The sequence below is a fragment of the Mustelus asterias genome, chromosome 13 (assembly GCF_964213995.1).
Source record: "Mustelus asterias chromosome 13, sMusAst1.hap1.1, whole genome shotgun sequence".
Classification (NCBI taxonomy): Eukaryota; Metazoa; Chordata; class Chondrichthyes; order Carcharhiniformes; family Triakidae; genus Mustelus; species Mustelus asterias.
The window spans coordinates 80103505-80603500 of record NC_135813.1 but is presented as its reverse complement, the minus strand read 5'-3'; the positions used below and the strand labels follow the sequence as shown (position 1 = coordinate 80603500).

The 499996-nt window shown below is 45.7% G+C and overlaps 3 protein-coding genes and 1 pseudogene across 4 annotated transcripts; 2 read left to right on the top strand and 2 right to left on the bottom strand.

Annotated features, from left to right (window-relative positions):
* The first annotated feature begins 325 nt into the window (after nucleotides 1-325).
* LOC144502802 (V-type proton ATPase 116 kDa subunit a 2-like) lies at nucleotides 326-29160 on the top strand. Its single transcript, XM_078227087.1, has 12 exons — nucleotides 326-535; nucleotides 3368-3518; nucleotides 5399-5538; nucleotides 5814-5971; nucleotides 6890-6980; nucleotides 10590-10708; nucleotides 12290-12500; nucleotides 15862-15981; nucleotides 18173-18295; nucleotides 22478-22595; nucleotides 23285-23456; nucleotides 25335-29160. Exons 1-12 carry the CDS (start codon nucleotides 410-412, stop codon nucleotides 25429-25431), a joined length of 1626 nt encoding a protein of 541 aa, XP_078083213.1. The 5' UTR covers nucleotides 326-409; the 3' UTR covers nucleotides 25432-29160.
* A 7291-nt stretch (nucleotides 29161-36451) lies between these two features.
* Nucleotides 36452-305397, top strand: dnah10 (dynein axonemal heavy chain 10). Its single transcript, XM_078226101.1, has 79 exons — nucleotides 36452-36677; nucleotides 39747-39839; nucleotides 41583-41656; nucleotides 43443-43551; nucleotides 56507-56622; nucleotides 69749-69971; nucleotides 72641-72798; nucleotides 76949-77179; nucleotides 78565-78755; nucleotides 86109-86307; nucleotides 92126-92320; nucleotides 104151-104321; nucleotides 105593-105769; nucleotides 108364-108517; nucleotides 109994-110123; nucleotides 110812-110963; nucleotides 114305-114469; nucleotides 114583-114790; nucleotides 117402-117558; nucleotides 120507-120986; nucleotides 132774-132932; nucleotides 142426-142542; nucleotides 145392-145494; nucleotides 152297-152475; nucleotides 155701-155912; nucleotides 156204-156360; nucleotides 157945-158178; nucleotides 159575-159697; nucleotides 163987-164220; nucleotides 164849-165072; nucleotides 165794-166063; nucleotides 166497-166680; nucleotides 166793-166927; nucleotides 171362-171514; nucleotides 175303-175491; nucleotides 177938-178084; nucleotides 181423-181614; nucleotides 184129-184247; nucleotides 185162-185320; nucleotides 189419-189554; nucleotides 191813-191935; nucleotides 192923-193057; nucleotides 194424-194640; nucleotides 198487-198606; nucleotides 200425-200570; nucleotides 202753-202905; nucleotides 206696-206956; nucleotides 207791-207963; nucleotides 211976-212069; nucleotides 212718-212885; nucleotides 215778-215966; nucleotides 216594-216765; nucleotides 217116-217319; nucleotides 218824-218904; nucleotides 219766-219963; nucleotides 222616-222777; nucleotides 224320-224494; nucleotides 227522-227703; nucleotides 229027-229163; nucleotides 229560-229777; nucleotides 233083-233304; nucleotides 238648-238795; nucleotides 238972-239251; nucleotides 244153-244382; nucleotides 246600-246873; nucleotides 249569-249673; nucleotides 255336-255490; nucleotides 265174-265328; nucleotides 266275-266458; nucleotides 270207-270407; nucleotides 274143-274352; nucleotides 278160-278255; nucleotides 280932-281103; nucleotides 288094-288225; nucleotides 291664-291875; nucleotides 294547-294720; nucleotides 296329-296503; nucleotides 297967-298112; nucleotides 305251-305397. The coding sequence occupies exons 1-79, from the start codon at nucleotides 36452-36454 to the stop codon at nucleotides 305395-305397; spliced, it is 13761 nt and encodes a 4586-aa protein (XP_078082227.1).
* On the bottom strand, nucleotides 243447-243840 carry LOC144502801 (large ribosomal subunit protein eL36 pseudogene; annotated as a pseudogene).
* A 4303-nt stretch (nucleotides 305398-309700) lies between the features above and the next one.
* Nucleotides 309701-346693, bottom strand: ccdc92 (coiled-coil domain containing 92). 2 transcript variants are annotated; one of them, XM_078227085.1, is made up of 5 exons: nucleotides 346591-346693; nucleotides 333145-333302; nucleotides 322723-322868; nucleotides 322481-322525; nucleotides 309701-311091 (listed from the first exon to the last, which is right to left on the bottom strand). In XM_078227085.1, exons 3-5 carry the CDS (start codon nucleotides 322850-322852, stop codon nucleotides 310313-310315), a joined length of 954 nt encoding a protein of 317 aa, XP_078083211.1. In that variant the 5' UTR covers nucleotides 322853-322868; nucleotides 333145-333302; nucleotides 346591-346693; the 3' UTR covers nucleotides 309701-310312. The 2 variants fall into 2 exon arrangements, with proteins under 2 accessions (XP_078083211.1, XP_078083212.1); XM_078227086.1 differs by lacking the exon at nucleotides 333145-333302 and having other exon boundaries at nucleotides 346591-346673.
* Between the last annotated feature and the right edge of the window lie 153303 nt (nucleotides 346694-499996).

Genomic DNA, 499996 nt, shown 5'->3' with positions numbered 1-499996 from the left:
ATTTGAGGGATGTGGGGATTGGCTGCGGAGGTGTACCTGAGACAAGGAGGTCAGCCATGATTTTATTGAATGGTGGAGCAGGGTGGACAAGTCATTCTTGTTCCAGCTTCTTATACTCTTCAGACTGAGATGAGTGTGATGCCCAGCCAGTTCATTAATTTATGGAAAGTCAGTGTTTATTATCTGATTCATTATTTACAAGGGGTCGGGGGGGGGGGGGGGGGGGCGGGGGGGGGGGGGGGGGGGGGGGGGCGGGAGGGGGGGCGGGGGGGGGGGGGGAAATTCAGAAGCATTGTTTTAGTTTTTTTACTTGTTTCCCCAGGTATTGTACAGAACTGAGGAATACCTTCAGCAAGTTCTGTCCAAGGCATCAGAATCCATCCACACATGGCTAATTCAGGTGAAGAAAATGAAGGCCATTTACCATATCCTCAACCTCTGCAGTTTTGATGTCACCAATAAGTGTCTGATTGCTGAGGTGTGGTGTCCAGTGGCTGACCTGTGTAAAGTTCGGCAAGCATTGGAAGAAGGATCTGTGAGTGCTGCTTAATATTTCATAGAATCATTTGACATTGGTTGCATTGGTTGGTATCAAAGGCTTGGCTCTGATATCAATGGGAGTGTGTTTGCTCTCAATTTCTTCAACTTGGGTGTCTATTGTCAAGTATTCACTAGCACAGACTTTGTTTCCTCAACCCTCTTCCCTGTTCCTCCAATGTGACTTAGAACCATAGAAAATTACAGCTCAGAAACGGGCCTTTTGGCCCTTCTTGTCTGTGCTGAACCATTTTTTGCCTAGTCCCACTGACCTGCACTTGGACCATATACCTCCACACCCCTCTCATCCATGAACCCGTCCAAGTTTTTCTTAAATGTTAAAAGTGACCCCGCATTTACCACTTTGTCCGGCAGCTCATTCCACACTCCCACCACTCTCTGCGTGAAGAAGCCCCCCCTAATATTCCCTTTAAACTTTTCTCCTTTCACCCTTAGCCCATGCCCTCTGGTTTTTTTCTCCCCTAGCCTCAGCGGAAAAAGCCTGCTTGCATTCACTCTATCTATACCCATCAAAATCTTATACACCTCTATCAAATCTCCCCTCAATCTTCTACGCTCCAGGGAATAAAGTCCCAACCTATTCAATCTCTCTCTGTAACTCAAGATTAGAAGTGGCAATGACCCTTCCTGTTAAACCGTGTGTGACTTTTTGCAATCGCCGCACCAGCTATCCTTCATTCAATGTTCATTTGGTGGCAGGCTTCGGAGAGTTTTGTTTGTTCCCACTCTCTGCTTTTTGTCTTGAAGCCAGCTAGCAATCCAGTGCAGACAACGGCAGATTGTTCAAGATGAATTTGGTTATATTATCACAGGGAGGCAGTGGCGTAGTGGTATTATCGCTGGACGAGTAATCCAGAAACTCAGGGTAATATTCTGCTTATGGCAGATGGAACAATTTGAATTCAATAAAAATCTGGAATTAAAAGGCTAATGAGGGCTGTGAAATCATTGTCGATTATCGTAAAAACCCCTCTGATTCACTAATGTCCTTCAGGGAAGGAAATCTGCCGTCCTTACCTACATGTGACTCCAGACCCGCAGCAATGTGGTTGACTCTTAAATGCCTCAGGGATGGGCAATAAATGCTGGCCCAGCCAGCGATGCTCACATCCCGTGAACGAATAAAAAAAAGTCATATGTGTCAGGGGCAGGGAATTTCCAGGCGAAGAAATAATGAATTTATTACATATGGGAATGTTGCGGTACACTGAAAGAAAAATGCTCGGCCAGTTTTAGAAGAATGAGGGGTGATCTCATTCAAAATTGTTACAGGGTTTGACGGGGTAAATATTTTCCCTGGCTGGGTTGGGGTGGGGGGTGTCTCCATCCAGAGAGACAGTCTCAGAATAAGGACTGAGATGAGGAGGAATTTCTTCACTCAGAGTGGTAAATCTTCTGAACCCTCTGTCCCAGAGGGCTGTGCAGGCTCAGTGATCGAGTATTTTCAAGATTGACATTGACAGATCTCTAAATATTGGCAATATCAAGAGCTATGGGGATAGTGCAGGAAAATTAAAGTAGATGATCAGCCAAGATATTGAATGGTGGAGCAGGCTCGAAGGGCTGAATGGCCTACTGCTGGCCCTATTTCTTCAAGTTGACCATGGAGCTCCGTACCCCAGAAGATTGTGGATACTTCAGCGTCGAATATATTTAACACTGAGATCGGCAGACTTTTGGTGTCTCGGAATTTAGGGATATGGGAGCAGGCAGGAAATTGGAGATGAAAGCCACGATGGTTTTGAATGGAGAATCAGGCTGGATGAGCCGAATGGCCGGCTCCTATTGTGTTCTTGTATTCTAATGTGTGGATATAGAAGCAGGTGACACCGTAAGGATTTGTAGGAAGGATCCTTTTCTTTATTAATGGGAAGCTGGAAATGAATATTTGAACATGGTTGTACTCAGCACATCGTCTCCAGTTATTTGAATTTTTAAATTTCAAATCTGAGTGTGTCCTGGTGGATAATGTTGTCCATCACAGTGTGGGTGCCCACAGGGAGAGAGTACAGACATCTTCCCTCCTCCCTTCTCTCCCGCATCTCCTAAAGCTGCTTTGCATGCTGGGGCACAATCCCAGAGGCTCGCTTAACCAAATGGAATTGTTACCCACGAGTCTGGACACTGAGGGAGGCTGAATATCCAACTGTGGGGAGTCGTTCTCCAGGAATGCTGTCTTTCTGCTTCCTTTTTACTCTCTGTGCAGTCTTTAGTGTGCTCTGTCTTGGTCTAGGACAGGTCTTCAGCCCTCGCCTGCCACCTGCTCATGGTCCTGCCACTGTTCCAGTCTGCCCCGGATTATGACTGAACGCCTCTAAATCAGAATCCCACCTAAAAGTAAAATGGTGCTAATTTAAAGCCCTTTCTTTCAAGAGAGTAATAAAGATAGATTCTGCTGTATGTTGTCTGAACTTACTTTCCTTTCCCTGTATTCGGGACCAAACTAGAACAATATAGCAAATACAAAGTATGCACATTTTCTGATTCCTAAATGCAACTATTGAACCTGTAAAGAGCAGATAGAGCCATATAGTAACTATTGATGTTAGTTTCATGGTTGTCATTTTTATTGTAATTTTTAATACTCTTTGAGATTTATAACCGTAAACTAGTTTGTATTGTAACTTATTAAGCTCCCCCCACCGCTCCCATTCCACCATCTCTCCTGCTTGCCCCTCAATCCTGGCCACCAAATAACCCCCCAGCACCGGTGTTTAGTGTTCTTACTATTTCAGGGTGCTGTTGCTGTGTGCCGCTGTATATTTTACATCGTGAAAGAATATAAACATTTTTGGATGTATATTTTCAGAGGAAGAGCAGTGCCACGGTTCCATCGTTTGTGAACCGAATACCAACAACGGACACTCCCCCAACACTCCTCCGAACAAACAAATTCACGTCTGGATTTCAAAATATTGTGGATGCTTATGGAGTTGGGAACTATCGGGAAGTTAATCCAGGTACGTGAAGCTTGGAGTATTGCTCACAGTTCCGGTCTCCATATTACAAAGCGAAAAACTGGAAAAATATTCAAGGATGATACCAGAACTGAGAGGTTGTAACTCTCTGGAAAGGTTGAACAGGCTTGGGACTCTTTTCATTAGAAGAGAGAAGGTTGAGGAGCGACCTGATGGAGGTCCTAAGATTTTGGAAGTGTTTGATAGGGTAAATGTAGAGGAGATGTTTCCAGTTGTGGAGAGTCCAGATCCAGGGGCCATCAATATAAGATAATCACTAATAAATCCAGTCAAGAGTTCAGGAGCAATGTTGTTACCTAGAGAGTGGGGAGAATGGGGAGTTCCACTTGTGCCTGGGTAATTGAGGCAAACACCATAGATACATTTCAGGGGAAGGTGGATAAATACATGAAGGAAAAAGGAATAGAATGGTATGCTTTTATTCTTTTATTTAGCGAATGCAAATCTCTGAAGCCAGGTTATAGTCTCCTCATTTGCTGAGTTTCATGTGATTAGTCTGTCATTTAGTTTCATAGAATCATAGAATCCCTACAGTGCAGAAGGAGGCCATTCGGCCCATCGAGTCTTCACCGACCACAATCCCATCCAGGCCCTACCCCCATATCCCTACACATTTACCCACTAATCCCTCTAACCTACGCATCTCAGGACACTAAGGGCAATTTTAGCATGGCCAATCAACCTAACCTGCACATCTTTGGACTGTGGGAGGAAACCGGAGCACCCGGAGGAAACCCATGCAGACACGAGGAGAATGTGCAAACTCCACACAGACAGTGACCCAAGCCGGGAATCGAACCCAGGTCCCTGGAGCTGTGAAGCAGCAGTGCTAACCACTGTGCTACCGTGCCGCCCAGAGAGGACACTCCTCCGTAATGTGCACTGTTGTTTGTGTCTTTCATCAAGTGCATAAGGAGCTTGTACTGAGGCTCCAGTGATGGAGGCTGGTTGTACAGGGGCCCTGGCCTGTCCTGAACCCGTTTAGCAAAGACCACTTGCGCTGGGATAGTCCAAAGCCATTTAACAGCTGTGGTTTGTCACAAGGAACTTGTTAGCGACTTCCTGTGTTTGAAATTCCTGATCCAAAGGGTGTCAGCTGGGAGATCTTGCTCAGGAATGGTGCTCCATATGGGACACTGAGCTGGAAGGTGGGCAGTGGGTGAGCTGAACAGGTCATCATGGAGTGGGTAAGTGAGACGCAGCATGGATTTTTTTCAACCAGCTTGTGGGTTTTTGACGGTTGGTGGATGTGTGTGAGTGTGACATTTGTAAGGACAGGAAGCCAGGGGAGAGGTGTTGAGCAGAGAGTTCCGGGTATGATGTGCATTGTTGCATTCAATTGAGAGCGTATGTGCGCGCACGTGTGGTGAGCTTTGACAGTTGCATAGTACTCTGCTGGGAAGAATGATAGGGTGTATGTGCCGAGGTTTGAATGTTGAGGCAGCAGCGCCCCACATAAATCCAGCAAATTTGGTTAGTTTTTTTTCTGGTGCTGTTTTCTTCCAATGTTCCCAGAAGGACAGAGTCCCATCTCAAGTTAATTCCAAGTTTGTTGGGTTGAGGTCATGTTTTAGTCTCTGGCCCATCCATGTAGATGTGCAATTCTTTATTGATATACTGATAAGGTGAGGTGAAGAGGCTCCTAGGGCATTAACACCTATTGGGTTGAATGATCTGTTTCTATGCTGTAAAATACTTTATGTTCTGCATAATGGAGTGTGGGGATATCTGATTGGTGAGGGTGTGGGGCAATTTATCTTCATCTTTACATCCTGTGTTTTTTTGGCTGTTTCTCTGAATGGACTGGAACCGTAAACAGTTTTGACAAAAGTAGTAATATTTTCTGCTTTGCTTTCCAACAGGCCCTTACACTATCGTCACCTTCCCTTTCCTCTTTGCTGTGATGTTTGGAGACTTTGGCCATGGCTTGATCATGTCTCTATTTGCATTGTGGATGGTGCTATCTGAAAACAACCCAAAACTAAAGCACACGAGAAACGAGGTGAGGCTGAGGGGGCTACGGAATAATGGAGCACAGAGATTGAGATAGATTAACAACCCCAACAATGTCAAATGTTTAAAGCCTTTTGTAAATAGTGTCAGCGAGAATCTAACTGCTCAATTGCTCGCTGGAATATCCTTTGCCTCCTCCCCACTCTCTCATTTTTCTCTCACCGTCTCGCCCCCAACTTTTGACATTGTCACTATAACTGAGACTAAAGTGAGTTTGTCACTAAGCAAGACTGATAATTATTTTTTTGTTCCTATTGCTAACAGATCTGGAACACCTTTTTTGATGGCCGCTATATCATCCTGATGATGGGAATATTTTCCTTGTACACTGGTCTTATCTACAACGACTGCTTTTCAAAATCCTTAAATATATTTGGGTCAGGGTGGAGTGTCAAAAGTATGTATGACAGCAACGTTTGGAAGTAAGTATCTGGGTCCGCTAATTTCCAGTTATAAACTAGCAAGTATGCTTTCTAATAACGTGTGTAAGGGCAGCTGGATAAAACAGCCACGAGATAATGGGCTCCACAAACAAAAATTCAGAGATGGAGTATCCACCACCCTCTGAGGTAGAGAATTCCAAAGATTCACAACTCTTTGAGTGAAGAAAATTTTCCTCATCTCAGTCCTAAGTGAGTGACCTCTTGTCCTGAAACTGTGCCCTTAATCATAGAATCCCGACAGTGCAGAAGGAGGCCATTCGGCCCATTGAGTCTGCACCCACTTTCTCCAACAGAGCATTTGACCCAGGTCCGCCCCAGCCCAGAAATCTTTTTCCTTTTCAAATATTTATTAAAAATTTCAAGTTATTGTCAACATATAAATTAGGAGTAGGCCATTTGGCCTTTTGAGTCTGCTTCTGCCATTCAATCATGGCTGCTCTGATCATGGTCGGTATTTAACCCGGCCAAGATAGGACAGTCCACTCACCGTTCCAGTGAACCAGTTGGGCCTGCTGGAAGGGGGAAGGTATGCAGGGTGTGACGGGTACATCGGAGTGAACAGAACAACTGGTGCAATATATGGTCTGTTAGCAAGATTCAGACTGTGTCTTATTTCTTGCGCTTACCTCTTTGCAAGTTGCAGATCTGTATTTGTACAATCAAAGATCTCTTTCTGGGCAGTGTGTAAATAAATAGTTGATTTTATAAATTGTGTGAATGATTTGTCTGAGCAATTATATCGTAAAACATCAAGTGGTCAAATAAGTTCTCCTACTCTGTACAGTTTAGCTACGCTTTAGAAATTGTCTCAGTAAAAAGTTGACGTGAAGATGTGGAGGATGGTTTTTAATCTTCAGAATTCTGTCAGAGTTCCAGATTTGCTGCTTGTTTTTTTAGGAATGCTGATGTTCAGCATAATCAGTACCTAACCCTGGATCCCAACGTAACTGGCGTTTTCAGAGGGCCGTACCCATTTGGCATCGATCCGGTGAGTGTTCACGTTCTAAGTTCTGTTGTCATAAAGTGATAAAGCACAGAAAGAGGCCATTCAGCCCCTCATAGCTGTGCTGGCTCTTTGTCCAGTCCCTGCTCTTTCCTCACAGCCCAGAAATCTTTTTCCTTTTCAAATATATTTATTAAAAATTTCAGGTTATTGTTAACATGTAAATTAGGAGTAGGCCATTTTGAGTCTGCTTCTGCCCTTCAATCATGGCTGCTCTGGTCATGGTCTTAACTCCATATTCTGCTTACCCCTGATGACCTTTGACTCCCTTGTTAGTCAGTGTTGTCAGTGCTGTGACATTGTAGATTTGATTATGGAAAATGTTTGCCAAACTTGTCTACAGTGTTGGTTCCACTGTATCTACCTCTGCACAAAGAAACCAAATGGAAGTAGAAGTCTGCACAGAAGGCAGCTTTCAAAGGTATACCTTCATACCAATTTCCCTATAAACTAACTGTAGTTTTCTGCTTTGTGTCTTTCTCCTTTCTTGAATATCGGAATCACATTTGCTATTTTCCAATCTGAGATCTTTCCAAAATCTAGGGAATTCTGGAAAACTAAAACAAATGTGGAAACTATCCCAGTAGTTACTTCATTTAAGACTCTAGGATGAAGACCATCAGGACTTGGAGCTTTTAATTCTAAGAACTTCCTTAGGACCCTTTCCCTGGAAATTGTAATTATTTAAGTTCCTCCCTTCCTTGGCTCCTGATTCACAATTATTTCTAGAACATTATTTGTGTCTTCTGCAGTGAAGACAGATACAAAATATCTGTTCAATTCACCAGATATTTCCTTATTTCCCATTATTAATCTTCCATTTTCTCTCTCGCTCTCACTCTCTCTCACAGATCAATGCTAACTTTACCATTTTTCCTTTTTAAATACAAAGAACAAAGAACAAAGAACAAAGAACAATACAGCACAGGAACAGGCCCTTCGGCCCTCCAAGCCCGCGCCGCTCCCCGGTCCAGGATTGAATCCTGAATCCAGGATCCCCGCCCAATTTTCCAGCCTATCTACATACCAATATCCTATCCACCGAGCTGTCCCTCACAGCTACGATGCTTTGTTCATTACAACCTATTAACTCACCCCCACCCCCCTATTCCAGACCATGTGATCCCCAGGGAGAGGCGAAAACCCAGAGTGAAAAACCCCAGGGCCAATATGGGGAAAAAAAAAAATCTGGGAAATTCCTCTCCGACCCCCTGAGGCGATCGAAACGAGTCCAGGAGATCACAATGGCCCTGATCGGAAAATGCTTCCCAACCCTAGTCATTTCCACTTCCATGAACACCATATGAATTCCCTGCCCCCGAGACAGGTTCCCAACTATCCGCAGTCTCGCTCTGTACTGGAAATACCTTAGAAACTTTTGCAGTCTGTTTTTATATTTCTAGCTAACTTTCTTTTGTTCTCTAATTTCTCTCTCATTAATCTTCTTGTCAGTTTTTGTTCTTTATATTCTGTCCAATCTTCTTGCCTGCCACTCATTTTCATGGAATTATACCCTTTTTCTTTCGATTTGTCTTTAATTTCCCTAGTTAATCAGGATAGAGGTCCTTTGGAGTCTTTCTCTCTCACTGGTGTGTATCTTTTCTGAGTATTCTGAAATATCTCCTTAAATGTCTACTACAGCATCTTGACAGACCTATCTATCCCTTAACCTAATTTCCCAATTCACTTTTGCTAGCTCTATCTTCATGCCCTCATAATGATCCTTATTTAGATTTAAAGCACTAGTCTTAGATCCACTCCTCTCTCCTTCAAGCTGAATGTGAAATTCAATCATATTATGATTGCTGCTACGCAGGGGACTCCTCACTCTGAGGTCATTAATTAATCCTGTCTCATTGCACATTAGTAGATCTAGTATAGCCTGTTCTCTGGTTAATGCTAACATGTGCTGCTCCAAGAAACTGTCCCGAAAACATTCTATGAATTCACCATCCAGGCTACCCTTGCCAATCTGATTTGTCCGATCTATATATGGAATAAAATTAACCATGATTGCTCTTGTACCTTTCTCACCAGTCCTCATTATTTTTTCCTGTATACACCATCCTGCGGTGTGGTTGGGAGGCCCATAAACCACTCCCACAAGTGACTTCTTACCTTTATTATATCTCATCTCCACCCAAACTGATTCTGCACCTTGATGTCCAAAACTAAGGTCATCTCTCTCTATTGCACCAATGTTATCCTTAGTTAACAGAGCTACCCCACCACCTTTTCCTCGCTTCCTGTCTTTCCTAAAGGGTATATGACATTGAATATTGAGATCTCGGTCTTTGTCATCCTGCAGCCATGTCTCTATAATGGCTAGGACATCATACAGATGTATTTCTATTTGTTCTGTCAATTTATCTGTTTTGTCGTAGATGCTACAAGCAATCAGATACCAAACCTTTATTTCTGTCTTTGTGCTATTTTGTAACCTCTGGCCTGGTGCACTGTTAGGTGTGTAGACCCTGGTGCACTGTTAGGTGTGTAGACCCTGCCCTTTGGCCTGGTGCACTGTTAGGTGTGTAGACCCTGGTGCACTGTTAGGTGTGTAGACCCTGGTGCACTGTTAGGTGTGTAGCCCCTGGTGCACTGTTAGTTGTGTAGCCCCTGGTGCACTGTTAGGTGTGTAGCCCCTGGTGCACTGTTAGTTGTGTAGCCCCTGGTGCACTGTTAGGTGTGTAGCCCCTGGTGCACTGTTAGGTGTGTAGATCCTGGTGCACTGTTAGGTGTGTAGCCCCTGGTGCACTGTTAGTTGTGTAGATCCTGCCCCTTACTGCCACATCCTGATCAACGATTTCTGACTCCTAACTTGCTCTTTTCCCTGGTCTTCTCTATTTAATTTATCACACCTTCCCAAGTTTGATCCCTTGCCCCTACTATTTAATTTAAAGCCCTCTCTACTGCCCTAGCTATGGGGAGGTGATGGCCTTGTGGTACTATCGCTAGACTGTTCATCTAGAAACACAGCTAATGTTCTGGGGACCTGGGTTCGAATCCCACCACGATGGCTGATGGAATTTGAATTCAGTAAAAAATATCTGGAATTAAGAATCTGCTGATGACCGTGAAACCATTGTTGATTGTCGGAATGTCCAGTCCACTAATGTCCTTTAGGGGAGGAAATCTGCTGTCCTTACCTGGTCTGGTCTACATGTGACTCCAGAGTCGCAGCAATGTGGTTGACTCTCAACTGCCCTCCAAGGACAACTAGGGATGGGCAATAAGTGCTGACCAGCCAGCGACGGCCATGTCCCGCGCATGAATAAAAAAAAGACTCACCAGTTTCCACTGTCCTTTGAGACACTGCATTTGAGATCAGTATAACTCATTGCAGAAAAATATTTTCCTTGTCTGCCCTCTGGCCTTTTGCCATTTACTTTAAATCTGTCTGGCTTGGGTTACTAGCCTTCTGCTAGTAAAAACGATGTATAAACACTCCTATCAAATCATTCCTTAACCACCTTCTGCGTTCTAAGGAATACAGTGTCAGCTTCTCAAAGTATTTTACCCCATGTGCTATGATTTGGTCCATAACTTCTAACAGACAAAAATCTGGATTTGTATAATTTTTGTCTTGTCTTTCAGATTTGGAATCTAGCAAGTAATCGTCTCAGTTTTTTAAATTCATTTAAAATGAAAATGTCAGTCATCCTGGGAATTACTCACATGACTTTTGGAGTCATTCTTGGAGTCTTCAATCACTTGTAAGTCTTTCTCGAGCTAACACACAACAACAGCAAAACATACCAACACTTTACTGCCCCTCTTCTTAGCATTTTCAAAACTTCCATTGGTAAAGTGATTGTAATTAATATTCAGGCTTAAAGCTCGTTGTGAAATTCCATGTCTTTTGCTAGATTCATTGACCTTTACTCCTTGGGTTGGCAGGGGCAAAGTCAGCCAGATTGCCAAACAGAACTGCTGCCCAGTAATCTGTGCTGGGAATTATACAGCAGATGTCACTGCAGATTTAGCTGCAATGTCTTCAAATTCCTCCCGACCTCATCCCTCCCTATTCTGCAACCTCTTCCAGCTCCATAATCCTCCCAGTAAACTGCGTTCTTTCAATCCTGGCCTCTTGAACATCCCTGGTTTTAAAAGCTCCACCGCTGGTGGGTCTGAAGCTTTGGAATTCCTTCCCTAAACCTCCCTCTCTCTTTTCTCCTTCAAAATGCTCCTTAAAACCGACCACTTTGACCACGCTTTTGGTCACTTGTCCGAATATCTCCTTCTGTGGCTCAGTGTCCGATTTTGCCTGGTTAGTGCTCCTGTGAAATGACTTAGACGGGTGTTCCACTACATTAAAGAGGCTATATAAATGCAAGTTGTTAACGTGCTAGGAAGGAGCTGGCAGGATAAGGAAAGTGGCCAAGAAAACATCTCTTCTTAAAATGTGTGGCCAATGTTTAAATTACACGCAAGATCGTTAAGGAGACAAATATCATCACACCTGGGCTAGGTTAGTAATTTAAATAATGCGGTAAAGATTCTCAGAGCTGTTAACTGGGGTGAGGGAGGATGGGGTGGCGAGGGTTATGCAGAGAGAGTTAGGAAGTTGGGGCTTTTTTCAGTCGGGTTGACTTGTGATCAGTCAGTTATAACATGATGGATGATGCTGGGTTCCGAATGACCTCTGGTTCAATGATCTAAATATTTGAAGGGTGGTCCTAGATGCGTCTGTGGTCCTGCATTTTTTAAATGATAGTACTTACCATTTTCACAATGTATCCTGAGAGATGTGAAGCTTTTGAACACAAGAAACAGAAGCAGGAGTGGCCACTTCTTCAAGCCTGCCCCGCTATTCAATACGATCATGGCTGATCTATGTTGGCCTCAGCTCCTTTTCTGTGCCATTTCCCCACAGCCCTCTATTCCTCGATCTATCAAATATTTATCCACCTCCACTTTAAATACTTCCAATGATCCAGCCTCCAGCACCCTTTGGGGCAGAGAATTCCAGAGATTCACCACCCTCTGAGAGAAGAAATTTCTATGCACCTCGGTTTTAAATGACTGGCCCTTTATCTTGTAGCTCTGTCCCCTTGTTCGAGACTCACCCACTGGTGAAAATATCTCACCATCTACCCTGTCAAGCCCCCGCAGCATCTTGTATTTTTGAACGGTAATGTGTCTGCTCTTTATAATTACATTAAATGATCACATTAAGATAATGGTGTATAAATTATGAGGTTCCCTGCTAGAAAATTAGGATTTTGACTGCGCTTCTGACGCACATGTTTATACTGTTGTTTGATTAATTTTATTTTCATTTTTGTACAAACCAGGCACTTTAAGAAGCAATTTAACATCTACCTGGTATTTATCCCTGAAATGCTCTTCATGATGTGCCTCTTTGGGTACCTGGTGTTTATGATCATTTATAAATGGCTGGCGTATTCTGCTGCGAGCTCTGATGTGGCTCCGAGTATCTTGATCCATTTTATAAACATGTTCGTCATGCAAAAGAGTGAAGATACTAAACTTTACCCTGGACAGGTAGGCATCAAGGGTGCACAGTAAGTTTGACACGTACTTTGTGAAATTGTGTGTCATAATATTCACCGATTTTAAAAAGACCATCTTGTAGCAATCACTTGTAAATTTTCTTCAGCAAGTTTGCTACTTGAATGGAAAAGGTCACATTCTTTGAAGAATATAGGACCAAGAGACCATTCAGCCCCTCAAGTCTATTCTGCCACCATTCACATCGATCTTGGCTGATCTGTGTCTTAACTTCATTCATCTTTGAATGAAGTTAAGACACAGATGAAGTTAAGACACAGGGGCGACACGGTGGCACAGTGGTTAGCACTGCTGCTTCACAGCTCCAGGGACCTGGGTTCGATTCCCGGCTCGGGTCACTGTCTGTGTGGAGTTTGCACATTCTCCCTGTGTCTGTGTGGGTTTCCTCCGGGTGCTCCGATTTCCTCCCACAGTCCAAAGATGTGCGGGCTAGGTTGATTGGCCATTCTAAATTGCCCCTTAGTGTCCCGGGATGCATAGGTTGGAGGGATTAGCGGATAAATATGTAGGGATATGGGGATAGGGCCTGGGTGGGATTGTGGTCGGTGCAGACCCGATGGGCCGAATGGCCTCTTTCTGCACTGTAGGAGTCTATGATTTCTATGATCTGCCTTGACTCCATATCCTTTTATATTCTTGTCTGGCGAAAATGTATCAACACCAGATTTGAAACTAGTACGAGGGCACATAGCACGAAAAAGTGTTTTCCTATTTCTCTGCTTAATGGTTTGGCTCTGATTTGAAGGTTCTGCCCACAAGTTCTAGACTCTTCCACCAATGGAAATGTTTGTCTCTCTCAACTCCATCATTGCTTTTCAAATTCCTAAAATTTTCAATCAAAGCATCCATTAACTTTTTATATTTCGGAGACTATAAACCTATCTTACAAAATTTCTCCCCATAATCTAACCTTGGAACTTTGATAACATTCTGGTGAAACTGTGTTCCACTCCACCCAAAGCCAATCTATCCTTTCTCAGGTGCCGTGTCCAGGACTGTACCCATGCTGCAGATGTGGTGTAGCAAGCGTTTGTAGAGCTGAAGGAAAAATTCCTCCCCTTTATATTCTAATCCTTTCGTTACAAAAGCTCACATCCCATTAGCCTTTCTGATCTTTGTTTTAATCTGACTAATATATTTTAATGATTTATGTACACGGGTCCCCAAATCTCTCAGATGTCGGGTGTTTCTAGCTGTTCACCATTTGAAAAAACATTTTTTTGGTCTGAAGTAGCTGACCTCACAATTTCTTAACTTGCTGCCAATGATGTTATAATCTTGTGTTGCTGACTCTGAAAATGGGTGAGCTTTGATCCCCGGCTTACATTTCTGGGCTTTACTCCAAATGCCCCTTGGAATCTGAGAATAACCCGAGAACACTTCTGTAACTGAGCCTCTGTTCACTACAAACTGGGTGGCACGGTGGCACAATGGTTAGCACTGCTGCCTCACAGCACCAGCGACCCGGGCTCGATTCCCAGCTTGGGTCACTGTCTGTGTGGAGTCTGCACTTTCTCCCCATGTCTGCGTGGGTTTGCTCCTGGTGCTCTGGTTTCCTCCCACAGTCCAAAAGACATGCATTGACCATGCTAAATTCTCCCTCGGTGTACCCGAACCGGTGCCGGAGTGTGGTGACTAGGGGATTTTCATAGAAGTACAAAGTAAATGGTAGAGCCCTTAGAAATATTAGCACCAGAGGGACCTAGGTGTGCAGATCTAGAGTTCCCTGAAGGTGACAACTCAGGTGGACAAGGTGGTCAAGAAGGCGTGTGGTATGCTGGCCTTCATCGGTCGGAGTGTTGAGTATAGGAATTGGAAAATCATATTGCAGCTGTGGTTAGGCCACATTTGGAATATTGTGTACAATTCTGTTTGTCACACTGTCGGAAGGATGTTGATGCATTGGAAAGGGTGCAGGAGAGATTTACCAGGATGTTGCCTGGTTTGGAGGATATGGACTATGAAGAAAGGTTGAACGAACTTGGATTGTTTTCATCAGAGGATGAGGGGGGGACTTGATAGAGGTTTACAAGATGATAGGCTCGGATAGAGTGGATAGTCAGAGGCTTTGTCCCAGGGTCGAAGGGTCAATTACTCAGGGCATAAGTTGAAATTGAGAGGGGGAAAGTTTAAGAGATGTAAGAGGCAAGTTTTTCACAGAGGGTGGTGAATGCCTGGAACACGCTGCCAGAGGAGGTGGTGGAAGCAGATTCTATAACAACGTTCAAGAGGCATTTGGATAGATACATGAATAGGCAGGGAATAGAGGGATGTGGACCACGTTGAGGTGAGAAAATATTAGATTAGAGAGGCATCTGTGTTGGCATGTACTTGATGGGCCGAAGGGCCTGTTCCTGCGCTATTCTGTTCTTGGTTCTTTGTTAATCATGGCTGATAAGTTTCTCAATCCCATTCTCCCGCTTTTCCCCCTTTATCCTTGATCCCTTTACCAATCAGGAACCTATCTGTCTTCATTGCACTCAGTGACCTGGCTGCCACAGTCTTCTGTGGCAATGAGTTCCATAGATTCACCACCCCCTTGCTGAAGAAATTCCTCCTCATCTCAGTTCTAAATGTTCGTCACTTTACCCTGAGGCTGTGCCCTCGGGGTCTCTCCTACATCTTCCCCACGTCCACTCTATTTAAACCCACTTTTAAAAAGGATACAAGGTACATAAATGTACAACCAGTCCAAGTCGGTAAGATGGCACCCGTGACAATGCAGACATCCTCAGTACTAACCCTCTGACAGTGCGGCACTCCCTCAGTACTAACCCTCTGACAGTGCGGCACTCCCTCAGTACTAACCCTCTGACAGTGCGGCACTCCCTCAGTACTAACCCTCTGACAGTGCAGCGCTCCCTCAGCACTGACCCACTGACAGTGTAACGCTCCCTCAGTACTGCACTAGAGTGTCAGTGTATAATAATGGGCATGAGTGATTGTATTTGGGCTTGAATCCATGTTCACTGACTCTGGCAGGAGGCTTCACATCTTTGAACATTTCGTTAACTAGCTTTCAAAAATGTTTCTGAACTTCTTATGTTCTCCTCTCTGGAAAATCTTTTTAGAATCCTGTCTCCCACTTCTGTTTTATGGGTCATTACTTAATATATGAACAAATATACCTGTTACAGCACAGTCATTCTTCAAACTGTTCAGAGTATGTTTCCTGTAATGAATACTTCTCCAAAAGTAAGAACTAAAGTTACTCAGAGTTGATTTATTTGTAAATTTGTACAAAAGAGCAGACTGTAAAAGTGATTAAATTCAGCAAAAGATATGTTTTTGTAATGATACAAACACGTAATAATTTGTATTCATTTATGAACAGACTGGAGTCCAAATATTCCTGGTTGTGATTTCTATATTATCTGTTCCCGTTTTGCTGTTTGGGAAACCAGGATACCTATACTGGAAGCACCACGGAGGAAGAAACTTTGGGACATACAGAGTAGGTCTTTGAATCAAATCAATGTTTGAGTAATCTGCCTACTTTCATCTTCATAACATTGCATATCTCCATCCCTACCTTATTTCATCCTTCGCTGATATCCTCACCAAATCCTTTGTTAACCCCTGGATCTGATTACTGCAGTATTGTCCTGGCTAATCCTCCATCCTGCAAAAACTTCAGTTCATCCAAAACTCCTTGTTGATCTAGGTTGCGTTGAGGTCTTCAGTTAAAAATTCTCCTCCTCCTGTTTAATTCTATTCATGGTGTTACCTCTCTCTAGCTCTCTAAACTTTCACTGCCCTGAAAGACCTCCCACCCAATCACCCTATCACTGCACTGCTCTGCCCTCAGCTGCCTATAGCACACTTTCTCTCTGCCTTTAGATCTCTCTAAGGCATCCAGTCTATCCAAGCTTTGGTTCAATAACCTCATACCTCTTCCTTTGGCTGGAGCCTACTTTTCCTTGTAGCTTTGTGTCACTGGGGCTATTAAAAATGCAAGTTCTTCAACATAAGGTTGAGTATTGATCGTACCAATCATGTTGTTGAAACGCATGCTTGTAACGTACCAAAATACCAACCGTTGCAGCTTTTACACAAGAGCAGAGGCGGCCATTGAGCCCCTTGGACCTGTTCACCATTCAATTTGATCATGACAGAGCAATCTCTGAACTCCATTTATTTAATTTTTCCTTATTCTTCATCCCCCTTATCTAACAAAAATCTTAATTGACTATCTTTGAAAATTACAGTGACCCCCAGTATCTGCAGCTGCCTTTGGGGAAGAGTTCCAGATTTCCAGTGCCTGTTGTGTGAAAAAGATTTTCCTGATTTCCCTCCGATCTCTAATTTGAAGATTGAACCCCATGTTTTGGGAAAAAGTTTCTGTATATTTGCCCCATTGAATTATTTTGTCCTTTTTATATGGCTGTGGGATGTCTAAATACTTGTGAAAATTTAACCCTTTAATCCCCAAGCATGCAGTATTCCAGTTAGGGTCTGACCAATGTTCGATGTAACTGAAGCATCCCTCCTCGTTCTATATTGCACTCTTCCTTGAGACATAGACCATCTTCTACTTGCCTTTTTGTTTCCTTTTTCAACCTGATCATTAGGTTTCAGTGATTTGTCCGTGTGGACTGCCAAAAAAATCCTATTGTTCTTCCACAGTTCTTGATCTCTCGCCATTAAGAAAATAATCTGGGTTCAAAGTGGATGACCTTGCACTGTCCCACATTCAACTCTGTTTGCAATGGTTTTACCTACTCACTTAATTAGTCTGTCACTCTAACTTCCTACACCAACCCAAAAAACTTACTATGATTCCTGTTGTGGCATCAATAACTTTTCCATTCCTTCATCCATTGTTAGTAAGTATGGTGAAAAGCTGATCCCTCAGGAAAACCACTGTCACATCCCATCGATGGGAGCATGTTTCCTTACTCCCTCTTCTCTGTCACCTACTGACCCATGGCACAAGGTCCACTGGCAGCTGGATTCATGTGTTAAATCGTACAATAAGTGGATAGAATATTTAAATGTGAGAGTTTGTGTTCTGGTTTGAGACAATGGAAAACGTTAAACAGGTTGGAAACTACTAATTTGCTTAGTCTTTTATTCGAATTATTATAAAATGTTGCAGTACCAGCAGGAGGACATTTAGCCTGTTGTGCTTGGACTAGCTCTTTGAATGAGCTATTCACTTCGCCCTACTGCCTCTTCTCTTTCTGTGTAGCTTTCCTAAAAGTATTTATCCAATTCCCCTTTGGATGTTACAATTGAATCTGCCTCCACCACCCTTTCAGACAGACCACAACTCCAGGTCACAACTCACTACATAAAAATGTTTGCTCATATTACCTGTGATACTTTTGCCAATAACCTTAAATCTGTGACCTGTGGTTCCCCTTCTCTCAGTGAAAACAATCTCTCCTTGTTTACTCGATCACGACCCCTCATGATTTTAAACAACTTTTATCAATTCCCCCCTTGACTCTTCTAAAGAAAACAGTCCCAGCTTCTCTGGTCTCTTTTGTGTGACTAAAGCCCCTATTCCTGATACCATTCGAATAAACCACCTCTGCACTCTCTCTCTCAGATCTTGACATCCTTCTTGGAATAAAATCTAAAATGTGTCCAGTTTGTTTTGAATAACTGCACTGAATTAATCACTGCTGTTTTATATTTAGAAAGGTTACACACTTGTACGAAGAGGGAGTGAAGAGGACGTGTCACTGCTGAGAGCTCATGAAATGGAGCAGGGAGATATACATTCAAGCCACACCAACCAGTCAGATGGAGCTGAGCAGGAAGTAAGACAGGGATTTGCTTTATGATCAGTTATATGTAGAAGGAAAATTTCTTGTTGAGGAGGCTGCGATTGTGTGTTACAATTAGTTTGCTTCATTAACTGTATTCAAGATGTATTCAACCTAGTGGCCTGACATAATCCCCCACTCTATCGTTACCACCAAGCCAGGGGATCAACCGTGGGTCAATGAAGGGTGCAGGAGGGCATGCCAGGAGCAGCACCAGACGTACCTAAAAATGAGGTGTCAACCTGGTGAAACTACAACACAGGACTACTTGCGTGCCAAACAGCAGAAGCAGCGAGTGATAAACAGAGCTAAGTGATACCACAACCAACAGCTCTGCAGTCCTGCCGCATCCAGTTGTGAATACTGGTGGACAATTAATTCAGTGGAAGACGAAGCTGCACAAATATCTCCATTCTCAATGGTGGAGGAGCCCAGCATATCAGTGCAAAAGACAAGGCTGAAGCATTCACAATAGTGTTCAGCCAGAAGTGCCGAGTAGATGATCCACCTTTGCCTCCTCCTGAGGTTCCCAGCATCACAGATGTCGGTCTTCAGCCAATTCGATTCATTCCTCGTAATATCAAGGAATGGCTGAAGGCACGGGATATAGCAAAGGTCCTAACAATGTTCTGACAGTACTGAAGACTTGGGCTCCATAAATTGTCATGCCCCTAGTCAAGCTATTCCAGTACAGCTATAACACTGGCATCTACTTGGCAAAATGGAAAATTGCCCAAGAGTGTCCTGTACACACAACGCAGGACAAATCCAACACGGCCAGTTATCACCCTGTCAATCTACTGTCGATCATTCGTAAAGTGTGGTCATCAACAGTGCTATCAAGCAGCACCTGCTCAGCAATAACATGCTCACACACTCAATTTGGGTTCCACCGAGGCACCCAGCTCCTGACCTCATTACAGCCTTGGTTCAAACATGGACAAAAGAACTGAACTCCAAGAGGTGAGATTGACAGTCCTTGGTTTCAAGGCAGCATTTGACCGAAGATGGCATTAAGGAGTCCTAGAAAAACTGGAGTCAGTGGAAATCGGGGAAAATCCTTCGGCTGGTTGGAGTCATACCTGGAACAAAGGAAGATTGCTGCGGTTGTTCGAGGTCTATCATCTCCTCCCAAGGTAGTGTCCTAGGCCCAACCACCTTCAGCTGCTTCATCAATGACTCCTTCCATCATGAGGTCAGAAGTAGGGATGTTCGTTGATGTTCAGCACCATTTGCAACTCCTTAGACACTGGAAGCAGTTCATATCCAAAAACCTGGGCAATATCCAGGGTTGGTCTGACAAGTGGCAAGTAATGTTCACTTCACACAAGTGCCAGGCAATGACTATCTCCAGCAAGAGAGAACCTAACCATCGTCCTGTTTCATTCGATGACATTATCATTATTGAATATCCCACTATCAACATCCAGATGGTTACCATTGACCAGAAACTAAACTGGACTAGCCATATAAATACAGTGGCTACAAGTCAAAGTCTAGGAATCCTGCAGCGAGTAACTCACCACCTTACTCCTCAAAGTCTGTTCACAATTTACAAGGCACAAATCGGGAGTGTAATAGAATACTGTCCCCTTGCCTGGATGAGTGCAGTTCCAACAACACTCAAAAGGCTTGACACATTCTACCACAAAGCAGCCTGCTTCATTGGTACCCCTTCCACAAACACTAATTCCTGAGACAGCACCTTCCAAACCCATGACCACTACAAGGACAGCAGACACCTGGGAACACCACCACCTGGAAGTTTCCCCCCAGGCCACTCACCATCTTGACTAGGATATATCGCAGTTCCTCCACGGTCGCTGGGTCAAAATCTTGGAACTCCCTCTTGAACAACCCTGTGTGGGTGTACCTACACCACACACGGGCACTGCACAGCTCAAGAAGGCGGCTCACCACCACCTTCTTGGGCCATAAATGCTGGCCTAACCAATGACACCCACATGCCATGAATTAATTGAAGAAAAACCTCACATTTAGTCAATAAAAATGATTCCGCAAGCATATTTGATCATTAGTCAGAATGAGGAGCTCTAACCTTTCATTGAACAGCATTTTTGGAATTTTAACTGCAGTTTTAAACACCTCAAAGAGACAGTGATGCTTTGTTATGGATTCAAGGAAGATTGACGGTATTGAAGGAAGATGGGCTGCTTATGTGAAGAGAGTTGCATTGAGCAAATGACTGAGATGGGAATGATCATGTTGTTTAATTTAGACACACACCGAATGAGCCAGAGCGAGACTCAAGCTGATCTGATTTTTCTGCAGTAAAGCAGACGTGGAACAGATGTGGATCAAGCCCAGGTCAGGCTGTGTTGCCTTGTTCCTTCATGAATAGAGCTGAACAAATCCTTAGAGAGGGAATTGAATTTTCTGGGGGCTGTTGTGGAGTGAAGTTATAAGGAAGGTAGTCATTCCATTACTGTTGGGAAGTGTTAATTCCCAGCGGGTTTTTTGCAGAATGGACCGGTGAAGGTAGGTGTGCAGGAATCTTTCCAACTTGCATAACCTCACTGAAGCCCTTTGAGGGTGAAGTTTATAATGGGCTGGATGGAATGGGTTTATTTAACCAATCAGTCCCTCATTTGTCTGTGTGATTTCAATAAGTTGAATTGGTTTATGGTTTGTTTTTAAATACAGACCTAAGAACATAAGCATATAAATTAAGAGCAGGGGAGGCCACTCGGCCCCTCGAGCCTGCTCCACCATTCAATAAGATCATGGTTGATCTGATTGTAACCTTTACCCAACATTCCTGCCTATCCTCCCCCTCCCCCACCCCGCTGATAACCTTTCCTCGTTAATCAATAATCTATCTAATTCTGCCTTAAAAATAATCAAGGACTCTGCCTACCAAAGACTCTCAACCTCTTGAGAGGAAAACATTCTCCTCATCTCTCTCCTAAATGAGCGACCCCTCATTTTAAAACAGTGGCGCACCTAATGTAGGTTCTCCCACAAGAGGAAACATCCTCTCCACATCCACCCTGTTAAGATACTTCAGGATTTTAAAGCTTTCAATCAAGTTGCCGCTCACTGTTTTAAACTCCAGCAGATACAAGCCCAGCCTGTCCAACCTTTCCTCATAAGACAACCTACCCATTCCAGGTCTAGTAAACTCTGAACTACTTTGTATGTGTTTACATTCTTCCTTGGGTAAAGAGACCAGTAATTTAAACAATACTCCAGACGTGGTCTCACCAATGACTTGTACAACTGAAGCATAACCTCCCTAGTTTTCTGTTCAATTCCCCTTGCAATAAACAATAGCATTTTATTAGCTTTCTTAACTACTTGCTGAATTCTTTTGCAAAATTCATGCATTAGGACACCCGGATCCCCCTGTATCTCAGCACACTCACTATTTAAATAACATGCTTCTTTTTTATTTTTCCTGCTAAAATGGGCAATGTAACATTTTTTCACATTATACTCCATTTGCAAGATTTTTGCCCACTCATTGCTTTTTGTTGCCTCTTTAAGTCCTCTTCACAATTTACTTCCCTACCGATCTTTGTGTAATCTGCAAATTTTTGTCCCTTCATCCAAGTGATTCATATAAATTGTAAACCGTTGAGGCCCCAGCACTGATCCCTGTGCCACACCGCTCATCAGATCCTGCCAACCAGAAAAAGACCCATTTATGCCAACTCTCTGTTTCCCGTTAGCTAGCTAATCTTCAATCCATGCCAATATGTTAGCTCCTACGGCACAAGCTTTTATTTTCCACAATAACCTTTGATGTGATCCCTTATCAAATGCCTTCTGGAAATCTAAGTGCAGCACATCCACAAATTTCCCTTTATCCACAGCACAGGTTACTGCAAGAGAAAAGATTGGTCAAACATGATTTCCTTCTCAAAATCACGTTGGCTCTGCCTAATTACCTTGAATTCAAAGTCAATTAATTAAAATTACTGGATGTATTTTGTTTATTTCTAAAGGCTTTTAATCACAGGACTACACTCTATATTTATTTTCCTCCTCCAAGATGGAGCATTTTTCAGTCATCTGTCACTTTCTTTGAGTGACTGACCCAGACTCCTCCCGTATTTGATCCACAATCGAGTCTGTGCGACAGAAGCAGGGACACAAAGTATTCATCAAAAATGGGTTTGATGTGGAAGTGACTCTTTGTTCTTTTTCTCCTAGTTCAATTTTGGGGACATTTTCATGCATCAAGCTATTCACACCATTGAGTATTGCCTGGGCTGTGTGTCTAATACTGCCTCATACCTGAGGCTTTGGGCCCTCAGTCTGGCTCATGCTCGTAAGTAGATATATTTATTTATTCTTTAATAATATCAATAGTTTTTAATTCCAGTGGATTTCATCAGTGTTATTATGACCATCAATAAATGCTATATGCGCAAAGCATAATTATTCCAGTTGAGTAGAATAGAGAAGCAGAGGAGACTGAGAGGCAACCTGATCGAGGTGGACAAGATTATGAGAGACATGGACAGAATGGATAAGGAGCAGCTGTTCCCCTCACTTGAAGGGTTAGTCACAAGGGGACATAGGTTCAAGGTGAGGGGCAGGAGGTTTAGGGGGGATGTGAGGAAAAACCTTTTTACCCAGAGGGTGGTGACGGTCTGGAATGCGCTGCCTGAGAGGGTGGTGGAAGCGGGATGCCTCACATCCTTTAAAAAGTATCTGGATGAGCACTTGGCACAATCATAACATTCAGGGCTATGGGCCAAGTGCTGGCAAGTGGGATCAGGTTGGAGTTCAGGTGTTTCTACTGTGTCAATGTGGACTCAATGGGCCAAAGAGCCTCTTCTGCGCTGTATGATTCTATGATTAAGTGTCAGAACTGTATGGATAATGGACACGTGCTGAATTTATTGATGGTTAAACACCTGGTTTAGCAGCATACATATAGCTTATTAATGGTTAGATGAATAACATTAATGATTATACATTCTTAATTTGTGTGTTTTCCCTTGTTTTTAACAGAGCTTTCTGAGGTTCTGTGGGGGATGGTGTTGCACATGGGTCTTCGTATGGATAACGATTACGGTTCCTTATTATTGTTCCCTGCCTTTGGCTTCTTTGCAGTTCTAACTGTGGTCATTCTATTGGTCATGGAGGGGCTTTCAGCATTCCTACATGCTCTCCGATTGCATTGGTAAATTTGTGTTCTAAATAGTCCCTGTATTATTTTCATTTTTCTTGACAGACTTTTAACCTTAGATGGGTTTAGTAGTGAAACAAATGAAAATATGTTGAAGATAATCCCATATCTAAAAAATATGGTGACTGACTGCAACATTCCAATATAACTACAGCAATAGTCGATGCTCTGTGCAATAACGTTCTATGTGCAGGTATGATTTTCATTGAAAGGTCCTCGCCACCGGAGGAATGTTTAAATAGTTGTATTATTACAAAGACAACACTGTAATCAAAGACCTCAAAGTAAAGACTTAAAGTTTATTTATTAGTGTCACAAATAGGCTTACATTAACACTGCAATGCAGTTCCTGTGAAAATCCCCTAGTCACCATAGTCCGGCGCCTGTTCCGGTACACTGAGGGCTAATTTAGCATGACCAGTGCACCTAACCAGCACGTCTTTTGGACTGTGGGAGGAAACTGGAGCACCCGGAGGAAACGCACGCAGACACAGGGAGAATATGCACACTCTGCACAGACAGTGACCCAAGCAGGGAATTGAACCCGGGTCCCTGGCACTGTGAGGCAGCTGTGCTAACCACTGTGCCACCGAAGACTTCTGATTCTCTATTCTTAAATGATCTTGTTCCTACTCCAACCACTCTCCCATCCTCTACGTGGTACCAACTTTCATTTCATTTCTCTTTTAGGTTGTCTACAATGTAGGAGGTCATTCGGCCCATCGAGTCTGCACCGACACTCTGACAGAGTATTTTACCCATTTTGCATCCTATTCCTGTACCCACACTCATTTACCATGGTTAATCCACCTAACTCGCACATCTTTGTACTGTGGGAGGAAACCGGAACAAGCCGAGGAAACTCATGCAGACACGGGGATAATATGCACACTCCGCACAGACAGTGACCCAAGGCCAGAATTGAGCCTGGGTCCTTGGAGTTGTGAGGCAGCAATGCTAACCATTGGCTGTTTTGTGTCCTTGCATTCCTCTCCCCTTCCCACACATAAAATGTGGCTCTGCCCCCCCCCCCCCCCCGCCCCAACTCCCCACACACTAAAGAAAATGGATTCTGGACATTCCCACTCCCCAGGAAGAAAATCAGCCCTCACCCAGTGCCACTTGCCCCTTCTCATTTCCCCTCCACAAGTTTCTGTCTTTTTACCTGCTCCCCATCTACCCCATTCCACCTCTTCAGTCCTCTTTCAGTTTCCCTCCTTTCTATTTGACACCCAAATTGATGCGCAAGTAGACTTTTTACTCATTCTGTGGCTGTGTGCATCTCTGGCAAGGTTGGCATTAAATGGCTCATTTAATTGCTCGGCCACTTCAGAGAGCAGTCAGTGACTAACCATGTCAGTGTGGGACTGGAGTCTCCATCTCCCTCCTCCTCCAAAACACTGTTTAGAACCTACCTTTGTCCAAGCTCGTGGCTGTCTGCTCTGATACGTCCTTTTGTGGCCTGAAGTCACATTTTGTTTTATAATGCTGCTGTGAAGCACCCTGGGATGTTTTATGACTTTGTAGGTGCTATATAAATAAAGGTTGTTATCTTCTAGGTGAAGAAAGAGGTGTTGAGGTTTAGGGAGGGAATTCCAGAGCTAAGGACTTAGGCAGCTGAAGGCACTGTTGCCAATGGTGCAACGATGGAGTTGGAGGAGTGCTGGGATTCTGCTGGGTTGTAGGGCTGGAGAAGGTCACGGAGATATTGAGGCTTTAGAACAATTGAAAACAAGGATGAGAATATCAAAATCAATGTGTTGCTGGAGTGTGAACACAGGGGTTGGGTGAATGGGTGCTGTTCCACATACATTATCTACAAATGAGAAGAGAGGTGGAATACTAATGTAAACATTTTTTCTCAATGAACAGGGTGGAATTTCAAAACAAGTTCTACACGGGCACTGGATACAAGTTTTCTCCATTCTCCTTTGAGCTGCTCACTCACAAGTGTGACGACTTTGCCTAGAAAATTGCCTTGTGCATGTGAGTGTCAGTGGCATGATCATGTGATGCAGCTTCTCACGAACGTTTTGCACTGGATGCCTTACCAAATACACACGCTACTTTCTCTGCTAAAGATCAATCATTACTTTTATTGCAATCTCAGGTACTTACAAGTTTCAAGATGTATATTGTACATTAATGTACAGGCTTTTTCACTGTGACACAAAATATGAACTGTAGCGTTATTGATAAATGCATACATTGACAGGGATTGGCAATTTGCTGTTGGATGGAGGGACCACGCCCCTGCCCCCCACTGCCCCAGTCCTCACCTCTCTGTAAGACTGAATTCCAAGCTTCATGTCAAAGCCACAAATGAATTTAACTCGAGGTATTAATCTGTGGTTCATACTTGTAACTGTGAGTGCCAAATAAAGATAGGTTACTTCCCAAAGCCAGGCATCTTGGACTACCTGGGGAGCTCCTGCAGCGTAGCTAACCTTCTTGATGGAGCCCAGTTCTCACCACATTGCTGTCTGCTCCAGTGACTGCACGGTTTCATGCCACTTGGTGATCCGGAAGGTTTGGCTTAGCTGCCAAACCCCCACGGCTTGCTGCGCAGAGTGTGCATGTGCTCCAGAAACCACAGTGTGTAGCAGGTTTCCCAGAATCTGTGGTTGGCGACTCTGCATTTCAGCATTCTTCAGATAGCAACTGACCAGAGAAACAGTAACAAAGTGGCACGGATAGTATTTTGATTCGGCCACGGATGTGCTTTTGATCAGAGTCCTGCTTCTTGCAAAAGTTAAAAGTAGGATTAGTGTGAAATATAAGACATTCCTTTTTAATGATTGCTGTGAATGTGTTGGAGTGTTTTATAGAATGTTTCTGTAAGGATTGGGAAAATGCAAACTGATGTTTTCCAAACATGAAAGATGCTTTGTGAGTTAACGGTTTGTAAAGAAAACTGAATATCTGGGAGAAAAGGGTTTTCTGATCCCTCTTCGACTTTGCTTCGAATATCCATTTGAATAAAAACAGAGTATTTGGATTATTTTTCTGAAACCACATCTTATCAAAATTCTGCCATACAACTAAAGTTAAGATTGCATGGCTGCCAAGCTAAACATTTTAAGATGTTGAAGGTACGGCTAGGTTCATTTTAATAAAAAGACTTGATTTCAGAGTTTCAATACAATATTTCACTCAAAAGTCGTCAGGTCCGTTCTGAGCTTGTCCTGCTGGGTCAGTCAGTAAATGCACCTTCTGATTTGGAACTCGACCAGGAGGCCTCCAGACACGGTCCCCGGACAGTGGTCAGTCAGCTGATAACATAGGCAGTAGAGTTGAGGGTGCAGCTGGAATTGCTTTGATTGATGCTGAGCTGGGGATGGGAGGGAATCGACACTCGGAACATCCACTTGCGATTTCTGTACTGCAGCAGGTTTCACACTTTGCCTGGATTAGAAACACAACCGTTGACATATTCTGGGGGAAACTTCTTCCAGATGTAAACACGTTCCAGGGACTGCCAGCACCAATTCTGACGCGTTGTTTGAGCTCTGCACAGAGAAACAATGCTGTCACTACAGGAGGCATTTGTGTTTTACAGAGCAACAGAGAGAATAGGTTTGCAAATCAGATATTCAGAAAATCAGATGACATAAAAATATGCAATCTTCCTAGCTTCTCATCCCAGATCCAGTGATCCCGGTTTGTATCTTTGCTTGGCTGGAAATTGTTCTTGCAAGGATATGGAGAGGGAAGAATTGGATTCCACAATGACCGTTCCTCTCTCTACACAGTTGGATAGCTTGCCAACGTTCAGGGAAAGCTTGACTGTAAGGACCTGAGTTCTGGGTAGCTGTACAGTGAGAGTTATGCACACCTTTAGCAGAGAGGGTAAAAGGATTGTATTCTAATTAGATAATGGCGTACGACAGATTTCAGAGCCTATTGGAGTAATTCAACGTTGTTCCACAAGTTTAGGATGTTAGAGATATTTGTAAAATTTGTATGATGTGATTGTCACATTTTATGAATCCCCGCTTAATTTAGGAAAGTGGACAAAATGGCTCCTGAAATTTAAGGAAATGCGGCTGCGTGACGTTCACTGAAGATTCCTAAACTGACATTGCTACAATATTTAACAAATATTTCTCCAGTTTAATGGATACACTATTTTTAAAATAAGTGAACTGTATCTACTAACTAGCTGCTCTTACTTTGGTTTTGTATATCTGTGGCATACATGGCATGTCTCCGTTATATTTTATGTATATTATATATTGCTTGCAGTATTCGCCACAGGTCCTCTGTCTGAGGAAGTCACTGAATTTAAATGGAATTTATGCTGGCAGGGAAGTGAATTAAGCTTGAATTTACCATGTACATATGTACGTACATCTCCATTTCATTCCCCATTAACAGGAGCACATTAATCTGCTTTGATAATGTTTATTTTGTTTAGTTTTGATTTTCACTAAGTAGCCTCTCAACACCAGGTTAAAGTCCAACAGGTTTATTTGGTAGCACGAGCTCTCGGAGTGCTGCTGCCCCTTCATCAGGTGAGTGACACTCACCTGATGAAGGAGCAGCACTCCAAAAGCTCGTGCTACCAAATAAACCTATTGGACTTTAACCTGGTGTTGTGAGACTTCTTACTGTGTTTACCCCAGTCCAACGCCGGCAACTCCACAAAATGATTTTCACTGTGGTATTGTTCTATTGCCGGGAAGGGCAGGTTGGTGAGATGAGGTAGAAAAAAGAGAGAGGAGCTGGGGAGCCACAGGACATACTATGACTGCTGTCACCGTCCCTCTGTATGCACTAATCACCATTGGAACTGTGCCTTTCATTGCCTCTTAAAGTAGTCTCTGCTAGTGCGGCCCAGTAGTGACCTTTAACAGTCCTTAGCATTTTGAACTATTTATCCTACACCAATACAATTAACCCACATCACAGTAGGAACTGCACTCCGAAACTGCTTCACTGACTGTAAAAGGCTTTGAGACTTTTGGTGATTGGGAATGTGCTATTTAAATGCAAGTCTTTTTCTTTTTTTAATTATTAGCTGATATTAGAAAGCGGCAAAGTTACTGGGAGCTTATTTGCTTAAAATAATAACCTGATGCAATATAATTAAATTTCAGATAAATGTAAAGTTATTTTGTAATGTTTCTGAAAACTAAATGCTGAATGGCTCGGCAACTTGTCCTGATTTCTGTCAAGTTATTATGTGCTTGGATCTCCTTATTTTTGATATGTAGCATTGAGATCGTAATGTTGATCAGGCTAACCGATTAAAAAGATAATTTATTGAAAAGAGGGTTGTAAAATTCCCAGCTTCCTGCTACAGGTGCAAGTCTGAAAACAACAACATTTCATTCTGTGTAAATAATATTTTATTAATGCGGCTGTATAATTTGTAAATGTCTCTGGGCCGGGCTGGACATTAATGATTCAATATTCCAAACTCCTGCGACAAAATCTAGAAAGTTTAATTTTTTTAATAGAAGGAAAACTCTAAATATTTCTACCATTAAATATCTTTAAGGTATATTTTCTCTTTGGCTATTTTGCATCCCTAACCTAATCTGATGTTCACTGTCTGCAGATACACAAGTGGTTAAACTTGCTGTTGAAATATTTTATGTAAGTGATAAATAATGTTTCTGTTTAAACTGCAGTGTCGCTGTCGCTGCCTGAATGGGTTTTTAGTTTCGTAACTGAAAATAAAAGGTTTATAGATTCTGGACTCGCGTTATTTATTTGATGAATGTAACTGATATTAGTTAATAACTTGTGATGATTGAATGCGACCAGTTAGATATATACATACCCCCAGTATGACTTTGCTGTAAAGCTTAACTGATTCCCTCAGTAATCAGAGTCAGCATTGAAGTTATTAAAGCAAATTACTGCGGATGCTGGAATCTGAAACCAAAAGAGAAAATGCTGGAAAATCTCAGCAGGTCTGGCAGCATCTGTAAGGAGAGAAAAGAGCTGACGTTTCGAGTCCAGATGACCCTTTGTCAAAGCTGTCAAATCATCCCACTCTAACCTGTATCAAAGAATCTCCTTAAAATCTACCACTGCCCAAGCTTTCAGTCATTCGACATGATATGTGTTTTAATTTTTGTCTGATGTGCCAAAGCAGTTCACAGGAATGTTTTACTATATACATTAAAGGCACTGCATAGAAGTTAATGTTCAGAGTCAGTAGTTTGAAGACTAAAAATGATGAATACCAAGGTTTTTAACTACTCTCTACCCCTTGTTGCTGTCATCCTCTCTGGTGCCCATTCAAAAGAACAAAGAATAGTATAGCACAGGAACAGGCCCTTCGGCCCACCAAGTCTGTGCCGACACAGATGTCTCTCTACTCTAATCTTTTCTTGCCTCTACGTGGTCCATATCCTTCTATTCCCTGCCTATTCATGTATCTATCCAGATGCCTCTTGAATGTTGTTATAGAATCTGCTTCCATCACCTCTTCTGGCAGCGTGTTCCATGCATTCACCACCTTCTGTGTGAAAAACTTGCCTCTTACATCTCTTTTAAACTTTTCCCCCCTCACTTTCAACCTCTGCCCCCGAGTAATTGACCCTAGGACCCTAGGAAAAACACTTTGACTATCCACTCTGCCCAAGCCTATCATAATCTTGTAAACCTCTATCAGGTCCCCCCTCATCTGCCGATGTGCCAATGAAAACAATCCGGTTTGTTTAACCTTTCTCCATAGTCCATATCCTCCAAACCAGGCAACATCCTGGTAAATGTCTTCTGCATCCTTTCCAGTAGAGTGGCGACCAGAATTGTACACAATACTCCAAATGCAGCCGCACCAAAGTCTTATACAGCTGCAACATGATTTTCCAATTACTATACTCAACGCCCTGACCGATGAAGGCCAGCCTGCCATACGCCTTCTTGACCACCTTGTCCACCTGAGTTGCCACCTTCAGGGAACTGTGGATCTGCATACCTAGAGCCCTCTGTATGCTAATATTTCTAATGGTGCTACCATTTACTGTATGCCTTTCCTTCTGCAGTAAACCTTCCAAGTTGCATCACCTCACATTTGTCCGGGTTAAATTTCATCTGCCACCTTTTGGCCCGCGTCTCCAGCTGATTTATATCCTGTTGTATCCTCTGACAATCTTCACTATCCGCTACTCCTCAATTTTTGTATCGCCTGCAAATTTATTAATCAGACCACCTATATTTTCCTCCAGATTATTTATATATTACAAACAACAGAGACCCCAGCACTGATCCTTATGGAACGCCGCTTGTCACAGACCTCCAGTTAGAAAAGTACTTTTCCACTGCTACTCTCTGCTTTCTATGCCCAAGCCAGTTTTGTATCCATCTTACCAGCTCACCTTGGATCCCATATGACTGCACCTTCTGTATCAGCCTGCCATGAGGAACCTTATCGAAGGTTTTACTAAAGTCCATGTATATCTGATGCCCTGTCCTGGTCAATTTCTCTTGTCACTTCCTCAAAGAACTTGATCATGTTTGTGAGACACGACCTCCCCTTCACAAAACCATGCTGCCTATCGCTAATAAGTCTATTCCAGATGTGAGTACATCCTGTCCCTAAAATCTTCTCCAATAATTTCCCACCACTGATGTGAGGCTCACAGACCTGTAATTTTTCAGATTATCTCTTCTGTCCTTCTTAAACAGAAGAACAATGTTAGCTATTCTCCAATCCTCTGGTACCTCGCCTGTGGCTAAAGAGGGTATAAAGATTTTGGCCAAGGCCTCAGCAATTTCTTCCCTCGCCTCTCTGAGTATTCCGGGATAGACCCTATCTGGCCCTGGGGACTTGTCCACCTTGGTGTTTTTCAAAACCTTCAATACCTCATCCCTTTTTATCTCAACATGTCCTAAAATGTCAACATCCTCCTTTCTGCATAGATTCAAGGGGTTAGACATGCAAGGTTTTTATCTTGCAACTCTCGTAACAATCTGCTATGCCACCCATCTCGAATTCTAAGCTCCAATCAACTAAACTTTCCAAAAGAGCCATCAGTTTTGATATTCAACAATTGAATAAAAAACAGAGACAGAATATTTGAATGAAAAAAGTGTCTGGTTTGGATCTGTGGCCCTGCTTCACCTGAAAGCATAATGCAGTTAGATATTCACTGATTATTCAATTCCCCAACTTCTAAACAGAACTTTAAACATATCAGACCAGGTTTGCAAACAGCATTCTGATGCCAAGAGTGACATATTGTCTACAAAATACATTACAGTATGTTCCCCTAATGTTACCACTAATCTGTTTTAAACTACAATATATTTTCCAATATAATTGTTTAACTAGCCCATAATGAAATAGAATCATTGAAATGTCTTGAAGAAGTTTTCAAATTGTAATTTACAGAACAGTAAAAGAGGGAAGATTGGATAGGTTGGGGTTATTTTCCTTGGAAGGGAACAAAGAAGGTTGGGGGTGTCTTAGAGGTGTACAAAATTATGAGGGGAAGAGATAGAGTGGACAGGATAAAATTGTTTCCTTTGGTGGAGAATTCTAGAACTTGGGGACATAGATTCAAGTTAAGTGGCTGTAGGTGTGGAAGGGGTATGAGGAAGAAGTATTTTTACGCAAAGGGTGGTGGGTGTGATGTTAGTGTACCTTTTTTTTATATCATGCTCTCTGCTGCTCACAGCCTCAGCTGATGAGGTTGATGCTGGGTTGTCTACTCAGAGCCCTTTTATTGCTCCTTAAGTGGTTTAAATGGGGGTTGTTTAAATTTACTTTGGGAACTAGTTTTATCACCCTGCATTGTCAGGAAAAAGAATGGTTGCAGGTCAGGTGACAGGAGAACTTTCATTTTCAGTTCTGAGCTGCAGGTTTTAGTTTTAGAAGTGACATCAAGCTGGAAAGAAGTGTGTCTCTCTCTCTCCCTGGTTTTGGAAATTCTGCTGGCTAGCTGAAAGCCTTCCTGGAGTAGAAGGTCTGCTGTTGGTTTGACTAGAGTGTCTCCCTAATATTCTGGGAGGCTGTTCTGAGTGTATCAGGAGAATTGCAGCATTCATCCAAAGGACTCAGTTCCAGTATCACGTGAGCATTAGCCTTTGCTGTTTTAAACCTGTGGAAGGGTTTTTGGTTTATGGGATTGGTTTGATTGGAACATCTTGGATATCTTTGTTAAGGGTTATACATTATTGTGGTTGTTTTGTTTTTGTTTGTAATTGGTGAAGGTTATTGTTAATTTTCTTTCCGTACATGTTAACTATATTCTTAAACTTTGTTTGATAAAAGCTCCCTAGTGGGTCATTTGAATCATACCTGAGGTGAAACATATCATGCTTATCCTAGCCAAATTCAAGATGCAAAACCTATGATCCAGGTGGGTTTCATAAAACACTTCGGAGTTTCTGACCCGAACCATAACAGTGGGTGTCTGAAATTCGCTGCCCGAGTTGGTGCTGGAGGCAGAGACCCTAAACTCTTTTAAAATGTACCTCGATCTACCTGAAATGCTGTAAGCTACAGGGTTAAGGGCTGGCTGCAGGAAGGTGGGATTAGAAAGGGCACCTGGGTGTCCTCGGGCTGGCATGGACAAGATGGGCTGAATGGCTTTTTTCAGTGCTGTAACTTTTCTATAGTTCTATGGAATTCTATAGTTCTATGGAAATGCAGATTTGCTTTTTACTGCAAGAGTGCTGGAAAAATTCAACAGGCCTAGCAGCATGTACAGGGAGAGAAAACAGAGTCAAATTTCAAGTCCTTTTGACTCTTCATCAGAAGTAAAAGGAGGGAAGATGTGTTGGATATTTGTTATGTATTTAAAGTGGATGCACCTCTTCTTGGTATAACATCACGTGATCTGTGGCGATGTAAGCAGAGGGATTTGGGGATTTTTGGGTCTCTTCCATCTTGGATGGACTTGGAACGAGCAACATTTCCTTAATAAAACCTGCATCGAGTTGAACTTTAACCCACTGGTGTGGCACCTCATTACTTTTCTTTTGTGACAGCTACTGATCGATATGTAGCAAAGAAGAAATTGGCGACAAGAGTCAAACCCAGCTCCAGATTGTAAAGTCAAATGAAGGGAAGGAAAAGAAACTCTGATGCTCTACAAAAAGCTTTAGAAAGAAACAAGAACAGTAAGTAAGAAACAAGGGTTAAACTTGCTTACCATTCAATAAAGTGGGTAAAATTCCAAGCTGCAGAGACTGCACACATGGCAAAGCACAACGAGCTGCGGGGACAGAGACTGACAGATACAAAATGTCTGTGGGATCTTATAAGAGAAGTTACTACTGGAAAAAATGGAAAAGTTTCAGGACAAGGGAAACTGGCAGTGTTAGCTAAGGTACTCTTGCATTGTATGAGGAAGAGGAGGAAACTGAAGGAAGTATAAAACCTAGAAGCTGATAACCAAAAATGGAGGGAAAGGTAGCGCCATGGATTTATTTGATGAGGTTTGAGAGACTTGGAGTTCATACGGAGAAAGATTCCAATATTATCTCCAAGCAAATCAAGTACTGGATGACCTAAAGATTGTAATATTTTTCCATTAAATAGGAGGCAAAATGTTTACATTATTACAAAGTTTAGCCCATCCAGCAAAGCCCTGAGTTAAAAACTGAGGTGAACTGACGATGGTCTAAAAAGAGTAGTTTTCACCTAAACAGCTCATTATTGCAGAAAGTTAGGTTCTACCGCTGAAGTCAAAAGCATTTCAGGTTTGTGGCGACCTTATGAAGTCTGGCTAAATATTGTGAATTTGGTGTGATGCTGATACTCTTTGCGATGGCCTGGTGTGTGGACCTTGGAATGAAGCTGTTTAGAGAAAGCTACTTATGGAAAGAACATTGACCCTGAAATCAGCAGTGGATATTTCAATGTCAATGTAACTGAGACGGGGCGAAGATTCACAAAATGGACTCCACGAAAAATAAGTCTTCAAAATAAAGTAAAGTTTATTTATTAGTGTCACAAGTAGGCTTACATTAACACTGCAATGAGGTTACTGTGAAAATCCCCTAGTTGCCACACTCCGGCACCTGTTCAGGTACACTGAGGGAGAATTTAGTACGGCCAATTCACCTAACCTGCACATCTTTGGACTATGGGAGGAAACCGGAGCACCCGGAAGAACACACGCAGACACAGGGAGAACGTGCAGACTTCACACACACAGTGACCCAAGCCGGGAATTGAACCTGGGTCTCTGGCACTGTGAGGCAGCAGTGCTAACCACTGTGCCACCGTGCCGTCAGAATAATAGGCATGTCACCGATATGTACAAGTTGGACACTCGGCAGAGGAAATGCTGGAGGAGGGACAACAAGTGCTAGAATTGTGGCTAAGGGGGCCATGGACACAAGCTTCCTCTACACCTAAAATGTGTAAGAAAAAGAAAACACCCAAATCTGCAGGAAGAATCTACCAAATGTCAGGTGAAGATGAAACCACCTCAGAGCCTTCAACATGTCATTGATGAAGACGAACATCTCGCCAAGGCCATCCCCACACCCCCACTTCTTGCCTTCAAACAACCGCACAACCTCAAACAGACCATTGTCCGCAGCAAACTACCCAGCCTTCAGGAGAACAGTGATCATGACACCACACAACCCTGCCGCAGCAACCTCTGGAAGATGTGCCGGATCATCGACACTAATGCCATCATCTCACGTGAGAACACCATCCACCAGGTACACAGTACATACTCTTGCAACTCGGCCAACGTTGTCTACCTGATATGCTGCAGGAAAGGATGTCCCGAGGCATGGTACATTGGGGTGACCATGCAGACGCTACGACAACGGATGAATGAACACTGCTTGACAATCACCAGGCAAGAGTGTTCTCTTCCTGTTGAGGAACACTTCAGCGGTCACGGGCATTCGGTCTCTGATCTTCGGGTAAGCGTTCTCCAAGGTGGCCTTCACGACAATGCAGAATCGCTGAGCAGAGACTGATAGCCAAGTTCCGCACACATGAGGACGGCCTCAACTGGGATCTTGGGTTCATGTCGCATTATCTGTAACCCCCACGACTTGCCTGGGCTTGCAAAATCTCACTTACTGTCTTGTCTGGAGACAATACACATCTCTTTAACCTGTGCTTAACCCTCTCTCCACTCACATTGTATCTTTAAGACTTGATTACCTGTAAAGACTCTCATTCCAACCATTATCGTATAAATTGAGTTTGTGTCTGTATATGCCCTGTTTGTGAACACAACTCCCACTCACCTGAAGAAGGAGCAACACTCCGAAAGCTCGTGATTCCAAATGAACCTGTTGGACTTTAACCTGGTGTTGTGAAACTTGTTACAAAAGAGCCATGGCAGGGTGCACTTACACTATACTGGCCAGCAGAGGACTAACGGTCATGGCCCCGCCCCCTCCACTCAAGCTCCGCCCCCGGGCTCCAGCCCCACCCCCTCTGCTCAACTCCGCCCCCTCTCCAGCCCCACCCCCGGGCTCCAGCCCCGTCCCCTTTGCTCCAGCCCCGCCCCCTTTGCTCCAGCTCCGCCCCCTCTGCTCCGCGCCCCATAAGCGAGCGGTACCTGCGGCCCGGTCAGTTAATATCAGCGTTAAACATCCCCTCAGATATTGACCGAGATTTATTGATTGATTTATTGACTGATTGGGTCTCCGGGTTGGAAATATTTATAACGCTGCGGAGCGGTTTCCATGGGAACGGGCGAAGCATCGGAAGTAGTGCGTTTGGCGTCTCCATGGAAACGCGACTCTGCGCGCGCCCTGCCGGTTAGTGCGCGTTCCCGAGTCAGCGCTCCGCGGTGCCGGTGATTGCGGGCTGTCAGCGCGCCTCCTGCTCCCGGTAACTCCCTGTTTGTGCGCGCCCCCGGCTCGGTAAGTCCCGGTTTGTGCGCGCCCCCGGCTCGGTAAGTCCCGGTTTGTGCGCGCCCCCCGGCTCGGTAAGCCCCGGGTTGTGCGCGTCCCCGCCCCGGTAAGTCCCGGTTTGTGCGCGTTCCCGCCCCGGTAAGCCCCGGGTTGTGCGCGCCCCCGCCCCGGTGCGCGCCCCCGGCAGCATGATGTCTCTGGATGACCCGCGCCTGGAGTGGATCCGGGACCGGGTGTATGAGGCGTTCGGCATCACCGAGCCCGACTGCTTTGAGGAACTGGTGAACCGGGAGGACGGCATGCAGGAGCTGGTCATCCTCAAATTCATCAACGACACCCACGGCGAGGACAGCTTCTCCGCCCTGCTCTTCTTCAGAGGCACCCGCATCGAGGAGCAGGAGGTGGAGGTGGAGGAAGGTGAGAGGGCAGGCTCTCTAACCCCTCATCCTAACCCCTAAACCCTAATCCTGACCCTTACCCTAATCCTGACCCCTAAACCCTGGCCCTTAAACCCTGACCCTCACCCCTAAACCCTTACCCTAATCCTGACCCCTCACCCCTAAACCCTCACCCCTAAACCCTCACCCCTAAACCCTCACCCCTAAACCCTGACCCTTACCCTAATCCTGACCCCTAAACCCTGACACTTAAACCCTGACCCTCACCCCTAAACCCTGACCCTTACCCTGATCCTGACCCCTAAACCCTGACCCCTCACCCCTAAACCCTAACCCTCACCCCTAAACTCTGACCCCTACCCTCATCCTGACCCTTACCCTCATCCTGTCCCCTACCCTCATCTTGACCCCTAAACCCTGACCCTTACCCTAACCCTCACCCATAAACCCTGACCCTTCAACCATCACCCTTAAACATTGAACATTGAATACAGGAGTTGGGACATCTTGTTGAAGTTGTACAAGACATTGGTAAGGCCACACTTGGAATACTGTGTACAGTTCTGGTCACCCTACTATAGAAAGGATATTATTAAACTAGAAAGAGTGCAGAAAAGATTTACTAGGATGCTACCGGGTCTTGATGGATTGAGTTATAAGGAGAGGCTGGATAGACTATGACTTTTTTCTCTGGAGCGTAGGAGGTGATCTTATAGGGGTCTATAAAATAATGAGGGGCATAGATCAGATAGATAGTCAATATATTTTCCCAAAAGTAGGGGAGTCTAAAACTAGAGGGCATTGCTTTAAGGTGAGAGATACAAAAGTGTCCAGAGGGACAACTTTTTCACACAGAGGGTGGTGAGTGTCTGGAACAAGCTGCCAGAGGTAGTCGTAGAGGCGGGTACAATTTTATCTTTTCAGACTGGAGACCAGTTACCAGCGGTGTACCACAAGGATCAGTGCTGGGTCCTCTGCTATTTGTGATTTTTATCAATGACTTGGAGGAGGGGGCTGAACGGTGGGTCAGTAAGTTTGCTGATGACACCAAGATTGGTGGAGCAGTGGATGAGGTGGAGGGCTGTTGTAGGCTGCAAAGAGACATAGATAGGATGCAAAGCTGGGCCGAAAAATGGCAGATGGAGTTTAACCCTGATAAGTGCGAGGTGATTCATTTTGGTAGGACAAATTTGAATGCGGATTACAGGGTCAACGGCAGGAATGTGGAGGAACAGAGAGATCTTGGGGTTCATATCCACAGATCTCTGAAGGTTGCCACTCAAGTGGATAGAGCCGTGAAGAAGGCCTATAGTGTGTTAGTGTTTATTAACAGGGGGTTTGAGTTTAAGAGCTGTGGGGTTATGCTGCAACTGTACAGGACCTTGGTGAGACCACATATGGAATATTGTGTGCAGTTCTGGTCACCTCACTATAAGAAGGATGTGGAAGCATTGGAGAGAGTGCAGAGGAGATTTACCAGGATGCTGCCTGGTTTGGAGCGTAGGTCTTATGAGGAAAAGGTTGAGGGAGCTGGGGCTTTTCTGTTTAGAGCGGAGGAGGATGAGAGGTGACTTAATGGAGGTTTATAAGATGATGAAGGGATAGACAGAGTGGACGTTCAGAGACTATTTCCTTGGGTGGATGTAGCTGTTACTAGGGGGCATAACTATAAGGTTCATGGTGAGAGATATAGGAGGGATGTCCGAGGTAGGTTCTTTACTCAGAGAGTGGTTGGGGTGTGGAATGGACTGCCTGCTGTGATAGTGGAGTCGGACACTTTAGGAACTTTCAAGCGGTTATTGGATAGGCACATGGAGCACACCAGAATGATAGGGAGTGGGATAGCTTGATCTTGCTTTCGGACAAAGCTTGGCAAAACATCGAGGTCCGAAGGGCCTGTACTTGCTGTACTGTTGTATGTTCACCCTCGCCCCTCAGCCCTAACCCTTACTAGAAACCCTCCTCCCTAACCCTAATCCCTCACCCTAACCCTCACCCTTAAACCCTCCTCCCAAACTCTCACCCTTGAGCCCTGACCCCAAACTCTCACCCTTAAGCCTGACCCCAAGCCCTCATCCCTAAAACTGTGACATCCAAATGCTGACCCCTAACCCCCCCACCCTTAAATCTTTACCCCAGATTCCTGACCCCAGAACCATAACCCTAAACCCCTTGCCCAGCTCCAAACCCTATAATCCAATCCTGATCCAAAACCTTCAACACCCTAACCCTAATGTATCCATACCAAGGAACAGGAGGTAGGGGTTAAGATGGAACAGGATCCCTGATTTCCTAACCCCAACTTGCATGCATTCTCTGCTAACAGTCTCTTATGTGGAACCTCAGTGAATACCTTCTGGAAGTCCAGATGAATAACATCCATAGACATTCCTTCACTTACCTGAACGCTTGAAGAAATTTGGTGAGGTTTGTTAGACATAACTTGCCTTGTGCTGTCTCTCTCTGATTGGCTGATAGTCGAGTGGCTGCATACATGTTGGAGTGAGATGCATCAGAATGCCCAGTCGTCCCTGACCGATGGCCCAGACAGCATTGATGTCTGGATCTCCACTCACACTGCAAGAAAGGCTTGGCAAATGCTTTTCCATGACTTTCCTGTTAATTCGTCCCTGGCATATACGCCTGCTATATAACTGCTACATCAAAGTAACAAAATCACAGGATAGTATTGGACAATGATTGTGATTATCTACACAACTGTCCTAGTGGCATCAACAGAGCAAACACATTCCAAAAGAGAAAATGCTGGAAAATCTCAGCAGGCCTGGCAGCATCTGTAAGGAGAGAAAAGAGCTGACATTTCGAGTCCAGGTGACCCTTTGTCAAGGGGATGCGGTTGGCAGCGGACAGTTTGTGTGTGCCTGTTTTACGGCTCCAGAGTGCCTGAGAGGGGCACGTTGGAGCACTGTGATTTTCTGTTCCTCTCTACCTTGGGACATGCATTTCCTTTTGTCATAACACTTACCCTTCACTGTGTACCTACACCAGACATTAGAAGATAATTTACAAATCTTGTATGTTAATTCATTCTACGACACGATAACTATTTCTGTTATTCTCCACAAAGAGTCCAGTGAGGCAGCAAGTGACACTGAAATCACAGAAGTTGCTGATGGAACAAAAACTGATTTGCCAAATGCAGGAGAAGCAGAAAAGACTGGTGAGTTTTAGAAAGAGTTATGGTTGTATATAGTCTATGGGCTGTAGTTTTATGCCCTGCAAAACGGAGTCAGTGGAAACTCAGTGTAAAAAATTAAATTTCCTGCAACATCTGCACGTTCTTTGAATAGAGCTGCCCCTGATCCTTTCTGAGGTGTACTCGCATGAGGACAGCCCCAACCGGGATCTTGGGTTCATGTCACACTATCTGTAACCCCCACCACTTGCCTGAGCTTGCAAAATCTCACTAACTGTCCTGTCTGGAGACAATACACATCTCTTTAACCTGTGCTTAACCCTCTCTCCACTCACATTGTCTGTACCTTTAAGACTTGATTACCTGTAAAGACTCGCATTCCAACCATTATTTTGTAAATTGAGTTTGTGTCTTTATATGCCCTGTTTGTGAACAGAACTCCTCACCTGATGAAGGGGCAGCGCTCCAAAAGCTAGTGGCTTGTGCTGCCAAATAAACCTGTTGGACTTTAACCTGATGTTGTGAGACTTCTTACTGTCCTGATCCTCTCACCAGTACATGACAAGAACTTGTTTGATATCTTGGCTTCTGTTTTTGGTTTTGTTTCTTTCATGGGATGTGGACCCCAGTTCTTGTTACCCATCCCTAATTGCCCTTGCGCTCAGTGTCTCGCTCAGCCATTTCAGAGGGGCAGTTAATAGTCAACCACATTGCTGTGGGCCTGGAGTCATGTGTAGGTCAGACCAGGTAAGGATGGCAGATTTCCTTCCCTAAAGGACATCAGTGACAGGGATGGGTTTTTACAACAATCAGCAATGGTTTCATGGCCACCATTATTGCAAGTAGCTTTCAATTCCAGATTTATGAAGTAGTTGAATTTAAATTTCATTAGCTGCCCCAGGGGTTTTGAACCCATATTCTCATGGCGTTATGTTGTGCTTTGGCACTGTTCTTCAGAGAGGAGTAAATTGGGAATGAGCTGGTTAGAGCAGATGAAGAATCTGTAAATGGGTAGAACAATAAGGATTTGAAAATGTGTAGTTAAATATTCCTGTTCTTTTGTGATCAGTGGACAGTGATCTGGATAATTAATAGGGGGGTGGGGGGCAGATGTTAGGGGAGGTGGGGAGGACTCCAACGTGTAAATTCATGCAGGGTGAAGCAGGAAAATATCTCTCAGACTTCCTGCTGTTGCTGCTTGGGTAATATTAAACTGCTAAATATGGCCAGAGCAGCCCAGCATGACAGCAGAGAGCTCCTGGCATCCAGTCAGATCCTGCACCAGTTGGCATTGGCTGGAATGAGAAACTTGTTGTGCAAGGCTTCACACTCTCTTATTTAGGAGCACTTGGTGACAGTGTGTGTTGGTGTTCTCACACTCACTCCCACACCAACCTTTCTCAAAGTGAAAGGCATTGAGGAGAAACTAAAACGAATTCCTGTTTTGAGTCACGAACATGTTTGATTGTGAAATTAGCACGAGTTTGATTTTAGGTTTAGATATGTTTTCGTGTTTTTATGATTTTAGATTTTTCCTACAACTTTCATGCACTGTTTACATATTTGGAGAAGGAACAAAACAAGAACGGTCAATAATCTATTCTTTTACCTGCAGATTCGTCAGTCGCTCCAGAGGGTACGTTAACTGAAAGTTTAGGGGAAGATACAAAGCAAAGAATTCCCAAAACGGTAGGTACTGAATCCTGTTTGAATTGCCAACACTGTTTAATGATTGAAGCTTTGCCACTGCAATCTGTGTGCTTTCAGGCCAGGAGCGAAACATGGACAATTTTACCATTCCAGCATTTGCTGAACTTGAACACTTTGCATCATCCACTGAAGTAGGTCAGTGTGGATCCAGTATGAATACTGTGACTAACAGTGTAAAGCCCCAAAAGAAAATGCCGCAATTACTCAGGAGTGAATAACACAAATCAATTAGTGACATTTCAGGTGAAGACTCTTTCTCAGATCACAATATCTCAACTGACTGACATCTGATTCTCTACAGATGCCATCCGATTACTGAATATTTTATTACACTCAGAACATTGATTATGGAGTCGACTCACCATCCTGACTTGGAAATACATCAACGTTCCTTCAGTGTCGCTGGGTCAAAATCCTGGAACTCCCTAACAGCATTGTGGGCGTACCTACACCACAGGGACTGCAGCGATTCAAGAAGGCAGTTCACCATCACCTTCTCAAAGGCAGTTAGGGATGGGCAATAAATACTGGTCTCGTCTGCAACGCCCACATCCTGTAAAATGTATTTTTAAAAGATTACCTGTTCTTAGCCTGCTGGTATGTAAATACTGTGCAGCTGGGACCAATAGGAAAAGTGTAATTGCAATGTTATTTCTTTTTGTTGGTAATTTTATTTCCAGCTAATTGGATCCTAATTCTTCACTGTAATGGGCCTCATGCCTACATTGTCGCTAGCTTAGTTCTCTTTGGTAGCCACGTGAAAGCACGGATTAACTGGGTGGCATCTTCAATTCTTCTTCAACCTACTGCTGATTTCTCCAGCTGAGTGCGGCTCAGACTGACAATTGACTATAACGGGGATTAAACCTAGATGAAGGATACCAGTTTGATTCCCAGCCCACAGACCAATGCCTGAACTATCGCGAGGATGAGTGGCTTCATCCACACCCACTTTGCCCAGCGACTAGGATACTGAAGATGGATTCCACTCACCTGATGAAGGAGCAGCGCTCCGAAAGCTCGTGATGCCAAATAAACCTGTTGGACTTTAACTGGTATTGTGAGACTTCTTACTGGGATACTGAAGATAACACCAAGTCAGGAGATCCGATTTGGTTTTCTCTTAGTCACCCAGGCAGATGCTGCAACCTCTAAACCCTGGTTTCCCTACATAGCTCAAACTGGAACTGAATGGAATGAGCAACAGAGTTTGTGTTTCCCCGATACCAATGTTCTCCCACTTTTGGCATGGTGCATAGTGGTTAACCCTGCTGCCTCACAGCGCCAGGGTTTGATTCCAGACTTGAGTTCCTATCTGTGTGGAGTTTGTACATTCTCCCCGTGTCTGCGTGGGTTTCCTCTGGGTGCTCCGATTTCCTCCCACAGTCCAAAGATGTGCGGGTTAGGTGGATTGACTGGCCATGCTAAATTGTCCCTTAGTCCCAAGATGTATAAATTAGGGGGATTAGTGGGGTAAATGCGTGGGGTTATGGGAATGGGGAGGGGGTGTGGGCCTGGGTAAGATGCTCTGTTGGAGAGTTGGTACAGACTCGATGGGCCGAATGGCCTCCTTCTGCACTGTAGGGATTCTATGATTCTTGAACTAGGAACAATGTGGCTTAATGTAACACTTTCCCCTAACACCAGCTGAGGTTAGTTAACTCACTGAACGTGGATGTTCCTGATCTGTATGGGTCAGTAGCACGTCAATCAGTTTACTGATCCACTGAGCCAGTGGGATCAATGCTTCATTATCATTGGAATTGAAATGCTGATACAAGTGTATGAAGTATATCTCGGAGACTGATGCTCATTGTCATGGACACTTTATTAAAATACACTGAACTTTGCGCGTGTAAACTGTGTCCTTTTAATGTATTAATAATAAATAAATCCATTTCTTTCCCTTCATTTCAGAAAATCATAACACAGTTAGTAACACGCACAATGCTCCATGTTTCTCTCGAGAAAGTTCCTCTGCAGTTTATGAATTATGATGCATTCTATTTTCTCCGGAACAGGAGAGGTAGGTATATATTTTTATAAAATCATCGTCATGGCTCATGTGCACTGAAACACTCTTTCGCGCAGAAATGTGGGTCTCCTGTCACAGAATTGTTACTTTATGTTATTAACAATTATAAAGCAAAATAATGCAGGCACTGGACACACTTCAACTAGGAACAGGAAATGCTGGAGACAGGTCAGGCAGTATCTGTGGAGAGAAACAGTTAATGTTGAAGAGTCATCAGAGCATAGGGAAGATAAATTGAGTCCTAGAATTTCACAGCACAGAAGAGGCCATTCAGCCCATCGTGTCTGTGCCGGCCATCACGCACCTATCTACTTAGCACTTAGTCTGTAACCCAGTATGCTGCGGTGTTTCAAGTGCTTATCTAAATGATTCTTAAATGTTGTGAGGATTCCTGTCGCTACCGTTCTTTCAGGCAGTGAGTTCCAGATTCCTACCAACCTTTGGGTGAAAGAGATTTTCCTCAAATATAATAGATTTTGAGCAAGTGAAAGGGGGTGGCGTATATTGGGGGAGGGGGAAAGAAAAACAAAAGTGAAGGACAGGAGAGATTAAATGACAAAATGGTACAAAGCAAAAAAGAGTGAGAATGAGTAAAGTAAAGAAACAATGTCTAGACGATATGTCTTGGAGACCAACTGCCTGAATGTAAAGTGAAAGTGTAAGGAAAGAAAGAAGCAAGAAAAAACACAAAACAAAATGAAGGCAGAGGTTCAGATCTAAAATTGTTGCACTCAGTGTAAGTTGGAATGCTGTTAGTAGAATGTCCTGTCCACAGATGAAGTGCTGTTCCTTGAGCTTGTGTTGAGCTTCATTGGAACATTGCAGCAAGCCAGGAACACAAAGGTCAGGAAAAGAGTATCTAAAGTGAACACTGGCCCCTTAGAGCAAGGTTTTCCAAACTCTTCCAGCCACAGACTCTTTTGACCTCCAAAGAATACTGTAGGAACCCCCTGAGCAACATTCTTATTGTGTTGGAGGCAAAACACAGAAAAATGATTGTTTTCCCACAATAGGTACAAACAGACAAAAACCTAATTTATTGAAGTGTTTTCTATTTATTATGTATATTTTTTTGTATTCATTTATGTTGTGTATGTGGTGTCTGTCTCCTTAAGTCAGTACAGCAGAAGAAAGTCACCTGACTTGAGTACCGAATGGGAAACTGAGAGTCAGTGACCACACCTCCAGGGTGAAGTCCTCTCTCGGGTAGAATCATCTGGAAGCCACGTAGTAAGCATGTGTGGACTGGAGCTCTGCTGCCGGGCAGCCTCGAGCTACAGCTCCTGTGCCAAGTTTCTCTCAATAAATACCTTTTGTTCCAAACAAAGCTGGAAATCTCTGGACGCTGCCTGGAATGCCACAACACGATGAGATGGAATCGATTGAACGACACAGCCTACCTTTGAGTGTCCGGTGGTTTAGTTGACATTGGAAAAGAGGGATAGCTACCTGGTTTTTGGGTGAATAGACTCAGCGAGAGGTGTTAAGCTCGTGCCAGACTCTCGGGCAGTCGACGCCACGAACATGGTGTGGCCAATGAGTCTAGAAATTGGAAAAGATTTAAGAAAAATTAAAATGAAAAGAGTTAAAACCTTTTAAAGAATATTATGGTCTTTAAAGGACAGTGCTGATCTCACTGAGTGAAATTAACAAAGAGGACGGCACACTTCGAGAAAAGAAATGGATTTTCCAGCAAAAATGATAAAACTGCAGAAATCAAAATAAAAGACTTGTGACAGCAAAATTATAAGTGAATAAACCAAAATAAAGTTCCAAGAAAGAGGAGCTGTAGTTTCCCGCTAAAATTGCAGAAGCGCAGGAGTAGCATGCAGATAGAGAGAGAGAGAAACAGCAGCTGTGAGCCATTAAAAAAAGTTGACAGTCTTAAAGCTTAAGTCTTAAAGTCTTCATTTAAAGTTGTACAACATTTAATGAAACAAACACAAGAAGGGACAAAGGACAAGGGACAGAAAAATCGGAGAAGACCCCGGATAGAGGGCAACTCTAAAAATGGGGGTCCATAAGCAACGCAGGACCTCAAAGGGGGGAATTAAGACCGGGGAGGTAGTGGAAGCAGATATAATAGTGACTTTTGAGGGGCGTCGTGACAAGTACATGAATAGGATGGGAATAGAGAGATATGGTCCCCGGAAGGGTAGGGGGTTTTAGTTCAGTTGGGCAGCATGGTCGGTGCAGGCTTGGAGAGCCGAAGGGCCTGTTCTTGTGCTGTAATTTTCTTTGTTCTTTGGGTCACCATGCTGTTGAAGCAGAATTTAGACCAGAGTCATTATTGGGAATTGTCCAGAGATCCAACTGAATGATTGAACTACCAGCCCTGTAGAATACACCAATGAGCTGGAGAAATTGGCATTCTGCAGAGAGGCAGAAAGTGTCCGGTGTGAGCATGCTGAGAAGGACTTAGCAATGGCCAAACCCAAAGAGAGAACACAACTGCTGGACTAGTTAGCAATTCAGGAGAATTGTCGAATAAATTATAAAAGAAGAAAGAAACAATATTGAACTCAGAAGAGTTTGATGCAACTGCAGCAAAAGGAATGTGGCAGTTGTCTGAAAACATGTAAAGCAAGAGAAGGGAAAAGTTTGTTTATTAGTCACAAGTAAGGCTTACATTAACACTGAAATGAAGTTACTGTGAAATTTCCTTAATCACCACAGTCCGGCGCCTGTTCGGGTCAATGCACCCTAACCAGTATGTCTTTCAGAATGTGGGAGGAAACCGGAGCACCACGCAGACACGGGGAGAATGTGCAAACTCCACACAGACAGTGACCCAAGCTGGGAATCGAACTCGGGTCCCTGGCATTGTGAGGCAGCAGTGCTAACCACCACTGCCGTGCCGAAGAGAATGTTATCAAACGTTCTTAGAAGCGAATGATGGTTTTTTCCTTGGAAGAAACTCAGAGAACATGCCCTGTCTACACCAACGGGGACGAAGTAGAAAGGGTCGAGAGCTTCAAGTTTCTAGGTGTCCAGATCAACGACAACCTGTCCTGGCCCCCCCATGCCGACACGATAGTTAAGAAAACCCACCAACGCCGCTACTTTCTCAGAAGACTAAGGAAATTTGGCATGTCAGCTACGACTCTCTCCAGCATTTACAGATGCACCATAGAAAGCATTCTTTCAGGTTGTATCACAGCTTGGTATGGCTCCTGCTCTGCCCAAGACCGCAAGGAACTAGAAAAGGTCATGAATGTAGCCCAATCCCTCATGCAAACCAGCCTCCCATCCATTGACTCTGTCTACACTTCCCGCTGCCTCGGCAAAGCAGCCAACATAATTAAGGACCCCTTGCACCCCGGACATTCTCTCTTCCATCTTCTTCCTTCAGGAAAAAGATACAAAAGTTTGAGGCCACGTACCAACCGACTCAAGAACTGCTTCTTCCCTGCTGCTGTCAGACTACTGAATGGACCTACCTCACACTAAGTTGATCTTTCTCGACACCCTAGCTATGACTGTAACACTACATTCTGCACTCTCTTGCTTCCTTCTCTATGAATGGTATGCTTTGTCTGTATAGCGCGCAAGAAACAATACTTTTCACTATGTTAATACATGTGACAATAATAAATCAAATCAAATCAGAAACAGATAAACTGAATGGATTGTAAAAGGGATACAAGCAAAATAGAATTACTCAGGTCCAAGCAGAAGATTGGTTGATGCAGAAGACGAAAGGATGCAGAAGACGTCAGTGATGGGCAAAGACTTGTTAATGGGTTAAATTAGGGGGGTGAGCAGGGTGGTGACACAGCTCAGTGGTAGAGCATGTGCTTTGGCAGCATGAGGACCCAGGTTCAAATCCCAGTACCACCCCAACATCTTTGGAGCGGCACGGGTAGCACAGTGGTTAGCACTGCTGCTTCACAGCTCCAGGGACCTGGGTTCGATTCCCGGCTTGGGTCACTGTCTGTGTGGAGTTTGCACATTCTCCTCGTGTCTGCGTGGGTTTCCTTCGGGTGCTCCGGTTTCCTCCCACAGTCTAAAGATATGCGGGTTAGGGTTGATTGGCCATGCTAAAATTGCCCCTTAGTGTCCTGAGGTGCGTAGGTTAGAGGGATTAGTGGGTAAAATATGTGGGGGATATGGGGGTAGGGCCTGGGTGGGATTGTGGTCGGTGTAGACTCGATGAGCCAAATGGCCTCTTTCTGCACTGTAGGGTTTTTTTCTCTGAAGAGATTGGAAAATAAAGCCACTGAGTTGAAGGGGATGTGATGGAGAAAACTAGACAAAGCGGCAATTCAGGCAGAGAAGGAAACTGAGATTACATACCAGCACAAGATTGCTGTAATGGTCACACTAATAAAACCAATACGACAACATGGTCGATAGAAAAGCTGCCAAATTGAAGCACTAGAAAGAGGAAGATACTTTATCACACGATTCCTTCACAAGTGACGAACCGAGATTGTGCAAGAACTGTCAAGACGGAGATGGAGCAATGCCTGGAGCAGTGCTCCCTCTGCCGCGAATAACACATATTGCAGCAATGAATTGAGAACCCGGGGGAAGGAACTGGCTCACTCAGTGTTACCTTGTTTGGGAAAAAAAAAGCAAGGCAGTGCTAAAAACTTTGTGGCACATTTGTGCTCACACAAACCTTCCCATAGTAAAAATGGTGGGAGTTTTTGGCTGTGGGACAGTGCGATGAAAATTCTGAATGATGGAACTCCTACACTGAAAGATTTGAAAACTTTGTCCGGATGAACAACATTCCGGCTAAAAGCTTTCAACCTCCTGTGAAATCTGGTGCAACCAGAAAAATCAGACTCAAAAACTTATGGTGAGATTGAGGAGAGGATGCAGGGCCGCTTCTCACCTAAACCTTTGGTCATCACCGATAGGTTCAGGTTCCATAAACGTAAGCAGCAAGAAGGTGAATCAATCACACACTTTGTAATGACTAAAGAAATTAGCTGAATTCTGTGAATTTGGAGATGTCTTGAACAACACCATTAGAGACAGACTTGTGCTCTGGTAACAAAGCGGCTATCCAAAAAGGCTCTTAATCAAAAGCATCTTAGACCTAAAGAAGGCTTTAGAAGATGCGATCTCCATGTAATTAGCAGCTAAGGAAGCCCAACAGTTAAGCTCAAGCACTAAAGTCCATAAGATATTGGCTGAAGCCGGAACACAGACACAGGTTTGAAATTGCCATCAATGTGCAAAAACTGGGCACACAGCAGCAGATCGCTGGAGTAAAGATGCAAATTGCAGGCATTATGGTAAAAGGAATGTATAGAATGGGGGCTCTCTCTTTCTCTGGAGAAAAATAAGATTCCAACAAGAATTATAAAAATCATGGAGCAAATGAATCAAGTGGAAAAGCAAATAGAGGGAGGAGTATCCACAGGATACAAAAAGGATGCGAGAAAGGACCAGAGTCACAGATAACGAGCTGTCACTGCACCTACTGGCAATTGCTGGCACAAACAACTGCTATGGGTCACACATTTTAATAAAAAGCAAATTACTGTGGATGCTGGAATCTGAACAAAAAGTCTGAACAAATCTTTGACAAAGGGTCATCTGGACTCGAAACGTCAGTTCTTTTCTCTCCTTACAGATGCTGCCAGACCTGCTGAGATTTTTCAGCATTTTCTCTTTTGGGTCACACAATTATTGGATGGACAATCATTACAAATTGAGGTAGACACCTGAGCCACTGTGTCATTGGCACTGGAAACTGTTTACCAAGAGAAACGATAACCAGACTTTATTGCTAGAGGGATGGAGTTTAAAAACAGTGAGGTTATGTTGCAACTGTATAATGTGCTGGTGAGGCCACACCTGAAGTATTGTGTACAGTTTTGGCCTCCTTACTTGAGAAAGGATACACTGGCACTGGAGGGAGTGCAGAGGAGATTCACGAGGTTGATTCTGAAGTTGAGGGGGGTTGGCTTATGAGGAGAGACTGAGTAGACTGGGGCTATACTCATTGGAATTCAGAAGTATGAGGGGAGATCTTATAGAAACATATAAGATTATGAAGGGAATAGATAAGATAGAAGGAGGGAAGTTGTTTCCACTGGCGGGTGAAACTAGAACTAGGGGGCATAGCCTCAAAATAAGGGGAAGCAGATTTAGGACTGAGTTGAGGAGGAACTTCTTCACACAAAGGGTTGTGAATCTGGGGAATTCCCTGCCCAGTGAAGCAGTTGAGGCTACCTCATTGAATGTTTTTAAGGCAAGGATAGATACATTTTTGAACAGTAAAGGAATTAAGGGTTATGATGAGTGGGCGGGTAAGTGGAGCTGAGTCCACAAAAAGATCAGTCATGATCTTATTGATTGGCGGAGCAGGTTGAAGGAGCCAGATGGCCTACTCCTCCTAGTTCTTATGTTCTTATAACATATTGGCTTGAAACCCTCTAAGATAATACTCAAAACCTATACTGGGGAAGTAATTCCATTGAAAAGCCATAATGATGTAAAGGTGCAGCTAAACAGACAAACTGCAGACTGGTCCCTACATGTCGTTAAAGTTAACTATCCATCCCTAATGAGGAGAACCTGGATGGAGAGAATCAAAGTAAACTGGATTGAGATAAACCTCATGTCAGAGTCCAAAACTGGTCAACTGAAAACTTTAAAGAACTCTGCCATTGTCTTTAATAGAGAGCTGGGAAGCATGAACAGGATCTCAGTCAAACTAAAGACTAAGGATGAAAGCCAAGCAAGGTGCTTAAATGCCAAGTGAGTGCTGTATACCATCAGGCCAGAGGTTGAGGAAGAATCTGAGAGAGTAGTCCAGACAGTGGTCCACAAACCTGTTAATGTGAGTGATTGGGCCATGCTGGTAGTACCCATGATCAAACTGCATATGTGGTGATTTTTGAAGCACTATTAATCTGGTGCAGTGTGCAGAGCAGTATCCTCTGTCTTTTATCAATGATTTGTTTGCTGGGTCGGCTGCAGGTCAGCATTTCAGTAAAGTTGATCTTAGTCAAGCTTATCTTCAGATAAATGTGGATCCAGATTCACACCAATATTTGACCACTGTTGTTCCAATGTGCCATGAATCAAGTTTTTAGTGGACTAGAAGAAGTCCAGTGCTACTTAGATGATATCTTAGTTACTGGAAAGAATGTAGAAGAGCATCTTCAAAATTTAGATGCAACACTCCAGGGATTAGAAGCTTACAGACAATGAGTATGGAAGGATAAATGTGAATTCTTCAAATCTTCTATAGAATATCTGGGGCATGTATAGATGCAAACGGACTGCACAAATCACCTGCCCAAGTAAAAGCCATAACTGTGGCACCAGCACCTCCAAAACGTTAATCAACTTCGGTCATTTTTGGGTTTATTAAATTATTATGGAAAGTTTGTCCCAACTATTAGCAAGCCTTTACACAACTTATGTTAAAACAGGAACTGGAAATGGGCAGATCAGTGTGAGAAGGCCTTCGCATATGCAAAAGTGGTATTATTAAAATCAGAAGTACTAACTTTGACTTGAAGTTAATTTTACGACTGGCTTACGACGTATCACCTTACGGGGTGGGAGCAGTGGTTTCTTACATAAGGCCCAATGGTGAAGGAAAGCAATAGAGTTTGCATCAAGATCTTTGAACAACGCAGAATTGAACTATGTACAGATAGAGAAGGAAGCTCTAGGCATCGTTTTTGGGAATGTTTATAGCATGTAACAGTCGATAGAGGGGAACCCGTAGATGTAGTGTATTTAGATTCCTAAAAGGCATTTGATAAGGAGCTGTATAAAAAGCTAGTCTATAAAGTAAAACCCATGGAATTGGAGGGTGTGTGTTAGCATGGATTGAAAACTGGCTGTCACAGAAAACAGAGAGTTGGAATAAATGGGTTCTTTTCAGAGTGGAGTACTGCAGGGGTCAGTTCTTGGCCCACAGTTGTTCACTATTTACATTAATGACCTGGAGGAAGAAACAGAATTTGCCGATGATAAGAAGACAGGTGGCAGGGCAGGTTGTGATGAGGATATTGTGATTCTGCAGTGGGATAGAGATAGATTGGGTGACTGGGCGAAACCTGGCAAATAGAGTTTAATGAGTCATAGTGGTTTACAGCATGGAAACAGACCCTTTGGCCCAACTTGTCCATGCCGCCCTTTTTTTAAACCCCTAAGCTAATCCCAATTGCCTGCATTTGGCCCATATCCCTCTATACTCATCTTGCCCATGTAACTATCTAAATGCTTTTAAAAAGACAACATTGTACCCACCTCTACTACTACCTCTGGCAGCTTGTTCCAGACCCTCACCACCCTCTGTGTGAAAAAAGTGCCCTTCTGGACACTTTTGTGTATCTCCCCTCTCACCTTAAACTTATGCCCTCTAGTTTTAGACTCCCCTACCTTTGGGAAAATATATTGACTATCTACCTTGTCTATGCCCCTCTTTTTTTTAATAGACCTCTATAAGGTCACCCCTCAGCCTCCTACGCGCCAGAGAAAAAACTCCCAGTCTATTCAGCCTCTCCTTATAACTCAATCCATCAAGTCCCGGTAGCATCCTAGTAAATCTTTTCTGCACCCTTTCTAGTTTAATAATATCCTTTCTATAATGGGGAGACCAGAACTGCACACAGTATTCCAAGTGTGGCCGTACCAATGTCTTGTACAACTTCAACAAGACATCCCAACTCCTGTATTCAATGTTCTGACCGATGAAACCAAGCATGCCGAATGCCTTCTTCACCACTCTGTCTACCTGTGACTCCACTTTCAAGGAGTTATGAACATGTACCCCTAGATCTCTTTGTTCTGTAACTCTCCCCAACGCCCTACCATTAACTGAGTGAGTCCTGCCCTGGTTCAATTTAACAAAATGCATCACCTCGCATTTGTCTAAATTAAACTCCATCTGACATTCATCAGCCCACTGGCCCAATTGATCAAGATCCTGTTGCAATCGAAGATAACTTTCTTCACTGTCCACTATGCCACCAATCTTGGTGTCATCTGCAAACTTACTAACCATGCCTCCTATATTCTCATCCAAATCATTAATATAAATGACAAGCAACAGTGGACCCAGCACTGATCCCTGAGGCACACCGCTGGTCACAGGCCTCCAGTTTGAAAAGCAACTCTCTACAACCACACAGAAGCCAATTTTGTATCCATTTAGATACCTCACCCTGGATCCCGTGAGATTTAACTTTATGTAACAACCTACCATGCGGTCCCTTGCCAAATGAGGGGAAGTGTGAAGTCATGCACTTTGGTCGGAGGAATCAAAAGGCAAATTATTACCTAAGTATTGAGAGACTGCAGGTGAGTGAAGTACAGAGGGACCCAGGTGTTCCAGTGCATTAATCACAAAAAGCTAGTAAACAAGTCCACGAAGTAGTTAAGAAGCCAAATGGCATTTTGGCCTTTATTGAAAGGGGTTGGAGTTTAATAGGGAGGTTTTGTTGCAATTGTATAGGGTGTTGGTGAAGCCTCACCTGGAATACTGCGTACAGTTTTGGTCCCCTTATCTAAAAAGGATAGAGCAACATTGGAAGCAGTCCAAAGCAGATTCACCAGGCTAATTCCCAGGATGAGAGGGCTGTCCTATCAAGAGAGACTAAATAGTCTGGGTCTGTATTCCTTGGCGTTTAGGAGAGTGAGGGGGTGACCTTATTCAAACATATCAGATCCTGAGGGGGTTTGACAGGGTAGATGGTGAGATGTTTTCACTAGTGGGAGACTCTCTAAAAACGGGACACAGCTACAAGATAAAGAGCCGGTCATTTAAAACTGAGGTGTGTAGAAATTTCTTCTCGGAGGGTGTTGAATCTCTGGAATTCTCTGTCCCAAAGGGTAATGGAGGCTGGATCATTGGAAGTATTCAAAGTGGGGGTGGATAAATATTTGATAGATTGAGGAATAGAGGGCTGTGGGGAAATGGCACAGAAAAGGAGTTGAGGCCGGTATAGATCAGCCATGATTGTATTGAATAGCGGGGCAGGCTTGGAGGGCCGAGTGGCCACTCCTGCTTCTACTTCTTATGTGTTCTTTACCAATACCTATATGGAAGGAAATTTACTAATGGATGAATGACCACTGACAGCAATATTTGGGCTGTATATCGGTGTTCCATCTCTAGCAATGAGCTGGATATGGACATGGGCATTGCTGTTGTCAGTGCACACTTACAGGATGAAATATCGGCAATCTATTCTCCATGGGAATGCTGATGGACTCTCCAAATAACCTTTACCGAACAAGTCATCAGCACACAGTTTGACTAGTAACAATAGTTTATTTTGAAGAAGCCTGTAACATTCCTGTAACCACAGGACAAGTTAAGAAGAATACCAGAAAGTTATGGACATGGTACTTTGTGGCAACACCGTGGGAGCCATCCTGGAGTTGAAGCCTTATGTTACCTGAAGACTTGAACTATTCACACAGGCTGATTGTCTCCTCTGGGGAATGAGGGTCATCATTTTACCACCATTAAGGAAACCTGTATTAAACCTACTTCATGAAGCAATACTAAAACAGGAGAATCCATCAAAGAAAGTCGTGCAGTGTTGGTCTGAGGAATCGGAAGATCTCCTATGGGACTACTTAGAGTCAGTAGACTGGTCAATATTTAAAATTTCTGCGACCAACCTGAACGAGTACACCACTACAGTAACTGACTTCATTAGTAAGTGTGTAGAAGACTGTGCCAAAGAAGCAAATCTATGTGATTCCCAACTGGAAACCATGGATGAACAGGGATATCCAGGGAAGTCCAGGTCTGAGGCATTCAAGTCAGGTGACCCTGACCTATACAAGAAATCCAGATATGACCTACAGAGATCCATCAAAGGTACCAAAAGATTGTACCGGACCAAGCTAGTGTCCCAGGCTAGCCACACAGATTCCCACTGACTATGGCAAGGTCTGCAAGACACAACAGGCTACAAGGTGAAGGCAGGTAAAATAACCGGCACCAAAGCAACTCTCCCTGATGAGCTCAATGCATTCTATGCTCGTTTTGAGCAAGAGGTCAGCGAGAGCACGCCCTCCACCCCAGACGCCTCGGACGAATCTGTATCAGAGGTCACCATTGCAGACGTAAGAACAGCCTTCTCGAAAGTCAACCCACGGAAAGCAACTGGCCCAAATGGGGTTCCCAGACGAGCACTCAGATCCTACGTAGACCAGCTGGCGTCTTCAACCTCTCTTTACAACAATCTGAGGTCCCTATCTGCTTCAAGAAGACGACCATCATCCCGGAACCAAAGAAAAGCCAAGCAGCGTGCCTTAATGACTATCGTTTGGTGGCTCTGACATCCATCATTATGAAGTGCTTTGAAAGGTTAGTCAATGCACAAATCAATTCCGGCCTCCTGGACTGCCTGGATCCACCACAGTTCATCTACCACCGCAACAGGTCCACAGCGGACGCCATCTCCCTGGCCCTGCACTCAACCCTGGAACACTGAAATAACAAAGACACCTATGTCAGACTCCTATTTATTGGCTACAGCTCAGCATTAAACACAATTATTCCTATAAAACTCATTTCCAAACTCCTGGGCGTGGCCTGGGCCTCGGCTCCTCCCTCTGTGACTAGATTCTAGACTTTCTAACCCACAGACCGCAATTAGTAAGGAAAGGCAACAACACCTCCTCCACAATCATCCTCAACACCGGTGTCCCACAAGACTGTGCCCTCAGCCTCTTACTATACTCCTTATACACCTACGATTGTGTGGTCAAATTCCCCTCCAATTCGATTTTCAAGTTTGCCGATGACACCACTGTAGTGGGTCAGATCTCAGACAATGATGAGACAGAGTACAGGAATGAGATAGAGAATTTGGTGCACTAGTGCGAAGACAATAATCTCTCCCTCAATGTCAACAAAACGAAGGAGATAGTCATCGACTTCAAGAAGTACGGTGAAGGACATGCCCCTGTGTACATCAATGGGGATGAAGTGGAAATGGTCAAGAGCTTCAAGTTTTTTAGGTGCCCAGATCACCAACAACCTGTCCTGGTCCCTCCATGCCAATGCTATAGTTAAGAAAGCCTCTACTTTCTCAGGAGGCTAAGGAAATTTGACATGTCTGCTTCGACTCTCACCAACTTTTACAGATGCACCATCAAAAGCATTCTTTCTGGTTGTATCACAGCTTGGTATGGCTCCTGCTCTGTCCAAGACCGCAATAAACTACAAAGTGTTGTGAACGAAGCTCAGTCCATCACGCAAACCAGCCTCCCATCCATTGACTCTGTCTACACTTCCCGCTGCCTCGGAAAAGCAGCCAGCATAATCAAGGACCCCATGCACCCTAGACATTCCCTCTTCCATCTTCCTCCTTGAGGGAAAAGATACAAAAGTATCACAGTCCAAAGATGTGCGGGTTAGGTTGATTGGCCAGGTTAAAAATTGCCCCTTAGAGTCCTGGGATGCGTAGGTTAGAGGGATTAGTGGGTAAATATGTGGGGGCCTGGGTGGGATTGTGGTCGGTGCAGATTCGATGGGCCGAATGGCCTCCTTCTGCACTGTAGGGTTTCTATGATGATTTCTTCTATGAAAAGTCTGAGGTCACGTACCAACTGACTCAAGAGCAGCTTCTTCTCTGCTGCCAAGAGAATTTTGAATAGACCTACCTCGCATTAAGTTGACCTTTCTTTATACCCTAGCCATGACTGTAACATTACATTCTGCACCCTCTCCTTTCCTTCTCTATGAACGGTATGCTTTGTCTCTATAGTGCCCATACCCCTGTAAACCTTTCCTATCGATGTTCTGTCTTCCACAGTTGTTTGTTTCAGATATTGTCAGATTCTCAGGAATGTCCAGGTCTTCACAGTTTGTTTTAACCTTGATAGTACTATAACAAAAATGATAAAAGGAACAAAATATCACAGTTATAGAGAAACCCATACTGTTAAATCGGCAATAATTATAGCTAATGAAATCTAATATTGGATATAAATCTTTCCACAGAAACCATTACTGAACCCAATGACATGAAGGAGACTAATTTACTAATGCCTAAAATGTTGGAGTATGGCATGCTGAATGGACACTCTTTGTTGATGTTACATCAAATGTTAACACAGGTAAGAAAATGAAATCCATAAACAAGATACTGGTACAATATTGTTACAAAAAGGTGGCAGTGAACTGCCTTCTAATGTGCATTTGGCCCACATTCCTCTAAACCTTTCCTATCCATGTATCTGTCCAAATGCCTTTTAAATGTTGTCAATGTCCCTGCCTCAACCACTTCCTCCGACAGCTCATTCCACACACGTACCACCCTCTGTGTGAAAAAGCTGCTCTTCAAGTTCCCATTAATTCTTTCCCTTCTTAACTCAAACCTATGCCCTCTAGTTCTCGATTCCCCAACCCTGGGAAAAAGACTGAGTGCATTCACCCTATCCATGCCTCTCATGATCTTATACACCTCTATAAGATTACCCCTCAGTCTCCTACGCTCCAAAGAAAAAAATCCTAGCCTATCCAATCTCTCCCTATAACTCAGTCCCTTGAGTCCTGGCAACATCTTTGAAAATCACTTTTGCACTTCCTCCAGTTTAATGACGTCTTTCCTATAGCAAGGCGACCAAGGTGCAGTGCGTATTGTAGATGGTACACACCTATATATGCCACTGTGCTGGTGGTGGAGGGAGTGAATGTTTGTGGATGTGCTGCCAATCAAGTGGGCTGCTTCATCCTGGATGGTGTTGAGCTTCTTAGGTGTTGTTGGAACTGCACTTATCCAAGCAAATGGAGAGTACTCCATCACACTCCTGACTTGTCACTTTTAGATGGTGAACAGGTTTTGAGGAGTCAGGAGGTGAGGATTCCCAGCCTCTGACCTGCTCTTAGAACATACGAACTAGGAGCAGGAGTTGGCCATCTGGCCCTTCGAGCCTGCTTTGCCATTCAATAAGATCATGGCTGATCTTTTTGTGGACTCAGCTCCACTTACCCGCCCGCTCACCATAACCCTTAATTTCTTTACTGTTCAAAAATTAATCTATCCTTTCTTTAAAAACATTCAATGAGGTAGCCTCAACTGCTTCACTGGGCAGGGAATTCCACAGATTCACAACGCTTTGTGTGAAGAAGTTCCTCCTCAACTCAGTCCTAAATCTGCTCCCCCTTATTTTGAGGCCATGCCCCCTAGTTCTAGTTTCTTGTAGCCACAATATTTATATGGCGAGTCCAGTTCAGTTTCTGGTCAATGGTAACTCCCAGGGTATTGATAGTAGGCGATTCAGCAATTGTATTGCTGTTGACTATCAAGAGGCAATGGTTAGATTCTCTTTGTTGGAGACAGTCATTGCCTGACACTTGTGTGGCATGAATGTTACTTGCCACTTGTCAGCCCAAGCCTGAATATTGTCCAAGCCTTGCTGCATTTGGACATGATGCTGAACATTGTGTAATCATAAGAACATAAGAAATAGGAGCAGGAGTAGGCCATCTAGCCCCTCGAGCCTGCCCTGCCATTCAATAAGATCATGGCTGATCTGAAGTGAATCAGTTCCACTTACCCGCCTGATCCCTATAACCCCTAATTCCCTTACCGATCAGGAATCCATCTATCCGTGATTTAAACATATTCAACGAGGTAGCCTCCACCACGTCAGTGGGCAGAGAATTCCAGAGATTCACCACCCTCTGAGAGAAGAAGTTCCTCCTCAACTCTGTCCTAAACTGACCCCTCTTTATTTTGAGGCTGTGCCCTCTAGTTCTAGCTTCCTTTCTCAGTGGAAAGAATCTCTCCACCTCTACCCTATCCAGCCCCTTCATTATCTTATAGGTCTCTATAAGATCCCCCCTCAGCCTTCTAAATTCCAATGAGTACAAACCCAATCTGCTCAGTCTCTCCTCATAATCAACACCCCTCATCTCTGGTATCAACCTGGTGAACCTTCTCTGCACTCCCTCCAAGGCCAATACATCCTTCCGCAAATAAGGGGACCAATACTGCACACAGTATTCCAGCTGCGGCCTCACCAATGCCCTGTACAGATGCAGCAAGACATCTCTGCTTCTATATTCTATCCCCCTTGCGATATAGGCCAACATCCCATTTGCCTTCTTGATCACCTGTTGCACCTGCAGACTGGGTTTTTGCGTCTCATGCACAAGGACCCCTAGGTCCTTTTGCACAGTAGCAGGTTGTAATTTTTTTCCATTTAGATAATCAATTTACTATTATTTCTTCCAAAGTGAATAACCTCGCATTTGTCAACGTTATACTCCATCTGCCAGATCCTCGCCCACTCACTCAGCCTGTCCAAATCACTCTGCAGACCTTCTACGCCCTCCACACGATTCACTTTTCCACTTATCTTTGTGTCGTCTGCAAACTTTGTTACCCTACACTCAGTCCCCTCCTCCAGATCGTCTATATAAATGGTAAATAGTTGAAGCCCCAGTACTGATCCCTGCGGCACGCCACTAGTTACCATCTGCCAACCAGAAAAGCACCCATTTATTCCGACTCTCTGCTTCCTGTCGGATAGCCAATCCCCAATCCACGCTAACACCCTACCCCCAACTCCGTGTGACCCAATCTTCTTCAGCAACCTTTTGTGAGGCACCTTATCAAACGCCTTTTGGAAATCCAAAAACACCGCATCCACCGATTCCCCTCCGTCAACCGCACTAGTCACATCTTCATAAAAATCCAACAAGTTCATCAAGCACGACTTTCCCCTCATGAATCATTGGCGAACATCCCCACTTCTGACCCTATGATGGAGGGAAGGTCATTGATGAAGCAGTTGAAGATTGTTGGGCCTCGGACACTTGTTTATGTAACAATTGAATTGCTAAAAAATTATGTTGAAAGAAAATTTGTCGACCAATTCTTTCTCAATAAGTGAAATTTCTAATGTTCAAAGAGAAATATAATAAAAACAAAGAAAAATATATTTCACAATGACATTTTAAAATATACTCGGTATTTTTCATATCGTTAAGAATCTATTTTATGGTTTTTATTTCCTGGCCTCAGCCTATCAAAATCCTGAACTTACTGGATATTTAAAAAATCTCATCTGCACCTCTGCATTCCATTGATGGACCACTGTTGACGTCCCACTGTCAACAAGTTGATGATTTAATGATGCCTTTAAGAAATGTATTCATATAATGTTTCTTGTGAGGCATATGTTTAAAATTCAGCTCTGGTTTCTATGGTGCTGATTTGTCTGCACCAGGCAGCTCCCATGCTGAGAATGCAGGATAATGATTGATTTTAGCTAGGGATGCGTTTGTTTTAATCTGAGTTAGTGCATTTTTGTTTATTTGGTTTTCCCTCTGGGGTTTCAGAGTAGGGTTTCGATTAGGTTGATTGTTAAAAGCAATCATATGCTTATGGGGAGGAACTAAACTTACAGGGAAAAGCAAGGTTCTAAAAGAAGCAAAAGGTGTCTCTCACTCGCTCGCTGGAGGCTGCTGCTTGGGACCTGCTCGGAGAAATAGATCTCGCTCTATCTGTCTCTCTCTCTCTCCTGAGGTGTTCTGGAAGCTCGAGGACTGGCAGCCCAAGTACAAGCACATAAACCTGTTTGTAGCTAACTGATTTTGAAGAGCACTTTAAGTCTATAAGAGGAATATTGCTTGAATTGAAACTAATAGAGATAGATTAGCAGTTAAGAATTGTACCTTGTCATGTTTAAGTATTTCAATTGGTAAAAGTTAAGCTAATCCATTTTTATAGTTAAACTGTATTGTTAAATAAAGTTTGTTTTGATAAAAACTTTCCTGTTTTTTAGTTGAATCACGTCTGGACTAGAAAACCTTATCCTTACACTAATGTCAAAATGGAAAAGCTGTTGAGGCCTAGTTGGGCTTCATAATGTACTTTGGGGTTTCTGATTCGTATCTTAACAACCTATTATCGACGTCCCACTATCAACGTCCAGCTACAGACATCCCACTGTCGATGTCTGACTTTCGACTTCCTGGGAGTTACCATTGACCAGAAATGGAATTAGGCTAGCCATATAAATACTCTGGCTACAAGAATAGCTGGGAATCCTGTGGTGTCCTTCTGACTCCCCAAAGTCTGTCCACCATCTACAAGGCACAAATCATAGAATCCATACAGTGCAGAAGGAGGCCATTTGGCCCATCAAGTCTACCAACTACAATCCCATCCAGGCCCTATCCCTGTAACCCCATACATTTGCCCTGGCTAGTCCCCCTGATACTAAGGGGCAATTTAACTGCCCTCTGAAATGGCCTAGCAAGCCATTCACTTCAAGAGTGATGAGGGATGGGCAATAAATGCTGGCCAGCCAGTGACACTCAAGTCCCACGAATAAAAACAGAGGACCCAGCTGAGACCATCTCCAAAGTTCCTCACGTGAAGCAGATCGCCGGATTTGAACATTCTTTCTGTTTTTGCAGAATCATAGTTCTTCTGGTTCTCTTGTTGGGTCTCTACCCTCCCCGCCAGGTTTGGGAACAGTGTGCTGAGTCTCGTCCTCCGTCCCATTAACACGCCCCTGTTGTTGTGTGAGGGGTAGTCCTGTAGTCGAATATAAGCCTTGCCGGTTTGGTCTCTGTGGATGCTATGGGTTGTTTCTTCATGCTGGGCTTAAAAGTCTGCACCGCCCGTTCAGCCAACCCTTCCGATGTCGGGTGATCGGATGCTGTCCTAATGTGTATGATTCCACTGGAAAGCGTGAAGGTCTGAATCTTGGTGCCAGTAAAGGGAATGCCATTGATAGAAACCAGGACTTCTGGTATCCCGTGCATGCAGAAACTCTGTAGTATTTTCCCAATCAGAGCATGGGAGCTGGTGGAGCTCATGCAATGTATCTCCAGCCGTTTGGAGTGTACATCCATCATGATCAAAAATATAGAACTCATAAAAGGCCCGGCAAAGTCCACATGCACTCTCACCCAAGGCCTGCCAGGTCACTCCATGGATGTCGAGAGGCTGGGGATGGGCAGGAGGTGCTTTTGGTTTTCCTGGCATGAATCACACTATCTGATCAAGTTTGTAATGTCTGCATTAAAGCTGGGTCACCATATGTAGCTCCTGGCTAGCATTTTCATTTTTGATTCTGCAAAGTGGCCATAGTGCGATTCCATGAGTATCGGACATTGCCCTGGATGAAGGACAATTTTCCCAGCACCATTTCTCTACTAATATTGACCTCCCTCAGTTCTTCTCTCTCACTAAACCTTGCATTCTCCAACATTTCTGGCATCTGATTTGTGTCCCCTTTTGTGAAGACAGAACTTAAGTATGTATTCAGTTGCTCGGCCATTTCTTTGTCCTCTACTATACATTCCCCCGTTTCTGTCTGTAGGGGACTTACATTTGCCTTCATAACCTCTTTTTCTTCAAGTATCTATAGAAACTCTTAGTGTCAGTCTTTACGTTCCCTGCAAGCTTACTTTCGTACTGTATTTTCCCCTTCTTAATCAATCCCTTGGTCCTTCTTTGCTGAATTCCAAACTAATCCCAATCCTCAGACCTATTATTTTTCTTGGCCAATCTGTACACTTCTTCCTTGGATCAGATACTCTCTCTAATTTCCATTGTAAGCCGTGTTGTGCCAGACAGGAATAAAGAGTTCATCTAAGAGTTGTCCTCTGAATCTGCCATTCAGAATCATGTATTTTGATTTAGATAGGATTGGGTCCTTTCTCTTCCAGGCCTTGATTTGTCTTGTAGATGTCAGCAAAGTGTCCAAATAATTTAGGGTCAACACGACCTTTTCCAATGCTGGTTTAAGAAGCTGGGCTTGTGGGCGACGGTAGATCACTCAGTGCATCAGCGTTAGTAATCTGGATTCCGGGGCAGTTTTCCTGGAGGTAATGATAAGACGCCAGTTACAGGGCCCGATGTTGTATCCGGCTGGAGGCAATAGGGTATTGCCTTGTCCTCTTTAGAAAGTCCCAACAAGGGTTTGTGGTCGGTTACTAATATGAAGCGTATTCTCTAGACGTATTTATGGAAATTTTTAACACTGAATACAATAGCCAACCCCTCTTTCTCAATTTGGGAATAACTCGGTTCAGCATTGGAAAGGGTCCTGGATACATATGCAAGAACCGTTTGCGTTCCATCTTTCCAACAGTGTGCCAGTACTATCCCAACCCCATAAGGGGAAGCATCACATGTCAGGACAAGTTCTTTTTGGGGTCAAAATGGCCAATAAGTTAGATGACAGAAGCTGTTGTTTAACGTTATTGGTCAAGGGCTTCAAGTTTCTAGGTCTCCAGATGACCACAAACCTGTTCTGTTTCCCTTCAGGCCGACACTATAGTTAAGAAAGCCCACCAACGTCTCTACTTAGACAGCACCTTCCAAACCCACGACCACTTCCATCTCGAAGGACAAGGGCAGTAGATACGTGGGAAACCTGCTAGCTCCCCTCCAAGTCACTCACCATTCTTACTTGGAAATATATCGCCGTTACTTCGTAGTCGCTGGGTCAAAATCCTGGAATTCCCTCCCTTTATGGCACTGTGGGTCAATCCACAGAACGTGGACTGCAGCAGTTCAGGAAGGCAGCTCACCACCACCTTCTCAAGGGCAACTAGGGATGGGCAATAAATGCTGGCCAGCCAGCGACACCAATATCCCACGAATGAATAAAGAAAAACTTTCTCAGAAGACTAAGGAAATTTGGCATGTCAGGTATGACTCTCACTAACCTTTACAGCACCATAGAAAGCATTCTTTCTGGTTGTATCACTTGCTCTGCCCAAGACCGCAAGAAACTCAAAGGGTCGTGAAAGTAACTCAGTCCATCACGGAAACCTGTCTCCCATCCACTGACTCTGTCTACGCTTCCCGCTGCCGCGGCAAAGCAGCCAGCATAATTAAGGACCCCATGCACCTCGGACATTCTCTATTCCACCTTCTTCCTTCAGGAAAAAGATACAAAAGTCTGAGGTCACGTACCAACTGACTCAAGAACAGCTTCTTCCCTGCTGCCATCAGACTTTTGAATGGACTTATCTTGCACTAAGTTGATCTTTCTCTATATCCTAGGTATGACTGTAACACCACATTCTGCACTCTCTCCTTTCCTTCTCTATGAACGGTATGCTCTGTCTGTATAGCGCGCAAGAGACAATACTTCTCACTGTATGTTAATACATGTGACAATAAATCAAATAAAAAAATCAATTGCAGCGCCCCTAAGACCACCTTTGGCGTTTCCATCACAGGATATTGTGGGGGTGGGGGGGTTGTGAGGAGGTATGCAAGGGGGCAAGTAAGCCAAATTCAGAATAAATTTCCCGTAACAATTTACTAACCTCTGGAAGGATTTCAGCTCTTTGGGGTTGTTTGGAATTGGCGCCTCCTTAATGGCCCTCACCTTTCCCTCCACTGGATATAGGGCCTTTGCAACCACCCAATAGCATAAGTAGCTCACGGCATTTGCTTCAAAGACACATTTTTCCATATTTATGCAAACCGCAACTTCCAGCAATCTCTGCAGAGACCTCTTCTAAGTTTTTCAGGTGTTCTCATTCCGAAGTCCCCGTTACGAGGACATTGCCCAGGTACACCGCCACGTTTCACAGTAACTTCATTGCAGTGTTAATGTAAGCCTATGTGTGGCATTAATAAATAAACTTTAAACTTGGGGTAATCCTTGGAGTATATTTTCCATGAGCTGTTGGAAATGGTGTATGTGGATGAGACCCTGAAGGGCAGGCGAGTGTACTCGAATAGGCCTTTATGCGTATTAATTGTGTTCTGGTTCAGGTTAGAAACTCCAAAGTGTTTTATGAAGCCCGCCTGGATCATAAGTTTTGCATCTTGAATTTGGCCAGGATCAGCTTGACATATTTCACTTCAGGTGTGATTCAAAAGACCCACTGGGGAGAGTTTATCAAACAAAATTTATTTAAGAATATAATTAACATGTATAGTAAGAAAATTAGCAAGAACTCTTATCAATTACAAACAAGAAACAAAACCACCACTATAATGTATAACTCTTAATTAATATCTCTGATGTGTTCGAATTAAAACCAAATCTCATAGACAACAAAAAACCCTTTTCACAGGTTTATAAGCACAGGCTGTCGCTCACCTGATAATGGACATTTGAGGCTGTTAGTTGAATTCCGCAGTCAAATGCTCTTGAAACTCAGAATAGTTTGAAGACAAGGCAGCTTCCCAAAACACCAAAGAGACTCTGGCCCAACCCCCAACAACAGGTTTTCTACTCCAGGAAGGCTTTCAGCTTAACAGCAGAATTTCCCAAAACCAGGGAGCGAGAGAAGAGACACTGCTTTCAGTCTGATGTCCACTCCCTTCAGGAAAACAAGATCTTGTTCTCACCAAACCAACAGAATTTTCAAAACAACAGGGAGAGAGGGAAAACAGTTCTTTTTAGCTTGCTGTCCCTTCTATAACTCAACTCAAAACCTGCAGCTCAAAACTGAAACTGAAAATGAAATCCCTGTCACCCGAGTGGCTACAGTTCTTTTCTCCTCCCAACAATGACATCACCGAAGGCTGTGAGCATGAGACACACTGACTGTGAAAGCTGCAGAGATCATGATTAAAAAATAACACTTATTTAAGGTACATTAACATCACAATTATCACATACTTTCAGGAAAGCTCGTCTTATTCAAGTTGGAGATACACAATTTAGGGAATGCTTGGCCACTTGTTAATCTGGTGTCCAGGTCTTTGATTCGGGGCATAGGGTATCTATCAAGTTCAGAAACCCGATTGACTGTGAGCTTATAGTCTCCACAAAGTCGGTCCGACTTATCCAGCTAAAGGGAATGACAGGCACAACCCAAACCATGAATTGTGCAGACCTTATTATGCCCAGGATTTCCTGGAGCTCAAGTTCTATCACCACTTGTTCCAAGAGAGTATGGAACCCATCTTGCTCTTACATAGAACAAAGAACAGTACAGCACAGGAACAGGCCCTTCAGTCCTCCAAGCCTGCGCCAATCATGATGTGTGCCTAAAATAAAAAGTATACACTTACAGAGTCCGTATCCTTCCATTCCCATCCTATTCATGTATTCGTCTATTTGCCCCTGAAATGCCGCTATCATACCTGCTCCCACCACCTCCCCGACCAGCATGTTCCAGGCATTCACCACTCTCTGTGTAAAAAAACTTGACTCGCACATCTCCTCTAAACTTTTCCCCACGCACCTTAAAGCTATGTCCCCTAGTACTTGACTTTTCTACCCTAGAAAAGAGCATCTGACTATCCACTCTGTCCGTGCCACTCATAATCTTGTAGACCTTTTATCAGATCACCCCTTAATCTCCGTCGTTCCAATGAGAACAAATCGAGTTTATCCAACCTCTCCTCATAGCCAATACCCTCCAGACCAGGCAACATCCTGGTGAACCTCTTCTGTACTCTCTCCAAAGCCTCCATATCCTTCTGGTAATGTGGTGACCAGAATTGTAGACAATATTCTAAACGAGGCCTAACTAAGTTCTGTACTGCTGCAGCATGACCTGCCAATTTTATTCTCAATGCCCCGATGAAGGCAAACATCCCGTATGCCCTTCTTGACTACCTTATCCACCTGTGTTGCCACTTTCAGTGATTGGTAGACATGTATGCCCAGATCTCTCTGCCTGTCAATACTCCTAAGGATTCTACCATTTACTGTATAATTCCGACATGCATTGGACCTTCCAAAATGCATTACCTCACATTTGTCCGGATTAAACTCCATTTGCCATTTCTCCACCCAAGTCTCCAACCGGTCTATATCTTGCTGTATCCTCTGATAATCTACTTCATTATCCACAACTCCACCGATTTTTGTGTTGTCTGCGAACTTACTAATCAGACCAGCTACATTTTCCTCCAAATCATTTTCTATACTATGAACAACAAGTTCCCAGAACTTATCCCTGTGCAAAACCGCTAGTCATGATGTGGAGATGCCGGCTAGTCACAGCCTTCCATTCAGAAAAACATTCCTCTACTGCTACCCTCTGTCTTCTATGGCCAAGCCAGTTCTGTATCCATCTTGCCAGCTCTCCTCTGTTCCCATGTGACTTCACCTTTCGTACCAGTCTACCATGAGGTACCTTGTCAAAGACTTTCCTGAAGTCCATGTATACAACATCCACTGCCTTTCCCTCATCTAATCTTCGTCACTGCCTCGAAAAATTCGATCAAGTTAGTGAGGCATGACCTCCCCTTCACAAAACCATGCTGTCTATCACTAATAAGTCCATTTGTTTCCAAATGTGAGTAAATCCTGTCTCTAAGAATCTTTTCCAATAGCTTCCCTACCACTGACGTAAGACTCACCGGCCTATAATTACCTAGATTATCCCTGCTGTCCTTCTTAAACAATGGAACAACATTGGCTATCCTCCAGTCCTCTGGAACTTCACCTGTAGCCAATGAGGATAACAAGGATTTCTGTCAAGGCCCCAGCAATTTCCACCCTTGCCTCCCTCAGTATTCTGGGATAGATCCCATCAGGCCCTGGGGACTTATCTACTATAATGCTTCTTAAGACATTACATCTTTTTGATATCGACATGACCCAGAATATCTCCACACCCTACCCTCGGCTCCTCAGGTGTAGCATTGGGGTCGACGTAGATCTTGGCTTTGGATCCCCTTATTCTTCCAAGTCCTTTCTGGGGACATCGGGGTGTAAAGTTGATAACATCGTACAGTTCCCATGCCCAGCCTGAGGATGCCCAGCCTGAGGATCTCCAGCCAGTTCAGTCTGATATGCTGGAGCCAACCTTTCCCCATAGGCTAGGTCTTTGTCCCCGTACAATGATGAATGGGATTCGAGCTGTTTGCTGCCGATAAGACACTAGGGTCACCATGGTGCCCTTTGTCTGCAATGGTTCCCCTGTGTAGGTGACCAGCCTGTCTTTTGTGTCTTCTAAGGAGCTGAATACAGGTTCAGAGGTGATCATAGGTCTCCTCACTGATAATGGAGATCGCAGCCCCTGTGTCCACCTCCATTTTTAATGGGTGCCCATTTACTAACAGTGCCACCATTATGGGGGCGGCCTTTGTCGTGGAGATGCGGTTTAGTTGCATCATTCCTGTTTCTGGCAGTGGGCATACCTGCAAAGTACAGTCTGCTACTGACCTTGGCCTTTTTCCTAAACAGCACATTCTTTGCCTGTCCCTATAACTTTGCCTTGGCTGTGATTTTTTGCAGTGCTTGCAATGGTCCATTGCCTGGCATCTACAACCTTCTGGAACTTGTTCCCTAGTAGTCTTAAGGCTGTCTCTGCCTTTCCTTTTCTGCCTGATGAAGCAACTTGGGCTCCAACATTGTAATAGATTCTCTAATGTTTTACTGACACAAATGCTCTCAGTTGAGGAATGAACATTGCATGGAGTCCCTTCCACTAATCGGAGAACATTGCCGACTGACGCCCCCTGTACTTCCTGAGCTCCTTCCTCTGCATTCTCCAGTAATAGATCTATCTCAGTGGCATTTTATAGATCCAGGTTGGCTCTTGCCAATAATATTTTTTGAGCTGTTCCCATACCAATCTGTCTTGCAACGTGTCATTCAGAGACAGCCTGAACTTACAGTGCTCTGCCAATTTTCATAACCTGTTCAAGAATTCAGTGACAGATTTCCCAGGGGTTCCTTCACCCTGCTATGTCATTACAGTATCGCTGGAGTAAAGTAGAGGGCTTCGGGTCTCCGCAAGTCTACTTACTAGTTAAAGGTTTTTGAGTCATGTGACTCAGGATAGGTCAGAGTTTTTATCATGCTGAATGTCAGACCCCACATGTTGCCAACATGATGACCTTCTGTTTTCATCTCTCTCAATGTTATTGGTCCGGATGAAGTAACAAATGCGCTCTGCGTATTGGGCCCAGTCTTCTATGCTTGCATCATAGGTTTCAAGTTTACCAAAGAGAAGTTTTTTTTGAACTAAGGAGAATTACTTGGCTTGATGATGAAGGTTATCACATAGTGAATAAAGCGCTCCTCCTGCGCAAGTCAAAGCCCCAAGACCAACAGTGCCTGGTATAGGCGGAGAGAGTTGGTTTTAAATTCCCGCTACTCCTTTCCTATTGGGCGAGCCTCCTTTCACTCAATAGGAGAATTCATATTCCACAAGGTCCACAGGGAGATTTATTGATGATTCACTGTAGCCATCATAACAATAACTGTCCAGTAGCTTTTCGTAGTTCGTGTATCTCGACGCCCAAAAGCCCCTCAACACTTCCTGGTCTCTGGATAAAAGCAAATTACTGCGGATGCTGGAATTTGAAACTAAAAGAGAAAATGCTGGAAAATCTCAGCAGGTCTGGCAGCACCTGTAAGGAGAGGAAAGAGCTGACGTTTCGAGTCCAGATGACCCTTTGTCAAAGCTAAAAGGCATAGAAAGTGGGAATATTTATACTGCAGGGTGAGGGAATGAAAGATGAGTCACAGCCACAGAAACAAAAGGAAAGGCTGCTAATGGCAGCCCATAGAGAGAATAGAAGGTGTGAATGGCCAAACAGCAGAGAAACTGAAATCAGAGGGTAAACTGTGACAGATGAAGATGTGGGAGGAGGGGGGGTGATGGGTGGGAGAGAGGTAAAATTGAGAAAAAAGGGAAGCAAAGGGGAAGAAAAGGTAAGAAAAAGGGGGATAAAATAGGGGGAAAGAGTGGGGGGGGGGGGAAAGAAAAATCAAGAAAAACACGAAATAAAATAAATTTTACCTCCTAGTCTCTCACTATTAAGAAAATACTTAAATTTCTGGTGGATGACCTCACATTTCCCTACTTGAACTCCATCTGATTACATGATTTGATGGTGATGTCATTAGGATGTTTGCAGGGGTCGCTGTTTTGCTTTCACTTTGTACTCTGTGCATGAATCTCTTTCAATAAAACCTGTTGTGTGTTAGTTTGAATCTACGTGTGCAAACCATGTTCTTTTTCTTTTAAAACCCACAACCCCTAACACAGGACATTAAAATCTGCTGCAGTTTTACCCACTCACTTAGTCTACCGATCATGCAACTCACTGACTCTCCTAAATTTGTGTCTCCTGCTTGAATATACAGCTTACTGTTCCTTCATCCAAGTCATTGATACATATTCTGAGAAGCTGAAGCTTATTAGGTTATTGGGATATCAGCACTTTCCATGACTTCTATATATGTAACATTTGAAGTGAAGATCTTTTGCGTGGTGACATTGCTGCTGCTAAATGCAGGATTTGAAATGATACAGATGTTATATTTTATGTTTTTCCAGGTCTTCATACCACTTTTGTCACATCAGCATCATAGAAATGTCGATATGAAACAAGGTTCATCCCGTTTTCTGAGTACAATGACGTTCCAGTATGACAAGCTCAGTGTGCCTGACTCAAGAGCAACAGGGGATTCACGAAATATTCAGTTTGTCAGGGATGAATTCTTAATAACTGTGCTAAAATTCTCCAATCAGGTTCTCAGAACCATTCAACAAGTTGAGGGTCAGTATTTATGATAACTGCCGCTCCATTTGTGTATTCATGCTCAGAACATGTGCATTAAGGCTGCTGTTATACATGTGCAATTCAAATAAGTTGCTTTTGTAAAGATAAGTATTATCACCAAATCAAACCTGTTAGGAGTGATGAGAATAAAAAGGCTCCTGTCTGGGATGGAACATTTAAGTTATAAAGAGAGGTTGGATAGACTTGGGTTGTTTTCTCTGGAGCAGAGAAGGCTGAGCGAGTGACGCAATTGAGGTGTTCAAGATTATGAGGGGCATGGACAGGGTGGATAGGGAGCAGCTGTTCCCCTTAGTTGAAGGGTCAGTTACGAGGGGACACAAGTTAAAAGTGAGGAGTGGGAGGTTTAGGGGGGTTTGAGGAAAAACCTTTTTACCCAGAGGGTGGTGACGGTTTGGAATGCGCTGCCTGGGAGGGTGGTGGAGGCGGGATGCCTCGCATCTTTTAAAAAGTACCTGGATGAGTACTTGGCACATCGCAACATTCAAGACTATGGGCCACGTGCTGGCAAGTGGGATTAGGTGGGCAGGTCAGAGCCTTTCATGCGTCGGTGCATGAATCAATTGACTCCCATTATTCCTGTAAAACCACTATTAAATGGGAACCACACTGCTCCCCCATTCCTCCTGAAGGCTGCCTAACACACCCTGTTAACTATGCCAGCAGACTCCAGGGTGGGCCCCTAGTTACCAGGCACTCTATGAGCTGTTTATTTCATATGAACTAAGATTTATGGACATGTTTGTGATAACGCCCCCCCCAGTTGTAAATCACACCAGATTCCAGAGACTTACCCATACGGCAAGACAGAGCATCTTTAAGATGAAATCAAAAAGCTTATTAACCATTAAAAAGGTAAGCCAGAAAAAAAAGCAAAGTGTCGATTAACAGCAGTTAGCAGTAATTAACAGTAAGAGGAGATAGCATAACTTTAACAGTTGAGCAGACGTCTTCTCACCAACCTTTTCAGACCACCTCGTGACTAGACAACTCCAAAAACATCCATGGCAGCTCTCAGTATCTCTCCATGAACATCACTCTCTTCCCACCTCTCCTCTTCTCTGCCTCTCGTAAACATCTCTCTCTCCCTCTTGCTACCTACATCTTTTTCTCTCCATCTCTCTTCACATCGCTCTCTGCCTTTCTCTGTCTCTCTACCTCTACCCCTTTCTCTCTTCCTGTCCTTAACCAAAAAGACTTCTCAAGACTTTTTTATACCTTAGAAATTGAAAGCCCAGCTTAGCCAATGGGAAAATAGCCTATTTGTCTATAAGCTGTCAGTAATGAAATAAGATTTAGCCTGTTTGTTTTTATACTAATTATGCACATTGGCCAAAAGTCTCCTATCTCGCCCGCCACGGGAATCGTGGTGGGTGAGACAGGAAATTTGGCGGACCATTGAAAGGTCCGTTGAGCTTGGGCAGGAATCTCCGGTCTTGGGGCGCACGCGACCGGAGAATCCCGTCCATTGTCTCAACTTTAAAACAAGGCTTCTTTTCAAACTATATCTCTTATCTTGAGGTAGGCTAAATGTCAACCAATAATTGGTTAACATAGCTGTCTGTCATTTGGAGTTGAGACCTCTTGGACAGGAACCTACTCAGTTCTCCTGGTCAAGATTAACGTTCATGTCATCCCTTTATTTTGTGGCCTGAGAAAGTCACAAAATTCTAATTCCCACAGCAATTTAAGAGTCTGTATTAATAATCAAGCATTAATAATATGCCTATAATTAAAAAGATTTGTGTTCTAAATGACATTTCCAGCCTTGCTAACACATCTATTAATGAATTGCGTATTCTTTAATTGTTTCACAATTATGCTGTCTACTTAACTAATCTGGCTGGTTTCCAAGAATGCTAGTTTAGTTTTTATTAAAATGGCTTCCATCGCTTTTAGCAGAAAATGCTTAAGAACATATTAATTCAAACTGTAAAATATGTTAAGGATGACTATTCCAGGCCCTTTGTTGGGTTTAAAGATATGTATATCAGGTTGGTCTTGACACTTCGCAATACTACCAGACATTCACTTTGCTTGTGAAATCAGCCAAGATATTCAGAATCTTGCAATATGTGTGTACCAGATCAGCTGGACACGTTTTCCCAGATTCAGTATCTTCAGTGGACACTGGTTTGTGGCAGAGTAGCTGGGGAGTCAAAGAGCTTCGACATAAGGGGATCAGGGGTTATGGGGAAAAGGCAAGAGAATAGGGATGAGAAAAATATCAGCCATGATTGAATGGCGGAGCAGACTCGATGGGCTGAATGGCCTAATTCTGCTCCTATGTCTTATGGACACCATGTCTCTTATTATCAGCAATTTATATAGTGTTTGAACGTTACAAAGACTTTCTTACCTGCTTCAGGCAGGTGCTTTCTGCACTCATCCCCTAATCCCACTGACAAAGGGCAAAAACTCAGTATTACGGCTGGTAGGGGGCTTGTCTAAACCCGTTCTTCTGGTGCCGTCTACATGAGATGCAAATAATGCCCATGTCCCTCCAATTTGCCCTTGTGCTGTGAGTCTGAGTCTCAGCAAAACTACACAAAGGGAGGGAATACTACTTATTCAGTTTTGAGGGGAAGTTTGGATATTTAAGTGTTGTTATTACTCCAAAGTTAAGGTTTTCTTTTCTCTCTAACCAGGTGAGATCAAGCTCGACATGCCATCAATCGATCTTCATGCAGACTTGAACCAATTTGCTTTTGACCCAGTTATAATGGAAAAACTAGAACAGAGCATAATGAACTGGCAGGTGCAAATCACTACTGCTATTGAAGAGCAACTGACAAAGATGCCCCAGGTGCCACTTACATTCTGTTACCTCCAAATAGGCCACTCTGTACCTGAATTTTCTACTAAAGGTTTTATCCTATTCTTAAAGGATCTGTTCTGGAAATTCAAAACTCAAGCAGATTTTCACAGGGCTTCCATGAGATATTTATTCATCTACCGCCCTTTGTATGTCTATTCTTGTCAGCCATTTAATATGCTTTCTGATCAAGCTATTGATCATTCTGTGCCATCAGCCTGAGACACTAAGGTGTTGATATTAATGTTATTATTTGATTTATTATTGTCACACGTATTGGGATACAGTGAAAAGTATTGTTTCTTGCGCGCTATACAGACAAAGCATACCGTTCATAGAGTACAGAGGGGAGAAGGGAAGGAGAGAGTACAGAATGTAGTGTTACAGTCATAGCTAGGGTGTAGAGAAAGATCAACTTAATGCAAGGTAAGTCCATTCAAAAGTCTGATGGCAGCAGGGAAGAAGCTGTTCTTGAGTCGGTTGTACGTGATCTCAGACTTTTGTATCTTTTTCCCAACGGAAGAAAGTGGAAGAGAGAATGTCCGGGGGTGCGTGGGGTCCTTAATTATACTGGCTGCTTTGCCGAGGCAGCGGGAAGTGTAGACAGAGTCAATGGATAGGAGGCTGGTTTGCGTCATGGACGGGGCTACATGGCACAAACATAGTGAACTTCAGTGTTTTATACCAGAAGCCATTTGCATTTGTATAAACCTCTTCCTCATTCCCTTTGGTACTTTAACCTTTGGGTATTGATGTCATCTTTTTATTTAGCCTATTTTTGTTGTCCCTCCAGCACCTGACATTTTAAAATCTTCAACAACCTGTTTACCTCCCTGCAATCACACTGGTACCAGTTCTGTTAAGGTATGCATGACCTCTAGAACAGATTTCCCGCGCTCCACTGTCCTACAAAATTGAAACCCTTGTTTTCTCTACTATTTGCCGGGCCAGGGTGACATGGTGGCACAGTGGTTAGCACTGCTGCCTCAAAGTGCCAGGGACCCGGGTTTGATTTCCGGCTTGGGTCACTGTCTGTGTGGAGTCTGAACGTTCTCCCTGTGTCTGCATGGGTTTCCTCCGGGTGTTCTGGTTTCCTCCCGCAGCCCAAAGATGTGTGTGTTAGGTGTATTGGCCGTGCTAAATTCTCCCTCAGTGTACCCGAACAGGCGCCGGAGTGTGGTGACTAGAGGATTTTCACAGTAACTTCATTGCAGTGTTAATGTAAGCCTAATAAATAAACTTAAACTTAAGCTGAAATATTTCTACCATTGGTATATTGAACCAATTTTCTATTGTGAGTACTGATGGAATTTCCAGCCTAATATCTCAACTCGTCCCCATCACCCCAACGCCTCCAACTCACTCAGCCAGATGGTAGAGGTTTCTGTCTGAGTCTTGATTTCTAGTTGGTTTATTTTTCTTTCCATACTTTGTTCCCATGCTCCTTTCTTTCCTGTAACCTGGCTTCCTAAAACAACAGACCATTCTGAGTCATGACTGCAAATCAGATCTCCTGCCTGTGGTAGACAGTGAGGAAGGGTGTCGTAGTTTGCAGGAAGACTTAGACAGGTTGCAAAGTTGGGCCGAGAGGTGGCGGATGGAGTTTAATGCGGAGAAGTGTGAGGTAATTCACTTTGGTAGGAATAACAGATGTGTTGAGTATAGGGCTAACGGGAGGACTTTGAATAGTGTGGAGGAGCAGAGGGATCTAGGTGTATGTGTGCATAGATCCCTGAAAGTTGGGAATCAAGTAGATAAGGTTGTTAAGAAGGCATATGGTGTCTTGGCGTTTATTGGTAGGGGGATTGAATTTAGGAGTCGTAGCGTTATGTTGCAACTGTACACAACTCTGGTGCGGCCGCACTTGGAGTACTGTGTGCAGTTCTGGTCCCCACATTACAGGAAGGATGTGGAGGCTTTGGAGAGGGTGCAGAGGAGGTTTACCAGGATGTTGCCTGGTATGGAGGGGAGATCCTATGAGGAGAGGCTGAGGGATTTGGGATTGTTTTCGCTGGAAAGGCGGCGGCTAAGAGGGGATCTTATTGAAACATATAAGATGATTAGAGGTTTAGATAGGGTGGATAGTGATAGCCTTTTTCCTCTGATGGAGAAATCCAGCACGAGGGGGCATGGCTTTAAATTGAGGGGGGGTAGTTATAGAACCGATGTCAGGGGTAGGTTCTTTACCCAGAGGGTGGTGAGGGATTGGAATGCCCTGCCAGCATCAGTAGTAAATGCGCCTAGTTTGGGGGCGTTTAAGAGATCCGTAGATAGGTTCATGGACGAAAAGAAATTGGTTTAGGTTGGAGGGTCACAGTTTTTTTTTTTAACTGGTCGGTGCAACATCGTGGGCCGAAGGGCCTGTTCTGCGCTGTAATGTTCTATGTTCTATGTTCTATGCCTCATTATGGAATGCCTACACCACTACTAACAAATCCTGCTCTCTTGGATAATGTTACTCTCTTACCTATGGGTAACCCCTTGATCTATGGTGATGTGAAATTACTCTTGATTAGCCTCCCAGAGTACTTGTATCATTATCCCCATTGTTGATATCAAGTGTTGTAAACTGTTGGACATTTCCAAGATTTTCCAGTACTGGTTCCCTCTGTCTATTACCTCTCTCCATCAGTGATAACCCACTTCTTCCATTTTGCTTCAGTCTTTTTCACTAACCATGAGGTTACAAACTTGCACAGTGTACCTTAAAGGAATCTTTCCAACCTCAGTATGTTATGGCTCTCTACTTGAAGATCAAAGTCCTTTTGGTTCTTTATGTCTACTCCCCTGGGTACTTTATAAATTCAGGCCATCCTACATCATCCATATAAACATGGATAAGAATAGGCTCCTCGAGACTATTTTGCTGTTCTGTTTGATGATTGCTGATTTGCACTTCCATTTACCTACCTTTCTGTCACAGCTTTGCTATCCTTACTCAACAGAAACCTAATGATACAAAAGCAGAGCATTGCAAATGCTGGAAATCTAAAATGGAAACAGAAAATGCAGGAAATGCTCAGCATATCAGGGAATATCTGTGGGAGGAGAAACATTCTGAAAGAGGTGCTGGTTAGGGTGCATTGAGCCGAACAGGCACCGGGCTGTGACAACTAGGGGAATTTCACAGTAACTTCATTGCAGTGTTAATGTAAGCTTTATTTGTGACTAATAAATAAAGTTTAGCTTTAAGTGATTCAACAGTTTTGATGCATTGAGACATTGAGAAACATTTTAGATCATTGGCCTTTTGTCAGAACTCTGTAATTTATTAATATCAGTTCTGAATATTTCAGCTGAGCTCCAGTATAACAGGCTTTGAGTAACTTTCAGATTTCTGCCCCTTTATGTGGATGGAGTAATTCCTGGTTTAACTCATTAATGGTGTGGCTCAGCTTTAGGATTGCGCCCCTTTGTCCTGGCCTTCTCTCCAGAGGAAATTGTCTCAATGCATCAAAACTGTTGAATCACTTAAAATTAAAGTAAAGTTTATTTATTCGTCCCAAATAAGGCTTACATTAACACTGCAATGAAGTTACTGTGAAATTTCCCTAGTCATCACACTCCGGCGCCTGTTTGGCTCAATGCACCCTAACCAGCATGTCTTTCAGAATGTGGGAGAAAACCGGAGCACCCGGAGGAAACCCACGCAGACACGGGGAGAACGTGCAGAATCCACATTGACCCAAGCCAGGAATCGGACCCGCTTCCCTGGCGCTGTGAAGCAGCAGTGCTAACCACTGTGCCACCGTGTTGCCCCGTTTTAAAAGCTGTTTTAAAACCTAATCGGACCACTCCTCAATCCTATAAATTCAGGCTGGGTATATGCCATATGCTCTTATAACTTAACTCTAAGCCCTGCTAGATCCTGGTGAATCCCCAAAACATCCCTCCAAGACCAATATACCCTTCCTGAGGTGCAGTGTCCAGAACCGAACAGTTATTTCAGGTGAAGATTGACCAAGGCTCTGTACAACTGAAGCATAACTTCCTCATTTGTGAATATGTGGCAATTCAATGAAATGTTAAGGCTACTTGAGTCCATTCTTGGTGTAATGAATACTAAAACTCTCCACTAAATCAAAGTGGTGTCTTCTTTTATTATTAAGTGTTTGAAGACAAGAATGCATTTTCTTTTTAGGGCAATGGTCCATTAGCGGAGATTGATTTCTGGCGGGAACGTAATGCTACTCTCTGTGCCCTCAACGAACAGCTGAAACTGCCCGTGGTGAAGAGGATTGTTGACTTTGTGAGCAAAGTTGATCAGGGTTTAATCCAGAACCTCAATTTAATCATTACTGACCTCACCAAGTACCATGTAGAAGCTGCAGACAATGTCAGATTCCTTTCAACGCTTGAAAGGCATTTTAAGGTAAGGAAAAATTGAACTCTTTGTGTAATACAGGAGGCAAAGTAATGAATATTGTAGCTGAAGAATATTGTGGCTTTTGAAATATTCTTCTGCCTGAAACTCAGTTGATAAATAATGTTAAGAATAGTAGTGCACCCTTGCTTCCATTATAGTGAACAATACAGAGTGGCAAGATTCTGTTCCAAAGACCATTAAAGAAACTTCACCTGCAGTTACTGATGATTACATTGTTACTGTTACGAATTGCTCATCATTAAACTGCTGCTCTTGTTCCAGTTGACCCGTCTGTTGTTTTGGTGATGGTTGGATTGCACTGGTTCCAGCTGTCCAGTTCTGCAGAACTCCCCAATTCTCAAGCAGCTTGTAAAAGTACCCAGTGAAAATGACCAAGACATTGAACTTGTGTTAAGTGGTTGCGCATAAAAGTTTCTGGGCACAATGTTAGATATTTTGTAATGATGGTCATTTTGACAAAAGGAGGTAGAAAGGGCTTGCATTTGTCACACCTTGAGAATGTCCCAAATAGTACCAAGAGGTACCAATGAAATGTAGCCAGTACTGTAATATAGGAAATCACAACAGCCAATTAGCACCCTCCAAAATCCCACAAAGAGCAATCTGATAATGATTTGATTATCTATCTTTAAGTAATGTTGGTTGAGGGATAAATACTCGGGAGGAAACTAGGGAAAACTTCCCTGCTCTTTATATAATGCTATGATATCTTTTATGTATCCCTGGAAGGGCTGAAGTCCTTTGGTTTAACACCTCATTGGCAAACACCACTTTTGACAGTGCAGCATTCCCTCAGCCCAAGGAAAATAATGTGATTTTACTGTCTGGTGATGGTTATTTTAAATATTTACTGGCTGTCTCCTCAATATTCCTATTGTTTATTTTCCATCTTGTACCCCTCTGCGGAGATCTGAGTAGCTGAATGCCTTTTCCTGATGCAGAACCAACTTGTTTCCAGGTTCAGACAAAGCCTCTTCTAGTCAGCATTTCGGTCACTGCTCCTTCTTCATTATTTGCACACTTGGACAAAATGTGGTGTGAGCTTGAACAGCAAGCCTCAAACTGGTCCAGGCGAATCAAAGTTGATAATTTTCTATGGAAAGATTTCTAAGTCGTTATACCTTGATTCTTCACATTGTGAGAGATGTTTGTGCAATTCTGGCATTTTGGTGCTGCCTCACTAGTTTGTTTGGTTGTAAAAAAATACCTTTTTCTGAATGATATTCCTGCTGTTCTTTGATTCACGGACATCCTCTTGTCCTGTGTTATATACCTTGGTTCAATTTGCTGTGCAGGCCTCAGTCAATAATGTTCATGTTTACATAGGAATGTGCAGTATGCCATTAAAAAAAATTATTGATGTTTATTAGAACCTGTCACAAGGAACAAGATTTCAAATCATCATAGATACAATTCCTTCAATGATGAATGCCTTGAGGATGGTTTGGATAATTTCTCGTCACTACAACAAAGATGAGCGAATGGTTCCCCTGATGGAGCGGATTGCGTGGGAGATTTCACAAAGAGTTCGCAAAGTAATCAATGTACGGACAATATTCAGGTATGCACTGTCCAAAGGAGATTCATAAAAATGATCCCTGGAATGAAGAGCTTGTTGTATGAGGAACGGTTGAGGACTCTGAGTCTGTACTCGTTGGAGTTTAGAAGGATGAGGGGGGATATTATTGAAACTTACAGGATACTGCGAGGCCTGGATAGAGTGGACGTGGAGAGGATGTTTCCACTAGTAGGAAAACGTAGAACCAGAGGGCACAACCTCAGGCTAAAGGGATGGTCCTTTAGAACAGAGATGAAGAGGAATTTCTTCAGCCAGAAAGTGGTGAATCTGTGGAACTTTTTACCGCAGAAAGCTGTGGAGATCAGGTCAATGAGTGTCTTTAAGACAGAGATAGGTAGGTTCATGATTAATAAGGGGATCAGGGGTTATGGGGAAAAGGCAGGAGAATGGGGAAGAGAAAAATGTCAGCTATGATTGAATGGTGGAGCAGACTCGATGGGCCGAGTGGCCTAATTCTGCTCCTATGTCTTATGGTCAATGACACTCGAGTGTTCTACTGATGTGTGTATATGTTAGTATTTAATATACATATTGCTGTTAGGGGTGACTGCTTTTACTTGGATTATAGTAATGCTTTCACTAGACCCTTCTATACCATAACAACAGCAAATTGCATTTATACAACATCGTTAAGATAGGTAAATATTCCAGAATCAAAAGAGAAAATGCTGGAAAATCTCAGCTGGTCTGGCAGCATCTGTAAGGAAAGAAAAGAGCTAACGTTTCGAGTCCAGGTGACCCTTTGTCAAAGCTGAGATATTCCAGAGGCTTAAATCAGAAAAAAGTAGGTGGCTAGCCAAAAAAGGGAGATATTAAGAAGGATGAACAGAAGTTTGTCCATAACAGTGGGTTTTAATGAGGTTTTAAAAGTCACGGAGTAAGAGACAGAGGAGTTTAGAGAAGGAAACCCCGAGCATGGGGTTAGATGGTCAAGTACACAGCCACCCATGCTGAGCAGAGAACATCGTGATATCAGAATTGCTGCACTGTTTGTGCTTTCAATTAGCTTGCACTGTGATTTTTAAGTTGTGGACTGGGTTGCAGCATTTTTCCTGGTTGCTACTGGGGGGGGATTCTGGATTCTCAGAAATGTCAATGGTCCATTTAGAAGCTTATATAAAACTATAAAATTAATGAGAATAGATGAGTTTCCAAGCAGAATAAGGCTAGGATTTCACCTTTGTCATTAAATGCTACAGTAAAAAAAAACAGGTAACCAAATAAGAATGATATCCACTTGCCAACACTGGCAAATGATTCCTATCAGTGACCTTGTATTAACTAACCAACTGGTGGGAATAGGATGTCAAGAATTACATCTTTCTGTTTAAGCAGGAGAGCAGTTGAGTTTCTTCCACTGTCTGATTGGGGAGTGTGTGGATTAAATTGTTAGATGAACGTGACTGTTCAGTTAATCTTTTAGCATTTTCCCAGGTCACAGAATGCCTCAGTGTTCCTGCCTCTGAATCAGAAAATTGAGTTCAGACCCTACTCCCGAGACTCAAACACTGAATTTAGTCTGATATTCTGGTTTTCAATGGAGTTGTTTTGCTGATGGACCTTTTGCCTTTTTCATCCCTTCATATCTGCCCAAAACGTTCCCTGTATTGAAGGATACCTGGATATTCTGGCAGAGTTGTAGCTAGCAGTCAGCGGTGCACCATCAAGTCATCTGTTGGACTTTACGTTTGACGGTTCTTAATGCATTCAGAGTTTTCTTGTGTTGATCTCTCTCTCTTTCTTGTAATTAATGAGAATGGACTGTTTGAATTCAATGACAGCTTCCATCACAGTGATGTTAGCCTCGAACCAGTCAGCATTTTCCACACTTGCATCCCATATGTTGACATTGTGATATTGTAGATGGTGCCCTGAAGTATGTGGGACTGCTGGAGAACACCTGTTCAACTGAGTCATGGAACAGTTGGTTTTTATAAGAACTAGGAGCAGGGGTAGGCCATCTGGCCCCTCGAGCCTGCTCCGCCATTCAATAAGATCATGGTTGATCTTACATGATCTTATCTTGAGAGGCAATATGGCTGATGTTGATACAAGGAAGGCATTTTTACTTGGAATGAACAATTTCAAGGGTTTCAACCTAACCCTGTGGAAACCAGGGAGTGATCTGTATCACAGTCGGCGTTCTGCTTGTGTTGAGAATGCTGATCAGTTCCAGCTGGTACTAATGCCCTGATCTTGGATGTGTCCAGGACATCGACTGACATCGATATTTCTGAAAGAAGGTGTGAGTTACACAAAGCTTGTGGTAGCAGCAAAGCTTAGGCGCTCTCTATCTGTTCTCATATATCTTTTCCAGGTCATGATGCCTGAAGCAACAGGGCAGTCCGTGCCTCATGTTCTGTACCCCTCTTGTGTTGAAATCCTCCAGTAGGCATAGATGTTCTGACTTAAGGATTCTGTTTAAAGCATTGTCAAGTTCCTGATAGAACTGACCTCTCGCTTCTGTAGTGGATCACTGCATTGGAATACAGACACTAATGAGGTTAACTGGCCGTATTTGAGTTGAAAGGCAAATGGAGAGAACACATTCTGAACCGTTATGATAGTTCTTTCATCAAGAGTAAGGAGTTCCTTCCAGCTAAACCTATACCATGTTCACACATTTCCTCTGGATTCTTCCCTGGGTTATGAAGGCTACGGGGGATCATCAATAGATCTCCTCGTGGGCTTTGTGGAGTACGAACTGCCTTATTGAGTGAGTGGAGGCTCACCCAGTGGGAAGCGGTCAGCAAGCGTTTTTAAACCTGTGACTCTACCTGGACCGGTGTTGTAGTTCCCGAGGTGAAATTGACCTGAGTGTAAGCCACAGCTGCGGCCCTTTCCTTTGGTGCACAATAAAGGGTGTTGGTGACGGGAAACTGGCATTGGGCTGAATTACTACATTGGCCACGAGGAGATTTTTTTCTCCATCTCTCCCTTCGGACAACCTCTGTAAGTCAAGAATCTTCTCCAGTGAGAAAAAGCCATTATGCCTTTTCTCGGGAAACTCAAGGCCTATGACACCAATGGGGCGGCTGGGCCCAGTGCACTGACACCAATGGGGCGGCTGGGCCCAGTGCACTGACACCAATGGGGCGGCTGGGTCCAGTATACTGACACCAATGGGGCGGCTGGGTCCAGTATACTGACACCAATGGGGCGGCTGGGCCCAGTATACTGACACCAATGGGGCGGCTGGGCCCAGTATACTGACACCAATGGGGCGGCTGGGTCCAGTATACTGACACCAATGGGGCGGCTGGGCCCAGTATACTGACACCAATGGGGCGGCTGGGCCCAGTATACTGACACCAATGGGGAAGGCTGGGTCCAGTATACTGACACCAATGGGGAAGGCTGGGCCCAATGCACTGACACCAATGGGGCGGCTGGGCCCAGTATACTGACACCAATGGGGAAGGCTGGGCCCAGTGCACTGACACCAATGGGGCGGCTGGGCCCAGTATACTGACACCAATGGGGCGGCTGGGCCCAGTATACTGACACCAATGGGGCGGCTGGGTCCAGTATACTGACACCAATGGGGAAGGCTGGGCCCAGTGCACTGACACCAATGGGGCGGCTGGGCCCAGTATACTGACACCAATGGGGCGGCTGGGTCCAGTACACTGACACCAATGGGGCGGCTGGGCCCAGTATACTGACACCAATGGGGCGGCTGGGTCCAGTACACTGACACCAATGGGGAAGGCTGGGCCCAGTGCACTGACACCAATGGGGCGGCTGGGCCCAGTATACTGACACCAATGGGGCGGCTGGGCCCAGTATACTGACACCAATGGGGCGGCTGGGTCCAGTACACTGACACCAATGGGGCGGCTGGGCCCAGTATACTGACACCAATGGGGAGGCTGGGTCCAGTACACTGACACCAATGGGGAGGCTGGGTCCAGTACACTGACACCAATGGGGAGGCTGGGTCCAGTACACTGACACCAATGGGGAGGCTGGGTCCAGTACACTGACACCAATGGGGAGGCTGGGTCCAGTACACTGACACCAATGGGGAGGCTGGGTCCAGTACACTGACACCAATGGGGAGGCTGGGTCCAGTACACTGACACCAATGGGGAGGCTGGGTCCAGTACACTGACACCAATGGGGAGGCTGGGCCCAGTACACTGAGCCCATGCATTACTTCTTCTGTGCTAGCAACATTGAAGGAGACGAAAAACAACGACTCCCTGAGAGAAAACAAATTCTCAGAATCTTTGTTTAAAAGGGAGACGTCCTATTCTTAAACTGTGTATCTAGATCTAGACCCACAAGGGGAACATCCTCCCCATGTCCACTGTATCAATAAGATTCTCATTCTCCGAATCTTCAATGGATATCTGCCCATCCTGTTCAATAATTCACAATTATAATTACAATAGTTCATAACCCCAGGATATGCATAAAGCAAAGATTGTGATGTTACGAGAACAACGGCCATTCTAACAATTATCGAGGCATATCCCTGTTGGTCATCATCCCAAAAGTTTTTGCCCGTGTTGCGCTTGTCAGAGTGCAGATCCTGGCTGAACTCATCTGCCCCCAACTCCAGTGTGCCTTCGAACTGGAAGATTTACAACTGACACACTCTTCTCAGTCTGGCAGCTCCAAGCCAAATGCTGTGAATACAGGAGACCGTTATATTGTACATGCATCAGTTACACCGAAGCACTTGACCGTGTGAACGGACGGAGTCTGTTTATGCTGCTGGACAAAATCTGCTGCCCACCAAAGCTGCTCACAGAATCAAAGATTTTCTATGCTGTAAACAAAGAGGCCTTTTGGCCCATAATGTCTGCACTAGCCAAAGAAGAAACAAACCGAATCCCACTTTCCAGCATTTGGTCCATGGCCCTGCAGCTTACTGCACTTCAGGTGCACATGCAGGCATCTTTTAAATGAGATCAGGTTTCCAGCCTTTCAGAGAACCTGAACTGTGGTCATTCCATTGGCTTACACTCATTGCTCAACTAATGATGATGTACACAAACACCTCTGTACGGTGACCCGGCCTCTGGATCACAACCTCCTGGGCGCCCATTCCTCTGCTACAAAGCCACCTGCAAGTGAAACAGAAAGATGGTGGCTTTGACACTGACAATGGGAGACAGTCACCGATGGCCGTGACCTCTGGAGGCTGACTGTTTGGAAGGGTGTTGGGATAGATGAGCAGTAATGAAAATTCATACGAATTAGGAGCAGGACTAGACACCCCTGTCCCTCTAGCCTGCTCCACCATTCAGTAAGATCATAGCTAGTTAGATTGTAAACACCAGCCTATCCTCCTTGCTTATCAAAAAATCTATGTACCTTTGCCTTAAGAATAAAAGACTCTGCTTCCAGCGCTCTGCTTCCTTTGAAGAAGTGAGTTCCAGCGTCTCACGGCCCCTGAGAGAAAGAATTTTTCTTCATCCCTGTCTTAAATGAGTGACCCCCCTTATGTTTAATTGTTGACCCCTAGTTCTAGATTCTCCCATGAAAAGAAACATCCTCTCCATATCCACCCTGCCAAGACCCCTCTGGATCTTTTATCTTTCTAACTCCAGCGGATACAAGCATAGCCTGTCCAACCTTTCCTCACAGGACAACCTGCCCATTTCAGGTATTAGTCTAGTAACGCTTCTCTAAACTTCCTCTAACACATTTACATCCTTCCTTACTTAAGGAGACCAATACTGTACACAGTACACAGATGTGCTCTCACTAGTGGTCTGTATAACTGAAGCATAACCTCCGTCCCTGCTGTGATCCCAGCTGATGTTCCTGTTGGACAGTCAGATCCCAGAGTGGAACCCAGGCTCAATGGATTATAACTTTTTATTTTTTGTTTAAGATGTGAACACACAGTGAGAGGCGTGCCAATTAACTTTAAATAAAAGAATAAAACATTTGTTAATCAAGAAAGAATATGATCTATAGTTTCTTCACTCCCACTATACCTTCATAGATACATACAGATTTATAGGGATGTTCTGAGTAAGTATACAATCCTTGCAACCAATAGGTGAAATGTGATCAGAAACACCACTCTCTGAAACCATGTGACAGATGTCATCCAATACAATTTCCGCGGATTTCTCACTAAACCCACCTCCAGCTGCTTGTTGTGAGCTGCCTGGTCTCACTGGAACATTTTGAAATCTTCTCCCACACAAGGCTTTCTCTCAGTGTCTTCACCAAGGCTAACCTACTAGACAGTTTAGCCATTCTCAGACTTGGAAGTGAAACACATACACCTATTGAACATGCTCCTGTTAGTTCAAGATATTCTCATTTCTACATGGGATTGTTGTTTCCGGTGCTTATGAAGTTAAATTCCTTCACGGGATGTGAGTATCGCTGCCAAGGCCAACATTTATTGCCCATCCCTAATTGCCCTTGAGAATGTTGTGGTGAGATGCCTTCTCGAACCCCTGCGGTCCATGTGGTGTAGGTACACCCACAGGGCTGTTAGGAAAGGAATTACAAAATGTTGATCCAATGATAGTGAAGGAACGGTGATGTAGTTTCAAGTGTGTGACTTAGGGGGAAACTTGCAAGTGGTGGTGTTCCATGTGTCTGCTGCACTTCTGCTTCTAGGTAGTAAAAGTGACAGGTTTGGAAAATACTGTCGAAGGAGCCTTGGTGAGTCTTTTGGTTGTTGCTGTCCGGACGTTGCAAAGGACTAGGTTCAAAGAAGTGGAGCTGGTTGCATAATATGACTGACCAAGTTGTGTGTAATTGTCAGATAAAACAGTAGCATGCTGAAACCTGAGCACTTTGGGCTTTACAAATAGATGGTAGTCATGATGTGGAAATGCCGGCGTGGGACTGGGGTAAACACAGTAAGGAGTCTAACAACACCAGGTTAAAGTCCAACAGGTTTCCACTCCATCTGACGAAGGAGCAGCACTCCGAAAGCTAGTGGCATTTGCTACCAAATAAACCTGTTGGACTTTAACCTGGTGTTGTTAGACTCCTTACTGTTTTTACAAGTAGAGCCAGAGAGTACAAAAGCCAAAAAATGTTCCTAAACCTGTATGAAGCAGTTTATCCCCAGTGTGACTATGGTTCCCTATTATCCATGAAGGATGCGAGTGGGAATGCTATTGTGGGAGTGGGGAATGGGGTGGAAGGAGATAAGGGGCCCAGAAACAGGAGAGACATGATTGTTCTTCCTAGGGCAGGAGCCTAGTGGGTATAACAGTCTCATCAGTCCCTGGTGGATGTAACTTCCAAACATGTAAAAGCCAACAGGGTTAAACTACTCCTCCCTTTCCTTTTTGTTCTGCTAAAGAACTTTACTAACTCGCCAAATATCTTGCTTTATTTATCTGTAAGGACTAACTCAACAATATCGAAACAAAATGTTTTAGAAGCCATACGTACCCTCCAAGTATGGAAAGACGCTTACTTCGATATCCGCGCTAAAATCGAAGCTTCAGGAAGAGATCAACGCTGGGAATTTGATAGGAAAAGACTGTTTGAGAACACTGATTACATGATTACCACCTGTCAAAACATTCATGAGATCTTACAGGTATGGCAAATGAAAGGAAATAATATTCTGAGCATTTTCTTTTTTAGATGAACTTGTTTTGAACTTTTAAGAAATATCCTTTTTGAAAAAAATAATGATCTTTATTGATCTTTTTCTTCAGTAGACGATTGTAGTAGATCCCATGTGATGCTACACTTGGAGTCTAGATAAAGTGCAGTTTTCAGGTACAATGAGACTAGCGGGTTGGGGATGCTGGGACTGGGTTGCGCAGACATAATTCAGCCCCCATTTCAAATCGTACATTCTGTCCATATTTTCATTATAAATCTCTGTGATTATCATTTATAATGATGATTATATATCATAGAATCCTACAGTGCAGAAGGAGGCCATTCGGCCCATCGAGTCTGCACCGATCACAGTCCCACCCAGGCCCTATCCTCATAACCCCATGCATTTACCCTGGTAGTCCCCCTGACACTAAGGGGCAATTTAACATGGCCAATCTACCTAACCCGTACATCTTTGGACTGTGGGAGGAAACCGGAGCACCCGGAGGAAACCCATGCAGACAGGGGGAGAATGTGCAAACTCCACACAGTTGCCCAAGGCCAGAATTGAACCCGGGTTCCTGGCACTGTGAGGCAGCAGTGCTAACCACTGTGCCACATCCTTCCACTGTTGCTGCTGCTGCAGTATCTTCACTGGTAGGAGAGTGTAATGTGACAGGTTCCCAAAGATAGTCTCCTATCCTAAATGTGGACATAGGAATTTATAATCGAAATGTTAACTGGATGCCGCCCACTTACGCGGGATTTGTGATGCATTACTCATCAATCTCAGGAGAGGCGGTGGTGTAGTGGTATCGTCACTGGACTGGTAATCCAGAGACCCAGGGTAATGTCAAACACAAAGAACAGTACAGTAACAGGCCCTTCGGCCCACCAAGTTTTTGTCGAATGTTCTGGGGATCTGGTTTGAAACCTACCACAGCCGATGATGAAATTTGAATTCAATAAAAAATCTGGCATTGAAAGTCTAATGATGACCATGAAACCATTGTCGTAAAAACCCATCTGTTCACTAATTTCCTTTCGGGAAGGAAATTTACTATCCTCACCTGGTCTGTCCTACATGTGACTCCAGAGCCACAGCAACATGGTTGACTCTTAACTGCCCCCTCGAGGTCAATTAGAGATGGGCCCAGCCAGTGATGCTCACCTCCCATAAAATAATATTTAAAATAAATCTCTTTCAGTGTTACTCATATTTTATAAGGACAAGAAGATGATGACATGTAATGAGTGACATATTATCAACCTACTCACTTAATGTTGCAAAGTTCAGAAGAATCAAATAGGCACAACCTGAGATCAATTAGAGTCTAATTATTGTACAAGTTTCTGTTTAGATTCTCAGATATTTATACTGTCACGAGCTGTAAGTTTCTTTCCTTTTTCAATACTTCCTTACTCAGATAGGCTGCAAATTCTACACTTGCTGTTCTAAGCTGTCCGGGAGTTATACAGCTTTAATTTAAACATCGTCCAAGCATTCCAGTTTGATGAGATAAACAGAGACACTAATTCAATTATTATTTTTTTAAACACTTCTAGTACCAACTCAAACATAAACACTTGCAACTCATTAACTCTTTACTGAAATTTAACTCTAACCGAACTTTAACTCTTAAACTGCACTTTAACTTTAACTGAACATCAACTTTAACTATTTAATTGAAAATAGATACTATCGAGTTTAGGAAAACCTTGGCCAAGAAATATTCTCGATATAGAATCTATCTTCTTCTTCTATGAAGCATCCTTTAGGGCACACATCTTCTTGCGATGGTTGGTCTCTTCGAGTTATCACTGGCAATCAAAAGCTCACATGTCTCTTTGTCCACAATTCTCCACTTGCTTCTGGAAGATTCTTTGTCCTCCAGCCAATGAATTGATCAGAAACCCCAATTGCATCGTTCAATTAGGCCAGGCAGAATAATGGAATTGGCCATTTCAGGCCTCATCATACCTCGGCCCCTTAAGTGCATATTGTTTACATTCCAATGCCCAGATAAGGAACACTGACTCCCGAAAGTCTGAAAAGATCTCTTCCCTGTCAAGGTTCTTGCTCCGTCCACAGGAGTGTGAGAGATTGATGGGCACTGCCATTTCTCCAGACCTGTAATTAGCCTAATTCTATAATAGCTATCAGCAGGTGAGGGTTCATGGGAGCGATCTTACCTGCCATTTACCTCCCCGCTCCCACTGCAGCGAAGTTGGAGAATTTGGCGGCCAGCCAAATATCCGTTCACTGGAGCAGGATGGGAAAATCCCACTGGCATGAACAGTGGTAACGTTCCTGCCTATGTACTTACGTGAAGGAACAATATTTTCAATTAAAATTGATGAAAGTACCTAAATTTGGATAAAGCTTTCTCACTAAGAGGAAATTTGACTCAAATGGCATTGAATCCCTTAAACTTACTTTGGGAGTCCCAGGTTCTTCAAGAATCATAAGAACATAAGAACTAGGAGCAGGAGGAGGCCATCTACCCCTCGAGCCTGCTCCGTCATTCAATAAAATCATGGCTGATATTTTTGCGGACTCAGCTCCACTCATCCGCCTGCTCACCATAACCCTTAATTCCTTTACTGTTCAAAAATTTATCCTTGCCTTAAAAACATTCAATGAGGTAGCCTCAACTGCTTCATTGGGCAGGAAATTCCACAGATTCACAACCCTTTGTGTGAAGACGTTTATCCTCAACTCAGTCCTAGAAGCAGGGAAGTTGTTTCTACTGGCGGGTGAAACTAGAACTAGGGGGCATAGCCTCAAAGTAAGGGGAAGCAGATTTAGGACTGAGTTGAGGAGGAACTTCTTCACAAAAAAGGGTTGTGAATCTGTGGAATTCCCTGCCCAGTGAAGCAGTTGAGGCTACCTCATTAAATGTTTTTTAAGGCAAGGATAGATAAATGTTTGAACAGTAAAAGATAAATGTTTGAACAGTAAAGGAATTAAGGGTTATGGTGAGCAGGCGGGTGAGTGGAGCTGAGTCCACGAAAAGATCAGCCATGATCTTATTGAATGACGGAGCAGGCTTGAGGGGCCAGATGGCCTACTCCTGCTCCTAGTTTTTATGTTCTTATTATCCACATGTTTCAACTGGGGGTGGGTTGGCCCATTTCAGTAGGGTGGACAACTTGTGTTGAGCGCTGCAGCAGCGGGAACCACTCCTGTTTTCACCCCGCTGGGAGCACTAAGAATGAAAATGGAGAATTCTGCCCCACACCTTTATGTTGCTATCAGCACCTTCCCTAGCCCTTCACACTGCCATTAACAGTGCCATCTGTCTCGTGATCTACACACCTTTGTGGCAACCTCTCCTATCACTGACCTATTCTCCTCCACCCCCTCTTATGCAGTGTATAATCCATCACATATCTCCCTCTCTCTAACTCTGGAGAAGAGTCAGACAGACGCGAAACATTCACTATCTTTCTGTCTCTATAGATGCTGTAAGAGTTTTAACAACACCAGGTTAAGGTCCAACAGGTTTATTTGGTAGTAAATACCATTAGCTTTTGGAGCGCTGCTCTTTCGTCAGATGGAGTGGAAATCTGCTCTCAAACAGGAGAGCAGTTTGAGAGCAGATTTCCACTCCATCTGACGAAGGAGCAGCGCTCCGAAAGCTAATGGTATTTGCTACCAAATAAACCTGTTGGACCTTAACCTGGTGTTGTTAAAACTCTTACTGTGTTTACCCCAGTCCAACGCTAGCATCTCCACATCTATAGATGCTGTCAGACCTGCTGAGCTTTTCCAGCATTTTCTCTTTTTATTCCAAATTCCCAGCCCCTTCAGTATTTTGTTTTTATTTTAAGGGTTCTGGAGGGGGTTGTTGCACTAGGTAAGGTTATTTAGATAATGTTGTGTCCTTTCCTTTATTGAGTGAGCATCAGAATATGAATAGTTTCTGTTTTTGCCTCTCCAGCGCTCTCTGATTCACTGCCTCCAACTTCTTGTGCATCTCCCCACCCATGATTCTTTTCATTCCAACATAGTTGTCCAGGCCTTCAGAATCCTAAATTTCCCATGCTGTAAAATTTCAAGCCTCCTCTTTTAATATCGTACTTCAGTGTCTCAAGTAAGGCTTACATTAACACTGCAATGAAGTTACTGTGAAAATCCTCTAGTCGCCACATTCTGGCGCCTGCTCGGGTACACTGACGGAAAATTTACATGGCCAATGCACCTAACCAGCACCTCTTTCAGACTGTGAGAGGAAACCCACGCAGACATGGGGGAACGTGCAGACTCCGCACAGACAGTGACCCAAGCCGGGAATCGAAACCGGGTCCCTGGAGCTGTGAGGCAGCAGTGCTAACCCTGGAGTTGTTCTTGCAAAGAGTTAGCACAGACAGCATAATGGGCCAAATGGTCTCCTTCTGTGCTGTAGATTTCTATGATAACCTTGGCTTATTCTTCAGTGCTGCTTCTGTGGTCATGTCATCATCTACTAAAAACATAAAATGTCTTACAGAACATTTGCCTCACTTGTAAACCTAGGAACATCAATCCATGGTGTTCCACTACCACCATCTCAGACCTCTTATCTTACTGAACTGACTTTATTTATAAACAGCAAAGTGTTGCAACAATTTATTAGAGTGGATAAACAACTGTTGCAGTTGTAGTTGCCGTGAGTTTGACAGATTTTCAATGCTCTCAGGATGGGTTGGTGCTTTAAAAGCTGAAATTCGAGATGAGTTAATGGCCGAGAACAGCCTACAGGTAAAACAGAAAAAATACACAATGGGAGTCTGGGCAGTTGGGTGAAACTTAGTCAGAGGCCAGTGAATTGCTGCAGTCTTGCCAGAATAAACAGGAGATGGGAAACTCTGGAGAGCAACAATAAAACAAATTTAGTTTACATATATATAAGAAAAATTATAAAATTTAAAAGTTAAAATCAGTGTAAAAAATAAGTTTTAAATTTAATTATGAATGTCACAAGTAGGCTTACATTAACTCTGCAATGAAGTTACTGTGAAAATCCCCCAGTTGCCACATTCCGGTGCCTGTTCAGGTATACTGAGAGAGAATTTTGCATGGCCCATGCACCTAGCCAGTACGTCTTTTGCACTGTGGATGGAAACCGGAGCACCTGGAGGAAATCCATGCAGACACGGGGAGAATGTGCAGTCTCCGCACAGACAGTGACCCAAGTCAGGAATTGTACCCGGGTCCCTGGCTCTGTGAAGCAGCATTGCTAACCACTGTGCCACCGTGCTGTGCAGGCATAGTGCATGTAGTCCCTCAACCCTATTTGCTATTTAATAAGATCATGGCTGATCGTCAACCTTAACTTCATTGCCCTGATCTATTGCCAGATCACTGATTCTCTTAGTGCCCAGAAATTAATATTCCAAGAATTATAATGCAAAGAAGTTAACACAAAAAGCATGACTTAAGTACGACAAGAATTCAAGTTGAACAGACATGAAATGTGTGCAGGTTTATTATCGATACAAGATGGTAAATAGGTCTGCCCTAAGGAGGTTAAAAATATAATGCACAAACTTTGTACATTTATTAAACTCAGTTGCAAATGTCAATGTTCCAACCTCCTACGCCGCAGAGTGATAAGCTGTAGGTTCAGCCCAGAATTTCCAGTGCCCCTTTGTACATCTTTTTACATTCGGAATGTTTAATGGTCATTCTCATTGACTAAGTAATAAGTGAATGTTTTGATTGATTGTTATGAAGAAATGCATTTTTTTGTTAATTATTGTAACCATCAGAGCAACACAAACTAAACAAAGAAAATCCTGTTTTGGTCTTGTGAATTCACCAGATACGAGAAGAATTTTACAACATCTTTGGGCCAGAACTGAAGGCTGTAACTGGAGACCCTAAGAGAATTGATGATGTAGTTAAAAGGGTTAATGATTTGGTTCTGCCGATTATGGAATTATCCTTCGATTTGTTTAACATTCGTCACTCCCAAATGTGGAAGGTCATTATGGAGGATTTTGATACTCAGGTTCAGGTATGGTAACATTAGAAATTCCTTTAATGGTTGAATCTCCTGATATATTTATGGTAAAATCTGTTTCCTATTAAGGCATTGATATTTCAGCTTTCTCAAAAAGAGGATTGTGAATCTTTTGAACTCTCTCAAAACATGATAGAAGCAGAGTCTTTTAATATTTTAAATTCAGAACGAGATAGGTTCTTGATAAAGAAAGGGGGTGAAAGATTATCGGGGAGGCAGGAATCTGGGATTGAGGTTACAGTCAGATCAGCTATGATCTTATTAAAAGATGGAGCAGGCTTGAGGGGCTAAGTGGCCTACTCCTGCTTTTAATTTGTTTGTTCATATGTAAAAAATTGTCTTCAAAAACATGTAATCTCCCTGCTTTTTTTGCACCCCTTGTCAAGAAGCAAGAATTGGGATCAGGAGTAAACTGCATGGCCTGTTGTTGAACCTGCCGTACCATTCAATTTGATCATGGCTAATCTTGAGTGCCAACTCCACTTTCTCATCTGCTCCCCAATTCCCTGGCCAGAAACTCCAAGGTGTTTTATGAAATTAGCCTAAACCCTAAATTTTACATTTGATTTTGACACAGGTGAGCATACGTTGTTTCACTCCAGGTATGATTCAAGTGACCCACGAGGGAACTTTTATCAAACAAAGTTTATTTAAGAACACAGTTAAAATGTAACAAAAAAATTAGCATAACCTTTATCAATTACAAAAATTAAAGATGACACAGTATAATCATTAACAGCTAGCTATCCCTGTTGTTCCAAGTTAAACACCATCCCACAGACATGCACCTGCCTTCAGACATAGCACAAAAAGTAAGTATGCTCACGTGATGCTGGATTTTCAGCTTTTTAACACCTGTTGTGAATTGGTCCTTTAAATGTTGGATCAAATTTCTGAGGCTCTCCAATCTTGGGACTTTCAGAAAGAAAGGGTAGAACTAAGAAATAAGAAGGGGGAAATCACTTTGATAGGGTTGTACTATAGGCCCCCAAATAGTCAGCGGGAAATTGAGGAGCAAATATGTAAGGAGATTACAGATAGCTCCAAGAAAAATAGGGTAGTAATAGTCGGAGATTTTAATTTGCCCAACATTGACTGGGACAGCCACAGTATTCGAGGGTTGGATGGAGAGAAATTTGTTGAGTGTATTCAGTAGGAATTTCTCATTCAGTCTGTGGATGGCCTGATGAGAGAAGGGGCAAAACTTGACCTCCTCTTGGGAAATAAGGAAGGGCAGGTGACAGAAGTGTTAGTGAGGGATCACTTTGGGACCATTATTCTATTAGTTTTAAGATAGCTATGGAGAATGATAGGTCTGTCCCAAAAGTTAATATTCTAAATTGGGGCAAGGCCAATTTTGATGGTATCAGGCAGGAACTTTCAAAAGTTAATTGGGGGAGTCTGTGGGAAGGAAAAGGGATATCTGGTAAGTGGCATGCTTTCAAAAGTGTGTTAACCAGGGTTCAGGGTAAACACATTCCTCTTAGGGTGAAGGGCAAGGCTGGCAGAAGTCGGGAACCCTGGATGACTCGAGATATTGAGGCCCTGGTCAAGAAGAAGAAAGAGGCACATGACGTGCATAGGCAGCTGGGATCAAGTGAATCTCTTGAAGAGTATAGGGGGTGTAGGAGTAGAGTTAAGAGAGAAATCAGGAGGGCAAAAAGGGGACACGAAATTGTTTTGGCAGATAAGGCAAAGGAGAATCCAAAGAGCTTCTTCAAATACAGAAAGGGCAAAAGAGTAACAAGGAGAGAGTAGGGCCTCTTAAGGATCAACAAGGTAATCTATGTGCGGATCCACAAGAGATGGGTGAGATCCTAAATTAATATTTCTCATCAGTATTTACTGTTGAGAAAAGCATGGATGTTAGGGAACTTGGGGAAATAAATATTGATGTCTTGAGGAGTGTACATATTACAGAGAAGGAGGTGCTGGAAGTCTTAAAGCGCATCAAGCTAGATAAATCTGCGGGACCTGATGAGGTATATCCCAGGACGTTGTGGGAGGCTAGGGAGGAAATTGCGGGTCCCCTGGTCGAGATATTTGAATCATCGATAGTCACGGGTGAAGATTGGAGTGTGGCAAATGTTGTGCCTTTGTTTAAAAAGGGCTGCAGGGAAAAGCCTGGGAACTACAGGCCAGTTAGCCTCACATCTGTGGTGGGTAAATTGTTGGAAGGTATTTTGAGAGACAGGATCTACAGGCATTTAGAGACGCAAGGACTGATTAGGGACAGTCAGCATGGCTTTGTGAGTGGAAAATCATGTCTCTCAAATTTAATTGAGTTTTTTGAAGGGGTCACCAAGAAGGTAGATGAGGGCAGTGCAGTTGATGTTGTCTACATGGGCTTTAGCAAGGCCTTTGACAAGGTAGGTTGTTGCATAAAGTTGAATCTCACGGGATCCAGGGTGAGGTATCTAATTGGATACAAAATTGGCTTCTTGACAGAAGCCAGAGGGTGGTTGTAGAGAGTTGTTTTTCAAATTGGAGGCCTGTGACCAGCGGTGTGCCTCAGGGATCAGTGCTGGGCCCACTGTTATTTGTCATTTATATTAATGATTTGGATGAGAATATTGGGGGCATGGTTAGTAAGTTTGCAGATGACACCAAGATTGGTGGCATGGTGGACAGTGAGAAAGGTTATCTCCAATTGCAGCGGGATTTTGATCAATTGGGCCAGTGGGCTGACGAATGGCAGACGGAGTTTAATTTAGACAAATGCGAGGTAATGCATTTTGGTAGATTGAACCAGGGCAGGACTTACTCGTTAATGGTAGGGCATTGGGGAGAGTTACAGAACAAAGAGATCGAGGGGTACATGTTCATAGCTTCTTGAAAGTGGAGTCACAGGTGGACAGAGTGGTGAAGAAGGCATTCGGCATGCTTGGTTTCATCGGTCAGAACATTGAATACAGGAGCTGGAATGTCTTGTTGAAGTTGTACAAGACATTGGTAAGGCCACACTTGGAATACTGTGTGCAATTCTGGTCACCCTATTATAGAAAGGATATTATTAAACTAGAAAGAGTGCAGAAAAGATTTACTAGGATGCTACCGGGACTTGATGGATTGAGTTATAAGGAGAGGCCGAATAGACTGGGAGTTTTTTCTCTGGAGCGTAGGAGGCTGAGGGGTGACCTTATAGAGGTCTATAAAATAATGAGGGGCATAGACAAGGTAGATAGTCAATATCTTTTCCCAAAGGTAGGGGAGTCTAAAACTAGAGGGCATAAATTTAAGGTGAGAGGGGAGAGATACAAAAGTGTCCAGAGGGGCAATTCTTTCACACAGAGGGTGGTGAGTGTCTGGAACAAGCTGCCAGAGGTAGTAGTGGAGGCGGGTACAATTTTATCTTTTAAAAAGCATTTAGATAGTTACATGGGTACGATGGGTATAGGGGGATATGGGCCAAATGTGGGCAATTGGGATTAGCTTAGGGGTTTTTTAAAAAAAAGGGCGGCATGGACAGGTTGGGCTGAAGGGCCTGTTTCCATGCTGTAAACCTCTATGACTCTATGACTCTGGGGAGATGCATGGGTGTATTGAGATGGATTGAGAACTGGTTGGCAGAGAGGAAACAAAGAGTGGGAATTAATGGGTCTTTTTCAAATTGGCAGGCAGTAACCAGTGGGGTGCCACAGGGATCGGTGGTGGGACCCCAGCTATTCACAATATATATTAATGATTTGGACAAGGGAACAAAATGTAACATCTCAAAGTTTGCAGATGATCCCAAGTTGGGTGGGAGGGTGAACTGTGACGAGGATGCAGAGATCCTTCAGCATGATCTGGACAGGTTGGGTGAGTGGGCTAATCAATGGCAGACGCTGTATAATTTGGGTAAATGTGAGGTTATTCACTTTAGAAGCAAAAGCAAGAAGGCAGATTACTACCTGAATGGCTGTAAATTGGGAGAGGGGAGTGTGCAGTGGGACCTGGGTGTCATTGTGTACCAGTCGCTGAATTTAAGCATATAGGTGCAGCAGGCGGTAAAGAAGGCAAATGGTATGTTGGCCTTCATTGCGAGAGGTTTTGAGTACAGGAGCCGGGATGTGTTGTTGCAATTATACAGAGCCTTGGTGAGGCCATACCTAGAGTATTGTGTGCAGTTTTGGTCTCCTTTTCTGAGGAAGGATGTTCTTGCTCTCGAGGGAGTGCACTGAAGGTTTAGCAGGTTGATTCCGGGGATGGCGGACTGATGTATGAGGAGAGATTGACTAGGTTAGGATTGTTTTAGCTGGAGTTCAGACGAATGAGGGGAGATCTAATAGAGAATTATAAAATTCTAACAGGACTAGACAGGGTAGATGCAGGGAGGATGTTCCTGATGGTGGGGGAGTCCAGAACCAGGAGTCACAGTCTGAGGATTCAGGGTAGACCATTTAGAACGGAGATGAGGAGACATTTTTTCATCCAAAGAGTGGTGAGCCTGTGGAATTCATTACCACAGGAAGTAGTTGATGCCAAAACATTGAATGTATTCAAGAGGCAGCTGGATATAGCACTTGGGGCGAATGGGATCAAAGGTTATGGGGAGAAAGCAGGATTAGGCTATTGAGTTGGATGGTCAGCCGTGATCCTGATGAATGGTGGAGCAGGCTCGAAGGGCCAAATGGCCTCCTCCTGCTCCTATCTTCTATGTTTCTATGAGAGTCTTTCTGGAGAGAGACAGGTGGTTGAGGTGATGGTCGGGGGGGGGAAGTTTTAATGATAGCAATCACAGCATGGTACAATTTCAGCTTGTTATGGACAAGCTGCAACAAAAAGTTTTGGATTGGGGCAGAGCGGATTTTAATAAAATAAGACAGGATCTGGCCAAGGTAGACTGGGAACAGCTTCTAATGGGAAAATCTACAGAAGAGCAGTGGGGTGAGGGGGGCATTCAAAAAGGAAATGGGAAGGCTGCAAGCCTGGCATGTTCCCTCTAGGATAATAGGTAAGAGTAACAAGCCCAGAGAACCATGGATGATCAGAGATATTCTGGATACAATGAGAAGAAAAAGAAAGGCTTTTAAAAAGTACAAGGAGAGCAAATCTGTGGAGGCATTTGTGAGGTTTAGAAAGTGCAGGATGGAGCTTAAGAAAGCAATGAGGAATGCAAAGACAGGATATGAGAAAGCTCTGGCTGATAAACATAGGGAAAATCCCAAGATATTCTATAAGTATACCAATGGGAAGAGGATAACCGGGGAAAGAGTGGGGCCCATTAAGGACCAAGGGGGCAATCTGTGGGTGGAGCCAGAGGACATTGGTAGAGTGTTGAATGAATATTTCACATCCGTCTTCACCCACGAGAATGAGGACGATGGTATGGAATTCAGGGAGAGAAACTGTGAGGTTCTTGAGCAAATTGACCTAGGGAAGGACAAGGTATTAGAAGTGTTGGCAGCCTTAAAAGTGGATAAATCTCCAGATCCAGATGAATTATGCCCCAGGCTGCTATGGGAGGCAAGGGAGGCGATTGCAGGGGCTCTGACCCAAATTTTCAATTCCTCCATGACCGCGGGGGGAGGTACTAGACGATTGGAGATCAGCTAATGTGGTTCCGCTATTTAAGAAGGGTTGTAGAGATAAACCAGAGAACTACAGACCAGTGAGTCTCACGTCAGTGGTAGGGAAACTATTGGAGAAAATTCTGAAGGGGAGCATCTATCTCCACTTGGAGAGGCAAAGCTTGATCAGAGATAGTCAGCATGGCTTCGTCAGAGGGAGATCATGCCTAACAAATTTGATTGAATTTTTTGAGGAGGTGACCAGAGTGTAGTGCAGTCGATGTAGTTTATATGGATTTCAGCAAAGCCCTTGACAAGGTCCCACATGGGAGACTTATAAAGAAGGTAAATTCACATGGGATACAGGGTAATTTGATAAAGTGGATTCAAAATTGGCTCAGTTGTAGGCGACAGAGGGTGATGACAGAAGGCTGCTTTAGTGACTGGAAGTCATGACGTGGAGATGCCGGCGTTGGACTGAGGTAAACACAGTAAGAAGTCTCACAACACCAGGTTAAAGTCCAACAGGTTTATTTGGTAGCAAAAGCCACTAGCTTTCGGAGCACTGCTCCTTTGTCAGGTAAGTGGGAGTTCTGTTCACAAACAGGGCATATAAAGGCACAAACTCAATTTACAAAATAATGGTTGGAATGCGAGTCTTTATAGGTAATCAAGTCTTAAAGGTACAGACAATGTGAGTGGAGAGAGTGTTAAGCACAGGTTAAAGAGATGTGTATTGTCTCCAGACAGGGCAGTTAGTGAGATTTTGCAAGTCCAGGCAAGTGGTGGGGGTTACAGATAGTGTGACATGAACCCAAGAGGGTTCATGTCACACTATCTGTAACCCCCACGACTTCATGGAGTTGGGGGTGAGACTTCTTACTTAGTGACTGGAAGCCAATGTCCAGTGGCGTACCACTGGGATCTGTGTTGGGTCGCCTATTATTCATCATTTATATAAATGACATTGATGACTATGTGGGGGTTAGGATTAGTTTGCGGATGACACAAAGATTGGCCGGGTAGTTAATAGTGAGGCGGAGTGTCTTGGGCTACAAGAAGATATAGACGGAATGGTCAAATGGGCAGATAAGTGGCAGATGGAATTTAACCCTGAGAAGTGTGAGGAGATACACTTTGGAAGGAATAATTTGACAAGAAAGTACTCAATGAATGGTAGGACACTTGGAAGGTCTGTGGAACAAGAGGACCTTGGCGTATTTTTCCACAGATCTCTGAAGGCGGAAGGGCATGTTGGTAAGGTGGTGAAAAAGACATATGGGACACTTGCCTTTATCAATCGAGTCATGCTGGAGTTGTATAGAATTTTGGTGAGGCCTCAGCTGGAGTACTGTGTGCAATTCTGGTCACCACATTATCGGAAGGATGTGATTGCACTGGAGGAGGTGCAGAGAAGATTCACCAGGATGCTGCCTGGGATGGAACATTTAAATTATGAGGAGATTGTGTAGGCTTGGGCTGTTTTCGCTGGAGCAGAGGAGACTGAGGGGTGACCTGATCGAGGTGTTCAAGATTATGAGAGACATGGAGTAGATAAGGTGCAGCTGCTCCCCTTAGTTGAGGGGTCAGTCACGAGAGGACATAGGTTCAAGGTGAGGAGCAAGAGGTTTAGGGGGATGTGAGGAAAAACTTTTTACCCAGAGGGTGGTGATGGTCTGGAATGCGCTGCCTGGGAGCATGGTAGAGTCGGGTTATCTCATATTCTTTAAAAAGTATCTGGATGAGCACTTGGCACGTAACATTCAGGGCTATGGGCCAAGTGCTGGCAGATGGGATTAGGTGGGAGTTCAAGTGTTTCTAATGTGTTGGTGCAGACTCGATGGGCCGAAGGGCCTCTTCTGCACTGTATGGTTCTATAATCCTATGAGAGAAAAGAGAGAGAGACACTGCCTTCTTCTGCCAGCTTCTGGCAGTAACTGAGAAATGAAACTAAAAACTTGGAATGCTCTGTAAAAGAATTGCTGTCCCCAGTCATATCACCTGACCTGTCATTCATCCCCAAATCAATCTCCACTCCGCAATCCTCAAAGGACCATTAAAACCATAGAATACTGCATTAGTCCAGATTAAAATCAACATGATATCAATTATACTCCCTTAGTAACAATACAGGACACGGGCTACAGACAATACGGTGCCTTCAAATTGCCAAGGAGTGCAGAAACATCCTGAGAATAAAATATATTTCTTAATGATATAGTATCATCACACCTGAGGGACAGAAAATTCACAACCCTCAGGTGTAGACAATTCCTAAGATCCACAATCCTTTGAATGTTCCTGTGTTCCTGTGTCTCTTTATCTGAGCCATTAATATAGACTATAAATAGCTGAAGCCCCAACACTGGTCTTTGTAGCAGTCCAGTATTCATAGTCTGCCAACTTGAAAAAAGCCCCATTTATGCCCATATTCTGCATTCTGTCTGTTAACCAATCCTCTATCCATGCCCCCCCAACATTGCCCCCAACTCCATGAGCCATTACCTTGCCTATTAACTTTTTGATTTGCAAGTTCCAGTCTGCCCAGCTGTGCACACAAACCCAAAGTATGCACACAGCTTTGATTTGAAGCTGCTGAGGATTCTGAGAAAGCTGAATCTTTTAAGCCCTCTCCATTGCACTTGAAACCTTTGATCTGTAACAAATTCCATGTGCCGCGCCTCGTAAAAGATTCAGCTGCCAGCTCAGTGGATTTCTATTATCCTCTAGCCACTTGTGTTTATTTTTATTTCCCTTCATGGTTGAATGCGCCTCAAGTACCCCATTGATCCTGACCACAATGTTGACCGAGTCTAAACCTGATTGACAGATTGTAGTTTCATTTCCTCTTTTGCAAATCACTTCAAGGTGGTTCCCAGAGACTCCAGGTCACCTCTGAAGGTCTTGAAACCCTAGTCAGCTCATGCACAGAAATCCAACTAATGGGATGAATAGCCTGTTTCTGGAATAATTTAAATTGTATCTTTTTCATAAAGTTTAAATGATGAATTCTGCAAAACTTTAATGGAAACACTTTACGTCAGACAAGGAACATCTGGTTTACAACAAAGAACAAAGAAAATTACAGCACAGGAACAGGCCCTTCGGCCCTCCAAGCCTGCACCGACCATGCTGTCCGACTCAACTAAAACCCCCTACCCTTCCGGGGACCATTTCCCTCCATTCCCATCCTATTCATGTATTTGTCAAGACGCCCCTTAAAAGTCACCACAGTATCCGCTTCCACTACTTCCCCCGGCAACGGGTTCCAGGCATCCACCACGTTCTGTGTAAAAAATCTGCCTCGTACATCTTGTCCCTCGCACCTTAAACCTGTGCCCCCAAGTAATAGACCCTGGGAAAAAGCTTCTGACTATCCATTTTGTCCATGCCTCTCATAATCTTGTGGACTTCTATCAGGTCGTCCCCTCAACCTCTGTCGTTCTAGTGAGAACAAACCAACTTCTCCTCCATATGGAGCTAATGCCCTCCATACCAGGCAACATCCTGGTAAATCTTTTCTGTACCCTCTCCAAAACCTCCACATCCTTCTGGTAGTATGGCGGCCAGAATTGGAACACTATATTCCAAGTACGGCCTAACTCAGGTTCTATAAAGCTGCAACATGACTTGCCAATTTTTAAACTCACATTGCACATGGAGCACACCAGGATGATAGGGAGTGGGATAGCTTGATCTTGGTTTCAGATAAAGCTCGGCACAACATTGTGGGCCGAAGGGCCTGTTCTGTGCTGTACTGTTCTATGTTCTAAACTCAATGCCCCGGCTGATGAAGACAAGCATGCCGTATGCCTTCTTGACTACCTTCTCCTCCTGCATTGCCACTTTCAGTGACCTGTGTACCTGTACACCCAGGTCCCTTTGCCTATCAGTACTTTTAAGGGTTCTGCCATTTACTGGATATTTCCTATCTGTATTAGACCTTCTAAAATGCATTACCTCACATTTGTCCGGATTAAACTCCATCTGCCATCTCTCTACCCAAGTCTCCAACTGATCTATATCCTGCTGTATCCTCTGATGGTCCTCATCGCTATCTGCAAATCCACCAACCTTTGTGTCGTCTGCAAACTTACTAATCAAACCAGTTACATTTTCCTCCAAATCATTTATATATATTACAAACAGCAAAGGTCTCAGCACTGATCCCTGAGGAACACCACTTGTCGCAGCCCTCCATTCAGAAACACACCCTTCCACTGCTACCCTCAGTCTTCTTTGACCGAGCCAGTTCTGTATCCAACTTGTCAGCTCACCTCTGATCCCATGCGACTTCACCTTCTGCACCAGTCTGCCATGAGGGACTTTGTCAAAGGCCTTACTGAAGTCCATGTAGACAACATCCACTGCCCTACCCTCATCAATCATCTTCGTTACTTCCTCAAAAAACTCGATCAAGTTCGTGAGACACGACCTCCCCTTCACAAAACCATGTTGCCTCTCACTAATACGTCCACTTATTTCCAAGTGGGAATAAATCCTGTCTCGAAGAATCCTCTGCAATAATTTCCCTACCACCGATGTAAGGCTCACCTGGATTATTCTTGCTATCCTTCTTAAACAAAGGAACAACATTGGCTATTCTCCAATCCTCTGGGACCTTCCCTGTAGTCATGATGTGGAGATGCCGGTGTTGGACTGGGGTAAACACAGTAAGAAGTCTAACAACCCCAGGTTAAAGTCCAACAGGTTTATTTGGTAGCCACTATGTGGCATTTGCTACCAAATAAACCTGTTGGACTTGAACCTGGTGTTGTTAGATTTCTTACTACCTTCCCTGTAGCCAGTGAATTAATTCTGGTTTTGTGGACTGTGCGGAAATTAATTATTTTGAGAGCTGGACAGTATCTTTGCCACTTTAGAATGATAAGTGCTCAGTTAGGGTTAATTTGATGATATATAACCCTGTGAATTGAAGTGTAGCAGATGCCATGAATGATTTTTGATGCCAGTTTTCCAGAATGGATCTAGAAGGATATTCCCTTATGTCCAATGTTAACATTGGTTGCTAATGTTCCAGAATCGTCCTGGTGTCTCCTGGAGGGCACAACTTGAGAGAGAGGCCATAGGGGAACTGAAGGAAAACAATGGTGTTTTCTTTCTCTGAAGGGGGTTATTTAGCAGTTATTAAAGTGTTGGAGCTGTGAGTAAAGGCTGTTTTAGTGAGATCATCCATCCAATTGGATAGTGAGAAAATGTATGGCTTTCCAATTATTTGTGGGAAGACTGGGATGGAAATTAGATTTCATTTATTATTGTCATGTATTGGGATGCAGTGAAAAGTATTGTTTCTTGCGCGCTATACAGACAAAACATACCGTTCATAGAGTACACAGGGGAGAAGGAAAGGAGAGGGTGCAGAATGCAGTGTTGCAGTCACAGATAGGATGTAGAGAAAGAAGAGCATAATATAAGGTAGGTCCATTCAAAAGTCTGATGGCAGCAGGGAAGAAGCTGTTCTTGAGTCGTTTGGTATGTGATCTGAGACTTTTGTATCTTTTTCCTGATGGAAGAAGCTGGAAGAGAGTATGGATAGCCAATGGGGATGCACTTGTAGGTGGGAAGTTGAAGTCATGAATCTTCCTGGATTATGGAATATGGGATCGTGGACTTTACAAATAGGGATATAGCAAGGGAATTATTATAAACCTCTACCAAATACTGGTTCCTCCTCAACTGGAATCTGGGGTCCAGTTCTGGGCACCACACTTTAGGAAGGATGTGAAGGTTGATGTTCCTTGGAAGGTGTGGCAACTGAATCTGATCCTATTCCTCATCTGATAAACATGTGCGGACTGTCCAATATGGCCATTGAAGAGCAATCAGAAGTGAACATCCTGGATGGATTTCCCCCCTCCTCCTTGGGGTAACGAGGCCAGTTATAGTGGCATTGCTACTCAACCTGAGATTAATGAAGTCAATAGAGATCGAACTTGGAACATGGTTTGTATACCTCAGAATGACTTCGAATATGGGGAATCCCATTGCGGAAATTTCATGACAATTTGATATGTGGTATAAAATTACTGGGATGGTTGTTAGGAGTGCAAAACCTTCCTACTCCCTCGGGGACCAAAACCAATTATTGCAACCCGCTGAGTGTAGCCAACCCGACACAGACTGAGATTGAACTTGAACTTTCAGGTCTATGTGGTTCAGACTCATGCAGGCTTCATTTACTGGCTAGACCACCTGGAGGCAATGTTGCACCTCCCTAGATGCTCACCCATTGACTAGTGCAGTACAGTTTCATTTCAGTTAATTCTAATTATTTGGACAGTGTAAGTAAAATTGCTTCATTGTTTTTGCAGTTAATTGAAGGGGAAGCAAAGAACTTTATTGATGAGTCCTTCAAGACCCTCCGTTCAGCAGAAGCAGCGTTTGACATGCTGTTGAGGTTTAAACATATCCGTTCACGTGAAGCCATCAACAAACAGATGATGCGAAAGTTCAATGACATTCTGACACAATATTGTAAAGAGGTATGCAGGATTCAGTGTGGCTTTTGGCGACTGACTATCTACCTCACCTCAGTAACATTGCCCAACTCAACTCAGCTGCTGCCTCAGCTTATCTGCCACTGAAATCCTCATTCACACCTTTGTTACCTCCAGGCTTCCAGTACTCTCCAGCTGGTCTCCCATCTTCCTGCCTCTGCAACTTGAGGTCATTGAAAACTTTGTTACTGGTACCGTAACTTGGGTAAAGTTTTGTTTACCCATCACCAAAGTGCTTGCTGGCCAATATTGGCTCTCAGCCCATCAATGCCTCAATTTTAAAATCCTTCTTTTCAAATTGTCCCATGGCCTTGTCCCTCTCGAAGCAGGATTTTCGGGCTCCAATGGGGCAAGTGGATGAAGGATGGCTATTGAAATTTGCTGTCCAGTGTTTGGCTTTGCTGATTCCATCCCACCCCAGGCTGTTTCCATGGGAGTGGGATAGGAATCAGCAGAGCTTCTTGCCCACAAGCAGCAGGCAGTTAGTTAACAAAAGTTAAAGGATAAAATTTCCCAGTTGGCATGCAGGCCACTGAGGTGTCAGAGACGAGACCGGTTGGTGCTTCTGGCAGGCTTCAAAGCCGCCCCCCCCCCCCCTTCTCAGCCAGCTCCAGATATTGAAGACATTCTTAAATTTAATAATTTAAAGAAATGGAGGGAGGGTGCCCCAAGCTCTGTCTTTCTCCTACCTGAAATGTAGCCTGTTGGAGGGTTGGAGAGCCTCCGATTTGTTCTCCACCTTTGAGAGCCCATTTGCCACCCTCGATTGGATGTGAATCTTCTCTCTGCCTTAACTGGCCAAATCACTGCTGGGTGACTGCTCCCATACAGTGTAACCCCAATTTGACCCCGATGCCAGGAGTTTTGATTCAAACAGTAAAATCCAGTCTCTGATACTTCCCACAACCTATGAAGTATGAAGACCCATGTGCTCCTCCATGCAGCATCGATTAGCATGGCCTGGGCCCTAAATCCTTCCATTTCTCTTTCCTCCTTAAGGTACCCCTTAAAATCTATCCCTGGATATTCTAGGGGAATTTCGCAGTAACTTCATTGCAGTGTTAATGTAAGCCTTAATTGTGACTCATAAATAAACTTTATTCAAACTTTTAGTCACCTGTTGTAATATCTCTTCATGTGGCACAGTGTCATATTTGATTTGATTATGCTGCAATGAAACACTTTGGAGCTTTTACAATGTGAAAGGTGCTTTATAAATACAACTTGTTGTTCTAACGTGGTGCCTATTTTTACAGGTAGATATTATAAACAGCCTTTTCACTAATGGTGCTAATAATCCTCCGGTGACCAAGAATCAACCTCCTGTTGCTGGGGCCATCAACTGGGAACGTTCTCTCTTCCACCGGATTAAACACACCATCGTTCACTTCCAGGAAATGCCTGAGATGTTGGCGAGTGATCAGGGGAAAATAGTAAGCCCATATTTTCTCTTTAGAATTGGACATGGAAAAATTAATAGTTTATTACACAGACCAATAAGCACTGTTACGAACTGGATTGCAATAGTTTGTTCAAGTTACATTTGATACAGATTTATTTCAGTTAAATATGCAACATTAGCATGGTGCAGGTATTATTGGGTCAGTTCTCATGCACAGAATGCACCCAAACATGGAAACATTTTTATCTGCTGCACTGGTTAATAATCGCGCACTAAAGATCTTTCAAGGCATTATTATTATCAACCTAGACATTTTGCTTCATAATGTTCATGTACAAATGTTTGACAAGTTCATCCTACTGAATAAATTGTTGGAGTTGCAGGTTGTCAGGAACCTGGGTTCTGGTGGGCTTCATCCGAGTGTCTCAATGGTACAGCCCCCACTTTCCCCAGTCCTTCCCCAGTGTCCCACTGGAGAAACCCACCCCTCCCACACCAGTCCTTGAGCTAAGTGTTCATCTTTCTAATTTTATGCACCACTCAGAAATTATTACCTTTGAAGTTCTGCTTCTTAATTTAGTGCCGAGCTCCTCATACTTTTTTGGGAGAATTCCACCCTATATATAGGCTCAGTATGAAGGCTCAGTTCGGGCACTTAAGAGTTACAAGTTAGCCGGGAAGGACCTAAAGAAAGATTTAAGAAGAGCCAGGAGGGGACATGAGAAGTCTTTGGCAGGTAGGATCAAGGAAAACCCTAAAGTTTTCTATAGGTATGTCAGGAGTAAAAGAATGACTAGGGTAAGATTAGGGCCAGTCAAGGACAGTAGTGGGAAGTTGTGCTTGGAGTCTGAAGAGATAGGAGAGGCACTAAATGAATATTTTTTGTCGGTATTCACACTGGAGAGGGACAGTGTTGTCGAGGGGTGTACTGAGATGCAGGCTGTTGGACTGGATGGGATTGAGGTTCATAAGGAGGAGATGTTAGCAATTCTGGAAAGGGTAAAAATAGATAAGTCCCCTGGGCCGGATGGGATTTATCCTAGGATTCTCTGGGAGGCTAGAGAGGAGATTGCAGAGCCTTTGGCTTTGATCTTTGTGTCGTCATTGTCTACAGGAACAGTGCCAGAAGACTGGAGGATAGCAAATGTTGTCCCCTTGTTCAAGAAGGGGAGTAGGGACAACCCTGGTAATTATAGACCGGTGAGCCTTACTTCTGTTGTGGGCAAAGTATTGGAAAGGATTATAAGAGATAGGATTTATAATCACCTAGAAAGGAATAATTTGATTAGGGATAGTCAGCACGGTTTTGTGAAGGGTAGGTCGTGCCTCACAAACCTTATTGAGTCCTTTGAGAAGGTGACCAAAGAGGTGGATGAGGATAAAGCGGTTGATGTGGTGTATATGGATTTCAGCAAAGCGTTTGATAAGGTTCCCCGTGGTGAGCTTTTGCAGAAAATACGGACACATGGGATTGAGGGTGATTTAGTGGTTTGGATCAGGAATTGGCTAGCTGTAAGAAAACAGAGGGTGGTGGTTGATGGGAAATATTCATCCTGGAGTTCAGTTACTAGTGGTGTACCGCAAGGATCTGTTTTGGGGCCACTGCTATTTGTCATTTTTATTAACGACCTGGATGAGGGCGTGGAAGGATGGATTAGTAAATTTGCGGATGACACTAAAGTCGGTGGAGTTGTAGACAGTGCGGAGGGAAGTGGCAGGTTACAGAGGGACATAGATAAGCTGCAGAGCTGGGCTGAGAGGTGGCAAATGGAGTTTAATGCGGAAAAGTGTGAGGTGATTCACTTTGGAAGGAGTAACAGGAATACAGAGTACTGGGCTAATGGTAAGATACTTGGTAGTGTGGATGAACAGGGGGATCTGGGTGTCCATGTGCATAGATCCCTGAAAGTTGGCACCCAGGTTGATAGGGTTGTTAAGAAGGCGTACGGTGTGTTAGCTTTTATTGGTAGAGGGATTGAGTTTCGGAGCCAGGAGGTCATGCTGCAACTGTACAAAACTCTGGTGCGGCCGCACTTGGAGTATTGCGTACAGTTCTGGTTGCCACATTATAGGAAAGATGTGGAAGTGTTGGAAAGGGTGCAGAGGAGATTTACTAGGATGTTGCCTGGTATGGTGGGAAAATCGTATGAGGAAAGGCTGAGGGGCTTGAGGTTGTTTTCGTTAGAGAGAAGAAGGTTAAGAGGTGACTTAATAGAGGCATACAAGATGATCAGAGGATTAGATAGGGTGGATAGTGAGAGCCTTTTTCCTTGGATGGTGATGGCTAGCATGAGGGGACATAGCTTTAAATTGAGGGGTGAGAGATATAGGACAGATGTTAGAGGTAGGTTCTTTACTCAGAGAGTAGTAAGGGCGTGGAATGCCCTGCCTGCCGCAGAAGTGGACTCGTCAACATTAAGAGCATTCAAATGGTTATTGGATAAACATATGGATGATATTGGAATAGTGTAGATTAGAGGGGCTTTAGATTGGTTTCACTGGTCGGCGCAACATCGAGGGCCGAAGGGCCTGTACTGCGCTGTAATGTTCTATGTTCTATGTTCTATATTTGGTTTGTGTTTGTAAAACAGCTGATATCTAACTGAGACTTCTGTTGCTCCACAGACCAAAGCAAAATATCTTGAAGTGGCAAAGAGGATGAAAGCGTATGAAGACAAGTTGTATGACCACTGGCAAAGCGAGACTAACATGAAACTGCACATTCTGTTAAAACAAAGTTTACTTAAAAAGATTAGTCCATCTTCTACTAGTTTGGGAGGTTCTGTTGCTGTTGAACTAGTAAGGATAGAATGTTATTTGCCTTGTTTTTAATAAGATTACTAGTTGAAACAAGTAAACATACAAAATATGTCCACACATTTTAAAAACTGATTGTGGGAACTGAGTACAGTGGGTTAACACAATTTGATTTGACCATTACTACTTTCGTTCAAATGAACCAGGTAATTGCATATCGGTCCTCCTTCTTCTTTAGAAGCAAGATGTAATGGTCCTAAGTTCCTATAGAATACAGCTCTCAGTGAAAGCCGAGCACTGAACTGAAATCTTTGTACTGGAGAGGTCTGTGCCTTTTGGGCATTGGGAATCTCACACTGCAGGTTACTCTTCCAAGGTTATCGCTAAGAATTATTGCTGGAACAGAGAAAAATAGATACATGTTGGGGATTGGATTTACAGGAAAATGCCACATTGAACCGACTTATGTAATTTGTGAGTGGGGAGGTTGTGGTGTAGTGTTATTGTCACTGGATTAGTAATCTAGTGTCCTGGGCTCAAAGCCCACTATGGCAAATTCAAATTCAATAAAAATCTGGAATCTCTAATGATGACTATGAAATCATTGTCATTTTTTTGTGAAAACCCATCTGGTTCACTAACATCCTCCCTTTAGGAAAGGAAATCTGCCATCCTTACCTGATCTGGCCTACATGTGACCACAGACCCACAACAATGGTGTTGACTCTGAAATGACCACTCAATTCAAGGGCAATTAGGATATTGGCCCAGCCAGCGATGCCCATATCCTGTGAAAGAATTAAACATTTCCTGCTCAGCTTAATTTAGCATCAAATAGAGAAACTTTATAATAGTAATTGTTTTCTTTTGTCATAAATGTGGAATTGATTCTGTCCCTAGTGACAGAGTCATTTGTAAATACTTCACATTCTCCCTGAGTAAGATCTTCCATTTTGAGGTCTTTAAGATAATAAATCCATGTTTGAATAGATGCAGAGAAGGTGTTTCCACTTCAATATAAGATAGTCACGAATAAATCCATCGGGAATTCAGGAGAAATGCCTTTACCCAAAAAGTGATAAGACGGCAAAACTTGCTACCACATGGAGTAGTTGAGGCGAATAACATCGGCATATTTAAGAAGAAGTTCGAAAAGGACATGAGGGGGGAAGGAAGAGAGAGTTATGCCAACAACATGAGATGAGGAGGGTTGGGAGGAGACTCAGATGAAGCATAAATATTTCATGGAACATTTGTGCTGAATGACCTTTCCCTGTGTTATAGCCTCGATGTAACATGACTGTTGTTCAATCCTATTTTGCTGCTTTGTTATCGCGGCCATATCATTCATATAAACAAATGATTCTCATGTGTAAAATAACATTGTAAAGTATCACTATTGTTATTCTGCATCTTTCAGTCTGCTGTTTTTCACTGTTAGATTTTGCTTTTCTAATACAGACTGTGTCTGCTCATGAGGACTGGTATGATATTAATTCCACATATGATGTGAACTTTGCCCCGGAACTGCAAGAAATTATCATGGAGTCCAAGTATATGGAGCAACTAGGATTTCAGATCCCGCAGCTAGCCAGAAATGTAGCTCTGCAAGATCAGAAATTTCTCCGGTATGATGTTAGTTGAAGAAAGGTTGATGTACAGATGGATAATGAAAATAAATAATTTGTTCATAGCCTCATTCCACTGACCAGCGACACCCTCCCCCCTCCCCGTCATCATTACCCTCAATCATGAGAACTGTTTGATCCACAGAAACCTCTGTGCACGCGCTCTGTGTCACTTGGTCATTGACTGATTATGAGGCAGTCAACATATTGGGATAGGAACGCCTTTCCACATACAGTGTGGTGTGTTTAGAGTTCAGTGTGAAGCAATATTATTTCATGTATTTCATACATGTACAGATCCAGAACATTTGAAATTGCTTTAGAGCCAATCAAGTACTGCTTCAAGTGTAGTCACACTAAGGCAAAATGTTTGAAGGGTAAATATCAACCAGCGTGCATCTTTGAAATATTGCCTTGGGATCAAGCCCTGACAGACCAGACTAGGCCTTAGTCTACGTCTGACAGTGCAACATTCCCTCAATAATGTATCACACTGGATTATTTGTCTAGATTTAGTGCTCAGGTCTTTGGATTAGGGATTGAACACACAACTTTTGACTTGGAGACAACTGAACCTATTTGATTCTAGTTTGGAGTGGGGAAGATGGGTAATCTTGAGTACAGCGTGCTATTCACTTTCTATGGTGCTGGAATGATGCAAAATATGCTTTATCACTTGGCTCTTTAGGTACACCACTGGACTAAAGAACATGCTAAATCGATATGAAAAACTGATGGATTCCCTAAGCTCAGCAGAAACTAAACTCATGACAGAACATATCCGTGAGCTTCAGCGAGTTATTCGATCAGGTTATAGAAGACTAAACTGGAATTCATTGGGTAATCATATCACTAATTTTATGCTCTTCCTATCAGTGTCTGGATAGTCTGGTAGCAGTTGCAATTGTCAGTCATCTCTTTCTAAATGATTTCCAGTAGGAAAGTATATGTTATAATAACCATTAAATTTCAGAACTCAGAACTTCTGAAATAACATATATTAGAGTTTAGATTATTTGACATTATTGCCATTGCTTGCATTCTTGATTATCCAAAAGAGTACTGGTGGGAGTTGAGCCAACATTTGAGTACAAAAGACAATGCTGAAGTTTACACCTTCAGCTAGATCTCCAAACTACGGCCCGCGGGCCACATCCGGCTGGAAGTTTGGAGACCGCTGAGCTAGATGATCCATCTCGATCTCCAAAGATCCTCAGCATCACAGATGCCAGTCTTCAGCTAATTCGATTCACCCGACATGATAAGACAACATGGCTGAAGACACTGGATATTGCAAAGGCAATGGGCCCCAGCAACATCTTGTAGTGCGAAATAAGAATATGGAGAGAGAAACAGAGTTAACGGTCAGAATTTTCTATTTATGAGACTAAGTCTGGTGGTTTCTGCAGCGTCCATCCCTCTGACCAGAATAGTGGGAACTCGCATCCGATTGTGCTCTCGGAAGCTCACTAGTTATGCACATGTGAGTATTGGCCTGAATCACCCGGCAGGTCAGGATCTGCCTGCCATCAGCCGGCAGGATTGAAGGTCCAGGCACCATATTTAAATGCCAGTCCAACACATTCATCATGCTCTCTCCAGTGCACTTGTCTTCAGGACGCTTGCAGAGATGTCTTCCAGCCACCAGAAAAAAGCTGAAAGCCTCAAGTAGAAGGCAGCATCCCGCTTCACCCACCGGGTCCTTGAAGCCTTGATCAGAGGAATGCAGACGCACTGACATGTCCTGTACCCCAGGAATGGCTCGAGGAAGCACAGAAACCTCATTTCTCTGGCCTGGGAGGCCATTGCCCAGGAGGTGTATGTAGCTGGCAACTCTGCCCAAAGCACAGTTCAGTGCAGCTTTATCCCTGCTTCCGTTCTTGAATAATGAAATCACATTCGCTGTTCTCCAGTCCTCTGGCATCTCTCCTGCGGCCAGAGAGGATGTCATCTGGGCCTGGGGATTTATCCAGTTTTAAGCCCGCTAAAACTACTTATTCATCCACGTGTTGCATGTGGACTGAGAGATGTGGGACAGGCCTCCTGTTGATTCCTGGAAAGACCCAGAGTCACTGGCAGGGGATGACCTCCAGATGAAATCAGGCCTTCACGAAGAATGTGGCAAATGTGATCTACCAGAGCTCAGGACAAGTGCAGAGGTGTTGTTCTCCAGCCTCTCTCAACAATACTGGATCCCTTCATTGTTATGGTGGACCTTCCTATGTCTGTATGTGTCCCATTCAGTCAGATATGTGATATCCTTTTGACCCCCTTGTTTGTCAGCATTTCATGGACCCTTGTTGGAGTCCAGCTTCCCACCCCTCCCCTCAGCATTCCATTGTTCCTCAGCCTCATCCCCCTCCGTGGCTTTCTGCCTTCCATTGTAACTCCTTGCCCCCCTTACCCCTTCCCATACCCCCCACTACCCCAGAGCTTTTCATCCTCATTGCCCCCCCACTTGTGTTTGTCCTCTACCCACACAGCCCCCACAAAACCCTCCTTTCCTGTTGCTTCCCACCCTCCCTCAGACCTGCATCCAGTTGCAGTGCGCATTTGTGAAGGTGGAGTTGTGTCTGGGGGGTACTGAAATACAGTGGTGTCCCTGTGATAACAGTATCAGCCAGCGGGAGCAGAGGACCCCTGCACTCCCCAACACTGGGCACAGAGCTGGTCAGCGTCTGAAAGTGGAGGCTGCATGAATACTGCAGGATAGGGGTGTCCCTGTGGACAATTTCAGAAAAAAGGCAGCAGCAGACCAACCTATACCCTACACCAGTGTGGCATTGAACACAGTGAGAGTAGTAAAGGGCCATGCACTCACCTCAAAGTCACGAGGAGCTGAGGTCCGACTTGGTCCAAATGGATTTGAGACCGATGGCATGATGCAAGATTGGAAGGCGTGAGGAGATTTCGGCGAGTATCCGATTTAACGAGCATTCGTGAGACATAAATGAATTTGTGAGCAGCACTCGGCAGTGGGACAACTGATCTGTCATTAACCCAGCATCGGGAGAACTACTGACTGTTTTTACACTGGCAGCTTTCTCCCTTCTTGAGTGCTGCGGGATTCTCCACTTCTACCTACCACAGATCCCACCGCCAAGGAGGTGGGAAAATTCTGCCCACGTTTCAAGTCAAATGTGACTCCAGAGTTCTGAGGAAGAATCATATTTGCTCAAAGGATTGACCCTGCTTTTCTCTCCACAGATGCTGCCTGACCTGCTGAGTATTCCCAACACTTCCTGTTACCATTTCAGATTTCCAGCAGCTGCAGTGTTTTGTTTTTATTCCAGCTATGATAGCAGTAGTCTTGGACCAGTGATCCAGAGAAGACGAGCTCAAATCCCACCACGGCAGAATTTGAGTTTTATTTGGATTGTTGTCAAAGCCCAATTAGTTCATTAATGCTCTGTGGGGATGGAAGCCTGTTTTCCTTTCCCGTCCTGGATGTATAGGTTATTCAACTCCCACACCAACGCGCTTCTCCTTTACTAGGCCTCGAGGTGGTGTAGCAAGACACCGTTACAGACAATTCAAGAACGTTGCCCATTGCTATGTTCTCAGGGCAATCAGGGATGGGTAATAAATTCCTTGCCAGTAAAAGCCCCCATGCTAAAAATGAATACATTTGTAAAACATGCTGGAAGTCAGGATGAAGTGGGGTCGGCAATGTTTCCTCCAAGTCAGACTGCCATTGTGCTCCCATGGTATCTGTTGCTCAGTGCAAATGAAAATTGTCATGAAGAGCATTGTTGCCCCACATGGGTTTATAAATCATAAATGATTTGATTTGATTTGATTTATTATTGTCAGATGTATTAACATACAGTGAAAAGTATTGTTTCTTGCGCGCTATCCAGACAAAACCTACCGTTCATGGAGAAGGAAAGGAGAGAGTGCAGAATGTAGTGTTACAGTCATAGCTAGGGTGTAGAGAAAGATTAACTTAGTGCGAGGTAGGTCCATTCAAAAGTCTGACAGCAGCAGGTAAGAAGCTGTTCTTGAGTCGGTTGGTACGTGATACCCACAAATGATATAACTAATAATACAATGGCTGCTGCTGTTGAAAATAATTTAATGTAAGATGAGACTTGGAGGAAAAAAGATGCTTTTTTTCATGAATGTGTGATTTTTTCAGGTAGTGTGATTAAAGCAGAAAGTTTGATTGTCTTTTATGATAGGTATTAACGATTACCTTGGCCGCTGTGAGCAAGCCATTGGGAAATTTGAATCTCTTGTAAACCAAATCCACAAAAATGTCAGAGACATTGCAACTAAACTTGCAGCAATAGAATCGGCAGATCTCTTTAAAAGGCCACCACCCGTATCAAAGGAGGATCTTGCAGGTATTGTCGAATTATTTCAGATTTTGGAAAGCAGTGAAGAAAGCCATTGTGTGATACAGCAGAGGTGTAAATTTGCCACGAACCAACTGAAACGTTCTGCTTGCTTTTGTAAGGTGTAAAGGAGTTTTACGAGTTTGTAGAGCAGGAGCGAACAAAGGATATTTTGAATTTAGTCAGTAAGTATAAAGCAATTGGACCACTGCTGACAAAAATGGAAGGTCTTGTTTTCCACACTAATACTGGGAAGGCTTCAAAGATGGCTCTCTACTACAAATTCTGGGAGCACAGAGTTTACGACTGTCTCATCAAAATGATTTTGAAGTAAGTATAATTTTGTTTTTGGAATGGAGCTGAAGGTAAATGATGTGAGGCTGCACTCCTGAGTGCAGACACTCTTGACAGAGCAGAGAACTGGGCACAGTGGGTGGTCCACTCTGTCCCTCTCCTCTGTCACTTAAATTTCATCACTGCAAAATGTACCTAAATTTAAAGTTTATTTATTAGTGTCACAAGTAGGCTGACATTAACACTGCAATGAAGTTACTGTGAAAATCCCCTAGTCACCACACTCCGGCACCTGTTCGGGTACACTGAGGGAGAATTTAGCATGGCCAATGCACCTAACCAGCACGTCTTTCGAATTGTGGGTGGAAACCGGAGCACCCGGAGTAAACCCATGCAGACACGGGGAGAACATGCAGACTCTGCACAGACAATAACCTAAGCCGGGAATCAAATCTGGGTCCCTGCCGCTGTGAGGCAGCAGTGCTAGCCACCGTGCCGCCCACACTTAATGTGTATATTCTATTAAATTGCAATTTTATTCCTCTTTCTCTGGTCTGTAGGTTGAGCACCATCTATGGTTGATGGGGGTGTGGGTGATCTGTTACTAGTATACTAATTATAGTTTCTGCCATAATATTAAGGGAAAGGTAACATAGTCATTGGTTACTAGATTAATGACCCAGAGACCTGAACTAAATGTTCACAGACGCATGTTCAAACCTCACCATGGCAGCTGAGGAATTTAAATTAAATAAATCTATAATGAAATGTCTCAGCAACAGTGCTTATGAAACTACTGGATTGTCACTTAGCTCCAACCTGCCAAAGTCTCTTCACCATTTATAAGGCACTTTGCCAGGACTATGATGGAATATTCTCTATGTGCTTAGATAAGTGTAACTCCAAAAAGACTCAAGAAGCTTGATCAGAATCTTATCCAGAATATATCAGCCTGCTTGACTGGCACCTCATCCACACTTTAAACATTAATTCCACCTCCCATCAATGCACAATGACTGCAGTATGTACCCTCTGTGTGCAAGATGCATTGTGGCAACTTCCAAAGGAATTTTCCGGCCCTTCCTGCTGGCGGGATTTTTACAGCAGCGGGACCATAAGATCCCACCGCCAGCCAATGGAAACATGCCGCAAGAGTGCGCAGAAAATCCCACCCTAGGCCCCTGCCACCTGGAAGGACAAGGGCAGCAGTCACATGTGAACACCACCACCTTCAGGTGCCCTCCAAGTTACACACCACCCTGATTATACTGTCATTCCTTCATTAGCACTGATTCAAAATCCTTGAACTTCATTCCTAACACCGTGGATATCCCTATCCCATATGGACTGCAGTGGTTCAAGAAAGTTGCTCATCACCACCTTTTCAAGGGCAATTAGGGATGAATAATAAACACTGGCCTAAGCACTGACTGCTAAATCCCACAGATGAATCACTCCCTAACTCCAGCGTGGGAGCAGCAGCTGTGCAAGGACTGCTGCAGTTCAACAGGTCATCACCCATAACCTCTCAGGGTAACTAGGAATGGTGAATAAAAATGTAACTTTATTAGTGTTGCCTATATTCTGAGAACAAATGAAAAGTTAGGTTTAACCTGTATAAGGGCATGATTTGGATGAGAATATAGGGGGCATGGTTAGTAAGTTTGCAGATGACACCAAGATTGGTGGCATTGTGGACAGTGAAGAAAGTTATCTCCGATTGCAACGGGATCTTGATCAATTGGGCCAGTGGGCTGACGAATGGCAGATGGAGTTTTGTTTAGACAAATGCGAGGTGATTCATTTTGGTAGATCGAACCAGGGCAGGACTTACTCAGTTAATGGTTGGGCATTGGGGAGAGTTACAGAACAAAGAGATCTAGGGGTACGTGTTCATAGCTCCTTGAAAGTGGAGTCACACGTGGACAGAGTGGTGAAGAAGACATTCAGCATGCTTGGTTTCATCGGTCAGAACATTGAATACATGAGCTGGGACGTCTTGTTAAAGTTGTACAAGACATTGGTAAGGCCACACTTGGAACACTGTGTGCAGTTCTGGCCACTATTATAGAAAGGATATTATTAAACTAGAAAGAGTGCAGAAAAGATTTACTAGGATGCTACCGGGACTTGATGGATTGAGTTATAAGGAGAGGCTGGGTAGACTGGGACTTTTTTCTCTGGAGCGTAGGAGGCTGAGAGGTGACCTTATAGAGGTCTATAAAATAATGAGGGGCATAGATCAGGTAGATAGTCAATATCTTTTCCAAAAGCAGGGGAGTCTAAAACTAGACGCCATAGGTTTAAAGTGAGAGGGGAGATACACAAAAGTGTCCAGAGGGGCAATATTTTTCACACAGAGGGTGGTGAGTGTCTGGAACAAGCTGCCATAGGTAGTAGTAGAGGCGGGTACAATTTTGGTTTTTAAAAAGCATTTAGATAGTTACATGGGTACGATGGGAATAGAGGGATATGGGCCAAATGCGGGCAATTGGGATTAGCTTAGGGGTTTAAAAAAAAAGGGCGGCATGGACAAGTTGGGCCGAAGGGCCTGTTTCCATGCTGTAAACCTCTTTGACTCTATTGTAGACGTTTTATTACATTTGCTCATGCTAGATCTAAAAACGTATTATATTTTTCTCCACAGAAATCTTCAGCAGATTAATTTTTCCATTCTTGGAATCAACCCCCTATTCCAAGTTGAAGTCCACCTCTCTGCCCCCGAGATTGTCTTGAAACCCACTGCCTCTGAAGTTTATCAGTTGACTCTTCAGAATATAAAAGACTGTGTGGAAACAACTAAGGTTAGTTAAAATTATTTACAGAATTATATGCAGTTTATTATTTCTAAGAATTGACTGTTATTTAATAGAGTCAGATAGTGCAAAAAAGGCTCATCGAGTCTGCACTGACTATCTACCACTAATGGACTGTGTTATTTTTTGGGTGCATTCCAGATACTTCTACTTGAGTCGAACACAATGGTCCAGGTCTCATACTCTATAAACTGGACTCCCTTTAATGTGGAGTTGTCTGGGATAGTGGACTAGAGTGAACAGTACCTTTTGCTAAGGTAGATGTACAGAGATAATGTGGGATATCACTATGATTGGCAACAACTTCTCTGACAGACCGTATGTGGGCTGTGGATACAGTTAAACTGGAGCAACAGACACACCCACTTCGTTCCTTTCTGCATTTGGCTGACTGCAACTATAATTTGCAAAAACACATATGGGTCTTCTTTAAATGTGCAAATAGGGCTGGCTCTCAGGACGATATCTGCACTTAATCTGCTAATTTAACCTGAGGCCTGATTGGGAAGAGGCAGAGTGATCTGCCAATTGGAAGGAGAGAGATCTGCTGGAAACGGGATCCATCAGTGCAAGGGGCTCAGCAAGGGAAGTTTTTGGGTTTTAGTTTCATCTTAGTTGGTGTTCGTGGAGGGGAAGGAAGGGGAGTGGGGGGCAATTCTTCTGTGTGTATGGGCTCACCACTCTGGAGGCTGCAGCGTCAGGGTCCTTGTGGACAACCTGCAGATTGTAAATCACATGACACAATTTGTAAGACTGGAAGCATGAAAAGATGCATAAAACCCAATTGCTCTGAACCTCAAAGTTCTCTTTACACGGGATAAGTTGAGGCATAACAGGAGAGAGAGAGAGAAGATGAGAGGAGGCTGGCCTAACCTCAAGAACTTTACTGAGTTTGAGGAATGGGCCGCCCAGCAGACAGGAGAGGAACCAGACCGAGACTGTGGAGTTGGAGAGGACTGTGGACGGCATGTCATATAGAAACCTAAGGGTCATGCACTCCTCCATGTTGGAGGCAGCTTGTGCAGTGACTCCGCTCTTCTCTCCTCTATCAGGTGCCAGCAGGAAGAGAGCGAGGGAACAAGAAGAAAGCCTGTCCAGCAGTTCCTCCATTGGCTACATGAGACAGGGACTAGGCACCTCGACCTCTCCCCCAGGCACCCTTTCTCCTCGAGGAGTCAGGCAGGGGTCCTTGGGCACCCAAAGGGAGGAGGAGCAGCTGATGGGCACGCCTAGGGCTCCCACTCAGGAATCTGAGGGTCACCCAAGACAACAGGGCAGACTGGCTAGCAGATGTCCTCCACCCCTGCAGCAGATGTTGGAGAAACAACTAGAAGAAGTGATAGGGAACATAAGATTAAGACGTTATGATTTCACATGTGGTTGCACGAGTGCAGTGTGATAGTTAATGTTATGACACTTTTGTAAACAAAGTACACTTGCATTTTAGTGAGATTTCCTTTGCAATTCTTAGTCCATAAGCCTGTGTGCACCCACCCCATTGCAAGTGGCCATGGTTCTTGTAATGTTGGATGTGCAGTCCAATATCTTTATCCCTCTCCCATGACCTACACCCTCCCCCATATGTAACATTTGACCTTCATATGGTTGCCATTCAAGCCATTCCCATCATCCTCTGTCCTGTGCAGGTGAAAACCCACATCTCTTACCATCCCCCATCGAGCCCACCCCCGTGACTGTTTCCCTCATTCTGCCGATCCCAGAATCTGTCACCTCATCCGTATCACCCTCCAATACCATCAGCCCCCATTCACCTATCATTGTTGAACACTCACCATCCCACTCTACTGGTCCCCACTGCCCCTTTACCCCTCACCATCCCTGTCTGTCACCAGTTCTCTGTGTGCCCCCCAGGATCCACCACAGAACTTCCCTGAATCCTTCTCTTCCTGCCTCCATGCCCATTCACACCTGCACAGCACCAATTCCAGTTCAAAACTGCACAACAACCTTCACCATGGCCCTTCCCTACCCCATGCTACCTCACTCATTCCATGACTCCTGCAAATTCTATCTCTTTCCTCTACCAACTCCAACCTCTTTCACCCGCCCCCCCCCCCCCCCCGCACTCTAGCCCTCCACACCCACTCCACCTCTCCATTCCTCCCCTCCCCATCTAATCCCCACCACGGCAATCATTTCCCAAATGTACCTCATGCAGCTGTCCAACTGCAGTGTGAAGATCCATGTGGTTGATGCTCCACCTACTGCTGCATGTGCTGTTCCAGGGTGCATGGTTGCTGGAGGCCTTTGTTTTTCAACCTCTGCAAGCGACCCCAGACCTTCATCCAGATTGCGCTGGTGTGACATCCCGCTGGCAGTGCGGATGATTGCACAGGGAGGACAGATCTGGTTGGGGTTTCATCTGCATCCCATTAATGGGATGGAAAACAGTTTCACGCTGGTCTTTAGTGGGAATGCTGATTTGCCATGACCGGTGGGAGTGCATGTTCCCCTCGTCATTTCCCCATCTCTGCCGCACTGCGTTCTGCTGTTAAACCCACTGCTCTTGGGACTGGAAAATTCTTCTCTCTGGTTTGTTTTTTTTTCTTGTGTACATTCCTGAACAAGTTTACTCCCACTTAGATAAAAAAGCAAATCACTGCGGATGCTGGAATCTGAATCAAAAACAGAAAATGCTGGAAAATCTCAGCAGGTCTGACAGCATCTGTGGAGAGAGAATAGAGTTAATGAAGGGTCATCTGGACTCGAAACGTTGGCTCTATTCTCTTTCCACAGATGCTGTCAGACCTGCTGAGATTTTCCAACATTTTCTGTTTTTGTTACTCCCACTTAATGCGTAGAATTGAATAAATCAACCTCCCCACTCAAATGCACATTTTGTAAGCTACAAAGGCCAGAATTGCTGATTTTCTTTTGTCTATTTTCACTGTACATCTGTATTTCACACCCTACAGCTGTTCGTACGGTGGATGCACGGATCCTGCATTGAATGTTCAGCACATTATGTTGATGGAGATGATGAACCAATCATCTTCAGTTTTTACAGTGACATTTCTCAGTGTCCTCAGATTATAGAGCAAGCTATTTCTACCAGCCAAAATCTCCAAAAACTTCTTGGGTCTTTGACCAAGTATCTGAGTCGTTGGAAGAAGTACAGATCCTTGTGGAAGATGGACAAGTCTATTGTTGTGGAGAAGTTTGCAGCGAGGAATCCTTCTTGTGTTAGTTATGATGAGAAGTTGCAATTCTACACCAGAATCTGTGAGGAGGTGACTGAGCAGCCAATGGTGAAAGATGAACAGTGTATTCGACTTCAGCTGAGACCCCTGGCATTTAGTGTCCAGGAAAATGCAAACTCCTGGGTCCAGTCCCTGGGATCCTGTCTGAACGAATCCGCCAAACGGGAACTCTACAACCTGAAAAGTGAACTGGAGGTAACTTCTCAATTTCAGTTATTAAAATTTAGATTTTAGGTGAAAATGCACTTGTATTAAAAATAATGCATTGGTTCAAGCCTAAGTATTTGGAAGGGAAGAAATTGTGGCCTTGATTGATTAAAAATTGTATTAAGATACCGCCAGAACATTTCTATTTCTACAAGCAGTGACAATGTGCATAGATACTGGGCCCGAATTTACCATTGCGTTGCGCCTGTTTTCGGGCGCGGAAACATGGTAAAGTTGGGTGTGAGGCCATTAACACGATCTGCGCCCGCGTCCGCGCAGATGGCCATTTTACCGAGGCCCGGGAATGGCTGTGATCCGATTCACGCCCAAAGCGGGCGCAACGGCGATTTAAATGTATTTCCATGCATCTAAATTGAATTAATGAACTGCCCGCCCAACTTTATCAGCATTTCCCCCTTTAGCACTGCGTTCGCCAATCCGGAATCGCGCTGAAATGGACATGCTGAATAAAAGTTTGTTTCGGGCGCTCCAGCTGCTGAAGAGGCGAGTTCAGAGCATCCAGCGGCTCTCTGACTCAGACCGGTGGTGGTGGGGGGAAGGGGTGGGTTGAGGAGGGGGTCAGATCATTCTCTGATGGGGGGGAGGGAGGAGGGAGGCCCAATTGTTGCCTGGTTGGGAGGGGGGAGGGAGGAGGTGGGTCAGATGTACCTCTGGGCGGGGGAAGGTGGGGGTTTAGGGGTAGTGAGGCCAGATCATTCTCTGGGGGTGGGAGGAGTGAGGCCAGATCATTCTGTGGTTTGGAGGGGGGGGGAGGAGGGAGGCGGGTAAGATGTATCTCTGCATTAGGGTGGGGGGGGGTGGTGGGGGGAGGCCCTATCGCTCGCTGGTGGCGTGTGTGGGGGGAAGTCAGATGGATCTCTGGTGGGGTGGGGCAGGGGGGTCCGCTGCCACTCTGCAGGCGATCGGTGGGGGGGGAGGGGGCAGGGGGCCGTGATCGGTCTGGGTAACGGGGAGAGGGTGGATAAGGGGGACAGTGATGTATTTGGGGGCTATCGTTCCCCTTTTCGTTCCCGGGCCACTTTCTCCGTTTTCTGCGGCTCAGGAGTGATGTGACAGCGGCACGCTTTTTCAAATTTTTTTCTAACTGCGCATGAGCGTTTTGGGCGTGCTAAGCCCCGCCCACAGTGCAATTCAGACCTGCAATTTTTTTTTTTAGGCTAAGTGCTAATGGGGACGCCTGAAAGCAGGTTTCCAGGTCGGATCTGAATTGCGCCCAGATTCAGCACTTAGAATAGAAATGGTAAAATCAGGCCCACTGTGTAAGTTCCTCTATGTTAAACAAAAAGGATTTGGCTCGTGGGAGGGGAGAGTAGTTCTCTGACAAGGAAAGACACAGTTCAAGAAGAAAATTGGTACAGGTTTCTTCTGGGAGGAAACCAGAGCACCTGGAGGAAGCCCATGCAAACACAGGGGGAACGTTCAAACTCCACACAGACAGTTATCCGAGGCCGGAATTGAACCCGGGTCCCTGGTGTTGTGAGGCAGCAGTGCTAACCCACTGTGCCATCATGCCGCCTGAATGCCTACTCCTACCAATGTCTTCTTTCCCTTGCTGTTTTTTTACCTCCACCTAAATAAGCTCTACATCATCCGAGCCAAGGTCATCTCTCACAACTGTCCTCATTTCACCTCTTATTAACAGAGCTACCCCACCACCTATTCCTTCCTTCCTGTCTTTCCGAAAGGTTAAATATCCCAGGATATTAAGTTCCCAGTTTTGATTTCCATTTAACCATGAGATCATTTCCATTTTCCTCGATTTGCAGCGTCAGTTTGTTTACCTTATTCCAAATGTTTTGTGCATTAAGATACAAAGGCCGGGATTCTCCCCACAAAATTCGAAGCGCCGAATTCACGTAAAAACTGGAGTAACTCCCGCTGTTTTTTTTAGCGAGATTTTCAAAGTGAGCAGTGCAGAGAGCCCCAGCGAGATTCACATTGAAAATCAGTGGATGGGGCCGATTCCCGCTGGAGAGGCCGGCAGCATAGCGCTGAGTTTTTCTACAAATTTTCTATAAATGTATAAAACGAAAAAGAGTGGCTAAAGTAAACATTGGTCCTTTAGAGGATGAGAAGAGGGATGTAATAACTGGAAATGAGAAAATGGCTGATGCATTGAACAGGTATTTTGTGTCGGTCTTCACAGTGGAAGACACAAATAAATGCCAAAAATTGATGACAGGAAGGTTATGGCAGGTGAGGACCTAGAAACTATCATTATCACTAAAGAGGTAGTGTTGGGCAAGTTAATGGGGCTAAAGGTAGACAAGTCTCCTGGCCCTGATGGAATGCATCCCAGGGTACTAAAAGTGATGGCGGGAGAAATAGCAAATGCACTGGTGGTAATTTACCAAAATTCGCTGGACTTTGGGGTGGTTCCCGCAGATTGGAAAACAACAAATTTGACGCCATTGTTTAAAAAAGGAGGTAGACAAAAGGCAGGTAACTATAGGCCAGTTAGCTTAACTTTTGTAGTAGGGAAAATGTTTGAATCTATCATCAAGGAAGAAATAGCGAGACATCTGGATATAAGTTGTCCCATTGGTAAGACGCAGCATGGGTTCATGAAGGGCAGGTCATGTTTGACTAATTTGGTGGAATTCTTTGAGAACATTACATGTGCAGTGGACAATGGGGAACCTGTGGATGTGGTGTATCTGGATTTCCAGAAGGCATTTGGCAAGGTGCCGCACCAAAGACTGCTACATAAGATAAAGGTGCACAGTGTTATGGGTAATGTATTAGCATGGATAGAGGATTGGTTAACTAACAGAAAGCAAAGAGTGGGGGTAAATGGGTGATTTTCTGGTTGGCGATCAGTGACTCGTGGTGTGCCTCAGGAATCAGTGTTGGGACCGCAATTGTTTACAATTTACATAGATGATTTGGTGTTGGGGACCAAGTGTAGTGTGTCAAAATTCGCAGATGACACTAAGGTGGGTGGAAGAGCAAAGTGTGCAGAGGACGCTGAAAGTGCAAAGGGATATAGATAGTCTAAGTGAGTGGGCGATGGTCTGGCAGATGGAGTACAATGTTGGTAAATGTGAGGTCATCCATTTTGGTAGGAATAACAGCAAAATGGACTATTATTTAAATGGTAAAAAATTGCAGCATTCTGCAGTGCAGAAGGACCTGGGTGTCCTTGTGCAGGAATCTCAAGGAGTTGGTTTGCAGGTGCAGCAGGTAATTAAGAAGGCAAATAGAATTTTGTCCTTCATTGCTAGAGGGATGGAGTTTAAAAACAGCAAGATTATGTTGCAGCTGTATCAGGTGCTGGTGAGGCCACACCTGGAGTACTGTGTACAGTTTTGGTCTCCTTACTTGAGAAAGGATATACTGGCACTGGAGGGGGTGCAGAGGAGATTCACTCGGTTGATTCTGGAGTTACATAGAAACCCTACAGTGCAGAAGGAGGCCATTCGGCCCATCGAGTCTGCACCAACCACAGGCCCTCCCCCCACATATTTTACCCGCTAATCCCTCTAACCTACGCATCCCAGGACTCGAAGGGACAATTTTTAACCTGGCCAATCAACCTAACCCGCACATCTTTGGACTGTGGGAGGAAACCGGAGCACCCGGAGGAAACCCACGCAGACACGAGGAGAATGTGCAAACTCCACACAGACAGTGACCCGAGCCGGGAATCGAACCCGGGACCCTGGAGCTGTGAAGCAGCAGTGCTAACCACTGTGCTACCGTGCCGCCCGAGAGGGTTGGCTTATGAGGAGAGATTGAGTGGACTGGGGCTATACTCATTGGAATTCAGAAGAATGAGGGGAGATCTTATGGAAACATCTAAGATTATGAAGGGAATAGATAAGATAGAAGCAGGGAAGTTGTTTCCACTGGCGGGTGAAACTAGAACTAGGGGGCTTAGCCTCAAAATAAGGGGAAGCAGATTGAGGACTGAGTTGAGGAGGAACTTCTTCACACAAAGGGTTGTGAATCTGTGGAATTCCCTGCCCAGTGAAGCAGTTGAAGCTACCTCAAAGAACAAGAACAAAGAAAATTACAGCACAGGAACAGGCCCTTCGGCCCTCCAAGCCTGCACCGACCATGCTGCCCGACTTAACTAAAACCTCCTACGCTTCCAGGGACCCTCTGTTCCCATCTCATTCTTGTACTTGTCAAGACGCCCCTTAAAAGTCACTACAGTATCCGCTTCCACTATCTCCCCCGGCAACGAGTTCCAGGCACCCACCACTCTCTGTGTAGAAAATCTGCCTCGTACATCTCTTTTAAACCTTGCTCCTCGCACCTTAAACCTGTGCCCCCTAATAATTGACTCTTCCACCCTGGGAAAAAGCTTCTGACTATCCACTCTGTCCATGCCTCTCATAATCTTGTAGACTTCTATCAGGTCTCCCCTCAACCTCCGTCGCTCCAGTGAGAACAAACCAAGTTTCTCCAACTTTTCCTCATAGCTAATGCCCTCCATACCATTCAACATCCTGGTAAATATTTTCTGTACCCTCTCCAAAGCCTCCACATCCTTCTGGTAGTGTGGCGACCAGAATTGAACACTATATTCCAAGTGCGGCCTAACTAAGGTTCTATAAAGCTGCAACATGACTTGCCAATTTTTAAACTCAATGCCCCGGCCGATGAAGGCAAGCATGCCATATGCTTCCTTGACTACCTTCTCCACCCGCATCGCCACTTTCAGTGACCTGTGTACCTGTACACCGAGATCCCTTTGCCTATCAACATTCTTAAGGGTCCTGCCATTTACTGTATATTTCCTATCTGTATTAGACCTTCATAAATGCATGACCTCACATTTGTCCGGATTAAACTCCATCTGCCATCTCTCCGCCCAAGTCTCCAACTGATCTATATCCTGCTGTATCCACTGATGGTCCTCATCGCTATCTGCAAATCCAGCAACCTTTGTGTCGTCCGCAAACTTACTAATCAATCCAGTTACATTTTCCTCCAAATCATTTATATATATTACAAACAGCAAAGGTCTCAGCACTGATCCCTGAGGAACACCACTTGTCACAGCCCTCCATTCAGAAACACACCCTTCCACTGCTACCCTCTGCCTTCTTTGACCAAGCCAGTTTTGTATTCACCTTGCCAGCTCACCTCTGATCCCATGCGACTTCACCTTCTGCACCAGTCTGCCATGAGGAACCTTGTCAAAGGCCTTACTGAAGTCCATGTAGACAACATCTACTGCCCTACCCTCATCAATCATCTTCGTCACTTCCTCGAAAAACTTGATTAAGTTCGTGAGACACGACCTCCCCTTCACAAAACCATGTTGCCTCTCACTAATACGTCCACTTATTTCCAAGTGGGAATAAATCCTGTCTCGAAGAATCCTCTCCAATAATTTCCCTACCACTGATGTAAGGCTCACTGGCCTGTAATTACCTGGATTATTCTTGCTACCCTTCTTAAACAAAGGAACAACATTGGCTATTCTCCAATCCTCTGGGACCTCCCCTGTAGCCAGTGAGGATACAAAGATTTCTCTCAAGGCCCCAGCAATTTCCTCTTTTGCCTCTCTCAATATTCTGGGATATATCCCATCAGGCCCTGGAGACTTGTCTCCCTTGATGTTTCTCAAGAACCCCAATACCACCACCTTTTTGATCCCAACATGACTCAAACTATCTGCACATCCTTTCCCAGACTCATCATCCACCAAATCCTTCTCTTTGGTGAATACTGACGCAAAGTACTCATTTAATACCTCGCCCATTTCCTCTGGCTCCACGCATAGATTCCCTCCCTTGTCCTTGAGTGGGCTAACCCTCTCCCTGGCTACCCTCTTGCTCTTTTTGTATGTATAAAAAGCCTTGGGATTTTCCTTAATCCTGCTGGCCAATGCTTTTTCGTGACCCCTTTTAGCTCTTCTTACTCCTTGCTTAAGTTTCTTTCTACTTTCCTTGTATTCTACACTTGCTTCGTGTGTTCCCAGCCTCCTAGCTTTGACAAATGCTTCCTTTTTCTCTTTGACTAGGCTCACAATATCTCTCGTTATCCAAGGTTCCCAAAACTTGCCATACTTATCCTTCATCCTTACAGGAAGGTGCCGGTCCTGAATCCCTGTCAACTTACACTTGAAAACCTCCCACGTGCCAGATGTTGATTTGCCCTCAAACATCTGCCCCCAATCTACATTCTTCAGTTCCTGCCTAATATTGTTGCAATTAGCTTTCCCCCAATTTAGCACCTTAACTTGAGGACTACACTTATCTTTATCCATCAGTACCTTAAAGCATACTGAATTGTGGTCACTGTTCCCGAACTACTCCCCAACTGAAACATCGAACACCTGGTCGGGCTCATTCCCCAATACCAGGTCCAGAATGGCCCCTTCCCTAGTTGGACTATCTACATACTGTTTCAGGAAGCCCTCCTGGATGCTCCTTATAAACTCTCCCCATCCACGCCCCTAGCACTAAGTGAGTCCCAGTCAATATAGGGGAAATTAAAATCCCCCACCTCAACAACCCTGTTACTTTTACACCTTGCCAAAATCTGCCTACATATCTGTTTGTCAATCTCCTGCTGGCAGTTGGGTGGCCTATAGTAAACCCCCAACATTGTGACTACACCTTCTCTATTCCTGAGCTCTATCCATATTGCCTCGCTGCATGAGCCCTCCGAGGTGTCCTCCCGGTACAGCTGTGATATTCTCCTTAACCAGTAGTGCAACTCCCCCACCCCTTTTACATCCCCCTCTATCACGCCTGAAACATCTGTATCCTGGAATGTTAAGCTGCCAATCCTGTCCTTCCCTTCACCAAGTCTCTGTAATGGCAACTACATCATAGTTCCAAGTATTGATCCAAGCTCTAAATTCATCTGCCTTACCTGTTACACTTATCGCATTGAAACAAATGCACTTCAGTCCACCAGACCCTCTCTGATTTGCAATCCCACCCTGCCTGCTGTTTCTCTGAGTATTACTGGCCCTACTCTCTCGTTCCCCTTCAGCTAATTCACCTTTGTTTTGGGTCCCATCCCCTGCCAAGCTAGTTTAAATCCTCTCGTGTGACACTAGCAAACCTCCTGGCCAGAATATTTGTGCCCCTCCAGTTTACATGCAACCCGTCCTTCTTGTACAGGTCCCATCTGTCCCGGAAGAGACCCCAATGGTCCAGATATCTGAAACCCTCCCTCCTACACCAGCTGGTTAGCCACGTGTTGAGCTGCACTATCTGCCTATTCCTAGCCTCACTGGCACTTGGCATAGGGAGTAATCCTGAGATTACAACCCTAGAAGTCCTGCTTTTTAACTTTCTCCCTAAACTGCTGCTGCAGGACCTCATCACTCTTCCTGCCTATGTCGTTAGTATCGATATGTATCACGACCTCTGGCTGTTCACCCTCTCCTTTCAGAATGCTTTCTGTCCGTTCAGAGACATCCTGGACCCTGGCACCAGGGAGGCAACATACCATCCTGGAGTCTCTTTCACGTCCACAGAAATGTCTATCTGCACCCCTAATTATAGAGTCCCCTATAACTATTGCTCTAGTCTTCTTTGTCTCTCCCTGCTTAACAACAGAGCCAGCCGTGGTATCACTGCTTTGGCTGCTGCTTCTGGTATCCCCTGATAGCCCATCTCCCCCAACAGTATCCAAAATGGTACTTGTTTGAGAGGGGGATGACCACAGGTCACAGGACTGCCTGCCCCTTCTGGCGGCCACCCATCTATCTGCCTGCACCTTCGGTGTGACCACATCTCTAAAGCTCCTATCTATGACACTTTCTGCCTCCTTCATGCTCCTAAGTGCATCCAACTGCTGCTCCAACCTATCCATGTGTTCTGTAAGGAGCTGTAATTGGGTGCACTTCCTGCAGACATAGTCGTCCGAGACGCTGGAAGCGTCATGGATCTCCCACATCTCACAAGTGCAACACCTAACCCCACTGACCAACATTTAGAGCACCAATTAAATTATTTGAAAAAATTTATAAAACTCTTTCCTTCACTTTTATCTTCTCACAGTGGCCTTTTTTTTGGTTAGAGGAGGAGGGAGGAAAACACTAATTTTAAAAAAATACTTTTCCAATTCAATCAAATCAAGTCCAATTCAGAGTCTCAACAAGTTGAGACATTTCCAATCCAGGCTGACAAGACAAGGCATGCAATCCTCTACCCGGTCTTGGGCCTGATCTGCATGAGTGAAGCTGATTGGAGTAGGCGGTGAATTCCTCCTCCAAGGCTTGATCTCATTTGCATCTTAGCCAAAAGGCCGAGATACCGCTTTTAAAAATTGCCTCATATGAAACATATGAAGCTTAAATACAACCCAATGACCTCAACCAAGTGCAGCATCCGCACAACTACACCCGATCCTAGCCAAAAGACCGAGAAGCGGAGGAAAACACTAATGTAGTGTTTCAGCTTACCGCTCCTTGATACCAGATCTAGGATGCTCTAACTCCTGTTTATCACTGGAGGTGATCTTTCGCTTCCCACTTCTTGGTAAATGCTGCTGGTCCGACTTCTCCCAGAATGCACCAGTGAAGTCCCTCAGCCGCCTCTACCTCATTGCATGTTTTTAAGGCAAGGATAGATAAATTTTTGAACAGTAAAGGAATTAAGGGTTATGGTGAGGCAACATACCATCTTGGAGTCTTGTTTGTGGCCACAGAAACACCGATGTATTCCCCTGACAATTGAATCCCCTATAACTTATTGCATTCCCACACTTTTTTCTCCTCTCCCATGCAGTCGAGCCAACTGTGATGCAATGAATTGGGCTGTTGCTGCTTTCCCCTGAGAGACCATTCACCTCAACAGTATCCAAAGCAGTATATCAGTTTTGCAGTGGAATGGCCACAGGAGATTCCTGTGCTGCGTGCCTAGTCCTCTTACTCTGCCAGGTGCTCACCCACTTCCATTTTGCCTGTGGAGTCTGGTGTGACCACCTTTCTGTGTGTGCTATCCATGATACTCTCAGCCTTACAGATGCTTCTCAATGTCCCCAGCCACCCCTTCAGCTCCAAAGTCCAGGCTTCCAGGAGCTACAGCTGGAGATGCTTCCTGAGTTCTCCTCCCATTATGTAGCTCTTTGGATTAAACTCTTAAAGATTCTGAAAATCAAATTATCAGTTACTTTAGAGCCAGTCTTCCTTTGACTTTATTAATACAGAACATTGCTCTTTCAAACTATAAACCACAAGATAAAGACTTTGCAAACTATAAGTGATAATAGTAGTATAAATACTTGGTGTCTGTGCTCACTCAATCTGCAGCTCCCACTAATCCTGACATTATGTCAGGAGCTCTCCCTCTGGAGAGAGTGGAATTTGCTGGGCTGCTCCTTTCGAAGTTATCAGAGTTTTCCTCAGCTGCTCCTGGCCAGATCTGCATTCTCTCTGACCTCCGGGGCTCTGTACAGTAAACATCAGTTAAAATCTTTCTTTCCCCTTATGCTCCAAATCCCCCAAGACCTTACTTTTATCTTAAAGAGCAGTAGTACTTGCCAATCAGAGAAAGAAAGGGATTAATCATCATCTTCCTCTTTTATCAGCTCCATGTTCCACCAGACTCCAGCTGGACTCTAATGCAACAAGGCAGCTCTCCAGTGCAGACAAGGACTGGCTAACAGGCAGAAACCAGAGAGCAGGAACAAATGGGTCATTCTCACATTGGCAGGCTGTGACTAGTGGGGTACCAACCACAAGGGCCATTGCTTGGATCCCAGCTATTTACAACATACATCATTGATTTGGATGTGGGGACCAAATGTCCCCTTATCTTAGAAAGGATAATATATCCAAAGTTGTGGAGAATAGAAAGCTAGGTGGGGAATGCGTATTGTGAGGAAGATGCAAAATGGTTTCAAGGGGATTTGGACAGATTTAGTGGGGTGGATTTTACCATCCCGCCCGCCATGGGAATCGGAGTGGGTGAGGGGTGGACCATGGAAAGGTCTGTTGACCTCGGCTGGGATTTTCCGGTTTCGGGGCGAGTGCAGCCGGAAAATCCCGCCCAATGAGTGGGCAAGAACATGGCAGATGGAATATAATGTGGCCGGATGTAATGGACGGTAGAGGAACGGATGTGCAGAGCATTTCTTAAATGGTAGAGATTAATAAGTATCGATGTCCAAAGAAACCTGGGTGTCCTCGTCAGTAAGTCATTGAAAGCTGACATGTAGGTGCAGCAAGCGATTAGGAAGCTAATGGCCTTTATCACAAGAGGATTTGAGTGCAGGAGTGGTGAAGTCTTGCTTCAATTGTAAAGAACCTTGCTTAGACTGTATCTGGAGGATTGAGTGCAGTTTTGGTTCCCTTCCCTTTGGAAGGATGTTATTACCATAGATGGAATGCAGAGAAGGCTCACCAGGCTTGTTCTGGGGATGACGGGACAGTCTTACAAAGACCGATTGGGCAAACTGGGCCTGTATTTCCTAGTTTCAAAGAATGAGAAGTGATCTAATTGAAACCTACTGAATACTTAAAGGAATAGACAGGTGGATGCAGGTAAGATGCTTCCCTTGGTTGGGAAGTCTAGAACCAGTGGCACAATTTCAAAAAAGGGGGAAGCCACTTAGGACCTTGATGAGGAGAATCTTCTTAACTCAGAGGATTGTGAATTGGTGGAATTCTCTACCTCAGAGGATCGTGGAGGCTGACTTTGAGTATGTTTAAAGCAGATATTGACTGATTTCTAAATATCCATGACATTAAGGGATATGGGGATAGTGTGGGGAAAAGGCATGGGTGGATTTTCCAGTCCCACCTGCCATGGGAATCACCATGGATGGGACAGGAAAAAGATTAACCAGCAAGAGGTCCACTGACTTTAGGTGGAAATTTCACAGACCAGAAAATCTCACCTATTGAAGTGGATGATCTGCTCTGATCACATTGATCGATGGAGTAGGTCTGGTGGGCTGAATGGTCCACTCCTGCTCCTATGTTTCTCTGTTCATCCAAGTAATTTATATAAATTGCAAAAGGTTGAGGCCCCAGCACTGATCCCTGTTGCATACCACTCATTACAACCTACCAACCAAAAAAAGACCCATTTATGCCAACTCTGTGTCCTGTTAGCTAGCTAATCTTCAGTCCATGCCAATACGTTATCTCCAACAGCATGAGCTTTCATTTTCTGCAATAACCATTGATTTGGCTCCATATCAAATACATTTTGGAAATCTGAGTCTCGTAACTTGGTTAAGATGATTTGCTTTTCACAAAACCAGGTTGACTCTCCCTGATCGCCTTGATTTTACCAAGTGCTTCACTATAACACCTTTAATAATGGCTTCTGACATTTTCCCTGATGTTAAGCTAACCGGTCTGGAGTTTCCTACTGCCTGTATCCTTCTCTTTTTTTTTAAAAAAAAGGAATTGCATTCACTATTTTCCAATCTAATTGGACCTTCCCAGAATCTAGGTAGATTTGAAAATCTAAAATCAATGTATCATCTATCTCACTGGCCAGTTATTTTAAGACCCTTAGATGAAGTACATCAGGACGGCACTTGTCAGCCTGCAGTTCCAGCAGTTTGCTCAGTACCACTCCCCTGGTCAATTCCTTGAGTTCCTCCCTCCATTCCATTTGCTGATTTATAGCTTGAAATGCAGTTATGTCAAAAAACTAGCCTAAATTGAGCAGTTTCCAGTTAATGATGATTTAATGAATTGTAATTGGATTATTTTAATATATTTCTACCTATTTACCCTGTTTGTTGTTAAGAATTGCACGGTGTCAGGAAGCCGCTATTTGTATATGTCTTAAGTTTTTCACAATTTTCTTTTACCTTTGACAGGAACTCGCAATTGCCTTGACGAGAGCTCCAGACTCATTGGAGGATCTGAAGTATGTACTGAGTACAATCGCCAAAATTCGATCCATGTCCTTAACTGTAGAACTGCGGTTAAAAGATACCCAGGAACGGTATCGGACCCTCACAATGTATGATATCCACGTGAGTTTATCTCTCACCTTGCTCTTTGATAAAGCCTTTGCTTTATTTTTCTCCATCGTTCCGCTATCCATGTTAATTACATTGAGGTGGATTTTTCCACATCTGGACTGCCTTAAACACATTTTTAAAAAACCTCCAGTGACCTGCAGGTATTTGCATTGCTGATTATAGCAAATGCAGGGATCTCTGAAAGAAGCTCTCATTCAGAGCAGAACTCTGGCATTTGTTTAATTTTACTTGTTGCTGCTACATTTGCAGTTTGCCATTGGGAGGTGCTGCATTGAACATTGGAAAGCAAATTAAAATAATGCAGCCAGCAAGAATTCTCCTCTGTCACTATCTGTACGATGTCTTAATGATTGGCAGCAAGTGACCAACAAGACTCAAAGCATTGATTTCAATTCCGTAAGACAGAATGATTTATGAAGCGGCCGAAGAATTGAATCTGATGGATACTCTGTGTTTCTTGTGATACCCTGTGTTTCTGGTGGTTGTACTCTGTGTTTCTGGTTATACCCTAGCATGTCAGCATGTGTGCAGGAAGTGTCTCCAGCTACAGCTCCTGGAAGCTCGAGCGGCGGCTGGAGACACTGTGGAGCATCCGCGAGTCAGAGAGTATCGTGGATCGCACGTATAGAGAGGTGGTCACGTCGCAGGCTCAGACTCCTCAGGCACGAAGAGAATGGGTGACCACCAGACAGAGCAAGAGAGATAGGCAGGAATCTCCAGTGACCATTCCCCTGCAAAACTCGGCAAATACGGCTTTGGATACTGTTGAAGGGAATGATCTCTCAGGGGAAAGCAGCAGCAGCCAAACTCGTTGCACCACGGTTCGTTCTGCTGCAGAGGGGAGGGGTACAAAGTGTGTCAGTGCAACAGTTATAGGGGATTCAATTGTAAGGGGAATAGACAGGCGTTTCTGTGGCCGCAAACAAGACTTCCGGATGGTTTGTTGCCTCCCTGGTGCCAGGATCAAGGATGTCTCAGAGCGGCTGCAGGACATCCTGAAAGGGGGAGGGTGAACAGCCACTGGTCGTAATACACGTTGGTACAAACGACATAGGTAAAAAAAGGGATGAGGTCCTAAAAGCAGAATACAGGGAGCTAGGAAGAAAGTTAAGGAATCGGACCTCAAAAGTAGAGGCAGCTGAGGGACTTCACTGGTGCATTATGGGAGAAGTCAGCCCATCAACCTCTACTAAGAAGTGGGAAGCAGAAGATCTGGTATCAAGGAGCGGTAAGCTCAAAACACTACATTAGTGTTTCCCTCCCTCCCTCCTCCTCTAACCAAAGAAAAAGGCCACTGTGAGAAAGTAAAAGTGGAAGTAAGAGTTTTATAAATTTTCTTAAGTAATTTAATTGGTGATAGAAATGTGGGTCAGTGGAGTTAAGTGTTGCACTTGTGAAATGTGGGAGATCCATGACACTTCCAGCATCTCGAACGACTACGTCTGCAGAAAGTGCACCCAATTGCAGCTCCTTACAGAACGCATGGATAGGTTGGAGCAGCAGTTGGATGCACTTAGGAGCATGAAGGTGGCGGAAAGCGTCACAGATAGGAGCTTTAGAGACGTGGTCACACCGAAGGTGCAGGCAGATAGATGGGTGACCGCCAGAAGGGGCAGGCAGTCAGTGCAGGAATCCCCTGAGGTCGTCCCCTTCTCTAACAAGCATACCGTTTTGGATACTGTTGGGGAGATGGCCAATAGGGGATAACAGCAGCAGCCAAAGCAGTGGCACCACGGCTGACTCTGTTGTTAAGCAGGGAGGGACAAAGAAGACTAGAGCAATAGTTATAGGGGACTCTATAGTGAGGGGTACAGATAGCGCTTCTGTGGACGTGAAAGAGACTCCAGGATGGGATGTTGCCTCCCTGATGCCAGGGTCCAGGATATCTCTGAACGGCCAGAAAGCATTCTGAAGGGAGAGGGTGAACAGCCAGAGATTCTGGTATATATTGATACTAATGATATAGATAGGAAGAGTGACAGTGTCCTGCAGCAGCAGTTTAGGGAGTTAGGTAGAAAGTTAAAAAGCAGGACCTCTAGGGTTGTAATCTCAGGATTACTGCCTGTGCCAAGTGCCAGTGAGGCTAGAAATAGGAAGATAGTGCAGCTCAACACGTGGCTAAACAGCTGGTGTAGGAGGGAGGGTTTCAGATATCTGGACCATTGGGTCTCTTCTGGAGCAGGTGGGATCTGGACAAGAAGGGCGGGTTGCATCTAAACTGGAGGGGCATATATATTCTGGCCGGGAGGTTTGCTAGTGTCACACGGGAGGATTTAAACTAGTTTGGCAGGGGGATGGGAACCAAAGCAAAGGTGAATTAACTGAAGGGGAACTCGAGAGTAGGGCCAGTAAGACTCAGAGGAAGAGCAGGCAGGGTGTGGTTGCGAATCAAAGAGGGTCTGGTGGACTGAAGTGCATTTGTTTCAATGCGAGAAGTGTGACAGGTAAGGCAGATGAACTTAGAGCCTGGATTAGTACTTGGAACTATGATGTTGTTGCTATTACAGAGACTTAGTTAAGGGAAGGACAGGATTGGCAGCTTAACATTCCAGGGATACAGATGTTTCAGACAGGATAGAGGGGACGTAAAAGGGGTGGGGAGTTGCACCACTGGTTAAGGAGAATATCACAGCTGTACTGCGGGAGGACACCCGGAGGGCTCATACAGCGAGGCAATATGGATAGAGCTCAGGAATAGGAAGGGTGTGGTCACAATGTTGGGGGTTTACTATGGGCCTCCCAACTGCCAGCGGGAGATAGAGGGATAGGTATGTAGGCAGATGTTGGCAAGGTGTAAAAGTAACAGGGTTGTTGTGGTGGGAGATTTTAACTTGCCGAATATTGACTGGAACTCACTTGGTGCTGGGGGGTGGATTGGGCAGAGTTTGTAAGGAGCATCCAGGAGGGCTTTTTGAAACAGTATGTAGAAAGTCCAACTAGGGAAGGGGCCATACTGGACCTGGTATTAGGGAATGAGCCCGGCCAGGTGGCCGATGTTTCAGTAGGGGAGCAGTTCGGGAACAGTGACCACAATTCAATAAGCTTTAAGGTACTGATGGATAAAGATAAGTTATGACGACACAAAGATTGATGAAATTGTGAATAGTGATGAGGATCGTCAGTGGATACAGCAGGATATAGATCGGTTGGAGACTTCGGCGGAGAGATGGCAGATGGAGTTTAATCCGGACAAATGTGAGGTAATGCATTTTGGAAGATCTAATACAGATGAGAAATATACAGTACAAAGAACAAAGAACAGTACAGCACAGGAAACAGGCCCTTCGGCCCTCCAAGCCTCTGCCGCTCCTTGGTCCAACTAGACCAATCGTTTGTATCCCTCCATTCCCAGGCTGCTCATGTGACTTTCCAGGTACGTCTTAAACGATGTCAGCGTGCCTGCCTCCACCACCCTACTTGGCAGTAAGTGGCAGAGTATTGATAGGCAGAGGGATCTGGGTGTACAGGTACACAGGTCACTGAAAGTGGCAACACAGGTGGAGAAGGTAGTCAAGAAGACATACAGCATACTTGTCTACATTGGCCAGGGCATTGAGTTTAAAAATTGGCAAGTCATGTTGCAGCTTTTTAGAACCTTGGTTAGACCGCACTTGGAATATAGTGTTCAATTCTGGTCGCCACACTACCAGATGGATGTGGAGGTACAGAAAAGATTTACCAGGATGCTTCCTGGTATGGAGGAGAGGTTGGAGAAACTTGGTTTGTTCCCACTGGAACGACGGAGGTTGAGGGGCAACTTGTTAGAAGTCCACAAGATTATGAGGGGCATGGAGAGAGTGGATAGTCAGAAGCTTTTTCCCAGGGTTGAAGAGTCAATTACTAGGGAGCATAGGTTTAAGGTGCGAGGGGCAAGGTTTAAAGGAGATGTACGAGGCAAGCTTTTTACACAGAGGGTGGTGGGTGCCTGGAACTCGCTGCCGGGGGAGGTAGTGGAAGCAGATATGATACTGACTTTTCAGGGGCATCTTGACAAATACATGAATAGGAAGGAATAGAGGGATATGGTTCCCGGAAGGTTAAGGGATTTTAGTTCAGATGGGGGCAGCATGGTCGGTGCAGGCTTGGAGGGCCGAAAGGCCTGTTCCTGTACAGTAACTTTCTTTGTTCTTTGTAGCAATCTCAGGATTACTACCGGTGCCACGTGCTAGTCAGAGTAGAAATGACAGGTTATATCAGATGTATACGTGGCTGAAGAGTGTCAGGGAGAAGGTTTCAGATTCCTGGGGCACTGGGACCGGTTCTGGGGGAGGTGGGACCTGTACAAATTGGACGGGTTACATCCGGGCAGGACTGGGACTGATGTCCTCGGGGACTGTTTGCTAGAGCAGTTGGGGAGGGTTTAAACTAATATGCCAGGGGGATGGGAACCTATATAAGGAGTCAGAGAGGGAGGGAGCAAGGACAAAAACAAAAGATAGAAAAGGGAATAAGAAAAGTGACATGCAGAGAAACCAAAGACAAAGTTCAATCATGGCTATAGAGAAAAATATTGGGAGCAAGGCAAACAATGTTAAAAAGACAAGCTTAAAGGCTCTGTGCCTTAATGCATGGAGCATTTGCAATAAAATCGATCAACTAATCGCGCAGATAGCTGTTTAGCGGGTATGATATAATTGGGATTACGGAGACATGGTTGCAGGGTGACCAGGGGTGGGAATTGAATGTCCCAGGGTATTCAGTGTTTCGGAAGGACAGGCATAAAGGACAAGTTGGTGGAGCGGCACTGCTGGTTAAAGAGGAAATTAACACAATAGTGAGAAAGGATATTGGCTCTGACAACGTGGAGTCGGTATGGGTAGAATTGAGAAATACCAAGGGGCAAAAAACATTAGTGGGTGTCATATATAGACCCCCAAACTGCAGTGGTGATGTTGGGAATGGAATTAAACACAACATTAGAGATGCATGTGATAAGGGAATATCGGTGATCATGGGTGATTTAAATCTGCACATTGATTGGACAAATCAAATTAGCCACATGCCGTAGAGGGGGAATTCCTGGAGAGTATACGGGATGGTTTTCTTGACCAATATGTGGAGGAACCAACTAGAGAGCAGGCCATCTTAGACTGGGTACTGTGTAATGAGAAGCGAATCTTGCCAATCTAGCTGTACGAGACCCCTTGGGATGAATGACCATTTTGATCAAGATGGAGAGTGAAGTAGTTGATTCGGAGACTCGGGTGCTGAATCTTAATAAAGGAAACCATGAGGATGTGAGGCGTGAGTTGTCCTTTATAGATTGGGGAGAGTTACTTAAAGGGATGAAAGTGGATGGGCAATGGCAAACATTGAAGGAATGCATGGGGAAACTGCAGCAATTGTGTATTCCTGTCTGGCACAAACGCAGAATGGGTAAGAGGGCCAATCCATGGCTTACAAAGGAAATTAGAGTATCCAATCCAAGGAAGAAGCCTACAGATTGGCCAAGAAAAATAATAGGTCTGAGGATTGGGAGCAGTTTAGAATTCAGCAAAGAAGGACCAAGGGATTGATTAAGAAGGGGAAAATACAGTACGAAAGTAAGCTTGCAGGGAACATAAAGACTGACCCAGAGTTTCTATAGATACGTGAAGAGAAAGAGGTTGGTGAAGGCAAGTGCATGTCCCCTACAGACAGAAACGGGGGAATGTATAGTAGGGGACAAAGAAATGGCCGAGCAACTGAATACATACTTTGGTTCTGTCTTCACAAAAGAGGACACAAATCAAATGCCAGAAATGTTGGAGAATGCAAAATTTAGTGAGAGGGAAGAATTGAGGGAGATCAATATTAGTAGAGAAATGGTGCTGGGAAAATTGATGGGATTGAAGGCGGATAAATCTCCAGGGCCTGATAATCTACAGCCCAGAGTACTTAAGGAAGTGGCTCTAGAAATAGTGGATGCATTGGTCGTCATCTTCCAGGATTCTATAGACTTTGGAACAGTCCCTGCAGATTGGAGGGTAGTGAATGTCACTCCAATATTCAAAAAGGGAGTTAGAGAGAAAACAGGGAATTATAAACCAGTAAGCTTAGCATTAGTAGTGGAGGAAATTCTCGAATCCGTTATCAAGGACTTTATAGCGGAGCATTTAGAAAGCAGTGGCAGGATCAGACAGAGTCAGCATGGATTTATGAAGGGGAAATCATGCTTGACAAATCTGTTGGAATTCTTTGAAGATGTAACTCGTAGAGTTGACAAGGGGGAGCCAGTCGATGTGGTAAATTTGGACTTTCAGAAAGTGTTTGACAAAGTCCCGCATAAGAGATTATCGTGCAAGATTAAAGCGCATGGGATTGGGGGAAGTGTATTGAGATGGATAGAAAACTGGTTGGCAGAGAGGAAACAGAGTAGGAATTAATGGGTGCTTTTCTAATAGGCAGGCAGTAACTAGTGGGGGTGCCACAGGGATTGGTGCTGAGATCCCAGCTATTCACAACATATATTAATGATTTGGATAAGGGAACAAAATGTAACATCTCAAAGTTTGCAGATGATAGCAAGTTGGGTGGGAGGGTGAACTGTGACGAGGATGCAGAGATCTTTCAGAATGATCTGGACAGGTCGGGTGAGCGGGCTAATCAATGGCAGATGCAGTATAATTTTGATAAATGTGAGGTTATTCACTTTGGAAGCAAAAACAAGGTGGCAGATTACTACCTGAATGGCTGTAAATTGGGAAAGGAGAGTGTGCAATGGGACCTGGGTGTCCTTGTGCACCAGTTGCTGAAGGTAAGCATGCAGGTGCAGCAGGCGGTAAAGAAGGCAAATGGTATGTTGGCCTTCATTGCGAGAGGATTCGAGTACAGGAGCAGGGATGTGTTGTTGCAATTATACAGGGCCTTGGTGGGGCCACACCTAGAGTATTGTGTGCAGTTTGGTCTCCTTTTCTGAGGTAGGATGTTCTTGCTCTTGAGAGAGTGCAGCGAAAGTTTACCAGGCTGATTCCGGGGATGGTGGGACTGATATATGAGGAGAGATTGGCTGGGTTAGGATTGTTTTCGCTGGAGTTCAGACGAATGAGGGGGGATCTCATAGAGACTTATAAAATTCTAACAGGACTGGACATGGTAGATGCAGGGAAGATGTTCCTGATGGTGGTTGAGTCCAGAACCAGGAGACACAGTCTGAGGATTCAGGGTCGACCATTTAGAACGGAGGTGAGGAGTCATTTTTTCACCCAAAGAGTGGTGAGCCTGTGGAATTCATTACCACAGGAAGTAGTTGATGCCAAAACATTGAATGTATTCAAGAGGCGGCTGGATATAGCACTTGGGGTGAACGGGATCAAAGGTTATGAGGAGAAAGCAGGATTAGGCTATTGAGTTGGATGATCTGCCATGATCGTAATGAATGGTGGAGTAGGCTCAAAGGGCCGAATGGCCTCTTCGTGCTCCTATCTTCTATATTTCTATGTTTACCCTGTGTTTCTGGCTCTACTCTGTGGTTTTGATGGTTATACAAAGAACAAAGCAAAGTAGAATACAGGAACAGGCCCTTCGGCCCTCCAAGCCCATCCTGATCATGATGCCCTAACTAAACTAAAAAAGAACGTCTGCCTTTACTCGGTCTGTATTCCTCTATTCCCTCCCTATTCATGTACCCATCCAGATCCTTCTTAAATGTTGCTAATGTGCCTGCTTCCCCCACCTCCTCTGGCAGCGCATTCCAGCACCCACCACTCTCTGTGTGAAAAACTTCCCGCACATCTCCCTTAAACTTTCCCCTCTCACCTTGAACCTGTGCCCCCTTTTAATTGACACTTCCAACCTGGGTAAAAGCCTCTGACTATCCACCCTGTCTATGCCTGTCATAATTTTGTAGACCTCTATCAGGCCTCCCCTCAGCCTCTGTCTTTCCAGTGAAAACAATCCTAGTTTATTCAACCTCTCCTCATAGCCAACACCCTCGAGACTAGGCAACATCCTGGTGAACCTTCTTTGCACTCTCTCCAAAGCTTCCACGACCTTCTGGTAGTGCGGTGACCAGAACTGCACGCAATTCTCTAAATGTGACCCAACAAAGGTTTTATATAGCTACAACATGATTTCCCAACTCTTTACTCAATGCCCCAGCTGATGAAGGCACCATATGCCTTCTTAATCACCTTGGCCACCGGTGTTCCCACTTTTAGTCCTTCCCTCATCAATTATCTTTATCTTACTCTGTGTTTCTGGTTAATTTCTGTGTTATTAGTGGTTATACTCTGTGTTTCTAGTTGTTGTACCCAGTGCATCTTATCATAAGTATTGCTGTGCCAGAACAGGGCAGGGGTGCACGCAAACTCACCCGGGGCCAGGAGAGCGGGATGGGAGGTGGGTTTTGGGGTTTAGGGACGGGGGACAGTTTAGTTTTTAGTGGTCAGGGGAATGAGCAACAATGTGAAAGTCAAAGCCTCTGGCCTGGGACTTGCAATCATGAGTCACGTGCTTTTCTAACGGCGAAATCATGTTTAAATAAGTTGTTGGAGGTTTTTGAGGAGGTAACAGAGAGGGTTGTTGAGGATATAGTGTTCATGGACTTTCAGAAGGCATTTGATACAGTGCCACTCAACAGACCACTGGGAAAAGTAATGGCTTGTAGAATAAAATGGACTGTAGCAATGTTGATACAAAATTGGCTGAATAATAGAACGTAGAGAGTAATTATCAATGGATACTTTTCAGGCTGGAGAAAGGTTTGTTGCGGTGTTCCCCAGAGGTTGGTATTGACACCCTCAATTGTGATGGTCTGTGCTCTCCAGCATATTGGAGGACAAGGAGCTGGAAGAGGAGGAGGAAGATATAGAATCGTCAAATACCTGGCTGCCCAGGGAGGCTGTCAGGCCTGTTGCAGCACTCAAGGGCCTCATGGGTATTCTGTAAACATCAAAGATCATCACTTCAACTGAACGCCTTAAACCCGGAAGGATAGCATTCTCTGGAAGTCACTTTGAGCTGCCTGTAAAAACATTTCCATTGTAGACACAGCCTGCAATAGGTCCGCTCTTACTGCCAATGAAGGATGCACATTTGTGTAGAAGATTGATTGTCTCCATTCAAGAACCCTTTCTCCACTTCACCGCTTCATCTTTCTTCTCCTGCACTGCCATGAATAAAAGAAAGCTCACATTAAGCTTCATATTTACCGAGTGTTCTAAAAGAGAAAATGTACACTCTTTTAGTTGAAACAAACCCAAGTGAGCCATTGTGCAATGTGGGGGGTTTCCATGCTTGACTTGTCTCGTTTCTCTCCTTGTGACCTCGGGTGAGATGGAGACGGCCTTCTCACCTGCTGTGGCTCAGATGCTCATTATGGAGGTGCCAACTGGGCCCCCAGACAGAAACTCTGACATGTGGGAAGATGCATTACTGCTGGTCTAAGGAGAGACCCTACCTTTATGTCTACCTGTGCAGGGCCTTGACTGTCCGCCATCTTTCAAGGGGTATTGCCCTGCATGCTTCTAACATTTCAAATATGTATTTACATTTTTCTCATCAGACAACCGAAGAAGAGAAGGAGTTGCAAAAGAAAATTATAATAATCTGGGAAAATCTCTTTGATGAAGCACGTAGGATTGACCGTAAACTAGGCACTGTAAAGAAGAAGTTCACTAAGGTAATAGATATTACTCTTCATTCATTTCCTGTACTTTGTTATTCTTTCTTTTGTTACTTCTGAACTTGTAATGCTCTCCTGTCCAGTCTCCCACCTTCCACCCTCTATCAGCTTGGACTGATCCAAAACTCAGCTGCCTGTGTCTTACCTTACACTAAATCCTCTTCACCCACCTCTGTGCTCACTGACCTACACTGGCCTAGCCACACCTCAACTTTAAAATTCCCACCTTTTTAAAAAAATCCGTCTATAGCCTCAACCCTCTCTGGCTCTGTAATCTCCTCCAGCACTACAATGTTAAAAGTAAAGTTTGTCTATTAGTCACAAGTAAGCTTAGATTACACTGCAATGAAGTTACTGTGAAATTCCCCTAGTCGCCACACTCCGGCGCCTGTTCGGTCAATGCACCTAACCAGCACGTCTTTCAGACGGCGGGAGGTAACCGGAGCATCCGGAGGAAACCCACACAGACACGGGGAGAATGTGCAAACTCCACACAGACAGTGACCCAAACCGGGAATTGAACCCTGGTCCCTGGTGCTGTGAGGAACAGTGCTAACCACTGTGCCACTGTGCTGCCCGGCATGGTGGCACAATTCTCTAAGATATCTGCATTCCTTCAATTCTACTCTCCATCATTTTGCCATGGCTCTAGCCTCAGAAATTCCTTCCCTAATATTCTCCTCTCTTCCTTCATGATGATCTTTAAACCTATCTCCTTGAACAAGCTCTTGTTCACCTTTAGTGATATCTCTTTATTTTCTCTGTGTCAACTCCTATGAGATGCCTTGTGACATGCACTTGAAGGCAGTATATAAGTACAAGATGCTTGAACTTGTGCATCAAGTGTCCTTACTTCCTCAGGATTTTCTTGTTGTGAATCAGTAATTAAAATGATTGGGAATACAAGTTTTGAACTTATAAAAGTGAAGGAGGAACTGTAAGATAAAAGCAAATAACTGCCAATGCTGGCATGGAAGTTAAAATGCTCAGATTGAAAAAAATCATACCGTTGCTATAAAAGTTTGTGAGAATGTTATCAGTTGCAGACCTTCAAGGGAGCCCGGCTGCTTTCAGGATAATCCTTCACTTGCGTAGGCCTCATAACATTCTGCTTTTTGACCTTCACCGGAGGGTGAGCAAAACCGGATTTTTCCATAACAAATACCAAAGGCGAGATATGGGGAAATGCTATGCAAATGTAGGATTAGCAAAAGTCGATTTTTCATTGACTGAGAAAGGGCGAAAAGCCAGGATTTAATTGGCAAATATGTATGTCAGTGAAAGATGTGAAAAATCTCTTGTTCCTGATTTGTTCCTGCTCTAACTGACTATAATTGCTGAGTTGTTTCTCTGTAACGTCAGAACTACTCCAGCCATTTTGATGGAGGGAGGGGAGTTCTCCCTGTGTACAAGTAATTACAGACCTTGCACTGAATGCATGGTGTCCAGCGCTGTTTGTATTGGGAGTCGAATAAGTGTGCCTAAGGTTGCTGGTAACCAAGGATCTCTGACACTGGAGTTTGAAACAAAAACAGAAAATGCTGGAAAATCTCAGCAGGTCTGATAACATCTGTGGAGAGAGAATAAAGTGAAAGTTTTGAGTCTGGGCATCCATTCTCTATTCTTTCTCCAAAGATGCTAGCAGACCAGGTGAAATTTTCCAGCATGCTCTGTTATTGTTGTGAAGAAGGAATTATGTTGCATTTGTATAGCTGCAAGGCATCCCAATGTTTTAAGACAGTGTTTCATTAATACCGAGGACTTGGTTGTGAGCAATATCCCATTAAAATATCCGCGTTTGATTCATTTTCTTTGAACTCCTTTATTTATTAATGTTAATGATTTTGGAGCTCAGATAAAGCAGTTTGATGATGTTTGGAAACAGAAGGTCATGCGATGATTCCTTCAGGAATCCAAAAAGTCCAACAAGAATTGGTCACCCTACCTTGACCCACTCACTCTCCCAAACACCCTCACTTCCCAAGATCTTTGCCAGTCCTTTCATTAGTCAGAAGTCTACACAGTCTCTGCCATAATCCAAGTTCCAAATATTGAGAACATTTACAGAAATGAACTCTATATATTCTCTTTGTGATCAAACTCTCTGGGTGTGACCTTACCGGCCGTTCATGCCATGCTCCCGCTGCAGTGAGCTCGGAGAATTTGGCACCCAGGCAAATCTCTCTTCTCGGCAGCGGGATGGGAAAGTCCTACCAGTGTGAACAGCCGTAACATTCCCGCCTTTATTTTAGTAGCTACATTCATATAAAAAGCAAATAAAATTCCTTCTTGTTTTTTATAACTATAACAATCTGACTTCTCTTTCTCAACATACTTCCTTAACTCTAGTTTCTAATCTGTCACTTATCGGTGCTCCCTCAGTAAACTGGATTATATAGAATTAAATAGAAATGACAATATATGGTTGACTTATTGAGGCAGTGTTGGTATATAACCACCCTCCTCAGTGCCATGCCTCTGCCCTTTTCCAAACGTTTATTTAAAGATCTTACTTGAACGGGTGTTTAGTTTATGTTTTGTTTTGTGGTGTTGGTGATAGTAGCAAAGCTGGCATTTACTACCCAGCCCTGATTGCACTGTGAAGCGGGTGGTGGAGATGTTCTGTGAATCACTAAATCTTTAAGGTAACAGAGCTCCCATAACATTGTTAGCCCTGGAATTCCAGGATATTGATCCAGCAAAACAAGGAGTAGATTTTACTTCAGGTTTCATTGAATTTATATGATGGTGGAGAAATACTTCTGTTAAAGTTTACACTTAGTGAACCTTTGTATCAACTTGAACAAGGAAAAAATTCTAAAATATTTCTCATGGTTGGATTTCAGACCACCAAGCAGGAAATTCAACGATTTGCATCAAATCTTGCTGCTTTTGCTTCAAGATTCCGACTGCAAGGCCCAGGTTCTGTGGGAGAAGACTTGGAATCAGGTTAGAGAATGGTTCAGGCAAATAACTAGCCATATGTGAACAAAATATAAGTGTCGTTTAAACATTCTTACATAATTAACTATCCAAAATTCTTAATTGTAAACACTGGGAAGGCAATGGCCTAGTGGTATTATCAGTAGACTATTAATCCGGAAACTCAGCTTATGTTCTGGGGACCCAGGTTCGAATCCCGCCATGGCAGATGGTGGAATTTGAATTCAATAAAAAAAATCTGGAATTAAGAATCTACTGATGACCATGAAACTATTGCCGATTGTCAGAAAAACCCATCTGGTTCACTTCCTGTAGGGAAGGAAATCTGCCATCTTTACCTGGTCTGGCCTACATGTGACTCCAGAGCCACAGCAATGTGGTTGACTTTCAACTGCCTTCAGAACAATAGGAATGGGCAATAAATGCTGACCAGCCAGCGACGCCTGTGTCCCACAAATGAATTAGCTTGAGAGTATTCACAATCTTTTCACTTAAGGTGATTTTCAGACAATTTCATGTATGCAGCTTTTTACCAACTCATAGAATGGTTATAGCCCAGAAGGAGGCTACTTGGCCCTTCATGTCCATATTGATTCTCTGCAAAAACAATTTAGCTCGTCGCGCTCCTGTTTCCTGACACACCTTAACACTGTTTCCCTGCAAAACTTTTCTGCAGATAATTATTGAATTTGCTTTTGAATTCCCCGATTGAATCTACCTCCACCACACTCTTACGTAGTGCATTCCAGATCCTAACCACTTGTCACGTGAAGAAACATGTCTTGTGTCAGCCTTTGGTTCTTTTGCTGCATTCACTATAAACTGGTGTCCTCTGGCTCTCAACGTTTCCATCAATAGGAACAATTTCTTCCTATCTACCATGTTCAGACACCTCATGACTTTGATTGTCACTATCAAATCTCACAATCTTCTCCTTTCTAAGGAGAACACTGTCAGCTGCTCCAACCTATCCATGTAATCAAAGTCCCTCATTTCTGGAACTATTCTTGTGAATCTTTTATACAACCTGTCTAATGCCCCCCCATCTTTTCTGAAGTGTGGAATTGGTTGAAACCAAACCAGTGTTTTAAAAAGGTTCATGATAACTTCCTTGCTTCAGTGCAGTTACGACTAGGATGAGAGGTGGGCACAGTATATCTAGTCCCACTGCTCTGCAGGTCACACCACTAGTCAGGAGTTTAATTCATTTATCAAAATGGCCAATTATTTACCTTTGCAAGTGTTAAACCCAGAAAAAAAAGAGACTTTAACCAGACTTCTTTCAATATACTCAGAATGATTGATTTATTATAAAACAAAACTTTTTTTGAAAAACAAGTTGCAAGAACAGGAATGCACCCAATTGTACTCTAGAAATATAACTATTTGTCTCTTTTTAAAAATGCTTCAGCACATACGGATAAGCACCCACGAAAAGATAAAGTTTGCAGGGTTTTGATGCTGTTGATCTGATGCTCCCTCATGTGAAGACAGACCACTAGTCCCAGTAGATGACTGGGTTCTCACCAAAGGTGCTTTGGTGTAGAGGAGAATATCGAGCTGGGTCAATTTATTTTTGTCTCAGTTTTGCAGGTTTCCAAATGCTGATAGATTATATTCAGACAAGATTCTCTGGTTGCAGGTTGATAACCACACATGGAATTTCAGGCAATGTAGGTAGAAAATGTGTTAGGGCAGCTTTCTTTCTCAGCTTATTCCCTAAAATTGAGTTCAAAACAACAGGTTCAAAACTTAAAGCTCCTCTGCCAGATGATTTCAAGTGAATCATTAGCCTTTGCCTTTAAGCTAGTTTTTTTCCTGAAATAAAATAATTGCAGTTCAGACAAGTAAATAGCTCTCCGCAGAGCAGGCTCAAAGTGCTGAATTTGATTACTTCTGCTCTTAGTTCCTGTCTTCTCCCTCCTAAAGTACCGTGTTGACCAGGTAGCTGAAGTTCTGTGATTTGCTCAAAAAGACAGACCAAAGTGAACTTATGAGCTTCTTTAAAAAAAATCCAAGTGTCCATTAATACCGTCTCCTATCATATTTTAAAAGAAAAAGACAGTTCGTGGAGATATAGTTTCTAACAGTACAAAATGCCTTTTTAAAGCCCAGGATCCAGGATTACTTATTTAACCACTTCTCAATCTGCCTTACAACCTTCAACAATTTGTGCACTACATCCTCGGATCCTTCTGTTCCTGCACCTCCTCTTGGACTTATATCATTTAGTTTTTAATACTCTGTCTTGTATCACTGCACACTTCTCGACATTAAATTTATCTGCCATGTATCCACCTATTTCATCATCCGGGTGTTCTCATGAAATCTATCATTTTCCTCCTCACAATTCACAATACCTTCAAGTTTTGGGTCATCTGCAAGTTTTGAAATTATGCCCTATTAACCCCAAGATTGGGTAATTAATTTAATCAAGAAAAACAGTGGCCCAATATCAACCCCATGTGGAACCTCACTATATATGTTAGACCGCTTGATGGCTCTGGAACTGTGGGTGGATTCACTTTGGAGCAACCATGATGCTGAGGAAGTCGTGGATAGCATGTTCAGTGAGTTGGCCACACTGCAGATAAAAATTATTGAAGGAGATAGGGAATGGGTGACCACCAGACAGAGGAAGAGTAGGAAGGCAGTGCAGGGGTCCACTGTGGTTATCTCCCTCCAAAACAGATAAAACTTTTTGGATACTGTTCGGGGAGATGGCTCACCTGGGGAAGGTGGCAGCAGCCAGGTTCATGGCACCGTGACTGGCTCTGCTGCACAAGAGGGCAGGAAAAAGAGTGGCAAAGCTATAGTGAGAGGGGACTCAATTGTAAGGGGAATAGACAGGTGTTTCTGCGGACACAAACGAGACTCCAGGATGGTATGTTGCCTCCTGGGTGTAAATGTCAAGGATGTCTCGGAGCGGCTGCAGGGCACTCTGGAGGGGGGAAGGGGAACAGCCAGCTGTCGTGGTGCATATAGACCCCAACGATATAGATAAAAAACGGGATGAGGTCCTACAAGCTGAATTTAGAGAGTTGTGAGTTAAGCTAAAAAGTAGGACCTCAAAGGTAGTAATCTCAGGATTGCTGCCAGTGCCACGTGCTAGTCAGAGTAAGAATGCCAGGATAGCTAAGATGAATACGTGGCTTGAGGATGGCGCAAAAGAGAGGGATTCAAGTTCCTGGGACATTGGAACCGGTTCTGGGGGAGGTGGGACCAGTACAAATCGGACGGTCTGCACCTGGGCAGGACTGGAACCAATGTCCTAGGGGGAGTGTTTGCGAGTGTTGTTGGGGAGAGTTTAAACTAATGTGGCAGGGGGATGGGAACCGATGCAGGAAGTCAGAGGGAAGTAAAGTGGGGACAGAAACAAAAGGCAGTGAGAGGAAAAGTGAAAGGTAGAGAAACCAAAGAAAAAATTCAAAAAGGGCCACATTAAAGAGAACAGAGACTGTGGAGAACTCAGTGAATGGGTCCAGTAAGGCTAAGAGAAATAAAACACAAGGAGAGTGCACAAAACATGATGGGACAGATGGTCTGAGAAAGCAAGGCAGAGAGCAAGTGCATTTATTTCAATGCAAGAGGCCTGACGGGCAAGGCAGATGAACTCAGGGCATGGATGGGTACATGGGACTGTGATATTATAGCAATTATTGAAACATGGCTAAGGGAGGGGCAGGACTGGCAGCTCAATGTTCCAGGGTACAGATGCTATAGGAAAGATAGAACAGGAGGTAAGAAAGGAGGGGGAGTTGCACTTTTGATTAGGGAAAACATCACAGCAGTACTGAGAGGAGATATATTCGGCCACTGAGTCTATGTGGGTAGAACTGAGAAATACGAAGGGGGAGATCACTTTGATAGGATGTACTACAGCCCCCCAAATAGTCAGCGGGAAATTGAGGAGCAAATATATAAGGAGATTACAGATAGCTCTGAGAAAAATAGGGTGTTAATAGTCGGGGACTTTAACTTTCCCAGCATTGACTAGGACAGCCATTGTATTAGGGGCTTGGATGGAGAGAAATTTGTTGAGTGTATTCAGGAGGAATTTCTCAGTCAATATGTGGATGACCCGACTAGAGAGGGGGCAAAACGTGACCTCCTCTTGGGAAATAAGGAAGGGCAGGTGACAGAAGTGTTAGTGAGGGATCACTTTGGGACCAGTGACCATATTTCCATTAGTTTTAAGATAACTATGGAGAATGATAGATCTGGCCCAGAAGTTAAAATTCTAAATTGGGGCAAGGCCAATTTTAATAGTATCGGGCAGGAACTTTCAAAAGTTGATTGGGGGAGTCACAGGTGGACAGGGTGGTGAAGAAGGCATTTGGCATACTTGGTTCCATTGGTCACAACATTGAATACAGGAGTTGGGAGTCTTGTTGAAGTTGTACAAGACACTTGGAATACTGTCTACAGTTCTGGTCACCCTATTATAGAAAGGATATTATTAAACTAGAAAGAGTACAGAAAAGATTTACTAGGATGCTACTGGGACTTGATGGTTTGAGTAATAAGGGGAGGCTGGATAGACTGGGACTTTTTTCCCTGGAGCGTCAGAAGCTTAGGGGTGATCTTATAAAGGTCTATAAAATAATGAGGGGCATAGATCAGTTAGATAGTCAATATCTTTTCCCAAAGGTAGGGGAGTCTAAAACTAGAGGGCATAGGTTTAAGGTGAGAGGGGAGAGATACAAAAGGGTCCAGAGTGGCAATTGTTTTAACTCAGAGGCTGGTGAGTGTCTGGAACAACCTGCCAGAGGTAGTAGTAGAGGCGGGTACAATTTTGTCTTTAAAAAGCATTTAGACAGTTACATGGGTAAGATGGGTATAGAGGGATATGGGCCAAATGCCGGCAATTGGGAATAGCTTAATGGTGAAAACTGGGCGGCATGGACAAGTTGGGCCGAAGAGTCTGTTTCCATGCTGTAAACCTCCATGACTCTATATACCTTTTTCCAATCCAAAATATAACCCTTCATAGCTTCACACTGTTTCCTGTCACTCTGCCAACTTGGTATCCATACTACCACTGTCCCTTTTCTTCCATAGGCTTTAACATTTCTGACAAGCCTTTTATGTGGCACTTTATGAATGCCTTTTGAAAGCCCATATGCATCATCCAAAAATCCTCATGTTAACGCATCAAAATTTAGCATGTCCACTATGACTCTCACCAGTTTCTACAGATGCGCCATAGAAAGCATCCTTCCTGGTTGCATCACAGCTTAGTATGGCTCCTGCTCTGACCAAGACCGCAAGAAACTACAAAGGATCATGAACGAAGCTCAGTCCATCACGCAAACCAGCCTCCCATCCATTGACTCTGTCTACACTTCCCATTGCCTCGAAAAAGCAGCCAGCATAATCAAGGACCCCTCACTCTCCAGACATTCTCTCTTCCACCTTCTTCCGTTGGGAAAAAGATACAGAAGTCTGAGGTCACGTACCAACCGACCCACGAACAGCTTCTCTGCTGCCATCAGACTTTTGAATGGTCCTATCATACTTTAAGTCGATCTTTCTCTACACCCTATTGGTAACTGTAACACTATATTCTGCAGCCTCTCCTTTCCTTCTCCCCAATGTACTCTATGAACAGTATGCTTTGTCTGTATAGCGCGCAAGAAACAATACTTTTTACTGTATACTAATACATGTGAAAATAATAAATCAATTCAATTCACTTAAAAAAAACTCAGCCAAGTTAGTTCATCCGTGCTGGGTTTCTTTAATCCACATTTGTCCTAGTGAGTGTTAATTTTGTCCTGGATTATTGTTTCTCTAAACTTTTCCACCACTGAGGCTAATCTGACAGACCTGTGGTTGCTAGTTTTATCCTTGCATCCTTTTTGTGTGAAAGTGTAAAAAGGAATTTCTTCTCTCAGAGAATCGTGAATCTGTGATTCTTTACTGTAGAGGCTGGGTTGTTAGGTATGTTAAAGTCTGAGATGGACAGATTTAGTCAGGGAATCAAGGGTTAAGGTGATAAAGTAGGCAAATGGAGTTGAGGATTACCATATCAGCTCGGTCACAATCTCATTGAATGGTGGAACAGACTGGATGGGCTGAACGGCCAACTTCTGCTCCCACGGCTTACGGTAACAATTGCAATTCACTCGTCCTTTGACACCACCCGTATATCTCAGAAGGATTTGAAGATCACGAATACAAGAAATACACCGCACATCGTCTTCTTTTGGAGTGTATGGATGATTCATTTAAGTTCATTAAATTATTTTACCTGCATGCACAATAACTTAAAAGTCTCAACTTGTGCATGGCCACGCAGCTTAGAGGGAACTTTGGACACAAATGTTGTTGGACACAAATGTTCACCTCACTCTGCCAGCGAGTGGAAGGTATGAAAATGGTAGGATCTTCTGCTTCTGCAGTGACCATTTTTGAACCGTACATAGCTAAACCAGCGTTTATTGCCTGTCTCCTAATTGCCCTTGAGAAGATAGTGGTGAATCACTTTCATAAACCACTGCAGTCCATGCGGTGTAGGTACACTCACAATGCTGTTAGGGAGGGAGTTCCAGGATTTTGACCCAGCGACAGTGAAGAAACAGCCGATATATTTCTAAGTCAGAATGGTGAGTGACTCGGCGGGGAATCTCCCAGGTGGTAGAAGCTCAGCCATGAACTCACTGAATGATGGCGCAGGTTCAAAGGGCTGAATGACCTAGACCTGCTCCTATTTTTATGTTCTTGTATATTTACCTGACCTTTCCTTTATACGCTCGAAAAGCTGTAAATATGTCCCGGCTCTTTGTGCTTTCAATGTTGAATGCAGGGCTTGAGATCTTGGGCAAATTTGAAAATGAGGTGGAAGAATTTGAACGAAACCGGCAAGAACTGGCCAATGCTGAGAAGCTTTTTGATCTGTCGATTACAATGCACCCTGAGCTGCTGTCACTTCAGAAGGAAATAAAAGGCTTGCGACAGATCTATGATATTTACAAGGCACAGCGGGTATGTTTGTATAGTCTCCTTAATGTAGCCATGCTTTAAGACATGGGCTTTATTAAAGAACTGTGGACATGCAGTGTGTACAAGCCTCGTCGATTGGGACAACTTGTTGTGCTTGAAAGCCCAATCGTTTCAAACAGTCTTTACTTCAATGTAGCATGGTGCTGCCTGTCTGCACCATCACCCACGTACAAACACTATCTTGCACTATAGCAATTGAATAGAGGTTCACTGGTGACACAGCATAGTGAGGTTTTAGTGGATGGAATCATAGAAGAATTGCACAGTGGTTCTTGGATCTGGTCAGCTGACCTGCTCAGTAATTCATCCATGGCGATTTGGGGAGGTGAAGTGATTGTGGGTAAAGTGGATGTGGGGGTGGGGAGCTATCACTTAACGAGATTGATGCAACTCCTGTCACTGGGTCAAGAACAGCACTGAATATGTGTTATAACTGCTAGACTGTCGGTTAATGTTTAAGCCATATCTTTAATTAAAAATAAAATGGAGTAAGGAAAAGGAACAAGTGAGCTGTTACTAGTTCTCCCTAACAATAAGCCTGAATGGCCTAGTTACCGTAGCGACAGGGGCCCAGGACAAGTGCTATTGAAATTCACCTGCCATTTTAACACCTAAAAAGAATGGACAGAGTAGCTAGCTTTGCCATGGGTAGACTAACAGGCCACCTAACTCATCCAAACTGCTGGACACAGAGAGGCTGGGAAATAACAGCTGTAGCAAAATGCCGGTGGGAGCTTGTCGTCTGGTCGAAGAGATGGAATTCACATTAATTTAAGGGCACCGGAAGATTTTCCCTGGTGCGGCCGGGAGGAGGAATCACTGCAGTGGGTCTTGCTGGTGAAAGCTGATTTGGGTTTAGATGACCACAGGATGTTATGACTCAGTGAAATGGGGAGAAGTGAGCCCTTTGAAATCTCAGAGTAATTTTGGATTAGTTCCTGTAAACCGCACTCGCCCCGAAACTGGAAAATCCCACCCGAGATGGATGGACCTTTCCATGGTCCGCCCTTCACCCACACAATTCCAGTGGCGGGCAGAATGGGAAAATTTGCTCCTGAACAAGGCAAAGTGTGGTACTGGACCTAAAAGAACGGAATTCAACCTGCTGGCCTCAATGACTGTAGTTTGGATATCATTGACTATTCATCCACGGGGATCATGGCATTTAACTGACAGGTGGCCTCTGATTCACCCACCCCACTGTGACCTCAGATCTCGTAAACTCCAGGTGCAATGTTTAAAGGTCACCACCGCAGAGTGTTCACACTCAGCTTAGCTTAGCAAAGCGCCACATCCAATGCGAGGAAGCATGCATTGCCCAAATGTCGAACAGTCTCTCTGTTCTGTGTACATTTGTACAGTACACTGAGAGATCTGCACATGCACAGTGGTGCACTCTAGCTGACTTTCCGGTGAGAATAGGTTGCAAGTGAGAGGGGAAAGTTTAAAAGAGATGTAAGGTGCAAGTTTTTCACACAGAGGGTGGTGAATGCCTGGAACGTGCTGTCGGAGGGGATGGTGGAAGCAGATTCTATAACAGTGTTCAAGAGGCATCTGGATAGGTACATGAATAGGCAGAGTAAGTAGTTTCACAACACCAAGTTTAGGTCCAAGAGGTTTATTTGGTAGCACGAGCTTTCAGAGCATTACCCCTTCATCAGGTGAGTGAAGAGTTCAGTTCACAAACAGGACATATATAGACACAAACTCAATTACAAGATAATGGTTGGAATGCGAGTTTTAACAGGTAATCAAGTCTTTACAGATGCAGACAATGTGAGTGGAGAGAGGGTTAAGCACAGGTTAAAGAGGTGTGAATTGTCTCCAGCCAGGACAGTTAGTGAGATTTTGCAAACCCAGGCAAGTTGTGGGGGTTACAGAATGTTCTCCAAGGCGGCCTTCACAACGCACGACAATGCAGAATCGCTGAGCAGAAACTGAAAGCCAAGTTCCGCACACATGAGGATGGCTTCAACTAGGATCTTGGGTTCATGTCAAGCTATCTGTAACCCCCATGACTTGCCTGGGCTTGCAAAATCTCTGTGCTTAACCCTCTCTCCACTCACATTGTCTGCATCTGTAAAGATGTAAAGACTTGATTACCTGTTAAAACTCGCATTCCAACCATTATCTTGTAATTGAGTTTGTGTCTATATATGCCCTGTTTATGAACTGAACTCTTCACTCACCTGATGAAGGGGTAACGCTCCGAAAGCTCGTGCTGCCAAATAAACCTGTTGGACTTTAACTTGGTGTTGTGAGACTACTTATTGTGCCTATCCCAGTCCAAAGCCAGCAACTCCACATCATGAATAGGCAGAGAATAGAGGGATATGGACCACGTAGAGACAAGAAAATATCAGATTGGAGAGGCATCTGTGTCGGCACAGATGATGGGCCGAAGAGCCTGTTCCTGTGCTGTACTGTTCTTTATTCTTTGTAATAGACTCCGTCCACTCCCCCTGTTGGTGTGAATCACACTTTGCCTCTTTTAGAAACATAGAAAACTACAGCACAAAACAGGCCCTTCGGCCCCACAAGTTGTGCCGAACATATCCCTACCTTTTAGGCCTACCTATAACCCTCCATCCTATTAAGTCCCATGTACTCATCCAGGAGTCTCTTAAAAGACCCTATTGAGTTCGCCTCCACCACCACTGATGGCAGCCGATTCCACTCGCCCACCACCCTCTGTGTGAAAAACTTCCCCCTAACATCTCTCCTGTACCTACCCCCCAGCACCTTAAACCTGTGTCCTCTCGTAGCAGCCATTTCCACCCTGGGAAAAAGCCTCTGAGAGTCCACCCGATCTATGCCTCTCAACATCTTATACACCTCTATTGGGTCTCCTCTCATCCTTTGTCTCTCCAAGGAGAAAAGACCGAGCTCCCTCAGCCTATCCTCATAAGGCATGCCACTCAATCCAGGCAACATCCTTGTAAATCTCCTCTGCACCCTTTCAATCTTTTCCACATCCATTGCTAAGATTATGCACTAAGTGGCATAAGATCGTGTCTGAAAGTTTACTGAAAAAGTGGGTGCAATTCTCTCCTGTCTTCACGCTCATTCAGCACTTAGAGTTTGTTTGATAAGATTGCCCCCACTTCTCCCTCCACAGATGCCTGACCTGCTGATTAGTTCCAGCATTTGCTGTTTTCACTTCCGATTTCATTTTGCTTTTTCATTATCCTGTTACCGTTTTTCTAGATTGCGAAAGGCGAGTGGTCTGAGACGTTATGGGCAGATCTAAACGTACAGCTGCTTCAAGAAGGAATCGATGGGTTCTTGAAGGCTTTCAGAAAGCTACCAAAAGATGTTCGAAGCCTCTCAGTTGGTTTCTATCTGGAATCTCAGATGAAAGAATTTAAGGAATCCATTCCTTTGTTATTGGACTTGAAAAATGAGGCATTAAGAGAGAGGTTAGTTTCATTTGTACTTTTAGTTCCAATTGTTTTGACCAAAATGGAAAGAGTTGTAGGTAAACTTGAGTGCCCAACGTTAACTGAGTAATCCACATTAACACGAGTACTGCACACTATTTCGAGAAATCCGCATGAACTGGAGTACTTGACATTAACTCAAATACTCCACTTTATCACAAATACTCCATATTAGTTTGGGTATCGCACTGTGCCTTGGGTATTCCACTGTAACTCGAGTACTAGGGTAAGCAGTTGTTCAGTCTCTCACAATTATAATTTATTTTGTAGGCACTGGAGAACATTAATGCAAAGAACAGAGACCGAGTTTGAGATGCGAGCTGAAACATTCACACTCGCAAATATGTTTGCTATGCAACTTCATAAATACAGTGAGGTCATTGGTGACATTGTTACTGCTGCCATCAAAGAACTTGGCATTGAGAAGGTGAGCCATACTTTCCAAACTAGCGGCTTAAATCTCACCTTCTGAGCAGACCACCTGTATAGACATGGAATGTGGGTCAAGGCGAGGGAGGATCTTGGAAATAGGGAGAGAGGCCGGGGAGAGGGAAACCAGGGAGAGGGGCTGGGATACAGGGATTGGGGGAAGGGGATCGGGAGGGAGTTGGGGAGAGGGGCCGGGCAGAGGGAAATCGGCAGTTAGGAAGGCAAATGCAATGTTAGCGTTCATGTTGAGAGGGCTAGAATACAAGAGCAGGATGTATTTCTGAGGCTGTATAAGGCTCTGGTCAGACCCCATTTGGGCTATTGTGAGCAGTTCTGGGCCCCATGTCTAGGGAAGGATGTGCTGGCCTTGGAAAGGGTCCAGAGGAGGTTCACAAGAATGATCCCTGGAATGACGAGCTTGTCGTATGAGGAACGGTTGAGGACTCTGGGTCTGTACCCGTTGGAGTTTAGAAGGATGAGGGGGGATCTGATTGAAACTTACAGGATACTGCGAGGCCTAGATAGAGTGGACGTGGAGAGGTTGTTTCCACTAGTAGGAAAAATTAGAACCAGAGGGCACAACCTCAGGCTAAAGGGACGATCCTTTAAAACAGAGACGAGGAGGAATTTCTTCAACCAGAGAGTAGTGAATCTGTGGAACACTTTGCCGCAGAAGGTTGTGGAGGCCAGGTCATTGAGTGTCTTTAAGACAGAGATAGGTAGGTTTTTGATTAATAAGGGGATCAGGGTTATGGGGAAAAGGCAAGAGAATAGGGATGAAAAAAATATCAGCCATGATTGAATGGTGGAGTAGACTCGATGGGCTGAGTGACCTAATTCTGCTCCTATGTCTTATGGTCTTATGGTCTAAATCAAGCAGAGGGCTGGGATGCAGGGATTGGGGAGGGGGGGGTCGGGAAGAGGGGCACGGGAGGGTTGTTGGGGAGGGGTTGTCGGGGGAGAGGGTTGGGGAGAGGGTGTCGGGGAGAGGGGGTCGCGAAGGTTGTTGGGGAAGGGTTGTCGGGGAGGGGGTCGGGAGGGGTTGTTGGGGAGGGGTTGTTGGGGAGGGGGTCGGGAGGGTTGTTGGGGAGGAGTTGTCGGGGGAGGGGGGTCAGGGAGAGGTGGTCAGGGAGGGGTTGTCGGGGGAGGAGTTGTTGGGGGAGGGGAGTCGGGGAGAGGGGCCTGGATGAGGATATTGGGCAGGGCCATGCTAATCTGAAATATAATCCCTCCTTCCTGTCCTGCTTTTAGCACAGCTGCTTACAGGGAGCGTGGGAATACAGAATTAATCCTTAAAATGATGTTAACTAGACTCATTTCCACAATTGCCTGTTCATAAATATTGTACAAAAAAGATTTATCCAGTACTAAAAAGTTTAAAATACTGGATTATTATGAAATTGCTTTCATTTACAGAATCCATACTTTGCTCGAGTTTATTAGTGCCTATGTGTATTTTAAAGTGCAGAAGTGTAGCCACGTTACTAATGATTTGCTAGCTGAGGGTAAAAGCTGCTTTGGGAGGTTTGTGGTTAAGAGCAGGACTTTCTCAGTGCCGGGTATGGATGCTCTCTGTACACAGGGTGTCAAGGAGGTTGTGGATACCTGGGAGAATATGAAATTCACCGTGCAGAAGTACTACAAAGGGACTCAGGATCGAGGCTACATTCTGGGATCGGTGGACGACATACTTCAGATACTTGATGACAATGCCATGAACCTGCAGAGCATGGCTGGAAGCAGATTCGTGGGACCTTTTCTGAGCACAGTGCAGGAGTGGGAGAGAAACCTATCCCTAATTGGTGAAGTGATTGCGGTAAGGAACCTGTAAACTACTGCAATGTTTTAACTCCAACCTTGCAAGATGCCACTGTCTCCAAAATCAGATACATGTGATGCATATATTATAATCCAACAATGCTTTTGGAAGCATGTACACATAAAAACTAGAAGCAGGAGGAGGCCATTCGGCCCTTCCAGCCTGCTCCGCCATTCCTTTTAATCATGGCTGATCATCAAATTCAATATCCTGATTCCCCCCTTCCCCACCCCCCATATCCCTTAATCCCTTTAGCCCCAAGAGCTATGTCTAATTTCTTCTTGAGATCACACAATGTTTTGGCCTCAACTACTTTCTGTAGTCGTGAATTCCACACAGTCACCACCCTTTATATCTTCAGTTACATTTATAAATTATTCATGCTAATTTTTAGTTTTGGGGTTAATTTTAGACTAGTGCCTCTCCAGCTCTGATATAGGCCGGAATTCCCTGGGCGTTGCCACTGTCAGGATTATCTGGTCCTGTTGACACTGCCCCCCGCCCCACCCACCCCTGCTCGCTGTGGGATCCCCGGGGGCTGAGGGTGCGAACAATGGGAAAACCCATTGACAGCAGTGAGACCAGAAGATGCTGCCACTGGCCAATGGCAGGCCATCTTAACCTCCACAAAACATACCGCCGGGGGTAGGGGGAGCCCTGCCCATTGAGTCCCCACCTGGAAGAATAAATGGCCTTTTCTCTGCCAGTCTGTAATATTTCCAGCATTTTTTTGGTTTTGTTTGAGACGTTAATTATTTACCTTAGTTCCAGCTCTGCTAAGTTGTGTTTATGGAAACATCGGAACAGACAGAAGAAGATTATTCAGTCCCTTGAGCATTGGAACATTATTAAAACTATTTGAGTAGCCAGCTACTGACACAGGTATCCTGTGGTGGTACAGCTCCTTCCTTTTACCTGAAGGAACTTAACATGTGGATGTGTTTCATAGAATCCTACAGTGCAGAAGGAGGCCATTCGGCCCAGCAAGTCTGCACCGGCCGCAATCCCACCCAGGCCCTATCCTCATAACCCCGTGCATTTACCCTAGCAAGTCCCCTGAATGGACAATTTATCTTGGCCAATCCACCTAACCCGCACACCTTTGGACTGTGGGAAGAAACCGGAGCACCTGAAGGAAACCCACGCAGATATGGGGAGAACATGCAAACTCCACACAGTGACCCAAGCCGGGAATCGAACCTGGGTCCCTGGTGCTGTGAGGCAGCAGTGCTAACCACTGTGCCACCGTGCCGCCCAATGATACCATGATATCGTGGTCTATCATTAAATAATGAAATGATAACGCTACAAAATATTAATGAAGAAGTGACAATTTTGCAGGGATTGTAACTGGATTTTTCAGCAGGGATTCACTGAGAATTGTCCTCTGTAGGTCTGGTTGGTGGTACAAAGAAAATGGATGTATCTGGAAAGCATCTTCATTGGTGGCGACATCCGATCACAACTGCCAGAGGAAGCAAAGAAGTTTGATAACATTGACAGAATATTTAAGAAGGTAGTTACTTACAATTAAATGGATGCTAAGTTGAAACTAAATAAATGATTTTTCATATTTAAAAACTGCGATTTTGCTCCCAGCATCTTTTTCAGTCACTGATAGCAGCTACACTGTTCGCTGTTAACTAGCTCCAAGAGACTGAATGAACCCAATCTCCTCCTGCCTCGCTTTTCTGACACCTTCCACCACTTCCAACTACTTCCAGTTTCCTGATCTTAACTGTCTCCTTTGCATCTGCTATGATCATAGACTAAGCCCCCTCCCTGCTTTATGGTAAGATCTGGTTCAGGGTGATTTACAATACCTATCTGAAACTCCAATATTAAGGGTTAATATCATGTACATGTGAATTAACAGGCAAACACAGAGCACTGCACAATAAATGGCAGATGCGACCAAGGCAGATCCCATGGATTTCTCAATAACCCACCCAGATGTCAGTAAACACGGTGGGCAGGATTTTCCACCCTTCCCTGAGACGTGTTTTGCAGCAGTGGAGGTGGTTTGCTGTTGGTTGGCAGCAGGATTTTCCGGTCCTGCTGCTGTCCATGTGTTTTTCCATTCTTTGCATTCTTTGCCACCAGGATCAAAACAGTGGGGAGTTGCTGCTAGCGGGAACTGGAAGATCTTGCTGGCTAGAACAGCTGCAAAATGTTAGCCCATGAGTCAACTAATCTCGCTGAAACTCTTTCATTAAGGATTCCAGTCGTTACCTTCAAAGAGCTCACCTTGCAACTTTCTCAAAACGTCACTCCAACTCGGACAGCCTCAACGATGGCCCACATCTTAGGGTTTCAATCTCATTTCTCAAGACTTTGCCCTGGATTTCCGATTCTACATTCTAGCACCAACTCTCAAACACAAATCAGGTCTTTGGCCATGCTGAGCAGAACCCAACAGCTCCAAAGAGTTGGCTTTGGCTCCCCAAATGGCCACAGCACAAAGTCAACAATCTTCTGCTGCCTTCTTAGGACTTCTAGGCTTCTCCTGAGTCCTCTTCACTTAAAGTCTGGTGACCACAGCCCTTGTTCTGCTTGGAGCCTCTTACTCCTTCTTAACGTAACTGGGACATCTCCCTGCCTGCGATTCTTCTCAACTATAGTGCTCTACTCCTGGGTTATATGACCCAGTTTTTGCAGTGTTTCTTTTATTCATCCTTTTATGCTGATTCCCCGCTGTGTGTCTTGACGAGTCCTTTCACTGCTGGATTGTGCATGTGCTGCCCACTGCCGAGGACTTATGGGATTTGAAGTTTCTCGGCACCGCTCTCCGAGAAGGTAAGTTGGGTCTCATCACACACTGGGAGAGGCGGCAGAGGGACTTCCCTGGAGCATTCTGGGAGAAGTCGGCATAGCAACATTTACTAAGAAGTGGGAAGCGGAAGATCTGGTGTCAAGGAGTGGTAAGCGAACTGTAGTGGATCCAGGCAATCTGGGAGGCCGGAATTGATTCGTGCCATAACTAAACTTTCAAAGCACTTCAAAATGTTGGATGTCAGAGCCACCGGATAATAGTCATTAAGGCACGCTGCTTGCCGTTTTCTTTGGTACCGGGATGATGGTCATCTTCTTGAAGCAGATAGGGACCTCAGATTGTTGTAAAAAGAGATTGAAAATGTCTGCGAATACCCCCGCCAGCTGATCCATGCAGGATCTGAGTGCTCATCCGGGTACCCCATCCGGGCCAGTCACTTTCTGTGGGTTGACCTTCGAGGAGGCTGCTCTGACATCTGCAATAGTGACCCCAGATATAGGTTCATTTGAGGCTTCCGGGATGGAGGGCATGCTCTCGCTGACCTCTTGCTGAAAATGGACATAGAATACATTGAGCTCATCAGGGAGGGGTGCGTTGGAGCCGGCGATTTTACATGCTTTCATCTTGTAGTCTGTTATATCTTTTAGACCATGCCATAGTCGGCGGGGGTCGGTGTGGCTAGCCTGGGACTCTAGCTTGATCCGGTACTGTCTTTTGGCATCAGTGGGGTTTAATGGAGAATGAAAAGGATGATGGCATTGCTGAGGAAGAGCAGGAAGGTCATGTTTCCCAACAGCCGAGAGTCAAATTGATTTGAGACACCTTCACAGGTGCTCAGGCCAATAACGTTCTGAGGCCTTAGCCTTTAAAGATTAACCTCCTCAACTATGGTGATATCATTACCACAGTGGCTGCTCCACCCTGCCTTGTAAGATAATTGGATGCTACAGTAATGATTCCAGGATTATTGTTAAAGAAACGTCCCTGCTTTGTTCCCACCCTTGTGATCTTTCCACCCTTCCTCCCCCAGTATCTAACCTCTTGCCTTTGGGACTTACAACCTTCTTCTATCCAATGTTGTGTATAGTAGCTGCCCCTGAAACCTCCGGCAGGGTCACCACCCTTGGATATTGTGGGGAAAAGCTTCGCTGGTGCATTAGGAACCCAGGGGGTCCGGGACTGTACGATGCCATTGTTACAATCAAATAGAATTCTGTCCACAAATCTTTTCGGAATGGTTTTAATACAAATGATCAACTTGTTACTCGCTGGGCCTCTGACGCAAATCTTTGTCTCGTCACTGGACACAGATGAGTTCCCAGAGGATTGGAGGATAGCTAATGTGGTCCCGTTATTTAAGAAGGGTAGGAAGGATAACCCGGGAAATTAGAAGCTGGTGAGCTTGACGTCCGTGGTAGGGAAGTTGTTGGAGAGGATTCTTAGAGATAGGATGTATGCGCATTTAGAAAGGAATAAACTCATTAATGATAGTCAGCATGGTTTTGTGAGAGGGACGTCATGCCTCACTAACCTGGTGGAGTTTTTTGAAGAAGTGACTAGAATGGTTGATGAGGGAAGGGCTGTGGATGTCGTCTATATGGACTTTAGTAAAGCGTTTGACAAAGTCCCTCATGGTAGGTTGGTGCAAAAGGTTGGATCTCATGGGATAGAGGGGGAGGTGGCTAGATGGGCGGAGAACTGGCTTGGTCACAGAAGACAGAGGGTGGTAGTGGAAGGGTCTTTTTCCGGCTGGATGCCTGTGACTAGTGGTGTTCACAGTAAGAAGTCTCACAACACCAGGTTAAAGTCCAACAGGTTTATTTGGTAGCAAATACCATAAGCTTTCAGAGCGCTGCTCCTTCGTCAGATGGAGTGGAAATGTGCTCTCAAACAGTGCACAAAATCAAGTTACAGAATACTGATTAGAATGCGAATCCCTACAACCAGCCAGGTCTTAAAGGTACAGACAGCACTAGTGGTGTTCCGCAGGGCTCTGTATTGGGACCTCTGCTGTTTGTGATTTATATAAACGATCTGGAAGAAGGTGTAACTGGGGTGATCAGTAAGTTTGCGGACGACACGAAAATGGCTGGACTTGCAGATAGTGAGGAACATTGTCAGAGGCTACAGAAGGATATAGATAGGCTGGAAATTTGGGCAAAGAAATGGCAGATGGAGTTCAATCCAGATAAATGCGAAATGATGCATTTTAGTAGAACTAACGTAGGGGGGAGCTATACGATAAATGGCAGAACCATAAAGGGTGTAGATATGCAGAGGGACCTGGGTGTGCAACTCCACAGATCCTTGAAGGTGACGTCACAGGTGGAGAAGGTAGTGAATAAGGCATATGGCATGCTGGCCTTTATAGGACGGGGCATAGAGTATAAAAGTTGGGGTCTGATGTTGCAGTTGTATAGAACGTTGGTTCGGCCGCATTTGGAATACTGCGCCCAGTTCTGGTCGCCACACTACCAGAAGGACGTGGAGGCTTTAGAGAGAGTACAGAGGAGGTTTACCAGGATGTTGCCTGGCATGGAAGGGCTTAGTTATGAGGAGAGATTGGGTAAACTGGGGTTGTTCTCACTGGAAAGACGGAGGATGAGGGGTGACCTAATAGAGGTGTATAAAATTATGAAAGGCATAGATAGGGTGAACGGTGGGAAGCTTTTTCCCAGATCGGTGGTGACGTTCACGAGGGGTCATAGGGTCAAGGTGAGGGGGGGGGGGAGGTTTAACACGGATATCAGAAGGACATATTTTACACAGAGGGTGGTGGGGGCATGGAATGCACTGCCGGGCAAGGTGGTGGAGGCAGACACACTGGGAACGTTTAAGACTTATCGAGATAGCCACATGAATGGAGTGGGAATGGAGGGATACAAAAGAATGGTCTAGTTTGGACCAGGGAGTGGCCCGGGCTTGGAGGGCCGAAGGGCCTGTTCCTGTGCTGTTTTGTTCTTTGTTCTTGTTCTGAAAGAGTTAATAATTCACCACTTATCCCACTCCATGTGTGTTTTTCCTACTGCTAGATAATGGCAGAAACTGTGAAGGAACCAGGAATAAACAAATGTTGCCAAGCTGATAATCGTCTCACAAATCTCAAGAACCTGAGTGAGGGGCTGGAGAAATGCCAGAAGAGCCTCAATGACTATCTGGATTCCAAGCGAAATGCTTTCCCAAGGTTTTTCTTCATTTCTGATGATGAATTACTGAGCATACTGGGGAGCAGTGACCCTGAGGCTGTCCAGGAGCATATGATCAAGGTAATTTTGTTTTATGATTCCTTCCCCTATCTCTTCTCCTCGTGGACTACTTGCCAGCTGAATTTATCTCCGAGACGATAGCTTGTGTCAGTGGCCGACTATGACAGTTTTAAATCATAGAAAAGAAAGTGCTGAGGGGTCACCTCAAAGAGGTCTTTATTATATAACGATTTGATAAGATAAACGTAGAGAAGATGTTTCCACTTGCAGGCCAGACCAAAATTTCCTGCCCAGTGAAGCAGTTGAGGCTACCTCATTGAATGTTTTTAAGGCAAGGATTGATAAATTTTTGAACAGTAAAGGAATTAAGGGTTATGGTGAGCAGGCGGGTAAGTGGAGCTGAGTCCACAAAAACATCAGCCATGATCTTATTGAATGGCGGAGCAGGCTCGAGGGGCCAGATGGCCTACTCCTGCTCCTAGTTCTTATGTTCTTATTTTCTTCGAATTAGGGACAATAAATGATAAGATAGTCACTAATAAGTCCAAGAGGAAAATTGGAAAAAAAAGCCTTTCTCCACGTAGTGGTGAGAAAAGTTGGCACCTGTAAAATAATTGGTGAGTTTTATAATTATTATTGTGATAATTTATTAAAATGGGGTTCTGTGATTGGCTGTTTAATGTTTCAGATGTTTGATAACATTGCATCACTGCGGTTCCAAGTGGGTAATGAGAATGAAGTGTTGGCAACAGCGATGATATCTGCTGAAGGGGAAGTGATGGAATTTAGACAGGCTACCCCCGCTGAGGGGCGGGTGGAAGACTGGATGACCACAGTGCTGGCTGAAATGAGAAAAACAAACCGGCTAATTACTAAAGAGGCAATATTTCGATACTGTGAAACCCTGACCAGGTCAGCACCATTCAAACACTGCTTCTGACTGTGATTTTAACTGGTTAGCACTATAGAAACGCAATGTTCTTGGACTTGGACTCGGTAACAATAGTTCTGGTTTGGGAATTGGATGGGTGAAAATTCTGAGCTGTGATTCTTGATCAGTTAAATTCTCATTGTTGGGGTATTTTGAGTTCTACACGTGCAATCTTTACTTATGCTTTTTTAACTTATAGGGTGGGATTCTCCCAAAATATTTCGAAGTGTCAGAATGACGAGAGTAATGGAGCAATCTACACTGGCCTCTCAGGCGCTGTGCACCGCAATCCTCCCTTACTAACTCAGTTCTTTGGAGAATTTGGCTGAGGGGTCAAGGCCTAAACATGTCAGTGAGCCTGGCTTCAGAACGCTTGGGTGCCGTTTCGCAAGGGTACCCTGATCTTACAATGCACTGGGAGACCCCCTCCCTCCCCTTACGGACATCAGGACCCCTCCTCATTAGTGGCATGTTCCCCCACCCTCTCCCCGACATGGGTCGCCAGCATCAGGGCCCTCCCGATTGGTCTACCTGCCTGACCCCCCAACATGCACCCCATCATGCCCGACATGCCCTCACCCACCCCCCAATCGTGATTGCCTTCATGATCCACCCCTCCAATCCCTGCAAATTCTGGCTGCCTGAACATTGAGGTTGACCAACTCCTTTGATGAGTAATATCTTTTTCCTTTGATCCTCCAGAAATGACTGGATGCTGGTGTATGAGGGCATGGTTGTCCTTGCTGCTACCCAAGTCTGGTGGACATGGGAGGTTGAAGATGTTTTTCAAAGGGTTAAGAAAGGAGATAAGCAAGCCATGAAGAACTATGCCAAGAAGATGCACCAGCAGATTGATGACCTGGTTACCCGTATCACAAAACCACTGAGCAGGAATGATCGCAAAAAGTATAACACAGTGCTTATTATTGATGTACATGCCAGAGACATTGTGGATACATTTGTCAGAGACAGGTAGGTGAATGGTGTTTGATGTGAGATTAAATACCAATAATTACACGTATCCTTTAGCATTGTGAAAGTGAAGACTGTGGTGTTGAGTTTCCATTGCTGCCAGAGCAGATTCTCCCTTTTCATTTTTCATAAACTTAGTCCTCCCACACTAATTGGAGCAAGGTCACAGCGCGGAGTCTTGGCGCGGAGTCTCTGCTGCAACACACACTGAATCATTGAGAGTGGGATCAGGAGCTGCTGTATGGCTCCTAACCCACCCCCACTCCATGGACAGTCGCTCAGCGTCGTCGACTGCCTTTGGAACTCTACCCCAACAGGGCCTTCAGGACAGGAGAAAGAGATCGAAAAAACCCACAAACTGATGGTTAAAGCTATTGTTTTTATTTTTCCCGTGACTGTTGGTTCTTTTAATTTTAATTTTACTATTAATCAGTATAATGGATGCTCGCGAGTTTGAATGGGAGAGCCAACTTCGCTTCTACTGGGAACGGGTGCCGGATGAGCTGAAGGTGCATCAGTGTACGGGTACCTTTGACTATGGCTACGAATACATGGGTTTGAATGGTCGCTTGGTGATCACTCCTCTTACAGACCGAATATATCTGACACTGACACAGGTACCAAATCGAAACCATAGAATAAACTTAACGATGCCATGACAATATGAAAAGATGAATTCTGTTCAGGGCCAATTGTTGATCTCAGCACAACCTTCTTATTTTCACCCAGGCATTGTCCATGTACCTCGGTGGGGCACCCGCGGGACCAGCTGGCACTGGCAAAACAGAGACAACTAAAGACTTGGCCAAGGCTCTTGGATTGCTTTGTGTTGTAACAAATTGTGGGGAAGGCATGGATTTCAAAGTAAGGATTAATAATTGCTCTTTCTTATAGAACCATAGAACCATAGAAAATTACAGCTCAGAAACAGGCCTTTTGGCCCTTCTTGTCTGTGCCGAACCATTTTATGCCTAGTCCCACTGACCTGCACTTGGACCATATCCCTCCACACCCCTCTCATCCATGAACCCGTCCAAGTTTTTCTTAAATGTTAAAAGTGACCCCGCATTTACCACTTTATCCGGCAGCTCATTCCACACTCCCACCACTCTCTGCGTGAAGAAGCCCCCCCTAATATTCCCTTTAAACTTTTCTCCTTTCACCCTTAACCCATGCCCTCTGGTTTTTTTCTCCCCTATCCTTATGTTTCAGGTTTGACAAAGAACCTCAGTGATTAATTTCTGTACATAATGGATTTTAACTGGAGGCTTCAGACTCTTTGACTGGAGTTTTCCGGCTGTTCTTGCCGGTGGCAGGAGGCAGGACTCTGTGCACCAATGGCGGGATCTTGTGGTCCCGCTGCGGGTTTCCTGGCAACTTGGGGTAGATTCATTAGCAAATCCCATTGGCAGTAGTGGGACCAGAACATCCCGCCATCTGCGGACAAAGTGCCGCCTCCCGCCACCGAGGAACATGCTGTGGAAAGATCAGAAAATCCCCCCCTTCGGCTAGGACATGAAAACATTGGAGAGAGTGCAGGAAATATTTACAAAAATGGTTCCAGGGAAAAGGAACTTCACTTCTGAAGATAGATCGGAGAGGTTAGAACTACTTTCCTTGGAGAAAAAGGCTGAGAGGAGATTTGATAGAGGATCTGGACAGAGGAGAGAGAAACTGTTCTCACTCAGGAAAGGATCAACAATGAGAGAGGATAGACCATAAGACCATAAGACATAGGAGCAGAATGAGGCCACTCGGCCCATCGAGCCTGCTCCACCATTCAATCATGGCTGATATTTTTCTCATCCCCATTCTCCTGCCTTTTCCCCATAACCCCTGATCCCCTAATTAATCAAGAACCTATCTATCTCTGTCTTAAAAACACTCAATGACCTGGCCTCCACAGCCTTTTGCGAGAAAGAGTTCCACAGATTCACCACTCTCCAGCTGAAGAAATTCATTCTCATTTCTGTTTTAAAGGATCGTCCCTTTAGCCTGAGGTTGTGCCCTCTGGTTCTAGTTTTTCCTACTAGTGGAAACATCCTCTCCACGTCCAATCCATCCAGGCCTTGCAGTATCCTGTAAGTTTCAATAATATCCCCCCCTCATTCTTCTAAACTCCAACGAGCAGACCCAGAGTCCTCAACCGTTCCTCATACGGCAAGCTCTTCATTCCAGGGATCATTCTTGTGAACCTCCTCTGGACCCTTTCCAAGGCCAGCACATCCTTCCTTAGATGTGGGGCCCAAACTGCTCACAATACTCCAAATGGAGTCTGACCAGAACCTTATACAGCCTCAGAAGTACATCCCTGCTCTTGTATTCTAGCCCTCTCGACATGAATGCTAACATTGCATTTGCCTTCCTAACTGCTGACTGAACTTGCACGTTAACCTGAGGAGAATCTTGAACAATGACTCCCAAGTTCCTTTGTGTTTCTGATTTCCGAAACATTTCCCCTTTTAGAAAATAGTCTATGCCTCCATTCCTCCTTCCAAAATGCATAACCTCTCACTTTTCCACATAGGTTTAAAATAATTGGAAAAAGAAGTAAAGATGACAAGAGGAAAAGCTTTTGCAGCGAGTGGTTAATGTGTGGAATGCTCTGCCTGAGAGTGTGGTGGAGGCAGGTTCAATTGAAGAGGAAATGAGGCTATTACCTGAAACAGAAGAATGTGCAGGGTTATGGCGAGAATGGCACAAATTGTTCGTTCAGAGAGCTGGTGCAAACACAATGGATCAAATGGCCTCATAAACTTGTGATTCTATTAAGTGACTGTTCATCTCACATCTTGCCAAATTACTCTCAGAATTTTACTATTTTTCTATTTCTTTCCAGTAATTTATTGGATTTTTCTCCCTGTCCTCCATCTCGTTGCTACATCCGTTAGCTGAGCAAGCAGGCTAGATATTGGCTGACAGCTTGTTAGTGACAGGGTTCTCATTGCTACCCAGGGCAATCAAGTTGTTGAAATTCCCTCCATTTGTGGAAATAGCTTAACGCTTCCCCAGTCTGTCACAGTTCAAATGGAATTCTTGTCCTTTGGCTGACATTGGCAGTGAGCTCACATGTGTGTTGCAGCTTCAATGGACACAGTATTGAGCCACCATTGATTAGTTCCTGTATGCTAACTGGAAAGGCAAGGGACAGTCCAAGCTAAGAGTAGTTCATGGGAAAAGAATCCGTTTCGAGGTGAAAAGGGAACTAGTCTAGGGGAAGGACATTTATCATGTGACACAGTGGACATTTATCCTGTGAAACAGTGGACATTTGTCATGTGACACAGTGGACATTTGTCATGTGACACAGTGACAAAACAACAAGAAAAGGTAGGAGAAAATGGAACACATTTTCATAAATTGTAAAATTGGTGCAGAAAAATCTGAATTTCCTTGGACAAAATGAGAAACCAAATGAAATGAGGATGAACATTGCATTCTAACATCAGAAATGCACCATTGGGGAAGATTTCACATGATATGTTAATAAAATATGCACGTTTTATAAATTACAGTTTATGATTTTGTTGTACTTGGTGTCCAGAGAAAATCTCTCCCTTTGAAAAAAACAAGCTTGGGCCCGTGTTCTTCTCTGTGTATTTTTGTTAATAAACAGTTATCTAACAAAGCTAAGGTTTGTATTATTGCTACACTTTGCTCCAACAAATATACATGGTCAATATGTGACTCCAGTCCCAATCTGGTTGACCTTTAGCTGCCTCTGAATTGACCCCTAGATAAGGTAGTATCAAAAGAAAGGCAACTGCCACCTTCTCAGGGGATCCAGGGATGGCCAATGAGTCTGATTCTTTCCAGTATCATAGAAACATAGTAGATAGGAGCAGGAGAAGGCCATTTGGCCCTTGAGCCTGCTCTGCCATTCATTAAGATCATGGCTGATCATCCAACTCAATAGCCTAATCCTGCTTTTTCCCCATAACCTTTGATCCCATTCACCCCAAGTGCTATATCCAGCCTTCACTTGAATACATTCAATGTTTTGGCATCAACTACCTCAATAATGAATTCCACAAGCTCACCACTCTTCGAGTGAAGAAATTTCTCCTCACCTCCGTCCTAAATGGTCTACCCTGAATCCTCAGACTGTTACCCCTGGTTCTGGACTCCCCCACCATCGGAAATATCCTCCCTGCATCCACCCTGTTTAGACCTGTTAGAATTTTATAAGTCTCTATGAGATCCACCCTCATTCATCTGAACTCCAGCGAAAACAATCCTAACCTAGTCAATCTCTCCCCATAAATCAGTCCTGCCATCCCTGGAATCAGCCTGGTAAACCTTCGCTGTACTCCCTCGAGAGCAAGAACATCCTCAGAAAAGGAGACCACAACTGCACACAATACTCTAGGTGTGGCCTCACCAAGGCCCTGTATAATTGCAACAACACATCCCTGCTCCTGTACTCGAAACCTCTCGCAATGAAAGCCAGCATGCCATTTGCCTTCTTTACCGCCTGCTGCACCTGCATGCTTACCTTCAGCGACTGATGCGCAAGGACACCCAGGTTCTGCTGCACACTCCCCTCTTCCAATTTACAGCCATTCAGGTAGTAATCTGCCGCCTTGTTTTTGCTTCCAAAATGAATAACCTCACATTTATCCAAATTATACTGCATCTGCCATTGATTTGCCCACTCACCCAACCTGTCCAGATAATTCTGAAGGATCTCTGCATCCTCGTCACAGTTCACCCTCCCACCCACTTTGGTATCATCTGCAAATTTGAGATGTTACCTTTTGTTCCTTCATCCAGATCATTAATATATATTGTGAATAGCTGGGGTCCCAGCACCGATCCCTGTGGCACCCTACTAGTTACTGCCTGCCAATTAGATAAGCACCCATTAATTCCTACTCTTTGTTTCCTCTCTGCCATTTCAATACACTTCCCCCAATCCCGTGCACTTTAATCTTACACGCTAATCCCTTGTGCGGGATTTTGTGACAAACGCTTTCTAAAGTCCAAACATACCACATCTACTGGTTGCCCCTTGTCAACTCTACGAGTTACAACCTCAAAAAATTCCAACAGATTTGTCAAGCATGACTTCCCCTTCATAAATCCATGCTGACTCTGTCTGATCCTGCCACTGCTTTCTAAATGCTTTGCTATAAAGTCATTGATAATGGATTCGAGAATTTTCCCCACTACCGACATTAAGTTTACTGGTCTATAATTCCCTGTTTTCTCTCGACTCCCTTTTTGAATATTGGAGTGACATTATTGTCTAATCTGAGATTGAATAGTGAAAAAAAATCAATGCATCTTTTCTTGTAGGCAATGGGGAAGATCCTCTCAGGATTGGCTCAGTGCGGTGCCTGGGGCTGTTTTGACGAGTTTAATCGTATAGATGCTGCTGTCCTGTCAGTTGTGTCTTCACAAATCCAGACAATCCGGAATGCACTCATGTATCATCTGACCAGATTCCAGGTAAGAATTATGCTTTACCCTTTCTGTAAATTAACTTTTCTGGAGGTTCCTCCCTCCCATGTGTGTACCAATCCACATAAATCACTCCTGTGTTGCTATATATAGATGATCTATTGTAGAGCAGAAATCACATGTTCCTGGGAATAATTAGATAATTTATTTCTGTAGAACATTCTGTTCCACCGTGCAGCATTCTACCTCACTGCAGTTTGTATAACCGAACACTTGCTTGTCTTATGGACAGAGATCAGCTATAGGGGCACCATAAATGCAGAGCAATTGTCTGTGAGCTCAGCCTGATTATAACTAGTCTTTGTGAGCTTTTTCATAGAGGACGTGACAAGGTCAATCCAGAGACTTCAGACCCATGTCCATGATAAGAACCGCTGCCCTCCATATCTTCATGTCTGGGAATCAGGCCCCGTGGAGCTGGGCCTGTCACATTCAGCAGTAGGCCTGAGGTGACATCAGAGATCGGAGATGCCCTCTCGTACTCACCATGCCCTTTTCGTCCCCCAGGCTACCACTGTGCCTCCCATGTTTCTCCTTTCCACTCAGCAAGTATCCCCTATGGGAAGATCTCAGGATATCTTTGAAATTGACATTAAAAACTAAACTAACTAAAGGCTTCCAATAATCTAATCGCATTCAAACACACCTACTAAATAAAAAAAACCTCCTTCAGGAAAAGCCATTCCAAAAATCTCCTCAGTGGTAATTCTGTTATAAAAGCAAGCAAACATCTATGTTATTGAGCACATCAAAGACAGCTAACCCTTTAACAACCTCTTAAAGCTGTCAAAAAAAAAATGTACAGCCCTCTGTTGAGATAAGTGCTTCTGGTTCTTTTGAAACTCAGCTAAGCATTCATAATAGACACAACTATTATGATAAATTGTTCTAACTCACAGGACTTTTAACATATTGAAATTCCAAAAACAGGTGACTAAGGTTTTTGTTAAAGCTACAGGCGATGGCCTGTTAATCACAAAAAAAGAACATAAGGAATAAGAGCAGGGTTGGGCCATTCAGCCCTTTGTGCCAGCACTACCTTGCAATGATACCATGTCTGATCTTCAGAGAATCAAAAAAATCCAGGAGCAGGTTTTCTTCCTAAACGATAGATGCTGAAGGTTTCTTTCATTTTACATGGACTCAATCACTTCAGATTATTAAACTAGAGAACCCAATCACTGCCATAAAAGCATATCTAACTTACAATACAACATCTAACAATCGAAACTGAGAGAGCAAGTTTTTGTTTCTCAAGGTCTGCCAAAGAAAGAATTATAGGAGCAGGTGACTATGTATTTTACGGTTCCCCAATTGGGACTGGAGCCGCGTGCGCCACCCCTCCCTCCCCCCCAAGCACAGGTTCATAGTTCCTTGAAAGTGGAGTCACAGGTGGACAGGGTGGTGAAGAAGGCATGTTTGGTTTCATTGGTCAGAACATTGAATACAGGAGTTGGGACATCTTGTTGAAGTTGTACAAGACATTGGTAAGGTCACACTTGGAGTACTGTGTACAGTTCTGGTCACCCTATTATAGAAAGGATATTATTAAACTAGAAAGAGTGCAGAAAAGATTTACTAGGATGCTACCGGGGCTTGATGGTTTGAGTTATAAGGAGAGGCTGGATAGACTGGGACTTTTTTCTCTGGAGCGTAGGAGGCTTAGGGGTGATTTTATAGAGATCTATAAAATAATGAGGGGCTTAGATAAGCTAGATAGTCAATATCTTTTCCCAAATGTAGGGAAGTCTAAAACTAGAGGGCATAGGTTTAAGGAGAGAGGGGAGAGATACAAAAGAGTCCAGAGGGGCAATTCTTTCACACAGAGGGTGGTGAGTGACTGGGACAAGCTGCCAGAGGCAGTAGTAGAGGCGGGTACAATTTTGTCTTTTAAAAAGCGTTTAGACAGTTACATGGGTAAGATGGGTATAAAGGGATATGGGCCAAACGCTGGCAATTGGGAATAGCTTAATGGTAAAAAATGGACAAGTTGGGCCAAAGGGCCTGTTCCCACGCTGTAAACCTCTATGACTCTGACTCTAAGCCTGCTCCACCATTTAGTAAGATCATGGCTGATCAACAGTAACCTCAAATCTGCATCTTACCCGATATCCTTTCACCCCGATAACCTTTCGCCCCCATAACCTTTCACCCCCTTACTTATAAAGAATCTATCCATCTCTGCCTTAAAAATATACAAAGGTTCTGCTTCTACAACTTTTTCAGGAAAAGAGTTCCAAACACTGATGATCCTTTGAGAGAAATATTTTTGCTTTCCCTCCGTTTTAAATGGGTCATCCCTTATTTTTACTCAGTGACCCGTTGTTCTAGATTCTCCCACAAGGAAACATCCTCTCCATACCCACCCTGTCAATACCCCCCCGGAAAGCAACCAGCATAATTAAGGCCTCATACGCCCCAGACATTCTCTCTTCCACCTTCTTCCGTCAGGAAAAAGATACAAAAGCCTGAGGTCACGTACCAACCGACTCAAGAACAGCTTCTTCCCTGCTGCTGTCAGACTTTTGAATGGACCTACCTTGCATGAAGTTGATCTTTCTCTACACCCTAGCTATGACTGTAACACTACAATTCTGCACTCTCTCCTTTCCTTCTCTATAAACGGTATGCTTTGTATAGCATGCAAGAAACAATACTTTTCACTGTATAGGAAATATACAGTAAATGGCAGAACCCTTAAGAGTATTGATAGGCAAAGGGATCTGGGTGTATAGGTACACAGGTCCCTGAAAGTGGCAATACAGGTGGAGAAGTTAGTCAAGAAGGCATACGGCATGCTTGCCTTCATTGGGGTATTGAGTTTAAAAATTGGCAAGTCATGTTGTAGCTTTATAGAACCTTAGTTAGGCCGCACTTGGAATATAGTGTTCAATTCTGGTCGCCACACTACCAGAAGGATGTGGAGACTTTGGAGAGGGTACAGAAAAGATTTACCAGGATGTTGCCTGGTATGGAGGGCATCAGCTATGAGGAGAGGTTGGAGAAACTTGGTTTTTTCTCACTGGAACGACAGACGTTGAGGGGAGACCTGATAGAAGTCTACAAGATTATGAGAGGCGTGGATAGTCAGAAGCTTTTTCCCAGTAATTGGAAGAGTCAATTACTAGGGGCATAGGTTTAAGGTGCGAGGGGCAAGGTTTAAAGGAGATGTACGAGGCAGATTTTTCACACAGAGAGTAGTGGAAGCGGATACGGTAGTGACTTTTAAGGGGCATCTTGACAAGTAAATGAATAGGATGGGAATAGAGGGATATGGTCCCCGGAAGGGTAGGGGGTTTTAGTTCAGTCGGGCAGCATGGTCGGTGCAGGCTTGGAGGGCCGAAGGGCCTGTTCCTGTGCTGTAATTTTCTTTGTTCTTCGTTTGTTTATGTGACAATAATAAATCAAATCAAAATCAAATCAATGAGGTATTTCACACCTTCTCTCCGAGGCCGCGTCCTTAGCAAAGGTGCATTTCTCCAATAAAATTGTGGTGGGACAGGGGTTGTTTTAAACTGTTCACCTTTGCAATGGAGCCAGCAAGGGTGGGATTCTGTGCCAACAGAATTGCCAGAAAACTAGGTTTTGGAGCGGGAATCCAGTTCTGCCCGTCACTTTTGATAAACTAACCCGGCTTGGCAAAAATCTGGGCCCATGTGCTGTCTTCGGAGAGATTGTCCAGTTTTATTTGTGTAGCCATGATGTAACAGCCTGTTATGCAGGCACTCTTACTGACACCTTGTCCATTTTTGCTGCATTCTCTCTGGTTTATGTAGTTTGAAGGGCAGGAGATTACTTTGGATGGTCGAATTGGTATTTTTATCACCATGAATCCTGGTTACGCTGGGCGTACAGAACTTCCCGAGTCAGTGAAAGCTCTCTTCAGACCCGTGGTTGTGATTGTTCCAGACCTTCAGCAAATCTGCGAAATCATGCTGTTCTCAGAGGGATTTCTAATGGCTAAGGTAGGAGGACCACGAGTTTGTAATTCAAAATGATGCCAGTGACTTTTAAATAGACATTTGTTACTTGAATGCTGTTTTTAAAAGGTCGGAAGTGGAAAATCACATTATGGAGTGGCACAGTGGTTAGCACCACTGCCTCACAGCGCCAGGGACCGGGGTTTGATTCCAGCCTCGGGTCACTGTCTGTGTGGAGTTTGCACATTCTCCCCATGTCTGCGTGGGTTTCCTCCGGGTGCTCCGGTTTCCTCCCACGCTCCAAAGATGTGTGGGTTAGGTTGATTGGCCGTGCTAAATTGACCCTTAGTATCAGGGGATTAGTAGGGTAAATAAGTAGGCTTATGGGGATAGGGCCTGGGTGGGATTGTGGTTGGTGCAGATTCGATGGGCCGAATGGTCTCCTTCTGCACTGTGGGGATTCTATGATTATGAAAAGAAAAGGCCAGAGCCTTCCGACTGTTTACACCGGTGGGATAGTTCCGGTCCTGCTAATGGCACACTCCCCCTGCCGGTTTCACAGTGGCAAGGGATGCATTCCACAGGAAACCCCATTGATAACATAGAATCCCTACAGTGCAGAAGGAGGCCATTCGGCCCATTGAGTCTGCCCTGACCACAATCTCACCCAGGCCGTATCCCCATAACCCATGCATTTACCCTAGCTAGTTCCCCTGACACTAAGGGTCAATCTAGCATGGTCAATCCACCTAACCCGCACATCTTTGGAGGGTGGGAGGAAAGCGGAGCACCCGGAGGAAACCACGCAGACACGGGGAGAACGTGCAGACACCGCACAGACAGTGACCCAAGCTGGGAATCGAATCCGAGTCCCTGGAGCTTGAGGCAGCATTGCTAACCACTGTGCCACCGTGCCACCGGCCAAAGGTGGGCTGCCTCCGGCAGGTTGCATGGTAAATCCTGCCCGAAGTCTCTCCTTCTGTCCCTCGGAGTCGAGGATGATTTGCTTCTACGTGAAAAATAATTTCTCAGGTGCCCGAGGAGTCCAGTGAGTGACCTGCAGTCACAGGTGGGCAGACAGTGTCAGAGGAAGCGGTGGGTGGGGTGCCTGGGTTGCCACGCGTTCCTTTGTTAATGCTTGGCTTCTGTTTGCTCTTGGCATCGAAACACAGGATGTTCAGCTCCTTCCCAGGTGTTTTCCTCCACTTTGGGCGGTTTGGGAATGGTGTTGGGAATGTTGTGCTTTTTCAAGGAGGAATCCTGGGTGTCCTTGAAGCTTTCCCTCTGCCCTGCTGGGGCTCACTTGCCGTGTCTGAGTTTCAGGTAGAGCACTTGTTTCGGGAGTTTTGTGTCAGGCATATGGCTGATGTGGACTCATCTGGGGATGTTGACCTGAGTCCAAAGATGTGCAGATTAGGTGCATTGGCCATGCTAAATTGCCCCTTAGTGTCCCGGGATGCGTGGGTTAGCGGGATTAGCGGGGTAAATATGTGAGGTTATGGGGATAGGGCCTAGGTGGGATTGTTGTCTGTGCAGACTCGATGGGACGAATGGTCTCCTTCTGCACTGTAGGGATTCTATGAGTGGGAACACAGATGTTGGTATATCAATCCTGCCAATTGATTTGCAGGGTCTTGGGGAGGCAGTGCTGGTGGAACTTCTCCAGGGTTCTGAGGTGTCGGCTGCACCTGGTCCATGTATCTGAGCCATGTAGAAAAGCGGGTATCACTACTCCTCTGTAGGCCCTGAGCTTGGTGCCAGCTTTGAGGTCCTGGTCTTCAGACACTCTCTTCCTCGGGTGTCCAAAGGCTGCACTGGCACACTGCACTGGCACAATTCACTGACACACTGAAGGTGGTGTTAAAGCTTATCATTAGTGCCTACCCTTGTTGAAACAAAAGTAAATATTACATGTGTGATGATAGTAGTTGCTATGGATATATATTATATTTATGTTTAAGGGGAATGTTTTAAAATTCAGTTTTTTTTACAGGCAGTTGATATGTCTATATTTTAAGTTAAAGTTTAAAGTTAAAGTTTATTTATTAGTCACAAGTAAGGCTTACATTAACACTGCAATGATGTTACTGTGAAATTCCCCTAGTTGCCACACTCCGGCGCCTGTTTGGGTCAATGCACCTAACCAGCACGTCTTTCAGACTGTAGGAGGAAACCCACACAGACACGGGGAGAACGTGCAGACTCCGCACAGACAGTGACCCAAGCCGGGAATCGAATCCGGGTCCCTGGCACTGTGAGGCAGCAGTGCTAACCACTGAGCCACCGTGCCGCCCTATTCGGCAGTTATTCGTCAGAAGCCTGGCCATATAAATAGAATGCTGATTAAAGTTGACATTGATGTAAAAAGGCATGAAAAATAATGAATTGTGGAAAACAAGCATTTAATCTTGTGCATTATTCATTTTAACTGGAAATAATCTGGTCAATTTAGGTTTTAAATACTTCACATTGTTTCCTTTGAATCCTGTAGATCCTTGCAAAGAAGATGACAGTTCTTTACAAACTAGGAAAGGAGCAGCTTTCTAAACAACATCATTATGACTTTGGACTTCGAGCTCTCAAGTCTGTACTTGTTATGGCTGGTGAATTGAAGAGAGGCTCCCCTGATATCAGTGAGGTTAGGACAATGTTAAGCCTTATGGTATTGGTGGCTAATTTGTTAGTTGGATTAGAAACTAGCTTTACAACAGGATGCAGGTCGAAGATTGAGGAAATGGTTCTGTCTGAGGGAAGTAATGAGTGTTGCTGAAAAAAGTTTAAACAAAAATCTTGGCAGTTTGCTGTTCCCTGCCACCGTCTCCATGGCAACACCTCTACCAATCAGAGTCCACTTGCCAACCAATCCGCACTTCCTTATGCAACATAAATTGTTCCTCCCCTTACAATTGGTATTTTTCCAAATTGCTCTGATGAGTGGAAGGTGAAAAGCTTTGACAGCCGGTCGCTTTTTTCAGCAATACTTCAGTTCTGTATTACCAAACAACCAGAAGTATCTAGTAGAATTCCATTGGGGTATGGCTGGACCTCAATAATTAGCTTTAAGGGGATTATCTCTTGTAAAAAATAACATTTACAAATGATAAGTGCATAGGAGAGAAATATAATTAAAACAAACCTGAATGAAGTAATTAGTTAGGTTAAGGGGCTGCAAATGGCTTTTATCGCAGAGACCTATAGATGACGGGCATCCCATAACAAACCTGGAGAGTCAGCACAGAGCCAGTCTAATTTAAGATCCATCTTGTAGTTGAAATACATTATTCTGTGGCCTGGTATATACACTGCTAGAGCTACATTTTTTTGGGTACATACAGACATGTGAACAAAGACCTACTCAGCTTTTCCAATGAATTTCAAAAACCCATCTGGTTCACTACTACTGTCCTTTATGGAAGGAAATCTGCCATCCTTACCTGGTCTGGCCCACATGTGACTCCAGAGCCACAGCAATGTGGTTGACTCTTAAATGTCCTCTGAAATGGCCTAGCACTCTGTTCAAGGGCAATTAGGGATGGGCAGTAACGTGCCATATTCCCTGAGTGAATATAAAAGAATTATCTAAGAGGGCGGTGAATCTTTGGAATTCTCTACCCAGAGGGCTGCGGAAGCTCAATCACTGAACATGTTGTGGACAGACATTGATCGATTTCTGGAGACGAATGACATTACGGGATGTGAGGATAGTGGGAAAAACTGTTGTAGAAGGAGATGATCAGCCATGATCTGTTTGAATGATGGAGCAGACTTGATGGGCCGAATGGCTGACTCCTATGTTCTTGTGTTCCTAACAAACACACAACCCCATCCCCACTGCAAAAGCACGTCAAAAGAAAAACATGCAAATGGAGAAATAAAACCCTGCAGGGTTTCAGATGTTAAAACTTGGTTAAGTAGAAAGCAAATACTGGAAAAGAAAATCACAGATTGTTTGGAGACTTATTTTCAGCTGAAGGGTCACTTTCCACAATAGCTACTGGCACTCCTGTTTCTCACCTGAGCAGTCACTCTGTGTACGTGGCTCTCGGAGACACTGGTATAGATGTGGAATCCTCCTTTATGAACTCTTGGTTTGCAACAATGTGGTGTTCTGGTGGGTTTTCAGGTCATCAACAGTCCAGCTTTGATTAGTGAGGTTTCAGAGGAAGAGAGAGGGGTGTAAGACTGCCCCTTCTATTCCTGTGGCAGTATATATTAGACAGTAAGAAGTTTAACAACACCAGGTTAAAGTCCAACAGGATTACTTGGCAGCAAAAGCCACACAAGCTTTCGGAGCTGCAAGCCCCTTCTTCAGGTGAGTGGGAATTCTGCTCACAAACAGAGCATATAAAGACACAAACTCAATTTACATGAATAATGGTTGGAATGCGAATACTTACAACTAATCAAGTCTTTAAGAAACAAAACAACATGAGTGGAGAGAGCATCAAGACAGGCTAAAAAGATGTGTATTGTCTCCAGACAAGACAGCCAGTGAAACTCTGTGGGGGTTACAAATAGTGTGACATGAACCCAATATCCCGGTTGAGGCCGTCCTCGTGTGTGCGGAACTTGGCTATCAGTTTCTGCTCAGCGACTCTGCGCCGTCGTGTGTCGCGAAGGCCGCCTTGGAGAACGCTTACCCGAATATCAGAGGCCGAATGCCCGTGACTGTCAGTATATATTAGACCCAGGAGCTGGGTCACATGACCTCTCTGTCAGGGCTTATTTTAACCACACTCTCTGAGAACTCCGTAGATTCTGTGGGTGGGATTTTCCGACCTCACTCACCCCAAAGCTGGAAAATCTCTCCCGAGGTCAACGGACCTTTGCGTGATCCGTGTCCCGCCCACTACAATTCCCATGGCGGGTGGGACAAGAAAATTCTGCCCCGTGCCTCCGTAAAGCAGCTGTGTCCTTGCAAATGCAGCACAGTAGCTGCTGTAGGTCTGTATCTTTTACTGAACTGTAGGATGGCCCAGTGTGAGAGGGGGAGGGTCAGTGGTTTTAGTCACTAGGATGGCCCAATGTGGGAGGGGGGCCACTGGTTTTAGTCACTAGGATGGCCCAGTTTGGGAGGGGGGAGGGTCACTGGTTTTGCTTCCACTCAGCACTGACCTTTGTTCTCCCAAATGTGTTACTTTGAATAAATTCCAGCCAGTTAGAGGCATTAGCGGGGGTTACGGGGATAGGGCCTGTGTGGAATTGTCGGTGAGCACTTGGTGGGCCAAATGGCCTGCTTCTGCACTGTACGGTTTCTATGATTTCAATTGCATGAGAAAGTAATATATGTCCAGCCAGTTGCAAGCTAATATTCAATATGACAAATCTTCATAATAATTCTGAGTCAATAACTACAATACAAATAAACTGGCCATTTATCTCTGAGAATTGGACTGATGGATATTGCCCCTTCCCCACCTGCACCATCCTCTCCAGTGTAAGCTCAGAGCTCTTTGTTCACAGATGATATTAAGGATGAGTGACCCCTGATCAGCTTGCTACTCGTCAGCTTTCTCCAAGGAGCATCTGATTGAAGCCCTTTTGTTTCATGTCAAACTTCCACACACTGACTGCAGGATGTTCATCTTTCTTCACTGGAGTAGGGAATTGATGTTGGACCCACGGTTTACAGGACAGTCGCTGTCAATTCACTCTGTTACTAATTATGCAATTTTCCCAACACTTGAATCAGGGACCGGGGACCACTTCATTCTGACTCAGTCTTGTGAATGAAGGGATTGAGAAAACAATTACAATAGGGCTGGATCTGGATTTTCCATTCGAGAAACCAGAAATCACAGCCCATCTCAACGTGTTTACAACTTGAAACTGTCTTAGACGCAAACTGAACTTTGTTAACATTTAATTCTTCTCCAGCTTTTCTCAGCTCCGCAGTATATAGTTTCACAATTTGTGTCAAGCATGCCTGAAATAATGTCAAAGAAATCAAAATATTCACTTCACTTGGTTTGCTAGGATGTGGTATTGATGAGAGCACTGAGAGACATGAATCTTCCAAAGTTTGTCTTTGAGGATGTTCCCCTCTTCTTGGGCCTCATCTCTGATTTATTTCCTGGCCTGGACTGTCCTCGTGTTCGTTACCCAGATTTCAATGATGCAGTAGAACAGGTGCTTGCGGACAACCATTACGTTATGCTGCCAGTACAGGTAAAGGCTCTTACCGCTCTTTTCCTTTAGATCATGTGTTTTTTAAAAATGTGTCGGCAATTAAAAAATGACATCATGCTCTTATTATTGAAGACATTGTGATTAACATTGTTCACAAACTCACTCACTGAGCCTGTGTTAAGATTGCATAAAGCAAGCTTGGTATAAGTGTGTTAAATAATTCTAAAAGTTTGGTGGGAGAGGTGCCCGAAACCACGATGAGCTAGATTGAATAAATAGAAAGAAACTGTTTCTGCTTATAGGGGGATCAGTATTAGATTCAAAGAAGAAACATACAAATTAGCAAGAAAAAGCAATAGGCCTGAGGATTGGGAGCCGTTTAAAATTCAGCAAAGGAGGACCAAGGGATTGATTAAGAAGGAGAAAATAGAATATGAAAGTAAGCTAGTGGGGAACATAAAAACTGACTGTAAAAGTTTATCTAGGTATGTAAAGAGAAAAAGATTGACAGAAATGAATGTCGGCCCCTTGCAGCCAGAAACGGGAGAATTCATAACAGAGAGCAAAGAAATGGCTGAGAAACTAAATTTGAACTTTGCTTCTGTCTTCACAAAGGAAGACAGAATTATGTGCCAGAAGTTCTGAGAGAAACAAGTTTTAGTGAGGAGCTGAAGGAAATTAGTATTAGTAGAGAAATGGTTTTGGGGAAATTGATGAGATTGAAGATGGATAAATCTCCAGGTCCTGATAATCTTCACCCCAGAGTACTTAAGGAAGTGGCCCCAGAAATAGTAGATTCATTGGTGGTCATTTTCCAAAATTCTTTGGACTTTGGACTGGTTCCTACAGATTGGAGGGTAGCTAATGTAAGCTCGCTATTCAAAAAGAGAGGTAGAGAGAAAACAGGGAACTACAGACCAGAGAGCCTAACGTCAGTACTGGGGAAGTTGCTATAATTCATTATCAAGGATTTCTTAGCTCAGCATTTGGAAAGCAGTGATATAATCAGTCAAAGTCAGCACAGATTTACAAAGGGGAAATCATGCTTGATGAATCTATTGGAATTCTTTGAGGATGTAAATAGTAGAGTTGACCAAGGAGAATCGGTGAATGTGATTGATTTACTTAGACTTTCAGATGGCATTTGACAAGGTCTTTACATAGCAGACTACTGTGTAAAATTGAAGCACATGGGATTGCAAATAATGTTTTGAGATGGATAGAAAGCTGGTCAGCAGATAGGAAGCAAAGAGCTAGAGGGGAGATGAAATAACCTTTTTTTATGAAATGATTTTTATGATCTGAATCACATTGCCTAAAAGGGCGGTGAAAGTAGATTCAAAAGCAATCTTCACATGACAATTGAATAAATTCATGAGAGGAAACATTTTTAGGGATATGGGGCACAATTAATTGGACAACTCTTTCAAAGAATTGGCACATACCTGATGGATCAGATGGCCTCAATGAGTGCTGTAGCACTCTAGAGTGGCCCTTTGGGGGAAGGGGGAGGGAGACAGTGGAGTGGGGGGGGCGGGGGAGCACATAGACAGATGGCCACTGGGCCACCTGTCACTTGTTCACTAGTTTTGCTTTCACTGAGCACTGATCTTTGTGCTCCCATTAAAATATCTTTATATCATTCTCAGCACCTTTTATAGCCCTTCACACTGCCATTAACACCTCCTCTGTCCTGTGACCTACACCCCTTTGTAGCAATCTCTCCTAGCTCCCAACTATCACTGACCTACTCTGCTTCACCCCCTCTTATACAGAGTATAATTCTTCACCTTTCTCCCTCTCTTTAACTTTGGAGAAGAGTCATATGGGCTCAAGATATTCACTGTGTTTTTCTCTCTACAGAGGCTGTCAGACCTGCTGAGTCTTTGTTTTAGATTTCCAGTATCTGCAGTATTTTGCTTTTATTCCACTCATCCTGTGCTTTTCAGGACTCAGTGGGGGATCTACATGGTTAGAGAAGTTGGGGTGCTCTCCTTGGAGAAGAGAAGATTGAGAAGAGATTTGATAGAGATGTTCAAAATCATGAGGGGACTGGTCAGAGTGGATAGGGAGAAACTGTTCCCACTCATAATATGATTGAGACTGAGAGGCACAGATTTAAAGTAATTAGAAAGAAAGCATATACGATATGAGGTAAACCTTTTTCATGTAGCAAATAGCTAAGGTGTGGAATACACTGCCTAAGAGTGTGATTCAGACAGGTTCAATCGAAGCATTCAAAATGAAGAATGTGCAGGATTATGGGGAGAAAACGGAGAAATGGAGTTAGGTTTAAGACCGGATGATTCACCAGCTGAACTGCGATCTCTCATAGCTTTACCATGTACCCATCGGTGAGCACCCAAAAAACAAAATGATTCACCACAAGGACCAATGGATCGATTACCACAGAGTTCTCGGCCCACCCAGCTGCTGGTGAATTCGCAAAACCACATGTGTCCCTGTACTTTCCATGGGATTGCAGATAGCCAATGATATTTAACTGTCCACATGTACCTGATGATATCTGAAAGTGAGAATGTGTGTGTGCAGGTGGATAAAGTGGTGCAGATGTATGAGACAATGATGACTCGACACACAACAATGGTAGTCGGACCGACTGGAGGTGGGAAGACAGTGGTCATTAACACACTTTGCCAGGCTCAAACGAGGTGAGACACTTTCAACACAATATTTAATATGTTTCGTACAATGTTGTGTGTGGATGAGGAGATACAACAGTAAAGCATCCCGAATTCTGACTGCCAGGAATATGAAACTCCAACTTTTCAGTACTTCAACATGTAACACAGAACGACGGGGTTTGAATATTTCCTGTTGAAAATACTCCATTGCATGGTTTGAAAACATTGGGGGTGATCTTGATTTTCTGTCTGTGTGAATGGCAGCGGGAGGCCAAGTTCAAGGTCCTGCGAAAGCCAGAAATCGCGAATCTCGCCGACAAGATTGTGATTCCCGATTTTTGCCACCCTTCGCTGGCGATGTAATCAGGTTCTTACATTTTAATAGCATTAAAGACACCCCTCATCATATGTTCCCCCCAGCTGTATTTTCACACCTTGCTGACTTGACGTAAAGGTGAGTATAGCCCCGGGGTGGCTGAGGGATATGGCCAGGCTGTACCCTGACACCATGCTCATACTACCCTGGCAGTGCCAACCTGTGCTGGGGGCAGTGTCAGGGGCAGATCCTTGTGGGAGCCTCATGGCGGGGAGGGGCTCATTTATTTGCGTTGGTGGGGGTGATGCTGGCTCTGATCATGGGGTGGGGGAGAGCTCCTGAGACCTCCATGGTGGGGTGAGGGGAGGTTATTTTTTCTTCGGATCAGGGCACCCTTTCGGGCTTAGCCAGCATATTTAGTCCCGCCCCCCTCTACGCGATGGCCTGAAACGCACCCACCTGTTTTTTTGGATAAAATGCCATAAAGTCTGGAGAGAAAACTGGCCTGTTTTTTCTGGAGAGAATCACGCCAGCCTTCAGTCAGACCCCGACACTTTGCCATTTTTTGGTAAGATTCTGTTTAAAGTTACTTGTTTTTTAGTTTTCATTTCCCTTTGTCTTACAGATTGTCATTGGTGACTAAACTGTACACACTGAATTCGAAAGCGGTCAGTGTGATTGAGTTATATGGAATCTTGGACCCCGTGACTCGTGATTGGACTGATGGAATTCTGTCCAAGATCTTTAGAGATATCAATAAACCGACTGACAAGAAAGAGAGGAGGTAAAGTCAGAATTGTTGGAGTAGCCAACATTCGGCCCATTGTGTCTGCACTGCCTCTCCAAATGATTCGTTGACCTAATTCCATTTCTCTGCATTGAATTTCATCTCCACCAACTTGTCTATGTCCTTTTGAAGTTCTACACTATCCTCCTCGCAGTTCGCAATGTCTCAAAGTTTCACGTCATCTCCAGATTTTGAAATTGTGCTCTGTGCACCAATGTCTACAGGCTATTAGTATATCAGGAAAAGCAAAGATCCCAAAACTGCAAACCTTCCTCCAACCAGAAAAACATCCAGTAATCACCTACTCTCGGTATCCTGTCAATCAGCCAATTTTGTATCCATGTTCTGCCTTTAATTCCATGAGCTCTCGGTTTGTTCACAGGTCTGATGTGCAGCACTGTATCACAGGCCTTCTGGAACCGCAGCATTTGTCCTCATCAACCCTTTCTGTTAAAAATCTTAAACTAGTTAAACACGATTTTCCCTTAACAGACTGTCTCCAAAACCAAAATACAGGGGAGAATGTGTTTTGGGTAATTTGTTGTGGCGGTAGCAAATCATTTACACCAGAACTGTAATAAGTTTACAAGACAATGATCCAGTAGGGTCTAGCTCTGAAGAGGACTCGAAACATTGGCCTGAGCTCTACCACTTCGCTCGCCACAGGATCGGAACGGGCAAGGGTTCGAGAATCATAGAATCCTACAGTGCAGAAGGAGGCCATTCAGCCCATCGAGTCAGTACCAACCACAATCCCACTCAGGCCCTATCCCCATTAACACATAACCCAATGCATTTACCTTAGCTAGTCCCCCTGAGACTAAGGGTCAATTTAACCACCTAACCTGCACATGGGGACGGTGGGAGCAAACCGGAGCACCCAGAGGAAACCCACGCAGACACGGGGAGAACGTGCAAACTCCTCACAGACAGTGACCCAAGCCGGAATCCAACCTGGGTCCCTGGCACTGTGAGGCAGCAGTGCTAACCGCTGTGCCACCATGCCGCCCCGACAACGGAAATCTCTGTTGACCTCGGGCGGGAATTTCCAGCCTTGCTCGAGCGAGGCTGTGAAATCCCGCCCATAAACTCTTTCACTTTCCACAGATGCTGCCAGACCTGTTGAGTTTTTCCAGCATTTTCTGTTTTTGTTCTGTATTGGATCTGTATTGGATAGAGGACAGGGAACTAAAGCACAAATCTAGATCCAAACAGCATAGTTTTCTCAAGGTTCCTACATCAACAGAGAATCTAGCAGAGTTTCCACTGCAGCTATCACTGAGGGTTGCGTCACTGATTCCATGCTCTTTATTAGTTAATGTTGTGGCTGATGCTGTCAAATCCACACTCATACCTAATCTCAAGTTGTCCTGAGAGATGGCATTGATTATTGTTGAATATGCACTCAAGGGCTACAATAGAGTATTGAGAATTCCAGGAAATTGATTTAGCAAGGTTGATGGAACAACAATATGGCTAGAATTTTCTGGCTCTTTCTGCCAGCGGGATCTTCCGGTCCTACCGACGGCAAACTCCTGCCGCTGGTTTCCCAGCAGCGGGACGGGGGGAATCCCATTGGCAGCGGCAGGACCAGAAGATCCCACCGCCAGCTAATGGCAGGCCGCGTCCCACCATTGAGAAACACGCAATGGGCGGGGGGGCAAGGGGGCAGAAAATTGCCATTCTGTGTCTCCCTTTGAGTGTGGCTCCTGATGCAGACTAAAAATGTCTAAGCTCTTCTATCTGGTGGTGTGGCAGGCGCTAGTTTCTGGTAGTTAGCAGTGTGAATGAACAACATCTCAGTTGCAGAAATTATTTCAAAGAGTAATATTATACTGGCTAATCCTTTGTGTTAATATGTGACACTGTTCATATATAAAATATAGAATGTTAACATTCTGCATCATTTTCAGTATGTTGTTGAACTTTTCACCTGAGGCACTCAATTTCTAAATGTGTCCTTCTCCGAGCTCTGACTTTCCATTGTGTAAAATTTATGGGCCAGGGTTAAGTAAGTTCAAGGAATATTTAAACAGAAGAAAGAGAATTGCCACTTAAGGAAATTGATTTTTAAATTATTTGATGGGAATAAGATTATAAAGTGTAGTATCATGCACAGTAGCATCTCCCTAATGTCAATTCACGAGCTAAGCAAAATGTGTTCCATCAGAATGGTTCACTGCTTCATCCTCTGCCTTGAACTCTCATCTCTTGCTGCTGAATCTGATTGTTGCGAACATGACTTTGTTGTCCTGCCAATGCCCTGGTCCTGAAGTATAACCAAGACCCACTTACTTTCACCTCCACCAAGCTTTCTTACCACTGAAACCACAAACCTCTGTCAATGTTATCTCTGGACACAGTGACCTTGGAATTAAATGATTCCATATCTGTTTTACTGGGGTAAATGTCTACCCTGTCAAACTCCTTCAGAATCTTGTAACCTTGTAAACTACAAATTAGTTCATCTCTAATTTTCCTAATCTCCAGAGAATATGGACTCAATTTACTTACCTTCTCATCATTGGACATCCCTCATTACAAGGAACCAATCTAGCGTGGGAATGCATTGTCCACCATATTAGTAAAGGATGGCCTGTTTTTGAGACCCCCCCCCCTCCTTTAGTGACTGACTGCAGCATTCACTGTGCATGCCGTGGTCAATATTCTCAGGTGATTGGCAATCAGCAGTTCTTAAAGAACAAAGAACAATACAGGAACAGGCCCTTCGGCCCACCAAGCCTGCACCAATATGCGGTCCCTATCCTTCTGTTCACCTCCCATCCATGTGTCTATCAAGTTACTCCTTGAACATTGCTAATATGCCTGTCTCCACCACCTCTACAGGCAATGTGTTAAAGGCACCCACCACACTCTCTGTGAAAAACTTTCCCACACATCTCCCCTAAATTTATCCCACTTCACCTTAAACCTATTCCCTCTTGTAATCAACCAGCAGAACCCACTATTTACTGCTATCTTCATTGCTGCTCCCCCAGCTCCAGTTTAAGACTGTAGGTCAGCACCTGCATGTCCTAGACTTTGTTTACCACTTTGGCTGAATTGCCTTTGGGGCTGAGACTAGTGTCTGCAGCCTGTGGTAATAGGCTCATGAGAGCTGAGGACCTATGTGTTGTGCCTGTTAAGGGCCTCACTGGACAAGTGCAGCTTGTGCAGTTACTGACTGGTGAGGTACTTTGTAAGGTGGCTATGAGGTGGCTTTTGCTACCAAATAAACCTGTTGGACTTTAACCTGGTGTTGTTAGACATCTTACTGTGTTTACCCCAGTCCAACGCCAGCATCTCCACATCATGAGGTACTTTATGCCAGCCAATTTCCAGGTCAGTTTCACCAGTCTCCTCCTCAATGCAATTCAATCCTGCAGCTTCCATAAACTTATCCAAAATTCAACCACCCCTTGCCCTGTCCAGCACTAAATCTTTAGATTGCTCTAGATTCCTGACATCTAACAAATAGAAGTTAAAATCATTGTCCATGTCTCTAGATCCCTCCAGTCTTGTCTCTACAACTTCCTCCAATCTCATATCCTGCCCCACACTCTTTGGTGCTTTGACTCTGACCTGCTGTTATGTCTCAGCCCTTTCTTTGCTCTCTAAAATTGGTGCCACTTCAGTTGTGTTCACTGGACCTCCCTCCCTTACCCCATGATGCTCTCTGCACCTCATCCCTCTTGTCGACTAAGCTTTTAGTCATTTCTCTTACACCTTGGCATCTGTTTCATATCTTTTTTTCTATTTGCGACAGTTTGTAGGTTACAATGCAATATAATTACAATCAGAGAATGATACAGTACAGAGTGAGGCCATTTGGACCTTTGTACCTGTGCTAGCCCTTTGAAAGAGTTATCCAATTAGTCCCACTCCCTCTGCTCTTCCCCCGTACGCCTCCATTTTTATCCTATTTCTCTTTGAAAGTTATGCCCTTTCAGGCAGTGAATTCAGAGTTGGTTAAAACGTACCTCTTTCAGTAGATCTGTAAATCTCTATGACTCTATAACCTCTATCTTTTGCCATTTCATTTGGCCACAAGTTTAAAATGGTTGTATTTGAAATGTGTATTTTTGTATCTCGCAGATATATTTTATTTGATGGGGATGTGGATGCACTCTGGGTTGAGAACATGAACTCTGTCATGGATGACAACAAGTTGCTGACCCTGGCTAATGGTGAACGAATCAGGCTACAGGCGCACTGTGCACTGCTGTTTGAGGTACCGCTCTGGCAATATTTCGTTTTCGAATTGTCCGTGTGTCTGTCTGCAGACTTGGGAAATCAGTGCTGGTCAGGACGATGTTCCTCACTTCAGGCTCCTGAAAGCAGAAACTGTATTGGCATTGCACAGAATCAGGGTTATATATATATTGTACCTCAGCCTGTTCTCCCAGTGGGAAGCAGAGTGATTCTATTCCTGTCCTGCACTGTCTGCAGCAAGCAGCTGAAGCTCTGGTACAATGCAGATTAGATCCACACCAAAACCTCTTTTATTCTTTGCAAGTTAAATAGAGCCTTTACTACAGCATCAATTTGAATATGATATATAATCTCTCTTGCAACCTTTCCACACCCTGACAATGCATAGGCCAGACTTTCATCTGTTTCTGTAGCTAATTATTCCTGGAACAAGTCACTAGTCTGTCACCAGGGGCCTTTAGTTGGAGGGGCATTACACTACAAGCATATCCACACTCACACAAACAGACAAACTAAAGGGCAATTCAGCATGGCCAATCCACCTAACCCGCACATCTTCAGACTGTGGGAGGAAACCGGAGCACCCGGAGGAAACCCATGCAGACACGGGGAGAATGTGCAGACTCTGCACAGACAGTGATCCGAGGCTGGAATTGAACCCGGGTCCCTGGCGCTGTGAGGTAGCAGTGCTAACCACTGTACCACCCTTATATATAATATATAATATAAAATAAAAAAAGGTTGGTAGACCCAAAATGTGTTTCTCTCTTCACAGATGCTGCCAAACCTGCTGAATTAATCCAATACTTTCTGTTTTATTTTAGATTTCCAGCATCCGCGGTATTTTGCTTTTATTTAGACATAAATATTATCGTGCCCCACTTACAAGTTGGTGCCATCTTGCAGTCAGTTTTATCATTTGGAATTTTCTGTACTATGTCAGGAACTAGATTGAGTTCAACCAAACTCAATTCACCAAGGATGCTTGCAACTGGTAGAGAAGGGAGACACTTAACATCCCAGGCTGGGTCTGAGCTGAGTTCCCAGGCTGGGTGTGAGCTGAACTCCAAGGCTGGGTGTGAGCTGAGCTCCCAGGCTGGGTGTGAGCTGAGCTCCCAGGCTGGGTGTGAGCTGACCCCCCCAGGCTGGGTGTGAGCTGAACTCCAAGGCTGGGTGTGAGCTGAGCTCCCAGGCTGGGTGTGAGCTGAGCTCCCAGGCTGGGTGTGAGCTGAGCTCCCAGGCTGGGTGTGAGCTGACCCCCCAGGCTGGGTGTGAGCTGAACTCCAAGGCTGGGTCTGAGCTGAGTTCCCAGGCTGGGTGTGAGCTGAGCTCCCAGGTATGGAAGGCAGTTGATTTTGCTGATCAGTTCTCTGATCGTACTAGTTTCTGGTCAGGTAATAGACAACATCATTGGACTGCATACATTTGAACTTTAATGGTTTGTAATAATGCTATAATGACATTGCTCACAATAACTTACCTGAACAAGTTTCAATCTCTAACTGTGTTCCTCAAATGTTGTATTTCAGTGCTGTGAAATAGTTTATCTACGATTTTAATGTTGCTTCCCCTCATGGTACCATTGTGCGTATTAATTGCTGAGAGTGAGGAGCGGGAGTGTGAGAGTTGCAAAGTCTGAACAGCCTCATGACCTCCGCTAGTCTCACTCCACAAATGAAGCAAGTTCGGAATGTTCCAGCACTTTTTCCTCTTGTTGTCTGGCTGGGAAAGTTCAGTTAAACAGAAACTTGACATGGAATATTTTTAACTCTGAATTTCGCTCTCCTTTGCAGTACTGGTAAAACGTACAAGTTGCTCAAATACAAAATAATTAATTGTGAGGTGGAAAAAGGTATTCTAACAGCTGATTCTTGTTTTATTATATTCTGTGTGACCAAAGATGGAACCTTCCTAGCTGTGAGCATATATCTGAAAACTGGGTTAGGGTGTTGTAGCTACATCTCTGTGACATTCTTGCCCTCAAACTGGCTTTGTGCAGAGCCTGAAAATCAATGCCTTGAATGCATACAAACAGACGGAGGAGAAGTAGGCCATTCGGCCCTTTGAGCCTAGTTTATTTTACTTCTGGAAATGCTGCCAGCAGTTTGGGATGATCAGGGTGGCATGCTACACTTCTGGAGCAGAATCACTCTGAGAATTACAGCGTGGATCAAAGTGGGAGTATAAAAGTGAACCGATGGGCAGTTATTATTTATGTAGCTCTTGTCGGCTTTTTCTGTGTTGAGCCTGACCCTTATTTCTCTCTGGGTAATGTAGGTTGGGGATTTACAGTATGCCTCTCCAGCCACAGTGTCTCGCTGTGGGATGGTGTACGTGGATCCCAAGAACCTGCGGTATAGACCCTTCTGGGAAAAGTGGACCAACGAAAGAACAAGTAAGGTATGAACAGATTTTAAAATCAGATTCACATTGAAAGACCTACGATAAAATATGGCCTTTATTTAACTGCAGTTTGTACTTTTTGGAATTTATTTTGTTGCATAGATTTTGTTATTTCCACATTTTTGGATTTGTGAAGTGGTTGATTACAATTTTTAAAAACTAACAATAATGCTATTTTAATTCGGAAATTAAATTGCAATCTTTTTAGAAACCTTGCTACGTTTTAATGTAAACTTGAACAAACTCTGCAGTTCTTTATGAATTGAAGTTTAATTTAATGGTACAAAGTGGCAGCTTGACTGGATGGTGTTCTCGCCTGACTCAAAAAGTTATAAATTCAGAGGGGTATGGCCTCGCTCATCCCAAAACCAGAAAATCCTGTCTGAAGTCAGTGGATCTTTCCATTGTCCACCCCTCGCCTGTTCTGATTCCTGTGGTGGGCGGGGCGGTAAAATTCCAGCCAGAGACTCGAGCACAGAATCTATGCTGACATTCCAAGTGTTGCACCATGGATCAGGAGTGCTACACTGTCAGAGGTACCTTCTTTCTAATGCAATGTTAAACCAAGACCCTCTTCTTCCTCAAATGGATGTAAAAGATCCCTTGTCACCATTCTGAAAAAGAGTGGGGGAGTTCTCCCAGGTGTCCTGGCCAATATTTATCCCTCAACCCACCTCACATAAACAGATTATCTGGTCAGTGTCACATTGCTGCTGTAGGAACTTGCTGTGTGTAAACTGGCTGCCATGTTTCCTACATAACAAGATTGACAAATACTTCATGGGTTGTGAAGCATGTTGGGTGCCCGAGGGCGTGAGCACCCGATGTGAATGCAAGTGCTTATTTCTCAAAACGCGTTAATACTCACAGCCTTTCTTTGAGAAATCTTCAGATGTACAGTGAGTGAAAAGTTAAAGATTAAAAATGAGATGTGGCAGTTAAAATCTCACTATTTAAAAAAAAAATCCTTTCTGCTTGCTTCAGCAAGAACAGGCTGATCTTCACAAACTGTTCAATAAGTACGTGCCTTATATCATTGAGATGATTGTGGAGGGGATGTTGGATGGCAGACAAGTGGAGAAGTTAAAAACAATTGTACCCCAAACTGAGCTGAATATGGTAAGCAGACAAAATGTCAAACTCTTCAAAGGAAAATCTTTATAGTTAGGATGAATAAAAAGGTTAATCTTTTAAAAATGTGGTTGGAGGAGTCAGCTATTATTTGAGATGGTTTTGTAATAAGTAATGTAAAGATTTCATTCTATTAAATATATTTCCTCTACCTAGTTCAGTAAAGCAGAAAATAACAAACGATTATTGTCAAAATATTCTTGTCTCCATCTCCTTGCTCCAAACCAGCAGTAATCTGTTTGCATGTTCAGGCTGAACTTGGCGAATGGAGCTCCCCAGAAAGTTGTAGAAGAAGGGATGGTAATGAATTTCCATGGGGCATTCCCTGCTCAGTCACTGTGTGTTTGCCAGAATCTTGTTTATATATGTGTTTGGGGCTCCTGTTGAACTTTTGCCAAAGACACCACTGCAAAGTGGATGGAGCAAATTCCAACCACACTATTTGGTGTTTGGCACACTTGCCTTCATCGGTCAGAGCATAGAGTACAGGAGTTGGGATGTTAACGGGCGGCACGGTAGCACAGTGGTTAGCACTGCTGCTTCACAGCTCCAGGGACCTGGGTTCGATTCCCGGCTTGGGTCACTGTCTGTGTGGAGTTTGCACATTTTCCTCGTGTCTGCGTGGGTTTCCTCCGGGTGCTCCGGTTTCCTCCCACAGCCCAAAGATGTGTGGGTTAGGTTGATTGGCCATGCTAAAAATTGCCCTTAGTGTCCTGAGATGTGTAAGTTAGAGGGATTAGTGGGTAAATATGTAGGGATATGGGTGTAGGGCCTGGGTGGGATTGTGGTCGGTGCAGACTCGATGGGCAAAATGGCCTCTTTCTGCACTGTAGGGTATCTATGATCTATCTATGATAAGGAGGGGTGACCTTATAGAGGTTTATAAAATCATGAGGGGCATGGATAAAGTAAATAGCCAAAGTCTTTTCCCCAGGGTGTGGGAGTCCAAAACTAGAGGGCATAGGTTTAAGGTGAGAGGGGAAAGATTTAAAAGGGACCCTAACTTTTTCACATAGAGGGTGGTGCATGTATGCAATGAGCTGTCAGAGGAGGTGGGAGAGGCGGGTACAATTACAACATTTGAAAGACATTTGGACAGAGACTAGTTCAGTTTAGGAAACCTAGTCGGCATGGGCGAGTTGGGTCGAAGGGCCTGTTTCCGTGCTGTATATCTCTATGACTCTATTACTCTATTTACCATCTCAGGTTGTAGACAATTTAAGTGATGTAGAAAAACAAGGCAGAAGGGGAGAGCATTGTTGCTCTATACTGGTTTCCCTCTTTCATTAAAATGGTGAGGTTCCCGAATGCGGTTCCCGAAAGTTAGATCATGTTTTGAATAATTGCTCTCCAGGTCACCCAGCTTGCTAGGATGTTGGATTCTTTTCTGGAAAAAGAGGTGGATAACTTTGACATCCTGGAGTGTTTTTTTATTGAGGCCCTATACTGCTCTCTGGGTGCGTGCCTTCTGGAAGATGGAAGGGCAAAATTTGATGACTACGTTAAACGTCTTGCCAGCATGTCAACAGTTGATGCTGCGAATACCCTGGCAGGCCCGGGGCAACTGCCTGGTAAGTTTCTGATCTAATATTTTACATTTTGTGATCATGTGATGAGGAATTTAATGAGAAAAGTAGGAGCTTGCTCTGCATTCAGTGAGGAAAGATTGATATAAATCCAGAATCTGGTCAGAAGTGAAGTGTCATTCCTCACTTTGTGCTGTTAGAAAAATTTGAGGGACTGAAAGATGACATATCCTGAGAGCCAGATGGCCGACTGGACAAGCAACTATGTTCCCTTAGAGTGTGGGCAATGGCACACTGCGCGAGGGGTGAGCATGAAATCCTTGGCTGTGTGCTGAGTTTTGACCAGTGCCCCCATAGACCAGGATGAGTGCAAGGCCTTGGAATGAAGCTTTGGACAATGCCTGCGCCTGAGCTGAGAGTTGAGGATGCAGTAGAGTGGCCAAAGCTGAGGACACGACCCACCGGCGAGATGAAGATGTGTGTGGGAGAGCGAGCAGTGGTATCCCTTAGCTGGGAGTGAGTGAGATCCCTGTGGATGTGTGATGGGTGAGTGAGTGTAATGGGAGGGAGATGAGAAGAGTGTCTTATTCTGGCAGATTGGGAATCATTCATCCTCTTGCGGCACTGTTCTCCTCTGCAACCCATGCTGGGCTGGTTTGGTGGACCTTGCTGGCTGGTTTTTGCCCTGAGTGTGGGTACAGCACATCACAGCGTGCCTCGCCTGCTTTGAGCCGTCTCTCCGGGGAGGTGTCTGAAAACTTGGAACTGGATTTTTTGGCAGCCATCATTTACTGGTGACCTACAAAGTTGAGCTACTCTGCGCTGGGGCAGCCTTTACATACGGTGTCCCAATGATTTCGGCACTAAGGATGGACAAATCAGAGGCCAGCGATACGGCATCTGTGGATGAAAATATTTGACACTCAGTGCCACGCTAAAGCTGCCATTTCCATTGGCAGGCTCAATGCCTCTTTTCCCACCCGCCATCAGCTTTTGCCGATTTCTGGGAAAATCTCACACTCTGTCTTTAACACAAGTGTAGTTAACTCCATCCCACAGCACGCTACCGGCCACCAACTCAACACAACTCCAATCTGGCATGTGGGAGGAAAGGCCACCCGACAGCTAAAGAACAACAAGGCATCAGGAGCAGATGCAATCCTCGCTGAAGCACTAAGATGTGGCAGAGAAACACTATTGTTTCCCATATCTAGAAGGGAAGAACATGCCAGGAGATCTCAGAGATGTCGTAATCGTGAGCATCTTCGAGAAAGGTGACATGTCTGACTACAGAGGAATTTCCCTGTCACCACAGGTCAGCGCAAGAATCTTTCTTAATCACCTTTTCCCTGTGACTGAAGAACTCCTCCCAGAGACGCAATGTGGATTCCGCCCACTAAGGGCACAATCGCCACGATCTTCACTGTGTGACATCTACAAGAGGAATGCAAGAACACCACCAACCCTCGCACATGACCTTCTTTGACCTCACAAAGAACCTTTGACCCTGTGAACTGCGAGGGATTATGGAGTGTCCTCCGTTCCGGTTGCTCTGAAAAGTTTGTCACCGTCAACCGCCTGCTCCATATGCAAACCTGATTAATGGATCCACCACAGATCCAATTCGCTTTCAGACTGGGGAAAGGAAAGCTGTGTCATTGCACTGATTCTCTTCTCGATTTTCCTTGCTGCAATGCTCCATCGCACTCTCAGCAAGCTCCCCACTGGAGTGGAGCTAAACTACGGGATAAACAGGAATTTGTACAACCTTCCTCGCCAGCAGACCAGTCCCAAGGTCACCCCATTCTTGGTTTCTGAATGACAGAATGCAGACGATGCTTGTGTCTGCGCACACTCCGTGGCCAAGCTCCAAACCATTGTCAACAGCTTAACCGAGATGTACGAGAGTATGGGCCTTGCACTAAACATCAGTGAGACAAATGTCCCGTAGCAGCATTCTGGCACCACACAGCACTGTCATCCTTCAGTGTGCTGCCCCCGGCACACAGCACTGCCCCCGGCACACAGCACTGCCCCCGGCACACAGCACTGTCACCCTTCAGTGTGCAAATACAACCTTTGCCCGCCTGAGTAAGAGAGGGTTTGATGGCCAGGGCCTCAGACCTGGCACAAAGCTCATGGTCTACAGAGCAGTAGTGACACTCTCCCTCCTGTATGGCTCAGAGATGTGGACTATGTACAGCATGCACCTCAAAACTCTGGAGAAACACCATTAGCACTGCACATCTTTGTTGCAAACTCTCCTGGGTCCCATCTATCACTGACCTTCTTTCCTCCAACTGCTGCACCTCCCCAATAAAATCTATGACATTCGCCCTCTCTTTATCTCTGAAGAAGAGTTATACGGACTCAATAAATTAACTGTTTCTCTCTCCACAGATGCTGCCAGACCTGATGAGCTTTTCCAGCTTTTCCTGTTTTGGTTTGAGAATGTTTTGAGCTGGGACAGACAGATTTTTGATCTTTTAGGGAATAAAGGGATCCGGGAAGCAGGAGGGAAGCAGATGTTTGGCAGATGATCTGCCTTGATGGTATTGAATGGTGGGCTAGAGTCCTGTTCCTATTTCTAATGTTCCTATTGTCTTGCCACATAGTTTTTCTTCATACTCATAATGCATGAGTATGAAGTATACTGTATGAGTATGAGTGCGAGTTTCACATTGCTATGATCTCTGGCATATCTTTTAACGTGTACTGTGAATGTTTGGGGAATGGGAGTGGCCCAGGATAAACAGTCACACATATTATTGAGTGGATTTACACTGGAAATTGCTTAGGCTGCTCTCAGGTTCGCTGCAGAAGTGGAAAACACCATCCTATTTCCGGACAAAACTTGTAATCAGATTTATTTGCATTATTTAATTGCAGAAGGTACATTGAAACTAGCAGGCTCAGCAAATGCAATGGGCCAAATGGCCTCCTTCTCATAGGATCATAGACCAACACAGCTCAGAAGGAGGTCGTTCGGCCCATTGTCTTGTCTCTTTGGAAGAGTTATTCAGTTATCCTCACTTGCCTGCTCTTCCCCTAGCCCTGTAAATGTATTTCCCTTCAAGAATGTATCTAACACACTTTTGAATGTTATTATTGAATCTGCTTCCATTGCCCTTTCAGGAACAGTAGTTCTAATCACAACAACTCATTGCATAGATAATGGTTCTTCATGTTGCCTCTGGTTCTCAGCCAATCACTTTAAATTTGCGCCCTCTGGTTACTGACTCCCCATAGAACCACTTTAGTCTTGTTTATTCTATCAAACCCCTCGTTGTTTTAAACACCTCTATCAGATCTTCTCTTTACCTTCTCTGCTCTAAAGTAAACAACCCCAGCTTATCCATTCTCTTTGCTGTACTTCATTGGCTGAAAAGCACACTGAGACATTGTGTGCTCTATATTTCGCAGTTCTTAATTTCCAGTGCCATTTTATAACATCGCCTCGGCAGCATTCTCCAAGGTCTTGACATCCTTTTTAAAGTCTGGGTCCAGAAATGAAAATATTTTAGAAGGATTTACCCTCTGCTTCTCTGTTTCTAAAGCTCAGGATCCTGTCTACTTCTTTAACCACTTTCTCCACCTGCCTTACCACCTTCAAAGACCTATTTACACACTCACGCCTGGGGCTGGAGTTTACAGGTTGCTGCAGCTCCTGCCTCCCGCCCAGTTACAAGGAGCTTGTCCATAATCCCGATGGCTGCCCCACAGCAATTTAACACTGAGAACATTTTAATTTCTTTGCCCATGTTCTGCTGAAAATTCCATGTTCATTTTTATGGTTGACTTTGAAAGTGGACCCCCAGGAATCTGAGAGTTTTGATATCAATTACTCATCCATGTTACATTCTTGAAATTGAACTTTTGTGTCTGTTGTAGGCCACTTACCAACTCTTTATGATTTCCACTTTGATGATGTGAAACTGAAATGGGTTCCCTGGAACAAACTTGTGTCGAAATATGTGCATGACCCTCAAGTCAAATTCATCGATATTCTTGGTGAGTTTTATCTTCTTTAAACAGGGTACAGGTGTGCAACATGTTTGATACTGGATCCAGAATGCTAGGATTGAAGTCTATTCTCTTTGTTATTGTCAGGGTCCTATATGGAACAGGTTTACGTGGGATGAAATTCAATTCCTAATGGGCATCAACTGAAAATACAAATCTAGTGCATCACTGGAATCATAGTGGGCAGAAGAGACCCTTCAGCCCATCGGGTCCGCACCAACACGCAAGAAACACCTGAAATCCCACCTAATCCCATTTACCAGCTGAAGGGGGAGGGTTCTCTCAGTGAAAGACAGTATGCTGGTTGAATATTGGCTAACACGTGCTGGGAGAGAGGCAGCTGGACCCACCAGCTCCTTTGTGTAGTCTAAAATGCAATGGCAAAATGGTTATACATTTTCGACTGTCCATTTCTCCCGTCTACCTTGTCATCCTAACTGGATGCTCCAATTGCATCAGTACACATTATTTACCTTGGCCAACTGCATTCTACCTCCTAGCAGAATTTGGAATTCATTAGTCTATAAAACCCGGAGGTTCCTAACCACTGTTGCTCATAACCTGCTCACCAATGCTTGAATTGGGTTCCACCAAGATCACTCAGCATTAAACCTCATTACAGCCTTGGTCCAAGAATGGACAAAAAAAGCTGAATTCTAGAGTTGAGCTGAGGTGAGAGTGACTGTCTTTGACATCAAGGCAGCATTTGACCGAGTGTGGCATCAAGGAGCCCGACCAAAACTGGAGTCAATGGGAATTGGTGGAAACTCTCCACTGTTTGGAGTTATGCTGGCACAAAGAAACATGGTGGTGTTGATGGAGACCTATGATCTCAGTTCCAAGACATCAATGCAGGTGTTCCTCAAGATGATATCTTAGGTCCAACCATCTTCAGATGCTTCATTGATGACTTTCTTTCCATCACAAGATTAGAAAAGGGGATGTTTGCTATTGATTGCAGTGTGTTCAGAAATTAGCAGTAGCTCAAATTGTCTATGAAGCAGCCCATGTCGATGTGCAGCAAGAGCTGACGAAATCCAGGCTCGGGCTGAGTGGCAAGTTACAATCACACCACACAAGTGCAGGGCAATGACCATCTCTGACAAAAGATTATTTAACCATCTCTCTTTGACTTTCAATGACATTGTATCACTATCAACAAACTGGGAGCTACCATTGACCACAAACGTAACTGGTGGCAACACCACCACTTGCAAATTCCCTTCCAAATCACACATGATGCTGACTTGGAACTATTTCACCATCCCTTCACTGTTGCTGGGTCAAGATCCAGGAACTTCTTCCCTACACCACATGGGATGCAGTGATTCAAGAAAGTAGCTCACAATTACCACCTTCTCAAGGGCTATTAGGAATGGGCAATAAATGCTGGCCTTGCCAGCAACGCCCACATCACATTAATGAATTAAATGAACAGCAGTGAAGTGAGCTTTAGTCAAGCTATATCCTACCGGTCCTAGGACTATTTGATGGACACAAGCAAGATTTATAAATAAATGCTATAAAGAAACTTTCCAATTTGCATTATAGAGGGCGAGTAAAATAATGTAATTTAGGATAAATCTATTTCACATGAACTAACAAATTTGCTTTAGACTTGCTGATCTTGTGACATTGTCAAGTGTAGTCTTCAAGTGAAGTGGACTTGGACATAAGGATTTATAATAGGATTTATAATAGGAAAAATTGACAGAAGTGTTCTCAGATGTAAGATTTTTAGCATATGTAAATATCGAAGTAAATCAGCAAGCTTTGCACCTTTAAACTTTGCGCAATCATTTCTAGTTCCTACTGTCGATACGACACGCATCAGTTGGCTGCTTGAGCAGATGGTGAAAATTAAACATCCTGTACTGCTTGTGGGAGAATCTGGTACTTCCAAGACAGCTACAACACAGAACTTCCTTAAGAATCTGAACACAGAAGTTAATGTACGTACCACTCTGTTCCTGTTGCACCCTGTCACTGTTCCTTCCTGGAGAGAGTTTTGCAGTGAGCTCTTCCAGGGGTTAGTACAAGACCATTCCTTTTGTTAAATAAAGCAACTTATTATTGATGCTGGAAATCTGAAATAAAACAAAAAATGCTGGATGAACTCAGCAGGTCTGGCAGCATCTGTGGAGAGATAAACACAGTTAATATTTCGGGTCCAATGATCCTTCTATAAAGCTGAAAAGGGATAGAAATGTGATGAATTATAAACGTGAAAAGGGGTGGGGCAGAATAGAAGGTCAGTGATGGGTTGGAGTTAAGGGGAGATTGACGAAGATATCGTGGACAGAGGGGTTACTAATTGTGCCATTCGGGACTGAAGAGTGTTAATAGTGACATAAAGGTAGGATAGCAGAATGTGTTAATGGGAAAACCAAGGCCAGTGCTCAGTGGGAGAGAAACTGAACAACAAGGAGCATTGGCCTTGTGAGGAAGGTTGTGTTGGGACAAGCCAGGGAAACCAAAGAAAAGAAACAGCTGGGAGTGTTCTCCTTAGAACAGAGAGAAGTTGAAAGAAATATTTGATAGTGGCATTCAAAATAATTAGGAGTTTTGATGGAACAAGTAGAGAGGAACTGTTTCTTTTGGCACGTGGGATGGTAACCAGAGGACATCGATTTAGCACTGCCGGTTAGTGGTTAGCACTGATGCCTCACAGCGCCAGGAACCCGAGTTCAATTCCGGCCTCGGGCCAGTGTGGAGTTTGCACATTCTCCCCGTGTCTGCATGGGCTTCCTCCGGGTGCTCCGGTTTTCTCCCACAGTCCAAAGATAGAAACATAGGAGCAGGAGGAGGCTATTTGACCCTTCGAGCCTACTCCACCATTCATTACGATAATGGCTGATCATCCAACTCAATAGCCTAATCCTGCTTTTTCCCCATAATCTTTGATCCCATTTGCCCGAAGTACTATATACTGCCGCCTCTTGAATACATTCAAAGATGTGAGAGTTATAGAGTCATAGGGGTTTACAGCATGGAAACAGACCCTTTGGCCCAACTTGTCCATGCCGCCCTTTTTTTTAAACCCCGAAGCTAATCCCAATTGCCTGCATTTGGCCCACATCCCTCTATACCCATCTTACCCATGTAACTATCTAAATGCTTTTTAAAAAGACAAAATTGTACCCGCCTCTACTACTACCTCTGGCAGCTTGTTCCAGACGCCACCCTCTGTGTGAAAAAATTGCCCCTCTAGTCACTTTTGTATCTCTCCCCTCTCACCTTAAACCTATGCCCTCTAGTTTCAGACTCCCCTACCTTTGGGGAAATATATTGACTATCTCGCTGATCTGTGCCCCTCATTATTTTATAGATCTCTATAAGATCACCCCTCAGCCTTCTACGCTCCGGAGAAAAAAGTCCCAGTCTATCCAGCCTCTCCTTATAACTCAAACCATCAAGTCCTAGTAAATCTCTTCTGCACTCTTTCTAGTTTAATAATATCCTTTCCATAATAGGGTGACCAGAATTGCACACAGTATTCCAAGTGTGGCCTTACCAATGTCTTGTACAACTTCAACAAGAGGTCCCAACTCCTGTATTCAATGTTCTTTCCAATGAAACCACTCTGTCCACCTGTGACTCCACTTTCAAGGAACTATGAACATGTACCCCTAGATCTCTTAGTTACTGTTAGGTGGATTGGCCATGCTAAATTGACCCTAGTGTCAGGGGATTAAATATGGGGGGTAAATATGTGGGGTTACGGGAATATGGCCTGGGTGGGATTGTGGTCAGTGCAGACTCGATGGGCAGAATGGCCACCTCCTGCACTGTAGGGAATCTATGATTTAAAATAATTGGCAAAATAACTGAAGGAGAGGTAAGGAGACATTTCCCCACACAGGGGCTTGTTTAGATTTAAGTACGCTACCTGAAAGAGTGGTGGGATCAGATTCCAATAACAGTGAAAAAGGCAGTTAGATATGTAGGATTGTGGGGCAAAAGCTGTGTGGGACTAAATGGGAGAGCTCTTTCACAGAGGTGACACAAGCATGATGGGCTGAATGGCCATCTTTTGTGCTGCAAGATTCTATGATTGCTCCAATTTTTCTCTAGCTACCACTCATTGTGGTTTGACAGTGTGAGGAGTTTTATTAAGTTTTTTTGATCACTCAGCTATTGTTGACAATCAACTTCTCATCTCGCACCACCTCGATGGATGTACAAAGAAACCTAGAGGCAAATGTAGAGAAACGAACCAAAGTTACCTATGGACCTCCGATGGGAAAACGCCTCTTAGTCTTCATTGATGACATGAACATGCCACGGGTAGGCAGGATACTTGTGCATTTATCATAAATTAGACAATGAAGAGATTTTTCTTATACAATAGAACACTGATCATTCCATGTTATGACCTAGAACACAGGAAGAAATAATATTGAAAGTAAGCTGATGGGGAAAGAACTGAATGTATAAAATATTTGACAAGTGATCCCATGTTTATCCTTTAGTGTTTTGATCTTGTTATTTCAGTGCGGTCAGCAATATTCTGATTCTTTAGCAACAACCATAAAAAAAAACTATTACTACAAGAGAGAGGGGGATAAAATCAGCTCATTTGAATGAGATGGTCTGTTAGGAACACACAAGGAACAAGGGCAAGAGTAGACCAGGAGGCTCCTTGAGTCTGCTCCGCTATTCAGTATGATGATGGCTGATCTTTGTCTCATCTCCACGTTCACACTTGCTCTCCATCTTGTCGAACTTGGCACTATTATTCAATGAGGATGATCAACAACTGACAGGAACACAATTCCCCACAGCGAAAGAAGATTACAAGAGTAAAGTTTAGATTAAAGTTTATTCGTTATTAGTCACAAGTAAGGCTTACATTAACACTGCAATGAAGTTACTGTGAGATTCCCCTAGTCGCCACATTCCAGGGCCTGTTCGGGTCAATGCATCTAATCAGCACGTCTTTCAGACTGTGGGAGGCACCCGGAGGAAACCCACGCAGACATGGGGAGAACGTGCAAACTCCGCACAGACAGTGACCCAAACCAGGAATCAAACCTGGGTCCCTGGTGCTATGAAGCAGCAGTGCTAACCACTGTGCCACCGTGCCGTCCAATAGCTAAAATTCAGAGAGTTTCTTCCTATTGCTGCGTTAGCTCAGTGTCTGAGTGACAGTCTCCTGATCCTAAATGAATACTTTGCATCGGTGTTCACGAAGGAGAGGGGCATGTTAACCGGGAGTGTCTCGGAGGGAGGTGTTGACCCGTTAGAGAAAATTTCCATTACAAGAGAGGAAGTGTTAGGTTTTTTAGGGAACATTAAAACTGACAAAGCCCCAGGGCTTGATGGCATCTATCCTCGACTGCTCAGGGAGACGAGAGATGAAATTGCTGGGCCTCTGACGGAAATCTTTGTCGCTTCTTTGGACACGGGTGAGGTCCTTGAGGATTGGAGGATAGCGAATGTGGTCCCGTTGTTTAAGAAGGATAGCAGGGATAACCCAGGAAATTATAGGCCGGTGAGCTTGACGTCCGTGGTAGGGAAGTTGTTGGAGAGGATTCTTAGAGACAGGATGTATGTGCATTTAGAACGGAACAATCTCATTAGTGACAGACAGCATGGTTTTGTAAGAGGGAGGTCGTGCCTTACAAATTTGGTGGAGTTTTTTGAGGAAGTGACAAAAACGGTTGACGAAGGAAGGGCCGTGGATGTCGTCTATATGGATTTCAGTAAGGCATTTGACAAAGTCCCGCATGGCAGGTTGGTTAAGAAGGTTAAGGCTCATGGGATACAAGGAGAAGTGGCTAGATGGATGGAGAACTGGCTTGGCCATAGGAGACAGAGGGTAGTGGTCGAAGGGTCTTTTTCCGGCTGGAGGTCTGTGACCAGTGGTGTTCCGCAGGGCTCTGTACTGGGACCTCTGCTATTTGTGATATATATAAATGATTTGGAAGAAGGTGTAACTGGTGTAATCAGCAAGTTTGCGGATGACACGAAGATGGCTGGACTTGCGGATAGCGAAGAGCATTGTCGGGCAATACAGCAGGATATAGATAGGCTGGAAAATTGGGCGGATTATACAATAAATGGCAGAGTCATCAGGAGTATAGAAACACAGAGGGACCTAGGTGTGCAAGTCCACAAATTCTTGAAGGTGGCAACACAGGTGGAGAAGGTGGTGAAGAAGGCATATGGCATGCTTGCCTTTATAGGACGGGGTATAGAGTATAAAAGCTGGAGTCTGATGATGCAGCTGTATAGAGCGCTGGTTAGGCCACATTTGGAGTACTGCGTCCAGTTCTGGTCGCCGCACTACCAGAAGGACGTGGAGGCGTTAGAGAGAGTGCAGAGAAGGTTTACCAGGATGTTGCCTGGTATGGAGGGTCTTGGCTATGAGGAGAGATTGGGTAGACTGGGGTTGTTCTCCTTGGAAAGACGGAGAATGAGGGGAGATCTAATAGAGGTGTACAAGATTATGAAGGGTATAGATAGGGTGAACAGTGGGAAGCTTTTTCCCAGGTCGGAGGTGACGATCACGAGAGGTCACGGGCTCAAGCTGAGAGGGGCGAAGTATAACTCAGATATCAGAGGGACGTTTTTTACACAGAGGGTGGTGGGGGCCTGGAATGCGCTGCCAAGTAGGGTGGTGGAGGCAGGCACGCTGACATCGTTTAAGACTTACCTGGATAGTCACATGAGCAGCCTGGGAATGGAAGGATACAAACGATTGGTCTAGTTGGACCAAGGAGCGGCACAGGCTTGGAGGGCCGAAGGGCCTGTTTCCTGTGCTGTACTGTTCTTTGTTCTTTGTTCTCAAGAACAGTAGAACATCCAAGCTAGCCAACAAATGAATGGAGTCTCAAAGCACATGGAACAAAACGTCACAGCTGGGTAGCCAGCTGAGCCCCACTGTACCAATGCAGCAAGGGCAACAAGGAAAGGGTATCATGGTTAACACAAAATGTTCTTTCCATTTCCAGACAAAAGATTACTTCTGTAAACTGTAGGACCAACAATTATGAAAACAGAAATAGCGATTCTTAAAAAATTATTCTTTGATGGTATGCGAACGTTGCTGACAAGGCCAGCCTATCCCGACTTGCTTTCTAGAAGGTGGTGATGAGCCGCCACCTTGAACCATCCACCTGGTGTAGGTACACCCGCAATACTGTTAGGAAGAGAGTTCCAGGATTTTGAGAGTTTCAGCAATGGTGGAAACACATATGGGAAATAACAACATGAAGCAGGTCCCTAAAGATGAACATTCACCTGAATGAAACATCAGCTGGTCATTTCTCTTTCTGCATGTGGACATAGTGGCTTTACTAGGTCATTTCAGAGGCAGTTATGAGTCAACCACATTGCTGTGGAACTGGAGTGACATGTAGGCCAGGCATGGCTGGTTTCCTAACTGTAATAACCTCACCGAGACCAGTCTTCCATCACCAACACCCTCTATTGACAAAGTACCGCTCAACAGCTACGGTGTACATGTCAAACCACAAAGTCCTTCGACTGCTGGCCTGAGTGGAACCAGCTGGTTTTAAACACCCCCACTGTTCCTTCCTTATCGGGCAAACCTGCACTTAGTTAATAGGGGAGCTCATATTCTGAGCCCCATGGGGAGATCTATAGATGATCCCCGGCGGCCATCATAACACTACACATTAGTGAGCTAGAGGGATTAATATGACCATTGATGATGGTTTCATGGTAACCATTAATGCAACAACTAGTCTTCAATTCCAGATTTTATCCGTTAAATTTAAGTTCCACCAGCCATCGTGGTGGGATTTGAACCCCTGTCTATAGAGCCTTTGGGTTACTAGTGACATTACCGCTACCCCGCCATCTCCCCCAAAAGTTAGTGGATTGTGAATTGGATGCACTGACCATGCCCACATTGCAAAATTGTGACTGGGAACATTGAATTTACCCCTTTACAGCAAGAGTTCTATTGGAATGTGACAGAGTGAAACTATCTTAACTTCTTCATGCATTTCAGTAATTCAGCACTTCCTGTCTAATTTAGATGATTTATTCTGAAAATCATTTATTTTGTTTCAAAATTCAGTTAGCTTTGTTGATTGTTGAAAACTAGGTGGATGAATATGGCACCCAGCAGCCCATAGCCCTGCTGAAACTTCTGCTGGAGAAAGGCGGAATGTATGATCGTGCTAAAGAGCTGAACTATAAGATCCTGAAAGACCTGGGCTTTGTTGCCGCAATGGGAAAAGCAGGAGGTGGACGGAATGAAGTGGATCCAAGATTTATCTCGCTCTTTTGTGTCTTCAACGTTACATTCCCAGCGGAGGAATCACTGTTTTCAATTTATGCTTCAATTCTGAAAGGCCATACATTGGTAAGTATCTGAAAAAGAAACCAATTCATATATGGTTCATTTTGGCGGAAGACCTTCAATTTAGGTGTAATGTTTATCTGTCTTTTGAAGCTTAATGATTAAGATTGTTTGCAGGAATTCAGTGCATAAAGTCAGATAAGCTCTGGTTGTAGGAACCTCTCCTGATTGTTCCCCAGGGAAACTGAATCATAGAATTAGAAAATCCCAATAGATGATCCCTGATTTATCCTGAGTTAGCTGAGCAAAGGCTGGACAGTGATGGGAATGCTCACAGCAACCTCTGTGACCAAGTTTGGCTGCTTAAGTAAATAAGATATGAGTGCGGAATTTGGTGGGGGAGGTGAGGGGGTGGGTTGTGTCTCATGGCATACTGGCATACTCGGTTCTAGTTGTTTTTGGACCCTGCAGTCCAAAATTTTATTTTACTGGAATTACAAGCTGCTAATGGAAAGAGAACTAGGGTGTTTGGTAATCACTGGGACATCAGCTTCAACAATGAAATCCAAGGACTGAGAAATAAGTAGAGGAAGGACTGAGAGGGTGGGTGGATCAGAGTGGGTGAATTCAATGTCAAATCAGAGAACTAAAGAGAAGGAAAGAAAGATCAGATTTTGAGAGAGAAAAAAGACAAAGAAAAAGGAAAACTAAAAATTTTTTAAAATACATTTTTAAAAATCTTCTACAATGATTGATTATCTGAATGAATTTGACTCCAGAGATGGTAGATATGTGATTCCTATTTGATCATTTTTTTCCCCAACTGAAAGAGAAAGTAGGACAAAAAGAAGGGGCAGCTGTGTGGTGTTTCTAAAGTGTTCACTCTTTGTTACTCAGACTTTCACAGAAGAACTTCAAGCCATTTGCATTAAGATGACATCTGCTACTCTCCAGTTGTACAATTTGATTGTACAGGAGCTGCCTCCAACCCCTTCGAAATTTCACTACATCTTCAATCTGAGAGACCTATCCAGGGTGTACAATGGACTCGTCCTTGCAACCCCTGAGCGGTGAGATTAAAGGGCTGTGTTTGTTGGATTTTATTTTAATTGAACTATTATTTTATCTTACCATACGTCATTGATGATTCAATTAGAAACGTATTTGCTTCTGAATCACAAGGCTCTGAGATTTGAGCATAAAACTCAGGCTGACACTCTAGTGTGGTACTGACGGCATGCTGCACTGTTGGAGGTTTTGGATGAAATATTAATCTGCCCTTTCAGCTGGATGTAAAAAATGCCGTGGCACTGTTTCAGAGATGTGGAGATGCCGGCGTTGGACTGGGGTAAACACAGTAAGAAGTCTCACAACACCAAGCTAAAGTCCAGCAGGTTTATTTGGTAGCAAAAGCCACTAGCTTTCGGAGCGCTGCTCCTTCGTCAGGTAAGTGGGAGTTCTGTTCACAAACAGGGCATATAAAGACACAAACTCAATTTACAAAATAATGGTTGGAATGCGAGTCTTTACAGGTAATCAAGTCTTAAAGGTACAGACAATGTCAGTGGAGAGAGTGTTAAGCACAGGTTAAAGAGATGTGTATTGTCTCCAGACAGGACAGTTAGTGAGAATTTGCAAGCCCAGGCAAGTCGTGGGGGTTACAGATAGTGTGACATGAACCCAAGATCCAGGTTGAGGCCGTCCTCATGTGTGCGGAACTTGGCTATCAGTCTCTGCTCAGCGACTCTGCGTTGTTGTGTGTCATGAAGGCCGCCTTGGAGAACGCTTACCCGAAGATCAGAGGCCGAATGCCCGTAACCGCTGAAGTGTTCCACAACAGGAAGAGAACACTCTTGCCTGGTGATTGTCGAGCGGTGTTTGTTCATCCGTTGTTGTAGCGTCTGCATGGTCTCCCCAATGTACCATGCCTCGGGACATCCTTTCCTGCAGGGTATCAGGAAGACAACGCTGCCCGAGTTGCAAGAGTATGTACCGCGTACCTGGTGGATGGTGTTCTCACGTGAGATGATGGCATCCGTGTCGACAGGGTGGAAGTGTCAATTACAAGGGGGCACAGATTCAAGGTGAGAGGGGGGGAGTTTAAGGGAGATGTGCGGATGAAGTTTTTCACGCAGAGAGTGGTGGGTGCCTGGAACGCGCTGCCAGAGGAGGTGGTGGAAGCAGGCACATTAGCAACATTTAAGAGGAATCTGGATGGGTACATGAATGGAGAAGGAAGAGAGGGATACAGACTGAGTAATGGCAGAAGGTTTTTTTCTTAGTTAGGACATCATGATCGGCACAGGCTTGGAGGGCCGAAGGACTTGTTCCTGTGCTGTACTTTTCATTGTTCTTTGTTTACACAAAAGAGGAAATGAAAGGACTTAGCTGATTTGAATTTGCCTGCAGCTGTGACCCTCTGCAGCCTGGCAGCCGCAGAGGGCACACGTGAACTGGACTTACCTCCTTGACCCCCCCCTCAGAACTCTAGGTGACAGGTCAAGGTGTCAGTGCCAGGAGGCAGTGCATTGTTGGCACCGCCAAGGTGTGGGGCCTGAAGGGGGGGGTCTGAGTGGCGGCCTGAAGGGGAAAGAGTCTGAGTGGAGGTCTGGGGAGAGGGGATTGCTGAATTGGTGTCTGTGGAGGAAGGGGGCTGAGTGGGGGACCTGAGGAGGGGATGGGTTGGATCACCCTTGTGCCTGCGTGTTGTGGGGGGTGGGATACCCATTATTGGAGTGCTGGGACGGAGGGTTTGGTGGTGCTCCCCTGGTCAGCTGGGGGAGGGTCACCATTTTGGTTTTTGGATGGAGGGGGACCTGTGTCTGATCACAGAGATTGGGGCAAAGGGGCGCCCTGATTTCTGAAAAGCCTGGCTGGCCGATGTGATTTGCGGGATGCATTAATTTGCATTGCTCAGATGGGAGAATCCCACCCGACAGACGCTGCCAGCGCCAGTGAGAAACACTCTGGTTTTCCCGCTGGCATGTGTACTTCAGGAGAGTTGGCCCCAATATCACGGAATCAGCAGCATAATCACAAGGGTTAATGATGAACTGCAGGGTAATATAACCATCCGCAGAGGCTTGAAAAGGCCAAAGCCATGACAGAATCATTGAGCAACATCCAGGATCTCTGCAGAGTTTCACTGAAACCTTTGCACCTTCACCATGCCATTGTCCTGAAACCCTGGTTAAACCTGTCACGTCAAGCTGCCTCCAGCTCCTCTTGATGAACACCAAGGACAACGCAATGTAAGACCGGTGGTCTGAGTCTTTGCCTGACACCAGGCCTTGAAGACCGGATACAATGTTTTCCATCAAACTCAAAACACCCAGTCTTCAAACCGAGATTGTGAAAATATGGCAGCCAGTTCCCAAATTCAGCTGGGAAATCACCCCCAGCTCCCCTCGGGAGACTGGGCGCACAGATATTCCTTCTCTGACCCCATCTCCCTAGATCAACTAGGATGTTCGTCATACCATGTAGCAAGATTTCCAAGGAGTGGGGATGAGACGCCGCTGAGGAAATTGCCCTCTTGACTGACAGGATTCCCTTCTCCACTTCATCCATTTTCTTTAGGGTATCTTGCAGTTCACAATGTGAGCACCAATATTCTGTGCCGGGGAGCCGAGACTGTCGTCCACAATTTCATCCACAATGGTAGCCATTGGCATTGCCAGAGTGTGAACCCCCTCACCAGCCAAACCACCACCGTGAACTGGGCCTAACGCTGACCTGGGCCCCACCACGGCCTAGGTCCCACTCCGGCCGAGGTCCCACCCTGGCCCGGGCCCCACCCCGGCCCGGGCCCCACCCCGGTCTGGGCCCCCAACCCCGGCCTGGACCCCCAACCCCGGCCTGGACCCCCAACCCCGGCCTGGACCCCATCCCGGATAAAAACAAGGATTAAAAGATGAGTAGTGCCAGAGCTCGCGTGAAGGGAACTGCTCCCTCGAGATGTATCGTGTTAACATTGTGCCTCCTTGTTCAGGGTTCCCCACAAGAAGAAATAGTTTCTTTGCATATACCCTTTAAATCCCGTTATCATTTTAAACACCTCAATCAGATCACCGATTCATCTTCTAAACTCAAGTTTCTGCCAGGTTTATGCAATTTTCCCTCATCAATTAAGTTTAGACTGTGGTATAATTCTGGTGAATCAGCCCTGTATCTATTCCCAGGCCATTTCCTGAATGCCCAGACTTCAGCTGTTATATGAATATAACTTGTAGCTTTTTAATTTCTATTATGTGTTACCAAACATATTGCACAACTTCTTCCTCCCTTTCCAATTCTCTTCCAATCATTGTGGTTCCCTGCTGATATTAGTTGGCCCTTGGGATCTAATCTGGCATCTTCCTGGTTTGTGCAGTTCAGTCCCACCCCAGTCTGTTGATTTCTGTGGCAGTACAAAGCAATATTCTTGAAGTGTCAGTTGGTCCAAGGCTGTGTATCCCTGAGTAGCCTTTGTGTACGGCTATAGCATTAGGAATGTAGCAGCAGGAGGATGTCTTTGAGCTTCTCGAGCTTGCTTCAGTGCTCACAAGAACACACAACACAAAAAGCAGAAGCAGGAGTACGTCATCAGACTCTTCAATCCTGCCCGTCATTCAATACGATCAGGGCTGATCTATACCAGGCCCAACTCCTTTTCTGTGCCATTTCCCCACAGCCCCCAAACTATCAAATATTTATCCACCTCCACTTTAAATATTCCTTCCTCCAGCACCTTTGGGGCAGAGAATTCCAGAGATTCACCACCCTCTGCGAGAAGAAATTTCTACACACCTCAGTTTTAAATGACCGGCCCTTTACATTGTAGCGATGTCCCCTTGTTCGAGACTCACTCGTGAAAACTCAGTTAGATCATGGGTGATGTGCAGGGCAACTCCCTTTACCTGCTCCTAGCTCTATATCCCCTGATATTCTTACCTAACTAAAACGTATTGACCTTTCATTTGGAAAGTTCCAATTGTCTCTGCATTCATCAGAGGAGAGAGAGTTCCAGATTTCTACTTCAAAAGAGATTTGTTCATTTATTAATTTGTGTCCACAATTATTCTCATCCTAATATTTGCCAAGGTTTCAGACAGTTGGACAGATGGTCAGGCTGTGGAGGAATGAATGTCTTCGCGTGTTCCATGACAGGCTCATTAATGAAGAAGACAAAAAGCTGGTTAGTATAAAAATAAACTGAGGGATCTCCGAGTGACCATTGGACTCAAATTTTCTCAGCCCCATGGCGATGGGCTGGCAATGTGACAGAGGAAAGTGTCAGAGGGCGATCAGCCTGATGCCTCCCCACTGCCACGGCATATTGCCAACAGGACAGCCAATTGGACCAATTAATGACCCAATTAAGCCACTTCCCCACACTCTGCAGGCATTTTGGGAGGTCCCACCATCATGTGGGGTGACGATTAGATAAGCCCTAGCGCTCTCTTCCTGGGTTCCCTGAGTGGATCTTCCTTACTGAGTGCTCTGTGGCTCACGGAGAGGTGCCTGCAGCAGGTCTCTCCTCCTGTGTGGAAAGCGCTGCCCATTGGCTCCCACTTTTATTCAGCCCAGAGGCAGCGGCCAGTCTGCATCCTTCTCTGAAAAATTCAGACTCTTATTTCAGATGATACAAATTTCTGCTAATACAAGATCATACAGTTGTAGGGCAGCAATATATTAAGAACAAAAGTACATTTTCATTTGTCTCATTTAAACTTACAGAAGTATGATTTGTTAAGGTGATTTTTTGTCAACTATGTCAAAGATTACTCACCCAATATCCTTTCCTTTAATGTTTTTTTCTTTTGCATTATTTTTGTATTTTAAGGTTCAGGGTCACATTGCAAACTTAATAGAAGAACATTTCCCAAGTGTGATTGAGCAAGCCTTAAGGGACCCAATACTGTTTGGGGACTACCGAACGTTTATGAATGAGGGGGAGCCTCGTATATATGAAGATATTCAGGATTACGAGGCGGCTAAAGCTCTGTTTCAGGTATACAGCAAAAGCCGATTGCAAGATAAAGCCTAATGAGCACCAGTGTATAAGGAGTCAGTCACAATTTTCGTCCAGCTCAAAGTCCCTTAGCAGAGATGTTTGAATCATCGATAGTCACGGGTGAGGTGCCTGAAGATTGGAGAGTGGCAAAAGTTGTGCCTTTGTTTAAAAAGGGTTGTAGGGAAAAGCCTGGGAACTACAGGCCAGTGAACCTCACATTTGTGGTGGGTAAATTGTTGGAAGGTATTTTGAGAGACAGGATCTACAGGCATTTAGAGACGCAAGGACTGATTAGGGACAGTCAGCATGGCTTTGTGAGTGGAAAATCATGTCTCACAAACTTGATTGAGTTTTTTGAAGGGGTAACCAAGAAGATAGATGAGGGCAGTGCAGTTGATGTTGTCTACATGGACTTTAGCAAGGCCTTTGACAAGGTACCGCATGGTAGGTTTGTTGCATAAGGTTAAATCTCACGGGATTCAGGGCGCGGTATCTAAATGGATACAAAATTGGCTTCTTGACAGAACACCTCAGATTTCCACTCCATCTGACGAAGGAGCAGTGCTCCGAAAGCTTATGGTATTTGCTACCAAATAAACCTGTTGGACTTTAACCTGGTGTTGTGAAACTTCTACTTCTTGACAGAAGCCAGAGGGTGGTTGTAGAGAGTTGTTTTTCAAACTGGAGGCCTGTGACCAGTGGTGTGCCTCAGGACAGTGAAGAAAGTTATCTCCAATTGCAATGGGATCTTGATCAATTGGGCCAGTGGGCTGATAAATGGCAGATGGAGTTTAATTTAGATAAATGCGAGGTGATGCATTTTGGTAGATTGAACCAGGACAGGACTTACTCAGTTAATGGTAGAGCGTTGGGGAGAGTTACAGAACAAAGACATCTAGGGGTACATGTTCATAGCTCCTTGAAAGTGGAGTCACAGGTAGACAGAGTGGTGAAGAAGTTATTTGGCAGGCTTGGTTTCATCGGTCAGAACATTGAATACAGGAGTTGGAATGTCTTGTTGAAGTTGTACAAGACCTTGGTAAGGCCACACTTGGAATACTGTGTGCAATTCTGGTCACCCTATTATAGAAAGGATATTATTAAACTAGAAAGAGTGCAGAAAAGATTTACTAGGATGCTACCGGGACTTGATGGATTGAGTTATAAGGAGAGGCTGGATAGACTGGGACTTTTTTCTCTGGAGCGTAGGAGGCTGAGGGGTGATCTAATAGAGGTCTATAAAATAATGAGGGGCACAGATCAGCTAGATAGTCAATATCCTTTCCCAAAGGTAGGGGAGTCTAAAACTAGAGGGCATAGGATTAAGGTGAGAGGGGAGAGATACAAAAGTGTCCAGAGGGTCAGTCTTTTCACACAAAGGATGGTAAGTGTCCGGAACTAGCTGCCAGAGGTAGTAGTAGAGGCGGGTACAATTTTGTCTTTTAAAAAGCATTTAGATAGTTACATGGGTACGATGGGTATAGAGGGATACGGGCCAAATGCGGGCAATTGGGATTAGTTTATGGGTTTTTTAAAAAAAAGGGTGGCATGGACAAGTTGGGCTGAAGGGCCTGTTTCCATGCTGTTAACCTCTATGACTCTATTTCAAACTGAGATGAGGAGGAACTACTTCTCACAGAGGGTGGTGAATTTGTGGAACTCGCTGCTCCACAGCGCGGTGGAGCCTCAATCGTTGAATGGTTTCAAGAGGGAGATAGATATATGTCTAATAAAAAAAAGAAAAGAGGGGTATGGGGAACAGGTGGGAAGGAGGATTTGAGACCAGGGAGAGATCAGCCATGATCTGATTGAATGGCGGAGCAGGCTCAAAGCGTTGAATTTGCCGACTTCTGCTCCTTGTTCCTATGCCATGCTGACGGAGGAAGCTACTGTTTCACTTCCTGGGGTGTTGATGAACCCATGGCATGATCTCTCAGTGTCATGACAAATATTCCCGTTCCACCAGAAACAGGGTTACTGGTCATTGCTGTTTGAGATTTTACCATATACACAATGGCAGCTGCATTTGTATCTGTAACAGTAGCAACTGTACACATCAGGCTGGAAATTGGCAATGGCCAATAGCGGTGGGAAAAGCAGTGTTGAAGCTGCCAGTGGCCTTCTCTACCGTATTGTCTCACACGGAGAGAAGGAAAACAGCAAAGGGCAGATCCCAACGATGTGCTGCTGGAGGGGCGGCTTCTGATCCACCTACCCCACCAGCAACTTAGTCCTTCGAGGAGCGGGGCGACATTTTTAAAGGCTGCCCCAGTGCTAAGAGTTCATCCTGGTAACCCCCCACCACTGCCATCATACCCCCTTCCCTGGCACTGCCACCTGGCACTGCCCCGACTCTGCTCTTTGTAGTGCCTGGGCATGACCCTCTACCCCCGGAGTGGTGCACTCACCTGAACTCCCCTGGGAGGTCTGCTTGCCAGGTGCAAGTTGTGGGCGATCAGTCGGGTTTTATGATGTTCTGCCCTCATGCTGATGTGAATGGAGTTTCTGACGGGGGGTGGGGGGCGTTGATTCAGGCGTAGAGGCACTCGCACTGACAGGGAGAGGGGGGTGGGGAGGCACTCTCACTGATGGGGAGAGGGTGGGGGGGACAGTCTCCTGACGGGGAGAGTGGGGTGGGGGGGGGGACAGTCTAACTGATGGGGAGAGGGGGTTGGGGGGGACAGTCTCACTGACAGAGAGAGGGGGTGGGGGACTAATGTGTTCATGTTGACAGGAAAGGCAATGTGGCTGAAGATGAGAGAATGTGAATGCGAGTATATTTTATTTGAAACTGTAAACAATCCAGTCTTAATTTTGCTCTGATTGCACTGACAGTGCTGCACTCAAGTATAAGAAGTCAATCGTTAAATTAAGTTTATCCTTCAATAGGAAATTTTGGAAGAGTACAATGAAACCAAGACTCACATGAAGCTGGTGTTGTTTGATGACGCTCTGGAGCATTTGACACGTGTTCATCGCATCATCAGAATGGACCGGGGTCATGCCCTTCTTGTTGGTGTCGGTGGATCAGGCAAACAGTCTTTGACTAAACTGGCAGCATTCACAGCTAATTGCGAGGTAAGTAGCTGTATTCCCAGCATGATGTGGAGATCATAGAAATCATAGAAACCCTACAGTGCAGAAGGAGGCCATTCAGCCCATCGAGTCTGCACCGACCACAATCCCACCCGGCCCTACCCCCACATATTTACCCGCTAATCCCGCTAACCTACGCATCTCAGGACTCTAAGGGGCAATTTTTAACCTGGCCAATCAACCTAACCCGCACATCTTTGGACTGTGGGAGGAAACCGGAGCACCCAGAGGAAACCTACGCAGACACGAGGAGAATGTGCAAACTCCGCACAGACAGTGACCCGAGCCGGGAATCGAACCCGGGACCCTGAAGCTGTGAAGCAGCAGTGCTAACCACTGTGCTACTGATGCCGGCGTTGGACTGGGGTGGGCACAGTAAGAAGTCTCACAACACAAGGTTAAAGTCCAACAGGTTTATTTGGTAGCACGAGCTTTCAGAGCGCGGCTCCTTCTTCAGGTGAGTCTATAATAACACAATAACACCGCTCGCATTGCGATAAATGTTTAAGATTGTAATTTATACAAAATGTTACTATATAAAGAGTGAGCATTTTTGTACGGGATACAGCACTGACAAACACTCCACTGTTTCTGTTTGGTCCGTATCAGATTTTTGAGATCGTTCTGAGCCGTGGTTATGGGGAAACTAATTTGCGAGATGATTTAAAGGCCCTGTATCTGAAACTAGGCATCGAGAACAAGCCAACAGTTTTCCTCTTCACGGATGCCCATGTGGCAGAGGAAGGATTTCTGGAGCTGCTGAATAACATGTTAACCTCAGGTACACTAACACTGACCGCACGCCCAAAGATGCAACGGTGAAACCTCCCCCAAATGGTTTTCTGGATTCAAATAGTTGGTCTCACAGCGACATTCCTGTTCACTCAATGGGGCTATCCACTATAATGCGGATTTCCTGGAGGACAAGAATATGGACACTGGGACACCCCATATGCAGCGGCAGCACTGGAGGATCCTGCCTCTGGACAAGGCGACCTGCCTCTATCACCACAAAACACACCGTAGGAGGAATGGGAAATCCCACCCATGTGTTTGTTGAACTGTTCTGAGCTGGAACTGAGACTACAATGTGAAAGCAAACTTACGGGATATATTTTTAATATTTTGCAGGAATTGTCCCAGCACTTTTTCCGGATGAGGAGAAGGAGCCCATTTTAGGACAGATAAGGGATGAAGCTATGAAAGCTGGTACCAGTCCAGCGAAAGAGAGTATTTGGCAGTATTTTGTTAATAAGAGTGCCAGTAATCTGCACATTATACTGGGCATGTCGCCTGTTGGTGAAACGCTGCGAAGGAGATGTAGAAACTTCCCAGGTCTCTGAAACTTGTTTTGTTGCTTGGTCTTGAATGTGCATTTTAATATTTATTTCAGGAACAGCTTTTATATTTTCATAAATTAAAATGCTGTGTGACAGTTACATTTAATCTGTAATCGCAGTAGGCTTGTGAGGACAATCTTTAAACAACTGCTTTTACTTAAGAGGAACGAATAATATGAAACATGGATTCTTCCCTGCCAGGGTATTGTGTCATTTAACAAATGGGCGAGTGTGGGTGGGGCGAGTGTGGGCGGGGCGAGTGTGGGTGAGGCGCATGTGGGCGGGGCACGTGTGGGCGGGGCGAGTGTGGGCGGGGTGAGTGTGGGCGGGGCAAGTGTGGGTTGTTGTTAAAAATCAGAAACTGTCCAATCGCAACTCCTGTCAATCCAGTTGGTGGAAAATATCATATCATTGGACCCCTTGATACAAGTTAACATCATCAATGAACCCCTGTCATATTGTTTCCACCTCTCGGTCTGGAAACATCTCCCCAAAACTGATCCAGTTTACTCCAGCAAAGTATAAAGAAAATAAAAACTGAAAATGCTGGAAAACCTCAGCAATCTGGCAGTGTTTTTGGAGCGAGAAACAGGAGGCTGGATTTTCCTGTCATGTCAATGGTCTTTTGGCTGCCTTGCCTGGTTTTCCACACCGGCTGCGCGAAGGTTCTGGTGAAGGTGGCACTGCTGGCCTCTGAATGGCGGGAAGCTCTTGGAGGGTGTGACTTGCCCATTGGGGTCACAAGATGCTGTGGGGCTTTCCCTTAAAGAGGCAACACAGGGGTCTTGCCGCTCCCCATCCCATCCACAAGATTCAACCCAAAATCTCATTGCTGTGGATAATTTATTAACTTATAAACACAAAGCTGTGGTAGTGTTGTGGTTATGTTACAGGAACAATGAAGAGACTCAGACTATTAACTCAGAGAACCTGAAATTTTAAATTCTTTTTAAAAATAAAAAGCACAGTTATTTGTGAAGCCTCAAATGGTCATAAAAACCCAAATGGTGATTAGTGTCTCTTCAGTGAAGGAAACCTGCGGGTGTATCCAGTCTGGCCCACTATGTGACTCTAGTCCCACACCAGCCTTTTAACAGCAAATCATTGAGTGCAGTTGTAACAAACTGGCCAGAGTTCCAAAAGAACATTAAATAGCGACCACACCGCATCTCGAGGATGGATTAGAGAGCTAACAAATATTTCGGGCCCTTTTGAAGTATGGAAACACTGTTTGCTGCATGTCCAAATTCGAGAACACCATCTTTTTCTCTCGATGGTTTTTTTTCCCGATTACATCGAGATGTTTTTGTAATCTTGCTGCCATTCCATTCCATCTTTGTTAAATGGTTCAAAAACTTTAACAGCTGAATATTCAGGTTGATAACACTCAGAGGTTTTACTTTGATTTGTGTACATTCTTGCAAACTGTCTGAACAATCTGACCTGTTGTTTGATGCAGATGCCCATCTCTCTGACTGAAGGAGATTTCTCTGTTTCAGGTCTGGTGAATAACACTGGCATTGATTGGTTTTTACCGTGGCCTCGCCAGGCTCTGCTTGCTGTTGCACAGTCATTCTTAGGTGAGGAAGAAACAATTTGCTCATTGACTATTGATGCACACCGGACAGGATTTTCAAAGTGAGGTCAGGAACATGGCAGCCAGATCAATTCTAGGTCTCGACCTCATGCCTGAATGGCATTGTTCTTGGAACATTGTTTTTAAATGTAAATGGGCTGATTGGGTGGGTGGTGAGCAGGACACCCGGCTAAAGGCAACAAGCATCTTCAGGAAGTGGGAGTTGTCTGTGTTGGCACCAGCAGCAAAGGCATGCAGCGGCCATTATGGTGGCTGCCACCTTGCCAAGGAGAGCAGGCAGCTCAGGAAAGGACCAGGGGGATAAAGATGGTGTCAAGTGGCCACGGGTACCAAGTTGAGCTTTATGTGCTTGATTCTGTGCCAATTAATCCTTCAAATGTCGCAGAAAACCCCCAGATTTTAATGAACTTTCATTTACCCCAAGTTGTGCATGAGACTGATTTGCTGTATCTGGAATAAAGATTGGAAACCTCTTTCTTTTCTTCACAAGCTCCTTGAGGAGTTTGAGGAACCAGTAATTGGTGGCCTACCCTTCTCTTAAAGTTGCAGAGGTGTCCAAGAGGCAGTGGGATCCAGCACCACCCTCTGGGGAAGGAACTTTAAATTGCAGCTGCACCTGTTCCTGCCTCAACTGGCAATTGAAAATCCACCTCACTGTTTATTCTGAGTAAAACCAGAGGTTTGTCAAGTCAACGTGACATTCAGGAAGGATATCACCCGTGTGTGTAATGTTAACTAAAGGAATTGAACACTGGAAGATTCATACAAGAGTGTTTTGTATCGTTATCTTTTGCAACGTGAAAGAACTGCATGGGATGGATTTAATTGTCACTTTTCATTTCAGGAAAGAATCCAATGATTCCTATGGAACACTTTGAGAATGTGATTGACCACGTGGTTATGGTGCATGGCTCTGTCGAAAACTACAGTTTGCTGTTCCTGCAGAAACTGAGACGCAGCAACTATGTCACCCCCAAAAATTACCTGGACTTCATCCATACCTACGCCCGATTACTGGATGAGAAAGATCAATTCATTTTGGGTAGGAGCACATCAAAATAAATACTGAAACTAAAAGGCATGTTCACAGAGAAAACTATTAATTATTATTAAATCATTATTATTATTACAATTATTATTAAATCGAATACAAGAGCAGGGATGTACTTCTGAGGCTGTGTAAGGCTCTGGTCAGACCCCATTTGGAGTATTGTGAGCAGTTTTGGGCCCCATATCTAAGGAAGGATGTGCTGGGCTTGGAAAGGATACAGAGGAGGTTCACAAGAATGATCCCTGGAATGAAGAGCTTGTCATACGAGGAACGATTGAGGACTCTGGGTCTGTACTCGTTGGAGTTTAGAAGGATGAGGGAGGATCTTATTGAAACTTACAGGACACTGCGAGGCCTGGATAGAGTGGACGTGGAGAGGATGTTTCCACTAGTTGGAAAAACTAGAACCAAAGGGCACAACTTCAGGCTAAAGGGACGAACCTTCAGAACAGATGAGGAGGGATTTCTTCAGCCAGAGAGTGGTGAATCTGTGGAACTCATTGCTGCAGAAGGCTGTGGAGACCAGGTCATTGAGTGTCTTTAAGACAGAGATAGATAGGTTCTTGATTAATAACGGGATCGGGGTTATGAGGAAAAGGCAGGAGAATAGGGATGAGAAAAATATCAGCCATGATTGGCGGAGCAGACTCGATGGGCTGAGTGGCCTAATTCTGCTCCTATGTCTTATAGAACATAGAACATAGAACATTACAGCGCAGAACAGGCCCTTCGGCCCACGATGTTGCACCGACCAGTTAAAAAAAACTGTGACCCTCCAACCTAAACCAATTTCTTTTCGTCCATGAACCTATCTACGGATCTCTTAAACGCCCCCAAACTAGGCGCATTTACTACTGATGCTGGCAGGGCATTCCAATCCCTCACCACCCTCTGGGTAAAGAACCTACCCCTGACATCGGTTCTATAACTACCCCCCCTCAATTTAAAGCCATGCCCCCTCGTGCTGGATTTCTCCATCAGAGGAAAAAGGCTATCACTATCCACCCTATCTAAACCTCTAATCATCTTATATGTTTCAATAAGATCCCCTCTTAGCCGCCGCCTTTCCAGCGAAAACAATCCCAAATCCCTCAGCCTCTCCTCATAGGATCTCCCCTCCATACCAGGCAACATCCTGGTAAACCTCCTCTGCACCCTCTCCAAAGCCTCCACATCCTTCCTGTAATGTGGGGACCAGAACTGCACACAGTACTCCAAGTGCGGCCGCACCAGAGTTGTGTACAGTTGCAACATAACGCTACGACTCCTAAATTCAATCCCCCTACCAATAAACGCCAAGACACCATATGCCTTCTTAACAACCTTATCTACTTGATTCCCAACTTTCAGGGATCTATGCACACATACACCTAGATCCCTCTGCTCCTCCACACTATTCAAAGTCCTCCCGTTAGCCCTATACTCAACACATCTGTTATTCCTACCAAAGTGAATTACCTCACACTTCTCCGCATTAAACTCCATCCGCCACCTCTCGGCCCAACTTTGCAACCTGTCTAAGTCTTCCTGCAAACTACGACACCCTTCCTCACTGTCTACCACACCACCGACTTTGGTGTCATCAGCAAATTTGCTAATCCACCCAACTATACCCTCATCCAGATCATTAATAAATATTACAAACAGCAGTGGCCCCAAAACAGATCCCTGAGGTACACCACTTGTAACCGCACTCCATGATGAATATTTACTATCAACCACCACCCTCTGTTTCCTATCCGCTAGCCAATTCCTGATCCAATTTCCTAGATCACCCCCAATCCCATACATCTGCATTTTCTGCAGAAGCCTACCATGGTGAACCTTATCAAACGCCTTACTAAAATCCATATATACCATGGTCTTTCAAATATATACTCTTAACTGTAAACGTGTTAAATTGTGCTGATATTGAATCAAGAAATGGGGAAACATAAGGAATTCCAGATGGTGCTTTCCCCAGCAATCGATTATCTTGAAGTAGCGTTGTTAATGCAGAAACATCTCCAGGTGTTTCACAGAGACACAATCAGACACAAAAATCACACTGAACCAAGAAAGGTGCGATCAGGCAGTGACCCAAAAATTGTTCAAAGAGGCGGTTCTTAAGGGAAACCTTAAAACAGAAGGGGAGGCTGTGAACCCAAAAGCTGGATAATTCCTGGTCTTCAACGTGCTGCATTGTGACACCTGGGTGGCACTATGGTGAAATGTAAATACAGAAACTAGGTCAGAGACGGCCTGTCCGGGAACTGGGAGTTGGCTGCAGAGTGTGAGTGGCAAAGGCAGTTATGAATGGGTTACCATCACTTTGCTGAAGAGAGCAGGCAGCACCTCGGAGGCCAGCAGCAAAAATCCCTCACAAAAGTAGTGAAGTGAAGGTAACGCGCACAATCCCCTGGGACCCGGTACGTTTCATCCAAAAAACTTCACTTCTTCCCACTCTGATAGCTTGTGTGCTAACGTACAGCTGACTGTAAGTGTTTGCGATATTCATATTTAAATATTGCAATCCCCTCCACCCCAGAATGTGACTTTTAAATTGCGCACGCACCCATTTCTGATCCCACCAATAGCTGAGAGGTGTGTGAGCGATTAACACTAACCAATTAAACTCTGTTCTCCTTTGCTCTCTCCCTGCAGCTCAGTGTAAACGTTTGGAGGGTGGATTGGATAAATTGAAGGAAGCCAGTATTCAGCTAGCGGAATTAAACTTGAAGCTTGCAGAACAGAAGGTTATACTGGCAGAGAAAACAGAAGCTTGTGAAGCTCTACTGGCAGAGATTGCCATCAACACTGCTGTGGGTAAGACCAGCCTCACTAGGAAATGTCGGGCACATTCTCAGCCTGACATTACTAACTGTTAATATCTCCAAGACCTACCGGTAGTATTGCCACCCTTTATCAGCACAAATCTGTGATCATTTACAAACACAACATTGCTGAGCAGGAAAAGACCCAACTGATCCACCAAGCCTGCCCCACAAAATCTTCACAACACACCACAGCTCTCTCATTTTCCCTCGTAGGCGCTCTGCTTCCTCTTCCAGTTAAAAAGTTGTACTATGAGTCTGGAGCTTTATTATCACATCCAGTTTGGGTGACAGGTTGGGCGGGGGAAACAAACCTTTGAAAAGGTATATCGGTTTTACACATGTACTGTAAGGTCAGAGAGAACAAAGGACAAAGAAAATTACAGCACAGGAACAGGCGCTTCGGCCCTCCAAGCCTGCACCGACCATGCTGCCCAACTTAATTAAAACCCCCTACCCTTCCGGGACCATATCCCTCTATTCCCATCCTATTCATGTACTTGTCAAGATGCCCCTTAAAAGTCACTACCGTATCCGCTTCCACTACCTCCCCTGGCAGTGAGTTCCAGGCACCCACTACTCTCTGTTAAAAAATCTGCCTCGTACATCTCCTTTAAACATTGTCCCTCGCACCTTAAACCTATGCCCCCTAGTAATTGACTCTTCCACCCTGAAGAAGTTGGAATCCGCCGGCTGTCTCTCCCAGTGCGTGTTGGTTAAATAAAGAGCGTCTTTAACTACATACTGTCTTTCGCGAGTCTTTGTATTAACTGGGTTCAGCTCAATACATGGCACCAGAGGAAAGCCCCCAGAGGAAAACCCCCTTACATTTAGCCACCGAGACTTGCACAAATAGAGGATTATATATTGAAAAAAGTTAGGCAATAAAAGGTTAATGTTACATGGGCTGTTTGACCCTCATTTTCTATGTAAAGAATGCTTGTGATTTCAGTCTGGGCTCTGGAGATTTTCAGTTTGAAACAGTGAGATGCTTATTTCAGAAATTGTTCCACTTTTAAGTTCAGGCACCTCGAAATCCCTCAGTGCTACAGTCCAGCTCTAAGTGTACAGGAATGGGATAGTGGGGTGCCAGCAACACACACATGCACACACACACACGTGCACACACACACACACACACATGCACGTGCACACACATGCACACACACACGTGCGTACACACACACGTGCATACACACACATATGTATGCACACACATATGCATGCATGCACACGCACGCACACACACACACACACATCCCTACTTAGAACCATTGGAACAGGAGGAGGCCATTCAGCCCCTCAAGCATTTACCACCATTCAATCAGGTCATGGCTGATTTGTGTCTTGACTCCATCCACCTGCCTCCCCTATGCATCTGCTGACATCAATAGTAAAGGGTTAGTTTTACTGACGGAGTGAATTCACTTATCACAGTATTTTGTAAGCTACCTTTGATTTTTGCACTAACCGCATTACTGTTGGAAGTGTAAATAAATGCAGAATTACAGATGCTCCTATGTAACTTTTTCAGCCGAGGAGAAGAGGCAGTTGGCAGAAGAGAAAGCTTCAGAGATAGAGGAGCAGAATAAGGTGATAGCAGTGGAAAAGCAGGATGCAGAAAATTCCTTGGCTGAAGCTTTGCCTGCTCTGGAGGCTGCCAGAATAGCTTTGCAGAGTTTGGATAAGTCTGATGTCACTGAGATCAGGTAATTCTGGAAAAGCAACGCTTCTGATTTTAAAATTCTCACCCTTGTTTTTCAAATCCCCCATTCTCTTCCCTTTCTCTGTAATCATCTCCAGCTCTGTAATTTTCTAAATTAATTACGGGGCCTCCATTATAGCCTCTTGCACATCCCCTATTTTAATCCCTCCACTATTGGTGACTGTGCCCTAACTCTGGAATTCCCTCCACCACATCTCTGCTTCTCCATCCTCCTTCAAGAAGCTCCTGAAAGCCGAACTCTGACCAAGCTTTAGGGCATCAGGTTAATATTTCCTAATGTGGCTCAGTGACAATATGTGTTTTGTAATGTTTCTGTGGAGTGCAATCTAGAAAAATACAAGTGATTGTTGTCCTATCAGCAGCCAGCTTCATTATTACAGTTCCAATATTCTTCGTCCACACTGCATCCTCACTGTAAACCAAGGTTTCATTGCTGAGAATCACCACTTTAAGTGAAACAGCGGGCCCAATTCTCCCATCCCGAAGCACACGTTTTTTGGCGGGTCGGGTTGGGAGATGCGCGTGTCGGCCATTTTGCGGGATTCGCGCATGCGTTCCCGATGCATGCGCGTCTCCCAGAGCTGGAGAGCAGGCACAGTTGGGACCAGGCTGGAAACCGGCGGGAAGACCAGGTAAGTGATTTTAATCTATTTGTAATGTAATTTAAATATCATTATCGGGCCCGGGACTGAATTCTCCAGGCCCGATAGCATCTCCCACCCTGGCAGGAGTATTTCAGTCCGGCGGGGTTTAAGGTAGCTCCCCATTTATGGGGAACTAGCTGGAGAACTTGCTGCAATGAAGGGGGGGGAAATCGGGGCCCCTCAGGGGGTTGGGCGGCGGGGATTGGTGCCCCCTGGGCATGGACACCCTGGCAGTGCCAGCCTGTGCCCCCATGCCCAGGGGGCACCTTGGCACTACCCACTAGGCATCGGGTGAGGCAAAGGGGGTGGGGCCTAGGGAGCAGGGCCAAGGGAGCTGAGGGGCAGCAGTGCGGATGTCCTGGGCTGGGCAGCAAACTACAGGCTGTCACTTCAGGGTCACTGCACCTGTGCAGAGTTCCGGAACTGTCCGACTCCAACGTGAATAGGCCCCAAACCCCCCCCCCCCCCCCCCCCCATCCTGAGCTTTTAATGAGATTCATGATTGTGACCTCTGCATTGCACAGAGTGTCGGAGATTCAAGCTTGAACTCCCACTGAAAAAAACAAGGTGATTTACACCAGTTTTCCCGCCAATTCAGCATTTCGAATTTTTTTGGGTGCAACATGTGCAGCACTGTGTTCCTGGCTGGAATAAACTGCAAAACAAAATACCTCATGGAATATAACAGGAATACTGTATAAACTCAAATTAGATAAAACTAAATCACCTCCTGGAACTCAGTTCAACTTGTTGCTTGCTTTCCTTTCCTATTCTGTCTCTCTCTTTCCTTTCCCACTGTCTCTCTTGCTTATCTTTCCCATTCTTGCTGTCTTGCTCACACACTCCTTTCCCACACTATCTGTCTCTCGCTCCTTTCCCACTCTGTCTCTATCTCTCTCTCGCTCTCCTTTCCCACAGTCTTTGTCTTTCTGTCTCCAGAACCTGGACTTTCTGGCCAGGGTCCAAGTCTGTAATCCAGGAGAAGCCAGGGTTGGGGGAAAAGGCTGGGGGAGGCTGTGAGTGAAACCAGGTAGTGAGAGAAGACAGGGATGGGGTGGTGGTGGCATGGGAAACAGGGGGGACAGTGCAGGAGAATCTAGGGGACCAGGGGGAAGATGTGGAGGTTGTGGGAGAAGCTGTGGGATGAAAGACAAGCTGGCCCTGTGCTGTTGGGGGCACAGTAAGAAGTCTCACAACACCAGGTTAAAGTCCAACAGGTTTATTTGGCAGCACGAGCTTTCGGAATCTCAGGCTCCTTTATCACCTGTTGGGGCACGGCAATGACTGGGGCGGGGACACGGCATGGGTGCAGGGGAGGCTCAGAGCACCCCCACCTTGGAACGGTACCAGCTCAGAGTGTTCCCACCTTGGAGCGTTATCAGTTCAGAGCAGCACCAGCTCAGAGTATCCCCAGTGTGGAATGGTCCCAGCATGGAGCTGTACCATCTGAGAGTATCCACCACATGGGGTGGTCCCAGCATGGAGCTGAACCATCTGAGAGTATCCACAGCGTGGGGTAGTCCCAGCATGGAGCTGCACCAGCTGAAAGTATCCCCAGCGTGGAGTGGTTTACTATTTACTATTTTAACATGCTAATCATGTTCCGATGCTCCCGTTTATGAAACAGGTACATGTCTTGATTCTCAGTTCATACGGAGCTGGACCATTCCCCCAGTGAGTGAAAAAGGAGGATCCAGGGATTAAGACAGTTGTTTCACTATAGATTTAAAAAATCTCATTGTAGCTATTTGCAATGAGAGTGTGCAGTGAGTTCAGGATTGTAAAATCAGTGAAGACTCGAATACCGTGCATCTGAAATTGGGGCCATACGATAGTGTGCAGGACGAGTTACTTGCCTGTGAAAAGGCCGGTGAAATATTCAATGACCCATCGGTTGTGTCAGGAGCGGAGGGGGAATGGGAGACTGGTGTTGGTGGAAAGGGGGTGGGGGGGGTGTGTTGGTGTAAGGGGGGGCGTTGGTGGAATGGTGGTGGCCCAAAACCAAAGCTGAGCAAAAGGCCCCCACTAACTGTAAATCTGCCACTGGGAGTCCCTCTGGTCAACATGTTGATCGTAATTGGAGTCAGACATCCGCAGTGGCTGATAGATAATGAATGTTTCGCTGTATAACTCTATGTGATGTGGAGGATGAGATATCAGTAAGGTGTGCTTTTCCCCCACAGTAAGCAGGGAAGCAAGGCACTGACTTTAATTTTATTTTAAATGATAAACCTGTACTTCTCAATCCGGAAGACAAATTAAAATGTGAAGAATTAGCAGATAACGTGCTTTGAGCAATTGATTAGAACCTGTTGGTATTATTTTGTTGCAGAACTTACTAATGTTTCTGTTCTTGGTATGTAAAGGTCATTTGCAAAACCACCAAGGCAAGTCCAGACTGTTTGTGAATGTATCCTTGTCATGAGAGGCTATAAAGAGATTAACTGGAAATCAGCTAAAGGCATGATGTCAGAGGCAAACTTCCTAAAGACCCTGATGGAAATGGACTGCGATGCTATTGGGCAGAATCAAGTCAAAACCGTAAAAGGTAAATGCTTGAACTAGAAGAGAAACTGTCTTCATTATTGACAGAGGATTCAGTAACTTTAATAATCAGATATTGAGATATTGCTGGTTAATTACGTTTATTTGTTACTGTCACAAGTAGGCTTATACAGAGGGTGGTGAATGTCTGGAACGCGCTGCCCTGGGAGGTGATGGGAGCAGGTACGATAGCGGCATTTAAGGGGCAACGAGACGAATATGTAAATGGGATGGGGATGGAAGGGTACGGACTCCGTGAGTACATATGGTTTTAGATTAGGCAGGCAACATGGTCGGTGCAGGCTTGGAGTGCCAAAGGGCCTGCTCCTGTGCTGTACTGTTCTTTGTAAATAGCACTGCAATGAAGTCACTGTGAAAATCCCTGAGTTGCCACACTCTGGTGCCTGTTCGGGTACACTGAGGGAGTATTTAGCATGGCCAATGCACCCTAACCCAGCACGTCTTTCAGACTGTGGGAGGAAACCGGAGCACCCGGAGGAAAGCCACGCAGACACGGGGAGAACGTGCAGACTCCGCACAGACAGTGACCCGAGCCGGGAATCGAACCTGGGTCCCTGGCGCTGTGAGGGAACAGAGGTAATTTCATGAAATGTGCAGTTTGTACTCGTGTGGCAGTTGCGCGGATTTCTCCCTTTGCTGACATTGCCAGTGACTGTGGGTTCCATCTCATCTGTACATGGTCAGTGGGGCCTGTCAGTAACTGCAACACCTGCTGAGATTTTTGCAGCATTTTCTGTTTCAGTCCTGGGGTGTGACTGGGAGATAGTTATTTGAAGTTTGCTCCATGTGCCTTCCTCCAGTGAGCTTTGATGTTTCAGCCAGGCTGCCTTTTTAACCCTGTCTGTCCCTTCCAATCTTGTTGCAGCCTAAATTCCCTTTTAACCCTTCTACACAATTATATTCTGAAACTGCTATGATAGAATTTGAGCTCATATTCTCTAGATTACTAACACAGGCTTCTGGGATATTAATCCAGGAAAATAATGCTTACATTGTTATCCTTCTGATAGCCGTGATGGCTTCTTACAATTGGGACACCCTAATGCAGGGTCCCAATGGGAAGCCACCAGGTTCCCCTCACCACCTCCAGCAGAGGACCAGATCCAGGATAGCCAATTCCAGGTTCTACCTCTGCATTGCCAGGGGGAGGAATGCACCAAAAGACCCCTGCAAATTCAGGGCCTATATGTCCTATCATGTGACCAGCTCTTCAGTGCAAAAGACAAATGTGCCGTAGCAATATCACAGTTCAGCAATTAAAAAGGAAATATGTCAGGTTGTAAATTAATAGTGTTTGTATTTCTAGGTTTTCTCAAGAGTCTGAACACCTCATTTGATGAAATGCAGGCCATCAGCAGAGCAGGATCTGGGATGTTAAAGTTTGTGGAAGCTGTCATGGGCTACTGTGATGTGGCTAGAGAGATCAAACCCAAACGGGAAAAGGTATGTATTACCCTCAGCAAAGGCAGTGGCATTGTGTTTTCTGCACTCTTACATTACTTTTATATTTATCAAAGAGTGACCTTTATGGCCATCAGATTTAATATTTCTCCCATAGAATCATAAAATCATCGAATCCTTACAGTGCAGAAAGAGGCTATTCGGCCCACCGAGTCTGCACCAACTTTCTGACAGAGTATCTTACCCAGGCCCTCTCCCTACCCTATCCCTGAAACCCCACACATTTCCCATGGCCTAACCTACACATCTTGGGACCCTAAGGGGCAAATTAGCATGGCTATTCCACCTAGCCTGCACATCTTTAGACTATTTGGACCTTGATTGTTGGTCTGTTGCATGTGGAATAAAAGCCAATGAACACGTTCATTCTTTTGGTAGGTTGCCAGGTTAGAACGTAATTACTTTCAAAGCAAACGTGATCTGGAGAAGATCCAAGCAGAGCTGGCAGCTATACAGGGGGAGCTTCAAGCCTTGAGTGACCGGTACGAGGCTGCAATGAGAGAAAAGCAACAGCTTCAAGAAGAAGCCGAAATTATGGAACGGCGATTGGTGGCTGCGGACAAATTGATTTCTGGTTTGGGATCTGAAAATATTCGGTGAGTCCTGTCAACATCAAAAATATGGAGTGCCAGTTATCCTTGGTATGGAAATGGGTGATAGTGAATTGGATTTGTTACTGTGATGGTAGTGTGCTCTTGCTCTAGATATAAAAGTTGCTTTTTTTGTTTAAGGGGATTATTTACAGATTCAGCTCTATTCTGCAGGCAGTCAGTGTGTCTGGAAAACTCATGCTGGGAGAGCAGGATAATTGCTCATTTGAGCCATGTAGCATTTACTTAGAATAGAGCTAATGGATTTTTTAATAGATGGAGATTTCTCCTGGGGCTTTGATTAAAGGAATGGAAGATGGGTTTAGGTATACAGGGTCATGTGATGATGTGGTTACTGAGAGAAAGTAAATCTGTAGCAGAGAATCAACTTTTCAGTTCGGGCTGGGAATTGCTTGAAAACAGAGCTTTTCTGCAAGCTAATGAAGCTCATTCTCTCTGAAAGCTTCAAGACTGTCTATACTCATTATAGCAAGTATATTTACAGTTGCTAACTATTTATAGTGGCTTTTGGTTCTGTAAGAGGAATGTTGCTTATTTGGAATTGAAACAGACTTAAGTTAGAAATAAAAGTTGTTTCATTTTTAAATATTGTTCAACTATTAACAGTAAAGCTGATTCATTTGTTAGTTATATTACCGCTGTGTTATTAAATAAAATTTGTTTTACGATACAAGATTCTTAATTTGTCAGCAGAATAACTCCAGAAGTGAAGCATCCTATCTTCACATTTATGACAAAATGGTAAAATTGTTGGGGTGTAGTCTGGCTTCCTAATGTAATTTGGGATACCGGTCCAGGACCCTAGCTGAATTTATTACTGGGCAGTCAGGTGCCCAGGCTCAGTAGACAGTAACTTTTAATTTTTAGTTACAGACATGGATGAACAGAGTCACAGGATGCCAATTAACTTTTAACAAAAGAATAAACGTTTATTAAACATGAAAAGATTTAACTATAATATACTACTCCTTCACCCCACCTATATCTTCACAGATGTACACAAATTTTCAAGGATAACGCAAGTTACAAAATATATTTTGTACTATAATCTTCTCGGTAAGTACACAATCCATGTTAACCAACGGGCCAACTGTGGTCAGACACACCACACTCTGAAACCTAATGGCAGACGCCATCCAACATAATTTCTGTTAGTTTCTCATCAGATCCCCCCAGATGCTTGTCACATTGTGAGTCAACTAGTCTCACTGGAACCCTGACTTCCACATGAGTGTTTCCAAACTCTATTCTCAGACAAAACACACCTTGAAATCTTCTCCCAAAGAATGCTTTCTCCTAGATGCCTTCACCAAGGATCCACATCCAGGATTTCAATCTCTCCATTTAGTATTCCTCTGTCTTTGGATTGCCAGGTGGTTGTGGGTAGTCAGGTGTTTAGGGACGTGGTCAGGTGGTGGGGGTTATTCGGTAATGGGGGTGGTCAGGTCATGGGTAGGCAGGTGTTTGAATGGCAGCCGGGTGGTCAGGGGCAGTCGCATCAGGTTGGAGGGTCTTTGGGCAGTTGGAGCTATAGTCCAGTGGTACTGGGGTGATTAATCAGGTGGTTAGATGTTTAGTCGAGTTGGCAGGATTGTTGGGTGGGGGTGGTGGGGAGGTAGCCAGTTGGAGGGGATGATTGGGTTGTCAGTGTGGAATTATCTGTTACTCAGCTGTTCGTTTAAAGTTTTTTAAAAAGTTTATTTATTAGTGTCACAGGTAGGCTTACATTAACACTGCAATGAAGTTACTGTGAAAATCCCCTAGTCGCCACACTCCGGTGCCTGTTCGGGTACACTGAGGGAGAATTTAGCATGGCCAATTCACCTAACCAGCACATCTTTCGGACTGTGGGAGGAAACCGGAGCACTCGGAGGAAACCTACGCAAACACGGGCAGAACGAGCGGACTCCTCACCGACAGTGACCCAAGCTGGGAATTGAACCTGCTAACTACTGTGCCGCCCTCTTTAACATTTCCAGTGTCAGTGCACAGATAATTCCTGCTTATCTTGTCCAAGATTCCACCCTGAACTTAGGGTCAGCGACGCTCACGGGAGCTCACAGGCAGCAGAGAATTAGTTTGGACATTTTGGGCAATTCTCACCCATGTCTATGCCTCAGGATCTCCTGAGGGCCCTGATACACATCATGGGATGAACAGACCATCCCTGACGTTTGGAGATGGAAAATCTGGGACACTATCTCTTTGCAAAGGGAAAGATTCTCTGACTAGCACAGACTGATATTGAAACGGTGCCAATTATTGGAAGCAGTTGACTTTGTAAAATTCATGGGCATGTGATTCTCCTGGTATGAGTGTGCTTTCCTCTGTCACATGGCTCACCATCATTTACATGGTAAACAGAGAAACTGTCTTGGACATTCGGCTCTGGTGAGGTTTGTCCAAAATCGGATTGACCAATATCTTTAAGCAGGATCCTTAAGCTTGCCATATCTACTCTGGTTGGCCCACATGTGATTCACTATCCGCATCAACCATTCATTATTAGTGCCCTCTGATATAGCAAGTCAACCGGCTGTAAATAATAATAAGACCATAAGATATAGGAGCAGGAGTAGGACATTCAGCCCCTCGAGCCTGCTTCGCTGTTCAATAGGATCATGGCTGGTCTGACGACAACATTCCTCACTATGAAATTCATTGATATGAAGGAAATTGGATAGACCTATTGGCAGTGACCCAGGCATCATCTGAGGATTAGACCATCACAAACCCTGAAACCTGCAGAGTTCCTCACACCAACATTTAGGTTTGGCCCAGACATTGGATTTTCAATGCCTCATGTGGTGATAGCACATTAAACCTTCTTCACTGTGCCTTGTAATGTATTTGTTTAATTTCAAAAGTCATAGCAATGATAATCAAGGAAACCTATTTAAAGAAAGAAATAATTTGCATTTTGTTAGCATCTTGCACGGTCTTGAACCATCTCAAACTGTGCAATGACCAATAAATACATTTGGTGCAGTCACTGGTGTTTATGTAAGTAAATAATGCAGCCAGTTTGTTACAAGCGAGCAATGTTTCTATTTATGGTGGTACTGGTTAAAGAATGAAGAGCTATATTAATTCATAAAGTGGAAAGTAGTTCAGTTGTTACGCCAAAATTAGCAAATATTACTCTCCAATTTAAATTTAAATTCCAATATCAAAGTTAGTATTAAATCTGGATCATAATCCCTTCAGACTGAGTTAAAATATTTCATTAAAGTTAGAAATGTTGCTGAACCTAATGAGAAAGATATTCATCTTCCATTTCTCACAAACAGATGGACAAAGGACTTGGAGGATCTAAAGATTCGCCGTGTGAGGTTACTAGGAGATTGCTTGATTTGTGCTGCTTTTCTGAGTTATGAAGGAGCTTTCAGTTCTGAGTTCCGCAACGAAATGATTTACCATGAATGGCAGAATGATGTACTGAAGCGTGAAATTCCACTGAGTCAACCATTTCGTTTGGAAAACTTGCTCACAGATGAAGTTGAAATCAGCAGGTCTGTTGCATCATTGTACAAATCTAGTTATATTCCAGCTTTTAAATGATGATTCTCTGCCTGAAAATCATAGATTTACAGATAATGTAATTATTGGAGTCAATTTTCCTCATTCAGCTTTCGTTTCATAATACAGATAGAAAGACTTGCCTTTAAATAATGTCTTTCTCAATCTCAGAAGATTTCAAGGCACGCTACTGCAATGAACACGTCATCTATATCTTCCCTAATCTTTCTTCCTCATTGATAACCACACCGCCAATTTTTGTATCGCCTGAAAATTTGTTTATCATATCCTCTACATTTGAGTCTAAATCATTAACATAAACTTCAAAAAGCAAATGTCCAAGTACTGAGCCTTGTGAAACCCCAAAGGTAACAGTCCTCCAGTCCCAAAAATACCCGTCAACTATAACCCTTAACATCTTGCCAATCAACCTATTTTGGATTCAATTTGCCACTCTCTCTTAGATCCCATGAGCTTTTATTCATTGACCAACCAGCTTGGCACATGGGACCTTGTTCAAACCTTTCCTAAGATCCATGTAGACACATCCACTGCACTGCTGTCATCAACCCTGCTTGTCACCTCCTCAAAAGTATTCAATCAGATTAGCTAGACATGACCTTCCCTTCACAAATATACATTGACTTTCCTTGATTAATCCAGGCCTCATAGAGGGTGTACGAGTTAAGAGAGAAATCGGGAGGGCAAAAAGAGGGCACAAGATTGCTTTGGCAAATAAGGCAAAGGAGAATCCAAAGAGTGTCTACAAATACATAAAGAGCAAAAGAGTAACAAGGGAGAGAATAGGGCCTCTTAATGATCAACAAGGTCATTTATATGCAGATCCACAAGAGATGGATGAGATCCTAAATGAATATTTCTCATCAGTATTTACTATTGAGAAAAGCATGGATGTTAGGGAACTTGGGGAAATAAATAGTGATGTCTTGAGGAATGTACATATTACAGAGAAGGAGGTGTTGGAAGTCTTAAAGTGCATCAAGGTAGATAAATCCACGGGATCTGATGAAATGTATCCCAGGACATTGTGGGAGGCTAGGGAGGAAATTGCGGGTCCCTTAGCAGAGATGTTTGAATCATCGATAGTCACAGGTGAGGTGCCTGAAGATTGGAGGGTGGCAAATGTTGTGCCCTTGTTTAAGAAGGGCTGCAGGGAAAAGCCTGGGAACTACAGGCCAGTGAGCCTCACAAGTGTGGTGGGTAAGTTTCTAGAAGATATTCTGAGAGGATCTACAGGCATTTAGAGATGCAAGGACTGATTAGGGACAGTCAGCATGGCTTTGTGAGTGAAAAATCATGTCTCACAAATTTGATTGAGTTTTTTGAAGGGGTAACCAAGAAGGTAGATGAGGGCAGTGCAGTCGACGTTGTCTACATGACTTTAGCAAGGCCTTTGACAAGGTACCGCATGGTAGGTTGTTGCATAAAGTTAAATCTCACGTGATCCAGGGTGAGGTAGCCAATTGAATACAAAATTGGCTGGATGACAGAAGATAGAGGGTGGTTGTAAAGGGTTGTTTTTCAAACTGGAGGCCTGTGACCAGCAGTGTGCCTCAGGGATCGGGTTTGGGTCCAATGTTTTTGTAATTTATATTAATGATTTGGATGAGAATTTAGGAGGTATGTTAGCAAGTTTGCAGATGACACCAAGATTGGTGGCATAGTGGACAGTGAAAAAGGTTATCTAGGATTGCAGCAGGATCTTGATCAATTGGGCCAGTGGGCTGATGAATGGCAGATGGAATTTAATTTAGATAAATGCGAGGTGATGCATTTTGGTAGATCGAACCAGGGCAGGACTTAGTTAATGATAGGGCATTGGGGAGAGTTATAGAACAAAGAGATCTCAGGGTACAGGTTCATATCTCCTTGATAGTGGAGTCACAGGTGGACAGGGTGGTGAAGCAGGCATTCGGCATACTTGGTTTCATTGGTCAGAACATTGAATACAGGAGTTCGAATATCTTGTTGAAGTTGTACAAGACATTGGTAAGGCCATACTTGAATACTGTGTACAGTTCTGATCATCCTATTATAAAAAGAATATTATTAAACTAGAAAGAGTACAGAAAAGATTTAGTAGGATGCTACTGGGACTTGATGGTTTGAGTTATAAGGAGAGGCTGGACAGACTGGGACTTTTTTTTCCTAGAACGTAGGAGGCTTAGGGGTGAACTTATGGAGGTCTATAAAATAATGAGGGGCATAGATCAGCTAAATATCTTTTTAATATCTTTTCCCAAAGATAGGGGATTCTAAAACTAGAGGGCATAGGTTTAAGGTGAGAGTGGAGAGATACAAAAGCGTCCAGAGGGGCAATTTTTCACAGAGAGAGTGTTGAGTGTCTGGAACAAGCTGCCAGAGGCAGTAGTAGAGGTGGGTACAATTTTGTCTTTTAAAAAGCATTTAGACAGTTACATGGGTAAGATTGGTATAGAGGGATATGGGCCAAATGCAGGCAATTGGCACTAGCTTAAAGACAAAAAAAGGGCGACTTTGAAAAGTTGGGCCGAAGGGCCTGTTTCCTTGCTGTAAACCACTCTGACTCTATTTGAAGGTTTATGCTGTCCCTCAGCATTGATTCCAATAATTTGCTTATAAGTCAAATGAAGCTAACTGACCTATAATTGTTCAGATTATTCATTCCTCCCTTTATAAACAACTGCACAGTTGGCAGTTCCCCAATCTTCTGTCAGCACTCAGGGGGAATTGAAATATGATGGCCAAAACCTTCACAATTTCCACCCTTGCTTCTTTTCACAACCTTGGATATATTTCACCCAGGCTTGCCAATTTATCTACTCCCAACAATGTCAAAGCCTTTGATATTTCCTCTCTTACAATGTCTAACCCATTCAACATTTCACACTTTTCCTCCTTAACTACAGTGTCACCATCAATCCCTCGCTTGTGAATACAACGGCAAAGAATTCATGAAGAACCTTACCCACATTGTTGGCCTCCATACATAGGTCATCTTTTTAGTCCCCAATAGTTCCTACTCTTTCTTTAGTTATCCTCTTCATCTTTATGTATTTATGAAATATGTTTGGATTTTCCTTGACTACTTGCCAGAATGTTTTCATGCCCTTTCTTTGTTTTCCAAATTTCCCTTTTAATTTCACCTCTACACTTCCAATACTGTTCTCGGCTTTCTGTGGCAAGTTCTCAGTGTCTGGCATAAGCTTCCTTTTTTGCTTTAACGTATACTCTATACTCCTTGCCACGGAGGGGACTCTAGATTTGGCTGTCTAACCCTTTTTCTTTGTGGGCACATTGTTATGGTTCCGGTCAGAAACTCCAAAGTGTGTTATGGAGTCCACCTGGATCATAAGTTTTGCATCTTGAATTTGGCCAGGATAAGCATGATAGGTTTCACTTCAGGTGTGATTCAAATAACCTACTAGGGAGCTTTCATCAAACCAAGTTTATTTAAGAATATAGTTCACATGTATGGAAAAAAAATTAACAATAACTTTTATCAATTACAAACAAAAACAAAACAACCACGATAATGTATAACCCTTAACCCTTAAAATGTTCCAATCAAACCAAAACCTTCCATAGACAAAACCCTTTAAACAAGTTCAACACAGCAAAGTCTAATACTCACGTGATATTGGAATTGAGTCCTTTGGTTGGAGAAATGAAATCTCTCAATCTTGTAAGTCCTAGAAGTCCTCTTGACACACGCAGAACAGTTTGAAATCGGAACAGTTTCCCAGAACCCCAGGTAGACTCTGATCAAACCACTAACAGCAGATTCTCCCCTTCAGAAAGGCAAGACCTTGCTTTCAGATTTTTAAAAATTCGTTTGTGGGACATGGGCGTCACTGGCTGGCCAGCATTTATTGCCCAGATAACCAGCAGAATTTCCAAATAAAACAGGGAGAGAAACACTTTTCAGCTTGCTGTCCCTTCTAAAACTCAAACCTGCAGCTCAGAACTGAAAATGAAAGTGCTCCTATCAGCTGCAGAGCCATAAACATCCCAGTGACAATAAACAAACCCACTTTAAGCAGCAATGAAAGGATATCTCCAGACAAGCCGGCAACAAGTAACATTAGCTCGGGCTGTGAGAGGTACAGAAATCATGATTTTAAAAAAACATCTCTTAAAGATACAGCAATGTCGCAATATGTTTACCTTGAACACCTTGACTTTGAAAGAAATGATGTGACGTATATGGACAAACTTTCTACAATATAGAATATGTTTATATTATAGTGGGGTGCCACAGGGATCAGTGCTGGGACCCCAGCTATTCACAATATATGTTAATGATTTGGATGAGGGAACAAAATGTAACATCTCAAAGTTTGTAGATGATACCAAGTTGAGTGGGAGGGTGAACTATGACGAGGATGCAGAGATCATTCAGCATGATCTGGACAGGTTAGGTGAGTGAGCAAATCAGTGGCAGATGAGTATAATTTGGATAAGTGTGAGGTTATTTCGAAGCAAAAACAAGAATGCAGATTACTACCTGAATGGCTGTAAATTGGGAGAGGGGAGTGTGCAGCAGGACCTGGGTATCCTTGTGCACCAGTCGCTGAAGGTAAGCATGCAGGTGCAGTAGGCGGTAAACAAGGCAAATGGCATGTTGGCCTTCATTGCGAGAGGATTTGAGTACAGGAGCAGGGATGTGTTGTTGCAACTATACAGGGCCTTGGTGAGGCCATACCTAGAGTATTGTGTGCTGTTTTGGTCTCCTTTTCTGAGGAAGGATGTTCTTGCTCTCGAGGGAGTGCAGTGAAGGTTTACCAGGTTGATTTCGAGGCTGGCGGAACTGATGTATGAGGTGAGATTGACTAGGTTAGGATTGTTTTCGCTGGAGTTCAGACGAATGAGGGGGATCTCATAGAGACTTATAAAATTCTAACAGGACTTGACAGGATAGATGCAGGGAGGATATTCCCGATGGTGAGGAGTCCAGAACCAGGGGTCACAGTCTGAGGATTCAGGATAAGTATTTAGGATAGAGGTGAGGAGATATTTTTTCATCCAACGAGTGGTGAACCTGTGGAATTCATCACCACAGGAAGTAGTTGATGCCAACACATTGAATGTATTCAAGAAGTGTCTGGATAAAGCACTTGGGCGAATGGGATCAAAGGTTATGGGGAGAAAGCAGGATTAGGCTATTGAGTTGGATGATCAGCCATGATCGTAATGAATGGCAGAGCAGACTCGAAGAGCCAAATGACCCCCTTCTGCTCCTCTCTTCTATGTTTCTATGTTTAGTATAGCGGAATTGGGCAGATTATCCTGTATTTTGCAATATGAAGATTTACATTTCATTCTTGTGGATTCAGGTGGGGCTCAGAAGGTTTGCCACCTGATGAACTCTCAGTTCAGAATGGAATCCTGACAACACAAGCGAGCCGATTCCCACTGTGTATTGACCCTCAGCAGCAAGCCTTAAACTGGGTGAAGAGAAAGGAAGCAAAGACCAATCTGAAGGTAAAGTTCAGGTTCCTGTCCAAACGCACTTAGTAATTCAACAGCCTTGTGTTGTATTACTGATATCGTGTTCATCTTTGATCTGTTGTGATACCTTTCACTCTGTTACACATTTCTTCACTGAATTAATGCACTAGGAATGGTGACAAATGGTAATTGTGTCTGAACTCTTCCAGATCTCTTCATTTAATGATCCTGATTTCCTGAAACAATTGGAGATGGCCATTAAGTATGGATTTCCCTTCTTGTTCCAAGATGTGGATGAATACATTGATCCAGTGATTGATAATGTCCTGGAAAAGAACATTGAAGGACAGCAAGGGCGTTATTTTATTAGGCTCGGTGACAAGGAGGTTGACTATGATCCTAACTTCAAAATGTACCTGAACACAAAGCTGTCAAACCCCAAGTACCAACCTTCAGTATTTGGGAAATCCATGGTGATAAATTATACTGGTAAGTCTTACAGCAGTCTGTATTGCCTCATCAAAAATCTGCATCATGTATCCACAAGAGCAAATTTAACCTAGTATAGAAATTCTTTCTAGCTGGAGTGAATGAATCATTTGCTACTTGATCAAAGTTTTATTTGTGTCCAGTAATTTAAGAGATTGATATAAGAAGGAATACTGGCACTTACAACATTGTTGTTCGGTATGGCAGCAAAGCTGGTGAGGCCACATTTATTTCTCATCCCTAGTTCTTCCTTGAGAAAATGGTGGTGAGCCATCTTCTTGTACTATTGCATCATTGTGGTGAAGTTGTTCCCACAGTAATGTTTGTTAGGGAGTTTCAGGACATTGACTGAGTGTGTATCCAGGAACAGCAACATACATCCCAAATTGAACTGCATGACTTAGAAGTGATGATATTCCCCATGATGCTGCTGTTTTTATCCTTCTTTGTGATAACATATGTTATGAACAAAGAACAAAGAAAATTACAGCACAAGAACAGGCCCTTCAGCCCTCCAAGCCTGCACTGACCATGTTGCCCGACTCAAGTAAAACCCCCTACCCTTCCGGGGACCATATCCCTCCATTCCCATTCTATTCATGTATTTGTCAAAACGCCCCTTAAAAGTCACTATTTTATCCGCTTCCACTACCTCCCCTGGCAGCGAGTTCCAGGCACCCACCACCCTCAGTGTAAAAAGCCTGCCTCGTACATCTCCTTTAAACCTTGCCCCTCGCACCTTAGACCTATGACCCCTAGTAATTGACTCTTTCACCCTGGGAAAAAGCTCCTGACTATCCACTCTGTCCATGCCCCTCATAATCTTGTAGACTTCTATCAGGTCTCCCCTCAACCTCCGTCGTTCCAGTGAGAACAAACCAAGTTTCTCCAACCTCTCCTCATAGCTAATGCCCTCCATACCAGGCAACATCCGGGTAAATCTTTTCTGTACCCTCTCCAAAGCCTCCACATCCTTCTGGTAGTGTGGCGACCAGAATTGAACACTATATTCCAAGTGTGGCCTAACTAAGGTTCTATAAAGCTGCAACATGACTTGCCAATTTTTAAACTCAATACCCCGGCCGATGAAGGCTAGCATGCCGTATGCCTTCTTGACTACTTTCTCCACCTGCGTTGTCACTTTCAGTGACCTTGTACCTGTACACCCAGATCCCTCTGCCTATCAATACTCTTAAGGTTCTGCCATTTACTGTATATTTCCTATTTGTATTAGACCTTCCAAAATGCATTACCTCACATTTGTCCAGATTAAACTCCATCTGCCATCTCTCCGCCCAAGTCTCCAACCGATCTATATCCTGCTGTATCCTCTGATGGTCCTCATCGCTGTCTGCAATTCCACCAACCTTTGTGTCATCTGCAAACTTACTAATCAAACCAGTTACGTTTTCCTCCAAATCATTTATATATATTACAAACAGCAAAGGTCCCATCACTGATCCCTGAGGAACACCACTTGTCACAGCCCTCCATTCAGAAACGCACCCTTCCACTGCTACCCTCTGTCTTCTATGACCAAGCCAGTTCTGTATCCACCTTGCCAGCTCACCTCTGATCCCATGCGACTTCACCTTCTGCACCAGTCTGCCCTGAGGGACCTTGTCAAAGGCCTTACTGAAGTCCATGTAGAGAACATCCACTGCTCTACCCTCATAGAGTCATAAAGTCATAGTCATAGAGGTTTGCAGCATGGAAACAGACCCTTCGGCCCAACATGTCCATGCCGCCCTTTTTGTTTAAACGCCTAAGCTAATCCCAATTGCCCGCATTTGGCCCATATTGCTCTATACCCATCTTACCCATGTAACTGTCTAAATGCTTTTTAAAAGACAAAATTGTACCCGCCTCTACTACTTCCTCTGGCAGCTTGTTCCAGACACTCACCACCCTCTGTGTGAAAAAAGTGCCCCTCTGGACACTTTTGTATCTCTCCCCTCTCACCTTAAACCTATGCCCTCTAGTTTTAGACTCCCCTACCTTTGGGAAAAGTTATTGACTATCTAGCTGATCTATGCCCCTCATTATTTTACAGACCTCTATAAGATCATCCCTCAGCCTCCTACGTTCCAAAGAAAAAAATCCCAGTATATCCAGCCTCTCCTTATAACTCAAACCATCAAGTCCTGGTAGCATCCTAGTAAATCTTTTCTGCACTCTTTCTAGTTTAATAATAGCCTTTCTATAATAAGATGACCAGAACTGTACACAGTATTCCAAGTGTGGCCTTACCAATGTCTTGTACAACTTCAACAAGACGTCCCAAATCCTGTATTCAATGTTCTGACCGATGAAACCAAGTATGCCGAATGCCTTCTTCACCACTCTGTCCACCTGTGACTCCACTTTCAAGGAGCTATCAACATGTACCCCTGGATCTCTTTGTTCTGTAACTCTCCCCAATGCCCTACCATTAACTGAGTAAGTCCTGCTCTGGATCAATCTACCAAAATGCATCACCTGGCATTTATCTAAATTAAACTCCATCTGCCATTCGTCAGCCCACTGGCCCAATTGATCAAGATCCCGTTACAATTGGAGATAACTTTCTTCACTGTCCACTATGCCACCAAGCTTGGTGTCATCTGCAAACTTACTAACCATGCCTCCTATATGCTCATCCAAATCATTAATATAAATGACAAATAACAGTGGGCCCAGCACTGATCCCTGAGGCACACCGCTGGTCACAGGTCTCCAATTTGAAAAACAACTCCCTACAACCACTCATCAACCATCTTCATCGCTTCCTCGAAAAACTCGATTCCGTTAGTGAGACACGACCTCCCCTTCATGAAACCATGTTGCCTCTCGCTAATACGTCCACTTATTTCCAAGTAGGAATAAATCCTGTCTCGAAGAATCCTCTCCAATAATTTCCCTAGCACTGATGTAAGGTTCACCGGCCTATAATTATCTGGATTATTCTTGCTACCCTTCTTATGGTAGATGCTGAAGCGCTGAAACCATTTAGATTTATTTGTGGGTGGCACGGTGGCACAATGGTTAGCACTGCTGGAGTTATTATAGTCGTCCTCTGGTAGAGTTCAGCTACCTTGCATACCAGGCAACCTGCCAAACAGTCGCAAATCAACAATTCCCAAAAGGGTCAGAAAACTGCAGGACACTGCGTTAGACCCAGATTGCCCATTATATTGCTTCAGCATCAATTAGAGACACTGGCACAGACATCACGGCAACAATATATTTTAAAAAACAGGCCTGCTTAAAAAAACTGCAGAGAAACAGGATAAAATAAAATACATTTCTTAAAGGCACAGTAGCGTCACAGCAGTCCCAAAGTCTTTCCTGGCTTTTTTTTTGTAATAACCCCTCAGGCTTGCATGGGTAATCACTGACCTCCATGTATGATTCATAGAATATGAGCTCCCTGGTGATTGGTAATTACCTTAGCAGGTGGAGCCCGTATACCGAGCCCTTTATAAAGCAGGCTTCTGAGTGGGTCCATTATTGCGTTGTCCCAGTTGGGAGCTGTTTGCATTCACAGTCTTGTGGTTTTGCTTTGCTGTATTTTATGCAATAAAACACTGTTCCCTTACAGCTAATTCCTGGAGTTATTATAGTCGTCCTCCGGTAGAGTTCAGCTACCTTGCATCATGCTGCTTTTGATCATCATGTGGCCTCAGACCAGCAGCTTTATTCGAGTTGCATGGAGACAGTGATCACCAACAAGGCACAATTGTGCGGAATCTTCTTTACTCAGTCCTGATGCTGTAATTTTTCCAGAAACACCTTCATCCGATCACTCAATAACACTCTGATACATGGCATGGTTGTCTCTGGTAATGACTAACCAGCTGTCCATCAGGCCTCACTGTTCATGCAGCTTGTTAGATTTCAGCCAGTTGATGTACATACTGCCACAGCCACTGCCCTGATCTGACCACCAGTTCCAGTCCAGTCTCCCAGGCTTCATCATTCTTCCCAATTAGCTTCTGTTTGCCTAGCAACCTATCAGAGGCTGATTTCTCAGATGTCTGATGTCAGCCAGGAAATCCAATTAACAAACACCTCCCAGAAATCGACTTGTTTTTGTTTCAGTTAGGGACAACCCCAAAAATCACAGGCTTTAAAATTCCATGATGTGGAGATGCTGGCGTTGGACTGAGGTAAGCACAGTAAGAAGTTTCACAACACCAGGTTAAAGTCCAACAGGTTTATTTTTTTTTAAATTTTGAAATAACTTTAATAGTAGGAACTTTGTACAGATTAATCTTTCTTCGCAGGTGCCTTTCTCATTGCTGCCAGCACATTGCTGAGTTCTTCTCTCTTCCTCTTTGCACGGATGTGAGTGCCAACTCTCTTTTTGATAAACTTGAGTGCACGCTTGTCTTTAGAAACCTTCAACAATTCCATTGCACGCCTTTCGTAGGGAGCAAAACCACAGACCTCACGGATCAGATCTCTGACAAACTTGGTGTGCTTGGTTAGACGCCCTCTTCTACGGCACTGCCTTGGGCTGGTTTCATTCTTGGTTACAGGGTGACCTTTGCGCAGGCCAACTGCCATGGGATACCTGATCGCCATTTCCGCTTCTCTGTTAAGTCACGTAAACCAGGTTTTGGTAGCACGAGCTTTCAGAGTGTTACTCCTTCTTCAGGTGAGTGAAGAGTTGTGTTCACAAACAGGGCATATATAGACACAAACTCAATTTGCAAGATAATGGTTGGAATGCGAGTCTTTACAGGTAATCAAGTCTTTACAGGTACAGACAATGTGAGTGGAGAGATTCCAGTCAGAGCAGACCACACTTTGTAAACACCTGGTTTTATCACACAAACGTCAGTTATATTTATTTCATTGAAGTAATATAGATTAAACTTAAAATTGGGGTTTCTTGCTGAGTTTCATTCTTTCTGCAGTGACGTTAAGTGGTCTGGAAGATCAGTTACTGAGTGTAATTGTGGCCTTTGAGCGGAAAGAACTTGAGGAACAGAGGGAGCGTTTGATCAAGGAGACCAGTGAAAACAAGAAGCTATTGAAGGATCTCGAGGATTCTCTTCTACGTGAACTGGCAACTTCCACTGGCAACATGCTGGACAATGTCGAACTTGTCGAAACTCTGGAAGAGACCAAGACTAAAGCCACTGAGGTAGATGGATTATAATGGAACTAATCTTTGTTATCTCACTGGCAATGCAGTGTTTTGGTGCCATCCCACCATGCCCTTCTCTGTTAGATGAGTGTGGGTTATCCAGAATCCACCTCCTGCAGTGTTCCTAAACACAGGGAGGGAAGGATGACAATTACAAATGCTTCAGCCTTGTCTCTTGTCCTGATGTGCTGGACTCCTCTATTATTGAGGATGGGGATGTTTGTGGAGTCTCCTCCTCCAGTCAGTTGTTTAATTGCCCACCACCATTCGCAGTTGGAATTGGCAGGACTGCAGAGCTTAGATTCGATCTGTTCTGAAACTATTCCATTTAGCAGAGTGGTCACGTCGCATAACACATTGGATGGCATCCTTATTGTGCAGATGGGACTTTGTCTCTACAAGTTATTGTCATGTACAGATGCATCAGCGACGTATAGATTGTTGAGGACAAGGTCAAGTAGGTTTTCCCTCTTGTCCATTCTTTCACCGCCTGCTGCAGGCCGAGACTTGGACAACTCACTTATTAGTGAAGGTATTGAGCCACTCTTGGCGATAGACATTGTGGATATCCACTCCATCTGACGAAGGAGCTGTGCTCCGAAAGCTTATGGTATTTGCTACCAAATAAACCTGTTGGACTTTAACCTGGTGTTGTGAGACTTCTTACTGTGCTTACCCCAGTCCAACGCCGGCATCTCCACATCTTGGTCAAAGAAGACAGAGGGTAGCAGTGGAAGGGTGTGTTTCTGAATGGAGGGCTGTGACAAGTGATATTCCTCAGAGATCAGTGCTAGGACCTTTGCTGTTTGTAATATATATATAAATGATTTGAAGGAAAATGTAACTGGATTAATTAGTAAGTTTGCGAAAGACACAAAGGTTGGTGGATTTACAGATAGCGATGAGGACCATCAGAGGATACAGCAAGATATAGATCAGTTGGAGACTTGGGCGGAGAAGTGGCAGATAGAATTTAATCCCGACAAATGTGAGGTAATGCATTTTGGAAGGTCTAATACAGGCAGTAAATGGCAGAACCCTTAAGAGTATTGATAGGCAAAAAGACCTGGGTGTACAGGTACACAGGTCACTGAAAGTGGCAATGCAGGTGGAGAAGATAGTCAAGAGGGCATACGGCATGCCAGCCTTCATCGGCCGGGGTATTGAGTTTAAAAATTGGCAAGTCACGTTGCAGCTTTATAGAACCTTAGTTAGGCCGCACTTGGAATACAGTGTTCAATTCTGGTCGCCACACTACCAGAAGGATGTGGAGTCTTTGGAGAGGGTACAGAAAAGATTTACCAGGATGTTGTCTGGTATGGAGGGCATCAGCTATGAGGAGAGGTTGGAGAAACTTGGTTTGTTCTCACTGGAACGATGGAGGTTGCGGGGTGATCTGATAGAAATCTACAAGATTATGAGAGGCATGGACAGAGTGGATAGTCAGAAGCTTTTTCCCAGGGTGGAAGAGTCAATTACTAGAGGGTACAGGTTTAAGGTGCGAGGGGCAAGGTTTAAAGGGAATGTACGAGGCAGATTTTTTACACTGAGGGTGGTGGGTGCCTGGAACTCGTTGCCGGGGGAGGTAGTGGAAGCAGATACAATCGTGACTTTTAAGGGGCATCTTGACAAATACATGAATAGGATGGAAATAGAGGGATATGGTCCCCGGAAAGATAGGGGTTTTTAGTTAAGTCGGGTAGCATGGTCGGTGCAGGCTTGGAGGGCCGAAGGGCCTGTTCCTGTGCTGTAATTTTCTTTGTTCTTTGGAGAAAAGAATACAGTAGAAGCAGCTACCATTATAGCCACACCCAGCAGCAGAAAGCAGCGTCTTCCCAAGACAAGTTATTGCTAAAGGGCTGCTGTTTAAAATCCAAAACTCAAACTGAACAGATTATTCCTTCGGTGAAACGGAAAACAGCTTTAGGCGGTATTCCACGTCTGGGTTTTGGGGTAAGCTGATGTTTAGCATCAGCGTGGTTTGTAACACTCGTGCCTCTGTCCAATTTTTCCAATTATTTCCGTGCTCTCAAATTCATGATATATTTGCCCCCTTTTTGCTGTTGATTCTCACTGTATCACTTTGTATATTATAAAGAAGACACTGTGAACATGTAATACAGTCAACTTAGACCAGTAACAGATCATGTCGGGTCAGTCTAATCTAATGATTTGATATCTATAAACTCAGTGTGAACTATTGCCTTTTGACAGGTGATGGAGAAACTAATACTAGCTGAAAAGACCGCCGTGGATATTGACAAATTACGCGATGGATATCGCCCAGCGGCCAAAAGGGGCGCAATTTTGTTTTTTGTCCTAGCTGAGATGGCACTGGTTAATAGCATGTATCAGTATTCTTTGGCATCATTCCTCGACGTCTTTGATTTATCTCTCCGCAAATCTTTACCTGACTCTATACTTCAGAAGCGACTGAGGAACATCATGAAAGCATTAACCCTTAATATGTACAACTATGGCTGCACAGGTCAGTGTTGCGATGCTACAATCTTACTGCAGCGTTGTTTTAAATACTAACTGTATCGAGCAAAACTGATTAAGTGTTAAGTTACATTGTGCTATTTGTTGCATAAGTGACACATCTTCCCACCTTCTTTAAAGTTCAGCTCATCCCAAACTCTGTGCATGTATCCTTTCTCGCACCCTGTTCCACCGGTCACTCCCTTGATGCTGAGAACCTACATTAGCTTCCAGTTGCCCAGAATTAAAATTCTCATTTGTGTATTTAAATCCTCCACAGTTTCACTCTTCGCTATCTCTGTCATTAAGCACTGTCCCTGACCCCTCCCAGCACTTTGCTGATGATCGCGAATAGGCTGATGGGGCAGCAATTGGCCGGGTTGGGTTGTTCTGCTTTTTGTCCATCGCTGGGAATAGGTGCCAGTGTTGTAAAGTAAAGTTTATTAGTCACAAGTAAGGCTTACATTAACACTGCAATGAAGTCACTGAAATTCCCCTAGTCGCCGCAGTCCGGCGCCTGTTCAGGTCAATGCACCTAATCAGCACGTCTTTCAGGATGTGGGAGGAAACCAGAGCACCCGGAGGAAAACCACGCAGTCACAGAGAGAACATGCAAACTCCACACAGACAGTGACCCAAGATGAGAATCGAACCCGGGTCCCTGGCGCTGTGAAGCAGCAGTGCTAACCACGGAGCCACCGTGCCACCCCAGTTGTGCAGCTAGAGGTCCAGTGCAGCTACTGGCACAGCTTGGCAGGAGGTGTGGCTAATTCTGGAGCACAAGTCTTCAGTACATTGCTGGAATATTGTCAGGGTCCATTGCTTTTGCAGTATCCAGTGCCTTCAGCTGTTTCTTTATCTCACTTGGAGTGAATCGAATTGGCTGAAGACTGACATCTGTCAATCTTTGGGGGACTCAGGAGGAGGCCAAGATGGATCATCCACTTGGCACCTCAGGCTCAAGGTTGTTGCGAATGTTTCAGCCTTATCTTTTGCACTGATGTGCTGGGCTCCTCCACCATTGAGGATGGGGATATTTGTGAAACTCCCTTCTCCAGTGAGTTGTTTACTTGTTCATCACCTTTCATGACTGGATGTGGCAGGACTGCAGAGCTAGGATCTGATCCATTGGTTATGTGGAATTGCTTAGATCTGTCTATTAAATGCTGCTCATGCTGTTTGACATACAAGTAGTCCTGTGTTGTAGCGTCACCTGGTTGACACCTCATTTTTAGGTATGCCTGGTGCTTCTGGCATTCCCTCCTGCACTCTTCATTGAACCAGGGTTGATCACCTGGCTTGGTGGTAATGGTAGAGTGGGGGATATGCTGGGCCATGAGGTTGCAGATTGTGGTTGAACACAATTCTCTGCTGATGGCCCACAGCACTTAATGGATGCCCAGTTTTGAGTTGCATGATCTATTCATAAGTTCATAAGATATAGGAGCAGAATTAGGCCATTTGGCCCATTGAGTCCACTCCACCATTCGATCATGGTTGATATGCTCCTCAACCCCATTTTCCTGCCTTCTCCCCATAACCATTCAATCCATTACCAATTAAAAATCTGTCTAACTCCTCCTTAAATTTACTCACTGTCCCAGCATCCACCACACTTTGGGGTAGCGAATTCCACAGATTCATAACCCTTTGGGCGAAGTAGTTTCTCCTCAACTCTGTTTTAAATTTGCTTCCCCTTATCCTAAAACTATGACCTCTCGTCCTAGAATGCCCCACAAGAGGAAACATCCGCTCGTGTCTACTCTATCCATACCTTTTATCACCTTGAATACCCCAATTTGATCTCCCCTCATTCTTCCAAATTCCAGAGAGTATAGGCCTAACCTGTTCAATCTCTCTTCATACGACAAACCCCTCATCTCTGGAATCAATCCAGTGAACCTCCTCTGAACTGCCTCCAATGCCACTACGTCTTTCCTCAAGGAAGCTGAAAGGTCTGAAGGTGGATAAATCAGCTGAACCAGATGGACTACAGCCCAGAGTTCTGAAGAAGATAGTTGAAGAGGTTGTGGAGGCATTAGTGGTGATCTTCTAGGAATCACTGGAGTCAGGGAGGACCGGAAAATGATGAATGTAACACCCCTGTTTAAGAAGGGAGGGAGGCAAAAGACAGGAAATTACAGGCCAGTTAGTCTGACCTCGGTCAGTGAGTATATTGAAGACATAGGTTCTTGATTGGTAAGGCAATCAAAGTTTACGGGCACAAGGTGGGAGAATAGGGTTGAGAAATATATCAGCCATGATCGAGTGGTAGGGTAGACTCGATGAGCCGACTGGTCGAATTCTGCTCCTGTATCTTTGGTCTTATGGTTAGTAAGGAGGACTTTGCAGGGTGGACAGGGCTGGGTTTGCCATTGTCGTTTCTGCTGCTTACGTTGATGCTGGGGATCATCACCAGGGGAATATATTTTCTGCAAAATTACATTTAAAACACTGCCTGACTGCACTGGTTCATGGGTGCAAATGTGTGAGCAAAAACGGGGGGAGATTAACATTTTTCCAGACAGGCACAATTGGGTGAACTTGCATTGAAAGTGGAAAGTTTAACACTGATCCCCATGTCTGTTGACCCTGGTGTTTTTGATGTTGGCAAAGGTTAATATGGAAATCCTTCACATTGCTGCTTGCAGAAATGAACCTTTCAACTTATTTTTAAGGTTAACATCTCCTTGTCCTTCCAGGTCTGTTTGAGCGACACAAGTTGCTTTTCTCATTCAACATGACAATAAAGATTGAGCAGGCGGAACAGCGGATTCCTCAGGAAGAACTGGAATTCTTTTTGAAAGGTACATTTCCAAACAGAAGTTATTTCTATGCCTGGGTGTCAGTTATATAGCATCCTGTTTTCAATTGTAAATCCATAATAATCCAGCACTCCCTCAGTACTGACCCTCTGACAGTGCGGCACTCCCTCAGTACTGACCCTCTGACAGTGCAGCACTCCCTCAGCACTGACCCTCTGACAGTGCGGCACTCCCTCAGTACTGACCCGCTGACAGTGCAGCACTCCCTCAGTACTGAGCCTCTGACAGTACGGCACTCCCTCAGTACTGACCCTCTGACAGTGCGGCACTCCCTCAGTACTGACCCTCTGACGGTGCGGCACTCCCTCATTACTGACCCTCTAATAGTGCGGCACTTCCTCATTACTGACCCTCTGACAGTGCAGCATTCCCTCAGTACTGACCCTCTGACCGTGCGGCACTCCCTCAGTACTGACCTTCTAATAGTGCGGCACTTCCTCAGTACTGACCCTCTGACAGTGCGGCACTCCCTCAGCACTGACCCTCTGACAGTGCAGCACTCCCTCAGCATTGACCCTCTGACAGTGCAGCACTCCCTCAGCATTGACCCTCTGACAGTGCAGCACTCCCTCAGTACTGACCCTCTGACAGTGCGGTACTCCCTCAGCACTGACCCTCTGACAGTGCAGCACTCCCTCAGTACTGACCCTCTGACAGTGCAGTACTCCCTCAGCACTAGCCCTCTGACACTGCAGCACTCCCTCAGCACTGCCCCTCTGACAGTGCAGCACTCCCTCAGTACTGACCCTCTGACAGTGCAGTACTCCCTCAGCACTAGCCCTCTGACACTGCAGCACTCCCTCAGCACTGACCCTCTGACAGTGCAGCATTCCCTCAGTACTGACCCTCTGACAGTGCAGCACTCCCTCAGCACTGACCCTCTGACAGTGCAGCACTCACTCAGTACTGACCCGCTGACAGTGCAGCACTCCCTCAGTACTGAGCCTCTGACAGTGCGGCACTCCCTCAGCACTGACCCTCTGACAGTGCAGCACTCCCTCAGCACTGACCCTCTGACAGTGCAGCACTCTCTCAGTACTGACCCTCTGACAGTGCGGCACTCCCTCAGTACTGACCCTCTGACAGTGCGGCACTCCCTCAGTACTGACCCTCTGACAGTGCGGCACTCCCTCAGTACTGACCCTCTGACAGTGCGGCACTCCCTCAGTACTGACCCTCTGACAGTGCGGCACTCCCTCAGTACTGACCCTCTGACAGTGCGGCACTCCCTCAGTACTGACCCTCTGACAGTGCGGCACTCTCTCAGTACTGACCCTCTGACAGTGCGGCACTCCCTCAGTACTGACCCTCTGACAGTGCGGCACTGCCTCAATACTGACCCTCTGACAGTGCGGCACTCCCTCAGTACTGACCCTCTGACAGTGCGGCACTCTCTCAGTACTGACCCTCTGACAGTGCGGCACTCCCTCAGTACTGACCCTCTGACAGTGCGGCACTCCCTCAGTACTGACCCTCTGACAGTGCGGCACTCCCTCAGTACTGACCCTTTGACAGTGCGGCACTCCCTCAGTCCCCGCATAATGTGGGGTTTGAATCCATGCTCAGCTGAAGCATGTTTCTGGAACAGCGATTCTGACACTGGGTGCCTCAAAAACTTTGATGATTTCACATTTTAATATTTGAAATCCGTTGTTCATGTTTAGATTTACTTAAATTGTCTACATAGAAATGTGATTTATTTCTGCAAGAAATGATGTCATATACTCTTGTTAATGGATGATTTTAATTGCCATGAAACATAGATGTGAATCTGTGACTTGAGTGGTTAGCACACAGTGGCAAACCTGCAATTACCTCCATTCATTCGGCTCCTGTAGAAATGCTGCAAGACCTTCGAAAAGCATGCATTATTAATGTTTTCTCCTTCCAGTAATCTGTGAGCGTAAGTGAGGGATCCATCCTCCACACGCTGATAATCAGTGTTCGGTATTGATTACCCTGAATATTTCAGGGCATGATTTAGATTTCTCTGATACTCTCTGACATCGTTCTCTTTCGCATTTCTGTACAACCACCTTCTCCAGCTATCGGAACCTGCAAAACATTTTCTCACCAAACCCTGATTCTGAGACACTGAAATCCCAACTCAGATCAACCTGGCGATGAGGAAAAACCTCAAGCCCACCTTCCAAGCAGTTTTGGGGAGTCAAACTCAGCATTAGATCAGTGAAATGTTATTCAGCTGAGTGTTCCTCAGTAACAATGAGTGAAGGATTATTGGGAAGATGCTAAATCTTGAATTAGTTAAAAGCAAGAACGAAATGCATAACAGTAAATCTGGGGAAACACTGGAGCGGTTTGGTAAGCTGAAGGAGGTAGAATTACTCAGAAAAATGGGCAGAGAAAAATCAGAGGCCCTGGAGATGCTGGGCTGATGATTTAATCTTGGGAGGTGGGGGAGTGGGGGGGTGGTGACAGTAAAGTAGCCCCTCACCTGTCTGGGCTGGCGGCCTCCTGTGCCTATTTTGAATGAAGTCACACTGACTGTGGGGCTGAACATGTTGGGAAGACAACATGCATGCACTGAACCGGGCCAACCCATCCCATCAACCAACATTTTAGTGGCTCATCTGCCTTTCTACCTTGGGCAGAAAACTGGTTGGCAGAGAGGAAACAAAGAGTATGAATTAATGGGTGCTTTTCAAATTGGCAGGCAGTAACTAGTGCGGTGCCACAGGGATCGGTGCTGGGACCCCAGCTATTCACAATATATATTAATGATTTGGATGAGGGAACAAAATGTAACATCTCAAAGTTTGCAGACGATACCAAGTTGGGTGGGAGGGTGAACTGTGATGAGGATGCAGAGATCCTCCAGAATGATCTGGACAGGTTGAGTGAGTGGTCAAATCAATGGCAGATGCAGTATAATTTAGTTAAGTGTGAGGTTATTCACTTTGGAAGCAAAAACAAGAAGACAGATTACTACTTGAATGGCTGTAAATTGGGAGAGGGGAGTGTGCAGCGGGACCTGGGTGTCTTGTGCACAGTTGCTGAAGGTAAGCATGCAGGTGCACCAGGCGGTAAGGAAGGCAAATGGTATGTTGGCCTTCAATGCGAGAGGTTTTGAGTACAGGAGCAGGGATGTGTTGTTGCAATTATACAGGGCGTTGGTGAGGCCACACCTAGAGTATTGTGTACAGTTTTGGTCTCCTTTTCTGAGGAAGGATGTTCTTGCTCTCGAGGGAGTGCAGCGAAGGTTTACCAGGCTGATTCCGGGGATGGCAGGACTGATGTATGAGGAGTGATTGACTAGGTTAGGATTGTTTTCACTGGAGTTCAGACGAATGAGGGGGGATCTCACAGAGACTTATAAAATTCTAACAAGTCTAGACAGGATAAGTGCAGGGAGGATATTCCCAATGGTGGGGGAGTCCAGAACCAGGGGTCACAGTCTGAGGATTCAGGGTAGACCATTTAGTCAGAGGTGAGGAGACATTTCTTCACCCAAAGTGTGGTGAGCCTGTGGAATTCATTACCACAGGAAGTAGTTGATGCCAAAACATTGAATGTATTCAAGAGGCGGCTGGATATAGCACTTGGGGCGAATGGGATCAAAGGTTATGGGGAGAAAGCAGGATTAGGCTATTGAGTTGGATGATCAGCCATGATCATAATGAATGGCGGAGCAGGCTCGATGGGCCAAATGGCCTCCTCCTGCTCTTATCTTCTATGTTTCTATGTTACATCACATTGAACAGGCTGGGTTAGAACCTGCCTTAGTCTATTGAGAATGAGCAAGAGCCATAGAACTGCAGAGAGGCCAGTGTAAAAGCCGGTTTTTGCAAGTGGGTGGTGATAATCCTGATAATCACAAGAGACTTAGTTTTACATCTGCGGTAGGAACATAGTTTTAGAATCTTAAATAAAATAAAACTATGAAATATCCGGATCAAGAGGAACTAATGAGGAACAGCCAATATGGATTTGGGAAAGCAAGTTTGTGTTTGACATGGGATTGTTTGAGGAGGTGACAGATCTGAAGAATGGGGAATGAAGTGAAACAGTGTACATGGTCTTAATGAGTCACACGGGCAGAAGGGTTAATGAGTTTGGAACCATGAGGATGGTAGAAAATTGTTACAAAACTTCTTGTGGAGAGAGAAACAGAGTCGGAGCTCAGGGCAATTTCTAAGCGTGATGAGAAATAGCTAATACAGTTTAGATTAACTGGTCATTTATCTTGGCACTATTTGTGGGATCTTGCTATGTGTGAATTTGCTGCTCTGTTTAATTACAAAATAACTAGCTGCACTTTAAGAGGAATTCATTAACTGTGAAGCATGTGAAATGTAACGTTATCCTTTCAAGCACAGATGTTTTTAATTACGGCTTAATTTCTCAGGTTTGTATTTTACCTTGCTGACGGCTATTTGACGATGGATAATCCACGGGAAATGCTTAATTTTTGCTAAGTGATTTTTGTTTTCTCTAATGGTGAGTAGCTGGCGCTTCCAGCATTTCACCTCCCATCAGGATTCTGATGCCACTGACAGTCCTGCAATGATTAAATGGAGTCCTTGGCACAAGGCTGTTTGATGAAATTAACATAAGAACATAAGAACTAGGAGCAGGAGTAGGCCATCTGGCCCCTCGAGCCTGCTCCGCCATTCAATAAGATCATGGCTGATCTTTTCGTGGACTCAGCTCCACTTATCCATTCACTCACCATAACCCTTAATTCCTTTACTGTTCAAAAATTTATCTATCCTTGCCTTAAAAACATCCAATGAGGTAGCCTCAACTGCTTCACTGGGCAGGGAATTCCACAGATTCACAACCCTTTGTGTGAAGAAGTTCCTCCTCAACTCAGTCCTAAATCTGCTTCCCCTTATTTTGAGGCTATGCCCCCTAGTTCTAGTTTCACCCGCCAGTGGAAACAACTTCCCTGCTTTTATCTTATCTATTCCCTTCATAATCTTATATGTTTCTATAAGATCTCCCCTCATTCTTCTGAATTCCAATGAGTATAGCCCCAGTCTACTCAGTCTCTCCTCATAAGCCAACCCTCTCAACTCCAGAATCAACCTAGTGAATCTCCTCTGCACCCCCTCCAGTGCCAGTATATCCTTTCTCAAGTAAGAAGGCTAAAACTGTACACAGTACTCCAGATGTGGCCTCACCAGCACCTTATACAGCTGCAACATAACCTCGCTGTTTTTAAACTCCATCCCTCTAGCAATGAAGGACAAAATTCCATTTGCCTTCTTAATTACCTGCTGCACCTGCAAACCAACTCCTTGAGATTCCTGCACAAGGACACACAGGTCCCTCTGCACGGCAGCATGCTGCAATTTTTTACCATTTAAATAATAGTCCATTTTGCTGTTATTCCTACCAAAATGGATGACCTCATATTTACCAACATTGTACTCCATCTGCCAGACCCTTGCCCACTCACTTAGACTATCTATACCCCTTTGCAGACTTTCAGCGTCCTCTGCACACTTTGCTCTTCCACCCATCTTAGTATCATCTGCGAATTTTGACACACTACACTTGGTTCCCAAATTGTCCCCATTCAGCCCAGTACATTTGGTCAAAGTAGCAATATTTCATTGATGGTGTCAGGGATGGAGTGCTGTGTGACATTAGCTTACAGTTAGCTCTGCATTTTTCATAGGAAATATATCACTGGAGAAAAGCAAGCGAACGAAGCCATGCCATTGGCTCCCAGATCAAGGTTGGGAGGATATTATCCGTTTGGCAGAAGCTTTCCCGGAAAAGTTTGGAACACTTCCAGACGACATGCAAATGCATCATGCAGAGTGGCAAGCGGTAAGTAATAAACTCATTGCCATTTCAGTGATGGAGACTATTGAACAAATGTTAATATCAAAGGCTAATGGAGCAAAGGCAGGCAACTGTAATTGAGATACAGATAAGCAATGATCTAATTTACTGATATCACAGACTCGAGGTGCTGAATGGCCTCCTTCTATTCCTGTGTAATGAGAAACACTTCAGAATTATGTAATCAACACAGTTGGGAATGGGAAACTGAGGTCATTGTAGTACCAGCAACAGTTGCATCATCATCGCTTTTGTGTGTCACATAGTGAGATGAAACAGAGAAAATAGGAGCAGGAGGAGGCCATTTGGCCCTTCGAACCTACTCCACTATTAATTACGATCATGGCTCATCATCCAACTCAATAGCCTAATCCTGCTTTCTCCCCATAACCTTTGATCCCATTCGCCCCAAGTGCTATATCCAGCTGCCTCTCGAATACATTCAATGTTTTGGCATCAACTACTTTCTGTGGTAATGAATTCCACAGGCTCACCACTCTTTGAGTGAAGAAATGTTTCCTCACCTCCGTCCTAAATGGTCTACCCTGAGTCCTCAGACTGTGACCCCTGGTTTTGGATACCCCCACCATTGGGAATATCCTCCCTGCATCTACCCTGTCTAGTCCTGTTAGAATTTTATAATTCTCTATGAGATCCCCCCCTCATTCGTCTGAACTCCAGTGAAAACAATCCTAACCTAGTCAATCTCTCCTCATTTGTCAGTCCGGACATCCCCGGAATCAGTCTGGTAAACCTTCGCTGCACTCCCTTGAGAGCAAGAACATCCTTCCTCAGAAAAGGAGACCAAAACTGCACACAATACTCTCGGTGTGGCCTCACCAAGGCCCTGTATAATTGCAACAACACATCCCTGTTCCTGTATTCGAAACCTCGCGCTATGAAGTCCGACATACCATTTACTTTCTTTATCGCCTGCTGCACCTGCATGCTTGCCTTCAGTGACTGGGGCACAAAGACAGCCAGGTCCCGCTGCACACTCCCCTCTCCCAATTTACAGCCATTCAGGTAGTAATCTGCCTTCTTGTTTTTGCTTCCAAAGTGAATAACCTCACATTTACCCAAATTATACTGCATCTGCCATCGATTTGCACACTCACCCAACCTGTCCAGATCATTCTGAAGGATCTCTGCATCCTCGTCATAGTTCACCCTCCCACCCAACTTGGGATCATCTGCAAACTTTGAGATGTTACATTTTGTTCCCTTGTCCAGATCATTAATATATATTTTGTGAATAGCTGGGGTCCCAGCACAGATCCCTGTGGCATCCCACTAGTTACTTCCTGCTAATTTGAAAAGGACCCATTAATTCCTACTCTTTGTTTCCTCTCTGCCAACCAGTTTTCTATCCATCTCAATACACTTCCCCCAAATCCCATGCGCTTTAATCTTGCACGATAATCTTTTATGCAGGACTTTGTCAAATCCTTTCTGAAAGTCCAAAAAAAACACATCGACTGGTTCCCCCTTGTCAACTCTACCATGTGTTTTCATTTTGCATGTTAACCTCTAATGGGGGACTTTACCAAAAGCTTTCTAAAAATCCACTGGTTCACCCGTATCTATTTTACTAGTTATGTCCTCAAACTCCAGTAGGTTTGTCAAACACGATTTCCCTTTAATAAATCCATGTTGACTTGGTCTAATCCCATTGACATTTTCTAAGTGTTATCACATTTTAAAAAATAGATTCCAGCATTTTCCCTACTGCTGATGTTAGACTAACTGGCCTATCATTCGCTGTTGTCTCCCTCTGTTTTAAGTAGCAGGGTTACATTTGCCATTCTGTTGGAAGATGCCATCCAACACATCCACTATTTCCATGACTACTCATTCGCAGATGGATTGGGATCAGCTTTGGTTCCAGTTTTCTCCCAACACTGGAGAGTGGTTCTGTAGGATCAGCTGTGGATTGGTGTACCAGTGCATGATGCAGCACCGTGCTGAGTCAAAGCTTTATTCCCCTCCCAACCTAACCCTTGAGACTGAGAAAATCCTGAGGACCACTCATTTGATGATACTGTGATATCTTTAGGATGAATGAAGTGTGACATTTTTCATTTTGATCCAGCATACTTCAAGGAATCTGTTAAAAGTGAAAAACACGGTAAGCAATCGACCTGGAATTGTGCATTTAAAATTACAGGTGCTGGTGGCTTTGAGTTAAAACCATTGGTAAAGACTGTAGGGGTGGTGATGGCCTATTGGAATTATCACTAGATTATTAATCCAGAAACTCAGCTAATGTTCTGGGGACCTGGGTTTGAATCCCGCCACGGCAGATGGTGAAATTTGACGTCAATGAAAAGAATACCTGGAATTAAGAATCTATTGGTGACCATGAAACCATTGTCGATTGTCAGAAAAAACCCATCCAGTTCACTCATGTCCTTTAGGAAGGAAATCTGCCATCCTTACCTGGTCTGGCCTACATGTGATTCCAGAACCACAACAATGTGGTTGACTCTTGATTTCCCTCAGGCAACTAGGGATGGGCAATAAATGCTGGCCAGCCAGTGATGCCCATGTCCCACGGATGAATAAAAAAAAATTGGTTGAGTGGATGAGATGTGAGTTGTAGCTTGAATTCATGGCCAGTTGGTGGCAGCAGTAGGACATCAAGCCAAGAGCAGTTCAGAAGGATGGTTCCAGACTCCGAGGGCAGGGTCTTACCCCGAGGGTCCAGACCTTGATGTCAGGAGCAAGTGGAGTTTTTTGTGGTCAAACATGCGCTGCCGTAATTTGTAGAGGACTGTTCTGGCTCAGATGATCCAGGGTTGACCTCCTTAACGATGGTGACCTCACTCTTCACCCCACTGTGATTTTCCAGGCTTTGCCAATTAGCGGCCGGGGATAGAGTCACCACCTGGGCTGGCTCTCGGAGGGCCAATAGGGGGCCTCTAGACATAGAACATAGAACATAGAACATTACAGCGCAGAACAGGCCCTTCGGCCCACGATGTTGCACCGACCAGTTAAAAAAAAACAAACTGTGACCCTCCAACCTAAACCAATTTCTTTTCGTCCATGAACCTATCTACGGATCTCTTAAACGCCCCCAAACTAGGCGCATTTACTACTGATGCTGGCAGGGCATTCCAATCCCTCACCACCCTCTGGGTAAAGAACCTACCCCTGACATCGGTTCTATAACTACCCCCCCTCAATTTAAAGCCATGCCCCCTCGTGCTGGATTTCTCCATCAGAGGAAAAAGGCTATCACTATCCACCCTATCTAAACCTCTAATCATCTTATATGTTTCAATAAGATCCCCTCTTAGCCGCCATAAGGGAATGGAGTCGATAGTTCAGGTGAGAGAGAGAGAGAGAATACGTCTCCATTCTATCCAACTTCTTGAACTTTTAAATTTAAAAATAAACTCAACGGCCACAGCTAAGGCCAGGCAGATGGAGAAGGCCTCAAAAGCTGCCTGGAGGCCACCTTGAGGCAGCTTTCCTAGTCCTCAGCGTGTCCATAGAAAGTGGAAACATCCATTAAGCCTCTGATAATGGACCTTACTAGGTCCTTAACAATCTCAGTTACTCACTGTCTACAGGCAAGCAGCCCTGTCAACCCCCATCCCACCTTCGGGAAAATGGTGTGCCAATTTTTGCATTTGTCTGCTGCCATGCTCGCCTCCATTAGGAGGGCTTCTTGAAGCAGTGTGTAGATAGTCCAACGAGGGAAGGGGCCATACTGGACCTGTATTGGTGAATGAGCCCGGCCAGGTGGTCAATGTTTCAGTAGGGAAGCAGTTTGGGAATAGTGACCACAATTCAGTAAGCTTTAAGGTACTGATGGATAAAGATAAGTGTAGTCCCCAAATGAAGGTGCTACATTGGGGGAAGACTAATTACAACAATATTAGGTAGTAACTGAAGAATGTAGATTGGGGGCAGATGTTTGAGGGCAAATCAACATCTGGCAAGTGGGAGGCTTTCAGGTGTAAGTTGATAGGGATTCAGGACTGGCACATTCCTGTAAGGATGTAGGATAAGTATGGCATGTTTTGGGAACCTTGGATAATGAGAGATATTGTGAGCCTAGTCAAAGAGAAAAAAGAAGCAATTGTCAAAGCTAGGAGGCTGGGAACACACGAAGCAAGTGTGGAATACAAGGAAAGTAGAAAGAAACTTAAGCAAGGAGTAAGGAGGGCTAAAAGGTGTCACCAAAAGTCATTGGCCAGCAGGATTAAGGAAAATCCCAAGGCTTTTTATACATATATAAAGAGCAAGAGGGTAGCCAGGGAGAGGATTGGCCACTCAAGGACAGGGGAGGGAATCTATGCGTGGAGTCAGAGGAAATGGGCGCGGTATTAAATGAGTACTTTGTGTCATTATTCACCAAAGAGAAGGACTTGGTGGATGATGAGTCTGGGAAAGGGTGTGTAGATAGTTTGCCTCATGTTGAGATCAAAAAGGAGAAGGTATTGGGGTTCTTGAGAAACACCAAGGTAGACAAGTCCCCAGGGCCTGATGGGATATACCCCAGAATACTGAGAGAGGCAAGGGAGGAAATTGCTGGGGCCTGGAGGGAAATATTTGTATCCTCACTGGCTACAGGGGAGGTACAGTAAGAAGTCTCACAACATCAGGTTAAGTCCAACAGGCTTATTTGGCAGCACAAGCTTTCGGAGTGCTGCTCCTTCATCAGATGAGTGAGGATTTGTGTTCACAAATAGGGCATATACAGAGTTAAGTTTGTGTCTGTACATGCCCTGTTTGTGAACACAAGTTCTCACTCACCTCTTGAAGGAGCAGAGCTCCGAAAGCTTATGCTGCCAAATAAACCTGTCGGACTTTAACCTGGTGTTGTGAGACTTCTTACTGTGCTTACTCCATTCCAACGCCAGCATCTCCACATACAGGGGAGGTCCCAGAGGATTGGAGAATAGCCAATGTTGTTCCTTTGTTTAAGAAGGGTAGCAAGGATAATCCAGGTAATTACAGGCCGGTGAGCCTTACATCAGTGGTAGGGAAGTTATTGGAGAGGATTCTTCGAGACAGGATTTACTCCCACTTGGAAATACGTTGATGTATTAGCGAGAGGCAACATGGTTTTGTGAAGGGGAGGTCGTGTCTCACTAACTTGATCGAGTTTTTCGAGGAAGTGATGAAGATGATTGATGAGGGTAGGGCAGTGGATGTTGTCTACATGGACTTCAGTAAGGCCTTTGACAAGGTTCCCTCATGGCAGACTGGTGCAGAAGATGAAGTTGCATGGGGTCAGAGGTGAGCTGGCAAGATGGATAGAGAACTGGCTCGGTCAAAGAAGACAGAGGGTAGCAGTGGAAGGGTGCGTTTCTGAATGGAGGGCTGTGACAAGTGACGTTCCTCAGGGGTCAGAGCTGGGACCTTTGTTGTTTGTAATATATATAAATGATTTGGAGGAAGTTGTAACTGGTTTGATTAGTAAGTTTGCGGATGACACAAAGGTTGGTGGAATTGCGGATAGCAATGAGGACCATCAGAGGATACAACCGGATACAGATCTTGGAGACTTGGGCAGAGAGATGGCAGATGGAGTTTAATCCGGACAAATGTAAGGTAATGCATTTTGGAAGGCCTAATACAGATAGGGAATAATACAGTAAATGGCAGAGCCCTCAAGAGCATTAATAGATAGAGGGATTTGGGTGTACAGGTACACGGGTCACTGAAAGTGGCAATGCAGGTGGAGAAGGTAGTCAAGAAGGCATACGACATGCTTGCCTTCATCGGCCGGGGCATTGAGTTTAAAAATTGGCGAGTCATGTTACAGCTTTATAGAACCTTAGTTAGGCCACACTTGGAATATAGTGTTCAATTCTGCTCGCCACACTACCAGAAGGATGTGGAAGCTTTGGAGAGGGTACAGAAAAGATTTACCAGGATGTTGCCTGGTATGGAGGGCATTAGCTATGAGGAGAGGTTGGAGAAACTTGGTTTGTTCTCACTGGAGTGACAGAGGTTGAGGGGTGACCTGATAGAAGTCTACAACATTATGAGGGGCATGGACAGAGTGGATAGTCAGAAGCTTTTTCCCAGGGTGGAAGAGTCAATTACTAGGGGGGATAGGTTTAAGGTGCGAGTGGCAAGGTTTAAAGGAGATGTATGAGGCAAGTTTTTTACACAGAGGGTGGTGGGTGCCTGGAACTCACTGTCGATGGAGCTAGTGGAAGTGGATACGATAGTGAGTTTGAAGGGGCGTCTGGACAAATACATGAATAGGATGGGAATAGAGGGATATGGCCCCCGGAAGAGTAGGGGGTTTTAGTTAAGTCGGGCAGCATGGTCGGTGCAGGCTTGGAGGACCGAAGGGCCTGTTCCTGTGCTGTAATTTTCTTTGTTCTTTGTCAAAGTTTCTACCCTGTGTGAAAGTTATATAAATCCTGAGAACATTGCCATCACCATTATCAGCTTATAGGCAACACGGTGGCACAATGGTTAGCACTGCTGCCTCACAGTGCCAGGGACCCGGGTTCAATTCTGGCCTCAGGTGATTGTCTGTGCGGAGTACGTATGTTCTCCCCGTGTCTGCATGGGTTTTCTCCTGGTGCTCCGGTTTCCTCCCACATTCTGAAAGGCGCGCTGGTTAGGTGCATTGGCCTTACGAAGTGTGCAGGAGTATGGGATAGGGTGGGGGTGGAAGGGCCTGGGTAAGATGTCGGTGTGGTACTGATGGGCTGAATTGCCTCCCCCTGCACTGGAGGGATTCTATGATGACCAGACGTTCCGGTTTTGCCGGGACTGTTCCAGTTTTTCATTAAATCTCTTGGTGTCCCGACAATTTGCTCAAAATTGCCCAAATATTCTGGTTGCATCTTTTCTCTCTTTACATGTCAAAGATTTCCATCAGCGTCTCTCTCCCCCTAACCCTCATCCTTCATTTACAGTTGGCAAGCCCTAAAATAGAGGGAGTACAACGAAGGTTTACCAGGCTGATTCCTGGGATGGCAGGTCTGTCATATGAGGAGAGACTATGTCAGTTAGGATTATATTCACTGGAGTTTAGAAGAGTGAGAGAGGATCTCATAGAAAATTATAAAATTCTAACAGGGTTAGACAGGGTAGATTCAGAAAGAATGTTCCCGATGGTGGGGGAGTCCAGAACTAGGGGTCATAGTTTCAGGGTAAGGGGTAAACCTTTTAAAACTGAGGTGAGGAGAAATTTCTTCACCCAGAGGGTGGTGAATGTGTGGAATTCACTACCGCAAAAAATAGCTGAGGCCAAAACTGTCTGATTTCAAGAAGCTCTTGGGGCTAAAGGGATCGAGGGATATGGGAGGAAGCGGGGATCAGGATATTGAATTCGATGATCAGCCATGATGAAAATGAATGGTGGAGCAGGCTCGAAGGGCCGAATGGCCTGACCTGCTTCTAGATTCTATGTTTCTCTATCCCTCTTGGCTGCACCCTGCAAATTGGAAATCTCCGACTCACTTATCAGTGAGCGAAATACTTTGTGCAAAAATCCATCTCACAGTCATCCAGAGCTGGAACTGAGGCGATTCCCCTGCAAACACAATTACTGCGGGTAGTTAGGGGTTACTGGGTGTAATTAGGGTTACTGGGGCAATTAGGAGTTACTGGAGTAATTAGGAGTTCTTGGGGGTAATTAGGGGTCTCTGCGGTAATTAGGGGTTACTGGGGATAATTATGAGTTGCTGAAGTAATTAGGGGTTACTGGGGGTAATTAGGGGTTACTGGGGTAATTAGGGGTCACTGGGGTAATTGGGGGGGTTACTGGGGGTAATTAGGAGTTATTAGGGTAAGTGGGGGTTACAGGTGTAATTTGGGGTTACTTGGGGTAATTAGGGGTTGCTGGGCTAATTAGGAGTTATTGGGGTAATTAAGAGTTACAGGGTAATTGGGGTTACAGGGTAATTGGGGTTACTGGGGGTAATTGGGGGTTACTAGGGTAATTAGGGATTACAGGGTAATTGGGGTTACTGGGGGTAACTGGGGTTACTGGGGTAATTGGGAGTTACTAGGGTAATTAGGGATTACAGGGTAATTAGGGGTTACTGGAGGTAATTAGGAGTTACTGGGGGTAATTATTGGTTACAGGGTAATTAGGGGTTACTGGGGGTAATTAGGGGTTACTGGGGGTAATTAGGGGTTACTGGGGATAATAAGGAGTTACTGGTGGTAATTAGGGGTTACTGGGGTCTTTCAGAGTTATTGGGGAAAATTAGGGGTTATTGGGGTAGTTAGGGGTTACTGGGTAGCACAAAATGTAACAAAATAATACAGTATCATCACAAATATTTGATGGAATCGGTGTGGGTTAGTGTACAAGTTTTATTCTGGCTGAATCTCTTGTATGAACTGATGGGATGAAGAGTGGTTTTTAAATCTGGAGCAGAGTTGGTAACAACACTGCAGTAATCTACACACTGTGGATCGGGTGTGAGTATGGTGGGCAGTTTAGTTTTAGCATGGAGGTGACTGAGGTTAAAGAGTTTTCCACCTCGGCAGTGTTTAATACTAAGATCGGAGGGAAGTCGATTGTTGATGAGGTGAGTAGCCGCTGTGGGACAGATTGTAAATAGCATGGCGACTATCTCTGCTTTACTTGACCCTGGTCCAGATTCTGAATGTGAACTGTCTCTGATGTCTCACTGAAGACTGCTGCAGCCTATCATCGTGAAGCAATTGCAGGATTGTAATGAAGATTTTTGGACATCCAAATCTCTGGGGCAGAATCCACAGAGCCTCCCCATTTATTGAGTCAAATGCTTTGGCGAGGTCAGTGAATGCAGTGAAGTGTTCCTGTGTTGTCCTCAACATCTTGGATTTCTCTGGCAACAAAGACCATGTCAGAGGTTCCTCTGGAAGGACTAAAGCCGCACCGTGTCTTTGAGGGACTTTCCTCAGCCACAGGAGGAGGGTGATTCAGGAGAATGATGTCAAGATTCTCCCAGCTACAGACAACAGGGAAACACCTCAATAGTTTCCACAGTATCACTTACCTCCCACCCTGAAGACATTAACAAATGCCCAATTCCTGAAGTTGCAGGGGTTTGTCTTCCTCACCAATTCACATGGATGAGTGCACGGAGTCTTGATGTGAGCAATGGTCCACTGACTTTCAGGACCTCAGAATAGCATCAGCGCCACAAGGGCATGGATGTGAAGGTATGTGAAGAGATACACACAAGAACACTGTAACTGACATGGAAAATTGTTCACTGCAATATTTATATACATTTTATCTTCTTCTCAGCTTATATTTTTCAATTTCAACAATACCCATGTATGTTTGATTTCTTAGGAAGGAGAGAAGGGGGAATTGGAATGGATTTAGAAGGGAGGAGCCCAAAGGGTTTGAGTCCAGGGAAGTGACTGAGGTGCCAGGGGAGCAGGTCACCACCTGCGATGAGATGAGCTTGGGACAAGTGGACACAGACCGCCCCCAGTGGAGAGGCTGAGCTCAGGCACTCAGAAGCATTACTACTTACCATTGGAGAACTGCGGACTGCACCTCTGCATTCCAACAATTTGAAAATGCTAACAATGTCATGAATATATTACATTTCTATTAATTTTAATGCTAAAACGGTTTAGATCGCTATTAAATCCAAGAAAACTGTTTGAATCCTGACATTTTACACCTCCTTACACACAGATGCAATGGTGATGTGTTGTGTATTTTGTTCTTTCAGTGGTATGACCTTGATGCACCAGAACAAACTGGATTCCCTCTCCAGTACAAGAAGAGTTTGGATAATTTCCAGAAGCTGCTTCTGTTGCGGTGTTTCCGGGTTGATCGTGTTTACCGTGCTGTGATGGACTATATCACTGTCACAATGGGAGAAACGTAAGTGATTGAATTACCTGGGCAAGGAATCAGCCATGGCAGCTGCAGAAACATTAAATATCAATTACCTGACCATAAAAATGGATCAGGTTTCAGCATAGGCAGAGCCTCAGACATTTCTGCGCAATATTTATCCTATTTTAGCCACTGAGATCTTTGCAGCTTTACAAATACACATTTATTAACAACCTAAAGGATACTTTTATTCAATTTCTGTATATGAGAAAGTTCAAAGTGTGAGGAGTCCTTCCTCAGTTTTCTGGTTTTTAATGTTAGGGTGATTGGTTATAGGTTCCCTTTTACTGTGGAAATGATACTGGGCTCATTTCAGACTGAGAGCTTCTTGTCCTCTCAGAGTTTATTGGGAGAAATGGGTCAGATTAAGCCTATTACAACTGTCTTCACTTACCCTTTTTTGGAATTGCTGAGTACTTTCCACTTACTGATACATTTGTATGCTGGGAGGCAGAATTTATTTTGCTGGAATGAATAAATCTGGCTAGCTGTTACTGTGCTCCAGTGTTGCTTCAGGTGTATCAGATAGCAGCCAGTAATCTGAGTGAGTTTCTTAATACAATTAGAATCCACTCTAAATAATAGATACAGGAAAACTGCAGCTGTGTGTCCGTCCCTTCAACAAATTAGAAAGGGTTTCTCCAGAACAGGCCATCCTGTGTTTATCTCATTAAACAGCTCGAATCCATGGATCTTTATTTTATGCTAAAAATGACTTTTTGGCAAAATCACCGTGTACCAAAAAGCTAATTCAATAGTCTGTTACCGTCTTGTCAGCCTCACCAGATATACAGTATTTTTATTACAACACAGAACTGCCAAGTACCAATAGATTTAGAAAAACAATATTAAATGCTGTTGACCGGAAAATGTTCATTCAGTTTGATAACACCGGCACGCGTGCTGATTTAATCCTTTCCATTTTCACCAGGTTTGTTCAACCTCCCGTCATTAGTTTTGAGGCCATCTTTGAACAAAGCACAGCAAATTCTCCCATTGTCTTCATCCTGAGCCCTGGCTCCGATCCAGCATCTGATCTCTTAAAGCTGGCTGAGAGGTCGGGTTTTGGAACAAGTAGACTTAAATTCCTCGCTATGGGACAAGGGCAAGAAAAGGTATATAAACCGTGTCTGTTGGAGTATAATGGAAAAACCCATTGAATTTGCATTGTCAATGCTGTCTCTTAGCTCTGCCATCAGAGCCGCAGCTAATATATGTTCATTCAACCATTCCTGGAGTATCAGTACTGTGGCTTTGCCTACACGTCACAGACCACGGTTATATGTCATATGTCCACACTGGCAGTATGATTATTCCAGACAGCCTGAGATCTGGAGCAAGTGGAAGCTTGAGTAAGGTGGGGCGGAGTAACACATTTACACCATGCAATGTGAAACAATTCCCTTACTCCCAGCTTTTTTTCCAATAAGATGCTGGTGTCTGCTGGGAATTGACTCCACAAAGTTCCAGAAGCTTGCTTCCACACTCATTCTTGATGCATGAACCGAGATGAGTTACTTCTGCCCAGAGAGAGCCTCACAGCACAGTCTGATCCATTCGTGCCTGCCATGCATCTAGGTCCGCTTTCTGGCAAATGATACTGAGGCGTGATCTGGAAGTAGGAGCCTTGGTCGATTGATTGTCTAATGCCAGTGTGTCCCTACACCCACCCAGCCTGGGATAGACACCAACTCAGCCTCCCGCCCAGGATCAACAAGAACCACGGCTGTAGCCTGGAATCTTGGTCTGTTATAAGGAGAGGCTTGATAGACTGGGACTTTTTTCTCTGGAATGTAGAAGGCTGAGGGGTGATTTTATAGAGGTCTATAAAATAATGAGGGGCATAAATCAGCTAGATAGTCAATATCTTTTCCCATTCGTCAGCCCACTGGCCCAAAACCTCACCAAAATCTGGACATTAGTGTTGGTGGAATTAGCAGATGGATGTTTAATGTGTTTTTGTAGCATTCTTCGGTCCATTACTTTAACCCATTTAAAATAAATTTAAATCAATACTGCATCCACATTGAAGTGGAGATAGAAGAATATCAAATTAAAGATGTATTTGGATTAATTCAGCCCATCGAGTCCGCTCCGACACACATCAAAAACACCTGAACTCCCACCTAATCCCATCTGCCAGCACTAGGCCCATAGCCCTGAATGTGATGATGTGCCAAGTGCTCATCCGGATACTTTTTAAAGGATGTGAGGCAACCCGCCTCCACCACCCTCCCAGGCAGCGCATTCCCGACCGTCACCACCCTCTGGGTAAAAAATGGTTTTCCTCACATTCCCCCCTAAACCTCCTGCCCCTCACCTTGAGCCTATGTCCCCTCGTGACTGACCCTTCAACGAAGAGGAACAGCTGCTCCTTATCCACTCTGTCCATGTCTCTCATAACCTTGTACACCTCGATCTGGTCGTCCCTCAGTCTTCTCTGCTCTTTTCATAACTTAAATGTTCCATCCCAAGCAGCATCCTGGTGAATCTCCTCTGCACCCCCTCCAGTGCAATCACATCCTTCTGATAATGTGGTGACCAGAACTGCACACAGTACTCTAGCTGTGGCCTCACCAAAGTTCCATACAACTCGAACATGACTTCCCTGCTTTTGCAATCTATGCCTCGATTGGTAAAGACAATGTCGCATATGCCTTTTTCACAACCCTACTAACATGCTCTTCCACTTTCAGAGATCTGTGGACAAACACACCAAGGTCTCTTTGTTCCACAGAACTTCCTAGTGTCCTACCATTCATTGAGTACTTTCTTGTCAAATTACTCCTTCCTTACACTTCTCAGGGTTAAATTCCATCTGTCACTTATCTGCCCATTTGACCATTCCATATATATCTTCTTGTAGCCCAAACCACTTCATCTCACTGTTAACCACTCGTCCAATCTTTGTGTCATCCGCAAATTTACTAATCCTACCCCCCACATAGTCATCAATGTCATTTATATAAATGACGAATAATTGGGGGCCCAACACAGACCCCTGTGGTACGCCACAGGACATTGGCTTCCAGTCAGTAATGATGTGGAGATGCCGGCGTTGGACTGGGGTAAACACAGTAAGAAGTTTAACAACACCAGGTTAAAGTCCAACAGGTTTATTTGGTAGCAAAAGCCACACAAGCTTTCGAGGCTCTGAGCCCCTTCTTCAGGTGAGTGGGAATTCTGTTCACAAACAGAACTTATAAGACACAGACTCAATTTACATGAATAATGGTTGGAATGCGAATACTTACAACTAATCCAGTCTTTAAGAAACAAAACAATGGGAGTGGAGAGAGCATCAAGACAGGCTAAAAAGATGTGTATTGTCTCCAGACAAGACAGCCAGTGAAACTCTGCAGGTCCACGCAACTGTGGGAGTTACAAATAGTGTGACATAAATTCTGATTCTAGGATCGCATGATAAAGACTCAGGAGGAAAAAAGCAGAAATATTTATGTGAAATAGTGTGACATAAACCCAATATCCCGGTTGAGGCCGTCCTTGTGTGTGCGGAACCTGGCTATCAGTTTCTGCTCCGCGACTCTGCGCTGTCGTGTGTCGCGAAGGCCGCCTTGGAGAACGCTTACCCGAATATCAGAGGCCGAATGCCCGTGACCGCTGAAGTGCTCCCCAACAGGAAGAGAACAGTCTTGCCTGGTGATTGTCGAGCGGTGTTCATTCATCCGTTGTCGCAGCGTCTGCATAGTTTCCCCAATGTACCATGCCTCGGGACATCCTTTCTTGCAGCGTATCAGGTAGACAACGTTGGCCGAGTTGCAAGAGTATGTACCGTGTACCTGGTGGATGGTGTTCTCACGTGAGATGATGGCATCTGTGTCGATGATCCGGCACGTCTTGCAGAGGTATTGGGATATTGGGTTTATGTCACACTATTTCACATAAATATTTCTGCTTTTTTCCTCCTGAGTCTTTATCATGCGATCCTAGAATCAGAATTTATGTCACACTATTTGTAACTCCCACAGTTGCGTGGACCTGCAGAGTTTCACTGGCTGTCTTGTCTGGAGACAATACACATCTTTTTAGCCTGTCTTGATGCTCTCTCCACTCCCATTGTTTTGTTTCTTAAAGACTGGATTAGTTGTAAGTATTCGCATTCCAACCATTATTCATGTAAATTGAGTCTGTGTCTTATAAGTTCTGTTTGTGAACAGAATTCCCACTCACCTGAAGAAGGGGCTCAGAGCCTCGAAAGCTTGTGTGGCTTTTGCTACCAAATAAACCTGTTGGACTTTAACCTGGTGTTGTTAAACTTCTTCCAGTCAGTAAAGCAGCCTTCTGTCATCACCCTCTGTCTCCTACAACTGAGCCAATTTTGAATCCACTTTATCAAATTACCCTGTATCCTGTGTGAATTTACCTCCTTTATAAGTCTCCCATGTGGGACCTTGTCAAAGGTTTTGCTGAAATCCATATAAAGTACATCGACTGCACTACCCTCATCTACACACCTGGGTTACCTCCTCAAAAAATTCAATCAAATTTGTTAGGCATGATCTCCCTCTGACAAAGCCATGCTGACTATCCCTGATCAAGCTTTGCCTCTCCAAGTGGAGATAGATGCCCTCCTTCAGAAATTTCTCTAATGGTTTCCCTACCACTGATGTGAGACTCACTGATCTGTAGTTCCCTGGTTTATCTCTACAACCCTTTTTAAATAGCGGAACCACATTAGCTGTTCTTCAGCCGTCTCCAGACGGAATTAACTCCAAAAGATATTCACGTTATTACTGTCTTCCTTCATTGCCAAAATAAGCACTGCAATCCAATAACCAACAGACAATTGTGTGACCACACTGTGTTAATATGTGAGGTGCTCCTTTCCCCTCTCTTTGCTAGGTAGCACTGCAATTGCTGGAGACAGCTGTCGCTCGTGGACAGTGGCTTATGTTGCAGAACTGTCACCTTCTGGTGAAATGGCTGAAGGAACTGGAGAAAGCTCTGGAAATGATTCACAAGCCCCATCCCGACTTCCGCTTATGGCTGACCACTGACCCAATCCAAGACTTCCCAATAGGAATACTTCAGAACTCACTGAAGGTACATCTAGAAACTTTAACATGCTCTATTCAGACATGCAGAAAGGAAAACGATGAAGCCATGTATTTACAGCATTCGTTTTTCTCCACCTCTGTTAAAGGCAATGTCTAAAACTGGCCTTGGTGCTGGCAACCTCTAGTGCCTTGACCAAGTGAAAGGCTGGATAGACTGGAACTTTTTTCCCTGGTGCGTAGGAGGCTGAGGGGTGATCTTATAGAGGTCTATAAAATAATGAGGGGCATAGATCAGTTAGATAGTCAATATCTTTTCCCAAAGAGAGGGGAGTCTAAAACTAGAGGGCATAGGTTTAAGGTGAGGGGGAAAGATACAAAAGGGTCCAGAGGGGCAATTTCTTCACACAGAGGGTGGTGAGTGTCTGGAACAAGCTGCCAGAGGTAGTAGTAGAGGCGAATACAATTTTGTCTTTTAAAAAGCATTTAGATAGTTACATGGGTAAGATGGGTATAGTGGGATATGGGCCAAATGCGGGCAATTGGGACTAGCTTCGGGGTTTAAAAAAAAAAGGACAGCATGGACAAGTTGGACCAAAGGGCCTGTTTCCATGCTGTAAACCTCTATGACTCTATGAAGTGCCTACTTCTTCTGTTATTGGTCTAACCTTGCAATACAGGACAAAATTTCAGCATCCGTGGGCAACACAAAACCTGGAAGTATTGTGTAGAACTTCAAAAGGAAATAGACAGGTTGGTAGACAAACAAGGTGAGACATTTCAAGTAGAGAAGAGTGAAAAGTGTAATCCACTTTGGAAGGAAGAATGTGGAACAAGAATATAAAATAAAAGGCACAGGGGCAGCAGAAGGACCTGTGTGTAAATGTGCATGAGTCATTGAAGATGGCAGGACTGGTTGAAGAATAGTTAATAAAGTATATAGTATCCTGAGCTTGAAAGATAGGGACATTGAATACAAAAATAAGGAAATTGTGTTAAAGCTGCATTAAACACAGGTTTGGCCTCAACAGGATTATTGCATCCAGGTCTGGGTGCCGCAGTTCAGAAAGGATGTGAAGAAAAGATTCACAAGAATAGATCCAGAGATGAGAGACTTCAATTATGTGGATAGATTGGATGGGGCTGCTCGGTACACGGTGGTTAACACTGCTGCTTCACAGTGTCAGGGACCCGGGTTCGATTCCCGGCTTGGGTCACTGTCTGTGTGGAGTCTGCACGTTGTCTGCATGGGTCTCTTCCGGGTGCTCCTCCAGGACTCCTCTTGGAGAATAGCCAATGTTGTTCCTTTGTTTAAGAAGGGTAGCAAGAATAATCCAGGAAATTACAGTCCGGTGAGCCTTACATCAGTGGTAGGGAAATTATTGCAGAGGATTCTTCGAGACAGGATTTATTCCCACTTGGAAATAAGTGGACGTATTAGTGAGAGGCAACATAGTTTTGTGAAGGGGAGGTCGTATCTCACGAACTTGATCGAGTTTTTCGAGGAAGTGACGAAGATGATTGAGGGTAGGGCAGTGGATGTTGTCTACATGGACTTCAGTAAGGCCTTTGACAAGGTCCCTCATGGCAGACTGGTGCAGAAGGTGAAGTCGCATGGGATCAGAGGTGAGCTGTCAAGGTGGATACAAAACTGGCTCAGTCAAAGAAGACAGAGGGTAGCAGTGGAAGGGTGCGTTTCTGAATGGAGGGCTGTGACAAGTGGTGTTCCTCAGGGATCAGTGCTGGGACCTTTGCTGTTTGTAATATATATAAATGATTTGGAGGAAAATGTAACTGGATTGATTAGTAAGTTTGCGGACGACACAAAGGGTGGTGGATTTGTGGACAGCGATGAGGACCATCAGAGAATACAGCAGGATATAGATCGGTTGGAGACTTGGACGGAGAGATGGCAGATGGAGTTTAATCCGGACAAATGTGAGGTAATGCATTTTGGAAGGTCTAATACAGATAGGAAATATACAGTAAATGGCAGCACCCTTAAGAGTATTGATAGGCAAAGGGATCTGGGTGTACAGGTACACAGGTCACTGAAAGTGGCAATGCAGGTGGAGAAGGTAGTCAAGAAGGCATATGGCATGCTTGCCTTCATCGGCCGGGGTATTGAGTTTAAAAATTGGCAAGTTATGTTGCAGCTTTATAGAACCTTAGTTAGGCTGCACTTGGAATATAATGTCCAATTCTGGTCGCCACACTACCAGAAAGATGTGGAGGCTTTGGAGAGGGTACAGAAAAGATTTACCAGGATGTTGCCATTAGCTATGAGGAGAGGCTGGAGAAATTTGGTTTGTTCTCACTGGAGCGACGGAGGTTGAGGGGAGACCTGATAGAAGTCTACAAGATTATGAGAGGCATGGACAGAGTGGATAGTCAGAAGCTTTTTCCCAGGGTGGAAGAGTCAATTACTAGGGGGCACAGGTTTAAGGTGCGAGTGGCAAGGTTTAAAGGAGATGTACGAGGCAGATTTTTTACACAGAGGGTGGTGGGTGCCTGGAACTCGTTGCCGGGGGAGGTAGTGGAAGCGGATACGGTAGTGACTTTTAAGGGCGTCTTGACAAGTACATGAATAGGATGGGAATAGAGGGATATGGTCCCCGGAAGGGTAGTGGTTTTAGTTATGTTGGGCAGCATGGTCGGTGCAGTATTCTTTATAACCGGTGCCTAATGCTCTCTCCACTCACATTGTCTGTACCTTTAAGACTTGATTACCTGTAAAGACTCACATTCCACCCATTATCTTGTAAATTGAGTTTGTGTCTTTATATGCCCTGTTTGTGAACACGAGTCCTCACTCACCTGAAGAAGGGGCTTAGGGCTCCGAAAGCTTGTGGCTTTTGCTACCAATTAAACCTGTTGGACTTTAACTTGGTGTTGTGAGACTTCTTACTGTGTTTACCCCAGTCCAACGCCGGCATCTCCACATCTCTGTGCTACTCCAGCTCTGGCCCCTTGGGCATTCCCAATTTTAATCACTCCAATACTGAAGGCCTCCTTCAGCTGCCTGGGCCCAAAGCGCTGAAGTTCTCTCTCCAAACATTTCCGTTTCACTACCTGTCTTTCCTCTTGTAAGGTATTCCTTAAATTCTTTCTCTTTGACCAAATGTTTGGCTATCTGTCCTAATATCGCCTGTGGCTCGACCTCAGATTTTGTTTGTTAGCCCTCCTGTTGAAGCACCTTCTGATGTTTTATGATATAAATACAAGATTCTGCTGTTGTCTGAAGAAGCAGTTTTGAGATCCTTATGATCCAATCCCCTGCTACTCATTTATCAGCTTTTAGCTGATTATTATTAATCTGCCACTCAGATGGTCAGAAATCCAATAACAAACTCTCACTGCCCTCAAACAGTAACAATTCCTGGATTACTACCCACTGACAAGTAACATTATCCAGTTCACTATCACTAACAAATAACATTACCCAGTTAACTACTGGCGGCACAGTGGTTAGCACTGCTGCTTCACAGCGCCAGGGACCCGGGTTCGATTCCTGGCTTAGGTCACTGTCTGTGTGGAGTCTGCACGTTCTCCCCGTGTCTGCGTGGGTTTCCTCCGGGTGCTCCAGTTTCCTTCCACAGTCTGAAAGACGTGCTGGTTAGGTGGATTGGCCAGAACAGGCGCCGGACTGTGGTGACTAGGGGAATTTCACAGTAACTTCATTGCAGTGTTAATGTAGGCCTTACTTGTGACACTAATAAATAAACTTCACTTCATTGACACTAGTCACTGCTCTCTAACCAGTAATTATACTTGGTCACTGCAGGTCGTAACAGAACCACCCAATGGTCTGAAGCTGAACATGAGAGCGACTTATTTCAAGATCAGTCATGAAGTCTTGCAGATGTGTCCACACACTGCCTACAAATCCCTTGTCTACGTGCTGGCTTTCTTTCACGCTGTGGTCCAGGAACGGAGAAAGTATGGCAAAATTGGATGGAACGTGTCGTATGATTTCAATGAATCTGATTTTCTGGTAAAGTGGCTTCTGGATTTAATTTTCCTTTTATCCTTCTCACTCGTATATGTTTTAACAATTGATGTAAAACCAAACAGATTTCATTGGTTCATTAAAATAAAAGCAAAATACTGCTGGAAATCTGAAACAAAAACAGAAAATGCTGGAAAAACTCAGCAGGTTTGGCAACTTCTGTAGGGACAAAAACAGAGTTTATGTTTGGAGTCGATATAGCTCATATGTAAGAGTCATACAGACTTGAAACTTTAACTCTGTTTCTCTCTCCACAGATGCTGCCAGACCTGCTGGGTTTTTCCACCATTCTCTGTTTTTGTGTAACTAGTGCCTTGTTTCTTATTGAGTTAGAGATGATGCAAGTGGGGAGAAATAATTGTATTTGTGAGTTGGAGGTCCCAGCAGACAGCCTTGGCAGCGCTAACTAACACAATGTTACTCTATTCTCCAGATAGGCAGGAGCAAAACATATTTCCATGGTTCTGTTGTAAGCTAGCTGTAAAGAAATCCACTACCGGTGGATTGGAAAAATGCTAATGTAACGCCCTTATTCAAAAAGAAAGGAAGGCAGAAAGTAGAAAACTATAGACCAGTTAGTTTAACGTCTGTCATTGGGAAATTGTTAGAAGTGATTACTAAGAAAGTTATACCAAGTTATTTTGGAAAGTCAAAACGCAATCTATTCGAATCAGCATGGTTTTGTGAAGGGTCAAGCATGTTTGACTAATTTGTTAGAGTTCTTCGAAGATGTAATAAGCTAAGTGAATAATGGGGAGCCTGCAGATGTAATATATCTGGACTTCAGGAAGGGGTTTGAAAAGGTGCCACACAGAAGGTTAATTCACAAGATACAATCACATGGAGTTTAGGCATAATTTATTAGCTTGGATAGAAGACTGGCAGAGAGCCGGGATAAATGGGTCCTTTTCCGGTTGCCAAGATGTATCTAGTGGGGAGCCACAGGGTTCGATCCTTGGGCCCCAGCTATTGACAATCTATATTAATGACTTAGATACAGGGATAGAAAATACTATAGGCAAATTTACAGGTGACACTAAAACAGGTGGGATAGTAAGTTGCAATGAGGAAATAAGAAATTTACTAATGGACTTGGATAGGTTATGTGAGTGGGCCAAAATGTCGCAGATGAAGTTTAATGTGGGTAAGTGTGAGGTTATCCATTTTGGTTAGAAAAATGGAAAGGCAACTTATTATCTTTGGAGAGAGACTTTGGGATGCTTCGCTGCAGAGGGATCTGAGTGTTCTTGTGCATGAATTGCAGAAAACTAGTATGCAGGTACAGTCGGTAATAAGGAAGGCAAATGGAATCTTGGCATTTATTTCTAAAGGAATAGAATATAAACACAGTGAAGTTTTGCTGCTACCGCACAAAGCATTAGTGAGACTGCACTGAGAACATTGTGTACTGTATTGATCCCCTTATTTGAGAAAGACTGTAATGGTTTTAGAGGCAGTCCAGAGGTGAGGGGTTTGTTTCATGAAGAGAGATTGAGCAGTTTAGGCCCAAACTCCTTAGAGTTTAGAAGAATGAAAGGAGATCTAATTGAGGTATACAAGATGATAAAAGGTATTGATTAAGTAGACATGGAGTGGCTGTTTCCTCTTGTGGGGCAATCTACAACAAGAGGTCATAGTTTTAGGATAAGGGGTGGCAGATTTAAAACAGAGATGAGGAGAAACAACTTCTCTCAAAGGATCATGAATCTGTGGAATTCACTACCCCAGAGTGCAGTGGATGCTGGGACATTGAGTGAATTTGAGGAAATAAGACAGATTTTTAATTAGTAATGGGTTAAAAGGTTACGGAGAACGGGTAGGAAAGTGGAGTTGAGGCCAGGACAAGTTCAGCCATGATCTTATTGAATGGTGGAGCAGGCTCGAGGGGCTGAATGGCCTCCTCCTGCTCCTATTCCTTATAGTCTTAACCCGCTCCATTCTGGATGCTCACACCCTCCTGAGAGAAGGTTAAGATTGAGAACTTGGTGTGTGGGAAATGTTGAGACAAGTCCCTGTGTTAGGATGCAAGGCCCAGTGCTGGTGTTTGACTATCAGCTTGCTATCTAGCCAAGCCGCAGCAGCATATACATTACATTCATTAGATTGTAACTGGAAATAGACTCAGTGCTGTGGGAAAGCTGGAGTGTCAGGACACAGTAAAACACGGCATTAAAACAAAACTAATGGAATGCAGAAATCACAAAACATACAAATAGAAAAACCAAGAGGTAATGATGAGGTTAAATAAAATAAACTCATTTCGAACACCAGTATCTGACTCCACATAAAGAAAGAAGCTGAGGCTTTGAGAAATTACAGTGCAAGTTCACTGAAAGATTTGAAAATGTGGTCCTTTTTATGTTAGACTAATGCAGATTACTGATATGAGAAAAGTGTTAAAAATTCTGAAAGAATGCCCACGGGGTGATAGAAGCAGATTCCAGCTAGTGAGGGGCCAGGAACAAGAGTCAAGTGAGAGAAGGTTAAAGGTATTTAAAGGTATGCGGCTCGGAGGGGAACTTACATGTGGTAGTGATCCCATGCATGTAGAGGTTGCAGGTTTGGAACATGCTGCCTCAGGAGCCTTGGTGAGTTCCTGCAGTTGCATCTTGTAGACATTACACACGGCTGCTACTGTGTGCCAGTGGTGGAGGAAGTGAATGTTTAAGGTAGTGGGTGGAGTGCTGATTAAGTGGGCTCTTTTGTTCTGAACAGTGATTTATTTTGATTTACTTTATTATTGTCACATGTGTTAGTATACAAAGTATAGTTTCTTGCGCTCTATACAGAGAAAGCATACCGTTCATGGAGAAGGAAATGAGAGGGTGCAGAATGTCGTGTTACAGTCATAGCTAGGGTGTAGAGAAAGATCAACTTAATGCGAGGTAAGTCCATTCAAAAGTCTGACAGCAGCAGGGAAGAAGCTGTTCTTGAGTCGGTTGGTACGTGACCTCAGACTTTTGTATCATTTTTCTCAACGGAAGAAGATGGAAGAGAGAATGTCTTGGGTGCGTGGGGTCCTTGATTATGCTGGCTGCTTTTCCGAGGCAACGGGAAGTGCAGATAGTGTCAATGGATGGGAGGTTGGTTTGCATCATGGACTGGGCTACATTCACGACCCTTTGTAGTTGTTTGTGGTCTTGAGCAGAGCAGGAGCCAGACCAAGCTGTGATACATCCAGAAAGAGTGTTTGCTATGGTGCATCTGTAAAAGTTGGTGAGAGTTGTAGCAGACAGTGTTGGACTTCTTGAGTATTGTTGGAGCTACACTCATCCAAGCAAGGGAAGAGAATTCCGTAACATTCCTGACTTGTGCCTCGTAGCCATGGGCAGCTCACCACCACCTTCTCAAGGGCAACTGGGGATGGGCCTGGCCTAGCCAGCAACACCCATATTCCTTGAATGAATTAAAGAAAAAATGGTGAACAGCCTTGGAGAAATCAGGAGCTGAGTTACTCTCCACAGAATTCCGCGTCTCTGGTCTAATCTTGCAGTCAGAGGATTATGCCCGCTGGGTTTCCGATTGCATCAGTAACAACATTTCAGATGTACATTAGCTGTAACACACTTGTAATAGCATGAGGTCACAAAAGGTACTATTTAAATGCAAGTCTTTTCTTTGAGACAAATCTATAATTAAATGGAATTGTATAAGCAAATAACATTTCGGCACAATAATGCAAATCACATAAATACATATCCGCCTCTTTCGTAACCTGTTTGCCAATTACATTGTTGTTTTGAAAAAGGCACAGGCTGGAAGCTCATCTGTCTGTTTGTTCCGCTTCCTCAGGTCTGTATGGAGATTCTGAACACTTACCTGACGAAGGCTTTTGAACAGAATGACACCAAAATTCCCTGGGGCAGTCTGAAGTATTTAATTGGAGAGGTAATGCATCTCCTGTAACACCTTTATTATATTGCACAACTCAAACCAGCTGTATGGTTTGCTAATTATTTCTAAAAGATTTTAATTTGATTTACTTGGAACTAACTATAGTACATTTCTTTCTGACAAAGTCTGAGAGCATATTCCATTTCTGTACTGAGGGAGTGCCGCGCTGTCAGAGGGTCAGTACTGAGGGAGTGCCGCGCTGTCAGAGGGTCAGTACAGAGGGAGTGCCGCACTGTCAGAGGGTCAGTACTGAGGGAGTGCTGCACTGTCAGAGGGTCAGTACTGAGGGAGTGCCGCACTGTCAGAGGGTCAGTACTGAGGGAGAGATGCACTGTCAGAGGGTCAGTACTGAAGGAGTGCCGCACTGTCAGGGGGTCAGTACTCAGGTAGTAATGTACTGTCGGAGGGTTGGTACTGAGGGAGTGCCGCACTGTCAGAGGGTCAGTACTGAGGGAGTGCTGCATTGTCAGAGGGTCAGTACTGACGGAGTGCTGCACTGTCAGAGGGTCAGTACTGAGGGAGCGCCGCACTGTCAGAGGGTCAGTACTGAGGGAGTGCCACAGAGTCAGAGGGTCAGTACTGAGGGAGCGGCGCAGAGGCAGATGGTCAGTACTGAGGGAGTGCTGCACTGTCAGAGGGTTAGTACTGAGGGAGTGCCGCACTGTCAGAGGTTCAGTACTGAGGGAGCGCCGCACTGTCAGAGGGTCAGTACTGAGGGAGTGCCACAGAGTCAGAGGGTCAGTACTGAGGGAGTGGCGCAGAGACAGATGGTCAGTACTGAGGGAGTGCTGCACTGTTAGACGGTCAGTACTGAGGTAGTTCCGCACTGTCAGAATGTCAGCATTGAGAGAGTGCTGCATTGTCAGAGGGTCAGTACTGAGGAATGCCGCACTGTCAGAGGGTCAGTACTAAAGGAGTGCCGAGCTGTCAGAGGATGAGTACTGAGGGAGTGCCGCACTGTCAGACAGTCAGTACTGAGGGAGTGCCGCACTGTCAGAGGGTCAGTACTGAGGGAGTGCTGCCTTGTCAGAGGTACAGTGCTGAGGGAGTGCCGCACAGTCAGAGGCTCAGTACTGAGGGAGTGCTGCACTGTCAGAGGGTCAATACTAATTGAGTGCCGCACTGTCAGAGGGTCAGTACTGTGGGAGTGCTGCACTGTTAGAGGGTCAGTACTGAAGGAGTGCCGCACTGTCAGAGGGTCAGTACTGAGGGAGTGCAGCACAGTCAGAGGGTCAGTACTGAGGGAGTGCAGCACAGTCAGAGGGTCAGTGCTGAGGGAGTGCCGCACAGTCAGAGGGTCAATACTGAGGGAGTGCCTCACTGTCCTACGGTCAGTACTGATGGAGTGCCGCACTGTCAGAGGGTCAGTACTGAGGGAGTGCCGCACTGTCAGAGGGTCAGTACTGAGGGAGTGCCGCACTGTCAGAGGGTCGGTACTGAGGGAGTGCTGCACTGTTAGAGGGTCAGTACTGAAGGAGTGCCGCACTGCCAGAGGGTCAGTACTGAGGGAGTGCTGCACTGTCAGAGGGTCAGTACTGAGGGAGTGCTGCACTGTCGGAGGATCAGTACTGAGGGAGTGCCGCACTGTCGGAGGGTCAGTACTGAGGGAGTGCCGCACTGTTGGAGGGTCAGTACTGAGGGAGTGCTGCACTATTAGAGCGTCAGTACAGAGGGAGTGTCGCACTGTCAGAGGGTCAGCACTGAGGGAGTGCTGCACAGTTGTCTGTGCCATCTTTCCAATGAAATGTTAAACTGAGCTCTTGACCATCCCCTCAGGTAGATGTAAAAGATCCCATGGCACTATTTTAAAGAGGTGCAGTAGGTTTATCTTTGAATGATTTATCCAATCTTCATCCCTCAATCAACATAAAACTGATCATTATCTCACTGCAGTTTGTGGGAGCTTGCTCTGTGAAAATTAGCAGCTGTGTTTCCTGTGTTACACTTTGACAATTGTGAGTACACTGACAATAGTGAGTACATTGACAATAGTGAGTACGCTTCGACAACAGTGAGGACACTGACAATAGTGAGTACACTTTGACAATAGTGAGTACACTTTGACAATAGTGAATACACTGATAATAGTGAGTACACTGACAATAGTGAGTACGCTTCGACAACAGTGAGGACACTGACAATAGTGAGTACACTTTGACAATAGTGAGTACAATTCGACAATAGTGAATACACTGATAATAGTGAGTACACTGACAATAGTGAGTACATTTTGACAATAGTGAGTACACTGACAATAGTGAGTACAGTTTAATGGAGCTTTCTGAGCTGTAAAGTATTTTGGGACATTTTGAGATAATTAAAATTGTTAAAGAAAGCAAATCTTTCTTTACTAATTTCCCTGATGCTACTCACTCGACCGCAGTGTCTGGAAAGGACAGAGAATCCTTGTGTCCGTCATCTTTCTCCCCTTACATATTTTGCGAATGAAAGGCAATGAGGAACATCACTATTTTAAAATTTAACACAATTCCTGACAATTTTAGCAGAATCGATGCCTGTTGGTGTGACATTGCTGGTGGTATTTATTAATAATGAAAGTGATGTTTCTGATATTTGACTCTGCATGAGCTGACAGTATAACCCTCCCCCAAATGGAGAAGAAACTTGTTCTGAGTATTCTATCTTCTTCCCCCTGGAACGACGTCGCAGGTTATGTACGGTGGCCGTTGTATTGACAGCTTTGACCGACGCATCTTAACTATCTACATGGACGAATTCTTGGGGGACTTCATATTTGACACTTTCCAGCCATTCCACTTCTTCCATAATGATGAAGTTGACTACAAGATTCCAGATGGTGAAATTAAAGATGATTACACAGGTAAATGCTTCGAAATAAAATGTAACATTTTACTGTGAGTAACCCCAGCCTTCCATCAACCAACACAGCATGTTCTGTCATCTTTACAATGATGTTGTAATAGAGTTGACTGTGTGTGGTTAATGGGGTAGAGTGTGTGTGGTTAATGGGGTAGAGTGTGTGTGGTTAATGGGGTAGAGTGTGTGTGGTTAATGGGGTAGAGTGTGTGTGGTTAATGGGGTAGAGTGTGTGTGGTTAATGGGGTAGAGTGTGTGTGGTTAATGGGGTAGAGTGTGTGTGGTTAATGGGGTAGAGTGTGTGTGGTTAATGGGGTAGAGTGTGTGTGGTTAATGGGGTAGAGTGTGTGTGGTTAATGGGGTAGAGTGTGTGTGGTTAATGGGGTAGAGTGTGTGTGGTTAATGGGGTAGAGTGTGTGTGGTTAATGGGGTAGAGTGTGTGTGGTTAATGGGGTAGAGTGTGTGTGGTTAATGGGGTAGAGTGTGTGTGGTTAATGGGGTAGAGCGTGTGTGGTTAATGGGGTAGAGCGTGTGTGGTTAATGGGGTAGAGCGTGTGTGGTTAATGGGGTAGAGCGTGTGTGGTTAATGGGGTAGAGCGTGTGTGGTTAATGGGGTAGAGCGTGTGTGGTTAATGGGGTAGAGCGTGTGTGGTTAATGGGGTAGAGCGTGTGTGGTTAATGGGGTAGAGCGTGTGTGGTTAATGGGGTAGAGCGTGTGTGGTTAATGGGGTAGAGCGTGTGTGGTTAATGGGGTAGAGCGTGTGTGGTTAATGGGGTAGAGCGTGTGTGGTTAATGGGGTAGAGCGTGTGTGGTTAATGGGGTAGAGCGTGTGTGGTTAATGGTAGAGTGTGTGTGGTTAATGGGGTAGAGTGTGTGTGGTTAATGGGGTAGAGCGTGTGTGGTTAATGGGGTAGAGCGTGTGTGGTTAATGGGGTAGAGCGTGTGTGGTTAATGGGGTAGAGCGTGTGTGGTTAATGGGGTAGAGCGTGTGTGGTTAATGGGGTAGAGCGTGTGTGGTTAATGGGGTAGAGCGTGTGTGGTTAATGGGGTAGAGCGTGTGTGGTTAATGGGGTAGAGCGTGTGTGGTTAATGGGGTAGAGTGTGTGTGGTTAATGGGGTAGAGTGTGTGTGGTTAATGGGGTAGAGCGTGTGTGGTTAATGGGGTAGAGTGTGTGTGGTTAATGGGGTAGAGCGTGTGTGGTTAATGGGGTAGAGCGTGTGTGGTTAATGGGGTAGAGCGTGTGTGGTTAATGGGGTAGAGCGTGTGTGGTTAGTGGGGTAGAGCGTGTGTGGTTAATGGGGTAGAGCGTGTGTGGTTAATGGGGTAGAGCGTGTGTGGTTAATGGGGTAGAGCGTGTGTGGTTAATGGGGTAGAGCGTGTGTGGTTAATGGGGTAGAGTGTGTGTGGTTAATGGGGTAGAGCGTGTGTGGTTAATGGGGTAGAGCGTGTGTGGTTAATGGGGTAGAGCGTGTGTGGTTAATGGGGTAGAGCGTGTGTGGTTAATGGGGTAGAGCGTGTGTGGTTAATGGGGTAGAGCGTGTGTGGTTAATGGGGTAGAGCGTGTGTGGTTAATGGGGTAGAGTGTGTGTGGTTAATGGGGTAGAGCGTGTGTGGTTAATGGGGTAGAGCGTGTGTGGTTAATGGGGTAGAGCGTGTGTGGTTAATGGGGTAGAGTGTGTGTGGTTAATGGGGTAGAGCGTGTGTGGTTAATGGGGTAGAGTGTGTGATGTGATAGGGTAGACTGTGTGTGGTGTGGTGGGATAGACTGTGATGTGCTGGTGAGACCACATCCGGAATACTCTGAGCAGTTTTGGTCACCTTATTTCAGAAAATAGAATTCATTGGAGGCAGTTCAGAGAAGATTCACTGGGATGATTCACGGTATGGAGGGATTCTTTTATGAGGAAAGGTTAAACAGGTTGGGAATCTATTCAATGGAATTTGGAAGAATGAGAGGCGATCTCATTGAAACATACAGGATTCGTAAGGGGCTTGGCAGGGTAAATGCTGAGTGGATGTTTCCCCTCATGGGAGAGTCTGGGACCAGAGTCTCAAAATAAAGAGGCACAAATTTAAGACTGAGATGTGGGGAAATTTCTCTGAGGGTTGTGAACTTTGGAGCTCCTTGCCACAGAGAGCTGTGCGAGCAGAGACCTTGTGTATATTTAAGACTGCGATCGATAGATTTTTGGTCAGTAAGGGGATCAAGGGTTACGGGAAAAGGGCAGGAAAGTAGATGTGAGGAATGTCAGATCCTACCTAATGGTGGAGCAGGCTCGAGGGGCTGAATGGCCTACTCCTGTTCCTACTTCTTATGATCTTATTGTGTGCGATAGAATCACAGAATCCTACAGTGCAGAAAGAGGCCATTCAGCCCATCGAGTCTGCACCAACCACAATCCCATCCAGGCCCTATCCACATATCCCTACATATTTACCCACTAACCCCTCTAACCTATGCATCCCGGGACACTAAGGGGCAATTTAGAATGGCCAATCAACCTAGCCCGCACATCTTTGGACTGTGGGAGGAAACCGGAGCACTCGGAGGAAACCCACGCAGACACAGGGAGAATGTGCAAACTCCACACAGACAGCAACCCGAGCCAGGATTCGAACCCAGGTCCCTGGAGCTGTGAAGCAGCAGTGCTAACCACTGTGCTACCGTGCCGCCCCTAATGTAACGGGGTGCACAGTATGATGTAACGGGGTAGACTGTGTGTGTGACGGGGTGGAGTCTGCGCGTGACGAGGGGGAATGTGCGTGTCACGGGGTGGAGTGTGCGTATGACGGGGTGGAGTGTGCTTGTGACGAAGGAGAGTGTGCGTGCGATGAGGAGGAGTGTGCTCGCGACGAGGGGGAGTGTGCGTGTGACGAGGGGGAATGTGCGTGTGACGAGGGGGAATGTGCGTGTGACGAGGGGGAGTGTGCGTGTGACGAGGGGGAGTGTGCGTGTGACGAGGGGGAGTGTGCGTGTGACGAGGGGGAGTGTGCGTGTGACGAGGGGGAGTGTGCGTGTGACGAGGGGGAGTGTGCGTGTGACGAGGGGGAGTGTGCGTGTGACGAGGGGGAGTGTGCGTGTGACGAGGGGGAGTGTGCGTGTGACGAGGGGGAGTGTGCGTGTGACGAGGGGGAGTGTGCGTGTGACGAGGGGTGTGTGCGTGTGACGGGGAGGAGTGTACGTGTGACGAGGGGGAGTGTGCGTGTGACGAGGGGGAGTGTGCGTGTGACGAGGGGGAGTGTGCGTGTGACGAGGGGGAGTGTGCGTGTGACGAGGGGGAGTGTGCGTGTGACGAGGGGGAGTGTGCGTGTGACGAGGGGGAGTGTGCGTGTGACGAGGGGGAGTGTGCGTGTGACGAGAGGGAGTGTGCGTGTGACGAGGGGTGTTTGCGTGTGACGGGGAGGAGTGTGCGTGTGACGAGGGGGAGTGTGCGTGTGACGAGGGGGAGTGTGCGTGTGACGAGGGGGAGTGTGCGTGTGACGAGGGGGAGTGTGCGTGTGACGAGGGGGAGTGTGCGTGTGACGAGGGGGAGTGTGCGTGTGACGAGGGGGAGTGTGCGTGTGACGAGGGGGAGTGTGCGTGTGACGAGGGGGAGTGTGCGTGTGACGAGGGGGAGTGTGCGTGTGACGGGGAGGAGTGTGCGTGTGACGGGGAGGAGTGTGCGTGTGACGAGGGGGAGTGTGACAGGGAGGAGTGTGCGTGTGACGGGGAGAGTGTGGTGTGACGGGGTAGACTGGATCTGACGTGCTAGACTGGGTATGGTGTGTAAACGCGGTGGTGTAGTGTAATATCGCTGGCCTGATACATCAAAGGCTTTATGGGTTTAAATCCGACCATGGCAGCTGAGGGAATTTTAATTCAGTTAATCATTCTGAAATTTAAATATTGGCCTTAGTGATGGTGACCATGAAACCTTCATCAACTGTGGCAAAAACCCATCTGGTTCACTTATGTCCTTTAGGGAAGGAAATCTGCCGTCCTTACCCGGTCTGGCCTACATGTGACTCTTAAATAGCCTGGGAGGCCACTCAGTAAATCAGGTTGGAGAATAAATGCTGACCTAGCCCGTGTCGTCCACATCCTGTGGAAGAATATGAAATTAAGGAGCAAGATTTCTTACGTTCTTATAATTTTCTAACATTTTACTATGCTGCAGCAACCTATAAAAATAACTTTAGATGTGAAAGCTTTGCTAGTGGAATCCTGAACGTCAAAATGTCTCTCACATTCCTGAGTGCTTTGTGCTCCATGTATCAGTGACAGACCTGGTGCTGGTGACCTTTTCAATCCTCATTATCCCTCAGTGATGCTGTAATATAGCTGGAGCGTTGAGGGTTCCTCCATGCCAGAGGTGCATGAGAAATGTGTGTAATGTCTTTAGTGAACTGGCTGTAAGATGGCTGCCTGCAGTGAGAATCCTCATGATATGGGTTATATGACAATAGCAAGTCTGATTGGACATTTGGTAATGTTGGATTTCGAAACCTAAACACCCCCTTTTCATGAAAAAAACACAAAATTCCTCTTTTTCCCCATGAACATAAGACAGATTTGCATATAGTATCATGTGTAACGGAGAGTTTTCCATGTTATCCCCGACTGCATGCATGAACAAATTGTTATTCTCATCAGTCTCTGCACGTGCATTGCGTACATTATCCTTAAACCATGCAGGCCTCCTATTGATATGTGTGCATGTTGTCATTGGTTGTGCGTCTGGGTGATGTTCCTTCTCCTGGGAGTGTCATTCCCTTGACAGTTGTTGCTGTGGTAACGGTTGTTCCACTTCTGTTGTTGGGGACCAGTGGGCCTCTGGGGCTGATAGTTGTTCTGTGCTCTGTGCAGCGAGTGAGATCCCATTGTCTGGACTTGCCGCTGCAGTGAAGGGACAGCTTCGCTAGTTGTTACCTGAGCTTGCACAGATACATTTGGTTGTTCATTTCCACTCTGTACAATCGAGGTGACAACTACTCTACTCATGTCCCAAGTTGTCATTTCTGTTGAGAGTGTAGAAAGTTTGTACCCTGACTGGCTCTCCCATGCTCGGCCCTGGCTATGGTTTGGCAGTTTTGTCAAAGTGAAACTTGGCTTTCTGTCATTTCAGTTTGATTTTTTCATTGTTACTACTTCTATCTTCAGTTCAGTTTCGGGCAACATGGTGGCACAGTGGTTAGCACTGCTGCCTCATAGATCTCAATTCCTGTCTTGGGTCACTGTCTGCGTAGAGTCTGCACGTTCTCCCCGTGTCTGCGTGGGTTTCCTCCGGGTGCTCCGGTTTCCTCCCACAGTCCAAAAGATTTGCTGGTTGGGTGCATTGAACATGCTAAATTCTCCCTCAGTGTACCCAAACAGGCACCGGAGTGTTGCGACTAGGGGATTTTCACAGTAACTGCATTTCAGTGTTAATGTAAGCCTACTTGTGACTAATAAATAAACTTTAGTCTCTGGATAAAAGTAAATTACTGCTGATGCTGGCATCTGAAGCCAAAAGAGAGAACGCTGGAAAATCTCAGCAGGTCTAGCAGCATCTGTCAGGAGAGAAAAGAGCTGATGTTTTGAGTCCAGATGACCCTTTGTCAAAGCAGCAAAGTCTTGAGCTGCGGAATTCACTGCCCTAGAGTGCGGTGGATGCCGGGACATTGAGTAAACTTAAGGAGGAAACAGACATTTTTAATTAGTAATGGGGTTGAAGGGTTATGGAGAACGGGCAGGAAAGTGGAGATGAGACTGAGATGAGATCAGCCACGATCGTATTAAATGGTGGAGCAGGCTCGAGGGGCTGAATGGCCGACTTCTGCTCCTATTTCTTGTGTTCTCATACACAATTGTTGTACACCCGTGACACCCGTGTGCCTTCCAAACCTCTTTATCTTTCTTTTCCTATTACAATGTCTATGTGCAGCCCTGACACCCACAGCAGAGGTGTGCCAGAGAAATGCCAGGAGGTAGTTCTCTTGGATGAACTTCAAGTTGGAACAGGGCATAAGCGAGTCCCCCTTTCCCTTTCAGAGTATTGCTATTGGTTTTTCTGGCTGCTTAGATATGTTCACATGGTTAAGGCAGCACCTTGGCTCTCTGCTTCTCGGGCAGAACTCCATCACCACAAAACATCATCAAAGTCCATCAGACCACTGGTCCAATAAGTCAGTTTGTCAATTCGATAAGCGTTCTGGACTGTGGCTTTTCACACCTCTGGTTTTCCCGTATCGGCTGAGGTTATTCATGAAGCCCCCGTCTTCTCAACCCTGTCCCTCGCTTGTGTTGACCCTCAGGTTAAATCACCACCAATCAGCTCTCCCCCATCAAAGGGGAGAACAGCCTATGTTCATCTGAGACTATGATGACTTCACTTTTGCTGATGGTTTTAACAGCCGGGGGGCTTTGTATTTGAATGACAGATCATCATATTGTTGAAGTTAAAGTTAATTTATTAGTGTCACAAGTAAGGCTGACATTAACACTGCAATGAAGTTACTGTGAAATTCCCCGAGTCGCCACAGTCCGGCGCCTGTTCGGGTCAATGCACGCTAACCATATTGTGGGAGGAAACCGGAGCCCCCGGAGGAAACCCACACAGACACGGGGAGAATGTGCCAACTCCACACAGACAGTGACCCAAGCCGGGAATTGAACCCGGGTCCCTGGCGATGAAATGTCGATGGGTTTCCCTTACCATTTGGTCTCATTCACATCAAGTCACATCGGTCAGTAGTGACTGCTTGTGTTCTCTCCTGAGGCAGGGGAGTTTGAACCCACAAGAGGAATCTGCTGATTCCTGGATGCCACATTGTGTAAAGTATGTGGCTTTTAGAAATTGCTTTCAAAATTTGTACGAACTCCATGGCTGTAAATGGGCATAACGTAGCCCATCAGTGTGAGCAAGTAAGGGCTGAATGACTGAAGTAAACAGGCCCTGTTCCTATAATTAGATATTTTATTGCCTTTTGAAAATATATTTAACAATAACACTTTGGAATATTGTAATTTTCAGAGGAAATTGAATCTCTTCCACTTGCCAACACTCCCGAGGTGTTTGGGCTTCACCCCAATGCTGAGATTGGTTACTATACACAAGCGGCTCGAAGCATGTGGGGACACCTGATCGACCTGCAACCTCAGACAGGTACCTTTCCATTAGAATCACCTGAATCTCTCCTCACCTGGTGTCTGTGCGCAAATCTTCGACATTAACTTGTTTTTAACAGTGTTCCAAACTACTCCGAACACAATATTCACATATGGTTGAAAGCATAAAATACATTAAGTAGCTAAGTTAATTCATTTGAACTGCTATATTACTAATTGCAGCTTGATTTGGGCAGATTAATCAACAAACACTGCGCAGTAATCAATGGTGTTGACAATCCATGGGTCCGGTTTTACCATTGCGTTGCACCCATTTTCAGGCACGAAAACTTGGTAAAGTCGGGCGTGAGGCGAATAGCGCGATGCTCGCCCACATCCGCGCCGATTCCCTCTTTACCAAGGCCCGAAAATGGATCGGGACCATGCCCGAAACGGGCGCGACGGCCATTTAAATGCATTTGCATACATCTAAATTGACTTAATGGGCTGGACGCTCAAACTTACCGGCATTTCCCCTTTTACCATCGCATTCACCCATCCAGATTCGGCATGAAACAGACCTGCTCAGCAAAGGTCTGTTTTGGGCACTCCAGCTTCTGAAGAGGTAAGTTCCGAGCTTTCGGCGGCTCTTTGACTCAGATCGGTGGTGGTGGGGGGGGGGGCTGTGGAGGAGGAGGAAGGCAAGATCGTTCTCTGGTGGGGGGGGGATCAGATGGATCTCTGATGGGGGGGGTGGGGTGGCAGGGGCAGGGAGGTCCACTGCCACTCTGTGGGCGATCGGTGGAGGGGAAATGGGGCAGGGGGTTGCGATCGGTCTGGGTAGCGGGGGCGTGGATGAATAAGGGGGAAAATTATGTTGTAGGGGTGGAGGCGATTTCTGTGGGGGCCATCGCTCCCGGGCCGCTTTATCTGGCCTGGGAGCGGTGTGACGGGAACGTTTTTCTATTTTTTTTACTGCGCATGTGCAGGTTGAAGCTCCGATCGGAGCTGCAGCGTTTCGGGCGTGATAAGCCCCGCCCACAGTGCAATTCAGAATCACAATTATTTTTTTTCTGGCTGAGTGCGTATGGGGGCACCAGAGAACAGGTTTCCAAGTCGGATCTGAATTGCGCCCAGATTCAGCCCTTAGAATGAAAATGGTAAAATCAGGCCCAATGTGTTAAAAGTTGATCCATTGAAAGTGATTTCACACCATGGTCATGGTTAATGTGTAACCTGTTCTGTTGCAACATCTCCAGCAAACTTTAAATTCATGTGGAATTAATGACAATGCTTAGACAATGCAACAACTACTGCCCGTACTCAAAGCATTTGGATTGCTGAATATTTAAGTCATTTGTGCAAGTTGAATCATGTGCATTCTCTCCCGTCTGTACAGTAGCCTTGGGTTCATATAGCTACAGGCTCCTGAGCTATTCCTGTTTATCCAGTTAAAACCTTCATTGTCATCTTCCAATCTCACTGTAGGATATCACTGGTGCATTTGTTTTCCTCTCGCGATGGGGTAACGCATCCCTCTCCTTGTGTCTCTGTTTTAATTCGCAGCTCACTCACTGAGTAAAGGAAGAACCTGGAGCCAGTCTTTCTTTAACATGGGTTTATTCACATAATCCTCTCCCCTCCATGAGGAGAGACTAAATCGGTTAGGATTATATTCACTGTAGTTTAGAAGAGTGAGAGGGGATCTCATAGAAACTTATAAAATTCTAACAGGGTTAGACAGGGTAGATTCAGAAAGAATGTTCCCAATAGTGGGGGAGTCCAGAACTAGGGGTCATAGTTTGAGGATAAGGGAGTAAAGCTTTTAGAACTGAGGTGAGGAGAAATTTCTTCACCCAAAGAATGGTAAATGTGTGGAATTCACTCTGACAGAAAGTAGTTGAGGCCAAAACGTTGTCTGATTTCAGGAAGAAATTAGATATAGCTCTTGAGGCTAAAGGGATCAAGGAATATGGGAGGAAGGGAAGGGGGGATCAGGATATTGAATTCAATGATCAGCCATGATCATAATGAATGGCAGAGCAGGCTCAAAGGGCCGAATGGCCTACTCCTGCTTCTAGTTTCTATATTTCTATGTAACCCGGGGTCCTCTCCTCACTCCGATGAAAACCATTTTTTATATATTCTATAGGCCCCCAAATAGTGGAAAAGAGGCAAATTTCTGAGTGCAAAAACAAAACAACAATAATCGTTGGAGATTTCAGCCCCCCTCGTATCAGTTGGAATATAAACAGTGTGAAAGGCACAGAGGATACAAAACTCCTGAACTGCATTCGACAGAATTCTTTTAGCCAGCACGTAACGAGCTCAATGAGAGGGGGCGAAATTCTCGGTTTAACCTTGGGAAATGAAACTGGGCAAGTGGGTGATGTAGCAGTGGGGGCCATTTTGGAAAGGGCGGCACGGTAGCACAGTGGTTAGCACTGCTGCTTCACAGCTCCAGGGTCCCGGGTTCGATTCCCGGCTCGGGTCACTGTCTGTGTGGAGTTTGCACATTCTCCACGTGTCTGCGTGGGTTTCCTCCGGGTGCTCCGGTTTCCTCCCACAGTCCAAAGATGTGCGGGTTAGGTTGATTGGCCAGGTTAAAAAAAAAATTGCCCCTTAGAGTCCTGGGATGTGTAGGTTAGAGGGATTAGCGGGTAAAATATGTGGGGGTAGGGCCTGGGTGGGATTGTGGTCGGTGCAGACTCGATGGGCCGAATGGCCTCCTTCTGCACTGTAGGGTTTCTATGATTTCTATGAGTGACCATAATCTGGTTAGATTTGGCATCATTATGGACAAAGATAGAACAGGCGCAAAAATTCTAAATTGGGGGAAGACAAATTTTACGAAACTGGGAGATGAACTGGAGAAAGTTGACTGGATATATTAGAAGGGGAAACTGGCAAATCAATGGGAGACATTGAACGGTGAAGTTCTGCAGATACAGTGTAGACAAAGATATTGCCAATTCTGGAGGCCCTGGTTATCCAGAAGCAAACAGACTGAGATAAAGCAAAAAAAGAAAGATTCTGACCGTCACAGAAAGTTTCATACTGTAGAAAGCCTAGAGGAGTTTAGAAAGTACAGGGGTGAGGTAAAAAGGGAAATTAGGAAAGCAAAGTTACAAAATATATTGGCAGGTAAATCAAAGAAAATCCTACATATGTTTTACCAACACATTAAAAGCAAGAGAATAACTAAGGAAAGGATAGGGTCTATCAGAGATGTACATGGTAACTTATGTGTAGATGAAGAAAATGTGGCAGGGTTCTGTGTCTTCACTGAGAGGGTAGTGCAGAATTCTAGTTAAAGAGGAGGGCTGTGTAATATTGGATACAATAAACTTAGTGAGATGCTGCCAAACTTACTGAGTGTTTCCAGCATTTTCCGGTTTTTATTTCAAATTTTCAGCCTCTGCAGTATTTTGCATTTGTTGATGTTGAATTGCATTGAATGATATTGGGGGGAATTAACCGAATGTTTTTGTGTTAGGGGAATCTGGCACTGGGATGGGTCGTGATGAGTACATCGGCCATGTGGCGAAAGACATTGAAAGCAAACTTCCAGCCCTGTTTGATCTTGACACTATCTATAAAAAATTTGCATTGCAAATTACACCAACGACAGTGGTCCTGCTGCAGGAACTGGAGCGTTTTAATCTGCTGATTGACCGAATGTCGCGGTCCCTTATGGAATTACAGAGGGTAGGTCTGCTGTTTCCAGCTCTGAGAATCCATTCATTCAAATCTAGAATAAGAACATAAGAACTAGGAGCAGGAGTAGGCCATTCGGCCCCTCCAACCTGCTCCGCCAATCAATAAGATCATGACTGATCTTTTTGTGGACTCAGCTCCACTTACCCGCCCACTCACCATAACCCTTAATTCCTTTACTGTTCAAAAATTTATCTATCCTTGCCTTAAAAACATTCAATGAGGTAGCCTCAACTGCTTCGCTGGGCAGGGAATTCCACACATTCACAACCCTTTGTGTGAAGAAGTTCCTCCTCAACTCAGTCCTAAATCTGCTTCACCTTATTTTGAGGCTATGCCCCCTAGTTCTAGTTTCACCCGCCAGTGGAAACAATTTCCCTGCTTCTATCTTATCTATTTCCTTCATAATCTTATATGTTTCTATAAGATCTCCCCTCATTCTTCTGAATTCCAATGAGTGTAGCCCCAGTCTACTCAGTCTCTCCTCATAAGCCAACCCTCTCAACTCCAGAATCAACCTAGTGAATCTCCTCTGCACCCCCTCCAGTGCCAGTATATCCTTTCTCAAGTAAGGAGACCAAAACTGTACACAGTACTCCAGATGTGGCCTCACCAGCACCTTATACAGCTGCAACATAATCTTGGTGTTTTTAAACTCCATCCCTCTAGCAATGAAGGACAAAATGCCATTTGCCGCCTTAATTACCTGCTGCACCTGCAAACCAACTCCTTGAGGTTCCTGTACAAGGACACCCAGGTCCCTCTGCACAGCAGCATGCTGCAAATTTTTACCATTTAAATAATAGTCCATTTTGCTGTTACTCCTACCAAAATGGATGACCTCACATTTACAATGGATGACCTCACATTTAGGTGCCAGTGACGGCAGTGAAAGTTTGCAGCTTTGATCTAATATTTTACTCTAACCATAGGTTCACCAGCTGTAGAGTCATAGAGCCATATAGCGCAGAAAAGACCCTTCGGCCCATCGAGTCTGCACCAATATCAACTAACACTAAAGTCACGCTAATCCCATTTTCCAGCGCTTGTCCCAGATCCTTGAATGTTAAGATATTTCAAGTGCTCATCCAAATATTTTTTTAAAGGTTTCTGGCCTCCACCACCTCCCCCGGCAGCGCCTTCCAGTTTCCCACCACCGTCTGAGTGATTTTATTTCTCAAATCCCCTCTGAATCTCCTGCCCCTCACCCTAAAACTCTGTCCCCTCGTGACTGACCCCTCACCCAAGGGGAATAGCTGCTCCCTACTCACCAGTCCATGCCCTTCATAATCTTACACACCTCAATCATGTCCTCCCTCAGCCTTCTCTGCTCTAGAGAAAACAATCCAAGCCTATCCAGTCTCTCCTTACAGCTCAAATGCTCCATCCCAGGCAACATCCTGGTGAACCTCCTCTGTAACCCTTCTATGCTATCTCATCCTTCCTGTAATGAGGTGACCAGAACTGCACACAGTACTCCTAACCAGCGCTATGTACAGCTCCAACATTACCTCCTTGCTTCTATACTCTATCCCACGACTGATAAAAGCAAGTGTCCCATTTTCCTTCTTAACTACTCTATTCACCTTCTCTGCCATGGACAGGAGATTTCTCCATAAACAGACAGCACATTGTAGTTCGTTCAACCCATCCTGTATATGGCAACTCTGAAAACTACCATCTTGCTGAATCTCCTCTGTATCCTTCTCGTCTCATTTTCTTCTCCGTATCCATTGAAATTTTTGTTCTGAATTTTTATCCATCTCTCACTCTTTCAGGTTGGTGTTTTGCAGAAACTGATTCTTTTTCATGTGGGGTTAACTTTCTGCCGTGAGTTTCTAACTCACTGGCCAATCACAACAGCCCTCCTATTTCACCGTGTCCAAACCTCTGCCAGATTTCTTCTTCACTTTCTTATCCCAGATCGCACCAGGTGGATAATCCTGTTATCAAATAGTCAGCACATTTCATTCCCAATCCTCTCCCAACGAAATTAACAGAGGATTGGATCCACTTGAACTGAGTGAGATGGCACCTCCACTAAAGGAGGGAGAGTTTGGGATGATTCAGTGGCTGAGATTATTTTATCGGTAGTGGGGAGGAGAACTGTTTATTCCCTGAGGGGTGTTTAAAACACTGGATTTGATCCTTGTGTGAGGTATGTAGAATTCTGCTTTACGCATTCCTGTCAATTCTCTCTTCTCCAAGTAGCATTCTGGAGCTGCAGCCTGGGGGTGGGTCTTAATGAAATGTTTCTTTCTACTGCTATTTATTACAAGAGGAAATATTTCTAGAAAACCGACATCAAGCTACATTGAAAGGAAAAAGGCAGTCTGTTAACTTGGCCACAACCCTAAGAGGTAAATGAAATATTTATAAATGTGTGCCCATGATAGATTTCACTGCCAAACTATCAAGCATTCTTTCTCAGAATGTCTGATGTTTCTGTTTAGTGGACATGATTGTGGCAATAATCTTCCAGCACCAGCATTAACCCAACTCCAGCAACCCAGAACTATTCAGTGCACAACATCAAACTGTCACGCAGCAAAGCAAGAGTTACAATCACCAGGCGTCAGCCGGAACAAAGTAGAGTTGATCTGTGAACCGTAGATGAGATGTTAATATTGTTGGACATTGAGTTGATGCTGGAATGTTGCAGGCTTTGGCTGGTGAAGTGGGAATGAGCAGTGAGCTGGATGAGGTGGCACGAGCTCTCTTCAATGGTCACATTCCTGCAATCTGGAGAAGACTCGCTCCCGACACCCTCAAATCACTGGGAAACTGGATGATCCACTTCAAGAGGAGATTTGACCAGTACATGACATGGGTTAGTGTCAAAATAAATCTCAGGGAGATTTCTTTACAATGTTTAACTAATCAGGGCGGCACGGTGGCACTGCTGCCTCACAGCGCCAGGGACCCAGGTCCGATTCCCGGCTTGGGTCACTGTCTGTGTGGAGTCTGCACATTCTCCCTGTGTCTGCGTGGGTTTCCTCCGGGTGCTCCGGTTTCCTCCCACAGTCGGAAAGACTTGCTGGTTAGGTGCATTGGCCATGCTAAATTCTCCCTCAGTGTACCCGAACAGGCGCTGGAGTGTGGCGACTAGGGGATTTTCACTGCAACTTCATTGCAGTGTTAATGTAAGCCTACTTGTGACAATAATAAATAAACTTTACAATAACTGAAGCCATTGAAATGAGTTATTCTGCACTTCATTCAGCAAGTGTGCAGCTGGGATGTTATCACTGAAGCCAGGAGCTGCTTTTCCCAACCAATACCTTTGTTATAGAGATGAGGAAAATGAGCAAGACCTAAAGCTTCTTCATCATGGAGCTCTCCACTGGCCCATGAGATTTCTGAAATGTGGCCCAGGGTGGAGTTGAGGCCATACCAGTAACAGGCTCGACCCCTCCCCCCCGCCCCACACCCCCACCACCCCAGGGCCTCGGCTCAGAGTGGATAGTTCAGATCCACCCTCTGCCTCGGTTATCTTTCTGTATCTGGGGAATCCGGACCCAGAGATGCCTCCAGAAGCAGGGCCAGAGTCTTCTGAGAGGGGATGGTCTGTAATGAACAGGAGGAAGCCCAAAGCTTTTTCTTCAGCACACGAAAGTGTGAGTGTGACACTGAGAGGCTGTGAGCCGTGGCCAAATCTGTAGCTGCTCTTCCTGCCAGGGCCCGCTTGTGTGACTGGGGATCATTATTGGCCGAGTGTGCTTTATTGTCACAGCTCATTCTAAACAGGTCCCTGTGCAGCACTGGGATTCGGCGGGTTGGGTGGGGGGTTGGGGGGGGGGGGGGGGGGGGGGGGGTGGTGGTGGGGGTGGGGGGGGGGGGGAGGTGGTGGGGGTGGGGGGGGGTGGGGGGGGGGAGGTGGTGGGGGTGGGGGGGGGAGGTGGTGGGGGTTGGGGGGGGGGCGGGGGGGGGGGGTGAAAGCCTCTTTTTGACTGTGCCAACAACAAGCACAGGTTTTATTTTTTAAAATCCCAAAGCACTGAACACAAGCATTATTAGAAAACATTTGGTATCAAAGGAAGTATCCACATGGACAACTGAAAACTCAATCAGAGTGAGGGTTCCAGGGGCGGGATTTCAGTGAGGATTTCAGTGAGGATCTGAAAAGAGGTGAATGAGGAAAAAAGTTAGCGAGGCAGTTCCCGAGCACGGAGCCTCGGCAAATGGTACAGACGCCCATGTTACAGCGATGGAAATTCATATTCAAGAGGCTGCTATGGAGGAGTACAGACTGTGTTCCTGAACTGGGGAAAGTTACAGAAAACCAGCCCTGGAGGAATGGAGGAAGAAAAGATGGGAATTGAGGCACTGTGAGGCTGGGAGCCAGTGTAGTATCGGGTAAGGGGTGAACAGTAGGGACTGGTTACCGTGGGAACTGCTCATTTATCATTTTTCTTGCGTGATTTTCTGACACAAACAGGTTGAGGAGAGTGAGCCAAATGTGATGTGGTTATCCGGATTACACATCCCTGAATCATACCTCACTGCTCTCGTTCAGGCAACATGCCGGAAGAATGGCTGGCCCCTCGACCGATCCACACTTTACACACAGGTTACCAAATACCAAACTGCTGATGATGTTATGGAGCGACCCGGCCAAGGTGAGAATCAGACTTTATTCTTTGAGGTTTAATTTAAGAAAGGCAGCAAATGATGTGCTTGTGTTGAAGAGAATGTCTGCAGATTGTTAAACACTTCACACACTGCTCGGTACTTTTCAGATAGTCTGGAATGAGTGAATTTGTGGATTTATTTACGAGAATTCACAAGTTTAGTAGCAATGTGGCATTGTAGCCTATTTACATCAGAAAGATCAAACCCACATTTATAAAATGCCATGTTTTGATTTGATTTGATTTATTATTGTCAAATATATTAGCATACAGTGAAAAGTATTGTTTCTTGCGCATTATACAGACAAAGCATACCATTCATAGAGAAGGAAAGGAGAGAGTGCAGAATGTTACAGTCATAGCTAGGGTGTAGAGAAAGATCAACTTAATGCAAGGTAGGTCCATTCAAAAGTCTGACAGCAGTAGGGAAGAAGCTGTTTTTGAGTTGGTTGGTACATGACCTCAGACTTTTGTATCTTTTTCCTGAAGGAAGAAGGTGGAAGAGAGAATGTCTGGGGTGAGTGAGGTCCTTAATTATGCTGGCTGCTTTTCCGGGGCAGTGGGAAGTGTAGACAGAGTCAATGGATGGGAGGCTGGTTTTCCGGGGCAGCAGGAAGTGTAAACAGAGTCATGTTCTCTGAATTCTCCATTCAGTTTGATTGTGAAATTTTGGCTAAACTGTTGCCTGTTCTTACTGGGCAGTAAGTAAGGTCGCCATTGTCCCAGATGACCATAGGCTGGTGGGGATTTAACCTGAGGATCACCACATCTCAGGCGAGGGGTGAGGTTGAGAAGGTAGGGCCTTCATGAGTAACCTGAGCCGGTATGGGAATTGAACCCGCGCTGTTGGCATCGCTCTGCATCAGTAACCAGCCGTGCAACCAACTGAGCTAAACCGACCTGCAGGACACAGGATTCCATCAACATCAGGGGCAGTTTATCGAAGTGACAAAGCCCATGGACCAAGCGTTACCTGTGAAGGGCCAGCTCTTCACACTGACGCAAGCGGCTGAGTTTCTTTCATCCAGGAATCATTCCACGAGCTCTCCTCTGAATCATTCCCAAGCCCAGTATATCGCCCATAAGGTGCGGGGAGTAAAACTGGGCTCAGTACTCCAGTAATTAACCAGCCACTGTTTAATCGTGGAATGGTGTCCTTTGGCCTTTACTGAATGGTTGGATTGACACAAACCATTGACAGTTTGTGTATCGAGGATAAATATAATTTACTATGTCTGTCTGCTCCAGGTGTTTTGCAGAGATTTGAATATAATCTACAAGTTTATGAACCGTATTCCTAACTCCAGTGTTGCTGAAACCAGTGGACAGTAACAGGTTTACAATCAGCATTAATCTTCCTCCAAGATTATTCAATTATTAACTGCACTCCCTCGGTGAAGTTGTCTGGATGTTTCATGGTTTGTTAAGTCCTTTCAATGCTGTTCTTTCAGGCTGTTTTATTACTGGTTTATATATGGAAGGAGCAGCATGGGACATTGAAGAAAGCTGTCTGATTAGGAGCAAACCAAAGGAGCTGGTGGTTGAACTCCCAGTTCTCAAGGTGATCCCCATCGAAGGTCATCGGCTTAAACTCCAGGTATGTCACAGCTGACTGAAGAAATGTAACAGGATCTGATCAGTAAATGAACAAGCAAGAAATTGTCCACAGGTGTAGTCTCACACACAGTCGTCACAAGTCACAAACCTGACTTCTGGAGAGAGGACAATCCCTCATTGAGGGGGGCGGGGGGGGGAGGTGGGTGGTGGGAGCGGTGGTGGTGATATGGATTATAACTTTAGCCCCAATGGGGACCATCCCAGATTGGGACCCTCCCTCACGGAAGCCACTTCACAAAGACACTAATTACTTTGGGTCTGACAAAGTGAACCACGTCTCCCCCAAGGAAAACAACGACTAAGAGATTATCTTTTCCCAGATAGCTGTTAAGTAATGTACCGGCCAAGTTACACCCAGATATTATAAAAGGCCATAGCCCCAGATCATCATGGGCTGTTCTCCCCTTTGAGGGGGAGAGCTGACTGGTGGTGATTTAACCTGAGGGTCACCACACCTCAGGCCAGGGGCAAGGTTGAGAAGGTGGGGCCTTCGTGAATAACCTCAGCTGGTACGGAAATTGAACCCCCGCTGTTGGCATCGCTCTGCATCACTAACCAGCCGTCCAGCCCACTGAACTAAACCGACTATAGGCCACTGGGCCCAGATGTTTTAAGGGTCCAGGGGCTCTCTTTAAAAAAAAAAGGTATCTTTCCACTTTCAGAAAATAGAAGAGAAGTGGGTTCTTAAACTGAAAGGAGGTGACTTGAAGAAACATTTGTACTTATTTGCAAGTTTATTATAGAACTATTTAACATGCAAAACACTTTAAGGTGGATAAGTCCATCGCAACATAAATGACCATAAAAGATTAAGAAAACGTCTGAGCTGTAATAGAGAATCCTAATGAAAGGCTTTAACTGATGTTAGCTGTAACATATTTTAAAGACATCCATCAACATTCATATTAATGTTAGCTGTATAGCTGAGTAAATCAGTGTTGGGCAGCTGGATATAAAAGCTGTCTGCTTGAAAATATCCAACCTCTTGACAAACGGAGAGATACTGAGTGAGTTCTCTGCCCCTTTCTGCAATAGTTCCGGTTTTCTGAAACTGGAATGTTTATACCCTTCGAAAGCAGATTATCTCACCTTTAGCAAGCGTGGCTGTCGCTGCCTTTGATTAAACATTTACATGTGTCACTATTATTTAATGTTAAAATGGTTTTATACCTTACAACCGGTCATCATAAACTTCTAACACATTCTTAATATCGTTCCTGTTTTCTTCCCAATGTTTCTTTTTTTTTAAAGTGATTTTAAAACTTTTTGTAGAGAAATAGGGACTTCTGTAGTCTGTTTCGAATTTGCAGTGAAGATACGTTCCTATGATCATGTCCAATTCTAGTTTGCTGAGCTCAGTTTTAGGAATGTCTTTCTAACAGATACGTAGAAATGGGTATCTGGCTAAACCATCATAATAGAGTCATAGCGGTTTACAGCATGGAAACAGGCCCTTCAGCCCAACTTGTCTATCCGCCCCTTTTTTTAACCCCCTAAGTTAGCTCCAGTTGCCCGCATTTGGCCCATATCCCTCTATACCCATTGTACCCATGTAACCATCTAAATGCTTTTTAAAAGACAACATTGTACCCGCCTCTACTACTACCTGTGACAGCTTGTTCCAGACACTCACCACCCTCTGTGTGAAAAAATTGCCCCTCTGGACACTTTTGTATCTCTCCCCTCTCCCCTTAAACCTATGCCCTCGAGTTTTAGACTCCCCTACCTTTGGGAAAAGACATTGACTATCTAGCTGATTGATGCCCCTCATTATTTTATAGACCTCTATAAGATCACCCCTCAGCCCCCTACACTCCAGAGAAAAAAGTCCCAGTCTATCCAGCCTCTCCTTATAACTCAAACCATCAAATCCCGGTAGCATTCTAGTAAATCTTTTCTGCACTCTTTCTAGTTTAATAATATCCTTTCTATAATAGTGTGACCAGAACTGCAAACAGTATTCCAAGTGTGGCCTTACCAATGTCATGTACAACTTCAACAAGATGTCCTTCTTCACCACTCTGTCCACCTGTGACTCCACTTTCAAGGAGCTATGAACATGTACCCCTAGATCTCTTTGTTCTCCCCAACGCCCTACCATTAACTGAGTAAGTCCTGCCCTGGTTTAATCTACCAAAATGCATCACCTCGCATTTATCTAAATTAAACTCCATCTGCCATTCGTCAGCCCACTGGCCCAATTGATCAAGATCCCGTTACAATCCTCGATAACCTTCTTCATTGTCCACTATGCCACCAATCTTGGTGTCATCTGCAAACTTACTAACCATGCCTACTAAATTCTCTTCCAAATCATTAATATAAATGACAAATAACAGTGGACAAAGCACCGATCCCTGAGGCACACCACTGGTCACAGGCCTCCAGTTTGAAAAACAAACCTCTACAACCACCCTCTGTGTTCTGTCATCAAGCAATTGTTATGGGGGATTTGCAATTGTTATGGGGGATTTTAACTTGACTAATATTGACTGGAATTGTTATAGCTCTAGCTCGTTAGAGGGGTCAGTTTTTGTTCAAAGCGTGCAGGAAGGTTTTTTGACTCAGTATGTAGACAGGCCAACTAGAGGTGAGGCTATATTGGATCTGGTGCTGGGAAATGAGCCAGACCAGGTGCTAGACTTGGAAGTTGGTGTGCATTTTGGTGATAGTGACCACAATTCGGTTACGTTCACCTTAGTGATGGAAAGGGATAGGCATGAACCTCGGGCCAGTGGTTTTAGCTGGGGGAAGGGTAATTATGAGGCTATTAGGAGAGAATTAGGAAACATAGGTTGGACTAGGAGATTACAGGGACTGGGAACGTCCGACATGTGGAGTTTTTTCAAGGAGCAGCTACTGCGAGTCTGTGATAGGTATGTCCCTGTCAGGCAAGGAGGAATTGGTAGGGCTAGGGAACCGTGGTGCACCAAAAAAGTTTCTTTGTTGGTTAAAAAGAAAAAGGAGGCTTATGTTCGGATGAGACGTGAGCACTCGGGTAGTGCACTAGAAAGCTTTAGATTGGCTAAGAGGGAGTTGAAGAGCGAGCTTAGAAGGGCTAAAAGGGGACATGAGAAGACTTTGGCGGATAGGGTTAAAGAGAATCCTAAGGCGTTCTATAGGTATGTCAAGAACAGAAGGTTGGTTAGGGCAAGTTTAGGGCCAGTTATAGATGGCAGAGGGAAGTTATGTGTGGAACCGGAGGAGATTGGTGAAGCATTGAACCAATATTTCTCTTCGGTGTTCACGCAAGGGGACATGAATATAGCTGAGGAGGACACTGGGTTGCAAGGGAGTAGAATAGACAGTATTACAGTTGATAAGGAGGATGTGCAGGATATTCTGGAGGGTCTGAAAATAGATAAATCCCCTGGTCCGGATGGGATTTATCCAAGGATTCTCTGGGAGGCAAGAGAAGTGATTGCAGAGCCTCTGGCTCTGATCTTCAGGTCGTCGTTGGCCTCTGGTATAGTACCAGAAGATTGGAGGTTAGCGAATGTTGTCCCATTGTTTAAGAAGGGGAACAGAGACTTCCCCGGGAATTATAGACCGGTGAGTCTCACTTCTGTTGTCGGCAAGATGTTGGAAAAAATTATAAGGGATAGGATTTATAGTTATTTGGAGAGTAATGAATTGATAGGTGATAGTCAGCATGGTTTTGTGGCAGGTAGGTCGTGCCTTACTAACCTTATTGAGTTTTTTGAGAAAGTGACCAAGGAGGTGGATGGGGGCAAGGCAGTGGACGTGGTATATATGGATTTTAGTAAGGCGTTTGATAAGGTTCACCATGGTAGGCTTCTGCAGAAAATGCAGATGTATGGGATTGGGGGTGATCTAGGAAATTGGATCAGGAATTGGCTAGCGGATAGGAAACAGAGGGTGGTGGTTGATAGTAAATATTCATCATGGAGTGCGGTTACAAGTGGTGTACCTCAGGGATCTGTTTTGGGGCCACTGCTGTTTGTAATATTTATTAATGATCTGGATGAGGGTATAGTTGGGTGGATTAGCAAATTTGCTGATGACACCAAAGTCGGTGGTGTGGTAGACAGTGAGGAAGGGTGTCGTAGTTTGCAGGAAGACTTAGACAGGTTGCAAAGTTGGGCCGAGAGGTGGCGGATGGAGTTTAATGCGGAGAAGTGTGAGGTAATTCACTTTGGTAGGAATAACAGATGTGTTGAGTATAGGGCTAACGGGAGGACTTTGAATAGTGTGGAGGAGCAGAGGGATCTAGGTGTATGTGTGCATAGATCCCTGAAAGTTGGGAATCAAGTAGATAAGGTTGTTAAGAAGGCATATGGTGTCTTGGCGTTTATTGGTAGGGGGATTGAATTTAGGAGTCGTAGCGTTATGTTGCAACTGTACACAACTCTGGTGCGGCCGCACTTGGAGTACTGTGTGCAGTTCTGGTCCCCACATTACAGGAAGGATGTGGAGGCTTTGGAGAGGGTGCAGAGGAGGTTTACCAGGATGTTGCCTGGTATGGAGGGGAGATCCTATGAGGAGAGGCTGAGGGATTTGGGATTGTTTTCGCTGGAAAGGCAGCGGCTAAGAGGGGATCTTATTGAAACATATAAGATGATTAGAGGTTTAGATAGGGTGGATAGTGATAGCCTTTTTCCTCTGATGGAGAAATCCAGCACGAGGGGGCATGGCTTTAAATTGAGGGGGGGTAGTTATAGAACCGATGTCAGGGGTAGGTTCTTTACCCAGAGGGTGGTGAGGGATTGGAATGCCCTGCCAGCATCAGTAGTAAATGCGCCTAGTTTGGGGGCGTTTAAGAGATCCGTAGATAGGTTCATGGACGAAAAGATATTGGTTTAGGTTGGAGGGTCACAGTTTTTTTTTTTAACTGGTCGGTGCAACATCGTGGGCCGAAGGGCCTGTTCTGCGCTGTAATGTTCTATGTTCTATGTTTTAAGCCAATTTTGTATCCATTTAGCTACCTCACCCTGGATCCCGTGAGATTTAACCTTATGCAACAACCTACCATGTGGTACCTTGTCAAAGGCCTTGTTAAAGTCCAAGTAGACAACATCAACTGCACTGCCCTCATCTACCTTCTTGGTTACCCCTTCAAAAAACTCAATCAAATTTGTGAGACATGATTTTCCACTCACGTAGCCATGCTGACTGTCCCTAATCAGTCCTTGCATCTCTAAATGCCTGTAGATCCTGTCTCTCAAAATACCTTCCAACAACTTACCCACTGCTTTTCCCTGCAGCCCTTCTTAAACAAAGGCACAACATTTGCCACCCTCCAGTCTTCAGGCACCTCACCTGTGACAATCGATGATTCAAATATCTCGGCTAGGGGACCTGCAATTTCCTCCCTCGCCTCCCACAGTGTCCTGGGATACATTTCATCAGATCCCACAGATTTATCTACATTGATGCACTTTAAGACTTCCAGCACCTCCTTCTCTGTTATATGTACACTCCTCAAGACATCACTATTTATTTCCCCAAGTTCGCTAACATCCATGCTTTTCTCAGCAGTGAATACTGATGAGAAATATTCATTTAGGATCTCGCCCATCTCTTGTGGATCAGCACATAGATGACCTTGTTGATCCTTAAGAGGCCCTACTCTCTCCCTAGTTACTTTTTTGTATTTTATGTGTTTGTAGAAGCTCGTTGGATTCTCCTTTGCCTTATGTCAAAACAATCTCGTGTCCCCTTTTTGCCTTCCTGATTTCTCTCTTAACTCTACTCCTACACCCTCTACACTCCTCAAGGGATCCACTTGATCCCAGCTGCCTATGCATGTCATGTGCCTCCTTCTTGACCAGAGCCTCAATATCCTGAGTCATCCAGGGTTCCCTACTTCTACCATCCTTGCCCTTCACTCTAAGAGGAATGTGCTTACGCTGAACCCTGGTTAACACACTTTTGAAAGTCTCCCACTTACCAGATGTCCCTTTGCCTTCCCACAGACTCCCCCAATTAACTGTTGAAAGTTCCTGCCTGATGCCATCAAAATTGGCCTTGCCCCAATTTAGAATTTTAACTTTTGGGCCAGACCTATCATTCTCCATAGCTATCTTAAAACTAATGGAATTATGGTCACTGGTCCCAAAGTGATCCCTCACTAACACTTCGGTCATCTGCCCTTCCTTATTTCCCAAGAGGTGGTCAAGTTTTGTTCCCTCTCTAGTCGGGCCATCCACGTACTGAATGAGAAATTCCTCCTGAATACACTCAACAAATTTCTCTCCATGAATTTACTTAAGATTCCTCCGTGTGAATAAGGCAATTAAAAGCTATAATTTACCTGCTCTAACAATCCTTTGAAAGCTTTAAGAGTAATTAAGAGAGGCCCTAGTGATATTTATCTGTGGTCCACACGAGGTCTGTCTACCCCAACAAAGCTGTCAAGACAATGCTGCCCGTGTGTGAAGGCTTCTGGGAAAAGATGGCTGTCTATGAATCTGTGCCCACTTTCTCAATTCTACAGCATAAGGTCCTAACTCTGTCTGAATTCTATTATTTATGTATTTCCTTCACATTGTGGATGGTGGAGCCAAAAGAGAAAATGCTGGAAAAATCTCAGCAGGTCTGGCAGCAGCTGTGGGAGAGAAAAGAGCTGATGTTTCGAGTCCAGATGACCCTTTGTGAAAGCAGGAGGGTGGCCTATCCTGGGAGTGGAGCTGGGAGAGGGAGGATCATAAGGGGAGGCATCCCTGGAAGTTGGGGAAGGATCATCCAGGGGACTGGCATCAGTCCATCTGCTTGGGAACTGCTCAGAGTTCTAAAATGAGCAACAACATACATTCCTGTAGCTCTTTTTCATGTGAAACATCCCAGGTTGCTTCACAGAAACATCAGCACAGACATCTAAGGAAATAAAAGGACAGGCTGCCAGTAGCTTGTTGAAAGAAGTCAGTTTTGAGGAAGGAGAAAGATGTGCTGCGGTTTCAGGTGAATGTGCCTTCCCATCAGGGTGGGATTTCTTTCTGCCGCTTGAAACTTTAGTTTTGAAAAGTTTTAGACTATTGTTTGCCACAACTTAATATTAAAACCTCTTTAAAAATGTTTCTAGAATGTTAACAATCCTCTGTGATCATTTCTAAAAATGACTGTAAACTCTCCTTGTTGTAATTTTCATCTCCACACAGAACACGTTACGAACTCCGGTGTACACAACATCAATGCGGCGAAATGCGATGGGAGTTGGCCTGGTGTTTGAAGCTGATCTCTTCAGCACCAAACACACTTCACACTGGGTGCTGCAGGGGGTCTGTCTGACACTCAACTCAGACTGAAGAACCTGCTTTGCGTCTCAGCAACAATGACCATTTATGGACTCCTCATTATTCACTTTTCTTTTAACAATCTTGGTTCTCTTAACTTATTTCCTGAATGCTAATTTTAAAAAATTCTAATACAATGAGAAGACCTCGAGGGATAATTTAAGATGTGATTATATATGTATATATATATATATACAATAATCTGAATAGTAATCACCCTGTCCACAAACAAACTTAAGAATTAAAGTGCGGGGAATGAATAGATAGTCCAATCAATTTCAGAGCGGGTCAGTAACTGTAGCTGCCCAGTGTTCAGTTTATGGAACTTGGTTTTATTTTTATACCAAATAAATCCTATTTTCTTCTCTAAATAAAAACATTGTGTTATCCTTTGCACTGTTCCCACATCATAGATGTTGGCTTTCCCATTCCCCGACTCATCACATGAATTTGCACAATGTTCAGCACCATTCACAACTTCTCAGAAACTGAAGCAGTTCATGTCCAGGCTCAGGCTGACCAGTGGCAAGTAACATTCGCAGCGTACTCGTGCCAGGGAACGATCATCTCCAATAAGAGAGAATCTAACCATCTCCCCAATGACAATCAATGGCATTACCGTCGCTAAATCCCCCCACTGTCGACATCCCGGTGGTTACCACCGACCAGAAATCAACTGGTCAATTGGTTATATAAATACTGTGACTACAACGAGGCCAGAAGCTGGGAGCTCCGCAGGAAGCAACTTTGCATTTAATGTAAAAGCACTTTTAATGTCGGAAAATATTACAGGGATCTTCACAGCAGTCTCAGCAAACAGAATGTCACCCAGTCACATAATAACAGGCAATCAAAACCTTGGTGAAACGATGGCTTAAAGGATCATCTTTGAGCAGGAAAAAGATGAAGAGGTTTAGGGAATTCCAGAGCAGACAGACAGACTGGTCCAATTAAAATCAGAACTGCACAAAAGGCCAGAATTCGGGGTATTTTGGAGGGTTGTGGGGCTGGAGATTACAGACAGTAAGAAGTCTCACAACACCAGGTTAAAGTCCAACAGGTTTATTTGGTAGCAAATACCATAAGCTTTCGGAGCACTGCTCCTTCGTCAGATGGAGTGGATATCTGCTCTCAAACAGTGCACAGACACAGAAATCAAGTTACAGAATACTAATTAGAATGCAAATCTCTACAGCCAGCCAGGTCTTAAAGGTACAGACAATGTGGGTGGAGGGAGCATTCAACACAGGTTAAAGAGATGTGTATTGTCTCCAGACAGAACAGCTAGTGAGATTCTGCAAGCCCAGGAGGCAAGCTGTGGGGGTTACTGATAATGTGACATAAATCCAACATCCCGGTTTAGGCCGTCCTCATGTGTGCAGAACTTGGCTATCAGTTTCTGCTCAGCGACTCTGCGCTGTCGTGTGTCGTGAAGGCCGCTTACCTGAAGATCCAAGGCTGAATGCCCATGACCTTTGGGGAAACCATGCAGACGCTACGACAACGGATGAATGAACACCGCTCGACAATCACCAGGCAAGACTGTTCTCTTCCTGTGGGGGAGCACTTCAGCAGTCACGGGCATTCAGCCTTGGATCTTCAGGTAAGCGTTCTCCAAGGTGGCCTTCACGACACACGACAGCGCAGAGTCGCTGAGCAGAAACTGATAGCCAAGTTCCGCACACATGAGGACAGCCTAAACCAGGATGTTGGATTTATGTCACATTATCAGTAACCCCCACAGCTTTCCCCCTGATCTTGCAGAATCTCACTAGCTGTTCTGTCTGGAGACAATACACATCTCTTTAACCTGTGTTGAATGCTCCCTCCACCCGCATTGTCTGTACCTTTAAGACCTGGCTGGCTGTAGAGATTTGCATTCTAATTAGTATTCTGTAACTCGATTTCTGTATCTGTGCACTGTTTGAGGGCAGATATCCACTCCATCTGACGAAGGAGCAGTGCTCCGAAAGCTTATGGTATTTGCTACCAAATAAACCTGTTGGACTTTAACCTGGTGTTGAGAGACTTCTTACTGTGCTTACCCCAGTCCAACGCCGGCATCTCCACATGGAGATTACAGAGACAGGGAAGGAATCTGAAAACGTGGATAATAATTATTAAATTGAGTGAACGGAGGACTGGGAGCAGAGAGATGATCAGGAACTGGTGTGAGGTTGGATGAGCTAAAGTCTTTTGCAAAAGCAAAATACTGTAAATGCGAAAAATCTGAAATAAAAACAAAATGCTGGGAATACTCAGCAAGGCAGATAGTATCAGAGTGAACAGGACGCCTTTACAGGGAGATGGTTTAGTAATCCAGGGCTCCCAGCTAATGCTGAGGGGACAGGGGTTCAAACCCCACCATGCTGGAATTTAAATTCAATTCTAAATCTGGAATTATAAAGCTAGTTTCAGTGATGGTGACCATGAAACTATCATCGATTGTTGTAAAAATACATCTGATTCACTAGAGTCCCTCGAGTAAGGGAGGGAGATCTTCCGTCCTTATCTGGTCTGACTTGTGTGTGACTCCAGCCACAGAGCAAAGTGCTTGACCCCCAAATTCCCAAGCAAGCTGCACAGTTCAAAGGCAATTAGGGATTGTTAACAAACTCTGGCCCAGCCCACATCCCAAAAAATGAGAAAAAAAAACATTGGGACCCGATGGGGTGCTGGATCTGCAGCTTCCCAGAATCCGAGCCAGGGAGGTGGCAGCTATTTTCCCAACAGCACAGAGGGGGCACTGGTTGGAGGGCCACGAATGCTGCTGCTCCCAGACCTTAGCTCCACGTTAGGGGAGCTGGCTGCTGAGGCATCACCCCTCATTGAAATTGTCTACCTGATGTTCAGTGGGCAATCAATTCACATCTGAAACTTTCCCAGCAGCAGAAATGGATTGGGGAGCTGTGTGAACCTGGTTCCTCATTATTTACCTTCCTCTGCACATTGGCACCAGAACATTTCAGATCGATAGTCTGTCAATGAAAAAGCTGCTGCTTGATTGGCTAAGCATTTCTAGCTTTGCTCAAATTTATGATTACGCAAGATCTGTGTGTTCCCAACTCCCATTTAACTTGAATTTCTTTTCCTATCCTTTTGTATTAATTCATATCTTCATAATTTGATCTATAATGATCTAGGTTTGTGCACCCTTCTCCCTCTTACCCAATGCTATCTCTATCTCCCCACTCCCCCCAGCTTAACAAACATCCAGGGTGGAATTCTCCCAAAAGAATTCTAACTGTCGGATTTGCAGGGAAACTGGAGTAATTCATTCTGGTCTTTTCAGTGGGAGTTCAGAGGAGAATCTCCCACACACTGTGCACTGCAGAGGCCACCAGCCTGGGGACAGGACCTATTCCCGCTGGAGGCTGAAACCAGCGTGCTGAGCGGGCCACTGCGCACGCGCTGATCTGCCAGCCTCCCATTTGCACGCTCAGTCGCTGGCCAGCCCCGAGACCCCCGCAGTGCTGCCCCCACGGCCTGATTGCGGCTCCCCCCTCGACCATTCCCAGGCCAGCCTCAGCCCCCTCCTCCTTGCAGTGCATTCACCCCCTCTCTTCCCCACCCCCCTACCTCATAATTGCTGGCATCCCTCTTGCCCCCATCGATCCCAATGGCCGAGTGGCAGTGGGACTCCCCACCCCCACCGATCACCCCCTAGGCCCCACCCCCATGTGCCCCACCCCTTGGCACTGCCCAATGCCTGGTAGTCAGTGCCAAGGTGTCCCCTGGGCATTGGCACTTTGCCCCTTGGGGACTGCCAGGGTGCTCATGCCCAGGTGACACAATCTCTCCCCCCCCCCCCCCCCACCACTGCCCGACCCCCTGGGGGGCCTCCGATTGCCCCCCTTCACTCTATTGGCGTCGTCCTGCTAATTCCCCAAAAGTGGGGAGCTAGTCTGAACCCCGCTGGAGTGAAATACTCTGGCAGGGTGGGAGAGGCAAGCGAGCCCCAAGACGTCAGTCCTGGGCCCGCTAAGAGCATTTAAATAATATTTAAAATATCATTTAAATGCTAACCCCGCCTCCCCACCAATTTCAGACGCAGACGGAAATCTGGCACTGGGAGACGCAAGCAGGGCATAAACTCTCGCGCGAATCCCATGCTTCACCCCCTGCGGGATTCTCCCGGCCTGGCACAGCAGGATGGAAGAATCGCGGCCCCAATTTCTAAACGGGAACCGTAAACCCTGAAAAGGAGAGAAGCCCTAACCCTGCCCATGTCATCACCGGGTCTGTATGAAATCTCAACACTTACAACCTGATGTGTTCAGGCTACAGAGGGAATGATTTTCAGAAACCAGTGAAATCGGATCATCAATAGTCATTTAATTGGTTACAAAATCAAACTTTGTATAAATGCAGTTATGACCTGAAGAAACCTGTAAAGATTTTCCTCTTGTGGTCAGGACACAGTACATACATGGAGACAGTGATTTACATGCTGCCTGTGAGGCTTTGTCAGGAGATTCACAACACACAATGTGACAGACAGTATATATTGGAGGGACAGTTAATCTGACCCTCAACTAGTAACATGATGTTGGAGTAAACGGTTTCATTTTTAGCTGCAAGTTGTGTGTGTTAGCATTGTTTATATCACAGTTTTCTCTTTTAGGGATTAGACCTGCTTAGTGCAACAGCAAGTGAACTGTGGCCTTACTTTTCTCAAACCACAAGTGCAATTACATTACTAGTTGAAGCAAGCAGCGGATTATATATTTGGCCACCGTTTAACTACTCACAACTTGACGGAAAAAAAATGAAATTCAGAATGAGTCTGTGTGGGTTTTTGTCAGAGCTTGGCGTTCGGATATCCCGTGTCATTAAAAACAAAATTTTAAAAAATGCTGCAAGTGAAGTTTTGTCTATATTTGTGCACAGAATATAAAAGCAACTAAGCCGCGATAAAGCAGTCCTTTTACACAGTTCTGTCTGTCCCTGAATGCTTCCTAACCACCTTCCCATCATTAACCTGGTCGACGGCAAGTGTTTCCACCTCGGGCTGAGCTTGCGATGCTGCAGCGTGTGGGATTCGGTGAGCAACACCAATGTGATGTGATTTGTGCTGCTTGTCTCTGACCGGGCTCTGGTGTTCCACAGAGCCACGCTCGGAATGAATGGGTGGAATTAATAAAGGCCTCTCCTTCATCGAATGTGCCTCAGCAGACTCTCGAGCCTGTAGGAACGGCGTTGGGTCTGGCATTGCATCTAAAGGCTCAGATCGCAGCATGAGCTTCCTTCCATCAGTGCCAAGTCTGTAAACTTCTGCAAACTCAGTGTTTAACGGGGTCGAGAGAGACTTCTTCATCCTGCGCCTTGGGGTTTCTGGCATCTTGTCTTTGGGTGGTGATGGTTTGTAGTTGTTGGATGCTGAGCCAGTAGCAGATGAGGTGTCTGAAGCCCCAGTGACGGAGGACATTAGCTTCTTCTTGGTTGCGTGGAGCTGGGAGGTGAGGTATGCGATGGTGCTTGCTCTCTGTTCCAGCTCCGTGGACAGCATGCTGAGTTTGTGACTCTTCAATTTTAACTCCTCTAAATATTTCTTCTCTCGCTCCTTCATAGTGTTCTCCAGGACTAAGATCGCTGCGTTCTTCTTCTCCAAATCTTTAATCAATTCATTATTTTCATCTTCTTTGGCTTTTAGCTGAGATTCAAGTTCTTCATATTTTTTCCTTAACTCCTCACTTCTCGACTCACCTGAAATAAAACAAATTCCAGAGAAATTAGATCGAGGCTCGTGGAGAATAATTATTTAGATAGTTGTCAGGATTCTGAACCCAACTTATCTGAAACACTGTTGGAACTGCAGTGTGTTTCCAGCACATTCTTTTAACATTACATTGCCGTTTGCAGTTTAAGAAATGATTTGCTGTAAAGGAGATGGCCACATTCACACTGTAAGAAGTTTAACAACACCAGGTTAAAGTCCAACAGGTTTATTTGGTAGCAAAAGCCACACAAGCTTTTGGAGCTCCAAGCCCCTTCTTCAGGTGAGTGGGAATTCTGTTCACAAACAGGGCATATAAAGACACAAACTCAATTTACATGAATAATGGTTGGAATGCAAATACTTACAACGAATCAAGTCTTTAAGAAACAAAACAACGCGAGTGGAGAGAGCATCAAGATAGGCTAAAAAGATGTGTATTGTCTCCAGACAAGACAGCCAGTGAAACTCGGCAGGTCCAGGCAACTGTGGGGGTTACAAATAGTGTGACATGAACCCAATATCCCGGTTGAGGCTGTCCTCGTGTGTGCGGAACTTGGCTATCAGTTTCTGCTCAGCGACTCTGCGCCGTCGTGTGTTGCGAAGGCCACCTTGGAGAACGCTTACCCGAATATCAGAAGCCGAATGCCCGTGACCGCTGAAGTGCTCCCCAACAGGAAGAGAACAGTCTTGCCTGGTGATTGTCGAGCGGTGTTCATTCATCCGTTGTCGCAGCGTCTGCATAGTTTCCCCAATGTACCATGCCTCGGGACATCCTTTCCTGCAGCGTATCAGGTAGACAATGTTGGCCGAGTTGCAAGAGTATGTACCGTGTACCTGGTGGATGGTGTTCTCACGTGAGATGATGGCATCTGTGTCGATGATCCGGCACGTCTTGCAGAGGTTGCTGTGGCAGGGTTGTGTGGTGTCGTGGTCACTGTTCTCCTGAAGGCTGGGTAGTTTGCTGCAGACAATGGTCTGTTTGAGGTTGTGCGGTTGTTTGAAGGCAAGAAGTGGGGGTGTGGGGATGGCCTTGGCGAGATGTTTGTCTTCATCAATGACATGTTGAAGGCTCTGGAGGAGATGCCGTAGCTTCTCCGCTCCGGGGAAGTACTGGACAACGAAGGGTACTCTTGTCCACTGTGTCCCTTGTTTGTCTTCTGAGGAGGTTGGTGCTGTTTTTCGCTGTGGCACGTCGGAACTGTTGATCGATGAGTCGAGCGCTATATCCTGTTCTTATGAGGGCATCTTTCAGCGTCTGGAGGTGTCTGTTGCGATCCTCCTCATCCGAGCAGATCCTGTGTATACGGAGGGCTTGTCCGTAGGGGATGGCTTCTTTAACGTGTTTAGGGTGGAAGCTGGAGAAGTGGAGCATCGTGAGGTTATCCGTGGGCTTGTGGTACAGTGAGGTGCTGAGGTGACCGTCCTTAATGGAGATGAGTGTGTCCAAGAATGCAACCGATTCCGGAGAGTAGTCTATGGTGAGCCTGATGGTGGGATGGAACTTGTTGATGTCATCATAGAGTTGTTTCAGTGATTGTTCACCATGAGTCCAAAGGAAGAAAATGTCATCGATGTATCTAGTGTATAGCATCGGTTGAAGGTCCCATGCGGTGAAGAAATATTGTTCGAACCTGTGCATGAAGATGTTGGCATATTGAGGTGCGAATTTGGTCCCCATGGCTGTTCCGTGTGTCTGGATGAAGAACTGGTTGTTTAAGGTGAAGATATTGTGGTCCAGGATGAAGCGGATGAGATGTAAAATTGCATCTGGAAACTGGCAGTTGTTGGCGCTGAGCACTGAGGCCGTTGCAGCAATGCCATCGTCATTGGGGATGCTGGTGTAGAGTGCCGAGACATCCATTGTGACGAGGAGCGCTCCTGGTTCAACTTAAAGACTTGATTAGTTGTAAGTATTCGCATTCCAACCATTATTCATGTAAATTGAGTTTGTGTCTTTATATGCCCTGTTTGTGAACAGAATTCCCACCTGAAGAAGGGGCTTGGAGCTCCAAAAGCTTGTGTGGCTTTTGCTACCAAATAAACCTGTTGGACTTTAACCTGGTGTTGTTAAACTTCTTACTGTGTTTACCCCAGTCCAACGCCGGCATCTCCACACATTCACACTGCCAGCACTAACCCTGCAGTCAGCAGCAGTTTACAGATTCTGCAGCGTATGGTTGAGGTTAGACTGCAGTGTGTGTAATTCCATCAAATGTTGGCATTTTGTCTGCAATCGCCCTCAGTTACATCTTGCAGTTTAGCCTCTGATTTCACAAAGATAGATTTGGCCGAGCCAGCTCCCTGAGACAGGATTCACTGCATTAGAGCTTCATCTCTTGGTCACAATGCTACAATCGATATTGCTGAACCCCCACCCAGAATCTCCCCCTCCCTCGTTTTACAAAGATTCTTGTCGGCGCCAAACATGCCTTTAAAAATATTTTAACCAGATTATCTGAAAGTCATACTGCACAGACACTTCCCTCGAATCAAACATTCCACCTAATCGACCCATTAACACCAGAAATTGTCTCGTTAATTCCTATGAATCAGGACTAAGAAACTGATAAAGCAAGGGGAAAAGAGAATGTGAATGTAAGCTAATGAGAAACATAACAACGGACTGTAAAAGCTTCTTTAGATTTGTGAAAAGGAAAAGATTAGCAAGGACAAATAAGAGTCCATTACAGGCTGAGACAGAATTCATAATGGAGAATAAGGAAATTGTGACAAAACTAAATTACTTTGTGTCTGTCTTCATGGAGGAAGATACAGAAAATCTCCCAGAAACACGAGCAAACCAAGGGACTTGTGAAAATAAGGAGCTGAAAGAAATTAGTATGAATAACGAGATGTCACTCTCAAACTTAATTAGGTTGAAGGTTTACAAATTCCCTGGACCCCAGGAGCTGTGGCTATCATTCAATATTCTATAGATCTGGAAAGGAGCAAATGTAACTCCCTGCCCCCACCTCCCCCCACACTATTTAAGAAGGATGGGAGAGAAACTGGAGAACTACAAATCAGTCAGCTTGACATCAGAAGGAGGGAAAATGTTAGAATCTACTGTAAAGGATGATAACTAGACACTTGGAAAATTATGATATGATTGAACAGAATCAACATGGATTTATGAAATAGAAATCATGTTTGATGAACCTGTTGGTGTTTTTTGAGGATGTTACCTGTAGCGTAGATAAAGGAGGACCAGTGGATGTGGGGTATTTGGATTTTCAGGAGGCTTTTGATAAGGTTCCACACAGTAGGTTAGTAAATAAAATTAGTGTACATGGGATTGGGGAGTAATATGCTGTATGGATTGAGAATTGGTTAACGGACAGAGAACAGAGAGTAGGAATAAATGGGTCATTCTCAGGATGGCAGGCTGTTTACTAATGGGGTATCGCAAGGATCAGTGCTGGGCCACAGCTGTTCACAGTCTATGTCAATGATTTGGGGACCAAATGTAATATTCCCAAATTTGCAGATGACACAAACTAGGTGGGAATGTGAGTGTGAAGAGGAAACCAGGAGTCTTCAAAGGGACTTGCACAGACTCAGTGCATGGATAAGAACATGGCAGGTGGAATATAATGTGTTCAGGGTGCCGGGCAAGGTTGACATTCACTGGCTGGCTCGAGTGTGCTGAGATTTAAGGTTCCGAGCTCTGAATGGATGTTATATTCGGCAGATATTATTGAGAACCCGGAGGAGTTGATGCAGACTCTGTTTACATGTCTGGTTACTAGGGGCAGAACCAGTTTGCAATCGCACGTACTCCTTTATAACCATTGTGCTGTTCTGCATGTGGGTGGGGATCATTTTACAATTGGCTTGATATCCAGTATGTGGTTTAGTAAACCCAACACTGATAACCGGAGTTTTGTGACAAAACTGCATGCTGAAAGGCTGCCTACATTAGGTATAACATGACAGAAGCTTCAAAAGGAGATCACAATAACTCCAGGATTAAGGGTTCGTGACCAGGTCAGTGTGCTGTACTGCATTAAAGTATTAACTCTTGTTACAAATCTTAATACCATAGATACCAACAGTCAAACAAATCACCAAATCTGAAACTAAACTTTACCACTTAAATCTATTTAAAAAAGCAAATTTTAGGGAAATCCTCATTAAATCAACCATTAAACTAACCGGTTTGAGAGAGCTACACACTGACTACCATTAAACTAACTGGTTTGAGAGAGAGCTACACACTGGCTACCATTAAATTAGCTGGTTTGAGAGAACTACACGGCACGGTAGCACAGTAGTTAGCACTGCTGCTTCACGGCTCCAGGGACCTGGGTTCGATTCCCGGCTTGGGTCACTGTCTGTGTGGAGTTTGCACATTCTCCTCGTGTCTGCGTGGGTTTCCTCCGGGTGCTCTGGTTTCCTCCCACAATCCAAAGACGTGCGGGTTAGGTTGATTAGCCATGCTAAAAAATTGCCCTTAGTGTCCTGGGATGCGTAGGTTAGAGGGATTAGTGGGTAAATATGTAAGGACATGGGGATAGGGCCTGGGTGGGATTGTGGTCGGTGCAGACTCGATGGGCCAAATGGCCTCTTTCTGTGCTGTAGGATTTCTGAGATTTCTAAGACGACCATTAAACTAACTGCTTTGAGAGAACTACACACTGACTACCATTAAACTAACTGGTTTGAGAGAGAGCTACTGACTACCGTTAAACTAACCGGTTTGAGAGCACTACACACTGAACTACCGTTAAACTAACTGGTTTGAGAGAGCTACACACTGAACTACCGTTAAACTAACTGGTTTGAGAGAGCTACACACTGAACTACCGTTAAACTAGCTGGTTTGAGAGAGAGCTACACACTGACTACCGTTAAACTAACTGGTTTGAGAGAGAACTACTCACTGACTACTGTTGAACTAACCGGTTTGAGAGAGAACTACTCACTGACTACCGTTAAACTAGCTGGTTTGAGAGAGAGCTACACACTGACTACCGTTAAACTAACTGGTTTGAGAGAGCTACACACTGACTACCATTAAACTAACTGCTTTGAGAGAGCTACACACTGAACTACCGTTAAACTAACTGGTTTGAGAGAGAGCTATACACTGAACTACCGTTAACCTAACTGGTTTGAGAGAGAGCTACACACTGACTACCATTAAACTAACTGGTTTGTGAGAGGTACAAACTCTTCCACCATCCCCCAATCCACATCCCTTTCCCATGGCACCTTCCCAGCAAATGTAGAAGGTGCAACATCTTCCCCTTTACCTCCTCGCCGTTCGAGGCCCTAAACACTCCTTTCAGGAGAAGCAGTGTTTCACTTGCAACTCCTTTATTTGATCTACTGCATGTTGCTGCTCCCAATGCGGTCTCTTCCACACTGGAGAGACTAAATGCAGACTGGGTGACAGCTTTGTGGGACACCTTCACTCAGCCAGCAAGCACAACCCCAACCTTCCTGTCAAAGATAGATAGTCATCTGGTGTTTTACACAAAAAAAACTATGCAAAATCCAAGTTTCATCAATAAGCTTTACATTCTCAAATAGGAACATAAATAAATGCACTGCAAAATTTCACATTGCAGTCATTGTTGCTCTCATTCAATGTTCTATTTAAAATTTGGACAAAGCACCAGTCAAACTAACTCTTCTGCTTTTAACTCAGCAGCTTTGCTCTCCTGCCCACGTGCCCACTCATCGCCTGCTGCAATGTTCCAGTGAAGCCCAACGCAAACTGAAGGAACTTACCTTCCGATTAGGCATGTTTCACCCTCAGGGCTCAACCCGTTTAGACTGTGACCTTTCTCCTCCATCTTAAACCCTTTTTATTAAAGATCCCAAACATTTATTGTCTCAATGAGCTGTCGAATCAAACACTCCTCTGGTGTGCCATCACAGGTTGGGGTTAAAGGAGAACCCGGGGGAGGAGAGGGGGAGGGGGTTTGGGGGGGAGGGAGAGGTGGGAAGGGTACACTGAGCACACTGTTACAAAGGGGTTACTGCAGGAATTCTTGCTGTTCACAAATGATTTGGATGTGGAGACCAACTGTAATATCTCCAAATCTGGGCGGGAATGTGATTGTGAGGAGGATTCAGGGAGGTTTCAATGGGACTGGACAGGCAAGAACATGGCAGTGGAATGTGTGAAATTCTCCACTTTGGACAAATCAGAAAGGCCGAAGATTTCTTAAATGTGGAGAGTGGGGGTGTGGAAACTCGATCACTGAACCTGTTCAAAACAGAGATGGTGTCATTAGTATCTAGAAATATTACCAAGTGAAATGGGGACAGTGCGGGAGAGTACATGATCTGTCATGCTATAATGGAATGGCCATGATGTGGAGATGCCGGCGTTGGACTGGGGTAAGCACAGTAAGAAGTCTCACAACACCAGGTTAAAATCCAACAGGTTTATTTGGTAGCACGAGCTTTCAGAGCGCTGATCCTTCATCAGGTGAGTTTAAAAAATCAGGTCTCACCTGGAGAAGGAGCAGCGCTCTGAAAGCTCGTGCTATCAAATAAACCTGTTGGGCTTTAACCTGGTGTCGAGACTTGTTACTGTGCCTAACTGAATGGTGCAGCAGGCTGGACGGGCTGAAGGGCCTACTCCGTTCCTGTATCTACTGCTCCACATTATTGAAAGGTTTTGCAGCAATCACTGGGTTAATCCTCAGGCAGCTGACAGCATTCTGGTAGTTGCAGTAGAGAATCGATGGGAGCATCTCATTTTTGTATACCAGCTTGGTCAGTTGGTAGAGCCTGGGTTTAATATTCACTGAAAACAGAGTCCATACAACTAGAATGGGAAGGTACTGTACAGAGGGAGGTGTGGGGTGGTCTTAGTAGTGCATTAAACTGCAATGCATTCTCTAATTACCGTGATTCAGGTCAGTATTAAAGACTCCATGACACTCGGAAGGAAAGCTTCATTACCCCATTGCTTACTTTGAGTTCTCCGAGTGTCTGGGCCAACATTCCTCCCTCAACACAAACTAGAAACAGATTCACAGGCGAGTTGGTTAGTTGATTTTTGTGGGAAGCTAACAGTCACTTCATTCCTTGTATGGAAATTTGGGGTCCTTCTTATCCTGACAATGGTCGGAACGCTACCACCTTGCCCGCCACGGAATCGGTGCGAGTGAGGGTCCGACAACGGAAATCGTCGTTGACCTCGGCCGAGAATTTCCGGTCTCGCTCGGGTGAGGCTGTAAAGTCCCAATGTTTCTTTAATTCTTACGTGACCCGGGATTTGCCTAAAAGGCATTTGTTGCCTATCCCTGATCAACCTTTGAGATATAAATGGCAGGCTTTGAGCAAAGTCCCGGATACACAGCAACGGACACAACATTCCCGGAATCGCAGCAATGGACACAACATTCCCGGAATCGCAGCAACGGACACAACATTCCCAGATCGCAGCAACGGACACAACATTCCCAGATCGCAGCAACGGACACAACATTCCTGGAATCAGAGCAACGGACACAACCTTCCCGGAATCGGAGCAATGGACACAACATTCCCAGAATCAGAGCAACGGACACAACATTCCTGGAATCGCAGCAATGGACACAACATTCCTGCAATCGGAGCAACGGACACAACATTCCTGCAATCGGAGCAACGGACACAACATTCCCAGAATTAGCAATGGACGTAACATTCCCAAATTGCAGCAATGGATACAACATTCCCGGATTCGGATACAACATTCCTGGATTCAGAGCAATGGATGCAATATTCCCGGAATCGCAGCAATGGACACAACATTCCCGGAATCAGAGCAATGGACGCAACATTCCCAGATTCAGAGCAACGGACACAACATTCCCGGATTCAGAGCAATGGACACAACATTCCCGGAATCGCAGCAACGGACACAACATTCCCGGAATCGGAGCAATGGACACAACATTCCCAGAATCAGAGCAACGGACACAACGTTCCTGGAATCACAGCAATGGACACAACGTTCCTGCAATCGGAGCAACGGACACAACATTCCCGGAATCGCAGCAACGGACACAACATTCCCGGAATCGCAGCAACGGACACAACATTCCCGGAATCGCAGCAACGGACACAACATTCCCGGAATTAGCAATGGACGTAACATTCCCGAATTGCAGCAATGGATACAACATTCCCGGAATCAGAGCAATGGACGCAACATTCCCAGATTCAGAGCAATGGACACAACATTCCCGGATTCAGAGCAATGGACGCAACATTCCCGGAATCGCAGCAACGGACACAACATTCCCGAATCGGAGCAATGGACACAACATTGCCGGAAACACAGCAACGGACACAACATTCCCGGAATCGCAGCAATGGACACAACATTCCCGGAATCAGAGCAATGGACGCAACTTTCCCGGATTCAGAGCAATGGATGCAACATTCCCAGATTCAGAGCAAAGGGCACAACATTCCCAGAATCCCTGGGTTGACATGAGGGATTGAGTATTCAGACTTTCCCAGTTTGAATACAAAAATTAGTTGTCATAAAGAGTGGTCCTTTGAATGTTTAATCTCGCGTTGCAAAGGTAAAATCAAAGCCCTGTCTTTCTCTAAGTGTCTCTACGACCAGTCATCTACCGGGGAAGGAAATTCATAAAAGAAGATGGGAATTTCCTTGCTGACATGAGACAGTAATGACAATGTGGAAATGGTTTGCGTTGCTGCCTATCTCCCGGATTGAGCAGTATCCTAATCCCACACGGCCTGTCAACTCTTCCCTAGAAACAGGGATTGTCAGTTTAACCTCGAGAGTCTTTTCCACACGGCGCAGTGCTTTAGCGCCTGGCTGCAACTTGAAGGTTCTGCCTCCCCGTCACGAGTGGAAATAGTTTTGCTTTGTTTACCCAATGAAATCCTTACATCATCTTAAAAGCTTTGATCAGATCATCTTGTACTTCCTAGAATAGAGAAGATTACAAGTGTAGTCCATGTAACCTCAGAACTTAACCTTTTTCATCCTAGTTATCATTCTGTGAAACTTATGAAATAAACAACATTGTGTAGAAGTTTTTCACCCTGCACTCATCAGGACAAACACAAAAATGCCAAATTTCAAAGGGAGCAACAATTTATACTGCATGAGAAAGGCGCTGATTGATTGGTTAAGGCATTGCCTTGGACAATGCACCAGGGAGTTACTGTCGCCAAGATTTTAGTTAATTCAGGAAAGGTGCAATGCCTGGTCGTGTTTCTGTAGCCTGCAGCAGACAGGGCCCTTTGTATGCAGAGATGGAGCTTACTGCACAAAGAGCAAGATGAATGATAACAGGGACTAAAAGGGGTAAATTATGATCTGAGGTTACATTGATTAGACTTGGGGATGGCGGGACTGATGTCGTTTCCGGTGCCTGGGTCAATGCTTATTGGTTTCAATTCTTATCGAGTTTTCCAAGTTGGTTTGATGAGCTTGCGAGGGCATTTCAGGGGGGCAGTTAATAGTAAACCACATTGCTGTGGCTCTGGAGTCACATGTAGGTCAGACCGGGTAAGGACAGCAGATTTCCTTCCCTAAAGGACATTAGTGAACCAGATGGGTTTTTCTGACCCATCTGGAGGAGAGATTGACTAGATTAGGATTGTTATTGCTGGAGTTCAGACGAATGAGGGGCGAATCTCATAGAGACTTAAAATTCTAACAGGACTAGACAGGATAATGCAGGAAGGATGTTCCTGATGGTGGGGGAGTCCAGAACCAGGAGTCACAGTCTGAGAATTCGGAATAGACCATTTAGGACGGAGGTGAGGAGACATTTCTTCACCCAAAGAGTGATGAGCCTGTGGAATTCATTACCACAGAAAGTAGTTGATGCCAAAACATTGAATGTATTCAAGAGGTGGCTGGATATAGCACTTGGGGCGAATAGGATCAAAGGTTATGGGGAGAAAGCAGGATTAGGCTAAGTTGGGCGATCATCCATGATCGTAATGAATGGCGAAGCAGACTCAAAGGGCCGAATGGCCTCCTCTTGCTCCAATGTTACTTCATAGAGTATAGAAGATTAAGAGATGATCTGATCAAAGTGTTTAAGGTGAGAGCAGGATTAGCAATGTTCTGGAGAATCAGCACTGCACCCTCTCCAAGGCCAGTACATCCTTCCTGTAGTGGGTAGGTGGTGGTGCACTGGTAATGTCAATGGGCTCATAATCCAGACCTTGGCTAATGCTCAGGGTCGGGGGGTAACTGGTTAAATTTAATGAATAAATTTGGGATTAAAAACTAGTCCCAGCAATGGCAGCCATGAAACAATCATTGTCGATTGTCAGAAAAACCCATCTGGTTCACTAATGTCCTTTAGGGAAGGAAATCTGCTGTCCTTACCCGGTCTGACCTACATGTGACTCCAGAGCCACAGCAATGTGGTTTACTATTAACTGCCCCCCTGAAATGCCCTCGCAAGCTCATCAAACCAACTTGGAAAACTCGATAAGGATTGAAACCAATAAGCATTGACCCAGGCACCGGAAACAACAACAGCAAACCCAGGCCTGTTAATGCTGCAAAGACCTTTAACACCTGGGGGCTCGTGCCAAAATTGAGAGAGCTGTCTCACAGACTAGTCAAGCAGCAGCCTGACACAGTCATACTCTCAGGAATCATATCTTACAGATAATGTCCCAGACACCACCATCACCATTCCAGAGGATGTCCTGTCCCACTGGCAGGACAGACTCAGCAGTGGTGGTGACACAGTGGTATCCAGCCAGGAGGGAGTTGCCCTGGGAGTCCTGAATATGGACCCCATGGAGTTTCATAGCATCAGGTCAAACAAGAGCAAGGAAACCTCCTGCTGATTATCGTTCCCCCTCATACACAGAAACTTACATAGAAAATAGAAGTAGGCCATTCGGCTCTTTGAGCCTGCTCCACCATTCACTTTGATAATGGCTGATCATCGAATTCAATATCCTGATCCCCCCCTTCCTCCCATATTCCTTGATCCCTTTATCCCCAAGAGCTTCTTGAAATCAGACAACGTTTTGGCCTCGACTACATTCTGTGTTAGTGAATTCCACACATTCACCACCATCTGGGTGAAGAAATTTCTCCTCACCTCAGTTCTAAAAGGTTTACCCCTTACCCTCAAACTAGGACCCCTAGTTCTGGACTCCCCCACCATCGGGAACATTCTTTCTGAATTTACCCTGTCTAACCCTGTTAGAATTTTATAAGTTTCTATGAGATCCTCTCTCACTCTTCTAAACTCCAGTGAATATAATCCTAACTGACTTCGTCTTCCCTCATATGACAGACCAGTTGCAGAGTTTGGTGGGGGTAGGGGGTTGCAGAGTTTGGTCGGGGGGGGGTTTGCAGAGTTCGGGGGGGGAGGGGGGGGGCAGTTTGCAGCTACTGATCTCTGTTCTTACCAGTCTGGTCGCAAGGTGATGTCATCGTCAGCTCAAAGGCCAAATCTGCAGAGAAATAAAAACATGTTTTAGAAAAATGCAAAGTTTCCAAAGAGGTGTTAAGATTACAGCGTTAAATTCGATCACTCATCTTCAGAATCCACCCACAATGCCGACAAGTACAGAGCGTACACAGGCTGTCCTAATTTCAGTGTGTGTCGGTGCTCTGTCACTAGTGGCTGTGATTGATCTGGCCGAGGTACCTGAACAGTGTTGCTGTAATTTGTGGATCTCAGTGTGTAGACCCCTCAGTGTGCTGGCGTGTTCCTGCTGTAAGAACAGCAGATTCTTCTGGGCGCTCTGCAGCTGCATTTCCAGGTTTGGCGCTGCCATGCTGCAATCAAGTGACCTAAACAGGAGAGAGAAGAAAGAATAATTGTGGTCAGCACTGCGGTGTGCATCACTCTCACAGCCCCTACCACGCACCCTCCCGCACGCGGCACCCCCTCCCACCCTCTCAGCACCCCCCTCCCGTCCCCTCGTCACCCCCCCAGCCCCCTCGGCACCCCCAGCTAGAAACAGTAAATAATGATAAATATTTTGAGTCTATAAAGGTTTATAATTCTGTACACACAGCTGTACACATCCACACAACATTAGTGGTTAGAGCAGCAAAGTCACTAACTGTCCAAATCCAAACCAGAACAAGGTTTCTTGGGCCAAATGGCTGACTCTCGCTCCTATTGCTTCTGATCAGATGAAAGTTGAAAACTCAGTATGTCTCTGTTAAGTTCTGTAAAGTGTTGAATTAGAATGACAATGAGTGCTGTGAATGATGCTAAATGTTGAATATCTTCAAGGATATAAGTGATGTAATGCTCACTTATAGTCCCAGACAACTGATCCAGATAACAAGTTTAGCTCTCATTGGGGCAGTTTGAGAATTTGAATTTAGTTTTAAAACTCTAGCAAGGTAAAACTGTTCTCAGCAAAGAGCACAAAGCTAAAGTCAACTCACTCACAGATGTCCTGACTCAGTCTGGCTCTGTGACTCCAGTCCCACATCAGCAGGTTAACTTTTAACTGCCCTCTGACCTGCTCCCGAGAGTAGCGGTATGTGCCAACTTTGCCAGAAATGGACATGTTGCAAGAACGATTAAGAAAACGTAGACTGGAAAGAAACTAGATAATCCTCAACTGACTACATGCCTCCAACATGTCCGAGTCTCCTGTCCTCCCCAGGGATGCTGCTCTGTTGGTCCAGGAAATTCCCAGGATCAAACATAACTTGTTTTACAATGACATCCCTTCACTCCCTGCACGAATAATAGAGGCAGCACTGCACGCCCCGCACCCGCTGTCTGCACCTCCCCCCGCACCCCCATCTGCATCTCCCCCCCCGCACCCCTCGTCTGCACCTCCCCCCCCGCACCCTTCGTCTGCACCTCACCCCCGCACCCCCCGTCTGCACCTCACCCCCGCACCCCTCGTCTGCACTTCTCCCCGCACCCCCGTCTGCACCTCGCCCCCGCATCCGTCTGCACCTCCCCCCCCCACACCCACCGTCTGCACTTCCCCTCCCCCACCGTCTGCACCTCCCCTCTCCCACACCCACTGTCTGCACCTCCCCACCGTCTGCACCTCCCCTCTCCCACACCCCCATCTGCACCTCCCCCCCGCATCCCGTCTGCATCTCCCCGCCGCACCTCCCCTCCCCCACACCCACCGTCTGCACCTCCCCTCTCCCACACCCACCGTCTGCACCTCCCCCCTGTCTGCACCTCCCCCAATTTTAAGCTCTAGAACTGTTAATAACCAGTTTAGATTTGATACAATAGAGTTTCACACCCTCACAATCTACCACTTATAAACCTGGTAAAGGGTGTAATAACTGAGAGCCAGGAACATTGCTCAGATGGCAAGTTTAGACCTTTAGAAAAATTCCCCGTGCTTCACTGAACATGCTCTTTAACAAAAGTGTTTTTAAATATGGTCTTTCTGCAGTGTTACACGAGATTAAAATGATGCTGATTCTGTGTTAGATTGGAAAGAAATCATGTGGGATCTGAACAGACGGAGAAAAACTGTTCCCATTTTTGAAAGGATCGAGAACGAGAAGGTACAGAATTAATGTAACTGGTAAAAGAAGCAAAACGGATCCGAGGAGGAACTATTTTTATGCTGCGAGTGGTTAGGATCCAGAATGTTCTGGCTGCGTGAGGAGGAATGCAGAGGGTTAAAGAGAGAAGGCGGGGAAATGGTACTCGGGGAGCTGCTCATTCGGATAGCCGGTGCAGACTCGATGGATCGAATGGCCTCTTCCTGCATTGTAACAATTGGTATGGTTCCTGCTCTAAGACCGCAAGAATCTACAAAGGGTTGTGAATGTAGCCCAGTCCATCACGCAAACCAGCCTCCCATCCATTGACTCTGTCTACACTTCCTGCTACCTCGGAAAAGCAGCCAGCATAATCGAGGACCCCACGCACCCCGGACATTCTCTCTTTCATCTTCTTCCATCATAACTTCACATTTTCCTGCATTATATTCTGTTTGCCAAATTTTTCCCATCTCAAATAACCTGTCTGTGTCTCTCTGTAGATTCTGTGTGTCATTATCACCACTTGCCTTCCCACCTATTTTTGTGTCATCCACAAACTTGGCAATAGTACATTCACTTCCCTTGTCCGTGACATTTATATTGTGAATAACAAGCTGCCAGAGGTAGTAGTAGAGGCGGGTACAATTTTATCTTTTAAAAAACATTTAGATAGTTACATGGGTACGATGGGTATAGAGGGATATGGGCCAAATGCGGGCAATTGGGATTAGCATAGGGGTTTTAAAAAAAAGAGGGTGGCATTGGAAAGTTGGGTCGAAGGGCCTGTTTTCATGCTGTAAACCTTTATGACTCTAACTGTGGCCCCAGCACTGATCCTTGTGGCACTCCACCAGTTACAGGTTGCCATCCTGAAAATGCACCTCTTATCCCAATTCTCTGTCTTCTATCAGTTAGCCAATTCTCTATCCATGCTAATATACTACCCCCAACACCATGGGCTCTTATCTTAAGTAGCCTTCTGTACAATACCTTACTAAGCATCTTTTGGAAATCCAAGTATATTACATTTACTGGTTCTCTTTATCTATCCTACTCACTACCACCTCAAAGAATTCCAGTAAATTTGTCAGGTATGATTTCCCCTTCACAAAGCCACGCTGACTGTTTGAGTATATTATGTATTTCTAAACACTCTGCTATTAACATCCTTTATAATGGACTCCAATGGAAGTTTGGTTACTTATTTCTGTCTTGCTCCTTCTTAAACAAAGGTGTTACATTGGCAGCTTTCCAATCCTCTGGGACTTTTCCTGAATTTTTAAGGATTCTTGGAAGATTATTGCCAGTGCATCCATTGTCTCTGTAGCTGCTTCTTTTGCCAGATCCAGGGGATTTATGGGCCTTTAACTCCACGAGTTGCCCGAGTACTTTTTTTCTAGGGATTATTATTGTATTTATCTCCTCCCAACTTCTGCACCTGGATTTTGGAATGTTATTACTGTGCTCCACCGTGAAGACAGACTAACTCCTCTGCCATTTCCTGGTTCCCCAATCTGATTTCCCCAGTCTCATTCTCTAAGGGGCCTATGCTCACTTTGGCCATTTTATATATGTAAAGAAGCTCTTGCTGTTTACATATTACTTGCTGCTTTCCCCTCATTGTGCATCTTCGCCCTCTTAATGTTTTGTTGGTTTTTAAAACTTTCCCAATCCTCTGTCTTACTATTCTTTGTAAGAAGTCTAACAACACCAGGTTAAAATCCAACAGGTTTATTTGGTAGCAAACGCCACTAGCTTTCAGAGCGTGCTGCTCCTTCGTTAGGTGGAGTGGGAGAGGCAGAGATAGGATGTATGCACATTTAGAAAGGAATAAACTCATTAATGATAGTCAACATGGTTTTGTGAGAGGGAGGTCATGCCTCACTAACCTGGTGGAGTTTTTTGAAGAAGTGACTAGAATGGTTGACGAGGGAAGGGCCGTGGATGTCGTCTATATGGACTTTAGTAAAGCGTTTGACAAAGTCCCTCATGGTAGGTTGGTGCAAAAGGTTGGATCTCATGGGATAAAGGGGGAGGTGGCTAGATGGGTGGAGAACTGGCTTGGTCACAGAAGACAGAGGGTGGTAGTGGAAGGTTCTTTTTCCGGCTGGATGCCTGTGACTAGTGGTGTTCCGCAGGGCTCTGTATTGGGACCTCTGCTGTTTGTGATTTATATAAACGATCTGGAAGAAGGTGTAACTGGGGTGATCAGTAAGTTTGCAGACGACACGAAAATGGCTGGACTTGCAGATAGTGAGGAACATTATCAGAGGCTACAGAAGGATATAGATAGGCTGGAAATTTGGGCAAAGAAATGGCAGATGGAGTTCAATCCAGATAAATACGAAGTGATGCATTTTGGTAGAACTAATGTAGGGGGGAGCTATACGATAAATGGCAGAACCATAAAGGGTGTAGATACACAGAGGGACCTGGGTGTGCAAGTCCACAGATCCTTGAAGGTGACATCACAGGTGGAGAAGGTAGTGAAGAAGGCATATGGCATGCTTGCCTTTATAGGACGGGGCATAGAGTATAAAAGTTGGGGTCTGATGTTGCGGTTGTATAGAACGTTGGTTCGACCGCATTTGGAATACTGCGCCCAGTTCTGGTCGCCACACTACCGGAAGGACGTGGAGGCTTTAGAGAGAGTGCAGAGGAGGTTTACCAGGATGTTGCCTGGTATGGAAGGGCTTAGTTATGAGGAGAGATTGGGTAAACTGAGGTTGTTCTCACTGGAAATACGGAGGATGAGGGGGTGACCTAATAGAGGTGTATAAAATTATGAAAGGCATAGATAGGGTGAACGGTGGGAAGCTTTTTCCCAGGTCGGTGGCGACGTTCACGAGCGGTCATAGGTTCAAGGTGAGGGGGGGGGGGGTTTAACATGGATATCAGTAGGACATATTTTACACAGAGGGTGGTGGGGGCCTGGAATGTGCTGCCGGGCAAGGTGGTGGAGGCGGACACACTGGGAACGTTTAAGACTTACCTAGATAGCCACATGAACAGAGTGGGAATGGAGGGATACAAAAGAATGGTCTAGTTTGGACCAAGGAGCGGCGCGGGCTTGGAGGGCCGAAGGGCCTGTTCCTGTGCTGTATTCTTCTTTGTTCTAGTGGCGTTTGCTACCAAATAAACCTGTTGGACTTTAACCTGGTGTTGTTAGACTTCTTACTGTGTTTACCCCAGTCCAACGCCGGCATCTCCACATCATTACTATTCTTTGCCATATTATATGTTTTTTTAGTTTAATACTATCCTTAACCTTCATGCTTAGCCATGGTTGATTTATCCCCTTCCTTATGAATCATGAACCATTTTCAGAAACGTCTGCCATTGCTGATTAACCGTCTTTCCCAGTCCACTCCAGCCAACACTGCCCTCAGTCCTGTATAATTATCCTTATTGAAGTGCAGCTCAGCTGTTTCTAACCCAAGTTCCTCACTCTCAAGTTGAATGCTAAATTCTACCACGTGATGGTCACTGCTTCCTGGAGGATCTTTTACTCTGGGATTGTTCATTATACCTGTCCATTCTGTCAGTAATTTGAGCAAGATTCATGCAAGTACCAATCAGTATTTCCTCTTTTGTCTTCAAGTGAACACAATACAAAACACAGCCAGAAAATAACCAGCACCACACTGCTGTTACAAACCCACTCATACAAAGCAGTAACATTAGAAAGTTTGTTTGAGCTCAGAAATGCCTCAACTCACATTTGGATTTCCTCCCATAAAAGCAAGAATAGCAGGACAATCAGAAAATCATAGAATCCCTACAGTGCAGGAGGCCATTCGGCCCATCGAGTCTGCACCAACTCTCTGAGAGTATCTTACCCAGGCCTCTCCCCCCTCCTATCCCCGTAACCCCACGTATTTACCCACTAATCCCCCTAACCTACACATTTTGGGACACTAAAATAAAAAAAGTTTAAAGTTTATTTATTAGTCACAAGTAAGGCTCACATTAAGTATTGCTTCTTGCGCTATACACATAAAGCATACCGTACACAGAGAAGGAAATGAGAGAGTGCAGAATGTAGTGTTCCAGTCATAGCTAGGGTGTAGAGAAAGATCAACTTAATATAAGGTAGGTTCATTCAAAAGTCTGGCAGCACGGAAGAAGTTGTTTTTGAGTCGGTTGGTACGTGACCTCAGACTTTTGTATTTTTTTCCTGATGGAAGGGGGAAAGAGAGAATGTCCAGGTGCGTGGGGTCTTTAATTATGCTGGCTGCTTTGCCGAGGAAGCGGGAAGTGTAGACAGAGTCAATCGATGGGAGGCTGGCTTGTGTGATGGACTGGGCTACATTCACAACCCTTTGTAGTTCCTTGCAGCTTGGACAGAGTAGGAGCCTATACCAAGCTCTGATGCACCAAAGAAAGCATTCTTTCTGGTTGTATCTATGGTGGGAGTTGTAGTGGACATGCCAAATTTGGAATGGTTCCAGGGATGAGAGACTTTGATTATGTGGTCAGACCAGAGAATCTGGGGATGTTCACAGTTTGCTAGTGAGTGGGCCACATGAGTGGCCCTCCTTCATCTCAATGGGCCACAAGATTTAAATCAGTTTCACTAACCATGACCCCATGAATAAGATTAAATAAATTTAATGCACACTAGAACGGCGGGGAGGCACGGTGGTTAGCACTGCTATCTCGCAGCACCAGGGACCCAGGTTCGATCCTGGCTTGGGTCACTGCCCGTTTGGAATTTGCACATTCTCCCCATGTCTGCGTGGGTTTCCTCCGGGAGCTCCGGTTTCCTCTTACTGTCTAAAGATGTGCGGGTTGGGGGGATTGGCAATCCTAGTGTGAGGGGGTCTAGCTAGGGTAAATGCATGTGGGTGTGGGGATGGGGCCTGGGTGGGACCGTGGTCGGTGCGGACTTGATGGGCCAAATGGCCTCCTTCTGCACTGTAGGGATTCTATGATCTATGATTAACACTGCAATGAAGTCACTGTGAAATTCCCCTAGTCGCCACACCACAGCACCTGTTCGGGTCAATGCACCTAATCAGCACATCTTTCGGAGGAAACCGGAGCACCTGGAGGAAACCCACGCAGACACGGGGGGAACATGTAATCTCCACACAGACAAGTGACTTGAGCCTGGAATTGAACCTGGGTCCCTGGCGCTGTGAGACAGCAGTGCTAACCACTGTGCCACCTTTCTTCCACTGAAGTTGAAGCTGAACCGGTCAATTGGTTGAATAGCCCGCACACAGCTGAGAAGTGCTTGCTATTGCTATAGCAATAATCTCCAGGGAACTGTCAGTCAGATTTCTGATGAGCTGAGGGGCAGCATCATGGCATGAGGCTTACACGCCAGCTGTACCCCATATCATCAATTTACTTACATACCTAAAGCACAGGGCTTTGTAACTGGCCTGCAAAACAAAAAGCTAAATGGAGGAGAAGTCAAATGTGGACCAGTTGTGTTGCTCCGTTACAGGTTCAATGTTAACTACAGCAATGCAAGCAGCAAGGTGGCCTGTAAAACAGGGAAAGAACAGATGCCTTGCAATGCGCCCCACCTTGGGGTCTTATCGATATTCACAAGCACCCATGTCCGTAGACAGGTTGGAGGGAGAGAGAAAACATAGAACTGAAGAAAAGACAAACTTACATTGCTATAGCACCTTTCACACCTATCGGATATCTCAAAGCACTTTTGAGCCAGAGGTACTTTTTTGAAGTATGGTCACCGTTTAATGTCTGGAATGTAGCACAGCAAGATTCCACACAGCAACATGGCAATGAACAACAGATCATCAGTCTTTGTCACGTCAATTGGCGGATGAATATGGGCCAGAACATTGGGGGAAATTCTCCTGCTAAACAGTGCTATCAGATCTTTGACAGTCAGTTGAAGGGGCAGGCTGGGCCTTGATTGAACATCTCAGCTGAAAGAATGCTCCTGACAATGCAGCGCTCCTTCAAAGTAAAGTTTATTTATTAGTCACAAGTGAGGCTTACATTAACACTGCAGTGAAGTTACTGTGAAATTCCCCTAGTTGCCACACTCCGGCGCTTGTTCAGGTCAATGTACTTTCAGACTATGGGAGGAAACCAGAGCACCCCGGAGGAAACCCACGCAGACACGGGGAGAATGTGCAGGCTCCGCATTGACAATGACCCAAGCCGGGAATCGAACCCGGGTCCCTGGAGCTGTGAGGCAGCAGTGCTAACCACTGTGCCACCGTGCCTTCAGTACTGCAACAGAGAGTCAGCCTTGATCAAAGCCCTGAAGCGGGAATTGAATCCAGAATCTTATGACTCAGAGGCGAGAGTGTCAACCACTGATTGGTGGCCGGCACTAGAACCATAGGCCAGTTAGCCTGACATCCGTAGCAGGGAAAAGGCTAGAATCTATTAGGGATACAGTATCCGAACAGGCGCTGGAGTGTGGTGACTGGGGGATTTTCACAGTAACTTCACTACAGTGTTAATGCATGCCTACTTGTGACACTAATAAATAAACTAACAAAAAACTAAAAACTAACAGGGCTCTTTGAAAATCAGAACATGATTAGTAAGAGTTAGCATGGATTTATGAAAGGGAAATCATGTTTGATAAGTCATCATTTTTTTCTGAAGCTATAACTAGTAGGATGGATAAAAGTGAACCAGTGGATGGGATGTATTTGGATTTTCCAAAAGCATTTGATAAGGACACATAACTGGAACTCATGGGATTGGGGGCACTATACTGGCATGGAGTGAGGGTTGGTCAATGGACAGAAACACTGCGGGAGAATAAATGGGGCAATTTTGGAGTTTGAATTTTGTAATAATCAGTGCTGGGATCTCAGCTAATTACAGACTATATTAATGACTTAGAGAAGGGGATTCTGTGCAATATATCCATGTTAGCGGATATACAAAATAACGTGAGAAAGCAAACAGTCAGCTACGACTCTCACCAACTTTTACAGATGCAGCATAGAAAGCATTCTTCCTGGTTGTATCACAGCTTGGTATGTTTCCTGCTCTGCCCAAGACCACAAGGAACTACAAAAGGTCATGAATGTAGCCCAATCCACCATGCAAACCAGCCTCCCATCCATTGACTCTGTCTACACTTTCCGCTGCCTCGGCAAAGCAGCCAGTATAATTAAGAACCCCACACACCCCGGACATTCTCTCTTCCACCTTCTTCCTTCGGGAAAAAGATACAAAAGTCTGAGGTCATGTACCAACCGACTCAAGGGTAGCTTCTTCCCTGCTGCTGTCAGACTTTTGCATGGACTTACCTTGCATTAAGCTGATCTTTCTCTACACCCTAGCTATGACTGTAACACTACATTCTACACTCTCATTTCCTTCTCTATGAACGGTATGTTTTGTCTGTGTAGCGCGCAAGACACAATATTTTTCACTATATGTTAATACATGTGACAATAATAAATCAAATCAAAGATGAGGTTGCAGAGCGATAGAGACAGGTTGGGTGAATGAGCAAGAACATGGTAGATGGAATGCATTGCGTGCTGAAGTGTGAAGTTATCCACTTCAGGTGATAAAAGTATGAGATTGTTTAAATTATGACAGAGAGGGAAATGTCAGTGTTCAGAGAGACCTGGGTGTCCTTGTACATACATCACAAAGTTTACATGCAGGTATGGAAAACAATTAGTAAAACAAATGGTATGTTAGCTTTTGTCAGAAGGGGATTGGAATTCAAGAGTAAGGAAAGCTGATTATAATTATATAGAGCCCTGGTGAGGATACACCTGGGGTACAATGCACAGTTTTGGTCTCTTTACCCAAGGAAGGTTAACCCGAGGAGGAGTTCAACAAAATCCTGCCACGGCAGCTGGTGGAATTTGAATTCAATAAAAAATATCTGGAATTACCAATCTGCTGATGGTCATGAAACCATTGTCGATTGTTGTAAAAACCCATCTGGTTCACTCATGTCCTTTAGGGAAGGAAATCTGCCGTCCTTATCTGGTCTGGGCCACAACAATATGGGTGACTCTCAACTGCCCTCGGCCAACTAGGGATGGGCAATAAATGTTGGTCAGCCAGCGGCGCCCGTGTCCCACGAATGAATAAAAAAAAATTCACTAGATCGATTTCTGGGATGGCCATTGACAGTGGTACCGTCAGTTGACTAATGCCCTAGTCTCTGGAACTCCTCCCTAAACTTCACTTTCCTGCTCATTAAAACCTGTTTCTTTGACCAAGCTTTTGGCCACCTGACCTAATACCTCCTTACGTAGCTCAGTATCACACTCATAATGCTCCTGTGAAGCATCCTGGGATGGTTCATTAAGCACTGGCTATACGAATATAAGTAGTTATGTGAATTGTTCCATGAGGAGAGATTGAGTAAACAAGGCTAATAACTCCTAGAATTTACAATTTAAAAGACTGAGAATTGATCTCATTAAAACAAGGGGCATGGTCGGGTAAATGTTGTTACTTCTGTTTGGGCAAGCTAGAACTGAGGGTCATGGTCTCGGGGTAAAGAGTTGGCCATTTCAGATAGAGATGCGGAGAAGATGGAATTTGGGCAGAAGGTCACCCAAGATCTTGTCGGATGGCAGCACAAACTCAAAAGGATGAATGGACTTACTCCTACTCACATTTTCTCTGTTTTTTCTGTAGGTGAATAGCACTCCATCACAAGAGAAGAATCTTGGGAGTACTGCCCACTTGTACACTCACTGCAATCTTACTGATGCTGTGCTACTGTTTATTCATTGGAATTTTATCACAAATCAACTTTCAACCCTGGGAATGAAGAGAAAATCAAGAGAAAACGGAAAATCAAGAGCAAATACCACGTGGCCTACCTCTACTCCTCACCTGTATTTAAAGTACTTCCATGCTTTGAAGAGACTATGGGTGGGATTTTACAGCCTTGCTCAAGTGAGACCGGAAAATCCCGCCCGAGATCAGGCACATTTCCATTGTCCGCCCCTCGCCTGCTCTGATTCTGTGGCAGGCGGGACCGTAGAATTCCGGCGTATATAACTTCCTCAGATTGGCAATCTCTGTCGGATTTCCACTCTGAACGAACTTACCTTCGGTGGGATTCCGAAGCCTGTGTCTCGCCTAACCTTCCTCACTCAGGCTGGGTGGGACAGGAGCAGCAAAACGTACCCCCCACATTGAGTAATGGCGCACAGAGGTAAGTCACTCCCAATATTTAGGGCAGGGTGACTGGGAGTGGGGAAGGGGGGAGACCGGGGGGGTGGGAGGTGCAGCGGATGTGAGGGTGCGGGGTGAGGTGCCCCAGTGTTTGGGGGAGGGGGTGAGGGCTGTGTTTGTGCAGGGTGCATTGTGCAGGACTTGCTCTGGGTGGTTAAATAGTTACTCTGGAGTTAGAAGTTTTTTTTCCCCCTTCTAAATCTGTCAGAGTAACTATCAGGTGTGTAGGGTTAACGGGGACAGAGTTGAGGAAAGGGCCTGGGTAAGATACTCTGTCGGGGTTGGTGCAGACTCGATGGGCTGAATGGCCTCCTTCTGCACTGTAGGGATTCTATGAAAACTGGCAGAGCTATCCGAAGTTAGCAATCGTCAGGTGGTTCTCAGTCCAGCGCAACTGTCCAGAGGGAGTTAGCATTTCTGGACAATTGCAAGGTAAATTCTTATGTGGGAACTTCCGAGAAGGATTCCCCAGCACATCATTGGAGTAACCCCCAAATGCGACACTGGGAAACCAGGAAGCTATGGGCCTATCACTTTTCTCGCTAAAAAGGTAAATATAAATTACCAATCTACTGCATCATGTACAGGTAGCATCCAGAAACTAATTCTGGTGTAGATAAAGAACCATCCCAGAGCTCCCAACAATGGGAGAACACAATATTGGCTGGAGATCTGCAAGGGACATCCCATGTCGATGTCTTTGCACTCTATGAATGTCAAGGTAAATTAAATTCCATTAAAAATCAGTCATGAGTCTCACTTTGTAGTGAGCCGACTGGTCTGTTGGATACAATCAAAATACTGCAGATGCTGGAATCCAGAACAAAACAGAAAAATGCTAGAGAAACTCAGCAGGTACGATAGTATCTGCGGAGAGAGAATAGATGGGCATTCAGCCTCTGATCTTCGGGTAAGCGTTCTCCAAGGCGGCCTTCACGACACACGACAGCGCAGAGTCGCTGAGCAGAAACTGATAGCCAAGTTCCGCACACATGAGGACGGCCTAAACCGGGATGTTGGGTTTATGTCACACTATCAGTAACCCCCACAGTTTGCCTCCTGGACTTGCAGAATCTCACTGGCTGCCCTGTCTGGAGACAATACACATCTCTTTAACCAGTGCTTAATGCTCCCTCCACTCACATTGTCTGTATCTTTAAGGCCTGGTTGGCTGTAGAGATTCGCATTCTAATCAGTATTCTGTAACTTGATTTTGTGTCTCTGTGCCCTGTTTGAGAGCAGATTTCCACTCCATCTGACGAAGGAGCAGCGCTCTGAAAGCTAATAGCATTTGCTACCAAATAAACCTGTTGGACTTTAACCTGGTGTTGCTAAAACTCTTACTGAGAGAGAATCGAGCCAACACCTTGAGTCTAGATGACTCTTCATCAAAGCTGAAGAGAAGGAAAATTGGACAAGATTTATACTATGAGGAGGGGGGGGGGGAGTGGCTGTAATTGGACAAAGGGAATGTAAATGGTGATGATAAATACTGAGAAAGGTGTTAAAAGCTTCCATTAAGTGATTGGAATGTGTGAATGGCAGAACAGAGGTACAGATTGTTTTGGGGGACTACCTGAGGAATGTGGCAGTTGGTTCTGGGGGGTAAGGGAGGGTTTGGAGATGAGATTTCAGATATCGCTTTTTATTCTTATTTATCCACTTCTGAAATCTCACTCTCATTCTGATCTCCAAACCCGTCCTTCCCCCTCCCCAGAACCAACTGCCACATTTCTCAGGTAGTCCCCGAACAATCTGTACCTTTGTTCTGCCATTCACACATTCCAATCACTTAATGGACACTTTTAGCACCTTTCTCAGCATTTATCATCACCATTTACATCCCTTTGTCCAAATCCCGCCTCCCCCGCCCCCCATCCTCCTAGTATAAATCTTGTCCGATTTTCCTTCTCTTCAGCTCTGACGAAGGGTCAGTGCTGACTCGAAACGTTGGCTCGATTCTCTCTCCACAGATTCTGTTAGGCCTGAGTTTCTCCAGAATTTGTTGTGGCTGGTCTGTTGGAGGCTTGTGCAGGGCCAGAGGTGACTCATCACATGTGATACCAAAGAGCATCCCACACGAGGGTTCATTTGCGAGTTGACAAGAGACAACCTGGCTGCTTCCATCACTATCTCCAGATAGACTCGCTACTTCCCATCTATTTCAACGGCCTTTAGCTTTGTTGCTCTCTGATCTCCAACCTGGGGTCCCACACTCAGCTCTTGGTTTTCGCTCTCTCTGAACCCACAGCTCGATCAGTAAACACTCATTGGACCAGTTTACTCAATTGGAAAATAAATATCCCAGGGTGAGAGGTGGGAAATTTAACCTGGAATGAGATAAGACCATCAACTCTGTCAGGTACAGATACATATTTGCTGAAATAAAAGCCTTTGCAGCAGCATTTAATGTTCAAAGGAACATCAATTCATTTCAAACAGAAACACAAGGAGGTCAGAATGAGGAGAGAGAGACAGAGAAAAGGCAAAGACAGAGATAGACATAAACAGTATTCAAGATACGAGATAGCAGAGGCAGCTACAGGAAATTTATAAACCATTTGTCCTTCAGGAATGCTATTGCATCAACCTTTTCAAAATGAAAGACATCAAGGAGAATTGCGAGACTGTTTTGTACTTGGGTTTTTGATGACACTTTAAAAGCCCTTGAGTTTCACTCTAATGATTCAGGAAGATATTTATAATCATTCAAATTGAATGAATGCTTTGTAATTAGACCCAGACATCAACTCCTTTCTATTTTAAAACATCTTTGGATTGCACAGCATACAGGTGCTGCAGAGGGATTTGGAAACAAAGGGGAGGATTTGATTGCTGCACTTACAGGAATGATATTTCACACTGAAATTAGGTCAGCCTGCTGATGTCTGGAATCTCTAGATATCTGCCTAACCCAAGCCAAGTGCAACAGCCAGAAATAAAATAATTCAGATGCCCTAATGTTTGGAGCTGCTGAAAGAAGGACACTGGGATGTAGTGAAGCTCCCAATAATACCAAAGAGACAGACACTTTTACTACTGAATATGGTGAGAAGGATAGGAAATGAAGTGAGCCATCACCTTGAGATCACTGCCTGCTTGGAGTCTGCCTGGCGTTCCGCAACTGAGAACACATTCAAATGAACATGGCGTGCTGCCATAAGAGCTATTAATGTACATTACCAGCAAATCTCATTGGTCAGTCGCAATCACGAGGGCTCCGGGTGCCACACTTTACACTAATGGCAGCTTTAATTATACATTAAACCTGTATGCCATCAGTCCATGGAATGTAATGCAAAAAACCTCATGTCATTGGTCAATGGCACTGATGTCACTGTGGTATGGAATGAGATCACAGAAAGGCAGTGTCACAAAGCTCTGCCCATGATGCTCGGTTTAACCGACCCAAAACCCATTCCAGACTAAAGGGGCACTGACAAATCAAACTGGCACAGGAGCGATCCCTGTCTCACTGAAAATTAAAAAGACAGACTTCAATTCATACAGCACCTTTCACAACTGCTTTATCGCCAATTAAATATATATTTTTAACTCAAGTCACTGTTGTAATGCAGGATACGGATATGTGTGCAGTCAATGTGTGCACAGCACACACTCAACAGATAGTGTATTTTGGTGATATTGATAAATTTTCGCCAATACACTGTGGATAAATCCTGTTCGCCAAAACAGTGCCATGGAATTGTTTTACATTTATCTAAAAGCGCAGATAGGGCCCCATTTAAAGTCTCATTTCTTGACATTCGCCCTCCCGCAGTGCGGCCCTTCCTCAGCACTGACTCCCCCGCAGTGCGGCCCTCCCTCAGCACTGACTCCCCCGCAGTGCGGCCCTCCCTCGGCACTGACTCCCCTGTAGTGCGGCCCTCCCTCGGCACTGACTCTCCCGCAGTGCGGCCCTCCCTCGGCACTGACTCCCCCGCAGTGCGGCCCTCCCTCGCCATGACTCCCCCGCAGTGCGGCCCTCCCTCGGCACTGACTCCCCCGCAGTGCGGCCCTCCCTCGGCACTGACTCCCCCACAGTGCGGCCCTCCCTCAGCACCGACTCCCCCACAATGCGGCCCTTCCTCGGCACTGACTCCCCCACAGTGCGGCCCCCCCTCGGCACTGACTCCCCCGCAGTGCGGCCCTCCCTCGGCACTGACTCCCCCGCAGTGCGGCCCTCCCTCGGCACTGACTCCCCCGCAGTGCGGCCCTCCCTCGGCACTGACTCCCCCGCAGTGCGGCCCTCCCTCGGCACTGACTCCCCCGCAGTGCGGCCCTCCCTCAGGGATAGCTGCCTTGATTGGTGCGTTGAAGTCTTGGGTTGGATTGGGGACCCACTACCTCCTGCTTTGTCTTATTGGGGATATGGTGAGGAACGCACTGTTCATCTCACAGACCCCATTAGTTCCATTCAGCTGCACCAATATTTCAGCTGTGCACGTTTCCACCGTATAAACTCATTATCATTTGGATCACCCCTGAAAGGTGTGAGGTGATACAATTTGGAAGGAGTAATTTGACAAGGAAGTATTCAATGAATGGTAGGACACTAGGGACCTTGGCGTGTTTGTCCACAGATCTCTGAAGACAGAAGGGCATGTTAGTAGAGTGGTGAAAAAGGCATTTGGGACACTTGCCTTTATCACTCGAGGCATAGATTGCAAAAGCAGGGAAGTCCTTCTGAAAGTCTAAATAAACTACATTCCTTGGTTTTCCTTGGCCAACTCAACTAGTTACCTCCTCAAAGAATTCTAATAGATTCGCCAAGCATGATTTTCCCTTTGTAAATCCATGCTGACTTTGTCTGATTATACCACTGCCTTCCAAATGCTGAGTTATGAAATCCTTGATAAGAGACTCTAGCAACTTCCCCAGTACTGACGTTAGGCTCACTGGCCTATAGTTCCCTGTTTTCTCTCGACCTCCCTTTTTGAATAGGGGGCATACATTAGCTACCCTCCAATCTGTAGGAACCAATCCAGAGCCCAAAGCATTTTGGAAAATGACCACCAATGAATCTATTTCCAAGGCCACTTCCTTAAGATTATCAGGATCCACCTTTAATCCCATCAATTTCCCCAAAGTCATTTCTCTACTTATACTGATTTCCTCCAGCTCCTCACAAAAACTTGTTCCCCTTAGAACTTCTGGTACATTATTCATGTCTTCCTTTGTGAAGACTGAAGCAAAGTACAAATTTAGTTTCTCAGCCGTTTCTTGGTTCCCTATTACGAAATCTCCCATTACTGACTGTAAGGGGCCTACATTCGTTTTTGTCAATCTTTTTCTCTTTACATACCTATAGAAACGTTGACAATCAGTTTTATGTTCCCCGCTAGATTACCTTCATACTCTATTTTCCCCTTCTTAATCGCATGGCCCTCTTTTGCTAAATTTTAAACTGCTTCCAATCCTCAGGATTATTGTTTTCTCTTGCCAATTTGTACGCTTCATCTTTGAATCTAATATTATCTCTAATTTCCCTTGTGAGCCATGGTTTGGCCACAATTCCCTTACCACTCTGGTGCCAAATAGGAATAAACAACTTCTGGAGTTTACCCTTTCATTCTTTAAATGCTTGCCATTGCCTGTCCACTGTCTTTCCTTTCAGTAATGTTTCCCAGTCCATCATGGCCAATTCATGCCTAATTCATGCCTCATACCACCATAGTTACCTTTACTGAGATTCAGGATCCTGGTCTCAGAATCAACTACATCATTATCCACCTCAACAAACAATTCTACCATGGACAGAATGGATAGGGAACAGTTGTTCCCCTTAGTTGAAGGGTCAGTCATGGGGGGACACAAGTTCAAGGTGAGGGGCAGGAGGTTTGGGGGATGTGAGGAAAAACCTTTTACCTTTTTACCCAGAGGGTGGTGACGGTCTGGAATGCGCTGCCTGGAAGGCGAGTTGTCGCACATCCTTTCAAAAGTTCCTGGGTAAGAACTTGGCACATCATAACATTCAGGTCTATGGGCCAAGTGCTGGGAAATGAGATTAGGTGGGAGTTCAGGTGTTTCTTGCATGTTGGTGCAGACACGCTGGGCTGAAGGGCCTCTTCTGCACTGTATGATTCTATGAGTCTACGAAGGAGGGGAGGAGAAGTCGGTATTTGAATCACAAATGTTCATGGTGGTTGGAGAGGTAGAAGGAACTTCATGTGAGAAATAGCAGCTGGCACTTCATCACCAAGAGGTTGGGTCCTCAGTAACCAGTAAAATGGATTAAGAAGCAGGTTTGCACAGAGGAGGGAGATGTGATGGTTCTACACATGGATGGCAACTAAGGAATCGGGAACTCGGAAGAAGCTCCTTTACCTCATGAATAATGAGAATGTGAAAGTGAACAGTATAGATGCAGTTACGGGCAAGCCAGACAGGCATTTGAAGAAGGAACGTAGGAGGGATAGAAGGTGACAATAGGAGTAGGTTCCAGTGGAGCAGAAACACCAGCATGACTGGTTGGGCTGAATGGCCTTTTTCCATGCTGGATATCCTGAATGACCCTACAAGTGGGAGGTTGGACATGAGGCAATGTAAAGTGGCAGTTATTTTACATGGGTGGATCTGGCAGAGACACCTTAACATAATAACTTCCTTAATTCATTAAGTTGCCGTGCAGCATGGAGAAAGGGCCTGGGAGACAGCATACCTAGTGTCGGCTGCTCTGCAATTAGAGCGATTTGCACATATTGAGATAACATGTCCAAACAGGGGCAATCCTGACACATTTACAGGGAATCTGACATAAACACAACTCAATAACGGATTAAAACAATAAACTGTGGAAATTTGAAATAAAAATATCTTATAATGAAAATGTAATACATATTAAAGTGATTTATGAGAATTAGTAAGCAACGTCAAACAAGATGAAGTGTGCAATGGGGGAGAGTATGTCAGAGACTAGGGAGCAGCTGTAAGGTTTAATAGGTTGTGTTGTTGTTATCCACTGCGAAGCTGGAAACTAACATTACGATTGGGAAGGGCATCGTTTTTATTGGTTGACATGACCTGGTTCTGTGCTGGTTTAAAAATATAATAGATTTTTAAAAAAATGCAAGTATGTTAAATACTTCACACAGAATATAAGCATCTAAATATTAGCAAGATGATTCTTAATGACCATCAGAACTGCTTAAGAAAAGGTTTTCTAATTGAATATTGAGCAGCTACTGGGTAAGTAAGCAAAAGCGAATTGCATTTGTTGAACAGATCAGCTGAATGTGAACATCAAGCTGTCAGTTAGCAAGGGGAATGATGCCTTTGGCAATCCTCATGCTCACTCAATCTAACGGCACAATGCAGCCACAGCGGTTTCAATAAGACAAGTGCATTTACAAGCCAACTCCTGTGCTTTCAGGAGGTAAATTCACTTGAACTCGCAGGGAGAAGCGTGCGATAGCCTTGTCAGAAAGCTGCAGCAACACATCTCTATGGCAAATATCAAATGATAAATAATGAATTGAGCTGCGGCTACACACAGCTCCAAAGGTCAAATATTCCTCCCGACAAGGTTTTCAATCTCTATCCCCACCCTCGCTCCAAACTCCGGCCTATCTCAAACCCCGCTTACCATGCACACAGCACCTCGACCAATTGGAACGAGAGTCATTCAGGGAATTACAGGTTCCCACTGCTGAACTCTCTCAAAGTAAATTCACTGCCCCATTCACACATCATCTTATTTTATTGCACCTCACTATCAGTTGCCATGGTGAATCATTATTACATTGAGGTGAAGATGTGAACAATTTAGGACTGCTTTGTGACTAACTCCAAATACATTTTAAATAAAATACATTAACACCAACTACACCCAGGCAGCAATGCATTCCAACACTGGGATTAACACTAACTGCACCCAGGCAGCAATGCATTCCAACACTGGGATTAACACTAACTGCAGCCAGGCAGCAATGCATTCCAGCACTGGGATTAACACTAACTGCAGCAAGGCAGCAATGCATTCCAACACTGGGTTTAACACCAACTGCACCCAGGCAGCAATGCATTCCAACACTGGGTTTAACACTAACTGCACCCAGGCAGCAACGCATTCCAACATCGGGTTTAACACCAACTGCACCCAGGCAGTAATGCATTTCAACACTGGGATTAATACCAACTGCAGTGAGGCAGTATTGCATTCCAACACCAGGATTAACACTAACCAGAGCCTGGCAGGCATTACAACATTGGAATAGAATATATATTAATTAGTGCAACTCCAGTCTTTGCATCAATAAAAGCTGCAGCTCCCAAACAACATATCCGCTGGGCAAAGGGGAAAGAGCAGGAGAGTGCGACTAAATGAAACATCTTCAAGTTCCAACAAAGAATTGAGGAGTTGAAAGGCTTCTTTCTATTGCCACATCATTCCATGAAGCTAGACTATGTTGAAATAGAGTCAGAGGTTTACAGCATGGAAACAGGTCCTTCAGCCCAACCTGTCCATGCCACCTCTTTTTTTAAACCCCGAAGCTAATCCCAATTGCCCGCATTTGGCCCATATCCCTCTATACCCATCTTACCCATGTAACTGTCTAAATGCTTTTTAAAAGACAAAATTGTACCCGCCTCTACTACTACCTCTGGCAGCTTGTTCCAAAAACACACTGTGAAAAAATTGGTCCTCTGGATCTTTTTGTATCTCTCCCCTTAAACCTATACCCTCTAGTTTTAGACTCCCCTACCGTTGGGAAAAAATATTGACTATCTAGCTGATCTATCTACGCTCCAGAGAAAAATATCCCAGTCTATCCAGCCTCTCCTTATAACTCAAACCATCAAGTCCTGGTAGCATCCTAGTAAATCTTTTCTGCACTTTTCCTAGTTTAATGATATCCTTTCTATAATAGGGTGACCAGAACTGTACACAGTATTCCAAGTGTGGCCTTACCAATGTCTTGTACAACTTCAACAGGATGTCTCAACTCTTGCATTCAATGTTCTGACCAATGAAATCCTTTTTACCCTCCTGATTTCTCTCTTAGCTCTACTCCTACACGCTCTGTACTCTTCAAGGAATCCACTTGATCCCAGCTGCCTATGCATGTCAGGTGCCTCCTCCTTCTTCTTGACCAGGGCCTCAATATCCCGAGTCATCCAGGATCCCCTACTTCTGCCAGCCTTGCCCTTCAAAGAGGAATGTACTTACACTGAACCCTGGTTGACACACTTTTGAAAGTCTCCCACTTATCAGACATCCCTTTGCCTTCCCACAGACTCCCCCAATTAACAGTTGAAAGTTCCTGCCTGATACCATCAAAATTGGCCTTGCCCCAATTTAGAATTTTAACTCAAATGGCACACTGACGCACGCATGCACACACACATTCTACTACAATGTCATCTCCATGGACAGTCCGGCAGGATCGAGGGTTATTTGCTTCAACTCCAGTTTAATAGGTTCCGAGAAGGCCGATAACCCCAATGTGAGATCGACAAATTCGGCCACGTGGTGGCAATGTCGGATGGATGAATTGGTTGAAGCATTCCCTCTGAGCCTCAACCTCACCTCTGCTTGCAGCAAAGTCTCTCAAAGTGTTGGTGCCTTCCCGAATAAACCTTCTCCATTTTGGCCAGTTACAAGCCCGGGGCTCCCACAAGAAGTGTGGATGTTTGATGTTTTCATGGATACTTTAAGGACACCATGAAATGTTTCACTGTCCGTCTTTGGGGGCGGGGGGGGGGGGGGGGGGGTCTCCTGCCATGAAGGTATTCCGAGCACAGCAGTTGCTTTTGGGGTCCGGTGTCAGTCATACAACATGATCTGCTTATTAGTAATGGTTTTGAGTGATTAACGTATTGATTCTGGGCATGTTGGTTTGGGAGAGGATGCTGTTATTGGAATGGAGGATCTTGTGAAGGCAATAATATGAAGAGGTTGCCGAACCAGGCAGGAAGTGAAGCCATTTAGGAGGAAAAGGTTTGCCAAAAAAAAAAATGATTCTAGTTAAAAAATAAAGTTGGCTTTGGAAGAGAGTCATGATATGGAGATGCTGGCGTTGGACTGGGGTGGGCACAGGAAGAAGTCTCACAACACCAGGTTAAAGCCCAACAGGTTTATTTGGAATCACGAGCGCTGCTCCTTCATCAGGTGAGTTTGACACGTGCACACACATACACACACATTCTGTTACACTGTGAGCAAGGGGAATGAAAGGTGTGAGATATCAGATATGGAGGAGATAATTTGCTGATGTTTGATGGGGAGAGATTTGAAAGCAGGAATGAGCAGCTCGGGTGATTAGGAGACAGTACAGGGGAGGTTCTCCGAGGCACTGGGTTCAGACGAGGAAAACAAACCATGATAGAAATTAGGCAGCTCAGCTCCACACAAGTGATTAATATCTGGAATTGATATCGACATTAAACAGCGCAGGCAAAACTTCAGGAATGATTCCAGAAACTACTTTAGGTTCTGGACTCTGTAACAAGGGGTTAGATAAGATAGGTGAATGGCATTGCTGAACCAGGAGCTAACGCAGGCTGGTGAGCACAGGAGATTAAAATATAGGCAACTGGGTTTTGGACAACTCAAGCTTAGGGCATCTTTGGCGAAGGGCAATGCTGGGTGTCAGGTTAGATGAGGCGAGAGTGACTGCCCTTGACATCAAGGCAACATTTGACCGAGTGTGGCATCAAGGAGCCCTAGCAAAACTGGAGTCAATGGGAATCTGGGGAAAACTCGCCACTGGTTGAAGTCATCCCTGGCACAAAGGAAGATGGTTGCGGTGGTTGGAAGTCAATCATCTCAGCTCCAGGACATCTCTGCAGGAGTCCCTCAGGGTAGTGTCCTGGGCCCAACAATCTTCAGCTGCTTCATCAATGACCTTCCTTTCATCATAAGGTCAGAGTGGGGATGTTTGCTGATGATTGCACAATGTTCATTCGCAACTCCTCAGATACTAAAGCAGTCCATGACCAAATGCAGCAAGACCTGGACAATATCCAGGCTTGGGCTGACAAGTGGCAAGTAACATTCATGCCACATAAATGCCAGGCAATGACCATCTCCAAAAAGAGATGATCTAACCATCGCCCCTTGACATTCAATGGCATTACCATCACTGAATCCTCTGCTATCAACACCCTGGGGGGGTTATGATTAACTGGAAACTGAACTGGGCTAGCCATATAAATACTGTGGCTACCAGAGCAGGTCAGAGGCTGGGAATCCTGCAGTGAGTACCTCACCTCCTGATTCTCCAAAGCCTGTCCATCATCTACAAGACACATGTCAGGAGTATGATGGAATACTCTCCACTTGCTTGGATGAGTGCAGCTCCAACACAAGGTGGACACCATCCAGGGCAATGCTGCCCACTAGATTGGCACCCCATTCACAAACATTCACTCCCTCACCACTGATGAACAGTGGCAGCAGTGTGTGCCATCTGCAAGATGCACTGCAGGAACTCACCAAGGTTCCTTAGGCAGCACCTTCCAAACCCACGACCACTACTTCCTAGAAAGACAAGGGCAGCAGATACCTGGAAACACCACCACCCTGAGGTTCCCCTCCAAGTCACTCACTATCCTGACTTGGAAATATATTGGCTGTTTCTTCACTGTTGCTGGGTTAAAATCCTGAACTTTCTCCCTAACAGCACTGTGGGCTTACCTACACCACATGGATTGCAGCAGTTCAAGATGGTGGCTCACCACCACCTTCTCAAGGACAACTAGGGATGGGCAATAAATGCTTGCCCAGCCTTTGACACTCACATCTGACGAATGAATAAATAATGAATAAATAAAAGTGCTGCCCAGATTGAAACCAATTCATCTTACAGTCTCTGCATTGAGAAAGGCCTGAGCAATGCAGCAAACAACAGCAACAAGGAGACTGCTTACTGCATTTACCCAGATGCTGAGTGACTGCAGCTCTGACCTTGTGCTGGGAAAATGTCGTTGCCTCTAGCAGGCTGTCACCCACTCACATTGTTAAAGCAAAACTGTGCAAATGCAGAAAGTAATTGGCCAGTGTCTGAGTGCAGTCTGAGAGATAACAATAACCCTGTAAATACGCAACTGAATCCCCACATCAGCAGCGCCAACTTCCCTTCAGACCCACACACTAATAAATAAACTTAAACCACTGTTAAACTGCAGATTGAGATCAGCAGAATCAGTGACCCTTTGGGGGGAAATATCCACAGACCACACTCAACGTATATACACCCCACTCAACCCATGTACACCACCCTCAGCCCATATACAATCCCATTATATACACCCCCCTCAGCCCCGTATACACCCCCCCTCAGCCCCGTATACACCCCCCCTTCAGCCCCGTATACACCCCCCCTTCAGCCCCGTATACACCCCCCCTCAGCCCCGTATACACCCCCCCTCAGCCCCGTATACACCCCCTCTCAGCCCCGTATACACCCCCTCTCAGCCCCGTATACACCCCCCCTCAGCCCCGTATACACCCCCCCTCAGCCCCGTATACACCCCCCCTCAGCCCCGTATACACCCCCCCTCAGCCCCGTATACACACTCCCCCTCAGCCCCGTATACACCCCCCCTCAGCCCCGTATACACCCCCCCTCAGCCCCGTATACACCCCCCCCTCAGCCCCGTATACACCCCCCCCTCAGCCCCGTATACACCCCCCCTCAGCCCCGTATACACCCCCCTCTCACGTTCCCCTCCCCGGGTCTCTCTCCCCCTCAGGGCGGCTCCGCTCCGGGAAAGGGCGAGGCCGCAGCCCCATTCCGTACCCGCAATGCGGGGATGTGAATGGCTGCTCCAGGCCCGCTCCCCCCCCCGCGGCCCGGTATTGGCGCGGCGGCAGCTCAGCCCCGCTCCCTCCCGGCCCTGTCCCGGTCCATTGCCCGCTATTTACCCGCTCTCTCTCTCCGCTTGTTTTGATTGTCCACCCGCTCTCCGAGCCGCTAAACCGGCTCCATGGAAACGGCCGCGCGCCCCTCCAGCCCCGCCCCCAGAGCGCCAGCCCCGCCCCCAGATCGAGAAACCCCGCCCCACACCGCCAGCCCCGCCCCCGGATTGAGAAACCCCGCCCCACACCGCCAGCCCCGCCCCCAGAGCGCCAATCCCGCCCCCAGAGCTCCAGGCCCGCCCCCAGAGCACCATCCCCGCCCTCAGAGCGCCAGCCCCGCCCCCAGAGTGCCAGTCCCGCCCCCAGAGCGCCAGTCCCGCCCCCAGAGCGCTAGCCCCGCCCCCAGATCGAAAACTCCGCCCCACACCGCCAGCCCCGCCCCCAGAGCGCCAACCCCGCCCCCAGAACGCCAATCCCGCCCCCAGAGCTCCATCCCCGCCCCCAGAGCGCCAGCCCCGCCCCCAGAGCGCCAGCCCCGCCCCCAGAATGCCAGTCCCGCCCCCAGAGCAGTAGCCCCGCCCCCAGATCGAAAACCCCGCCCCACACCGCCAGCCCGCCCCCAGAGCGCCAACCCCGCCCCCAGAACGCTATTCCCCCCAGAGCACCATCCCCGCCCTCAGAGCTCAAGCCCCGCCCCCAGAGCTCCAGCCCTGCCCCCAGAGCGCCAGCCCCGCCTCCAGAGTGCCAGCCCCGCCCCCAGATCGAAAACCCCGCCCCGCAGAGCGCCAGCCCCGCCCTCAGGCTGTGAGGTTCAGGTGAAGGATTGGCGTGGGGAAGCTCAGTGGTAAGCACTGCTATCTCACAGCTCCAGGGACCCGGGTTCGATTCCCGGCTTGGGTCACTGTCTGTGTGGAGTCTGCATGTTCTCCCTGTGTCTGCATGGGTTTCCTCTGTGGAGATGCCGGCGTTGGACTGGGGTAAACACAGTAAGGAGTCTCACAACACCAGGTTAAAGCCCAACAGGTTTATTTGGTAGCACGAGCTTTCGGAGCCTTAAACATCTTCTTCAGGTGAGTGAGGAGTTCTATTAACAAACAGGGCATATAAAGACACAAACTCAATTTACAGAATAATGAGTAATGGTTGGAATGCGAATCTTTACAGGTAATCAAGTCTTAAAGGTACAGACAATGTGAGTGGAGAGAGAGTTAAGCACAGGTTAAAGAGATGTGTATTGTCTCCAGACAAGACAGTAAGTGAGATTTTGCAAGTCCAGGCAAGTCGTGGGGGTTACAGATAGCGTGACATGAACCGCTCGACAATCATCAGGCAAGAGTGTTCTCTTCCTGTGGGGGAACACTTCAGCGGTCACGGGCATTCGGCCTCTGATCTTCGGGTAAGCATTCTCCAAGGCAGCCTTCACGACACACGACAACGCAGAGTCGCTGAACAGAGACTGATAGCGAAGTTCCGCACACATGAGGACGGCCTCAACTGGGATCTTGGGTTCATGTCACACTATCTGTAACCCCCATGACTTGCCTGGGCTTGCAAAATCTCACTAACTGTCCTGTCTGGAGACAATACACATCTCTTTAACCTGTGCTTAACCCTCTCTCCACTCACATTGTCTGTACCTTTAAGACTTGATTACCTGTAAAGACTCGAATTCCAATCATTATTCATTATTCTGTAAATTGAGTTTGTGTCTTTATATGCCCTGTTTGTGAACAGAAATCCCACTTACCTTACGAAGGAGCAGCGCTCCGAAAGCTAGTGGCGTTTGCTACCAAATAAACCTGTTGGACTTTAACCTGGTGTTGTTAGACTCCTTACTGGGTTTCCTCTCACAGTCTGAAAGACGTGCTGGTTAGGGCGCATTGACCTGAACAGGCACCAGACTGTGGCGACTCGGGGAATTTCACAGTAACTTCATTGCAGTGTTAATGTAAGCCTTACTTGTGACTAATTAATAAACTTTACAAGCTGTGATATAACCAGAAAGAATCCCAGCTGGTGGAGACATTTTGACCAACCAAACACCCTCATCCGGAAGAGCCAGAGTTCCTCACCCCAGTGAACCATCTCCAAATTCCAGCTGCATCACCCACACCGGCAGAGAAAGCCTCCTGACGTCTGGGTTATAGTTACGGTGCACCATGTGCTTGTTCTGGGGACAGAATAATCACAGTAAGAAGTCTCACAACACCAGGTTAGAGTCCAACAGGTTTATTTGGTAGCACAAGCCAAGTTTGTGGAAGAACTCCCGCAGCCTCATTCACCTGATGAATTCAGCAAACTCTCCACTCACCTGAAGAAGGAGCGACACTCCGAAAGCTCATGCTACCAAATAAACTTGTTGGACTTTAACTTGGTGTCGTGAGACTTCTTACTGTGTTTACCCCAGTCCAACGCCGGCATCTCCACATCATGACAGAATAATCCCCAGGGTTCAGCTGGGAATAGGGGCAGGTTACCCTCTCTCCTTGTCAAGGGGGGAGGAATCTGTAATGTATGGTGTGTCTCGTTCAGCTTGCCCGTACCTTGCAAGCCAGAGCATTCTGGGATCACAGAATCCGTGTCACTGAGTCGCTGAGGTAAACTAACCAGAAGCTGCAATGTTGCGTTGCCTCCATGCCAACGTGTGTGATGATTAATCTACCAGTGTTAAAATACAACAGATATCCCCATGGCTAATTTCTGAGATTTTAACATGGTTTGAGTTTGGCTGTGACTCTCAAACAAAATCACTTAACATGACAGCTTCGTAGAAACCTGCATCTCTGTCGGCTGTTCTGGTTCATTGGCTGCCTCATCGGGTTCGCTGTTGGTCTCTTGGAGTTTGTGGAAGAACTCCCGCAGCCTCATTCGCCTGATGAATTCAGCAAACTCTCCACTCACCTGATGAAGGGGCAGCGCTCCGAAAGCTCGTGCTACCAAATAAACCTAGAAACCATAGAATCCCTACAGTGCAGAAAGAGGCTATTCGGCCCATCGAGTCTGCACCGACAACAATCCCACCCAGGCCCTATCCCCGTATCTCTACATATTTACCCGCTCATCCCTCTAACCTACACATCCAGGGACTCTAAGGGGCAATTTAGCTTGGCCAATCTACCTAACCCGCACATTTTTGGACTGTGGGAGGAAACCGGAGCACCCGGAGGAAACCCACGCAGACACAAGGAGAACGTGCAGACTCCACACAGACAGTGACCCAAGCCGGGAATCGAACCCAGGTCCCTGGGGCTGTGAAGCAGCAGTGCTAACCACTATGCCACCCTGCCGTCCAAACCTATTGGACTTTAACCCCGGTGTTGTGAGACGTTTTACTGTGCCCACCCCAGTCCAATGCCAGCATCTCCACATCATGGCCTCCAGGTTGAGTGAGGCTTCACTTGAACATTGCAGCAGGCCAAGGACAGACAGGTGAGTGTGAAGCAAGATGAAATAGCAACAGAAGGGTTGGGAATCCTGCTTACGGACGGAGCGAAGATGTTCCCCAGTGTCGATGTAAAGGGGCGGAGGGTGATCCTTTGAATGTGGAGGCTGGTGGGTGAAGAGTGAGGACAGGGGGAATTGGCAAGGTAACGGACCTGTGAGGGAGCAACTCGGAGTGGGAGCAGATCAATTGGGACTGAGCCTTGAGGCTGACACACCCCTCGGAGTTGGCGAGGCTCAGAATTGAGCCGTGAGAGAATAGTGACGTCAATGGAAAACCCCAAGTTCATTGGTTGGACAGAAACTGCTGTGAGAGAGTCTTTAAATTGCTGCAACTTAGAAAAGTGAATTATGTTGAAAGAAGTAGCTATATTTGGATTTAAATGAGAAACACCAGTACTAAGGGAAAGTCAGGGCTAGTATTTTAAATCTAAGTAAACCAGAGTAAAATAAAAGTTACTGTAAGGGAAGTAAAGTTAAGATGTAGCAGGGCAGCCTGGTTGTGTGGAATGTGTGTCCTGTAAAACGTGGGAACTCATGGATGCTCCTGGTGTCCCAGACAAGCATATACACAGAAAGTGCTGCCAGCTGTAGCTACCTGAGCTCCAGGGGTCCGAGATTGAGTGGAGGGCGACTGGAGTCACTGTGATATATCCGTGATGCTGACAGACACGTATTGACAGATGAGGAAACTCCGTCTCTCGAAGTGTTCAATACGATAAGGAGAAAGTACTGAATAGACTGTCTGTACTGAAAGTTGACAAGGCACCAGGACTGGATGAAATATATCCAAGGATATTGAAGGAAGTGAGAATGGAAATTGCAGGGATGCTGGTCATAATCTTCTTATCTTCTCTTGGGGAAGTACCAGAGGACTGGAGAATTGAAAATGTTATGCCCTTGTTCAAAAAAGGTTTATAAGCATAGCCCCAGCAATTGCCGACCAGTCAGTTTTAACATCAGTGGTGAGCAAACTTCCAGAAACAATTATTCGAGATAGAATTAGTAGACATATGGAGAAATGTATTTAAGTTTGTTTATTAGTGTCAAAAGTAGGCTTACATTAACACTGCAATGAAGTTACTGTGAGAATGTGGTTTGATTAGGAACAGGCAGCTGAATTTCCAAAGGGGGAAATGTGATTAACAATCTTGCTGAAGGTTTTTGAAGAGGGTCGATGAGGGTAATGCTGTCAGGGACACTATGGAGAGCTGTCGGCCAATCAGATTGTTAGGTAGTTCTCTTGTTCCTCCAGGCACAGTGCTGCGGTGGCCGGAAGAGGCAGTGCAGCAATGTGCCTGGAACCAAGATGTGGAGATGCCGGCGTTGGACTGGGGTAAGCACAGTAAGAAGTCTCACAACACCAGGTTAAAGTCCAACAGGTTTATTTGGGACTTTAACCTGGTGTTGTGAGACTTCTACCTGGAACCAAGAGCAGAAAGGCTGAAGATAAGTGGCAGGTATCACAGGGAGGGGAAGGGGCATCAAAGGGGGGGGGGTTTGCAGCCTGGGTGATAAGCCAGGAGGGGGAGGGACATCTGGTGGTTTCCAAACCTTCATGAGAGGGTGCCCATCATCATCACCTCTTCCCCTTCCCGTCCGATGTGTAGGTTTGTTTATTCTTCTCTTTACCCTCTGCACCCTCCCCCCACTGCGCCAACCCCCCCCCCCCCCCCCCCCCCCGCAACCAACCTGCATTTGTCTGCTGGTCTAAGATGAAGCTATTAATTGGCCACTTAAAGTTTGTTTATTAGGGTCACAAGTAGGCTTACATTAACACTGCAATAAAGTTACTGTGAAAATCCCCTAGTCGCCACACTCCGGCACCTGTTCGGGTACATTGAGGGAGAATTTAGCACGGCCAATCCACCTAACCAGCACGTCTTTCAGACTGTGGGAGGAAACTGGAGCACCCGGAGGAAACCCACGCAGACACGGGGAGCACGTGCAGACTGCGCACAGTGACCCAAGCCGGGAATCGAACCTGGGTCCCTGGTGCTGTGAGGCAGCTGAGCTAACCACTGTGCCACCGTGCCACCCCTAAAGACCACAATGGGTCAATGTGGGTGAGGTTATTGATGCTGGAATGGACTCTGGGTTGATGGGAATATGTGAGGAACATTTCAAATCAGACAGTTACCCGTCCAGCAGGAAATTATCCCGGTTTCATCAGCTCAGAAATGAACTCCGCTACTATGTAAGGAAAGGATTGTGGGTGTTATTTTGGTCATAGGGAGAAAACAAGCGCTACGTCAATGCAGTGTGAGTAGGACAGGTGTGTTTTTAAGGCTGGGTTCAGTACACGGTTTTGGTGACTAGAATTTGAACATGTCTGGACAACATGCCGGCCTAGCTTTTGAATAATTAAGCATTATCTCTGGAGGTTTTTGAGAATTTCTGAAGGTGTTGATTAGTGGGGCTGACTCACAGACACACTTTCTGAATATCTCAGATACTGAGGGACACAGAGCACACAGTGTACGTAGCACAGTGTACACAGCACAGTGTACATGGCACAGTCTGCACGGCACAGTGTACACGGCACAGTGAACATGGCACAGTGTACACGGCACAGAGTACATGGCACAGTGTACACGGTACAGTGAACATGGCAAAGTGTGCACGGCACAGTGTATACGGCACAGTGTATGCGGCACAGTGTACATGGCACAGTTTAATAGCATAGTGTACATAGCACTGTGTACATGGCACAGTGTACGCGGCACAGTGTATGCGACACACTATACACAGCACAACGAACATGGCACAATGGACATGGCACAGTGTGCACAGCACAGTGTACACGGCACAGTGTACGCGGCACTGTGTACACGGCACAGTGTACACGGCACAGTGTACACGGCACAGTGTACACGGCACAGTGCACACGGCACAGTGTACACAGCACAGTGTACAAGGCAAAGTGTACACGGCACAGTGAACATGGCACAGTGTACATGGCACAGAGTACACGGCACAGTGTACACGACACAGTGCACACGGCACAGTGTACACAGCACAGTGTACAAGGCAAAGTGTACACGGCACATTGAACATGGCACAGTGTACACGGCACAGAATACACAGCACAGTGAACACGGCACAGTGTATAGGGCGCAGGGAGCACGGCACTGTGTACACGGCACAGTGTACACTGCACAGTGTACATTGCACAGTCTGCACAGCACAGTGTACACGGCATAGTGTACGCGGCACAGTGTACATGGCACAGTGTGCACGGCACAGTGTACATGGTACAGTGTACATGGCACAGTGTGCGTGGCACAGTGTGCACGGCACAATGTATGCGGCACTGTGTATACGGCACAGTGTACATGGCACAGTGTACACGGTACAGTGTACCTGGCACAGTGTACATGGCACAGTGTATGCGGCACAGTGTACATGGCACAGTTTAATAGCATAGTGTACATAACACTGTGTACACGGCACAGTGTACGCAGCACAGTGTACGCGGCACACTACACACGGCACAGCGAACACGGCACAGTGGACATGGCACAGTGTGCACAGCACAGTGTCCACGGCACAGTGTACGCGGCACTGTGTACACGGCACAGTGTACACGGCACAGTGTACATGGCACAGTGTACACGGCACAGTGTACGTGGCGCAGTGTACGCGGCACAGTGTACACGGCACAGTGTACATAGCACAGTGTACAGGGCACAGTGTACACTGCACAGTTTAATAGCACAGTGCATGCGGCATAGTGTACATAGCATTGTGTACATGGCACAGTGTACGCGGCACAGTGTACACGGCACAGTTGCCACGGCACAGCAGCACAGTGTACGCGGCACAGTGTGCACGGCACAGTGTACACGGCACAGTGTACATGGTACAGTGTATATGGCACAGTGTGCATGGCACAGTGTACACGGCACAGTGTACATGGCACAGTTTAATAGCACAGTGTACATAGCACTGTGTATGCAGCACAGTGTACATGGCACAGTGTATGCGGCACACTATACACGGCACAGTGAACACGGCACAGTGGACATGCCGTAGTGTGCACAGCGCAGTGTACATGGACAGTGTACACGGCACAGTGTGCGTGGCACAGTGTACGCAGCACAGTGTACGTGGCACAGTGTACGCGGCACAGTGTACGTGGCACAGTGTACGCAGCACAGTGTACGCGGCACAGTGTGCATGGCACAGTGTACATAGCACAGTGTACACGGCACTGTGTATGCAACACAGTGTACACGGCACAGTGTGCACAACACAGTGTACACGGCACAGTGTACGCGGCACAGTGTATGCGGCACAATGAACATGGCACAGTGTACACGGCACAGTGTACGCGGCACAGTGTACATGGCATAGTGTACATAGCGCCGTGTACACAGCACAGTGTACACACCACAGTGACCACGGCACAGTGACCACGGCACAGTGTGCATGGCACTTTGTACACGGCACAGTGTATACGGCACAGTGTACATGGCACAGTGTGCACAGCAGTGTGCACGGCACAGTGTACGCGGCACAGTGTACACGGCACAGTGTGCGCGGCACAGTGTGCATGGCACAGTGTGCATGGCACAGTATACATGGCACAGTGTACACGGCACCGTGAACACGGCACGGTGTGCACAGTTAAGTGTACATTCTGGTGGAGGAGGTCCAGAGAGAGGTGCATGTCTTTTATCCACAGGAGGAGGTGGGATGGAGTCCATCTCTCTCCCCTCTGGGTGCCGGGTTCACTGGGTGCCGGGCTCTCTGGGTGGCAGGTCACTGGGTGCTGGATTCACTGGGTGTCGGGTCTCTGGCTGCCAGGTTCACTGGGTGCTGGGCTCACTGTGTGCAGGGACACTGGGCGCCGGGTCTCTGGGTGCCGGGCTCTCTGGGTGCCGGGTCACTGGGTGCTGGGCTCTATGGGTGCCGAGCTCACTGGGTGCCGAGCTCACTGGGTGCCGGGCTCACTGGGTGCCGGGTTCCCTGGGTGCCGGGCTCTCTGGGGGCCGGGCTGTCTGGGTGCTGGCCTCTCTGGGTGCCGGGCTCTCTGGGTGCCGGGCTCTCTGTGTCCCGGGGTCACTGGGTGCCGGGCTCTCTGGGTGCCGGGCTGTCTGGGTGCCGGGCTCTCTGGGTGCCGGGCTCTCTGTGTCCCGGGGTCACTGGGTGCCGGGCTCTCTGTGTCCCGGGGTCACTGGGTGCTGGGCTCTCTGGGTGCCGGGCTCTCTGAGGGCCGGGCTCTCTGTGTCCCGGGGTCACTGGGTGCCGGGCTCTCTGGGTGCCGGGCTCTCTGGGTGCCGGGCTCTCTGTGTCCCGGGGTCACTGGGTGCCGGGCTCTCTGGGTGCCGGGCTCACTGGGTGCCAGGCTCTCTGAGTGCCAGGCTCTCTGGGTGCCAGGCTCTCTGGGTGCCGGGCTCACTGGGTGCCAGGCTCTCTGGGTGCCGGGCTCACTGGGTGCCGGGCTCTCTGGGTGCCGGGCTCACTGGGTGCCGGGCTCTCTGGGTGCCGGGCTCTCTGGGTGCCAGGCTCTCTGGGTGCCGGGCTCTCTGGGTGCCGGGCTCACTGGGTGCCAGGCTCTCTGGGTGCCAGGCTCTCTGGGTGCTGGGCTCTCTGGGTGCCGGGCTCTCTGTGTCCCGGGGTCACTGGGTGCTGGGCTCTCTGGGTGCCGGGCTCTCTGAGGGCCGGGCTCTCTGTGTCCCGGGGTCACTGGGTGCTGGGCTCTCTGGGTGCCGGGCTCTCTGGGTGCCGGGCTCTCTGAGTGCCGGGCTCTCTGGGGGCCGGGCTCTCTGAGTGCCGGGCTCTCTGGGTGCCGGGCTCTCTGGGTGCCGGGCTCTCTGGGTGCCGGGCTCTCTGGGTGCCGGGCTCTCTGGGTGCCGGGCTCTCTGGGTGCCGGGCTCTCTGGGTGCCGGGCTCTCTGGGTGCCGGGCTCTCTGGGGGCCGGGCTCTCTGGGTGCCGGGCTCTCTGGGTGCCGGGCTCACTGGGTGCCGGGCTCTCTGGGTGCCGGGCTCTCTGGGTGCCGGGCTCTCTGGGTGCCGGGCTCACTGGGTGCCGGGCTCTCTGGGTGCTGGGCTCACTGGGTGCTGGGCTCTCTGGGTGCCGGGCTCTCTGGGTGCCGGGCTCTCTGGGTGCCGGGCTCTCTGGGTGCTGGGCTCTCTGGGTGCCGGGCTCACTGGGTGCCGGGCTCTCTGGGTGCCGGGCTCTCTGGGTGCCGGGCTCTCTGGGTGCTGGGCTCTCTGGGTGCCGGGCTCTCTGGGTGCCGGGGTCACTGGGTGCCGGGCTCTCTGGGTGCTGGGCTCTCTGGGTGCCGGGCTCTCTGGGTGCCGGGGTCACTGGGTGCCGGGCTCTCTCGGTGCCGGGGTCACTGAGTGCTGGGATGCTGCGTAATGGCAGAGGAAGGACTCTAATTGAATTGCTCTTTCAGAGGGCCAGTATAGAATGAGGGGTTGAATGGCCTCTCTCTGTGATTGAATAAGTCGCAGATATTAATATGAATTGGAGTGGAATGGGATTGGCAGCTGCACTGTGTTACAGAAATCTTTACAAAACCAATCTCCCGTCAATCTGATTGATGTGAGGGAAGAAAGTGACCGAGGCTGATTCCCGTCAGAAAGTGAACTTCACTTCAGCCAACTTTCCAGAAACACCTTTCAGATTAAATCAGGAAAATAATCTTTTTACTTTCAAGAGCATTTTGTTTGAATTAAAACCATTTCCCAGGAAATCAGTGAGATTTTGGCCTGATTTCGGAGGGTTGTTGTTAACAGACGGGAGGTTTCACTCTTCCAGCATTGTTGGACCTGGAGTTCCGGTTTATGATTGGCTGCTGAGGGGTGAATGATCTGTAATTCTCTCTGCATTGGTCTATCCTCGCTGCCGGCCAAAGAGCCGGAGTGACTCTGTGTTGTCAGAGGGGGAGGGGGTGGAATGGGGGCGTCCGGAATGGGAGGAAAAGGGGGAATGGATAGTCGTGGTATCGGAGATTCCCTTTCCTGGGGCTGTTCCCCGTGACTGATCACCCCTCGTCCCTGACCCCTCGTCACTGACCCCTCGTCACTGACCCCTGACACCATCACTGACCTTTCCTGGTGGTGGGGGAGTCCAGAACTAGGGGTCATAGTTTGAGGATAAGGGGTAAAGAAAGCTTTTAGAACTGAGGTGAGGGGAAATTTCTTCACCCAGAGGGTGGTGAATGTGTGGAATTCACTGCCACAGAAAGTAGTTGAGGCCAAAACATTGTCTGATTTCAAGAAGAAATTAGATACAATTCTTGGGGCTAAAGGGATCGAGGGATATCGGGGGGAAGGGGGGGAATCAGGATATTGAATTTGATGATCAGCCATGATCAAAATGAATGGCGGAGCAGGCTCGAAGGGCCGAATGGCCTCCTCCTGCTTCTATTTTCCGTGTTTCTGTGACCCCCTTGTCACTGACCTCTCTCACTGGCCCCTCGTCACTGACCTCTCTCACTGACCCCTGATTCCCATTCACATTGTGTCCCAGTCTGACCATTATCTTGGTGAATCTATACACCCCCTCTCTGTGGCTTCAAACTTCTTTCCAGAACAGAACTAAACCATCCACAATCTTTAACTGTGTTGCTAAAAATTGGCACCACTCCGTTACGTCTGTACATTGTGTCTGGAGATAAAACCCAATCTTTAGTCCAGTTCAGGTTGAGCCAATCTGTCACGCTGCATGTATCACAGATTCAAAAAACAGGAATTAAAAGTATTGGCTAGCGACAGGAAAATCACTCATACATAGTCTTCAGATTTCTTCGATTTCTCAGTAACTGTTTCACAGCCAGAATTTTAGCTGATATTTTCGACCTGGAAGAATGTGAAATTGTGTGCAAAAGTGCACGGGAGCAGGAACCGTGTGTGCTAACAATTAACCAGCGAATTAAAGCAATTGAAAGGCTAATCGAATGGAGTTTAACGTTGCCCGGGGGACTTTGAGGTGGACACCTGGGGTAACGGGACATCTACTTTCCTCAGCAGAAGCTGGGGTCAAGGGGGTTGGAGCCCCAGTTGTGTGAGCCATTACAGAGTCAGCTGGGAATTTACTGCTGCTTTTGGCGTGAGATTTTAGACCTTCTCCTGTGAAGTATTTGTGTCGTTAGTCTGGGTCTGAGCACTTTGCCATTGGAGCCCTCAGTACACAGAACAGGGCCGTCTGGATTTCGGCCAATGGGGATGGTGTACACCACCGGGGACACCTCCTCCTCTGAGGAAGAGGGGAGACCCATGGAGAGGAGGTCCGGGTTACGACAGGCAGCACCGCATGGATGGACCTGCTGGGAGGAGATGTGCAGGCACAGTGGGTGCAGGGACAGCAGGGTGAGCAAGGTGGTAGGAACCATAGAAGATGCCGCTATCCTGTTGCCAGTGTGTACAGGCAGTGATCCAGCCACCTCCACATGTCCGAGGTCTTGTGCTGCAGGAGGCTCCATCTCTCCACAGGCACTGTGACCTCATTGTGTCACATGACACCCAATACCATTGGCTCTGAAGGTCACAGCACTTTTCACCTTCTATCATCCCAGGGGTCAGTGAGGGATCCGTGGAGAGTTTCTCAATCAGCTGCCCATAGCTGTGTGAGGAAGGGGGATTCTGGATTAAGAAGCAGAGCCAGAGGCAGGTTCTTAGGTTTAGTAACAGGTGGGAAGGAAAGAGTTTAAATGACTTGAACCTAACCAGATCATGTTGGCAGTTTGCTCATTTGTGAATGCTGAACACTATTAAAATAAATCAAAGATGATTTTAATGTTAAAAAACTGTACTTATGTTGAATGATAATAGTGTATTAATATAACGTCTGAAATATTCACTACAGCCAATGTACAAATATCACTGGGACTATAGAAATTCAAAAGTTCAGAATTGGAAGTTATTTGTGGTCAGCAGAAAATACAACAACGTTTTGGATTCAGGACAAATGTTGAAAGATTTAATATTAAAATGTAAAAGCTCCATTGTCAGGACATGGAAGGTCTCATCTCTCGGGCCCAGAGCTGCTGCAATCTATTGTCCTGAGAGAATAGCGGTGGGAAAGGTATTTGAGTGGGAGCGTCCTTCGAGAGGCATAGCGACGAGGAAGTTAACCGTAGCGGGGGGAAGGTATCCGGTTTCTGGGTTAACGAATGAAAGATCATAGAATCAAGCAGCGTTTCACAATTGGCTGAGGTGTCCGTCATGTATTGGACTGACATATTAACGTGAAATGAAATCAAGTCTAAGCTAATTAGAAGTATCTTAGATATCAGAAAAATATCATTGTGATGAATTTTGGCTTAGAACTTTGGACCTTTGGAGCGATCTTTAGCACCAGCAGGTGTTTTTTGACCCTTTGAAGGACTTCCGCGGCCGAGGTTAATGTCTTGCTTGTCTTGTATGTTTCAAAATAAATTTTATTCACGTTTCATAACTGAAATAGATTGCCTTTGTGAAATTAATTAAAGTTTTCTTAAGTTTTTGAGAGAATCAGGCCACCAACGTAAAATTTCCCCACAACACTGTGTCAGGCTGGTCACTCTGTCCAGATGGCTCATTCGTTACTGAACAGCTTAAGCCAGCCAAACTGAGTGAGCTGGAGCCTCTGCAGCTATGGCTGGGATCCACACACCCAGGGTGCCGTGGACTGCACCCAGGGGGCTTCAAGGCTCCAGTCGGTCACCTGTCTGCCTTTGTGAACTGGAAGGGTTACCCCAGTCTCAACACACACAGAGGGATTTGTGTTTTCTGTAACTCTGATTCCTTCACCCCTGACTGTCACGAAGGACATGATGTGGAGATGCCGGCGTTGGACTGGGGTAAACACAGAAAGAAGTCTAACAACACCAGGTTAAAGTCCAACAGGTTTATTTGGTAGCAAAAGCAACTAGCTTTCGGGAGAGGCTGTTCCTTCGTCAGGTGGGTGGGAGTTCTGATCACAAACAGGGCAGCCATCCTTCCAGCTGTCCCAGACTGGACCATGCCCACTGCGACTCACCTCGCTGAGCGCAGAATGAATCTTTTTCAGCAATTTATCCACATTCTGTCCTCTGCCCCCGGCTGCCACCACTGCCCTGGCTTCTCCGTTTAGTGAGGCGGCTCCTTTTGCCGTCCCGTGGCCCGAAGCGGTCTCACTTGGCACTCACCCCCTCTACGCCATTCAGGTTGGGGGAGCATGTCCAGAGTGCAGTGGTAGCAGGGAACAGGAGAGTGAGGCAGATTGACATTGCTTTCTGTAGCAAAGACCAGGTGGCTGTGTTGCCCATCTAGTCATGATGTGGAGACGCCGGCGTTGGACTGGGGTAAACACAGTAAGAAGTTTAACAACACCAGGTTAAAGTCCAACAGGTTTATTTGGTAGCAAAAGGCTTTTTGCTACCAAATAAACCTGTTGGACTTTAACCTGGTGTTGTTAAACTTCTTACTGTGTTTGCCCATCTAGTGCCAGGGTTCAGGACATCTGCAGCAGGCTGAAGAGCAGCTTACAGCACGAGGGGAGGGGAGAGGGGGGGATTGTGTTGTCACACACGGCCAGTCACACCGGGAAGACCACCCACCCTGAAGAAAAGTGCCGCCAGATTTTCGGAGACTGAGCCGGTGGAGGAGAGGCGGCAGCTGCTGTACCCCACTCAGGGCCATCGTCCAAAGGGTCTCGCAGCAAAGCAGGCTGTGGGAGGCAGTGGCATCTGCAGTGAATGCCAGGACTCTGACCCCTCTGGAGAGCGGTACCACAAGAGAATTAACAGCCTTCTCCGGGCAGCAAGGGTGAGTGTGCGTCCCACTCTGTAACCTGTACATGTGCTGTGCTGACAATGTCAAACCATTCGCAGCTAAGGAGGGACAACCAATGCCAGTGATGTCCACATCCCATCCAAAGAATCAAAAAAAGTCCTGCCAACCTTAACATTATAAATTCCCACAGCCACATTTATAGTCAATGCTAAAAGGGATATGGAACTCCAGTTAAGTGGGAGATAAGGAAACCTATTGTTGTCTCATGGGAACAGAGGAAGTTAGGGGTAGCCTTAATAGAGTTGTTCAAAATTAGAAAGGGTATTGACCAGGTCAATAAGCAAAATTATTTCTGGTGACAGAAGGACCGGTATCCAGAGGACACAGATAATGTGATAAAGGGGCGGCACGGTAGCACAGTGGTTAGCGCTGCTGCCTCACTGCGCCAGCGACCTGGGTTCGATTCCTGGCTTGGGTCACTGTCTGTGTGGAGTTTGCACGTTCTCCCCGTGTCTGCGTGGGTTTCCTCCGGGTGCTCCGGTTTCCTCCCACACTCCAAAGATGTGTGGGTTAGGTGGATTGGCCGTGCTAAATTGACCCTTAGTGTCAGGGGGCTAGCAGGGTAAACACATGGGATCATGGGGATAGGGCAAGGGTGGGATTGAGGTCGGTGCAGATTCGATGGGCCGAATAGCCTCCTTCTGCACTGTAGGGATTCTATGATTCTATGATTCATCCCCAGACACCTCAAGGGCAGCCACCGACTGCTCCCCCTTGTGGAAGGGCTGTCAGCAACCATGTTGCGACTGCAAGGCTGTTTAGGGGCGTCAAATAGAGTGCTGTTGCAGGAGGTGGTGCCGACACAGCGTGAGAACCAGGCCGACACTGGTGGCGTCTGCAGTGGAAAGTATGGCTCAGCAATCTGTCCTCATGGGTGACAGGGTCCAGGCCATCCTGGAGACACAGTGGGCCACGGGCGAGGGTGTTGCTGGCATACAGGAGGCACATCGTTCCGTGGCCACGGGTCTCATTATGTACAATGACAGGGCATGTGGGAGACACTGCTGGCCATAGCTGGGGCTCTCGCTGGCAGCCTGGAGACACAGCAGGCCGTGGCTGTGAGCCTCTACAACTTAGCCCAGGCTCAGAGGGCTACTGCTGAGGGGCTCCAGAGCCTGCCTCGCTCACAGAATGCTGTAGCGGAGGGGCTCCGGAGCTTGGCCCAGTCTCAGAGGGCCGGGGCTGAGGGATCACAGACCATGGCCCAGACACATCTGGGCCTCCAGAACTGGCAGAGCCAGGTGACGCAGGAGCTTCTGGAGCTCAGTCCAGCTGCCCTGGCGTCCCATGGAGTGTCCCCAGTGCCTTTGGGCACCCCAAGGGAAGAGGAAGGGCTTGGGCCCATGCCGGGGTCTTCCACCCAGGAGACCCCGGACGTCCCGAGACCTTCCGATTCCCCCCTTCTTCACACTGGGGCATCTCAGGGCCAGCGAGATGAACAGAGTGGCACAGAAACATCAGTGCTGGGTGTTTAACATTCTGCGCACTGTTATCAGGACAAGCTCAGTTTATAATTCCGCCGCTACAGGATTTACCGACTGGTTTTTTTTCAATGATTTGCAGGATTCTGATGATCCACAGAGTCTAGAATTCACAAAACCTGAACAGGAAAGTAAAGGTTTAAATGATTTAATTGTTACCAATCCTGTTGGAATAATTTGCCCAAGTTTTGAGTTTTCTTTTATCTGAGTTCGGTTTGATAACTATTTTAATTAGCAAGGGTTGACTTGTGTTGGGAGCTGGATGACTGGAGAGAGATGTGTGTGCAGGCACTTTTAGTTTTAAACAGGCCTGTTAAACATAAAAACAGCCCTGTTTCAAAGTCCAGGCTTCAATGATCTGAAAATAATTTGTGTTTACCTTGGCTTCTGACTGATTTCATTCAGACGGTTCTATTTGGCACACAACACAGAACTCAAACAAAAAAGTGTGGCAATTGCCGCCTGCGCTCCCTGAGATTCAGTTACATTGCAGCAAGTAAACTCACTGGATTTATACACTCTGGATAATGATGAGTTACTGCCTCAAATTAATAAAGCAGCAAAAAGCACAACTCGAAATGAAAAGAAGCTTTATCCAAGATTCAAACTCATTACGTTTAATGACAGGGATCCAGAGAGAGTTAAAAGGACCATTGGGACCTCCTTAGGGGCAGGGGTGATCTGTATACAAAAAACGGGTGGAACTTGAATCACACGGGGACCAATATCCTGGCCGGTAGGTTGGCTAAGGCTACTGGGGAGAATTTAAACTAGATAGGTTGGGGGGAGGGGAGCTAGAAGAGTTGACTAGGATCAAGGAACTAATTGATGGGGGGGAGGATGCAGGGGTAAGGGGAATTACAAAATTAATGGTAGAGGAGAGGGTGCAAGTGAATGAAGGCGGTAATTTAGATAAGGGAGTAGAGGGAGACGGTGTTCGCGACTCATCAAAGCGGGTTCAGATAAAAGCTGGAATAAGGACACTTTGCCTGAATGCACGAAGCATTCGGAACAAGGTGAATGAATTGATGGTGCAAATCAGCACAAGTGGGTACGATCTAGTGGCCATTACAGAAACGTGGCTGAAAGGTGACCAGGACTGGGAGATGAATATCCAGGGGTATCAGGCGTTTAGGAAGAATAGACAGGAAGGAAAAGGTGGTGGGGTCGCGCTATTAATAAGAGATAATATCAGGGTAGTACTGAGGGATGACATAGGCTCTGAGGAACAAAACGTGGAATCGTTATGGGTAGAGATGAGGAATAGTAGAGGGAGAAAGACACTAGTAGGTGTGGTATATAGGCCCCCGAATAATAATGTTGAGGTAGGGAGGGCTATAAACAAGCAGATAAGGGATGCGTGTAAAAACGGAACGGCAATAATCATGGGGGACTTCAACATGCACATTGACTGGCAGACTCAAGTCGGTAAGGGTGGAATGGAGGAAGAGTTCTTAGAATGCTGTCGGGATAGTTTCCTTGAACAGCATGTTACGGAACCGACGAGGGAACGAGCTATTTTGGATCTGGTATTGTGTAACGAGGTAGGTAGAATTAAGGATCTTATTGTGAAGGACCCTCTTGGGTCTAGTGACCACAATATGGTCGAATTTCTGATTCAGATGGAAGAGGAGAAAGTTTGGTCTCAAACCAGTGTCCTCTGTTTGAACAGAGGGAAACATGATAGGATGAGGGATGAATTGGCTAAGGTAGACTGGGAGAGCAGGCTGGCAGGTAGGATAGCTGAGGAACAGTGGAGGATTTTTAAGGAGATCCTTTTCAGTTCTCAGCAAAAATATATTCCAGCAAAAAACAAGGATTGTAAGAAAAGGGAGAACCAGCCGTGGATAACGAAGGAAATAAAGGAGAGTATTAAAATAAAAACAGCTGCGTACAGAGTGGCCAAAAATAGTGGAGAAACAAGTGATTGGGAAAAATTTAAGAAACAACAAAGAGAGACTAAGAAAGCGATAAAGAAAGGAAGGATAGACTATGAAGCTAGGCTAGCAATTAATATAAAAAATGATAGTAAAAGTTTTTATAAATATATAAAAAGGAATAGAGTGGCTAGAGTGAATGTTGGACCCTTGGAGGACGAGAGGGGGGAGTGAATAGTGGGAAATGAGGATATGGCTGAGTCTTTAAATAAGTTTTTTGTGTCGGTCTTCACGGTGGAGGACACAAATAGTTTGCCAAATATTAACGATAGAGGGTTGGCAGCAGGAGAAATACTTAATACGATTAATGTTACCAGAGAGGCAGTGCTGGGTAGACTAATGGGACTGAAGGTGGACAAGTCCCCGGGTCCGGATGGAATGCATTCCAGGGTATTGAAAGAAATGTCAGAGGTAATAGTGGATGCGTTAGTGATTATTTATCAAAACTCGTTGCATTCTGGGGTAGTGCCGGTTGATTGGAAAACGGCTAATGTTACGCCGCTGTTTAAAAAAGGAAGGAGACAAAAGGCGGGTAACTATAGGCCGGTCAGCTTAACGTCTGTAGTAGGGAAAATGCTGGAATCCATTATTAAGGAGGAGATAGCAGGGCATCTGGATAGAAATGGTTCGATCAATCAGACGCAGCATGGATTCATGAGGGGAAAGTCGTGCTTGACGAACATGTTGGATTTTTATGAAGATGTGACTAGGGCGGTTGATGGAGGAGAACCGGTGGATGCGGTGTTTTTGGATTTCCAAAAGGCGTTTGATAAGGTGCCCCATAAAAGGCTGCTGAAGAAGATTAGGGCACACGGAGTTGGGGGTAGTGTGTTAAAGTGGATTGGGGACTGGCTATCCGACAGGAAGCAAAGAGTCGGAATAAATGGGTGTTTTTCCGGTTGGAGGAAGGTAACTAGTGGCGTGCCGCAGGGATCGGTACTCGGGCCGCAACTGTTTACCATTTATATAGATGATCTGGAGGAGGGGACGGAGTGTAGGGTAACGAAGTTTGCAGACGACACAAAGATAAGTGGAAAAGTGAATCGTGTGGAGGACGGAGAAGATCTGCAGAGAGATTTGGACAGGCTGAGTGAGTGGGCGAGGATATGGCAAATGGAGTATAACGTTGATAAATGCGAGGTTATACACTTTGGAGGAAATAATAACAAATGGGATTACTATCTCAATGGAAACAAATTAAAACATGCTACCGTGCAAAGGGACCTGGGGGTCCTTGTGCATGAGACGCAAAAGCCCAGTCTGCAGGTACAACAGGTGATCAAGAAGGCAAATGGGATGTTGGCCTATATTGCGAGGGGGATAGAATATAAAAGCAGGGATGTCTTGATGCACCTGTACAGGGCATTGGTGAGGCCGCAGCTGGAATACTGTGTGCAGTATTGGTCCCCTTATATGAGGAAGGATATATTGGCATTGGAGGGAGTGCAGAGAAGGTTCACCAGGTTGATACCGGAGATGAGGGGTTTGGATTATGAGGAGAGGCTGAGGAGATTGGGTTTGTACTCGTTGGAGTTTAGAAGGATGAGGGGGGATCTTATGGAGACTTATAAGATAATGCGGGGGCTGGATAGGGTGGAGGCGGAGAGATTCTTTCCACTTAGTAAGGAAGTTAAAACTAGAGGACACAGCCTCAAAATAAAGGGGGGTCGGTTTAAGACAGAGTTGAGGAGGAACTTCTTCTCCCAGAGGGTGGTGAATCTCTGGAATTCTCTGCCCACTGAGGTGGTGGAGGCTACCTCGCTGAATATGTTTAAAGCGCGGATGGATGGATTCCTGATCGGTAAGGGAATTAAGGGTTATGGGGATCAGGCGGGTAAGTGGTACTGATCCACGTCAGATCAGCCATGATCTTATTGAATGGCGGGGCAGGCTCGAGGGGCTAGATGGCCTACTCCTGCTCCTATTTCTTATGTTCTTATGTTCTTATGTACATGGATCACATGTCTTTTACAATAAATGCAGCATTAACCATGCTGCTTGTGATTTATACCGATTCCAGGCGAGTGGCGGGCAGCCCCTGGTCTGGGAGAAGGGATTGTCAGTTTCATACCTCGTCTCGTGCAGCCCAGCCTTGTTCAGTGGGGAAATTCTAGCTCGCTAACACTCTGCAGTATTCGGATTCTCTTTTACTGCTGAACAAGGAGTTATATCAGAAACTTTGGAAAGGCAAGTCAGCTGTTCAGAGTCTCTCCTGCCAGTGAAACAGGACAAAGGCACGTCCACTCTCTCCGCCAGAGAAAGAGGAAGGAATTCTGTGCGGGACCGAGGCAACCCCTTTGATAGCTGTTGAACCAGGCAGACCATAATACTAAACCTTGATGCCTGAAACACATCACACACACAGTCAAGGATATCTGGCAGGGGGGATAAAGGCTCGAAAATAAACCATGGGGTCCAGACACACACAACAACAGAACAATATACAATCGGGAATCGAACCTGTAAAACATGTTGTAAGTTCACAGGTCAGGCATGATCTCAATGAGTGACATATCAGGGTCGAGGGGCCGAATGGCCTTCTGCTCCTGTATCACGTTGTGGGTAATTGTTACTGTCCCAGCTGGTATTACTGGACACTCAGGGCTCAGAGCGGAATCCAGGCTCAATGAATCGTAACTTTTAATTTTTGTTTAGAGACTTGGATGAACAGAATCACAGACAGAGCAGGTTCAAAGGGCTGAATGGCCTCCTCCTATCTCCTATCCCTGCTGATTAACTTTTAACAATCGAATAAAACCTTTGTTAAACAAGAATATATGAACTATAATACACTACTCCCTCACCCCACCTATACCCTTACACACGTACACAGATTTGTAAAGGTAGCACCAGAAACTGTGGCCGGAACTTTCTGGCTGGTCACAGCGGCGGGATCTTCTGGTGCAGCCAAAAGCGCACCCCGACTGCGGGTTTCCCGGCAGCGTGGGGTGCCGTCAATGGGAATTCTGATTAACTGCGGCGGGACCAGAAAATCCCACTGCTGGTGAAGGGTGCACTGCTTCCCGCCATTGAGGAAGGGACCCGCGGGGGGACCAGAGAATCGCCCCCTGTATCTCGCACTCTAATGTTCTCAGTGAATACACAGTAAACCAACAGGTCAGACACACCGCAGACACACTGCACTCAGACACACCGCAGACACACCACACTCAGACACACCGCAGACACACCACACTCAGACACACCGCAGACACACTGCACTCAGACACACCGCAGACACACTGCACTCAGACACACCGCAGATACACCGCACTCAGACACACCGCAGACACACCACACTCAGACACACCGCAGACACACCGCACTCAGACACACCGCACTCAGACACACCGCACTCAGACACACCGCAGACGCTCCGCACTCAGACACACCGCAGACACACCGCACTCAGACACACCGCACTCAGACACACCGCAGACACACCGCACTCAGACACACCGCAGACACACCGCACTCAGACACACCGCAGACACACCGCACTCAGACACACCGCAGACACACCGCACTCTCCAACCAAGTGACCAATCCACTCAGTACAACTGTGGATTTCTCATCAGATCTCCCCAGATGTTTGTCACACTGAGCCGTCTGGTCTCACTGGAACTCTGATGTTTGTCACACTGAGCCGTCTGGTCTCACTGGAACTCTGACTTCCACACAAGTACTTCCACATTCGACTCTCAAAAACACACGCCTTGGAATCTTCTCCCAAACAAAGCTTTCTCTCAGATGCTGCACCAGGAATCCAGGATTCCAATCTCTCCTTTCAGTATTCCTGTGCCCTGCATCAACACGTGCATTCAAGTTTCCATGTAATCTCTCAGGTACCCAGCCATGCCAACACAACACTACTGCATCGCCGGCTGTATTAAGATGTCATCAAATCTTTGATTTACCCCTGATGTCTGGCTTCTTACTTTCAGTCTAGTTCCTGCAGATGTCTCTTTAACTCAGATCACTTTCTCTGATTTTTACTTGCTGCCTCATCCAGCAGGACCTTGTTAAACCTCCCGTTCTTTGTCCCTTTAACCACCTTTCTGACACTTTTCCCAACACCTGGTTTTTGGGATTTTCTTCTGTTCTTTTAGAACATAGAACATTACAGCGCAGTACAGGCCCTTCGGCCCTCGATGTTGCGCCAATCAGTGGAACCAATCTAAAGCCCATCTAACCTACACTATTCCAATATCATCCATATGTTTATCCAATGACCATTTAAATGCCCTTAATGTTGGCAAGTCCACTACTGCTGCAGGCAGGGCATTCCACGCCCTTACTACTCTCTGAGTAAAGAACCTACCTCTGACATCTGTCCTATATCTATCACCCCTCAATTTATGTCCCCTCATGCTAGCCATCACCATCCGAGGAAAAAGGCTCTCAGTGTCCACCCTATCTAATCCTCTGATCATCTTGTATGTCTCTATTAAGTCACCTCTCAACCTTCTTCTTGTCCCTTCTTTTGGGATGTCTGCAGCTCCGTGGTCCTTCTTTCTGTCCTAGGGTGGCCCCTGGTTGCTAAGCAACAGCATAGTCTTCCTTTAAATCCTGTTTGCTTTCAGGTCGTAACCCTTATCGCCCTGCATGCATCGAAACCAAACTGAAACCTTTAGTCTTTCAAATAAGAAACGCAAGATTAAACTTACTTAAAGCTTTGCCTTTTGTTTCGGATACTCACATACACAAGTATAAATTGTTTAAAGCCTCCTCGGTTTCCAGACAAGTGTTAGTGGTGGCGATATTCTACCTTTGTCTCGAGTTTCTCTGGGCTGCAGATTAGCGCGGTTCCTGTTCACAAACGATAATGTAGCTATAAACAGTATCACTGTCAGTCCAGTGGGCAACATTCTCACTTCTGAGTCAGAGGTTGGTGAGTTCACACCTCACGACCAAACACTGAACACATTGGTCAGAATTTTACCGTCCCGCCCGCCATGGGAATCGGAGCGGGCGAGGGGTGGGCCCTGGAAAGGGCTGTTGACCTCGGGCGGGATTTTATGGTTTCGGGATGAGCATGGCCGGAATATCCGGCCCATAATGTAGGCAGGCACTGACAATGGGACGCCGTAGTGAGGTCCTGTCTGCTCCGGCACGAGGACCTCGTGGCACTCATTCAAAGATGGAAAGGGGCGGGGGGTGGGGTCCCTATTGGCTCCCTTAACCAGTGTCACAGAAAGAGATCAGGAAGAGATTATTTATCCGATTGCTGTTTGCGGGATCTGGTGTAAATTAGCTGCCAAGGTTCTCCCAATACTCATTGGCTGTGAAGCACTTTGGGACCTTCCTGAGTTATGAAAAATGCTATAGAAATGCAAATCTTTCTTCAGCATATAAAAATATAGGCAGAATGTATGATTTTGAAATGTGGACTGCATCTTGGTCCCAGAAACCCCACACTGAACCCAGAGAGTGAAACCACTTCTCCCCGCAGTGCATGGACCAGGATTCTCAGCTGTTCTGATGTGATAATACATCCCCAAACAACAGTGGGGAAGTTTCTGGAAAAGCAGAACAGAATGAGCACGGGGGGAGGCCATTTGGTCCATTGTAACAGTGCTGGCTCTTTGAAAGATCCTCCTGATTATTCCTAACCCCTGTCCTGCCCTGGTGTTGTTAAAACTCTTACTGTGTTTACCCCAGTCCAACGCCGGCATCTCCACATCTTAAAATAGGTCCACAGTCAATCATCTACAACCGAGTGAGCATTTCTAACCATCTCGTAGTCTCTTAACTTCAACTGATTTTAACTCTGAACATTTCTTGATGACTGTTGCTCTTTGGGTGAATTATTCAGTAAACTGAGGATTTATTGAGTTTGTGTTAAGCATGGATTGCAATTGGTAACAACTTTAAACGCACGATGCCAATTTATAAAATCATCAAATGCAACCGGGGTGCTTTAGAATTTCTTCAAGGCGGAAAAAGAATGAAACTCTATCAGAAGGAAAAGCCTCAGTGTGTGGACTGGTGGGTATCTGACTGAATACCAACACATAAAATATCTAAAATCCACATTGACAACTTGCAGAGGATAATCCGCGCTCCCAATCCTCCAGCAATTTAAACGTTAGCAATGATCAGAGGGGGTAATTCTTTAAATTTGGCCCTCTGTTCAACATTGCTGACACAAGTGGGCATTAAATAAGGAGTTGCTGCATAGCCGTGTGGTGGCTGCACTATTCCTGAGACATTATTCCTGGGACGTTATTCTAAGTTCATGAAGAGAGTAATCCCAGGTCACTGTCTGTGCGGAGTCTGCACGTTCTCCCCGTGTCTGCGTGGGTTTCCTCCGGGTGCTCCGGTTTCCTCCCACAGTTCGAAAGACGTGCTGGTTAGGTGGGTTGGCTGTGCTAAATTCTCCCTCAGTGTACCCGAACAGGCGCCAGAGTGTGGCAACTAGAGGATTTTCACAGTAACTTCATTGCGTTGTTAATGTAAGCCTACTTGTGACACTAATTAATAAACTTCAAACTTTAATTAAATTAAATAAGTATTAGGTGAGAATGGAAGGACAGATGTTGTGTAGCAGCTGTGGAATGTGAGGGAGGCCAGTGTGATCCAGGACAAACTCTGCAGGAAGTGAAAACAGCTCCGGGAATTCCGTTTCAGGATTATGGATCCAGAATCGGAGCTGCCTCACATCAGGGAGCGGGGGAAATACTCGGAGATTTTGTTCCAGAAGACAACCACGCCTCTTCACACAGGTTCATCTAGTCAGCAATGGGGAACAGGAGGATTTGACCGTGAGTGAGGCAGCTAAAGGAACTGAACAGAACCCCAGAGACGCAATGCGGATTCCGCCCACTAAGGGGCACAATCGCCATGATCTTCACTGTGTGACATCTACAAGAGGAATGCAGGAACACCACCAACCCTCGCACATGGCCTTCTTTGACCTCACAAAGAACCTTTGACCCTGTGAACTGTGAGGGATTATGGAGTGTCCTCCGTTCCGGTTGCTCTGAAAAGTTTGTCACCGTCAACCGCCTGCTCCATATGCAAACCTGATTAATGGATCCACCACAGATCCAATTCGCTTTCAGACTGGGGAAAGGAAAGCTGTGTCATTGCACTGATTCTCTTCTCGATTTTCCTTGCTGCAATGCTCCATCGCACTCTCAGCAAGCTCCCCACTGGAGTGGAGCTAAACTACGGGATAAACAGGAATTTGTACAACCTTCCTCGCCAGCAGACCAGTCCCAAGGTCACCCCATTCTTGGTTTCTGAATGACAGAATGCAGACGATGCTTGTGTCTGCGCACACTCCGTGGCCAAGCTCCAAACCATTGTCAACAGCTTAACCGAGATGTACGAGAGTATGGGCCTTGCACTAAACATCAGTGAGACAAATGTCCCGTAGCAGCATTCTGGCACCACACAGCACTGTCATCCTTCAGTGTGCTGCCCCCGGCACACAGCACTGCCCCTGGCACACAGCACTGTCCCCGGCACACAGCACTGCCCCCGGCACACAGCACTGCCCCCGGCACACAGCACTGCCCCCGGCACACTGCACTGCCCCCGGCACACTGCACTGCCCCTGGCACACAGCACTGCCCCCGGGACACAGCACTGCCCCCGGCACACAGCACTGCCCCCGGCACACAGCACTGCCCCCGGCACACTGCACTGCCCCCGGCACACAGCACTGCCCCCGGCACACAGCACTGCCCCCGGCACACAGCACTGCCCCCGGCACACTGCACTGCCCCCGGCACACAGCACTGCCCCCGGCACACAGCACTGCCCCCGGCACACAGCACTGCCCCCGGCACACAGCACTGCCCCCGGCACACAGCACTGCTCCCGGGACACAGCACTGCCCCCGGCACACAGCACTGCCCCCGGCACACAGCGCTGCCCCGGCACACAGCGCTGCCCCGGCACACTGCACTCCCCCCCGGCATACATCACTGCCCCTGGCACACAGCACTGCCCCCGGCACACAGCACTGCCCCCGGCACACAGCACTGCCCACGGCACACAGCACTGCCCCCGGCACACTGCACTGCCCCCGGCACACAGCACTGCCCCTGGCACACAGCACTGCCCCCGGCACACAGCGCTTCCCCCGGCACACTGCACTCCCCCCCGGCACACAGCACTGCCCCCGGGACACAGCACTGCCCCTGGCACACAGCACTGCCCCCGGGACACAGCACTGCCCCCGGGACACAGCACTGCCCCCGGGACACAGCACTGCCCCTGGCACACAGCACTGCCCCCGGCACACAGCACTGCCCCCGGCACACAGCACTGCCCACGGCACACAGCACTGCCCCCGGCACACAGCACTGCCCCCGGCACACAGCACTGCCCCCGGGACACAGCACTGCCCCCGGGACACAGCACTGCCCCTGGCACACAGCACTGCCCCCGGGACACAGCACTGCCCCTGGCACACAGCACTGCCCCCGGCACACAGCACTGCCCCCGACACACAGCACTGCCCCCGGGACACAGCACTGCCCCTGGCACACAGCACTGCCCCCGGCACACAGCACTGCCCCCGGGACACAGCACTGCCCCCGGCACACAGCACTGCCCCCGGGACACTGCACGCCCCCGGCACACAGCACTGCCCCCGGCACACAGCACTGCCCCCGGCACACAGCACTCCCCCCCGGCACACAGCACTGCCCCCGGCACACAGCACTGCCCCCGGCACACAGCACTGCCCCCGGCACACAGCACTGCCCCTGGCACACTGCACTGCCCCCGGCACACAGCACTGCCCCTGGCACACAGCACTGCCCCCGGGACACAGCACTGCCCCCGGGACACAGCACTGCCCCCGGCACACTGCACTGCCCCCGGCACACAGCACTGCCCCCGGCACACAGCACTGCCCCCGGCACACAGCACTGCCCCCGGCACACAGCACTCCCCCCCGGCACACAGCACTGCCCCCGGCACACAGCACTGCCCCCAGTGACCAAAATCCACAACCAGCCCTTGGACAGGTTTGGCCACTTCCCACAACCTGGGAGTTTCCTGTCAACAAGGGTAGGCACTAATGACAAGGTTTAATACCCCTTCTGTGTGGCAGTGCAGTGTGTCAGTCCAGTGTGCCAGTGCAGTGTGCCAGTGCAGCGTGCCAGTGCAGCCTGCCAGTGCAGCGAGCCAGTGCAGTGTGCCAGTGCAGTGTGCCAGTGTAGTGTGCTAATGCAGTGTGTCTGTGCAGTGTGCCAGTGCAGTGTGCCAGTGCAGTGTGCCAGTGCAGTGTGTCAATGCAGTGTGCCAGTGCAGTGTGCCAGCTGTGCGGTCACTCAGGGTGGTCACTCTGTGCGAAGGTTCACACTGGGTGGTCACTCTGGGCGGTCACTCCATGTGGTCACTCCGGGTGGTCTCTCTGGGCGGTCACTCCAGGCGGACGGCCACTCTGGGTGGTCGCTCTGTGCAGTCGCTCCGGGCTGTCACTCTGGGCGGTCACTCTGGGCGGTCACTCTGGGCAGTCACTCAGGGTGGTCACTCTGAGTGGTCACTCTGGGCGGTCACTCCAGGTGGTCACTCTGGGTGGGCGGCCAATCTGGGCAGTCGCTCTGTGCAGTCACTTCGGGCCATCACTCTGGGCGGTCACCCTGGGCGGTGGCTCTGGGCGGTCACTCCAGGTGGTCACTCTGGGTGGTCACTCTGGGTGGTCAAACAGGGCAGTCCCTCTGACCGGTCACTCCATGCAGTCACTTCGAGCGGTCACTCCAAGCAGTCACTCCAAGCGGTCACTCCGAGCGGTCACTCCAGGCAGTCACTCTGGGCAATCACTTTGGGCGGTCCCTCTCGTCACACCGGGCTGTCCCTCCAGGCGGTCACTCGGGGCAGTCACTCCAGGTCGTCACTCCGAGTGGTCACTCTGGGCGGTCACTTTGGTGGTCACTCCAGGCAGTCACTCCTGGTGGTCACTCCGAGTGGTCACTCCGGGTGGTCACACTGGGCAGTCACTCCAGGCAGCCACTCCGAGCAATCACTCTGGGTGGTCACTCTGGGCGGTCACTCCCGGCGGTCACTCCGGGCGGTCACTTAGAGCGGTCACTCTGGGAAGTCACTCTGGGCAGGCGGTCACGCTGGGCACTCACTTTGGTGGTCAGTCTGGGCAGTCACTCCAGGCGGTCACTCCGATTGGTCACTGTGGGCAGTCACTCCGATCGGTCACTTCAGGCGGTCACTCCGGGTTGTCACTCTGATCAGTCACTCTGGGCGGTCGCTCTGGGCGGTCGCTCTGGCCAGTCACTCCGGGTGGTCACTCTGGGCGGTCACTCCAAGTGGTCACTCCGGGTGGTCACCCTGGGTGGTCACTCTGGACGGTCACTCTGGGCAGTCACTCCAGGCAGTCACTCCGAATGGTCACTACGGTAGATCACTCTGGGCGGGCAGTCATTTCAAGTGGGGGTCACTCTGGGTGTTCACTCTGGGTGGTCACTCTGGGTGGTCACTCTGGGTGGTCACTCCAGATGGTCACTCCAGGTGGTATCTCTGGGTGGTCGCTCCGGAAGGTCACTCTGGGCAGGCGGTCACTCTGGGTGCTCACTTTGGTGGTCAGTCCGGGCAGTCACTCCAAGCGGTCACTCCGATTGGTCACTGTGGGCGGTCAGTCCGATCGGTCACTTCAGGCAGTCACTTTCGGTGGTCACTCTGATCGGTCACACCGGGCGGTCGCTCTGGGCGGTTGTTCTGGGCAGTCACTCCGAGTGGTCACTCTGAGTGGTCACTCTGGGTAGTCACTCTGGACGGTCACTCTGGGCAGTCACTCTGGGCAGTCACTCCGAATGGTTACTATCGTAGGTCACTCTGGGCGGGCAGTCACTTCAAGTGGGGGTCACTCCGGGCATTCATTCTGGGCGGTCGCTCCAGGCAGTCACTCCGGGTGGTATCTCTGGGCGGACACTCTGGAAGGTCACTCAGGGCTGGCGGTCACTCTGAGCGGGGCTCACTCCGGGAGCTCACTTTGGGCAGTCACTCTGGGCGGTCACTCCGGGCAGTCGCTCTGGGCGGTCACTCCAAGTGGTCACTCTGAGCGGTCACTTTGGGCAGTCACTCTGGGTGGTCACTCTGGGCGGTCACTCTGGCGGTCGCTCCTGGTGGTTGCTCTGGGCGGTCACTCCGAGTGGTCACTCCGAGCAGTCACTCTGGGCGGTCACTCTGGGCGGTCACTCCGGGTGGTCGCTCCAGGTGGTCGCTCCGGGCGGTCGCTCTGGGCGGTCACTCCGATCGGGTGGTCACTCCGGCAGGGGCAACTCCACTTGAGTTTGTGTGACAGTGAGCAGCGCCGGGTCAGTCAGCACCGCGACACTCAGTGAATATTAACCAGACGGAAACATTATTGACACTTCACGATTCAAAGAATAAAGAACAAAGAACAAAGAAAATTACAGCACAGGAACAGGCCCTTCGGCCCTCCAAGCCTGCACCGACCATGCTGCCCGACTTAACTAAAACCCCCTACCCTTCCGGGGATCATATCCCTCTATTCCCATCCTATTCATGTATTGGTCAAGACGCCCGTATCCGCTTCCACTACCTCCTCCAGCAACGAGTTCCAGGCACCCACTACTCTCTGTGTAAAAAGTCTGCCTCGTACATCTCCTTTAAACCTTGCCCCTCGCACCTTAAACCTGTGCCCCCCAGTAATCTTTCACCCTGGGAAAAGCTTCTGACTATCCACTCTGACCATGCCTCTCATAATCTTGTAGACTTCTATCAGGTCTCCCCTCAACCTCCGTCACTCCAGTGAGAACAAACCAAGTTTCTCCAAACTCTCCTCATAGCTAATGCCCTCCATACCAGGCAACATCCTGGTAAATCTTTTCTGTACCCTCTCCAAAGCTTCCACATCCTTCTGGTAGTGTGGCAACCAGAATTGAACACTATATTCCAAGGGTGGCCTAACTAAGGTTCTATAAAGCTGCAACATGACTTGCCAATTTTTAAACTCAATGCCCCAGTTGATGAAGGCAAGCATGCCGTATGCCTTTTTGACTACCTTCTCCACCTGCATTGCCACTTTCAGTGACCTGTGTACCTGTACACCCAGATCCCTTTGCCTATCAATACTCTTAAGGGTTCTGCCATTTACTGTATATTTCCTATCTGTATTAGACCTTCCAAAATGCATTACCTCACATTTGTCCGGATTAAACTCCATCTGCCATCTCTCCGCCCAAGTCTCCAACTGATCTATATCCTGCTGTATCGTCTGATGGTCCTCATCGCTATCCGCAAATCCACCAACCTTTGCGTCGTCCGCAAACTTACTAATCAATCCAGTTACATTTTCATCCAAATCATTTATATATATTACAAACAACAAAGGTCCCAGCACTGATCCCTGAGGAACACCACTTGCCACAGCCCTCCATTCAGAAATGCATCCTTTCACTGCTACCCTCTGTCTTCTTTGACCGAGCCAGTTTTCTATCCACTTGCCAGCTCACCTCTGACCCCATGCTACTTCACCTTCTGCACCAGTCTGCCATGAGGGACCTTGTCAAAGGCCTTACTGAAGTCCATGTAGACAACATCCACTGCCCTACCCTCATCAATCATCTTCATCACTTCCTCGAAAAACTCGATCAAGTTAGTGAGACATGACCTCCCCTTCACAAAACCATGTTGCCTCTCACTAATACGTCCGCTTATTTCCAAGTGGGAATAAATCCTGACTTGAAGAATCCTCTCCAATAATTTCCCTACCACTGATGTAAGGCTCACCGGCCTGTAATTACCTGGATTATTCTTGCTACCCTTCTTAAACAAAGGAACAACATTGGCTATTCTCCAATCCTCTGGGACCTCCCCTGTATGTGGAGATGCCGGAGTTGGACTGGGGTAAACACAGTAAAAAGTCTCACAACACCAGGTTAAAGTCCAACAAGTTTATTTGGTAGCAAAAGCCACTAGCTTTTGGAGCGCTGCTCCTTCGTCAGGTAAGTGGGAGTTCTGTTCACAAACAGAGCATCTCAAGACATGAACTCAATTTACAAAATAATGGTTGGAATGCGAGTCTTTACAGGTAATCAAGTCTTAAAGGTACAGACAATGTGAGTGGAAAGAGGGTTAAGCACAGGTTAAAGAGATGTGTATTGTCTCCAGTCAGGACAGTTAGTGAAATTTTGCAAGCCCAGGCAAGTCGTGGGGGTTACAGATAGTGTGACATGAACCCAAGATCCCGGTTGAGGCCGTCTTCATGTGTGCGGAACTTGGCTATCAGTTTCTGCTCAGCGACTCTGTGTTGTCGTGTGTCGTGAAGGCCGCCTTGGAGAAAGTTTACCCGAAGATCAGAGGCCGAATGCCCGTGACCGCTGAAGTGCTCCCCAACAGGAAGAGAACACTCTTGCCTGGTGATTGTCGAGCGGTGTTCATTCATCCATTGTCGTAGCGTCTGCATGGTCTCCCCAATGTACCATGCCTCAGGACATCCTTTCCTGCAGCGTATCAGGTAGACAACGTTGGCCGAGTTGCAAGAGTATGTACCGTGTACCTGGTGGCTGGTGTTCTCACGTGAGATGATGGCATCCGTGTCGATGATCCGGCACATTTTGCAGAGGTTGCTGTGGCAGGGTTGTGTGGTGTCGTGTCACTGTTCTCCTGAAGGCTGGGTAGTTTTCTGCGGACAATGGTCTGTTTGAGGTTGTGCGGTTGTTTGAAGGCAAGAAGTGGGGATGGCCTTGGCGAGATGTTCGTCTTCATCAATGACATGTTGAAGGCTCCGGAGAAGATGTCGTAGCTTCTCCGCTCTGGGGAAGTACTGGACGACGAAGGGTACTCTGTCCGCCGTGTCCCGTGTTTGTCTTCTGAGGAGGTCGGTGTGGTTTTTCCCTGTGGCGTGTCGGAACTGTCGTTCGATGAGTCGAGCGCCATATCCTGTTCTTATGAGGGCATCTTTCAGCGTCTGGAGGTGTCTGTTGCGATCCTTCTCATCCGAGCAGATCCTGTGTATACGGAGGGCTTGTCCGTAGGGGATGGCTTCTTTAACGTGTTTAGGGTGGAAGCTGGAGAAGTGGAGCATCGTGAGATTATATGTGGGCTTGCGGTACAGTGAAGTGCTGAGGTGACCGTCCTTGATGGAGATGCGTGTGTCCAAGAATGCAACCGATTCCGGAGAGTAGTCCATGGTGAGTCTGATGGTGGGATGGAACTTGTTGATGTCATCATATAGTTGTTTCAGTGATTGTTCACCATGAGTCCAAAGGAAGAAAATGTCATCGATGTATCTATCGATGTATCTATCGATGTAGATACATCGATGATACATCACAGATACATCACAGATTCCCCATTGTCCACTGCACATGTAATGTTCTCAAAGAATTCCACCAAATTAGTCAAACATGACCTGCCCTTCATGAACCCATGCTGCGTCTTACCAATGGGACAATTTATATCCAGATGTCTCGCTATTTCTTCCTTGATGATAGATTCAAGCATTTTCCCTACTACAGAAGTTAAGCTAACCGGCCTATAGTTACCTGCCTTTTGTCTACTTCCTTCTTTAAACAGTGGCGTCACATTTGCTGTTTTCCAATCTGCGGGAACCACCCCAGAGTCCAGCGAATTTTGGTAAATTACCACTGGTGCATTTGCTATTTCCCCCGCCATCTCTTTTCGTACCCTGGGATGCATTCCATCAGGACCAGGAGACTTGTCTACCTTTAGCCCCATTAACTTGCCCAACACTACCTCTTTCGTGATAATGATAGTTTTTAGGTTCTCACCTGCCATAGCCTTCCTATCATCAATCTTTGGCATGTTATTTGTGTCTTCCACTGTGAAGACCGACACAAAATACCTGTTCAATGCCTCAGCCATTTCCTCATTTCCAGTTTCTGTAAATGACGACTGAATTCAACAGTGAGATGATTGGTTGGAGTAAAGAGTCCCGGGAGAGGGATCTCAATCCCGCTCTGTAACGGCAGCGGGAAAAGATTCAGGAATGTTTGAAGGGAATGGATCCAAGCTTTTGGTATTTGACAAAAGCAGCTTTAAGGAGAATACATTTGTAAATTTCAGTCAACCGTATAATTCAAGTAAAAAAAACTGTTAATAACAACCCGAGGGAAAATAATCGCAGCAGCTAGGGGCAGGCTGGAGGAGAGAAAGGTTCATTGGAACAGCGCAGAACATCACACAGCCCAGTGAGAGGCCATTCAGCCCACCTTGTAAATAGATAGTAGAACATTCCAAACTAATCCCACTGCCCCACAGTACTGAGGGAGTGCCGCACTGTCAGAGGGTCAGTACTGAGGGAGTGCTGCACTGTCAGAGGGTCAGTACTGAGGGAGTGCCGCACTGTCAGAGGGTCAGTACTGAGGGAGTGCTGCACTGTCAGAGGGTCAGTACTGAGGGAGTGCTGCACTGTCAGAGGGTCAGTGCTGAGGGAGTGCTGCACTGTCAGAGGGTCAGTGCTGAGGGAGTGCTGCACTGTCAGAGGGTCAGTACTGAGGGAGTGCTGCACTGTCAGAGGGTCAGTACTGAGGGAGTGCCGCACTGTCAGAGGGTCAGTACTGAGGGAATGCCGTACTGTCAGAAGTTCAGTACTGAGGTAGTGCCGCACTGTCAGAGGGTCAGTACTGAGGGAGTGCCACACTGTCAGAGGGTCAGTACTGAGAGACTGTCACACTGTCAGAGGGTCAGCACCAAGGGAGTGCCACACTGTCAGAGGGTCAGTACTGAGGGACTGCCGCACTGTCAGAGGGTCAGTGCTGAGGGAGTGCCGCACTGTCAGAGGGTCAGTACTGAGGGAATGCCGTACTGTCAGAAGTTCAGTACTGAGGTAGTGCTGCACTGTCATGGGTCAGTACTGAGGGAGTGCCACACTGTCAGAGGGTCAGTACTGAGGGAGTGCCACACTGTCAGAGGGTCAGTACTGAGAGACTGTCACACTGTCAGAGGGTCAGCACCAAGGGAGTGCTGCACTGTCAGGGGGACAGTACTGAGGGAGTGCTGCACTGTCATGGGTCAGGACTGAGGGAGTGCCGCACTGTCAGCGGACCAGTACGAAGGGAGTTTCGCTGTCCCCGGGTGAGTTTCACTGTCTCTGGGTGAGTTTCACTGTCTCTGGGTGAGTTTCACTGTCTCTGGGTGAGTTTCACTGTCCCCGGGTGAGTTTCACTGTCTCTGGGTGAGTTTCACTGTCCCCGAGTGAGTTTCACTGTCCCCGGGTGAGTTTCACTGTCTCTGGGTGAGTTTCACTGTCTCTGGGTGAGTTTCACTGTCCCCGGGTGAGTTTCATTGTCCCCGGCTAAATTTCACTGTCTCCTGGCTGAGTTTCACTGTCCCCTGGGTGAGTTTCACTGTCCCCGGCTGAGTTTCACTGTCCCCGGGTGAGTTTCACTGTCCCTTGGCTGAGTTTCACTGTCCCCGGGTGAGTTTCACTGTCTCCTGGCTGAGTTTCACTGTCCCCTGGCTGAGTTTCACTGTCCCCAGGTGAGTTTCACTGTCCCCGGGTGAGTTTCACTGTCTCCTGGCTGAGTTTCACTGTCCCCAGGTGAGTTTCACTGTCTCTGGGTGAGTTTCACTGTCCCCGGGTGAGTTACACTGTCCCCGGGTGAGTTTCACTGTCCCCGGGTGAGTTACACTGTCTCTGGGTGAGTTTCACTGTCCTCGGGTGAGTTTCACTGTCTCTGGGTGAGTTTCACTGCCCCCAGGTGAGTTTCACTGTCCCCGGGTGAGTTTCACTGTCTCCTGGCTGAGTTTCACTGTCCCCAGGTGAGTTTCACTGTCTCTGGGTGAGTTTCACTGTCTCTGGGTGAGTTTCACTGTCTCTGGGTGAGTTACACTGTCCCCGGGTGAGTTTCACTGTCCCCGGGTGAGTTTCACTGTCCCCGGGTGAGTTTCACTGTCTCTGGGTGAGTTTCACTGTCCCCGGGTGAGTTTCACTGTCCCCGGGTGAGTTTCACTGTCTCTGGGTGAGTTTCACTGTCTCTGAGTGAGTTTCACTGTCCCCGGGTGAGTTTTATTGTCTCTGGGTGAGTTTCACTGTCTCTGGGTGAGTTTCATTGTCTCTGGGTGAGTTTCACTGTCTCTGGGTGAGTTTCACTGTCTCTGAGTGAGTTTCACTGTCTCTGAGTGAGTTTCACTGTCCCTGGGTGAGTTTCACTGTCTCTGGGTGAGTTTCACTGTCCCCGGGTGAGTTTCACTGTCCCCGGGTGAGTTTCACTGTCTCTGGGTGAGTTTCACTGTCCCCGGGTGAGTTTCACTGTCTCTGAGTGAGTTTCACTGTCTCTGAGTGAGTTTCACTGTCCTCGGGTGAGTTTCACTGTCCCCGGGTGAGTTTCACTGTCCCCGGGTGAGTTTCACTGTCCCCGGGTGAGTTTCACTGTCCCCGGGTGAGTTACACTGTCCCCGGGTGAGTTACACTGTCCCCGGGTGAGTTTCACTGTCCCCGGGTGAGTTTCACTGTCCCCGGGTGAGTTACACTGTCCCCGGGTGAGTTTCACTGTCCTCGGGTGAGTTTCACTGTCCTCAGGTGAGTTTCACTGTCCTCGGGTGAGTTTCACTGTCTCTGGGTGAGTTTCACTGTCTCTGGGTGAGTTTCACTGTCTCTGGGTGAGTTTCACTGTCTCTGGGTGAGTTTCACTGTCTCTGAGTGAGTTACACTGTCCCCGGGTGAGTTTCACTGTCCCCGGGTGAGTTTCATTGTCTCTGGGTGAGTTTCACTGTCTCTGAGTGAGTTTCACTGTCCCCTGGCTGAATTTCACTGTCTCTGGGTGAGTCTCACTGTCCCCGGGTGAGTTTCACTGTCTCTGGGTGAGTTTCACTGTCTCTGAGTGAGTTTCACTGTCTCTGGGTGAGTCTCACTGTCCCCGGGTGAGTTTCACTGTCTCTGGGTGAATTTCACTGTCTCTGAGTGAGTTTCACTGTCTCTGGGTGAGTTTCACTGTCCCCGGGTGAGTTACACTGTCCCCGGGTGAGTTTCACTGTCCCCGGGTGAGTTTCACTGTCTCTGGGTGAGTTTCACTGTCCCCGGGTGAGTTTCACTGTCCCCGGGTGATTTTCGCTAATACCCTGCGTTTCCCATTATTCCTCTCTCCTTCCCCCAGCGCTGGGTTTCACTGTTCTGGCACACTGTGGAATTGCAGCTTCACTGCCGATATATTTTCCTAAAAGCAAGTCATTTGAGTTTAGACTTTAGGGCCATTGTACAGTCACAAATCCTTCCTGTTCTTACTGTTCAGTCTGGTTTGAAAATTGTAAAATTATTTTGCTGTCAGAATATAAATTGCCTTGTGTTCGCTTTCAGTTTTGGAACAGTGAGCTTTTGACGGCAGCGTTTGGTGATTGGAGGTTTGTGAGGCAGGATTGAAAAGAATCATTAGCATTAATGTGTGAAAATATGAGACAGATTGTTATTACAGGTTAGGCTCCCACAGATGGAATCTGACTTTTTAATAAATTCAAACACAGGTTGAATTTCAATGGAGTTTATTTTTCTCTTTCATAAATAAACTTCACAAATCTAATGAATAGTTCAGCAGCGTTAGAAACTAATTGATTGGAATATATCACAGTTAGCCATTACAGTGATTTAATGATGTGATTGCCAGCTGCTTTTGGACGTATGCTGGGCTAAGGAGTTGCGTATATACTTTACCCGGAGATCCGGCTGCAATGAACTGATTAAAGCTCTGGCTTCCCTTCATCGATTCTCCCAGTGATAACGCTGCCATTAAACATTAGAAACTATTTGATCAGCGGTAAACGCTCCTCGTAATCTGATAAACTCTAATGGTTCACATCAGAAAAACTCTTGCCTTCAGTAAGATTATATTTCCTCTGGATTTTCATCCTGATCCCAGCCTGCGGCTGCCAATATGATCAGCACATTCTCTCCAATCACAACACTGGGGCGGCATGGTGGCACAGTGGTTGGCACTGCAGCCTCACAGTGCCAGGGACCCGGGTTCAATTCCGGCCTCGGTCATTGTCTGTGTGGAGTCTGTACATTCTCCCCATGTCTGTGTGGAGTCTGTACATTCTCCCCATGTCTGTGTGGAGTCTACATTCTCCCCATGTCTGTGTGGAGTCTGTACATTCTCCCCCTGTCTGCGTGGAGTCTGTACATTCTCCCCATGTCTGTGTGGAGTCTGTACATTCTCCCCATGTCTGTGTGGAGTCTACATTCTCCCCATGTCTGTGTGGAGTATGTACATTCTCCCCCTGTCTGCGTGGAGTCTGTACATTCTCCCCATGTCTGTGTGGAGTCTGTACATTCTCCCCATGTCTGTGTGGAGTCTGTACATTCTCCCCCTGTCTGCGTGGAGTCTGTACATTCTCCCCATGTCTGTGTGGAGTCTGTACATTCTCCTCCTGTCTGTACATTCTCCCCATGTCTGTGTGGAGTCTGTACATTCTCCCCATGTCTGTGTGGAGTCTGTACATTCTCCCCATGTCTGTGTGGAGTCTGTACATTCTCCCCCTGTGTGTGTGGAGTCTGTACATTCTCCCCATGTCTGTGTGGAGTCTGTACATTCTCCCCCTGTGTGTGTGGAGTCTGTACATTCTCCTCCTGTCTGTACATTCTCCCCATGTCTGTGTGGAGTCTGTACATTCTCCCCATGTCTGTGTGGAGTCTGTACATTCTCCCCATGTCTGTGTGGAGTCTGTACATTCTCCCCCTGTGTGTGTGGAGTCTGTACATTCTCCCCATGTCTGTGTGGAGTCTGTACATTCTCCCCCTGTCTGCGTGGAGTCTGTACATTCTCCCCCTGTGTGTGTGGAGTCTGTACATTCTCCCCCTGTGTGTGTGGAGTCTGTACATTCTCCCCCTGCCTGCGTGGAGTCTGTACATTCTCCCCATGTCTGTGTGGAGTCTGTACGTTCTCCTCCCTCCTCCACTCCAACCACTAAATTAACATGTCACCACCCCCCCCCCCCCAACCAACACGGTGCAGCCATAAGAGTGACCCCCACCCCCCCGGACCCCCTCTCATTCGCCATCCTCTCTAATCCAAACCCTCCAGACACTCTGCAATCCTTTACAAAGGGAACTGAGGGACTGCTGTATACTCTGTTTCACGGAGACGTGGCTCACTCCTGCTTCACCGGACAGTGCCCTACAACCAGAGAGCTTTTCAATTCACCGAATGGACTGTACAGCGATCTCAGGCAAGGCTAGGGGAGGTGGGGTCTGCTTCCTCATCAACACCTCGTGGTGTCTAGACGTAGCAACACTGGCGAGTTTCTGCTCCCCGGACCTAGAATACCTGACGCTAAAATGCCGCCCCTCCTACCTCCCACGAGAGTTCCCCTCCGTTATCCTGATGGCAGTTTACATCCCACCCCATGCGGACATGAAGACTGCGCTGGACGAAATATACTTCATGACGAATAGCCTTGAGATGAAACATCCTGAGGCCTTGTTCATCGTGGCTGGGACTTCAATCAGGCCAATCTCAAGAGCGTAATACCAAGTCAGCGCCAACACGTCTCCTGTTCCACCAGAAGCCCACACATCCTAGACCACTGCTACACAAATATCAAACATGCTTCCCGCTCTATCACCCACCCACACTTTGACAAATCAGACCACAAGGCTGTGCTCCTGCTCCCGGCTTACAAGCAAAAACTGAAGTAGGAGAATCCATCAAAGAGAGTCGTGCAATGTTGGTCTGAGGAATTAGATGATCTCCTACGGGGCTGCTTGGAGTCAGTGGACTGGTCAGTATTTAAAAACTCTGTGACCAGCCTGAACGAGTACGTCACTACAGTAACTGACTTCATTAGTAAGTGTGTAGAAGACTGTGTGCCAAAAAAGCAAAGCCATGTGTTCCCCAACCAGAAACCATGGATGAACAGGAGTATCCACTTCTTGCTGAAGTCCAGGTCTGAGGCATTCGATTCAGGCGACACTGACCTGTACAAGAAAGCCAGATATAATCTAAGGAGATCCATCAAAGGTGCCAAAAGACAGTATTGGACCAAGCTAGAGTCCCAGGCTAGCCACACCGACCCCCGCCGACTATAGCAAGGTCTGCAAGACATAACAGGCTACGAGATGAAGGCGTGTAAAATTGCCGGCTCCAATGCACCTCTCCCTGATGAGCTGAATGCATTCCATGCCCATTTTGAGCAAGAGGTCAGTGAGAGCATGCCCTCCATCCCAGAAGCCTCGGATGAACCTATATCTGGGGTCACCATTGCAGATGTCAGAGCAGCCTTCTCGAAGGGCAACCCACGGAAAGCGACTGGCCCGAATAGGGTACCTGGACGAGCAGTCAGGTCCTGCGTGGACCAACTGGCAGACATCTTCAGCCTCTCTCTACAATAATCTGAGGTCCCTATCTGCTTCAAGAAGACGACCATCATCCCGGTACCAAAGAAAAACCAAGCAACGTGCCTTAATGACTATCGTTTGGTGGCTCTGACATCCATCATTATGAAGTGCTTCGAAAGGCTAGTCATGGCACAAATCAATTCCAGACTCCCAGACTACCTGGATCCATTACAGTTTGCCTACTGCCACAACAGGTCCACAGCAGATGCCATCACCCTGGCCCTGCACTCAACCCTGGAACACCAAGATAACAAAGACACCTATGTCAGACTCCTATTTATTGACTACAGCTCAGCCTTCAATACCATTATTCCTATAAAACCCATCGCCAAACTCTGTGGCCTGGGCCTCAGCTCCTCCCTCTGCGACTGGATCCTGAACTTCCTAACTCACATACCACAATCAGTAAGGATCGGCAACAACACCTCCTCCATGATCATCCTCAACACCAGTGCCCCACAAGGCTGTGTTCTCAGCCCCTTACTATACTCCTTATACACCTCTGACTGTGCGGCCAAATTTCCCTCCAATTCGATTTTCAAGTTTGCTGACGACACCAACGTAGTGGGTCGGATCTCAAACAATGACGAGACAGAGTACAGGAAAGAGATAGAGAATCTAATGAACTGGTGTGGCAACAATAATCTCTCCCTCAGTGTCAACAAAACGAAGGAGATTGTCACCGACTTCAGGAAGCGTAAAGGAGAACATGCCCCTGTCTACATCGACGGGGACGAAGTAGAAAGGGTTGAGAGCTTCAAGTTTCTAGGTGTCCAGATCACCAACAACCTGTCCTGGTCTCTCCATGCGGATGCTATTGTTAAGAAAGCTCACCAATGCCTCTACTTTCTCAGGAAGCTAAGGAAATTTGGCATGTACACTACGACTCTCACCGACTTTTACAGATGCACCACAGAAAGCATTCTTTCTGGTTGTATCACAGCTTGGTATGGCTCCTGCTCTGCCCAAGACCACAAGGAACTATAAAGGGTCGTGAATGTAGCCCAATCCATCACGCAAACCAGCCTCCCATCCATTGACTCTGTCTACACTTCCCGCTGCCTCGGCAAAGCAGCCAGTGTAATTAAGGACCCCACGCACCCCAGACATTCTGTCTTCCACCTTCTTCTTCGGGAAAAAGATACAAAAGTCTGAGGTCACGTACCAACGGACTCAAGAACAGCTTCTTCCCTGCTGACTTTTGAATGGACCCACCTAAGTTAACCTTTCTCTACACCCGAGCTATGACTGTAACACTGCATTCTACACTGTACGTTAGTACGTGACAATAATAAATCAAATCAATTCCCTCCTATCCCAATCTGCCAGATATTCCGCAATCCTCTCTCCATCCCAAGCAATTCCCATCCTTTGAACTTTCTGCCTTACATCTGTCATTGGCTGTGCCTGTACCAGGTGACTTGGAGTCAGTAGGTTACGACCCTGTTCTGTGATGCCACAAACACACATTGAGAGGTCAGGGATTCAGAGAACCAAACAGTTCATAAAGGGTTAATGGAATTTGGAGTATAGATTTATAACTTTCCTTTTTTAAGGTTTTTTTTTCCAGTGAAGCTGGTATTGGCTTGTTTTTTTGATGAATTTTATGTGATTTCTATTTTAAACTGTTGCTGAAATGAAGAGTTGAAACAGAATCCAGTGAAACTTTGGCAGAACTTTCCAGACCCACGTCCTCGGCTATCGAGGAGGACAATCGGGAAGCAGATACCTGGCCACACCACCATCTGGAGGGTCCCCTCCGAATCACTCATTATCCTGACAGGGTTATGGATGGGGATTTTCCAGTTTCTCCTGCCCCGAGACTGGAAATTACTGTCTGACGTCAACGGCCCGCTAAATGGTCGCCAGATTTTCTGTCCCACCTGTGACAATCCCCGCTGCGGGCGGCGAGTCAGGAGATTTTACCACAGCATCGCTGCTCCCTCACTGTCACTGGGTCAAAACTCCCTCCCTCACAGCACTGTGTACCTACAGCACAGGGACTGCGGGGGTTCAAGAAGGCAGCTCACCACCACCTTCTCAAGGGCAATTAGGGATGGGCAATAAATGCTGGCCAGTCAGCGATGCTCACGTCTCCTAAGAATAATTTTCAAAGCTCCAAAAATAACAACATGATCTACGGGATTTCCCAGCCCTTCCCGCTGGCGGGATTCTCCAGCCCTTCCCGCTGGTGGGATTCTCCAGTCCTTCATGCTGGTAGAATTCTCCAGCCCTTCCCGCTGGGGGATTCTCCAGCCCTTCCCACTGGCGGGATTCCCCAGCCCTTCCTGCTGGCAGGATTCCCCATCATTCCCCATCATTCAGCAGGAAGGGCTGGCGTGATTCCCCACCCTTCTGGCAGGCGGGATTCCCCAGTCCTTCCATCTGGTGGGATCCCCCAGTCCTTCCCTCTGGCGGGATTCTGCAGCCCTTCCCACTGGCGGGATTCTCCAGCCCTTCCTGCTGGTGGGTTTCCCCAGACGTTCCCACTGGCGGGTTTCCCCAGTCCTTCATGCTGGCGGGATTCCCTAGTCCTTCCCATTGGCAGGATCCCCATCCTTCCCGCTGGCGTCATTTCCATCCTTCCTGCTGGCGGGATTCCCCAGTCCTTCCCACTGGCGGGATTCCCCACCCTTCCCGCTGGCGGGATTCTCCAGCCCTTTCCGTTGGCAGGATTCTCCGGCCCTTTCCGCTGGTGGGATTCTCCAGCCCTTCCCTCTGGTGGAATCTTCCAGTCTTGCCGAAGTTCCTGCGAGTTCCCCAACAGCAACAAGAATGTAAATCACAGTGAAGTCCAACAGGACTGGAAGATTCCGCTGGCAGCCATTGGTGAACCGGCTCCATGGCGGTAAAAGCGGCTGTGGGGTGGGGATGGAACATTCCGATATGTTAACACAAGGTGTGAATATGTGCCCCGGCCGATTCCAGTGACAGTTCCTGTGATTTACTAACTCGATGTTGTGAGTCTTTGCTCACTCTTCCGCCTTGTTCTGGATTGGGACTGAATATACTAAACTCTGGCTGTTTCTGACTCTCACATTCACAATGTCCTGCTTCATCTCACTGTGAAAATGCCAGTAACAAGGAAAGCTGACACACACGGAACAAATCTCAGCTAATAATCCAGAAACTCAGGGTAATACTCTGAGGACCCGGGTTCGAATCCCACCGCGGCAGATAGTGAATTCAATAAAATCTGGAATTGGAAAGTCTGATTATGATGATGGAATCATTGTCACAGATCATAGAATCCCGACAATTCAGAATGAGGCCATTCAGCCCATCAACTCTGCACTGACTCATTTTACCTAGGCCCTATCCCTGTGACCCCATGTATTTACCCTATTAACCCCCCTAATCGACACATCTTTGGACACTAAGGGACAATTTGCATGTCCCCTAAATCGAGCCCACACATTTTGAAGTGTGGGAGGAAACCGGTTAAATAAAGTGTCAAGAATAGCTGGGGTTAGATACAGAGTAAAGCTCCCTCTACGCTGTCCCCATCAAACACTCCCAGGACAGGTACAGCACGGGGTTAGATACAGAGTAAAGCTCCCTCTACGCTGTCCCCATCAAACACTCCCAGGACAGGTACAGCACGGGGTTAGATACAGAGTAAAGCTCCCTCTACGCTGTCCCCATCAAACACTCCCAGGACAGGTACAGCATGGGGTTAGATACAGAGTAAAGCTCCCTCTACGCTGTCTCCCATCAAACACTCCCAGGACAGGTACAGCATGGGGTTAGATACAGATTAAAGCTCCCTCTACGCTGTCTCCCATCAAACACTCCCAGGACAGATACAGCATGGGGTTAGATACAGATTAAAGCTCCCTCTACACCCTCCCCATCAAACACTCCCAGGACAGGTACAGCACGTGGTTAGATACAGAATAAAGCTCTCTCTGCACTGTCCCCATCAAACATTCCTAGGACAGGTACAGCACGGGGTTAGATACAGAGTAAAGCTCCCTCTACACCGTCCCCATCAAACACTCCCAGGACAGGTACAGCACGGGGTTAGATAGTAGAATCATGCAGTGCAGAAGAGGACCTTCGGCCCATCGATACAGATAGACAGTAAAGCTCCCTCTACATTAATGGGATCGATACAGTGCATGTCGATTAGTTTGAGGATTTAGCTGTTTGTAGAGTCTGTGAGCTGACAGATTGTCTTCCTCTCTCAGGTGTTATTGTCAGGATCCAGTTTGTTGGCCAGTTGTGTCAGGGGTTGGGTTTGTCGGCCAGTTGTGTCAGGGGTCAGGTTTGCTGGCCAGTTGTATCAGGGGTTGGGTTTGTCGGCCAGTTTTGCCGCTTTTCTGCCTGTATAATTGGAGCTAGCCTTTATTTGGTTTGTGTCCATTGAGCAGAGGTTGGACGATTTCAGTTTTGTACGAAAGTGTTTCCATCTGGTTGTAATTCTGACATTCACATCCCGAGCAGAAAATGCTCTCTGCCTCATTGACTTTTCATATAAACAGCAGGAAAAGTTTGAAAGACTCGATTCACACAACTCCACTGAAGAAGAAGAATGTTGTCTCAAAGCTGGGGGCAAATTCTCTGCTGTCAGCGGGAAGGTGAACTATTTACTCAAATCCCCGCTCCATATCATTCGCTCTGGTGAAAATTCCATCCGACCATCGAGAATGTCAGCGTTTTGTGAATTGTGGCTGGAATATTTTAGGTGAACATTTTGTTGTAACAATGCCTGAGATAAGGATAGTTTTGACAAACTGGAGACTTTCTCTTCTGCAATAAAATCTTTACAAGATTTCAATTTCTGGTTCTCTGTCTCAGGTGTTCATCTCACTGACCAATTAGAGCTTAAAATTCAGTAACTCCTCAATGCCAATTTGTGTATAAACTTTATCCAGATCCACCCCTAACCAGATCCACCCCTAACCAGATCCACCTTTAACCAGATCTACCCCTAACCAGATCCACTCCTAACCAGACCCACCCCTAACCAGATCCACTCCTAAACAGATCCACCCCTAACCAGATCCATTCCTAACCAGATCCACCCCTAATCAGATCCACTCTGAACCAGATCCACCCCTAACCAGATCCACCCTTAACCAGATCCACCCCTAACCAGATCCACTCCTAACCAGATCTATCCTGAACCAGATCCACCCCAACCAGATCCACCTCTAACCAGATCCATCCCTAACCAGATCCATCCCTAACCAGATCCACCCCTAACCAGATCCACCTCGAACCAGTTCCACCCCTAACCAGATCCATCCCTAACCAGATCCACCCCCAACCAGATCCACACCTAACCAGATCCACCCCAAACCAGATCCACCCCTAACCAGATCCACTCCTAACCAGATCCACCCGTAACCAGATCCGCCCCCAAACAGCTCCACCCCCAACCAGATCCACCCCCAACCAGATCCGCCCCCAACCAGATCCACTCCTAACCAGATCCACTCCAATCAGATCCACTCCTAACCAGATCCATTCCAATCAGATCCACCCCTAACCAGATCCACCCCATACCTGTGGGCAGCACGGTGGCACAGTGGTTAGCACTGCTGCCTCACAGCGCCAGGGGCCTGGGTTCGATTCCCGGTTTGGGTCACTATCTGTGCGGAGTTTGCACATTCTCCCCCGTGTCCGCGTGGGTTTCCTCCGGGTGCTCCCGTTTCTTCCCATAGTCTGAAAGACGTGCTGGTTAGGTGCATTGACCCAAACAGATGCCGGAGTGTGGCGACGAGGGGAACTTCACAGTAGCTTCATTGCAATGTTGATGTAAGCTTTACTTGTGACTAATAAATAAAATTTAACTTTAATCCACTCCAACCAGATTTGAGCAAATCGCTGTAATACGAAGCTCCATTGAAACAATCTTCTTTTTATCTTTAGGGTCAGACGGACCGGTTAGTGACAAATGGAATTCAATCCGGATCAGTGTGAGGTGATGTACCTGGGCAGGACAAACAAGGCAAGGGAATCCATGATGAACGGCAGGACCCTGGGAAGGCCCGAGGATCAGAGGTATCTTGGTGTGGATGTACACTGGTCCCTCAAGCTAACAGGACAGGTGGATAAAGTGGTGAAGAAGACATGTGATATACTGGCTTTTATTAGCCGAGGCATAGAGTTTCAGAGCAGGGAGATTATGCTGGAACTACATAAACATCGGTTAGGCCACAGCGAGCGGATAGTGTGCAGTTCTGGAATCCACATTATCGGAGGGACATGATATCACTGGAAAGGGTGCAGAGGAGATTCAACAGGATGTTGACTGGGCTGGAGAGATTTAGTTATGAAGCGAAATTGGATAGACTGGGGCAGAAAATGCTGGAAAATCTCAGCAGGTCTGACAGCCTCTGTGGAGAAAGTACTGAGTCAACGTTTCGAGTCTGGATGACCCTTTGTCAGAGTCGGTTCTGTTCTCTACTCTCTCCCCACAGTCGCTGCCTGACCTGCTGAGATTTTCCAGCATTTTCTGTTTTTGTTTCAGATTCTGGCATCCGCAGTGATTGCCTTTATCATTTGGACAGATGGGGGTTATTTACCTTGAAGCAGAAGGACTCTGGGGGACATGATTGAGATGTATAAGATTATGAGTGGCACAGATAGAGTCTACAGGAAGAAACTTTTCCCCTTGGAGGAGGGATCAATGACGAGGGGATAGATTTAAGGTCGGGGCAGGTTTGAGGGGGAATGTGAGGAAAGTCTTTTCCACCCAGAGGGTGATGGGAGTCTGGAACTCACTGCCTGAAAGGAGGCAGAGACCCTCATAACATTTAAGAAGTATTTAGATGTGAACTTGCGATGTGAAGGCTCTGGGCCAAGTGCGGGAAAATGGGATTAGAAGAGTTCAGTGGTTTGTCTTTGACCGGCACAGACGCGAAGGTTTTTATTTCATTTGATTTGATTTATTGTTGTCACGTGTATTAACATACAGTGAAAAGTATTGTTTCTTGCGCGCTATACAGACAAAGCATACTGTTCATAGAGAAGGAAAGGAGAGAGTGCAGAATGTAGAGTTACAATCATAGCTAGGGTGCAGAGAAAGATCAACTTAATGCGAGGTAGGTCCATTCAAAAGTCTGACAGCAGCAGGGAAGAAGCTGTTCTTGAGTCTGTTGGTACGTGACCTCAGACTTTTGTATCTTTTTTCCGACGTAAGAATGGTCACAGAATCAGAGAAACATAGAAATGTTACAGCACAGAAAGAGGCCATTTTGGGGAAAAGGAGGGATCAGGATATTGAATTCGATGATCAGCCATGGTCAAAATAAATGGTGGAGCAGGCTCGAAGGGCCGAATGGCCTCCTCCTGCTTCTGGTTTTGATGCTTTTACCTTGTCCATGCCACCCCAAGACACCCAGGTGTCCTTTCTAATCCCACCTTCCTGCACCCGGCAGACTTTTTTATCTTTTACCCGACGGAAGAGACTACGGGCCTGATTTTACCATTTTGAGTCTAAGAGCCGAATCTGGGCGTCAAATAGATCCGCGCCTGGGATCCTCTTTCCAGCGCGTCCATACGCGTTTTGCCGGCTCCAGTTCGATTCGCGCTGTGGGCGGGACTTAGCGCTGGCGGACCGATTGGAGCTCTGAACTGCGCATGCGCAGTTCGAAAACAATCTGACAGCGCGCCCGGGCGGGAAAGGAAAAGCAGAAAGCGGAGAGAGCGGCTCTCTGACGATCATCCTCTAGTCGGGGGGGTGGGACTCAGATCATCCTCTGGTCGGGGGAGGGGTGGGGAGGGGGGTCCCGCTGCCAGTCTGCGGCCGATCGGTGGGGAGGGAGGGGGCAGGGGGGTCCGCCGCCACTCTGTGGCCGATCCCTCCTCCTGGAGTGTACGTGCGGCCATGCCATCCCACAAAACCTTCAGGATGAAGCGATTCCTCGTTAAGAAGATGAAGCAGAACCGGCCGATTCCACAGTGGATCCGCATGAAAACCGGCTACAAGATCAGTACAAGTCTGAGAGGAGACACTGGAGAAGGACCAAGCTGGGCCTGTAAAGGGATACACCATCACTGGTACACTACCAACCACAGCCATCTCTCCCGCTCTCTTGCCCCTGCAGGGAAGAGTAATCTGTGGCTGGTAGTGTCCCAGTGATGGTGTATCTCTTTACAGGCCCAACTTGGTCCTTCTCCAGTGTCTCCTCTTGGACTTGTACTGATCTTGTTGCCGGTTTTCATGCGGATCCACTGTGGAATCGGCCGGTTCTGCTTCATCTTCTTAGCGAGGAATCACTTCATCCTGAAGGTTTTGTGGGATGGCATGGCCGCACGTCCACTCCGGCAGGAGGGATTCGTTCCTCCGGTGGGGAGGAGGGATCGCCCGCAGAGTAGCAGTGGACCTCCCTGCCCCCTCCCTCCCCACCAATCAGCCGCAGACTGGCAGTGGAACCCCCCCCTGACCAGAGGATGATCTGGGTCCCACCCCCCACTCCTCCCAACCTCCCAACCCCCCCCCCCCCACACCCCCCCCCCAACCCCCCCCCCCCCCCCCCCCCCAACCAGAGAATGACCTGGGTCAGAGAGCCGTTGCAGGCTCTGACCCCGCTCTTCGGAAGCTGCAGCGACGACTTCAGACTTTTATTTTGCAGGTCGGTTACAGTGCGGACGCGGATCGGGCCAGAAGACGGTAAAGTGGGATTTGGCGGTAGGGTTGGGCGCGCGGTTCATTCAGTCGATTTAAATGCATGCAAATACATTTAAATCGTCGGGCTGCCCAATTCGGGCATGGGCCGGACCCGTGCCCGAATCGGATGTCGGTAAAGCCGCGATCTGCTCGGAATCGGGTGCAGATCACGGTATAGGCCCGACGCCCAACTTTACTGCGATTTCGCGCCTGAAAACGGGCGCGAAGTTTTGGTAAAATTGGGCCCTATGTCTGGGGTGTGTGGGGTCCTTGATTATGCTTTGCCGAGGTAGCGGGAAGTGTAGACAAAGTCAATGGATGGGAGGCTGGTTTGCGTGATGGATTGGGCTACATTCACGACCTTTTGTAGTTCCTTGTGGTCTTGGACAGAGCAGGAGCCATACCAAGCTGTGATACAACCTGAAAGAATGATTTCTATGGTGCATCTGTAAAAGATGGTGAGAGTCATAGTGGACATGCCAAATTTCCTTAGTCTTCTGAGAAAGTAGAGGCATTGGTGGGCTTTCTTAACTATAGTGTCAGCATGGGGGGACCAGGACAGGTTGTTGGTCTGGACATCTAAAAACTTGAAGCTCTCGACCCTTTCTACTTCATCCCCGCTAATGTAGATAAGATGGGGATATTTGTGGAGCCTCCTCCAGTGAGTTGTTTAACTATCCATCACCATTCTTGACTGGATGTGTAAGGACTGCAGAGCTTTGATCTGACCCGTTGGTTGTGGCACCGCTTAGCTCCATCACTTGCTGTTTTTGCTGTTTGGATTGCAAGTAGTTCTGTGTTGCAGCTTCACTGGCTGGTTGTTGGTAACTTGAAGATTTCATGAAGGCCAAACATGCTCTGAAAATCCACCATCGATATTTTCAATATGAAGCTTCTGGGTGAATTTAGCAAATTAATTTCAGAGTTTCAGAGCGTCTTTACTGAGTGGGAATTGATCCAAATGTTGAAAATCTGAAGCTGGATTTAGTTAAAGTTGGTGCACTCTCCCTGACAGCTTTGATTCCCTCAGCTGCGGGAAACTCAGTATCCGGCTGGCATCAAAGCTTGGGGCACAGTCAGTCCTTTCAGCACAAGGCCCTGGGTTGCTGGGTTGAGTGGGAATGTGTGGACACTCGAGCCTCAATCCCAGTTTCACCAGTATCTTTATTTTCTCAGGGAAATGAAAACAGCTGCGAGAGATCCAGCCATTGAACAGTCTGATTTCACAAAGTAAAGCCCAGTCGCAGCTTCATCCAGAGAAAGCTGTCAGCAGCAGTTACAGAGCTGAGATAGCTTCAGTTATCCAATGTGAAATCACACAGAGCTCAGAAACTCTTCGCGCACAGGCAGAGTTTGCCTGTCACCTGGGAGTAGATTCAGGATTCCAGGCTGATCCATGTAACCCACAGTATAACCCCGATTGGCAATGGAATTAGCTCCTGTCACTGAGATAGCTGAGGGTAATTCTCACATCCTGCCCCTCTCCCTCCTCCTGTCTCTCCCTGTGGTTTGGCATTTGAAGGAAATGACAGACTGTAATGTTTACTGGAACACTTGTTCTGGGGCATTGGAGTCAGACTGAGGGACTGATGCACTATCAATCAAGCAAAGACTAGTTTGTATGCAAGAACAAATAGGCTTTTATTCGCAAAAGACTTGGAGCACCCCCATGCTGATGAACTGGTCCAGAGACTGAGGCAGGGGGGTGTGGGGAGCAGTCACCTTTATACCTGGACCAGGGGGGAGGAGTCTCAGGCAGGGCCGGCAGGGGCATGCCCAGGCATGTCACACACACACACACAGGCGATAAGTTTAACAGTGGTTTACCACAGGGACAAGGGAGGGAACTTTCCCATCTCCCTGCCGTGGTGGGATTTGATCTCGAATTCTCTGGATCACTGGTCCAAGACAACTGCTATCATGGCTGGAATAAAAACAAAACACTGCAGATGCTGGAAATCTGAAATGGTAACAGGAAGTGTTGGGAATACTCAGCAGGTCAGGCAGCATCTGTGGAGAGAAAAACAGGGTCAATCTTTCGAGCAAATATGATTCTTCCTCAGAACTCTGGAGTCACATTTGACTTGAAATGTGGGCAGAATTTTCCCACCTCCTTGGCGGTGGGATCTGTGGTAGGTAGAAGTGGAGAATCCCGCAGCACTCAAGAAGGGAGAAAGCTGCCAGTGTAAAAACAGTCAGTAATTCTCCCGATGCTGGGTTAATGGTGTTCACGACACCTTCAGCTCATCAAAATATTCACATCACCATGAAATATTTCCACAGGCGTGTCATTTATTTACAGACTCGTGAATGAAGGTGACATCAAAATGTTTTAATATTCCTCACCCTAACACTGCCCCTGGGAGCTGCCCCGACATTCACAGCTGAGGGGGGTGGTGGGGGGGTGGGGGGAGACAGCCGGCTGGCTGCCGTGGCCTGGTGTCTGTGAGGACCTTTGGCAGCCCATGGCCTGGAGGCCCCGGCCTGATCGGATTCTCCTGCTCAGGGACTTGAGATGGAGGTCACGTACCGACCGACTCAAGAACATCTCCTTCCCTGCTGCCGTCAGACTTTTGAATGGCCCTACCTCGCATTAAGTTGATCTTTCTCTACACCCTAGCTATGACTGTAACACTACACTCTGCACTCTCTCGTTTCCTTCTCTATGAATGGTATGCATTGTCTGTATAGCGCGCAGGAAACAATACTTTTCACTGTATGTTAATACACATGACAATAATAAATCAAATCAGGAAATGCCCTCGGTCTGAGCCACTGGAGTGGACGCGGGCACTGGCAGAGGGGATTGGAGTGCCCTGAGAGAAGACCTTCAGTGGTGTGGGGGGGGCAGACGCTCCTCCCCCTGTGGGAGTGATCCCTGATCCCACAGGAGTGATCCATGATCCCACGGGAGTGATCCCTGTCCAATGGTATTTCTCGGCTCTGTGGGTCTGGATTACTCACGCTCACTCGATTGTACCCATGGTGCATTGGGTCACATTAGTGACCTTTGACTTGTGCCATTTATATTTCACATTTTGGCTTTTGCTTTGTGCACGACCTTTCCCATTTAACCTTTGCCAATAATCTTTCTCAGATCTTTACTGGGACTAAAACAATAGCCGCCTGTTACTAACTGAACCGTCTTCACTCTGACCGTAACCTTTAAACAACTGAAGACTTTCTGAGTCCGTACAGAGCGGTTTTTCAGCGTGGCTCCGTGCGTGACCCCGGCATGCGTAACCCTGGCGTGCGTGACCCCGGCGTGCGTGACCCCGGCGTGCGTGACCCTGGCGTGCATGATCCCGGCATGCGTGACCCTGGCGTGCGTGACTCCGGCATACGTGACCTCAGCGTGTGTGAGCTCGGCATGCGTGACCTCAGTGTGCGTGACCTCGCCGTGCGTGACTTCAGCATGCGTGACCTCAGCTTGCGTGACCTCAGCTTGCATGACCTTAGCGTATGTGACCTTGGCGTGCGTGAACCCGGCGTGCGTGACCTCGGCGTGCGTGACCTCAGATTACCCACCATGATGTCCCCGGGATGTGATGGGGCTTTGCTGCAGCCCCATTGCTCAGAGCCCAGCAACCGGTCACCTCGACACTGGCTGAAGTGATCTGTGTGGCTAAAGGAGGCAGGTCAAAATGGATCTGTGGATCCAGGAGAATATCTTTCCTGGAAGCAGATGATTGGGTTCTGAGAGGTTGTTAATTAATATCGTTCACAGTGTCGCTTGTGATCGATATTAATTAACAACCTCTCAGAACCCAATCATCTGCTTCCAGGAAAGGTTTTCTCCTGGAGCCACAGATCCATTTCGATTGGAGAATCTTGGTGATTGTGCGATTGCCGAGTTCTGTCTGTTTACTGACAGGAATCTCCCTGAATCTTCTGGCAATGCTGCTGATTCCAGTCTGTTCACATTGCACAAGAGTGGGTTAAAGGTCAGGGATTGAGTGACATCCAGACCATTCACTAATTCCACACAACATCCATTCCAATCTTTCTCTACAATGTGATTCGCACGGATTCTTCCCAATGAAAAGATTCTCAGTCCAGGCAAATATTCAAACTTAGTGCAGAGAGTGAGGGGCAACCTTCGGCCTTTACAATGCTATTGAAAAGTGAAAGACTCTCTTTCTCTGTAGCGTGCTGACTTGCTCTAGGGACTGGAACATCCCGAACATTAGGAAGCATTCCAGGAGTGAGGAATCACGGCAAATATATATCCTTAAAGAAACCGGGGGGGTGGGGGGGTTGGGGGGTGAAGGGGTGGGGAGCTGAGGGGTGGGGAGGTGAGGCGGTGGGGATTGGGGGGTGAGGGGATGGGGGTGGTGGAGTTGGGAGGGTTGGGGGGTGGGGTGTTGGGGGTGGGGGGTGAGTGGGTGGTGGGTGAGTTGCGGGGTGGGGGGGCGAGGGGGTGAGGGGGTGGGTGCATGTGTGGGGAGGTGGGGAAGGTGAGGGGGTGGGGCGGTGGGGGGTGGGGGTGTGTGTAGGGGTGTGGGGGATGGGGGAGTGAGGGGGTGGCAGGGTGTGTGTGGGGGGGTGGGTGGGGGTTGGGGAAATGGGATGGTGGGGGTGAAGAGGTGCGGGTGTGTGGGGGTGAGGGGTGGGGGTGTGTATGGGGGTGTGTGGGGGGTGAGGGGGTGGGGTGCGTGTGTGGGGTGGTCGGGTGGTGAGGGAAAGGGAGAGTGGGGGGTGGGGGGTGTGGTGGGTGAGGGGGTGAGGGTGTGTGTCGGGGGGGTGAGGGGTGAGGGTGGGTGGGGGGGTGAAGGGGTGAGAGGGTGGGGGGGTGGGGGTGGGTGGGTGAGGAGGTGAGGGTGTGCGTGGGTGGGTGGGGGGTTGAGAGGGTGGGGGTGTGTGGGGGGGTGGGGGGAGTGAGGGGATGAGGGGGTTGGGGGGTGGGAGGTGAGAGGGTGGAAGGGTAGGGGGTAGGGGGGTGGGGTGGGGGTGATGGGGGGGTGGTTGGGGGTTGGGGGGGTGGAGGGCTGAAGGGTTGGGGGTAAGGGGGCGAGGGGGTGGGAGGATGGGGGGTGATGGGCAGTGGTGGGTGGGGGGTTCGGGGGTTGTGCAGGTGGGGGGCGAGGGGGTGGGGGAAGGGAGGTGATGGGGTGGTGGGGTGGGGGGGTTGGGGGGTTGTGTGGGTGGGGGGGTGAGTGGGTGGGGGGGCGAGTGGGTGGGGGGGAGGGGGGTTGGGGGTGAGGGGCGGAGATGTGTGTGGGGGGTGGGGGGTTGGGCGGTGAGGGGTTGGGTGCGTGTGTGGGGGGCGTGGGTTGGTGAGGTGCTGGGGGTGGGGAGTGGGGGGATGAGGGGATGGGGTGGTGAGGGGTGGTGAGGTGGGGGGTGGGGGTGTATGTGGGGGTTGGGGGGTGAGTGGGTGGTGGGGAGGGGGGATGGGGGTTGGGGGGGTGAGGGGGTGTGGGTGTGTATGAGGGGTGGAATGGTGAGGGAGTGGGGTTGTGGGGGGTGGGCGCTTGGGGGGGTGTGGGGGTGTGAGGGGGTGGGGGGTGAGAGGGTGGGGGGTGAATGGTGAGAGGGTGGGGGGTGAGAGGGTGGGGGTTTGTGTGGGGTGGTGGGGGGTGAGGGGGTGGGGCGGTGAGAGGGTGGGGCTGTGTGTGGGGGGGTGGTGGGTGGGGGGTGAGAGGGTGGGGGTGTGTGTGGGGGTTGGGGCAGTGGGGGTTGGGAGAGTGAGGGGTTAGGTGTGTGTGCGGGGGGGGGTGAGGGGGTGGGTGTGTGCGTGGGGGGGTCGTGGGTGGGGGGTGAGAGGGTGGGTGTGTGTGTGCAGAGGTGGTGGGTGGGGGGTGAGAGGGTGGGAGTGTGCGTGGGGGGGTGGTGGGTGGGGGGTGAGAGGGTGGGGGTGTGCGTGGGGGTTGGGGCGGTGGGAGTTGGGTGGGTGAGGGGTTAGGGGTGTGTGCGGGGGGGATGAGGGGGTGGGGAGTGAGGGGGTGTGTGGGGAGGGGTGGTGAGGGGGTGGGGGGCTGGGAGGTACTTGGCAGAAGTCGAAGGAGATGATAGAGAACATAAGAACATAAGAAATAGGAGCAGGAGTAGGCCATCCAGCCCCTCGAGCCTGCCCCGCCATTCAATAAGATCATGGCTGATCTGACGTGGATCAGTACCACTTACCCGCCTGATCCCCATAACCCTTAATTCCCTTACCGATCAGGAATCCATCCATCCGCGGTTTAAACATATTCAGCGAGGTAGCCTCCACCACCTCAGTGGGCAGAGAATTCCAGAGATTCACCACCCTCTGGGAGAAGAAGTTCCTCCTCAACTCTGTCTTAAACCGACCCCCCTTTATTTTGAGGCTGTGTCCTCTAGTTTTAACTTCCTTACTAAGTGGAAAGAATCTCTCCGCCTCCACCCTATCCAGCCCCCGCATTATCTTATAAGTCTCCATAAGATCCCCCCTCATCCTTCTAAACTCCAACGAGTACAAACCCAATCTCCTCAGCCTCTCCTCATAATCCAAACCCCTCATCTCCGGTATCAACCTGGTGAACCTTCTCTGCACTCCCTCCAATGCCAATATATCCTTCCTCATATAAGGGGACCAATACTGCACACAGTATTCCAGCTGCGGCCTCACCAATGCCCTGTACAGGTGCATCAAGACATCCCTGCTTTTATATTCTATCCCCCTTGCGATATAGGCCAACATCCCATTTGCCTTCTTGATCACCTGTTGTACCTGCAGACTGGGCTTTTGCGTCTCATGCACAAGGACCCCCAGGTCCCTTTGCACGGTAGCATGATTTAATTTGTTTCCATTGAGATAGTAATCCCATTTGTTATTATTTCCTCCAAAGTGTATAACCTCGCATTTATCAACGTTATACTCCATTTGCCATATCCTCGCCCACTCACTCAGCCTGTCCAAATCTCTCTGCAGATCTTCTCTGTCCTCCACACGATTCACTTTTCCACTTATCTTTGTGTCGTCTGCAAACTTCGTTACCCTACACTCCGTCCCCTCCTCCAGATCATCTATATAAATGGTAAACAGTTGCGGCCCGAGTACCGATCCCTGCGGCACGCCACTAGTTACCTTCCTCCAACCGGAAAAACACCCATTTATTCCGACTCTTTGCTTCCTGTCGGATAGCCAGTCCCCAATCCACTTTAACACACTACCCCCAACTCCGTGTGCCCTAATCTTCTTCAGCAGCCTTTTATGGGGCACCTTATCAAACACCTTTTGGAAATCCAAAAACACCGCATCCACCGGTTCTCCTCCATCAACCGCCCTAGAGGGAGAGGGAAGGTTATGGCTGAGAGCGGGAGCGTTCAATACGACACAAAACCTCACGGAGAATAAAACGTGCAGAGGGGAATTCATAGAAAAATGAAGAAAGCAGAAAGAATAAAAAGTATTCGCCCCGTGTGGAAATCAAGGAAAACCCAAAGATCTTTTTGGGGATATGTTAATGTAGTGATGATGTCATTGGACCTAGAATAAAGCTCAGATCTCACAAGTTCAATTCAGTTGGTCAAATTTAAATCCCATCAATAAATCTGGAATATAAAGTTAATCTCCGTAACTCTCATCATTGTTGTAAAAATCCAGGAAGGAAATCTGCCTTCCCTACCCGCTCTGGCCTACACGTGACTCCAGGCCTTTGCTTCTTCACCGCTCTCTGAAATGGCTGAGTGAGACGCTCAGTTTTACCAAACCGCAGTGAAGCCTCAAATCACAAGGGTGGTGAATGCCTGGAACGCGCTGCCGGAGGAGGTGGTGGAAGCAGATTCTATAACAGCATTCAAGAGGGTTCTGGATAGATACATGAATAGGCAGGAAATAGAAGGATATGGACCACGGAGAGGTGAGAAAATATTAGATTAGAGAGGCATCTGTGTTGGCACAGACTTGGCGGGCCGAAGGGCCTGTTCCTGTGCTGTACTGTTCTTTGTTCTTTGTTCTATGACCCGTCATCGCCCCAGTTAATGGAAATGTCTCACTCGAGCGGTGCTGTAAAACCCTGCCCTGGGTCTCTGTGGAACGGCATTGTGTGGGCTGGCTGGGCGGGGGGGTGGGGGGCAAACGAGCCAGTGAAACGGGAGAGAGCTCATGATATTGCTGCAGTGGTGGGGCAGCAGGGAGAGCCCCCCCATACCTTTGGGGTGGGGTGTCGCTCCGATGTTTGTGGGGAGTGTTCTCCCTGCCCCTGGGGGGGGGTGGTGGTGAGTTACTGTCCAGTTCCAGTTTTATATCCTGATCTCTGGGCCTTGCTGCTCGATCAGGCCCCGTCCCAGCAGAGTGCACACGCTGGCAGACTTCCTTCCCGAAAGAAGAACCAGGTGGATTTTCACGACAATTAACAATAGGACGGCACGGTGGCACAGTGGTTTAGCACTGCTGCCTCACAGCGCCAGGGACCCAGGTTCAATTCCCGGCTTGGGTCACTGTCTGTGAGGAGTTTGCAGAACTCCACACCGTATCTGCGTGGGTTTCCTCCGGGTGCTCCAGTTTCCTCCCACAGTCCAAAAGATGTATGGGTTAGGTTGATTGGCCATGCTAAAATTGCCCCTTAGTGTCAGGGGGATTAGTGGGGTAAATACACAGGGTTATGGGGATGGGGCCTGGGTGGGATTGTTGTTGGTGCAGACTCGATGGGCTGAATGGTCTTCTGCACTGTCAGGATTCTATGATTATTCCTGTCAGGGTGACTGGAGATCTGAAAACTGGGCCGTTGTTCCTGGGGAGAGACTGGCCGGTTTTCACTCTGAGCGACGGTGGGGAAATTCCCCTGACACAATCTGCCAAATGGTTTGAACAGTTTTTGCTAAAACGCATTTGACGCTTTAATGAACAAACTGTAGGAGCGGCCCTTCAGTGTGGGATAGAGCAATGTGAATATTAATCACACTGCTCGCTGCAAAGCTCCCATTATCCATTCCATCAATAATGACCAATTAAAGTGAAAATATAAATTGCTGTTAAAACAAGTGAGAGAAGAAACATCAAATTGAACAAAGAGGTTGGAAATTGGCATTTGGATTTGCTTCAGTTCCTGACTCCGGGAGACTCTCTGAACTGGCAAAGGTCACGTGAGGAATGGGGAACAGGCGTGTGTTTGTGTTAGGCTGGCTTTGTGCCCTCTGCCACTCACTGCAGTGGTTTCTCAAACAGCTGCAATCAACAAGGCAGCGTACGGTTCAGCACGCGGCCCCAAGTTCTTATCTATAAATCCATAGAACGTTCTGGAAGGGCAGGACTGGCTGGGACGATTCTCCTCAGGAAGGAGAAGGCTGATGAAGTTTGTTACGGTCGATGTAGAAAAGAAAGTTCCACCAGAAGATCTCCTCGCACCCTTTACCCCAAGCCCCACCGCAATTATTGTCCCAAGGACATGAGAGAGTGTCAGGGAGGCGGAGATGAGAAAAATAGGACAAGAGGTTAATAGGACATCTGCTTTCTACAAGACCATAAGACATAGGAGCAGAATGAGGCCACTCGGCCCATCGAGTCTGCTCTGCCATTCAATCATGGCTGATATTTTTCTCATCCCCATTCTCCTGCCTTTTCCCCATAACCCCTGATCCCCTTATTAATCAAGAACCTATCTATCTCTGTCTTAAAGACACTCAATGACCTGGCCTCCACAACCTTCTGCGGCAAAGAGTTCCACAGATTCACCACTCTCTGGCTGAAGAAATTCCTCCTCCTCTCTGTTTTAAAGGATCGTCCCTTCAGCCTGAGGTTGTGCCCTCTGGTTCCAGTTTTTCCGACTAGGGGAAACACCCTCTCCACGTCCACTCTATCCGGGCCTCGCAGTATCCTGTAAGTTTCAATAAGATCCCCCCTCATCCTTCTAAACTCCAATGAGTACAGACCCAGAGTCCTCAACCGTTCCTCATACGACAAGTTACGACTAAATCGCTTACTGTATGATATATTTATATGGAGTATGGTATATCTACATGGAATATGGTATCATAGAATCTCTACAGTGCAGAAGGAGGCCTTTCAGCCCATCGAGCCTGTACTGACCACAATCCCACCCAGGCCCTATCCCCATAACCCCATGTATTTACCCGAGCTAGCCCCCCTGACATTAAGGGGCAATTTAGGATGGCCAATCCACCTAACCGCACATCGTATCTACATGGGCACATGGAAGTATGACATCATCGCTATAACGGAAACTTGGTTTAAGGTGGGGCAAAACTGGCCTTTCAACATCCTGGGATATGAAGTTTTGAGCAGGGTAAGGAGGGGGATAGAGAGCGTGGGGGTGTAGTATTATTGGTTAACGAATCAATTACAGCTGTGAGGAGGGATGATGTATTGAATGAAGCATCCAATGAGGTTGTATGGCTTGAGCTCAGGAGTTAGGGACACTGCTCAGGCTGTAGCCCCCACAAACAGTGGGAGTTAGAGGGGCAAATATGAGACAGATCTCTGGCAGTAACTGTTGGGGATTTCAACTACCCCAATATCAATTGGCAATCAAATAGGATAAAGGGCACAGAGGCTGGAATATTCTGCAGCACATAACAAGCCCAAAGAGAGGGGGCACAATTCTAGATTTAATTTTAGGAAATGGAGCTGGGCAGGTGGATGAAGTAGCAGTGGGGAGCATTTTGGAAATAGTGACCATAAAATAGCCAGAGTTAGCGTCGTTATGGAAAAGGGGGAAGACAAATATTCCAAAGCTGGAGATGAGCTGGCGAGAGGGGACTGGAGACAGATATTAGAAGGAAAAACTGTCAAATTAATGGGAGGCATCAAACGTTCTACAGGCACAGTGTAGACACATCGCCACCAAGAGATAGGGTGGAACTGTCAGAACTGGAGCTCCTGGTTCTCCAGAAGCAAACAGACTGAGTCAAAGCAAAGATCGAACACTTCTGGAGAAACTGAATATTGTAGAAAGCTTCGAGGAGTTTAGAAAGGGAGTGATCTACCCTTGCAGAGATAGGGAGTGATCTACCCTGGCAGAGATAGGGAGTGATCTACCCTCACAGAGACAGGGAGTGATCTACCCTTGCAGAGATAGGGAGTGATCTACCCTGGCAGAGATAGGGAGTGATCTACTCTCACAGAGATAGGGAGTGATCTACTCTCACAGAGATATGCGGTGATCTACCCTGGCAGAGATAGAGAGTGATCTACTCTCGTAGAGATATTGGATGATCTACTCTCACAGATATAGGGAGTGATCTACCCTGGCAGAGATAGGGAGTGATCTACCCTGGCGGAGATAGAGAGTGATCTACACCCACAGGGATAGGGAGCGATCTACTCTCACAGAGATAGGAAGTGATCTACTCTCACAGAGATAGGGAGTGATCTACCTATTAGTATATCACCTTTAAACTTTTATTATATTTCATTCTTGGATTTGCTGATGAATTTATGAAAATAACGACTAAAACTGGAATTGATTTGATCAGGTCCTGTCTGATTGTCACTGTGTTTAGACTGGTGGTGGCACTGGGGTGACTGAGGGAGAGGGAGAGGGAGAAAGAGAGGGAGAGAGAGAGGGTGAGGGAGAGAGAGAGGGTGAGGGAGGGGAAGAGGGAGGGGGTGGGGGAGGGGGAGGGTGAGGGAGGGGGAGAGGGAGAGGATGAGAGAGAGGGTGAGGGAGAGGGAGATGGAGAGGGGAGTGAGTAATCTTACAGTTGCACACTGTCTCGATTTTAAAATTCCTCATCTTTGTATCAGATCCCCCTGTCCTTTCCCCTCTGGAATATTCTGCCGCCTCACAGCTCTCCAACATCTGCCCTCGCCTCGTGAACATCTCAATTCCCGTCACCCCTCCATTGGCGGCTGTGCCTTCATCTCCCTGAGCCCCAAGCTCTGGAATTCCCTCCCTAAACCTCTCTCCCTCTGCACCTCACTTTAAGAAGTCTCACAACACCAGGTTAAAGTCCAACAGTGACTCACCTGAAGAAGGAGCGACACTCCGAAAGCTCATGATTCCAAATAAACCTGTTGGACTTTAACCTGGTGCTGTGAGACTTCTTACTGTGTCCACCCCAGTCCAATACCGGTATCTCCACATGATGGACCTCCCTTTCCCCCATTAACACTCATTAAAGCCAACCTCTTTGACCCCCTGTCCTAATATCTCTATGTGGCCCAGTGTCAAACTATGATCATAATTCTGTGAAGCATTGTGCTCTGTCTGTTATAGAAATGTCTGTTGTGCTTTATTAGGGTGAGGGTTACTTTGCTTCATGGACTCACAAACTCATCCCAGAAACTGGAGTGCGGGAGGTGAGGGCAGTTTGGTTTTAGGGCCTTTGTGAAAGTGTGATGTCCAATCCCAATGTGTCAGCGTCACACTCACAGCGGTGACTTGGATTTAGTCTCTCTTGCCACTTGGGGAATCGATTTGTTGAGGTATTAATTCTCACAGAAACCATCAAAAAGCTTTAAAGCTGGAAAATAACATCTGGTTGTGGAGTTTGATGCTGATTTAATCGTGGATTTAATCACTCAGCTGTTAGTCATTTAATGTCTTTCAACTCAGCCACCAATGGAAACACTCGATTGTCACCAACACTGCTCAATCCACCAATAGAAACACTCGATTGTCACCTGCACCGCCCAATCCACCAATCAAATGATTCCCACATTAAAGCCTCTTGAGATCACAGTTTGAAGATAATATTTGTGAAACGCATTTTGTGTAACTCGCAGAAACTCCCTTCACCTCTGTCTTCTCACTCTGTCTCTCTTTCTCTGACTCTGCCTCAGTCTCTCTGTCTCTTTCTCTCTGTCTCTGTCTGTGTTGGTGATTGTCCCTTTAAGGGTCACATGACCCAGGAAACCAATCAGGGACCAGGTTGGTGGTTTACCGCCGTAAGCAGGACTTTCTGTTCGAGAGTCTGGGGAGTTGCTGCAGCTGCCAGGCTGTGAGCCTCTGTATAGTTTTTACCTGCAAATGAATGAGTCGTGTTTTCTCTAAACTGGGGAACGAGAATCTTTGCAACCACTTTGGCCTCTGCAATTTCCCTCAGTATCCTTGTATGCATTCACCTGGCCCTGTCGCCTCATCAGCTTTATGTACAGAGCGCCAGCCTAATACCTCCTTCTTATCAATTTTAAACACTTCTAGTTACTGAATAACCTCCTCTGTCACCATGTCCTGGGCTACATCTTCTTCCTTGGTAGAGACAGGTGCAAAGTATTCACTCAATATCTCAGCCCCGCCGTCTCCATGTGTTAATCCACCTTTTGGTCCCTAATCAACCTCACTCCTCCTTTGAACATCTACTTTAAATGTTTATGGGGGAATTTGGGATTCACTCTTAGCCGCCAGTCTCATCTCATACTCTCTCTTTTCTTCTCTTATTCATTTATCAATTCCCCACTGAACCTCCTGTGCCAGTGTGTGTGTGTGTGTGGGGGGGGGGGGGGGGGGGGGGGGGCTGGGGGGGGGGGGGGGGGGGGCTGGGAGGGGAGGGGGGCCATGGGGAAGGAAGGGGGGTGGGGGAGGGTGGTTTAATGGATTTTAAAATGAAATTGGCTCCACATTTATCACAGAAACTAAGTTTAATCAGCTGATCTTCACATTTGATCCAGTGGATGTTACAGCAATTACACCACAGGAAATTAGGGTCTGATTTTAAGCTGACTCGGTGATTGGGAAAGTGACGGGATTGGGGGAGAAGCTGTTGGTGTTTACGTTCTGTGCAAGTTCCTCTTCATTGAATTCAGCGTAAGGTGAGCGGGCTGCAAGTCGGGTAGATTCCTGATTCCAGGCAGTTCCTATCTGGATTAATGCGACTCTCAGCACTCTCTTACTCTGCAGTAATACAAACACGGACCGTGAACTTTCATCAGCTTCATTAATGTGGCTTTAACGTTGCTGTAATTCTGGGAATCTTTATTTATTGATTTTTGATCTGTTAACACAGTTTAATGAAGCATTTGGAATCAATAAAACCAAACACAGTGAAAGCTTTGTCCTGATCTCTGCTTGAGTTACAATGTCCCCATTGGCAGTCACTCTCACACTGGCCTTTTGTAAGTGAACTAGCTTCCCAAAAATGTGAAAAATGTTTTGATAAATTCAGCATAAATGTGAGGAATAATAATTGAGAAAGCTGCCATTCTCCTTCAGAACAGAGATCTGTCTCTGGCTTCAATTCATCTTCACTGAAACCCAGAGGCTGCTTTCCACGAACGATTGTCACCAGCACAAGAGGAGAGATAAGCAGAAACCTCCCCAGATCCTTTCCCCTGCTCTATGTTATCAGTGTGGGATTTGTTTGGCCAGGTAGATGTGTGCGTTTCTTAGCCCTTGGAGTATGCGGTCACTTTAAATTCTACAGCAAACATTCCGCAGTTTAAATAACGAGGATTATTTATTCACAAATGCACCCCAAAAGTCTAAACACCGTGGGTGCGATCTTACCGGCCGATCACGCCACACTCCCACTGCACGGGATCGGAGAATTTGTCAGTCAGCCAAATGTCCGTTCACTGCAGTGGGATGGGAGAATCCCGCCGGAGTGAGAGGTGGTGTGATTCCGACCTGTGTCACTCACTTTCAAAACAGAAGAAAAATACAGTTAAAATCACAGTATGCTTCGAGAAGTTGTGAACACTCTGTCCTGGTCCCCCCCCATGCCGACACTATAGTTAAGAAAACCCACCAACGCCTCTACTTTCTCAGAAGACTAAGGAAATTTGGCATGTCAGCTACGACTCTCACCAACATTTATAGATACACCATAGAAAGCATTCTTTCTGGTTATATCACAGCTTGGTATGGCTCCTGCTCTGCCCAAGACCACAAGAAACTACAAAAGGTCATGAATGTAGCCCAATCCATCATGCAAACCAGCCTCCCATCCATTGACTCTCTCTACACTTCCCGCTGCCTCGGAAAAGCAACCAGCATAATTAAGGACCTCACGCACCTCGGACATACTCTCTTCCACCTTCTTCCTTCGGGAAAAAGATACAAAAGTCTGAGATCACATTCCAACCGACTTAAGAACAGCTTCTTCCCTGCTGCCGTCAGACTTTTGAATGGACCTACCTTGCATTAAGTTGCTCTTTCTCTACACCCTAGCTATGACTGTAACACTACATTCTGCACTCTCTCGCTTCCTTCTCTATGAACGGTATGCTTTGTCTGTATAGCGCGCAAGAAACAATACTTTTCACTGTATGTTAATACATGTGACAATAATAAATCAAATCAAATCAAATCAAAAGAAAACAATAGTTCACGTGTTCGGATCTTTGTAGAACAGTCACTGTGGACTTGGAGGAGAAAGGAATCTTCGATTAAATGAGTTCAGAGAGCTGGAATGGGACATCAGGATTATTGCTGAGTTCCCAGGAAGATGAAGGTCACAGATTTGGTTCCTAGTTGTTACTTTACCAGGAGGTTGGGTTTAGTTCTGGGGAGAGAGAAGGAACCAGGCTGGGACTTTTTAACATTTCTCACAGACTCCAGGTTCTGAAAAGGAAAGTTGACATTGCCTTTCCCTGATTCTGTTGCACAGTTTTACGTATTCCCAACTCTTCCTGCGTCTTCAGATAAAAACCAGCTTCAGTCACATGACCAATACACCTGGGGAGGGTTTGCCAAAAGCCATTGATCTACAATGCAGATAATGGATGAGCTTTTCATGTTTACAGCTTCAGTCCAGCCCTCACTGAGATGAGACAGAAGCCAGGTGGTGGTTTAGTGGTATTGTCACTGGGCTAATAATTCAGAGACCCAAGATCTGGGGACTCGGACTCAAATCCCACCACAACAGATGGATGAATTTGAATTGAATCAATAAAAATCTAGAATTAAAATCTAATGGTGACCATCAAACAACAATCGATTATCGGAAAAACCCATCTGCTTCACTAATGTCCTTTGGGGAAGGAAACCTGCTGTCCTTCCCCGGTCTGGTCTACATATAACTCCGGAGCCACAGCAATGTGGTTGATTCTCAGCTGCTCCCTGAAATGGCCACATGGTGTTGGTCTGGACACTGGAACCGACAATGGCAAACTCAACCCTGTTGACCCTGCATTGTCCTTACGAACATCCTGGGGTTTGTGCCCTAATTGGGAGAGCTGTCTCATAGAGCGGCTGCAGGGCATTCTGAAGGGGGAGGGCAAACAGCCAGTGGTCGTAGTACACATTGGTACAAGCCACATTGGTAAAAAAAGAGATGAGGTCCTAAAAGCAGAATACAAGGAGCTCGGAAGAAAGTTAAGAAATCGGACCTCAAAGGAAGTGATCTCTGGATTGCTACCGGTGCCACATGCTAGTCAGAGTAGAAATGAGAGGATATATCGGATAAATACGTGGCTGAAGAGATGGTGTCAGGGGGAGGGTTTCAGATTCCTGGGGCATTGGGACCGGTTCTGGGGGAGGTGGGACCTGTACAAATTGGACGGGTTACACCTGGTCAGGACTGGGACTGATGTTGTAAGGGGAGTGTTTGCTAGAGTGGTTGGGGGGAGGGTTTAAACTAATATGCCGGGGAATGGGAACCTACGTAAGGAGTCAGAGGAGGAGGGTGCAAGGACAAAATGTGGGGAGAAGGTTCCAACTACGTCAAAAATCAGGAAAAAAGTTAAAAGGAAGGAGAACTCAGGGAATGTTATTAATGGAAGTGTTAGAATTCAAAAAGAAGGTACAAAAACTAGCATAAGGGCACTTTATCTGAATGCTCGTAGCATTCAAAACAAGGTAAATGAGTTGACGGCACAAATCATTGCGAATGAGTATGATTTGGTGGCCATTACAGGGACATGGTTGCAGGATGGTCACGACTGGGAGTTAAATATCCAGGGGTATCAAACTGTTTGGAAGGACAGACAGGAAGGTAAGGGAGGTGGTGTAACTCTGATATTTAAGGATGATATCAGGGCGGTAGTGAGAGATGATGTGGGTTCTATGGAAAAAAAGGTTGAATCCATTTGGGTGGAAATTAGAAATAGGAGAAAAAGTCACTGATGGGCGTAGTCTATAGACCACCAAATAATGACATCAAGATGGGGTGAGAAATAAACAAAGAAATAACTGATGCATGTAAAAATGGTTCAGCAATTATCATGGGGGATTTTAATCTACATGTCAATTGGTCAAACCAGGTCGGTCAAGGCAGCCTTGAGGAGGAGTTCATAGAATGTATCCACGATAGCTTCCTTGAACAGTATGTAATGGAACCGACAAGGGAGCAAGCTATCCTAGATCTGGTCCTGTGTAATGAGACGGGAATAATTAATGATCTTACAGTTAGGGATCCTCTTGGAAGAAGTGATCACAGTGTGGTTGAATTTAAAATACAGATGGAGCGTGAGAAGGTAAAATCCAATACCAGTGTCTTGTACTGAAACAAAGGAGACTATAAAGGGATGAGGGAGGAGTTGGCTAAGGTAGACTGGGAGCAAAAACTTTATGGTGGGACAACTGAGGAACAGTGGAGGACTTTCAAAGCGACCTTTCACAGTGCTCAGCAAAAGTATATACCAGTGATAAGGAAGGACTGTAGAAAAAGAGATAATCAGCCATGGATATCGAAGGAAATAAAGGAGGATATCAAATTGAAAGAAAATGCATACAAAGTGGCAAAAATTAGTGGGAACCTAGAGGATTGGGAAATCTTTAAAGGTCAGCAGAAAGCCACGAAAAAAGCTATAAAGAAAGGTAAGATGGATTATGAGAGCAAACTAGCTCAGAATATAAAAACAGATAGCAAAAGTTTCTACAAATATATAAAACGAAAAAGAATGGCGAAAGTAAACATTGATCCTTTAGAGGACGAGAAGGGGGATGTAATAACTGGAAATGAGAAAATGGCTGAGGCATTGAACAGATATTTTGTGTCGGTCTTCACAGTGGAAGACACAAATAACATGCCAAAAACTGATGACAGGAAAACTATGGCAGGTGAGGACTATCATTATCACGAAAGAGGTAGTGTTGGGCAAGTTAATGGGGCTAAAGGTAGACAAGTCTCCTGGCCCTGATGGAATGCATCCCAGGGTATTAAATGAGATGCGGGAGAAATAACAAATGCACTAGTGGTAATTTTCTAAAATTCGCTGGACTCTCGGGTGGGTTCCCGCAGATTGGAAAACAGCAAATGTGATGCCACTGTTTAAAAAGGAGGTAGACAAAAGGCAGATAACTATAGGCCAGTTAACTTAACTTCTGTAGTAGGGAAAATGCTTGAATCTATCATCAAGGAAGAAATAGCGAGACATCTGGATATAAATTGTCCCATTGGTAAGACGCAGCATGGGTTCATGAAGGGCAGGTCATGTTTGACTAATTTGGTGGAATTCTTTGAGAACATTACATGTGCAGTGGACAATGGGGGATCTGTGGATGTGGTGTATCTGGATTTCCAGAAGGCATTTGACAAGGTGCTGCACCAAAGACTGCTACATAAGATAAAGGTGCACAGTCTTACGGCTAATGTATTAGCATGGATAGAGGATTGGTTAACTAACAGAAAGCAAAGAGTGTGGGTAAATGGGTGTTTTTCTGGTTGGCGATCAGTGACTAGTGATGTGCCTCAGGGATCAGTGTTGGGACCGCAATTGTTTATGATTTACATAGATGATTTGGAGTTGGGGACCAAATGTAGTGTGTCAAAATTCGCAGATGACACTAAGGTGGGTGGAAGAGCAAAGTGTGCAGAGGACGCTGAAAGTCTGCAAAGGGATATAGATAATCTGAGTGAGTGGGTAAGGGTCTGGCAGATGGAGTACAATGTTGGTAAATGTGAGGTCATCCATTTTGGTAGGAATAACAGCAAAATGGACTATTATTTAAATGGTAAAAAATTGCAGCATGCTGCTGTGCAGAGGGACCTGGGTGTCCTTGTGCAGGAATCTCAAGGAGTTGGTTTGCAGGTGCAGCAGGTAATTAAGAAGGCAAATGGAATTTTGTCCTTCATTGCTAGAGGGATGGAGTTTAAAAACAGCGAGATTATGTTGTAGTTGTATAAGGTGCTGGTGAGGCCACACCTGGAGTACTGTGTACAGTTTTGGTCTCCTTACTTGAGAAAGGATATACTGGCACTGGAGGGGGTGCAGAGGAGATTCACGAGGTTGATTCCAGAGTTGAGAGGGTTGGCTTATGAGGAGAGACTGAGTAGACTGAGGCTATATTCATTGGAATTCAGAAGAATGAGGGGAGATCTTATAGAAACATATAAGACTGTGAAGGGAATAGATAAGATAGAAGCAGGGAAGTTGTTTCCACTGGCGGGTGAAACTAGAACAAGGGGGCATAGCCTCAAAATAAGGGGAAGCAGATTTAGGACTGAGTTGAGGAGGAATTTCACACAAAGGGTTGTGAATCTGTGGAATTCCCTGCCCAGTGAAGTAGTTGAGGCTACCTCATTGAATGTTTTTAAGGCAAGGATAGATAAATTTTTGAACAGTAAAGGAATTAAGGGTTACGGTGAGCGGGTGGGTAAGTGAAGCTGAATCCACAAAAAGATCAGCCATGATCTTATTGAATGGCGGAGCAGGCTCGAGGGGCAAGATGGCCTACTCCTGCTCCTAGTTCTTATGTTCTTTTAGACTAGTCAAGCAACAGCCTGACATAGTCATTCTCACGGACTCGTACACCCCAGACACCACCATTACCATCCCTGGATGTGTCCTGTCCCACTGGCAGGACAGACTCAGCAGAGGTGGCACAGTGGTATACAGTCGGGAGGGAGTTGCCCTGGGAGTCCTTAACATCGACTCTGGACCCCATGAAGTTTCATGGTTTCAGGTTAAACATTGGCAAGGAAACCTCCTGATAACCAGGCACCATCCCCCCCTCAGCTGATGATTCAGTACTCCATGTTGAACAATACTTGGAGGAAGCAATGAGGGTGGCAAGGATGGGTGGGGGATTTCAATGTCCTCCACCAAGAGTGGCTTGGCAGCAACACCACTGATCGAGCTGGTCGGGTCCTAAAGAATGTAACTGCTAGCCTGGGTTTGCGGCAGGTGGTGAAGGGACCAACAAGAGGGAAAAGCGTACTTGACCTCATCCTTACCAATCTGCTGGCTGCAGATGCATCAGTCCATGATAGACTGGGCATCCATGAGATGTTGTGGGGCATCCATGAAGCGCTGTGGGGCATCAACAGCAGCGGAACTGTATTCCAGCACAATCTGTAACCTCATGGCCCAGCATATCCCCCCACTCAACCATTATCATCAAGCCAGGGGATCAATCCTGGTTCAATGGAGTCTGCAGGAGGGCATGCAAGGAGCAGCACCAGGCATACCTAAAAATCAGGTGTCAACCTGGTGAAGCTACTTGCATGCCAAATGGCAAAAACGGCAAGTGATAGACAGAGCTAAGCGATCCCACAACCAACGGATCAGATCTAGGCTCTGCAGTCTTGCTGCATCCAGTCGGGAATGGTGGTGGACAATTAAACAACTCACTGGAGGAGGAGGCTCCACAAAGATCCCCATCCTCAATGATGGAGGCGCCCAGCACACCAGTGCAAAAGATAAGGCTGGAGCATTTACAGCCGTCTTCAAAGTCAAAGCATGTTCAGTAAGCAATCTTCTTTGGATCGCCTCAATTTCCAGACCACAAACTAGACGATCTCGAAGAGTATCTTCTAATGACTCACCAAACTCACGATGTTGTGCCGGCCTTTTTAAGGTTGCCACAAACTGAACAATGCTTTTGCTTTCCATTTGACTCCTTTAGTGGAACCTGAACTGTTCTGAGATGATCAGTGGCTTTGGAGAGTAATGCTCTTCGAGGATCTCTGTCAAGTTGTCATCAATTTTGGGTCCTGGCTTTGCTGAATGAACCAAGTTCCTGAGCAAATTGAATGTTTTGCTTCCTATTGCACTGAGAGAAGCTGGTCGGAGCTGCTCATCTGCAATGTTATTTGCTTGTACAAAGTACGGAAAATGTGAAGATGGTGTTCTATAGCTATAGATATATTTTTTATTTTTAAGGAGAATGTTTTAAACTTCAGCTTTTCTACAGGCAGTTAGTATGTCTGGAAGGGATACAGCTCAGATGCTGGGAAAGCATGATAGTTACTCATTTTAGCCATGCAGTGTTTAGAATCATAGAATCCCGACAGTCCCTGCAGGAGGAGGCCATTCAGCCCATTGGGTCTGCACCGACCACAATCCCACCCAGGCCCTACCCCCATAACCACACATATTTATCCTGCTGACCCTCCTGATGCAAGGGTCAATGCAGCATGGCCAATCAACCGAACCTGCACACCTTTGGACTGTGGGAGGAAACAGGAGCACCCGGAGGAAACCGATGCAGACACAGGGAGAATGTGCAAACTCCACACAGACAGTGACCTGAGGCCGGAATTGAACCTGGATCCCTGGCACTGTGAGGCAGCAGTGCTAACCACTGTGCCACCGGTGCCACCCTATTTACTTACGAGAGAGCTAATGGACTTTGATTTGATTTGATTTAAAGAAAGGAAAGGTCCCCTGAGGTTCTTTATTAAAGGAATGGAAGGTGGGGTTAGGTATGCAGGATCATGTGATAATGTGGTTAATGGGTGGAGCTAGGTATTCAGCAAAGAAAAACACATTCAGTTCTGGCTGGTGTTTGTTTGAAGACAGAGATCTGTAAGCTGCTCTGAAAATTAAAACCTCTCTGAAAGCTTCAAGGCTGTTTACACCACTTGTAACAAGTATATTTCTGGTTGCTAACTGTATTTAAAGTGTTTTTTGAGTCTGTAAAATTTGGAACTGAAACAGTGATAAGTTAGAAATAAGAGTTGTGTCTCTTCATGTTTAAATATTATTAAACATGTAATAGTTAAGCTGCTTTGTTTGTCAGAGTTATATAAAGTTTGTTTTACTATAGAAGACCCTGAGTTTGTCAGCGGAATTACTCCGAGAATGATGCGTCCTATCCTCACCTCGATGCCAAAGCAGATAAATTTATGGGGTCCAGTCTGGATTCCTGACGTAATTTGGGATTCTAGTCCAGGATCTGAACAATTGGAAATTAATTTCCTTCATTGAAATGCCCCATGGATCCTAACCTGTCATTTCTCCTGCGGATGCCAGCGACTCGAGACAGCCCAGTATAGATTTTATTCTTTACTGTGTTCCCAGTATTCCCTTTGTTACCCTGGAGACTGTTAACTCGATATATTTTCCAAACAACTCCAGTTGTACAGCAAAGCATTCCTCTTTTCAAATACGTCAGATACTGCTTGGAATCTCACCCTTCACTGATCAGAAAAACCCCCTCCTTTAAAACCACACAGAGAGCTTTTTCTTACTTGGTCTTCCTGCACTGACTCCTCAATCTTTAATCCTGTTGTTGCTTCTCCCTTTGTCTTCTAATATTCGAAGTGTGAGGAGCCACAATCTTTTTCCTATCTTCGGGACTTTTCACAATGAAACAAAATCTCGACTCATATCCAATTTAGTAATGTTCCAATTATGTTAGGGGTTGTGGGTTTTACACAAAAAGAAAAAGATGTGGGGGGCGATTCTCCCAAAAGTGCTGAATTGACGAGAGAACTGTTCTAGATCCCGACTGTTCTGTCAGTTCAGCTTCTCACCTGAATCTCCGCACTCTGCACTGCAGAGGTCCCAGTCGTGAATCTCATTAAAAACCCAGGGGGGTGGGGCCTATTTGCGCTGGAGTTTGACAGTTCTGGAACTCTGCGCATATGCAGTGGTCCCGATCTAGCAGTCTCCTCGTTTGTTGGCTAGCCCGGGACCCCCACAGTGCTGCCCCCCCCAGCTCCCCCCCCGCACCCCCCCCGCACCCCCCCCCCCCCACCCCCCCCGCCCCCCCACCCACGGCCTGATCATGGCCCCCACAGCAATTCCCGGGACAGCCCTGACCCCACCCCCCCCGCACTGGAGCACCCCGATGCACAGGCCCCACCCCCCAACAGTGATGATCCCCCCACCCACCTCACCCTGGCAGATTCCCCCCCCCCACTGAACCCCCTGGGGTCAGACCCCCCATAGGAGGCAGGCCCCCCCCCCCAGTAGCCCACCCCCCCCTCCCCCAGACCGCCCCAATCGCTGGCCTCCTTCCAGCGCAGACCGATCCCAATGCAGAGTGGCAGCGGGACCCTCCAGCCCCACCAATCGCCCCTAGGCCCTGCCTACAATAGGCCCCATCCCCTTGGCACTGTCTGATGCTCAATGGGCAATGCCAAGGTGCCTACTGGGCATGGGCACTTTGCCTCTTGGGGAATTCCAGGGGGCACAGGCGGCAACTGCCAGGGTGCCCATGCCCATGGGGGCACCACCCCCCTGCTGCCCGGCCCCCTGGGGGGGCCCCGATTGCCCCCCCCTTCATTCCGGCGGGGTCTCCCGCTAGTTCCCTGAACATGGGGAGCTAGTCTGAACCCCGCCTGAATGAGGTACTCCTGGTGGGGTGGCAGATTCAATCGGGACCGATAAATTCCCAATAATGAAATACTAAACATATTTAAACTACATTTTAAAAAGATTCAAATGACTTACCTGTCTTCCTGCCTGTTTCCAGCGTGGTCTGGACTCCGACTGTTCTCTGGCTCTGGGAGACGCATACATTCCCGGCGCATGAGCAAATCCCGGAACAAGGGCGACAACGCACATCTCCTAGTCCGACCCACCAAAACATTGCGGGTCACGATGGGAGAATCGCCCCTGTGGTTTCCACACAGAGGTACAAAGTAACAACAGGATTATTCTCGGAGCTCTTGCCGCTACAGAGGAGAAACTGAAAGTAAAACAGTAGCCTAATGACACCACCACCAAATCATGCGATCAGCTGTTAAAATAATCATGCAACTACTTAAATATATAACAGTTTTTCAGTGTCCTCCTTCGGGGATCATCCATCCAAGGACCTCCTGTCCAAGGTCTTCTTTTGCTCTCTCTTTGAGGTCTTCATTCCCTCCTCTGAGTTCTTGCATTAATTCTTCCTTGAGTTATTTATTTTTTATGGGCTTTTTTTGAGAGTTGCCCTTTACCTGGGGTCTTCTTCAATTTACATCTCCAAACCCATTTGTTGCTTCATGCGGTTGCTGCTTTAAGAGCGTTGCTGCTTTAAGTGTGTTGCTGCTTTAAGAGCGTTGCTGCTTTAAGAGCGTTGCTGCTTTAAGTGCGTTGCTGCTTTAAGTGTGTTGCTGCTTTAAGAGCATTGCTGCTTTAAGTGCGTTGCTTCTTTAAGCGCATTACCACTTTAAGACTGTCATCTTTTTTTCTCACTGAGCTGTCGGCAGCTGTCTGCTTTCCATGTGTTTTTCCTGAGATTTTGAGGTTTTGGTGTGAGCCTGGCTGCTCTTTTATGAATGTTTAAAATTTCTCCTTTTATTAAGAGCTGGTTATGTCAGCAGTTTCTGGAGTTTTTTAAATTTTTCTGGCTGTTTGGAGAGTCCGTTTATCTTTCATCTTTTTTCTTTGATGCGCTGGTGTTTGTGAATTTCACTGAGAGACCCGGTGATCCTGAGGTCCAAGAGGTTGCTGTTTCTGAAAACTTGCTGAGTTCTTTTGAAAACTTCAGAACTTCTCTGTTTGAAGACCATCAGTGCAGCGATTGCTGCCACGGAACCTCCGCAGCCCCAGCTCTGATTGGGAGTTTTCCGGTTCCGTCCTCCTGATTTTCCTGTGCTTTGGGACTCCTCCTGCAGCACATTTGGGGCAATTTCCTCTTTCACTTAAAGCTCTGCTTTCTGTGCACTTTTAAAAAAAAAAGCTTTGCAGCAACTCTATTTATTTTAACATAAGATTTTTTAAAACTTAAAGCCACAGCTCTAGCTTCACAAGGTTATTTTCTCTTGGTTTTTTTTATCTCTCGAAGTGTCTGAACTTTGACTGGCTAATTCAGCTAGATTTGTGTCTGTCACTCAGTCTCTCCAATGCAGTTTCACCTCCTAATCTGCAATGTAAGCAGCCGTATGTTTCTCCATTTTGCTCACTCTTCCTGTGGATTGTGACCCAGGGGCCTTGCCATGTTCTCTCTGCTGCCCATGCATCTTGGAATTGCCCACCTTTTCTGATTCTACATTTAATACTCACTGGTGTTGGGCCAAAGGCAGAGTCATAATAATTTTATCCTCCTTGCTAGATGCACTTTCACAGACTTCTTCAGAAACACACATGATATTTATTAATAAGAACTGTACAACGGTACAGCAGCCGCATGGCTGCACCTAGTCCCCTACATTTATTCTGCCACAGGGAGGGCTCCATCCACTCTGCATCCCAATTTGTCCTCCAAGCCAGGTGACCCTTACTCTGCTGTGTTGCCCCTAAAGGGGCAATCACCACAGACAGTGAAAAACAAAGGAAATCTTGTCGACTAATTGCAATAAACAGTTCCCCAATCTGGGTCTGTACTCTGCAGAGAATGTTTCATAGAACATAGAACATAGAACATTACAGCGCAGAACAGGCCCTTCGGCCCACGATGTTGCACCGACCAGTTAAAAAAAAAAACTGTGACCCTCCAACCTAAACCAATTTCTTTTCGTCCATGAACCTATCTACGGATCTCTTAAACGCCCCCAAACTAGGCGCATTTACTACTGATGCTGGCAGGGCATTCCAATCCCTCACCACCCTCTGGGTAAAGAACCTACCCCTGACATCGGTTCTATAACTACCCCCCCTCAATTTAAAGCCATGCCCCCTCGTGCTGGATTTCTCCATCAGAGGAAAAAGGCTATCACTATCCACCCTATCTAAACCTCTAATCATCTTATATGTTTCAATAAGATCCCCTCTTAGCCGCCGCCTTTCCAGCGAAAACAATCCCAAATCCCTCAGCCTCTCCTCATAGGATCTCCCCTCCATACCAGGCAACATCCTGGTAAACCTCCTCTGCACCCTCTCCAAAGCCTCCACATCCTTCCTGTAATGTGGGGACCAGAACTGCACACAGTACTCCAAGTGCGGCCGCACCAGAGTTGTGTACAGTTGCAACATAACGCTACGACTCCTAAATTCAATCCCCCTACCAATAAACGCCAAGACACCATATGCCTTCTTAACAACCTTATCTACTTGATTCCCAACTTTCAGGGATCTATGCACACATACACCTAGATCCCTCTGCTCCTCCACACTATTCAAAGTCCTCCCGTTAGCCCTATACTCAACACATCTGTTATTCCTACCAAAGTGAATTACCTCACACTTCTCCGCATTAAACTCCATCCGCCACCTCTCGGCCCAACTTTGCAACCTGTCTAAGTCTTCCTGCAAACTACGACACCCTTCCTCACTGTCTACCACACCACCGACTTTGGTGTCATCAGCAAATTTGCTAATCCACCCAACTATACCCTCATCCAGATCATTAATAAATATTACAAACAGCAGTGGCCCCAAAACAGATCCCTGAGGTACACCACTTGTAACCGCACTCCATGATGAATATTTACTATCAACCACCACCCTCTGTTTCCTATCCGCTAGCCAATTCCTGATCCAATTTCCTAGATCACCCCCAATCCCATACATCTGCATTTTCTGCAGAAGCCTACCATGGTGAACCTTATCAAACGCCTTACTAAAATCCATATATACCACGTCCACTGCCTTGCCCCCATCCACCTCCTTGGTCACTTTCTCAAAAAACTCAATAAGGTTAGTAAGGCACGACCTACCTGCCACAAAACCATGCTGACTATCACCTATCAATTCATTACTCTCCAAATAACTATAAATCCTATCCCTTATAATTTTTTCCAACATCTTGCCGACAACAGAAGTGAGACTCACCGGTCTATAATTCCCGGGGAAGTCTCTGTTCCCCTTCTTAAACAATGGGACAACATTCGCTAACCTCCAATCTTCTGGTACTATACCAGAGGCCAACGACGACCTGAAGATCAGAGCCAGAGGCTCTGCAATCACTTCTCTTGCCTCCCAGAGAATCCTTGGATAAATCCCATCCGGACCAGGGGATTTATCTATTTTCAGACCCTCCAGAATATCCTGCACATCCTCCTTATCAACTGTAATACTGTCTATTCTACTCCCTTGCAACCCAGTGTCCTCCTCAGCTATATTCATGTCCCCTTGCGTGAACACCGAAGAGAAATATTGGTTCAATGCTTCACCAATCTCCTCCGGTTCCACACATAACTTCCCTCTGTTGGTCCTGATAAAGATGCATTTGTGATTGGAGGAGAGGAACAGGATGCCCCTGGATATTACTTAGGGCATCACCCTCAGTGACATCACCATCATTGGGTCAGGGTTCAGCTCTCCCCTGGCCCCTTAGCCAATCCTGTGTCTCCTGACAATCTTGAGATTTCCATTGGAAAGGGGATTGAGTGCAATGGAAAGGCCCAGAGCCTTTCAAACCTGCCATCACCCCGGAGCCTGCCCAACCTGCCCATCCTGCCATCACTCCGGAGCCTGTCCAACCTGCCCATCCTGCCATCACTCCGGAGCCTGTCCAAACTGCCATCACTCCGGAGCCTGTCCAACCTGCCATCACTCCGGAGCCTGTCCAACCTGCCATCACTCCGGAGCCTGCCCAACCTGCCCATCCTGCCATCACTCCGGAGCCTGTCCAACCTGCCATCACTCCGGAGCCTGTCCAACCTGCCATCTCTCCGGAGCCTGCCCAACCTGCCCATCCTGCCATCACTCCGGAGCCTGTCCAACCTGCCATCTCTCCGGAGCCTGTCCAACCTGCCCATCCTGCCATCACTCCGGAGCCTGTCCAACCTGCCCATCCTGCCATCACTCCGGAGCCTGTCCAACCTGCCCAACCTGCCAACACCCCGGAGCCTGCCCAACCTGCCCATCCTGCCATCACTCTGGAGCCTGTCCAACCTGCCCAACCTGCCATCACCCCGGAGCCTGCCCAACCTGCCCATCCTGCCATCACTCCGGAGCCTGTCCAACCTGCCATCACTCCGGAGCCTTCCCAACCTGCCATCACTCCAGAGCCTGTCCAACCTGCCATCACTCTGGAGCCTTCCCAACCTGCCATCACTCCGGAGCCTGTCCAACCTGCCATCACTCCGGAGCCTGTCCAACCTGCCATCACTTCGGAGCCTGTCCAACCTGCCATCACTCCGGAGCCTGTCCAACCTGCCCAACCTGCCATCACTCCGGAGCCTGCCCAACCTGCCATCACTCCGGAGCCTGCCCAACCTGCCATCACTCCGGAGCCTGCCCAACCTGCCATCACTCCGGAGCCTGCCCAACCTGCCATCACTCCGGAGCCTGCCCAACCTGCCATCACTCCGGAGCCTGTCCAACCTGCCCATCCTGCCATCACTCCGGAGCCTGTCCAACCTGCCATCACTCCGGAGCCTGTCCAACCTGCCATCACTCCGGAGCCTGTCCAACCTGCCATCACTCCGGAGCCTGTCCAACCTGCCATCACTCCGGAGCCTGTCCAACCTGCCATCACTCCGGAGCCTGTCCAACCTGCCATCACTCCGGAGCCTGTCCAACCTGCCCAACCTGCCATCACTCCGGGGAAATGAGACTCGGTTCAGTGTAAGATTACAAGAAACAGAACCAAGAATGCAACCAGAGGGACAGATACACTCACACACACTCAAACACACACACACCCACACACACTCACACACACACTCACACACCCACGCACAGACCCAGACACACTCACACACACACACTCACAGTCACACACTCACACATGCACACACTCACACATGCACACACTCACACACTCACACACACTGACACACTCACACACACACACACGCTCACACACTCACACACACACACGCTCACACATACACACTCACACACACACGCTCACACACACACACACACTCACACACACACTCACACACACTCACACACACACACACACACACTCACACACACACACTCACACTCACACACTCACACACACACACGCTCACACATACACACTCACACACACACGCTCACACACACACACACACTCACACACACACACACACACACAGTCACACACACTCACACACACACTCACACACACACACACTCACACTCACACTCACACACACACACACACTCACACACACACACACACTCACACACACTCACTCACACTCACACACACACACTCACACACACACACACACACACACACTTACACACACACACACACACATGCACACATAAACACACAGACACCCAGGACCCAATTCTGCCATCAGGTTTCGCCTGTTTCTGGGCACAAAAACTTGGTAAAGTCGGCAATGAGGCGAGCAGTGCGATCCACGCCCACCTCCCTGCCGGTTCCCAAGGCCCAAAAATGGCTGCGATCGGGACCGTGCCCAAAATGGGTGCGACGGCCATTTAAATGCATTTGCGCGCATTTAAATTGATTTAATGGGCTACACGCCCAACCTCACCGGCACTTCCCCCTTTACCACCGGGTTCACCCATCCAGAATCGGCGCAAAACAGACATGCTCCACAAAAGTCTGATTCGGGCACTCCATTGGTGAGGGTTAGTGAGGAGGTGAGTGCTGAGCGTCTGACTGCTCTCTGCTTGAGATCGGTGGGGGGGGGGGGGGGGGGGGGGTGGGGGGGGGGGGGGGGGGGGGGGGAGTGGGGTCACGATTGGCCTGCATGGCAGAGGGGGTGGGGGAATAAGTGGGTCAGTAATGTTGTGGGGGTGGGGCAATGTCTGCGGGGGCCAGGGGGAGGCATTATCCGGCCCGGGAGGGATGTGGCAGGGGAGCAGTATTCTATCATTTTATTTACTGCGCACGGGCAGTTGGAGGCGCTGATCGGAGCTGCAGGATTTCGAGCGCGTTAAGCCCCACCCACCGGCTTCCGCAGCGCGATTCGGCATCGCTGATATTATTTCAGACAGAGTGTGTATGGGGGTAGCTGAGAACGGGTCTGAAAGTCGGATCTGAAACACTCCTAGTTTCAAGTCCGCCCAGCACTTAGAATGAAAATAGTAAAATAGGGCCCAGTGTCTCACTCGTAGAGGAGACAGAGAGACAGATTGAGAGATGTGTGTACACAGCACAGACACGGAAATTAAATTTACGTCAGCGACAGGCTGGGAATAAACTAAAGAGCAAACAACCTGTTCCAGGATCAGTGAAGGCAGCAAACAAACAGAACAGTTCACACTGAGAGTGAGACACAGACAGGGGCATTGATCACTGAAATTCCCCTTGCTGCGATGGTCACTGACACAGTGTCAGGCTGGTAAGCAGTGGTTTGGTTCATGGGTTCGGAGCGAGGGATGTGTATGATAAATATCGCTCTCATTCTCTCACTATCAATGATACAGGTGATGCTATTTCTAATTTTACAGATCGATCAGACATATCGACAGAGAGGAGAATGAGAATATCTTCAGGCGATACACAGATGTCAGGTGAAATTAAATACAGAGAAACCCCACCCTGTCCCCTCCCCCCTCTCCTCCCCGTCTGCCCCCTCACCACCTCCATATCCCCCCATCCCCCCTCCCCTCCACCCCCTCATCTCTTCTCCCCTCCAGCTGGCATTGGACCAAAGCAGCCTAGTAAGAGTTTTAACAACACCAGGTTAAAGTCCAACAGGTTTATTTGGTAGCAAATACCATTAGCTTTCGGAGCGCTGCTCCTTCATCAGATGGAATGGATATTTGGAGCAGCGCTCCGAAAGCTAGTGGCTTTTGCTACCAAATAAACCTGTTGGACTTTAACCTGGTGTTGTTAAACTTCTTACTGTGTTTACCCCAGTCCAACGCCAGCATCTCCACATCAAAACAGCCTGGACAGAGATGGCAGAAGACACAGGATCAGAACTTACTCTCTGAGGTGGCAGGGGTGGGGGTTGGCAGGGGTGGGAGTGGCAGGGGTGGGTCTATGCCACAGGAGGGCAATGGGGGTCAGGCAATGGGAGAATGGTCAGATAGACACCTCACTGTTGGATGTGAGTATGGAGGGTTTTCCCACCGCGGTACCCTGTGTACATCTCGATATGTTCACTACTGAACTCAGCATTCAAACTGCCCCGTGCTGCTCAGATGGGGATAGTTCCGTGGCAGACATGTTACATTTCGAGTCGGGGAGGAGGGGGCTGCGTGTGTGTGGGGGGGGCTGTGTGTGTGTGGGGGTGTAGGGGGCTGTGAGTGTGTGTGTAGGGGCTGCGAGTATGTGGGGGGTGGGGGCTCTGCACGTGTGTGGGGGGGTTGGGGGGCTGCGAGTGTGTGGGGGTGGAGAGCTGCAAGTGTGTGTGGGAGGGGCTGCAAGTGTGTAGGAGGTGGGGGCTGCGAGTGTGTGGGGGCTGCGAGTGTGTGGGGGGGAGGGGCTGCGATTGTGTGGGGGAGGGGCTGCGAATGTGGGGGGTGAGGGGCTGTGTGTGTGTGGGGGGAGGGGCTGCGACTTTGTGGGGGGGAGGGGCTGTGAGTGTGTGGGGGGAGGGGCTGCGACTTTGTGGGGGGGAGGGGCTGCGAGTGTGGGGGGTGAGGGGCTGTGAGTGTGTGGGGGAGGGGCTGCGATTGTGTGGGGGTTGCGAGTGTGTGGGGGGGAGGGGCTGCGAGTGTGGGGGGTGAGGGGCTGCAAGTGAGTGGGGGGGAGGGGCTGCAAGTGTGTGGTGGAGGGGCTATGAGTGTGTGGGGGGTGAGGGGCTGCAAGTGAGTGGGGGGCTAAGAGTGTGTGGGGGGGTGGGGGGCTACAAGTGTGTGGGGGGGATGAGTTGCGAGTGTGTGGGAGGTGGGGGGCTGTGAATGTATGGGGGGAGGGACTGCGAGTGTGTGGGGGGAGGGATGGGGGGCTATTGCTATCATGGGGTCCATGGGGAGTGTGTGGGGGTATGGGGAGTGTGTGGGGGGGGTATGGGGAGTATGTGGGAGTGTGTGGGGGGTATGGGGAAGTGTGTGGGGGTATGGGGAGTGTGTGGGGGGGTATGGGGAGTATGTGGGAGTGTGTGGAGGGTATGGGGAGTGTGTGGGGGATATGGGGAGTGTGTGGGGGGGTATGGGGAGTATTTGGGAGTGTGTGGGGGGTATGGGGAGTGTGTGGGGGATATGGGGAGTGTGTGGGGGATATGGGGAGTGTGTGGGGGGTATAGGAGTGTGTGGGAGTGTGTGTGGGGTATGGGGAGTGTGTGGGAGTGTGTGGGGGGTATGGGGAGTGTGTGGGAGTGTGTGGGGGCTATGGGGAGTGTGTGGGAGTGTGTGGGGGCTATGGGGAGTGTGTGGGTGTGTGTGGGGGATATGGGGAGTGTGTGGGAGTGTGTGGGGGGTATGGGGAGTGTGTGGGAGTGTGTGGGGGCTATGGGGAGTGTGTGGGAGTGTGTGGGGGCTATGGGGAGTGTGTGGGTGTGTGTGGGGGATATGGGGAGTATGTGGGGGGTATAGGGAATGTGTGGGAGTGTGTGTGGGGTATGGGGAGTGTGTGGGAGTGTGTGTGAGGGTATGGGGAGTGTGTGGGAGTGTGTGGGGGCTATGGGGAGTATGTGGGAGTGTGGGGGTTAAGGAGAGTGGGTGTCACTGGGTTGGGGGTGAGCAAAGCTCTTTAACCTCTCCATCTGTCTCTCCCCTTTCCCAAATCCAGCCCCTCTGTTCCCTCACAGGTCGGCTCCTGTAACTTCACTCTTATTATCTACATTCCTCCGTCCTTTATATGTATTGATTTTATATCGTTCCCCCTTTTCTCCAAATTCCCAAATTAAGCCACTCTGTTCCAGAAACGTTCTGTTCTGGTTTTCAGAGGAATGTACTTTTGTTGAACATTTTGAATTGTTTGTTGAATATTTCTCACTGTTCACTCAGCTGCAAACGAGTCGATTGGAGTCTGAGTCGATGCCCCCAGTTATCCGGAGCCCAGTCTCCGCTCAGAGCTCTCACTTTGGATGTGTTTAGGTTTAAGATTCTTGTTTGTTATTGGAGAATGTTACTTTCAAATTTGTGCTGTAATTCAGTGGGATCCTGTAACATTGCGAATTAGCGCGGCTTCATTACTCAATACAACATCTAAATTATCTTCATTGGCTGCTCGTTTTCATCATGTATTGTTAGAGTTACAGAGTTATAAAGTTATAGAGTTACAGAGTTATAGAGTTACAGAGTTATAGAGTTACAGAGTTGTAGAGTTACAGAGTTATAGAGTTATAGAGTTATAGAGTTACAGAGTTATAGAGTTACAGAGTTGTAGAGTTACAGAGTTACAGAGTTATAGGGTTAGAGTTACAGAGTTATAGAGTTACAGAGTTATAGAGTTATAGAATTATAGAGTTATACTGTTATAGAGTTACAGTGTTATAGAGTTAGAGAGTTATAGAGTTACAGAGTTACAGAGTTATAGAGTGATAGTTTTACAGAGTTATAGAGATACAGAGTTATAGTGTTATAGAGTTATAGAGTTACAGAGTTACAGAGTTACAGAGTTCCAGACTTATAGAGTTATAGAGTTACAGAGTTACAGAGATACCAAGTTATAGAGTTACAGAGTTATAGATTTACATAGTTATGGAGTTACCGAGTTACAGAGTTGTAGAGTTACATAGTTATAGAATTACAGAGTTATAGAGTTATAGTGTTATAGATTTACAGAGTTACAGAGTGATAGAGTTACAGAGTTATAGAGTTATAAAGTGACAGAGTTATAGAGTTATAGAGTTTTAGATTTACAGAGGTACAGAGTGATAGAGTTACAGATTTATAGAGTTATAGAGTTACAGAGCTATAGAGTTATAGAGTTATGGTGTTATAGAGTTACAGAGTTATAGAGTTATAGAGTTTAGAGTTACAGAGTTACAGAGTTATAGAGTTACAGAGTTGTAGAGTTATAGAGTTATAGTGTTATAGAGTTACAGAGTTATAGAGTTATAGAGTTATAGTGTTATAGAGTTACAGAGTTATAGAGTTATAGAGTTATACTGTTATAGAGTTACAGAGTTATAGAGTTACAGAGTTATAGAGTTACAGAGTTACAGAGTTATAGAGTGATAGTTTTACAGAGTTACAGAGTTATAGAGTGATAGTTTTACAGAGTTATAGAGATACAGAGTTATAGTGTTATAGAGTTACAGAGTTACAGAGTTACAGACTTATAGAGTTATAGAGTTATAGAGTTACAGAGTTACAGAGATACCGAGTTATAGAGTTACAGAGTTATAGATTTACATAGTTATGGAGTTACAGAGTTACAGAGTTATAGAGTTACATAGTTATAGAGTTATAAAGTTACAGAGTTATAGAGTTATAGATTTACAGAGGTACAGAGTGATAGAGTTACAGATTTATAGAGTTATAGAGTTACAGAGCTATAGAGTTACAGAGTTATGGTGTTATAGAGTTACAGAGTTATAGAGTTATAGATTTATAAAGTTATAGAGTGATAGATTTGCAGAGTTATAGAGTTAGAGTTACAGAGTTATAGAGTTACAGAGTTACAGAGTTATAGAGTTACAGAGTTATAGACTTATAGAGTTACAAAATTATTGAGTTATAGAATTACAGAGTTATAGAGTTATAGAGTTACAGAGGTCTTGAGTTATTGAGTTATAGAATTATAGAGTTACAGAGTTACAGTGTTATAGAGTTATAGAGTTAGAGTTATAGAGTTATAGAGTTACAGAGTTATAGATTTACAGAGTTATAGAGTTATAGAGTTACAGAGTTATACATTTGTAAAGTTATAGAGTGATAGATTTGCAGAGTTAGAGTTACAGAGTTATAGAGTTACAGGGTTATAGAGTTACAGAGTTATAGTGTTACAGAATTATAGAATTACAGATTTATAGAGTTACAGAGTTACAGATTTATCGAGTTATAGAGTTACAGAGTTATAGATTTATATAGTTATAGAGTTACAGAGTTACAGAGTTGCAGAGTTACAGAGTTATAGAGTTACAGAGTTATAGATTTATAGCGTGATAGAGTTACATAATTATAGAGTTACAGAGTTATAGAGTTATAGTGTTATAGATTTACAGAGTTACAAAGTTATAGAGTTACATCGTTATAGATTTACAGAGTTATAGAGTTACAGAGTTATAGAGTTACAGATTTGTAAAGTTATAGAGTGATAGATTTGCAGAGTTATAGAGTTAGAGTTACAGAGTTATAGAGTTAAAGAGTTATAGATTTATATAGTTATGTAGTTACAGAGTTACAGAGTTGCAGAGTTACAGAGTTATAGAGTTACAGAGTTATAGATTTATAGCGTGATAGAGTTACATAGTTATAGAGTTACAGAGTTATAGAGTTATAGTGTTATAGATTTACAGAGTTACAGAGTTGTAGAGTTACAGAGTTACAGAGTTATAGAGTTACAGAGTTATAGAGTTACAGAGTTATAGAGTTACAGAGTTATAGATTTACAGAGTTAAAGAGTTATAGAGTTACAGAGTTATACATTTGTAAAGTTATAGAGTGATAGATTTGCAGAGTTATAGAGTTAGAGTTACAGAGTTATAGAGTTACAGGGTTATAGAGTTACAGAGTTATAGAGTTACAGAATTATAGAATTACAGAGTTTTAGAGTTACAGAGTTGTAGAGTTTTAGAGTTTTAGAGTTATAGAATTGTAGCGTTATAGAGTTACAGAATTATAGAGTTACAGAGTTATAGAGTTTTAGTGTTATAGAGTTACAGAGTTATGGAGTGATAGTTTTACAGAGTTATAGAGATACAGAGTTATAGAGATACAGACTTATAGAGTTATGGAATTACAGAGTTACTAAGTTATAGAATTACAGAGTTATAGAGTTATAGAGTTACAGAGGTCTTGAGTTATTGAGTTATAGAATTACAGAGTTATAGAGTTACAGAGTTACAGTGTTATTGAGTTACAGAGTTATAGAGTTACAGAGTTATAGAGTCACAGAGTTACAGATTTATCGAGTTATAGAGTTACAGAGTTATAGAGTTATAGAGTTATAGATTTATAGAGTTACAGAGTTACAGAGTTATAGAGTAACAGATTTATAGAGTTACAGAGTTATAGAGTTACAGAGTCACAGAGTTACAGTGTTATAGAGTTATAGATTTCGAGTTACAGAGTTATAGTGTTATAAAGTTTCAAAGTTTTAGTGTTACAGATTTGTAGCGTTATAGAGTTACAGAGTTATAGAGTTATAATGTTACAAAGTTATAATGTTACAGATTTGTAGTGTTATAGAGTTACAGAGTAATAGAGTTATAGAGAAAGGCCCTTCAGGAGAAAAGGTTTGAACTGGGGGAGGCACATTTCGCTGGAATGAGAAGGGATTTTGGTTGAGGTGGACCGGACAGCGCTGTGAGAGACAAATCAGCAGGAAACCAGTGGGAAGCACGAAAAAGTGAGATCCTAAATGTACAAAGTAGACATGTCCCCTCCAAAAAAGAGTGGTTCTGCCAAAGCTAGACACCGCCTGGTTGTCTTGAGGGAAACAGGGGAAGATCAAAGAGAAAAGGGAAGTGTACAACAGGTACAAACAACTAAGCAGTGCAGAGAGCCGAGATGGACATAGGAAGTGCATTTCCTCAAGGGAGGAAGTTAAAAAAGGAAATAAGGAAATCAAAGAGGGGGCATGAAAAAAGATTAGCAAGTTAAAGAAAATCCTAAGATGTTTTACCAATGTATTAACGGTAAAAGGTTAATCAAGGAAAAAGTGGGATCTATCAGTGATGAAGGGAACTTGTGTGTAGACACAGAGGCTGTGGGAAGGGTTTCAAATGAATATTTTGTCTCTGTGTTTACAAAGGAAAGGAATGATGCAGAGTTAGTAGTCTGGGAGGAAAAGAGATATTGGACGGGATAATCATAAAGAGAGGAAATATTCGAAGGGTTGGAATCCTTGAAAGAATCCTGATAAGTCACCAGGGCCAGATGGATCGATTCCAAGACTGCTGAATGTGGTCAGGGAGAAGATAGAGATGCTGTGCGAATGATTTTCCAACTCTGACTGGATACAGGGGAGGTACTGGAGAAATGCAAACACAGTTTCCTTGTTTAAAAAGGGATTGAAGGAAATGTCAAACAATTATAGACCAGTTAGTCTTACACCGGTGGTGGGCAAATTAGTAGAATCAATCTTGAGAAATAGGATTAACTGTCACATGGAAAGGCATGGACCTGTCAGGAATGGTCAGCATGGATTTGCTAAAGGAAGGTCTTGCCTCACAAACGTGATTGAATTGTTTGAGGAAGTGACGAGGGTTGATGAAAGTAGTGGTGGATGTGCATACATGGATTTTAGCAAGGCGTTTGACAAGGTCCCACATGGCAGTTTGGGCTTAGTAACAGGAAACAAAAGATAATGGTTGTTGGATGCTCTCGCGAATGGAAAGTTGTTTCAAGTGGTGTTCCACAGGGTTGTGTTGGGACCCTTGCTGTGTTATATATTAACAATTTGGATAACATGGGGAACACGATTGGAAAATTTGCAGACCACACAAAGATTGGTTGGGTAGGTATTGAGCTGAGGATAACTAGCTATAATCTCCAAAATAATATCGATGGGTTGGTGGAGTGGGCGGTAAAATGGTTTCCATCACACTTAGATTTTAACACAAGTGTAATGTCATGCATTTCGGGAGAACAGTTAAAGGGCATGCACAATAAATACGAATATACTAACGGCAGATGACATGAGATCTTGGCATACACGTACACAGGCTCCTAAAGGCAGCAGTTCCAGTAGACAAGGCCGTAAAGAAGGTATCTGGAATGGTCTCCATGAGCAGAGGTATAGAATACAAAAGTAAGGCCGGAATTCTCCCAAATAAATTCTATATCCCCAGTTCGCATGAAGACGGGAGTAAATCCCGCTTGTTTTTTCAGCGGGATTTTCAGAATGAACCTGCGACATTCAGTGCATCACAGAGAGCCTGGGCAAGATTCACGCCAGATGCCCCATTCACCGTTCTCCCTCCCTCTGCCACCGATCCCTGAGTGGCAGCTGACCCCCCACCTCCACCAATTGCACTGGTGAGGCCACAACTGGAGTATTGTGTGCAGTTCTGGTCACCACAATTCAGGAAGGACGTAAGTGCTCTGGAGAGAGAGCAGAGGAAGTTTATGAGAGTAAACAGGGCTAGAAAAGTGCAGCTATGAGGAGAGTTTGGATAGGTTGGGGTTATTTTCTTTGGAACAAAGAAGGGTGAGGGGTACAAAATGATGAGGGAAGAGATAAAGTGGACAGGATAAAATTGTTTCCCTCAGTGGAGAATTCTAAAACCAGGGAACATAGATTCAAGATAGGTGTAGAGGGTACATGAGGAAGAACTCTTTTACACAGAGGGTGGTGGGTGTCCGCAATTCGTTGCCTGAGAGACCCTAAACTCTTTAAAAGGTACCTGGATCTGCACCTTAATTGCTGCAAGTTACAGGGCTTTGGGCTGGAAGCAGGAAAGTGGGATTAGAAAGGGCACCTAGGTGTCTTGGGGTGGCATGGACAAGATAGAAACATAGAAACTAGAAGCAGGAGGAGGCCATTCGGCCCTTCGAGCCTGCTCCGCCATTCATTCTGATCATGGCTGATCATCAAATACAATATCCTGATCCCCGCCTTCCCCCCAAAATGGCCTCCTTCTGTGCTGTAACATTTCTATGTTTCTGTGGGTCTATGACCATTCTTCCGTCAGGAAAAAGATACAAAAGTCTGAGATCACGTACCAACCGACTCAAGAACAGCTTCTTCCCTGCTGCCGTCAGACTTTTGAATGGACCTACCTTGCATTAAGTTGATCTTTCGCTACACCCTAGCTATGATTGTAACACTACATTCTGCATTCTCTCCTTTCCTTCTCTATGAACGGTATGTTTTGTCTGTATAGCGCGCAAGAAACAATACTTTTCACTGTATGTTAATACATCTGACAATAATAAATCAAATCAAATGAAAAAATGAAACCTTCGCGTCTGTGCCGGTCAAAGACAAATCACTGAACTCTTCTAATCCCATTTTCCCGCACTTGGCCCAGAGCCTTCACATCGCAAGTTCACATCTAAATACTTCTTAAATGTTATGAGGGTCTCTGCCTCCTTTCAGGCAGTGAGTTCCAGACTCCCACCACTGGTAATATTAGCGGGGGCTTCTTCACGCAGAGAGTGGTGGGAGTGTGGAATGAGCTGCCGGATAAAGTGGTAAATGCGGGGCCACTTTTAACATTTAAGAAAAACTTGGACGGGTTCATGGATGAGAGGGGTGTGGAGGGATATGGTCCAAGTGCAGGTCAGTGGGACTAGGCAAAAAATGGTTCGGCACAGGCAAGAAGGGCCAAAAGGCCTGTTTCTGAGCTGTAATTTTCTATGGTTCTATGGTTCACCCTCTGGGTGGAAAAGGTGTTTCCTCACATTCCCCCCTTAAACCTCCTGCTCCTTACCTTAAATCTGTGCCCCTGGTCATTGATCCCTCCTCTAAGGGGAAAAGTTTCTTCCTGCATACTCTATCTGTGCCCCTCATAATGTTACACATCTCCATTAGGTTCCCCCTCAGAGTCCTCTGCTCCAAGGTAAACAACTCCAATCTATCCACATAATAAAGGCAATCACTGCGGATGTTGGAATCTGAAACAAAAACAGAAAATGCTGGAAAATCTCAGCAGGTCAGGCAGCGACTGTGGGGAGAGAGTAGGGAACAGAACCGACTCTGACAAAGGGTAAATTATCAGTAAAGTGATGGAAGGGGTCATCGACAGTGCGATCAAGCAGCACCTGCTCAGTAATAACCTGCTCAGTGACGCCCAGTTTGGGTTTCGCCAGGGTCACTCAGCTCCTGACCTCATTACAGCCTTGGTTCAAACATGGACAAAAGAGCTGAATTCCAGAGGTGAGAGTGACAGCCCTTGTCATCAAGGCCGCATTCGACCGAGTGTGGCATCAAGGAGCCCTAGCCAAACTGGAATCAATGGGTACCAGGGGGAAAGCTCTCCACTGGTTGGAGTCATACCTGGTACATAGGAAGATGGTTGTGGAGGGTCAGTCATCTCAGCTCCAGGACATCTCTGCAGGAGTCCCTCAGGGTAGTGTCCTCGGCCCAACAATCTTCAGCTGCTTCATCAATAACCTTCCTTCTGTCATAAGGTCAGAAGTGGGGATGTTCGCCAATAATTGCACAATTTTCAGCACCATTCGCGACTCCTCAGATACTGAAGCAGTTCATGTTCAAATGCAACAAGATCTGGACAATATCCAGGCTTGGGCTGACAAGTGGCAAATAACATTAATGCCACACAAATGCCAGGCAATGACCATCACCAATAAGAGACACTCTAACCAATGCTCCTTGGCATTCAATGGTGTAACCATCACTGAATCCCCCACTGTCAACATCCTTGGGGTTACCATTGACCAGAAACTCAACTGGACTCACCACATAAACACAGTGGCTACAAGAACAGATCAGAGGCTGGGAATCCTGCGGCGAATAACTCACCTCCTGACTTTCCAAAGCCTATCCGCCATGAACAAGGCACAAGTCAGGAGTGTGATGGAATACTCCCCACTTGCCTGGATGGGTGCAGCTCCAACAACACTCAAGAAGCTTGACACCATCCAGGACAAAGCAGCCCCACTTGATTGGCACCACATCCACAAACATTCACTCCCTCCACCACCGACACTCAGTAGCAGCAGTGTGTACTATCTACAAGATGCACTGCAGCAATTCACCAAAGATCCTTAGACAGCACCTTCCAAACTCACGACCACTTCCAGCAGATACATGGGGAACACCGTCACCTGCAAGTTCCCCTCCAAGTCACTCACAATCCTGATTTGGAAATATATCGCCGTTCCTTCGCAGTCGCTGGGTCAAAATACTGGAATTTCCTCCCTAACGGCATCGTGGGTCAACCCACAGAACATGGACTGCAGCAGTTCAGGAAGGCAGCTCACCGCCACCTTCTCAAGGGCAACTTGGGATGGGCAATAAATGCTGGCCAGCCAGCGACACCCATGTCCCATGAATGAATGAAAAAGGATTAAAAAAGGGTCATCCAGACTCGAAACGTTGACTCAGTACTTTCTCCACAGAGGCTGTCAGACCTGCTGAGATTTTCCAGCATTTTCTGCCCCAGTCTATCCAATTTCGCTTCATAACTAAAACTCTACAGCCCAGGCAACACCTGGTGAATCTCCTCTGCACCCTTTCCAATGCTATCACATCCCTCCGATAATGTGGATTCCAGAACTGCACACAATACTCTAGTTGTGGCCTAACCAACATTTTATACAGTTCCAGCATAACCTCCCTGCTCTTAAACTGTAATAAAGGCAAGTCATAGAATCATAGAGGTTTACAGCAGGAAAACAGGCCCTTCGGCCCAACTTGTCCATGCCACCCAGCTTTTACCATTAAGCTAGTTTCAATTGCCCGTGTTTGGCCCATATTCCTCTATACCCATCTTACCCATGTAACTGTCTAAATGTTTTTTAAAAGACAAAATTGTACCCGTCTCTACTACTACCTCTGGCAGCTTGTTCCAGACACTCGCCACTCTCTGTGTGAAAAAATTGCCCTTCTGGACCCTTTTGTATCTCTCCCTTCTCACCTTAAACCTATGCCCACTAGTTTTAGACTCCCCTACCTTTGGGAAATGATGTTGACTACCTATATACCATACGCCTCCTTAACTACTTTATCCCCTGTCCTGCGATCTGAAGGGACCGGTGTACAGCCACACCAAGATCCCTCTGATCCTCAAGGCGCCCCAATGTCTTGCCGTTCATCATGTATTCCCTTGCCTTGTCCTGCTCAAGTGCATCACCTCACACTGATCCGGATTGAATTCCATTTGCCACTGACCAGTCTGTCTATATCCTCCTGTAATCTAAAGCCTCACTATTTACCACCCATCAATTTTCATATCATCCACAAACTTACTGATCAACCCGCCTACATTCAAGTTCAAATCATTTCTATAAACTAAAACAGCAAGGGTCCCAACACTGATTCCTGCAGGGCCCCACTAACACAGGCTTCCAAGTCAGAAAAACACCCCTTGACCATCCTCTGCTTCCTGCCACTCAACCAATTCTGGATCCAATTTGACAAATGTTCTTGGATCCTGTGGGCTCTTAGCTTCGCTATCAGTCCTCCATGTGGGACTATGTCAAATGCCTGGCTAAAGTCCAAGTAGACTATGTCAAATGCATTGCCCTTATCTGTACACCGGGTCACCTCGTCGAAAAATTCAATCAAGTGGTCAGACATGACCTCCCCTTAACAGAACCTCCCCTTAACAGAACCATGCTGACTGTCCTTGATTAATCCCTGCCTCTCCAAATGCAGACTCATTCTGTTTGTCAGAATTGCTTCCAATAGATTCCCCATCATTGATGTTTGACTGACTGGCCTGTAGTTTCCTGGTTTACCACTTCCACTTTTCTTGAATAATAGTACCACATTGGTTGTCCTCCAGTCCTCCAGCACCTCTCCTGTGGCCAGAGAGGAATTGAAAATTATTGTCACCGCCCCTGCTGTTTCCTCCCTTGCCTCATTCAACAGCCTGGGATACATTTCATCCAGCCTTCGAGATTTATCTACTTTTAAGCCTGCCAGACCACTCAGAACCTCCTCTTGTTCCACAATCCCACACACCTCAGTGACCATTGCCTGGGACACCCTCTGTTCACTCTGGCTTTGCCTCTCAGACAACTACAGGTTAGGGTTAGGTTTAGGGTTAGGGGTTAGGGTTAGGGATTAGGGTCAAGATTAGGGTTAGGGTTAGGGGTTAGGGAATAGGGTTAGGGTTAGGGGTTAGGGATTAGGGATTAGGGTTCGGGTTAGGGTTAGTGTTAGGGATTAGGGGTTAGGGTTAGGGTTAGAGTTAGGGTTAGGGTTAGTGTTAATGTGCTGAGTACTTTAGGATCAGGGTTAGGGTTAGGGTTAGGGGTTAGGCTTTGAGTTAGGGTTAGGGTTGGGGTTAGGGGTAGGGTTAATGTGCTGAGAGTTAGGGTCAGGGTTAGTGTTAGGGGTAGGGTTAACGTGCTGAGGGCAGGGCGATGGATCTTTTCCCGTTTCCTACAATGCCTTCCCCGGTTGATTGATTCCTGAGCATTCTCCTTCTCTGCTCCTGGTGTTTTGTCTTTTGCTGTTGACCAGTGAGATCTCTCGCTCGTGTATCTTCTTCACACAGGAATATTGTGTGTATCAGTCCCGTGTTTGTTGGACTGTGTGAGGAAGTCAGTGAGATGGGAATGTGTGTCTACGGATTTCCCGTAGGGAACTGATGGACAGCGAGAATTTCAACTCCTTCCATTGTCCACAACCAAAACTCCACCCACCAATCACTGGCCTTCTCCCACTTGGACATCCAGTCTCGGCAGCCAATCCCAGGCTTTCTGAGAGAGAGAATGCTGGTTGTGAGGTTGTGACAGAAGCTTTAACCTTTCACCCTCGCCCTGTCACCTTTACACTTGCTTCTATCACCTTTGACCTTCCCAACATCACTCTCTAGCTCCTCCCCCACCCCATCACCATGGACTCTGTTGCCGTGGAAATGCTCCATCCCGGTCTCTGACCCCTGACCTTACACGCATCGCTTTCGACATTTGCCCTCTGACCCTAGACCTGCCCAATGTCATTCTTGAGAGTTTTAGTTCCATATTGGGCCTGTTGCCCTGGCCAATCGATCTCCCCCCGAGCCTGTGGGGCTTCCAGCTGCCAGCGACTCGCTGAGACTGACCCACATCTGGACAGGCCTGACCTCCCCCCCCCATTTCTTTAACGTGACTGTTCCCCCCTCCGTCTCCACCCCCTCTACCCACTCCCCTGCTCTCCACCCCCACCCCCCCACCCCCACCCCCTCACCCTCACACCTTCACCCTTGCCCTCACCCCACTCACCCTCACCCCCCTCACCCTCACCTCCCTCACCCTCACCTCCCTCAACCCCTCACCCCCCTCACCCTCACCCCCTCACCCTCACACCTTCACCCTCGCCCTCACCCCACTCACCCTCACACCCTCACCCCGCTCACCCTCACCCCCTCACCCTCACCTCCCTTGCCCCCTCCTCCCTCAGCCCCTCACCCCCTCACCCTCACCTCCCCCACTCCCATCTCCCTCAACCCCTCCTCCCTCACCCCCACCTCCCTCACCCCCTCCTCCCTCTCCCTCACCCTCACCCCCTCACCCTCACCTCCCTCACCCTCACCCGCTCACTCTCACCCCCCTCACCCTCACCCTGTTCACCCTCACCTCCCTCACCCTCACCTCCCTCTCCCTCACCTCACCCTGTTCACCCGCACCTCCCTCACCCCCTCCTCCCTCACCCTCACCCCCTCACCCTCACCCCCTCGCCCGCTCACCTCACCCGCTCACCCTCACCCTCCTCACCTTCACCCTCACCCGCACCCTGTTCACCCTCACCTCCCTCACCCTCACCCTCACCCTCCCTCACCCAGTAGGTCAGACGCGTCTCTCTCTGACTTGGATGTCCACTCTCACAGCCTCTGTCTCCGATCTGCTTCATTTACGGTGGTATTAACTTGTTCTCCAACCCAGAAGCTGTTTTCCCTCGCTCCCTCCACCTCTCTGCCCCTGTCTGATTCCAGTCTCGAAATCCATTCTCCTGAAAACATTCGGCAAGTTTGAATGGGAGATGTTTCCATTTCTCATCCCTGGATGATCTGTTTCTCCTTCACTGAAAGGATTCCCTGATTTTCCCTCCCTATGATGTGAAACTGACTGGACAATAATTCACAGGTCATGTTTTGTTCCTCTTGTTAAAAACGAGAATTATATTAATCATCGACCAGTCCTCTGGGATTGAATCTTTTTGTGATTAACGGTTAAATGAGTTCAGTAATGTATCTGCTATCCCGTTAAAAAAAGGTGATTTATCGCTGAACTTGTTTAGTTTATTTAGCAAAACAGTGTCAGTTTGATCGGATGAGGCAATGGCCGCGTGGTATTATTGCTAGATTATTAATCCAGAAACTCAACGAATGTTCTGGGGACCGGGTTCAAATCCCGCCACGGCAGATGGTGAAATTTGAATTCAATAAAAAATATCTGGAATTAAGAATCTACTGATGACCATAAAACCATTGCCGATTGTCAGAAAAACCCATCTTGTACACTGTGGCTGTGTATATGTTACTGATTGGCAGTGTACACTGTGGCTGTGTATATGTTACTGATTGGCAGTGTACACTGTGGCTGTGTATATGTTACTGGTTGGCAGTGTACACTGTGGCTGTGTATATGTTACTGGTTGGCAGTGTACACTGTGGCTGTGTGTATGTTACTAGTTGGCAGTGTACACTGTGGCTGTGTATATGTTACTGGTTGGCAGTGTACACTGTGGCTGTGTATATGTTACTGGTTGGCAGTGTACACTGTGGCTGTGTATATGTTACTAGTTGGCAGTGTACACTGTGGCTGTGTATATGTTACTGATTGGCAGTGTACACTGTGGCTGTGTATATGTTACTGATTGGCAGTGTACACTGTGGCTGTGTATATGTTACTTGTTGGCAGTGTACACTGTGGCTGTGTATATGTTACTGGTTGGCAGTGTACACTGTGGCTGTGTATATGTTAGTGATTGGCAGTGTACACTGTGGCTGTGTATATGTTACTGATTGGCAGTGTACACTGTGGCTGTGTATATGTTACTGATTGGCAGTGTACACTGTGGCTGTGTATATGTTACTGATTGGCAGTGGACACTGTGGCTGTGTATATGTTACTAGTTGGCAGTGTACACTGTGTCTGTGTATATGTTACTGATTGGCAGTGTACACTGTGGCTGTGTATATGTTACTGGTTGGCAGTGTACACTGTGGCTGTGTATATGTTACTGATTGGCAGTGTACACTGTGGCTGTGTATATGTTACTAGTTGGCAGTGTACACTGTGGCTGTGTATATGTTACTGATTGGCAGTGTACACTGTGGCTGTGTATATGTTACTGGTTGGCAGTGTACACTGTGGCTGTGTATATGTTACTGATTGGCAGTGCACATTGTGGCTGTGTATATGTTACTGGTTGGCAGTGTACACTGTGGCTGTGTATATGTTACGTGTTGGCAGTGTACACTGTGGCTGTGTATATGTTACTGATTGGCAGTGTACACTGTGGCTGTGTATATGTTACTGATTGGCAGTGTACACTGTGGCTGTGTATATGTTACTAGTTGGCAGTGTACACTGTGGCTGTGTATATGTTACGTGTTGGCAGTGTACACTGTGGCTGTGTATATGTTACTGATTGGCAGTGTACACTGTGGCTGTGTATATGTTACTGGTTGGCAGTGTACACTGTGGCTGTGTATATGTTACTAGTTGGCAGTGTACACTGTGGCTGTGTATATGTTACTGATTGGCAGTGAACACTGTGGCTGTGTATATGTTACTGATTGGCAGTGTACACTGTGGCTGTGTATATGTTACTGGTTGGCAGTGTACATTGTGTCTGTGTATATGTTACTGGTTGGCAGTGTACACTGTGGCTGTGTATATGTTACTGGTTGGCAGTGTACACTGTGGCTGTGTATATGTTACTGGTTGGCAGTGTACACTGTGGCTGTGTATATGTTACTGGTTGGCAGTGTACACTGTGGCTGTGTATATGTTACTGGTTGGCAGTGTACACTGTGGCTGTGTATATGTTACTGATTGGCAGTGTACACTGTGGCTGTGTATATGTTACTGGTTGGCGGTGTACACTGTGGCTGTGTATATGTTACTAGTTGGCAGTGAACACTGTGGCTGTGTATATGTTACTGGTTGGCAGTGTACACTGTGGCTGTGTATATGTTACTGGTTGGCAGTGTACACTGTGGCTGTGTATATGTTACTGGTTGGCAGTGTACACTGTGGCTGTGTATATGTTACTAGTTGGCAGTGAACACTGTGGCTGTGTATATGTTACTGATTGGCTGTGTACACTGTGGCTGTGTATATGTTACTGGTTGGCAGTGTACACTGTGGCTGTGTATATGTTACTGATTGGCAGTGTACACTGTGGCTGTGTATATGTTACTGATTGGCAGTGTACACTGTGGCTGTGTATATGTTACTGGTTGGCAGTGTACACAATGGCTGTGTATATGTTACTGATTGGCAGTGTACACTGTGGCTGTGTATATGTTACTGATTGGCAGTGTACATTGTGGCTGTGTATATGTTACTAGTTGGCAGTGTACACTGTGGCTGTGTATATGTTACTGATTGGCAGTGTACACAATGGCTGTGTATATGTTACTGATTGGCAGTGTACACTGTGGCTGTGTATATGTTACTGATTGGCAGTGTACACAATGGCTGTGTATATGTTACTGATTGGCAGTGTACACTGTGTCTGTGTATATGTTACTGATTGGCAGTGTACACAATGGCTGTGTATATGTTACTGATTGGCAGTGTACATTGTGGCTGTGTATATGTTACTGATTGGCAGTGTACACAATGGCTGTGTATATGTTACTGGTTGGCAGTGTACACTGTGGCTGTGTATATGTTACTGATTGGCAGTGTACACTGTGGCTGTGTATATGTTACTGATTGGCAGTGTACACTGTGGCTGTGTATATGTTACTGGTTGGCAGTGTACACTGTGGCTGTGTATATGTTACTGATTGGCAGTGTACACTGTGGCTGTGTATATGTTACTGATTGGCAGTGTACACAATGGCTGTGTATATGTTACTGGTTGGCAGTGTACACTGTGGCTGTGTATATGTTACTGATTGGCAGTGTACACAATGGCTGTGTATATGTTACTGGTTGGCAGTGTACACTGTGGCTGTGTATATGTTACTGGTTGGCAGTGTACACTGTGGCTGTGTATATGTTACTGATTGGCAGTGTACACTGTGGCTGTGTATATGTTACTGATTGGCAGTGTACACAATGGCTGTGTATATGTTACTAGTTGGCAGTGTACACTGTGTCTGTATATATGTTACTGGTTGGCAGTGTACACTGTGGCTGTGTATATGTTACTGATTGGCAGTGGACACTGTGGCTGTGTATATGTTACTAGTTGGCAGTGTACACTGTGTCTGTGTATATGTTACTGATTGGCAGTGTACACTGTGGCTGTGTATATGTTACTGGTTGGCAGTGTACACTGTGGCTGTGTATATGTTACTGATTGGCAGTGTACACTGTGGCTGTGTATATGTTACTAGTTGGCAGTGTACACTGTGGCTGTGTATATGTTACTGATTGGCAGTGTACACTGTGGCTGTGTATATGTTACTGGTTGGCAGTGTACACTGTGGCTGTGTATATGTTACTGATTGGCAGTGCACATTGTGGCTGTGTATATGTTACTGGTTGGCAGTGTACACTGTGGCTGTGTATATGTTACGTGTTGGCAGTGTACACTGTGGCTGTGTATATGTTACTGATTGGCAGTGTACACTGTGGCTGTGTATATGTTACTGATTGGCAGTGTACACTGTGGCTGTGTATATGTTACTAGTTGGCAGTGTACACTGTGGCTGTGTATATGTTACGTGTTGGCAGTGTACACTGTGGCTGTGTATATGTTACTGATTGGCAGTGTACACTGTGGCTGTGTATATGTTACTGGTTGGCAGTGTACACTGTGGCTGTGTATATGTTACTAGTTGGCAGTGTACACTGTGGCTGTGTATATGTTACTGATTGGCAGTGAACACTGTGGCTGTGTATATGTTACTGATTGGCAGTGTACACTGTGGCTGTGTATATGTTACTGGTTGGCAGTGTACATTGTGTCTGTGTATATGTTACTGGTTGGCAGTGTACACTGTGGCTGTGTATATGTTACTGGTTGGCAGTGTACACTGTGGCTGTGTATATGTTACTGGTTGGCAGTGTACACTGTGGCTGTGTATATGTTACTGGTTGGCAGTGTACACTGTGGCTGTGTATATGTTACTGGTTGGCAGTGTACACTGTGGCTGTGTATATGTTACTGATTGGCAGTGTACACTGTGGCTGTGTATATGTTACTGGTTGGCAGTGTACACTGTGGCTGTGTATATGTTACTAGTTGGCAGTGAACACTGTGGCTGTGTATATGTTACTGGTTGGCAGTGTACACTGTGGCTGTGTATATGTTACTGGTTGGCAGTGTACACTGTGGCTGTGTATATGTTACTGGTTGGCAGTGTACACTGTGGCTGTGTATATGTTACTAGTTGGCAGTGAACACTGTGGCTGTGTATGTGTTACTGATTGGCTGTGTACACTGTGGCTGTGTATATGTTACTGGTTGGCAGTGTACACTGTGGCTGTGTATATGTTACTGATTGGCAGTGTACACTGTGGCTGTGTATATGTTACTGATTGGCAGTGTACACTGTGGCTGTGTATATGTTACTGGTTGGCAGTGTACACAATGGCTGTGTATATGTTACTGATTGGCAGTGTACACTGTGGCTGTGTATATGTTACTGATTGGCAGTGTACATTGTGGCTGTGTATATGTTACTAGTTGGCAGTGTACACTGTGGCTGTGTATATGTTACTGATTGGCAGTGTACACTGTGGCTGTGTATATGTTACTGATTGGCAGTGTACACTGTGGCTGTGTATATGTTACTAGTTGGCAGTGTACACAATGGCTGTGTATATGTTACTGATTGGCAGTGTACACAATGGCTGTGTATATGTTACTGATTGGCAGTGTACACTGTGGCTGTGTGTATGTTACTGGTTGGCAGTGTACACTGTGGCTGTGTATATGTTACTGATTGGCAGTGTACACAATGGCTGTGTATATGTTACTGGTTGGCAGTGTACACTGTGGCTGTGTATATGTTACTGATTGGCAGTGTACACTGTGGCTGTGTATATGTTACTGGTTGGCAGTGTACACTGTGGCTGTGTATATGTTATTGGTTGGCAGTGTACACTGTCGCTGTGTATATGTTACTGATTGGCAGTGTACACTGTGGCTGTGTATATGTTACTGGTTGGCAGTGTACACTGTGGCTGTGTATATGTTATTGGTTGGCAGTGTACACTGTCGCTGTGTATATGTTACTGATTGGCAGTGTACACTGTGGCTGTGTATATGTTACTGATTGGCAGTGTACACTGTGGCTGTGTATATGTTACTGGTTGGCAGTGTACACTGTGGCTGTGTATATGTTATTGGTTGGCAGTGTACACTGTCGCTGTGTATATGTTACTGATTGGCAGTGTACACTGTGGCTGTGTATATGTTACTGATTGGCAGTGTACACAATGGCTGTGTATATGTTACTGATTGGCAGTGTACACTGTGTCTGTGTATATGTTACTGATTGGCAGTGTACACTGTGGCTGTGTATATGTTACTGATTGGCAGTGTACACAATGGCTGTGTATATGTTACAGATTGGCAGTGTACATTGTGGCTGTGTATATGTTACTGATTGGCAGTGTACACAATGGCTGTGTATATGTTACTGATTGGCAGTGTACACTGTGGCTGTGTATATGTTACTGATTGGCAGTGTACACAATGGCTGTGTATATGTTACTGATTGGCAGTGTACATTGTGGCTGTGTATATGTTACTGATTGGCAGTGTACACAATGGCTGTGTATATGTTACAGATTGGCAGTGTACATTGTGGCTGTGTATATGTTACTGATTGGCAGTGTACACTGTGGCTGTGTATATGTTACTGATTGGCAGTGTACACTGTGGCTGTGTATATGTTACTGATTGGCAGTGTACACAATGGCTGTGTATATGTTACTAGTTGGCAGTGTACACTGTGTCTGTGTATATGTTACTGATTGGCAGTGTACACTGTGGCTGTGTATATGTTACTAGTTGGCAGTGTACACTGTGTCTGTGTATATGTTACTGATTGGCAGTGTACACTGTGGCTGTGTATATGTTACTGATTGGCAGTGTACACTGTGGCTGTGTATATGTTACTGATTGGCAGTGTACACAATGGCTGTGTATATGTTACTAGTTGGCAGTGTACACTGTGGCTGTGTATATGTTACTGATTGGCAGTGTACACAATGGCTGTGTATATGTTACTGGTTGGCAGTGTACACTGTGGCTGTGTATATGTTACTGATTGGCAGTGTACACTGTGGCTGTGTATATGTTACTGGTTGGCAGTGTACACAATGGCTGTGTATATGTTACTGATTGGCAGTGTACATTGTGGCTGTGTATATGTTACTGATTGGCAGTGTACACAATGGCTGTGTATATGTTACTGATTGGCAGTGTACACTGTGGCTGTGTATATGTTACTGATTGGCAGTGTACACTGTGGCTGTGTATATGTTACTAGTTGGCAGTGTACACTGTGGCTGTGTATATGTTACTGATTGGCAGTGTACACTGTGGCTGTGTATATGTTACTGATTGGCAGTGTACACAATGGCTGTGTATATGTTACTGATTGGCAGTGTACACTGTGGCTGTGTATATGTTACTGGTTGGCAGTGTACACAATGGCTGTGTATATGTTACTGATTGGCAGTGTACACTGTGGCTGTGTATATGTTACTGATTGGCAGTGTACACTGTGGCTGTGTATATGTTACTGATTGGCAGTGTACACTGTGGCTGTGTATATGTTACTGATTGGCAGTGTACACTGTGGCTGTGTATATGTTACTGATTGGCAGTGTACACTGTGGCTGTGTATATGTTACTGATTGGCAGTGTACACTGTGGCTGTGTATATGTTACTGGTTGGCAGTGTACACAATGGCTGTGTATATGTTACTGATTGGCAGTGTACACTGTGGCTGTGTATATGTTACTGATTGGCAGTGTACACTGTGGCTGTGTATATGTTACTGATTGGCAGTGTACACTGTGGCTGTGTATATGTTACTGATTGGCAGTGTACACTGTGGCTGTGTATATGTTACTGATTGGCAGTGTACACTGTGGCTGTGTATATGTTACTGATTGGCAGTGTACACTGTGGCTGTGTATATGTTACTGGTTGGCAGTGTACACAATGGCTGTGTATATGTTACTGATTGGCAGTGTACACTGTGGCTGTGTATATGTTACTGGTTGGCAGTGTACACAATGGCTGTGTATATGTTACTGATTGGCAGTGTACATTGTGGCTGTGTATATGTTACTGATTGGCAGTGTACACTGTGGCTGTGTATATGTTACTGATTGGCAGTGTACACAGTGGCTGTGTATATGTTACTGATTGGCAGTGTACACTGTGGCTGTGTATATGTTACTGATTGGCAGTGTACACAATGGCTGTGTATATGTTACTGGTTGGCAGTGTACACAATGGCTGTGTATATGTTACTGGTTGGCAGTGTACACAATGGCTGTGTATATGTTACTGATTGGCAGTGTACACTGTGGCTGTGTATATGTTACTGGTTGGCAGTGTACACAATGGCTGTGTATATGTTACTGATTGGCAGTGTACACTGTGGCTGTGTATATGTTACTGATTGGCAGTGTACATTGTGGCTGTGCATATGTTACTGATTGGCAGTGTACACTGTGGCTGTGTATATGTTACTGGTTGGCAGTGTACATTGTGGCTGTGTATATGTTACTGATTGGCTGTGTACACAATGGCTGTGTATATGTTACTGGTTGGCAGTGTACATTGTGGCTGTGTATATGTTACTGATTGGCTGTGTACACTGTGGCTGTGTATATGTTACTGGTTGGCAGTGTACACAATGGCTGTGTATATGTTACTGGTTGGCAGTGTACATTGTGGCTGTGTATATGTTACTGGTTGGCAGTGTACACTGTGGCTGTGTATATGTTACTGGTTGGCAGTGTACACTGTGGCTGTGTATATGTTACTGATTGGCAGTGTACACTGTGGCTGTGTATATGTTACTGGTTGGCAGTGTACACTGTGGCTGTGTATATGTTACTGGTTGGCAGTGTACACTGTGGCTGTGTATATGTTACTGATTGGCAGTGTACACTGTGGCTGTGTATATGTTACTGGTTGGCAGTGTACACTGTGGCTGTGTATATGTTACTGATTGGCAGTGTACACTGTGGCTGTGTATATGTTACTGGTTGGCAGTGTACACTGTGGCTGTGTATATGTTACTAGTTGGCAGTGTACACAATGGCTGTGTATATGTTACTGATTGGCAGTGTACACAATGGCTGTGTATATGTTACTGGTTGGCAGTGTACACTGTGGCTGTGTATATGTTACTGGTTGGCAGTGTACACTGTGGCTGTGTATATGTTACTGATTGGCAGTGTACACTGTGGCTGTGTATATGTTACTGGTTGGCAGTGTACACTGTGGCTGTGTATATGTTACTGATTGGCAGTGTACACTGTGGCTGTGTATATGTTACTAGTTGGCAGTGTACACAATGGCTGTGTATATGTTACTGATTGGCAGTGTACACAATGGCTGTGTATATGTTACTGGTTGGCAGTGTACACTGTGGCTGTGTATATGTTACTGATTGGCAGTGTACACAATGGCTGTGTATATGTTACTGATTGGCAGTGTACACAATGGCTGTGTATATGTTACTGGTTGGCAGTGTACATTGTGGCTGTGTATATGTTACTGATTGGCAGTGTACATTGTGGCTGTGTATATGTTACTGATTGGCAGTGTACACTGTGGCTGTGTATATGTTACTGATTGGCAGTGTACATTGTGGCTGTGTATATGTTACTGATTGGCAGTGTACACTGTGGCTGTGTATATGTTACTGATTGGCAGTGTACACAATGGCTGTGTATATGTTACTGATTGGCAGTGTACATTGTGGCTGTGTATATGTTACTGGTTGGCAGTGTACATTGTGGCTGTGTATATGTTACTGGTTGGCAGTGTACACTGTGGCTGTGTATATGTTACTGGTTGGCAGTGTACACAATGGCTGTGTATATGTTACTGGTTGGCAGTGTACACTGTGGCTGTGTATATGTTACTGGTTGGCAGTGTACACTGTGGCTGTGTATATGTTACTGGTTGGCAGTGTACACAATGGCTGTGTATATGTTACTGATTGGCAGTGTACATTGTGGCTGTGTATATGTTACTGGTTGGCAGTGTACACAATGGCTGTGTATATGTTACTGATTGGCAGTGTACACTGTGGCTGTGTATATGTTACTGATGGGCAGTGTACACAATGGCTGTGTATATGTTACTGATTGGCAGTGTACAATGTGGCTGTGTATATGTTACTGATTGGCAGTGTACACAATGGCTGTGTATATGTTACTGATTGGCAGTGTACACTGTGGCTGTGTATATGTTACTGGTTGGCAGTGTACACTGTGGCTGTGTATATGTTACTGATTGGCAGTGTACACTGTGGCTGTGTATATGTTACTGATTGGCAGTGTACACTGTGGCTGTGTATATGTTACTGGTTGGCAGTGTACACTGTGGCTGTGTATATGTTACTGATTGGCAGTGTACACTGTGGCTGTGTATATGTTACTGATTGGCAGTGTACACTGTGGCTGTGTATATGTTACTGGTTGGCAGTGTACACTGTGGCTGTGTATATGTTACTGATTGGCAGTGTACACTGTGGCTGTGTATATGTTACTGATTGGCAGTGTACACTGTGGCTGTGTATATGTTACTGGTTGGCAGTGTACACTGTGGCTGTGTATATGTTACTGATTGGCAGTGTACACTGTGGCTGTGTATATGTTACTGATTGGCAGTGTACACAATGGCTGTGTATATGTTACTGATTGGCAGTGTACATTGTGGCTGTGTATATGTTACTGATTGGCAGTGTACATTGTGGCTGTGTATATGTTACTGATTGGCAGTGTACACAATGGCTGTGTATATGTTACTGGTTGGCAGTGTACACAATGGCTGTGTATATGTTACTGATTGGCAGTGTACATTGTGGCTGTGTATATGTTACTGGTTGGCAGTGTACACAATGGCTGTGTATATGTTACTGATTGGCAGTGTACACTGTGGCTGTGTATATGTTACTGGTTGGCAGTGTACACTGTGGCTGTGTATATGTTACTGATTGGCAGTGTACACAATGGCTGTGTATATGTTACTGATTGGCAGTGTACACTGTGGCTGTGTATATGTTACTGGTTGGCAGTGTACACTGTGGCTGTGTATATGTTACTGATTGGCAGTGTACACTGTGGCTGTGTATATGTTACTGATTGGCAGTGTACACAATGGCTGTGTATATGTTACTGATTGGCAGTGTACACTGTGGCTGTGTATATGTTACTGGTTGGCAGTGTACACTGTGGCTGTGTATATGTTACTGATTGGCAGTGTACACTGTGGCTGTTTATATGTTACTGATTGGCAGTGTACACTGTGGCTCTGTATATGTTACTGATTGGCAGTGTACACTGTGGCTGTGTATATGTTACTGATTGGCAGTGTACATTGTGGCTGTGTATATGTTACTGATTGGCAGTGTACATTGTGGCTGTGTATATGTTACTGGTTGGCAGTGTACACTGTGGCTGTGTATATGTTACTGATTGGCAGTGTACACTGTGGCTGTTTATATGTTACTGATTGGCAGTGTACACTGTGGCTCTGTATATGTTACTGATTGGCAGTGTACACTGTGGCTGTGTATATGTTACTGGTTGGCAGTGTACACTGTGGCTGTGTATATGTTACTGGTTGGCAGTGTACACAATGGCTGTGTATATGTTACTGATTGGCAGTGTACACTGTGGCTGTGTATATGTTACTGATTGGCAGTGTACACAATGGCTGTGTATATGTTACTGATTGGCAGTGTACACTGTGTCTGTGTATATGTTACTGGTTGGCAGTGTACACAATGGCTGTGTATATGTTACTGATTGGCAGTGTACACTGTGGCTGTGTATATGTTACTGATTGGCAGTGTACACTGTGGCTGTGTATATGTTACTGATTGGCAGTGTACACTGTGGCTGTGTATATGTTACTGGTTGGCAGTGTACACAATGGCTGTGTATATGTTACTGGTTGGCAGTGTACACAATGGCTGTGTATATGTTACTGATTGGCAGTGTACACTGTGGCTGTGTATATGTTACTGATTGGCAGTGTACACTGTGGCTGTGTATATGTTACTGATTGGCAGTGTACACTGTGGCTGTGTATATGTTACTGATTGGCAGTGTACACTGTGGCTGTGTATATGTTACTGATTGGCAGTGTACACAATGGCTGTGTATATGTTACTGGTTGGCAGTGTACACTGTGGCTGTGTATATGTTACTGGTTGGCAGTGTACACTGTGGCTGTGTATATGTTACTGGTTGGCAGTGTACACAATGGCTGTGTATATGTTACTGATTGGCAGTGTACACTGTGGCTGTGTATATGTTACTGATTGGCAGTGTACACAATGGCTGTGTATATGTTACTGATTGGCAGTGTACATTGTGGCTGTGTATATGTTACTGATTGGCAGTGTACACTGTGGCTGTGTATATGTTACTGGTTGGCAGTGTACACTGTGGCTGTGTATATGTTACTGATTGGCAGTGTACACTGTGGCTGTGTATATGTTACTGATTGGCAGTGTACACTGTGGCTGTGTTTATGTTACTGATTGGCAGTGTACACTGTGGCTGTGTATATGTTACTGATTGGCAGTGTACACTGTGGCTGTGTATATGTTACTGGTTGGCAGTGTACACTGTGGCTGTGTATATGTTACTGATTGGCAGTGTACACTGTGGCTGTGTTTATGTTACTGATTGGCAGTGTACACTGTGGCTGTGTATATGTTACTGGTTGGCAGTGTACACTGTGGCTGTGTTTATGTTACTGATTGGCAGTGTACACAATGGCTGTGTATATGTTACTGATTGGCAGTGTACACTGTGGCTGTGTATATGTTACTGGTTGGCAGTGGACACTGTGGCTGTGTTTATGTTACTGATTGGCAGTGTACACAATGGCTGTGTATATGTTACTGATTGGCAGTGTACACTGTGGCTGTGTTTATGTTACTGATTGGCAGTGTACACTGTGGCTGTGTTTATGTTACTGATTGGCAGTGTACACTGTGGCTGTGTATATGTTACTGGTTGGCAGTGTACACAATGGCTGTGTATATGTTACTGATTGGCAGTGTACACTGTGGCTGTGTATATGTTACTGATTGGCAGTGTACACTGTGGCTGTGTATATGTTACTGATTGGCAGTGTACACTGTGGCTGTGTATATGTTACTGATTGGCAGTGTACACTGTGGCTGTGTATATGTTACTGATTGGCAGTGTACACAATGGCTGTGTATATGTTACTGATTGGCAGTGTACACAATGGCTGTGTATATGTTACTGATTGGCAGTGTACACTGTGACTGTGTATATGTTACTGATTGGCAGTGTACACTGTGGCTGTGTATATGTTACTGGTTGGCAGTGTACACTGTGGCTGTGTATATGTTACTGATTGGCAGTGTACACTGTGGCTGTGTATATGTTACTGATTGGCAGTGTACACTGTGGCTGTGTATATGTTACTGATTGGCAGTGTACACTGTGGCTGTGTATATGTTACTGATTGGCAGTGTACACTGTGTCTGTGTATATGTTACTGATTGGCAGTGTACACTGTGTCTGTGTATATGTTACTGATTGGCAGTGTACACTGTGGCTGTGTATATGTTACTGATTGGCAGTGTACACTGTGGCTGTGTATATGTTACTGATTGGCAGTGTACACTGTGGCTGTGTATATGTTACTGATTGGCAGTGTACACTGTGGCTGTGTATATGTTACTGATTGGCAGTGTACACTGTGGCTGTGTATATGTTACTGATTGGCAGTGTACACTGTGGCTGTGTATATGTTACTGATTGGCAGTGTACACTGTGGCTGTGTATATGTTACTGATTGGCAGTGTACACTGTGGCTGTGTATATGTTACTGATTGGCAGTGTACACTGTGGCTGTGTATATGTTACTGATTGGCAGTGTACACTGTGGCTGTGTATATGTTACTGGTTGGCAGTGTACACTGTGGCTGTGTATATGTTACTGGTTGGCAGTGTACACTGTGGCTGTGTATATGTTACTGATTGGCAGTGTACACTGTGGCTGTGTATATGTTACTGGTTGGCAGTGTACACTGTGGCTGTGTATATGTTACTGATTGGCAGTGTACACTGTGGCTGTGTATATGTTACTAGTTGGCAGTGTACACTGTGGCTGTGTATATGTTACTGATTGGCAGTGTACACTGTGGCTGTGTATATGTTACTAGTTGGCAGTGTACACTGTGGCTGTCTATATGTTACTGATTGGCAGTGTACACTGTGGCTGTGTATATGTTACTGGTTGGCAGTGTACACTGTGGCTGTGTATATGTTACTGGTTGGCAGTGTACACTGTGGCTGTGTATATGTTACTAGTTGGCAGTGTACACTGTGGCTGTGTATATGTTACCGATTGGCAGTGTACTCTGTGGCTGTGTATATGTTACTGGTTGGCAGTGTACACTGTGGCTGTGTATATGTTACTAGTTGGCAGTGTACACTGTGGCTGTGTATATGTTACTGATTGGCAGTGTACTCTGTGGCTGTGTATATGTTACTGATTGGCAGTGTACACAATGGCTGTGTATATGTTACTAGTTGGCAGTGTACACTGTGGCTGTGTATATGTTACTGATTGGCAGTGTACACTGTGGCTGTGTATATGTTACTGGTTGGCAGTGTACACAATGGCTGTGAATATGTTACTGATTGGCAGTGTACACTGTGGCTGTGTATATGTTACTGATTGGCAGTGTACACTGTGGCTGTGTATATGTTACTGATTGGCAGTGTACACTGTGGCTGTGTATATGTTACTGGTTGGCAGTGTACACAATGGCTGTGTATATGTTACTAGTTGGCAGTGTACACTGTGGCTGTGTATATGTTACTGATTGGCAGTGTACACAATGGCTGTGTATATGTTACTGGTTGGCAGTGTACATTGTGGCTGTGTATATGTTACTAGTTGGCAGTGTACATTGTGGCTGTGTATATGTTACTAGTTGGCAGTGTACACTGTGGCTGTGTATATGTTACTGATTGGCAGTGGACACTGTGGCTGTGTATATGTTACTAGTTGGCAGTGTACATTGTGGCTGTGTATATGTTACTAGTTGGCAGTGTACACTGTGGCTGTGTATATGTTACTAGTTGGCAGTGTACACTGTGGCTGTGTATATGTTACTGATTGGCAGTGTACACTGTGGCTGTATATATGTTACTAGTTGGCAGTGTACACTGTGGCTGTGTATATGTTACTAGTTGGCAGTGTACACTGTGGCTGTGTATATGTTACTGGTTGGCAGTGTACATTGTGGCTGTGTATATGTTACTGGTTGGCAGTGTACACTGTGGCTGTGTATATGTTACTGATTGGCAGTGTACACTGTGGCTGTGTATATGTTACTGGTTGGCAGTGTACACAATGGCTGTGTATATGTTACTGATTGGCAGTGTACACTGTGGCTGTGTATATGTTACTGGTTGGCAGTGTACACTGTGGCTGTGTATATGTTACTGGTTGGCAGTGTACACTGTGGCTGTGTATATGTTACTGATTGGCAGTGTACACTGTGGCTGTGTATATGTTACTAGTTGGCAGTGTACACTGTGGCTGTGTATATGTTACTAGTTGGCAGTGTACATTGTGGCTGTGTATATGTTACTGATTGGCAGTGTACACTGTGGCTGTGTATATGTTACTGGTTGGCAGTGTACACTGTGGCTGTGTATATGTTACTGATTGGCAGTGGACACTGTGGCTGTGTATATGTTACTGGTTGGCAGTGTACACAATGGCTGTGTATATGTTACTGGTTGGCAGTGTCCACTGTGGCTGTGTATATGTTACTGATTGGCAGTGTACACAATGGCTGTGTATATGTTACTAGTTGGCAGTGTACACTGTGGCTGTGTATATGTTACTAGTTGGCAGTGTACACTGTGGCTGTGTATATGTTACTGATTGGCAGTGTACACAATGGCTGTGTATATGTTACTAGTTGGCAGTGTACACTGTGGCTGGGTATATGTTACTAGTTGGCAGTGTACACTGTGGCTGTGTATATGTTACTGATTGGCAGTGTACACAATGGCTGTGTATATGTTACTAGTTGGCAGTGTACACTGTGGCTGGGTATATGTTACTAGTTGGCAGTGTACACTGTGGCTGTGTATATGTTACTGATTGGCAGTGTACACAATGGCTGTGTATATGTTACTAGTTGGCAGTGTACACTGTGGCTGTGGAAATGTTACTGGTTGGCAGTGTACACTGTGGCTGTGTATATGTTACTAGTTGGCAGTGTACACTGTGGCTGTGTGTATGTTACTGATTGGCAGTGTACACTGTGGCTGTGTATATGTTACTGATTGGCAGTGTACACTGTGGCTGTGTATATGTTACTGATTGGCAGTGTACATTGTGGCTGTGTATATGTTACTGATTGGCAGTGTACACAATGGCTGTGTATATGTTACTAGTTGGCAGTGTACACTGTGGCTGTGTATATGTTACTGATTGGCAGTGTACATTGTGGCTGTGTATATGTTACTGATTGGCAGTGTACACAATGGCTGTGTATATGTTACTGATTGGCAGTGTACATTGTGGCTGTGTATATGTTACTGATTGGCAGTGTACACAATGGCTGTGTATATGTTACTGATTGGCAGTGTACACTGTGGCTGTGTATATGTTACTGGTTGGCAGTGTACACTGTGGCTGTGTATATGTTACTGGTTGGCAGTGTACACAATGGCTGTGCATATGTTACTGATTGGCAGTGTACACAATGGCTGTGTATATGTTACTGGTTGGCTGTGTACACTGTGGCTGTGTATATGTTACTGATTGGCAGTGTACACAATGGCTGTGTATATGTTACTGGTTGGCAGTGTACACTGTGGCTGTGTATATGTTACTGGTTGGCAGTGTACACTGTGGCTGTGTATATGTTACTGATTGGCAGTGTACATTGTGGCTGTGTATATGTTACTCATTGGCAGTGTACACTGTGGCTGTGTATATGTTACTGGTTGGCAGTGTACACTGTGGCTGTGTATATGTTACTAGTTGGCAGTGTACACTGTGGCTGTGTATATGTTACTGATTGGCAGTGTACATTGTGGCTGTGTATATGTTACTGATTGGCAGTGTACACTGTGGCTGTGTATATGTTACTGGTTGGCAGTGTACACTGTGGCTGTGTATATGTTACTGGTTGGCAGTGTACACAATGGCTGTGTATATGTTACTGATTGGCAGTGTACACTGTGGCTGTGTATATGTTACTGGTTGGCAGTGTACGCTGTGGCTGTGTACATGTTACTAGTTGGCAGTGTACACTGTGGCTGTGTATATGGTACTGGTTGGCAGTGTACACAATGGCTGTGTATATGTTACTAGTTGGCAGTGTACACTGTGGCTGTGTATATGTTACTAGTTGGCAGTGTACACAATGGCTGTGTATATGTTACTGATTGGCAGTGTACACTGTGGCTGTGTATATGTTACTGATTGGCAGTGTACACTGTGGCTGTGTATATGTTACTGATTGGCAGTGTACACTGTGGCTGTGTATATGTTACTGATTGGCAGTGTACACAATGGCTGTGTATATGTTACTAGTTGGCAGTGTACACTGTGGCTGTGTATATGTTACTGGTTGGCAGTGTACACTGTGGCTGTGTATATGTTACTGATTGGCAGTGTACACAATGGCTGTGTATATGTTACTGGTTGGCAGTGTACACTGTGGCTGTGTATATGTTACTGAATGGCAGTGTACACAATGGCTGTGTATATGTTACGAGTTGGCAGTGTACACTGTGGCTGTGTATATGTTACTAGTTGGCAGTGTACACTGTGGCTGTGTATATGTTACTGGTTGGCAGTGTACACTGTGTCTGTGTATATGTTACTAGTTGTCAGTGTACACTGTGGCTGTGTATATGTTACTGATTGGCTGTGTACACTGTGGCTGTGTATATGTTACTAGTTGTCAGTGTACACTGTGGCTGTGTATATGTTACTAGTTGTCAGTGTACACTGTGGCTGTGTATATGTTACTGGTTGGCAGTGTACACTGTGGCTGTGTATATGTTACTAGTTGTCAGTGTACACTGTGGCTGTGTATATGTTACTAATTGGCAGTGTACACTGTGGCTGTGTATATGTTACTGATTGGCTGTGTACACTGTGGCTGTGTATATGTTACTGGTTGGCAGTGTACATTGTGGCTGTGTATATGTTACTGATTGGCAGTGTACACTGTGGCTGTGTATATGTTCCTGATTGGCTGTGTACACTGTGGCTGTGTATATGTTACTGGTTGGCAGTGTACACTGTGGCTGTGTATATGTTACTGGTTGGCAGTGTACACTGTGGCTGCGTATATGTTACTGGTTGGCAGTGTACACTGTGGCTGTGTATATGTTACTGGTTGGCTGTGTACACTTTGGCTGTGTATATGTTACTGATTGTCAGTGTACACTGTGGCTGTGTATATGTTACTGGTTGGCAGTGTACACAATGGCTGTGTATATGTTACTGGTTGGCAGTGTACACAATGGCTGTGTATATGTTACTGATTGTCAGTGTACACTGTGGCTGTGTATATGTTACTGGTTGGCAGTGTACACTGTGGCTGTGTATATGTTACTGGTTGGCAGTGTACACAATGGCTGTGTATATGTTACTGATTGGCAGTGGACACTGTGGCTGTGTATATGTTACTGATTGGCAGTGTACACTGTGGCTGTGTATATGTTACTAGTTGGCAGTGTACACTGTGGCTGTGTATATGTTACTAGTTGGCAGTGTACACTGTGGCTGTGTATATGTTACTGATTGGCAGTGTACACTGTGGCTGTGTATATGTTACTAGTTGGCAGTGTACACTGTGGCTGTGTATATGTTACTGGTTGGCAGTGTACACTGTGGCTGTGTATATGTTACTGATTGGCAGTGTACACTGTGGCTGTGTATATGTTACTGATTGGCAGTGTACACTGTGGCTGTGTATATGTTACTGATTGGCAGTGTACACTGTGGCTGTGTATATGTTACTGATTGGCAGTGTACACTGTGGCTGATTATATGTTACTGATTGGCAGTGTACACTGTGGCTGTGTATATGTTACTGATTGGCAGTGTACACTGTGGCTGTGTATATGTTACTGGTTGGCAGTGTACACAATGGCTGTGTATATGTTACTGATTGGCAGTGGACACTGTGGCTGTGTATATGTTACTGGTTGGCAGTGTACACTGTGGCTGTGTATATGTTACTGATTGGCAGTGTACACTGTGGCTGTGTATATGTTACTGATTGGCAGTGTACACAATGGCTGTGTATATGTTACTAGTTGGCAGTGTACACTGTGGCTGGGTATATGTTACTAGTTGGCAGTGTACACTGTGGCTGTGTATATGTTACTGATTGGCAGTGTACACAATGGCTGTGTATATGTTACTAGTTGGCAGTGTACACTGTGGCTGGGTATATGTTACTAGTTGGCAGTGTACACTGTGGCTGTGTATATGTTACTGATTGGCAGTGTACACAATGGCTGTGTATATGTTACTAGTTGGCAGTGTACACTGTGGCTGGGTATATGTTACTAGTTGGCAGTGTACACTGTGGCTGTGTATATGTTACTGATTGGCAGTGTACACAATGGCTGTGTATATGTTACTAGTTGGCAGTGTACACTGTGGCTGTGTATATGTTACTGGTTGGCAGTGTACACTGTGGCTGTGTATATGTTACTAGTTGGCAGTGTACACTGTGGCTGTGTGTATGTTACTGATTGGCAGTGTACACTGTGGCTGTGTATATGTTACTGATTGGCAGTGTACACTGTGGCTGTGTATATGTTACTGATTGGCAGTGTACATTGTGGCTGTGTATATGTTACTGATTGGCAGTGTACACAATGGCTGTGTATATGTTACTAGTTGGCAGTGTACACTGTGGCTGTGTATATGTTACTGATTGGCAGTGTACATTGTGGCTGTGTATATGTTACTGATTGGCAGTGTACACAATGGCTGTGTATATGTTACTGATTGGCAGTGTACATTGTGGCTGTGTATATGTTACTGATTGGCAGTGTACACAATGGCTGTGTATATGTTACTGATTGGCAGTGTACACTGTGGCTGTGTATATGTTACTGATTGGCAGTGTACACTGTGGCTGTGTATATGTTACTGGTTGGCAGTGTACACTGTGGCTGTGTATATGTTACTGGTTGGCAGTGTACACTGTGGCTGTGTATATGTTACTGATTGGCAGTGTACATTGTGGCTGTGTATATGTTACTGATTGGCAGTGTACACTGTGGCTGTGTATATGTTACTGGTTGGCAGTGTACACTGTGGCTGTGTATATGTTACTGGTTGGCAGTGTACACAATGGCTGTGTATATGTTACTGATTGGCAGTGTACACTGTGGCTGTGTATATGTTACTGGTTGGCAGTGTACACTGTGGCTGTGTATATGTTACTGATTGGCAGTGTACATTGTGGCTGTGTATATGTTACTGGTTGGCAGTGTACACTGTGGCTGTGTATATGTTACTAGTTGGCAGTGTACACTGTGGCTGTGTATATGTTACTGGTTGGCAGTGTACACAATGGCTGTGTATATGTTACTGATTGGCAGTGTACACTGTGGCTGTGTATATGTTACTGGTTGGCAGTGTACGCTGTGGCTGTGTATATGTTACTAGTTGGCAGTGTACACTGTGGCTGTGTATATGGTACTGGTTGGCAGTGTACACAATGGCTGTGTATATGTTACTAGTTGGCAGTGTACACTGTGGCTGTGTATATGTTACTAGTTGGCAGTGTACACAATGGCTGTGTATATGTTACTAGTTGGCAGTGTACACTGTGGCTGTGTATATGTTACTAGTTGGCAGTGTACACAATGGCTGTGTATATGTTACTGATTGGCAGTGTACACTGTGGCTGTGTATATGTTACTGATTGGCAGTGTACACTGTGGCTGTGTATATGTTACTGATTGGCAGTGTACACTGTGGCTGTGTATATGTTACTGATTGGCAGTGTACACAATGGCTGTGTATATGTTACTAGTTGGCAGTGTACACTGTGGCTGTGTATATGTTACTGATTGGCAGTGTACACTGTGGCTGTGTATATGTTACTGGTTGGCAGTGTACACTGTGGCTGTGTATATGTTACTGATTGGCAGTGTACACAATGGCTGTGTATATGTTACTGGTTGGCAGTGTACACTGTGGCTGTGTATATGTTACTGAATGGCAGTGTACACAATGGCTGTGTATATGTTACTAGTTGGCAGTGTACACTGTGGCTGTGTATATGTTACTGGTTGGCAGTGTACACTGTGTCTGTGTATATGTTACTAGTTGTCAGTGTACACTGTGGCTGTGTATATGTTACTGATTGGCTGTGTACACTGTGGCTGTGTATATGTTACTAGTTGTCAGTGTACACTGTGGCTGTGTATATGTTACTAGTTGTCAGTGTACACTGTGGCTGTGTATATGTTACTGGTTGGCAGTGTACACTGTGGCTGTGTATATGTTACTAGTTGTCAGTGTACACTGTGGCTGTGTATATGTTACTAGTTGGCAGTGTACACTGTGGCTGTGTATATGTTACTGATTGGCTGTGTACACTGTGGCTGTGTATATGTTACTGGTTGGCAGTGTACATTGTGGCTGTGTATATGTTACTGATTGGCAGTGTACACAATGGCTGTGTATATGTTACTGATTGGCTGTGTACACTGTGGCTGTGTATATGTTACTGGTTGGCAGTGTACACTGTGGCTGTGTATATGTTACTGGTTGGCAGTGTACACTGTGGCTGCGTATATGTTACTGGTTGGCAGTGTACACTGTGGCTGTGTATATGTTACTGGTTGGCTGTGTACACTGTGGCTGTGTATATGTTACTGATTGTCAGTGTACACTGTGGCTGTGTATATGTTACTGGTTGGCAGTGTACACAATGGCTGTGTATATGTTACTGGTTGGCAGTGTACACAATGGCTGTGTATATGTTACTGATTGGCAGTGGACACTGTGGCTGTGTATATGTTACTGATTGGCAGTGTACACTGTGGCTGTGTATATGTTACTAGTTGGCAGTGTACACTGTGGCTGTGTATATGTTACTAGTTGGCAGTGTACACTGTGGCTGTGTATATGTTACTGATTGGCAGTGTACACTGTGGCTGTGTATATGTTACTAGTTGGCAGTGTACACTGTGGCTGTGTATATGTTACTGGTTGGCAGTGTACACTGTGGCTGTGTATATGTTACTGATTGGCAGTGTACACTGTGGCTGTGTATATGTTACTGATTGGCAGTGTACACTGTGGCTGTGTATATGTTACTGATTGGCAGTGTACACTGTGGCTGTGTATATGTTACTGATTGGCAGTGTACACTGTGGCTGTGTATATGTTACTGATTGGCAGTGTACACTGTGGCTGTGTATATGTTACTGATTGGCAGTGTACACTGTGGCTGTGTATATGTTACTGGTTGGCAGTGTACACAATGGCTGTGTATATGTTACTGATTGGCAGTGGACACTGTGGCTGTGTATATGTTACTGGTTGGCAGTGTACACTGTGGCTGTGTATATGTTACTGATTGGCAGTGTACACTGTGGCTGTGTATATGTTACTGATTGGCAGTGTACACTGTGGCTGTGTATATGTTACTGATTGGCAGTGGACACTGTGGCTGTGTATATGTTACTGGTTGGCAGTGTACACTGTGGCTGTGTATATGTTACTGATTGGCAGTGTACACTGTGGCTGTGTATATGTTACTGATTGGCAGTGTACACTGTGGCTGTGTATATGTTACTGATTGGCAGTGTACACTGTGGCTGTGTATATGTTACTGATTGGCAGTGTACACTGTGGCTGTGTATATGTTACTGATTGGCAGTGTACACTGTGGCTGTGTATATGTTACTGATTGGCAGTGGACACTGTGGCTGTGTATATGTTACTGGTTGGCAGTGTACACTGTGGCTGTGTATATGTTACTGATTGGCAGTGTACACTGTGGCTGTGTATATGTTACTGATTGGCAGTGCACATTGTGGCTGTGTATATGTTACTGATTGGCAGTGTACACTGTGGCTGTGTATATGTTACTGGTTGGCAGTGTACATTGTGGCTGTGTATATGTTACTGGTTGGCAGTGTACACTGTGGCTGTGTATATGTTACTGATTGGCAGTGTACACAATGGCTGTGTATATGTTACTGATTGGCAGTGTACACTGTGGCTGTGTATATGTTATTGGTTGGCAGTGTACACTGTGGCTGTGTATATGTTACTGATTGGCAGTGTACACTGTGGCTGTGTATATGTTACTGATTGGCAGTGCACATTGTGGCTGTGTATATGTTACTGATTGGCAGTGTACACTGTGGCTGTGTATATGTTACTGGTTGGCAGTGTACATTGTGGCTGTGTATATGTTACTGGTTGGCAGTGTACACAATGGCTGTGTATATGTTACTGATTGGCAGTGTACACAATGGCTGTGTATATGTTACTGATTGGCAGTGTACACTGTGGCTGTGTATATGTTACTGATTGGCAGTGTACACTGTGGCTGTGTATATGTTACTAGTTGGCAGTGTACACTGTGGCTGTGTATATGTTACTAGTTGGCAGTGTACACTGTGGCTGTGTATATGTAACTGATTGGCAGTGTACACTGTGGCTGTGTATATGTTACTGGTTGGCAGTGTACACAATGGCTGTGTATATGTTACTGATTGGCAGTGGACACTGTGGCTGTGTATATGTTACTGATTGGCAGTGTACACTGTGGCTGTGTATATGTTACTGATTGGCAGTGTACACTGTGGCTGTGTATATGTTACTGATTGGCAGTGTACACTGTGGCTGTGTATATGTTACTGATTGGCAGTGTACACTGTGGCTGTGTATATGTTACTAGTTGGCAGTGTACACTGTGGCTGTGTATATGTTACTGATTGGCTGTGGACACTGTGGCTGTGTATATGTTACTGATTGGCAGTGTACACTGTGGCTGTGTATATGTTACTGATTGGCAGTGTACACTGTGGCTGTGTATATGTTACTGATTGGCAGTGTACACTGTGGCTGTGTATATGTTACTGGTTGGCAGTGTACACTGTGGCTGTGTATATGTTACTGGTTGGCAGTGTACACTGTGGCTGTGTATATGTTACTGGTTGGCAGTGTACATTGTGGCTGTGTATATGTTACTGGTTGGCAGTGTACACTGTGGCTGTGTATATGTTACTGGTTGGCAGTGTACACAATGGCTGTGTATATGTTACTGATTGGCAGTGTACATTGTGGCTGTGTATATGTTACTGGTTGGCAGTGTACACAATGGCTGTGTATATGTTACTGATTAGCAGTGTACACTGTGGCTGTGTATATGTTACTGGTTGGCAGTGTACACTGTGGCTGTGTATATGTTACTGATTGGCAGTGTACACTGTGGCTGTGTATATGTTACTGATTGGCAGTGTACACTGTGGCTGTGTATATGTTACTAGTTGTCAGTGTACACTGTGGCTGTGTATATGTTACTGATTGGCTGTGTACACTGTGGCTGTGTATATGTTACTAGTTGTCAGTGTACACTGTGGCTGTGTATATGTTACTAGTTGTCAGTGTACACTGTGGCTGTGTATATGTTACTGGTTGGCAGTGTACACTGTGGCTGTGTATATGTTACTAGTTGTCAGTGTACACTGTGGCTGTGTATATGTTACTGATTGGCTGTGTACACTGTGGCTGTGTATATGTTACTGGTTGGCAGTGTACATTGTGGCTGTGTATATGTTACTGATTGGCAGTGTACACAATGGCTGTGTATATGTTACTGATTGGCTGTGTACACTGTGGCTGTGTATATGTTACTGGTTGGCAGTGTACACTGTGGCTGTGTATATGTTACTGGTTGGCAGTGTACACTGTGGCTGCGTATATGTTACTGGTTGGCAGTGTACACTGTGGCTGTGTATATGTTACTGGTTGGCTGTGTACACTGTGGCTGTGTATATGTTACTGATTGGCAGTGTACACTGTGGCTGTGTATATGTTACTGGTTGGCAGTGTACACAATGGCTGTGTATATGTTACTGGTTGGCAGTGTACACAATGGCTGTGTATATGTTACTGATTGGCAGTGGACACTGTGGCTGTGTATATGTTACTGATTGGCAGTGTACACTGTGGCTGTGTATATGTTACTAGTTGGCAGTGTACACTGTGGCTGTGTATATGTTACTAGTTGGCAGTGTACACTGTGGCTGTGTATATGTTACTGATTGGCAGTGTACACTGTGGCTGTGTATATGTTACTAGTTGGCAGTGTACACTGTGGCTGTGTATATGTTACTGGTTGGCAGTGTACACTGTGGCTGTGTATATGTTACTGATTGGCAGTGTACACTGTGGCTGTGTATATGTTACTGATTGGCAGTGTACACTGTGGCTGTGTATATGTTACTGATTGGCAGTGTACACTGTGGCTGTGTATATGTTACTGATTGGCAGTGTACACTGTGGCTGTGTATATGTTACTGATTGGCAGTGTACACTGTGGCTGTGTATATGTTACTGATTGGCAGTGTACACTGTGGCTGTGTATATGTTACTGGTTGGCAGTGTACACAATGGCTGTGTATATGTTACTGATTGGCAGTGGACACTGTGGCTGTGTATATGTTACTGGTTGGCAGTGTACACTGTGGCTGTGTATATGTTACTGATTGGCAGTGTACACTGTGGCTGTGTATATGTTACTGATTGGCAGTGTACACTGTGGCTGTGTATATGTTACTGATTGGCAGTGGACACTGTGGCTGTGTATATGTTACTGGTTGGCAGTGTACACTGTGGCTGTGTATATGTTACTGATTGGCAGTGTACACTGTGGCTGTGTATATGTTACTGATTGGCAGTGTACACTGTGGCTGTGTATATGTTACTGATTGGCAGTGTACACTGTGGCTGTGTATATGTTACTGATTGGCAGTGGACACTGTGGCTGTGTATATGTTACTGGTTGGCAGTGTACACTGTGGCTGTGTATATGTTACTGATTGGCAGTGTACACTGTGGCTGTGTATATGTTACTGATTGGCAGTGCACATTGTGGCTGTGTATATGTTACTGATTGGCAGTGTACACTGTGGCTGTGTATATGTTACTGGTTGGCAGTGTACATTGTGGCTGTGTATATGTTACTGGTTGGCAGTGTACACTGTGGCTGTGTATATGTTACTGATTGGCAGTGTACACAATGGCTGTGTATATGTTACTGATTGGCAGTGTACACTGTGGCTGTGTATATGTTATTGGTTGGCAGTGTACACTGTGGCTGTGTATATGTTACTGATTGGCAGTGTACACTGTGGCTGTGTATATGTTACTGATTGGCAGTGCACATTGTGGCTGTGTATATGTTACTGATTGGCAGTGTACACTGTGGCTGTGTATATGTTACTGGTTGGCAGTGTACATTGTGGCTGTGTATATGTTACTGGTTGGCAGTGTACACAATGGCTGTGTATATGTTACTGATTGGCAGTGTACACAATGGCTGTGTATATGTTACTGATTGGCAGTGTACACTGTGGCTGTGTATATGTTACTGATTGGCAGTGTACACTGTGGCTGTGTATATGTTACTAGTTGGCAGTGTACACTGTGGCTGTGTATATGTAACTGATTGGCAGTGTACACTGTGGCTGTGTATATGTTACTGGTTGGCAGTGTACACAATGGCTGTGTATATGTTACTGATTGGCAGTGGACACTGTGGCTGTGTATATGTTACTGATTGGCAGTGTACACTGTGGCTGTGTATATGTTACTGATTGGCAGTGTACACTGTGGCTGTGTATATGTTACTGATTGGCAGTGTACACTGTGGCTGTGTATATGTTACTGATTGGCAGTGTACACTGTGGCTGTGTATATGTTACTAGTTGGCAGTGTACACTGTGGCTGTGTATATGTTACTGATTGGCTGTGGACACTGTGGCTGTGTATATGTTACTGATTGGCAGTGTACACTGTGGCTGTGTATATGTTACTGATTGGCAGTGTACACTGTGGCTGTGTATATGTTACTGATTGGCAGTGTACACTGTGGCTGTGTATATGTTACTGGTTGGCAGTGTACACTGTGGCTGTGTATATGTTACTGGTTGGCAGTGTACACTGTGGCTGTGTATATGTTACTGGTTGGCAGTGTACATTGTGGCTGTGTATATGTTACTGGTTGGCAGTGTACACTGTGGCTGTGTATATGTTACTGGTTGGCGGTGTACACAATGGCTGTGTATATGTTACTGATTGGCAGTGTACATTGTGGCTGTGTATATGTTACTGGTTGGCAGTGTACACAATGGCTGTGTATATGTTACTGATTAGCAGTGTACACTGTGGCTGTGTATATGTTACTGATTGGCAGTGTACATTGTGGCTGTGTATATGTTACTGATTGGCAGTGTACATTGTGGCTGTGTATATGTTACTGATTGGCAGTGTACATTGTGGCTGTGTATATGTTACTGATTGGCAGTGTACACTGTGGCTGTGTATATGTTACTGGTTGGCAGTGTACACAATGGCTGTGTATATGTTACTGATTGGCAGTGTACACTGTGGCTGTGTATATGTTACTGGTTGGCAGTGTACACAATGGCTGTGTATATGTTACTGATTGGCAGTGTACACTGTGGCTGTGTATATGTTACTGATTGGCAGTGTACACTGTGGCTGTGTATATGTTACTGATTGGCAGTGTACACTGTGGCTGTGTATATGTTACTGATTGGCAGTGTACACTGTGACTGTGTATATGTTACTGATTGGCAGTGTACACTGTGTCTGTGTATATGTTACTGGTTGGCAGTGTACATTGTGGCTGTGTATATGTTACTGGTTGGCAGTGTACACTGTGGCTGTGTATATGTTACTGATTGGCAGTGTACACTGTGGCTGTGTATATGTTACTGATTGGCAGTGTACACTGTGGCTGTGTATATGTTACTGATTGGCAGTGTACACTGTGACTGTGTATATGTTACTGATTGGCAGTGTACACTGTGTCTGTGTATATGTTACTGGTTGGCAGTGTACATTGTGGCTGTGTATATGTTACTGGTTGGCAGTGTACACTGTGGCTGTGTATATGTTACTGGTTGGCAGTGTACACTGTGGCTGTGTATATGTTACTGATTGGCAGTGTACACTGTGGCTGTGTATATGTTACTGGTTGGCAGTGTACATTGTGGCTGTGTATATGTTACTGATTGGCAGTGTACACTGTGGCTGTGTATATGTTACTGGTTGGCAGTGTACATTGTGGCTGTGTATATGTTACTGATTGGCAGTGTACACTGTGGCTGTGTATATGTTACTGGTTGGCAGTGTACACTGTGGCTGTGTATATGTTACTGATTGGCAGTGTACACTGTGGCTGTGTATATGTTACTGGTTGGCAGTGTACATTGTGGCTGTGTATATGTTACTGATTGGCAGTGTACACAATGGCTGTGTATATGTTACTGATTGGCTGTGTACACTGTGGCTGTGTATATGTTACTGGTTGGCAGTGTACACTGTGTCTGTGTATATGTTACTGATTGGCAGTGTACACTGTGGCTGTGTATATGTTACTGATTGGCAGTGTACACTGTGGCTGTGTATATGTTACTGGTTGGCAGTGTACACTGTGTCTGTGTATATGTTACTGATTGGCAGTGTACACTGTGGCTGTGTATATGTTACTGATTGGCAGTGTACACTGTGGCTGTGTATATGTTACTGATTGGCAGTGTACACTGTGGCTGTGTATATGTTACTGATTGGCAGTGTACACAATGGCTGTGTATATGTTACTGATTGGCTGTGTACACTGTGGCTGTGTATATGTTACTGGTTGGCAGTGTACACTGTGGCTGTGTATATGTTACTGATTGGCAGTGTACACAATGGCTGTGTATATGTTACTGATTGGCTGTGTACACTGTGGCTGTGTATATGTTACTGGTTGGCAGTGTACACAATGGCTGTGTATATGTTACTGATTGGCTGTGTACACTGTGGCTGTGTATATGTTACTGGTTGGCAGTGTACATTGTGGCTGTGTATATGTTACTGGTTGGCAGTGTACATTGTGGCTGTGTATATGTTACTGGTTGGCAGTGTACACTGTGGCTGTGTATATGTTACTGGTTGGCAGTGTACACTGTGGCTGTGTATATGTTACTGATTGGCAGTGTACACTGTGGCTGTATATATGTTACTGGTTGGCAGTGTACACTGAGGCTGTGTATATGTTACTGATTGGCAGTGTAAACTGTGGCTGTGTATATGTTACTAGTTGGCAGTGTACACTGTGGCTGTGTATATGTTACTGATTGGCAGTGTACACTGTGGCTGTGTATATGTTACTAGTTGGCAGTGTACACTGTGGCTGTGTATATGTTACTGATTGGCAGTGTACACTGTGGCTGTGTATATGTTACTGATTGGCAGTGTACACTGTGGCTGTGTATATGTTACTGATTGGCAGTGTACACTGTGGCTGTGTATATGTTACTGATTGGCAGTGTACAGTGTGGCTGTGTATATGTTACTGATTGGCAGTGTACACTGTGGCTGTGTATATGTTACTGATTGGCAGTGTACACTGTGGCTGTGTATATGTTACTGGTTGGCAGTGTACACAATGGCTGTGTATATGTTACTGATTGGCAGTGTACACTGTGGCTGTGTATATGTTACTGATTGGCAGTGTACACTGTGGCTGTGTATATGTTACTGATTGGCAGTGTACACTGTGGCTGTGTATATGTTACTGATTGGCAGTGTACACTGTGGCTGTGTATATGTTACTGATTGGCAGTGGACACTGTGGCTGTGTATATGTTACTGGTTGGCAGTGTACACTGTGGCTGTGTATATGTTACTGATTGGCAGTGTACACTGTGGCTGTGTATATGTTACTGATTGGCAGTGTACACTGTGGCTGTGTATATGTTACTGATTGGCAGTGTACACTGTGGCTGTGTATATGTTACTGATTGGCAGTGTACACTGTGGCTGTGTATATGTTACTGATTGGCAGTGTACACTGTGGCTGTGTATATGTTACTGATTGGCAGTGTACACTGTGACTGTGTATATGTTACTGATTGGCAGTGTACACTGTGTCTGTGTATATGTTACTGGTTGGCAGTGTACATTGTGGCTGTGTATATGTTACTGGTTGGCAGTGTACACTGTGGCTGTGTATATGTTACTGATTGGCAGTGTACACTGTGGCTGTGTATATGTTACTGATTGGCAGTGTACACTGTGGCTGTGTATATGTTACTGATTGGCAGTGTACACTGTGACTGTGTATATGTTACTGATTGGCAGTGTACACTGTGTCTGTGTATATGTTACTGGTTGGCAGTGTACATTGTGGCTGTGTATATGTTACTGGTTGGCAGTGTACACTGTGGCTGTGTATATGTTACTGGTTGGCAGTGTACACTGTGGCTGTGTATATGTTACTGATTGGCAGTGTACACTGTGGCTGTGTATATGTTACTGGTTGGCAGTGTACATTGTGGCTGTGTATATGTTACTGATTGGCAGTGTACACTGTGGCTGTGTATATGTTACTGGTTGGCAGTGTACATTGTGGCTGTGTATATGTTACTGATTGGCAGTGTACACTGTGGCTGTGTATATGTTACTGGTTGGCAGTGTACACTGTGGCTGTGTACATGTTACTGATTGGCAGTGTACACTGTGGCTGTGTATATGTTACTGGTTGGCAGTGTACATTGTGGCTGTGTATATGTTACTGATTGGCAGTGGACACAATGGCTGTGTATATGTTACTGATTGGCTGTGTACACTGTGGCTGTGTATATGTTACTGGTTGGCAGTGTACACTGTGTCTGTGTATATGTTACTGATTGGCAGTGTACACTGTGGCTGTGTATATGTTACTGATTGGCAGTGTACACTGTGGCTGTGTATATGTTACTGGTTGGCAGTGTACACTGTGTCTGTGTATATGTTACTGATTGTCAGTGTACACTGTGGCTGTGTATATGTTACTGATTGGCAGTGTACACTGTGGCTGTGTATATGTTACTGATTGGCAGTGTACACTGTGGCTGTGTATATGTTACTGATTGGCAGTGTACACAATGGCTGTGTATATGTTACTGATTGGCTGTGTACACTGTGGCTGTGTATATGTTACTGGTTGGCAGTGTACACTGTGGCTGTGTATATGTTACTGATTGGCAGTGTACACAATGGCTGTGTATATGTTACTGATTGGCTGTGTACACTGTGGCTGTGTATATGTTACTGGTTGGCAGTGTACACAATGGCTGTGTATATGTTACTGATTGGCTGTGTACACTGTGGCTGTGTATATGTTACTGGTTGGCAGTGTACATTGTGGCTGTGTATATGTTACTGGTTGGCAGTGTACATTGTGGCTGTGTATATGTTACTGGTTGGCAGTGTACACTGTGGCTGTGTATATGTTACTGGTTGGCAGTGTACACTGTGGCTGTGTATATGTTACTGATTGGCAGTGTACACTGTGGCTGTATATATGTTACTGGTTGGCAGTGTACACTGAGGCTGTGTATATGTTACTGATTGGCAGTGTACACTGTGGCTGTGTATATGTTACTAGTTGGCAGTGTACACTGTGGCTGTGTATATGTTACTGATTGGCAGTGTACACTGTGGCTGTGTATATGTTACTGATTGGCAGTGTACACTGTGGCTGTGTATATGTTACTGATTGGCAGTGTACACTGTGGCTGTGTATATGTTACTGATTGGCAGTGTACACTGTGGCTGTGTATATGTTACTGGTTGGCAGTGTACACAATGGCTGTGTATATGTTACTGATTGGCAGTGTACACTGTGGCTGTGTATATGTTACTGATTGGCAGTGTACACTGTGGCTGTGTATATGTTACTGATTGGCAGTGTACACTGTGGCTGTGTATATGTTACTGATTGGCAGTGTACACTGTGGCTGTGTATATGTTACTGATTGGCAGTGTACACTGTGGCTGTGTATATGTTACTGATTGGCAGTGTACACTGTGGCTGTGTATATGTTACTGATTGGCAGTGTACACTGTGGCTGTGTATATGTTACTGATTGGCAGTGTACACAATGGCTGTGTATATGTTACTGATTGGCAGTGCACATTGTGGCTGTGTATATGTTACTGATTGGCAGTGTACACTGTGGCTGTGTATATGTTACTGATTGGCAGTGTACACTGTGGCTGTGTATATGTTACTGATTGGCAGTGTACACAATGGCTGTGTATATGTTACTGATTGGCAGTGCACATTGTGGCTGTGTATATGTTACTGATTGGCAGTGTACACTGTGGCTGTGTATATGTTACTGGTTGGCAGTGTACACAATGGCTGTGTATATGTTACTGATTGGCAGTGTACACAATGGCTGTGTATATGTTACTGATTGGCAGTGCACATTGTGGCTGTGTATATGTTACTGATTGGCAGTGTACACTGTGGCTGTGTATATGTTACTGATTGGCAGTGCACATTGTGGCTGTGTATATGTTACTGATTGGCAGTGTACACTGTGGCTGTGTATATGTTACTGATTGGCAGTGTACACTGTGGCTGTGTATATGTTACTGATTGGCAGTGTACACTGTGGCTGTGTATATGTTACTAGTTGGCAGTGTACACTGTGGCTGTGTATATGTAACTGATTGGCAGTGTACACTGTGGCTGTGTATATGTTACTGGTTGGCAGTGTACACAATGGCTGTGTATATGTTACTGATTGGCAGTGTACACTGTGGCTGTGTATATGTTACTGATTGGCAGTGTACACTGTGGCTGTGTATATGTTACTGATTGGCAGTGTACACTGTGGCTGTGTATATGTTACTGATTGGCAGTGTACACTGTGGCTGTGTATATGTTACTGATTGGCAGTGTACACTGTGGCTGTGTATATGTTACTGATTGGCAGTGTACACTGTGGCTGTGTATATGTTACTGATTGGCAGTGTACACTGTGGCTGTGTATATGTTACTGATTGGCAGTGTACACTGTGGCTGTGTATATGTTACTGATTGGCAGTGTACACTGTGGCTGTGTATATGTTACTGATTGGCAGTGTACACTGTGGCTGTGTATATGTTACTGATTGGCAGTGTACACTGTGGCTGTGTATATGTTACTGATTGGCAGTGTACACTGTGGCTGTGTATATGTTACTGATTGGCAGTGTACACTGTGGCTGTGTATATGTTACTGATTGGCAGTGTACACTGTGGCTGTGTGTATGTTACTAGTTGGCAGTGTACACTGTGGCTGTGGAAATGTTACTGATTGGCAGTGTACATTGTGGCTGTGTATATGTTACTGGTTGGCAGTGTACACTGTGGCTGTGTATATGTTACTGGTTGGCAGTGTACACTGTGGCTGTGTATATGTTACTGATTGGCAGTGTACACTGTGGCTGTATATATGTTACTGGTTGGCAGTGTACACTGAGGCTGTGTATATGTTACTGATTGGCAGTGTACACAATGGCTGTGTATATGTTACTGATTGGCTGTGTACACTGTGGCTGTGTATATGTTACTGGTTGGCAGTGTACATTGTGGCTGTGTATATGTTACTGGTTGGCAGTGTACATTGTGGCTGTGTATATGTTACTGGTTGGCAGTGTACACTGTGGCTGTGTATATGTTACTGGTTGGCAGTGTACACTGTGGCTGTGTATATGTTACTGATTGGCAGTGTACACTGTGGCTGTATATATGTTACTGGTTGGCAGTGTACACTGAGGCTGTGTATATGTTACTGATTGGCAGTGTAAACTGTGGCTGTGTATATGTTACTAGTTGGCAGTGTACACTGTGGCTGTGTATATGTTACTGATTGGCAGTGTACACTGTGGCTGTGTATATGTTACTAGTTGGCAGTGTACACTGTGGCTGTGTATATGTTACTGATTGGCAGTGTACACTGTGGCTGTGTATATGTTACTGATTGGCAGTGTACACTGTGGCTGTGTATATGTTACTGATTGGCAGTGTACACTGTGGCTGTGTATATGTTACTGATTGGCAGTGTACACTGTGGCTGTGTATATGTTACTGATTGGCAGTGTACACTGTGGCTGTGTATATGTTACTGATTGGCAGTGTACACTGTGGCTGTGTATATGTTACTGGTTGGCAGTGTACACAATGGCTGTGTATATGTTACTGATTGGCAGTGGACACTGTGGCTGTGTATATGTTACTGGTTGGCAGTGTACACTGTGGCTGTGTATATGTTACTGATTGGCAGTGTACACTGTGGCTGTGTATATGTTACTGATTGGCAGTGTACACTGTGGCTGTGTATATGTTACTGATTGGCAGTGGACACTGTGGCTGTGTATATGTTACTGGTTGGCAGTGTACACTGTGGCTGTGTATATGTTACTGATTGGCAGTGTACACTGTGGCTGTGTATATGTTACTGATTGGCAGTGTACACTGTGGCTGTGTATATGTTACTGATTGGCAGTGTACACTGTGGCTGTGTATATGTTACTGATTGGCAGTGTACACAATGGCTGTGTATATGTTACTGATTGGCAGTGCACATTGTGGCTGTGTATATGTTACTGATTGGCAGTGTACACTGTGGCTGTGTATATGTTACTGATTGGCAGTGTACACTGTGGCTGTGTATATGTTACTGATTGGCAGTGTACACTGTGGCTGTGTATATGTTACTGATTGGCAGTGTACACAATGGCTGTGTATATGTTACTGATTGGCAGTGCACATTGTGGCTGTGTATATGTTACTGATTGGCAGTGTACACTGTGGCTGTGTATATGTTACTGGTTGGCAGTGTACACAATGGCTGTGTATATGTTACTGATTGGCAGTGTACACAATGGCTGTGTATATGTTACTGATTGGCAGTGCACATTGTGGCTGTGTATATGTTACTGATTGGCAGTGTACATTGTGGCTGTGTATATGTTACTGATTGGCAGTGTACACAATGGCTGTGTATATGTTACTGATTGGCAGTGCACATTGTGGCTGTGTATATGTTACTGATTGGCAGTGTACACTGTGGCTGTGTATACGTTACTGATTGGCAGTGTACACTGTGGCTGTGTATATGTTACTGATTGGCAGTGCACATTGTGGCTGTGTATATGTTACTGATTGGCAGTGTACACTGTGGCTGTGTATATGTTACTGGTTGGCAGTGTACATTGTGGCTGTGTATATGTTACTGGTTGGCAGTGTACACAATGGCTGTGTATATGTTACTGATTGGCAGTGTACACAATGGCTGTGTATATGTTACTGATTGGCAGTGTACACTGTGGCTGTGTATATGTTACTGATTGGCAGTGTACACTGTGGCTGTGTATATGTTACTAGTTGGCAGTGTACACTGTGGCTGTGTATATGTAACTGATTGGCAGTGTACACTGTGGCTGTGTATATGTTACTGGTTGGCAGTGTACACAATGGCTGTGTATATGTTACTTATTGGCAGTGGACACTGTGGCTGTGTATATGTTACTGATTGGCAGTGTACACTGTGGCTGTGTATATGTTACTGATTGGCAGTGTACACTGTGGCTGTGTATATGTTACTGATTGGCAGTGTACACTGTGGCTGTGTATATGTTACTGATTGGCAGTGTACACTGTGGCTGTGTATATGTTACTAGTTGGCAGTGTACACTGTGGCTGTGTATATGTTACTGATTGGCAGTGGACACTGTGGCTGTGTATATGTTACTGATTGGCAGTGTACACTGTGGCTGTGTATATGTTACTGATTGGCAGTGTACACTGTGGCTGTGTATATGTTACTGATTGGCAGTGTACACTGTGGCTGTGTATATGTTACTGGTTGGCAGTGTACACTGTGGCTGTGTATATGTTACTGGTTGGCAGTGTACACTGTGGCTGTGTATATGTTACTGGTTGGCAGTGTACATTGTGGCTGTGTATATGTTACTGGTTGGCAGTGTACACTGTGGCTGTGTATATGTTACTGATTGGCAGTGTACACTGTGGCTGTGTATATGTTACTGATTGGCAGTGTACACTGTGGCTGTGTATATGTTACTAGTTGGCAGTGTACACTGTGGCTGTGTATATGTAACTGATTGGCAGTGTACACTGTGGCTGTGTATATGTTACTGGTTGGCAGTGTACACAATGGCTGTGTATATGTTACTGATTGGCAGTGGACACTGTGGCTGTGTATATGTTACTGATTGGCAGTGTACACTGTGGCTGTGTATATGTTACTGATTGGCAGTGTACACTGTGGCTGTGTATATGTTACTGATTGGCAGTGTACACTGTGGCTGTGTATATGTTACTGATTGGCAGTGGACACTGTGGCTGTGTATATGTTACTGATTGGCAGTGTACACTGTGGCTGTGTATATGTTACTGATTGGCAGTGTACACTGTGGCTGTGTATATGTTACTGATTGGCAGTGTACACTGTGGCTGTGTATATGTTACTGGTTGGCAGTGTAGACTGTGGCTGTGTATATGTTACTGGTTGGCAGTGTACACTGTGGCTGTGTATATGTTACTGGTTGGCAGTGTACATTGTGGCTGTGTATATGTTACTGGTTGGCAGTGTACACTGTGGCTGTGTATATGTTACTGGTTGGCAGTGTACACAATGGCTGTGTATATGTTACTGATTGGCAGTGTACATTGTGGCTGTGTATATGTTACTGGTTGGCAGTGTACACAATGGCTGTGTATATGTTACTGATTGGCAGTGTACACTGTGGCTGTGTATATGTTACTGATTGGCAGTGTACATTGTGGCTGTGTATATGTTACTGATTGGCAGTGTACATTGTGGCTGTGTCTGTTACTGATTGGCAGTGTACATTGTGGCTGTGTATATGTTACTGATTGGCAGTGTACACTGTGGCTGTGTATATGTTACTGGTTGGCAGTGTACACAATGGCTGTGTATATGTTACTGATTGGCAGTGTACACTGTGGCTGTGTATATGTTACTGGTTGGCAGTGTACACAATGGCTGTGTATATGTTACTGATTGGCAGTGTACACTGTGGCTGTGTATATGTTACTGATTGGCAGTGTACACTGTGGCTGTGTATATGTTACTGATTGGCAGTGTACACTGTGGCTGTGTATATGTTACTGATTGGCAGTGTACACTGTGACTGTGTATATGTTACTGATTGGCAGTGTACACTGTGTCTGTGTATATGTTACTGGTTGGCAGTGTACATTGTGGCTGTGTATATGTTACTGGTTGGCAGTGTACACTGTGGCTGTGTATATGTTACTGATTGGCAGTGTACACTGTGGCTGTGTATATGTTACTGATTGGCAGTGTACACTGTGGCTGTGTATATGTTACTGATTGGCAGTGTACACTGTGGCTGTGTATATGTTACTGATTGGCAGTGTACACTGTGGCTGTGTATATGTTACTGATTGGCAGTGTACACTGTGGCTGTGTATATGTTACTGATTGGCAGTGTACACTGTGGCTGTGTATATGTTACTGATTGGCAGTGTACACTGTGGCTGTGTATATGTTACTGATTGGCAGTGTACACTGTGGCTGTGTATATGTTACTGATTGGCAGTGTACACTGTGACTGTGTATATGTTACTGATTGGCAGTGTACACTGTGTCTGTGTATATGTTACTGGTTGGCAGTGTACATTGTGGCTGTGTATATGTTACTGGTTGGCAGTGTACACTGTGGCTGTGTATATGTTACTGGTTGGCAGTGTACACTGTGGCTGTGTATATGTTACTGATTGGCAGTGTACACTGTGGCTGTGTATATGTTACTGGTTGGCAGTGTACATTGTGGCTGTGTATATGTTACTGATTGGCAGTGTACACTGTGGCTGTGTATATGTTACTGGTTGGCAGTGTACATTGTGGCTGTGTATATGTTACTGATTGGCAGTGTACACTGTGGCTGTGTATATGTTACTGGTTGGCAGTGTACACTGTGGCTGTGTATATGTTACTGATTGGCAGTGTACACTGTGGCTGTGTATATGTTACTGATTGGCAGTGGACACTGTGGCTGTGTATATGTTACTGATTGGCAGTGTACACTGTGGCTGTGTATATGTTACTGGTTGGCAGTGTACATTGTGGCTGTGTATATGTTACTGATTGGCAGTGTACACAATGGCTGTGTATATGTTACTGATTGGCTGTGTACACTGTGGCTGTGTATATGTTACTGGTTGGCAGTGTACACTGTGTCTGTGTATATGTTACTGATTGGCAGTGTACACTGTGGCTGTGTATATGTTACTGATTGGCAGTGTACACTGTGGCTGTGTATATGTTACTGGTTGGCAGTGTACACTGTGTCTGTGTATATGTTACTGATTGGCAGTGTACACTGTGGCTGTGTATATGTTACTGATTGGCAGTGTACACTGTGGCTGTGTATATGTTACTGATTGGCAGTGTACACTGTGGCTGTGTATATGTTACTGATTGGCAGTGTACACAATGGCTGTGTATATGTTACTGATTGGCTGTGTACACTGTGGCTGTGTATATGTTACTGGTTGGCAGTGTACACTGTGGCTGTGTATATGTTACTGATTGGCAGTGTACACAATGGCTGTGTATATGTTACTGATTGGCTGTGTACACTGTGGCTGTGTATATGTTACTGGTTGGCAGTGTACACAATGGCTGTGTATATGTTACTGATTGGCTGTGTACACTGTGGCTGTGTATATGTTACTGGTTGGCAGTGTACATTGTGGCTGTGTATATGTTACTGGTTGGCAGTGTACATTGTGGCTGTGTATATGTTACTGGTTGGCAGTGTACACTGTGGCTGTGTATATGTTACTGGTTGGCAGTGTACACTGTGGCTGTGTATATGTTACTGATTGGCAGTGTACACTGTGGCTGTATATATGTTACTGGTTGGCAGTGTACACTGAGGCTGTGTATATGTTACTGATTGGCAGTGTAAACTGTGGCTGTGTATATGTTACTAGTTGGCAGTGTACATTGTGGCTGTATATATGTTACTAGTTGGCAGTGTACATTGTGGCTGTGTATATGTTACTAGTTGGCAGTGTACATTGTGGCTGTATATATGTTACTAGTTGGCAGTGTACACTGTGGCTGTGTATATGTTACTGATTGGCAGTGTACTCTGTGGCTGTGTATATGTTACTGATTGGCAGTGTACATTGTGGCTGTGTATATGTTACTGATTGGCAGTGTACATTGTGGCTGTGTATATGTTACTGATTGGCAGTGTACTCTGTGGCTGTGTATATGTTACTGATTGGCAGTGTACACTGTGGCTGTGTATATGTTACTGGTTGGCAGTGTACACTGTGGCTGTGTATATGTTACTGATTGGCAGTGTCCACTGTGGCTGTATATATGTTACTGGTTGGCAGTGTACACTGTGGCTGTGTATATGTTACTGATTGGCAGTGTACTCTGTGGCTGTGTATATGTTACTGATTGGCAGTGTACACTGTGGCTGTGTATATGTTACTGGTTGGCAGTGTACACTGTGGCTGTGTATATGTTACTGGTTGGCAGTGTACACTGTGGCTGTGTATATGTTACTGATTGGCAGTGTACACTGTGGCTGTATATATGTTACTGATTGGCAGTGTCCACTGTGGCTGTGTATATGTTACTGATTGGCAGTGTACACTGTGGCTGTATATATGTTACTGGTTGGCAGTGTACATTGTGGCTGTGTATATGTTAGTAGTTGGCAGTGTACACTGTGGCTGTGTATATGTTACTGATTGGCAGTGTACACTGTGGCTGTGTATATGTTACTGATTGGCAGTGTACACTGTGGCTGTGTATATGTTACTGATTGGCAGTGTACACTGTGGCTGTATATATGTTACTGGTTGGCAGTGTACACTGTGGCTGTGTATATGTTACTGATTGGCAGTGTACACTGTGGCTGTGTATATGTTACTGATTGGCAGTGTACACTGTGGCTGTGTATATGTTACTAGTTGGCAGTGTACATTGTGGCTGTGTATATGTTACTGATTGGCAGTGTACACTGTGGCTGTGTATATGTTACTAGTTGGCAGTGTCCACTGTGGCTGTGGAAATGTTATTGTTTGGCAGTGTACACTGTGTCTGTGTATATGTTACTGGTTGGCAGTGTACACTGTGGCTGTGTATATGTTACTGGTTGGCAGTGTACACTGTGGCTGTGTATATGTTACTGATTGGCAGTGTACACTGTGGCTGTGTATATGTTACTGATTGGCAGTGTACACTGTGGCTGTGTATATGTTACTGATTGGCAGTGTACACTGTGGCTGTGTATATGTTACTGATTGGCAGTGTACACTGTGGCTGTGTATATGTTACTGGTTGGCAGTGTACACTGTGCCTGTGTATATGTTACTGATTGGCAGTGAACACTGTGGCTGTGTATATGTTACTGGTTGGCAGTGTACACTGTGGCTGTGTATATGTTACTGATTGGCAGTGTACACTGTGGCTGTGTATATGTTACTGGTTGGCAGTGTACACTGTGGCTGTGTATATGTTACTGATTGGCAGTGTCCACTGTGGCTGTGTATATGTTACTGGTTGGCAGTGTACACTGTGGCTGTGTATATGTTACTGATTGGCAGTGTACTCTGTGGCTGTGTATATGTTACTGATTGGCAGTGTACACTGTGGCTGTGTATATGTTACTGGTTGGCAGTGTACACTGTGGCTGTGTATATGTTACTGATTGGCAGTGTCCACTCTGGCTGTATATATGTTACTGGTTGGCAGTGTACACTGTGGCTGTGTATATGTTACTGATTGGCAGTGTACACTGTGGCTGTATATATGTTACTGATTGGCAGCGTCCACTGTGGCTGTGTATATGTTACTGATTGGCAGTGTACACTGTGGCTGTATATATGTTACTGGTTGGCAGTGTACATTGTGGCTGTGTATATGTTACTAGTTGGCAGTGTACACTGTGGCTGTGTATATGTTACTGATTGGCAGTGTACACTGTGGCTGTGTATATGTTACTGATTGGCAGTGTACACTGTGGCTGTGTATATGTTACTGATTGGCAGTGTACACTGTGGCTGTGTATATGTTACTGGTTGGCAGTGTACATTGTGGCTGTAGATATGTTACTGATTGGCAGTGTACACTGTGGCTGTGGATATGTTACTGATTGGCAGTGTACACTGTGGCTGTGTATAGGTTACTGGTTGGCAGTGTACATTGTGGCTGTGTATATGTTACTAGTTGGCAGTGTACACTGTGGCTGTGTATATGTTACTGATTGGCAGTGTACACTGTGGCTGTGTATATGTTACTGGTTGGCAGTGTACACTGTGGCTGTGTATATGTTACTGGTTGGCAGTGTACATTGTGGCTGTGTATATGTTACTAGTTGGCAGTGTACACTGTGGCTGTGTATATGTTACTGATTGGCAGTGTACACTGTGGCTGTGTATATGTTACTGATTGGCAGTGTACACTGTGGCTGTGTATATGTTACTGGTTGGCAGTGTACATTGTGGCTGTAGATATGTTACTGATTGGCAGTGTACACTGTGGCTGTGGATATGTTACTGATTGGCAGTGTACATTGTGGCTGTGTATATGTTACTAGTTGGCAGTGTACATTGTGGCTGTGTATATGTTACTGATTGGCAGTGTACACTGTGGCTGTGTATATGTTACTAGTTGGCAGTGTACACTGTGGCTGTGGAAATGTTATTGTTTGGCAGTGTACACTGGGTCTGTGTATATGTTACTGGTTGGCAGTGTACACTGTGGCTGTGTATATGTTACTGATTGGCAGTGTACACTGTGTCTGTGTATATGTTACTGGTTGGCAGTGTACACTGTGGCTGTGTATATGTTACTGGTTGGCAGTGTACACTGTGGCTGTGTATATGTTACTGGTTGGCAGTGTACACTGTGGCTGTGTATATGTTACTGATTGGCAGTGTACACTGTGGCTGTGTATATGTTACTGGTTGGCACTGTACATTATGGCGGTGTATATGTTATTGGTTGGCAGTGTACATTGTGGCTGTGTATATGTTACTGGTTGGCAGTGTACACTGTGGCTGTGTATATGTTACTAGTTGGCAGTGTACACTGTGGCTGTGTATATGTTACTGGTTGGCAGTGTACACTGTGGCTGTGTATATGTTACTGGTTGGCAGTGTACACTGTGGCTGTGTATATGTTACTGATTGGCAGTGTACACTGTGGCTGTGTATATGTTACTGATTGGCAGTGTACACTGTGGCTGTATATATGTTACTGATTGGCAGTGTACACTGTGGCTGTGTATATGTTACTAGTTGGCAGTGTACACTGTGGCTGTGTATATGTTACTGGTTGGCAGTGTACACTGTGGCTGTGTATATGTTACTAGTTGGCAGTGTACACTGTGGCTGTGTATATGTTACTGGTTGGCAGTGTACACTGTGGCTGTGTATATGTAACTAGTTGGCAGTGTACACTGTGGCTGTGTATATGTTACTAGTTGGCAGTGTACACTGTGGCTGTGTACATGTTACTTGTTGGCAGTGTACACTGTGGCTGTGTATATGTTACTAGTTGGCAGTGTACACTGTGGCTGTGTATATGTTACTAGTTGGCAGTGTACACTGTGGCTGTGTACATGTTACTAGTTGGCAGTGTACACTGTGGCTGTGTACATGTTACTTGTTGGCAGTGTACATTGTGGCTGTGTATATGTTACTGATTGGCAGTGTACATTGTGGCTGTGTATATGTTACTAGTTGGCAGTGTACACTGTGGCTGTGTATATGTTACTGGTTGGCAGTGTACACTGTGGCTGTGTATATGTTACTAGTTGGCAGTGTACACAGTGGCTGTGTATATGTTACTGGTTGGCAGTGTACATTGTGGCTTTGTATATGTTACTAGTTGGCAGTGTACACTGTGGCTGTGTATATGTTACTAGTTGGCAGTGTACATTGTGGCTCTGTATATGTTACTAGTTGGCAGTGTACATTGTGGCTGTGTATATGTTACTAGTTGGCAGTGTACACTGTGGCTGTGTATATGTTACTGGTTGGCAGTGTACACTGTGGCTGTATATATGTTACTGATTGGCAGTGTACACTGTGGCTGTGTATATGTTACTAGTTGGCAGTGTACACTGTGGCTGTATATATGTTACTGATTGGCAGTGTACACTGTGGCTGTGTATATGTTACTGGTTGGCAGTGTACACTGTGGCTGTATATATGTTACTGATTGGCAGTGTACACTGTGGCTGTGTATATGTTACTAGTTGGCAGTGTACACTGTGGCTGTGTATATGTTACTAGTTGGCAGTGTACACAGTGGCTGTGTATATGTTACTGGTTGGCAGTGTACATTGTGGCTTTGTATATGTTACTAGTTGGCAGTGTACACTGTGGCTGTGTATATGTTACTAGTTGGCAGTGTACATTGTGGCTGTGTATATGTTACTAGTTGGCAGTGTACATTGTGGCTGTGTATATGTTACTAGTTGGCAGTGTACACTGTGGCTGTGTATATGTTACTGATTGGCAGTGTACACTGTGGCTGTGTATATGTTACTAGTTGGCAGTGTACACTGTGGCTGTGTATATGTTACTGATTGGCAGTGTACACTGTGGCTGTGTATATGTTACTGGTTGGCAGTGTACATTGTGGCTGTGTATATGTTACTGGTTGGCAGTGTGCACTGTGGCTGTGTATATGTTACTGATTGGCAGTGTACACTGTGGCTGTGTATATGTTACTGGTTGGCAGTGTACACTGTGGCTGTGTATATGTTACTGATTGGCAGTGTACATTGTGGCTGTGTATATGTTACTGGTTGGCAGTGTACACTGTGTCTGTGTGTATGTTACTGATTGGCAGTGTACACTGTGGCTATGTATATGTTACTGATTGGCAGTGTACACTGTGGCTGTGTATATGTTACTGATTGGCAGTGTACACTGTGGCTGTGTGTATGTTACTGATTGGCAGTGTACACTGTGGCTGTGTATATGTTACTGATTGGCAGTGTACACTGTGGCTGTGTATATGTTACTGGTTGGCAGTGTACACTGTGTCTGTGTATATGTTACTAGTTGGCAGTGTACACTGTGGCTGTGTATGTGTTACTGATTGGCAGTGTACACTGTGGCTGTGTATATGTTACTGGTTGGCAGTGTACACTGTGGCTGTGTATATGTTACTGATTGGCAGTGTACACTGTGGCTGTGTATATGTTACTAGTTGGCTGTGTGCACTGCGGCTGTGTATATGTTACTGGTTGGCAGTGTACATTGTGGCTGTGTATATGTTACTGATTGGCAGTGTACACTGTGGCTGTGTATATGTTACTGGTTGGCAGTGTACACTGTGGCTGTGTATATGTTACTGATTGGCAGTGTACATTGTGGCTGTGTATATGTTACTGATTGGCAGTGTACACTGTGGCTGTGTATATGTTACTAGTTGGCAGTGTACATTGTGGCTGTGTATATGTTACTGATTGGCAGTGTACACTGTGGCTGTGTATATGTTACTGGTTGGCAGTGTACATTGTGGCTGTGTATAAGTTACTAGTTGGCAGTGTACACTGTGGCTGTGTATATGTTACTGATTGGCAGTGTACACTGTGGCTGTGTATATGTTACTGGTTGGCAGTGTACATTGTGGCTGTGTATATGTTACTAGTTGGCAGTGTACATTGTGGCTGTGTATATGTCACTGATTGGCAGTGTACACTGTGGCTGTGTATATGTTACTGGTTGGCAGTGTACATTGTGGCTGTGTATATGTTACTGGTTGGCAGTGTACATTGTGGCTGTGTATATGTTACTGATTGGCAGTGTACACTGTGTCCGTGTATATGTCACTAGTTGGCAGTGTACACTGTGGCTGTGTATATGTTACTGATTGGCTGTGTACACTGTGGCTGTGTATATGTTACTGATTAGCAGTGTACACTGTGGCTGTGTATTTGTTACTGGTTGGCAGTGTACATTGTGGCTGTGTATATGTTACTGATTGGCAGTGCACACTGTGGCTGTGTATATGTTACTGGTTGGCAGTGTACATTGTGGCTGTGTATATGTTACTGATTGGCAGTGTACATTGTGGCTGTGTATATGTTACTGATTGGCAGTGTACACTGTGGTTGTGTATATGTTACTGGTTGGCAGTGTACACTGTGGCTGTGTATATGTTACTAGTTGGCAGTGTACACAGTGGCTGTGTATATGTTACTGGTTGGCAGTGTACATTGTGGCTTTGTATATGTTACTAGTTGGCAGTGTACACTGTGGCTGTGTATATGTTACTAGTTGGCAGTGTACATTGTGGCTGTGTATATGTTACTAGTTGGCAGTGTACATTGTGGCTGTGTATATGTTACTAGTTGGCAGTGTACACTGTGGCTGTGTTTATGTTACTGATTGGCAGTGTACACTGTGGCTGTGTATATGTTACTAGTTGGCAGTGTACACTGTGGCTGTGTATATGTTACTGATTGGCAGTGAACACTGTGGCTGTGTATATGTTACTGGTTGGCAGTGTACATTGTGGCTGTGTATATGTTACTGGTTGGCAGTGTGCACTGTGGCTGTGTATATGTTACTGATTGGCAGTGTACACTGTGGCTGTGTATATGTTACTGGTTGGCAGTGTACACTGTGGCTGTGTATATGTTACTGATTGGCAGTGTACATTGTGGCTGTGTATATGTTACTGGTTGGCAGTGTACACTGTGTCTGTGTATATGTTACTGATTGGCAGTGTACACTGTGGCTGTGTATATGTTACTGATTGGCAGTGTACACTGTGGCTGTGTATATGTTACTGGTTGGCAGTGTACACTGTGGCTGTGTATATGTTACTGATTGGCAGTGTACACTGTGGCTGTGTGTATGTTACTGATTGGCAGTGTACACTGTGGCTGTGTATATGTTACTGATTGGCAGTGTACACTGTGGCTGTGTATATGTTACTGGTTGGCAGTGTACACTGTGTCTGTGTATATGTTACTAGTTGGCAGTGTACACTGTGGCTGTGTATATGTTACTGATTGGCAGTGTACACTGTGGCTGTGTATATGTTACTGGTTGGCAGTGTACACTGTGGCTGTGTATATGTTACTGATTGGCAGTGTACACTGTGGCTGTGTATATGTTACTAGTTGGCAGTGTGCACTGCGGCTGTGTATATGTTACTGGTTGGCAGTGTACATTGTGGCTGTGTATATGTTACTGATTGGCAGTGTACACTGTGGCTGTGTATATGTTACTGGTTGGCAGTGTACACTGTGGCTGTGTATATGTTACTGATTGGCAGTGTACATTGTGGCTGTGTATATGTTACTGATTGGCAGTGTACACTGTGGCTGTGTATATGTTACTAGTTGGCAGTGTACATTGTGGCTGTGTATATGTTACTGATTGGCAGTGTACACTGTGGCTGTGTATATGTTACTGGTTGGCAGTGTACATTGTGGCTGTGTATATGTTACTAGTTGGCAGTGTACACTGTGGCTGTGTATATGTTACTGATTGGCAGTGTACACTGTGGCTGTGTATATGGTACTGGTTGGCAGTGTACATTGTGGCTGTGTATATGTTACTAGTTGGCAGTGTACATTGTGGCTGTGTATATGTCACTGATTGGCAGTGTACACTGTGGCTGTGTATATGTTACTGGTTGGCAGTGTACATTGTGGCTGTGTATATGTTACTGGTTGGCAGTGTACATTGTGGCTGTGTATATGTTACTGATTGGCAGTGTACACTGTGTCCGTGTATATGTCACTAGTTGGCAGTGTACACTGTGGCTGTGTATATGTTACTGATTGGCTGTGTACACTGTGGCTGTGTATATGTTACTGATTAGCAGTGTACACTGTGGCTGTGTATATGTTACTGGTTGGCAGTGTACATTGTGGCTGTGTATATGTTACTGATTGGCAGTGCACACTGTGGCTGTGTATATGTTACTGGTTGGCAGTGTACATTGTGGCTGTGTATATGTTACTGATTGGCAGTGTACATTGTGGCTGTGTATATGTTACTGATTGGCAGTGTACACTGTGGTTGTGTATATGTTACTGGTTGGCAGTGTACATTGTGGCTGTGTATATGTTACTAGTTGGCAGTGTACACTGTGGCTGTGTATATGTTACTAGTTGGCAGTGTACATTGTGGCTGTGTATATGTTACTGGTTGGCAGTGTACATTGTGGCTGTGTATATGTTACTGATTGGCAGTGTACACTGTGTCTGTGTATATGTTACTGATTGGCAGTGTACACTGTGGCTGTGTATATGTTACTGGTTGGCAGTGTACACTGTGGCTGTGTATATGTTAGTGATTGGCAGTGTACACTGTGGCTGTGTATATGTTACTGATTGGCAGTGTACACTGTGGCTGTGTATATGTTACTGGTTGGCAGTGTACACTGTAGCTGTGTCTCTGTTACTAGTTGGCAGTGTACACTGTGGCTGTGTATATGTTACTGGTTGGCAGTGTACATTGTGGCTTTGTATATGTTACTGATTGGCAGTGTACACTGTGGCTGTGTATATGTTACTGGTTGGCAGTGTACACTGTGGCTGTGTATATGTTACTGGTTGGCAGTGTACACTGTGTCTGTGTATATGTTACTAGTTGGCAGTGTACACTGTGGCTGTGTATATGTTACTGATTGGCAGTGTACACTGTGGCTGTGTATATGTTACTGATTGGCAGTGTACACTGTGGCTGTGTATATGTTACTAGTTGGCAGTGTGCACTGCGGCTGTGTATATGTTACTGGTTGGCAGTGTACATTGTGGCTGTGTATATGTTACTGATTGGCAGTGTACACTGTGGCTGTGTATATGTTACTGGTTGGCAGTGTACACTGTGGCTGTGTATATGTTACTGGTTGGCAGTGTACACTGTGGCTGTGTATATGTTAATGGTTGGCAGTGTACACTGGCTGTGTATATGTTACTAGTTGGCAGTGTACACTGTGGCTGTGTATATGTTACTGGTTGGCAGTGTACACTGTGGCTGTGTATATGTTACTGATTGGCAGTGTACATTGTGGCTGTGTATATGTTACTGATTGGCAGTGTACACTGTGGCTGTGTATATGTTACTAGTTGGCAGTGTACATTGTGGCTGTGTGTATGTTACCGATTGGCAGTGTACACTGTGGCTGTGTATATGTTACTGGTTGGCAGTGTACATTGTGGCTGTGTATATGTTACTAGTTGGCAGTGTACACTGTGGCTGTGTATATGTTACTGGTTGGCAGTGTACATTGTGGCTGTGTATATGTTACTGATTGGCAGTGTACACTGTGTCCGTGTATATGTCACTAGTTGGCAGTGTACACTGTGGCTGTGTATATGTTACTGATTGGCTGTGTACACTGTGGCTGTGTATATGTTACTGATTAGCAGTGTACACTGTGGCTGTGTATATGTTACTGGTTGGCACTGTACATTGTGGCTGTGTATATGTTACTGATTTGCAGTGTACACTGTGGCTGTGTATATGTTACTGGTTGGCAGTGTACATTGTGGCTGTGTATATGTTACTGATTGGCAGTGTACATTGTGGCTGTGTATATGTTACTGGTTGGCAGTGTACATTGTGGCTGTGTATATGTTACTGATTGGCAGTGTACATTGTGGCTGTGTATATGTTACTAGTTGGCAGTGTACACTGTGGCTGTGTATATGTTACTGGTTGGCAGTGTACATTGTGGCTGTGTATATGTTACTAGTTGGCAGTGTACACTGTGGCTGTGTATATGTTACTGGTTGGCAGTGTACATTGTGGCTGTGTATATGTTACTGCTTGGCAGTGTACATTGTGGCTGTGTATATGTTACTGGTTGGCAGTGTACATTGTGGCTGTGTATATGTTACTGATTGGCAGTGTACATTGTGGCTGTGTATATGTTACTAGTTGGCAGTGTACACTGTGGCTGTGTATATGTTACTGGTTGGCAGTGTACATTGTGGCTGTGTATATGTTACTAGTTCGCAGTGTACACTGTGGCTGTGTATATGTTACTAGTTGGCAGTGTACATTGTGGCTGTGTATATGTTACTGGTTGGCAGTGTACATTGTGGCTGTGTATATGTTACTGATTGGCAGTGTACACTGTGTCTGTGTATATGTTACTAGTTGGCAGTGTACACTGTGGCTGTGTATATGTTACTGATTGGCAGTGTACCCTGTGGCTGTGTATTTGTTACTGGTTGGCAGTGTACACTGTGGCTGTGTATATGTTACTAGTTGGCAGTGTACACTGTGGCTGTGTATATGTTACTGATTGGCAGTGTACATTGTGGCTGTGTATATGTTTCTTGTTGGCAGTGTACACTGTGGCTGTGTATATGTTACTGATTGGCAGTGTACACTGTGGCTGTGTATATGTTACTGGTTGGCAGTGTACACAGTGGCTGTGTATATGTTACTGATTGGCAGTGTACACTGTGGCTGTGTATATGTTACTAGTTGGCAGTGGACACTGTGGCTGTGTATATGTTACTGGTTGGCAGTGTACACTGTGGCTGTGTATATGTTACTGGTTGGCAGTGTACACTGTGGCTGTGTATATGTTACTGATTGGCAGTGTACACTGTGGCTGTGTATATGTTACTGGTTGGCAGTGTACACTGTGGCTGTGTATATGTTACTGATTGGCAGTGTACACTGTGGCTGTGTATATGTTACTAGTTGGCAGTGGACACTGTGGCTGTGTATATGTTACTGATTAGCAGTGTACACTGTGGCTGTGTATATGTTACTGGTTGGCCGTGTACACTGGGGCTGTGTATATGTTACTGATTGGCAGTGTACACTGTGGCTGTGTGTATGTTACTAGTTGGCAGTGGACACTGTGGCTGTGTATATGTTACTGGTTGGCAGTGTACACTGTGGCTGTGTATATGTTACTGGTTGGCAGTGTACACTGTGGCTGTGTATATGTTACTGATTTGCAGTGTACACTGTGGCTGTGTATATCTTACTGGTTGGCAGTGTACACTGTGGCTGTGTATATGTTACTGATTGGCAGTGTACACTGTGGCTGTGTATATGTTACTGATTGGCAGTGTACACTGTGGCTGTGTATATGTTACTAGTTGGCAGTGGACACTGTGGCTGTGTATATGTTACTGGTTGGCAGTGTACACTGTGGCTGTGTATATGTTACTGGTTGGCAGTGTACATTGTGGCTGTGTATATGTTACTGATTGGCAGTGTACACTGTGGCTGTGTATATGTTACTGGTTGGCAGTGTACACTGTGGCTGTGTATATGTTACTGATTGGCAGTGTACACTGTGGCTGTGTATATGTTACTGATTGGCAGTGTACACTGTGGCTGTGTATATGTTACTGATTGGCAGTGTACACTGTGGCTGTGTATATGTTACTGATTGGCAGTGTACACTGTGGCTGTGTATATGTTACTGATTGGCAGTGTACACTGTGGCTGTGTATATGTTACTGATTGGCAGTGTACACTGTGGCTGTGTACATGTTACTAGTTGGCAGTGTACATTGTGGCTGTGTATATGTTACTGATTTGCAGTGTACATTTTGGCTGTGTATATGTTACTGATTGGCAGTGAACACTGTGGCTGTGTATATGTTACTGATTGGCAGTGTACACTGTGGCTGTGTATATGTTACTGGTTGGCAGTGTCCACTGTGGCTGTGTATATGTTACTGATTGGCAGTGTACACTGTGGCTGTGTATATGTTACTGGTTGGCAGTGCACACTGTGGCTGTGTATGTGTTACTGATTGGCAGTGTACACTGTGGCTGTGTATATGTTACTGGTTGGCAGTGTACACTGTGGCTGTGTATATGTTACTAGTTGGCAGTGTACATTGTGGCTGTGTATATGTTATTGGTTGGCAGTGTACATTGTGGCTGTGTATATGTTACTAGTTGGCAGTGGACACTGTGGCTGTGTATATGTTACTGGTTGGCAGTGTACACTGTGGCTGTGTATATGTTACTAGTTGGCAGTGGACACTGTGGCTGTGTATATGTTACTGGTTGGCAGTGTACACTGTGGCTGTGTATATGTTACTGGTTGGCCGTGTACACTGTGTCTGTGTATATGTTACTGGTTGGCAGTGTACACTGTGGCTGTGTATATGTTACTGGTTGGCAGTGTACACTGTGGCTGTGTATATGTTACTGGTTGGCAGTGTACACTGTGGCTGTGTATATGTTACTAGTTGGCAGTGTACACTGTGGCTGTATATATGTTACTAGTTGGCAGTGTACACTGTGGCTGTATATATGTTACTAGTTGGCAGTGTACACTGTGGCTGTGTATATGTTACTGGTTGGCAGTGTACACTGTGGCTGTGTATATGTTACTGATTGGCAGTGCACACTGTGGCTGTGTATATGTTACTGATTGGCAGTGTACACTGTGGCTGTGTATATGTTACTGATTGGCAGTGTACACTGTGGCTGTGTATATGTTACTGATTGGCTGTGTACACTGTGTCTGTGTATATGTTACTGATTGGCAGTGTACACTGTGGCTGTGTATATGTTACTGATTGGCAGTGTACACTGTGGCTGTGTATATGTTACTGATTGGCAGTGTTCACTGTGGCTGTGTATATGTTACTGATTGGCAGTGTACACTGTGGCTGTGTATATGTTACTGATTGGCAGTGTACACTGTGGCTGTGTATATGTTACTAGTTGGCAGTGTACACTGTGGCTGTGTATATGTTACTGATTGGCAGTGTACACTGTGGCTGTGTATATGTTACTGATTGGCAGTGTACACTGTGGCTGTGTATATGTTGCTGATTGGCAGTGTACACTGTGGCTGTGTATATGTTACTGGTTGGCAGTGTACACTGTGGCTGTGTATATGTTACTGATTGGCAGTGTACACTGTGGCTGTGTATATGTTACTGATTGGCAGTGTACACTGTGTCTGTGTATATGTTACTGGTTGGCAGTGTACACTGTGGCTGTGTATATGTTACTGGTTGGCAGTGTACACTGTGGCTGTGTATATGTTACTGGTTGGCAGTGTACACTGTGGCTGTGTATATGTTACTGATTGGCAGTGTACACTGTGGCTGTATATATGTTACTGGTTGGCAGTGTACACTTTGTCTGTGTATATGTTACTGATTGGCAGTGTACACTGTGGCTGTATATATGTTACTGATTGGCAGTGTACACTGTGGCTGTGTATATGTTACTTGTTGGCAGTGTACACTGTGGCTGTGTATATGTTACTGGTTGGCAGTGTACACTGTGGCTGTGTATATGTTACTAGTTGGCAGTGTACACTGTGGCTGTGTATATGTTACTGGTTGGCAGTGTACACTGTGGCTGTGTATATGTTACTAGTTGGCAATGTACACTGTGGCTGTGTATATGTTACTAGTTGGCAGTGTACACTGTGGCTGTGTATATGTTACTGATTGGCAGTGTACACTGTGGCTGTGTATATGTTACTAGTTGGCAGTGTACACTGTGGCTGTGTATATGTTACTGATTGGCAGTGTACACTGTGGCTGTGTATATGTTACTGGTTGGCAGTGTACACTGTGGCTGTGTATATGTTACTGATTGGCAGTGTACATTGTGGCTGTGTATATGTTACTGATTGGCAGTGTACACTGTGGCTGTGTATATGTTACTGATTGGCAGTGTACACTGTGGCTGTGTATATGTTACTGATTGGCAGTGTACACTGTGGCTGTGTATATGTTACTGATTGGCAGTGTACACTGTGTCTGTGTATATGTTACTGATTGGCTGTGTACACTGTGTCTGTGTATATGTTACTGATTGGCAGTGTACACTGTGGCTGTGTATATGTTACTAGTTGGCAGTGTACACTGTGGCTGTGTATATGTTACTGGTTGGCAGTGTACACTGTGGCTGTGTATATGTTACTGGTTGGCAGTGTACACTGTGGCTGTGTATATGTTACTGGTTGGCAGTGTACACTGTGGCTGTGTATATGTTACTGGTTGGCAGTGTACATTGTGGCTTTGTATATGTTACTGATTGGCAGTGTACACTGTGGCTGTGTATATGTTACTGGTTGGCAGTGTACACTGTGGCTGTGTATATGTTACTGGTTGGCAGTGTACACTGTGTCTGTGTATATGTTACTAGTTGGCAGTGTACACTGTGGCTGTGTATATGTTACTGATTGGCAGTGTACACTGTGGCTGTGTATATGTTACTGGTTGGCAGTGTACACTGTGGCTGTGTATATGTTACTGATTGGCAGTGTACACTGTGGCTGTGTATATGTTACTAGTTGGCAGTGTGCACTGCGGCTGTGTATATGTTACTGGATGGGAGTGTACACTGTGCCTGTGTATATGTTACTGGTTGGCAGTGTGCACTGTGGCTGTGTATATGTTATTGGTTGGCAGTGTACACTGTGGCTGTGTATATGTTACTAGTTGGCAGTGTACACTGTGGCTGTGTATATGTTACTGGTTGGCAGTGTACACTGTCGCTGTGTATATGTTACTGATTGGCAGTGTACATTGTGGCTGTGTATATGTTACTGATTGGCAGTGTACACTGTGGCTGTGTATATGTTACTAGTTGGCAGTGTTCATTGTGGCTGTGTATATGTTACTGATTGGCAGTGTACACTGTGGCTGTGTATATGTTACTGGTTGGCAGTGTACATTGTGGCTGTGTATATGTTACTAGTTGGCAGTGTACACTGTGGCTGTGTATATGTTACTGGTTGGCAGTGTACACTGTGGCTGTGTATATGTTACTGGTTGGCAGTGTACATTGTGGCTGTGTATATGTTACTGATTGGCAGTGTACACTGTGTCCGTGTATATGTCACTAGTTGGCAGTGTACACTGTGGCTGTGTATATGTTACTGATTGGCTGTGTACACTGTGGCTGTGTATATGTTACTGATTAGCAGTGTACACTGTGGCTGTGTATATGTTACTGGTTGGCAGTGTACATTGTGGCTGTGTATATGTTACTGATTGGCAGTGTACACTGTGGCTGTGTATATGTTACTGGTTGGCAGTGTACATTGTGGCTGTGTATATGTTACTGATTGGCAGTGTACATTGTGGCTGTGTATATGTTACTAGTTGGCAGTGTACACTGTGGCTGTGTATATGTTACTGGTTGGCAGTGTACACTGTGGCTGTGTATATGTTACTGATTGGCAGTGTACATTGTGGCTGTGTATATGTTACTGATTGGCAGTGTACACTGTGGCTGTGTATATGTTACTGGTTGGCAGTGTACATTGTGGCTGTGTATATGTTACTAGTTGGCAGTGTACACTGTGGCTGTGTATATGTTACTAGTTGGCAGTGTACATTGTGGCTGTGTATATGTTACTGGTTGGCAGTGTACATTGTGGCTGTGTATATGTTACTGATTGGCAGTGTACACTGTGTCTGTGTATATGTTACTAGTTGGCAGTGTACACTGTGGCTGTGTATATGTTACTGATTGGCAGTGTACCCTGTGGCTGTGTATTTGTTACTGGTTGGCAGTGTACATTGTGGCTGTGTATATGTTACTGATTGGCAGTGTACCCTGTGTCTGTGTATTTGTTACTGGTTGGCAGTGTTCACTGTGGCTGTGTATATGTTACTAGTTGGCAGTGTACACTGTGGCTGTGTATATGTTACTAGTTGGCAGTGTACACTGTGGCTGTGTATATGTTACTGGTTGGCAGTGTACATTGTGGCTGTGTATATGTTACTAGTTGGCAGTGTACACTGTGGCTGTGTATATGTTACTGGTTGGCAGTGTACATTGTGGCTGTGTATATGTTACTGATTGGCAGTGTACACTGTGGCTGTGTATATGTTACTGGTTGGCAGTGTACATTGTGGCTGTGTCTATGTTACTAGTTGGCAGTGTTCACTGTGTCTGTGTATATGTTACTGGTTGGCAGTGTACATTGTGGCTGTGTATATGTTACTGATTGGCAGTGTTCACTGTGTCTGTGTATATGTTACTAGTTGGCATTGTACACTGTGACTGTGTATATGTAACTGATTGGCAGTGTACACTGTGGCTGTGTATATGTTACTGATTGGCAGTGTACACTGTGGCTGTGTATATGTTACTGGTTGGCAGTGTACACTGTGGCTGTGTATATGTTACTGGTTGGCAGTGTACATTGTGGCTGTGTATATGTTACTGATTGGCAGTGTTCACTGTGTCTGTGTATATGTTACTAGTTGGCAGTGTACACTGTGACTGTGTATATGTAACTGATTGGCAGTGTACACTGTGGCTGTGTATATGTTACTGATTGGCAGTGTACACTGTGGCTGTGTCTATGTTACTGATTGGCAGTGTACACTGTGGCTGTGTATATGTTACTGGTTGGCAGTGTACATTGTGGCTGTGTATATGTTACTGATTGGCAGTGTCCACTGTGTCTGTGTATATGTTACTGATTGGCAGTGTACATTGTGGCTGTGTATATGTTACTGATTGGCAGTGTACACTGTGTCTGTGTATCTGTTACTGATTGGCAGTGTACACTGTGGCTGTGTATATGTTACTGGTTGGCAGTGTTCACTGTGGCTGTGTATATGTTACTAGTTGGCAGTGTACACTGTGGCTGTGTATATGTTACTGATTGGCAGTGTACACTGTGGCTGTGTATATGTTACTGATTGGCAGTGTACACTGTGGCTGTGTATATGTTACTGGTTGGCCGTGTACACTGTGCCTGTGTATATGTTACTGATTGGCAGTGTACACTGTGGCTGTGTATATGTTACTGATTGGCAGTGTACACTGTGGCTGTGTATATGTTACTAGTTGGCAGTGTACACTGTGGCTGTGTATATGTTACTGGTTGGCAGTGTACACTGTGGCTGTGTACATGTTACTAGTTGGCAGTGTACACTGTGGCTGTGTATATGTTACTGATTGGCAGTGTACACTGTGGCTGTGTATATGTTACTGATTGGCAGTGTACATTGTGGCTGTGTATATGTTACTGATTGGCAGTGTACACTGTGGCTGTGTATATGTTACTGATTGGCAGTGTACACTGTGGCTGTGTATATGTTACTGATTGGCAGTGTACATTGTGGCTGTGTATATGTTACTGATTGGCAGTGTACATTGTGGCTGTGTATATGTTACTGGTTGGCAGTGTACACTGTGGCTGTGTATATGTTACTAGTTGGCAGTGTACACTGTGGCTGTGTATATGTTACTAGTTGGCAGTGTACACTGTGGCTGTGTACATGTTACTAGTTGGCAGTGTACACTGTGGCTGTGTATATGTTACTGATTGGCAGTGTACACTGTGGCTGTGTATATGTTACTAGTTGGCAGTGTACACTGTGGCTGTGTATATGTTACTAGTTGGCAGTGTACACTGTGGCTGTGTATATGTTACTGATTGGCAGTGTACACTGTGGCTGTGTATATGTTACTGATTGGCAGTGTACACTGTGGCTGTGTATATGTTACTGATTGGATGTGTACACTGTGGCTGTGTATATGTTACTGATTGGCAGTGTACACTGTGGCTGTGTATATGTTACTAGTTGGCAGTGTACACTGTGGCTGTGTATATGTTACTAGTTGGCAGTGTACATTGTGGCTGTGTATATGTTACTGATTGGATGTGTACACTGTGGCTGTGTATATGTTACTGGTTGGCAGTGTACATTGTGGCTTTGTATATGTTACTGATTGGCAGTGTACACTGTGGCTGTGTATATGTTACTGGTTGGCAGTGTACACTGTGGCTGTGTATATGTTACTGGTTGGCAGTGTACACAATGGCTGTGTATATGTTACTAGTTGGCAGTGTACATTGTGGCTTTGTATATGTTACTGATTGGCAGTGTACACTGTGGCTGTGTATATGTTACTGGTTGGCAGTGTACACTGTGGCTGTGTATATGTTACTGGTTGGCAGTGTACACTGTGTCTGTGTATATGTTACTAGTTGGCAGTGTACACTGTGGCTGTGTATATGTTACTGATTGGCAGTGTACACTGTGGCTGTGTATATGTTACTGGTTGGCAGTGTACACTGTGGCTGTGTATATGTTACTGATTGGCAGTGTACACTGTGGCTGTGTATATGTTACTAGTTGGCAGTGTGCACTGCGGCTGTGTATATGTTACTGGATGGGAGTGTACACTGTGCCTGTGTATATGTTACTGGTTGGCAGTGTGCACTGTGGCTGTGTATATGTTATTGGTTGGCAGTGTACACTGTGGCTGTGTATATGTTACTAGTTGGCAGTGTACACTGTGGCTGTGTATATGTTACTGGTTGGCAGTGTACACTGTCGCTGTGTATATGTTACTGATTGGCAGTGTACATTGTGGCTGTGTATATGTTACTGATTGGCAGTGTACACTGTGGCTGTGTATATGTTACTAGTTGGCAGTGTACATTGTGGCTGTGTATATGTTACTAGTTGGCAGTGTACACTGTGGCTGTGTATATGTTACTGGTTGGCAGTGTACACTGTGGCTGTGTATATGTTACTGGTTGGCAGTGTACATTGTGGCTGTGTATATGTTACTGATTGGCAGTGTACACTGTGTCCGTGTATATGTCACTAGTTGGCAGTGTACACTGTGGCTGTGTATATGTTACTGATTGGCTGTGTACACTGTGGCTGTGTATATGTTACTGATTAGCAGTGTACACTGTGGCTGTGTATATGTTACTGGTTGGCAGTGTACATTGTGGCTGTGTATATGTTACTGATTGGCAGTGTACACTGTGGCTGTGTATATGTTACTGGTTGGCAGTGTACATTGTGGCTGTGTATATGTTACTGATTGGCAGTGTACATTGTGGCTGTGTATATGTTACTAGTTGGCAGTGTACACTGTGGCTGTGTATATGTTACTGGTTGGCAGTGTACACTGTGGCTGTGTATATGTTACTGATTGGCAGTGTACATTGTGGCTGTGTATATGTTACTGATTGGCAGTGTACACTGTGGCTGTGTATATGTTACTGGTTGGCAGTGTACATTGTGGCTGTGTATATGTTACTAGTTGGCAGTGTACACTGTGGCTGTGTATATGTTACTAGTTGGCAGTGTACATTGTGGCTGTGTATATGTTACTGGTTGGCAGTGTACATTGTGGCTGTGTATATGTTACTGATTGGCAGTGTACACTGTGTCTGTGTATATGTTACTAGTTGGCAGTGTACACTGTGGCTGTGTATATGTTACTGATTGGCAGTGTACCCTGTGGCTGTGTATTTGTTACTGGTTGGCAGTGTACATTGTGGCTGTGTATATGTTACTGATTGGCAGTGTACCCTGTGTCTGTGTATTTGTTACTGGTTGGCAGTGTTCACTGTGGCTGTGTATATGTTACTAGTTGGCAGTGTACACTGTGGCTGTGTATATGTTACTAGTTGGCAGTGTACACTGTGGCTGTGTATATGTTACTGGTTGGCAGTGTACATTGTGGCTGTGTATATGTTACTAGTTGGCAGTGTAGACTGTGGCTGTGTATATGTTACTGGTTGGCAGTGTACATTGTGGCTGTGTATATGTTACTGATTGGCAGTGTACACTGTGGCTGTGTATATGTTACTGGTTGGCAGTGTACATTGTGGCTGTGTCTATGTTACTAGTTGGCAGTGTTCACTGTGTCTGTGTATATGTTACTGGTTGGCAGTGTACATTGTGGCTGTGTATATGTTACTGATTGGCAGTGTTCACTGTGTCTGTGTATATGTTACTAGTTGGCATTGTACACTGTGACTGTGTATATGTAACTGATTGGCAGTGTACACTGTGGCTGTGTATATGTTACTGATTGGCAGTGTACACTGTGGCTGTGTATATGTTACTGGTTGGCAGTGTACACTGTGGCTGTGTATATGTTACTGGTTGGCAGTGTACATTGTGGCTGTGTATATGTTACTGATTGGCAGTGTTCACTGTGTCTGTGTATATGTTACTAGTTGGCAGTGTACACTGTGACTGTGTATATGTAACTGATTGGCAGTGTACACTGTGGCTGTGTATATGTTACTGATTGGCAGTGTACACTGTGGCTGTGTCTATGTTACTGATTGGCAGTGTACACTGTGGCTGTGTATATGTTACTGGTTGGCAGTGTACATTGTGGCTGTGTATATGTTACTGATTGGCAGTGTCCACTGTGTCTGTGTATATGTTACTGATTGGCAGTGTACATTGTGGCTGTGTATATGTTACTGATTGGCAGTGTACACTGTGTCTGTGTATCTGTTACTGATTGGCAGTGTACACTGTGGCTGTGTATATGTTACTGGTTGGCAGTGTTCACTGTGGCTGTGTATATGTTACTAGTTGGCAGTGTACACTGTGGCTGTGTATATGTTACTGATTGGCAGTGTACACTGTGGCTGTGTATATGTTACTGATTGGCAGTGTACACTGTGGCTGTGTATATGTTACTGGTTGGCCGTGTACACTGTGCCTGTGTATATGTTACTGATTGGCAGTGTACACTGTGGCTGTGTATATGTTACTGATTGGCAGTGTACACTGTGGCTGTGTATATGTTACTAGTTGGCAGTGTACACTGTGGCTGTGTATATGTTACTGGTTGGCAGTGTACACTGTGGCTGTGTACATGTTACTAGTTGGCAGTGTACACTGTGGCTGTGTATATGTTACTGATTGGCAGTGTACACTGTGGCTGTGTATATGTTACTGATTGGCAGTGTACATTGTGGCTGTGTATATGTTACTGATTGGCAGTGTACACTGTGGCTGTGTATATGTTACTGATTGGCAGTGTACACTGTGGCTGTGTATATGTTACTGATTGGCAGTGTACATTGTGGCTGTGTATATGTTACTGATTGGCAGTGTACATTGTGGCTGTGTATATGTTACTGGTTGGCAGTGTACACTGTGGCTGTGTATATGTTACTAGTTGGCAGTGTACACTGTGGCTGTGTATATGTTACTAGTTGGCAGTGTACACTGTGGCTGTGTACATGTTACTAGTTGGCAGTGTACACTGTGGCTGTGTATATGTTACTGATTGGCAGTGTACACTGTGGCTGTGTATATGTTACTAGTTGGCAGTGTACACTGTGGCTGTGTATATGTTACTAGTTGGCAGTGTACACTGTGGCTGTGTATATGTTACTGATTGGCAGTGTACACTGTGGCTGTGTATATGTTACTGATTGGCAGTGTACACTGTGGCTGTGTATATGTTACTGATTGGATGTGTACACTGTGGCTGTGTATATGTTACTGATTGGCAGTGTACACTGTGGCTGTGTATATGTTACTAGTTGGCAGTGTACACTGTGGCTGTGTATATGTTACTAGTTGGCAGTGTACATTGTGGCTGTGTATATGTTACTGATTGGATGTGTACACTGTGGCTGTGTATATGTTACTGGTTGGCAGTGTACACTGTGGCTGTGTATATGTTACTGGTTGGCAGTGTACACTGTGGCTGTGTATATGTTACTGATTGGATGTGTACACTGTGGCTGTGTATATGTTACTGATTGGCAGTGTACACTGTGGCTGTGTATATGTTACTAGTTGGCAGTGTACACTGTGGCTGTGTATATGTTACTAGTTGGCAGTGTACATTGTGGCTGTGTATATGTTACTGATTGGATGTGTACACTCTGGCTGTGTATATGTTACTGGTTGGCAGTGTACACTGTGGCTGTGTATATGTTACTGATTGGCAGTGTACACTGTGGCTGTGTATATGTTACTGATTGGCAGTGTACACTGTGGCTGTGTATATGTTACTGATTGGCAGTGTACACTGTGGCTGTGTATATGTTACTGATTGGCAGTGTACACAATGGCTGTGTATATGTTACTGGTTGGCAGTGTACACTGTGGCTGTGTATATGTTACTGGTTGGCAGTGTACACTGTGGCTGTGTATATGTTACTGGTTGGCAGTGTACACTGTGTCTGTGTTTCTGTTACTGGTTGGCAGTGTACACTGTGGCTGTGTATATGTTACTGGTTGGCAGTGTACACTGTGGCTGTGTCTCTGTTACTGATTGGCAGTGTACACTGTGGCTGTGTATATGTTACTGATTGGCAGTGTACACTGTGGCTGTGTATATGTTACTGATTGGCAGTGTACACTGTGGCTGTGTATATGTTACTGATTGGCAGTGTACACTGTGGCTGTGTATATGTTACTGATTGGCAGTGTACACTGTGGCTGTGTATATGTTACTGATTGGCAGTGTACATTGTGGCTGTGTATATGTTACTGATTGGCAGTGTACATTGTGGCTGTGTATATGTTACTGATTGGCAGTGTACATTGTGGCTGTGTATATGTTACTGATTGGCAGTGTACATTGTGGCTGTGTATATGTTACTGGTTGGCAGTGTACACTGTGGCTGTGTATATGTTACTGGTTGGCAGTGTACACTGTGGCTGTGTATATGTTACTGGTTGGCAGTGTACACTGGGTGTTGTAAATGTTACTTGGAGATTGAAGTTGAAATGGTTAATAAACTCCCAGTGTGTTGTCGAGCTTCCACAGTGTTGGTTGGTTGGCTCGCTGCCAGGCTGAGGGGAGATTTCTTTAATAGCTAACGTATGCCCGGCACACACACTCCCACACTCCGTGATTCACAGCGAGTAAGATAGCAAAATGCTAAGACTATCACTCTCACAGTGAGTGTCGCTCTGTACCTGTGTGAGTGTGTGTGGGTGTGAGAGTGTGTGTGTGTCTCTGTCTCTCTCTCTCTCTCTGTGTCTCTGTTTCTCTCTCTCTATCTCTCTGTCTCTTTTTCTCTCTCTTTGTCTCTCTCTCCCTCTCTGTTTCTCTCTATCTTTCTCTGTCTCTCTTTCTCTGTTTCTCTCTCTCTGTTTCTCTGTCTGTCTCTCTCCCTGTCTCTCTCTCCCTCTGTTTCTCTCTCTGTCTCTCTCTCTCCCTCTGTTTCTCTCTCTCCCTCTCTTTCTGTCACTCTGTCTGTCTCTCTCTCTGTTTCGCTCTCTCTGTTTCTCT

What these genes read in the sequence shown, in the direction of transcription:
- dnah10 (XM_078226101.1), top strand. Translation starts at nt 36,452, where the DNA reads ATGTCTCTGGATGACCCGCGCCTGGAGTGGATCCGGGACCGGGTGTAT. An exon ending in TCACAATGTATGATATCCAC is followed by an intron (nt 132,933 to 142,425) that starts GTGAGTTTATCT and finishes TTTTCTCATCAG; the next exon opens with ACAACCGAAGAAGAGAAGGA. An exon ending in CGGCTAAAGCTCTGTTTCAG is followed by an intron (nt 212,886 to 215,777) that starts GTATACAGCAAA and finishes ATCCTTCAATAG; the next exon opens with GAAATTTTGGAAGAGTACAA.
- LOC144502802 (XM_078227087.1), top strand. Translation starts at nt 410, where the DNA reads ATGAAGGCCATTTACCATATCCTCAACCTCTGCAGTTTTGATGTCACC. An exon ending in TAAAGCACACGAGAAACGAG is followed by an intron (nt 5,539 to 5,813) that starts GTGAGGCTGAGG and finishes TATTGCTAACAG; the next exon opens with ATCTGGAACACCTTTTTTGA. An exon ending in TATGACAGCAACGTTTGGAA is followed by an intron (nt 5,972 to 6,889) that starts GTAAGTATCTGG and finishes TTGTTTTTTTAG; the next exon opens with GAATGCTGATGTTCAGCATA.
- ccdc92 (XM_078227085.1), bottom strand. Translation starts at nt 322,852, where the DNA reads ATGGCAGCGCCAAACCTGGAAATGCAGCTGCAGAGCGCCCAGAAGAAT. An exon ending in ATTACAGCAACACTGTTCAG is followed by an intron (nt 322,526 to 322,722) that starts GTACCTCGGCCA and finishes ATTTCTCTGCAG; the next exon opens with ATTTGGCCTTTGAGCTGACG. An exon ending in ATCACCTTGCGACCAGACTG is followed by an intron (nt 311,092 to 322,480) that starts GTAAGAACAGAG and finishes GTTTTATTTCAG; the next exon opens with GTGAGTCGAGAAGTGAGGAG.